The sequence below is a fragment of the Podarcis cretensis genome (assembly GCF_951804945.1).
Source record: "Podarcis cretensis genome assembly, chromosome: 8".
Classification (NCBI taxonomy): Eukaryota; Metazoa; Chordata; class Lepidosauria; order Squamata; family Lacertidae; genus Podarcis; species Podarcis cretensis.
In genome coordinates this window covers 84,568,033-85,143,185 of record NC_137177.1, presented here as the reverse complement: position 1 = coordinate 85,143,185, position 575,153 = coordinate 84,568,033, and the positions used below count along the sequence as shown (strand labels likewise).

The window sequence follows — 575,153 nt, the reverse complement described above, 5'->3', positions numbered from 1 at the left end:
AGAAATGGTGCCAATCTGTTGCAAACGATCCCCTCAAAGGTTTTTCGGTGGAAACAGATTGGTTTTTATCATTGAAACAGAATTAGCCCTCAATGTCCGAACAACTTTTATTCAAAAAATCCCTAAGCCGCGCGGTCACAATTTCTGCAAAAATCTGACTTTCTGCAATTCATTCAAAAATGGTGCCAATCTGTTGCAAACGATCCCCTCAAAGGTTTTTCGGTGGAAACAAATGGGTTTTTATTATCAGAAAGAGAATTAGCCGAAGACGTCTGAACCACTTTTTTTTGAAAAAATCCCTTAGCCGCGCGGTCACAATTTCTGCAAAAATCTGACGTTCTGCAATTCATTCAAAAATGGTGCCAATCTGTTGCAAACGATCCCCTGAAAGGTTTTTCGGTGGAAACAGATGGGTTTTTATTATCAGAAAGAGAATTAGCCGAAGACGTCTGAACCACTTTTTTTTGAAAAAATCCCTTAGCCGCTCGGTCACAATTTCTGCAAAAATCTGACGTTCTGCAATTCATTCAGAAATGGTGCCAATCTGTTGCAAACGATCCCCTCAAAGGTTTTTCGGTGAAAACAGATGGGTTTCTATCATTGAAACAGAATTAGCCGAAGACGTCCAAACAACTTTTTTTTTTGAAAAAAATCCCTAAGCCGCGCGGTCACAATTTCAGCAAAAATCTGACGTTCTGCAATTAATTAAAAAAATGGTGCCAATCTGTTGCAAACGATCCCTCAAAGGTTTTTCGGTGGAAACAAATGGGTTTTTATTATCGGAAAGAGAATTATCCGAAGACGTCTGAAACACTTTTTTTTGAAAAAATCCCTAAGCCGCGCGGTCACAATTTCAGCAAAAATCTGACGTTTTGCAATTCATTCAAAAATGGTGCCAATCTGTTGCAAACGATCCCCTCAAAGGTTTTTCGGTGGAAACAAATGGGTTTTTATTATCGGAAAGAGAATTAGCCGAAGACGTCTGAACCACTTTTTTTTGAAAAAATCCCTAAGCCGCGCGGTCACAATTTCAGCAAAAATATGACGTTCTGCAATTCATTCAAAAATGGTGCCAATCTGTTGCAAACGATCCCTCAAAGGTTTTTCGGTGGAAACAAATGGGTTTTTATTATCGGAAAGAGAATTAGCCGAAGACGTCTGAACCACTTTTTTTTGAAAAAATCCCTAAGCCGCGCGGTCACAATTTCTGCAAAAATCTGACGTTCTGCAATTCATTCAAAAATGGTGCCAATGTGTTGCAAACGATCCCCTCAAAGGTTTTTCGGTGGAAACAAATGGGTTTTTATTATCGGAAAGAGAATTAGCCGAAGACGTCCGAACCACTTTTTTTTGAAAAAATGCCTAAGCCGCGTGGTCACAATTTCTGCAAAAATCTGACGTTCTGCAATTCATTCAAAAATGGTGCCAATCTGTTGCAAACGATCCCCTCAAAGGTTTTTCGGTGGAAACAGATGGGTTTTTATCATCGAAACAGAATTCGCCGAAGACGTCTGAACCACATTTTTTTGAAAAAATCCCTAAGCCGCGCGGTCACAATTTCTGCAAAAATCTGACGTTTTGCAATTCACTAAAAAATGGTGCCAATCTGTTGCAATCGATCCCCTCAAAGGTTTTTCGGTGGAAACAAATGGGTTTTTATTATCGGAAAGAGAATTAGCCGAAGACGTCTGAACCACTTTTTTTTGAAAAAATCCCTAAGCCGCGCGGTCACAATTTCAGCAAAAATATGACGTTCTGCAATTCATTCAAAAATGGTTCCAATCTGTTGCAAACGATCCCTCAAAGGTTTTTCGGTGGAAACAAATGGGTTTTTATTATCGGAAAGAGAATTATCCGAAGACGTCTGAAACACTTTTTTTTGAAAAAATCCCTAAGCCGCGCGGTCACAATTTCAGCAAAAATCTGACGTTTTGCAATTCATTCAAAAATGGTGCCAATCTGTTGCAAACGATCCCCTCAAAGGTTTTTCGGTGGAAACAAATGGGTTTTTATTATCGGAAAGAGAATTAGCCGAAGACGTCTGAACCACTTTTTTTTGAAAAAATCCCTAAGCCGCGCGGTCACAATTTCTGCAAAAATCTGACGTTCTGCAATTCATTCAAAAATGGTGCCAATCTGTTGCAAACGATCCCCTCAAAGGTTTTTCGGTGGAAACAAATGGGTTTTTATTATCGGAAAGAGAATTAGCCGAAGACGTCCGAACCACTTTTTTTTGAAAAAATGCCTAAGCCGCGTGGTCACAATTTCTGCAAAAATCTGACGTTCTGCAATTCATTCAGAAATGGTGCCAATCTGTTGCAAACGATCCCCTCAAAGGTTTTTCGGTGGAAACAGATGGGTTTTTATCATCGAAACAGAATTCGCCGAAGACGTCTGAACCACTTTTTTTTGAAAAAATCCCTAAGCCGCGCAGTCACAATTTCAGCAAAAATATGACGTTCTGCAATTCATTCAAAAATGGTGCCAATCTGTTGCAAACGATCCCTCAAAGTTTTTTCGGTGGAAACAAATGGGTTTTTATTATCGGAAAGAGAAGTAGCCGAAGACGTCTGAACCACTTTTTTTAAAAAAAATCCCTAAGCCGCGCGGTCACAATTTCAGCAAAAATCTGACGTTTTGCAATTCATTCAAAAATGGTGCCAATCTGTTGCAAACGATCCCCTCAAAGGTTTTTCGGTGGAAACAAATGGGTTTTTATTATCGGAAAGAGAATTAGCCGAAGACGTCTGAACCACTTTTTTTGGAAAAAATCCCTAAGCCGCGCGGTCACAATTTCTGCAAAAATCTGACGTTGTGCAATTCATTAAAAAATGGTGCCAATCTGTTGCAAACGATCCCCTCAAAGGTTTTTCGGTGGAAACAAATGGGTTTTTATCATTGAAACAGAATGAGCCGAAGACGTCCGAACAACTTTTTTTTTGAAAAAAATCCCTAAGCCGCGCGGTCACAATTTCAGCAAAAATCTGACGTTCTGCAAATCATTAAAAAATGGTGCCAATCTGTTGCAAACGACCCCTCAAAGGTTTTTCGGTAGAAACAAATGGGTTTTTATTATCGGAAAGAGAATTAGCCGAAGACATCTGAACCACTTTTTTTTGAAAAAATCCCTAAGCCGCGCGGTCACAATTTCAGCAAAAATCTGACGTTTTGCAATTCATTCAAAAATGGTGCCAATCTGTTGCAAACGATCCCCTCAAAGGTTTTTCGGTGGAAACAAATGGGTTTTTATTATCGGAAAGAGAATTAGCCGAAGACGTCTGAACCACTTTTTTTTGAAAAAATCCCTAAGCCGCGCGGTCACAATTTCTGCAAAAATCTGACGTTCTGCATTTCATTCAAAAATGGTGCCAATCTGTTGCAAACGATCCCCTCAAAGGTTTTTCGGTGGAAACAAATGGGTTTTTATTATCGGAAAGAGAATTAGCTGATGACGTCTGAACCACTTTTTTTTGAAAAAACCCCTAAGCCGCGCGGTCACAATTTCTGCAAAAATCTGACATTCTGCAATTCATTCAAAAATGGTGCCAATCTGTTGCAAACGATCCCCTCAAAGGTTTTTCGGTGGAAACAGATTGGTTTTTATCATTGAAACAGAATTAGCCCTCAATGTCCGAACAACTTTTATTGAAAAAATCCCTAAGCCGCGCGGTCACAATTTCAGCAAAAATCTGACTTTCTGCAATTAATTCAAAAATGGTGCCAATCTGTTGCAAACGATCCCCTCAAAGGTTTTTCGGTGGAAACAAATGGGTTTTTATTATCAGAAAGAGAATTAGCCGAAGACGTCTGAACCACTTTTTTTTGAAAAAATCCCTTAGCCGCGCGGTCACAATTTCTGCAAAAATCTGACGTTCTGCAATTCATTCAAAAATGGTGCCAATCTGTTGCAAACGATCCCCTGAAAGGTTTTTCGGTGGAAACAGATGGGTTTTTATCATCGAAACAGAATTAGCCCTCAACGTCCGAACAACTTTTTTTGAAAAAATTCCTAAGCCGCGCGGTCACAATTTCTGCAAAAATCTGACTTTCTGCAATTCATTCAAAAATGGTGCCAATCTGTTGCAAACGATCCCCTCAAAGGTTTTTCGGTGAAAACAGATGGGTTTCTATCATTGAATCAGAATTAGCCGAAGACGTCCAAACAACTTTTTTTTTTGAAAAAAATCCCTAAGCCGCGCGGTCACAATTTCAGCAAAAATCTGACGTTCTGCAATTAATTAAAAAAATGGTGCCAATCTGTTGCAAACGATCCCTCAAAGGTTTTTCGGTGGAAACAAATGGGTTTTTATCATTGAAACAGAATGAGCCGAAGACGTCCGAACAACTTTTTTTTTGAAAAAAATCCCTAAGCCGCGCGGTCACAATTTCAGCAAAAATCTGACGTTCTGCAAATCATTAAAAAATGGTGCCAATCTGTTGCAAACGACCCCTCAAAGGTTTTTCGGTAGAAACAAATGGGTTTTTATTATCGGAAAGAGAATTAGCCGAAGACATCTGAACCACTTTTTTTTGAAAAAATCCCTAAGCCGCGCGGTCACAATTTCAGCAAAAATCTGACGTTTTGCAATTCATTCAAAAATGGTGCCAATCTGTTGCAAACGATCCCCTCAAAGGTTTTTCGGTGGAAACAAATGGGTTTTTATTATCGGAAAGAGAATTAGCCGAAGACGTCTGAACCACTTTTTTTTGAAAAAATCCCTAAGCCGCGCGGTCACAATTTCTGCAAAAATCTGACGTTCTGCATTTCATTCAAAAATGGTGCCAATCTGTTGCAAACGATCCCCTCAAAGGTTTTTCGGTGGAAACAAATGGGTTTTTATTATCGGAAAGAGAATTAGCTGATGACGTCTGAACCACTTTTTTTTGAAAAAACCCCTAAGCCGCGCGGTCACAATTTCTGCAAAAATCTGACATTCTGCAATTCATTCAAAAATGGTGCCAATCTGTTGCAAACGATCCCCTCAAAGGTTTTTCGGTGGAAACAGATTGGTTTTTATCATTGAAACAGAATTAGCCCTCAATGTCCGAACAACTTTTTTTGAAAAAATCCCTAAGCCGCGCGGTCACAATTTCAGCAAAAATCTGACTTTCTGCAATTAATTCAAAAATGGTGCCAATCTGTTGCAAACGATCCCCTCAAAGGTTTTTCGGTGGAAACAAATGGGTTTTTATTATCAGAAAGAGAATTAGCCGAAGACGTCTGAACCACTTTTTTTTGAAAAAATCCCTTAGCCGCGCGGTCACAATTTCTGCTAAAATCTGACGTTCTGCAATTCATTCAAAAATGGTGCCAATCTGTTGCAAACGATCCCCTGAAAGGTTTTTCGGTGGAAACAGATGGGTTTTTATCATCGAAACAGAATTAGCCCTCAACGTCCGAACAACTTTTTTTGAAAAAATTCCTAAGCCGCGCGGTCACAATTTCTGCAAAAATCTGACTTTCTGCAATTCATTCAAAAATGGTGCCAATCTGTTGCAAACGATCCCCTCAAAGGTTTTTCGGTGAAAACAGATGGGTTTCTATCATTGAATCAGAATTAGCCGAAGACGTCCAAACAACTTTTTTTTTTGAAAAAAATCCCTAAGCCGCGCGGTCACAATTTCAGCAAAAATCTGACGTTCTGCAATTAATTAAAAAAATGGTGCCAATCTGTTGCAAACGATCCCTCAAAGGTTTTTCGGTGGAAACAAATGGGTTTTTATCATTGAAACAGAATGAGCCGAAGACGTCCGAACAACTTTTTTTTTGAAAAAAATCCCTAAGCCGCGCGGTCACAATTTCAGCAAAAATCTGACGTTCTGCAAATCATTAAAAAATGGTGCCAATCTGTTGCAAACGACCCCTCAAAGGTTTTTCGGTAGAAACAAATGGGTTTTTATTATCGGAAAGAGAATTAGCCGAAGACATCTGAACCACTTTTTTTTGAAAAAATCCCTAAGCCGCGCGGTCACAATTTCAGCAAAAATCTGACGTTTTGCAATTCATTCAAAAATGGTGCCAATCTGTTGCAAACGATCCCCTCAAAGGTTTTTCGGTGGAAACAAATGGGTTTTTATTATCGGAAAGAGAATTAGCCGAAGACGTCTGAACCACTTTTTTTTGAAAAAATCCCTAAGCCGCGCGGTCACAATTTCTGCAAAAATCTGACGTTCTGCATTTCATTCAAAAATGGTGCCAATCTGTTGCAAACGATCCCCTCAAAGGTTTTTCGGTGGAAACAAATGGGTTTTTATTATCGGAAAGAGAATTAGCTGATGACGTCTGAACCACTTTTTTTTGAAAAAACCCCTAAGCCGCGCGGTCACAATTTCTGCAAAAATCTGACATTCTGCAATTCATTCAAAAATGGTGCCAATCTGTTGCAAACGATCCCCTCAAAGGTTTTTCGGTGGAAACAGATTGGTTTTTATCATTGAAACAGAATTAGCCCTCAATGTCCGAACAACTTTTTTTGAAAAAATCCCTAAGCCGCGCGGTCACAATTTCAGCAAAAATCTGACTTTCTGCAATTAATTCAAAAATGGTGCCAATCTGTTGCAAACGATCCCCTCAAAGGTTTTTCGGTGGAAACAAATGGGTTTTTATTATCAGAAAGAGAATTAGCCGAAGACGTCTGAACCACTTTTTTTTGAAAAAATCCCTTAGCCGCGCGGTCACAATTTCTGCTAAAATCTGACGTTCTGCAATTCATTCAAAAATGGTGCCAATCTGTTGCAAACGATCCCCTGAAAGGTTTTTCGGTGGAAACAGATGGGTTTTTATCATCGAAACAGAATTAGCCCTCAACGTCCGAACAACTTTTTTTGAAAAAATTCCTAAGCCGCGCGGTCACAATTTCTGCAAAAATCTGACTTTCTGCAATTCATTCAAAAATGGTGCCAATCTGTTGCAAACGATCCCCTCAAAGGTTTTTCGGTGAAAACAGATGGGTTTCTATCATTGAATCAGAATTAGCCGAAGACGTCCAAACAACTTTTTTTTTTGAAAAAAATCCCTAAGCCGCGCGGTCACAATTTCAGCAAAAATCTGACGTTCTGCAATTAATTAAAAAAATGGTGCCAATCTGTTGCAAACGATCCCTCAAAGGTTTTTCGGTGGAAACAAATGGGTTTTTATTATCGGAAAGAGAATTAGCCGAAGACGTCTGAACCACATTTTTTTGAAAAAAATCCCTAAGCCGCGCGGTCACAATTTCAGCAAAAATCTGACGTTTTGCAATTCACTAAAAAATGGTGCCAATCTGTTGCAAACGATCCCCTCAAAGGTTTTTCGGTGGAAACAAATGGGTTTTTATTATCGGAAAGAGAATTAGCCGAAGACGTCTGAACCACTTTTTTTTGAAAAAATCCCTAAGCCGCGCGGTCACAATTTCAGCAAAAATATGACGTTCTGCAATTCATTCAAAAATGGTGCCAATCTGTTGCAAACGATCCCTCAAAGGTTTTTCGGTGGAAACAAATGGGTTTTTATTATCGGAAAGAGAATTAGCCGAAGACGTCTGAACCACTTTTTTTTGAAAAAATCCCTAAGCCGCGCGGTCACAATTTCAGCAAAAATCTGACGTTTTGCAATTCATTCAAAAATGGTGCCAATCTGTTGCAAACGATCCCCTCAAAGGTTTTTCGGTGGAAACAAATGGGTTTTTATTATCGGAAAGAGAATTAGCTGAAGACGTCTGAACCACTTTTTTTTGAAAAAATCCCTAAGCCGCGCAGTCACAATTTCTGCAAAAATCTGACGTTCTGCAATTCATTCAAAAATGGTGCCAATCTGTTGCAAACGATCCCCTCAAAGGTTTTTCGGTGCAAACAAATGGGTTTTTATTATCGGAAAGAGAATTAGCTGAAGACGTCCGAACCACTTTTTTTTGAAAAAATGCCTAAGCCGCGTGGTCACAATTTCTGCAAAAATCTGACGTTCTGCAATTCATTCAGAAATGGTGCCAATCTGTTGCAAACGATCCCCTCAAAGGTTTTTCGGTGGAAACAGATGGGTTTTTATCATCGAAACAGAATTAGCCCTCAACGTCCGAACAACTTTTTTGGAAAAAAATCCCTAAGCCGCGCGGTCACAATTTCTGCAAAAATCTGACTTTCTGCAATTCATTCAAAAATGGTGCCAATCTGTTGCAAATGATCCCCTCAAAGGTTTTTCATTGGAAACAGATGGGTTTTCATCATTGAAACAGAATTAGCCGAAAACGTCCGAACAACTTTTTTTTTGAAAAAAATCCCTAAGCCGCGCGGTCACAATTTCAGCAAAATCTGACGTTCTGCAATTGATTAAAAAATGGTGCCAATCTGTTGCAAACGATCCCTCAAAGTTTTTTCGGTGGAAACAAATGGGTTTTTATTATCGGAAAGAGAATTAGCCGAAGACGTCTGAACCACTTTTTTAAAAAAAAATCCCTAAGCCGCGCGGTCACAATTTCAGCAAAAATCTGACGTTTTGCAATTCATTCAAAAATGGTGCCAATCTGTTGCAAACGATCCCCTCAAAGGTTTTTCGGTGGAAACAAATGGGTTTTTATTATCGGAAAGAGAATTAGCCGAAGACGTCTGAACCACTTTTTTTGGAAAAAATCCCTAAGCCGCGCGGTCACAATTTCTGCAAAAATCTGACGTTCTGCAATTCATTAAAAAATGGTGCCAATCTGTTGCAAACGATCCTCTCAAAGGTTTTTCGGTGGAAACAAATGGGTTTTTATCATTGAAACAGAATTAGCCGAAGACGTCCGAACAACTTTTTTTTTGAAAAAAATCCCTAAGCCGCGCGGTCACAATTTCAGCAAAAATCTGACGTTCTGCAAATCATTGAAAAATGGTGCCAATCTGTTGCAAACGATCCCTCAAAGGTTTTTCGGTAGAAACAAATGGGTTTTTATTATCGGAAAGAGAATTAGCCGAAGACATCTGAACCACTTTTTTTTGAAAAAATCGCTAAGCCGCGCGGTCACAATTTCAGCAAAAATCTGACGTTTTGCAATTCATTCAAAAATGGTGCCAATCTGTTGCAAACGATCCCCTCAAAGGTTTTTCGGTGGAAACAAATGGGTTTTTATTATCGGAAAGAGAATTAGCCGAAGACGTCTGAACCACTTTTTTTTGAAAAAATCCCTAAGCCGCGCGGTCACAATTTTGGCAACAATCTGACGTTCTGCAATTAATTAAAAAAATGGTGCCAATCTGTTGCAAACGATCCCTCAAAGGTTTTTCGGTGGAAACAAATGGGTTTTTATTATCGGAAAGAGAATTAGCTGATGACGTCTGAACCACTTTTTTTTGAAAAAATCCCTAAGCCGCGCGGTCACAATTTCTGCAAAAATCTGACATTCTGCAATTCATTCAGAAATGGTGCCAATCTGTTGCAAACGATCCCCTCAAAGGTTTTTCGGTGGAAACAGATTGGTTTTTATCATTGAAACAGAATTAGCCCTCAATGTCCGAACAACTTTTATTGAAAAAATCCCTAAGCCGCGCGGTCACAATTTCAGCAAAAATCTGACTTTCTGCAATTCATTCAAAAATGGTGCCAATCTGTTGCAAACGATCCCCTCAAAGGTTTTTCGGTGGAAACAAATGGGTTTTTATTATCAGAAAGAGAATTAGCCGAAGACGTCTGAACCACTTTTTTTTCGCGCGGTCACAATTTCTGCAAAAATCTGACGTTCTGCAATTCATTCAAAAATGGTGCCAATCTGTTGCAAACGATCCCCTGAAAGGTTTTTCGGTGGAAACAGATGGGTTTTTATCATTGAAACAGAATTAGCCCTCAACGTCCGAACAACTTTTTTTGAAAAAATTCCTAAGCCGCGCAGTCACAATTTCTGCAAAAATCTGACTTTCTGCAATTCATTCAAAAATGGTGCCAATCTGTTGCAAACGATCCCCTCAAAGGTTTTTCGGTGAAAACAGATGGGTTTCTATCATTGAAACAGAATTAGCCGAAGACGTCCAAACAACTTTTTTTTTTGAAAAAAATCCCTAAGCCGTGCGGTCACAATTTCAGCAAAAATCTGACGTTCTGCAATTAATTAAAAAAATGGTGCCAATCTGTTGCAAACGATCCCTCAAAGGTTTTTCGGTGGAAACAAATGGGTTTTTATTATCGGAAAGAGAATTAGCCGAAGACGTCTGAACCACATTTTTTTGAAAAAATCCCTAAGCCGCGCGGTCACAATTTCAGCAAAAATCTGACGTTTTGCAATTCACTAAAAAATGGTGCCAATCTGTTGCAAACGATCCCCTCAAAGGTTTTTCGGTGGAAACAAATGGGTTTTTATTATCGGAAAGAGAATTAGCCGAAGACGTCTGAACCACTTTTTTTTGAAAAAATCGCTAAGCCGCGCGGTCACAATTTCTGCAAAAATCTGACGTTCTGCAATTCATTCAAAAATAGTGCCAATCTCTTGCAAACGATCCCCTCAAAGGTTTTTCGGTGGAAACAAATGGGTTTTTATCATTGAAAGAAAATTAGCCGAAGACGTCTGAACCACTTTTTTTTGAAAAAATCCCTTAGCCGCGCGGTCACAATTTCTGCAAAAATCTGACGTTCTGCAATTCATTCAAAAATGGTGCCAATCTGTTGCAAATGATCCCCTCAAAGGTTTTTCATTGGAAACAGATGGGTTTTCATCATTGAAACAGAATTAGCCGAAGACGTCCGAACAACTTTTTTTTTGAAAAAAATCCCTAAGCCGCGCGGTCACAATTTCAGCAAAATCTGACGTTCTGCAATTGATTAAAAAATGGTGCCAATCTGTTGCAAACGATCCCTCAAAGTTTTTTCGGTGGAAACAAATGGGTTTTTATTATCGGAAAGAGAATTAGCCGAAGACGTCTGAACCACTTTTTTAAAAAAAAATCCCTAAGCCGCGCGGTCACAATTTCAGCAAAAATCTGACGTTTTGCAATTCATTCAAAAATGGTGCCAATCTGTTGCAAACGATCCCCTCAAAGGTTTTTCGGTGGAAACAAATAGGTTTTTATTATCGGAAAGAGAATTAGCCGAAGACGTCTGAACCACTTTTTTTGGAAAAAATCCCTAAGCCGCGCGGTCACAATTTCAGCAAAAATCTGACGTTCTGCAATTCATTAAAAAATGGTGCCAATCTGTTGCAAACGATCCTCTCAAAGGTTTTTCGGTGGAAACAAATGGGTTTTTATCATTGAAACAGAATTAGCCGAAGACGTCCGAACAACTTTTTTTTTGAAAAAAATCCCTAAGCCGCGCGGTCACAATTTCAGCAAAAATCTGACGTTCTGCAAATCATTGAAAAATGGTGCCAATCTGTTGCAAACGATCCCTCAAAGGTTTTTCGATAGAAACAAATGGGTTTTTATTATCGGAAAGAGAATTAGCCGAAGACGTCTGAACCACTTTTTTTTGAAAATATCCCTAAGCCGCGCGGTCACAATTTTGGCAACAATCTGACGTTCTGCAATTAATTAAAAAAATGGTGCCAATCTGTTGCAAACGATCCCTCAAAGGTTTTTCGGTGGAAACAAATGGGTTTTTATTATCGGAAAGAGAATTAGCCGAAGACGTCTGAACCACTTTTTTTTCGCGCGGTCACAATTTCTGCAAAAATCTGACGTTCTGCAATTCATTCAAAAATGGTGCCAATCTGTTGCAAACGATCCCCTGAAAGGTTTTTCGGTGGAAACAGATGGGTTTTTATCATCGAAACAGAATTAGCCCTCAACGACCGAACAACTTTTTTTGAAAAAATTCCTAAGCCGCGCGGTCACAATTTCTGCAAAAATCTGACTTTCTGCAATTCATTCAAAAATGGTGCCAATCTGTTGCAAACGATCCCCTCAAAGGTTTTTTGGTGAAAACAGATGGGTTTCTATCATTGAAACAGAATTAGCCGAAGACGTCCAAACAACTTTTTTTTTTGAAAAAAATCCCTAAGCCGTGCGGTCACAATTTCAGCAAAAATCTGACGTTCTGCAATTAATTAAAAAAATGGTGCCAATCTGTTGCAAACGATCCCTCAAAGGTTTTTCGGTGGAAACAAATGGGTTTTTATTATCGGAAAGAGAATTAGCCGAAGACGTCTGAACCACATTTTTTTGAAAAAATCCCTAAGCCGCGCGGTCACAATTTCAGCAAAAATCTGACGTTTTGCAATTCACTAAAAAATGGTGCCAATCTGTTGCAAACGATCCCCTCAAAGGTTTTTCGGTGGAAACAAATGGGTTTTTATTATCGGAAAGAGAATTAGCCGAAGACGTCTGAACCACTTTTTTTTGAAAAAATCGCTAAGCCGCGCAGTCACAAGTTCAGCAAAAATTCTGACGTTTTGCAATTCATTCAAAAATGGTGCCAATCTGTTGCAAACGATCCCCTCAAAGGTTTTTCGGTGGAAACAAATGGGTTTTTATTATCGGAAAGAGAATTAGCCGAAGACGTCTGAACCACTTTTTTTGGAAACAATCCCTAAGCCGCGCGGTCACAATTTCTGCAAAAATCTGACGTTCTGCAATTCATTCAAAAATGGTGCCAATCTCTTGCAAACGATCCCCTCAAAGGTTTTTCGGTGGAAACAAATGGGTTTTTATTATCGGAAAGAGAATTAGCCGAAGACGTCTGAACCACTTTTTTTTGAAAAAATCCCTAAGCCGCGTGGTCACAATTTCTGCAAAAATCTGATGTTCTGCAATTCATTCAGAAATGGTGACAATCTTTTGCAAACGATCCCCTCAAAGGGTTTTCGGTGGAAACAGATGGGTTTTTATCATTGAAAAAGAGTTAGCCCTCAACGTCCGAACAACTTTTTTTGAAAAAATCCCTAAGCCGCGCGGTCACAATTTCTGCAAAAATCTGACTTTCTGCAATTCATTCAGAAATGGTGCCAATCTGTTGCAAACAATCCCTCAAAGGTTTTTTGGTGGAAACAAATGGGTTTTTATTATCGGAAAGAGAATTAGCCGAAGACGTCTGAACCATTTTTTTTTTGAAAAAATCGCTAAGCCGCGCGGTCACAATTTCAGCAAAAATCTGACCTTTTGTAATTCATTCAAAAATGGTGCCAATCTGTTGCAAACGATCCCCTCAAAGGTTTTTCGGTGGAAACAGATGGGTTTTTATCATCGAAACAGAATTAGCCCTCAACGTCCGAACAACTTTTTTTGGAAAAAATCCCTAAGCCGCGCGGTCACAATTTCTGCAAAAATCTGACTTTCTGAAATTCATTCAGAAATGGTGCCAATCTGTTGCAAATGATCCCCTCAAAGGTTTTTCAGTGGAAACAGATTGGTTTTTATCATTGAAACAGAATTAGCCGAAGACGTCCGAACAACTTTTTTTTTGAAAAAAATCCCTAAGCCGCGCGGTCACAATTTCAGCAAAAATCTGACGTTCTGCAATTCATTGAAAAATGGTGCCAATCTGTTGCAAACGATCCCTCAAAGTTTTTTCGGTGGAAACAAATGGGTTTTTATTATCGGAAAGAGAATTAGCCGAAGACGTCTGAACCACTTTTTTTTTATAAAAAATCCCTAAGCCGCGCGGTCACAATTTCAGCAAAAATCTGACGTTTTGCAATTCATTCAAAAATGGTGCCAATCTGTTGCAAACGATCCCCTCAAAGGTTTTTCGGTGGAAACAAATGGGTTTTTATTATCGGAAAGAGAATTAGCCGAAGACGTCTGAACCACTTTTTTTGGAAAAAATCCCTAAGCCGCGCGGTCACAATTTCAGCAAAAATCTGACGTTCTGCAATTCATTAAAAAATGGTGCCAATCTGTTGCAAACGATCCTCTCAAAGGTTTTTCGGTGGAAACAAATGGGTTTTTATCATTGAAACAGAAGTAGCCGAAGACGTCCGAACAACTTTTTTTTTGAAAAAAATCCCTAAGCCGCGCGGTCACAATTTCTGCAAAAATCTGACGTTTTGCAATTCATTCAAAAATGGTGCCAATCTGTTGCAAACGATCCCCTCAAAGGTTTTTCAGTGGAAACAGATGGGTTTTTATCATTGAAACAGAATTAGCCGAAGACGTCCGAACAACTTTTTTTTTGAAAAAAATCCCTAAGCCGCGCGGTCACAATTTCAGCAAAAATCTGACGTTCTGCAATTCATTAAAAAATGGTGACAATCTGTTGCAAACGATCCTTCAAAGGTTTTTCGGTGGAAACAAATGGGTTTTTATTATCGGAAAGAGAATTAGCCGAAGACGTCTGAACCACTTTTTTTTGAAAAAATCGCTAAGCCGCGCGGTCACTATTTCAGCAAAAATCTGACGTTTTGCAATTCATTCAAAAATGGTGCCAATCTGTTGCAAACGATCCCCTCAAAGGTTTTTCGGTGGAAACAAATGGGTTTTTATCATTGAAAGAAAATTAGCCGAAGACGTCGGAACAACTTTTTTTTTGATAAAAATCCCTAAGCCGCGCGGTCACAATTTCAGCAAAAATCTGACGTTCTGCAATCCATTAAAAAATGGTGCCAATCTGTTGCAAACGATCCCCTCAAAGGTTTTTCGGTGGAAACAAATGGGTTTTTATTATCGGAAAGAGAATTAGCCGAAGACGTCTGAACCACTTTTTTTTTTGAAAAAAATCCCTAAGCCGCGCGGTCACAATTTCAGCAAAAATCTGACGTTCTGCAATTCATTCAAAAATGGTGCCAATCTGTTGCAAACGATCCCCTCAAAGGTTTTTCAGTGGAAACAGATGGGTTTCTATCATTGAATCAGAATTAGCCGAAGACGTCCAAACAACTTTTTTTTTTGAAAAAAATCCCTAAGCCGCGCGGTCACAATTTCAGCAAAAATCTGACGTTCTGCAATTAATTAAAAAAATGGTGCCAATCTGTAGCAAACGATCCCTCAAAGGTTTTTCGGTGGAAACAAATGGGTTTTTATTATCGGAAAGAGAATTAGCCGAAGACGTCTGAACCACATTTTTTTGAAAAAATCCCTAAGCCGCGCGGTCACAATTTCAGCAAAAATCTGACGTTTTGCAATTCACTAAAAAATGGTGCCAATCTGTTGCAAACGATCCTCTCAAAGGTTTTTCGGTGGAAACAAATGGGTTTTTATTATCGGAAAGAGAATTAGCCGAAGACGTCTGAACCACTTTTTTTTGAAAAAATCCCTAAGCCGCGCGGTCACAATTTCAGCAAAAATATGACGTTCTGCAATTCATTCAAAAATGGTGCCAATCTGTTGCAAACGATCCCTCAAAGGTTTTTCGGTGGAAACAAATGGGTTTTTATTATCGGAAAGAGAATTAGCCGAAGACGTCTGAACCACTTTTTTTTGAAAAAATCCCTAAGCCGCGCGGTCACAATTTCAGCAAAAATCTGACGTTTTGCAATTCATTCAAAAATGGTGCCAATCTGTTGCAAACGATCCCCTCAAAGGTTTTTCGGTGGAAACAAATGGGTTTTTATTATCGGAAAGAGAATTAGCTGAAGACGTCTGAACCACTTTTTTTTGAAAAAATCCCTAAGCCGCGCGGTCACAATTTCTGCAAAAATCTGACGTTCTGCAATTCATTCAAAAATGGTGACAATCTGTTGCAAACGATCCCCTCAAAGGTTTTTCGGTGGAAACAAATGGGTTTTTATTATCGGAAAGAGAATTAGCCGAAGACGTCCGAACCACTTTTTTTTGAAAAAATGCCTAAGCCGCGTGGTCACAATTTCTGCAAAAATCTGACGTTCTGCAATTCATTCAGAAATGGTGCCAATCTGTTGCAAACGATCCCCTCAAAGGTTTTTCGGTGGAAACAAATGGGTTTTTATCATCGAAACAGAATTAGCCCTCAACGTCCGAACAACTTTTTTTGAAAAAAATCCCTAAGCCGCGCGGTCACAATTTCTGCAAAAATCTGACTTTCTGCAATTCATTCAAAAATGGTGCCAATCTGTTGCAAACGATCCCCTCAAAGGTTTTTCGGTGAAAACAGATGGGTTTCTATCATTGAATCAGAATTAGCCGAAGACGTCCAAACAACTTTTTTTTTTGAAAAAAATCCCTAAGCCGCGCGGTCACAATTTCAGCAAAAATATGACGTTCTGCAATTCATTCAAAAATGGTGCCAATCTGTTGCAAACGATCCCTCAAAGGTTTTTCGGTGGAAACAAATGGGTTTTTATTATCGGAAAGAGAATTAGCCGAAGACGTCTGAACCACTTTTTTTTGAAAAAATCCCTAAGCCGCGCGGTCACAATTTCAGCAAAAATCTGACGTTTTGCAATTCATTCAAAAATGGTGCCAATCTGTTGCAAACGATCCCCTCAAAGGTTTTTCGGTGGAAACAAATGAGTTTTTATTATCGGAAAGAGAATTAGCCGAAGACGTCTGAACCACTTTTTTTTGAAAAAATCCCTAAGCCGCGCGGTCACAATTTCTGCAAAAATCTGACGTTCTGCAATTCATTGAAAAATGGTGCCAATCTGTTGCAAACGATCCCCTCAAAGGTTTTTCGGTGGAAACAAATGGGTTTTTATTATCGGAAAGAGAATTAGCCGAAGACGTCTGAACCACTTTTTTTTGAAAAAATGCCTAAGCCGCGTGGTCACAATTTCTGCAAAAATCTGACGTTCTGCAATTCATTCAGAAATGGTGCCAATCTGTTGCAAACGATCCCCTCAAAGGTTTTTCGGTGGAAACAGATGGGTTTTTATCATCGAAACAGAATTAGCCCTCAACGTCCGAACAACTTTTTTTGAAAAAAATCCCTAAGCCGCGCGGTCACAATTTCTGCAAAAATCTGACTTTCTGCAATTCATTCAAAAATGGTGCCAATCTGTTGCAAATGATCCCCTCAAAGGTTTTTCATTGGAAACAGATGGGTTTTCATCATTGAAACAGAATTAGCCGAAGACGTCCGAACAACTTTTTTTTTGAAAAAAATCCCTAAGCCGCGCGGTCACAATTTCAGCAAAATCTGACGTTCTGCAATTGATTAAAAAATGGTGCCAATCTGTTGCAAACGATCCCTCAAAGTTTTTTCGGTGGAAACAAATGGGTTTTTATTATCGGAAAGAGAATTAGCCGAAGACGTCTGAACCACTTTTTTAAAAAAAAATCCCTAAGCCGCGCGGTCACAATTTCAGCAAAAATCTGACGTTTTGCAATTCATTCAAAAATGGTGCCAATCTGTTGCAAACGATCCCCTCAAAGATTTTTCGGTGGAAACAAATAGGTTTTTATTATCGGAAAGAGAATTAGCCGAAGACGTCTGAACCACTTTTTTTGGAAAAAATCCCTAAGCCGCGCGGTCACAATTTCAGCAAAAATCTGACGTTCTGCAATTCATTAAAAAATGGTGCCAATCTGTTGCAAACGATCCTCTCAAAGGTTTTTCGGTGGAAACAAATGGGTTTTTATCATTGAAACAGAATTAGCCGAAGACGTCCGAACAACTTTTTTTTTGAAAAAAATCCCTAAGCCGCGCGGTCACAATTTCAGCAAAAATCTGACGTTCTGCAAATCATTGAAAAATGGTGCCAATCTGTTGCAAACGATCCCTCAAAGGTTTTTCGATAGAAACAAATGGGTTTTTATTATCGGAAAGAGAATTAGCCGAAGACGTCTGAACCACTTTTTTTTGAAAATATCCCTAAGCCGCGCGGTCACAATTTTGGCAACAATCTGACGTTCTGCAATTAATTAAAAAAATGGTGCCAATCTGTTGCAAACGATCCCTCAAAGGTTTTTCGGTGGAAACAAATGGGTTTTTATTATCGGAAAGAGAATTAGCCGAAGACGTCTGAACCACTTTTTTTTCGCGCGGTCACAATTTCTGCAAAAATCTGACGTTCTGCAATTCATTCAAAAATGGTGCCAATCTGTTGCAAACGATCCCCTGAAAGGTTTTTCGGTGGAAACAGATGGGTTTTTATCATCGAAACAGAATTAGCCCTCAACGACCGAACAACTTTTTTTGAAAAAATTCCTAAGCCGCGCGGTCACAATTTCTGCAAAAATCTGACTTTCTGCAATTCATTCAAAAATGGTGCCAATCTGTTGCAAACGATCCCCTCAAAGGTTTTTTGGTGAAAACAGATGGGTTTCTATCATTGAAACAGAATTAGCCGAAGACGTCCAAACAACTTTTTTTTTTGAAAAAAATCCCTAAGCCGTGCGGTCACAATTTCAGCAAAAATCTGACGTTCTGCAATTAATTAAAAAAATGGTGCCAATCTGTTGCAAACGATCCCTCAAAGGTTTTTCGGTGGAAACAAATGGGTTTTTATTATCGGAAAGAGAATTAGCCGAAGACGTCTGAACCACATTTTTTTGAAAAAATCCCTAAGCCGCGCGGTCACAATTTCAGCAAAAATCTGACGTTTTGCAATTCACTAAAAAATGGTGCCAATCTGTTGCAAACGATCCCCTCAAAGGTTTTTCGGTGGAAACAAATGGGTTTTTATTATCGGAAAGAGAATTAGCCGAAGACGTCTGAACCACTTTTTTTTGAAAAAATCGCTAAGCCGCGCAGTCACAAGTTCAGCAAAAATTCTGACGTTTTGCAATTCATTCAAAAATGGTGCCAATCTGTTGCAAACGATCCCCTCAAAGGTTTTTCGGTGGAAACAAATGGGTTTTTATTATCGGAAAGAGAATTAGCCGAAGACGTCTGAACCACTTTTTTTGGAAACAATCCCTAAGCCGCGCGGTCACAATTTCTGCAAAAATCTGACGTTCTGCAATTCATTCAAAAATGGTGCCAATCTCTTGCAAACGATCCCCTCAAAGGTTTTTCGGTGGAAACAAATGGGTTTTTATTATCGGAAAGAGAATTAGCCGAAGACGTCTGAACCACTTTTTTTTGAAAAAATCCCTAAGCCGCGTGGTCACAATTTCTGCAAAAATCTGATGTTCTGCAATTCATTCAGAAATGGTGACAATCTTTTGCAAACGATCCCCTCAAAGGGTTTTCGGTGGAAACAGATGGGTTTTTATCATTGAAAAAGAGTTAGCCCTCAACGTCCGAACAACTTTTTTTGAAAAAATCCCTAAGCCGCGCGGTCACAATTTCTGCAAAAATCTGACTTTCTGCAATTCATTCAGAAATGGTGCCAATCTGTTGCAAACAATCCCTCAAAGGTTTTTTGGTGGAAACAAATGGGTTTTTATTATCGGAAAGAGAATTAGCCGAAGACGTCTGAACCATTTTTTTTTTGAAAAAATCGCTAAGCCGCGCGGTCACAATTTCAGCAAAAATCTGACCTTTTGTAATTCATTCAAAAATGGTGCCAATCTGTTGCAAACGATCCCCTCAAAGGTTTTTCGGTGGAAACAGATGGGTTTTTATCATCGAAACAGAATTAGCCCTCAACGTCCGAACAACTTTTTTTGGAAAAAATCCCTAAGCCGCGCGGTCACAATTTCTGCAAAAATCTGACTTTCTGAAATTCATTCAGAAATGGTGCCAATCTGTTGCAAATGATCCCCTCAAAGGTTTTTCAGTGGAAACAGATTGGTTTTTATCATTGAAACAGAATTAGCCGAAGACGTCCGAACAACTTTTTTTTTGAAAAAAATCCCTAAGCCGCGCGGTCACAATTTCAGCAAAAATCTGACGTTCTGCAATTCATTGAAAAATGGTGCCAATCTGTTGCAAACGATCCCTCAAAGTTTTTTCGGTGGAAACAAATGGGTTTTTATTATCGGAAAGAGAATTAGCCGAAGACGTCTGAACCACTTTTTTTTTATAAAAAATCCCTAAGCCGCGCGGTCACAATTTCAGCAAAAATCTGACGTTTTGCAATTCATTCAAAAATGGTGCCAATCTGTTGCAAACGATCCCCTCAAAGGTTTTTCGGTGGAAACAAATGGGTTTTTATTATCGGAAAGAGAATTAGCCGAAGACGTCTGAACCACTTTTTTTGGAAAAAATCCCTAAGCCGCGCGGTCACAATTTCAGCAAAAATCTGACGTTCTGCAATTCATTAAAAAATGGTGCCAATCTGTTGCAAACGATCCTCTCAAAGGTTTTTCGGTGGAAACAAATGGGTTTTTATCATTGAAACAGAAGTAGCCGAAGACGTCCGAACAACTTTTTTTTTGAAAAAAATCCCTAAGCCGCGCGGTCACAATTTCTGCAAAAATCTGACGTTTTGCAATTCATTCAAAAATGGTGCCAATCTGTTGCAAACGATCCCCTCAAAGGTTTTTCAGTGGAAACAGATGGGTTTTTATCATTGAAACAGAATTAGCCGAAGACGTCCGAACAACTTTTTTTTTGAAAAAAATCCCTAAGCCGCGCGGTCACAATTTCAGCAAAAATCTGACGTTCTGCAATTCATTAAAAAATGGTGACAATCTGTTGCAAACGATCCTTCAAAGGTTTTTCGGTGGAAACAAATGGGTTTTTATTATCGGAAAGAGAATTAGCCGAAGACGTCTGAACCACTTTTTTTTGAAAAAATCGCTAAGCCGCGCGGTCACTATTTCAGCAAAAATCTGACGTTTTGCAATTCATTCAAAAATGGTGCCAATCTGTTGCAAACGATCCCCTCAAAGGTTTTTCGGTGGAAACAAATGGGTTTTTATCATTGAAAGAAAATTAGCCGAAGACGTCGGAACAACTTTTTTTTTGATAAAAATCCCTAAGCCGCGCGGTCACAATTTCAGCAAAAATCTGACGTTCTGCAATCCATTAAAAAATGGTGCCAATCTGTTGCAAACGATCCCCTCAAAGGTTTTTCGGTGGAAACAAATGGGTTTTTATTATCGGAAAGAGAATTAGCCGAAGACGTCTGAACCACTTTTTTTTTTGAAAAAAATCCCTAAGCCGCGTGGTCACAATTTCAGCAAAAATCTGACGTTCTGCAATTCATTCAGAAATGGTGCCAATCTGTTGCAAATGATCCCCTCAAAGGTTTTTCAGTGGAAACAGATGGGTTTTTATCATTGAAACAGAATTAGCCGAAGACGTCCGAACAACTTTTTTTAAAAAAAAAATCCCTAAGCCGCGCGGTCACAATTTCAGCAAAAATCTGACGTTCTGCAATTCATTAAAAAATGGTGCCAATCTGTTGCAAACAATCCCTCAAAGGTTTTTCGGTGGAAACAAATGGGTTTTTATTATCGGAAAGAGAATTAGCCGAAGACGTCTGAACCATATTTTTTTTGAAAAAATCGCTAAGCCGCGCGGTCACAATTTCAGCAAAAATCTGACCTTTTGTAATTCATTCAAAAATGGTGCCAATCTGTTGCAAACGATCCCCTCAAAGGTTTTTCGGTGGAAACAAATGGGTTTTTATTATCGGAAAGAGAATTAGCCGAAGACGTCTGAACCACTTTTTTTTGAAAAGATCGCTAAGCCGCGCGGTCACAAATTCAGCAAAAAATCTGACATTTTGCAATTCATTCAAAAATGGTGCCAATCTGTTGCAAACGATCCCCTCAAAGGTTTTTCGGTGGAAACAAATGGGTTTTTATTATCGGAAAGAGAATTAGCCGAAGACGTCTGAACCACTTTTTTTGGAAACAATCCCTAAGCCGCGCGATCACAATTTCTGCAAAAATCTGACGTTCTGCAATTCATTCAAAAATGGTGCCAATCTGTTGCAAACGATCCCCTCAAAGGTTTTTCGGTGGAAACAAATGGGTTTTTATTATCGGAAAGAGAATTAGCCGAAGACGTCTGAACCACTTTTTTTTGAAAAAATCCCTAAGCCGCGTGGTCACAATTTCTGCAAAAATCTGACGTTCTGCAATTCATTCAGAAATGGTGCCAATCTGTTGCAAACGATCCCCTCAATGGTTTTTCGGTGGAAACAGATGGGTTTTTATCATTGAAACAGAGTTAGCCCTCAACGTCCGAACAACTTTTTTTGAAAAAATCCCTAAGCCGCGCGGTCACAATTTCTGCAAAAATCTGACTTTCTCCAATTCATTCAAAAATGGTGCCAATCTGTTGCAAATGATCCCCTCAAAGGTTTTTCAGTGGAAACAGATGGGTTTTTATCATTGAAACAGAATTAGCCGAAGACGTCCGAACAACTTTTTTTTTGAAAAAAATCCCTAAGCCGCGCGGTCACAATTTCAGCAAAAATCTGACGTTCTGCAATTCATTAAAAAATGGTGCCAATCTGTTGCAAACAATCCCTCAAAGGTTTTTCGGTGGAAACAAATGGGTTTTTATTATCGGAAAGAGAATTAGCCGAAGACGTCTGAACCATTTTTTTTTTGAAAAAATCGCTAAGCCGCGCGGTCACAATTTCAGCAAAAATCTGACGTTTTGCAATTCATTCAAAAATGGTACCAATCTGTTGCAAACGATCCCCTCAAAGGTTTTTCGGTGGAAACAAATGGGTTTTTATTATTGGAAAGAGAATTAGCCGAAGACGTCTGAACCACTTTTTTTTGAAAAAATCCCTAAGCCGCGCGGTCACAATTTCAGCAAAAATCTGACGTTCTGCAATTCATTAAAAAATGGTGCCAATCTGTTGCAAACAATCCCTCAAAGGTTTTTCGGTGGAAACAAATGGGTTTTTATTATCGGAAAGAGAATTAGCCGAAGACGTCTGAACCATTTTTTTTTTGAAAAAATCGCTAAGCCGCGCGGTCACAATTTCAGCAAAAATCTGACCTTTTGTAATTCATTCAAAAATGGTGCCAATCTGTTGCAAACGATCCCCTCAAAGGTTTTTCGGTGGAAACAAATGGGTTTTTATTATCGGAAAGAGAATTAGCCGAAGACGTCTGAACCACTTTTTTTTTAAACAATCCCTAAGCCGCGCGATCACAATTTCTGCAAAAATCTGACGTTCTGCAATTCATTCAAAAATGGTGCCAATCTGTTGCAAACGATCCTCTCAAAGGTTTTTCGGTGGAAACAAATGGGTTTTTATCATTGAAACAGAATTAGCCGAAGACGTCCGAACAACTTTTTTTTTGAAAAAAATCCCTAAGCCGCGCGGTCACAATTTCAGCAAAAATCTGACGTTTTGCAATTCATTCAAAAATGGTGCCAATATGTTGCAAACGATCCCCTCAAAGGTTTTTCGGTGGAAACAAATGTGTTTTTATTATCGGAAAGAGAATTAGCCGAAGATATCTGAACCACTTTTTTTTGAAAAAATCCCTAAGCCGCGCGGTCACAATTTCAGCAAAAATCTAACGTTCTGCAATTCATTCAAAAATGGTGCCAATCTGTTGCAAACGATCCCCTCAAAGGTTTTTTGGTGAAAACAGATGGGTTTTTATCATTGAAACAGTATTAGCCGAAGACGTCCAAACAACTTTTTTTTTTGAAAAAAATCCCTAAGCCGCGCGGTCACAATTTCTGCAAAAATCTGACGTTCTGCAATTCATTCAAAAATGGTGCCAATCTGTTGCAAATGATCCCCTCAATGGTTTTTCAGTGGAAACAGATGGGTTTTTATCATTGAAACAGAATTAGCCGAAGACGTCCGAACAACTTTTTTTTTGAAAAAAATCCCTAAGCCGCGCGGTCACAATTTCAGCAAAAATCTGACGTTCTGCAATTCATTAAAAAATGGTGACAATCTGTTGCAAACGATCCTTCAAAGGTTTTTCGGTGGAAACAAATGGGTTTTTATTATCGGAAAGAGAATTAGCCGAAGACGTCTGAACCACTTTTTTTTGAAAAAATCGCTAAGCCGCGCGGTCACAATTTCAGCAAAAATCTGACGTTTTGCAATTCATTCAAAAATGGTGCCAATCTGTTGCAAACGATCCCCTCAAAGGTTTTTCGGTGGAAACAAATGGGTTTTTATCATTGAAAGAAAATTAGCCGAAGACGTCGGAACAACTTTTTTTTTGATAAAAATCCCTAAGCCGCGCGGTCACAATTTCAGCAAAAATCTGACGTTCTGCAATCCATTAAAAAATGGTGCCAATCTGTTGCAAACGATCCCTCAAATGTTTTTTGGTGGAAACAAATGGGTTTTTATTATCAGAAAGAGAATTAGCCGAAGACGTCTGAACCACATTTTTTTGAAAAAATCCCTTAGCCGCGCGGTCACAATTTCTGCAAAAATCTGACTTTCTGCAATTCATTCAAAAATGGTGCCAATCTGTTGCAAACGATCCCCTCAAAGGTTTTTCGGTGAAAACAGATGGGTTTCTATCATTGAAACAGAATTAGCCGAAGACGTCCAAACAACTTTTTTTTTTGAAAAAAATCCCTAAGCCGCGCGGTCACAATTTCAGCAAAAATCTGACGTTCTGCAATTAATTAAAAAAATGGTGCCAATCTGTTGCAAACGATCCCTCAAAGGTTTTTCGGTGGAAACAAATGGGTTTTTATTATCGGAAAGAGAATTAGCCGAAGACGTCTGAACCACATTTTTTGGAAAAAATCCCTAAGCCGCGCGGTCACAATTTCAGCAAAAATCTGACGTTTTGCAATTCACTAAAAAATGGTGCCAATCTGTTGCAAACGATCCCCTCAAAGGTTTTTCGGTGGAAACAAATGGGTTTTTATTATCTGAAAGAGAATTAGCCGAAGACGTCTGAACCACTTTTTTTTGAAAAGATCGCTAAGCCGCGCGGTCACAAATTCAGCAAAAAATCTGACATTTTGCAATTCATTCAAAAATGGTGCCAATCTGTTGCAAACGATCCCCTCAAAGGTTTTTCGGTGGAAACAAATGGGTTTTTATTATCGGAAAGAGAATTAGCCGAAGACGTCTGAACCACTTTTTTTGGAAACAATCCCTAAGCCGCGCGGTCACAATTTCTGCAAAAATCTGACGTTCTGCAATTCATTCAAAAATGGTGCCAATCTGTTGCAAACGATCCCCTCAAAGGTTTTTCGGTGGAAACAAATGGGTTTTTATTATCGGAAAGAGAATTAGCCGAAGACGTCTGAACCACTTTTTTTTGAAAAAATCCCTAAGCCGCGTGGTCACAATTTATGCAAAAATCTGACGTTCTGCAATTCATTCAGAAATGGTGCCAATCTGTTGCAAACGATCCCCTCAAAGGTTTTTCGGTGGAAACAGATGGGTTTTTATCATTCAAACAGAGTTAGCCCTCAACGTCCGAACAACTTTTTTTGAAAAAATCCCTAAGCCGCGCGGTCACAATTTCTGCAAAAATCTGACCTTCTCCAATTCATTCAAAAATGGTGCCAATCTGTTGCAAATGATCCCCTCAAAGGTTTTTCAGTGGAAACAGATGGGTTTTTATCATTGAAACAGAATTAGCCGAAGACGTCTGAACAACTTTTTTTTTGAAAAAAATCCCTAAGCCGCGCGGTCACAATTTCTGCAAAAATCTGACCTTCTCCAATTCATTCAAAAATGGTGCCAATCTGTTGCAAACGATCCCCTGAAAGGTTTTTCGGTGGAAACAAATGGGTTTTTATTATCGGAAAGAGAATTAGCCGAAGACGTCTGAACCACTTTTTTTTTAAACAATCCCTAAGCCGCGCGATCACAATTTCTGCAAAAATCTGACGTTCTGCAATTCATTCAAGAATGGTGCCAATCTGTTGCAAACGATCCTCTCAAAGGTTTTTCGGTGGAAACAAATGGGTTTTTATCATTGAAACAGAATTAGCCGAAGACGTCCGAACAACTTTTTTTTTGAAAAAAATCCCTAAGCCGCGCGGTCACAATTTCAGCAAAAATCTGACGTTTTGCAATTCATTCAAAAATGGTGCCAATATGTTGCAAACGATCCCCTCAAAGGTTTTTCGGTGGAAACAAATGTGTTTTTATTATCGGAAAGAGAATTAGCCGAAGATATCTGAACCACTTTTTTTTGAAAAAATCCCTAAGCCGCGCGGTCACAATTTCAGCAAAAATCTAACGTTCTGCAATTCATTCAAAAATGGTGCCAATCTGTTGCAAACGATCCCCTCAAAGGTTTTTTGGTGAAAACAGATGGGTTTTTATCATTGAAACAGTATTAGCCGAAGACGTCCAAACAACTTTTTTTTTTGAAAAAAATCCCTAAGCCGCGCGGTCACAATTTCAGCAAAAACCTGACGTTCTGCAATTCATTAAAAAATGGTGACAATCTGTTGCAAACGATCCTTCAAAGGTTTTTCGGTGGGAACAAATGGGTTTTTATTATCGGAAAGAGAATTAGCCGAAGACGTCTGAACCACTTTTTTTTGAAAAAATCGCTAAGCCGCGCGGTCACTATTTCAGCAAAAATCTGACGTTTTGCAATTCATTCAAAAATGGTGCCAATCTGTTGCAAACGATCCCCTCAAAGGTTTTTCGGTGGAAACAAATGGGTTTTTATCATTGAAAGAAAATTAGCCGAAGACGTCGGAACAACTTTTTTTTTGATAAAAATCCCTAAGCCGCGCGGTCACAATTTCAGCAAAAATCTGACGTTCTGCAATCCATTAAAAAATGGTGCCAATCTGTTGCAAACGATCCCTCAAATGTTTTTTGGTGGAAACAAATGGGTTTTTATTATCAGAAAGAGAATTAGCCGAAGACGTCTGAACCACATTTTTTTGAAAAAATCCCTTAGCCGCGCGGTCACAATTTCTGCAAAAATCTGACGTTCTGCAATTCATTCAAAAATGGTGCCAATCTGTTGCAAACGATCCCCTGAAAGGTTTTTCGGTGGAAACAGATGGGTTTTTATCATCGAAACAGAATTAGCCCTCAACGTCCGAACAACTTTTTTTGAAAAAATTCCTAAGCCGCGCGGTCACAATTTCTGCAAAAATCTGACTTTCTGCAATTCATTCAAAAATGGTGCCAATCTGTTGCAAACGATCCCCTCAAAGGTTTTTCGGTGAAAACAGATGGGTTTCTATCATTGAAACAGAATTAGCCGAAGACGTCCAAACAACTTTTTTTTTTGAAAAAAATCCCTAAGCCGCGCGGTCACAATTTCAGCAAAAATCTGACGTTCTGCAATTAATTAAAAAAATGGTGCCAATCTGTTGCAAACGATCCCTCAAAGGTTTTTCGGTGGAAACAAATGGGTTTTTATTATCGGAAAGAGAATTAGCCGAAGACGTCTGAACCACATTTTTTGGAAAAAATCCCTAAGCCGCGCGGTCACAATTTCAGCAAAGATCTGACGTTTTGCAATTCACTAAAAAATGGTGCCAATCTGTTGCAAACGATCACCTCAAAGGTTTTTCGGTGGAAACAAATGGGTTTTTATTATCTGAAAGAGAATTAGCCGAAGACGTCTGAACCACTTTTTTTTGAAAAAATCGCTAAGCCGCGCGGTCACAAATTCAGCAAAAAATCTGACATTTTGCAATTCATTCAAAAATGGTGCCAATCTGTTGCAAACGATCCCCTCAAAGGTTTTTCGGTGGAAACAAATGGGTTTTTATTATCGGAAAGAGAATTAGCCGAAGACGTCTGAACCACTTTTTTTGGAAACAATCCCTAAGCCGCGCGGTCACAATTTCTGCAAAAATCTGACGTAATGCAATTCATTCAAAAATGGTGCCAATCTGTTGCAAACGATCCCCTCAAAGGTTTTTCGGTGGAAACAGATGGGTTTTTATCATTGAAACAGAATTAGCCGAAGACGTCCGAACAACTTTTTTTTTGAAAAAAATCCCTAAGCCGCGCGGTCACAATTTCTGCAAAAATCTGACTTTCTCCAATTCATTCAAAAATGGTGCCAATCTGTTGCAAATGATCCCCTCAAAGGTTTTTCAGTGGAAACAGATGGGTTTTTATCATTGAAACAGAATTAGCCGAAGACGTCCGAACAACTTTTTTTTTGAAAAAAATCCCTAAGCCGCGCGGTCACAATTTCAGCAAAAATCTGACGTTCTGCAATTCATTAAAAAATGGTGCCAATCTGTTGCAAACAATCCCTCAAAGGTTTTTCGGTGGAAACAAATGGGTTTTTATTATCGGAAAGAGAATTAGCCGAAGACGTCTGAACCATTTTTTTTTTGAAAAAATCGCTAAGCCGCGCGGTCACAATTTCAGCAAAAATCTGACCTTTTGTAATTCATTCAAAAATGGTGCCAATCTGTTGCAAACGATCCCCTCAAAGGTTTTTCGGTGGAAACAAATGGGTTTTTATTATTGGAAAGAGAATTAGCCGAAGACGTCTGAACCACTTTTTTTTGAAAAAATCCCTAAGCCGCGCGGTCACAATTTTGGCAACAATCTAACGTTCTGCAATTCATTCAAAAATGGTGCCAATCTGTTGCAAACGATCCCCTCAAAGGTTTTTCGGTGGAAACAAATGGGTTTTTATTATCGGAAAGAGAATTAGCCGAAGACGTCTGAACCACTTTTTTTTGAAAAAATCCCTAAGCCGCGTGGTCACAATTTCTGCAAAAATCTGACGTTCTGCAATTCATTCAAAAATGGTGCCAATCTGTTGCAAACGATCCCCTCAAAGGTTTTTCGGTGGAAACAAATGGGTTTTTATTATCGGAAAGAGAATTAGCCGAAGACGTCTGAACCACTTTTTTTTGAAAAAATCCCTAAGCCGCGTGGTCACAATTTCTGCAAAAATCTGACGTTCTGCAATTCATTCAGAAATGGTGCCAATCTGTTGCAAACGATCCCCTCAAAGGTTTTTCGGTGGAAACAGATGGGTTTTTATCATTGAAACAGAGTTAGCCCTCAACGTCCGAACAACTTTTTTTGAAAAAATCCCTAAGCCGTGCGGTCACAATTTCTGCAAAAATCTGACTTTCTCCAATTCATTCAAAAATGGTGCCAATCTGTTGCAAATGATCCCCTCAAAGGTTTTTCAGTGGAAACAGATGGGTTTTTATCATTGAAACAGAATTAGCCGAAGACGTCCGAACAACTTTTTTTTTTAAAAAAATCCCTAAGCCGCGCGGTCACAATTTCAGCAAAAATCTGACGTTCTGCAATTCATTAAAAAATGGTGCCAATCTGTTGCAAACAATCCCTCAAAGGTTTTTCGGTGGAAACAAATGGGTTTTTATTATCGGAAAGAGAATTAGCCGAAGACGTCTGAACCATTTTTTTTTTGAAAAAATCGCTAAGCCGCGCGGTCACAATTTCAGCAAAAATCTGACCTTTTGTAATTCATTCAAAAATGGTGCCAATCTGTTGCAAACGATCCCCTCAAAGGTTTTTCGGTGGAAACAAATGGGTTTTTATTATCGGAAAGAGAATTAGCCGAAGACGTCTGAACCACTTTTTTTTTAAACAATCCCTAAGCCGCGCGATCACAATTTCTGCAAAAATCTGACGTTCTGCAATTCATTCAAAAATGGTGCCAATCTGTTGCAAACGATCCCCTCAAAGGTTTTTCGGTGGAAACAAATGGGTTTTTATTATCGGAAAGAGAATTAGCCGAAGACGTCTGAACCACTTTTTTTTAAAAAATCCCTAAGCCGCGTGGTCACAATTTCTGCAAAAATCTGACGTTCTGCAATTCATTCAGAAATGGTGACAATCTGTTGCAAACGATCCCCTCAAAGGTTTTTCGGTGGAAACAGATGGGTTTTTATCATTGAAACAGAGTTAGCCCTCAACGTCCGAACAACTTTTTTTGAAAAAATCCCTAAGCCGCGCGATCACAATTTCTGCAAAAATCTGACTTTCTGCAATTCATTCAAAAATGGTGCCAATCTGTTGCAAATGATCCCTCAAAGGTTTTTCAGTGGAAACAGATGGGTTTTTATCAGTGAAACAGAATTAGCCGAAGACGTCCGAACAACTTTTTTTTTGAAAAAAATCCCTAAGCCGCGTGGTCACAATTTCAGCAAAAATCTGACGTTCTGCAATTCATTAAAAAATGGTGCCAATCTGTTGCAAACAATCCCTCAAAGGTTTTTCGGTGGAAACAAATGGGTTTTTATTATCGGAAAGAGAATTAGCCGAAGACGTCTGAACCACTTTTTTTTTAAACAATCCCTAAGCCGCGCGGTCACAATTTCTGCAAAAATCTGACGTTCTGCAATTCATTCAAAAATGGTGCGAATCTGTTGCAAACGATCTCCTCAAACGTTTTTCGGTGGAAACAAATGGGTTTTTATTATCGGAAAGAGAATTAGCCGAAGACGTCTGAACCACTTTTTTTTGAAAAAATCCTAAGCCGCGCGATCACAATTTCTGCAAAATCTGACGTTCTGCAATTCATTAAAAAATGGTGCCAATCTCTTGCAAACGATCCCCTGAAAGGTTTTTCGGTGGAAACAGATGGGTTTTTATCATCGAAACAGAATTAGCCGAAGACGTCCAAACAACTTTTTTTTTGAAAAAAATCCCTAAGCCGCGCAGTCACAATTTCATCAAAAATCTGACGTTCTGCAATTCATTAAAAAATGGTGCCAATCTGTTGCAAATGATCCCCTCAAAGGTTTTTCAGTGGAAACAGATGGGTTTTTATCATTGAAACAGAATTAGCCGAAGACGTCCGAACAACTTTTTTTTTTGAAAAAAATCCCTAAGCCGCGCGGTCACAATTTCAGCAAAAATCTGACGTTCTGCAATTTATTCAGAAATGGTGCCAATCTGTTGCAAACGATCCCCTGATAGGTTTTTCAGTGGAAACAGATGGGTTTTTATCATTGAAACAGAATTAGCCCTCAACGTCTGAACAACTTTTTTTGAAAAAAAATCCCTAAGCCGCGCGGTCACAATATCAGCAAAAATCTGACGTTTTGCAATTCATTCAAAAATGGTGCCAATCTGTTGCAAACGATCCCCTCAAAGGTTTTTCGGTGGAAACAAATGGGTTTTTATTATCGGAAAGAGAATTAGCCGAAGACGTCTGAACCACTTTTTTTTGAAAAAATCCCTAAGCCGCGTGGTCACAATTTCTGCAAAAATCTGACGTTCTGCAGTTCATTCAGAAATGGTGCCAATCTGTTGCAAACGATCCCCTCAATGGTTTTTCGGTGGAAACAGATGAGTTTTTATCATTGAAACAGAATTAGCCCTCAACGTCCGAACAACTTTTTTTGAAAAAATCCCTAAGCCGCGCGGTCACAATTTCAGCAAAAATCTGAAGTTCTGCAATTCATTCAGAAATTGGGCCAATCTGTTGCAAATGATCCCTCAAAGGTTTTTCGGTGGAAACAAATGGGTTTTTATTATCGGAAAGAGAATTAGCCGAAGACGTCTGAACCACTTTTTTTTGAAAAAATCCCTAAGCCGCACGGTCACAATTTCAGCAAAAATCTGACGTTCTGCAATTCATTCAAAAATGGTGCCAATCTGTTGCAAACGATCCCCTCAAAGGTTTTTCGGTGAAAACAGATGGGTTTTTATCATTGAAACAGAATTAGCCGAAGACGTCCAAACAACTTTTTTTTTGAAAAAAATCCCTAAGCCGCACCGTCACAATTTCAGCAAAAATCTGACGTTCTGCAAATCATTAAAAAATGGTGCCAATCTGTTGCAAACGATCCCTCAAAGGTTTTTTGGTAGAAACAAATGGGTTTTTATTATCGGAAAGAGAATTAGCCGAAGACGTCTGAACCACTTTTTTTAAAAAAAATCGCTAAGCCGCGCGGTCACAATTTCAGCAAAAATCTGACGTTTTGCAATTCATTCAAAAATGGTGCCAATCTGTTGCAAACGATCCCCTCAAAGGTTTTTCGGTGGAAACAAATGGGTTTTTATTATTGGAAAGAGAATTAGCCGAAGACGTCTGAACCACTTTTTTTTGAAAAAATCCCTAAGCCGCGCGGTCACAATTTTGGCAACAATCTAACGTTCTGCAATTCATTCAAAAATGGTGCCAATCTGTTGCAAACGATCCCCTCAAAGGTTTTTCGGTGGAAACAAATGGGTTTTTATTATCGGAAAGAGAATTAGCCGAAGACGTCTGAACCACTTTTTTTTGAAAAAATCCCTAAGCCGCGTGGTCACAATTTCTGCAAAAATCTGACGTTCTGCAGTTCATTCAGAAATGGTGCCAATCTGTTGCAAACGATCCCCTCAAAGGTTTTTCGGTGGAAACAGATGAGTTTTTATCATTGAAACAGAATTAGCCCTCAACGTCCGAACAACTTTTTTTGAAAAAATCCCTAAGTTCACAATTTCAGCAAAAATCTGACGTTCTGCAATTCATTCAAAAATGGTGCCAATCTGTTGCAAATGATCCCCTCAAAGGTTTTTCAGTGGAAACAGATGGGTTTTTAATATTGAAACAGAATTAGCCGAAGACGTCTGAACCACTTTTTTTTAAAAAAGAATCCCTAAGCCGCGCGGTCACAATTTCAGCAAAAATCTGAAGTTCTGCAATTCATTCAAAAATGGTGCCAATCTGTTGCAAACGATCCCCTCAAAGGTTTTTTGGTGAAAACAGATGGGTTTTTATCATTGAAACAGTATTAGCCGAAGACGTCCAAACAACTTTTTTTTTTTGAAAAAAATCCCTAAGCCGCGCGGTCACAATTTCAGCAAAAATCTGACGTTCTGCAATTCATTCAGAAATTGGGCCAATCTGTTGCAAATGATCCCTCAAAGGTTTTTCGGTGGAAACAAATGGGTTTTTATTATCGGAAAGAGAATTAGCCGAAGACGTCTGAACCACTTTTTTTTGAAAAAATCCCTAAGCCGCACGGTCACAATTTCAGCAAAAATCTGACGTTCTGCAATTCATTCAAAAATGGTGCCAATCTGTTGCAAACGATCCCTGAAAGGTTTTTCGGTGGAAACAGATGGGTTTTATCATCGAAACAGAATTAGCCCTCAACGTCCGAACAACTTTTTTTGCAAAAATCCCTAAGCCGCGTGGTCACAATTTCTGCAAACATCTGACTTTCTGCAATTCATTCAAAAATGGTGCCAATCTGTTGCAAACGATCCCCTCAAAGGTTTTTCGGTGAAAACAGATGGGTTTTTATCATTGAAACAGAATTAGCCGAAGACGTCCAAACAACTTTTTTTTTGAAAAAATCCCTAAGCCGCACGGTCACAATTTCAGCAAAAATCTGACGTTCTGCAACTCATTAAAAAATGGTGCCAATCTGTTGCAAACGATCCCTCAAAGGTTTTTTGGTAGAAACAAATGGGTTTTTATTATCGGAAAGAGAATTAGCCGAAGACGTCTGAACCACTTTTTTTAAAAAAAATCGCTAAGCCGCGCGGTCACAATTTCAGCAAAAATCTGACGTTTTGCAATTCATTCAAAAATGGTGCCAATCTGTTGCAAACGATCCCCTCAAAGGTTTTTCGGTGGAAACAAATGGGTTTTTATTATTGGAAAGAGAATTAGCCGAAGACGTCTGAACCACTTTTTTTTGAAAAAATCCCTAAGCCGCGCGGTCACAATTTCAGCAAAAATCTGACGTTCTGCAATTCATTAAAAAATGGTGCCAATCTGTTGCAAACAATCCCTCAAAGGTTTTTCGGTGGAAACAAATGGGTTTTTATTATCGGAAAGAGAATTAGCCGAAGACGTCTGAACCATTTTTTTTTTGAAAAAATCGCTAAGCCGCGTGGTCACAATTTCAGCAAAAATCTGACCTTTTGTAATTCATTCAAAAATGGTGCCAATCTGTTGCAAACGATCCCCTCAAAGGTTTTTCGGTGGAAACAAATGGGTTTTTATTATCGGAAAGAGAATTAGCCGAAGACGTCTGAACCACTTTTTTTTTAAACAATCCCTAAGCCGCGCGATCACAATTTCTGCAAAAATCTGACGTTCTGCAATTCATTCAAAAATGGTGCCAATCTGTTGCAAACGATCCTCTCAAAGGTTTTTCGGTGGAAACAAATGGGTTTTTATCATTGAAACAGAATTAGCCGAAGACGTCCGAACAACTTTTTTTTTGAAAAAAATCCCTAAGCCGCGCGGTCACAATTTCAGCAAAAATCTGACGTTTTGCAATTCATTCAAAAATGGTGCCAATATGTTGCAAACGATCCCCTCAAAGGTTTTTCGGTGGAAACAAATGTGTTTTTATTATCGGAAAGAGAATTAGCCGAAGATATCTGAACCACTTTTTTTTGAAAAATCCCTAAGCCGCGCGGTCACAATTTCAGCAAAAATCTAACGTTCTGCAATTCATTCAAAAATGGTGCCAATCTGTTGCAAACGATCCCCTCAAAGGTTTTTTGGTGAAAACAGATGGGTTTTTATCATTGAAACAGTATTAGCCGAAGACGTCCAAACAACTTTTTTTTTTGAAAAAAATCCCTAAGCCGCGCGGTCACAATTTCTGCAAAAATCTGACGTTCTGCAATTCATTCAAAAATGGTGCCAATCTGTTGCAAATGATCCCCTCAATGGTTTTTCAGTGGAAACAGATGGGTTTTTATCATTGAAACAGAATTAGCCGAAGACGTCCGAACAACTTTTTTTTTTGAAAAAAATCCCTAAGCCGCGCGGTCACAATTTCAGCAAAAATCTGACGTTCTGCAATTCATTAAAAAATGGTGACAATCTGTTGCAAACGATCCTTCAAAGGTTTTTCGGTGGAAACAAATGGGTTTTTATTATCGGAAAGAGAATTAGCCGAAGACGTCTGAACCACTTTTTTTTGAAAAAATCGCTAAGCCGCGCGGTCACAATTTCAGCAAAAATCTGACGTTTTGCAATTCATTCAAAAATGGTGCCAATCTGTTGCAAACGATCCCCTCAAAGGTTTTTCGGTGGAAACAAATGGGTTTTTATCATTGAAAGAAAATTAGCCGAAGACGTCGGAACAACTTTTTTTTTGATAAAAATCCCTAAGCCGCGCGGTCACAATTTCAGCAAAAATCTGACGTTCTGCAATCCATTAAAAAATGGTGCCAATCTGTTGCAAACGATCCCTCAAATGTTTTTTGGTGGAAACAAATGGGTTTTTATTATCAGAAAGAGAATTAGCCGAAGACGTCTGAACCACATTTTTTTGAAAAAATCCCTTAGCCGCGCGGTCACAATTTCTGCAAAAATCTGACGTTCTGCAATTCATTCAAAAATGGTGCCAATCTGTTGCAAACGATCCCCTGAAAGGTTTTTCGGTGGAAACAGATGGGTTTTTATCATCGAAACAGAATTAGCCCTCAACGTCCGAACAACTTTTTTTGAAAAAATTCCTAAGCCGCGCGGTCACAATTTCTGCAAAAATCTGACTTTCTGCAATTCATTCAAAAATGGTGCCAATCTGTTGCAAACGATCCCCTCAAAGGTTTTTCGGTGAAAACAGATGGGTTTCTATCATTGAAACAGAATTAGCCGAAGACGTCCAAACAACTTTTTTTTTTGAAAAAAATCCCTAAGCCGCGCGGTCACAATTTCAGCAAAAATCTGACGTTCTGCAATTAATTAAAAAAATGGTGCCAATCTGTTGCAAACGATCCCTCAAAGGTTTTTCGGTGGAAACAAATGGGTTTTTATTATCGGAAAGAGAATTAGCCGAAGACGTCTGAACCACATTTTTTGGAAAAAATCCCTAAGCCGCGCGGTCACAATTTCAGCAAAAATCTGACGTTTTGCAATTCACTAAAAAATGGTGCCAATCTGTTGCAAACGATCCCCTCAAAGGTTTTTCGGTGGAAACAAATGGGTTTTTATTATCTGAAAGAGAATTAGCCGAAGACGTCTGAACCACTTTTTTTTGAAAAGATCGCTAAGCCGCGCGGTCACAAATTCAGCAAAAAATCTGACATTTTGCAATTCATTCAAAAATGGTGCCAATCTGTTGCAAACGATCCCCTCAAAGGTTTTTCGGTGGAAACAAATGGGTTTTTATTATCGGAAAGAGAATTAGCCGAAGACGTCTGAACCACTTTTTTTGGAAACAATCCCTAAGCCGCGCGGTCACAATTTCTGCAAAAATCTGACGTTCTGCAATTCATTCAAAAATGGTGCCAATCTGTTGCAAACGATCCCCTCAAAGGTTTTTCGGTGGAAACAAATGGGTTTTTATTATCGGAAAGAGAATTAGCCGAAGACGTCTGAACCACTTTTTTTTGAAAAAATCCCTAAGCCGCGTGGTCACAATTTCTGCAAAAATCTGACGTTCTGCAATTCATTCAGAAATGGTGCCAATCTGTTGCAAACGATCCCCTCAAAGGTTTTTCGGTGGAAACAGATGGGTTTTTATCATTCAAACAGAGTTAGCCCTCAACGTCCGAACAACTTTTTTTGAAAAAATCCCTAAGCCGCGCGGTCACAATTTCTGCAAAAATCTGACCTTCTCCAATTCATTCAAAAATGGTGCCAATCTGTTGCAAATGATCCCCTCAAAGGTTTTTCAGTGGAAACAGATGGGTTTTTATCATTGAAACAGAATTAGCCGAAGACGTCTGAACAACTTTTTTTTTGAAAAAAATCCCTAAGCCGCGCGGTCACAATTTCAGCAAAAATCTGACCTTCTCCAATTCATTCAAAAATGGTGCCAATCTGTTGCAAATGATCCCCTCAAAGGTTTTTCGGTGGAAACAAATGGGTTTTTATTATCGGAAAGAGAATTAGCCGAAGACGTCTGAACCATTTTTTTTTTTAAAAAATCGCTAAGCCGCGCGGTCACAATTTCAGCAAAAATCTGACCTTTTGTAATTCATTCAAAAATGGTGCCAATCTGTTGCAAACGATCCCCTCAAAGGTTTTTCGGTGGAAACAAATGGGTTTTTATTATCGGAAAGAGAATTAGCCGAAGACGTCTGAACCACTTTTTTTTTAAACAATCCCTAAGCCGCGCGATCACAATTTCTGCAAAAATCTGACGTTCTGCAATTCATTCAAGAATGGTGCCAATCTGTTGCAAACGATCCTCTCAAAGGTTTTTCGGTGGAAACAAATGGGTTTTTATCATTGAAACAGAATTAGCCGAAGACGTCCGAACAACTTTTTTTTTGAAAAAAATCCCTAAGCCGCGCGGTCACAATTTCAGCAAAAATCTGACGTTTTGCAATTCATTCAAAAATGGTGCCAATATGTTGCAAACGATCCCCTCAAAGGTTTTTCGGTGGAAACAAATGTGTTTTTATTATCGGAAAGAGAATTAGCCGAAGATATCTGAACCACTTTTTTTTGAAAAAATCCCTAAGCCGCGCGGTCACAATTTCAGCAAAAATCTAACGTTCTGCAATTCATTCAAAAATGGTGCCAATCTGTTGCAAACGATCCCCTCAAAGGTTTTTTGGTGAAAACAGATGGGTTTTTATCATTGAAACAGTATTAGCCGAAGACGTCCAAACAACTTTTTTTTTTGAAAAAAATCCCTAAGCCGCGCGGTCACAATTTCAGCAAAAATCTGACGTTCTGCAATTCATTAAAAAATGGTGACAATCTGTTGCAAACGATCCTTCAAAGGTTTTTCGGTGGAAACAAATGGGTTTTTATTATCGGAAAGAGAATTAGCCGAAGACGTCTGAACCACTTTTTTTTGAAAAAATCGCTAAGCCGCGCGGTCACTATTTCAGCAAAAATCTGACGTTTTGCAATTCATTCAAAAATGGTGCCAATCTGTTGCAAACGATCCCCTCAAAGGTTTTTCGGTGGAAACAAATGGGTTTTTATCATTGAAAGAAAATTAGCCGAAGACGTCGGAACAACTTTTTTTTTGATAAAAATCCCTAAGCCGCGCGGTCACAATTTCAGCAAAAATCTGACGTTCTGCAATCCATTAAAAAATGGTGCCAATCTGTTGCAAACGATCCCTCAAATGTTTTTTGGTGGAAACAAATGGGTTTTTATTATCAGAAAGAGAATTAGCCGAAGACGTCTGAACCACATTTTTTTGAAAAAATCCCTTAGCCGCGCGGTCACAATTTCTGCAAAAATCTGACGTTCTGCAATTCATTCAAAAATGGTGCCAATCTGTTGCAAACGATCCCCTGAAAGGTTTTTCGGTGGAAACAGATGGGTTTTTATCATCGAAACAGAATTAGCCCTCAACGTCCGAACAACTTTTTTTGAAAAAATTCCTAAGCCGCGCGGTCACAATTTCTGCAAAAATCTGACTTTCTGCAATTCATTCAAAAATGGTGCCAATCTGTTGCAAACGATCCCCTCAAAGGTTTTTCGGTGAAAACAGATGGGTTTCTATCATTGAAACAGAATTAGCCGAAGACGTCCAAACAACTTTTTTTTTTGAAAAAAATCCCTAAGCCGCGCGGTCACAATTTCAGCAAAAATCTGACGTTCTGCAATTAATTAAAAAAATGGTGCCAATCTGTTGCAAACGATCCCTCAAAGGTTTTTCGGTGAAAACAAATGGGTTTTTATTATCGGAAAGAGAATTAGCCGAAGACGTCTGAACCACATTTTTTGGAAAAAATCCCTAAGCCGCGCGGTCACAATTTCAGCAAAGATCTGACGTTTTGCAATTCACTAAAAAATGGTGCCAATCTGTTGCAAACGATCACCTCAAAGGTTTTTCGGTGGAAACAAATGGGTTTTTATTATCTGAAAGAGAATTAGCCGAAGACGTCTGAACCACTTTTTTTTGAAAAAATCGCTAAGCCGCGCGGTCACAAATTCAGCAAAAAATCTGACATTTTGCAATTCATTCAAAAATGGTGCCAATCTGTTGCAAACGATCCCCTCAAAGGTTTTTCGGTGGAAACAAATGGGTTTTTATTATCGGAAAGAGAATTAGCCGAAGACGTCTGAACCACTTTTTTTGGAAACAATCCCTAAGCCGCGCGGTCACAATTTCTGCAAAAATCTGACGTAATGCAATTCATTCAAAAATGGTGCCAATCTGTTGCAAACGATCCCCTCAAAGGTTTTTCGGTGGAAACAGATGGGTTTTTATCATTGAAACAGAATTAGCCGAAGACGTCCGAACAACTTTTTTTTTGAAAAAAATCCCTAAGCCGCGCGGTCACAATTTCTGCAAAAATCTGACGTTCTGCAATTCATTCAAAAATGGTGCCAATCTGTTGCAAACGATCCCCTCAAAGGTTTTTCGGTGGAAACAAATGGGTTTTTATTATCGGAAAGAGAATTAGCCGAAGACGTCTGAACCACTTTTTTTTGAAAAAATCCCTAAGCCGCGTGGTCACAATTTCTGCAAAAATCTGACGTTCTGCAATTCATTCAGAAATGGTGACAATCTGTTGCAAATGATCCCCTCAAAGGTTTTTCGGTGGAAACAGATGGGTTTTTATCATTGAAACAGAGTTAGCCCTCAACGTCCGAACAACTTTTTTTGAAAAAATCCCTAAGCCGCGTGGTCACAATTTCTGCAAAAATCTGACGTTCTGCAATTCATTCAGAAATGGTGACAATCTGTTGCAAATGATCCCCTCAAAGGTTTTTCAGTGGAAACAGATGGGTTTTTATCAGTGAAACAGAATTAGCCGAAGACGTCCGAACAACTTTTTTTTTGAAAAAAATCCCTAAGCCGCGTGGTCACAATTTCAGCAAAAATCTGACGTTCTGCAATTCATTAAAAAATGGTGCCAATCTGTTGCAAACAATCCCTCAAAGGTTTTTCGGTGGAAACAAATGGGTTTTTATTATCGGAAAGAGAATTAGCCGAAGACGTCTGAACCACTTTTTTTTTAAACAATCCCTAAGCCGCGCGGTCACAATTTCTGCAAAAATCTGACGTTCTGCAATTCATTCAAAAATGGTTCCAATCTGTTGCAAACGATCTCCTCAAACGTTTTTCGGTGGAAACAAATGGGTTTTTATTATCGGAAAGAGAATTAGCCGAAGACGTCTGAACCACTTTTTTTTGAAAAAATCCCTAAGCCGCGCGATCACAATTTCTGCAAAAATCTGACGTTCTGCAATTCATTAAAAAATGGTGCCAATCTCTTGCAAACGATCCCCTGAAAGGTTTTTCGGTGGAAACAGATGGGTTTTTATCATCGAAACAGAATTAGCCGAAGACGTCCAAACAACTTTTTTTTTGAAAAAAATCCCTAAGCCGCGCAGTCACAATTTCATCAAAAATCTGACGTTCTGCAATTCATTAAAAAATGGTGCCAATCTGTTGCAAACGATCCCTCAAAGGTTTTTCGGTGGAAACAAATGGGTTGTTATTATCGGAAAGAGAATTAGCCGAAGACGTCTGAACCACTTTTTTTTGAAAAAATCCCTAAGCTGCGCAGTCACAATTTCAGCAAAAATCTGACGTTTTGCAATTCATTCAAAAATGGTGCCAATCTGTTGCAAACGATCCCCTCAAAGGTTTTTCGGTGGAAACAAATGGGTTTTTATTATCGGAAAGAGAATTAGCCGAAGACGTCTGAACCACTTTTTTTGAAAAAATCCCTAAGCCGCGCGGTCACAATTTCTGCAAAAATCTGACGTTCTGCAATTCATTAAAAAATGGTGCCAATCTGTTGCAAATGATCCCCTCAAAGGTTTTTCAGTGGAAACAGATGGGTTTTTATCATTGAAACAGAATTAGCCGAAGACGTCCGAACAACTTTTTTTTTGAAAAAAATCCCTAAGCCGCGCGGTCACAATTTCAGCAAAAATCTGAGGTTCTGCAATTTATTCAGAAATGGTGCCAATCTGTTGCAAACGATCCCCTGATAGGTTTTTCAGTGGAAACAGATGGGTTTTTATCATTGAAACAGAATTAGCCCTCAACGTCTGAACAACTTTTTTTGAAAAAAAATCCCTAAGCCGCGCGGTCACTATTTCAGCAAAAATCTGACGTTTTGCAATTCATTCAAAAATGGTGCCAATCTGTTGCAAACGATCCCCTCAAAGGTTTTTCGGTGGAAACAAATGGGTTTTTATTATCGGAAAGAGAATTAGCCGAAGACGTCTGAACCACTTTTTTTTGAAAAAATCCCTAAGCCGCGTGGTCACAATTTCTGCAAAAATCTGACGTTCTGCAGTTCATTCAGAAATGGTGCCAATCTGTTGCAAACGATCCCCTCAATGGTTTTTCGGTGGAAACAGATGAGTTTTTATCATTGAAACAGAATTAGCCCTCAACGTCCGAACAACTTTTTTTGAAAAAATCCCTAAGCCGCGCGGTCACAATTTCAGCAAAAATCTGAAGTTCTGCAATTCATTCAGAAACTGGGCCAATCTGTTGCAAATGATCCCTCAAAGGTTTTTCGGTGGAAACAAATGGGTTTTTATTATCGGAAAGAGAATTAGCCGAAGACGTCTGAACCACTTTTTTTTGAAAAAATCCCTAAGCCGCACGGTCACAATTTCAGCAAAAATCTGACGTTCTGCAATTCATTCAAAAATGGTGCCAATCTGTTGCAAACGATCCCCTGAAAGGTTTTTCGGTGGAAACAGATGGGTTTTTATCATCGAAACAGAATTAGCCCTCAACGTCCGAACAACTTTTTTTGCAAAAATCCCTAAGCCGCACGGTCACAATTTCTGCAAACATCTGACTTTCTGCAATTCATTCAAAAATGGTGCCAATCTGTTGCAAACGATCCCCTCAAAGGTTTTTCGGTGAAAACAGATGGGTTTTTATCATTGAAACAGAATTAGCCGAAGACGTCCAAACAACTTTTTTTTTGAAAAAAATCCCTAAGCCGCACCGTCACAATTTCAGCAAAAATCTGACGTTCTGCAAATCATTAAAAAATGGTGCCAATCTGTTGCAAACGATCCCTCAAAGGTTTTTTGGTAGAAACAAATGGGTTTTTATTATCGGAAAGAGAATTAGCCGAAGACGTCTGAACCACTTTTTTTAAAAAAAATCGCTAAGCCGCGCGGTCACAATTTCAGCAAAAATCTGACGTTTTGCAATTCATTCAAAAATGGTGCCAATCTGTTGCAAACGATCCCCTCAAAGGTTTTTCGGTGGAAACAAATGGGTTTTTATTATTGGAAAGAGAATTAGCCGAAGACGTCTGAACCACTTTTTTTTGAAAAAATCCCTAAGCCGCGCGGTCACAATTTTGGCAACAATCTAACGTTCTGCAATTCATTCAAAAATGGTGCCAATCTGTTGCAAACGATCCCCTCAAAGGTTTTTCGGTGGAAACAAATGGGTTTTTATTATCGGAAAGAGAATTAGCCGAAGACGTCTGAACCACTTTTTTTTGAAAAAATCCCTAAGCCGCGTGGTCACAATTTCTGCAAAAATCTGACGTTCTGCAGTTCATTCAGAAATGGTGCCAATCTGTTGCAAACGATCCCCTCAAAGGTTTTTCGGTGGAAACAGATGAGTTTTTATCATTGAAACAGAATTAGCCCTCAACGTCCGAACAACTTTTTTTGAAAAAATCCCTAAGTTCACAATTTCAGCAAAAATCTGACGTTCTGCAATTCATTCAAAAATGGTGCCAATCTGTTGCAAATGATCCCCTCAAAGGTTTTTCAGTGGAAACAGATGGGTTTTTAATATTGAAACAGAATTAGCCGAAGACGTCTGAACCACTTTTTTTTAAAAAAGAATCCCTAAGCCGCGCGGTCACAATTTCAGCAAAAATCTGAAGTTCTGCAATTCATTCAAAAATGGTGCCAATCTGTTGCAAGCGATCCCCTCAAAGGTTTTTTGGTGAAAACAGATGGGTTTTTATCATTGAAACAGTATTAGCCGAAGACGTCCAAACAACTTTTTTTTTTGAAAAAAATCCCTAAGCCGCGCGGTCACAATTTCAGCAAAAATCTGACGTTCTGCAATTCATTCAGAAATTGGGCCAATCTGTTGCAAATGATCCCTCAAAGGTTTTTCGGTGGAAACAAATGGGTTTTTATTATCGGAAAGAGAATTAGCCGAAGACGTCTGAACCACTTTTTTTTGAAAAAATCCCTAAGCCGCACGGTCACAATTTCAGCAAAAATCTGACGTTCTGCAATTCATTCAAAAATGGTGCCAATCTGTTGCAAACGATCCCCTGAAAGGTTTTTCGGTGGAAACAGATGGGTTTTTATCATCGAAACAGAATTAGCCCTCAACGTCCGAACAACTTTTTTTGCAAAAATCCCTAAGCCGCGCGGTAACAATTTCTGCAAACATCTGACTTTCTGCAATTCATTCAAAAATGGTGCCAATCTGTTGCAAACGATCCCCTCAAAGGTTTTTCGGTGAAAACAGATGGGTTTTTATCATTGAAACAGAATTAGCCGAAGACGTCCAAACAACTTTTTTTTTGAAAAAAATCCCTAAGCCGCACGGTCACAATTTCAGCAAAAATCTGACGTTCTGCAACTCATTAAAAAATGGTGCCAATCTGTTGCAAACGATCCCTCAAAGGTTTTTCGGTAGAAACAAATGGGTTTTTATTATCGGAAAGAGAATTAGCCGAAGACGTCTGAACCACTTTTTTTAAAAAAAATCGCTAAGCCGCGCGGTCACAATTTCAGCAAAAATCTGACGTTTTGCAATTCATTCAAAAATGGTGCCAATCTGTTGCAAACGATCCCCTCAAAGGTTTTTCGGTGGAAACAAATGGGTTTTTATTATTGGAAAGAGAATTAGCCGAAGACGTCTGAACCACTTTTTTTTGAAAAAATCCCTAAGCCGCGCGGTCACAATTTCAGCAAAAATCTGACGTTCTGCAATTCATTAAAAAATGGTGCCAATCTGTTGCAAACGATCCCTCAAATGTTTTTTGGTGGAAACAAATGGGTTTTTATTATCAGAAAGAGAATTAGCCGAAGACGTCTGAACCACTTTTTTTTGAAAAAATCCCTTAGCCGCGCGGTCACAATTTCTGCAAAAATCTGACGTTCTGCAATTCATTCTAAAATGGTGCCAATCTGTTGCAAACGATCCCCTGAAAGGTTTTTCGGTGGAAACAGATGGTTTTTTATCATCGAAACAGAATTAGCCCTCAACGTCCGAACAACTTTTTTTGAAAAAATTCCTAAGCCGCGCGGTCACAATTTCTGCAAAAATCTGACTTTCTGCAATTCATTCAAAAATGGTGCCAATCTGTTGCAAACGATCCCCTCAAAGGTTTTTCGGTGAAAACAGATGGGTTTCTATCATTGAAACAGAATTAGCCGAAGACGTCCAAACAACTTTTTTTTTTGAAAAAAATCCCTAAGCCGCGCGGTCACAATTTCAGCAAAAATCTGACGTTCTGCAATTAATTAAAAAAATGGTGCCAATCTGTTGCAAACGATCCCTCAAAGGTTTTTCAGTGGAAACAAATGGGTTTTTATTATCGGAAAGAGAATTAGCCGAAGACGTCTGAACCACATTTTTTGGAAAAAATCCCTAAGCCGCGCGGTCACAATTTCAGCAAAAATCTGACGTTTTTCAATTCACTAAAAAATGGTGCCAATCTGTTGCAAACGATCCCCTCAAAGGTTTTTCGGTGGAAACAAATGGGTTTTTATTATCGGAAAGAGAATTAGCCGAAGACGTCTGAACCACTTTTTTTTTAAACAATCCCTAAGCCGCGTGGTCACAATTTCTGCAAAAATCTGACGTTCTGCAATTCATTCAGAAATGGTGACAATCTGTTGCAAACGATCCCCTCAAAGGTTTTTCGGTGGAAACAGATGGGTTTTTATCATTGAAACAGAGTTAGCCCTCAACGTCCGAACAACTTTTTTTTGGAAAAAAATCCCTAAGCCGCGCGGTCACAATTTCAGCAAAAATCTGACGTTCTGCAATTCATTAAAAAATGGTGCCAATCTGTTGCAAACAATCCCTCAAAGGTTTTTCGGTGGAAACAAATGGGTTTTTATTATCGGAAAGAGAATTAGCCGAAGACGTCTGAACCATTTTTTTTTGAAAAAATCGCTACGCCGCGCAGTCACAATTTCAGGAAAAAATCTGACCTTTTGTAATTCATTCAAAAATGGTGCCAATCTGTTGCAAACGATCCCCTCAAAGGTTTTTCTGTGGAAACAAATGGGTTTTTATTATCGGAAAGAGAATTAGCCGAAGACGTCTGAACCACTTTTTTTTTAAACAATCCCTAAGCCGCGCGGTCACAATTTCTGCGAAAATCTGACGTTTTGCAATTCATTCAAAAATGGTGCCAATCTGTTGCAAACGATCCCCTCAAAGGTTTTTCGGTGGAAACAAATGGGTTTTTATTATCGGAAAGAGAATTAGCCGAAGACGTCTGAACCACTTTTTTTTGAAAAAATCCCTAAGCCGCGTGGTCACAATTTCTGCAAAAATCTGACGTTCTGCAATTCATTCAGAAATGGTGACAATCTGTTGCAAACGATCCCCTCAAAGGTTTTTCGGTGGAAACAGATGGGTTTTTATCATTGAAACAGAGTTAGCCCTCAACGTCCGAACAACTTTTTTAGAAATAATCCCTAAGCCGCGCGGTCACAATTTCTGCAAAAATCTGACTTTCTGCAATTCATTAAAAAATGGTGCCAATCTGTTGCAAATGATCCCCTCAAAGGTTTTTCAGTGGAAACAGATGGGTTTTTATCATTGAAACAGAATTAGCCGAAGACGTCCGAACAACTTTTTTTTTGAAAAAAATCCCTAAGCCGCGCGGTCACAATTTCAGCAAAAATCTGACCTTTTGTAATTCATTCAAAAATGGTGCCAATCTGTTGCAAACGATCCCCTCAAAGGTTTTTCGGTGGAAACAAATGGGTTTTTATTATCGGAAAGAGAATTAGCCGAAGACGTCTAAACCACTTTTTTTTAAACAATCCCTAAGCCGCGCGGTCACAATTTCTGCAAAAATCTGACGTTCTGCAATTCATTCAAAAATGGTGCCAATCTGTTGCAAACGATCCCCTCAAACGTTTTTCGGTGGAAACAAATGGGTTTTTATTATCGGAAAGAGAATTAGCCGAAGACTTCTGAACCACTTTTTTTTGAAAAAATCCCTAAGCCGCGCGGTCACAATTTTGGCAAAAATCTGACGTTCTGCAATTCATTAAAAAATGGTGCCAATCTGTTGCAAACGATCCCCTGAAAGGTTTTTCGGTGGAAACAGATGGGTTTTTATCATCGAAACAGAATTAGCCCTCAACGTCTGAACAACTTTTTTTGAAAAAAAATCCCTAAGCCGCGCGGTCACAATTTCAGCAAAAATCTGACGTTCTGCAATTCATTCAGAAATGGTGCCAATCTGTTGCAAACGATCCCTCAAAGGTTTTTCGGTGAAAACAGATGGGTTTTTATCATTGAAACAGAATTAGCCGAAGACGTCCAAACAACTTTTTTTTTGAAAAAAATCCCTAAGCCGCGCGGTCACAATTTCTGCAAAAATCTGACGTTCTGCAATTCATTCAAAAATGGTGCCAATCTGTTGCAAACGATCCCTCAAAGGTTTTTCGGTGGAAACAGATGGGTTTTTATCATTGATACAGGATTAGCCGAAGATGTCTGAACAACTTTTTTTTTATAAAAATCCCTAAGCCGCGCGGTCACAATTTCAGCAAAAATCTGACGTTTTGCAATTCATTCAAAAATGGTGCCAATCTGTTGCAAACGATCCCTCAAATGTTGTTCAGTGGAAACAGATGGGTTTTTATCATTGAAACAGGATTAGCCGAAGACGTCCGAACAACTTTTTTTTTGAAAAAAATCCCTACGCCGCGCGGTCACAATTTCAGCAAAAATCTGACGTTCTGCAATTCATTCAGAAATGGTGCCAATCTGTTGCAAACGATCCCTCAAAGGTTTTTCGGTGGAAACAAATGGGTTTTTATTATAAGAAAGAGAATTAGCCGAAGACGTCTGAACCAATATTTTTAAAAAAATCCCTAAGCCGCGCGGTCACAATTTCAGCAAAAATCTGACGTTCTGCAATTCATTCAAAAATGGTGCCAATCTGTTGCAAACGATCCCCTGAAAGGTTTTTCGGTGGAAACAAATGGGTTTTTATTATCGGAAAGAGAATTAGCCGAAGACGTCTGAACCACTTTTTTTTGAAAAAATCCCTAAGCCGCGCGGTCACAATTTCAGCAAAAATATGACTTTCTGCAATTCATTGAAAAATGGTGCCAATCTGTTGCAAATGATCCCCTCAAAGGTTTTTCGGTGGAAAAAATGGGTTTTTATCATTGAAACAAAATTAGCCCTCAACATCCGAACAACTTTTTTTGAAAAAAAACCCTAAGCCGCGCGGTCACAATTTCAGCAAAAATCTGACGTTCTACAATTCATTCAAAAATGGTGCCAATCTGTTGCAAACGATCCCCTCGAAGGTTTTTCGGTGGAAACAAGTGGGTTTTTATTATCGGAAAGAGAATTAGCCGACAACGTCTGAACCACTTTTTTTTGAAAAAATCCCTTAGCCGCGCGGTCACAATTTCTGCAAAAATCTGACGTTCTGCAATTCATTCTAAAATGGTGCCAATCTGTTGCAAACGATCCCCTGAAAGGTTTTTCGGTGGAAACAGATGGTTTTTTATCATCGAAACAGAATTAGCCCTCAACGTCCGAACAACTTTTTTTGAAAAAATTCCTAAGCCGCGCGGTCACAATTTCTGCAAAAATCTGACTTTCTGCAATTCATTCAAAAATGGTGCCAATCTGTTGCAAACGATCCCCTCAAAGGTTTTTCGGTGAAAACAGATGGGTTTCTATCATTGAAACAGAATTAGCCGAAGACGTCCAAACAACTTTTTTTTTTGAAAAAAATCCCTAAGCCGCGCGGTCACAATTTCAGCAAAAATCTGACGTTCTGCAATTAATTAAAAAAATGGTGCCAATCTGTTGCAAACGATCCCTCAAAGGTTTTTCAGTGGAAACAAATGGGTTTTTATTATCGGAAAGAGAATTAGCCGAAGACGTCTGAACCACATTTTTTGGAAAAAATCCCTAAGCCGCGCGGTCACAATTTCAGCAAAAATCTGACGTTTTTCAATTCACTAAAAAATGGTGCCAATCTGTTGCAAACGATCCCCTCAAAGGTTTTTCGGTGGAAACAAATGGGTTTTTATTATCGGAAAGAGAATTAGCCGAAGACGTCTGAACCACTTTTTTTTTAAACAATCCCTAAGCCGCGTGGTCACAATTTCTGCAAAAATCTGACGTTCTGCAATTCATTCAGAAATGGTGACAATCTGTTGCAAACGATCCCCTCAAAGGTTTTTCGGTGGAAACAGATGGGTTTTTATCATTGAAACAGAGTTAGCCCTCAACGTCCGAACAACTTTTTTTTGGAAAAAAATCCCTAAGCCGCGCGGTCACAATTTCAGCAAAAATCTGACGTTCTGCAATTCATTAAAAAATGGTGCCAATCTGTTGCAAACAATCCCTCAAAGGTTTTTCGGTGGAAACAAATGGGTTTTTATTATCGGAAAGAGAATTAGCCGAAGACGTCTGAACCATTTTTTTTTGAAAAAATCGCTACGCCGCGCAGTCACAATTTCAGGAAAAAATCTGACCTTTTGTAATTCATTCAAAAATGGTGCCAATCTGTTGCAAACGATCCCCTCAAAGGTTTTTCTGTGGAAACAAATGGGTTTTTATTATCGGAAAGAGAATTAGCCGAAGACGTCTGAACCACTTTTTTTTTAAACAATCCCTAAGCCGCGCGGTCACAATTTCTGCGAAAATCTGACGTTTTGCAATTCATTCAAAAATGGTGCCAATCTGTTGCAAACGATCCCCTCAAAGGTTTTTCGGTGGAAACAAATGGGTTTTTATTATCGGAAAGAGAATTAGCCGAAGACGTCTGAACCACTTTTTTTTGAAAAAATCCCTAAGCCGCGTGGTCACAATTTCTGCAAAAATCTGACGTTCTGCAATTCATTCAGAAATGGTGACAATCTGTTGCAAACGATCCCCTCAAAGGTTTTTCGGTGGAAACAGATGGGTTTTTATCATTGAAACAGAGTTAGCCCTCAACGTCCGAACAACTTTTTTAGAAATAATCCCTAAGCCGCGCGGTCACAATTTCTGCAAAAATCTGACTTTCTGCAATTCATTAAAAAATGGTGCCAATCTGTTGCAAATGATCCCCTCAAAGGTTTTTCAGTGGAAACAGATGGGTTTTTATCATTGAAACAGAATTAGCCGAAGACGTCCGAACAACTTTTTTTTTGAAAAAAATCCCTAAGCCGCGCGGTCACAATTTCAGCAAAAATCTGACCTTTTGTAATTCATTCAAAAATGGTGCCAATCTGTTGCAAACGATCCCCTCAAAGGTTTTTCGGTGGAAACAAATGGGTTTTTATTATCGGAAAGAGAATTAGCCGAAGACGTCTAAACCACTTTTTTTTAAACAATCCCTAAGCCGCGCGGTCACAATTTCTGCAAAAATCTGACGTTCTGCAATTCATTCAAAAATGGTGCCAATCTGTTGCAAACGATCCCCTCAAACGTTTTTCGGTGGAAACAAATGGGTTTTTATTATCGGAAAGAGAATTAGCCGAAGACTTCTGAACCACTTTTTTTTGAAAAAATCCCTAAGCCGCGCGGTCACAATTTTGGCAAAAATCTGACGTTCTGCAATTCATTAAAAAATGGTGCCAATCTGTTGCAAACGATCCCCTGAAAGGTTTTTCGGTGGAAACAGATGGGTTTTTATCATCGAAACAGAATTAGCCCTCAACGTCTGAACAACTTTTTTTGAAAAAAAATCCCTAAGCCGCGCGGTCACAATTTCAGCAAAAATCTGACGTTCTGCAATTCATTCAGAAATGGTGCCAATCTGTTGCAAACGATCCCTCAAAGGTTTTTCGGTGAAAACAGATGGGTTTTTATCATTGAAACAGAATTAGCCGAAGACGTCCAAACAACTTTTTTTTTGAAAAAAATCCCTAAGCCGCGCGGTCACAATTTCTGCAAAAATCTGACGTTCTGCAATTCATTCAAAAATGGTGCCAATCTGTTGCAAACGATCCCTCAAAGGTTTTTCGGTGGAAACAGATGGGTTTTTATCATTGATACAGGATTAGCCGAAGATGTCTGAACAACTTTTTTTTTATAAAAATCCCTAAGCCGCGCGGTCACAATTTCAGCAAAAATCTGACGTTTTGCAATTCATTCAAAAATGGTGCCAATCTGTTGCAAACGATCCCTCAAATGTTGTTCAGTGGAAACAGATGGGTTTTTATCATTGAAACAGGATTAGCCGAAGACGTCCGAACAACTTTTTTTTTGAAAAAAATCCCTACGCCGCGCGGTCACAATTTCAGCAAAAATCTGACGTTCTGCAATTCATTCAGAAATGGTGCCAATCTGTTGCAAACGATCCCTCAAAGGTTTTTCGGTGGAAACAAATGGGTTTTTATTATAAGAAAGAGAATTAGCCGAAGACGTCTGAACCAATATTTTTAAAAAAATCCCTAAGCCGCGCGGTCACAATTTCAGCAAAAATCTGACGTTCTGCAATTCATTCAAAAATGGTGCCAATCTGTTGCAAACGATCCCCTGAAAGGTTTTTCGGTGGAAACAAATGGGTTTTTATTATCGGAAAGAGAATTAGCCGAAGACGTCTGAACCACTTTTTTTTGAAAAAATCCCTAAGCCGCGCGGTCACAATTTCAGCAAAAATATGACTTTCTGCAATTCATTGAAAAATGGTGCCAATCTGTTGCAAATGATCCCCTCAAAGGTTTTTCGGTGGAAAAAATGGGTTTTTATCATTGAAACAAAATTAGCCCTCAACATCCGAACAACTTTTTTTGAAAAAAAACCCTAAGCCGCGCGGTCACAATTTCAGCAAAAATCTGACGTTCTACAATTCATTCAAAAATGGTGCCAATCTGTTGCAAACGATCCCCTCGAAGGTTTTTCGGTGGAAACAAGTGGGTTTTTATTATCGGAAAGAGAATTAGCCGACAACGTCTGAACCACTTTTTTTTTCAAAAAATCCCTAAGCCGCGCGGTCACAATTTCTGCAAAAATCTGACGTTCTGCAATTCATTCAAAAATGGTGCCAATCTGTTGCAAACGATCCCCTCAAAGGTTTTTCGGTGGAATCAAATGGGTTTTTATTATTGGAAAGAGAATTAGCCGAAGACGTCTGAACCACTTTTTTTTGAAAAAATCGCTAAGCCGCGCGGTCACAATTTCTGCAAAAATCTGACGTTCTGCAATTCATTCAAAAATGGTTCCAATCTGTTGCAAACGATCCCCTCAAAGGTTTTTCGGTGGAAACAAATGGGTTTTTATTATCGGAAAGAGAATTAGCCGAAGACGTCTGAACCACTTTTTTTTGAAAAAATCCCTAAGCCGCGCGGTCACAATTTCTGCAAAAATCTGACTTTCTGCAATTCATTCAAAAATGGTGCCAATCTGTTGCAAACGATCCCCTGAAAGGTTTTTCGGTGGAAACAGATGGTTTTTTATCATCGAAACAGAATTAGCCCTCAACGTCCGAACAACTTTTTTTGAAAAAATTCCTAAGCCGCGCGGTCACAATTTCTGCAAAAATCTGACTTTCTGCAATTCATTCAAAAATGGTGCCAATCTGTTGCAAACGATCCCCTCAAAGGTTTTTCGGTGAAAACAGATGGGTTTCTATCATTGAAACAGAATTAGCCGAAGACGTCCAAACAACTTTTTTTTTTGAAAAAAATCCCTAAGCCGCGCGGTCACAATTTCAGCAAAAATCTGACGTTCTGCAATTAATTAAAAAAATGGTGCCAATCTGTTGCAAACGATCCCTCAAAGGTTTTTCGGTGGAAACAAATGGGTTTTTATTATCGGAAAGAGAATTAGCCGAAGACGTCTGAACCACATTTTTTGGAAAAAATCCCTAAGCCGCGCGGTCACAATTTCAGCAAAGATCTGACGTTTTGCAATTCACTAAAAAATGGTGCCAATCTGTTGCAAACGATCACCTCAAAGGTTTTTCGGTGGAAACAAATGGGTTTTTATTATCTGAAAGAGAATTAGCCGAAGACGTCTGAACCACTTTTTTTTGAAAAAATCGCTAAGCCGCGCGGTCACAAATTCAGCAAAAAATCTGACATTTTGCAATTCATTCAAAAATGGTGCCAATCTGTTGCAAACGATCCCCTCAAAGGTTTTTCGGTGGAAACAAATGGGTTTTTATTATCGGAAAGAGAATTAGCCGAAGACGTCTGAACCACTTTTTTTGGAAACAATCCCTAAGCCGCGCGGTCACAATTTCTGCAAAAATCTGACGTAATGCAATTCATTCAAAAATGGTGCCAATCTGTTGCAAACGATCCCCTCAAAGGTTTTTCGGTGGAAACAGATGGGTTTTTATCATTGAAACAGAATTAGCCGAAGACGTCCGAACAACTTTTTTTTTGAAAAAAATCCCTAAGCCGCGCGGTCACAATTTCTGCAAAAATCTGACGTTCTGCAATTCATTCAGAAATGGTGCCAATCTGTTGCAAACGATCCCCTCAAAGGTTTTTCGGTGGAAACAGATGGGTTTTTATCATTGAAACAGAGTTAGCCCTCAACGTCCGAACAACTTTTTTTGAAAAAATCCCTAAGCCGCGCGGTCACAATTTCTGCAAAAATCTGACTTTCTCCAATTCATTCAAAAATGGTGCCAATCTGTTGCAAATGATCCCCTCAAAGGTTTTTCAGTGGAAACAGATGGGTTTTTATCATTGAAACAGAATTAGCCGAAGACGTCCGAACAACTTTTTTTTTGAAAAAAATCCCTAAGCCGCGCGGTCACAATTTCAGCAAAAATCTGACGTTCTGCAATTCATTAAAAAATGGTGCCAATCTGTTGCAAACAATCCCTCAAAGGTTTTTCGGTGGAAACAAATGGGTTTTTATTATCGGAAAGAGAATTAGCCGAAGACGTCTGAACCATTTTTTTTTTGAAAAAATCGCTAAGCCGCGCGGTCACAATTTCAGCAAAAATCTGACCTTTTGTAATTCATTCAAAAATGGTGCCAATCTGTTGCAAACGATCCCCTCAAAGGTTTTTCGGTGGAAACAAATGGGTTTTTATTATTGGAAAGAGAATTAGCCGAAGACGTCTGAACCACTTTTTTTTGAAAAAATCCCTAAGCCGCGCGGTCACAATTTTGGCAACAATCTAACGTTCTGCAATTCATTCAAAAATGGTGCCAATCTGTTGCAAACGATCCCCTCAAAGGTTTTTCGGTGGAAACAAATGGGTTTTTATTATCGGAAAGAGAATTAGCCGAAGACGTCTGAACCACTTTTTTTTGAAAAAATCCCTAAGCCGCGTGGTCACAATTTCTGCAAAAATCTGACGTTCTGCAATTCATTCAAAAATGGTGCCAATCTGTTGCAAACGATCCCCTCAAAGGTTTTTCGGTGGAAACAAATGGGTTTTTATTATCGGAAAGAGAATTAGCCGAAGACGTCTGAACCACTTTTTTTTGAAAAAATCCCTAAGCCGCGTGGTCACAATTTCTGCAAAAATCTGACGTTCTGCAATTCATTCAGAAATGGTGCCAATCTGTTGCAAACGATCCCCTCAAAGGTTTTTCGGTGGAAACAGATGGGTTTTTATCATTGAAACAGAGTTAGCCCTCAACGTCCGAACAACTTTTTTTGAAAAAATCCCTAAGCCGTGCGGTCACAATTTCTGCAAAAATCTGACTTTCTCCAATTCATTCAAAAATGGTGCCAATCTGTTGCAAATGATCCCCTCAAAGGTTTTTCAGTGGAAACAGATGGGTTTTTATCATTGAAACAGAATTAGCCGAAGACGTCCGAACAACTTTTTTTTTTAAAAAAATCCCTAAGCCGCGCGGTCACAATTTCAGCAAAAATCTGACGTTCTGCAATTCATTAAAAAATGGTGCCAATCTGTTGCAAACAATCCCTCAAAGGTTTTTCGGTGGAAACAAATGGGTTTTTATTATCGGAAAGAGAATTAGCCGAAGACGTCTGAACCATTTTTTTTTTGAAAAAATCGCTAAGCCGCGCGGTCACAATTTCAGCAAAAATCTGACCTTTTGTAATTCATTCAAAAATGGTGCCAATCTGTTGCAAACGATCCCCTCAAAGGTTTTTCGGTGGAAACAAATGGGTTTTTATTATCGGAAAGAGAATTAGCCGAAGACGTCTGAACCACTTTTTTTTTAAACAATCCCTAAGCCGCGCGATCACAATTTCTGCAAAAATCTGACGTTCTGCAATTCATTCAAAAATGGTGCCAATCTGTTGCAAACGATCCCCTCAAAGGTTTTTCGGTGGAAACAAATGGGTTTTTATTATCGGAAAGAGAATTAGCCGAAGACGTCTGAACCACTTTTTTTTAAAAAAATCCCTAAGCCGCGTGGTCACAATTTCTGCAAAAATCTGACGTTCTGCAATTCATTCAGAAATGGTGACAATCTGTTGCAAACGATCCCCTCAAAGGTTTTTCGGTGGAAACAGATGGGTTTTTATCATTGAAACAGAGTTAGCCCTCAACGTCCGAACAACTTTTTTTGAAAAAATCCCTAAGCCGCGCGATCACAATTTCTGCAAAAATCTGACTTTCTGCAATTCATTCAAAAATGGTGCCAATCTGTTGCAAATGATCCCCTCAAAGGTTTTTCAGTGGAAACAGATGGGTTTTTATCAGTGAAACAGAATTAGCCGAAGACGTCCGAACAACTTTTTTTTGAAAAAAATCCCTAAGCCGCGTGGTCACAATTTCAGCAAAAATCTGACGTTCTGCAATTCATTAAAAAATGGTGCCAATCTGTTGCAAACAATCCCTCAAAGGTTTTTCGGTGGAAACAAATGGGTTTTTATTATCGGAAAGAGAATTAGCCGAAGACGTCTGAACCACTTTTTTTTTAAACAATCCCTAAGCCGCGCGGTCACAATTTCTGCAAAAATCTGACGTTCTGCAATTCATTCAAAAATGGTGCGAATCTGTTGCAAACGATCTCCTCAAACGTTTTTCGGTGGAAACAAATGGGTTTTTATTATCGGAAAGAGAATTAGCCGAAGACGTCTGAACCACTTTTTTTTGAAAAAATCCCTAAGCCGCGCGATCACAATTTCTGCAAAAATCTGACGTTCTGCAATTCATTAAAAAATGGTGCCAATCTCTTGCAAACGATCCCCTGAAAGGTTTTTCGGTGGAAACAGATGGGTTTTTATCATCGAAACAGAATTAGCCGAAGACGTCCAAACAACTTTTTTTTTGAAAAAAATCCCTAAGCCGCGCAGTCACAATTTCATCAAAAATCTGACGTTCTGCAATTCATTAAAAAATGGTGCCAATCTGTTGCAAATGATCCCCTCAAAGGTTTTTCAGTGGAAACAGATGGGTTTTTATCATTGAAACAGAATTAGCCGAAGACGTCCGAACAACTTTTTTTTTGAAAAAAATCCCTAAGCCGCGCGGTCACAATTTCAGCAAAAATCTGACGTTCTGCAATTTATTCAGAAATGGTGCCAATCTGTTGCAAACGATCCCCTGATAGGTTTTTCAGTGGAAACAGATGGGTTTTTATCATTGAAACAGAATTAGCCCTCAACGTCTGAACAACTTTTTTTGAAAAAAAATCCCTAAGCCGCGCGGTCACAATATCAGCAAAAATCTGACGTTTTGCAATTCATTCAAAAATGGTGCCAATCTGTTGCAAACGATCCCCTCAAAGGTTTTTCGGTGGAAACAAATGGGTTTTTATTATCGGAAAGAGAATTAGCCGAAGACGTCTGAACCACTTTTTTTTGAAAAAATCCCTAAGCCGCGTGGTCACAATTTCTGCAAAAATCTGACGTTCTGCAGTTCATTCAGAAATGGTGCCAATCTGTTGCAAACGATCCCCTCAATGGTTTTTCGGTGGAAACAGATGAGTTTTTATCATTGAAACAGAATTAGCCCTCAACGTCCGAACAACTTTTTTTGAAAAAATCCCTAAGCCGCGCGGTCACAATTTCAGCAAAAATCTGAAGTTCTGCAATTCATTCAGAAATTGGGCCAATCTGTTGCAAATGATCCCTCAAAGGTTTTTCGGTGGAAACAAATGGGTTTTTATTATCGGAAAGAGAATTAGCCGAAGACGTCTGAACCACTTTTTTTTGAAAAAATCCCTAAGCCGCACGGTCACAATTTCAGCAAAAATCTGACGTTCTGCAATTCATTCAAAAATGGTGCCAATCTGTTGCAAACGATCCCCTGAAAGGTTTTTCGGTGGAAACAGTTGGGTTTTTATCATCGAAACAGAATTAGCCCTCAACGTCCGAACAACTTTTTTTGCAAAAATCCCTAAGCCGCACGGTCACAATTTCTGCAAACATCTGACTTTCTGCAATTCATTCAAAAATGGTGCCAATCTGTTGCAAACGATCCCCTCAAAGGTTTTTCGGTGAAAACAGATGGGTTTTTATCATTGAAACAGAATTAGCCGAAGACGTCCAAACAACTTTTTTTTTGAAAAAAATCCCTAAGCCGCACCGTCACAATTTCAGCAAAAATCTGACGTTCTGCAAATCATTAAAAAATGGTGCCAATCTGTTGCAAACGATCCCTCAAAGGTTTTTTGGTAGAAACAAATGGGTTTTTATTATCGGAAAGAGAATTAGCCGAAGACGTCTGAACCACTTTTTTTAAAAAAAATCGCTAAGCCGCGCGGTCACAATTTCAGCAAAAATCTGACGTTTTGCAATTCATTCAAAAATGGTGCCAATCTGTTGCAAACGATCCCCTCAAAGGTTTTTCGGTGGAAACAAATGGGTTTTTATTATTGGAAAGAGAATTAGCCGAAGACGTCTGAACCACTTTTTTTTGAAAAAATCCCTAAGCCGCGCGGTCACAATTTTGGCAACAATCTAACGTTCTGCAATTCATTCAAAAATGGTGCCAATCTGTTGCAAACGATCCCCTCAAAGGTTTTTCGGTGGAAACAAATGGGTTTTTATTATCGGAAAGAGAATTAGCCGAAGACGTCTGAACCACTTTTTTTTGAAAAAATCCCTAAGCCGCGTGGTCACAATTTCTGCAAAAATCTGACGTTCTGCAGTTCATTCAGAAATGGTGCCAATCTGTTGCAAACGATCCCCTCAAAGGTTTTTCGGTGGAAACAGATGAGTTTTTATCATTGAAACAGAATTAGCCCTCAACGTCCGAACAACTTTTTTTGAAAAAATCCCTAAGTTCACAATTTCAGCAAAAATCTGACGTTCTGCAATTCATTCAAAAATGGTGCCAATCTGTTGCAAATGATCCCCTCAAAGGTTTTTCAGTGGAAACAGATGGGTTTTTAATATTGAAACAGAATTAGCCGAAGACGTCTGAACCACTTTTTTTTAAAAAAGAATCCCTAAGCCGCGCGGTCACAATTTCAGCAAAAATCTGAAGTTCTGCAATTCATTCAAAAATGGTGCCAATCTGTTGCAAACGATCCCCTCAAAGGTTTTTTGGTGAAAACAGATGGGTTTTTATCATTGAAACAGTATTAGCCGAAGACGTCCAAACAACTTTTTTTTTTGAAAAAAATCCCTAAGCCGCGCGGTCACAATTTCAGCAAAAATCTGACGTTCTGCAATTCATTCAGAAATTGGGCCAATCTGTTGCAAATGATCCCTCAAAGGTTTTTCGGTGGAAACAAATGGGTTTTTATTATCGGAAAGAGAATTAGCCGAAGACGTCTGAACCACTTTTTTTTGAAAAAATCCCTAAGCCGCACGGTCACAATTTCAGCAAAAATCTGACGTTCTGCAATTCATTCAAAAATGGTGCCAATCTGTTGCAAACGATCCCCTGAAAGGTTTTTCGGTGGAAACAGATGGGTTTTTATCATCGAAACAGAATTAGCCCTCAACGTCCGAACAACTTTTTTTGCAAAAATCCCTAAGCCGCGTGGTCACAATTTCTGCAAACATCTGACTTTCTGCAATTCATTCAAAAATGGTGCCAATCTGTTGCAAACGATCCCCTCAAAGGTTTTTCGGTGAAAACAGATGGGTTTTTATCATTGAAACAGAATTAGCCGAAGACGTCCAAACAACTTTTTTTTTGAAAAAAATCCCTAAGCCGCACGGTCACAATTTCAGCAAAAATCTGACGTTCTGCAACTCATTAAAAAATGGTGCCAATCTGTTGCAAACGATCCCTCAAAGGTTTTTTGGTAGAAACAAATGGGTTTTTATTATCGGAAAGAGAATTAGCCGAAGACGTCTGAACCACTTTTTTTAAAAAAAATCGCTAAGCCGCGCGGTCACAATTTCAGCAAAAATCTGACGTTTTGCAATTCATTCAAAAATGGTGCCAATCTGTTGCAAACGATCCCCTCAAAGGTTTTTCGGTGGAAACAAATGGGTTTTTATTATTGGAAAGAGAATTAGCCGAAGACGTCTGAACCACTTTTTTTTGAAAAAATCCCTAAGCCGCGCGGTCACAATTTCAGCAAAAATCTGACGTTCTGCAATTCATTAAAAAATGGTGCCAATCTGTTGCAAACAATCCCTCAAAGGTTTTTCGGTGGAAACAAATGGGTTTTTATTATCGGAAAGAGAATTAGCCGAAGACGTCTGAACCATTTTTTTTTTGAAAAAATCGCTAAGCCGCGCGGTCACAATTTCAGCAAAAATCTGACCTTTTGTAATTCATTCAAAAATGGTGCCAATCTGTTGCAAACGATCCCCTCAAAGGTTTTTCGGTGGAAACAAATGGGTTTTTATTATCGGAAAGAGAATTAGCCGAAGACGTCTGAACCACTTTTTTTTTAAACAATCCCTAAGCCGCGCGATCACAATTTCTGCAAAAATCTGACGTTCTGCAATTCATTCAAAAATGGTGCCAATCTGTTGCAAACGATCCTCTCAAAGGTTTTTCGGTGGAAACAAATGGGTTTTTATCATTGAAACAGAATTAGCCGAAGACGTCCGAACAACTTTTTTTTTGAAAAAAATCCCTAAGCCGCGCGGTCACAATTTCAGCAAAAATCTGACGTTTTGCAATTCATTCAAAAATGGTGCCAATATGTTGCAAACGATCCCCTCAAAGGTTTTTCGGTGGAAACAAATGTGTTTTTATTATCGGAAAGAGAATTAGCCGAAGATATCTGAACCACTTTTTTTTGAAAAAATCCCTAAGCCGCGCGGTCACAATTTCAGCAAAAATCTAACGTTCTGCAATTCATTCAAAAATGGTGCCAATCTGTTGCAAACGATCCCCTCAAAGGTTTTTTGGTGAAAACAGATGGGTTTTTATCATTGAAACAGTATTAGCCGAAGACGTCCAAACAACTTTTTTTTTTGAAAAAAATCCCTAAGCCGCGCGGTCACAATTTCTGCAAAAATCTGACGTTCTGCAATTCATTCAAAAATGGTGCCAATCTGTTGCAAATGATCCCCTCAATGGTTTTTCAGTGGAAACAGATGGGTTTTTATCATTGAAACAGAATTAGCCGAAGACGTCCGAACAACTTTTTTTTTGAAAAAAATCCCTAAGCCGCGCGGTCACAATTTCAGCAAAAATCTGACGTTCTGCAATTCATTAAAAAATGGTGACAATCTGTTGCAAACGATCCTTCAAAGGTTTTTCGGTGGAAACAAATGGGTTTTTATTATCGGAAAGAGAATTAGCCGAAGACGTCTGAACCACTTTTTTTTGAAAAAATCGCTAAGCCGCGCGGTCACAATTTCAGCAAAAATCTGACGTTTTGCAATTCATTCAAAAATGGTGCCAATCTGTTGCAAACGATCCCCTCAAAGGTTTTTCGGTGGAAACAAATGGGTTTTTATCATTGAAAGAAAATTAGCCGAAGACGTCGGAACAACTTTTTTTTTGATAAAAATCCCTAAGCCGCGCGGTCACAATTTCAGCAAAAATCTGACGTTCTGCAATCCATTAAAAAATGGTGCCAATCTGTTGCAAACGATCCCTCAAATGTTTTTTGGTGGAAACAAATGGGTTTTTATTATCAGAAAGAGAATTAGCCGAAGACGTCTGAACCACATTTTTTTGAAAAAATCCCTTAGCCGCGCGGTCACAATTTCTGCAAAAATCTGACGTTCTGCAATTCATTCAAAAATGGTGCCAATCTGTTGCAAACGATCCCCTGAAAGGTTTTTCGGTGGAAACAGATGGGTTTTTATCATCGAAACAGAATTAGCCCTCAACGTCCGAACAACTTTTTTTGAAAAAATTCCTAAGCCGCGCGGTCACAATTTCTGCAAAAATCTGACTTTCTGCAATTCATTCAAAAATGGTGCCAATCTGTTGCAAACGATCCCCTCAAAGGTTTTTCGGTGAAAACAGATGGGTTTCTATCATTGAAACAGAATTAGCCGAAGACGTCCAAACAACTTTTTTTTTTGAAAAAAATCCCTAAGCCGCGCGGTCACAATTTCAGCAAAAATCTGACGTTCTGCAATTAATTAAAAAAATGGTGCCAATCTGTTGCAAACGATCCCTCAAAGGTTTTTCGGTGGAAACAAATGGGTTTTTATTATCGGAAAGAGAATTAGCCGAAGACGTCTGAACCACATTTTTTGGAAAAAATCCCTAAGCCGCGCGGTCACAATTTCAGCAAAAATCTGACGTTTTGCAATTCACTAAAAAATGGTGCCAATCTGTTGCAAACGATCCCCTCAAAGGTTTTTCGGTGGAAACAAATGGGTTTTTATTATCTGAAAGAGAATTAGCCGAAGACGTCTGAACCACTTTTTTTTGAAAAGATCGCTAAGCCGCGCGGTCACAAATTCAGCAAAAAATCTGACATTTTGCAATTCATTCAAAAATGGTGCCAATCTGTTGCAAACGATCCCCTCAAAGGTTTTTCGGTGGAAACAAATGGGTTTTTATTATCGGAAAGAGAATTAGCCGAAGACGTCTGAACCACTTTTTTTGGAAACAATCCCTAAGCCGCGCGGTCACAATTTCTGCAAAAATCTGACGTTCTGCAATTCATTCAAAAATGGTGCCAATCTGTTGCAAACGATCCCCTCAAAGGTTTTTCGGTGGAAACAAATGGGTTTTTATTATCGGAAAGAGAATTAGCCGAAGACGTCTGAACCACTTTTTTTTGAAAAAATCCCTAAGCCGCGTGGTCACAATTTCTGCAAAAATCTGACGTTCTGCAATTCATTCAGAAATGGTGCCAATCTGTTGCAAACGATCCCCTCAAAGGTTTTTCGGTGGAAACAGATGGGTTTTTATCATTCAAACAGAGTTAGCCCTCAACGTCCGAACAACTTTTTTTGAAAAAATCCCTAAGCCGCGCGGTCACAATTTCTGCAAAAATCTGACCTTCTCCAATTCATTCAAAAATGGTGCCAATCTGTTGCAAATGATCCCCTCAAAGGTTTTTCAGTGGAAACAGATGGGTTTTTATCATTGAAACAGAATTAGCCGAAGACGTCTGAACAACTTTTTTTTTGAAAAAAATCCCTAAGCCGCGCGGTCACAATTTCAGCAAAAATCTGACCTTCTCCAATTCATTCAAAAATGGTGCCAATCTGTTGCAAATGATCCCCTCAAAGGTTTTTCGGTGGAAACAAATGGGTTTTTATTATCGGAAAGAGAATTAGCCGAAGACGTCTGAACCATTTTTTTTTTTAAAAAATCGCTAAGCCGCGCGGTCACAATTTCAGCAAAAATCTGACCTTTTGTAATTCATTCAAAAATGGTGCCAATCTGTTGCAAACGATCCCCTCAAAGGTTTTTCGGTGGAAACAAATGGGTTTTTATTATCGGAAAGAGAATTAGCCGAAGACGTCTGAACCACTTTTTTTTTAAACAATCCCTAAGCCGCGCGATCACAATTTCTGCAAAAATCTGACGTTCTGCAATTCATTCAAGAATGGTGCCAATCTGTTGCAAACGATCCTCTCAAAGGTTTTTCGGTGGAAACAAATGGGTTTTTATCATTGAAACAGAATTAGCCGAAGACGTCCGAACAACTTTTTTTTTGAAAAAAATCCCTAAGCCGCGCGGTCACAATTTCAGCAAAAATCTGACGTTTTGCAATTCATTCAAAAATGGTGCCAATATGTTGCAAACGATCCCCTCAAAGGTTTTTCGGTGGAAACAAATGTGTTTTTATTATCGGAAAGAGAATTAGCCGAAGATATCTGAACCACTTTTTTTTGAAAAAATCCCTAAGCCGCGCGGTCACAATTTCAGCAAAAATCTAACGTTCTGCAATTCATTCAAAAATGGTGCCAATCTGTTGCAAACGATCCCCTCAAAGGTTTTTTGGTGAAAACAGATGGGTTTTTATCATTGAAACAGTATTAGCCGAAGACGTCCGAACAACTTTTTTTTTTGAAAAAAATCCCTAAGCCGCGCGGTCACAATTTCAGCAAAAATCTGACGTTCTGCAATTCATTAAAAAATGGTGACAATCTGTTGCAAACGATCCTTCAAAGGTTTTTCGGTGGAAACAAATGGGTTTTTATTATCGGAAAGAGAATTAGCCGAAGACGTCTGAACCACTTTTTTTTGAAAAAATCGCTAAGCCGCGCGGTCACTATTTCAGCAAAAATCTGACGTTTTGCAATTCATTCAAAAATGGTGCCAATCTGTTGCAAACGATCCCCTCAAAGGTTTTTCGGTGGAAACAAATGGGTTTTTATCATTGAAAGAAAATTAGCCGAAGACGTCGGAACAACTTTTTTTTTGATAAAAATCCCTAAGCCGCGCGGTCACAATTTCAGCAAAAATCTGACGTTCTGCAATCCATTAAAAAATGGTGCCAATCTGTTGCAAACGATCCCTCAAATGTTTTTTGGTGGAAACAAATGGGTTTTTATTATCAGAAAGAGAATTAGCCGAAGACGTCTGAACCACATTTTTTTGAAAAAATCCCTTAGCCGCGCGGTCACAATTTCTGCAAAAATCTGACGTTCTGCAATTCATTCAAAAATGGTGCCAATCTGTTGCAAACGATCCCCTGAAAGGTTTTTCGGTGGAAACAGATGGGTTTTTATCATCGAAACAGAATTAGCCCTCAACGTCCGAACAACTTTTTTTGAAAAAATTCCTAAGCCGCGCGGTCACAATTTCTGCAAAAATCTGACTTTCTGCAATTCATTCAAAAATGGTGCCAATCTGTTGCAAACGATCCCCTCAAAGGTTTTTCGGTGAAAACAGATGGGTTTCTATCATTGAAACAGAATTAGCCGAAGACGTCCAAACAACTTTTTTTTTTGAAAAAAATCCCTAAGCCGCGCGGTCACAATTTCAGCAAAAATCTGACGTTCTGCAATTAATTAAAAAAATGGTGCCAATCTGTTGCAAACGATCCCTCAAAGGTTTTTCGGTGGAAACAAATGGGTTTTTATTATCGGAAAGAGAATTAGCCGAAGACGTCTGAACCACATTTTTTGGAAAAAATCCCTAAGCCGCGCGGTCACAATTTCAGCAAAGATCTGACGTTTTGCAATTCACTAAAAAATGGTGCCAATCTGTTGCAAACGATCACCTCAAAGGTTTTTCGGTGGAAACAAATGGGTTTTTATTATCTGAAAGAGAATTAGCCGAAGACGTCTGAACCACTTTTTTTTGAAAAAATCGCTAAGCCGCGCGGTCACAAATTCAGCAAAAAATCTGACATTTTGCAATTCATTCAAAAATGGTGCCAATCTGTTGCAAACGATCCCCTCAAAGGTTTTTCGGTGGAAACAAATGGGTTTTTATTATCGGAAAGAGAATTAGCCGAAGACGTCTGAACCACTTTTTTTGGAAACAATCCCTAAGCCGCGCGGTCACAATTTCTGCAAAAATCTGACGTAATGCAATTCATTCAAAAATGGTGCCAATCTGTTGCAAACGATCCCCTCAAAGGTTTTTCGGTGGAAACAGATGGGTTTTTATCATTGAAACAGAATTAGCCGAAGACGTCCGAACAACTTTTTTTTTGAAAAAAATCCCTAAGCCGCGCGGTCACAATTTCTGCAAAAATCTGACGTTCTGCAATTCATTCAAAAATGGTGCCAATCTGTTGCAAACGATCCCCTCAAAGGTTTTTCGGTGGAAACAAATGGGTTTTTATTATCGGAAAGAGAATTAGCCGAAGACGTCTGAACCACTTTTTTTTGAAAAAATCCCTAAGCCGCGTGGTCACAATTTCTGCAAAAATCTGACGTTCTGCAATTCATTCAGAAATGGTGACAATCTGTTGCAAATGATCCCCTCAAAGGTTTTTCGGTGGAAACAGATGGGTTTTTATCATTGAAACAGAGTTAGCCCTCAACGTCCGAACAACTTTTTTTGAAAAAATCCCTAAGCCGCGTGGTCACAATTTCTGCAAAAATCTGACGTTCTGCAATTCATTCAGAAATGGTGACAATCTGTTGCAAATGATCCCCTCAAAGGTTTTTCAGTGGAAACAGATGGGTTTTTATCAGTGAAACAGAATTAGCCGAAGACGTCCGAACAACTTTTTTTTTGAAAAAAATCCCTAAGCCGCGTGGTCACAATTTCAGCAAAAATCTGACGTTCTGCAATTCATTAAAAAATGGTGCCAATCTGTTGCAAACAATCCCTCAAAGGTTTTTCGGTGGAAACAAATGGGTTTTTATTATCGGAAAGAGAATTAGCCGAAGACGTCTGAACCACTTTTTTTTTAAACAATCCCTAAGCCGCGCGGTCACAATTTCTGCAAAAATCTGACGTTCTGCAATTCATTCAAAAATGGTTCCAATCTGTTGCAAACGATCTCCTCAAACGTTTTTCGGTGGAAACAAATGGGTTTTTATTATCGGAAAGAGAATTAGCCGAAGACGTCTGAACCACTTTTTTTTGAAAAAATCCCTAAGCCGCGCGATCACAATTTCTGCAAAAATCTGACGTTCTGCAATTCATTAAAAAATGGTGCCAATCTCTTGCAAACGATCCCCTGAAAGGTTTTTCGGTGGAAACAGATGGGTTTTTATCATCGAAACAGAATTAGCCGAAGACGTCCAAACAACTTTTTTTTTGAAAAAAATCCCTAAGCCGCGCAGTCACAATTTCATCAAAAATCTGACGTTCTGCAATTCATTAAAAAATGGTGCCAATCTGTTGCAAACGATCCCTCAAAGGTTTTTCGGTGGAAACAAATGGGTTGTTATTATCGGAAAGAGAATTAGCCGAAGACGTCTGAACCACTTTTTTTTGAAAAAATCCCTAAGCTGCGCAGTCACAATTTCAGCAAAAATCTGACGTTTTGCAATTCATTCAAAAATGGTGCCAATCTGTTGCAAACGATCCCCTCAAAGGTTTTTCGGTGGAAACAAATGGGTTTTTATTATCGGAAAGAGAATTAGCCGAAGACGTCTGAACCACTTTTTTTGAAAAAATCCCTAAGCCGCGCGGTCACAATTTCTGCAAAAATCTGACGTTCTGCAATTCATTAAAAAATGGTGCCAATCTGTTGCAAATGATCCCCTCAAAGGTTTTTCAGTGGAAACAGATGGGTTTTTATCATTGAAACAGAATTAGCCGAAGACGTCCGAACAACTTTTTTTTTGAAAAAAATCCCTATGCCGCGCGGTCACAATTTCAGCAAAAATCTGAGGTTCTGCAATTTATTCAGAAATGGTGCCAATCTGTTGCAAACGATCCCCTGATAGGTTTTTCAGTGGAAACAGATGGGTTTTTATCATTGAAACAGAATTAGCCCTCAACGTCTGAACAACTTTTTTTGAAAAAAAATCCCTAAGCCGCGCGGTCACTATTTCAGCAAAAATCTGACGTTTTGCAATTCATTCAAAAATGGTGCCAATCTGTTGCAAACGATCCCCTCAAAGGTTTTTCGGTGGAAACAAATGGGTTTTTATTATCGGAAAGAGAATTAGCCGAAGACGTCTGAACCACTTTTTTTTGAAAAAATCCCTAAGCCGCGTGGTCACAATTTCTGCAAAAATCTGACGTTCTGCAGTTCATTCAGAAATGGTGCCAATCTGTTGCAAACGATCCCCTCAATGGTTTTTCGGTGGAAACAGATGAGTTTTTATCATTGAAACAGAATTAGCCCTCAACGTCCGAACAACTTTTTTTGAAAAAATCCCTAAGCCGCGCGGTCACAATTTCAGCAAAAATCTGAAGTTCTGCAATTCATTCAGAAACTGGGCCAATCTGTTGCAAATGATCCCTCAAAGGTTTTTCGGTGGAAACAAATGGGTTTTTATTATCGGAAAGAGAATTAGCCGAAGACGTCTGAACCACTTTTTTTTGAAAAAATCCCTAAGCCGCACGGTCACAATTTCAGCAAAAATCTGACGTTCTGCAATTCATTCAAAAATGGTGCCAATCTGTTGCAAACGATCCCCTGAAAGGTTTTTCGGTGGAAACAGATGGGTTTTTATCATCGAAACAGAATTAGCCCTCAACGTCCGAACAACTTTTTTTGCAAAAATCCCTAAGCCGCACGGTCACAATTTCTGCAAACATCTGACTTTCTGCAATTCATTCAAAAATGGTGCCAATCTGTTGCAAACGATCCCCTCAAAGGTTTTTCGGTGAAAACAGATGGGTTTTTATCATTGAAACAGAATTAGCCGAAGACGTCCAAACAACTTTTTTTTTGAAAAAAATCCCTAAGCCGCACCGTCACAATTTCAGCAAAAATCTGACGTTCTGCAAATCATTAAAAAATGGTGCCAATCTGTTGCAAACGATCCCTCAAAGGTTTTTTGGTAGAAACAAATGGGTTTTTATTATCGGAAAGAGAATTAGCCGAAGACGTCTGAACCACTTTTTTTAAAAAAAATCGCTAAGCCGCGCGGTCACAATTTCAGCAAAAATCTGACGTTTTGCAATTCATTCAAAAATGGTGCCAATCTGTTGCAAACGATCCCCTCAAAGGTTTTTCGGTGGAAACAAATGGGTTTTTATTATTGGAAAGAGAATTAGCCGAAGACGTCTGAACCACTTTTTTTTGAAAAAATCCCTAAGCCGCGCGGTCACAATTTTGGCAACAATCTAACGTTCTGCAATTCATTCAAAAATGGTGCCAATCTGTTGCAAACGATCCCCTCAAAGGTTTTTCGGTGGAAACAAATGGGTTTTTATTATCGGAAAGAGAATTAGCCGAAGACGTCTGAACCACTTTTTTTTGAAAAAATCCCTAAGCCGCGTGGTCACAATTTCTGCAAAAATCTGACGTTCTGCAGTTCATTCAGAAATGGTGCCAATCTGTTGCAAACGATCCCCTCAAAGGTTTTTCGGTGGAAACAGATGAGTTTTTATCATTGAAACAGAATTAGCCCTCAACGTCCGAACAACTTTTTTTGAAAAAATCCCTAAGTTCACAATTTCAGCAAAAATCTGACGTTCTGCAATTCATTCAAAAATGGTGCCAATCTGTTGCAAATGATCCCCTCAAAGGTTTTTCAGTGGAAACAGATGGGTTTTTAATATTGAAACAGAATTAGCCGAAGACGTCTGAACCACTTTTTTTTAAAAAAGAATCCCTAAGCCGCGCGGTCACAATTTCAGCAAAAATCTGAAGTTCTGCAATTCATTCAAAAATGGTGCCAATCTGTTGCAAGCGATCCCCTCAAAGGTTTTTTGGTGAAAACAGATGGGTTTTTATCATTGAAACAGTATTAGCCGAAGACGTCCAAACAACTTTTTTTTTTGAAAAAAATCCCTAAGCCGCGCGGTCACAATTTCAGCAAAAATCTGACGTTCTGCAATTCATTCAGAAATTGGGCCAATCTGTTGCAAATGATCCCTCAAAGGTTTTTCGGTGGAAACAAATGGGTTTTTATTATCGGAAAGAGAATTAGCCGAAGACGTCTGAACCACTTTTTTTTGAAAAAATCCCTAAGCCGCACGGTCACAATTTCAGCAAAAATCTGACATTCTGCAATTCATTCAAAAATGGTGCCAATCTGTTGCAAACGATCCCCTGAAAGGTTTTTCGGTGGAAACAGATGGGTTTTTATCATCGAAACAGAATTAGCCCTCAACGTCCGAACAACTTTTTTTGCAAAAATCCCTAAGCCGCGCGGTAACAATTTCTGCAAACATCTGACTTTCTGCAATTCATTCAAAAATGGTGCCAATCTGTTGCAAACGATCCCCTCAAAGGTTTTTCGGTGAAAACAGATGGGTTTTTATCATTGAAACAGAATTAGCCGAAGACGTCCAAACAACTTTTTTTTTGAAAAAAATCCCTAAGCCGCACGGTCACAATTTCAGCAAAAATCTGACGTTCTGCAACTCATTAAAAAATGGTGCCAATCTGTTGCAAACGATCCCTCAAAGGTTTTTCGGTAGAAACAAATGGGTTTTTATTATCGGAAAGAGAATTAGCCGAAGACGTCTGAACCACTTTTTTTAAAAAAAATCGCTAAGCCGCGCGGTCACAATTTCAGCAAAAATCTGACGTTTTGCAATTCATTCAAAAATGGTGCCAATCTGTTGCAAACGATCCCCTCAAAGGTTTTTCGGTGGAAACAAATGGGTTTTTATTATTGGAAAGAGAATTAGCCGAAGACGTCTGAACCACTTTTTTTTGAAAAAATCCCTAAGCCGCGCGGTCACAATTTCAGCAAAAATCTGACGTTCTGCAATTCATTAAAAAATGGTGCCAATCTGTTGCAAACGATCCCTCAAATGTTTTTTGGTGGAAACAAATGGGTTTTTATTATCAGAAAGAGAATTAGCCGAAGACGTCTGAACCACTTTTTTTTGAAAAAATCCCTTAGCCGCGCGGTCACAATTTCTGCAAAAATCTGACGTTCTGCAATTCATTCTAAAATGGTGCCAATCTGTTGCAAACGATCCCCTGAAAGGTTTTTCGGTGGAAACAGATGGTTTTTTATCATCGAAACAGAATTAGCCCTCAACGTCCGAACAACTTTTTTTGAAAAAATTCCTAAGCCGCGCGGTCACAATTTCTGCAAAAATCTGACTTTCTGCAATTCATTCAAAAATGGTGCCAATCTGTTGCAAACGATCCCCTCAAAGGTTTTTCGGTGAAAACAGATGGGTTTCTATCATTGAAACAGAATTAGCCGAAGACGTCCAAACAACTTTTTTTTTTGAAAAAAATCCCTAAGCCGCGCGGTCACAATTTCAGCAAAAATCTGACGTTCTGCAATTAATTAAAAAAATGGTGCCAATCTGTTGCAAACGATCCCTCAAAGGTTTTTCAGTGGAAACAAATGGGTTTTTATTATCGGAAAGAGAATTAGCCGAAGACGTCTGAACCACATTTTTTGGAAAAAATCCCTAAGCCGCGCGGTCACAATTTCAGCAAAAATCTGACGTTTTTCAATTCACTAAAAAATGGTGCCAATCTGTTGCAAACGATCCCCTCAAAGGTTTTTCGGTGGAAACAAATGGGTTTTTATTATCGGAAAGAGAATTAGCCGAAGACGTCTGAACCACTTTTTTTTTAAACAATCCCTAAGCCGCGTGGTCACAATTTCTGCAAAAATCTGACGTTCTGCAATTCATTCAGAAATGGTGACAATCTGTTGCAAACGATCCCCTCAAAGGTTTTTCGGTGGAAACAGATGGGTTTTTATCATTGAAACAGAGTTAGCCCTCAACGTCCGAACAACTTTTTTTTGGAAAAAAATCCCTAAGCCGCGCGGTCACAATTTCAGCAAAAATCTGACGTTCTGCAATTCATTAAAAAATGGTGCCAATCTGTTGCAAACAATCCCTCAAAGGTTTTTCGGTGGAAACAAATGGGTTTTTATTATCGGAAAGAGAATTAGCCGAAGACGTCTGAACCATTTTTTTTTGAAAAAATCGCTACGCCGCGCAGTCACAATTTCAGGAAAAAATCTGACCTTTTGTAATTCATTCAAAAATGGTGCCAATCTGTTGCAAACGATCCCCTCAAAGGTTTTTCTGTGGAAACAAATGGGTTTTTATTATCGGAAAGAGAATTAGCCGAAGACGTCTGAACCACTTTTTTTTTAAACAATCCCTAAGCCGCGCGGTCACAATTTCTGCGAAAATCTGACGTTTTGCAATTCATTCAAAAATGGTGCCAATCTGTTGCAAACGATCCCCTCAAAGGTTTTTCGGTGGAAACAAATGGGTTTTTATTATCGGAAAGAGAATTAGCCGAAGACGTCTGAACCACTTTTTTTTGAAAAAATCCCTAAGCCGCGTGGTCACAATTTCTGCAAAAATCTGACGTTCTGCAATTCATTCAGAAATGGTGACAATCTGTTGCAAACGATCCCCTCAAAGGTTTTTCGGTGGAAACAGATGGGTTTTTATCATTGAAACAGAGTTAGCCCTCAACGTCCGAACAACTTTTTTAGAAATAATCCCTAAGCCGCGCGGTCACAATTTCTGCAAAAATCTGACTTTCTGCAATTCATTAAAAAATGGTGCCAATCTGTTGCAAATGATCCCCTCAAAGGTTTTTCAGTGGAAACAGATGGGTTTTTATCATTGAAACAGAATTAGCCGAAGACGTCCGAACAACTTTTTTTTTGAAAAAAATCCCTAAGCCGCGCGGTCACAATTTCAGCAAAAATCTGACCTTTTGTAATTCATTCAAAAATGGTGCCAATCTGTTGCAAACGATCCCCTCAAAGGTTTTTCGGTGGAAACAAATGGGTTTTTATTATCGGAAAGAGAATTAGCCGAAGACGTCTAAACCACTTTTTTTTAAACAATCCCTAAGCCGCGCGGTCACAATTTCTGCAAAAATCTGACGTTCTGCAATTCATTCAAAAATGGTGCCAATCTGTTGCAAACGATCCCCTCAAACGTTTTTCGGTGGAAACAAATGGGTTTTTATTATCGGAAAGAGAATTAGCCGAAGACTTCTGAACCACTTTTTTTTGAAAAAATCCCTAAGCCGCGCGGTCACAATTTTGGCAAAAATCTGACGTTCTGCAATTCATTAAAAAATGGTGCCAATCTGTTGCAAACGATCCCCTGAAAGGTTTTTCGGTGGAAACAGATGGGTTTTTATCATCGAAACAGAATTAGCCCTCAACGTCTGAACAACTTTTTTTGAAAAAAAATCCCTAAGCCGCGCGGTCACAATTTCAGCAAAAATCTGACGTTCTGCAATTCATTCAGAAATGGTGCCAATCTGTTGCAAACGATCCCTCAAAGGTTTTTCGGTGAAAACAGATGGGTTTTTATCATTGAAACAGAATTAGCCGAAGACGTCCAAACAACTTTTTTTTTGAAAAAAATCCCTAAGCCGCGCGGTCACAATTTCTGCAAAAATCTGACGTTCTGCAATTCATTCAAAAATGGTGCCAATCTGTTGCAAACGATCCCTCAAAGGTTTTTCGGTGGAAACAGATGGGTTTTTATCATTGATACAGGATTAGCCGAAGATGTCTGAACAACTTTTTTTTTATAAAAATCCCTAAGCCGCGCGGTCACAATTTCAGCAAAAATCTGACGTTTTGCAATTCATTCAAAAATGGTGCCAATCTGTTGCAAACGATCCCTCAAATGTTGTTCAGTGGAAACAGATGGGTTTTTATCATTGAAACAGGATTAGCCGAAGACGTCCGAACAACTTTTTTTTTGAAAAAAATCCCTACGCCGCGCGGTCACAATTTCAGCAAAAATCTGACGTTCTGCAATTCATTCAGAAATGGTGCCAATCTGTTGCAAACGATCCCTCAAAGGTTTTTCGGTGGAAACAAATGGGTTTTTATTATAAGAAAGAGAATTAGCCGAAGACGTCTGAACCAATATTTTTAAAAAAATCCCTAAGCCGCGCGGTCACAATTTCAGCAAAAATCTGACGTTCTGCAATTCATTCAAAAATGGTGCCAATCTGTTGCAAACGATCCCCTGAAAGGTTTTTCGGTGGAAACAAATGGGTTTTTATTATCGGAAAGAGAATTAGCCGAAGACGTCTGAACCACTTTTTTTTGAAAAAATCCCTAAGCCGCGCGGTCACAATTTCAGCAAAAATATGACTTTCTGCAATTCATTGAAAAATGGTGCCAATCTGTTGCAAATGATCCCCTCAAAGGTTTTTCGGTGGAAAAAATGGGTTTTTATCATTGAAACAAAATTAGCCCTCAACATCCGAACAACTTTTTTTGAAAAAAAACCCTAAGCCGCGCGGTCACAATTTCAGCAAAAATCTGACGTTCTACAATTCATTCAAAAATGGTGCCAATCTGTTGCAAACGATCCCCTCGAAGGTTTTTCGGTGGAAACAAGTGGGTTTTTATTATCGGAAAGAGAATTAGCCGACAACGTCTGAACCACTTTTTTTTGAAAAAATCCCTTAGCCGCGCGGTCACAATTTCTGCAAAAATCTGACGTTCTGCAATTCATTCTAAAATGGTGCCAATCTGTTGCAAACGATCCCCTGAAAGGTTTTTCGGTGGAAACAGATGGTTTTTTATCATCGAAACAGAATTAGCCCTCAACGTCCGAACAACTTTTTTTGAAAAAATTCCTAAGCCGCGCGGTCACAATTTCTGCAAAAATCTGACTTTCTGCAATTCATTCAAAAATGGTGCCAATCTGTTGCAAACGATCCCCTCAAAGGTTTTTCGGTGAAAACAGATGGGTTTCTATCATTGAAACAGAATTAGCCGAAGACGTCCAAACAACTTTTTTTTTTGAAAAAAATCCCTAAGCCGCGCGGTCACAATTTCAGCAAAAATCTGACGTTCTGCAATTAATTAAAAAAATGGTGCCAATCTGTTGCAAACGATCCCTCAAAGGTTTTTCAGTGGAAACAAATGGGTTTTTATTATCGGAAAGAGAATTAGCCGAAGACGTCTGAACCACATTTTTTGGAAAAAATCCCTAAGCCGCGCGGTCACAATTTCAGCAAAAATCTGACGTTTTTCAATTCACTAAAAAATGGTGCCAATCTGTTGCAAACGATCCCCTCAAAGGTTTTTCGGTGGAAACAAATGGGTTTTTATTATCGGAAAGAGAATTAGCCGAAGACGTCTGAACCACTTTTTTTTTAAACAATCCCTAAGCCGCGTGGTCACAATTTCTGCAAAAATCTGACGTTCTGCAATTCATTCAGAAATGGTGACAATCTGTTGCAAACGATCCCCTCAAAGGTTTTTCGGTGGAAACAGATGGGTTTTTATCATTGAAACAGAGTTAGCCCTCAACGTCCGAACAACTTTTTTTTGGAAAAAAATCCCTAAGCCGCGCGGTCACAATTTCAGCAAAAATCTGACGTTCTGCAATTCATTAAAAAATGGTGCCAATCTGTTGCAAACAATCCCTCAAAGGTTTTTCGGTGGAAACAAATGGGTTTTTATTATCGGAAAGAGAATTAGCCGAAGACGTCTGAACCATTTTTTTTTGAAAAAATCGCTACGCCGCGCAGTCACAATTTCAGGAAAAAATCTGACCTTTTGTAATTCATTCAAAAATGGTGCCAATCTGTTGCAAACGATCCCCTCAAAGGTTTTTCTGTGGAAACAAATGGGTTTTTATTATCGGAAAGAGAATTAGCCGAAGACGTCTGAACCACTTTTTTTTTAAACAATCCCTAAGCCGCGCGGTCACAATTTCTGCGAAAATCTGACGTTTTGCAATTCATTCAAAAATGGTGCCAATCTGTTGCAAACGATCCCCTCAAAGGTTTTTCGGTGGAAACAAATGGGTTTTTATTATCGGAAAGAGAATTAGCCGAAGACGTCTGAACCACTTTTTTTTGAAAAAATCCCTAAGCCGCGTGGTCACAATTTCTGCAAAAATCTGACGTTCTGCAATTCATTCAGAAATGGTGACAATCTGTTGCAAACGATCCCCTCAAAGGTTTTTCGGTGGAAACAGATGGGTTTTTATCATTGAAACAGAGTTAGCCCTCAACGTCCGAACAACTTTTTTTTTGAAAAAAATCCCTAAGCCGCGCGGTCACAATTTCAGCAAAAATCTGACCTTTTGTAATTCATTCAAAAATGGTGCCAATCTGTTGCAAACGATCCCCTCAAAGGTTTTTCGGTGGAAACAAATGGGTTTTTATTATCGGAAAGAGAATTAGCCGAAGACGTCTAAACCACTTTTTTTTAAACAATCCCTAAGCCGCGCGGTCACAATTTCTGCAAAAATCTGACGTTCTGCAATTCATTCAGAAATGGTGCCAATCTGTTGCAAACGATCCCCTCAAAGGTTTTTCGGTGGAAAAAATGGGTTTTTATCATTGAAACAAAATTAGCCCTCAACATCCGAACAACTTTTTTTGAAAAAAAACCCTAAGCCGCGCGGTCACAATTTCAGCAAAAATCTGACGTTCTACAATTCATTCAAAAATGGTGCCAATCTGTTGCAAACGATCCCCTCGAAGGTTTTTCGGTGGAAACAAGTGGGTTTTTATTATCGGAAAGAGAATTAGCCGACAACGTCTGAACCACTTTTTTTTGAAAAAATCCCTTAGCCGCGCGGTCACAATTTCTGCAAAAATCTGACGTTCTGCAATTCATTCTAAAATGGTGCCAATCTGTTGCAAACGATCCCCTGAAAGGTTTTTCGGTGGAAACAGATGGTTTTTTATCATCGAAACAGAATTAGCCCTCAACGTCCGAACAACTTTTTTTGAAAAAATTCCTAAGCCGCGCGGTCACAATTTCTGCAAAAATCTGACTTTCTGCAATTCATTCAAAAATGGTGCCAATCTGTTGCAAACGATCCCCTCAAAGGTTTTTCGGTGAAAACAGATGGGTTTCTATCATTGAAACAGAATTAGCCGAAGACGTCCAAACAACTTTTTTTTTTGAAAAAAATCCCTAAGCCGCGCGGTCACAATTTCAGCAAAAATCTGACGTTCTGCAATTAATTAAAAAAATGGTGCCAATCTGTTGCAAACGATCCCTCAAAGGTTTTTCAGTGGAAACAAATGGGTTTTTATTATCGGAAAGAGAATTAGCCGAAGACGTCTGAACCACATTTTTTGGAAAAAATCCCTAAGCCGCGCGGTCACAATTTCAGCAAAAATCTGACGTTTTTCAATTCACTAAAAAATGGTGCCAATCTGTTGCAAACGATCCCCTCAAAGGTTTTTCGGTGGAAACAAATGGGTTTTTATTATCGGAAAGAGAATTAGCCGAAGACGTCTGAACCACTTTTTTTTTAAACAATCCCTAAGCCGCGTGGTCACAATTTCTGCAAAAATCTGACGTTCTGCAATTCATTCAGAAATGGTGACAATCTGTTGCAAACGATCCCCTCAAAGGTTTTTCGGTGGAAACAGATGGGTTTTTATCATTGAAACAGAGTTAGCCCTCAACGTCCGAACAACTTTTTTTTGGAAAAAAATCCCTAAGCCGCGCGGTCACAATTTCAGCAAAAATCTGACGTTCTGCAATTCATTAAAAAATGGTGCCAATCTGTTGCAAACAATCCCTCAAAGGTTTTTCGGTGGAAACAAATGGGTTTTTATTATCGGAAAGAGAATTAGCCGAAGACGTCTGAACCATTTTTTTTTGAAAAAATCGCTACGCCGCGCAGTCACAATTTCAGGAAAAAATCTGACCTTTTGTAATTCATTCAAAAATGGTGCCAATCTGTTGCAAACGATCCCCTCAAAGGTTTTTCTGTGGAAACAAATGGGTTTTTATTATCGGAAAGAGAATTAGCCGAAGACGTCTGAACCACTTTTTTTTTAAACAATCCCTAAGCCGCGCGGTCACAATTTCTGCGAAAATCTGACGTTTTGCAATTCATTCAAAAATGGTGCCAATCTGTTGCAAACGATCCCCTCAAAGGTTTTTCGGTGGAAACAAATGGGTTTTTATTATCGGAAAGAGAATTAGCCGAAGACGTCTGAACCACTTTTTTTTGAAAAAATCCCTAAGCCGCGTGGTCACAATTTCTGCAAAAATCTGACGTTCTGCAATTCATTCAGAAATGGTGACAATCTGTTGCAAACGATCCCCTCAAAGGTTTTTCGGTGGAAACAGATGGGTTTTTATCATTGAAACAGAGTTAGCCCTCAACGTCCGAACAACTTTTTTAGAAATAATCCCTAAGCCGCGCGGTCACAATTTCTGCAAAAATCTGACTTTCTGCAATTCATTAAAAAATGGTGCCAATCTGTTGCAAATGATCCCCTCAAAGGTTTTTCAGTGGAAACAGATGGGTTTTTATCATTGAAACAGAATTAGCCGAAGACGTCCGAACAACTTTTTTTTTGAAAAAAATCCCTAAGCCGCGCGGTCACAATTTCAGCAAAAATCTGACCTTTTGTAATTCATTCAAAAATGGTGCCAATCTGTTGCAAACGATCCCCTCAAAGGTTTTTCGGTGGAAACAAATGGGTTTTTATTATCGGAAAGAGAATTAGCCGAAGACGTCTAAACCACTTTTTTTTAAACAATCCCTAAGCCGCGCGGTCACAATTTCTGCAAAAATCTGACGTTCTGCAATTCATTCAAAAATGGTGCCAATCTGTTGCAAACGATCCCCTCAAACGTTTTTCGGTGGAAACAAATGGGTTTTTATTATCGGAAAGAGAATTAGCCGAAGACTTCTGAACCACTTTTTTTTGAAAAAATCCCTAAGCCGCGCGGTCACAATTTTGGCAAAAATCTGACGTTCTGCAATTCATTAAAAAATGGTGCCAATCTGTTGCAAACGATCCCCTGAAAGGTTTTTCGGTGGAAACAGATGGGTTTTTATCATCGAAACAGAATTAGCCCTCAACGTCTGAACAACTTTTTTTGAAAAAAAATCCCTAAGCCGCGCGGTCACAATTTCAGCAAAAATCTGACGTTCTGCAATTCATTCAGAAATGGTGCCAATCTGTTGCAAACGATCCCTCAAAGGTTTTTCGGTGAAAACAGATGGGTTTTTATCATTGAAACAGAATTAGCCGAAGACGTCCAAACAACTTTTTTTTTGAAAAAAATCCCTAAGCCGCGCGGTCACAATTTCTGCAAAAATCTGACGTTCTGCAATTCATTCAAAAATGGTGCCAATCTGTTGCAAACGATCCCTCAAAGGTTTTTCGGTGGAAACAGATGGGTTTTTATCATTGATACAGGATTAGCCGAAGATGTCTGAACAACTTTTTTTTTATAAAAATCCCTAAGCCGCGCGGTCACAATTTCAGCAAAAATCTGACGTTTTGCAATTCATTCAAAAATGGTGCCAATCTGTTGCAAACGATCCCTCAAATGTTGTTCAGTGGAAACAGATGGGTTTTTATCATTGAAACAGGATTAGCCGAAGACGTCCGAACAACTTTTTTTTTGAAAAAAATCCCTACGCCGCGCGGTCACAATTTCAGCAAAAATCTGACGTTCTGCAATTCATTCAGAAATGGTGCCAATCTGTTGCAAACGATCCCTCAAAGGTTTTTCGGTGGAAACAAATGGGTTTTTATTATAAGAAAGAGAATTAGCCGAAGACGTCTGAACCAATATTTTTAAAAAAATCCCTAAGCCGCGCGGTCACAATTTCAGCAAAAATCTGACGTTCTGCAATTCATTCAAAAATGGTGCCAATCTGTTGCAAACGATCCCCTGAAAGGTTTTTCGGTGGAAACAAATGGGTTTTTATTATCGGAAAGAGAATTAGCCGAAGACGTCTGAACCACTTTTTTTTGAAAAAATCCCTAAGCCGCGCGGTCACAATTTCAGCAAAAATATGACTTTCTGCAATTCATTGAAAAATGGTGCCAATCTGTTGCAAATGATCCCCTCAAAGGTTTTTCGGTGGAAAAAATGGGTTTTTATCATTGAAACAAAATTAGCCCTCAACATCCGAACAACTTTTTTTGAAAAAAAACCCTAAGCCGCGCGGTCACAATTTCAGCAAAAATCTGACGTTCTACAATTCATTCAAAAATGGTGCCAATCTGTTGCAAACGATCCCCTCGAAGGTTTTTCGGTGGAAACAAGTGGGTTTTTATTATCGGAAAGAGAATTAGCCGACAACGTCTGAACCACTTTTTTTTTCAAAAAATCCCTAAGCCGCGCGGTCACAATTTCTGCAAAAATCTGACGTTCTGCAATTCATTCAAAAATGGTGCCAATCTGTTGCAAACGATCCCCTCAAAGGTTTTTCGGTGGAAACAAATGGGTTTTTATTATTGGAAAGAGAATTAGCCGAAGACGTCTGAACCACTTTTTTTTGAAAAAATCGCTAAGCCGCGCGGTCACAATTTCTGCAAAAATCTGACGTTCTGCAATTCATTCAAAAATGGTTCCAATCTGTTGCAAACGATCCCCTCAAAGGTTTTTCGGTGGAAACAAATGGGTTTTTATTATCGGAAAGAGAATTAGCCGAAGACGTCTGAACCACTTTTTTTTGAAAAAATCCCTAAGCCGCGCGGTCACAATTTCTGCAAAAATCTGACGTTCTGCAATTCATTCAAAAATGGTGCCAATCTGTTGCAAACGGTCCCCTCAAAGGTTTTTCGGTGGAAACAAATGGGTTTTTATTATCGGAAAGAGAATTAGCCGAAGACATCTAAACCACTTTTTTTTGAAAAAATCCCTAAGCCGCGTGGTCACAATTTCTGCAAAAATCTGACGTTCTGCAATTCATTCAGAAATGGTGCCAATCTGTTGCAAACGATCCCTCAAAGGTTTTTCGGTGGAAACAAATGGGTTTTTATTATCGGAAAGAGAATTAGCCGAAGACGTCTGAAGCACTTTTTTTAAAAAAAATCCCTAAGCCGCGCGGTCACAATTTCAGCAAAAATCTGACGTTCTGCAATTTATTCAGAAATGGTGCCAATCTGTTGCAAACGATCCCCTGATAGGTTTTTCAGGGGAAACAGATGGGTTTTTATCATTGAAACAGAATTAGCCCTCAACGTCTGAACAACTTTTTTTGAAAAAAAATCCCTAAGCCGCGCGGTCACAATTTCAGCAAAAATCTGACGTTCTGCAATTCATTCAGAAATGGTGCCAATCTGTTGCAAACGATCCCTCAAAGGTTTTTCGGTGGAAACAAATGGGTTTTTATTATAAGAAAGAGAATTAGCCGAAGACGTCTGAACCAATATTTTTAAAAAAATCCCTAAGCCGCGCGGTCACAATTTCAGCAAAAATCTGACGTTCTGCAATTCATTCAAAAATGGTGCCAATCTGTTGCAAACGATCCCCTGAAAGGTTTTTCGGTGGAAACAAATGGGTTTTTATTATTGGAAAGGGAATTAGCCGAAGACGTCTGAACCACTTTTTTTTGAAAAAATCCCTAAGCCGCGCGGTCACAATTTCTGCAAAAATCTGACGTTCTGCAATTCATTCAAAAATGGTGCCAATCTGTTGCAAACGATCCCTCAAAGGTTTTTCGGTGGAAACAGATGGGTTTTTATCATTGATACAGGATTAGCCGAAGATGTCCGAACAACTTTTTTTTTATAAAAATCCCTAAGCCGCGCGGTCACAATTTCAGCAAAAATCTGACGTTTTGCAATTCATTCAAAAATGGTGCCAATCTGTTGCAAACGATCCCTCAAATGTTGTTCAGTGGAAACAGATGGGTTTTTATCATTGAAACAGGATTAGCCGAAGACGTCCGAACAACTTTTTTTTTGAAAAAAATCCCTACGCCGCGCGGTCACAATTTCAGCAAAAATCTGACGTTCTGCAATTCATTCAGAAATGGTGCCAATCTGTTGCAAACGATCCCTCAAAGGTTTTTCGGTGGAAACAAATGGGTTTTTATTATAAGAAAGAGAATTAGCCGAAGACGTCTGAACCAATATTTTTAAAAAAATCCCTAAGCCGCGCGGTCACAATTTCAGCAAAAATCTGACGTTCTGCAATTCATTCAGAAATGGTGCCAATCTGTTGCAAACGATCCCTCAAAGGTTTTTCGGTGGAAACAGATGGGTTTTTATCATTGATACAGGATTAGCCGAAGATGTCTGAACCACTTTTTTTTGAAAAAATCCCTAAGCCGCGCGGTCACAATTTCAGCAAAAATATGACTTTCTGCAATTCATTGAAAAATGGTGCCAATCTGTTGCAAATGATCCCCTCAAAGGTTTTTCGGTGGAAAAAATGGGTTTTTATCATTGAAACAAAATTAGCCCTCAACATCCGAACAACTTTTTTTGAAAAAAAACCCTAAGCCGCGCGGTCACAATTTCAGCAAAAATATGACGTTCTACAATTCATTCAAAAATGGTGCCAATCTGTTGCAAACGATCCCCTCGAAGGTTTTTCGGTGGAAACAAGTGGGTTTTTATTATCGGAAAGAGAATTAGCCGACAACGTCTGAACCACTTTTTTTTTCAAAAAATCCCTAAGCCGCGCGGTCACAATTTCTGCAAAAATCTGACGTTCTGCAATTCATTCAAAAATGGTGCCAATCTGTTGCAAACGATCCCCTCAAAGGTTTTTCGGTGGAAACAAATGGGTTTTTATTATTGGAAAGAGAATTAGCCGAAGACGTCTGAACCACTTTTTTTTGAAAAAATCGCTAAGCCGCGCGGTCACAATTTCTGCAAAAATCTGACGTTCTGCAATTCATTCAAAAATGGTTCCAATCTGTTGCAAACGATCCCCTCAAAGGTTTTTCGGTGGAAACAAATGGGTTTTTATTATCGGAAAGAGAATTAGCCGAAGACGTCTGAACCACTTTTTTTTGAAAAAATCCCTAAGCCGCGCGGTCACAATTTCTGCAAAAATCTGACGTTCTGCAATTCATTCAAAAATGGTGCCAATCTGTTGCAAACGGTCCCCTCAAAGGTTTTTCGGTGGAAACAAATGGGTTTTTATTATCGGAAAGAGAATTAGCCGAAGACATCTGAACCACTTTTTTTTGAAAAAATCCCTAAGCCGCGTGGTCACAATTTCTGCAAAAATCTGACGTTCTGCAATTCATTCAGAAATGGTGCCAATCTGTTGCAAACGATCCCTCAAAGGTTTTTCGGTGGAAACAAATGGGTTTTTATTATCGGAAAGAGAATTAGCCGAAGACGTCTGAAGCACTTTTTTTAAAAAAAATCCCTAAGCCGCGCGGTCACAATTTCAGCAAAAATCTGACGTTCTGCAATTTATTCAGAAATGGTGCCAATCTGTTGCAAACGATCCCCTGATAGGTTTTTCAGGGGAAACAGATGGGTTTTTATCATTGAAACAGAATTAGCCCTCAACGTCTGAACAACTTTTTTTGAAAAAAAATCCCTAAGCCGCGCGGTCACAATTTCAGCAAAAATCTGACGTTCTGCAATTCATTCAGAAATGGTGCCAATCTGTTGCAAACGATCCCTCAAAGGTTTTTCGGTGGAAACAAATGGGTTTTTATTATAAGAAAGAGAATTAGCCGAAGACGTCTGAACCAATATTTTTAAAAAAATCCCTAAGCCGCGCGGTCACAATTTCAGCAAAAATCTGACGTTCTGCAATTCATTCAAAAATGGTGCCAATCTGTTGCAAACGATCCCCTGAAAGGTTTTTCGGTGGAAACAAATGGGTTTTTATTATTGGAAAGGGAATTAGCCGAAGACATCTGAACCACTTTTTTTTTAAAAAATCCCTAAGCCGCGCGGTCACAATTTCTGCAAAAATCTGACGTTCTGCAATTCATTCAAAAATGGTGCCAATCTGTTGCAAACGATCCCTCAAAGGTTTTTCGGTGGAAACAGATGGGTTTTTATCATTGATACAGGATTAGCCGAAGATGTCCGAACAACTTTTTTTTTATAAAAATCCCTAAGCCGCGCGGTCACAATTTCAGCAAAAATCTGACGTTTTGCAATTCATTCAAAAATGGTGCCAATCTGTTGCAAACGATCCCTCAAATGTTGTTCAGTGGAAACAGATGGGTTTTTATCATTGAAACAGGATTAGCCGAAGACGTCCGAACAACTTTTTTTTTGAAAAAAATCCCTACGCCGCGCGGTCACAATTTCAGCAAAAATCTGACGTTCTGCAATTCATTCAGAAATGGTGCCAATCTGTTGCAAACGATCCCTCAAAGGTTTTTCGGTGGAAACAAATGGGTTTTTATTATAAGAAAGAGAATTAGCCGAAGACGTCTGAACCAATATTTTTAAAAAAATCCCTAAGCCGCGCGGTCACAATTTCAGCAAAAATCTGACGTTCTGCAATTCATTCAAAAATGGTGCCAATCTGTTGCAAACGATCCCCTGAAAGGTTTTTCGGTGGAAACAAATGGGTTTTTATTATCGGAAAGAGAACTAGCCGAAGACGTCTGAACCACTTTTTTTTGAAAAAATCCCTAAGCCGCGCGGTCACAATTTCAGCAAAAATATGACTTTCTGCAATTCATTGAAAAATGGTGCCAATCTGTTGCAAATGATCCCCTCAAAGGTTTTTCGGTGGAAAAAATTGGTTTTTATCATTGAAACAAAATTAGCCCTCAACATCCGAACAACTTTTTTTGAAAAAAAACCCTAAGCCGCGCGGTCACAATTTCAGCAAAAATCTGACGTTCTACAATTCATTCAAAAATGGTGCCAATCTGTTGCAAACGATCCCCTCGAAGGTTTTTCGGTGGAAACAAGTGGGTTTTTATTATCGGAAAGAGAATTAGCCGACAACGTCTGAACCACTTTTTTTTTCAAAAAATCCCTAAGCCGCGCGGTCACAATTTCTGCAAAAATCTGACGTTCTGCAATTCATTCAAAAATGGTGCCAATCTGTTGCAAACGATCCCCTCAAAGGTTTTTCGGTGGAAACAAATGGGTTTTTATTATTGGAAAGAGAATTAGCCGAAGACGTCTGAACCACTTTTTTTTGAAAAAATCGCTAAGCCGCGCGGTCACAATTTCTGCAAAAATCTGACGTTCTGCAATTCATTCAAAAATGGTTCCAATCTGTTGCAAACGATCCCCTCAAAGGTTTTTCGGTGGAAACAAATGGGTTTTTATTATCGGAAAGAGAATTAGCCGAAGACGTCTGAACCACTTTTTTTTGAAAAAATCCCTAAGCCGCGCGGTCACAATTTCTGCAAAAATCTGACGTTCTGCAATTCATTCAAAAATGGTGCCAATCTGTTGCAAACGGTCCCCTCAAAGGTTTTTCGGTGGAAACAAATGGGTTTTTATTATCGGAAAGAGAATTAGCCGAAGACGTCTGAACCACTTTTTTTTGAAAAAATCCCTAAGCCGCGTGGTCACAATTTCTGCAAAAATCTGACGTTCTGCAATTCATTCAGAAATGGTGCCAATCTGTTGCAAACGATCCCTCAAAGGTTTTTCGGTGGAAACAAATGGGTTTTTATTATCGGAAAGAGAATTAGCCGAAGACGTCTGAAGCACTTTTTTTTTAAAAAATCCCTAAGCCGCGCGGTCACAATTTCAGCAAAAATCTGACGTTCTGCAATTTATTCAGAAATGGTGCCAATCTGTTGCAAACGATCCCTCAAAGGTTTTTCGGTGAAAACAGATGGGTTTTTATCATTGAAACAGAATTAGCCGAAGACGTCCAAACAACTTTTTTTTTGAAAAAAATCCCTAAGCCGCGCGGTCACAATTTCTGCAAAAATCTGACGTTTTGCAATTCATTCAAAAATGGTGCCAATCTGTTGCAAACGATCCCCTCAAAGGTTTTTCGGTGGAAACAAATGTGTTTTTATTATCGGAAAGAGAATTAGCCGAAGACGTCTGAACCACTTTTTTTGAAAAAATCCCAAAGCCGCGCGGTCACAATTTCTGCAAAAATCTGACGTTCTGCAATTCATTCAAAAATGGTGCCAATCTGTTGCAAACGATCCCCTGAAAGGTTTTTCGGTGGAAACAAATGGGTTTTTATTATTGGAAAGGGAATTAGCCGAAGACGTCTGAACCACTTTTTTTTGAAAAAATCCCTAAGCCGCGCGGTCACAATTTCTGCAAAAATCTGACGTTCTGCAATTCATTCAAAAATGGTGCCAATCTGTTGCAAACGATCCCTCAAAGGTTTTTCGGTGGAAACAGATGGGTTTTTATCATTGATACAGGATTAGCCGAAGATGTCCGAACAACTTTTTTTTTATAAAAATCCCTAAGCCGCGCGGTCACAATTTCAGCAAAAATCTGACGTTTTGCAATTCATTCAAAAATGGTGCCAATCTGTTGCAAACGATCCCTCAAATGTTGTTCAGTGGAAACAGATGGGTTTTTATCATTGAAACAGGATTAGCCGAAGACGTCCGAACAACTTTTTTTTTGAAAAAATCCCTAAGCCGCGCGGTCACAATTTCAGCAAAAATCTGACGTTTTGCAATTCATTCAAAAATGGTGCCAATCTGTTGCAAACGATCCCTCAAAGGTTTTTCGGTGGAAACAAATGGGTTTTTATTATCGGAAAGAGAACTAGCCGAAGACGTCTGAACCACTTTTTTTTGAAAAAATCCCTAAGCCGCGCGGTCACAATTTCAGCAAAAATATGACTTTCTGCAATTCATTGAAAAATGGTGCCAATCTGTTGCAAATGATCCCCTCAAAGGTTTTTCGGTGGAAAAAATGGGTTTTTATCATTGAAACAAAATTAGCCCTCAACATCCGAACAACTTTTTTTGAAAAAAAACCCTAAGCCGCGCGGTCACAATTTCAGCAAAAATCTGACGTTCTACAATTCATTCAAAAATGGTGCCAATCTGTTGCAAACGATCCCCTCGAAGGTTTTTCGGTGGAAACAAGTGGGTTTTTATTATCGGAAAGAGAATTAGCCGACAACGTCTGAACCACTTTTTTTTTCAAAAAATCCCTAAGCCGCGCGGTCACAATTTCTGCAAAAATCTGACGTTCTGCAATTCATTCAAAAATGGTGCCAATCTGTTGCAAACGATCCCCTCAAAGGTTTTTCGGTGGAAACAAATGGGTTTTTATTATTGGAAAGAGAATTAGCCGAAGACGTCTGAACCACTTTTTTTTGAAAAAATCGCTAAGCCGCGCGGTCACAATTTCTGCAAAAATCTGACGTTCTGCAATTCATTCAAAAATGGTTCCAATCTGTTGCAAACGATCCCCTCAAAGGTTTTTCGGTGGAAACAAATGGGTTTTTATTATCGGAAAGAGAATTAGCCGAAGACGTCTGAACCACTTTTTTTTGAAAAAATCCCTAAGCCGCGCGGTCACAATTTCTGCAAAAATCTGACGTTCTGCAATTCATTCAAAAATGGTGCCAATCTGTTGCAAACGGTCCCCTCAAAGGTTTTTCGGTGGAAACAAATGGGTTTTTATTATCGGAAAGAGAATTAGCCGAAGACGTCTGAACCACTTTTTTTTGAAAAAATCCCTAAGCCGCGTGGTCACAATTTCTGCAAAAATCTGACGTTCTGCAATTCATTCAGAAATGGTGCCAATCTGTTGCAAACGATCCCTCAAAGGTTTTTCGGTGGAAACAAATGGGTTTTTATTATCGGAAAGAGAATTAGCCGAAGACGTCTGAAGCACTTTTTTTAAAAAAAATCCCTAAGCCGCGCGGTCACAATTTCAGCAAAAATCTGACGTTCTGCAATTTATTCAGAAATGGTGCCAATCTGTTGCAAACGATCCCCTGATAGGTTTTTCAGGGGAAACAGATGGGTTTTTATCATTGAAACAGAATTAGCCCTCAACGTCTGAACAACTTTTTTTGAAAAAAAATCCCTAAGCCGCGCGGTCACAATTTCAGCAAAAATCTGACGTTCTGCAATTCATTCAGAAATGGTGCCAATCTGTTGCAAACGATCCCTCAAAGGTTTTTCGGTGGAAACAAATGGGTTTTTATTATAAGAAAGAGAATTAGCCGAAGACGTCTGAACCAATATTTTTAAAAAAATCCCTAAGCCGCGCGGTCACAATTTCAGCAAAAATCTGACGTTCTGCAATTCATTCAAAAATGGTGCCAATCTGTTGCAAACGATCCCCTGAAAGGTTTTTCGGTGGAAACAAATGGGTTTTTATTATTGGAAAGGGAATTAGCCGAAGACGTCTGAACCACTTTTTTTTGAAAAAATCCCTAAGCCGCGCGGTCACAATTTCTGCAAAAATCTGACGTTCTGCAATTCATTCAAAAATGGTGCCAATCTGTTGCAAACGATCCCTCAAAGGTTTTTCGGTGGAAACAGATGGGTTTTTATCATTGATACAGGATTAGCCGAAGATGTCCGAACAACTTTTTTTTTATAAAAATCCCTAAGCCGCGCGGTCACAATTTCAGCAAAAATCTGACGTTTTGCAATTCATTCAAAAATGGTGCCAATCTGTTGCAAACGATCCCTCAAATGTTGTTCAGTGGAAACAGATGGGTTTTTATCATTGAAACAGGATTAGCCGAAGACGTCCGAACAACTTTTTTTTTGAAAAAATCCCTAAGCCGCGCGGTCACAATTTCAGCAAAAATCTGACGTTTTGCAATTCATTCAAAAATGGTGCCAATCTGTTGCAAACGATCTCTCAAAGGTTTTTCGGTGGAAACAAATGGGTTTTTATTATAAGAAAGAGAACTAGCCGAAGACGTCTGAACCACTTTTTTTTGAAAAAATCCCTAAGCCGCGCGGTCACAATTTCAGCAAAAATATGACTTTCTGCAATTCATTGAAAAATGGTGCCAATCTGTTGCAAATGATCCCCTCAAAGGTTTTTCGGTGGAAAAAATGGGTTTTTATCATTGAAACAAAATTAGCCCTCAACATCCGAACAACTTTTTTTGAAAAAAAACCCTAAGCCGCGCGGTCACAATTTCAGCAAAAATCTGACGTTCTACAATTCATTCAAAAATGGTGCCAATCTGTTGCAAACGATCCCCTCGAAGGTTTTTCGGTGGAAACAAGTGGGTTTTTATTATCGGAAAGAGAATTAGCCGACAACGTCTGAACCACTTTTTTTTTCAAAAAATCCCTAAGCCGCGCGGTCACAATTTCTGCAAAAATCTGACGTTCTGCAATTCATTCAAAAATGGTGCCAATCTGTTGCAAACGATCCCCTCAAAGGTTTTTCGGTGGAAACAAATGGGTTTTTATTATTGGAAAGAGAATTAGCCGAAGACGTCTGAACCACTTTTTTTTTAAAAAATCGCTAAGCCGCGCGGTCACAATTTCTGCAAAAATCTGACGTTCTGCAATTCATTCAAAAATGGTTCCAATCTGTTGCAAACGATCCCCTCAAAGGTTTTTCGGTGGAAACAAATGGGTTTTTATTATCGGAAAGAGAATTAGCCGAAGACGTCTGAACCACTTTTTTTTGAAAAAATCCCTAAGCCGCGCGGTCACAATTTCTGCAAAAATCTGACGTTCTGCAATTCATTCAAAAATGGTGCCAATCTGTTGCAAACGGTCCCCTCAAAGGTTTTTCGGTGGAAACAAATGGGTTTTTATTATCGGAAAGAGAATTAGCCGAAGACGTCTGAACCACTTTTTTTTGAAAAAATCCCTAAGCCGCGTGGTCACAATTTCTGCAAAAATCTGACGTTCTGCAATTCATTCAGAAATGGTGCCAATCTGTTGCAAACGATCCCTCAAAGGTTTTTCGGTGGAAACAAATGGGTTTTTATTATCGGAAAGAGAATTAGCCGAAGACGTCTGAAGCACTTTTTTTAAAAAAAATCCCTAAGCCGCGCGGTCACAATTTCAGCAAAAATCTGACGTTCTGCAATTTATTCAGAAATGGTGCCAATCTGTTGCAAACGATCCCCTGATAGGTTTTTCAGGGGAAACAGATGGGTTTTTATCATTGAAACAGAATTAGCCCTCAACGTCTGAACAACTTTTTTTGAAAAAAAATCCCTAAGCCGCGCGGTCACAATTTCAGCAAAAATCTGACGTTCTGCAATTCATTCAGAAATGGTGCCAATCTGTTGCAAACGATCCCTCAAAGGTTTTTCGGTGGAAACAAATGGGTTTTTATTATAAGAAAGAGAATTAGCCGAAGACGTCTGAACCAATATTTTTAAAAAAATCCCTAAGCCGCGCGGTCACAATTTCAGCAAAAATCTGACGTTCTGCAATTCATTCAAAAATGGTGCCAATCTGTTGCAAACGATCCCCTGAAAGGTTTTTCGGTGGAAACAAATGGGTTTTTATTATTGGAAAGGGAATTAGCCGAAGACGTCTGAACCACTTTTTTTTGAAAAAATCCCTAAGCCGCGCGGTCACAATTTCTGCAAAAATCTGACGTTCTGCAATTCATTCAAAAATGGTGCCAGTCTGTTGCAAACGATCCCTCAAAGGTTTTTCGGTGGAAACAGATAGGTTTTTATCATTGATACAGGATTAGCCGAAGATGTCCGAACAACTTTTTTTTTATAAAAATCCCTAAGCCGCGCGGTCACAATTTCAGCAAAAATCTGACGTTTTGCAATTCATTCAAAAATGGTGCCAATCTGTTGCAAACGATCCCTCAAATGTTGTTCAGTGGAAACAGATGGGTTTTTATCATTGAAACAGGATTAGCCGAAGACGTCCGAACAACTTTTTTTTTGAAAAAATCCCTAAGCCGCGTGGTCACAATTTCAGCAAAAATCTGACGTTTTGCAATTCATTCAAAAATGGTGCCAATCTGTTGCAAACGATCCCTCAAAGGTTTTTCGGTGGAAACAAATGGGTTTTTATTATAAGAAAGAGAACTAGCCGAAGACGTCTGAACCACTTTTTTTTGAAAAAATCCCTAAGCCGCGCGGTCACAATTTCAGCAAAAATATGACTTTCTGCAATTCATTGAAAAATGGTGCCAATCTGTTGCAAATGATCCCCTCAAAGGTTTTTCGGTGGAAAAAATGGGTTTTTATCATTGAAACAAAATTAGCCCTCAACATCCGAACAACTTTTTTTGAAAAAAAACCCTAAGCCGCGCGGTCACAATTTCTGCAAAAATCTGACGTTCTGCAATTCATTCAAAAATGGTGCCAATCTGTTGCAAACGATCCCCTCGAAGGTTTTTCGGTGGAAACAAGTGGGTTTTTATTATCGGAAAGAGAATTAGCCGAAGACGTCTGAACCACTTTTTTTTTCAAAAAATCCCTAAGCCGCGCGGTCACAATTTCTGCAAAAATCTGACGTTCTGCAATTCATTCAAAAATGGTGCCAATCTGTTGCAAACGGTCCCCTCAAAGGTTTTTCGGTGGAAACAAATGGGTTTTTATTATCGGAAAGAGAATTAGCCGAAGACGTCTGAACCACTTTTTTTTGAAAAAATCCCTAAGCCGCGTGGTCACAATTTCTGCAAAAATCTGACGTTCTGCAATTCATTCAGAAATGGTGCCAATCTGTTGCAAACGATCCCTCAAAGGTTTTTTGGTGGAAACAAATGGGTTTTTATTATCGGAAAGAGAATTAGCCGAAGACGTCTGAAGCACTTTTTTAAAAAAAAATCCCTAAGCCGCGCGGTCACAATTTCAGCAAAAATCTGACGTTCTGCAATTTATTCAGAAATGGTGCCAATCTGTTGCAAACGATCCCCTGATAGGTTTTTCAGTGGAAACAGATGGGTTTTTATCATTGAAACAGAATTAGCCCTCAACGTCTGAACAACTTTTTTTGAAAAAAAATCCCTAATCCGCGCGGTCACAGTTTCAGCAAAAATCTGACGTTCTGCAATTCATTCAGAAATGGTGCCAATCTGTTGCAAACGATCCCTCAAAGGTTTTTCGGTGGAAACAAATGGGTTTTTATTATAAGAAAGAGAATTAGCCGAAGACGTCTGAACCAATATTTTTAAAAAAATCCCTAAGCCGCGCGGTCACAATTTCAGCAAAAATCTGACGTTCTGCAATTCATTCAAAAATGGTGCCAATCTGTTGCAAACGATCCCCTGAAAGGTTTTTCGGTGGAAACAAATGGGTTTTTATTATCGGAAAGAGAACTAGCCGACGACGTCTGAACCACTTTTTTTTGAAAAAATCCCTAAGCCGCGCGGTCACAATTTCTGCAAAAATCTGACTTTCTGCAATTCATTGAAAAATGGTGCCAATCTGTTGCAAATGATCCCCTGAAAGGTTTTTCGGTGGAAAAAATGGGTTTTTATCATTGAAACAAAATTAGCCCTCAACATCCGAACAACTTTTTTTGAAAAAAAACCCTAAGCCGCGCGGTCACAATTTCAGCAAAAATCTGACGTTCTACAATTCATTCAAAAATGGTGCCAATCTGTTGCAAACGATCCCCTCGAAGGTTTTTCGGTGGAAACAAGTGGGTTTTTATTATCGGAAAGAGAATTAGCCGACAACGTCTGAACCACTTTTTTTTTCAAAAAATCCCTAAGCCGCGCGGTCACAATTTCTGCAAAAATCTGACGTTCTGCAATTCATTCAAAAATGGTGCCAATCTGTTGCAAACGATCCCCTCAAAGGTTTTTCGGTGGAAACAAATGGGTTTTTATTATTGGAAAGAGAATTAGCCGAAGACGTCTGAACCACTTTTTTTTGAAAAAATCGCTAAGCCGCGCGGTCACAATTTCTGCAAAAATCTGACGTTCTGCAATTCATTCAAAAATGGTTCCAATCTGTTGCAAACGATCCCCTCAAAGGTTTTTCGGTGGAAACAAATGGGTTTTTATTATCGGAAAGAGAATTAGCCGAAGACGTCTGAACCACTTTTTTTTGAAAAAATCCCTAAGCCGCGCGGTCACAATTTCTGCAAAAATCTGACGTTCTGCAATTCATTCAAAAATGGTGCCAATCTGTTGCAAACGATCCCCTCAAAGGTTTTTCGGTGGAAACAAATGGGTTTTTATTATCGGAAAGAGAATTAGCCGAAGACATCTGAACCACTTTTTTTTGAAAAAATCCCTAAGCCGCGTGGTCACAATTTCTGCAAAAATCTGACGTTCTGCAATTCATTCAGAAATGGTGCCAATCTGTTGCAAACGATCCCTCAAAGGTTTTTCGGTGGAAACAAATGGGTTTTTATTATCGGAAAGAGAATTAGCCGAAGACGTCTGAAGCACTTTTTTTAAAAAAAATCCCTAAGCCGCGCGGTCACAATTTCAGCAAAAATCTGACGTTCTGCAATTTATTCAGAAATGGTGCCAATCTGTTGCAAACGATCCCCTGATAGGTTTTTCAGTGGAAACAGATGGGTTTTTATCATTGAAACAGAATTAGCCCTCAACGTCTGAACAACTTTTTTTGAAAAAAAATCCCTAAGCCGCGAAGTCACAATTTCAGCAAAAATCTGACGTTCTCCAATTCATTCAGAAATGGTGCCAATCTGTTGCAAACGATCCCCTCAAATTTTTTCGGTGGAAACAGATGAGTTTTTTATCATTGAAACAGACTTAGCCCTCAACGTCTGAACAACTTTTTTTAAAAAAATCCCTAAGCCGCGCGGTCACAATTTCTGCAAAAATCTGACTTTCTGCAATTCATTCAAAAATGGTGCCAATCTGTTGCAAACGATCCCCTCAAAGGTTTTTCGGTGAAAACAAATGGGTTTTTATTATCGGAAAGAGAATTAGCCGACGACGTCTGAACCACTTTCTTTGAAAAAATTCCTAAGCCGCGCGGTCACAATTTCTACAAAAATCTGACTTTCTGCAATTCATTCAAAAATGGTGCCAATCTGTTGCATACGATCCCCTCAAAGGTTTTTCGGTGGAAACAAATGGGTTTTTATTATCGGAAAGAGAATTAGCCGAAGACGTCTGAACCACTTTTTTTTAAAAAAATCCCTAAGCCGCGCTGTCACAATTTCAGCAAAAATCTGACGTTCTGCAATTCATTCAGAAATGGTGCCAATCTGTTGCAAACGATCCCCTGAAAGGTTTTTCGGTGGAAACAGATGAGTTTTTATCATTGAAACAGAATTAGCCGAAGAAGTCTGAACAACTTTTGTTAAAAAAAAATCCCTAAGCCGCGAAGTCACAATTTCAGCAAAAATCTGACGTTCTGCAATTCATTCAAAAATGGTGCCAATCTGTTGCAAACGATCCCCTCGAAGGTTTTTCGGTGGAAACAGATGGGTTTTTTATCATTGAAACAGAATTAGCCCTCAATGTCCGAACAACTTTTTTTGAAAAAATCCCTAAGCCGCGAAGTCACAATTTCAGCAAAAATCTGACGTTCTGCAATTCATTAAAAAATGGTGCCAATCTGTTGCAAACGATCCCCTCAAAGGTTTTTCGGTGGAAACAAATGGGTTTTTATTATCGGAAAGAGAATTAGCCGAAGACGTCTGAACCACTTTTTTTGGAAACAATCCCTAAGCCGCGCGGTCACAATTTCTGCAAAAATCTGACGTTCTGCAATTCATTCAAAAATGGTGCCAATCTGTTGCAAACGATCCCCTGAAAGGTTTTTCGGTGGAAACAGATGAGTTTTTATCTTTGAAACAGAATTAGCCGAAGAAATCTGAACAACTTTTGTTAAAAAAAAAATCCCTAAGCCGCGAAGTCACAATTTCAGCTAAAATCTGACGTTCTGCAATTCATTAAAAAATGGTGCCAATCTGTTGCAAACGATCCCCTCAAAGTTTTTTCGGTGGAAACAGATGGGTTTTTTATCATTGAAACAGAATTAGCCCTCAACGTCCGAACAACTTTTTTTAACAAAAATCCCTAAGCCGCGCGGTCACACTTTCAGCAAAAATCTGACGTTCTGCAATTCATTAAAAAATGGTGCCAATCTGTTGCAAACGATCCCCTCAAAGGTTTTTCGGTGGAAACAAATGGGTTTTTATTATCGGAAAGGGAATTAGCCGAAAACGTCTGAACCCCTTTTTTTTGAAAAAATCCCTAAGCCGCATGGTCACAATTTCTGCAAAAATCTGACGTTCTGCAATTCATTCAGAAATGGTGCCAATCTGTTGCAAACGATCCCCTGAAAGGTTTTTCGGTGGAAACAGATGAGTTTTTATCATTGAAACAGAATTAGCCGAAGAAGTCTGAACAACTTTTGTTAAAAAAAAATCCCTAAGCCGCGAAGTCACAATTTCAGCAAAAATCTGACGTTCTGCAATTCATTAAAAAATGGTGCCAATCTGTTGCAAACGATCCCCTCAAAGGTTTTTCGGTGAAAACAAATGGGTTTTAATTATCGGAAAGAGAATTAGCCGAAGACGTCTGAACCACTTTTTTTTGAAAAAATCCCTAAGCCGCGCGGTCACAATTTCAGCAAAAATCTGACGTTCTGCAATTCATTCAGAAATGGTGCCAATCTGTTGCAAACGATCCCCTGAAAGGTTTTTCGGTGGAAACAGATGAGTTTTTATCATTGAAACAGAATTAGCCGAAGAAGTCTGAACAACTTTTGTTAAAAAAAAATCCCTAAGCCGCGAAGTCACAACTTCAGCAAAAATCTGACGTTCTGCAATTCATTCAGAAATGGTGCCAATCTGTTGCAAACGATCCCCTCAAAGGTTTTTCGGTGGAAACAGATGAGTTTTTATCATTGAAACAGAATTAGCCGAAGAAGTCTGAACAACTTTTGTTAAAAAAAAATCCCTAAGCCGCGAAGTCACAATTTCAGCAAAAATCTGACGTTCTGCAATTCATTCAGAAATGGTGCCAATCTGTTGCAAACGATCCCCTCAAAGGTTTTTCGGTGGAAACAGATGGGTTTTTTATCATTGAAACAGAATTAGCCCTCAACGTCTGAACCACTTTTTTTTGAAAAAATCGCTAAGCCGCGCGGTCATAATTTCAGCAAAAATCTGACGTTCTGCAGTTCATTAAAAAATGGTGCCAATCTGTTGCAAACGATCCCCTCAAAGGTTTTTCGGTGGAAACAAATGGGTTTTTATTATCGGAAAGAGAATTAGCCGAAGACGTCTGAACCACTTTTTTTTGAAAAAATCCCTAAGCCGCGCGGTCAGAATTTCAGCAAAAATCTGACGTTCTGCAATTCCTTCAGAAATGGTGCTAATCTGTTGCAAACGATCCCCTGAAAGGTTTTTCGGTGGAAACAGATGAGTTTTTATCATTGAAACAGAATTAGCCGAAGAAGTCTGAACAACTTTTGTTAAAAAAAAATCCCTAAGCCGCGAAGTCACAATTTCAGCAAAAATTGAAACAGAATTAGCCGACGAATTCTGAACAACTTTTTTTAAAAAAAATCCCTAAGCCGAACAACTTATTATTATTATTATTATTATTATTATCCCTATTTTAATCACGGTTAAAATAGAAGGCTTTTTATCACCAGAAAAGAAGTCAGCCCTCTACAACTTGGGTCACAATTTCAGAAAAAATCTGACTTTCGGCAATACAATCAAAAATGGTGTCCAACAGTTGCAAATGCTCCCCTGAAAGATTTGGCAGTCAAAACACAAGGCTTTTTATCACAGGACAAGAAATCAGACCTCGACAACTTAAGCAGCGGAAGAAGATTTTTTTGAAAAAATCCCAAAGCCCCGGGGTCACAATTTCAGAAAAAAATCTGACATTCGGCAATTCACTCCAAAATGGTGCCCAACGGTTGCAAATGCTCCCCTGAAAGGTTTGGCGGTCAAAACAGAAGGCTTTTTATCGCAGGACAAGAAATCAGCCCTCAACAACTTGGGTCACAATTTCAGAAAAAATCTGACTTTCGGCAATTCACTCAAAAATGGTGCCCAACAGTTGCAAATGCTCCCCTGAAAGGTTTGGCTGTCGAAACAGAAGGCTTTTTATCACAGGACAAGAAATCAGACCTCGAAAACTTTTCCAGTGGAAGAAGATTTTTTTGAAAAAAATCCTAAGCCCCGGGGTCACAATTTCAGAAAAAATGTGACTTTCGGCAATTCACTCAAAAATGGTACCCAACGGATGCAAATGCTCCCCTGAAAGGTTTGGTGGTCAAAACAGAAGGATTTTTATCACAGGACAAGAAATTAGAACTCAACAACTTAACTGGCGGAAGAAGTTTTTTTAGAAAAAATCACTAATCTCCGGGGTCACAATTTCAGAAGAAAATCTGACTTTCGGCATTTCACTCAAAAATGGTACCCAACGGTTGCAACTGCTCTCCTGAAAGGTTTAGCGGTCAAAACAGAAGTCTCTTTATCACAGGACAAGAAATCAGACCTCGACAACTTAACTGGCGTAAGATTATTCTTTTGAAAAAATCCCTAAAATCTCTTGTTTTGAATTTTTCAACAGTTATTTTTCCTTCTCCCTTCTCTGTTTATTTATTTCCATATTATCCTTGGCTTTCTCCTTCCTTATTCTTGCCATTTGTTTGATTCCAATTCCTCTCATATAGACTTTAGTGGTATCCCAAATGATTTTTTGCCTGTCCCATGTCTCTCATCAATTTCGAAAAAATCCTTCAACAATTCCCTCATTTTATTCACCTTTTGCTCATCTCTCCAAACCTCATCATTCATCCTCCACCTCCCTCTCGTATGTTTTTTAAATCTTATGTGTATAGTAACTGGATTATGGTCTGAGAGATATTTCTTCAGAATCTCTGCTTTTACCAAGCTCAGTGTCAATTTTTTCGAGGCCCAAATTGCATCTATTCTCCCTCCTGATTTTTTATCTTCGGAAAAAATAGGTAATATCCTTTTTAGTGGGATGCTTCAATCTCCAGATATTGAATAAATTAAGATTATCAGTCAACTGGAAGAACGATAATGGTAGTCTGCCTGAGTTTGATTTCCCCCCTGTCTCGGTTCTATCCATTTCAATAGATATAACTCCATTCATATCTCCCATCATAATTATCTTTCCATTCTCAAATTCCCAAAGCTTCTCTTCCAATTTTCTGTAAAATTCAGATTTATTATTATTTGGAGCATACACTCCTACCACTATTATCTTTTCTTGATTTATTTGTATTTCTAGTCCTACCATTCTACCTTCCTCATCTTGAAATACAGTGGTGCCTTGCAAGACGAAATTAATCCGTTCCGTGAGGCTCTTTGTATAGCGGTTTTTTCGTCTTGCGAAGCAAGCCCATTGACAGCTTAGCGGATTAGCGCTATTAGCGGTTTAGCGGCTTTTAGCGATCAGCTGTTAAGCGGCTTATCAGCGGATCAGCTGATAAGCGGCTTAGCGGCTTAGAAAAAGGGGGGGAGGGAAGAAAACCCGCAGTAACTCGTAAGACATTTTCGTCTTGCGAAGCAAGCCCATAGGGAAATTCGTTTTGCGAAGCGCCTCCAAAACGGAAAACCCTTTCGTCTAGCGGGTTTTCCGTCTTGTGAGGCGTTTGTCTTGCGGGGCACCACTGTATTAGTTGTGGACTTAACGCTGGTTTTACATAAATTACCACCCCTCTTTTCTTTTCTGCTCCTGCGGCTATATACTCCAGACCCAAGTTATTGTTTTTTAGTACCCGTATATGATCTTTAGATACATGGGTCTCTTGTAGACATATTATATCCCATTTTCCTTTCTTTAAGGTACATTCTACTTTGTTCCTTTTCAGTTTACTGTTCAAACCATTAATATTCCAGGAAATACACTTAAAGGCCATACAGTTTTATTAAATTTATATGAACTACTTTAAAATCGGGGGTAGTTGGTAAAAAAAAGAAAAAGAAATAATAATATAAGGGCACGAAAAGTAGAAGTCATAATAATTCTAGCTTTATTTTGTTTCTTCTCGCTCTTGGAGCCTTTCTCCTCCCAGCTCCTCTCACTACTTCCTCCAAAAAATTCTAGTCTCCTCCACCGATCTAAGGGTTCTTCTTCTCTCTATATATGTAAAGGTAAGTCCTTTGGGAAATTCCCACCTAAACAGAATTTTATTCTTCAGCACTGTCGTTAAGAATCTGGAATTATCTCTCCTCTTCAACAACCTGGTTGGGATCTCCTTCATAATCTCGATTACTTTGCCCTCTATATACAAGGGATCAGTTCTATTCTTTAATAGGATTTTTTCCCTGAGTAGCCTTGAGTTCAGAAATACTAAACAATCTCCCGGTCCCTTTTTGTTTCTTGACTTGTTCACCTTAATCCTAAATATTTTTTCAATGTCCAAAAGTAGTTCATCTTCCTCGACGCCTAACCAATCCGTCAATTCTTTCAATAGTTTTGTTGAAATTTCTTCCTCCTGGTTCTCTTTAACTCCTCGGAAGCGCAACAACATCTCCTTTTGCTTCATCTCAAAGACAGCTATTGCATCCAGGGTCTCTACCTGAACCTTCCTCAGTTCCTCAGTTTCCTCATTGTTTTTCTCTTGGAGTTTCCTTGAATCTCTTTGATCCACCTGAATTTTTTTCATGTCTTCCTCTTGTTTTAATGACTTATTCTTTATCTCCTGCACCATCTTGTCTAGCTCTTTGTTCATTGTTGTCAGTTGGTTCACTTGATTAGATAGGTCCATTATTAATGTGGAATTTTTATCAATCTTAGTGCCCATACTCTCCACTTTTCCATCTAAGATTTTAATATTTCCATCTAGGGTGCTTATCTTATCTCCTAGGTTCTTCTCCATTCTTTCCATTGGCAATAATATCTCTTCAACGTCCATTTTGCTCTCATTCTCCACCATCAATGTTCTCCTTGCTTGGTTAGAGGCTGAGGCTAGGCCAATTGTGGTCTGAATCTTCTTCGATCCCATTGAGATGCCTACCTAGCAATAACTCTTTTAAAATAACAGTTTCATGTGGAGTCTGCGCTTCTTTTATTTCTGGGAGTTTCGCTTGCTTCACTTTTTATACTTCCATTTCTGCTTAATTTTTTTTTTTTAAAAAAAAAAACTTTTTAAATTGCTCTTATATTGAGTAAGACCAGGAATCTTCTTTTGTTTGGGTTATTTGGGTTTTTTGGGTTGCACGTTCTTTCAAATTTAGCTAATGTATACAAACAGTGTTCATTTCTTTATTATATCAGTTTATTCTCGTTATTTCCAGTTTGCCCAGTAGGTGGAGCTACCACTATACTTGTCTTCTATTGATTTTACTCGCGTCTTTCACTTCTTTTGCCACTAGGTGTCCCTCTAGTTTTTTCTACACTCGGTTTTCTCTCTTTTGTTTTCCTCTTTCATGTGTGCAGGTTGACTCCTTAGCTTCTCTTCCTGCTTGCTTTTGTTTCTGTTATGGCGGGACTCCTCCACGCTGACTCATTCACCCTTCTCCTTCCCCTCACAGCCCCTTCATCCCACACAGCTGACTCAGAGTGTTTTGTCCTTATTTCTTTTGGTGTAAACAAATCCTGCGTCCAATCAGGCTTCCCTGCGTGGCTCTGCTGGGGAGCTGACCTGGCAGGAGAGCAGAGTAGCAGCGGTCCTGCGTCCGTGTGAGATGAGGGATAAATCAAGTCCAAAGACAGTTCGGTTCTTATCTCTAGAAGCGTTTATTTACAAAGCAGTAAATCCATCAGAACCTGGGACGCAGGTGGCGCTGTGGGTTAAAGCCTCAGCGCCTAGGACTTGCCGATCGAAAGGTCGGCGGTTCGAATCCCTGCGGCGGGGTGCGCTCCCGCTGCTCGGTCCCAGCGCCTGCCAACCTAGCAGTTCGAAAGCACCTCCGGGTGCAAGTAGATAAATAGGGACCGCTTACCAGCGGGAAGGTAAACGGCGTTTCCGTGTGCGGCTCTGGCTCGCCAGAGCAGCGATGTCACGCTGGCCACGTGACCCGGAAGTGTCTCCGGACAGCGCTGGCCCCTGGCCTCTTAAGTGAGATGGGCGCACAACCCCAGAGTCTGTCAAGACTGGCCCGTACGGGCAGGGGTACCTTTACCTTTACCTAAATCCATCAGAAACCTCCGACATTCTCTGTGCTCCAAAAGCACACACGCAGCCTCCGAGCCGAGCTGCGTCTCAGGCAGAAGCGAAAGCAAGTCTGAACAGTGACACAGACTGTGACGCACTTCTCTGCGTTAAGCTCCTCCCAGATACAGGACACCACGGAGTTTTAACCCTGTCAGTTCCAAACTCCACAAAAGCTGCAACATTATGTAAGTAGAAGCTGCTGGTTTCCCCCTTTCTCTGCTATTTAAGCAGTCTCTGTCTCAGCATTCTCAGCAGTCTCTGTCTTTTCTGTTTTAAAACTCTCTGCTGGGTTATATTCACTCTTATAAGGCACCTTTGTGAAGTTTAATAACAGTTACTGTTGGTGCGGTGGGGATTGGTCCCCTTTCACTCTTAAAAGCTCACTCTGTATTTTAGATATTCTTTATTTCTGCTGCCTCCGCCCCTGTGCTCTGCCGATAACCAGCAGTTTTCCAGTTTCCATTTCTTTATAAGAGGGGGCAGGGTCTCTTTATCTCCAGTTTTAAACTTAATGGAGAGTTCAGCGCTTCCTCTCTGGGTTTGGAGACGTTAACGCCAGAGAATGGCTCTGCTCCTTAAGGCTGAGGTTCTTCCCTTGCTAGCTCTTCGGCCAGACATTTTTAAATGGATTTTAAATGGTTTGGTTTTGGGGAAACCCCATAAATGCGCTGCCCTGGGCTCTGAACTCAGGATCCCCACCTGAGCTTGGAACAACTCATGCCTCCTGTTCTCCCTCAGTTTTCTCTGGCGTCTGGACTGCCTCGAGTTGCCAAGAGCGCAATCCTTCAGAGTGCGCTGCTCCGGAAGTCCTCTGCCCACAACTTTATTGGTTACAGGTGATGAGCGGTATTGGCTTAGGCATTGGTCCTATCTAACTATCCGGTTTCGGCCTGCTTGCTCAAAGATCCGGAAGGGTTAACACCAGCAGGGGGAGCCCTGCTGATGCACATCAACTAGGCATTCCCCTGGGGACACCGCTCGGGCGCGTGCCTTGGGTCCTGGCCTCCAAGGTTTCGGACGGGGCCACGCCCCCGGAATCCTTTACCGGACTACCCTTCAATATCCGGGGGAGGTGATGGCGCTCCTCCCCCCATACCCATACCAATGCCTAACCGCCACTCAAGCAAAGCTCGTCGCCAATACCCTCAGACCTGCAACCATACCCTAATCCCCGCAGATATGTCAGCCAACCAAACATCGTTTCCCGCATTGGAAAGATGCACGCCATCCTTGCGGTAGAGGGTCACCTTGTTGAACTGGATGGTTGGGGTGGTCAATGGCCCGCCCCCCCAGGGCTGCCACTCTACGCGCCACTGAGCGTTCCAGGATCTTTCTGGATTTGTTCATAGCAAAAGGGCATCAGCAGTCCCTCCAAGTGCACCTTTCCAACAGTGATGACCAAATTATGACTAAATTTGGGAAATAAATCCTCAGATCATCAAAATCATCAAAAATGTTCCACATTAAGTCCACACCATTCCAGTAGGCCAAATCATTTTCACCCAACTGAATGACAAGGGCATCCGATGGGCCTTTCACGGCAGCTCTAGCTTTTACTGCTGGCAGAATTTCTGCCGAACGCATTCCACGGCGAGTGATTCAGGAGATTTCAACATTTTTTGCCAGATCTAACCCGCACCCCTGGCCACGGCTGACAGCACCATTTCTGGCCCAGTGGACAATACTTTTGCCTATGATCCAAATGCGCACAACCACGTCACCTAAAAGGAAAAGAGCATAACAAGGAGGGGGTCAGTGGTGATGAAAACAGTCATAAAGGCCTCCAAATGTACCCTTTAAAAGCATCTGAATCCCATCCACCCAGATCCTTTATCCTTTCAGCCGGAAGGCCTAAGTGTACCGCTGTAGTGGCTGCCCCAATCCGAAATGAGTGGGCCACAAATTCAGCTGGGGGAAAACCGCAAGCAGCAATTGCCTTACGCATAACGTGTGTAAACTGATGTCTTGTAAGGCGGGAGCCATCTGCATGTATGAAAAATGGTACAGGGTTATTTGGTCTCAAATATATAAATCGTCTTGCGTCCTTTACTGGACATGGCCCTTTCTTTTGAGTTGCTATAAGCCGAGTTAGGGCCCCTTTACCTAGCTGATCAGTTTTTGAGCTCCGGATATGGAGAACTAGATCTGAGCGAGATAGTGTCACATCCTTTAAGAGGATCCCATGTGCAACAAAATCTGGATGGTTGTCGCAAACCACCTCGCATATTCACAAGGCGCCGAAAAAGGTGATGGTGTAAGCTGCTGAAAATAGGTGCTAAAGAAAGGTGCTAAAGGTTGAAACTGGCCAAGACTGGTTCAAACCGGCCTCGGCCGGATCAAACCAGCTTGGACTGGTTCAAACTGGTATCAACAGGTTCCAAATGGCTTGGACCGGTTCAAACGGGCCTAGACAGATTCCAACCAGCTTGGACCTGTTTCAACCAACTTGGAACGGTTGAAACCAGCCTAGACCAGTTCCAACCAGTCTGAGCCAGTTCCAACCAGTCTGGGCCAGTTCAAACTTTGGACCGGCACATCTGCCTTAACCGGTTCAAACCGGCTTGGAGCAGCACAAAGCGGCCTAATCCTGTTCAAACCGGCTTGGACCAGTACAAACCGGCCTGGACCGGTTCATGCCTGCCTAGACCTTTTCAAACAGGCTTGGACCACTTCCTTCCGGTCTGAACAGGATCCAACTGGCTTGGACCTGTTCCAACCTGCTTGGACTGGTTCAAAACAGTCTAGACCTGTTCCTGTGTAAGCTAGTTCCAACCGGTTTGAGCTAGTTCAAACTAGTCTGGGCAAGTTGGAACACGCCTGGACCTTTTCTAACTAGTTTGGGCTGGTTCCTACTGGCTGGGACTGGATCCAACCAGTATGAACTGGTTCCAACAGGTCTGTGCTGCTTCCAAGTGACACAGAACTGGTCCAACTGGCCTCAAACTGTTCAAACTGGCTCGGACGGGCACAAACTGGCCTAGACCAGTTCAAATCAGCTAGGACCGGTTCGAACCGGCCTAGACTTGTTCAAAACCGGTCAGAGCAGGTTCCAAGCGGTTTGGACTGGTTCCAACCGACCTGGACCTGTTCCAACCAGCTTGGGCAAATTTCAAATGACCTGCACCTGCTCCAACTGGCCTGCGCCTGCTCCAACCTGTCTGGGCCAGTTCCAACCCACTTGGAACTGTTCATACTGGCTTGGGCCATTTCAAACCAGCCTAGACCAGTTGAAACTGGCCAAGACCAGTTCAAACCGGCCTCGACGGGTTCAAACCGGCTTGGATTGGTTCAAACCAATCTAGACCTGTTCCAACCGGTCTGGACCAGTTCTAACTGTTCTGGGCAAGTTGGAACCCATGGGACCTTTTCCAACTGGTTTGCACTGGTTCGAACTGGCTTGTACTTTATTCGAACTGGTATTAACCTGTTCCAACTGGTCCGGGCTGGTTCCAAGCGACATAGATCTGTTCCAACTGGCCTTGAGTTTTCTAACCAGCTTGGGCCAGTTTCAAATGACCTGCACCTGCTCCAACTGGCCTGGACCTGCTCCAACAGGTCTGGGCCAGTTCCAACCCACTTGGAAATGTTCATACTAGCTTCGGCTGGTTCAAACCGTCCTAAAGCAGTTGAAACTGGCCAAGACTGGTTCAAACTGGCCTCAAGCCGTTCAAAACAGCTTGGACTGGTTCCAACTGGTCTCAACAGTTTTGAACCAGCTTGGACTGGTCCCAACCAGCCTGGACCTTTTCTAACCAGCTTGGGCCAGTTTCAAATCACCTGCACCTGCTCCAACTGGCCTGGACCTGTTTAGAACTGTTCAAACTGGCTTGGCACGGTTATAGACATGTTCAAACCGGCTTGAACTGGTTCCAACCGAACTCAAAAGGTTCCAAAGGGCTTGAACCAGTTCAAACCGGCCTCGACCGGTTCAAACCGGTTTGGACAAGCACAAACTGGTTTGGGCAAGTTGGAACCCGCCTGGACGTTTCCCAACTGATTCCAGCTGGTTCAAACTGGCCTGGACCGGTTCCAACCGGTCTGAACCAGTTCCAACCAGCTTTGACCTGTACCACCCGGCTTGGACCGGTTCAAACCAGCCTAGACCTGTTCAAACCAGTCTGAGCCAGTTCCAAGCAGTCTGGGCCAAATCAAACCGGTCTGAACAGGTTCCGACCGGCTTGGACCTGTTCAAACCAACCTAGATCGGTTCCAACCAGTCTGGACCAGTTCAAACTGGTCTGGGCAAGTTGGTACCCACCGGGAACCTTTCCAACTGGTTTGTGCTGGTTCCAATCGGCTTGGACAGGATCCAACTGGTATGAACTTGCTCCAACTGGGCTGGGCTGGGCTGGTTCCAAGCAACTTAGACCTGTTCCAACCGGCCTGGACCCAATCTAACCAGCTTGGGCCAGTTTCAAATGACATTCACCTGTTCCAAACGGTTCAAACCAGCCTAGTCCTGCTCCAACTGTCCTGGAGCTGCTCGAAGATGTCTGGAACTGTTCAAACTGGTTTGGGCTGGCTCAAACCAGCCTAGACCTGTTCAAAGCGGGTTGGACTGGCATAAATCAACATAGACCAGTTCAAACCAGCTTGGACCAGCACAAACCGGCTTGGACCTGCAGAAACTGGCCTAGACCGGTTCAAACCGGTTTGGACTGGCACAAACCAACCTCGACCAGTTCAAACCAGCCTCGGCCGGTTCAAACCCACTTGGACAAGCACAAAGCAGCCTAGACCAGTTCAAAGTGGCCTAGACATGCTCAAACCAGCCTAGACCGGTTCAAACCGATTTGGACCTGCCAAACCGGCTTAAACCAGCCCAAAACCGCCCTAGAAACAGGCCTAGACTGGTTCAAACCGGCTTCGACCGGCACAAACCAGCCTTGACTGGTTCAAACGGCTTCGACTGGTTCAAACCAGCCTAGACCTGTTGCAACCAGCATGAGCTATTTCCAACCAGTCTAGGCCAGGTTCAACTGGTCTGGGCAAGTTGGAACCTGCCTGGACCTTTTCCAACTGGTTTGGGGTGGTTCCAACCTGCTTGGGCGGGGCCCAACTGGTATGAACTGGTTCCAAATGGTCTGGGCTGGTTCCAAGTGACATAGTCTTTTTCGAACCGGCCTGGACCTTTTCTAACCAGTTTGGGCGAGTTTCAAATGACCTGCACCTGCTCCCACTGGCCTGGACCTGCCCCAACCTGTCTGGGCCATTTCCAACCCACTTGGAACTGCTCAAACTGGCTTGGGCCATTTTAAACCAGAATAGACCAGTTGAAACTGGCCAAGACCAGTTCAAACCGTCCTCGATCGGTTCAAACCGTCTTTGACTGGTTCAAACTGGTCTCAACCGCGCCTGGACCATTTCTAAGTGGTTTGGGATGGTTCCTATTGGCTTGGACTGGATCCAACCGGTATGAACTGGTTCCAACAGGTCTGTGCTGCTCCCAAGTGACACAGAACTGGTCCAAGCTGCCTCAAACTGTTCAAACCAGCTTGGACAGGCACAAACTGGCCTAGACAATTCAAACTGGCTTGGACTGGCATAATCCAGCCTAGACCTATTTCCAGCAGTCTGAGGTAATTCAAACCAGTCTGGGCCAGCTCAAACTGGTCTGGGCAAGTTAGAACCTGCCTGGACTTTTTCCAACTGGTTTGAGCTGGTTGAAACTGGATTAGACTGGCTCAAACAGGCCTAGACCTGTTCAAACCGACTTGGAAAGGTTCCAACTGGTCTGAACAGCTTCCAACTGGCCTCGACCGGTTCAAACCAACCTAGACTGGTTCCAAAGAGTCCGGGCCAGTTCAAACTGGTCTGGGCAATCCGCCAGGACCTTTTCCAACTGGTTTCTGCTGGTTCCAGCCAGCCTGGACTGCATCCACCTGGTATGAACTTGTTCCAACTGGTCTGGGCTGGTTCCAAGCGACATAGATCTGTTCCAACTGGCCTGGACCTTTTCTAACCAGCTTGGGCCAATTTCAAATGACCTGCACTTGCTCCAACTGGCCCAGACCTGCTCCAACTGGCCCAGACCTGCTCCAACTTCTCTGGGCGGGTTCCAATCCACTTGGACCTGTTCAAACTGGCTTAGGCCGGTTCAAACTGGCTTGGACCAGCACAAACCGCCCTAGACTGGTTCAAACCAGCTTGGACCAGCTTGGACTGGTTCCAACTGGTCTCAACAGCTTCCAACTGGCCTAGACCTGTTCTAACCAGCTTGGGCCAGTTTCAAATGACCTGCACCTGCTCCAACTGGCCTGGATCTGCTCCAACCTGTCTGGGCCAGTTCCAACCCACTTGGAACTGCTCAAATTGGCTTGGGCCATTTCAAACTGGCCTATACCAGTTGAAACTGGCCAAGACAGGTTCAAACTGGCCTCGATCAGCTCAAACCGGCTTGGACTGGTTCAAACTGGTCTCAACAGGTTCGAACTGGCTTGGGCCGGTTCCAACCAGCCTGGACCTGTTCTAAAAATCTTGGGCCAGTTTCAAATGACCTGCACCTGCTCCAACCTGTCTGGGTAAGTTCCAACCCACTTGGAACTGTTCAAACTGGCTTGGGCTGGTTCAAACCAGCCTAGATCGGTTGAAACTGTCCGAGACCGGTTTAAACTGGCCTAGACCAGTTAAAACCAGCTTGGAACTGCTCAAACCAGCCTCAACCGGTTGAAACTGGCCAAGACCGGTTTAAACTGGCCTTGACCAGTTCAAACCAGCTTGGAACTGCTCAAACTGACCTAGACTGGTTCAAACCAGCCTAGACCTGTTGCAACCAGTCTGAGCTAGTTCCAACCAGTCTGGGCCAGTTCAAACTTGTCTGGGCAAGTTGCAACCCGCCAGAACCTTTTCCAACTGGTTTGGGCTGGTTTGAACCCGCTTGGACTGGATCCAACTGGTATGAACTGGTTCTAAACGGTCTGGGCTGGTTCCAAGCGACATAGACCTGTTCCAACAGGCCTGGATCCGTTCTAACCATCTTGGGCCAGTTTCAAATGACCTGCAACTGCTCCAACTGGCCTGGACCTTCTCGAGGATGTCTGGAACTGTTCAAAGTGGCTTGGGTCGGATCAAACCAGCCTAGACCTGTTTAAACCAGCTTGGACCAGCAGAAAGAGGCCTAGACCAGTTCAAACTGGCCTAGACCGTTTCAATCCAGCTTGGACCGGTTCAAACCAGCCTAGACTTGTTCAAACCGGCTTGGACCAGTTCCAAATGGCCTGGACCTGTTCCAACCAGCTTGGGCCAGTTTCAAATGACCTGCACCTGCTCCAACTGGTCTGGACCTGCTCCAACCTGTCTGGGCCGGTCCCAATCCACTTGGACCTGTTCAAACTGGCTTGGGCCAATTCAAACTGGCTTGGGCCAATTCAAACTGGCTTGGGCCGGTTCAAACTGGCCTAGACCTGTTCACATGGATTGGACTGACACAAACCGGCCTAGTCTTTACATTTAATCCATTCCTCCTGGTACTCCTCCTGGTACTCTTCCGGTCAGGTCGGCTAGCTCCGAACAGTCCATCATCTTCATCTGCCATTCTTCCACTGTTGGCTCTTCTTGTGCTTTCCAGTTCTTGGCTATTAAAATTTGAGCTGCAGTTGTGGCATACAAAAACAATTTAACATCTTTCTTGGGCAGTTCTAAACTTGTTATTCCAAGAAGAAAGGCCTCTGGTTTCTTAATCAATGTATATTTCAACATTATTTTTCAATTCATTATAAATCTTTTCCCAGAAGTCTTTCATCTTGGGGCAGGTCCACCACATATGAAAAAAGGTACCTTCTTTTTCTTACATTTGCAGAATAGATTATCACTATTATATCTTTGCCCCCACGTCATCTCCGGACGATCCATCAACCTCCTGTAGACACGCAGTATCAGTCAATTAGCGACACAAGCCTCAGAAACAGCTGTCCACATTCCAAGGACTCGTGCACACCCTTTCACAGAGTGTCCACAACGAAAGGTGCACTCAGGAGAGCATATTTACAACTTTATTCAGCGTTGGTCAGAACAAAGAAAAACATGACTGCCTGCCTGCGTGTCGAGGCACAGAGGGAAACAACAGCTATATACAAAACAGAAACGTCCTGTGAGCCGGAAGTACGCAGGCTGTGACACAACAACCTGCTCCCTTTTTAAGGTGGAACGGTAATATCCTAACGTAAGAGCCATCTATATATCATTTTCATAATGTTTTCCTTTAACACCGTACACGCAGTGAACTTGACCCCTTTCCTCCACAACCTTCCCAGTCTTCAAACATTATATTATGTCCCACATCTCTTGACCAGTCTATCAACACAGATTTAACTTGTTCATCCTATATGTATGCCATTCCAACAATAGATTACACTGGTCAACAACAAATTTGTTGTCTGCATTTTTTCAGTTGATTTAGGACGAATCTGATGCGCTGAATCCAAAAATCACATTGGTTTTGCTCAGGTCAAGTTTTTGAGCTATGGCCACATGTCGTTTTTTTTTACGTTTTTGTTCACATGTACGCTTGTGTGGAGCATTTTAGAAGAAGTTGGTGGGGGTAAAATGCCATGTTGAATAATTGTTTTGATTGGAAATGATTATTTTAATGACAAGAAGTATTCAGGTCCGATAGTTCAGGGTGATTATGTCGAAAAGGGATCAGTTCGAAGTCATAAAACCTCGAAATTTTCCATAAATTGGTGCGGCAAAGCATAAAGTTGGGGGATCAAAACTTAGTTAATGGGATAGCCGCCCCACGAAGTATCCTGATCTTCAATCAGCACGTCGTCCTGTAGCTCATTGTGATGAAATTCCAGTGCCTATCTTCGGAGAACTTCCTGACATTAGTGATGAAGATGTCTCCAGTGTTGAAGGACATGAAGAAGAAGTGGTTCTTGAAGATGATGCTTCACATCCATTTTCCCAAAAGGAGTTGAATGATCTAGTTCACGACCTCAGCTTGTCAAAGGACTTTGCCGAACTGTTGGCATCCAGATTGAAGGAAAAATACCTCCTCTCTGACAGTGCTCGCATCAGCTTCTTCCGCAACAGGCATCAAGAGTACCTCCGTTTTTTCTCGGAAGAGAAGGACTTCGTGTACTGTGCAGATATTGCGCAGCTTCTGCTCAAGCTTGGAGTGCCACAGTACGAACCCAAAGATTGGAGACTGTTCATTGACAGCAGCAAGCGATCACTGAAATGTGTTCTGCTACATAACGGCAACCAGTTTGTCTCTATACCCCTGTCTCACTCGAGTACACTGAAGGAGAACTATGAAGCGGTGAAGTATGTGCTGGAGAAAATTGGTTATGATCAGCTTAAGTGGTTTATTTGTGTTGACCTGAAGATGGTGAACTTTTCGTTGGGACAACAGTCTGGCTTCACCAAGTACCCATGTTTTCTGTGCATGTGGGATAGTAGGGACCGTGCTCAGCATTACACGAAGAAGGACTGGCCTGTGCGGGAGGAATTGGTGCTTTGCAAATAAAGGAACGTCATCAACGACCCTCTGGTGGACAGAGACAGAATACTCTTCCCACCGCTGCACATCAAGCTCGGCTTAATCAAGCAGTTCACCAAGGCTCTGGACAAGGATGGTGACTGCTTCACTTACTTGTGCCAGGCTTTTCCAGGATTGACCATGGAGAAGTTGAAAGCTGGCATCTTTGACAGTCCTCAGATCCGTTAGCTCATCAGAGATCCAGAGTTCGGAAAGTCAATGAACGAAGTGGAACTGGAAGCGTGGAAGGCATTTGTTCTGGTAGTGAAGAACTTTCTTGGCAACAATAAGGCCAGAAACTACGCAGAACTTGTCAACAACATGCTGACTGCTTTCAGAAACCTGGGCTGCAACATGAGCGTAAAGATGCACTACCTATTTTCACATATGGACCGGTTTCCTGAGAACCTGGGTTCAATGAGTGACAAGCAGGGGGAGAGATTCCATCAGGACATGAAAGAGATGGAGACCAGGTATCAGGGTCGCTGGGACACAATCATGATGGCTGACTACTGTTGGACTCTGAAGAGAGACCTCCCTGCTGCTGAGCATTCCAGGAGTTCCAAGAAACGGAAGTTCAAGCCCTGAAGTTTGAAAAATGGTGAAGCAACATGCAATTCATGTGTACTTACCTTTATCAATGCCCACCATTCAGTTTACCGTAAACCTGACCTGATGGAGAGAAACGGATGCCATTTCCTGATTCAGCAGTGCAAAAATACCCTAAATCAGTTGTAGAAATCTAGACAACATTCAAAAAGTAAAAAATTCGTAGCCTCCATATGTCCGACTGATCATATTTATCTGTCATGTCAAAAAAAGTCTTTGGTAGTCTGCCAGCATTCTGGGATTTCTGTCCTTGTGTTTTATCCATAAGTGTTGATGCTACCCCATTCAGATCTCCCATTAAAATCAATTTATAATCCAAATATTCCATACATTTTAAATCCAGATTCTTGAAAAAATCTACTTTGCCGTCATTCGGTGCATAAATTCCCAACAAAAGAAATTTATCGCCTTGTGCTGTAATTTCAACTGCAATGTATCTCCCCTCCTCATCCTTAAATAGCATTTTGGGATTCCATTTTTCTTTAACATAGAAAACCACTCCTCTTTTTTAAACTTTATCTGATGATGAAATAAATTCCTGTCCAAGTTTCTTATTTTGAAAGATCTTTCTATGAAGTCTAATAACATGTGGTTTCTTGTAAGCAAATTATATCCAGATTCTGTTTTACCAAAACATGGTAAACTTGGTTTCTTTTTTGGCGTGAGTTCAAACCATTTACTTTCCAGGACTAAATTTTTAAAGTTACAGATAGGGAGCCGTGTTGGTCTGCCATAGTCAAAACAAAAGATTCCTTCCAGTAGCACCTTAAAGACCAACTAAGTTAGTTCTAGGTATGAGCTTTCGTGTGCATGCACACTTCTTCAGATACACTGAAACAGAAGTCACCAGACCCTTCTATATAGTGAGAAGGTGGGGAGGGGTATTACTCAGAAGGGTGGTGGGATTGGGTGATTGGCAGATAGCTGTGATGAGCCTGTTGATTTAAAGCCATCTTGACTTTTTAAGGAGTCGCTGCCCCTGCCCCCAATGGATGGGAGCTTTCCAGTCCAAGTTCCTTTGTGTTTTTCTCCAAGAATCTCTCTTTCTCCCCAACAGTCTTAATTCTTTGCTTTCTCCCTTGAAATTTGAAAGAGAGACCTTCCGGGAACACCCACCTAAAAAAGATGCTTTTCCTTCTTAGAGCACTGGCCAATTCTGTGTAGTTATTTCTCAGGGCCAAAAAATGTTTCAGGATCTCTCAAACTTTTTTTGTAGTGGTGGCCTAAAATAATATCTCTTTGCTCTTTGGTCTTAAAAATTACCATACATTCATGTATAATCTTAGAGTCCTTTTTTGGTCCAAATCTATAAGCCTTATCAATCCAGGAATTTACCGTATTTTTCGCTCTATAAGACGCACTTTTCCCCTCCTAAAAAGTAAGGGGAAATGTGTGTGCATCTTATGGAGCGAATGCAGGCTGCACAGCTATCCCAGAAGCCAGAACAGCAAGAGGGATTGCTGCTTTCAGTGCGTAGCAATCCCTCTTGTATTTCTGGCTTCTGAGATTCAGAATATTCCCCCCCCCCCCCGTTTTCCTCCTCCAAAAACTAGGTGCGTCTTGTGGTCTGGTGCGTCTTACAGAGTGAAAAATACGGTGATTCTTCTTTTGGAAGATCCCAATAAGCTGAAAAGTCATCAATTAACCAGTCCTTCAAATTGTCCTGCACTTTCTGTTGTACTCCTCTCAATCTCAAATGGCTCTCCCTCTCTTTCAACTGTAGAAATGCAATTGAATTTGAGGCTTCTTGCTGTGCTCTCTCCAGGTCAGAAACTCTCACAGTTTCCAACTGTGTCAATCTTAGTTCATGACCTGATATATCTGTCTTGTTGTTGTTTAGTCGTTTAGTCGTGTCTGACTCTTCGTGACCCCATGGACCAGAGCACGCCAGGCACTCCTGTCTTCCACTGCCTCCCGCAGTTTGGTCAAACTCATGCTGGTAGCCTTGAGAACACTGTCCAACCATCTCGTCCTCTGTCGTCCCCTTCTCCTTGCGCCCTCCATCTTTCCCAACATCAGGGTCTTTTCCAAGGAGTCTTCTCTTCTCATGAGGTATTGGAGCCTCAGCTTCATGGACCCTTCACGGATCACTGCCTCCCCTTCATGGATCGCTGCTTTGCCATGGCGAAGGGGCTTGAAAAACTCAGAGAAGCTCTGAACTATGCCGAGCAGGGCATCCAAGATGGACAGGTCATAGTGGAGAGTTTTGACCAAACGTGATCCACCTGGAGGAGGAACCGGCAAGCCACTCCAGTATCCCTGCCAAGAAAACTCCATGGACAAAGGCAACAGGCATATCTGTCTTAACCCCTTTCAACTCTTGTCTTAAATCTGCAAAGTCCTGTATGCTCTGTTGATTGCCTCTTACTTCTGTTTTAATTTCCTGTAGCAGTTGCATCACAGACTCTTCAAAAGTTGGAGCCTTAGAGCCCCTCCTTTGCTTTGTTTTCTCTGCCTTTTCTCCTTTCTCTCCCCCATCCATGGCTTTTTACTTTTTATCCAAGGTCAGTCTCAGTCACAAGGGGGAGATAAGGAGGCAGACAGATTCCCGCCACAAGCCACAGTCAGCAATATCTCCTTTCCCAAATTCCCTTTTACCCCCTTTTACTCCTCAAATGGAGCTCCCAAAAAAATACTGTCAGTGCTAAGTTTCGCAGGGTTCTTAAAGTAAAAAAAAAATCACCCCCCCCCCTTCCCCCTGCAGAAGAGGAGTTTTGAGGTTTGCTTGCAAACTTTCTACCAGTCTTATTCCCACTTAAGGCTTTGGTCGATGATAACCAATTCTCCTTTAATTCAGCAAAAGGGATCAACCTCCATTTTTAAATCCCTTTGTGTCCCAAAAATAGCCTGATTTAAACTTTGTCTTTTACTCACAATTCCCAATTTTTTGTGTGTCCTTTTTTGGGAGGAACTGACAGCTCACGATCACCAGACTCGGAGTTTTGCACTGTGAAGGAAGTGAGTTGTTTCCGCTGTGACGCTTCTCCAACCCCACTCGCTCTCAGGTCTCCTTACGAGCTTACCGGGGAGTGGGGGAGTCACCAAAAGGCACCCACCAGAACACCAGGTCCTCAGAACCCTTGATCTAAGGGTTTTTCCAGGGCACCGCGTCGCTCTTGCGATCTCCCCTTGCTTCACTGCGCTGGGGCTCTTTCAGCCAAAAGAGCTCCCGTCTGCCATTACCGGAAGTTGGTCCAAGCCAGTTGGAACAGGTCTAGGCTGGTTTGAACCGGTCGAGGCTGGTTTCTGCTGCTCCAAACCAGTTTGAACCTTTCTAGGCCAGTTGATGCTGGTTCAAGATGGTTTGAACCGGTCTAGGCCCGTTTGAACCAGTCGATGCCAGTTTGAACCAGTATAGGCTGGTTTGTGCCGATCCAAGCTGGTTTGAACAGGTCTAGGCTGGTTTGAGCCGACCCAAGCCAGTTGGAACAGTACCAGACAGCTTTCAGCAGATCCAGGCCGGTTGGAACAGGTCTATGTCACTTGGAACCAGCCCAGAGCGGTTGGAACTGGTCCATACTGGTTGGAACTAGCTCAGATTGGTTTGAACCAGTCCAAGCCGATTTGTTCCGGTCCAAACTGGTTGGAATCTGTTGAGACCTGTTGGAACCGGTCCCAGCTGGTTTTAACAGGTCTAGGCCAGTTTGAACCAGTCAATGCCAGTTTGAACTGGTCAAGGCCGGTTTATGCCGGTTCAAGCCAGTTTGAACTGGTCTAGGCCGGTTTATGCCGGTTCAAGCCAGTTTGAACCAGTCTAGGCTGGTTTTCACCGGTCTGGGCCTGTTTGTGCCGGTTCAAGCCGGTTTGAAAAGTTCTAGACTGGTTTGAACTGGTCTAGGCCTCTTTCCCCCTTCATGGATCACTGCCTTGCCGTGGCGAAGGGGCTTGAATAACTCAGAGAAGCTATGAACTATGTACCCAAGATGGACAGGTCATAGTGGAGAGTTTTGACCAAACGTGATCCACCTGGAGGAGGAAATGGCAAGCCACTCCAGTATCCCTGCCACGAAAACTCCATGGACAAAGAGAACAGGCATATAAAAGTTATGACGCTGGAAGATGAGCCCCTCAGGTCGGAAGGCGTCCAACATGCTACTGGGGAAGAGCGGAGGACAAGTACAAGTAGATTCAGAGCTGATGAAGCGGCTGGGCCAAAGCCGAAAGGACGCTCAGCTGCGGATATGCCTGGAGGTGAAAGGAAAGTCCAATGCTGTAAAGAAAAATATTGCATAGGAACCTGGAATGTAAGAACCATGAACCTTGGTAAGTTGGATGTGGTCAAAAATGAGATGGCAAGAATAAATATTGACATCCTGGGCATCAGTGAACTAAAATGGATGAGAATGGGCGACTTCAGTTTGGATGACCATCATATCTACTACTCGGGCAAGAATCCCGTAAAATAAATGGAATGGCCCTCATAGTCAACAAAAGAGTGGCAAGAACTGTACTGGGATGCAATCTCAAAAATGATAGAATGATCTTGATACGAATCCAAGGCAGACCTTTTAACATCACAGTAATCCAAGTTTATGCACCAACTACTGGTGCTGAAGAAACAGAAATTGACCAATTCTATGAAGACTTACAACACCTTATAGAAGTGAAACCAAAGAAGGATGTTCTTCTCATTATAGGGGATTGGAATGCTAAAGTAGGGAATCAAGAGATAAAAGGAACAACTGGCAAGTTTGGCCTTGGAGTTCAAAACAAAGCAGGGCAAAGGCTAATAGAGTTCTGTTAAGAGAACAAGCTGGTCATCACAAACACACTTTTCCAACAATACGAGAGACGACTCTACACATAGACATCACCAGATGAGCAGCATCGAAATCAGATTGATTATATTCTCTGCAGCCAAAGATGGAGAAGCTCTATACAGTCAGCTGACTGTGGCACAGATCATCAGCTTCTTATAGCAAAATTCAAGCTGTCCAACGAGGCCTTACAAATAGCGAGGGAGAGAAGGCAAGCAAAATGCGAGGGAGATAGTGAAAGATACAGGAAATTGAATGCAGATTTCCAAAAAATAGCAAGGAGAGACAAGAAGGCCTTCTTAAATGAGCAATGCAAAGAAATAAAGCGAAGTAACAGAAAGGGAAGAACCAGAGATCTGTTCAAGAAAATTGGAGATATGAAAGGAACATTTTGTACAAAGATTACCATAATAAAGGACAAAAGTGGTAAGGACCTAACAGAAGCAGAAGACATCAAGAAGAGGTGGCAAGAATACACAGAGGAATTATACCAGAAAGATATGGATGGATGGTACATCCCAGGTAGTGTGGTTGGTGACCTTGAGCCAGACATCCTGGAGAGTGAAGTCAAATGGGCCTTAGAAAGCACTGCAAATAACAAGGCCAGTGGAAGTGATGGTATTCCAGCTGAACTATTTAAAATTTCAAAAAATGATGCTGTTAAGGTGCTACACTATGTCAGCAAGTTTGGAAAACTCAGCAGTGGCCAGAGGATTGGAGAAGATCAGTTTACATTCCAATCCCAAAGAAGGGCAGTGCCAAAGAATGCTCCAGCTACCGCACAATTGCACTCATTTCACATGCTAACAAGGTTATGCTTAAAATTCTACATGGTAGGCTCAAGCAGTATGTGGACCGAGAACTCCCAGAAGTGCAAGCTGGTTTTAGAAGAGGCAGAGGAACCAGAGACCAAATTGCAAACATAGGCTGGATTGCATGGCGATTCCCGCCCCCTCCCACTGATGGAATAAATAAAGACACAGGACACCAGATTTTAGGTTAATGGGCGAAAAATGGCCACAACTTTATTGATTACAGGTAAGAGCGGTATTGGCTTTAGGCATTGGCCCTATCAGACTAACCAGTATAAAACCGGGATGGGTTAAGCACCAACAGGGGGAGCCCCCGAGATGCACATCCCTAGGCGCTCCCCGAGGGGTTACCGCTGGGGAGCGCACTTTAGGCCCTAGCCTCCATAGGTTTCGGACGAGGTGACGCCCCCTGGAGTCCTTTAACGAACTACCCTTCAACATTTGGGGGAGGTGATGGCGTTCCTCCCCCCCAACTCATTTGCATAATAATACCCCTGCCAATGCCTAACCGCCAAAACCAAAGGTGTTGTGACGTTTTGCTACAAGGTAGGCGAAAAAACCAAGTGGCTTCCAAAATACAGCCAAATCGAAAAACTTCTACCAGGCCCCTTGCGGCGACCAGCCAAAGCCCATAGCAAAGTCCAAATGAAAACCTAAAGGGTGGATGGGTGGGAAACCGCAGCTGCTGAAAGAAAATAAAGGGGTGAGCACGGGCTGCCCCGACCTTAAATGCCCCCCACTAAGCCCGCCCCCGCCACCAGCCGATTGGCTGGCGCTGTGAATGATGAATACTAATGAATCCCGGGATCCCCCAAGTCCTGCGGGTCTGCAACCAGCCCCGCGAGGATGTAGATGGGGCATGAGCCCACAACCCCCCCCCCCTCCTTATGTTGGGAGTGGCTTTATGGAGAAAGCTAGAGAGTTCCAGAAAGACATCTACTTCTGCTTCATTGACTATGCAAAAGCCTTTGACTGTGTCGACCACAGCAAACTATGGCAAGTTCTTAAAGAAATGGGAGTGCCTGATCACCTCATCTGTCTCCTGAGAAATCTCTATGTGGGACAAGAAGCTACAGTTAGAACTGGATATGGAACAACTGACTGGTTCAAAATTGGGAAAGGAGTATGACAAGGCTGTATATTGTCTCCCTGCTTATTTAACTTATATGCAGAATTCATCATGCGAAAGCCTGGGCTGGATGAATCCCTAGCCGGAATTAAGATTGCCGGAAGAAATATCAACAACCTCAGATATGCAGATGACACAACCTTGATGGCAGAAAGTGAGGAGGAATTAAAGAACCTTTTAATGAGGGTGAAAGAGGAGAGCGCAAAACATGGTTTGAAGCTCAACATAAAAAAACCGAAGATCATGGCCACTGGTCCCATCACCTCCTGGCAAATAGAAGGGGAAGAAATGGAGGCAGTGAGAGATTTTACTTTCTTGGGCTCCATGATCACTGCAGATGGTGACAGCAGCCACGAAATTAAAAGACACCTGCTTCTTGGGAGAAAAGCAATGACAAACCTAGACAGCATCTTAAAAAGCAGAGACATCACCTTGCCAACAAAGGTCCATATAGTTAAAGCTATGATTTTCCCAGTAGTGATGTATGGAAGTGAGAGCTGGACCTTCAAGAAGGCTGATCGCCGAAGAATTGATGCTTTTGAATTCTGGTGCTGGAGGAGACTCTTTAGAGTCCCATGGACTGCAAGAAGATCAAACCTCACCATTCTTAAGGAAATCAGCCCTGAGTGCTCACTGGAAGGACAGATCCTGAAGCTGAGGCTCCAATACTTTGGCCACCTCAGGAGAAGAGAAGACTCCCTGGAAAAGACCCTGATGTTGGGAAAGATGGAGGGCCCAAGGAGAAGGGGGCGACAGAGGACGAGATGGTGGGACAGTGTTCTCGAAGCTACGAACATGAGTTTGACCAAACTGCGGGAGGCAGTGGAAGACAGAAGTGCCTGGCGTGCTCTGGTCCAATGGGTCACGAAGAGTCGGACACGATTAAATGACTAAACAACAACAACAGGCCTCTTTCTGCCGGTCCAAGCTGGTTTAAACAGGTCTGGGCTGGTTTGATCTGGCCCAAGCCAGTTTGAACAGTTCCAGACAGCTTCCAGCAGGTCCAGGCCAGTTGGAGCAGGTGCAGGTCATTTGAAACTGGCCCAAGCTGGTTAGAACAGGTCCAGGCCGGTTGGGACAGGTCTATGTCACTTGGAACCAGCCCAGAGCGGTTGGACCAGTTCATACCAGTTGGATCCAGTCCAAGATGTTCAAACCAGCCCAAACCAGTTGGAAAAGATTCAGGTAGGTTCCAACTTGCCCAGAGCAATTTGAACTGGCCCAGACATGCAAACATGCAAGTGTCTCACCAGACCCAGCATTCAGTCAGTCATCCAGTCAACCAGCTATAACCAGCTACAAATCCACCTGTTAACCTAATTCAACCCACATTTTACCATCTTCCTCATAAGAATATGGGTGGGCTTTGTCAAAATCCTTACTGAAATCAAGATACACTATGTCCACAGTATTCCCCCGATCCACCAAGCTTGTAACTCTATCAAAAGAAGAAATATGATTTGTCTGGCGTGACTTAGTTTTTGAGAAACCCATGCTGGGTCTTAGTAATCACAGCATCCTTTTCTAAATGCTCACAGGCCGACTGTTGAATTATCTGTTCTAGGATCTTTCCTGGTATTGATGTCGGTGCTCACTTGTTGGTTGTTACCTGGGTCTTCTTTCCCCCTTTTTTTGAAGATGGGGACCATTATGTACTGAAGTTCTCACCCTGGGCCAGCAGGGGGATGCTGTAGATAGTTATGCAAATAACGGATCGAAAGTGACGTTCAGTGATTGGATAGTTTTCGAAAGTTGTAAGGTGGCCCTGATGCCCTCCACCCCTACCGAGGCAGTCATCCGGGTGCTGCGAGGCCTTTTTGAAACGCATGGGTGTCCCGATGTTCTCGTCTCTGACAATGGACCGCAGTTCACCTCAGGCACTTTTGAGCTATACCTTTTGGGACTGGGCATCTACCATGCCCTAACGGCACCATTTCATCCATCCAGCAACGGGCAAGCGGATAGAATGGTGCGCTCGGCAAAAGAGGCACTGGCGAGCCTGGACCAGGGAGACTGGCACGAGCAGATTGCTGAATACTTGTTCGTGCAACACATCACCCCTCATGCGGCCCCAGGGCGGAGTCCTGCCGAACTGCATATGGGCCGCCGCCTCAGGTCTCCGCTCGACCGGCTTGGCTGCACCCGGACTTTGCCACGGCCGAACCCCCAGGCGGTGTCAACGCGCAACGGTCATTTGTTCCAGGAAACCAGGTCTTTGCCCGGAACTTTGTAGGGGACATTCCTTGGGTGCCAGCCACAGTAGTGGGAGTCACTGGACCTTGCTCGTACTAGGTGGTGCTCGAAGACGGACGTTTGTGGAGCTGGCACATAGACCAGCTTAGGCGCAGGGTTGGGGACTTGGGCACTACTGCAGTGCCCCCAACTGCGCTCATGGCTCCGGAACAGACACTTACAGATGGGAGGCTCCACCTACACCTCTCTCGCAAACTGGGGGCGTGGAGCCAAACCAAGCCGCTTCAGAGGGTCTGCCGGACTTCCCACAGACTCAGACCACTGCCGTGCCTGACATTCCGCCAACTCCACTTGCGGAGGTTCCACCCACAGCAGCGGTTCCAGGGGACTTGGTTTCAACGCCACCTAGGGTCACGCCAGAGCCTCAGCAAGAATCGGGCAGCCCACCGGACCTGGGTACCGCTCCCCGGCAGTCTGGCAGAGTTTCCAAGTGCCCAACTTATTTAAAGGACTATGTTGTTGGACATGTAATACTGTTGGTCTAATGGAAGTATGTGAAATGTAACCGATATGCTTTTGTGCCTAACTGAACCAATGTGTAGTGCTGTATATAAGGAAACTATTACGATTGTAACTAACGCCTTATCTCGGTGGGGAGGGGTGTTATGTAGTGAAGGTCTCACCCTGGGCCAGCAGGGGGATACTGTAGATAAGTGTTCAAATAAGGGATTGAAAGTGACGTTCAGTGATTGGATAGTTTTAGAAAGTTGTAACAATTATGTGTACTGGAGCTCTATATAAGCAGGCTGACTGTGCCCTTCAACTCAGTTCCTGTTCTGGCCTCTGAAAAAAGAAGAGCTGTTTGAAGAATCGCTGTGTCATCTGATATGTTCACCCACAACTTAACAGGGACAACATTTGCCTGCCTCCAGTCTGTAGGGACTTCACCTGTTCTCCAGGAATTCTCAAAGATTATAGACAGAAGCTCTGAGATTACATTCTCAAACCCCTTTAGTACCCTTGGGTACAGCTCATTAGACCCTGGAGCTTTTAATTTGTTTAACGTAGCTAGGTGTTCCTTTCCCACCACTTCTCTTATATTGGGCTGCAGTTCCCGCCTTGCATTGTTTTTTGTGTTATCACCAGGTTGGGCACAGCTTTCCTTTTGGATAGAGGTCAAGTAGGCGCTGAGCAGCCTCCACCTTCTCTCTGTCACTCAATAGCATTTCTCCATTTTCTCCCCGCAGAGGACCTACCACTTGCTTGTTCTTCCTGCTGCTTTGAACATAGCCAAATAAACCTTTATTATTATCTTTCACCTCTCTTGCAAGCCTGAGATCATTCTGAGCTTTAGCCCGCCTGACCTTTCCCCCTGTCACAGTTGGCTACTCATGTATACTCTTCCTTCACAATTCCCCTTTAAACCCACAGTGTGAATGTGGCCTAGGTTAGCCCTCTTGGCCAGATTCCAGCAATAAGTGGGTCCTGATCCACATCGAGAATAGCAAACAGCTGCTCTCTACCGTGTTCTGTGCTATTCCAATGCCCACCTGCCTCAGCCGATGGAATGTCCACATTCAAAAAAGCATGAGAAACTGTTAGCCTGGTCCTGGAATTTCCCACCACAGGAGAGGACATTTGAACCGGCGTGGTGGTTCCTCCTCCCTCTTTGTCGTCTCCTTTGTCATCTAGAAGTCTCTGGAAATACACTTTAGAAGATTAAATGAGAATTCCTAGGACTGGAGGAATATAATTATTGGGGTATCTTCCTCTCTCTGGTGTCCACCCCTCCTCCTTTTGGTCCTTGTTATCACCCGGAAAGGTGACCACAACAGCTTCTGAGAAGAGAAACTGGTGGTGCTTAGGCCCTAAAGTTGCGGAGGCCTTTAGAGTCAAAGGTTTAAGGACGGCCAGTGTTTTGGTTACCCTAACTCCATTTGAAAATGCCAGACAGCAGTGGCCACTTCACCTTTTTGAACTCTCTCACAACCAAATGATGTTGACGACTGTCAAGAGAGAGATGGTGGCAGTGGCAGGAATTGCCTTGTGTTTTCTTGAGCACGCTGACAAGTCTAAAAAAGCCTCTTGAGAATTAATGATTGGTGGGGATGTGAAGTCAGAAAGCCCAGTCTGTCTCCTCTCTACTCTAGGCTGTTTAAGGATAGTGAATAGTGGAAGCAAATCATGGCACGTGGCAGCGGTGGCCTCCACAAATGGCTGGTTCTGCAGTTGACAAATCCTGTTATTTTGCTGGGGTTCCTCCTTCCCACCAGCTCATTTCCTGCTCCTGAGTATACGTCATATGAAGTGATCACCCCAAGGCGGTTGGTGCTTTGGGGAGGGAAAGCCAAGAAGGGTGAACTTTCCTATATCCTCAATGTATCAGGAAAGGACTACGTCATTCAGTTGAAGCCCAGGAAGCACGACTTCCTGGTGAAAAACCTCCCACTCTTCACATACAGTTCCCAGGGCAGACGGATTGAAAGTCATCCCTACATCCCTGTTGAATGCTACCACGAAGGGCATGTGGATGGCGTAGCCAATTCGCTTGTGGTTCTTAAGACCTGTTCTGGCTTGACAGGATTCCTAAGTATCAGAGACAGAAATTATGGCATAGAGCCTTTCCACGATTCTTCAGCTTTTCAGCACCTTCTCTACCTGATCAACGAACCAAAGCCTTGTATGTGTGGAATGAGAGCTCCAGTTGCAAAGCGTCAGGCAGAAGAACTGAGGGCGGAAAGAGGGACCCGGCGTGACCCAAGGCACCCCAAATACATTGAACTGTACATTGTTGTGGAAGAGAAGCTGTTTCAGTTTGAAGGTGCCAATGAAACCAGGATGGCATACCTCATTTTGGACATAGTTAACTTAATGGGTGTGCACTTCCGGGTGCTACACACAAGTATTGTCCTGATTGGACTGGAGATCTGGAACACAGGCAACCCTTTCGAGGTTACAAATGACATTGTGTTGCTTCTGAATAATTTCAACAGCTGGAGAGTGAATGGTCTTGCGAAGTGGATGAAGCACGACACAGCCCTGTTGCTCACTCACCAGGAGTTCGAGCACACCCTCGGGAAGTCATACGGTAGTGCCATCTGCAGGCCAAGCTATTCTGCAGGGGTTTTGAGCTACTTGCAGAAGAATCCAATTCTCCTTTCAAGGGCCATGTCCCATGAGTTGGGTCATCACATGGGGCTTCAACACGACGAACCCAACTGTGTTTGTGGAGGATACAAAACCTGTGTCATGCATTCGTACCAGGCAGAAACGAACAAGTTCAGCAACTGCAGCATTCACAATTTTGCAGAACTTGTGCTGGAAGGGAACCTGGACTGCCTGAACAACAGGCCCCAAAAAATACCATCTATCAAGCATTGTGGCAATGGAGTGTTGGATAAGGGAGAAGAATGTGACTGCGGCGGCACGCAGAGGTGCAAGCAGAATCTTTGCTGCAACCCTGACTGCACCTTGAAGCCACGTGCACAATGCTCTTCTGGGCCATGTTGTAAAAACTGTCACTTCCTTCCAAGTGGAGAGCTTTGTCGAATTCAGATCAATGAGTGTGACCTTCCCGAGTACTGTAGTGGGAAATCTGAGTGGTGCCCCAATGATGTGTACATGCAAGATGGGACGCCGTGCAGCAAACACGATTCCCATTGTTATGCCAAGCAGTGTTGGACTCACAACTACCTATGCGCCAGGATCTTTGGCTATGGAGCCACAGCAGCTCCAGCATCCTGCTTTCGGTCTCGGAATACTGTGGGGGATGCGTATGGCAACTGTGGCAGGGATTGGACAGAAAGTACTTTTGCGAAATGCCAGCCTCAAGACGTAAAGTGCGGGAGAGTTCAGTGTACCAACGTCAAAGACATACCTTCAATACCACACTATACCGTGACTCCCACTGAGTTGTCAGGCGCTAGTGCTAGCTGCTGGAGCGTGGCCTACCATGGCGGGACAGATTTTGTGGATCTCGGAATGGTGCCTGACGGCACTCCATGTGGCCCTGGGAAACTCTGCAAGAACCATACGTGCATTTTCAGGAAGAAGGCAGTGTGTGATCCCCACAAAAAGTGCAATGACAGAGGTGTTTGTAACAACCACAAAAACTGCCACTGCAACAGCGGCTGGGCCCCTCCGAACTGCATGTTTTGGGGGTCTGGGGGAAGCATCGATGGTGGGTATCCAAGGCAGAACTGGAGCACAAAAGTCGTGAAACGAGCTTTTGAAACAGTGATCCCTTTAGGAGTCCTGGTTCTTGCCGCTATCACTTTCATTGTGCCAAGGCTGTGGAAGCTACCAGAATGGTATAGGCGATTCACCAGCTCACGGGTTGGAGGGAATCTGCAAGGCAGCAGCCCAGATGTTGACAAAGTTGATTCCTGTCACGTTTGCAAAGTAAAGGAAGGATTGAACTCTACAGATTCCAAAGAGTAATGCTTGTGGACATTTCAAGGCATCCTTGGACCTCCTGTTAAGACATCAACTGCACTCCAAAGCATCTATAATAAAGCAGAGGTTGGTGGCAACTGGACTCCAGTTCCCATCATCCCTGGCTGTTGACCATGCTGCGCCAGTGGCTGATGGGAACTGTAGTTCAGCTGTATGTCGGGGGCGGCGCACATGCTCCCTCATCCCAGAAATAAATTTCCCCTGTATATAGTCCTTATAATAGGAGCAACTGTAATACGGTCTTTGCTCTAATAAAATTTGCATTTTTCCCCAGTTGCAAAAGCCTTAAGAAGAATGCACGGAAATAGTTTAATGAAATCAAATGTTTCACTCCGTGCTGTGTAACGTAGCAGTAGTAAAACAGTTTGTCCTTGTTGGGTGACTAACTCAGAACTTCAAGGACCGTTAAGTGTCATTTCACTAGCATTTAGGAACTGGGTCTGCACAATTAACCATGTGTAGAAACTTGGCTTTCCCTCACTCGCCCTTTTCATCCAGGGTGAAACAGCAAAGACGTAACATGAGAAGCGTCCTGCTGACTCAGGCCAATGGCCCATCAAGTCCAACATCATGTTCTTACAGTGGCCAAACAGAGGCATGTGGTAAACCCACAAGCAGGACCTGAGCACAAGATTCTCTTATTGCAATTTGATGGCCAGGGCTGAGGGCAGTTTTGGTTCAAAGCGGCTGGAGGACACCATGTTGGCCAAAACTGAGCTTAGGCTGAGCAAATGATGGAAGAGAGACATGCTTATATGGCAGCTCAAACTTGCCCAGGAGGGAGTCCCATTGCAGGGGTGGCACTTGCTTCCAAGTAAACATGCAGAGATGTGCACAACTCGCAATGTATTCAAAGGGCCCCCTCGGTGTGTACAAGCGTACACACACACACACCACACACGATGGTGTGGTGTGTGTATGAGTCAGTGATAGCGCAGTAGTTAGAGAGCTGGACTAGGTCTGGGAGAGACTTGGGTTCGAATCCCCACTCAGACACAAAGCTCACAGGGTGCCTCTTGTGCCAGTCACAGTATCTCTGCCTAACCTACCTCACAGGGTTGTTGTAAGGATAAAGTGGGGAGGCGTAGGAGGTAAGCCAGCTTAAGGTCCTTGGAGGAATGATGAGATACAAGAAGAGAAGAAGAGTTTGGATTTGATATCCCACTTTATCACTACCTTAAGGAGTCTCAAAGCAGCTAACAATCTCCTTTCCCTTCCTCCCCCCCACAACAAACACTCTGTGAGGTGAGTGGGGCTGAGAGACTTCAGAGAAGTGTGACTGGCCCAAGGTCACCCAGCAGCTGCAGGTGGAGGAGCTGGGAATCGAACCCAGTTCACCAGATTACGAGTCCACCGCTCTTAACCACTACACCACACTGGCTCATATAAATGTTAACAGTAGTAGTAGTAGTAGTAGTAGTAGTAATAATAATAATATCCAAGACAATAAATGCCACATGTTCCCTTTTGTCTTTACTGTCGAGCGGAAAACGACAAAAACAAGCAGCTCTGAGGAAGAAAAGGTTGGCCCCACAGCAGCCTATTATCACACACATCCAGATTCCAACACAGTCCTGGAATAATCTCCTGTACAGGAACCGCTGTAGAATTAAAAGAGGCTCCCCTTCACCCATATAAATAACAGTTGTCAAACACACCATCCAGGTCCCATGACGAAGCCTCAGTTTTCCTGCTCCACCAAAAGGCTCATTAGGGAGAGGTTGCCGTTGTTGCCGCCGCTGGCCAGTCGCAGTCTTGCTCCTTGTGTAGACCAGTCCTTTTCTGAATGCCAAAGTTATTGGCCGTTCCCTCCCACCTGATAGGTTACAGGGCGCTGGACTGGATAAGGTCTCTTTAACTTGGCAGGGCATGGGTGGGATCAGGTGGGGAGCCTGGTGGGCCAAGGTGGCTGGGCTGCCCACCTTCCCCTCCGGCAATACGTGGCAGCGAGGAGGGTGCCAAAGGAGTGGGAGGAGAGAGTTTCGGGTGCTCAGCCAGAGGGACTCCAAAAGCTCCCTTGCTCACAGCGCCGTGGAGCCCGCAGCGGACTTGGCCTCCACCTGGCGTCCAGCAGCGGGGAGCGTGCTTTCGTAGAACCTCTTCTGGGACCGCAGGAGCGGCGTCTGGGTCTCGCCGTCTTGGCAGGCCCTGCGCTTCAGGCAGCGGAACGTATGCTGGGTCCAGCAGTAAACGGCGCAGTTCAGGAGGCCCTGGGATGACGCCGTCAGAGCCTAGGAGAGAGATGGGGAGACGGGCAGGGTCAGTGGCTGCAGCAGAACTGGAGAGCAGCCAAATTCCAGTTGAAGCAGCAGAATCCGGCGGTGCCATTTCAACCCGCTCTTCCCCCCCCCCAAGACCATGAGGACTAGCTCCTTAATTTACTTTTTTGGGAGAAGGACCACAATGCAGAACTAAAGCTCTTGATCTGCATGGCACCTCCAGGTAGGTCTGGGAGGGACCCTTGCCTGAAAGCCACTGGTCCAACTCCACGAAATACTTTGCATTCATGTTGAGGCCTGGTCCGTTTCCAGCCTCTCTGGAGTCTCCTATCCTCACTGTCGCTGCTGTTTACTGTGCTTTTCTTCGGCTATCGTCTTGTTTTCCTTCCTTAAATGTATTCCGTCTCCTTATCCACATCTTTAAACAGACAAAAAGGCCTCCTCTGAAATTGTTTGCCTCAGCTTTCCCCCCCCCCCTTTTCGTACCTTCCGCATTCGAAACAAGGTGCTCTACCGCTGCCCCTCCCCATTATAAATCTTTGACATGAAATAACATGAATACTGCCCACGACTCTCCTTGGGTTGTCTTGAACCTGTTGCTCAGCCTGACATACCTCACAGGGTTGGTGTGAGAATAAAATGGCAACACAGGGAGGGGGAACAGTGTAGATTGTCATCTGAGAAGATACTGGGGTAGAAATTCCATAAACCTAGTGGCCCCAAAGAGCAGCCACTCCCCCCCCAAAAAAAAATCCCCATTTGCTTTTCAGAATGAGCACCCCAGTGCGATTTTGAAAGACGAGTAGAACCTGCAACAAAATGTTGCAGCGGGGTTCAGCACACTGCAACCCCTTTCGCCTCCCCTCCTGGAAAAGGCCTAGTTAAGCATGACAATTCCATTTCCTTCTCCATCCTGTTTTTTCTATAGAAAAACAACCCACCTGCCCAAAAGCAAAAGTCGATCAGCATTGTGTAGCTCCTGAACAGGCTCAGTAGACTTGCCAGGTTAGGAGCACCCCCGTCCCCATAGATTTCAGGGCCCAAACTTGAGACCTGGGGGGCGGAGGGGGTGCTGGTGATTATCTCTGCCCTCCTTCCCACCACTGAGCCCTGAAGATGAAAAGAGGGGGGAGCAGAGGCGGGCAGGACCCTACAAGCCTAGGCAATAAGTTGTAGCCAGCTCACACAGGGCTGAAGCGAACAAGCTGTATGCAGAGTTGTCATTTTTGAAAAAGGCACTCTCACCCAGCTGGAGATGACAGGAAAACCTGTTCCTGTCTTCCCTGGGCTGTTTTAGCATTCCCCTACCCCAACATAACGGGACACAGGTGGCGCTGTGGGATAAACCACAGAGCCTGGGACTTGCTGATCAGAAGGTCGGCGGTTCGAATCCCCGCAACGGGGTGAGCTCCCGTTGCTTTGTCCCTGCTCCTGCCAACCTAGCAGTTCGAAAGCACTTCAAAGTGTAAGCAGATAAATAGGTACCGCTCCGCGGAAAGGTAAATGACATTTCCGTGCACTGCTCTGGTTCGCCAGAAGCGGCTTAGTCATGCTGGCCACATGACCCAGAAGTTGTTCAGGGCTTCAAAGATTAACACAATGCTTACCTCTAAAACACAAAATCCCATGTACGGCCTGGTGTGCTCCAAAGATGTCAGTCTGAAGATTCCAAGGATAAAGGCTGGAAAAATCAAAAGGGGAGGACTCAGTCACCAATAAAATCACATCGCTGTAGCCCCAAAGTGACTTCAGTAAGGCACAGCTAGGTGTTTTTATTTCCCCAGCCAATTATTTGTTTTACTTATTAAACCTGTATCCTCTCAAAGAAGCCCCAGGATGGCAAACTTCAAAACTTTAAAGCAGGCTTCCTCAACCTCAGCCCTCCAGATGTTTTCAGACTACAATTCCCATCATCGCCTGCCCCTAATTTTCCAGAATGCTTTTTTTGTGGGTTATCGGGAGAAAAGGTAAGAAGGAACATTGTTTTATTTATTTCCTTTAAATTAACTTATCTGAGAGGGCAAGCCACAGATATATCTATATCTACTTATCCGGGGGTAACTCTCATGGACTTTCTAGACACGTAACAAGGCAGACTGTCAAAGGCAGGGCATTTCCCAGCTTTCCTTACCTGGACCCCAGCAGCAAAAAAATATCATGGGGTACAAAAACACTCTTTGCTCTACCATCTTAATCATCGCCCACTCCTGATCGCCCACGTAGCCAGTTGAATTCAGAAACCTCTTATACAGCCCTCTGGCTTGGAGAAGCAAAACCTGCAGAAAAACCAAAACCAGTTATCAGAATCTACTACAGTCATACCTCATGTTACGGACGCTTCAGGTTACGTGTTTTCGGGTTATGGACTGCGGGAAACCCGGAAGTACCGGAACAGGTTACTTCTGGGTTTCGCCGCATGCGCAGAAGCGCTAAATCGTGCTTTGCGCATGCGCAGAAGCGTCAAATTGTGCCTACACAAACGTGGCACTTCAGGATGCAAACGCTGCGGGTTGCGGACATGCCTCCATCACAGATTACGTCCGCAACCCGAGGTTCTACTGTAGTTCCTTCTGATCACGTTTAATGAGGAGGTCTGGGCTCTAAGCCCCAGGCAGCAATGAAGCCCAGGATTAAATACACCCTGACTTCCTCAGAGGAAGGTGTTGCTATAAATCTCACTAACATGAGCAATACACTCAATGTGTAAATAAAATAAAATTCAGCACAACCTTCTGCTTATAATAGCAATGAAGTAGATGAAACAGGTAGCACCAAAAAATACAGCAAAATCGCATGTGGCATGTGAGTTACATTTAGGGCTGGGCGATATATTAATACAGCGTCCAAAACTGGCTTGAAGTCTATACTGTGATATCAGCGTCATAGTTTTGACCTGGCAATATATCGCAAAACATGATGTGTGTGTGTGTGTGCTATGCAAAAATCACAATGCGAGGAAAACTGTGAAGCCAGCTAATGCCTCTACATAGCTCCAGCCTTATTTCAGACGTGATATATTGGTATATTGCTATGTTTAGCTGGTGATATATTGCGATGTTGAAAACCAGATATTGCACAGCCCCATATATGCAAAACCACATATACTTGAACTGCCCTCCCGTGACCCTCCTTACCTTCCTGAGCCAGCAAGAGAGCAGACCTTACCCCCCCAAGCAAGGCAGAGAGTTTTTAAGCACTGTTTTCCTTACTGTGCAAGTCTCATTTAGCACACAAGCTCTGGGATGCTCTCACGAGGTCTCGTAGGGCCATCTAAGTTCCCATGAAATCTCGTGAGAGCATCCCAGAGTCCAGTAGGCAACGTGGGGTGCTTAAAAGCTCTTTCCACATCAGGAAAACACAGCACAAAATGAGCTTTTACACTCTCCACCTTGCATGCAATTAATTTGCAAGGTTTCAATTTGCAAGGTTGAAATTGTGCAAGTCAATTGCCCATAAGATGCAATTGCACTGTATTGCAAATATGGTATCTCACACCGATACGCCCATCCGACATTGGCTCTTCCTAGTCATCAAAATGCTAGAGAACGTTGAGGTCTCATCAGCATGTGGTGGGCATGTGGGAAAGTGGCTCAGTTCCAGGAAGAATTTGTTGAAATAAAAGCAAATACTGAACCAAACACGTCTAAATGTCCAGAGCTGGCTCTGCTCAGCCTTTCTGCATGAGGTAGCACTAAGTTGGGACGCGGGTGACACTGTGGGTAAAACCTCAGTGCCTAGGACTTGCTGATCGTAAGGTCGGCGGTTCGAATCCCTGCGGCGGGGTGAGCTCCCGTCATTCGGTCCCAGCTCCTGCCCACCTAGCAGTTCGAAAGCACCCCTAAGTGCAAGTAGATAAATAGGTACCGCTTTATAGCGGGAAGGTAAACGGCGTTTCCGTGTGCGGCACCGGTGCTGGCTCACCAGTGCAGCTTCGTCACACTGGCCACGTGACCTGGAAGTGTCTTTGGACGGCGCCGGCTCCCGGCCTCTTGAGCGAGATGAGCGCGCAACCCTAGAGTCGGACACGACTGGCCCGTACGGGCAGGGGTACCTTTACCTTTACCTTTAGCACTAAGTTACAGTTCAAACCCCTGGTGGCCAGGCTCGTAATAATGAGATGCTGGAAGAATCGGGGGGGGGGGGTGCTTCTTTGACAAATTGGTACAATGCAGTATGTTAAGCAGCACTTGTGGAAAAATTGACTAACAGAATAAAATTCACATATGGTTTAAAGCACAAAGACTCTTTTGCAATAGACAGGGACAGCTTTATTATGTACACAGCTAAAAATGAAAAGAGGACTGCCTTCACATTATGAAACTGTTGGGTAAGCATAAACTGTATAGTTATGGGTTTGCAGGGAGCAAGGTTCTCCTAAAATTCCTGGGTGCCCAGTTCTCCCCACAATTTCTGAAATTAGTAAATGAGGGGTTCGGTCAAATTATTTGGCAAGGCCTAAAAAATAAGTCAAGCCAGCTTCCTCAGGAGGTTGGCGGAGAGAGGTGCCATTGAAGAACAAAAACAGGCGATGGCAGAAAAGGCGTGACATTCAGTTTCAGGCAAGAAAGGGGATAGACACCAGCTGTGAGTTAGTTCGCAAAAGGCAATAGCAGAGCTGGGAGAGGGAGGCTACCAGGATTACAGAGAGTGGTGTCACCCCAGGGAAAAAATATCTATGATTCCATGATTCTACTGTGGGGAGCTTGTGGGGAGTGTTGTCCCAACTAGGGTTTCTCGAAGCCTCACTGCCTGCACTGCCTGCTCCCCCTTTCCATTTTAAGCCTGGTGGACTAGGCCCTACGGGTCCCTCTGGGTTGCAACACCAGTCTGTAGCTCAGTGATACTGGACAGTTTTAGAAAATTTACAGTTACGTTGTACTGGAGCTCTATATAAGCAGGCTGACTGAACCCTTCAGTTCAGTTCTGTTCTGGCCTGTGAATAAACAAGAGCTGTTTGAAGAATCGCTGTGTCGTCTGATATGTTCACCCACAACTTAACACTGGCGACGAAGGTGGGATCGATGGACATCAGAGCACAGCCAGATGCGGCCACTCTCTAAGCGGAATCACTGAGCTGAATCACTGAACGTCACTTTCGATCCCTAATTTGCATAACTATCTACAGTATCCCCCTGCTGGCTCAGGGTGAGAACTTCAGCACATAACAGATACAACATCTGCTTTGCATGAAAAAGGTCCCAGGTTCAGTCCCCGACAGCATCTCCAGGTAGGGCTTGGGCGAGAACCCGGTCCAAAACCCCAGAGAGCTGCTGCCAGTCAGTGTAGGAAATATTGATCCAGATGGGCCAATGATCTGTACAAGGCAGCTTCCCATGTTCTGCCAGCTGATCCTAAGGGCCTCAAGGCTTGACTCTCCAGTCCAGCCAACTTTTTCGTGCCTGAGTCTTTCCCGTGGGTACTGCTTTGGGTCTTGATCTCTGCCTAGTTTTGATTCTATGCCCCTATCTCTGGCCCTTCTTGCTGTTCCAGAACCTGAATCCCTCCTCAAAACAAAATAAAAAAAAATTCTTCCAGTAGCACCTTAGAGACAAACTAAGTTTGTTATTGGTATGAGCTGAAGGTATCTGAAGAAGTGTGCATGCACATGAAAGCTCATACCAATAACAAACTTAGTTGGTCTCTAAGGTGCTACTGGAATAATTTTTTTTATTTTGTTTCGACTACGGCAGACCAACACGGCTACCTACCCATAACTGAATCCCTCCTATTTTAGACCCCACCCTGGCTTCTCGAATACCTCCCTGCCCACACCTGAAATTCCAGATCACCTGGAGCCCAGCTCTGCTTTTCCTGAGGCCAACTTTTTTGTAATGAGCGCCTGTGTCTCTTACCAGGATAGCAATGAAGCTGGCTAGGAATGAGATGAAAAAAACTCCAATGCCGTAAGAGAACATCACACCGCAAGGATGTTGATGGGGACCCGTGATGAACTTGACTTCTGTGTGCATCAAGAGGCATCTGCCGGACAGAAAGGAGATAGAAGGTCCATAGATAGCAACACCCTAGTGGTCCCGGGCCCTAAGGAAGTCAGATTAGCCTCAACCAGAGCCAGGGCCTTTTCAACACTGGCTCCGGCCTGGTGGAACACTCTGTCTCATGAGACCAGGGCCCTGAGGATCTGATTTCTTTCTGCAGGGCCTGTAAGACAGAGTTGTTCCGCCTGGCCTTCGGCTTGGAATCAACTTGATCCCTTCCCCCTCTTTCCTTTTTCCTTTCTCCTTCTGTGATGGAACTCCTATTTGGGGACTTCCCTGGCTTTTTTCTGGCCCACGTAGGACCAGTCTGGATAGTTTGCCTTGGTGAAGATTTGACTTTTTCATCCCCCCATAAAGTTTTTGATTTGAGTTTCTACTGAAATGAGGCTGCATTTTAATGTTGTGTTCTAATCTTGTTTTTAAGTTGTATTTTAATTAATTGTTTTTATACCTGGTGTTAGCCTCCCTGAGTCCGGTATTGGCTGGGGAGGGCATAAATAAAATTTATTATTATTATTATTATTTATTAGAAGGGGACCCTAGTCCCTGATAAAGCACAATATGGACTCACAGTCCTGTGGGACAGGCTGTAGAGGCTCACACAGGCAGGGCCAATCATTGTCAAAAGGAGGCACCCCATGTAGCCTGGTTGCTGTAGCCCATGAGTGGATAACCTCGAGGCTGGATTACTGCAACACGCTCAATGTCGGGCTGCCCTTGGAAGCTTCTGCTGGACGCAAGAACTACCTACTCTGGAAGAATGGCAAACAAAGGTGATTGACTTTATGGGATTGGCCGAGATGACGGGCAGAATCCGTGACCAGGGGAAAGAGACAGTGGAAGAGGACTGGAAGAAATTTAAAATATATCTCAAGAACAATTGTAAAATTGACGAATGTTAAGATGTCAGGGGGTAAGAGGTAAAGAAATTGCAGCAGTAATCAAAAAAAAAACTAAAGGAACTTTTATGAAAGGGAATTAAGATAATGGACCTAAGGGTTGCTAAAGAATCACTAAACAAGAATGCAGGGATGGGGAGGTATGGGGAAGTCAAAAGAAAGAAGGGTATGAAAAGATCAGTTGGAAATTATGTTGTTTTGTGGTACTTTTGTTATCTGTTTGAAAAACGAATAAAAATTATTATAAAAAAAAAGGAAGCTTCTGCTGGTGGCCAGAGTGCTGATGGGGCCCCTGGCTGACATCTCAAACTGGGCCAGGTTCAAGCTCCTTGTATTATTTTACAAAGCCCTGAATGACACAGGTCCAGGGCATCTCAGGGGCCAACTGAACACTGAGATCACCTGCAGGAACGTCGTAGTTGGCGAGGCTCATCTGAGATCGACACAGAAGCGAGCCTTTAGTGTCATTAGCCAGCTCCTGCGTAAGACTCTGCCGAGAGAGATTCAAACATTCACCTTTTATACTAATTCTCAAATGGAAACTTTTCTTTGCAGCCAGGCTTTTTTTCCTTTCTGTTAAAAAATGTATATTTCTTTTTATTTATTTAAACAAGAACATACACTTCAACAACACACAAGAACAGAAGAACAACAAAACTGAATGAAAACTAAAATTAAACATGCACACAAAATTCAAATTTGGTTGTTTCATTCACATTCCACGGGGAAAATATATGATTGTTGTGGGGGTGGTAATAAGATATGTAAAAAGATATGTTTTATTTATAAATATCAGGATCTAATGAAATTCTCACTTAAAGCTGTAAGAGCTAGTGGAATGGTCTTCCTTGAGAGGTTTTGAACTCTCCTTCCTTGGAAGTTCTTAAGCAGATGTTGGATGGCCATCTGTCATGAATGCTTTAGCCGAGATTCCTGCATTGCAGGGGTTGGGCTAGATGACCCTTGGGATCCCATTCTATGATTCTATGATTCCTAAGAGTCATTTGGACCTTGCAATCATTAATATACAAAATTAAATTTTGCAGTGTATTTGAAAATGAAGCTTTTTTTGTTTGCTCTCTACTGTACCTTGATTTTTTTAGTTATTTTTTTCAGCAGTAACTGCAGACCAGATTTAGCTATACCATAAATCCTTAGTTAATCCCTAATCCCTCTAAATACTTCCATTTTCTTGTGATAGCCCTCCTGGCAGCTAACAATTAATACATATTCGATTCCATAGCCAAACCATCTTCATTTGGCCCACCCTATATCCCCAGTAATGCTAAGAATTGGTATTCTGCTTATGAAGAAAATTAAGAAGCATTTTCCGTAATAGTCAGCTGATGAAGTGTTTAAATTGTTGTTTGGCTTTTAATATGCTATCATTGTTGCAAACCGCTTTGATTTTTTAAAAAAAAATGAAATTGCGGTATGCAGATAGTTTTGCAATGGCTAAATAAATGTCTAATTGTTAGAGGGCTCCATTCAATGCTGTGGAAGGTGCAGTCTTGATTCATTCAGCAGGTATTTCGTAATTCTATTGTTGCACCCTTATGTAAGATGAGGACTGGTGCTTCAGAGGGGTCCACAAAACCAGAGCCTGGATCCCCAATGGAAGTAATGACATCATAAAAAAAACTTTGGAAGAGGATTTTCTCAGCTCCTTTAAGAATCTCCCTCAGGAAGAGCAACAAACAGTTATCAAGAGGCTTGATCTTATGAGCCAGACATTGAAAGAGATTAAAGAATCGGAGGTAGAGACTGACAATAGACCCAATGGCCACAACAGAATGATAACTATAGAACCACCAGAGTATTGGATTCATTCAACAACAACTGAAGTGCGGTCAGATTGACTCACCCATGTTCCGCAGTGAAGTTCTGATAACATTCGTAATAGTTGCCCAGCCCAAACACGGGAACCATCAGTAAGAGAGGGACAGAGCTGGAAGAAGAAATGGACAGCGTCCCAGTTAAGACAGGCCTCCCGTAAATCTTCTTTCCAGGGAGAACAAAGAAACAGGATTGCTCACAGTCCAGAGTGCGTGGATATCCGAATCTGCTTCATATGGAATCAGATATTTGGGCCACCTTTGACTACACCATACATTTAAAGCACCACATTTAAAGCACTACCACTTTAAACAATCTTTGCTTCCCCCAAAGAATTATGGGAGCTGTAGTTTAAGAGTGCTGGTAGTTAGTTGTTAGGAGAACCCCATTCTTCTCCCAGAGCTGCCATTCCCAGAGTTCCTTGGGCATGGAGACTTAACTGTTAAACAACTCTGGGAATTATAGTGTAATAAGAGAGGAAGAAAAACCTTTCTTTACCAACCTTCTCCACTAACCACATTGTTGTTTTCTTGGCTGCTTAAATATATACTACTTTTGCTTTTTTAAAAACAAAACCAAACCTTTCTTTCTGAATGGAGGAAGCCCTATTCCAAACCATTTAAACTTACCCAGACAAAAAGATAGCTGTTCGGCCAATGTGATTTACGTAGCTTAGATTCTACAAAAGAAAGAAAAAACCACACACAAGAGATTTAACTGCTTTGTATAGTTTTGACACAAGACGGGGAGTCACCATTTTGATAATGCATAAAACAATTGCGTGTGACAGTAATCCATCATCTCACGCTCATTTGACTTGCACAATTTCAACCACACACAGATGGAGGTGGGCTGGCTCAAATTGCACAAGTCAATTCTCAAGGAAGTTGGAGAGCTTGGCAGCTCTTTCCACGCCGAGTCTGCTTGGGCCTACCAGGTTAGTTGTTGGCTTCCATCTATCTTGGGAGACAATGGAGGTGTGAAACTTTGGGGATGGAGTCAAGCTGTTGCAAAGTTGCAGCGCTTGTTGTGGCGGCTGTAGAGACCAAGGTGGGAGAGACATGTTTTGTTGCAGCTGGGGCAGATGAGATTTCTCATGAGAATTCCTAGCTATTCAAATGCTGATGAATTTTCAGGATGACATTTTAAAGAGGGTGGGGGAAGCAAACATGCAGAATTGTAGGGAACTGAACTTCAGACTGAACAGTGGTACCTTGGAAGCCGAATGGAATCCGTTCCGGAAGTCTGTTTGACTTCCAAAACATTTGGGAATCAAGGAAGCTCCAGCAGCCAATCAGAAATCAAGGAAGCCACATTGGACGTTCGGGTTCCAAAAGAACATTGGCAAACCGGAACACTCACTTCCGGGTTTGTAGCGTTCAGGAGCCAAAACGTTCGACTCACAAGTCATTCCTTAACCAAGGTACAAGTGTACTGGAAAAAGAGACACTGATTTGACAGATTCCTCCATCACTCATCCCACAGAAGGGTCATGAGCCAAAGCAAGGAAGCTTTAATTATGGAAATCTGGCTGAGCTGTCGAGAAGGAATAAAAGTATCGTTGGATTGGAGTTTCCCCGAGATCTGCTCTTTAGCATCAAAGAATATGAAGAAGACTGGCAGAAGGGACGCGGAAAAGAGTTAAGAGCCTCGGACATAAGATCTCCAGGTTGATGGACTGTATGGAGTTGACGGAAGTGGCTGGCAGAGTCCGAGACTGGGGAGAGGAGATGGTGGAAGAAGATTGGAAATTTAAAGTCTATATATAGAAGTAATGTAAAATTAATGAGTGATAGAAAAATGTTGGAAGGAAATTTTATTGCTTTACCTGAAATGCTATAAAGGAGTTAAACTTAAATAAGTATACTAATTTTAATGGAAATAAGATTAAAAATATGTTAAGACATTTATATGATAGAAAATAGAGAAAGATGGAAAGGAATTGCTGAAACAATTAATGGAAGTGGAATACAAAGAGGGAGGTGAGAGGAGGTCAATGATACAAGGGAATGAAAGACAGAATATGGAAAAGGTCTGATGTATCTTTTTAAATTGTTTTTGTTTGGTTTGGTTTAGTTTATTGTGTTAGTTTAATGTGTTAAGGTTGTGTTTTGTATTGTTTATGTATTGTATTTTCTCTTTTTTGTTCTTTTTCTTTCTTTTGTCTTCTTTCTTCCTTTTCTTTTTTGTAAGCTCTAAAAATAATAAATATTATTATATAAAAAAAAGCAAGGAAGCAGGCTGCAGGAACCTGCAGCGGGGTTACATAGAGGTCAAGATAGGTGTTATTCCAGCCACTGGGAAGGTCAAAGTAAGGGCTGACAGTGTTGGGTTTCCAGGCCATGCCAAATGCCAACATCTGGTGTTTGTGTCCTATGAGATCTTCTTCACAGGAAGATGTGGAATCAGAGAATTGTACCGTTGTCCACACTCTGCAATTCTGGAATCACAGCTCAAGAATCCTTGGCAGGTGGCCATCCAACCTCTGCCTAAAAACCTCCAGTGATGGAGAGTCTCCCACCTTCTAAGCTAATTCTTGCCTTCAGAAAGTGCTACTTAAAGTTTGGCAGGAAACTCCTTCCTTGCCATTTGAACCCATTGATTTGATCCTCTCTTCTGGAGCAGCAGAAAACAAGATCGCTCCATCTTCCATGTGGTGGCCCTTCAGATGTTTGAAGATGGCTCTCATATCTCAAGACTCATCTTCTCCAGGCTAAACATCCCCAACTCCCTCAACCATTCCTCATATGGTTTGCAGACCCTTTCCTCCTGAATCTTGTGGCTGCTTTGGGTGCCCAGGCACACACTACACTGTGGGTTTGTGGTCCAGGCCTGAATCTTTAGGTGCCTGGGGGCAGCTTGACCTCAGCATCTCCAGCTATTGGAGGGAAGGGGTGTGGGTGGGTAGTACAGTGATACCTCGGGTTACGAACTTAATTCGTTCTGGAGGTCTGTTCTTAACCTGAAACTGTTCTTAACCTGAAGCACCTCTTTAGCTAATGGAGCCTCCTGCTGCCGCTGTGCCACCACTGCACGATGTAACCTGAAGCATATGTAACCCGAGGTACCACTGTAGATGCTTGAGAACCAGGAGGAAGAGGCTGACAAGGGACTATCCCACACCAAGGAGACAAATAACTTGTTATGCAATGGGAGTGTCCCCCCCCCCTTCTTTCTCTTCCAGACCTGGATTTATGGGCAGCACTCATAAGAGTGAGGAGGCAAAAGTTGACAGAAGAGAAAGAGAAGGTAAGTGAAGCTGAAAAGAGAGAAAGAGAAAGAAACAGAGAGAGAGAGAGAGAGAGAGAGAGAGAGAGAGAGAGAGAGATCTGCCTCAATCAGTCTGGCCAATGTTGGGAGTTGTAGTTCGCAACGAAGGGGGAGAAATTTGCTACTCCTTGCATTTTAATCCAAACTCTTCCCAATGCACAACTCACAAACTCCACCCTCATCAGGCCTCCTCTTCCCCAATTTGTCCAATTTGTCTTTTAAAGCCATCCAAGTTGGCGGGCATCCCTGCCTCGCCTGGAAGTGAGTTCCATTCTTTAACCATGTGTTGCGCGAAGAAGGACTTTACTGAATCTGTTCTGAATCTTACAGCATTCAGCTTCATTAGATGTCTACGAGTTCTTGTGTTAGGAGAGAGGGAGAGAAATGTTTCTTCGCCAGCTCTTTGGCGAAGAATGCTTTAGGTAAAGGTAAAGGGACCCCTGAGCATTAGGTTCAGTCATGGCCGACTCTGGGGTTGCGGCGCTCATCTCGCTTTATTGGCCGAGGGAGCCGGCGTACAGCTTCCGAGTCATGTGGCCAGCATGACTGAGCCGCTTCTGGCGAACCAGAGCAGCACACGGAAACGCCGTTTACCTTCCCGCCGGAGCGGTACCTATTTATCTACTTGCACTTTGATGTGCTTTCGAACTGCTAGGTTGGCAGGAGCAGGGACCGAGCAATGGGAGCTCACCCCGTCACGGGGATTCGAACTGCCGACCTTCTGATCAGCAAGTCCTAGGCTCTGTGGTTTAACCCACAGCACCACCCTTGTCCCTTGCTTTACCAACCTAGCAATCCAGCTCACAAATCGTGCAGCTGCCTCCACCTGCAGAAAGTACACAGAGAGCTCCCTGTGTTCCTTGAGACAGCGGTGTCCGTTCTGAGTCGAGCCAGTTGTGGAGGGACTGCTGATCACTGAGCAGGTGAAGTATTTACTTAGGTTTGTCTTTTTCTAAGAACTGTGTCCCTCTGTTCCCAAACAGTGACGCTCGCTCCTCAAGAGTGTTGTTCGAGGGCAGATTACGGCAAGGGAGCGGTTTTGCGTCCGCCTCTGCTCAGGACGACCTGCTCTGCTCAGGTTACTGACACTGCAAACAGCAACCATTCCTTTGCGGACCACCCTAGACAACGCCCACCAAACATTACATGGCTATGCATGGATGCAAGTCTATGCATCACTTTCCCATCAGGGAGCGGATTAGCAGGTACAAGACAAGCCCAGACTCCATGGCTTTTCCCCAACAGACACTCAGAATTTTCTGCTTGTAACAGCGTGAATCGCACATCAAGGATCAATGCTTGAGATCCAAAGTATTTGTAGTGGCCAGCTGTAGGAGGCTGTATCACATGATGCAGGTCATATGATTGTATGTCTCAGGCCAGTTATGGTTTTTCCCCTCTAGTAAATCATTAACCAAAAGAGCAAACATCTTACTTGCTTTTTTAATAATGCTCCCTGCAACTCTGTGTTCAGGATAGCAAGGAAGGTGCCAAACCAGCCAGCAATATAACATATATAATATGTGCTATGTAGTGAACAACTTAACAATATGTTATATAATATTTTATATAACATATACAATATGAAGAAGCCGTGGTGGAAGGTAGAGAAACTACAAGCAGGCAAGGTGTCCATGAAATTTTGGATAGCCTCCATGGGCACACACCATGTTATCAGGGTTATAACACCTATACACACCACACCACAACCTCACAAAAAATGTAACCAGCCCTGTATGAAAAGAAAATCGAGGGGAATCACGTCCAGAATTTGCAGGCATCAAATTCATGTTCTCTAAGAATGTTTGAAGAGCCTTTTGGATCAGGGAAAAAACAATGCTGTCCAGGGTTGTAAAGACTGCGGAGAGAATAACTGGGTGCACTCTTCCCACCTTGGATCAAATCTATGCTTCCAGGTGCCATAAGAAAGCTGCAGAGATAGCGCAGGATAGTGCGCACCCAGGAAATGATCTCTTTCAGCTTCTGCCTTCTGGAAGAAGGTACAGGGTTATAAAGACTAGGACTGGCTGCCTGAGAAACAGTTTCTATCCAAATGCGATTTGGATAGTCTCTATGGGAGTATATTGTATTTTAAAATGGGGTATCAGAGTTTTTAGGGGCTAACCAGGTTGGGATAGCTGGGATAGCAGGCTTGTTGGTTTTTGAATGTCTTATGTAGATTTTTTTCAATTTTGTTGTTCTGTATGGGACAATGACAATAAAGATTATCGTATTGTATCTCTGTTGGCATTCTGTTCTCACAGCAGCCACCCAGGTGCCTGTGGGAAACAGGACCCAAACAGAAGAGTGCTTTCTCTGCCTGTGTGCTCCAGCGACTCATTTACAGGAGCATGTCTGCTTCTGACTGTGGAGCATAGCCACTGTGGCTAGTAGCCATTGATAGCCTTTTCCTATGTGAATTTGTCTAATCCTCTTTTAAACCCATCCAACGCGGGTGGCGCTGTGGACAAAACCTCAGTGCCTAGGACTTGCCAATTGTATGGTCGGCAGTTCGAATCCCCGCGGCGGGGTGAGCGCCTGTCTTTCGGTCCCAGCTCCTGCCCACCTAGCAGTTCGAAAGCACCCTTAAGTGCAAGTAGATAAATAGGTACCACTTTATAGCGGGAAGGTAAACAGCGTTTCCGTGTGCTGCGCTGGTGCTGGCTCGCCACGTGACCCTTAAGTGCAAGTAGATAAATAGGTACCACTTTATAGCGGGAAGGTAAACAGCGTTTCCGTGTGCTGCGCTGGTGCTGGCTCGCCACGTGACCCGGAAGTGTCTGCAGACAGCGCTGGCTCCCGGCCTCTTAAGTGAGATGAGCGCACAACCCTAGAGTCGGACACGACTGGCACATACGGGCAGGGGTACCTTTACCTTTTAAGCTGGTGGTCATCACTGCCTCCTGTGGGAAGGAGTTCCATAGGACTACATGAATTTTGTTAATTATTAATTTTAATTGTGTGTGTTTATGCATTGCATTTAGGTCCCACCTTTTCCTCCAAGGAGCTCAAGGTGACGTACATGGTTCCCCGTTTCATTTAATCCCCACCAGGTAGGTTAGGCTAAGAAGCAGTGACTGGCCCAACGTCACCCAGTGAACTTAATGGCTGAGTGGGGATTCAAACCCTTGTCTCCCAAGATCTAGTCCAAAACTCTAACCATTATGCGCCACACTCCAATACAAACCTACACCCATATACATTTTTCTTATATGAAGCTGTCCATCTTTCCCCAAACAGTGATACCATGGTTTAAGAACAATTTACCATATTTTTCGCTCTATAAGACGCACCAGACCACAAGACGCACCTAGTTTTTGGAGGAGGAAAACAAGAAAAAAAATATTCTGAATCTCAGAAGCCAGAACAGCAAGAGGGATCGCTGCGCAGTGAAAGCAGCAATCCCTCTTGCTGTTTTGGCTTCTGGGATAGCTGCGCAGCCTGCATTCGCTCCATAAGACGCACACACATTTCCCCTTACTTTTTAGGAGGGAAAAAGTGAGTCTTATAGAGCAAAAAATACGGTAGTTTATGAACAACTTGGAGGGAAAAAGTGAGTCTTATAGAGCAAAAAATACGGTAGTTTATGAACAACTTGGATTAAGAACGCTGCAAACCCTGAAGTAGGTGTTTTGGTTTGTGAACTTTGCCTTGGAATAAGAACATGTTTTGCTTCCTGTTGAGCGTGTTCCATTTGTAAATTGTCATAATCTGTGTGAATCGCATAGCTTTTACCGCACGAAGTTATTCTTAAAAATATACAAGCTGTTACCAAAACGAAATTTACCTGGGGTGGCCGGTTTTGTAGATTCTGGTTGTATTTCATCTTCAGGTCTATGTAAAGGTGCCAAGTGTAATTGACAGTATACAAGAAGGAGGCAACATAGAAGATCTGGAAAAAGGAGGAACATGGTTGGGCAACATGCATGACCCACAATTCTGCAATCACACCATGTATAAACTTGGGATCTGTGCAAGTATGGAATTCTCTACTCAGCCAAACTCCCTCCAGACCCTTGGGATTTCACTAAGAATTGCCTGCATGCTGTCAAAATGATTTTCATCATTTTAGAAGCCACTTGCTTCTAAAAAATAAAAATAAAACGTGCCATTTTCAGGATGCTAAATTTTGGCACATGTACACAAATGACACAGAATTGCAGAATATGAGGTTTTAAATGGCTATTTGCATTTTTAAATGACTGGCATATTCTTGGATTTTAAAATGGCTTTTCCAGCACCTACCTGCCATAATAACTGTTCTTATGAGAAGAAAAATGACAAATCCAAAGGAAGAAAAGTTCTGCATAGTATTGTTAAAACAGCCTTGGGCCGAGGTGTCTCAGCATGGAGTTTGAAGGCAGAAAGGGCTAAGGGCAGAAATAATTTGGCATCCCCTACCCATCCTTTTGAGAAAACAACAACAAACGAACTTTTTAGAACTGTATCATATTATGAATACCACGAGGAAAAAGAGTTAAAGTTCCTCCTATCATAACACCGGAATCCCGGGGGACCAGCTGATTAGCAGTAGATTTTGGAAGGACAAAACAAAGCATTTGCGGAGAGGCACCCTCTGTCATTTACGGTGGTCCTGTAAAAAAGCTTGTAATTTCTGGAAAGCAGTTTTTACTACTACAGTGGTACCTTGGGTTAAGTACTTAATTCGTTCCGGAGGTCCGTTCTTAACCTGAAGCACCACTTTAGCTAATGGGGCCTCCTGCTGCTGCTGCTGCGCCGTCGCTGCACGATTTCTGTTCTTATCCTGAAGCACTATTTCTGGGTTAGCCGAGTCTGTAACCTGAAGCATATGTAACCTGAAGCGTATGTAACTGTACAGTGGTACCTTGGGTTACATACGCTTTAGGTTACAGACTCCACTAACCCAGAAATAATACCTCGGGTTAAGAACTTTACCTCAGGATAAGAACAGAAATCGTGCAGCGACGGCACAGCAGCAGCAGGAGGCCCCATTAGCTAAAGTGGTGCTTCAGGTTAAGAACAGTTTCAGGTTAAGAACGGACCTCCAGAACGAATTAAGTTCTTAACCCGAGGTACCACTGTATAAGCAAGTTTACGCCACAGTCCGTTGTACCTTGCCCCACCCTGGCATTCTCCTTCCATCTGCAAATGGGGTGGGATACATGAGTCCCTGGAACATCAAGGTTCAACCCTGAAACTGTTGGTGTCTTCAAATTGTTCTCCAACAGGAAAGATGATAAGAACTTTTCTATAAGCAGTGCAAGCGTGGGGAGGAAAAGGCACATAACACCGGTGGGGAGGAAAAGGCACATAACACTGAGGTCCAGCTCCGAGGGCCTTCTGGCGGTTCCCTCCCTGCAAGAAGTGAGGTTACAGGGAACCAGGCAGAGGGCCTTCTCGGTAGTGGCACCCACCCTGTGGAACGCCCCCCCCCCCACCAGATGTCAAGGAAATAAACAACTATTTGACTTTTAGAAGACATCTGAAGGCAGCCCTGTTTACGGAAGTTTTTAATGACTAGTGTTTTATATCTTTTTTTATTCTTTTGTTGGGAGCCGCCCAGAGTGGCTGGGGAAACCCGGCCAGATGGGCAGGGTAGAAACAACAAATGGAATTGAATTGAAAGGCATGGATAAGATAATCAGGGAGAGGATTTTCAAAAGTGCACCAAGGAACTGCTATCTAGAATCAATCTGGATTGAAAACAGCATGCGGATGGCTACGAGATGCTCTGGATTGAAAGTTCATTTTAGTGCTCCAAACGGGGTCAGCGTGTATGCGGTTTATGTCTGACACCGTGGGGCTCTTCTGATATTTTTGTCCTGCCCTTTCCCCACCAGTCATTATAACTGCTTTGCTTTCTTCCCATCCATTGTGCTGGCCAAATGGAGTGGAATTTTATTAAAAGCTTTCTAGGCCATTTGGATTTAATTGAGGGCGGGGAGGCGGGAGAGCAGGTAAATTGTACAACAGCCACACAAGGACCTTGTTGCATGTCAGTGGAGCATGGAATTCACGTTTTGATGGGGTCATGAGAGGATCCTCAAAAACACAAATGGTTCTTTGGCAACTCTGGACAGGCGACTGGAGAGGACATGGGAACAAGCAGAGACAGCAAGTCGGGAGTGTTGCTTAGGGATGGCTCTGTTGGGAGTTTGGTAAATATATTGCAGTGGCATGCAGAAAAAGATGTTGTGGTTAGACTGCTGGCAGGGTGGATAAAAATCAATGAGGTTTTTTTTTAAAAAAACTGGATTTTTAAAATTTAAATTGGATTTTTTTTTTGTTTAAATCAGATTTTTTATTTCAATCAGTTTTTTTTTGCTTTAAATCGGATTTTAAAAATAAAATGCTTTTGGAGGAAAAAACTTCCTAAAGATTTAAGTTACATTATAGTCCAAAGACTATTCATCAGGAAATAAGGGTTTGATTTAAGTTTTTCACGTGTACTAAAACTCAGTCTAAGGTGTTTTTTTAATCACCTTTTTTAATCACCTGATGTTTAACCACATCAGTTAACAAATATGGATATATATGCTATAATGTTACTGTTTTAGTTAAATAAATTGTTTAAGTTGTTATAAGGAAATGATTATTTTTCTCCTTCCAATAAAGGCCAATTATAAACAGTTTACTTATGAAACCTCACAGTAATTTCTAATTGTACAGTATAACCAAATCAGTAGTTTTTGATATAACTGTAAAAACTACTCTGAAAATTTGTTATTCCAAAAACTGAAACCTTCATCTGATTGTAAATATTAAGATTATACCAGCAAGAATGAGTCTGTAAAAAAATGTTTTAAATCAAGTCTTACGGACTAGTGATTTAAATCATGATTTAAATTGATTTGATTTAAATCAAATCCACCCTGACTGCTGGTTTAAAGCAGGCTTCCTCAACCTTGGCCCTCCCGAGGTTTTGAGACTACAATTCGTATCATCCCTGACCACTGGTCCTGCTAGCTAGGGATCAGGGGCGAATGAAGGTGTCATGAAACCCGGGGTGGGGTGTTGCTACGTAGGTTGCTTGGGCGGCGCCGCCGGATGGCTCACAGCGCACCGCTTCTCCCCACACCTGCCATGCCACTATCTGTGTATTGGATGACCCCCGTTTTTTGGCATGATTTTTGGATCTGCCAAGAGGGCCCTCTCTGCTGATCACAACCCCCAAGATGGCCTGTAGGGAAGGAAGTGCCCTTTCAAGAATTTGAGCCATAGTTATGCCAGTCCAGCAGGTACTGCAAGGAACTTGGAGAGAAAGCTGTCTCCTGCCTTTAATTTCCTGGCAAAATTTGTTAGCAGACCTTGCAGCTTGGGTCAATTAGATGGGAATAATCACTTACAGTTTCTGAAGTTCAAAGGCTTTATTCATGCAGGAATTATTAACAGGATGAGTGGAGGTGAGAGGGAGAAAATGGCAGACATATCTCAAAAAGCTGGGAGAGAACAACAAACAAAATGGCTCAGCTTTTAGGGGTGGAATTAATTTAATCAAAGAGCTACAAACAAGTGCTGGCTAGATTGCTCCACAAACGTGCCCTTTGGTAGTTGAAAGCAACACATGCATTAACTTTGAATTCAAGGGAACGTATTTGCTTTACTCAAACAAATTTTTTACATTTGACCACTTTCTGAACCTAAGAAGAGAGCACCCTGCTGACTCAGACCAAAGGCATCCAGTATCCTATTTCCCACTTTGGCAAACTAGATTCTTCTGCAAGATTACCTACACAAATTACACACAGATACAGATTTAACTTGATTTGAGACACATATGCACCCTTCGCATACTGATTGCGGGAGGCAGTTTACAAAGGGCCTCAAAGACGAACTTCTGGGTGCAGAGCCCAGGAATGTGGTTTGGCTAAACGCTCTGCCTATATTTATTCAGCATTTTGCTTCTAAACAGGGTTGTGGGCAATTTTTGTATACAGGCAAGATGCTCCAACTTCCTTCAGATGTGTAAACAGCTTCAGAATAATTCAAATGCTCTCTTAAAGGCAAGAGCAAGCTAGGGACCGGGGAAAATGTCAGAAAGACCAGATGTGCTGCATGCCAGCAAATGGAAAAAATGAAAACAAAGAAACAGGAAGGTCGGATTTCCTGGCATGACTGATGATACATGTGGAACAATAAGCTTGAAGGTTTGGAAAACCAGTAGGCCACTGTCATTTAAAAAGAAAGAATATAGTGATTCTAACCAGGGACTCCTACAGCAGGGCTTGCAAAGGAGTAGTCCAGGTTCATCCTAATTCAGACCACATTCGCACCATGCACTGAAAACACTATGATACCACTTTAAACAGTCATCGCTTCCCCCAAGGAATCCTGGGAACTGTAGTTTGTGACAGGTCTGATAGATGCTAAGAGATTCCTTTCCCCCTCCCAGAGCTACTATTCCTAGAGTACTTTAACCATCACTCCCTCTTCACAAGGAACAGCTCTCTGAAACCTGGAAGGCCAGCAGGAGTATACCTGGATTTAAAGTTTAAGAATATCTGGAGACTGGCTACCAGTAAGAAAATAACTCATAACAGGAGCGATAAAAATAACAAGAAAACTGGGCACATGTTATGCAAGATGGTGGCCTTTTGGGCAATATACGAATGAGTCTGGTCTTAAAGATAAACTCGTCAAAGCATCTTTGCCTATACTATTATTATTATTATTATTATTATTATTATTATTATTATTATATACCACCCTATACCCGAAGGTCTCAGGGCAGTTCACAGAAAAGATCAACATAAAAACAACATTCTATATAATAAAAACAAAAACAACAATGCAATAACCTGCCCCCCAAAAGAGCCACATTTTAAAAGCATATAGGATGTATAGCTATCATGAACAGAATGACCTGAACTGTATTCTTCCCTGGAAATGGTTATCTGTGATAGATAATAAATAAATAAATTGTGCTCCCCCCGATGCATTATATGCTGGAAATCTCAACAGTTTGCACAGATTAATTGTTATTATTTATGTTAAGAAATAGGATTCCCTAGGATCTAGGGCAGGGGTAGCCAATGTGATGCTCTCCAGATGTTGGTCTCCAGCCCCCATCCTTCCGGGCCAATGGCTATCCTGGCTGGGAACTGGAGCCCAGCTACATCTGGAGGGTACCACACCTGCTACCCCTGGCCTAGAGAAATTTCAGATGCTGAAATATTGGGTTGACCAGCTCTGAATATACCCCCCCCCCCAATTATGAGGTGGGTATTTAGCATTTAGCTCTAGCTCTAGCTTCCAAACTGGGATCACAGACACTTTGGACCCCAGAATCAAAGGCACAAAACACATCAGCACAGCACAGGAACACCAGTTACTGCTTTCCCTTGAGAGCGTGTTCTGCATGTTCGTTCCAGGAAGTGCACTGCAATTTTGCACCTGCTCACTGCCAGGTAAAGTCTATTGGCACAGACCCATGTTATGGTTTCGCTCTATCCCAAAGCAAACAAGAGACCTTTGCAATTCCCCTATCAAGTGGTGCCTGAGACCCCGGTCAGAGCAGACAGTTCTGGGCTCGGCAGATTAATTTCCTGGTTTAGCTTCTTCCAACAAACACTTGGCAAAAACCAACCAACCCCACAGCTTTACAACAACCGCTGCTCTGATCTGCAAGTTTCTGAGGGCAAACAGGTATGTTTTAATCAAAGAGGCAACTGTCTTCTGCCTCCAACCCAGAGCTTTCCGAACTTTTCATGTTGGTGACAAACTTTTTAGACATGCATCATTTCACAACACAGTAATTCAGTTTTACTAGCAAGCTGGAGGTTAAACTAACGCCTTTCCAGCCCCGGGAGGAGCGTGGGGAAAATTTGTGCGACACACCAACAAACAAACGTGTTGTGATGCACAGTTTCGAAAGCTCTGGTCTAGAAGAGCCTACTCAGAAGCTGGCTCAGCTCCTTGAAGCCACCCCTGCCCTCTCAGGGCTGCCTGACATGTTTACCAAACCACACCTCTTGTGACAGCTCAGTACCAAGCCAACACACATTCCAGCTGGCGCAACCAAAGAGAAATTCCCAATGCTCTGGTTTGCAAAGCACTAGAAAAGCGAGGGCAGTTTCAGAATTGGATGACTGTCTTGCTTTTGTAAAGATTGTCCACGGAAGTCCTGATTCTCCAAAGGTGGACCAATGGAGCACTGACCATTTGATCACTGGTCAATTTCCAGCAGACCATCTCAGACCTTCAGATGCCTTCAAATCATGTCAATTATTATTTTTTTATACGGCATTCTGCTTTTTGGGGGAACAGGAAAACCTGATGGCACCTAACAATATGGGGTAGGGAAAGGAAGACCAGTTCTCTTAGAGCACTAATAAGTCCACAGTTACAAAACCCCATGAAAAAACAAACAAACAAACAAACAACCCAATAAAACTGTATCAGAAGCAGGAAAAAATAACCAAGCATAATTAGTATAGAATTAGGACCCCCAAAGCCTCCTGGGACAACAGCCACATCACTATTAAACAGCAGAAGGCTAACAGTGATGGGACCAGACTGGTTTCTCTACGGAGTGTTTTCCATGAAAATGGAGCCACGTTATAGAAGGCCCTGCCTCTAATGGCCTTCTGCTTGACCACCTGTAATCTACAGTGGTACCTCGAGTTAAGTACTTAATTCGTTCTGGAGGTCCGTTCTTAACCTGAAATTGTTCTTAACCTAAGGTACCACTTTAGCTAATAGGGCCTCCTGCTGCTGCCGGAGCACGATTTCTGTTCTCATCCTGAAGCAAAGTTCTTAACCCGAGGTACTATTTCTGGGTTAGCAGAGTCTGTAACCTGAGGTGTCTGTAAACTGAAGCATCTGTAACCCGAGGTACCACTGTATTTGTTTTAAATGGGACTGAAGTTATCTTGAACTTTGTCTAGATGAAGTAGACTCTGGAACATGGCTATGAGGGGTCTCTATACGTGGTCTCTCCCAGGTCCTAGTCCAACCCTCTAACCACTACAGCAACTTGGCTCCCTAGGCAGATTGCTGCTAGCACCACAGGCAAAAAAAAACACTCTCCATCCCTGAAACAGGCCAAAGTGCCGGCATCCTTCTTACTTCTGCTGTAGCTTGTAGGTTGTAGCAGGCAGCCTCCTGGCTTGCGGACGTGGCAACCTCTTCATTGTAGAGGAGAGCCCCGAACAGCCAGCTCATGCCCAGAAAGAGATCCAAGAGGCTCAAGTAGAACAAAGGCCGTCCCTGGGGAAGAAGGAGAGGGAATGGTTATTATTTCCTTATTTACTGCATTCACAACTCACCTTTTTCTCCAGGGAGCTCAAGGTGGAGCCCATGGCTTCTTCGCCTCCATCTTATTTAATCCCCGTGACAACCCCGTGAAGCAGGTTAGGCTGAGAGGCAGTGGCTGCCCCCCAGAGCTTCATTGCTGAGTTCAGGATTCAAACCCTGGTCTTTCCCAGGTCCCATTTCAACACTCTAACCACTACGCTACACTGCTGTGGCATTGTCCTCCTCCATGAATGTATCTAAAAATGTAAAGGGACCCCTGACCATTAGGTCCAGTCGTGGCCGACTCTGGGGTTGTGGCGCTCATCTCGCTTTATTGGCCGAGGGACCCGGCGTACAGCTTCCAGGTCATGTGGCCAGCATGACTAAGCTGCTTCTGGCGAACCAGAGCAGCGCACGGAAACACCGTTTACCTTCCCGCTGGAGTGGTACCTATTTATCTACTTGCACTTTGATGTGCTTTCGAACTGCTAGGTTGACAAGAGCAGGGACCGAGCAATGGGAGCTCACCCTGTTGTGGGGATTTGAACCGCCAACCTTCTGATTGGCAAGTCCTAGGCTTTGTGGTTTAACCCACAGCGCCACCCACATATGAATGTATAGTCCTCTTTTAAAGCCAGCCAAGTTGGTGGTCATCACTTCCTGCTGCAGGAGGGAGTTCCGGAGTTTAACTATGCACTGCTTTAAGTTCTGGTGCCCCTTCCCCATTCCACGTACAGAAGCCAACTAGACCAGCGGTTGAATCCTGCTTCTTCATCGCCAATGATGGGGTAGCATTTTCTGCTCCCGACCCCTCGAGACAGCAGGCTAAATTAGGGCAGTGATGGCCAAACCTGGCCCTCCAGCTGTTTGGGGACTACAATTCCCATCATCCCTGACCACTCGTCGTTAGCTAGGGATGATGGGAGTTGTAGTCCAAAAACAGCTGTTTGGGGACTACAATTCCCATCATCCCTGACCACTCGTCGTTAGCTAGGGATGATGGGAGTTGTAGTCCAAAAACAGCTGGAGGGCCAAGTTTGGCCACCACTGGATTAGGGGGTCCAGGACAGCCTGGGTGGCAACCAAGGGGAAATAGATTGGTGCGTAGGATAACAGCCAGGAGGAACAGCCACATGCTGCTGCTGCTTGCCCCCAGCACCTGCTGCCTGAGGCAGGGGCCTCACTCTGCCTAATGATAGGACCGGCCCTTTGGGTTTCAGTTAAAATACTGCTATTGACCTATCAAATTTGCCGAACCTTTAAGATCTGTCCCATTGAGCTGCTTCTCACAAACAAATGTGCAGCCTTCCCAGAAAGGACCTCGTGGTCACTCTGGTTAAGATATAATGGTATATGAGTACTATAAATAAAGTAAAATAATTCCATTCTTTAGCAGGAACAACCGTGGGAGGGGCAAGCATTTCAAGATTACATGAATTAGTCTTCGGCAGCAAGCAGTCTTGCGGCTCATGAAAGGCTAACCAATTTATTACAGCACAAGGTTCTGTGGCCGAAGTCCACTTCGTCAGGGGCAGGAAATGGATTCTCGGTCAGCAGATATTTAACCTTTGTATATCGTATCGTAAGGGACACGGGTGGCGCTGTGGGTAAAAGCCTCAGCGCCTAGGGCTTGCCGATTGAAAGGTCGGCGGTTCGAATCCCTGCGGCAGGGTGCGCTCCCGCTGCTCGGTCCCAGCGCCTGCCAACCTAGCAGTTCGAAAGCACCCCCGGGTGCAAGTAGATAAATAGGGACCGCTTACCAGCGGGAAGGTAAACGGCGTTTCCGTGTGCGGCTCTGGCTCGCCAGAGCAGCAATGTCACGCTGGCGACGTGACCCGGAAGTGTCTCCGGACAGCGCTGGCCCCCGGCCTCTTGAGTGAGATGGGCGCACAACCCCAGAGTCTGTCAAGACTGGCCCGTACGGGCAGGGGTACCTTTACCTTTACCTTATATCGTATTGTTGTTTTTTATTGCTATGGCTGATGCAAATAAAGTTTCAACCTGTAAACAGAGTTTGAACGGTCATGAAATCCATTGCCTGCCTTCATAACCAAGCAGTTTTGGACACGAGTTCCAATCCTACAAGCATCCTTTGAAATCCCTCTGTTGGGGTAAGGAAACTATTAAACTGCATAGTAACCATGGGGCCCCGAAAAGAGCTCCTTCACATTTGACATGCACCAAGTTGTCTTCCTGCTCTTTGACCACATTCACCCCATACATTTAAAGCACTATGATACCGCTTTAAAAAAACCATGGTCCCCCCCAAAGAATTCTGGGAGTTGTAGTTTGTTAAAAGTGCTGAGAGTTGTTAGGAAGGCCCCCTTATTCCCCTCCCAAAGTTACAATTCCCACAGTTCCCTGTGGAGAGGAACTGAGTGTTAAACCTGTGATGGGTCCCTCACTACCCTTAAAAAAACTACACTTCCCAGAATTCTTTGGGGGAAGCTGCAACTCTTTAAAGTGGTACCCTAGCACTTTAAATGTATGGTGTCAATGTGGCCTTTTCTATGTAGATGCTGACTGTAGCAACAGCATGCATGTATGCAAAATTTGAAAAACGCAATAAATATTTCGAATTATATAAATATACATTTAAAAAATGCACCCACATCTGAAGGGTCCGAGATTGTGGGAACCCGGCGCATCCTTGAAGCCATGTGTCATGTTTCAAGGATGAAGAATGAAATAAAAACCCATTTTTTCCCCTGTAATTCCAAGGTTTGTAATAAAGTTGCTGGTTTCCTCGCTCACCGTGTGTGTCCCCCGCCATAGTGTGACACACAGACAGAGGTGGCATGACAGACAGAAAGTCAACAGGAGAGGATTCCTTGCATAGGCATGCAGTGAAAGGCTTTGTCTTTTTTTCTATTATTGCATTTATACAACCATCTTTTTTTCTCTCCGGGGATCTCAAGGTGGTTTGCTCATTCCTTTTCCTTATTTAATCCCCACAGCAGCCCTGTGAGGCGGGTTAAGCTGAGAGAGGCAACGACAGGTCACCCTACTGAGCTTCATGGCTGAGTGGGAATTTGAACCCTGGTCTCCTTGCCGCGAAGCTCACTGGGTGATGTTGGGGGCCAGTCACTGCCTCTCAGCCTAGCCTACCTCACAAGGTTGTTGTGGGGAGGGGCAGAACCATGCACACCACTTTGAGCTCCTTGGATAAAAAAAGGGGAATATAAATGCAAATCATGATGATGAAAATAATAACAATAATAATAAGGTAAAGGGACCCCTGACCATTAGGTCCAGTCGTGACCAACTCTGGGGTTGCTGCACTCATCTCGCTTTATTGGCTGAGGGAGCCAGCGTACAGCTTCTGGGTCATGTGGCCAGCATGACTAAGTCGCTTCTGGCGAACCAGAGCAGCGCACGGAAACGGCGTTTACCTTCCCGCTGGAGCAGTACCTATTTATCTACTTGCACTTTGACGTGCTTTCAAACTGTTTGGTTGGCAGGAGCTGGGACCGAGCAACGGGAGCTCACCCCGTCGCGGGGATTCGAACCGCCGACCTTCTGATCGGCAAGTCCTAGGCTCAGTGGTTTAACCCACAGCGCCACCCGCATCCCTCAATAATAATAATAGCAGCCGCTTAATTGCCAATGGAGGAGATGACCTCTTGCCAGGGGCTCTGCTCTTGCACAGCTTATAACAGGGCTCTAGACTGCTGCTCTGAAAGGAAACAAGATGATGATTCAGCCTCTGGAATGAAATATTTGTTTTAGCAACTAGGAGGGAAGAATGCCCTTGAAATTTTTAAACATTCTTCATGGAGATTGCTGCCCCTCCCTCCTGAGCTGCTTACATAAAGTGCAATTTAGCTTAATTCTTTTTTTAAAAAAAGCAATAAAAAAAAACATTAAAAGAAATTCCCTTACCTGGGGGGATCTGGCTGTATTCTGGAGCATTGCATAACCAATCAGCGAACTGGACCCTATTACACTGTGGGAACAAAGAGTTGCTTGGATGAGCAGAAGGTTACCTGACATTTAACGGAGGGAAAGAAGTAGGTGCATGGGGGGTGCATGTCAGTTTTTGGCATTGCACAGGGTGCCACTGAAATCTGAGACGTCAAGGTCCACCACTGTTGCCAACGTTCCTTCTAGTGGGGCTCTCATGCCTTGAACAGCAGGTGGCCATCAGAAATTCTGTAGACGACAGTTTCTGCATCATTGAGCCTGCATGATGGAGAAAGCTTATCTGCCGAATTTCTGCTTAAAGGGCGTAGGACAGGGGGCGGCAAGGTTTACCTTGCCTGGGCCGGTTCACTCCAGCAGAGATCCATCTGTGGGCCAGATCGCGCATGTGCACCTGCGATTTCTGGCAGACATGATTTCCGGCGTCGGCGCAAACGCAATTTCCGGCACTGCAGAAGCGAGTCCCTGCGCCGCGCTGGTTTAGCCCAGCGTGCGGGGACTCGCTGAGCGGGCGGCTCAGTTTGGGGGCAGCTCGTGGGCTGGTTAAATGACCCCCATGGGCTGCTTGTGGCCCATGGGTCTTAGGTTGCCTACCCCTGGAGTAAGAGCATCTCCAGGAAAAGAAGTTGATGACCCCTTGAGCTCTTGCTATTGCATTTCTCTCTCTCTCTCTCTCTCTCTCTCTCTCTCTCTCTCTCTCACACACACACACACACACACACACAGCCTAATCCTTGCCACTTCCAGCTTCCACTGCCTTAGACAATGAATGAAAAGGACTGGCATATGGAAAGGGTTGCCAACATTTCCCCCAAGACTCATTACTGTGCTTTTAGCAGCGGCTTGATCTGCGGACAGTAGAAGGTGACCAAAATTACCGTATTTTTCGCCCTATAGGACGCACCGTCCCATAAGGAGCACCTAGTTTTTTGGGGGGGAAATATTAAACTGATAAGAACAGATTCTACACTTGATCTTAGCCAAAAGGCCGAGAAGCGGGGGGAGATAAAGGGGGGGATTTATTTTTCCCCCAGGCGCAGGGCTGGGGCGGGGGAAGCCTGAGCTTCCCCCGACCCCAGCCCGCAGAACAGGCAACTCTCCGCAAGCCGTGGGAGCCCAGCGTGGGCTCCCGCGCCTTGCGGAGAGCTGCGCGAAGCCTGCATTCGCCCCATAGGATGCACACACATTTCCCCTTCATTTTTGGAGGGGAAAAATGCGTCCTATGGGGCGAAAAATACGGTACTTCTCTCCATCCTGCAAAAAATCTGCACATGCCAACTTTTGCTGAAGTTAATGGCACAAAGATAATGTAGAAACCCAAAGCATGCATAGAAGTCTTTGCACAAATGCACCTCAAGGCCAACAGGGACAGAGAAAATGTTTTAATTTGTCAAAACTGCTGGCTGATGACATTTTCATTTCATTCATTCAAAACGTCCATCTTCCGCGTCTCTGACACTCGAGGTGACTCACAACAGGCTTTCAAAATAAGTAAATAAAGAACATCAGCAACAGCCAGTAAAAGAGAAGAGAATAAATCCTCACAGAGTTTCAGAGCTATTCTAAAAGGAGAGACCAGCCTCTGGTGGGAGGTTTTCCATCAGTCCCAGGTTACATCTTTAGAAAGAAGAAGCTTTGCAGTACCTCAAAGAAGCCATGACTGCTTGGATCCAGTGGATGACAGGAAAGATCTGGAGAGAAGAGAGAGCAAAATGAGATGTATCCCTGCATGACCACGGGATAGCTCAGTCGGTGCTGGTATGGCCAAGGTTGTAGGTTCAATCCCCGTACAGGACAGCTGCATATTCCTGCATTGCTTGGACTGGATGGTCCTCAGAGTCCCTTCCCACTCTATGATTCTATGATACAGCCTTCAACAACTTGGTGTCCTCCAGATTGAGATGTGTTGGACTACAACTCCCATCAGCCTCAGCATGCATGGCCACATGACACTGGTGCTGATGGCAGGTGTAGTTCCGCACTTATAGAGGGAACCAGGCTGGCAAAGCAATGCATTGTGGGTTGCACTTGGTCAGGGGCTGAACATGTGGATATACTCAGAGCCAGTGTGGTCACGGGGAGGACCACGCATGCCGCCTTGAATTCCTTGGAGGAAAAAGGTGGGAAATACATGCAATAAATAAGGGACTTTTGCACACAGCACACAGCTGTAACTATGGAATTCGCTCCCGCAAGACGTAGTAATGGATGGCTTTAAAAGGCATTTAGGCAATTTGGTGGAACGTAAGGCTACTAACAGGGGATGTGGGTGGCGCTGTGGGTTAAACCACAGAGCCTAGGACTTGCCGATCAGAAGGTCGGCAGTTTGAATCCCCGCAACGGGGTGAGCTCCCGTTGCTTGGTCCCCGCTCCTGCCAACCTAACAGTTCGAAAGCACATCAAAGTGCAAGTAGATAAATAGGTACCACTCTGGCGGGAATGTAAACGGCGTTTCCGTGCACTGCTCTGGTTCGCCAGAAGCGGCTTAGTCATGCTAGCCGCATGACCTGGAAGCTGTACACCGGCTCCCTCGGCCAATGAAGCAAGATGAGTGCCGCAACCCCAGAGTCGGCCACGACTGGACCTAATGGTCAGGGGCCCCTTTACCTTTACGACTACTGACAATGATGGTCATGTATTATGCCAGCATTGGGAACTAACAGAATTCCCCTGTGAGCATCACAAGTAGGGAGAGGGCTACTGATCTCAGGTTCTCGCTTGCGGGATATCCACTGGGGCATCCAGCTGGCCTCTATGGGACTTGGATTAGATGGGCTTCCTTTGGTCTGAGTCGCTGTCAGGCTCTTCTGATGTCCTTGAAATGAAGGCTCCGTTGAGCTAATAACCTACTCATGGCCCCATCCTTCATGCATTTGGCTAATCCACTTTTAAAAACATCAGAGCCAGCAGGCAGCACAATGCCAGGGCATCCTGTGGCAGTGAGTTCCATAGTTATGCCCCGAGTAAGTTATCATTTTTATTACTATTTAGATTTTCATGGCTGCCTGCCAATAGATAAATGTGCCCCAGGATGCTTACAAACAAGGCAACACTTAAAAATGCAACCTTCTGTATTTGCCTCGTTAACAGAAGATAGACTCGAATCCAAGTTCTGCTAACTGAAGCATAGCTTGAACCTTTCCAGCTGCTGTGCATTCGCCTTACAGTGGTACCTCAGGTTAAGTACTTAATTCATTCTTAAGCTGAAACTGTTCTTAACCTGAAGCACCACTTTAGCTAATGGGGCCTCCTGCTGCCGCCGCACCGCCAGAGCACGATTTCTGTTCTCATCCTGAAGCAAAGTTCTTAACCTGAAGCACTATTTCTGGGTTAGCCGAGTCTGTAACCTGAAGCGTATGTAACCTGAAGCGTATGTAACCCGAGGTACCACTGTACTTTTAAAAGCATTTAAGGGCTCAAAGCAGTTCCAAATTCAAACAGGATATGTGCACTCAGTATCATCCTACTAAGGTTTGCGTATGTAGAGTCCTTCCCTGCAAAGCTAATTGGAGAATCCTGATGGAGAATCCCACAAAATGCAAAATGCACGAGGGAAATCTATCAGGAGGAAAGTTGTCTCAGCCACCCAATTTCCTCTATAGTTTGTTCTGGATACATATCCGCCGCCCACCCCCCCACCCCCCGCTGCCTGTTAAGTTATAGCATTTTAAGAGTTTGGGTGGGCAACTTCATTCTGGCCACAGCCTCCAAACCATTGCACTTTTTCGTCAGCCTGAGTATATTGCCGGTGTAGCTGAGGGCGTGCTGTTGTTGCTGAAGCTATAAAGAATATTATACCTCTGATCCTGACGAGAGCACATGGCCATGAGGACCAGTAGCCCTGGATGGCTAAACCTGAGCACAGAAGCGAGAGGGAGGGGCAGCAAAGGGGAGGAAAGATGGATCTTTCCACGCAGAGGACTAGAAACCTGATTAGGCTGCAGGGAGCCGCAAGGAGCCTGCACAAGCAGCAGTGGGTTTCTCCATTGGAAAAGGCATGGATAACTCTTCTGAGGGGCAAAATTCCCCATCCTCCTCAGAAAGGGGTCTTTTCTCTGCTCAGAAAGCAAATTGGGGGGGGGGGGCTGACTTCTGGTGGGGGAAAAACGAGGGTGATCCTGGGCTGGCGAGAAGGAAGAAAGGACTGGAGTCAAAGAGGTGCGGGGTCTGCTTGGAGAGGGAAGGCATCGCTTACCTGCTGGGACCAGGCGTCCTGGGTGCGGAGCCCCGCGGAGGCAGCGCCGGGCGCGGAGACAGCCATGCTAGCCAGGCGGAGCAGCCGCGGGAGCGGCCGGCCAGCGCCCTCCTCCTCCTCCCCGCCCCGCCCGCCTTCCCTGGTCCTGCCCCAAGCCGCGCAACCTCCGCGCCCCCTTGGAGAAAAGGAGGGGAAACCAGGCGACGAGCGGGGAGTGGAGAGAAGGGGGAAAGCAGAAAGTTGCTGTTGTTGATGATGATGATGATGGAAGGGAAAAAAGGACCGGGAATTTTAAAAGGTCAGAAGTAGTGGAATGGGGAAAAAGAGGGTTTTTAGACAAACCAAAGAGCAAATCGAAAGGGGAAAAGACCCTCGATAAAGGTGGGAAGAAACGGCAAGGAAATTTCTCTGCAGATCAAAAGCAGGAGCAGCCCCAGGCTGTGATCGCCGCGGGTTGGGCTAGATGACCCTTGGAACCCTTTGCAGCACTATGGGTCTACGATCTCTAAGCCTCACCTGGAGTACTGTGTCCAGTTCTGGGCACCACAGTTCAAGAAGGACACTGACAAACTGGAACGTGTCCAGAGGAGGGCAACCAAAATGGTCAAAGGCCTGGAAACGATGCCTTATGAGGAACGGCTAAGGGAGCTGGGCATGTTTAGCCTGGAGAAGAGGAGGCTAAGGGGTGATATGATAGCCATGTTCAAATATATAAAAGGATGTCACATAGAGGAGGGAGAAAGGTTGTTTTCTGCTGCTCCAGAGAAGCGGACACGGAGCAATGGTTCCAAACTACAAGAAAGAAGATTCCACCTAAACATTAGGAAGAACTTCCTGACAGTAAGAGCTGTTCGACAGTGGAATTTGCCGCCAAGGAGTGTGGTGGAGTCTCCTTCTTTGGAGGTCTTTAAGCAGAGGCTTGACAACCATATGTCAGGAGTGCTCTGATGGTGTTTCCTGCTTGGCAGGGGGTTGGACTCGATGGCCCTTGTGGTCTCTTCCAACTCTATGATTCTAAGCTTCCATGTGGACCCCGCGCCAGGGGTAAAGCCATCCATTCGCCTGGGGAGAAGGACTCTTATTTTGCTGCTCTCCAGAATTTATTGCGCATCCACAGCACCCCCAGCTACCTACCTGTTTTTCACAATCCTCCAGAATACGGTAATACGAGAAACCAGCCGCTACAATTCCCTGAATTTACTGATTCTACTAATGAATCAGTATCTCCATCTGCTGGTTGCCACGCAATGTTCTCCAATGCAGTTATGCTACTGCTCTAAATGGACCATGGCCTCGTCTTTTCCCTGTCATCTCTGCAACAAGTAATATTTATAAATATAGACCACTTGAGGTTTTTATTTTATTTTATTAACCAGGATTAATCATATCCTCTGAACATTGCGCTGATAAGGCAAATGTCGTAAGGAACCAAAGGTTGATTAAATCTATTGGTACTGCTAGTTTAGGGATGGTGGGAGTTGTAGTTCCAAAAACAGCTGGAAACCCAAGTTTGGGAAACCCTTGTCTAAACCTACTGCTGGGGGGGGTACTTATTCACATGGCATGGAATGAATTTCTGGAATCTGAATTAACTGGGGTAGTTGGTTGATTTTAGAATCTGGACTGAAGAGTCTTGTAATGTGCACCACTTATTTCAAAACGTAGTAAGCTAGCCCTGTTGCATTTGTGAGTGGGACTGATTCTGCCAAATTGGTGTGTGGGGAGGGAAGCGCAGAGACCTCAGCCCCCAAGTTTTGCCCTGACAAAATGTGGCAATATAATCACAGGCACCATATGGCTTTAATGTTAAATTTGCATCCCACCTGACTATATAATAATATGTCCAAGACAAATTAGGCAGTTTCATGGTGGGTAAGACTTCAGGTGGCTAAACCTTCCGGTTAAATTCATGGGGAGGCATCCTAAGGCCCAGGGGCTGGATGCGGCCCAATCGCCTTCTAGATCCAGCCTGCAAACAGTCCGGCAATCGGCATGTTTTTACATGAGTAGAATGTGTCCTTTTATTTAAAATGCATCTCTGGGTTATTTGTGGGGCATAGGAATTTGTTCATTTTTTTTCCTTTCCAAAATATTGTCCGGCCCCCAACAAGGTCTGAGGGACAATGGACCGGCCCCCTGCTGAAAAAGTTTGCTGACCACTGAAATCCAACCGCGGACAACTGCAGTGTACCTCCAGATACACTGCTGGGTGCAAAAGTGGAAGGCAGTTGATCATCCTGTGCTCATGAGTCTGCTGGACACATCAGCTGGACCACGGCAGGAATCTGGATGCTGGACCAGATGGGCCTGTGGCCTAAGGATGCAGCTGGGCTCTGAATAAGCTCCTCCCTTAAGTGGTTGCGAGACAAAAGTGTTCTGTAACATGCCAGTGAATGAATGACTTGCTCAACAAAATTGTCAAGAGTGGGAAGGGTGGGAAGAGCGCAAAAAAGCCCAGTCAAGCTGGCAAAAATTTACCATTTGCCCGATAATAAATGTTGGAAATGCAAAGAGATTGAGGGTACATTCTTTCACCTTTGGTGGACGTGCCCTAGGATTAAGGCCTTCTGGGAGATTATCTATAATGAAATGAAAAAGGTATTTAAATATACCTTCCAGAAGAAACCAGAGGCCTTTCTCCTGGGCATGGTCGGCCAACTGGTGCGAAGGGAGGATAGAACCTTTTTTATGTACGCTACAACAGCAGCAAGAATACTCATTGCAAAGTATTGGAAGACACAAGAATTACCCACCCGAGAAGAATGGCAGACGAAAGTGATGGACTATATGGAATTGGCTGAGATGACTGGCAGAATCCGGGACCAAGGAGAAGAGTCGGTGGAAGAAGATTGGAAAAAATTTAAAGCATATCTTCAAAAATATTGTAAAATAAAGGAATGTTAGAAAGATGTTGGAAAAAGAAAATTAGGTGGTTTTGGTAGAAATAATATAAAGGACTAAGTAAAAAAAATGAGTTGATGAACTTGATGAAAGAGGACGTTAAATTATAATATAATAAATTAAATTACTTAAATGAAAATAAGGTTGGAAGGATTTGCTGAAATAACGATTTGAACTAGAATACAAAATTGGGAGGTGAGGGGAGGTCAAGGAAATAAGTAAAGGAAGAAAGTTATGTAAAGGTTTAATCAGTTCTTTTTATTTTTTAAGTGAATGTATTTTTCATTTTTACTTTTATTTTTATTTTATTTCCCTTTTTCTGTTGTTGTTGTATTCTTCTTTTGTATTTTGTATTGTTCTTTTTTCTTTTTGTAACTTTTAAACTCTGAATAAATATCATTTAAAAAAAAAAAGAAGAGCGCAAAAAAGGAGATTTGTGAGTACACCAATCCTAGCCCAGGCTCAAAAAAAGCTAAGAGAACACACTGGGTCTTTTTATAGTCCTGCTCTCTGCTTCCTATTATAGCAAGTGTGTTTTTTGAAAATCAAAAATATTTATAATTGCAAGGACGTACCGAAGGGAAATTTTTCCTAATACCGTATTTTCCGGCCTATAAGACAACTGGGCATATAAGACGACCAACTTTTCCTGTTAAAATACAGAGTTTGGGATATACTCACCGTATAAGACTACCTCCGCCTGCAGCCAACTAGAGGCAGCCCCCCAACCTAAAGCCCGCCAAGCGCCACCAGGGGCAGAGCGCACACCCCTCCACTGCCTCTGCCATCGCAGCAGCAGCCCGAGGCGAGGCGAGCGAGCCCCGGTCAGCCGTCCAGCAAAGCGGCGGGCTGTCTCACCAGCTGGTAGTTCTGGCAGTTGTGGGGATGCCCAGCTTCTCGGCGCCCCGGCCAAAGCCACGCACCACCTCACCGTGGGAAGGGGAGGCTGCCACGGTTGCTGCTGCTTCAGGAGGCGGCCAGGGATGGAGGGGGGGGTGGCTCTTACCATCCTTCTGCCCGTTGCCATTCCAAGCCAGCCGTCACCGCCGCCACCTGCCATACCCGTCGTATAAGACGGCCCCCGACTTTGGAGATGATTTTCCGGGGTTCAAAAGTCACCTTATACACCAGAACATACGGTACTTGTTATTTCAGAACATCACAAATAAAATCCAGGCTTTGCAAACTTAAAAGGAACTCAATGAAAGGGCAGCAGAGAGAGATGTGCCAACCTGGATTAACCGCTCTCTCATCAAAACAGGCACCTGTGACTCCGCTTGAGTGAGCAAGTCTTTTGTGTCTTCTTGAAATGAGCCAGTGGAAAATGAACACTAAAAAGGAGAAGCCCTGCTGCTTTGGCCCAGTCACTTGGGGCAGAGGGACAATTTCAGGCTGTCAATCAAATCTGTTACTTTTCCTGCAGACTCATTACCCTTCTTAAGCACCTTTGAACCAGGAACAGCCAGCAGTCGACACAAGTCTTTGTCTGTTTGGACAAGCGTCCCTCCAGTTCAGTCTCCTGAAACAGGAGCAGCTATCCTTTCCTAGCCCAAGGGCTGTTTTCTTGTCAAAAGTATTTAATTTTTAAAGAAAAGCACAGCTCCCAAGCAGGCTTCAAGCACAACAACCAGGGCCAGCTCAAGACATTTTGGCACCTGAGGCAAGCCACAAAATGCCTTCAAGCAGCATGCCACAGCCGTTGCTGCCACTGGCAGCGGGCAATGCATTCCTTGGGAGGCCAGATCTGCTGCCCGTGTGGATCCTGCTGCCTCAGGTGGCTGCCTCACCTTGCCTAATGGGTGGGCCAGCCCTGACAGCAACTCTCCCTTCATTCTGCTTCCAGCAGTACAGCCATCATGGCTAGTAGACGCGGACAGCTAAAAGGACAGATTTCTTCAAACTGTGCATAGCTGGCCTGTGGAACTCTCTCCCACAGGAGGCAGTGATGGCCAGTTACATCCTTAAGGAGGGGCAATCAAAAGGAATTGGACAAGTGAGGCAGTTCAGCTTCCTGCTCTCACCCAATTCTCCCCACTGAGAGTGAGGTGGACACATATTGTTTATGCATGGGGATCTGGTATTGGGCAGATTTCAGCGTCACCAAAAACACACACAAGTTTCTAGATGGTACGGATCGGCTCTGAAGCTTGGTGAAACTGAAGAGGACTGGAGATCAGAGCTCTCGAGTCAGGTCTCCAGACATCAGTAGGGTGATGTCCGAAGGTTTCCCCTGCTACAGAGGGACAAGCTAGGGACAGCACATGGGAGATTCTCCAACCAGAAGTCCCCGTTTTTTTTAAAAGCAGCTGCAAATTTGCATGCTTGATTTGGATTAGGCTGCAGCACAGCACAGGGGAGAGGGTCTAACCTTTTGCCTCGCTCTCTCACGGCCCCAATCCAAACTGCCAACCCCATTGTTGTTGGTTTTAATAAAGGGAAGAACACGAACTCCAATCTCAGCATTCCCACCTCGGGCAGTTTGTTCTCAAACACTTAAAAGTTTATTTAAAACAAAAAAAGGAGGAAATCAATCATATTGAAGTGCCAACTTCCACAATCAGTTCTCACAAATCGCAAACTACTCTGAGCAAGAGTTCAGATCGAATGGGAGCTCCATTTACTTTGGCTCAGCACAGAGGGCAACGCTAATCTTGTTGACAAAAGCAGCAAGAAATGGAGGGAAAATAATAACCCGACTGTGAATTTTCCGCCCAATAACCTTTATTAGCAAATTAAGTACCCATGTAATTCCCCTCCCAAAAACATTTTTGCAAATACTGGTCAGTAAAGAGACGAACGCCATTTTTGCCTCCCCATCTCAAATGCATGTTTTGCTTTGGCCAAACCTGGGCTCCCAAAAACACACACACACACACACAAATGATTCCACCCCCTGCTTGCTCGGATGGTTGAATTCCTCAGCGCAGATCACACAAAAACAGGGAGGGCGGCCATCTTCTTCCATTGCCCGCCAGAACACCAAGCACCATTCTGAGGGTGGCCATTTTGAGCTCAGCACGCTGACTGCAGCCCGCCATGAATATTTGGCAACTCTCCCCACCCAATGACTCAATAAGCCTTCTCTTTTGGTTGTGGGCCAGTTGGCACGGTCCACAAAGTTACAGGCCTGGTGGGGCCAGGATTAGCTGCACCTTGAGAATTCAAGCAATGACAACAGGTTGCCTCATGTTCCAAGTGCAGCCATTTTGAAAACCCCACCAGTGAAGAAGGAGCTGCGCCAAGTCCTGAGGGCGGCCATCTTGGAAACACGACTGGCATGGACGACACCTGTGAGGAGAAGCTTTTTCCTTAGAGGAGGAGAAAAGGGAAAGGAAAGATTATTTATTTTTTTGCCTTTTGAAACAAAGGATTAACGGATCTTCTACCTGCAATGCTCTCAACAGCGCTGGGAACGATGGCAGTCTCCGTACTGTTCTGCGTGGCACATAAGGAATGCCTTTCGTTCAAAATAAAAGTTTAAAAAGGGTGTGCATGTGTGTATGTGGGAAGCTTCTCTATGAGGGGAATTTGTTAAAAGAGAGTGGGGCTTTTTTGCTTGCATGAAGGAGCACCAGATTGGGACCTCGACCCACTTAAGATTCCACAGAGCACGCCATTTCTAGCATGTCAAAGTTCCTCCTTCTCCTCCTTGGTCTTCTTCTGGAAGGAAGCAAGGATGTTCAAGCGCTTCTGGAGTTCCTCCTTCTTGCCCTCGCTCATTTTGTTCTCCTCAATGAGCTTGCTGATCCGGGAGACTTCGCTGGCGGCAAACTGGTCTCCCTGGGCGAGGATTTTGCTCATGACCTTGACGTACTGCTCCGAGGACTTCTGCTCTGTCTCCTTCGCCCTGGCCAGGAGCTTCCGTCCTTCTTCCAGGAGGGCTTGGCGCTCCAGCTCTTTCGTGGCGCCCACAAATTTGCTGGCCAAGGTGTCGAACTCCTTCAGGCACCCCGGCATCCCCATGTAGATTCCCCGGCTCTTCAGCCAGCGCTGCAGGGAGCTGGCTTTGACCTGCCCAGGGTAAGGCAAAGGGTTCTCCAGGTCGCCATCTTGGAACAGGTAAAAAACCGGGTAAGCGTCTTTATCAAGCTTGTACTTCTCCCCCAGTTCCATGTTCAGCTTGTCACCATAATCTGCAAACAGAAGACCGATAATAAAACAGTAGGACTTGAAAATGGAGCTATGGCTGCCTAAGGCTATGGCTGCTGTCAGAGCTGCCTCTAGGTCCCAGCTCACAGAGGACCAACGCCAGGCTGTCGCTATGTACAAAAGTCTTTATTGAGGTTTAGTTTCCATTTCAAAGCCGCAGCGCGCAGCTCTACGTTTTAAAGCCTAGACCGGCGAAGTCCCGTCTGAGTCTCCTCCCCTTCCACACCAGTTTAAGACTCTCGCTTTGCTCCACCTCTTCCTAAATTCCTTTCTCCTCTGGGCCCTCCTGCCCGCTAGGGTCTCATCCTTTCTGGACTCCTCTGACGCTGACCCTGACGATTCTTCCCCCTCCTTCCGGCGGGCTTTAGGACCTGGTTCCCTATCCGGGCTACCTTCTGTGCCGCTCGCCTGTACATTTGAACTTGGCGCGCACGCCCAGCCTGCAACTTTCCTCTTGACCGTTCCCTCGCTCTCCGATGGAGGCGTGGCCAACCCTGACTCATCTTCTCTCGCTGGTGGTGAATATGTGGGCTCTGATACCTGGAACTCCTCCCCCCCACTACGCTCTGGTGGGGAAGCTGGTCCTGATTTCCAACTGCTGCTCTGGGAGTCCCCGCTGGCCCCTTGCTTCTGGGGTGTCCCCCTTGGGTCCCCCCTTGCCCTGCCCATCGGCGCCCCCTTCTGTGAATCTTCCGATTCGCTGGAGAGGCTCATGGAATCTCTCGGGCTGCTGTCATATTCTCCTACGCTGCCCTCGGATTGCTCCCCCTCGCTCTCCATCTCCTCCCCTCCCTGCGCTCCCGCTGAGTCCCTGACAGCTGCGATCCTACAATGCCCAACGGGAAACCCAAAAACTCATGCAACATGTTCCCAGACAGCTGGGCCACCGCCAGTATAGTCCACGATCAAGATTGTTAAGTGTTGTTGTTCAGCAACACCTGGAGAGCTGCGGTTTAACCGCCCTGGTTTCAGTGAATAAACACATACTAGTCTTTCTCACTGAAACCTGTGGGTTTTTAAAGTGTCTAAATCTGGACTGTATCGTTTTTCATTTTGAAATGTTCTAGACTCAGGACAGAGGAGCTGAATCCTTACCCACACAGAAGTAAGAGCCACATAATAATAATAATAATAATAATAATAATAATAATATATTTATACCCCGCCCATCTGGCCGAGTTTCCCCAGCCACTCTGGGTGGCTTCCAATTGAGTGTTAAAAACAATACAGCATTAAATATTAAAAACTTCCCTAAACAGCCTTCAGATGTCTTTTAAAGATAAGATGGCTACTTATTTCCTTCACATCTGTAGGGAGGGCGTTTCACAGGGCGGGTGCCACTACCGAGAAGGCCCTCTGCCTGGTTCCCTGTAACTTGGCTTCTCGCAGTGAGGGAACCGCCAGAAGGCCCTTGGAGTTGGACCTCAGTGTCCGGGCAGAACGATGGGGGTGGAGATGCTCCTTCAGGTGTACAGGACCGAGGCCGTTTAGGCCTAACTTAACTTAATGGGGATCTCTATTCTGGGGAAGCACCATGTTATTATTACAATTAATTCCTTAATCGCCTTGTAAACCACTGTCTCAGGGCAATTCACACGTAAGATAATTAAAAACAGATAAAACCACACACATAAAACCAAATACGTTTAATAAAATGCTAAAATCCTGACCAGTGAACACATGGTAAAGACCCATCTAGCCAGTAGGGAAAGCCTGCCCCTTGTGGAGGGGAGAATCCCATATCAGCTTGCAATGGGAGATCACTGCTCACTTGCGTTAAACCAGGGATTCCCTTGGGCCGGTAGAGGCTTCTCCCATTTCGAAAGCAAAACGGAAGGGGGTTGTGTGTGTGCCTAGGAGACACCTGTGTGGGGCTGGCAAACAGCAATTGTCACGCAACATGCCTTGCATATTCCCAGGCAAAGTGATGATGCAGAAGGAGCGTGCACAGACACACACACACCAGTAATAATAATAAAAATAATAAAATAAAATTTTATTTATACCCCGCCCTCCCCAGCCAAGACCTGGCTCAGGGCGGCTAACAACCAATAATAAAAACAAGTTGATTAAAATACAATTAAAAGATTAAGATACAACATTAAAACAATTAGGGAGCAATCTCTTCACAGGAGGAGAAAGGAAAAAGAAAGAGGGGGAGGGAATCAAACTGATTCTAAGCCCAAAGGCCAGGTGGAACAACTCTGTCTTACAGGCCCTGCGGAAAGAGATCAGATCCCTCTGTCAAGAGACAGAGCATTCCACCAGGCCGGATCCAGTGTTGAGAAGGCCCTGGCTCTGGTTGAGGCTAATCTAACTTCCTTAGGGCCTGGGACCTCTAGAGTGTTGCTATATATGGACCTTAAGGTCCTCCGTGGGGCATACCAGGAGAGGCGGTCCTGTAGGTACGAGGGTCCTAGGCCGTGAAGGTGCTTCCTCAAAATACCCCATACCTCATACCTGAACACACTGCAAGCTTTGCAACCTCTCTCTCTCTCCCCATCCCCACTCCTTTTAAGCAAACACACACAGAGGGTTTCCTGCGATTCATTGGCGCAGTCAACACAAATAATTTTGCAAAAAGCAAAACGCAACCAGCAACTTGCAAACCGGCAGGAGACACAACAAATCCTATGGAACGTGTTGTACCTCCACTGTCAGCTGCATCATGCACCTGACTACCAGCTGCTGAGAACTGCAGGTGCTCGAATCCTGCTTGCGGGTTCCCTATCGAGGCATCTAGCTGGCCACTGCGAGAACAGGATGCTGAGCTAGATAGGCCTTCAGCCTGATCCAGCAGCGAACTTCTTACAGTGCTACATTTTCTCCCTCTCTGACAAGGAGCAGATAAATGGAATGAGAGTGCCCACTGTTTTTGCAAGCTGCTTTCACCTCCCTGCAACCAAGTCCCCTGTTTCTCTATGGGTCCAAGCTCCTCCACCCCATCACAAAAAAATCAGGTTTAGAAATAATGAAGTACCGTATTTTCTGCTCCATAAGACACACCTTTTCCCTCCTAAAAAGTAAGGGGAAATGTGTGTGTGTCTTATGGAGCGAATGCAGGCGGGAGGCAGGTGGGAAAAGCCCCCAAGAGCCGCACACACGCTCCACGTGGCTCTTGGGGGTTTTCCCCGAGGAGGGAGAAGGGCAGCCTGTCACTGACCAAGTAAATTTCGTTGTCCCTGAGAGGGGGCAATGACAATAAAGATATTATTATTAAATTATTATTATTATTATTAAAAGCCCGCAAGAGCCGTGTTCCCTTTAAAGAGCGCGCGGCTCTTGGGGGCTTTTGTGGGAGGTGGGGGAAGGGACAGAGGGCAGCCCCTCAGTCCCTTCCCCTACCTCCCACAAAAGCCCCCAAGAGCCGCGCTCCCTTTCACGAGCCGCCGGGAGCTGCCCTTCTCCCTCCTGGGGGAAAGCCTGCATGCGCCGCACAAATCCTCCACGCAGCTCGTGAAAGGAAGCGCCAAGCAGAGCCTGGGGTGCATACAGGCTCTACTCAGCGCTCCCTTTAAAAATATATTTTTTCCTGCATTCCCCCCTCTTAAAACTAGGTGCGTCTTATGGTCAGGTGCGTCTTATGGAGCAAAAAATACGTTGAGCACTGTGTTTCTGGCTGTGTGTACCACCTTTTCTCACTCCACCCATATAACATAAAAATCAGTAACAACTAGCTCTCTCACACATGGTTTCCCTGCTCCTCAAATCAAAATTTACATGGAATTTGCATGGGAGTGGGGAACTTAGGAAAAAGCCCTCCTGCAGACTGGGCAATGGCAGGGGGAAAGAGGAAATTAAAGCCATGCCTGTCTCTTCTACCTCTCTCTAAGCATCTTCAACACAAATTCTTCCCCTACCCCCTGAAAAACAAAAATTTCAATATTATAGTCAGATAGTGAGTTTACTCCTCATTTCTTAATAATCCACAAGACCATCTCTCTCCCTCTCTCTCTCACACACACACACAATATTCAGCAACGTCAACCAGTTAATACAATTAAAGCTAAACTCAGTATGTTGCATCAGCCAGGAGGAAAAGATGTTTGCAAAGATTCAGGAGGAAAGGCATCATTCTGATCAGCTTATCCTAAGCAAAAAGCCCTGCCTCCTTTATTGATGTTTGCACAGTGTTAAGAGATACAACAGTTAATCTGGCATCCGTTTTAAAAAAAGAAGAGAAGTAAAAGATAAATTTATAGACCTCATAATCTGTGCACAAGTCCGCCATAAGCATCTCACCTGATATCCCCACCTCGGCCACCAACAAATCGTCACTGGATTCTGAGCTTTCGGCCACCTTTTTGAACTCATCCTGCTTTTCTCCATAAGGATACTGGGTGTCAAATTTCACCAACACAAACTTGTGCTTCGGGATCACCTAAAAGGAGAACACCACAAAAGCTCTGAATGTGGGGTGTCTGGAAGCGATCTGGTTTCCAAAGTCACCTGCAAAACACCTGAGGCATTCTGACTACTGAACATCTAACCTGAGGCTGTCATTGGTCACTCAACCTTTACAGCTGGGATAAGGAACCTGTCCCCACCCTGTCTGTCTCCCTCAATAGTGACTGGGCAGTAAGTCCCATCATCCTTGACCATTGGTCATTGATGGGGAGTGGGAATGGTCCTTTGGAATTCAGCATGCGCTTAATAAGAAGCTACTAAGATTCTGTGTTATCGTCGAAAATAGTTAAAAGCAGCTGTTTAAAACATTCGGAATATCAAAACTGACGATAAGCCAAAAACAGATTAAAACATGTCAGCATTCTACATCGGTGGGCATGTTTGCCTAAACAATAACAATAACAATAATTTATTATTATTATTATTATTATTATTATTATTATTATTATTATTAGAGGAGTTTGGATTTGATATCCCGCCTTTCACTCCCTTTAAGGAGTCTCAAAGCGGCTAACATTCTCCTTTCCCTTCCTCCCCCACAACAAACACTCTGTGAGGTGAGTGGGGCTGAGAGACTTCAGAGAAGTGTGACTGGCCCAAGGTCACCCAGCAGCTGCATGTGGAGGAGCGGAGACGCAAACCCGGTTCCCCAGATTACATGACTACCGCTCTTAACCACTACACCACACTGGCTCTCTCTTATACCCCGCCCATCTGGCTGGGATTCCCCAGCTACTCTGGGCAGCTCCCAACAGAATATTAAAAACACAATAAAACATCAAATGTTAAAAACTTCCTTAAACAGGGCTGCCTTCAGATGTCTTCTAAAAATCAGATAGTTGTTTATTTCCTTGACATGATGGGAGGGCGTTCCACAGGGCGGGCGCCACTACCGAGAAGGCCCTCTGCCTGGTTCCCTGTAACTTGGCTTCTCGCAGGGAGGGAACCGCCAGAAGGCCCTCGGAGCTGGACCTCAGTGTCCGGGCAGAAAGATGGGGGTGGAGACTCTCCTTCAGGTTTCCAGCAGGCACCAAAAAGAGGACAGTGAAGGCACACGCCTGATGTCAACAGGCAGCGGTTTTAGGGTGCTGACTATCATACTAAAAGACTGATTTCTTACAAATGCAGATACAGGTAATATGCGGCACCTGTGTCAATTCCGTATACCAAAGTAGTTGAGTGGGCAATCTCACAGGTAAACTGGTCCCCAGTTGCTACTGGCTTTATATACTAATAGCATATATGCCACATTTCCAGTAATGCACTGAGCCATGCCATTAGTCCACCTCGCCAGCGTTGCCTACACAGACTGGCAGCAGTTCTCCAGGGCCTCAGGCCGGAGTGCTGCCCGCCTGAAACCCCTTTTATAACTGAAGAGGCCAGGGAGCTTTTTGCATGCAAGGCAGCTGCCCGACCGCTGAGCATGGCCCTTCTACCCGCCAAGCATCTCACTTAAAAAGCTATTCTAAGGCGCAATCCTCATGTGGATCTGCAGAGCTGAGCTCATTTTACAGAAGGGTAAAACAGGCTATTCTCCAGGGATAGTCCCATTTAACAAAAAAAGGGCAAAGGGAAATATGATGTTTGTTCTTGGTTATTAAAAATTTAATAAAATTTCGTAATTTAAATATTTTTTAAATGCACGGAGGTGGGGTTTCTTGCTGCACCCCATTTATTGGACAGAACTGCTGTAGGGCACAAAAGTGCAGGATGTGACTTGTCTGGAGTTGCACAATTCCCAGGCTTTGGGCGGAGATGCTCTAGTTCCCACGCCTCTGAGGCAGCCTTGCTTAATTGTGACTTAGCAAGGTAATAAGTGCAAAATGCCTGGACTTTGCTGCAGAAATGCTTCGTGTTAACAGTAGGCTAATAAAGTTTGAGCGGCTATGACTACACACAAACTACTCTCGAAATGCAGCTAGCAAGATAGGAATCCTAAATTATTTTCCAAAAAATTATTCAGTTGTTGCACCCTGGAGTTTCCATTCAATTCCTCAGCATAATAAGCTCTTCAAGTTGGTTGAAATTCAAGTCCCCTACCCAAACTATGATGTACATATAATCTAACATATATGATCTAGCAGGGGTGCACAGATGCTATGCTCATGGGATCTGCTTTGTTTTTAACTAGACTCCCAGGAGATCCATTGAGTAGAGCTGGGAGCAAAAGATCTTTCATTCAGAATTATGAGCCCGGGAATTTATTCCGAGTGGCAGAACTGAATGGACCTCACAGTCCTTCCACACACAAAAATCTATTTCTGATTACCTCCCCACCCCTTACTTCTTTTCGGAAATGTAATTTAGGGCAGGGAGGGATGGTAGCTCAGTTGGTCAGAATGTGGTCTGATAAGGTTGCAGGTTTGATCCCCGCATGGGACAGATGTATATTCCTGGGTTCCTTCTACAATTATATGATTCAACGATTAGACAAATTAATGAAAGAGAGGACTAAATTAAAACATTGTCCAGTAGCACCTTAGAGACCAACTAAGTTTAAGACAGAGCTATTCCGCCTAGCTTTCAATTTGAACTTAGCCTGATCTTTTATTCCCCTTCCTTCCCTCCCCCTCCCCTTTTATGAAGATTACCCACTCTGGGATCCCACAGCTAATTCTCCCCTGGTCTCCTCGCTGGCCCAAATAGGACTAATTTAGCCAGCTAGCCCTGGTGATCATCTAATGTTTATTGGATGGATTTCCCCCCTAAATTGATTTCTGAATTCTGAATTTATTGTTATTCACGTTTTATACTGTATTTTATGGTTTTTGTTGTTGTATCAATTGTTTTAAATTTGTTGTTAGCCACCCTGAGCCCAGTTTTCTGAACTGGGAAGGGCGGGGTATAAATAAAAAAATATTATTTATTTATATGTTTGTTCTGGGTATAAGCTATCATGTGCATGCACACTTCTTCAAATACCTGAATGGAAGAGAGGGCTACTGATGGCTTCTACTAGCCAATTGGCTATGCTCTGGGCTCCACAATTGGAGCAGCAATGCTTCTGACAACCAGCTTCTGGAAACTGCAGGAAGGAAGCATGTTCTTGTGGCCAGAAGCTCCTTGCCGGTTTCTCACAGACACCTGGTTGGCCACTGCGAGAACAGGATGGGTCTTTGTATGTTCTTAACGTTTTGCTGGAAGAAGAGGTTTACTGCTGGCTTATTATATATTAAAGGTAAAGGGACCCCTGACCATTAGGTCCAGTCGTGACCGACTCTGGGGTTGCGGCACTCATCTCGCTTTATTGGCCGAGGGAGCCGGTGTACAGCTTCCAGGTCATGCGGCTAGCATGACTAAGCCGCTTCTGGCGAACCAGAGCAGCGCACGGAAACGCCGTTTACCTTCCCGCCAGAGTGGTACCTATTTATCTACTTGCACTTTGATGTGCTTTTGAACTGCTAGGTTGGCAGGAGCAGGGACTGAGCAACAGGAGCTCACCCCGTTGCGGGGATTCAAACCACCGACCTTCTGATCAGCAAGTCCTAGGCTCTGTGGTTTAACCCACAACGCCACCCGCGTCCCTATATATTATATACTATAATATGCGTCCCGCGTATTATATATTACAGGAAAATAAATTCTCCATATCAAGAGGAAGTACACCTCTGAGGCTAGGAATATACAATGGGGTGTGTGTTGTGTGTGTATATTCAAAAGGAGTCGCTGGGACTCTTAATTTGTCTTGAACCCATTTTCCACCCACCATTCCAGGACTGATCCTTCCATATTCTTGCTTGGAAATGAGCTCTCTGCATATTCTCAGGGGTACTCTCACTTCATTTTGCTCAGGGGAGAAATCCTTGGTGCTGATTCAGGAATTGGGCAGAAATTGTGCCCCTCCTCACCCTGGAAAGCAAAGCAAGTTTGCATTGCCCTTGGCATCCACTTGGACAACCATGATTGGTGACTGTCTGAAGCCGCCTCCCTCGGCTGGGTGGAGCAAGGAGACAAATTTTGCAATTAAACTGCAGGTTGCATATCAGAAACTAAGGGCAGAGAAAGAAGTGGGAGTGAAACGCCCCACTTGCAATACTTGTGGAGTTACACAGGAGTAAATTCCACTGAAGACAGTGGAGGTTACTTCTAACCTCCCCAACAAAAACACAGGATACTAATGGAATATCAATAGTAACAGTGGTATAAAGGCTATATTTTTAATCTAATCCAATCCATTGAATCAATATTGCAATCTACTGCTATCAACATGCATGATTCTGTATGATCGGATAACATAATTTAAGGCAGCGGGGCTAAAATAATTCAGGGTGAGATTTATGTTGTGTTCAGAGGCCTTTTGTGTCCTGAAAATGTGATGCCAAGCTAGTGTGTGCAAAAAGCAGGCCTAAGACCTGGGTTCAAATGCTCCACAGAGCCCTGAAGCTCACTGGGTGACCTTGGGCCAGTCTCTCACTCCCTGCCTAACCTACCTCACAGGGTTGCTGTGGGGATAAAAGGGGGAGGAGAACTATCCATGCCACCTTGAGGGTACCCTGGATGAAAAGTGGGATCTAAAAGCAATAATAATAATAATAAAACCTATCGCAAATACTGTATGCGCGGGGATCCTCGTTAGTATGGCTGCACCTAGCTTGTATCCAGGTCGCCTTTGTCCTCTCCGACACCCCCTCCCCTTCTTTCCTGCTTCATGCCAAGGGGCGCGCCCCCTCCCAACCATAATCCAGTTGGAATATGCCCTCTGCCACCCACTAATATGGGGAGGGGGCGTGTTGCGCAGCTGATCCCTTTTCAGGCGCGCCATCCCAAGCAGAGAGCAGGCGCGATGGGCAAATCGCTTTAACCAAGAAGCAAACCGGGCGCGCAACGCCGGACTTTTCCAAATGCAATTTGCAATTTGGGGCATGATTTGAGAGAGATGCCCCTAGGTCCGCCGAGAGGTGGGAGGAATCGGAGCAGAAGGTGTCCCCCCTCCTTCCTCCTCCCCCCCAAAAATGCAATGCAAGTGTCGTTTCCCGCATCATCCCTCCCCTTAAGAAAACGAAATAAAAGGCAATTTGCTCTACCTTGTAGAAGGTGATGGCGTCGAGGGGCAGGGCGCCCTTGGTGTGCAAAGCGCAGCTGCTCTCCAGGGCCAAGCAGAGCAGCAGCGACAGGAGCAGCAGGGCGCTCCGCCGAGGGATCCCCATGGCCATGGCGATCCGGTGCATTTCTGGGCGAATGTGGAAGCTTCTACAGGGAGGGAGGGGCTTTGCTGGGCATGGCCACGTGACCAAAGGCTGGATTCCCTCCCAGGCACTTCAAAGGGCCGCCTCATTTAAGGCGGGGGGGGGCGTGGCGTGCGTGCGTGATTCCTTTTTTGGGGGGAGGGTGTTGCAGAGAAGGGACGCGGGTGGCGCTGTGGGTTAAACCACAGAGCCTAGGACTTGCTGATCAGAAGGTCGGTGGTTCGAATCCCTGCGACGGGGTGAGCTCCCGCTGCTCGGTCCCTGCTCCTGCCAACCTAGCAGTTCGAAAGCACACCAGTGCAAGTAGATAAATCGGTACCGCTCCGGCGGGAAGGTAAACGGCGTTTCCGTGCACTGCTCTGGTTCGCCAGAAGCGGCTTAGTCATGCTGGCCACATGACCCCGAAGCTGTACGCCGGCTCCCTTGGCCAGTAAAGTGAGATGAGCGCCACAACCCCAGAGTCGGCCATGACTGGACTTAATGGTCAGGGGTCCCTTTACCTTTACTATGTTGCAGAGAGGCACGGCTTTCCTTCGCCCCAGGATCCAGCCCCAGTGCCCCATGTTGCTTTGCTCATGGCTTCTCTCCTGTCTCCTGTTTTGCAGCAAGGAAGGCCCACGTTTGCAACGCAAGGTTCAAGCAGCATGTGCAGAGTGCATGTAGTTGTTTAGTCGTTTAGTCGTCTCCGACTCTTCGTGACCCCACGGACCAGAGCACACCAGCACGCTCCGGTCTTCCACTGCCTCCCGCAGTTTGGTCAAACTCATGTTTGTAGCTTCGAGAACACTGTCCAGCCATCTCGTCCTCTGTTGTCCCCTTCTCCTTGTGCCCTCAATCTTTCCCAACATCAGGGTCTTTTCCAGGGAGTCTTCTCGTTTGATCTTCTTGCAGTCCATGGGACTCTCAAGAGTCTCCTCCAGCACCAGAATTCAAAAGCATCAATTCTTCGGCGATCAGCCTTCTTTATGGTCCAGCTCTCACTTCCATACATCACTACTGGGAAAACCATAGCTTTAACTATACAGACCTTTGTTGGCAAGGTGATGTCTCTGCTTTTTAAGATGCTGTCTAGGTTTGTCATTGCTTTTCTCCCAAGAAGCAGGCGTCTTTTAATTTTGTGGCTGCTGTCACTATCTGCAGTGATCATGGAGCCCAAGAAAGTAAAATCTCTCACTGCCTCCATTTCTTCCCCTTCTATTTGCCAGGTGATGGGACCAGTGGCCATGATCTGTTTTTTTGATGTTGAGCTTCAGACCATATTTTGCGCTCTCCTCTTTCACCCTCATTAAAAGGTTCTTTAATTCCTCCTCACTATTTCACACAGAGTGCATAGCTGTCAGCTTTTCCCTTTTCTTGCGAGGAATCCTATTTGGAATCAGGGAATTCCCCTTAAAAAAAGGAAAACGTTGACAGCTATGGCACAGTGCCTTTCCCCACTCTCTTGGGGGCTCCCAAAAAATTCAAAGGAAAAAGAAACTGGGTGTACATTTCCAAAATATAAGATACAAAACAAAAACCTACATACAGCAACAAGTATTTTGTGTTGTGTCAGCTCCTATGATGTAAGTAATGGGCCCCCAATCATTTTAATTTAGAGCTTAATAATTATTTCACTATTAATATACTTATTCTTAATTGTATTTCAGTTCAACAATTATGTTGATAAAATACATATTTTTCTAAGTGCAAAAGGCTTTAGATACCTAGTAGGTCCATAAATCACATATAGCATATATTCAACACAAAAAACAGCGACAATTTGTTGTTGACAAAGAATAGCTGGACATCTAAAGGGCCCCATTACCTTCAGTTGCTTAGGGCCTCATCAATAATTAACAACAACAACAACAACAATTTATTTATACCCCACCCATCTGGCTGGGTTTACCCAGCCACTTTGGGCAGCTTCCAACAAAACACTAAAATACAATAACCTATTAAACATTAAAAGCCTCCCTAAACAGGGCTGCCTTCAGATGTCTTCTAAAAGTTTGGTAGTTATTTTTCTCTTTGACATCTGCTGGAAGGGCGTTCCACAGGGCGGGCGCCACTACCGAGAAGGCCCTCTGCCTGGTTCCTTGTAACTTGTCTTCTCGCAGTGAGGGAACCGCCAGAAGGCCCTCGGAGCTGGACCTCAATGTCTAAACCTAAATCCAGCCCTGATCCCAGACCCCGGTGGTGCAGCTAGGCACCCAAGGCAGAAAAAAGGCCGGGAGCATCCCTTGTTTGCAGGAGAACAGAGAAAGCTGCTCTGCTTACCATTTGAAAATTGGCAGGAAGGCGAGGAGAGGCAAAGAAAAAAGGCTTTGGGCAAGCTGCTGCCAATCTCACGCTCTGCAGGTGGGGAATGGGCAGGGAATCAATAAATGTGATCCTGCCTTATCCCTGGCCACCCAAATCCAGTTTGAATTAAAAACAACAGTGCTTCCCCAAAATATCTATGATTTAGAAAATCTATAGGGGGAAAGAATGCTGAAGGTGAATTGTCTTTTACTAACAAAGCCCTTGGTCGAGTGGGTGCAAACTGATTCCAAGTGATGCTATTTCCTAAGCAACTCTTCCCTATGAGACCACAGCACGTTACAATTTAAAATTAAATTAAGACCACAGTGCCACCCGCGTCCCTCTACAATTTAAAATATAATATGGGAAACAAAGGTAAAGAAAGAGTATAGTGCTCCTTTGAGAGGAAGGGTGGGATATAAATTTAATAAGTAATAATTTTCTCTGAAACTTTCTGGGCCAAATCTGCCTCTTTTGTAGCTAACCATTAAAAAAAACAGGGCTGGGAGTCTAAAAATCCTTCATACTTTTGCAAAGTAATAATAATCCCACACCCTTAAAGAAAAAGGCAGAAAAAACTTGTTTATAAAGAAACTGACCTTTATATATATATTTATATATATATAAATTATAAATCCATCCAGTTTAAAGCAGATTGCTAGCAGTTTTGTCACTTAAAATTCTGTCAGCTGCTGAAGTGTTTTACAGACCTTCCAAAGTCATAAATTACAGAGAACAAGTCAAGGAATAAAAAGTTCCAAGCTATCTTGCATATAACAGAAATCCCCTTTATAGATCAAAGTAAGAGACAAACCCTCCTCCATGATTCAACATAACAATTGCAAAATATAAATGCAATTTTAAACAAGTTAAAAATTACTAAAAATATACACACACCCTCCAGCTAAATGGGCAATACAGGTGGCTGATGCAGTTTTCTTGAGAGAGAGGAACGTAACTGGATTACAACAATGAAATATTTTAACTTTAGAAATTGGTTGCTGGTAGCAGCTGCAGAGCCATTTTGGCTCATGATCCCAGCACTGCATAAAAGTAGTCTGTAGCTCTCTTTTTATACGTTTAAGTTCATGAAAATGAGATAAAACAACAGTGGTACATTATTTCACAAATTCAGAAAAGGAGGTTTGTGTGTATGTATGTGTGTTGCTATAGAAGGTACGAAAACATTTGGTTTATTAAGAACTTGAGTTTTGTTGACAACGATCAGTTTCTCCAGAAACTTACAATTTAACTTTTCTGCCAAATTCTCTCCCTGTAGTGAACCCAAATGATTATTGTGCTGGAATCTGATGCTGCCCCTGATACATATGTAGTTGTCAGAAGAAAAACCCCAAACTCACTCCTATGTAATGGAGTATTTTGATCATAAGGAGTGGGGAGCAGGGCATGTATTTCCTCGATTGGATCCTGAGAGCTTTGCAAACTGCTGCTTCAGAAATAAATTCAAACGTGTAGGATTTTCCATTTCTTTTAAAGGGCAATGCTGCTACTCACATGCACGCCCATCCGCCCCACCTGGTTTTCAGGAGAAATTGGTTCCAGGCCCAACACAGAAGGAAGATGTTGCCACAAACCAGCACCACAACAGGCAAGTTACACAAGAGCACAATTGTCTTAACCGAAGGCATTCACAACTTGGCAAACAGAATTCACCACCTGTACCATTTTGAGATACTTCTTGGTTATCCCCATTGCCTAACATAGTTGTCCCCTGCTTTTGTTCTGTATGGGGAAAGGCGGGGGGGGGGGGGGCTTAAAAGGTTTATTTTTGCTTATGTCTTTAGTGACCTCTAGCACTGCCAACAAAAGAAAACACCTGGAATCAAGGTGCCTGATGCAGGTGGACTAGGAGCTGCCAGTGAAATGTCTCTGGAACCTTATTTGATTCTTGCTATAACTGGGTTTTTTTTTTTTAAAAAAAGCCTCACTTCCAAAAGCAAGCACAGAAGGCCTTCATTCTCCAATAGATCTTACTGGCAAATCTAGACTTCAGTATGCCACTAAATTGCATGTGTAGCCGGAGTGAAGAACAGTTCCAGATTAAAATAAATAAAGAGTGATTTCTTGTGTGGTGTCTAAGAATCATGCTGGGGTTTCTGGACAGAAAACATATCTATGTGAGAATTGTTCCTGGAAGAAGCAGGTACTTCTGGGAATGTCAAGATGGCCACGGAAAATCTACTGGTCCCCCTCAGCTGTGCGAAATGGTGATTAAGCAGGCTGAAGTGGCTAGAATGTACTAACACATCAACACAACTGGCGAAATAAAAGCCGTGCGGATCATTCCTAAAAGTACACCTGAAAATTTAACGGTCAAAGTCTTCAGATCCCTCCTAATTAATAGCAGAAGTAGGCTAATCACAAAAGTTGACAGGGCCTAGAATTCTGCACAAGGAATCCGTAGTGGACTGGCCACGAGAGAAACGGCTCACCCACTTGTTTCTAGGGAAAATGATAGCAGGACTACCAGCTCTTTCAAAAATGTAAAGCTTGTTATCGTTTTTCCTTTAGCCAGGTATCTGCCAAAGCCTGAAGTCTTTGTTGCCAAAAAAACAACCTATTTTCAGTACCCATTGATTCTGAAACAGCTATAATTTGGTAGGAAAAAAGTTTAGTGGTAGAGGCAACTCCCAGTTTAGGCACGTCTGAATGATGCATGATGGTGCCCAAGCGCACATCGCTGAACCCGTAACTAGCCCCAAAATGTCATAAAGATGCCATGACAAGGGGCTGGCTGGGCTGGGCTTATGGAACGGCACCCCCAAACAAAACAAGGACTGCCTGTACCATGTAACATGATGAACAAAGTAACAAGGAGTGGAAGGAGGGATATTCAAGGTGGTGCCTGGATAATCAAGCCTGCTACACTTGCTTGTATTTGGTTGCAAAGGAAGATCAACATACTTTATCGAAAGCCATTTCTTTTGGCCAGATGATGATTTCCATGCATTTAATAAAACACTCCATAATCCAAGAGGAACCTATACAAATGTTCACCAAAAGCTGTTTAGATATGATGAAAAGTTTGGAATGGTGAGAATGAACAGGATTTAAAATTGATTTTCTAGAGTCTCATCCAAAATTTATCTAATGCACATTCCCTAACGATGCCCAGGATCAATCTTAAGAGATTTACGAATAACAGGAAGCACAACTCAGACCATGCATTCTGTTCTTCACCACATAAACTTGGTTGAAATACAGCCGTAAACCTAAGATGAAGCATCCAAGGGCACAGACACCACCTCAGCAATTCATCTTTTACACAAAGGAAGATAGGTGTGTTGAGTTTATGCGACAGATTACATATACACACCTTTAGCTGTTCCATTTGCACTGAGCTGCAGCCAAAGTTGAGTTTTCAATCAAGTTTATATATTTCTTTTGTCATTATTTCACCTTGGAACAAACTTAAGCAGATACCAACTTTTTCTGATTTTGTTTTGTTTTCCCTTGAAGGATTGGAAAGCAAGACACACAAGGGCACACTCAGGCAGTGCCTTCAGTTGTTAGGTGGGTGGTGTGAATAAAAATAACTGTTCTGGAGTGGGGGGGGGGTGAGGGAGAAAGTCACCTGTCCTGGGCCAATTAGTTCACCAAGCAGTCATACAACTGTTCTCGGGGGGAGGGGGTGTTGGACGGGGAGAAAGAAAGAACACCCAAGAAGTTACCCAGTGGACCACTGGGCTCTCTGAACTTCTGCTTTTCTAAGGCAAGAAACTTGCACACAAAACTATAAATGCTGCATTGTGTGATGGAAAAAATACAAACTCCTTTGAAATATGCTTTACACTGGATTTCTATTGCTGCTTCTAAAGACTTCAAGCCCCCAGAGAGCTTCTGGAGAATGCCCCCCCTCTCCCCACAAAGGGAAGTGAAACAGGTTAGGGGTTTTTGCCTCTGTTACAATATGCTTATGAACATGTATAAAAAAGTGGTCTAACCCTGACGGACAAGGGTCCCTGCTTCTGGTTTTTATGTACAATAATTTAATCAGCTTGAATATATCTTTTTAATACATAAAAAAAAAACTATTTTTACGATCAAAAGTCCTTCATGCATTTTTGAGGAAGTTCCAGATTTTAAACGTTGAAGGGATGGTGGCAGATGCTGTTTCTTGTCTGTTGTCGGCATTTCAATCTTGACCCTTGGCACCCAGGACAAACTTCCTTAAACCTTTAGAGTTTTGATGGTATCAAGTCTCTTCTTCAGCAGCTCTCCCATTTCCTGTATCGCATGTTGGTAACTGTTCTGGACTTTCCTCAGCACAGTCTTTGTAAACTTCTTTTCTTCCTGGGAAGAAACATTTTTTTTACACAGATAAATAAATCATCTGTGTGTGGTGTTATGTAAGCAATTTATATACCACTTAACTACAATGGTTGAAGTGGTTTGCGAAGATATGATACGAAAATGAAAATCAGTTAAAACTATTGAATCAAACTACACCTAAAACGCCTGCTGGAATAAAAAATTCTTCAGTAGGCACAGGAAGTTCAATAGGGAAAGAACCTATCTGACCTCAACTGGAAGGGAGTACCATAAAACTGAACCCATAAATTACGCAAAGTGTAATTAAATACTTTAATTACCTTTAAAAATGTCTCAAAGTACAACTGCACCTAACACTAAACCACGGTTTGTTTTAATCCTGAGTCATCTCAAATCATAGAAACTCAATGTATAAGCAGCAGTTTCTTACCTGCGACAGTAAATTGTCCTCTATGGAGAGTTCTTCAAGTTTAAGCGCAGCTAGAGTGATTTCGAGCCCTTTGATATGATCTATCACATTAGAAATGAGAGTCTGGAGACCGGAAATGTAATCCTGAAAGCTGGTGAACACAGGGGGCTGCAGAGAGGAAAAATAAAAGCTGTTGCACCCTGACGCACCAATTATCTGTGCAATGTTCTCCACAGAAGTGTATCACAGGTTTTTGTTTTGGAGGCAGTGCTTTTTAATGGGTATGTTTAGCAGCATAATGTAGGGACATGGGCGGTGCTGTGGTCTAAACCACTGAGCCTCTTGGGCTTGCTGATCGGAAGGTCGGTGGTTCGAATCTGTGCAACAGGGTCAGCTCCTGTTGTCCTGTCCCAGCTTCTGCCAAAGCTAGCAGTTTGAAAGCATACCAGTGCAAGTAGATAAATAGGTACCACTGCAGCGGGAAGGTAAACAGCATTTGTGTGTGCTCTTATCACTTATCATGGTCCACCAGGTGCCAGAAGTGATTTAGTCATGCTGGTGACATGACCCAGGAAGCTGTGTGGACAAACGGCGGCCTCCACAGCGTGAAGAGTGAGGTGAGTGCCGCACCCCATAATTGCCTTTGACTGGACTTAATCATCCAGGGGTCCTTTACCTTACTTTTTTATCTTAGTGGCATAAATAGAGTACAAATCAAAACTATATTATTGTTGCTGCTATTATTAATCCAATTTCTCACCTGTCCTTCACCATAAAATCAAAAGGCAGGTTACAGCAATTAAAAAATTAGTTTTAAACAAATTAGTTAAGAGTGGGTCCTGAAAATATATACCTCAGGTGTTAAAGGCCAGGGTAAAAAGTAATGCAATGGAAGCCACATAATGAAAGTTTCATATTTGTAAGGACTGCCACAAAGAATACCCTCTCCTGGGTGCCCACTCCTCAAACCTCTGAGGTGGAGCTACCACCTCACCTGACGATCTTAGCACCTGAGAAGGCACCCTTTCTGAACATTGCTACAACTAAACATGGGAGTTTCCATTAGCTACCGTAGCTTATAACTGAAGAGATCTATTCTCTGTGGTTTTAGTGTAATCTTTCCTTAAGACCATCACACCTCAAATAAGCTAATTCCATTAATTCATTACAGGAAACCCCTGTTCTAGGCGTGAACATGATGTGAGCGATTGCACACAGAGCCAAACCCAGACGTGACCCGGAAATGTCATAAAAGATGTAACCAAGATGTAACTTTTTCAATTAAGACACAATTTCCTACCATTGCTACAACACTCTCTTTTTTCTTCTTTTTCTTTTTTTGCAAGCTTGATCTGTAGGGCCTGAGGACGGCGTCAGAATAACTGCATACCCACAGAACAATGGAGATGGTCTGCAAGAGTGAGAAAAGAGGTTGTCACACAGGCACTTTAGGGACACTGATGGGTTTTTGCAACCGACAAAAGGGGGGGGGAGGTGCAGGACCAGCTTTCCAAAGGTCCCATTACTCACCTCCACGAAGAAGACCAGATTTTCTAAAATATTCGGATGGGTTTGGAACCTGCCTTCTGTGACTTCCAACAAATCACCTTTACATTTATTGAATTGATCTGTTATTTTAAGAAAAGTAGGAAACAAGGTGAAACTCGTGGGAGGGGGAAAAAAATCAAATCTTACACAAGGCAGCATATTGGGAAACACTTTTTTGTGGCTTCCCCTTTCACAATCTGCATGCAAAGCATGCACTCTATAACAGAGGTAGAACTTTTCCCATCCAACATATCAATCTTTATTAATATTGTTTTAATTTGACTGGTGCTTAATTACTTTTTAAGGATTATCTTTTCTTTGTTTTTAGCCCCCCCCCATTTATTTGTGTTTTATTTTTATTCTGTGCGTTATTTTGGCAGTGTCTGCATACATATCAAATGGAAACCATCTTTCCAGAAAGTCAGCCACAAAAAACAAGCCAATTTATTTACTCCTGGTGATACCCTCATATACAAAGAAAAGTGAAGTTTTAATTGCATATGCTTAACTGATAAGCACGGACTAATGTAATTTTTTTGTGGGCTAGAACTTTTGGTAATGTGATTTTCAGCAGATTTACCTGTTAGTTGTTCTAGTAATGATTTAAAGCTATTTCCTATTCTCTCTTGAATTGCTGCCGAATCTTCTGAAAATAAAGAAAAGTTATCAAATGGCTTATGCAAATAGTCAAATTATCTATCTGTATCTATCTATATCTATATATCTCTACATCAAGGGACAGATTTAGAAAAAATACAATGAAAACAAGCAACCGCTGGAGAAGAAAAAGACTATCATAATAAAAAAAACCCCAGACTTAAATTTGCTGCCCTATGGGGGTTGAACTATACGGCCCTTGAGGTCACATCCAACCCCAAAAATGAAAAACAGAAACATATATTTGGTCACAATTAAGGAAAAAGCAAAGCAGTTCTTACAAAATCATTCAATATATTTCTCGGACCCACCCTATTCCTGTGAATCTTAATTAGTTTTAAACCTTTTCTAATGCCCTTTTTTAATGGCTGAAAGTCACCCTGGAACCTTAAGTGAAGGGCGGTTAAGAAATCAAAACAACAAGAAGAAGAAGTGGAGAGCAAGGACTGGCACATGGTATGGGCCACATGGCTCACCATATGGAAGAGATAGAATGGACACTCTGTGTCTGTCCAGATATTGCTGAACTACAACTCCCATTAGTCCAAACCATTGGCCATGCTAGCCAAGGCAGATGGGAGTTGGATTTCAAAAAGATCTGGAGGGCCACACGTTTCCCACTTCTGCCTTGCCAGATTGTAATTTCCATTTTTAACCCGAGTCAAGGAAAGTACGGAGACAAGGCAGAAAATTCCAAAGAAAATGGTCAGAAGGCTCATAACCAGATGGCAAGCTGAGATTCATTGAGGTTTTTTTTCAAATCTTAAGCATCAGGATTTTCTCCAGGATTTTTTCCATTTTTAAAAAAAGCTCAGAATTCCACAAGAAAAGCCTTTGGCATCAACAGCAGCTTGTAAGAGGCCAATATCTTCAAACCGATCTGAAAGAGCAGCACACCCATGTATGCCTCCCTCCCGCTTCAGCAGACACACCTAAATTGGCTGCTGGCCCCAGGAATTTCAAGACTTACCTAACCCAATAGTATCTAATTCATAAATTTCACTAACAAGGTAAAATAAGCTGGTCTGGCACTGGCAGCTCCCACTGTTGAAGAAACCAGCCATTCGGGAAGGTGGGGGGCCAAGGACCGGATACTAGGCAGGAAGAAAAAAAGGGGGAAAGAAAATTAAATATTGTACCTTTTGCATACAGGAGAAAAGCAGAGTTGGTTCCTGGTAAAGCTAATTAGCTCTCCAATTAAAGCACCATGCCGGCACGTCAGAAGAATCTCAACTCTTATGTCTCCTGGCATAATCACAAACTGTTTTAAAGAAATCAGGAACGGTTTCTCTTAGCTATACCTGAATCTTCTGCTCAAGGAACTGCTTTCCGGACTTCACTGCAGCGTCCAGCTTCCGCAGCAGAGCTCTTATCATGTCGATCTTGGAGGAGACGCCATTTTCCGTGGTTTTCTCGGAGTTCTTTGGCTGGGCATTGTGGCCAAGAGCTGGCAGGCCACTTATGAGCCGCAACATCAAAGATCGGATCTGCAACCATATGGTCTCTTCCTCCAAGGAGAGTTCCTTGTGTTCTTCAGAAATGCCCCTGTGAGAGAGAGAAAAGGAAGGAGGGAGAAGGGGAGAGGGTGTCCAAGAACTGAGACACAGAAGTACAAGCTCAAGCTTCCCTGCTCTATTTGCAAGCCCAATGCTGAGCCACAATCTGATTGTGGATGAGCAAGCCAAACTGGTGTGCATCACCGAGATCTAGGTGGACCTGATTTGATTCAGTTGTGCCTGCCCCAGTTCTTATCAATTCAGACTGGAGGGGTAGTGTTGCTGTAGTCCGTAGAAGTGCACTTACTACCATCAGAAAACCCTTCTCTCTTGGAGCGGAACTGGAGAGCCTACATCTGGTGTTATATTACTGTAATGTGCTCTATGTGGGGCTGCTGTGGCTTGGAAGCTCCAGCTGTTGCAGAATGCTGCAGCCACATTGCTGATGGAAGTTTCTGGTTGAGAACATGTGACACCATTGTTAAAACAGCTGTCCTGGCTACCCATCTGCTACAGAGCCAGGTTCAAGGTTCTCGTACTGTATTGATTTACAAAGTCCTGAACAACTTGGGTCCAGGATACCTCAGGTGTTGCCTGAAATCTTATATTCCAGCTTCTTTTGCAGGAATGTCTTTGGTCATTCCCCAAGTTGGTGAAGCTCATTTGACAACAACAAGAAATCAAGCCTGTGCAGTATATCCCCTACAATGGTCTGTTGATTATTAGTTTTGATTTCTCTTTGCTTTTAGCTTGTTTTTAACTTTTTATGATTTTATTGTATAGTTTTCTATTTTTATGTTGTTGTAAACCGCTGTGATATATTTTAAAGTTGCAGCAGTACCTAAATATTTTTATAAACACAAAAAACATGAAAAACCAATGGTAAACAGCGTTATCTACTAATGCAGAGATTATTGGGGAAGCCATACAGTAGGGGGGGAAGATTCTATTCACCCGAAGACTGGACGTCCATGTGGAAAAGCTCCTCCAAGGGCCACCAGCCAGTTGTGGGCAGGGCCAGAGTCAAAAGTGGGCAAAGCGATGGATGCTGCTCCTACACTTTGTACAATAGGCTATATCCCAGATGTGCAAAAGTTCTCTCCATCTAGCAAGCAAGAGGCATTATCACAGTTCAATGACCCATTCCAGCCAGACAAAAGCACTTGAGGAGAGCGTGGAGAAGGGCCAGTGAGGGATGTGGCCTGGGGGAATCTCAAGGACCAGGCAGAGTTAAAGTACATTTAAGTGCTGGCTAAATGTTATATAACTGTTTGCATATATATAAAAGGGAAGACAATCCGTTTTTAGGTTGCAATTTAGTGGACAAATTCCTGAAATTTAGCCTTCAGATAATGACAACCACGGCAGCGGGTTTTTGTACCTACCTGTCTTTTGGGTCCCAATTAAACAAGACAGTGAGGTCTCGGTTGTCCCGCAGGTCATTCCAGGGAATGTCATCCTCTTCTGGACTTAGGCTCATGGACTTTATACTTTCTTCCAAACTCACTGATCTAGTTCATGAAAAGCAATACAGAAGTATTGGGTCAGGTGCTTTTAGGATGAACTGAAGAGGATTTTGATCACCCTTGAGCAGAATGACCCTGCTATAAATAATGCAATGCTCTGTGCAAAAATAATTCATCTTATGCCCAGGAAAGCTGCATTTTTCAACCTGAGAAAGTGATATAACAACTCCCACTCTTCAACTGAGCTGAAGAGCACCAGGGTACTCACATCTGAGTACTGTGCAACACTTTGGGTGGAAGACAGCAAATTCTGCTTCATCGAGAGATCTTTCAGTACCACTGGGACCTGTCCCTCAATTGAGACAGCTAGCAGTACTTCTCCAAGCTAACATCTCTCTCAGCTTTACCACCCCACAACCTGCCTGAGGGCCCCCCCAGGATAAGCACTCAGAAGATTAGAAATCAACTCTTCCATACTCACATATTTGCTTCAAGTAAGAGGTCCAGTAACATCCGTTCTGTGCGGACTTGTGCAAAGTGAAGTGAGGAGTTTAGTCTGTTCCTGAAAGCAATGAATTCTGGGATCTTCTCAAATGCACCATATTTATAGGCTTGAATAATGTATTCTGAGGTCTAAGAAGGAACACAGGATGGCCTCAGCATTAATTAAGCAAGGAGCTACAGGTTTTCTGCATCGCAAGAAACGTATGACCTTGGGAGCAGCCCTCCTGCTGCCTCTGCAGCACTAAAATGTTCTGGGCATGCGTCCCCTGCTCATGCAGAAATGCAAGAGACACACCCTTTGGAGAGATTCCGTGTGTTCTCTGAGGGGAAACTGGGGTACACATTTGGGGGTCCCTTTGCCACTTACATCTTTCTGGTTGGAGTGGAAAAACCTGAGTGCAAAGTTGCAGGATTGTGATGCGGCAGCATAGTGACCGAAGGCTGTGGCATAGCGTGTCAGCAAGTAACTGTAATACAAACAAAACCAAAACAGTAACCATGAGAGAGCTGCTCTGCACCCTCATTACCTTTTTGGCTCTGAAGAGCCACCTGCCAATCGCTTGATACCACAATTATGACCAATGCCACACTACCCACCCGATGGTGTCGTGCTGTATGTGCTTGGCATCGAGGCTGGAGTAAAGCTCCACGACTGGTTCAAACGCCCCGAGCATGCAGTAGATCCGGATGAGCAACAATTTGAACTGAGCATTGGAGGGGCTGTGAGCCAGCCCTTCTTCTAGTAAAGTCAAGCAGTGCCAGGCAGCTGGCTCCTCACCTGGGAAAAGAACACCACACTCAAGCCTTGAACGAGAGAAAGGGGCAGGAAAGATGGCCAAGCAGGGATGAGAAGCCCTCCTTTTGCTAGGATCCAAGAGCCACGGCCATGTCCCATGCTGGACATCCTACTGCTCCCCACAATATTATGATTATTTAATGTTTTTATATCACGCCTTTCTCCCAAGCTGGGATTCAAGGCACCTTACAACATTGCCAAATACAAAGTAATAAAAACAAAGTACTGTAATTTTTGCTCAATAAGACTCACTTTTTCCCTCCTAAAAAGTAAGGGGAAATGTGTGTGTGTCTTATGGAGCAAATGCAGGCTGTGCAGCTATCCCAGAAGCCAGAACAGCTTTCACTGTGCAGCAATCCCTCTTGCTGTTCTGGCTTCTGAGATTCAGAATATTTTTTTTCTTGTTTTCCTCCTCCAAAACTAGGTGCGTCTTATGGTCTGGTGCGTCTTATAGAGCGAAAAATACGGTAGTTAGAAACAGTACAACACATTTAGATGCAGCATTAAAATGTTTGCCCTAAAAAAAATGTCTGCACCCTCGTTTTCTAAGGCCTGTTTGAATAGGTAGGCTTTAGCCTAACTTCACGAGAAAAGGAATCCCATAATCTGGGAGCAGCCACAGAAAAAGTGCAAGTGACCAAAGGTCACACACAGTGAGCTTCAGGGCCGAGTAGGGATCTGAACCCTGGTCTCCCAGGTTTTAGTTCAAAACTCTAACTCAGGCTTCCTCAACCTTGGCCCTCCAGATGTTTTTGGCCTACAACTCCCATGATCCCTATCTAGCAGGACCAGTGGTCAGGGATGATGGGAATTGTAGTCTCAAAACATCTGGAGGGCCAAGGTGGAGGAAGCTTGCTCTAGCCACACTGGCTTTTGTTCATACGGCTGCAAACCAATGCTTGAGCCGTTGTGGGCTGAAATCTCTATTTGCATGCATGCAGTGGAGCATGTAAGGACATACCTGCCTCTAGCCAGATGTCAAGGAGCAAGTGAACAGCAAGCAGACAGTAGTAGTCGGAAAACTGCAACTCTGTTTTCAAACAAGATTTTCCTATGGAAAAACAAAGTCAAGCAATGTAACTGAAAAACTTGTGGGTCTAGAATGTTAAACAACACCTTGCTTACAAAAGGTATTGTTTAGCAAGTAGTTACAGTACTTCTTGCATATTTACACAGGAGTCTGCCCCACTGAATTCAATGAGACATAATCCAACAGTTAAGCGTGCCTAGCATTGCACCCTATGTGCCGTATTTAACTAAGTCTTACTTAAGAGTGGAGCTATTGAAACTAATGAACCTACCTTAGTCATGTTCAGTGGCTCTACTCTTGAGTAAAACTTAGTTGAATGCCAGCCAATTTCTTATTTCTGGAAATCAGCATAGACCTTTTACCTAAGATTTAACTAATAAACAGTTAAACCACATCTGCTTATAATCCTTCTCTGACTAAAGTAACTTTTTCAGTTTGTCAAAGCAAAATCCATTAAAAACCAAGCAAACCATGTAAGATATCTGATGCAGTTCCATCCCTGAAGATAAGTAGGAATCCATTGGACTCTACTCTAGAACTCCTCAGAGGAAGGATGAAATGCATCAGGGAGCTGAAGTAAGCCAATAGCAATGACTTGGTAGGAGGCAGAGGAAATACCATATTTCTCATGTATAATTTTTGGGGACTAAAAATTAAGAAAATGGGAGGGGGGAGATTGCCCTTGTAGAAGACGACCCCAATTATTTTACATTCTTTTATCATAAAAAATGGAAAAGTACAGCAATTATTAGGATTTCCCCCAAGAACAGTGAAGTGGTCTGACATTTAGGCTAGATTCAAGCCCTCCTCACCAAAGTTCAGTCCGTGCCGATATCGTGACATCAAGTCCTGGATGGCTCCCAGTTTTTGGGCTTTGTCCATGGTGTGGTAGAGGCCGAGCAACCTTGTCAACTGCACGACACACAAGTGTTGCTGCAAAGCTTTGATGTTAGCTGGTAGTGCAAGTTTCTCTTCTGCTGGTGCAGACAAGGGGATGACCCCCAGCAACTGGTTGATGAACTGTGGGGGAGGGAAAAGGAAATGTTAGATTTGCAATACCTAGCAGGGATAGCAGAGAGATCCCATCAGTGCTGCTCCCCTTCCCCCCGAACTGTTTCCATTCCTCCTGGCCATTATGAAAACTTTAAGAATTGGCACCCGAGTCTGTTTTTCTTCTTTCCTCCTCACCCCTTTTTCCTTTTGCATCTACCACCAGCTCCCCTATGGGAAGGATTCTAATGAATCTGTATGTGTTGATAATTGTGTTTTCTGGTTTTTAAAAATGCAGTTGAAAACTAGGGGGAAAGCTTGATCACAAAACAGTCTGTTCAATGTACCCCACAACTGGCCTGAACAACAAAATTTAAGGATGAACAGAAGGACCTCCTCCTCAAATAACAGATCACCTTTCTACTGGTTGCAGCTCGTCTACTGATTGCTCCAAATTTGGTTTGGATAATTTGCAGTTGTCTGCTTGGAGACGAAAAGTTTGGACTCTGGCTCACATGGAAAAGCTGACTAAACAGTTAGCAGAACTGAATGGAAAACAAATGGAAAGCTGTTTTGTAGAAACAGGGGATGCCTTTACATATCAGAAACTGATTCCGGCATGCAACCTCTGGCAATGCATGCCCAGTTATGGCAGGGTATATTTGGCTGCTCTAAATATATTATTCTTATGAGGGAAGGGTGTCATTTTTATTGCATGGGGTTTTATTGCATTGTTATACTAGAAAACATTTACATTTTAAATGTTACTTGTAAGCTGCCTTGGAAAGATTTACATCAGTTGTTATAAATAAAGCTGCAGGTGGTCCTTGTATTTTTCATAATCTAAGCCCTGTAAACTGGGACTGGCTTTTTAAATTACAGTGGTGCGACTGCAAGACAAATGCCTCGCAAGACGGAAAACTCTCTAGACGAAAGAGTTTTCCGTTTTGGAGGTGCTTCGCAAAACGAATTTCCTATGGGCTTGCTTCTCAAGACGAAAATGTCTTGTGAGTTCCTGCAGGTTTTTTTTCCTTCCCCCCCTTTTTCTGAGCCGCTTATCCGCTAATAGCGCTAATCCGCTAAGCCGTCAATGGGCTTGCTTTGCAAGACAAAAAAACCGCTAGACGAAGAGAATCGCGGAACGGATTCTTTTCGTCTTGCGAGGCACCACTGTATTGTTTAAACCATTTAGGGAACCGCTGCAGCTGAAGAGCAAGGCTAAAATGAGCTAAGAAAATAAATGTGCAGCAGAAGTTTCAAAATATATAAGCAGGTTGTATGCCTACATCAGCCTTGTGCAATCTGGTGCCCATCAAGTGTTTTGGACTACACCTCCCATCAAAATACCTTGAGGGCACCAGGTTGCAAAAGCCTGGTTGAGAACAGAAAACACCTAAATTTTCCAGCTAGAAACTGTTCTGCACTGGGTTTTGCAGGGGCATGGTGTAGGCTTGTTTGATTAGGAACATTATGAAGAAAGGGCAGAATTCTCAAATTCTTATCATCTATGGGGACAAACATTTTCAATGAATATACTCAAAATCGCTGCACAATATCACTTGTTCTTGTTCAAGGGCACCAATTGGGGAAAGCTGGCATTGTAGGGGAAGCAAATGGCATCCTACTCTCCCCTCCTCCATGGATACAACGAAAGAAACCAATGAACAAACAAATAGTGAGATGAGTGGCATGAGCTAGGGAATCAGTGGCTATATAGTGCCCTCTTCCTCTAAAACACTGCCACCTTCTTGAGTCTCCCTGCAGTCCTAAGAGAAACACACTTTCAAAAAAAAACTTCTAAAAACTCACAATATTCAATTTAGCACCAGATCTTGGAAAGCCAAAATTCCTGCCTTGGAAAGCCTGCATCAAGTGTGTGAGGGAGAGAAATTTTTGAGGAGTTACAATGATGCTTTCCCTTCCTGTAAGGCTTTTAATTAAGGGACGATCAGCAGGTATAAGGCAACAGGTTAGGATTTCAGGGCAGGGTAGTCACCTTCCACCTGTGATCCTAGAAAGCTGCTGCCATCAATATTGGGCAATGGGGACTCCTGCTGAAGTGGTATAAGGCAGCAACATCTATCCTAATATTTTGAAGTAAGATTTGTTTTAATGTACTGATGTTTACAACCTGCTTAGAAATGGCATCTGCTGGATTACACGCAATTGCTCAGTGACCTTTGGCGAGAGCCACATTGGAGCTAGCAAAAGAACAACAAAAAACCCCTCTTAACCTCAATAGTGCTGGGACCATAGTTCTCAGCAGTTTTGTTTACAGCCTGACAGGCCAGGTTTTTTCTTTTGCACATTTAACCTTCTAGCCACAGGGGCTTAGAAGAACAATGAGTTGAGCACCAGGATTTCCAGCTGCTGAAATCACTCAGTACAGCTACTCCTGACAGCAAAGTCTCTTTTGCTCTTTTGAATATTGGGGCAGGGCCCTCGCTGCCCTGCACAGCATAGGAAGCAGAGGGAAACTAGAAAAAAAGCAGTAGATAAAAAAATAGATAAAACAGCATCTTTAGTCAGATTGCCTTGAGCTGGGGCAGGAGCACACAGGCCTTCAAGTTTCTGCATAATCCCAAGTTGCACCCAAAACCTTTTGCCTTAATTGAATATTTCAATCATTGGAACAAATAATACAATCATGGTGTACTGAAAAGAAAGGAAGAGAAAAGATCAGTAAACAAATGACCACCAAACTTACCTTTGTATATTGAGTTGGTGGGAGGAGATCTACAAACACCTTGAGATCAGTAAAGCAGCAGGGTTTGTCCCCAAATTGTTTGAAATATTGGAACATCAGCTCTTCTGGATCACCTTACAAGTATAAGAGCAGTGATTTAAGATGTTTTTCAGCAGTAAAACAGATAACTGAAGGGAAGTGACATATCTACACCTTAGCATCTCTTATTGAACTGACATGACTCCCTGGTGTACTTTGGAATTTAATACAGTAGTAATTTAAGACTATCATGATGAATTAGGAAGCTTAGGTGGTAAACAAAGATGATTCCAAATAATTGAAGGAAAATCAAGCATACAATTGAGAAGGCAACATGCGAGGAATATAGCAAGTTGGAACAGAGAGGTTTCATTTTCTGAGTAAAGCTTACAATTTTAACTGAGTGTTTTCATTTTTAACATATCCTCTGTTGGCACACTCTCTTTGGCTTAAAGGTGGCAGAGATGGAGAGTTCTACAAATGGGGAAGGGATGGAGGACAGCTTTCTTCTCTGCCTCCTGCCACCCTTTGCCTGCTATGCTTATACTGCTAGAGGTATGCCAGCCACAAACACTCTTTGTGGGGGTGGAGGGAGTGGAAATACAGGTTATGGTACACTATCTTCTTTCTGAACTCTGTTATCTTCTCCCTTGGCAAATGTGCCTCTACACACAGACATAAATACAACAATTTGGGCATACAACTAAGATGGGGAACTGCTTTTGTTAGATTCAGGTAGGTAGTCGTGCTGGTCTGATGCAGTAAAGGTAAAGGTGCCCCTGACCGTTAGGTCCAGTAGCGGATGACTCTAGGTGCAACACTCATCTCGCTCTATAGGCCGAGGGAGCCGGCGTTTGTCTGCAGACAGCTTCCGGGTCATGTGGCCAGCATGACTAAGCTGCTTCTGGCGAACCAGAGCAGCGCACGGAAATACTGTTTACCTTCCCACCAGAGCAGTACCTGTTTATCTACTTGCACTTAGCTGTGCTTTTGAACTGCTAGGTGGGCAGGAGCTGGGACCGAACCACGGGAGCTCACCCCGTCATGGGGATTCAAACCACCGACCTTCAGATCGGCAAGCCCTAGGCTCAGTGGTTTAGACCACAGCGCCACCCACAGTAGAAATATATTTTAAAAATTTAAGAATAGTCCAGTAGCACCTTAGAGACCAACTAAGTTTGTTCTTGGTATGAGCTTTCGTGTGCATGCACACTTTTTCAGATACCTGAAGAAGGTGCTACTGGACTATTATTTTATCCTTTTGTTAGGCAAGCCAGTTCAAATAGTGGCTAATCTTTCAGAGGCCACATTTCACAGGTGGACAGGGCAGCCCACTGTCAACCACATGATGGCAAGTGATGTCAGGTAGAAGTGATTCCACCTAGAAGCAGCAGGGCTTGCATTCAGTGACAAATTTAAAGTGTGCAGAATGCAAGCTGAGGCTCCAAAGGAACAATCAGGAGCATGTGGCTTGGAGTGCCCTCCTTATTGTCCCTTTCTAGCCCTTGCTTGCATTAGGTGCAGATCTGAGTAGAAGACTCCACTCAAACACAGCAAGGCTTGCACTCATAGACAAACTTAAACAGTGCTGAATGCAAGCAGGGGCAACAATCAAGAGTGCACTCTGAGACTTCCCATTGTCTCTTTGTATCCTCAGCTTAACCTGTCCTGCACATGATGGTGGGCAAAGTGAAGCTCAAAACAGCCGCATGGGCCAAATTGAGAGGTTCACCATCACTGGAATATACCATTCCCTCTAATAGCAATAACTGCATGACAGGAGCCTGTGAGCTTACAAATTGCTGGTGGCAACTGAGCTTAGAGAGAGAGACAATGGAGGGAGAAGAAAATGCAAATGGCCATAGTTCAGTGGTGGAGCATGTGCTTTGCATGTAGAAGGTCCCAGGTTTAATCCCTGACATCTCCAGGCAAGGCTGGGCATGTTACCAGTCTGATGAAACCTAGAGGAGCAACCGACTGTCACTGCAGACAAGAGTGAGCAATATGGACCAATAGTATAAGGCAGCTTCCTATGTTCCTAAAAAGGGACGCGGGTGGCGCTGTGGGTTAAACCACAGAGCCTAGGACATGCTGATCAGAAGGTCGGCGGTTTAAATCCCCATGACAGGGTGAGCTCCTGTTGCTAGGTCCCTGCTCCTGCCCACCTAGCAGTTCAAAAGCATGTCAAAGTGCAAGTAGATAAATAGGTACCGCTCCAGCAGGAAGGTAAACGGCGTTTCCGTGCGCTGCTCTGGTTCGCCAGAAGCGGCTTAGTCATGCTGGCCACATGACCCGGAAGCTATACGCCGGCTCCCTCGGCCAATATAGCGAGATGAGCCCCGCAACCCCAGAGTCGGTCACGACTGGACCTAATGGTCAGGGGTCCCTTTACCTTTACCCTATGTTCCTAAAAAGGGCTCAAAGAAATCAGGAAGGCAGTGGAACTCAAGTCTGTAGTTTGAAACACTGAATAGTTGTGAACCATCCATACAATCCTCCCAAAAGAAAAGGGGGGGCAAAGAAAAAGGAGGAATTTGACTTGTTCAAGCAACCAACAAATAAAATAAATATCATAGCAAAAATCTGGTGTATGTGTGGGGAGTTTGAGGGAAGGATTCATTGTCCATCTCTGAACTGTATGCCCCCCACCCCACTATAAAGCTATGAGATCTTTGAGGCAGGTGGGACAGCAAAAGGCCTTGGAGTTGGGGGAGAGAAGTATTCTTATCCCTTCCCTACTCCTGAAACTCATCCCCCACCTAAGTCAAGAGTACTGAACAATACTAAAGGTTCCAGGCTATATTAGTGGGTGTGGTCACACTGCAACATCTTGTTGCAGATCCCTACTTGCTTCTTTTTAAAAGGACATGAACTCCCAACTATCTGCCCAGTAAATTTCCATTTAGATTTTTAACTTTTTTTAAAAAAAAAAAGCAGCAGGGATGCAAATACATCTCACTTGACAATTTGTGAAGAATGTGCTGCACAAACTATTTCTCCAACTACTGAAGGGATTCTACTTCACTCTCAGCAGGGAAACAACTCTTAAAGCACTAATAACACACACACACACACACACACAAAGCTAGTTTTAGCGTTCCTTGTGCTGCAGCAATTCTTGAGGCTCCAGTGTTGTTACCATCTAAATATTTACCATTCACAAGCTGCCTCTCCACGCCAAGGATTAAAATAGAAGACAAACAATCCTCTCCCCAAAGCATGGGTGGATTTCTGCAATTCTTGTGCAGAGTTTACATCAGCTGCGGCAATCCCAGGACGGAGCCCTGGTTCTACTTTCACACCCTCTCCCCGTGAGGCTCAATTTGGCATCCCATTAGTGGCCCTTACCCAATTTGTGTTCTTCACTGCAGCCTCTGTGCCGCAAGCGCCTGATCAGCTCCAGTCGGGCGAGGAAAGGTCCCCGGAGTGGCCGGGCACTGTTGGCTTCTTGTGTTATCCTCTGCTCTATAAAAGCCAAGGCTTCCTCTGTGCTGTGATGCACTTCGCCTTCGAGAGAGCTGTGCACAACAAGGAAGTATGAGTTCCAGTGCCTCCAAACGGCCTTTTTGTGAAATTCTGATCAAGGAATGGGATACTGCATTGCTGCTACCCTGCCCACCAGAGCCTAGTATGTAACATGTAAAAAACATGACTTTTTAGGATGAGAATGGGCAACTGCAGGTCCAGGGGCTTAATACCACTCATGGCAGCTTCCTGCCTCCCAGTATAGCTCCAATTCAAAGCCCCTCCAATTCAAAGCCCCCACTTCCTTACCCCCCCCCATTCTTTACCATATTTCTCCCTGCACAAGCCAACGGCCTTTTAACCCAGGGATGAGGAAATTATGGCCATCCAGATGTTCTTGGGACTCCAACTCCTATCAGCCCTTGCAGCCAGCATGACCAATGGGCAGGCATGTTGGGAGCTGAAAGCCCAACAACATCCAGAGAGCTGCAGGTTTCTCATACCTGTTTTAAACCCTCCTCCGCATCTGAAGAGCAGCGAAGGCTTGACCAGAGTCCTCTTATTTTGACCTCAAAATGTTCATAAGCCAAGAGACAGCTGGAGCAACCAGCTGGGTGTATGTATAGTAAGGTGAAAACCGCGACAAACCTTTGGCTGATGCTGAAACCGGAACTTTGCCTACATCCCAGCTGGCATGCAGAGGAGTGTCTGTGACACTCATTAAAAGGAAGAAATGAAAAGATTCTGTCTGAACCCATGTCCATGTGGGAGTTTAGAGGTAAAGCTCCAAGCACCTTCTTTAGGGGAGGAATGTTATGAATTACAAAGGAGAGAGCTTTTTGTATTGATGCCCTGACTTTAAAACACCTTCTTGAAGGGAATCTATCTGGCACCAGCATCACATTATTTTTGGTGAAAGGTTAAGACTTTATTTGCCAAGGTATCTTAGAAGCAAAGTGCAGACTGATGCCTTTTTGTTTCTTGGTTTTAAATTTGTAGCTTATATTTTATTTACTTGTGTTGCTATTATTATCATTGTGTAATATTGTTTCGATGCTGTGTGGATTGTTCCCACTGATGAAAGGCAGGTTCTGTTTTCTTGTTACCTCAAACCAATTTTGGTTTGAATGAACGAACAAATGAATATTGCTAGTCTTTCAGTGTTTGTCAAAAACGGATTAAAAATTAGGTAGCCTAAGAGGAAAGGAAAGGAAAGGAAAGGTGTCTATGATGTCACTGGCAGGGTTCACATGTAACACCACACCATGTTTTAATAAACTAGGGGTATTAGACCATGCTTTATTTGATTGTCCAAACCTAGTCAGGAGCTTAATTATGATTTGTCAACCACAAACTGATCACACTTGTAAACCATAATTTGTTGTTTCTTATAAACCTTGGGTTTGTGTCAGCCATGGCTGAGTGTTACATGCAAACCCAGTACTCATTTTGGATCAAGATCTGAACTACTAAAGTATTCAAGAAGGTAGAAGTGTCTCATGCCCCTGGCTACAAGAGATGAGTAGAAACATCTGAATTTTTACACGTACGACTTCACATGAGTTGATGCACTGGGCACTCATTTGGTCCTTTCAAGACATTTCTTCCTAGATGACATAGGATCCAGACGCAGGCAAAAGCTGGTGCTGTGGTTTGGGAGTAACGAACTAACAGCCAAGTGTACTAAGGAAATGAGCTCCTATTTCTCTACTCTCAAAGCCCCCTTACTATGCAAATATTTCAATTAAAAAGAGACAAACACTCAAAGCCCTCAAAAGAGAGTAAGACACTCACTGCTCTCCTTCAGCTGGGGGAGTCCAGGCTGCATCAATCAGTTGAAAGATGGAATCGAAATAGATCATATAAAACTGCCAATCATCTGGGCTAAAACAGAAAAGAGGCAAGCAGAAGAACTGAGCACAGTGTAAAACAACTTCTCTCTCTCTCTCTTTCATGTGAAGGAAGGCAAAACGCCCGCATCTGGGGTAAAAGTGTCCTGGGATTCACTAGTATTCTCCTAGCAAGGAAGAGAAGAACAGCTTCATGTCTGTTGCCTTTCATGTCTTAAAGAAAAGGCAACTTAAGATAAGCATCCCTAACAAAAACTGCACCAGTGAAAATATTGAGCCTTTAGTGTCACTAGCCCAGTCTTTAGGAATACTCTGACAACAGAGGCCTTCTCTTTCAACACCTAACAGATGGGGGGGGGGAGGTCTACAGTAAAAGTAACTTAATTAAACAGTCAAACAAATTTTCCTATAAATTAAATGACAAACAAACTAGTTCTTGTATTTGTCAACCACCACAGTACCTCTCTATTCACAAGCCAGGCTTTTGAGAGGTGAGTGAAGGCTGACTTCTTGCAAAGCACTTGAGGATAATAATAATAATAATAATAATTTATTATTTATACCCCGCCCATCTGACTGGGCCTCCCCAGCCACTCTGGGCGGCTTCCATAGAAACCAAAAATACAGTAAAATCACACGTTAAAAACTTCCCTGAACAGAGCTGCCTTAAGATGTCTTCTGAATGTCAGGTAGTTGTTTATCGCTTTGACATCTGCTGGAAGGGCGTTCCACAGGGCGGGCGCCACTACCGAGAAGGCCCTCTGCCTGGTTCCCTGTAGCTTTGCTTCTCGCAATGAGGGAACCGCCAGAAGGCCCTCGGCGCTGGACCTCAGCGTCCGGGCAGAACGATGGGGGTGGAGACGCTCCTTCAGGTATACTGGACCGAGGAGAACAATGACCATGTTTTTCCTTATTGATCTCCCTGTGTGAAAGAGCTAGACCCTTTTGATATTTTTAATGGAAGCTAAACATTCAGAGGGAAGCTATCTCCCTCCCACTTGTCCGCAGACTCTCCCACAGCTATGGTCTGGGAGGAATGCTTATCTCAAAGAGGTGAGTTAAAATCTCACAATTTACTATATTTTAGATGCCATTGTATCTGATGATGAGCAGGGGGGACACTGAAACCTCTTCTTATCCATTATAAAAGTCAGGATGCTGCTTTACTAATGCTTATCAGGAACACAGGAAGCTGCCTTACACCAAGTCAGACCAATTTATTTGTTACATTTATACAGTGGTGCCCCGCAAGACGAACGCCTCGCAAGACGGAAAACCCGCTAGACGAAAGGGTTTTCCGTTTTGGAGGCGCTTCGCAAAACGAATTTCCCTATGGGCTTGCTTTGCAAGACGAAAATGTCTTGCAAGTTCCTGCGGGGTTTTTCCCCTCCCCCCCCCTTTTCCTAAGCCGCTAAGCCGCTAAGCCGCTTATCAGCTGATCCGCTAAAAGCCGCTAAACCGCTAATAGCGCTTATCCGCTAAGCTGTCAATGGGCTTGCTTCGCAAGACGAAAAAACCGCTATACGAAGAGCCTCACGGAACGGATTAATTTCGTCTTGCGAGGCACCACTGTACCCCACCTTTCCTCCAAGAAGCTCACAGTGGTGAACATAGTTCTCCTCCTCCACATTTTATCATCACAACAACCCTGTGAGTGAGGTAGGTTAGGCTCAGAGTGAGTGGTCCAAGGTTACCCAGTGAGGTTATTGGCTAAGTGGAGGATTTGAGGCCCTAGTCTGACACTCTAACCACTGCACCACACTGGCCTATACAGCTCAGTACAGTGGTACCTCGGGTTACATACGCTTTAGGTTACATACGCTTCAGGTTACAGACTCTGCTAACCCAGAAATAGTGCTTCAGGTTAAGAACTTTGCTTCAGGATGAGAACAGAAATCGTGCTCCGGCGGCACAGCAGCAGCAGGAGGCCCCATTAGCTAAAGTGGTGCTTCAGGTTAAGAACAGTTTCAGGTTAAGAACAGACCTCCAGAACGAATTAAGTACTTAACCCGAGGTACCACTGTATTCTACACTGACTGGCAGCAGTTCTACAGGGTTTCAAACAGGGAGACTTCCCCAGACCTTTCATATGCAAAGTAAGTGCTCTACCACTGAATTTGACTTTCTCTCAAGGTTCCCATTGCTACTTGCTCTTTAAAAAACTAAAACTTCCTTTTTGTTGACCTTAGGAGGGAAGGCAAGTTTTCCAAACTGCCCCCAAATCTATCAAAGTCTCTGGCGGCTCTTGTTGTAACTGAAAGTGCTGCTTTCAGCCAGTGGAAGTAGGGTGGATCCAATCAAGCCTGTTTAATAGGACAAGCATCCCATCCCCTCACATCCTGGCTGGATGGGGGTGGAAATATAAACAGATTTAGGCTCTTAAATTAGGAGGAACAAGAAGATATTCCTTTGGGCTTGTCACAAACTACTTGCTTATTTGCTTTGGGAACATGATGGTGCAGTAGTGGCGATGGAGGAGATAATACCTTTTGCTTCAGTTTGGTTAAGGACCAAAAACAAACAAACAAACAAAACAAAACAAAAAGGAGCTGAAACTCCCACTCACTTTTTCAACAGAAGTTTCCTGGAGAGTGCGTTGCATTCTGGCCACTTGCCCAGCTTTTTGTACATCTCCATGCACTTGTTCTCTCTGCTCTGGAGCTCACTGGTTAACTTCTCTAAATGGAACAAAAAGAGTCATAAATTCACAAAGTCTTAATCGCAAAAGCAATCCCCCCCCCACCTCCAAACAGATAAGGCCACAGGCAGGCTAGAAACATAAAAGAAACTTAGATGGGCTTACTCGGAAGGCTGTTTTACTTTACCAAATAATGCAAAATGCATTATTAGGAGAACTAATAATAGTAGGGTGGGCAGGAGAGAACTTCATATATGCACATGAAACAATGTGCAGAGAGTCTGTGAGATAACATAGTGAAAGTTAAACGGCTGGCAATCCTTTGTGCAATGGATTACAAGTGCCCAAACTATGAGCAGAGCAGTGCTTTGCTGTAACATGGAGTAAATGTCCATGTTCTTCATTTGACAAGAGTCTACATATTTATTTAAATGTTCACAATAAATACAAAACATGACCTACTGTGTTGTGTTTATATTGCTCGATTTCAAAGCCATACGGTTTTGTCTGTAGTTTGCTCTAATCAGCATAATTGCGTATGCTGAATAGAAAGCATTAACTCTACTTACTTAACGGAGGGTCATAGATTCAATTAAGAGATTATCACTAGAGATTTATCGCGCCCACATAATGTGCATCAGGCTACTTTGAAGGAATATGTCACATAACTGATTTGAAACGTATATGGAAGTCTGGCTTGACTTTTAAAAATCATTTATTTTTATCGTTGCTGGGCAAAAAGTCTTATCTAGTTCAGCATCTGGGTAACAAGATGCCTTTTGAAAGCCTACAATGGGACACGACAGCAGCAATCAGCACCTGCTGTTTCACCCCCCATCAACTGGTATTTAGAGGGACGCTGCCTCCAAATATGGAAGCTGCACCTTTGTCTATAAACCACTGAGACTTGCCAGTTGTCAAATTTGAAAAAGAGATACACTACCTCCTAATTTTCCTCTCACAACATCCAGAGCTTCCTGGTACTTCTCCAAGCGTTCTAGAATCATGTAGTAAAGCTCAACCTGTGGAAGTTAAGAGGAAGAGGATGCAACTGAAACAAGAGGCAGTGAGGTGACCGCCAGAAGCAGTCTCTGCAACTGTCTTTTTAAAGAGAGCATATTCAAGTGGAGTGAAAAATCTATGCTACCCGACAAATTGGAAGAAAACTAATAATTATCTTTAGCGTCACCCCTCTAACTCTTTCTTCTATCTTATTCTTATCCACCTATTAACTCTAAACTTGTTTGTATTGCTACATTTTGATAGGCTGGTCTTGCAAAGATAGTGGCCCACTAGTGGTTGAAATGCCTCCTTGCTCCAAAACCCAAAGCCTCTGGAAGACAAATTGCCAAATAAAGAGGTGGGCAGGAAACACAGGGCAAATCTGAGGAACTAAAAACAAAACTCCACATTCTGCACTGTTTCTTACTCTTGTTAAGAGGGTTGCCACTCTGGCCAACAGAAAAAGCAGCTGGGACTCACACCTGATCAGTAGTCATCACTCTGCATAGGGTTTGCAGGGAAAGACAGAAAGGCTTTTGTATCAAAAACCAATTCATTTGATCCAGTTATGGGCCGCTTGAAACTACTCAGATTTTCTCTGCCACATACCCAGGCCACCAGCACTTTTACAGATATCCAGATTATCCTGGCAAGCTTAAAAAGAGCTGTAACCAAAAGAGTGGAATCCCATCAAGTTTTGGAGAAGGATTAATCCAAATCTGGGACATGCTCAAGTACCCCTTACTTTCTACCTTAGCAATGTGCCTCTTCTAAGCCATGCCTTCCATTTGTTTGTAACATGAAAATAAACTACAGTGGTGCCCCGCAAGACAAATGCCTCGCAAGACGGAAAACTCGCTAGACGAAAGAGTTTTCCGTTTTGGAGGTGCTTCGCAAAACGAATTTCCTATGGGCTTGTTTCGCAAGACGAAAATGTCTTGCGAGTTCCTGCGGTTCCCCCCCCTTTCCCCCCTTTTTCTAAGCCGCTAAGCCGCTTATCCGCTAAGCCGCTAAAAGTCGCTAAACCGCTAATAGCGCTAATCCGCTAAGCCGTCAATGGGCTTGCTTCGCAAGATGAAAAAACCGCTAGACGAAGAGAATCGCGGAACCGATTCTTTTCGTCTTGCGAGGCACCACTGTATTCAAAACCTAACTGCAATAATTCAGTGATAGCAGAAGCTGAATTAATTACATCTACAATTAGTTTTTTAAAATATATATATCTTACTTCTGCCTCAGCTTCAATTTTTTCTTCCTTCACCATTTTTTCTACCATTCTTTCAGCTAGAGGCAAAAACATGGTTTTTGAGAGATTTTCATCCTGTGCAGATATAGACTGAAAAAGAAGAACATATAGAGCTGCCTTATACAGAATCGACCATTGTTTCATCTAGCATGGTACTTTCCACCCTGACTGGCAACCATTCTTTCCTAGCTCAGCTACTGGAGATAACAGAGGCTGAGCGGATGACTCTCTGTGGGCAAAACATATGCTCTGTCCTCTCAACTATGGGCCCAGTCAAAAGTTTTCAGCTGCTGTGAATGTTCTGATAAACAAGTGAACATTCTGACAAACTTAGGAAAAATTAGTTGAAAGTTTTGCTCAGTAAACATGCTCCTCTCACCCACAAGGAAATAGTGTTGATTATGTTCTGGGATTGCATCACACAAAAAATGAAGAAAATGAATTGCTAAGTTACCGTATTTTTCGCTCTATAAGACACACTTTTCCCCTCCTAAAAAGTAAGGGGAAATGTGTGTGCGTCTTATGGAGTGAATGCAGGCTCCGTGGCTTTAGCGAAAGCAACATAAAGCCTCTGGAGCGCAGCGGGACTGCTCCCGCTGCACTCCGGAGGCTTCATGTTGCTTTTGCTGAAGCCAGGAGAGCAAGAGGGATCGATCCCTCTTGCTCTCCTGGCTTCGCTTCACTGGAGAGGTGCTGTGAAGCTTTCCCTCTCCGCGCAGCGCCCCTTCAGCGAAGCAGGAGGAGAAATGGAAAGGGCTCCGTTTCTCCTGCCGCTTCGCTGAAGAGGTGCTGCGCACAGAGGGAGAGAATATTTTTTTCTTGTTCTCCTCCTCTAGAACTAGGTGTGAATTATGGTCGGGTGCATCTTCTAGAGCGAAAAATACGGTAGTTGAAATGAACTAGTAATGCAGTGTGCCAGTTCTCTTGTTGATTTCAGACAGACTGCAAAAGGATTCTGCCAATGGCCTTTGATAGGCTATTGCTTGGCTGAACTCCAGATTTGCACCAATAGTCAATCTCAAGTAACAACCTCAGAACTCATTTAGGAGAACAATTATAGACTGAAGCAAGAGAGGCGGGCTATGAGCTCGTCTCAATCCCTCTCATACCCTGGGGGAACAGATTATATTCAGTTGCTACAATCATACTTGGAGTGGAGGAGTGATCCATCTATGACCTGAGGGAGTATTGAAGGGCATCTGGTTAAGACTTCTCAAATTCTCTGTTATCTCACAACATGCCCCATCTAAGATGACAAACTTCCAGTTCCAACCTGCAAACAAGCTCTGTGATAAGCGTAGCCAATGTAGTGCCCTCCAGATGTTTTGGGGCCCCCCATCAGTCTCAGTCAGCATGGCCAGTGGCTATGGGAGTTGGGAGTAAAACAACATCTGGAGTGCACCACATTGGCTACTCTGCTTTACAACACTTGCAGTATACTGGCAATGTGTGATGCACTTGCAGTACAGAGTCTACCCTCGAAACATACTGAGCATCTTCACACAGAAAATAAAACAGAAAAAGGGCAGATTATTTGCAAGGAAATGTTATCTCCCTTGAGACACTGTACCCACCTGCATAATTAAGCTCATCACAGACCAAAAATAGTAAGGGTTTTTGGGAACAATCTTATAAAGTGCCATTCCAGCCTGAAAAAGAAGGAGGTATAAATAAATCATTCCTGAATGCTTGATTCATTATACTTCAGACCCACTGAAAGTTCTTATTAGAAACACCTGAGAGAGGAATGCTTTTGGTTTGACTATCCATGGACTAATTTACTTGTCTTTGAATTTGTGTACCATTGTGTTAAATGCAAGACTCATTTGCTCAAACCTGTTAACCACAACAGGAAACTGTTCCTTTTCACAAACCAGAACCCATTAAAATATGTTCCAAGTAAACTGGCAGTATTTCAGGAGTTCCTTCATGAGAAGATCAGTAACGGTGGACAAGTTTCCTGAACAACAGCTTCCCCACAATAACGAATTCTGGATTCAATTTTGCTGATAATGGCACTCAACACATAGCTAGATCATCATATTTAATATAGGTGTTTCTCTCTTCAACCCCCCCCCCCCTCATAGTCAGGTACGGATACACTAAAGTCAACAGGGACCTCTGCTTACTTGCATTTTGCACATTTGCAAAGCCTGATATTACAAGATGATTATACCCTTTGAGTTAAGTGTGCATATATTGATATGAATGCATCTGTTATAAATGCACATAGCAAGCTGATGCTTTTAAGTAGTGCTACTCACAGGATAAAGGATTTGCTAGACTAGGTCCATAAATTAATTTCATGGGTCCATCACATTAATGACACTGTCTCTTTACACGTTTTTTTCAAACATTACAGGTTAAATGCAAATGCAAAGCACTTAAATGCACCTCAAATCACAAGTATTTTAAACCAAAGTCGTAAAATTTTTAAAAAGGTTTCAGAGTAAGTGTTTTCTATGAGTGGAGGACATGGCCAGTTGGTAGAGCATGAGACTTTTAAGCTCAGGGTTGCGAGTCCACGTTGGGCAAAAGATTCCTGCATTGTAGCGGGTTGGACTAGATGACCCTCGTGGTCCCTTCCAACTCTACAATTCTATGTAAACACAACTTATATACCACTTTATCCATAACAGATTACTAATAGGTTTACATATACACATGGAATGTCAACAGATCTTTAAGCTGATTTTAGGTTGAGTTGCCTCTCTGAGGGGTGTATTCACTCTCAAGCTAAATTGACCTAGCTCCGATTCAGGTAAATTACCTGTTGCATCTTCTTGTATTCCCCAACCCTTGCATAGGCCATGAAGAGGTGGGAATGATACTCTTCACTGCTGGGAACTTTCTTCACAGCTGCCTCGTAGAGTTTTGTGACCAGCTCCGCTAAATGAGACATTTTAAGAAACAGGTTGTGTGTTTGGTTAGGACCTATAGACTTCTCCCAAACCCTAAGTGATTGTACAGAGTACAGCACTCAAAACAGCCTTCACAAAGTTGTTGTTTTTTTAAATAAGGCTTCAGATTTGTTGGGACCTGTGTGGCCAGGCACTTGTGATTTTTCCAAATTTGCATGTACAAAGCATTCTGCATGCCTTTTATCACAGAATGTGTGTTGAGTACCTTTATCCTTTCCCTAGCGCTGGTGTCAGCACTTTGCTCCCATGGGAAGCTGCTGGGGCCCCAATATCTGCCTTGGGCCCCCCCTTACAAAACAAAAACCACTGACCCAGCACTCTAAGCTGCTTGGTTTAGCTGCACTCCAATTTCTCCTGGAGTGACACTACGTCTGAAGCATTGTAAAAGTATTAAAATGGCAGCAAGACCCAGAAATCTGGTGCTGTGTCTACTGTTAGGTGAGCTTGCCAAGGCTCCACCATCAAAGCTGGGCCCTGTCCCACCACTCCTCCTATTTTCTACAATCCAGAATTAAATACTATGGGAAACATTATGTCTAGAGAACAATGCAGCTTAACTGGCTACCTCACCACCCCTCCCCATCAATTAGCTGCCGACTGGCAGCCACACTAGTGCTTTTGAATCAGGACTGTAAGCAAGACACTGGCAACAGCATTCTCTGAAATGTCTGAAATAGGAAGGAAAACCAAAGAACTCACGCCGATGCATTTCCCGGTATAGGATAGTCAGAGCTTGTAACGAATTATCGTCCGTGGGTTCAAGAGCAGCTACTTCTTGTGCTAAAGTGAAAGCTTCATCTTGCTTCCCGGTTCTTTGCAGGCCGATCGCTTTCAAAACCTACACATGGATCAAAGAAGCAACTTTTAAGGGGTTTCCCAGCAGCGATATAAAGGAATCACTATGGGGGGGGGGGGAAATCCAGCTGCACAGTGAATGGGGCAGAATGGGCAGGTGGTAACAATGCAGCACGTACCAAAGAAAGGAGCTGCAGCCCACAGGCAGAGCACATGCTCTGAATTCAAGTGGCCTGAAATTCAACCTCTGATGTCTCCAGGTGGGCTTGGGAAAAGCCTGGTTGAAGCGCTGAACAGCTGCTGCCAGTCAGTGTAGATAATATTGAGATGAACCAATGGTGTTTTTATATATAATGCAATGCCTTATGTTCTCTTCTGCACCTCCTGCCAACCTTAGTTCAGGGATGAAGAGCCCGTGACCCTCCAAATGTTGTTGGGGCTCCAACTCCCATCGCACCCAGCCAGTATGGCCAACAGTCAAGGAGATGGGAGGTGTGTTCCAGCAACCTCTGGAGGACCACAGGTTCCCGACCCCAGCCTTAGTTCACTGGACATCTGGTTAACTTAACAGAAGACTTAGAAATCTAAGTAAGCTCAGACTTTGAGACACATCACTAGCCAACACTGTAATAAAAAGTTGGGGTCACAACATACCTACCGTTGCAGATCTCATAGAAAGAGCACGCTGAGCAAGCCTCATGTTAATAAGCTGCCCAAGGGCAGCTGGGTAGGAAGGGGATACCGCATTTAACAAGGTGCACTTTAAACTTGCTCAGCTGTGTCCCTGGAATTCCCTTCTGAAAGTTTAGAAGGTGGAGACTTTGATGTTTTCCCTTCCGGAGAATTAAAACCATCTTATTCTTCCAGGAGGGGCATCAGTTGGCAGATAGTGCCCAATACCTAGCAGCCCCCCCCCCCGCCATGTTGTCCATAGTACTGCCACTACTGCCAGCCAATTCTAACTCGCAGTCCACCAGGCATGCCTGCCCCAGACTTCTCTATATTGTAGGGGTGGGAAAACCTTCTTGGCCCAGTGGGTCAGAGCCTTATCATTCTCCACCCCCACAGATTACCCACCTGTCAAAATTCCCTTGTGCAGCGCTTCCAAGCTGGCTGTCAGTCACTAAAGAACCACAGCGCAAGGGGCTTTGTCAACCCAATGCTTGCCACTTTCCCAGTGCTGCACATACGGCTGGCAAAGCTGCTTTCTGCAGAGATTGGCTGCATGATCAAGTTCCCCATGGGGAACTTGGCCAGGCAACCAATCCAGCCATTTCTACACATGCCCCATATCTGACACCAAGTGTGTGGGGGAAACACTGGGACCTGTTCTGTGCCAGATGTCACCTGCAAGTCAGAGGTTCCTCACCCCTCTCGTAATTAGTCTTATACCTACCATGTGACAGTATTTAAGTATGTTTGACTTGGTCAACTGACCAACCCTAATTGCCTTGTTTTGCTGAGCCACGTCAACGTAGATAGAAGCAAAAGTTGAAAAAACATTAACTTTTGCTCTGTTGCTATTCAACAGCTTGACTAACGTGGCAGCAAAGTTGACCTCATTGTTGTGAGTTTGTGGAACAGAAAGGCTGGAGTAACACGGGTTAAGCTGAAAAAGAAGAAGTACAGTGGTACCTCAGGTTAAGAACTTAATTCGTTCTGGAGGTCCGTTCTTAACCTGAAACTGTTCTTAACCTGAGGTACCACTTTAGCTAATGGGGCCTCCAGCTGCCGCGCAATTTCTGTTCTCATCCTGAAGCAAAGTTCTTAACCCGAGGTACTATTTCTGGTTTAGCAGAGTCTGTAACCTGAAGCGTCTGTAACCTGAAGCATCTGTAACCCAAGGTACCACTGTAGTTGTGCACTGGTGGTGGTCAAAGCACAATCACGCTCCCACCCCCATGTGTCCCATGATAGCTAAGGGTAAACATGGCAGAAAGCATCCCTCTTTTCCAGAACAGCCCAGGGATCAGAACCTCCTTTCAGTCCATGTGTCACATTCCCACATGGGCAACCTTCCAGGAGCCATGTGCCAGATTTAAAAGTGGGTGGGGCCAGATACAAAAATGGGTGGTGCAATGGATTTGACTCTTACTTTTGCATCGTTCACACTACATTCCAGCCATGCAGAAGTCAAAGCTTTCTACAGACAACCAAGAGGCATTATCACAGTTCAAGGACATATTCCAGTCAGGCAAAAGCATCTGAAGAAGGCACAGTGTAGTGCCAATGAGGGATATGGCCCTGGGAGAGTCCTAAGTGTGAGACAGAGAGATCTAGAGGGCTGTCTTCAATTCTCAGGGCTTCAAGTTCCCCACCCTATACTAGCAATGCAACGGCTAAAGAGAAGAGCCTTGCCTTGTTTATTTAAGACAGAACACACTGACTTTTTAGCATGTTAAAACAAACAAACAAACCCTGAGCTTACCTTAGCACAGTGAAGGTCTTTGTGTTTCTTCAGCAACTTGTCTGCCTGCTGGATTGCCATTTTATTATTGCCATTGTCAAGGTAATCTAGTGTAAGAAAGGGGAAAACCACAAACATTATTCTTAGTGATAATTTTATTGTTTAATTTTTTTGTAAACCACTTTTTTAACAATCAAGCAGTGTATAAATTTTATGAACTAAATAAAATGCATAAATACTGCAGACTTATTTTCTGAGGGGGCAATCTTCACGTTTAGGTTAATTTAGAGGAAAACATGAAAAATAAAGATGAGTAAAGAGTAATATGATAGAGGTATTTAAGATTATAACTGCTGTAAAGGAACGGATAACTTATCTGGCCCCTCCCCCTTACTTTCTTGCACAACACTAGATGTCAGAATCTACCCAATCAACTCCAAAGGTGATGAGAAAACCACCCAAGGTAGCTCTTCACACAACATAAAAATTAACTTACCACCAGCTTATGTTGGGTTTTTAAAATAAAGGAATAGAAAAATTATGGGAAGATAATTCTTTGAATGGTTAATAGTGATGGCAAGCCTCTGTGATCAATGGCAGTATTTCTCTGACTTCTGGATGTAGGGGGTGGTGGGGAGAAGAGAGAATAGCAGTTACTGGCGTTTCCCATGTCATCTTCCTGGTCATTATAAAGTCACAATGCTGAACTGGATCAACCTTAATCTGTCCCAGCAAGGCATTCTCATGAAAAACCTTACAGAAGCTTTTTAAAGGGTTAGCCTTACTCCCATTTCTTATGTATACATCAAATGGGATTTGCCACCTTTATTTGGTTTATCATCACAACTACTCAGTAACAGGCTATTACTACAACTTTCAGAGCTGGGATGGACAGGGACTTGCCCAGGTCTATGGCTGAGGAGAACTCAACTCCTCTCTATCCACTGACTATATATAGGGGCTGGGTACAAAAAAATAGCCCTCAATAGAAGTTCATAAATGAGTACTTCAGGAGTGACCCAAAGAGGAGCAAAACAAGATGGTAACAAGCAAATAATTAAGAGCAGTTTTGCTAGCATTCAGGAGGAGCATGATTGAAATACTGCTCCATTTCTAAAAGCAGGGAAAGCATTGACCTAAGGCAATTTTTCTCCACAAACATACATACAGGTAAACAAAAATGGGAGAAGGCAATGGACACCCAACAGGAAAAAGACTAGTCTGGAGGGTCCACAGAAGGAGCATAGCAGCCTCCTGCACCCCTTTGTCTCTTGCCTGAAACAACAGGGGAGCACGTGGCTCAGGTTGCAAATACTATATTGTATTCTTGTTCTTACTCTTAGCTCCAAGCCCACATAGAGAGCATGAGCACTATGCAGAAACATTAAAATAGGCACTGTGACGTGGTGGTAGCACTGGTTTGAAGTTCTGGTGCTCGGCATCGGTTTACCTGAGATTACACAGTGTGGACTGAAGCCCCAGTGTATTTTTAATAACAAAAACTTTATGGAGCAATTGGAAAAGTGGCAGTTCACAATAAATATAAATGGATGCATAAAGAGTATGATTAGACAACCTCACCAGGTTTCTCTAAAACGTTGCAAACACCCTCTGTTCTAACAGAATTAGCTCAGCTACCAGAATGGCAAATTGTTGAGAACAGAGTCTTAGACTTCATCCGAAGGGTGAAGGACCTTGGGGAATATAGTACTACAACTTCATTAAGCTTCTGTACAACATATAAGCAATTAAGATAAAAGGCAAACAGCAAATGTAAAAGATGCTTAACTGTCATCAAATAAACTGACTGTTGCTGAATAGTGAAAAAAATAAGAACATGTCCAAACATTTACATTAGTTTTCCCCAGCGACAATTGCCTTTGCAAACTCTGCAACTATGTTCACATGTCCAATTCATAGTCAGAGGGCAACCAACAGCATTTACCACTATATGCTTGATTACAAACTGGCTGTTTCATGTAGATAAGACATGAAAATCTTTACACAATGGAAGCAGAATTTGATTCAAGGTACTCCTGATTGTACATAACTAAAAACTATGGTCCAACTTTCAAAGATCTACAAATAAAAACTGTAAACAAACTTGAGCTCATCCAGTTGAAATTAATGGGACTTACTGTACTTGTGACTTAAAATATACAGTCTATCCAGGCTACCCAATCCACAGTAACCCTAGTGTCATCAGGATATTACACTGGTTGTCACTGGGCTCCTGGGCTCAATTCAGGATGCTGGTTCTAACCTACAAAGCCTTGCACAGCTTGAGACCCTAGGACTTGAAGAAAGCTTATATGGGGCTTGAAATCATCTACAAAGAGACATTCTGAAAGTGCTTCCTCTTATTAAAATTTTGAGGGTGGCAGCAAGAGATGGATGCTTATAGATGGTGCCTTCCATCCCACCTGTGGAATGCTCTCTCCAAGGAGCTTGCTACTCATTTCTTCTGCACAAGGTAAAAACTTTCCTTCCTTTTTTTAAAAAAAACAGGTGGGTTTTTAGTATTTTATAGTTAACGTGTTTTTCCTCAGCCAGTAGCTAGGTAACATTTTTACTGCAGATGCCACGTCTTTGAATGGGACTGTTCTGTGTTCTGCCCAGACTTGTGTTCAAAGGGGTTTTCTTGGTGGGTGTCTGTGAGATTTAATTTATGCAATAAAAAACCCTGTATTGTGATATTTTATGTTTTGTTTATCTCTAAGCTGCCTTAAGGAACTCGGATAAGAGACACAAATTCTATTACAGTGGTACCTCTGGTTAAGTACTTAATTCGTTCTGGAGGTGCGTTCTTAACCTGAAACTGTTCTTAACCTGAAGCACCACTTTAGCTAATGGGGCCTCCTGCTGCTGCTGGAGCACGATTTCTGTTCTCATCCTGAAGCAAAGTTCTTAACCCGAGGTACTATTTCTGGGTTAGCGGAGTCTGTAACCTGAAGCGTCTGTAACCTGAAGTGTCTGTAACTCGAGGTTACAGACTGTATTACCACTGTATTACAGAGCAAGTATGGAGTAGTGGTTAGGGTGTTCGATCAAGAAGTAGGGAACCAGCATTCAAATTCCCACTCAGACATTAAGCTTACTTGGACCATTCATTGCCTCTTAGCCTAGCCTACCTAACAAGCAGCATGAGAAACTCAGATATATAAGCTAGGCTCCAAATGGCACAGCTGTCACCACAACTGGAATGTCTATTTGCCAGGGGGTTGGACTAGATGACAGCCAGGGTCCCTTACAACACTACAATTCTATGATTCTATGATCTCAACTACATTGCTTGACTGTAGCTTGCTCTTACAATTCCCAGCAAGGGGTCCATGATTTGTGCGGCAGTGTAGAAGATCAAGACACATGTCTTTTGCTGGCACATAAGTCACCTGTCTCAATGCAGATGTCAGTTGCCAACCTGGTGCTCAGAAACCTCCACGCAGTCGCAATCAGACCAGCACCAGTAACAAAACACACCTAGCACCTGGCAAATTTTAAATACTGCTCACAGGGTTGCTGTAAGGGTACAATGGGGAGCAGAACCATGTATATTGCCTTGAGCTCCTTGGAGGAAAGGTGGGATTTAAATGTAATAACAAATAAATTAAATACTTATCAGTGCTTCTAATAAGCCCAGTAGGTCTTTCTAAGGTCCAAATACAATGCAGATTGTTGCTTGTCAAATTATATATTTTTGTATGTGACTTGTTTGTTTTAAGGAGTATTACCAGAAACTACTTATGGAAAATCTAGATACTAAAAATATGTCATTTAAGAAATAAAAGAACTACCTCTTCTTCTTAGTTTTCAAACCTAGTTTTCAAACTTAATTTCCCATCATAACTGATCAAGGCTCCAACTCAAAAACACATCCTATACTGAGGCACAACTTCATGCATATGAACACACTCAAAAGAATTGAACACACAGAACTTCAGTCCACTTCTTTGAAACAGATTTGCAGAAGCTGAAGTGAAAGGAATTTCTCTTTTGAAAGGCAGAGGTAGCAGAATTAGGTTCAGATCTGGTACTAATAGAACCTTTTGGCTACACACCATTCCATTGAATTCATTCAAAGTGCAGAAATGTCATGGACATTTGTGTCTCTATAGTCACATCTTAAACCATGAGGTTTGCACCGTTCTGCCCCAAAGCAGTTCTTCTAAAGACTCTTGACTAGGATTTCATATTGGCAAGTTAAGAACTGCTTCTTCTTTGCCTTAACTTTCTTCAGTGCTAAACATTTAAAAAACTCTCAAACCAAGTACAGCATTTTATCTTCCTTTTCCAGCATTTGCCAAGTACCAGCGCCTAGGGCTTGCCGATCGAAAGGTCGGCGGTTCGAATCCCTGCGGCGGGGTGCGCTCCCGCTGCTCGGTCCCAGCGCCTGCCAACCTAGCAGTTCGAAAGCACCTCCGGGTGCAAGTAGATAAATAGGGACCGCTTACCAGCGGGAAGGTAAACGGCGTTTCCGTGTGCGGCTCTGGCTCGCCAGAGCAGCGATGTCACGCTGGCCACGTGACCCGGAAGTGTCTGCGGACAGCGCTGGCCCCTGGCCTCTTAAGTGAGATGGGCGCACAACCCCAGAGTCTGTCAAGACTGGCCCCTACGGGCAGGGGTACCTTTACCTTTACCTTTTATGTACAACAAAGCAACCTGAGCTCCTAGCCAATATTCCTAAGACAGGTTGAAAAGGAACAGCATCCAACACATTTTTAAAAATTATTATTCATTTCATTTTTATACAGTTGTATATTAAGAAAACTATCTCAAAGCAGTTTACAGCCTACATTAAAACACCAAATAAAACAATCCAGAATAAAACATTACTGAAGGAACTCAAATATAAAGTATACATTCAAAGCAACATAATTAACAGGAAACTAAAATATTATCCTGAAGCACTACAAAGGAGGTCAGCTTTTGACAAAGAGAATGCATATTTAACTCGGCAGTTAACAAAAAAAAATGGAATACAGTATTACAAAGTAGCTTCCTTAAGCAGTAGGATCCTACCCAGACAACCAACTTTTTAAGTTTATAATGGGGGAGTAAGGGGCGACCAAATTAATGTGGTCACTGCCTAACGAAAGTGAAGGTTCTCCATACACTGTTAGAAACTTGGGTATATAAACTAGGCGCCAAATGGCACTGTGAATCTAGGTTGCAGTCGCCGCAACAGAATGCCTATTCACCAGGGAGTTGGACTAAATGACCCTTGGAATCCCTTCCAACACTACAGTTCTACGATATGAACTGCACTGCTTAACTTGCTCTTACAACTATTCATTTGTCTCAGCGCAATGACACACACTGGAAATGGAAATGGTATTAACAATGGACTAAGACTAATGTGGAGATTTCTGGTGCCTGACTATTTTCCAACTGTTCTCCAAGTGTTTTCACCTGCCTTACTGAGAGATGCAGATAACGTAAAAGTTCCATTCAGCATAAGTGAAAATGTGTAAAAAGTAGCAATAGATTTCATAAGGAATATAACATTTGTATATCCCGCAGCAAGAAAGTAATTGCAGGCGACTCCCAATTTACGCAGGGGTTACGTTCCAAGGCACGTTTAAGTTAAATTGTGTATATTCAAAACACCATTGGGAAAAGCCTACAAACATTCCATTCTGCCCCCTTTTTTGGCATTTTCAGGTCACGTCTGGGTTCGGCGCGATAAGTGTGGTCATGCACATCTCAGACGCACCTAAAAAGGTCACTCACTGCCTGTAAAAGCTGGATCAAGTTTTAGACATAGCAAAAGAGAGGCTTGCATTTAAAGTGCTGCTTAAAGTTATCCTGATCAAGAAATTATTCTTGCGGACTTGTAATCCAGACATATCAAACCTTTAATGGATTGTAGCAGGGCACTGGTGAGGGTTGGACAGTGATGCCCTTTTTCAGATTGTTTCTCGCTACTACATCAAAGGCAATAGAGAGGGGGCTTGGAAGTATCATATGGTCCAAAACTCTAAAGCAGGCTCGCCTGAAAAAAGCTCAACAACTTTTTACCTGAACCCCAAAAAAGGGGGTGAATCGCTGTCTCTTGGGAGTTGGCCACCCCTGCTCTAAAGTTTTGCAAAGGAAACAAAAAGAGCTGCTACACCCATACAGTACTACTCAATGAGATTAAAGATGCCAGCATCACACACACCCCTCTAAATTAACAGCAACAACAAAGCCATTGCTACCACCACCACCAAGCCACATTAAGTAAGCCACACAAGCAGGCAAGACTTTACAATTCATATCTCCCTCCTCTGGTTTAAAGAGGATATAAAGTTTGTGGCAACCGGTCGCATGAATGTCATGCACTCCTCACCCCCTGCTCAGTCCAGCCTAGCAAATCTACTGTTAGGAAAAACAGGTCTATAAGCTCCTGCTTCTCCATCTTGGCTCCATGAATTCTATAATAAGGATCCGTGCAGTGCTGAAACCCCCTTGTTCACCCACAGGACCACCTGTCTTTTTAAAAGCACAAATGTATGAAGCTCCAGACTATCTGCTAATGATATATACTGCATTAAGAAATGGTTTTAGACCATGGCCTGCCACCCTGCTGAGTCCAGAATAGGGAGTAAGGGGGGGGGGAGAGAGGGTCCCAAACCCACCATCTCCTCCTGGAGAAGGAAATGGTCAGGATATGATGAACTTCTGACCACGTGTGCCAGACCCCAAAATCTCCCTTGTCTTCCTCCCACAGGGTTTGTAATGAACTTGGCAGCTCCTTCCGCTACAATCCACACTAAGGCCGGGACAAATATGGGGGGGGGGGGTTCTGCTCAGCCTCTTCCCCCCCCCCCCCTGCAAATGCCACAGTAAAAATGAACACGAGGCACCCACCCGCCAAATCCCACCACAATGACAAACATGGAGGTGCCTGCTTGAGCCCACAAGACCACACAGAAGCCCAAACATGGGGGGTGCCTGATGAACGCGCCCCCGAAATGCCACAATAGAGGTGAACACGAGGGGACGGCGTTCCTTCCCACACCCCAATACCACAACAACTATGGACATTGGGGGGGGGCCTGCTTAAACTACCCCTCTGCCCCGTACCACAATAAGAACGATTTTTTTTGGGGGGGGGGAGGCAGCCGCCTGTTTAGGCTTTTTTCCTCCCGGCCCCCCGCCTCAAACTAGGGTCTCTGAGGGGAGAAGGTGAAAAAGGCGGGAAGGGTCAAGTATGGGGGGGGGGGACGCTGGTTCGGGATGAGGGGGCGGCGAAGGGTAGGAACGTCTTTTGGCGGGGGGGGGCCTCGGCTGAGGGAGAAAGGGCACGCGCGGCCCCGCGCTTAGGACGGGGCCGCGCGCGCGCTAGGGAAAGGGGAGGGGGAGGGAGGGGAGGGAGAAGAGGGGGGGAGGGGAACCCCCCCCCCACGCCCGCGGCGTCGGTACCGTAAATGGGCCGGAGGCGCCGGTCGTTGGGGTCCTGCACATGGCCCCGCGCCGCCGCCATGATGAGAGCGCAGAACCGCAGCGCGCAGCCGCCGCCGCCGCCGCCACAGCCAGCCAGCCAGCCGGCCCGGCCTGGGCGGGCCCGTGTGGGGGAAAGGGGCCGGGCTGAGGCTGAGGCGAGGCGCTCCGAGGGGGCCAAGACCGGCCAGGAGGCGGCGCTTAGCGGGCGTCCTCGCTTCCCCGCCGGCCTCCCTCGTGGGCCTTGAGGCGCCGCCGCCGCCGCCGCCGCCTCAGCCTGTGAGGCGGGTAAGCGAGCTCCCCTCAGCGAGCCGCGTCACTGGCATTGTGGTTGCCTTGAAGGGCCTCGTTTAGGGGCAGCTCTCCTCACAACGACCCTGCGAGGTGGGCTGTATTGAGGGGGAGGGTGTCCTCCTGGCCCCTCACAAGCAGCCGGGCCAGGTAGGCAGGGCCGGATTTAGGTATGATGAGGCCCTCAGCTACTCAAGGTAATGGGGCCCTTCATTATGTCCAGCTGTCCTTTGTCAACAACAAATTGTCGCTGTTTTTTGTGTGTTGAATATATGCTATATGGTAATTTATGGACCTAATAGGTATCTAAAGCCATTTGCACATAACAAAATATGTACAGTATTTTATCAGCGTAATTGTTGAACTGAAATACAATTAAGAATAAGTATATTAATAGTGAAATAATTATTAAGCTTTAACTTAAAACGATTTTTTTACTCATAACAAACTTAATAATGCAAACACATTGGCATTTGGCAATAACTTTCTATAGGAAAGCACGCCTTGGTTTTGGAACACTTTGGTTTTGGAACAGACTTCCAGAACGGATTAAGTTTGAGAACCAAGTTACCACTGTACTGTATATAGAAATGAGCAAACCAGTGATATTTTAGGGAGCAGGCTAGCTGGCGGGGCCCATTACTTACATCAAAGGAGCCTACACAACGCAAAACACTGTTGCTGTATGTAGGTTTTATTTTGTTTTTTATCTTACATTTTGGAAATGTACATCCAGTTTTTTCCCCTTTAATTTTTTTTGGCTTGTTTAGCTTATACATAAATCCGGCACTGGAAGTAGGCCTCTCAGGGAGCTGAGAGTGGATTTGAACCCAGGCGTGAGGCAGGCAAAGAGGAGGCAGTAGCAGCCCCCTCTTAGCCTTCCCTGCCACCCCTTGACGAAGGAACAGTTCACCAGGTGCGGTTGTTGCAGCAATGGCAGAAGGTTATTTGGTGCTGTTGACCCAGGCGGCAAGCATTCTGTGTTGGTTTCCGTGTTAGAAACTTGAGATAGGAAAGCTAGGAGCTAAATGGCACCTTAAACCTAGGTTATGGGCGCTGCAGTGGAGTGTCTAGGTGCACTTTTTTTTTTTTTTGGTAACAAGAATACAAGACCAGGCAGGCTTTCTCCCAGGTAGACATATGTTTGCTAATACAAGGAACATTATTGACATTTTGGAACTTTTGCAAACAGACATAAATACAAAAGCAGTGTTAATTTTTATAGATGCGGAGAAAGCCTTTGATAATATCTCTTGGAAATTTATGAAGGGAAATTTAAGAGAAATGGGAGTGGGTCGGGGTTTTGAGAATGGGATTGATGCAATATATTCAGAACACAAGGCTATATTGATAGTAAATAATGTGGTTACAGAAGAGTTTAAAATTGAAAAAGGAATACGACAAGGCTGCCCGATTTCCCCTTTGTTATTTATATCGGTTCTGGAGGTGCTCTTGAATATGATTAGAGGGGACCGGTTGGTGGAAGGGATTCAGGTCGGAGCGAAACAATATAAACTTAAAGCTTTTGCAGATGACCTGGTTCTGACCCTGCAGGAGCCAGAATCTAGTACAATAAGAGTATTACAATTGATTCAAGATTTTGGTCGGGTGGCGGGATTTAAACTAAATAAACAAAAAACTAAGGTGTTGGGAAAAAATTTGACAGATACAGAGTCGGAACGGTTTCAGAGAGAAACAGAACTAACTGTGGTTAAAAAAGTAAAATACCTAGGGGTAAATATAACAGCAAAGAATCTGAGTCTATTTAAGGATAACTATGAAAAATGCTGGTCTGAAATTAAGAGAGACTTGGATAGTTGGACAAAATTGAAGCTTTCCTTGTTAGGCCGTATTGCTGCTGTTAAGATGAATGTATTGCCAAGAATGTTGTTTTTGTTCCAAACACTGCAGATTGTGGACAAGACGGAGTGTTTCCAGAAGTGGCAGAGAGATATTTCTAAATTTGTCTGGCAGGGCAAAAAGCCCAGAATTAAGTTTAAGATACTAACTGACGCAAAAGAAAGAGGGGGCTTCGCCCTGCCAGACTTAAAGCTGTACTATGAAGCCGCAGCTTTCTGCTGGCTAAAAGACTGGCTACATCTCGAAGACACTGATGTACTGGACCTGGAAGGTTTTAACAATGCTTTTGGTTGGCATGCATACTTATGGTATGACAAGGTTAAGATCAATAAGGTCTTTAAGAACCATATTGTCAGGAAAGCAGTATTTAATGTCTGGACAAAATACCAAGACTTATTGGAAAACAAAACTCCGAGGTGGCTTTCACCTCTGGAAGCCAAGGCCCGAAAAAGACCCAATATGGAGGCCAAATGGCCAAAATATTGGGAAATATTAGAAAAAGATGGAGATAATTGGAAATTGTAGAGTTTGGAGAAAATGAAGGATAAAGTGCGAGACTGGTTACATTACGCTCAGATTAAAGAAGTCTTTAAAAATGATAAAAAGGTAGGGTTCCAGGTGGAGAAATCGAAGTGGGAAACAGAATTGTTAGAACCAAAGACTAAGGTATTATCAAGAATGTATAACTTGCTGTTAAAATGGAATACACAAGACGAATTGGTTAAATCGGTTATGATAAAAAGGGCTCAGGATATTGGGCATAATATTATGTTTGAGGACTGGGAAAGGTTGTGGACCACTGGGTTGAACTTCACTGCATGTAATGCTTTGAAGGAAAATGTAATGAAAATGATATATAGATGGTACATGACCCCAGTTAAACTTGCCAAAATATACCATTTGTCTGATAATAAATGTTGGAAATGTAAAGAACATGAAGGAACATTCTTTCATCTCTGGTGGACCTGCCCTAAAGTGAAGGCCTTTTGGGAAATGATATATAATGAGTTGAAGAAGGTATTTAAGTATACCTTTACTAAGAAACCAGAGGCCTTCCTTCTGGGTATTGTCGGCCAGAAGGTGTTAAAGAAGGACCGAACATTTTTTATGTACGCAACAACGGCAGCAAGGATACTCATTGCTAAGAATTGGAAAACTCAAGACCTACCCACACTGGAAGAGTGGCAGATGCAGCTGATGGACTATATGCAACTGGCCGAGATGACTGGCAGAATCCGAGACCTGGGAGAAGAGAGGGTTGAGGAGGACTGGAGGAAATTCAAGACTTATTTACAAAAATATTGTAATTTGGTTGAATCTTAAGAAGGATGCTAGATCATAAATAATTGCCCACCACTGAATTAGATCTGATTTTAAGTGAGATTAAGGAAAATATAAATTTTTTGGAGAATTGTTAGATTTTATTTAAACGAGCGGAGATAAGATTGTAAACAAGTGGGTAATTTGCTTGGAAAAATTTTTTTGGGAGCGGGAGATGCGAGGGAGTCCAAAGAAGCGACGACGAAATTATGTTATGATATAAGAAATGTTGTTTAATATTTACACATGTGTATTCAAAAAACCTTAATAAATATGCATTAAAAAAAAACAAGAATACAAAGCTGAAAATGAATGAAATGCAGCTGAAACCTTATATTCACTTTTCACATGGTTTAGTCCTCCTCTGAAGACTGCAAAAAAACCAAAGCTGTGCTTCCCCTGCCCGCCCCCCCGCAATACAGTGGTACCTCGGGTTACATATGCTTCAGGTTGCATACGCTTCAGGTTACAGACACCGCTAACCCAGAAATATTATGTCGGCTTAAGAACTTTGCTTCAGGATGAGAACAGAAATCGTGCTGCAGCAGTGCGGTAGCAGCAGGAGGCCCCATTAGCTAAAGTGGTGCTTCGGGTTAAGAACAGCTTCAGGTTAAGAACGCACCTCCGGAATGAATTAAGTACGTAACCAGAGGTACCACTGTATTCTTAAGACGGTCCCTTCTCCAATCTTCAGAGAGTAGCTGGAAGTAGTGAGGCAGAATAAAGGTCCTCCTTTCCTTCCACTCTGCAGTTTTAATCTGAAATCTTAGGCGCAACACTGTGCCCAGAGCTCAGAAACTAATGAAATTCCTTATCACAAAACGATTGCCTAGAACAATGGGAGTTTCGAATGCTGGTTGGTTTATCTATCAGATTCTACTCACCAACCTCCTTCAGCTGGGAAATGCAAGGGGATGTGTGTATCCCCCCACTCTTTTATCCTTGCAACAGCCCTGTGAATTGTCAGGGTCACCCATGGGGCTTTGTGGCTAAACAAACGCCTGGAGGAGTTGTCCCTCATTCACAGTTATTACAGGAGGATAATCATACCCTACTGTACTGGGATTCTTCAGGGTGGTTGTGAGGATTGTTAAGATAGTGGTGATCAAGGGGGAGGGGGCAGGTAATCAATCACAAGATGCGGTTAACACCATTTGAATGGTAATGCCCATCAACTGGAGGGGGGCAGTCCCTTCAAATATTTTATGGAGGTTCCTTTGCCCCTGGGAGTTGGCTCCTATAATAATAATAATAATAATAATAATAATAATAATAATAATTTATTATTTATACCCCGCCCATCTGGCTGGGCTTCCCCAGCCACTCTGGGCAGCTTCCAGAAAAATATTAATATACTGTAATATATCAAACATTAAAAGCTTCCCTAAACAGGGCTGCCTTCAGATGTCTTCTAAAAGTCTGGTAGTTGTTGTTCTCTTTGACATCTGATGGGAGGGCGTTCCACAGGGATGGCGCCACCACTCCTATGGTGGTGATAACTGTTTCAAGCCATGTTTTTCTTTCTTGGCCTTTCAGTCAAATTTTCTTCCCGCCAATGATCTCAGGGTAGCATATGTAGACCCTTACAATGGCACTGTGATGTAAGAGTGTAGAGGTGGTTGTTAACTTCCCACTATGTTTCAAGATGTGTTTCATGTTCCTGTTCACCCCATTACCTGATTGGTTTGCTGCACTTGCAGCTTCTCCCCATACTCTATTCAATGAAGCTGCTGTCTGCGCATGCACAAGTATCTGTGCATGTGTTACAGCTGTCTCAAATGTACACACTTCAGCTTAACCCCAGCATATGAGTTTGAATCGAATGGAAGCTGGTTGGAGAGTAAACTCATCAATCAGCAGTATTTCTCAAGAAACTACATGAAACACATGGGTTGTAGCTGGCATCAAACACCAGATTATGGCTTCAGACACCAGTGGTGTTTCTCAAAGACAACAGAAGAATAGTGTCCCGATCAAGGGAAATAAAAGTCCTGCTCTATACCATCTTGGTCAGACCCTGCCTGGAGTCCTCTGTCCAGTTCTGGGCACCACAATTGAAGAAGGATATTGACAAGCTGGAACATGTGCAGAGCAGAGCAACCAAGATGATCAAGGGTCTGCAGACCAAGATTTATGAGGAATGGTTGAGGGCATTGGGTATGCTTATTCTGGAAAAGAGGCTGAGAGGAGGTATGATAGCCATCTCCAAATATTTGACAGGCTATCACATGGAAGATGAAGGAAGCAACATAAGTACTGTAATAACTTTCTGACCATAAGAGCTGTTTGACTGGAACAGACTTCCACGAGAGATGCCGGACTGTCCTTCCTTGGAGGTTTTTAAGCAGAGGTTGGGTGGCCATCTGTCACGGATGCTTTAACTGAGATTCCTGCATTGCAGGGGGGTTGGAATAGACCCTCAGGATCCCTTCCAATTCCATGATTCTATGGTGGGAACGCAGTAGAGCCTCAGTACATGGTATTGCATGCACACCCTTAAGTATTGTGGGGGGCTGGCACGGTGTGCTTTGTGTCTGAGCTGGGATTTCTAAGGGGCTGTTTAACCCCTCCTCTTACACCACTGGATCTTGGGTCTCAGTTTGCATCTTGCACAGAATGAAAACTGAGGGTGCATTGTTAGCACCTGTGGTTTACTGCTGGATGCAGTCCTACTACCATGTGGCGCTTAATCAGCAGCAGTTGGCTATTAAATTACAGCTGAAATTTCCTGCTGTAGCTTATTGCTTTTTTCTTCAGCTTGAGTCAAAGGGAAATCCCTAATGGTTATTTATTAAATTAAAAGCATTTCTAAAACCAAGGTGGTTTAGAGGAAAACAATAAAGCACCAACATTACAGCATGAGTGTCAGCTGGAAACGGGCGTCAATGGTCTGGGAACACCTGAGCAAAGAGAAACATTTTTAGCAGGCGATGCAAACATGCCCCTGTTAGTAGTTGCTATATTGCTGGGGCGACTTAATTTCACAATGCGGACGCATATTGCCTCTGATATGGACCTTGGCCATATGGACTAGTAGCCATTGACAGCTTTCTGTGAATTTGTCAAACCCCAAGTTAAAGCCATCCAGGCTTGTATTGGTCACTAATTCTATAGTGCAACTATGTGCCAATGAATGCTTCATTTTGTCTGTGCTATTCCTTCCACCATTTAGTTCTTCCACCTCTGGTTCTTGTATTATGAAAGAGGGTAGGAAGCCTCTTCACCCATGCCGTCTTTCCATTTTCTTCACATTGTGTATGTCATTTCATTGATAACCAAAAATAGAAGTGAAAGATTCTGATCACCTTCTTGAAGCTATATTGGCAGAAGAGGGGAACACAAGAGCCTTGCACTTGCTGCAGCTCATTCCTGTGGCAATGCAATGAGGACAACCAAACCAGCATTTATTTATTTATTTATTTATTTAGTAAAAAAAACCCTTCACATGAAGATCATGTAGTAGTTTACAAAATAAAAAAGAACACTAAATAAAGGATTATATGGCAGAAATGGGTAGCTTGGTCCCAAACTGTTTTGCACTTGATAGGTTGAAACAGCACTTTGAATTATGCTAGCATTTTCTCATACCAGGGATCTTCCAAAAAGGAGAGGGTATGAGAAAACCCTGATTGGGAAGGCAGTGATTTGGGAAACATCATTAAATAGCAGGATGGATGAGTTCAAGTGCCAGTTGCTTTGACCTTATCCTGTATGCTATTCCTCTAAGGCCCTTCAGAACATCTGCACATCCACCAAAAAGGCATGGAAGGTGAGTGGCTTGTCTGGTGTTGGATCTCCCACCGGTGGTTTTTGTAATGAGGGTGGGTGATTGAACAGGGAATGAGAAGCTCTTGGCAGCAGCTCTTTGTTATTTCTCCGCTCTGCCATAAAGAATTCAGTGGCAAAAGTTAAAGTCGGAAATTGAGCTGTCAGAAGGGAAATTAAAGTCAGACGTCCCCTCCCCATCATAAAGCCCTAAGGTGCAACAAATCCAGCAATGTCTCAAAAATTGCATGCACCAAATGATTGTATCCTAGGGATGAGCAACCCGCGTCCCTTCCAGCGCTGTTGAACTTCAACTACCATCAGCCCCAGCCACCAGGGATGATGGAAACATAAGCCCAGCAGCATCAGAATAGACACAGGTTCCTCACTCACACTGTAGAAAGCAAAGCCAATCCTGTTTCACAGTGATAGCAACACGGGTGGATATAGGGACAGAGCACTTTCTCTAGGTCGATGTGAGCAGAAAGAGATGCCTTAGCTGCACCTCATGGACACTCAGCGGCAGGAACGCCCGGCCTGTGGAGGAGGAAACAACAGGGAGACGTAATCACGTATGCAAATATGCATGCCCTACAGCATTGTGGGAGAAACAGCCAGGGTGCAGACTGGGGGTTAAAGGGCACCCCAAAACACTAGACTGTCCAATGGGGCCCTGGTAGCACAGCTGCTTTACAGGTTTGAGCTTACTGGGACTGCAGAATGGAGGTCGCTGTGTCCTTAACAGCAGAGAGAATGAGGGCCAGGAAGCGCGCTTGCCATTTCAATTCATACTTACCTGGCAGGGGAGATACCATGATCACAAAGGTGGTTTTCCCAGGGTGAGGCTCATCCATTGCACTTCGGGTGTGCTGACCCCTGCGATTTCCCCAAATGCGGGAAACTCGACTGCATAATTTGTGGTAGTGGGGGACTGCGTTCGCGCTTTCCCCTGGACACTGTGGTTCAAAAACAGAAAATAATTCTACTTGTTACTGTTACCTTCATAGTTTCCATTTCTGGTACAGTTACCAGAACTGGTATAGTTATTGTTTTAGCTTTCTATCTCATTCTTTAAGCTTTGCTTTCTATGGAATTCAAGTTGTAAAATAATAAAGTACAATATCAGCAATAAAAATGCTGTTAAAATGTATACAGTACCTAGCACAGTCCATTACAATTTGTAGAAGGGATGTTCACCTGACACCTTTGTTACATATCTTTGGGTGCTAGGCAAAAAACATTCCTTTTGCCCCAGGCCTTGGGCTAATTAAACAATCTATGGCCTTTTAAACTGTGGGAGGGTATTGCTTTGAAATAGAGGAAAACAATAGAATGGGAAAAACCAGACATCTGTTCAAGAAAATTGGAGATATGAAAGGAACATTTCGTACGAAGATTACCAAAGGACAAAAGTGGTAAGGACCGAACAGAAGCAGAAGACATCAAGAAGAGGTGACAAGAATACACAAAGGAATTATACCAGTAAGAGATGGATGTATCGTACACCCCAGGAAGGTTGGTTGCTGACCTTGAGCCAGACATCCTGGAGAGTGAAGTCAAACAGGCCTTAGAAAGCACTGCTAATGACAAGGCCAGTGGAAGTGATGACATTCTAGCTGAACTATTAAAATTTTTTAAAAGATAATGCTGTTAAGGTGCTACACTCAATATGCCAGCAAGTTTGGAAAACTCAGCAGTGGCCAGAGGATTGGAGAAGATCAGTCTACATCCCAATCCCAAAGAAGGGCAGTGCCAAAGAATGCTCCAACTACCACACAATTGCACTCATTTCACACGCTGTCAAGGTTATGCTTAAAATTCTACAAGGCAGGCTTAAGCAGTATGTGGATTGAGAACTCCCAGAAGTGCAAGCTGGATTTCAAAGTGGCAGAGGAACCAGAGACCATGTGCTGGATTATGGAGAAAGCTAGAAAGTTCCATAAAAACATCTACTTCTGCTTCATTGACTATGCAAAAGCCTTTGACTGTGTCAACCGCAGCAAACTATGGCAAGTTCTTAAAGAAACTGGAGTGCCTGATCACCTTATCTGACTCCTGAGAAATCTCTATGTGGGACAAGAAGCTACAATTAGAACTGGATATGGAACAACTGATTGGTTCAAAATTGGGAAAGGAGTACGACAAGGCTGTATATTGTTTCCCTGCTTATTTAACTTATATGCAGAATTCATCATGCGAAAGGCTGGGCTGGATGAATCCCTAGCCAGAATTAAGAAATATCAACAACCTCAGATATGCAGATGACACAACCTTGATGGCAGAAAGTGAGGAGGAATTAAAGAACCTTTTAATGAGGGTGGAAGAGGAGTGTGCAAAATATGGTCTGAAGCTCAACATCAAAAAAACTAAGATCATGGCCACTCCTGGCAAATAGAAGGGGAAGAAATGGAGGCAGTGAGAGATTTTACTTTCTTGGGTTCCATGATCACTGCAGATGGTGACATCAGTCACGAAATTAAAAGACGCCTGCTTCTTGGAAGAAAAGCAATGACAAACCTAAATAGCATCTTAAAAAGCAGAGATATCACCTTGCTGACAAAGGTCCGTATAGTTAAAGCTATGGTTTTCCCAGTAGTGATGTATGGAAGTGAGAGCTGGACCTTCAAGAAGGCTGATCGCCGAAGAATTGATGCTTTTGAGTTATGGTGCTGGAGGAGACTCTTGAGAGTCCCATGGACTGCAAGAAGATCCAACCTCTCCATTCTGAAGGAAATCAGCCCTGAGTGCTCACTGGAAGGACAGATTCTGAAGCTGAGGCTCGACTCCCTGGAAACGACCCTGATGCTGGGAAAGATGGAGGGCACAAGGAGAAGGGGATGAGGTGGTTGGACAGTGTTCTCATGTTGAGCAACATGAGTTTCACCAAACTGTGGGAGGCAGTGGAAGACAGGAGTGCCTGGGGTCATGAACAGTCAGACACGACTAAATAACAACCAGAAAAAGAACAACATTATGCATTGTATTAAGAAAGGGGTATTGCCTCTGGTAGGGTACACATCCTGCTCCTTTTGGGGTAGTTTATCCATTCTGAACTCATTCTGAACTCAGCTCTCACAAGTAGAAGCTGTCAGCATGCTAGTGTTGCAGCAATAAATCTGCTAGCACATTTGCAAAGCTAAGCAGAGTCCAGTATGGTTTCCAATTGGAGGGGAAACAGCCTTTTGAGATTCCTGCATAGCAGGGGGTTGGACTAGATGACCCTTGGGTCCCTTCCATGCCGGCTTTCTAATTCTGACTCTATGACAGCATCCACACCCCCGGAAACGGCTTCAACTGGCCTACTAAACCAAGTGACGCAGCTGATGTTTCACAAACCCTCAGTGAGTCAATTAGGGATTTTCCCTGCGTGCGAAGACAGGCTGTGTCTTCTAAAAAAACACATATTAGTCAGCCCAAACGAAAAGCCCGCCAGAGCCTTGTTTGGTCTGAGCAGCGGCCCGTCCAGTCCAGCGTCCTGTTCTTGCAGCGGTCAATCAAGCGCCTGCCGGGAGCAGAACGGGAGTGGGAACGAGAAGAATATCCCGGTCAAGGGCAGAGGCAGCTGGAACCAGGAACAGGAGCAGATGCTTTCACTTCCCCAGGTAGGAAATCAAGGGGAAGAGGCGCAAACCATCTTCCCGACACGCGGCTTCTCCGCATTCCGCTCTGCTCGAAGAGTGCGATTTCCAAGCCTGCCTGCGAAAGGGCGCCGCTCCGCGGGGAGAGGCGGTAGCTGCGCTCCAGCGCCTCGGGATTCCCCTCCGGGTTCCCCTCCCGCGACTCTCCCTGCCGCCGGCCAATCAGGACTCAGGGCGAGAGGAAAGGGGCACGGCGCGCGCGCTGTGACGTCACCCGGTCGAAGCCGAGAGCGGCGACTGAGGGTGGGGAGGGGGAGGAGCAAAGAGAAGAAGAGCTGGGAGGCGGGACACCCGCTTCCCCGCTTCACGCGATTAACGAGCGCCTTTAGGAGCCAATCGGAAGAGCGGTAGGATGAAGCGGGTCCGTTTGGCAGGTCCGCCGGCCAATAAGAGCTCGGAGCAGGCCAACCGGCGAGGCGCCGCCGCCCAATCGCGATCCGGAGGGCGGGTTAGGAAGCGCTGAGGCGGCTTCAGGATGCTGTCTACGTTTTGTGAGGGAAACGGGTTGAGGCGGAGAAGAAGTGGAAGGAGCGGACGAAGCCCGTGAGGGAAGCATTTGGTGGGTATCTGCGTCCCTCCGGGGCTGGAAATGTGGGGAGGGGCGCCGGTGTTTGTTCGGTTTTAGGACCCTCTTAATGCTCCGGTTGGGAGTCGCTTCAAACTCCCTTTCAGTTTTGTTCTCTAATGTTTTCACCTGTTTTCACCTTAAGGACGAAGGGCGGGCCATGCTATTGCTATTATACATATTCATATCATTTTAATAACCTTTTTGAATGTTTTAATTGTGGGTGGTTGTTTTTTTACTGCAACCCCCTTATTTTGTTCTTCCCGCAAAGCGCTTTCCCTCAGGCGGTGTATAAACTTTATGCAATAATTAAAATATTCTGCATTGTTCTATGATGATTTCATTCTATTCATTTATTACATTAATATACCGTCCTTCATAGATATTAATATAAATTAATATACCGCCCTTCATTATTTGAGGACATCCTTCTGCCTCCCCTCCCCCCCCCAAAAAAAAACCCCAACACCACTTTTAATTTCCTTGGAGAAAAAGGCGGGTTATAAATACAATAGGTATCTGTAATGACCCTCATCCTCCTGACCCTTCTTTAGGGTCGCCCCCTTTGACCCTCGCAAGGTCTCCTACTTAGTGCACGACAGCCCCTCTCTCTCCCTTGAAGGCCCAGAACAAGAGGCTGTTTATTGGAGAACCGGTTGGCAAAGCAACTGCGCATCGGAAAGCTACAAGCTCCGGCTAAAAAGCGGGTGGAGTCTTTGCTCCAGCCCCTAATAACCGGGGAGAGGGTTTTCGACCCATTACTACAACATAATAAAATAATAAAATACGATCTCTGTATGAGGAGGGAATGCTAGGCTTCCCTCCCTCTCTCCCTCCCTCTCTCTGTTTTTTTCCTTTTCCTCCTGCGATGAGGCTACATTTTAATATTTTAATGTTCCATTATTTTAATGTTGTATTTTATTTTTGTTTTTAAGTTTGTAATCATTCATCTTGTTTTTATTATTGCTTGTAAGCCGCTCTGAGCCCGGCCTTGGCTGGGGAGGGCGGGGTATAAATAAAAAATTACTATTATTATTGTTATTATTAGGCTTATGGGGTTGCTGACCCATCAGAGGCTGCTGAGTGCGCTGCTTGTTCCTAGGTAGCGATCTGCCCCGGCTCTTCCTCTCCTTGGTTTGACACCCATGTAGTGTTGCTGTTGTTTGTCTCAGTTATATTCCACTCAGAGGCAGATATGGTTATGTTCTCTTTATGCTTGGAACAATCCCGTGGGGTAGGCTAGGTTGAGAGGAAGTGACTGATATAAGGCTCATCTTGGCTGAGGCTGGGATTGTGTATGGGGACTCCTTTATGGAGAAAGAAAAGAGTTGGGATGCACATTTTGGGAGTGGGGATGTCCACCCGCCCTGCTTTCAACTTGGGTGAGTTTAAGGTTGCCTCCCCCAGCCCCAGACTAATCTAGAAGGGGTGATGGGGAGAAGCCCTTTTCTAAGGCAGGGGAGTTTTGATACTACGCTCTGTGTGTGATTTTTCTAAAAAAATAAAAATGTTTCTCATATTTCTCCCTTCACCACACACAAATTGGGTGTGTATTCTTTATCAATTTTATTTTAAAGCTTTATTTCTGTTAGGTACCTGTCGCTGAACAATCCTAAGCATGTTTACTAAGAAGGAAGTCCCATTGTATTCAGAGGGAGTTGCTCTCTAGTAAGCATGTGTAGGATTGCGGCATTAAACTGTGGAACGCAGCATCCCATATGTTTTTAAAAGATAAGAAAAGGTTCTCCTGTAACTATATAGTATGTGCAAAGCACTCTTAACTGCTGTAAAGTGTTGCTGTAATGAAAAATATTAAGCGTTTATATAGCACTCAGTGTGTTGTACAACAAGGCAGCAGGCTATCATTATTATTATTATTATTATTATTATTATTATTATTATTACTGAAGGGACGCGGGTGGCGCTGTGGGTAAAACCTCAGCGCCTAGGGCTTGCCGATGGCATGGTCGGCGGTTTGAATCCCCGCGGCAGGGTGAGCTCCCGTCTTTCGGTCCCAGATCCTGCCCACCTAGCAGTTCGAAAGCACCCTTAAGTGCAAGTAGATAAATAGGTACCGCTTTATAGCGGGAAGGTAAACGGCGTTTCCGTGTGCTGTGCTGTGCTGGTGCCGGCTCGCCAGAGCAGCTTCGTCACACTGGCCACGTGACCCGGAAGTGTCTCCGGACAGCGCTGGCCCCCGGCCTCTTGAGCGAGATGGGCGCACAACCCTAGAGTCAGACACGATTGGCCCGTACGGGCAGGGGTACCTTTACCTTTACCTATTATTACTACTACTACTTGCCACCAAAGAAACAAACATGATGTCCAGGTTTCTCACCTCCAACTCTTGTAAGTACAGGGTGGTGATGGTGCCAGATTTCTGCCCTGTGACAGCTAATGGCTAAACAGGAGATGATGTATTTGGGGAGGAAGTTGGGTCTGTGAGAGAGGGTTCACATTTGGTCATCCTCTCTGGCAGAAGAGCTGCATGGGGTGAATAATGCACACCTACCAAAGATATTTAGCCCTTGAGCACACATCCCCTCTCATTTCACAATGGTTTGAAAGTGGGTATGGGGATTATGGTTCCTGGTTGAGGGTGGGTCTGTTGTAGTCTCCTAACTTAAAATATTTGCATTCCCAAGAATTTCTTTTAAAATGTACAGGAAAGTGTCACAAAAGTACATTTTACTTTCCCCTACCCTTTTCTTTTAGTCACTGAGGATCTGATCAGTTGCCTTCACTCGAGTTCTGTACTGCTCTTTTTAGTCAGCTCGTCTCAGGTAAGCTGCCTTAGGGTTTCCTTTCAAATTGGTGTATTTGGAAATGCATGCTACTTCTGGAAGCATCTTGTGCTTCACATTTCACAAAAGAGGACAGAGTGCCATATGACACAGTCTCCTCATCCTTCAGCATAAACACAAGGCTAGGCATGGAGAAGGAGACCTAGCTGAGGGGAGAGTGAGAGAATTCCTCATGCACCTCATAGAGTTCTAGAAGGTTCAGTGACAATGGTCCATGCAGGACTATGTTGAGTCTATGGAAAAGAACAATGGCTTTGTCAATGTTTGTACTATTTCTAAAAAAAGAAATGTTGCCGCTTTCCTTCCAACTCTGTGTGAAAGCATAAATTGGCAAGCAGTGATGAGATTCACGGCTTGTCTGTGTTTCCTTTAAGCTCGTGGGCTTCAATGAGATGAAATTGGTTTCAGGGCAATTAGGCTGTCAAAAAGGCTGTTTGACTGCTGCTTAAACTCTTGGGACAAGAAGAGATCCTGCTGATAAGCACTAGGGGAGCCCTCTGTGAAAGGGATTCTGAGTAGGAAGGGAATGAGTAAGCATGCTTGGGAAACAAAAAGAGAGTGCCCTTTTTTCTCCCCTCCTTAGTTCCTTGAACAGCAGGGCGATGGCTGCCGTGGTGGAACAGGAAAGTGAAACCCAACTCTGCAACAATTGGTAAGAAAGGAAACTTGTTTGTCTCAGTAACTGCCAACTCAGTAACTGTGTGTATGCAATTGGGTGTATGCAATTGGGTTGGTTGATTAGCTCTGTTCCAGAACCATTGCTCTAATTTATCATGTTTACTTTACTTGTTTTAGTAAACAAAGCTAAGAACTTGGAAGTTGTCATCCTTGCTTAATATTTATTTGCAATTGGCATCCATTCACTGCTGCTAACGAACATGTGAAATGGAAAATTTTCAGCAGGAAAAATAATTTAAGAAATATTGTGTCCCAATCTGGGGTTGTTGTTTGTTTCTCCTCAACAAGCCACAATTGCTAGCCCATCTTAAGCAAATATTCATATTGGTTTATGGATTGTAGCTGGCTAGGGAGAAACAAATTGATCCCTGGTTTGGAAATAACAACAAATCATGGCTTTCTTATTTTCATACTTGCACTGACTGGAGTGATTGTACAGTATACATACACATGCTGCTCCTTCATGCTAAACCACAAGAAGCCAGAAATCCTGGCTTATGGTTGTGTGAGTGCTGATGCGGATGGGGGTGGGGGCGGCGGAGAGACTGGTTATGGTGGAGGATGGGATTAGTGCAGCTGACTTAGGAGCTGGTGTGTAATTGTGGCTTTTCTCTCCTTCACTCTCTGGAGATGTGAGCTTTGTCTCCTGAGAGAACATCCCTGCTGGTCCATGAAAGGGGGAATGAACTGAATAGTGCCCAAAAGACTGAGCTGAGGACTGCAAAATCCCTTACTGCCATATGCTTGCTCTGTGGACTGTGGCTGCAGCTTCAGTGCCAAGCGGATGGCAATATGAAGTAATACTGGTTGACCTTGCAGGGTTTGCTTGGGTTCGCTTTCTTTTAAAAAATCATTTCTTTTGCACCTTCCTCACCCAGCAGCTCTACTCCAAATCAGTGTTCTAAACTGCAAGTCCCTGTTATCTTTTGCACCTTGCCTCTTTTGTTTCCAGCAAAAAAGACATTCCCTTGGCAAACTTCACCATCCATGAGATCCATTGCAGTCGAAACATAGGGGTATGTCATATCTGCAAGGAGTCTTTCCCAAAATCAGAAATGAGGAGTCACCTGGAGCTGGAGCACACACAGGTGACAAGCAGCCCCTTTCCCCCTTTATGCAACGGCTTCTCCCTGGTAGGCAGGTTTAATCACACGCTGGTTTGTGTGTCTGTTTTTCAATCTCAGGTTGTCTGTAAGTGCAGCATGAAGATGGACAGTGGTCTTTTGCAGGAGCATGTGGTCAGTAAGCATATCATTGACTCATCTTTACCTGATGATGCAGGGTGGGACTAACAAAAACTGCAAGGAGTGGATTATGTATGTGAGCCTTCAGGGTATTAAGATTTTTTTTTAGGGCACTTGCACATGGTTCTTTGTGGAGGGCAACAGTCACAAGCAGGGGAGCTTTTCGTAAACAGAAAGAGAGTTGGTGGCATAGTGAAGGATCCAGGCTCTTCCCTACAGAGGAGAGGGGCCCAGAGATGGAGCTTCTTATGTGCCTATTAAGGGCTGCTTCTCTGGGTTGGCATTTTTACCAGCCTGCACTATGGCCCCACCTAGTGCTTTTTTTCTAAAAAAAATGTTTAGGGGTACTCTCATTTTGACTCAAGAAAATCACCATTTTATAGCTCCAATTGGGAAAAAATAAATACAGTAAATGGACAAAAGTACAAAGATTCACAAAATGTTTAGGGTTATGTGTACCCCTGCATCCCACCAGAAAAAAGCACTGGCCCCACCTAACTCGATATTAAAAATCCATTTCTAAAACGGAGGTTGCAAAGCAGCCATGTGTTGTGGATTGTGTGACTACACTGGTGTACAGCCAAGGAGTGAGATTGCAGCTCGCTCTTGGGATTTATTTTGCCATGTGTTCACCCTAATGGTCACTGGCCCCTTGCAAGTCTGATTCAGTGCCCTTGATAAACTGATGCTGGTATTCACAACAGCAAATGCAGCTCCTTTAAAGGTAAAGGGACCCCTGACCATTAGGACCAGTCGTGACCGACTCTGGGGTTGCGGCGCTCATCTCGCTTTATTGGCCGAGGGAGCCAGCGTACAGCTTCCGGGTCATGTGGCCAGCATGACTACGCTGTTTCTGGTGAACCAGAGCAGCGCACGTAAATGCCGTTTACCTTCCCGCCGGAGCAGTACCTATTTATCTACTTGCACTTTGACGTGCTTTCGAACTGCTAGGTTGGCAGGAGCAGGGACTGAGCAATGGGAGCTCACCCCGTCGCGGGGATTCGAACTGCTGACCTTCTGATCGGCAAGTCCTAGGCTCTGTGGTTTAACCCACAGCACCACCCACATCCCTTTTGCTCCTTTACACCATCCTTTACACCTTTACAGCTCCTTTACACCATCCTAATTGTGCAGGCTAGCTGCTCTTCAGGATGTTAAAACTCCATGCTTGTTCCTTCGACCTGTGCTGGCTGAGACTGATGACCAGACAAATGCAAAGAGGTTGCTCAGACCTTATGCACAATTTCCTTGTTGTCTTACCATAGGCTGCAGAGTGTCCCTTGCGCCCCGTGGCCTGCCAGCACTGTGATATTGAACTTGCATTCAACAAACTCCAGGACCATGAGGACTACTGTGGCGCTCGAACTGAGCGATGTAGCAGGTGCAGCCGCAACATTCTGCTCCGAGATCTGAAGGAGCACCCTGAGGACTGCAAGAGGGAGGCTGAGGAAGCAAGAGTCAGCCAAGCCCGGCCCTGCTTGAACTCCGAACCAGTTTTGCATAGCGTTCAGACAGTCAGGAATGTCCTTCATCAAGACAACTCTGCACGATCCCTGCCAAGGTTGAGCCGGTTTCCTGAAAGTAGGCTTTATAACTGTCTCTCGGGTGACCAGCTGCCCAGTGAGCGCAGCAGAAGGAACGTTGCTCTATCGCAGCCGGATCAGAATCAAGGTAATGGCAGCAAATGATCACTTTTAAAAAGAATACTTGGCATTTTACAATGTGCCCCCACCAGTGTGGTGTAGTGGTTGAGAGCGGTAGTCTTGTAATCTGGGGAACCGGGTTCGGAACTCCGCTCCTCCACATTCAGCTGCTGGGTGACCTTGGGCCACTCACACTTCTCTGAAGTCTCTCAGCCCCACTCACCTCACAGAGTGTTTGTTGTGGGGGAGGAAGGGAAAGGAGCATATTAGCCGCTTTGAGACTCCTTAAAGGGAGTGAAAGGCAGGATATCAAATCCAAACTCCTCCTCCTCTTCTCCCTCACACATTAGTGTTCAAGAGTGCATTCTCGGTTAATTGAATCTAACCTTTTTGTGCCCCTCTTCCCAGTGGCAAAAACCCTTCCCAAATTTTCATGCTGTGTCCTAAATTTTATCCTCTCTGGATATGTTTACATGGGCAGTTGGTGGATGGATCTTGGGACTGTTTAAATTCAACCAGCAGTCATTTTATTACTTGCTGGAAGATCCTGCTGCTGTTTCCTGGCAGCTAGGAGGGAGAAAAGTTGGCCATGCTAGCAGTTCCGAGGTGTAATGACTTCAGCCTTCTGGGGCAGAGAGACTGTTGGGTAGCTTCATCATAGTTCAAGTACACATTCCAGCCAGGGACGACTCCAGGAGAGTGCAGAGGGGATGTGGTATGTAGGGAGAATCCAGAGGATGAGCTAGGGAGGCTTGGAGGGCTGCATATGTCCCCCAGGCCTAAGGTCCCCCCCCCACCCTGCTTGGTGTATTGCAGATGCCCAAATCACCTGCCTTCAGGGGGTGTTGGCTCTCCTTCTCTGCCTTGCTTTCTTGAAATACAGTTTCCAGCAACCTTTCTGCATGTTCTGCAAAATGTAAGCCCATCTTTGGGTATGTTGTGCTGATCTTCTTTTTACAAATGGAAGGTCAGACAACGATCATGATGATGGTCTGCCTTTGTTTCTAACATTTGGTTATATTTTGTCCCATGAAGTCCACCTGGAAAAGATGACAGCCCCCATGCCTTTCGGTGGAGAGCCAGATTGCAACTTGGATTACCTGCTGGCTCTTAGCTTGCAGCAGGAAAACAGCTCTCATGAGCACAGTGGCACACAGATCCGGAGGGATCTCTGGAAAAATATCTGCCCCGCCAGAGCTAAAGCAGCCGAGGACTTTGTTGACGCAGATGACCCCGATATCTTCTCTCAGGGTTTGCTGGCACCTGCTAATAATGCTTTAAACAGGCCCAAAGGTAAGTAAACATTTGCTGTTGCTCAGAGTCATTGGTTGAGGTGCTGCGATGTCATAAAATGGTTGCAGGCCGAAACCATTAGGAGAATGTTGTAAAGGCTTTGGCTTCTGTGAGGGGTGCAAAAGTGCTGCCAGGGTTGGAAGGGGAGGACCCGAGGGTATCTCGGTTCTCAGAAGGGACAGGCGAGATTGCCTGTGTTTCGTTGGCATAATTTTGTCTTTTAGTGCTGCTTGTAATATATATTTTTATGTAACATTTCCCCCAAAAAAAGTATTTGTTGTGTGCTGACATGGTTGTAAACTGCTCTCAGACTTGTCTTGAAAGATGGCATGCCTGCATGCATGCATGCATACTTATTCATTCATTCATTCATTCATTCGTTTATTTAAAAATGGATTTTGTAGAGGTGCTGGTAGGACTTAAAGTTGAGGTTTTTTTTTTTACCAATTTGCCCAATCTTAAGCTTTGTGGAAATTACTGTGTGAGAAATCTCTTGATTTCTGCACAGATAATGAAAATAGGGCCTTAAGCAATGGGGGGTGGGGGTGGAGGGTGGAATGAGTGGAAAAGTACTGAAAATCACTTTTTCTCTGGAATGAGATGGAACTTCTTGACCTTGAGCAGAGGGAGCTTGAGTTTGTCGAAGGCTCTTGCGAAATCCCCCAACCTGAAGAATGCTCTGAGTATTCTGATCCCTCCTTCCTTCTTTTTTACCGAAGTGCCCTGAAGTAAACTTTTTGCATCAGAGAGTTAATTTACTAATGTGGCTAAATGTTTGGACTTTAGCTCTGTAGAGCTGGGCTGAGGTCTATTCTCGGCTACAGATTTGCTGGCTGACTCAAGGTAACTCATTATCAGCCAGTGGGCTTTATAAAATGGGAGGAACAGTCACCTGCCTCCTCGGTTGTTTGACAGAGGTTGTGTTTGTACAGCGCCTTACATATGAGTGTGACTGATAGAAATTCCAAAGAGGTGGCAGCTAGATGAGTTATGTAACCTTGTCCTTCCTTGCTTTGCAGCTGAAACACTGCTGCCATGTGAGTTTTGTGAGAAGCTGTTCCCTGAGGAAGATCTAATCCTTCATCAGGTTTTGTATATATCACATATTTTTTTCATGCTGTTAGAAGGGCGAAATTGGCAGATATGCAAATGGGGCAGGTGGTCCTTTCTTATGGCTTCCCCAGTGCACTGAAGGCAAAGTTGGGTAGTTCATGACAACTAGGCCAAAGCTATAGCTATCTGCTTTGGAAAGAGGTTTGTCTATCTGTTCCCCTTGTGTTCAGATGCCTCTTGTGATAGCATTGCTGCAACGGTTCACGAGATGGAGGATCCAGTTTTCGTCTTGTGTATGGATACTGTTGGACACCATTTTAAATCCAGTTGGTGGACTGAACTCCAAGCTGCCCTGATTTGGACAACTCTGAAGATACTCTTGCCCATTTTGGCACGATGGTTCCTGAGCTTGAGGACCAGATTTTGGTCTATGTTTGGATACCAACAGTTGTCCACCAAGGGTACAGTTTTCTGGCTGCAGGGAACATACTGGCAAAGTAGCACCCAGCAGGATTAAACCCTCCTACAGTGGGTTTGGGGAAGAGATGCAGTCTCTCCTTCCTCCACTCAACCATATAGGGTTGAAAATGTTGGCGACAATATCGCAAGAGGCGTCCTAACACATAGAGAACAGTCAGACAAACCTCTTTTCAAAACATAAAGTACTGTATTATAATGACTGTGTTTTTAGTTGTCAGCTGAAGTGTCTGAATTATCATCTTCAGAGACACTGTCATGAAACAAATCTGAGATTTTCAAAAAAGCATTCTGCGAGGCTTTCTCCCCAAATTATCTAGATTAGTAGATGATGATGCAAAATTGAAACAGCAAACTCTTCTTATGATTGGAAGCAAAAGGGGTGTGTACAATCTCATCTTTAAAAGCAGGTATTTCTGATAGAAACTGAAAAGCAGTGTCTGTTCCTGGGAGTCACCTGTCCTGTTATAGCTTTGCTGGCTGTGTCTGATATGCTTGCTTGCCTTGTGTTGTGGGGATCTCTAGAAGAAGGAAACTAATGTAAGCCCCCCCCCCCCCCATTTTCTATATAACAGACTGGCTGCAGTCCTGTCAGCGCTTTGGCATCCTTCAGCAAGAGAAGCTCTTTTGTCCCTCAGGCTGAGCGTCTTCAGGATCTCTGGGAACAGCTGCAGAGCAGTCAGTCTGCTGGCAGCAGGGAAACGGTTCCTCTGCAGCATGACTCCTCCAGCAGCCTCATGCTCCCTTGTGAATTCTGTGGCGTCCAGCTGGAAGAAGAGATCCTCTTCCACCACCAGGTGCAGAGAGCTTGCCTTGAGTTTGTCCCTTGTGGCGGGTGCGCTGCAGGCAAGCCAACTCACTCCTCCTTTGGGAAGGGCCCCCAAATAACCGGCTTTGTTTATTGATCCAGGACCAGTGTGACCTGCGCCCAGCCACTGCCCCCTCAATAGGAAGAGCCCCATCACAGCAAGGGACTCCAGCTGTGGATAACTTGGAGAGAACAAGCTCGCCAGATCTGCCTAGAAGACGCATCCGGCATCAAGGTATTGTCATTGGCAAGCCAAGCAGGTTCTCAGGTTAAGAGCTCAGGAGAGCAGAGGAGGAGGAGAGCCTCTTTGCTGCCCACAGCAGGACAGTTCTGGAAATGGGGGATGATCCAACTCGTGTTTGCCAAAGGGCATCTGTGCACCTTCCTTCCAGAGACTTGCCGTTTCATTGCACTGCGGTAGAGTAATATGCAGGATTGTTCCCATTCCTGCTTGTTGTGGTGCTTGGTGTATCTCTATACTTGCAGCCAATGGACATGCAACCCTTTGAATTAAAGCCCAGAGGATTAAATTTTCAAGGAGTTGATCTTGTATAGCGTGGCAGCACCTGCGCTTTGGAACATCCTGCCTAATTGATATTAGGCGGGTGCCCTCACCGTATTGTTTTGGATGCCTGCTAAAAGCATTTATTTCAGCAAGTCTACACAAACATATGATTTTGTTATGTAGATTTGTTTTAAAGGTTTTACTGATTTTTTTAATCTGTTTTAATTTATTGTTTTGTGTAAGTTTTTCAAAAGCTTTGTGGATTTTAGCTCTGTTTTTATCTACAGTTTGTTTTTGTTTTTAATTACACACCACCTAGTTGACTCTTCAATTAAGTGCTTTATAATTCTTTCTAAATAAAATTTTGAGTGGCTGGACAGTGTTGCTGTTCATCCTCTTTGAAGGTGAACTGTTTGTTGGCTATAGTGCCTGGGGCAGTTTTAACATCAACCAGCCTGTGCAGCTAGTTCAGGTCATCTCTTGGGGCCAGATCCAGCCTGCTCCATATCTCTGGCCATTTCTCTCCAGCGTAGTTTCTCACTTTCTTTGTTTCCTGCTTCAGGGGAAATCTCACCTCAGTACCTTGAGGAGTTCAGGCAGCAGAAGCCTCCCTACCCCATCAGAGGGAATCCCTCCCGCAACAACTTGGTGGCTGCCAGACACATTCAGCAGGCCCCTCCCAACAACACAAGAGACGACAATCTTGGGCCTTCAGAACGAGGCAAACCCAAGGAGCTGGGTATTGGTGGTGGTCGTGGAAGAGTGCTGAGTGACCATGCAGCTGCCCCCCTCCCCACCAGGCGCTGTCCCTTCACTGTCTCTCCTAGTGGCTATGTGCCCAGCTTCCCTGTCACAGTTCCAGCTAGGCCCAGGTAGATGCTGGTTGCTTGAGGAAGGGGCTGTTTATCTTGTTAGCAAGCTACAAATCTGTTTCTTGCCTGTAAGTTAATGGCAGAACCAAATTCTCGGTAGTACAGAACTTCCTGGTGTGAATCTCCTCCCACTTCCTCCCATTGGCAGGACCATGTGGACGTGGTGGTGTTTGAGTCCTGCCTGTTCCCCACTAACTGGTCTTGAGGGGAGCTGTGCTCTAACTTCTGTGCACCATCCTGGGTTTCCTCTGAAAATACTTTGTGGGGGCTTTTGCTCAGGCGGTTTTTGACTGGAGGCAGTAGCAGCTCCTCTGTGATCTCTTGAAGAGGTTCTTTAAGAGTTTTAAAGACTTTCTTGTTACAGTTTGCACTGCTCTTGACCATTAATTCAAGGACTGTTTGGTAGATTTGTAGTTTTGCTTTGTTACAAAATCCTAAAACAAATCTTGAACTACTCTGGGAGGGTTGAGTCCTGAAAGTCATGTTAGAAACCTTTTAATAAAGTTGCTTAATAATGTTGAAGTGAAGGAAGTTCTAGATTCCAATGGCAAATGTTGCCTTACCTCTTTCTCTCTCCCCCCTTGCTCCCACAGCTTGAGAAGAGAAGGTGTCAGGAGTCCTGCTAGCCCTTCCCATTACAACAACACCAAGGTAAGAACTGTGGCGGGCTCCAGTTCTCTCTTCAGGCTCATGGTTCTCTGCGAGTTCAAATAATCAAAACTCCTGCGCTGACGCATATACATTTTTAGGGCTGTCACCCCAACCCCAAAGAAATCATAGGGTGCATTCCTAAGGTGGAAGCAAAAACCAGAGGTACTTCAACTGCCTCATCCCAAAGGCCCCTGTTGGCCTCTCATCAACAGGACAGAAAATTGTTGCCATTTCCCTCCCTGCTCTAAATCTCTGCCAGGGTTGGGAGTGTGTTGGGCTATTGAGTTAGCTTTGGATCCAAGCTCTTTCCTAGTTGTCCTTCTCTTTGGTCCTGTCTGCATCAGTTCTGAGACCAGTTAGGGGTTTCTATAGGGGCTGAGAGGAGAGATTCAACATCAGGTGAGGAAGACCCAACATATCCTACGGGCCATATCATTGCAGTCCTAGTTGATCAAATTAGTTAAAATCAATTGTTTGTTTATACATAAATGCACATACAAGTAGGGCAGGAAAAAAGCACACTTTGTTTCAGATGTTATATTTTTGAATGCTGTGTGCCATTTTAGAGGCATTCCTTGCTGTGTGAATGTGAAGAGTGCCTCTCTTAAGCAAAAAGGAATGAAAGCGCCCTTTTAGTGTGTTAAAGCTTTTTCTATCAAAGTCTGCAGCCACATATTCTGCCTCTGAAGTCTTGAAGGGGGCACTGAAGCTATCTATCTTGTCTTTCAATCATCTGGCTTCTGTGGTCATTCCAACACTGGACCCATGCACTCATTCATACCTTTGCAACTATGACGTTCAATAGTTTGCTCATTTTTAAAATGCAAGTTGAGATCTGTGCCATCGTACCTTACTTTCTGTATGATTTTTCTGGACTCCCATAGAACCAGGACATGGCTGTGCATATGCTTTGAAGTTTGAGCTGTAGTTCTGACAAGACAATGCCACAGCACTTCTGAATGGGGAGGAAAATTCTAGTTGATTGCAGATTGCTCTGTCTCCTTCTTGCTGCCCAGATACTGCCCTCCTTCAATTCCTGCCATTCTGTTTCGCAGGTGAAACCGTGGCAAGCTGAATCGGACTAGCCGGACAAAGAGCAATAGGGAAAGGGCCTTCCCAGGGCAAGTGGGTTTGCCTTTGCTTCTTCTGTTCCCTCATAAGGTCTGGCTGCAGTAGGGCTGGTTTCAGTGTGACACTGATTTAGCAGTGGGGGGTGGGGGAGAGGGATAGGGAGGTGGGTGATCATAACCACAGCTGCAGGCCAGAGAAGTGGTGGCAGGAACCCTTCTCTCCTGATTTAGGGCTGCTTTTTTTTAAAATGTGCAATGTCCTTGCGCTCTGAGGTAAGGGCCAGGGTGTGTGTCTGTGGGGGGGGGGGTCAGATTCAAATGTGTCCTATAGTCAAAACAACTGAGCTGAGAGTCTCATAGAAGTTCTGCTTAAAATGCTCAGCTTGAGGCGTTGTTCATGTGCAGCGCCGTTAATGACACATGGGATTGTGTGTTTTAGACTTGTGGCTGGCCTAGCAGCTACCTGGCAAAGCCTTGTGAGGAAGCCTGGGTTGGTTGCTGCTTTGGCTTAAGCTCAACTTATTGGGCTTCTTAACCTGTACTTTTGGTGCTCTAACTGCACTTGGCAATCTATTTCCCCAGTCAGGAGTGTGTAACCAAATGGGAGGAAGAAGAAACACAGGGAAAAGCCATAACATTTCATTATTCTGCCACTGTGTGTGTGTATATAGCCTATCTTTAATACCAGAAGTGCCCAGTTTCATTTCTGTAAAAACAACAACAAAACCAAGACAGGCTTCTGTTCTTTCTCTTTATGCTGATTATTCTGCTATACTGGAGACTGTCTCAAATTTCTTGTAATAAACTTTGTATCTCGTCGTTCTTGCGTCCTGTGTGCTAGCAGAGTTTTCGTCATCCTCCACCTGTTTTTAACTCTGCTTCAAAATTTACTGAATAGATTGAGATTTGAACTCAAAACCAATCCCCCCCCCAAAGTACCATTTTGTTAGATGACACATATGAAAATATAAACCAGAGGAGCAGTTTCTCAAACTGCAGCAGTCCCTGCTGTGTCCTCATGTGACCCACTGCTCCATCACTTGCCCTCCAAAGAGGCGTATGGTCTCTGCCCGAGTTACTTCATTTAACAAGCACCCTTGAAATGATGGGCTGGGCTCCTTACCATTGTGCACTTGAAAATTCAGAAGTTTGGGAAGGGAAAATCACCACTGTTCTCTTTACAGTAATCCCACAATTTACGCATATCTAACTTGTGAGCATTCAGATTTATACACTTGGCAAAAAAATTGAAAAGTGAGTGGGTGTCAGGGGGGGATGACTGCCTCTCCCCCTGCACATACATCCAGCCACATTGCAGGAGGGGTCGTGCTGGGTGCTGCTGTGCCAGGGCTACTTGTGCTCACCTCTCCTGTGCTATAATAATAATAATAAGGTAAGGTAAAGGTACCCCCCTGCCCGTACGGGCCAGTCTTGACAGACTCTGGGGTTGTGCGCCCATCTCACTTAAGAGGCCAGGGGCCAGCGCTGTCCGGAGACACTTCCGGGTCACGTGGCCAGCGTGACATCGCTGCTCTGGCAAGCCAGAGCCGCACACGGAAACGCCGTTTACCTTCCCGCTGGTAAGCGGTCCCTATTTATCTACTTGCACCCGGAGGTGCTTTCGAACTGCTAGGTTGGCAGGCGCTGGGACCGAGCAGCGGGAGCGCACCCCGCCGCAGGGATTCGAACCGCCGACCTTTCGATCGGCAAGTCCTAGGCGCTGAGGCTTTAACCCACAGCGCCACCTGCGTCCAATAATAATAATAATAATAATAATAATAATAATAATAATAATAATTTTTTACAGTGGTACCTCGGGTTAAGAACTTAATTTGTTCTGGAGGTCTGTTCTTAACCTGAAGCAGCACTTTAGCTAATGGGGCCTCCTGCTGCCGCCGCTGCGCCACTGGAGCACGATTTCTGTTCTCATCCTGAAGCAAAGTTCTGAACCCGAGGTACTATTTCTGGGTTAGTGGAGTCTGTAACCTGAAGCGTCTCGGGTTAAGAACTTTGCTTCAGGATGAGAACAGAAATCGTGCTCCGGCAGTGCGGCAGCAGCAGCAGGAGGCCCCATTAGCTAAAGTGGTGCTTCAGGTTAAGAACAGACCTCCAGAACGAATTAAGTTCTTAACCTGAGGTGCTAATGTATTAAATACAATAGTCTACTTTTGTCCCCCAATACACCAGAGGTCAGTGGTGGTTAGGCCCCTGCCATCACCTCCCACACCACAGCTGCTGCCGCCTCTACTGCATTATGGGAAGTAGAGGCCTGAACCACATGCCCCTCACTTGCAGAAGTCAGTTTGGGGAGGTGGTGGCATCAGCAGGTTCAAGCTGCCATGTTGTTTCAAAATGGTGTCCAAACAGAGCCCCAAACTCACTCCTTGATCTTGGTAAAACAAAAACAAAAAACCACACAAAATAGGGCAATGATATTCCTACGTTGCAGGGGGTTGGACTAGATGACCCTCCGAATCCCTTCTGATCCTACAATTCTATGAGAACTGCCAAAATCCCCTCATCTACAGAGCCCTGGCTGTGAGATAGTGGAGGATGCAAAAAGGACGGTAGAAAAACAGAAGAGCTGCTCCTGCTAGCACTGAAGGCTATAATAGCTCTGCTCACTGCTTAGACTGCTCTATTAATGCAGCTAAAGATCACCCTGAACTTCCTCTGGAAGAACTCTGGGTACATGAAAAGTCTAGTAACAGAATTCAAAGTATGACAGAGCCTTTGGCAGTAGTTAGTTACAGATCTTTGCGCACTCTGTAATTATTTTCAGTAGCCAAATGACAAAAGGCAGCCCAGCTCTAGTCTCCGCTCTCAGCAACTAGCTTGCCATTTTGGCACATATTATGTGTTGCAAAGGGCTTCAAGGTGGATTTGGCAAATGCCCAGCCCCTCCTTTCTTGACTTCATAGGGACTGGTCCAGTTAAGTTTGTACAGATACATAAACAGTTATCACAATCAACAATGCTGCTTTGAAAGCCTGCACAAAAGAACTGGGTGGGAAGTTTGTCGTTCTGCCCCTTGAGGCATTTCTGGTTCTAGTGATTCCTAGTGCCTGGGTGAAGGTCAGTGGAAGCCTGTGTCACACAGACATGCTCTAGGCCCAGCTGATCAAATATAAAGCAGCTTTAAGGACACTTCCACCAAAAGTAAGCATTTATTAAATACAAGAAAAGCCAAAGAGACTTCTGAAAAACAAGTGGCAACTAACCTTGCAATGTTATTTCCAGGGGCAAAGCACTGTGGTGGGTTTACGGAGGAAAGCTAAGGTTGTATCTGATATAGTTGAGAAGGGACAACAGTTCTAAGGGGAGACCTTCGCAGTAGAATCGAGGTGTGGAAAGCAGAGAATAAATTAACAAAAAAAAAAAAAAAAGGCAAACAAAACACACTTGTCAGCTTGGTAGCTCATCTCCCTTGGGCAGAAGGAGGAACTTGGGAGCCCCTTCTGCACAAGAGGAATGGCATCCCTTGGCTCACTTTTCCCTTTTGTACAAAATATTTACACGTTTGCTGTAATTAAATACAAATTAAAAACTACAGTGCTTTAAACCCATCTCCAAATGAGCCAGAGATCAGGCAGCCTGCAATTCGTCATCTCAAGTAGTTTTAACTTTCTGTAGGTGAATGCAGCTTGGAGGTCACAGGGTTGCTGTTTCCAGGCAAAAGATTAAGGAGCAGACAAGTAGTAAGATTTCCCTTTTAGCCTGGATATTTCGTACCTGACCAAGAGCACTTAAAACAGGTTAACAGTGTGTAATAAATAGCAAAACAGATGCCTCAACATAAGCTTAAATGCCTCAACATCCATATTCTCTGCTGTTGTTAGGACAGCTTTACATTCGGAATGAATATTCAAGTTAAAAATAAAAAGTCACAACCCAGAGTATTTAGTGAGAGACACTCTTACTGCAGACTATATAGTCAATGTTCGTACAGTGAACAAGAACCAATTTGATGGGTTCTGGAAGTCCAGGGCAGATTTCTTTGCCACTTGCTCAGTCTTAGCAGCACCCTTTAACTTGTCCCTACCTGCTCTTCCAAAATAGGAATCCACAACGCAGATGAAGGGCTTAAGATTTGGATACAAAATGTTCCCAAACAGAAACTCCATTTACGCCGGGCGGGGTGTAAACACCATGGAGGACATTTTGTTTTGTTAAATGCAACCATAAATAGTTGGAATAAATATACATCAAGTCACTTTACAGCACACATGCTTCTGGGCCGAGGGGTGGAGACTCCCAACGTCCCTACGTCCTCGAGGAGGAAGCAGCAGGAACGGCAGCAGCAACAGCTTCCTCATATTCACAGCTGGCAACAGAAAGGCCTGTGAGGTATTTGACTGAGCGAGAAGTTCCCTTAAGAGAAAGCTGGGCAATTCCAAAACAAAACAAAACCAGCCAGATTTTGGTGAAGCTCAGCCCAGCATGTCCTTCACGTGACATTTGTTTTTCATCTGAACCCATTGTGCCCACTTTGGCCAGAAAATGGCAAGGCTCAAGAGCTGAGAGTGATACCTAAATAGGTGTGAGTTCTTCTCTGACAATGGAAGTTGGAAGCCAAGATCTAACTCTAAAAACAGTCACACTCTTCCTTTCACACTCTTTCCCGAGCTCCTTCCACACACCATGCAGCCCAAATAATTACCAGTATTCACAGTTATATACAATAAATACAGCTGTTCCGTTGTCTCCCGCCAGGCCCTAGCTTATAGCCTGCAAAACTGTGGGCGAGGCTTTCGCAGGCCAAAAAAACAAGATTTAGAACCAAGTACTGGCACTTAAAACTCCTACATAGCACTGCAACTTGGGTTTGAAGGCAACCCGGAAATGGATCAATCCAGCAACACTACCTTCTTCAGGACCCACAACACTTCATATTAGTAAAGGGGGCGGGGAAATGTGTCTGCTTGATGGGTCTTGAGGCAGGGTGCACCTTGCAACAGGCCCATTCCATCCAGCTCTGCTCTTGTGTAGCTCCCTTTGTGTAGGAACCCAGTGGAAAGCCCAATGAAGCAAAAAAGAAAGCCACAAAACAGCAAGACAGAGTGGATCGTGCCTGTAGCTTTCCCAAAAAAGAGTAAAACATTACCGCGGAAGTCAGACGCTTTTCATCTCCCCCACTTTCTGGATGCAACATTTTAGTAATAATAATTTCCGAGTGATCATTTCTGAGTACAAAAACGTTGCAGAGTGTCCACCGGCTTTGCTAACTGTAGAAAGCCAAGAGGCAGGGCCAGTGGATTTTAGCCACTGAACCATGTCCGTGTATGTGCAAAAGAGTAATTCATACTTGTAGTGTGATGGAACCCAGAAACTTGTTTCTACAGAGCCTCTCTTTAATGAAACGTGTGAATTGACAGGATCCTCGCCACCAAAACCTGGAGGTGTGGAATGCTGTGAAGTGGCCACCCGCATACCTGGCAGGAAGGGGAAATTTTCAGTCATTGCCCCAGTGAGGATTCTGTTATGTGTCAATGGTTTCTGTGTGGCAGCCGCTCCATTTTTGCACTCAGAAATGATTGCGGGGAGCACTCGGCGTTGGAAGCTTCATTAACTTCCCGTTCAGTGATTAGCACTCTTCTAATTATGAAAGAAAGGTAAGGATCTCAAGGTTTGTGAACATCAGTCTGTGTACTAAACTTACCCTAGAAATATTTCACAAACAAGACAACCCATCCACCACAAAAGCCTACAAGTATGAAATGGAAGCCTCCCTGCAAGTGCCATTGCAGAGGCAAAGGTTTGGAGGAAAGAATCAGCCTTCGACTCTCGCCTTGTCGCTGTTCGGTGTCAATTTTCAGCTGGGCAGGAGCCTCTTCCAAGGACTTCTGCAGAGACGTCCGTTGCCTAAAGATGTGCAGCAGCTCAGCCGCTGAGAGGGTCTTCACGGTAGTGGATGGCGTACCGGAGTTTATCCAGCATTATCTCCAGGGAGGAGTATTGAGGAAGTTTGATCATGAACATGCAGGTTTCAACACGAATGTAGCGCGAGTCTGGGGAACCTACAAAGAACGGCAGAAAAGAAGAGGCAGTTAAATCTGCTCCATAGGCAGTTAAATCTGCTCTTGGTACCTTTAAGACATTGATTCTAAACTCTGAAACCAGAAAACAAAGAGATCTGGAGGGAAACTAGGGCAAATATATGGCAACTCCCATATATAAATGATGCTTCAACACCTGAGCTGGAGAAGAACTTTGTGTATTTGCTTTTTCTCGTCTTCCCTCCCTCTGCCCCTTTCTTCTCTTGCATTGTGTGTCTTGCCTTTCTGTCAATTTATATACCACTTTCCTCATGAAACATCAAGGAAGTTTACAAACACAGCAAAGCAAATCAATGCCTCCAAAAGTCAAGAAGAGTTTCACTCCCATTTAGTTCCGTTGCTTTGAAAGTCAAAGTGATGTCAGAAACATAATCTGATTTCATCGCAACATTTCGGGATGTTCGCTTGTCTGTCAACTTAGTCCTCAGCTTGGTGAGATTCGGTAAAAATACTCATTTCCCCAAAGGTGCAGACAAAGCTCTTTCAGAGCCCAGTGGCCCATTCACCTGCAGTGCCATCCGGAGGTGCAATTTTCATGGGGTACGGAGGGACATGCGCAGTGTCTGGTCCGCCATCTTTGCAGGGACAGGTGAAGGGGATGCGCTCCTGGTTGCAGGCAAATTTGATGAACTTGCAGAGCTCCTCCTGTGTGAACATCTCTAGCGCCCCCCAGAAAAACTCAATGTGCTGGTCGGTCTCCATCAGTCCTACTTGGTACATGGTATGTGCCTGCCCACCGAAAGAGACAAAGGGGGAGAGGGAGAACAGTTACGACCCAAGGGGGAGAAGTTCCTGAGAACCCCAAACCTTATGGCTCTTTCCCCCCACCAAGCTTTCAGGATGATTCTGGCTCACTTCCCCCCGCTGCTACTAGAATCATAGCACTGTATTGTTGGACTTGAGTCATGTTTTAAACTGGATCCGATATCTAATAAATAAAGGCTCCATGCTACCAGATTCTTCCAACCCTCTGGATGCAGCTACATGGTTTGCATAACCTTTGGCTGGGGAAAGTTCCACTCTGCAGCCTGGGAAGCAGCAACACACCTTGAGGAACTCCAGGTTGATGTAGGGGAGGCCGCAGGTCCTCAGCTCCATCTCCAGGGGAGTCAACATGGTCAGAAGCTGCAAAGGGATAATGGAGCCCAGGCCAGCCCTCACGGCCATCGCACACTCTGGATTGTGCAGCTCGCGTAACCTCAAGTTCCGGATGGCTGTTGCATAGACGTCCTTGTTCTCCCACCTGAGGGGAAAGAGGGAGGCAGACAGGTCTCCGGGGTGAAACTCTCGCCACACTCCCATGATGCAGCCTCCCCCCCTACTGCCCACACGCAAATCCTTTTGTCCCAAAGACCCCTGCTACTCACACAACCGGGATGTGCCTGCCTCTGGTGCACAGCTCCACTTCTTCCCCCGTCATTGTCAGGTATGTGAACTTGCAGCTCGGTTTGTTGGGGCAGTCGGGACTCTCCATTGCAAGGTGCTGGGAAGCAATTTCAGCACACAGGGCCTCCAGCTCCGACTCGTCGTTCAGCTAGGACAACACCAATAATAATAATAATAATAATAATAATAATAATAATAATTTTTTATTTATACCCCGCCCTTCGCGGTTCAGAAAACCGGGCTCAGGGTGGCTAACAACAAATTTAAAACACTTAATTGTAAAAGCAGCATAAAATACAGTATAAAAACATGAATAACAATAACATTCAAGTTCAGAAATCAATTTGGGGAAAATCCATCTAATAAGCATTAGATAATCACCAGGGCTAGCTGGCTGAATTGGTCCTACTTGGGCCGGCGAGGCGGCCAGGGGAGAATTTGCTGTGGGGTCTCAGAGTGGATAATCTTCATAAAAGGGGAGGGGGAGGGAAGAGAAGGGAAATAAAAGATCAGGCTGAATTCAAATTAAAGGCCAGGTGGAATAGCTCTGTCTTACAGGCCCGACGGAAGGAGGTTACATCCTGGAGGGCCCTAGTCTCATGGGACAGAGCATTCCACCAGGTTGGAGCCATCACTGAAAGTCTGACTTCCTTAGGGCCCGGAACCTCTAAACTATGGTTATTCATGGACCTTAAGGTCCTCTGCAGGGCATACCAGGAGAGGCGGTCCCGTAGATACGAGGGCCCTAAGCCACAAAGGGCTTTAAAGGTCAAGACCAGCACCTTGAACATGACCCTATACTCCACCGGGAGCCAGTGCAACTGTTAAAACATTGGGTGAATATGCTCCCATGGCAGGGACCCCGTGAGGAGCCTCACTGCAGCATTCTGCACCTGCTGGAGTTTGTGGGACAGTTTCAAGGGCAGCCCCGCGTAGAGCAAATTACAGTACCAGAGAGGAACGTGACAGGATCTGGCTTGGCTCAGCCTTCCCAGGCAAAGCAAATGCCTCAATGTCCTGGCCTACGTGATCTGCAAAGTGCAGCTGGAGTGCCGATGGACGGGGCTCCCAATTCACAGGAGGAGCAGCTTCATGTTACACAGGAGTATATGCAGAAGGACAACAGCCACCAGGCACTGTGGGAGGACAGCTGGCCTTGGCTCACTGAAGGAAGACTTGCAGAAATGAGAAAATTGCTAGGGCATTGTGAAGACTGGAAAAGGTGCTGAGAAGAAGGGCAAGAGGATTTCTGGAGCAGGCAGGAGAATCAGGCAGCTACTAGCTAGGGGAGGCCAAGGCCCCGATGAGTGGCACCTCCAGAGTACTGGAGCCAGAAGGGACAGACAACAGGGTCCATCCATTTTTCCTAAACCTGTTCTGGGCCTTTCCAGAAACACAGAGGTAGCCAGTAAGAGTTATACAGATCTCTTCCTGCCCCACTTGCCTTGGGCCCATGAGGATGAGCAGGCATTAAGGACACCTGGGTCACATTCAGGAGCACTCATTCTCTTTCAGACACACTAGCTCCAATACTTTGGCAACCTCATGAGAAGAGAAGACTCCCTGGAAAAGACCCTGATGTTGGGAAAGATGGAGGGCACAAGGAGAAGGGGACGACAGAGGACGAGATGGTGGGACAGTGTTCTCAAAGCTACCAGCATGAGTTTGACCAAACTGCGGGAGGCAGTGGAAGACAGGAGTGCCTGGCGTGCTCTGGTCCAGGGGGTCACGAAGAGTCAGACAAGACTAAACGACTAAACAACAACAGACATAACTTTGGCATGTATCTATCTGTGATGTCATTGAGAAGGTGCGCCTCAATTGCTGAGTCAGAACTATGACACGTGTTGTAAGAAATAACTGCTCCTTTAAGACACAGCACTCTGTCTAAGTTGTGAGCTAAGAGACAGATGCTTTTTGGAAATGCTGCGAAATGGAGCAGCAATCTTGATTTTGGCATTTCTGAGAGAGACAGGGAGTGCGCACATAACAAATAGCTGGTTAAAACCGAGCGGAACTTTTGACAGTACAGTTCCCTGGAAGCCTCTCTCACCCAAGTGCCACCAACATTGCAGGAGTTCTTGCCAAAGTTCCATTCTTTACAGAGAGGCTTTTGCAAACATTCCTGGTGGATTCTGCTTTGACGGTTGGGAGTTCTTTGCTGTCTACTGGTCAAGCATATTGTGCATATATTTGGAAATGTATTATTTATACAACTTTCTGCCCATATAAAGCACTCCAAGCATTGTAAAACAATAAAATATTAAATCGCAAATTAAAAACTCTAAAGACAAACAGAGAAATGGGGCATGTCTATCATTTGGGTGCATGCACTTTCTGATCTGAGCACTTAGAGGTCATGAGATTCACACTGTAAATCTATGGATTATTTAAAAGGGTGGTTAACACAAGAGGGGCTATAGATGCACAGAGACTTTTGGTGGGGGAAACCCGTAATAAAAGAATGTTGAAAATTTCTAGCCTCACTTTTTGGTGCACTGTAAAGCACAACATCTCCAGGCTGCTTGGCTCTCCTGATTCTCAACTTGCAGTCTGACCCACACTCAGCCCCACTGAATTTCCCCAGGATGCCACCAAAGTAGACAGAGTGATGAAAGGAGACCCACAATCAATCCAAGATATATCTTGGCTGAAACAATCAGGACTCCCTTTGATAGTCTGTCATCCAGCAGCTTCTACAGGTGACTGAAAATCAGGGGAAGAGGAGGAAGCATCACTTACATTTTCAAATTTCTTGATGTAGTTGTAGGTCAGTATGTCAGCCTCCTGGAGGTCAACATCTGGATCTAGTGATTCTCCAACTAAAGTCTTCCAGAAGGAGGGCAAGAGATCCAGGGGCAAGGGGACGTCTGCCCGGATGGCAATGCCCAGCAGTTGCCCGAAGAAATGCAGCAGCTGCTCCTCCCCATAGCTAATGGGGCTGGGTGTCAGGATGTATTTGCCCTGATGGTGGAGAACAGCATTAGCCAGGAAGGCAGAATCTGCCCCAGAATAGTATTTATTCATTAAAGATGTACAGTGGTATCTCGGCTGTCGAACGTAAGACCGTTGGACTTTTGAAATGTTCAACAACCGAGACTCAATGGATGGTCTGTGGAATCAATTGAAAAAATGGAGAAAGACGCCTTGGAAGTCGTTCAACTTCTGAGGTGTGTCTGAAAACAGAAGCAATTACATCCTTGTTTTTGGCGTTCGAAAGCCGAAACGTTTGGCTTCCGAGACGCTCAAAAACCGAGGTTCCACTGTATTCCTCTTTTCCACTAAAAAAGGAAGGGTTTCAATTATGTCCTATCCAGGGCTGGCCCAAGACATTTTGGCATCGGAGGCAAACCACAAAATGGAGGCTTCCACCACCAGGGAAGAAGGGGTGAGCAAAGAGCCACACTGGAAACCAACTTTATCCAACAGTTGAAATAGGAATCCAAGGCTATCGTGGGGCAGGGGATGGGCAGGGGCCCACTCTGAACCATGCTGAGCAGGTGCAGAGCCCAGGAGACCCCAGAGGACAGTTCATGTCATTTCCTCCCTAGACATGGAAGGAGACCAACAGTGCCTCCTATTCACTGAGAGGCCGCTGCAGAGGCGGGGCATGGAGGGGGTGGACCGTCCACAGAGATGGAAGATCCAGCCTCCAAGAAGTGTGCTGCAGTCATTGATGCCACTGCAGCGGCAGTAGAAGCGATGCATTCCTTGGAGTCCGGATCTGCTGCCCCTGTGATCCTGCTGCATGAGGTGGTCGCCTCACCTTGCCTCATGAGTGGGCTGGCCCTGGCCGTATCACAACAAAACATATGGCGCCTCCCTGTGGCCAGCAGCAGCGGCAGCAAGAGCGCTAATCAGCTGTAGCTTCACAAGGGTGGCGGTAGGCAGCTCCCCCTTCTTCTGCACTGGCTTAGCATACCTTGTTCTTATTGACTGCTGAGCTGGGGCAGAGCAAGAGGAGGGAGAGCAGTGAACTCTGGAGCTCCTTGCAGACCTGCCACAAGAAGTGACGGAAGGAACCACCTGGAAGGAAGGAAGATGAAGCTTTGAGAGCTGCGCAGCCACAGCCAGTCGTGGTGCTTGGGGTAACAGCCCCCCCAGAAAGGAGTCCTCTTAACCAGCCAACTCAACTTGTGCTGCTGGAGCCAACAGCCTTTTGTTAGAGAGAGAGAAAAAATCCTGTACAAAATTTAAAAAACAGGGTTCAAAGCCATCACCTTACAAAATAAAGTTCATTCTCAAGAGACTACACAACAAATTAGATGTTGCAACAAAAAACAAACTGATGCAGAGATAACACAAAGCAAATGTCCTGAATGCAAATCAGTTTTCCAAAGGCTGCCAAATGAAGGCAAAATCCATAGGTTTAGCTGCGTGCCCAGCAACCCTTAATGTATGAGTCAGTTTCTCAGAAATGAAACAAACATTAATTTATTTGAACCAAGTATTTAAAGAAAAAATCTCCTTCCAGCCTTGTGATATGATTGAATGGGCAGCTACTATGGTTTACGTGTTAGGTCTGCATTTGACCCATCAAAAAGTGATAGAAGACACACAGTTTGGGGTATAAAGGCATTGGTGCCAACTAATATTTCAGAAATTTCTTTCATTGCCTCTTCCCAAAATGTGTGCACATTTGCAAGGCCTGCGCCAACAGGTCTCTCTTTTGCTATATCCCCTCCAATGCACAGGGGTGCCTATTCTAGTTATATGTGTAAGGTGGACTGGGGTCAAGAACCATCAATAGATTCTTTTTAAGGTGTCTTCTCAGATATTTGCGGGGACGGGTCTAAAAGGGGGAGTAAGGCACCGTTTTCCTGAGTGGGCTGTATTTGAGGTAGGAGATATACCCTGATGCCTTCTTGCTGAAAAAGATCCGGATGAATTTTCCTATTAAATACTCCCCACTAGCTTACTTAAGGGACGCAGGTGGCGCTGTGGGTAAAAGCCTCAGCGCCTAGGGCTTGCCGATCGAAAGGTCGGCGGTTCGAATCCCCGCGGCGGGGTGCGCTCCCGCTGCTCGGTCCCAGCGCCTGCCAACCTAGCAGTTCGAAAGCACCCCCGGGTGCAAGTAGATAAATAGGGACTGCTTACCAGCGGGAAGGTAAACGGCGTTTCCGTGTGCGGCTCTGGCTCTGGCTCTGGCCAGAGCAGCGATGTCACGCTGGCCACGTGACCCGGAAGTGTCTCCAGACAGCGCTGGCCCCCGGCCTCTTGAGTGAGATGGGCGCACAACCCCAGAGTCTGTCAAGACTGGCCCGTACGGGCAGGGGTACCTTTACCTTTACCTTTACTAGCTTACTTAAGTGCTGGTGGCTTATTACTTCTGAAAATAGTTGCTGCAAGTAAAATTTCTGGCAGCCCATGATGAAAAGTAGAAGCTGCTTACTGGTGCCATGGACCTCCTCGCCTGTGAAGCGAATGTTGAAGGCGTAAGTTGGGTCTCCCCCGCTGGCCAATTTCACACAGAGTTGGGAGGATGGCACGCACGCCAGCTGCCGGGCGGCTTGGCAGAAGTAGGAGTTCTCTGAAGAACGAATCTCTCCTGTGCAAAAGCAGGGAGAGGAAAAGAAATGAGCTTGGTGTGGGCAGGAATTTGAATTCCATCAGCTCCAAAGGCATGCTTCCTTCCTCCTCCTCCTTTGCGTATTACTACAGATATAAGCAAAGAAGGACTACCATACCTCCAACAATTTCAAGCGGGTCCAGGGTGATCTCGGGGGCTGCATGATCTGCCGTCCTTTGCACAGTGGCATTTAGCACTCTGTTCATGACAGCCACTTTTGTATCATAAAAGATGAATCCTAAAGGAATAGACACAACAGTTCTTTGTTTGTTAACCTTGGCTGGGGGTGGGGGGTGGGGGAGAGAAGCAGACACTGACCAAGATGGCAGTTTAGTTCCTTAGCTTCTGTTCCAGCAGAGTAATGAAACAAAACCACCTTAACCAAAAGAAAACAGAACAAAAACAAGCAGTACTCATTTAAATGTTAAAGAAAGGAGCCCTGGATATGTATTTTGAAGAATAGATAGGCTCTGACTAATTCACGTTAAGATTTCACAGCATCCTAACAAGGGCACCGAAAACACAGAAAACAGTCAAAAGCTTCTAAGATCACATCTCAAAAGGAAAATTAAACATGAGTCCTCTGAAGCACCAAAACCTTGTGATGAAAAAGTGGCAGAACTGACAGGAAAAATGGGAGTAACTAAAGCAGTTTCTGAAAAGTTTGATATGTGAATGGCTTCTTCACATCGGTCTTTGTAGTGGTGGGAACGACATGATTTTAGTTTCCTGCATTAGCAATAGGATTATTATTATAACCCTCCAAGGATCACCCGGCCACCTAGTCCATGAGAAGCCCTGACCTTTGGCCTCTTGGAGAAGCGCTGCAATGCTGTTGGTGTACATTTCCGTTTGCCGGAGCTCCACTAGCGGTAGGAAGAAGGTCTCCAAAGTGGTGTTGAGGGACTGGAGTAGAGCAAAGCGCAGGCGGAGGCTTTCAATGGGGACGTCTGCAATTGAACAGAGATGTCAGGAACTGAGAGGAAGGGGATGAGACAAAGGATAAAGGCATTCCCAGCCGGGCCATGAGCTCCTCAGCACACCTGCCCCCAAAACTGGTCCAGGCACCCAGTATCTGGGAGGAAGAAGGTCCCACAGTTCAGAACTTCACACATACTCAGCAGGCAGGAAACGCGCGGGTCAGCAGTGTCAGCTGGGTCCAAGTACACTTCATGCGGGTGGAGCCGAGCCGGTGTAATTGCCAGATGGCGGCAGAGCCGGTTAATGTACTGAACCAGGGCGACGTCCATTTCCAAGGACCACTTGCGGGAAGCTTTCTGGGCATGTCTGGCATCGATGCAGGCACACCTGGAGGAACAGCGGCAGACTGAACCCTGCACAGTCGTTGGGCACTTGCATCATAACAAATGTTTTCAACCAGCCACTTGCCAAAATTCACCTCCCAATGGGGCAGATGTGAGTTAAGTGACATTCAGCTCCTCTTTCGCAAAAGAAACTTTTTTTTGGGGGGGGGGGAGATGACGTTAACATATATGAGAGAGTGCTGGAGGTGAAATAGTTAAACAGGTTGCCCAGTCAGGACCCAGGGGGGTGGAGTCAGTGGGACTATAAAAGCAGCTCTGGGAGGGGCAAAGGAAGGAGTCGGTAGAGGAGTTCATTGCGGAGTTCGTTGGGAGTTGGGTGGTTGGTTGGAGTGGGAGTGAGTTGGGATAGAGTCTGTGGGTAGGTTGAGTTAAAGGTAAAGGTAAAGGGACCCCTGACCATTAGGTCCAGTCGTGGCCGACTCTGGGGTTGCGGCACTCATCTCGCTTTATTGGAGGAGGGAGCCGGCGTACAGCTTCTGGGTCATGTGGCCAGCATGACTAAGTCGCTTCTGGAGAACCAGAGTAGTGCATGTAGCAAAATAAGCTGAGTCAGGAACAGTTAGGGGCTAGGAAGACAAGTAAATATCTGAGAGGTGGTTTAGTGAGTGAGAGCAGGTAGTGGAAGTTATAGGTCTGGATAGGAACCCCATGAATGTAATTGACCAATACCGTTTATGAAACCATACACTTGTTAAACTACAATAAATAAACGGAAGTTTATGTTTCAATTTAACCCTGACTGGACTCAGTATTGTCCCAGGTAGGGCCTGGGTGGTGGCAGCGAGAAATAAAGTGGTGGCACAGGGATCAATAGACGGTGAAACGTCCAGGGACCCTGTGTGATCGCCACAGGGGGAGTGTGGAGAAGAAAGCCAATTCTTTACCTTTCAAAATGAAGGTCATAACCACATGACAAAATGGCTCGCCACACGCTACGGATGTCCTGTTTTGCCCGGTCAATGACAAATCTGTGAAATCCATCTAGTGTCAGGTACTTCTCTTCAGGAACTGAAATGGGCGTGAAAGGGAAAGAAAGTATTCAGTGAGTGGGGGGGGGGGGAGAGATGCAGACTCCCCACTGCTCTAACATGTCATTTCCCCCACTCAGTATCTAGTTATTCAAGTTAAAACACCTCTCCTTCTATTCTAGCTTGTAACAAAAGCTCTCAAAAGGCATTCATGTGAGATTTTTAAAATATGCAATGAAATAATTTCAAGGCAGTAAAGCATAAGGGCCACACCAAAGCTGAAGGAATAAATCTAGTCCAGATATTGAAAATAAAGATAACGGAACATGCTATGCTGCAAAGGCTCTCCAGGCAACTGCAAGTGACACGGCTTATTAGACAGTTTTATACAGAGGGGGCCACTCAAACTGGTGGTGAAAATACTCAAAGCAAGACCTTTTCTGACCATCTTAGGGCGTTGAGGCAACCCTGTGTAGTAGACAATAGAAGGTGTGACTTTTCAAGATTCTTAGACCCAGGTCACACCACTGCAACAGCCTCTCTTAGCTATTTTTGTATTTAAAAAACAAACAAACTCCTAAAAAGACTTCCAAAGGGAAGGTTTATACTGGCAGCCTTTCTCAACCTGTGGGTCCCCAGATGTTGTTGAACTACAACCCCCACCACCCCTAGCTAGCAAGGCCAGAGCTCAGGGATGATGGGAGTTGTAGTCCAACAACATCTGGGGACCCACAGATTGAAAACCACTGGGTTAAAGGGACCTTGCCTATGATCAAACCAACATTTGATTCCTGCGTACATTTTACTCCTCCTTTTCTGATAATTTGCAATCATTACCATTTTGTGATAATGTATTTATAAATATGTAAATAAAAAAAAAACAAACGTTTATGGGTTTTGAAATAAGCCCAGGCACAACCTGCTTAAAACCCTGCTCCTAAGGTGCTCAGCAGTGGAGCATTCTGGCCCCTCTATGACAGGGTCAGCAAACAGAACCAACTCATGGCTCAGCCACCAGTTCCTTGGCTTGACCTTGAGCAAACCACTTGCTCTCACCCTGGAAAATGGAGAATGGCTATTTTGTTGTTGTAAAGCCATCCGAGATAAGGACTGGGACGTGACATGCTTCCTAAGTCCTAAGTACACCCACTTGTTGCAAATATACAGTGGTGCTGGAGGAACTCTCTTCTGAATGAACGTGTATGAACCCAGATGAGCTTATAGCACCCAGAATGTAAGCCGGTGCTGGCTGACATTTCCATCTTTTGCACAAAGGGGCACTTTAGATGCTGCAAATGTGTTGCCTGGAAAGTATTTTTCACTTATCTCGCCTAGAGAAGCAACTGGGCAGAGTGTTTCTGCAGAGGCCTAAAATAGAAAACGGGCAGCTACCCTCCTGTTTCTTTGTGGGAGACTTGTCAGAGTCCTTTTCCTCAGGCTTGCTTTTCTCTGGGGATTTGGGCTTCACAGTCGGCTTCTTCTCACTCAAAGCAGTCCTGCTAATGTGAGGAAAACCTTCATGTCAGATGAACTTGTGGAAAGCAGTTGTATATAGAAGACAGAGATAATTCAAAGCATTTTTTAAGTCCCAGAAAATACCCAGAATGATGAATTATTGTTATTGTTGTTAAAGTACAGTGGTACGTCGGTTCCTGAATGCCTCCACTGCTGTACGTTTCGGTTCTTGAACACCAAAAACCTGAAGTAAATGCTTCCGTTTTTGAACGTTTTTCAGAACCCAAACATGTGATGCAGCTTCCGCTGAGTGCAAGAAGCTCTCGCAACCAATGGGAAGCCGCACCTCGGTTTTCAAACGTTTCGGAAGGGATTCCATTCGAAAACCGAGGTACCACTATATCATCATAATCAAACTTATTACTCGCCGGTCTCTAGCAGGTCCCAGGGAGGGTTATGACAATTTAAGATTCAGGATTAAAAACAGTGAAAACCATCACAGGGATAGGGAGGGTCCTGAAAACACACACCTCAGGGGTCAAAGGCCAGGATAAAGACGTGAACCTTCAGCATTCACCAAATTGTAAACAAAAGCCCTCAAAGCAGTTTACAAAAACCCTACTAGAAAAATTAACCAATAAACTGAAACTGACACAGGGACAAACAGAAGAAGACGCCTTTACCCCGGTAAAAAGGTAAAGGTAAAGGTACCCCTGCCCGTACGGGCCAGTCTTGACAGACTCTGGGGTTGTGCGCCCATCTCACTTTAAGAGGCCAGGGGCCAGCGCTGTCCGGAGACACTTCCGGGTCACGTGGCCAGCGTGACATCGCTGCTCTGGCCAGAGCCAGAGCCAGAGCCAGAGCCGCACACGGAAACGCCGTTTACCTTCCCGCTGGTAAGCGGTCCCTATTTATCTACTTGCACCCGGAGGTGCTTTCGAACTGCTAGGTTGGCAGGCGCTGGGACCGAGCAGCGGGAGCGCACCCCGCCGCAGGGATTCGAACCGCCGACCTTTCGATCGGCAAGCCCTAGGCGCTGAGGCTTTAACCCACAGCGCCACCTGCGTCCCCCGGTAGGGCTCCCCTTTATCACATACACAGCACAACAAGACAATGACAATAATCCACCAACAGCATACAAATTAATATAGCTAACCTGATCCAAAACACCCACCCATCCCACTCACACACGAAAACAAAGATCACCACAGCCAATCATGAACAAACAACCACCCCCTAGGCCAACCCCAACCTCTCTCACCACCAAAGGAACACAAGTGAACAGCAGAGAACCTGCATGAGCAACGCTGACACCAAACCCTACATACATTAAGCAAAATAGAAACATTGCCACCCGACCCCACCCCCCTTCCCCCCTCCACCCCTTTTCTTCCTACTGTCTCAACAAATGAAACTGATTTGTAAAAATGTTACATGGAATAAATACGAGAGACATTACACATACCTCTGTAAATCAAGAAAATCTTTAATAAAACAAAGCAGTTTACAAAAAGAGATGAACCGGATGCCCACTGCAAGGAGTGCCGGACCAAATCCAGAAAGAGGCTTTGACTCAGTGGATGGCTTTCACACCATGCATGACTGTTAGTCCGTCCCCCTGTGCCCGCTTCCCCTTAAGCCACTTCCTGCATTTCCAGTGGGGGACTGAAGTGCCAAACCAAGAGGCGCTTCAAAGGGCAGCCGTGTGAAAAGCGTTGGGAGCGGAGCCAGAGTGGTTAAAGGATCTCACCTGACACTGTTGAGCACTGCCTTCTCCTTGGCGGGGGGTTTTGTGACGGGCCGCTTGGTGCTCACAACTTTCACCGGGTGCTGCTCTTTGCCAGCCTTGTTATACTTGCTCTTGTCAAACTTTGGCTTGGGAGCCCCGTATTTTCTCAGGATCTTCAAAGCACAGAAAGAAAGAACGGTGAGGGCTGCAACTTATAAGGCAAGGCTGAATACATTTGCCAAAAAGAAGCCCCCACAAGTGGGCTCCTGAGATCAGCAGGAAAAGGGTTCACACAAGGAAACACAAAAGAAATATTTCCCCCAGTCGCAGAGCTTCTCTTTTGGGCATGACTGCCACTATCTTTAGCACAGAGTAGAGCAATGAAACATTTAATGCCAACCTGGGTGAGCTGATCCTCAAGAACTTTCTTTGGGGGGCGGACATTGGTGAAGAAGGTGTGCAGCAGGTTTCCTGGTGTCTGGGCGTTAATCTGCTCTTTGCTGAGGTAAATCTCTGCCACTTTGGTCGGTTTTGCAGGTGTCAAGCTCAGCATTTGCTCAGAATGGAGGCAGCTTTTAAATATTTCAGTGAGGACTTCACGGGCCCCTGGCACAAGTTTGTCACCTGAGGGAAGTCAAAATATTAAGAACAGCCATGGGACAAAGCCAGTACAAGACCAAACCCATGGAAACTTGTGGAAAGACCCACTGCATTAAGGACTCAAGTTACTCTTGTGTCGGTTTTTCACATTTTTGTGCAGAGGCCAGGCTGTCTATTGTAATTTTCTCAACAGAATGCTTTTGTATTACATTATGGTTCATGTTTATTTGTTGATACACAAGTTTGTAACGTGCTGCAATAAATATTGTTCTTAACAAAATAAAACAAAAGCCAGTACAAAACAGCTTTCTTCTTGTTTATCCAACACTTAAACCCATCTTTTTAGAACTAGGCCTGAAGACTATGGGTGTTCAATTTGTTAATCGCTGCCAGAAAACATGTGCTTCTTGCATCTCTTGTGAAAGGCTGTGGCACTGGACTTCAACTCCCATCAGTCTTGGCCTGCGTAGGCAAAGGTTAGGGAAGAGAGGACTTGTAGCCTAACATCGGGTCGCAGCTTAACGGTCTTAACAGTTGAACTCTGGCAGTGCCGTGAATGTGGCTCACCTCACAATGGCAACAAAACCTCTTGGCATCTTCTCTTGCACAAACCCCAATGAAATGAAATGAAGGTCTGTTTCTCAAACACTCAAAAGACACTCTTAGCATGAGTACAAAGTGCTCTCAAAACATAATTGATCACACACCTTTGATGGTCTTGTCATTGAAATAGTCTTCCAGTGCAGGACTCCCTTGTGTATCAAACAAACTCTGATTCACAGTTGAGACAGTTAAAATCTCCTCTGTCGACATTTCCATGAGCTCATCCTCTCCATCCAGACTCGACAAGCCAATCAAATCGCTGCTGTTAAATAAGCTGGCTCGGATCTTTTCTATCTTGGCCCGGGATCGTATCTATTTTCAACAAACACACACATCTAGGTAAATTTATGAAGGTAAATGAGTTCTTTTCAATCAATGGCTAATGCTTCTTTTGATCTTATGACTCTGAATTCTTGACCTGCTTTACATTCTCCCCTATCCTTTCCCACTCACTTCTGACATAATCAATCTGTTCTGCCTCCTCCAAATCCCAAATTCTGCAAACAAAACAAAACAAAACAAAAACACCAAAACAAGATGAAGAACCTATTATATATTTTAGGTCTCACCCAACTGCAAATTGTTTTAATCTAATTTAATGTTGTATTTTTACAGTGCTATAATCTGCACTTTGACTTTATGGTGAAGTACTGGTAAGAAATTTGTTAATAATAAATAAGAATAAGAATAGTATGCAAATGAAATTAAACTGCTGCATCACCACAGTCCATTTTAAGATGGCTGGGTACCAATATAGTAATATATTTTGCATTGAAATACAGTGGTACCTCTGGTTACGTACTTAATTTGTTCCAGAGGTCTTTTCTTAACCTGAAACTGTTCTTAACCTGAAGCACCACTTTAGCTAATGGGGCCTCCTGCTGCCACCACGCCACCGGAGCGCGATTTCTGTTCTCATCCTGAAGCAAAGTTCTTAACCCAAGGTACTATTTCTGAGTTAGCAGAGTCTGTAACCTGAAGCGTACGTAACCTGAAGCGTATGTAACCCGAGGTACCACTGTATACCTCTTCTTACAAGCCAGGAGAGCTACCATTATTACTTTTTAGCCAGGCCTAGGATCCACTGAGATGAACCAAAGTCTGGCCATGGCCCATCCTCACATCATGTTAGGTGGCTGCATGAAAACACAGCAAAGAGTTCTGTGGCACCTTATAGGCTAATTCATAGCCTGAGCTGCTTTTGTAAGACAGAAGCTTAGTTCAACAGATACACTCATGAACTGCAGGCTCTTCCATCCTCAGCTTTTCCATAGTACAACAAATTAATCTTTACGGAATCATAGAGTCTCTTTGCTGACATACATGCAAAGCCTCCAAATGCTATGCAGCTTGTTGTGACTCAAGAGAAATGGATGTATGTCTCCTTTCCCTCCCTGCTGCATGGAACAATCTTGACAAATGCAGAGCGCAGGAAGCAGGTTCGTCATAAGAAGCAAACAGATTTACCAACAATCTTTTAATTCAAGCTGCCTCAAGCACATACTTGTCAGCTCTCCACACTAAGAGGTAACTTGCACTCCACACTAAGAGGTACCAAAGTTAAAACTAATTGTACAATCTGTGCCAATAGTGTCAGCTTGTCCTATCCAGATCAACCTGCTGTGGTGCAATTATGCTATCCCTTGTCTGTCATGTTAAGATTACCCAGGCCCCCCATCATGTATAAGCAGAAGAGACACATCCTTCTTGCCAAGATCTATCTTGCAGTGACAGAAGAAGAAGAAAAAGAAGAGTTTGGATTTGATATCCCACTTTATCACTACCCGAAGGAGTCTCAAAGCGGCTAACATTCTCCTTTCCCTTCCTCCCCCACAACAAAAACTCTGTGAGGTGTGTGGGGCTGAGAGACTTCAAAGAAGTGTGACTAGCCCAAGGTCACCCAGCAGCTGCATGTGGAGGAGCAGAGACGCGAACCCAGTTCACCAGATTACGAGTCTGCTGCTGTTAACCACTACACCACACTGGCACCACACAGGAAAACCTGGTGAAAACACCAATATATATGGAATTCAGCTGGCTGTTTCCTCACTCTCAAGGAGACCACCTTTAAAAAAGTCGGAATCCTTGCCCTAGGTGACTCATAAGAGGGTGGTGGAAGCTGATAAAGAGGAACAGGGCAGGTCCCCCAGAGCTAGTAAGGCTTCCCTAAAGGGTTGGCTCCCCCACCGCTACACCTTCTTCTGTGGAAAACAATTACCTCCACAACTGCAAAGCCCTTGATGGGCCTCGAGGGAACCGGCTGGCTGTCCAGAGATGTAACAGTGTACATAGACCCGACATCTGACACTGATGCTGTTTCCACATTGTCGAGCTGCTCCCCGAGACTCCCCAGGCTGCCCAGACTCCCAGTGCTGCAGAGTGAAAGGTCTAAACTCTCCTGGCTGGAAACCACATGTGGCTCCAGCAACCCAGGTGGAATGACCATCTCCAGGCCAGCTTGAAACTGGTCTACCGAGATATCGCTAATGGTCCGCGAGATCCCCTGGGAGCTACAAAGAGAGGCCTGGCTGGTGGAAGCAGAGGCACTGATGCTCATGGCAGGCGTGACGCTGCTAGAGCTGCTGATGTCCAAGCTGTCCACGCTGCTGGAGACCACAGGCTTGTCCATCTCGGTCTTACATTCCCCTCCCTCCGCTTTGTCCTTGGTTTTCTTAGGCTCCTCCTCCTGGACTGGAATGTAGATCTCATCTTTGAAGACACCGCCGTGGGCATTGCAGGCCTTGCGGATGGCGCTCCGCACAGTGCCTTCCTCCAAGTGGGTGGGGATCCCCGAAATCACCAGCAAGCGGCTGTGAGCAGTTGTCCCAACCAAGGCCTGGCAAGCGTCGGCCACGGCATCATTGGTCACGCCCAGCCCCTGGGGATCCTTCTTTGTTAGATGCCTGAGGATTATCAGCAAGGTGAGCGCCCGATGGAACCACAACATGTCCTCTGGCTTGCTCCCACCGATGCTCAACAGAGCGGTGTCCGTTTCGGCAGCTCGAGATGACGTCCGCTTCCCTGAAGACGTTGTCTTCTCTCGCTTCATTTTAACCTTTTTCCTCTTTGACAGGAGGCTTGGGCTCTGCGGGGTCTGCCCAGGAGACGATGAAGAGGAGGAGGAAGAATCGCTTAGATTTGGGCCGCTGGTCGAGGACATCACATTGGCTGTGATGCTCATGTTGATCGGCAAGGTTACTTCTGCTACGGCCAGGCAGACCTCCATCAGAGCATGAAAATAAGTGGAAAATCTCCCCTGGTCAGCTCCTCCAACACCAGACCCGCCACAAGCATTTCCAGATGCCCAGTTTTGGGTTTCTTCATCGTACAGCCTGTGCAGTTCTGACTGGAGAGCCATCAGCATGGCCAGGCAAGGGTTGAGTTGAAGCGCAATGGAGGAGGACAACCCTGCAGGGTTCTTCTTCTGCTCTAGCCCATGAATTTTGCGAAGCAATTCGGCTAGGAGATGAAAGAGCAGTTCTTTCACACAGGCTGCCATGTTGATTGTCCACAGGAAATTCCCTAGAAATGTGCAAACAGAATGGGGAGTCAGGTTTTTTATTTATTTACTTATTTCATAAAATTTATACACGGCTTGATTGTAAAAAAAGAAAACTCAATGGGGGTTACGGCATTTACAGCAGAATGTACTCCTATTTATAAGTAAGTTTAGAGATAAGCAGCCTAAAATGGAATATGCTCTTTTGCTCCAGCTTATGCGGAAGCTGTGAAGACAGCACCCCATCCTTGGCTTGCCATGTCAAGAGTGCTCGCCTCCAACCTGCATGCGTAGAAAAACCAAAAGTCTTATTGTTACCAAGGAAAAGCAGGAGCAGAGACTCTAGGCCTCCCCAGAGCTCAAAAGATGCCATGTTAGAGGACATACTGGTGTTGTGCCTCCCCAGAACCATGGATTTCTGCTGCATAGTGTAGGTTTCTGGGTGGCAGGAATTGGGTTTCTTTAACTGGGCACTGAATTTGACCAAAGCCTATTCACCAGAACTGGAATCCTACATCCTACGAGCCGCTAATTCTCCTTTTTCTCCTTATTCACCATTCATCATTATCATTACCAAAAAGCAGGCAAGGGGATGGGAGAAGAGAGAAAGAGGGAGGGAGGGAGGGAGGGAGGGAGGGAGGGAGGGAGGGAGGGAGGGAGGGAGGAGGAGGGAGAAAGGAAGGAAGGAAGGAAGGAAGGAAGGAAGGAAGGAAGGAAGGAAGGAAGGAAATCCACCAGCAACGTACCTATCAGATCTCTGTTGCATCCAGCTGGGGCTTTTAACTCTGGGCAGCCCAGCAGGGAGGTGGCAACAGGGTGGCTCATTGGAAGGGCTGTCTTAATGTTTTTTTAAGCTCATGGCATTGGGGCCGTTTTGTCACTGTAGTTTCCAAAACATTATTATATTTCCCCACCCATGGTTGTTTGTGTACAACAAGGAGCTCAATTCTCACCAAGGATTTCCACCACTTGCAAGAGAACTGAGGCAGGGATTGTGTCCAGCTCCTCTTCAGATTTTCCGTCGCCATTCTCGAGTTTCCAGGTCAGCAGCTGCTCTGCAAATGCCATCGCCAGGGGAAATTCCAGGGGAAGGGAGTGCAGGATGAGCACAGCTCCAGGAGGCGGTGACACTCCTTGAATGAGACCCACAGAAATAAGAGTAGCCGCTGAAGTTCGCTTTCAGCAGTGGTGCTATATGCATTATTAAAAAGGAGACTTGTGGTAAAGAAAAATCAGCCCCCACCCCTTTAGCTTCCCCAAGGAAAAATCCTCGAGCAATGTGTACCTCCAGAATTCTCAAAGGCAAGGTTTAAAGAGTGGGGTTTTAAAAATCAATTATAACATGATGAGAATAGCTCTTGGGTAAATTAAGATCTATTCTCATCAAGGGTGGCGCTGTGGGTTAAACCACAGAGCCTAGGAGTTGTCAATCAGAAGGTTGGCGGTTCAAATCCCCGCGACGGGGTGAGCTCCCATTGTTTGGTCCCAGCTCCTGCCAACCTAGCAGTTTGAAAGCACGTCAAAGCGCAAGTAGATAAATAGGTACCGTTGCAGCGGGAAGGTAAACTGTGTTTCTGTGTGCTGCTCTGGTTCGCCAGAAGCAGCTTACTCGTGCTGGCCACATGACCTGGAAGCTGTCTGCAGACAAACGCCGGCTCCCTCGGCCAATAAAGCGAGATGAGCGCCGCAACCCCAGAGTCGGTCACGACTGGACCTAATGGTCAGGGGTCCCTTTACCTTTACTTTTACCTAAATTAAGATCTCTCAAGCTAGTATCTCAGATCCTGAACAATAGTGCTCCAGCCTCTATTCATGACATGCAGTTATGATCTACTGCTGCAGTTATCAATCCCTATTCCAAAGATGTTGATGTTTTTGTGTGTGCATTTTAAATCTTACCAAGTTTGATGTGGACCTTGTCTGTGGATATGATGACGGAAGGATACTGATTGGTTGTGGGGGGTGGTGTCAAGCCTGTGTTGGTTGGAGAAGCATCTCGAGGGTAACACACAGCCTCAATGAGGTTCAACTGGCCACTCCTCTTCACTTTGTGACCAAGGCCATAAACAAGAATCCGAGCCCAGGGAGCCTTATAAAGCGAGGAGCTACAAAACAAAAAGGAAGGTTTGCTAAGTGTGCAGCACAAGAAGCTTTTAAGAAAACAGACCCAGTAGTCTCATCTTCAATTGCTTTGAAAGCTCCTTGGGGGCAGGGATTTATCATGTCACCTGCGTTGCTCTGTAAGGCAACAGGACTGTATCGCTAGTGACATTATACAAGTTAACTATCATTATCATGACATACGCTTCTCCCTTTCTGTAACCATGGTGTGGCTTGGGGGAGGGAAAATCAGTATTTTGGAATCTTTGGTGGGCAGGTAGATTTTTAAAGCCGGTTTCCCTCCACCCTCATTCTCTTTGCTCGCAGCGACTTACTCTTTGCGGAATCCAGACTGACTTTCCTTGCAGGACACTACTATAAAGGCTGCACCAGGGAAGTTCACGTCCATGTTGACTTTGGATTCAGAAATGGGAAACTCTTCAGATGGGAACTGTTCGGGAGCATTCTGAAAAGCAGAGTTTTTAAAACAGTTCTAAACCAGAGGTTGGAGACACAGCCATCCATTCTACCATTTCTAAATTAAATTGATGCTGAGCTAGGCTAGCTAGCTTGATCTGGAGAGCCCCTACATCTCAAAAACCTATGGAGTCAGAAGATGCCACCTTCTTAAACTACAAAGGAGCTGAAAAGGCAGTCCCTTCCTTATAGTTCACCAACAAGGGGAACAAGCAAGAGCCAGAAAGCACAGTCCTGCCAGGACTCCAGCATCACCCGACCTTTTCTCAAAGGGAAGGGGCTGGCTTTCTTTTGAACAGGGGCTGGATGAAGGTGTTTTCCTCTCCAGCAGCTCTTTTCTCCTATGGACAAGGAAGGAGTCTAAGAAAGCCCTTCTAGTCCAGCACCTTGTTCTCACAGTGGTCAAACAGTACTGCTCTCCTCATTTGTGATGTCCAGCAGCTGGTATTCAGACACACTATGCCTCCAGCACTGGAGGGAGAGCATAGCTAGCAGTCGTTTGTGCTCTGACCTACTTCAGAGCCTCCTCTGATCTACTATAAATACAACATATAATTTATTTCAAGGTGGCAAATGGGCATGTTAATCAAAGAAAGAAAAGCCTGAATAGATTTGAGAGTGCTTTTTATGAAACTATAATTCGGACGTACCTTGGAAGTCGATCAGAATCTGTTCCGGAAGTCCATTCAACTTCCAAAACATTCAGAAACCAAAGCGTGGCTTCTGATTGGCTGCAGGAAGCTCCTGCAGCCAATCAAAAGCTGCAGAAGCCACACTGGACGTTCAGCTTCCAAAAATCGTTCGGAAACCGAAACACTCACTTTCAGGTTTCGATTGTTCGGGAGTCTATTTGTTTGGGAGCCAAGGCGTTCGAGATCCAAGGTATGACTGTAAATAAAAATGTGATATGGCGGGGTGGGAACTTACCTGCAAGAAGGAACAGATCTGTTTTGTCAGATCGAGCAGACTCTCCTCTCCCTGATGGAGGGTCCGAGCAATAGCAACTGTGAGCCACTCCTGGACTGTTTGGGAACTGCCTTGGTAGAAGAGGTCTGTGGCTGAGCAGTTCTGGGAATGTATGCAGTGCTGGAGGGACTGGGCCAGCAGGATAGAGCTGGAGCTGATCGTTCCATCTGTCAAGTGAAAAGGGAGACATGGCTCAACTCACTCATCTTTGGATACAGATAGGTAGCCGTGTTGGTCTGCCATAGTCAAAACAAAATAAAAAAATTCCTTCCAGTAGCACCTTAAAGACCAACTAAGTTAGTTCTTAGAACTAACTTAGTTGGTCTTTAAGGTGCTACTGGGAGGAATTTTTTTATTTTGTTTCATCTTTGGATATCCATCTTCTCTTCATCTTATTAAAAGAACAAACTGATCTCAACAGCTACAAAGACTGAATTGATTAAACAAATAAACAAATGTGCACACTATCTCATTTATGGATATGGTTAAAACTACTGTATTATTTGCTTTTAAAAGTCCCATTTTACCAGGTAGAGGTGGTGCAAGAAGCTGATTGGATAGCAGCTGGAGGTGTTCTAGAGTGATGTCCCGAATGGCAGGGATGTGAAACAGGTGAGTAAACATGTGAGGAGATTTAGGGGCAAAAATATTTAGAAGAGCCATGCGGCAGTACAGCCTAGCGAGTGCAGCTTCACATCGTAAAAGTTCTCTGTAAAAAGAGATAAAGAAAACACATATTTCAAGGGTCTTTAAAAAAACACCTCTGTATACACACAATATTTTGTCACTGAACCTTCTGAACCAAAGTAAGATTTTTTTTCAGTTTAGTTGGGTCCTATTTGTAAAATTGCAGTGCTTAAGTTCCTATAGTAGCTTTGCAAGGGAAGAATGGGGGAAAACAGTACTTGGCCACCCCCGTGGGGTTCATTGGGCCCCTGACACCCAGCAGTCCCATCAGGTCTAGTGGTCACCAGCTGTTGCTGCCCCTCTCTGTGTCTGATCAGCTGTATTAGGGCATTAGCAAATCCCTTAGGATTGAAAAATGTGTGTACTTTCCCCCTCTTCCCTTCAACTCTATTCTAAATATGTGTGGTACTGCTTATATTCTTTCACTAGATGGCACTGCAACACAGCTTGCTTTGGCATGCACCAAGAGACAGCAAACAGCTCTACAGCAGCATCTAGGGACAAAGTACAGCATTCATTCCTGAGAAATAGTTGTTCCTTCACTATCTGTGGCAGTGAAGGGCAAACTTCTCCAGCTGAATAGGACAGGTTACAGGAAGACTTGTGAGTAAAACTACCAATTAACCCTGAATTAATAAAAGAATGAACAGAAATTGACAACTGTTAAGTGGCGAAATTAAAAAAGAATCACATAGATTCTATAAAAATTGAAAATAACCATTATCAGAACGTTAGTTGAACTTTGGGGGAGAAGGCCCTTCATAAACACTGTCAGGTTTCCTTTTAGATGTCAGAAAATATTTTATTACACAAAGCTACACCTCTTGGACCGCAGCAGAGAGACCCTGGATGTAGCTGCAAGGATAACGGTCTCAGCGCACGCTCCCTCCCCAATGCTTTAATCGTAATTTACCTGTGAATCTGAATGTTTGTATTGTCCAGAGAGACCAGGCCATTTGTTGCAGTCCTCCTATAGCCAGCAGGTGGTCGTTCAAGCATATCAATAGGGTACCAGTATCTGACCAAGACACCTTCGCTCCTGAGATAAGTCTCTACCTGGACAAGCTCATTCACCTGGAATGACAAAATGTTTTTCACCTGACAACTCTGCGCCTTTGTGATGGGCTACAGTAGCCAAAACACCAGAGCCACCCCACCCAAGCTTAAACATAGCTTCCACTTGCCGAATCAACGTCCAGAACAACTCCGTGGAGCCCAAATGTCTTCAACATCCCACGGATAGCAAACTTAGGCAGGGCTGTTCCTACGGCATTGGTGGCCACGTTGTTACTATCTGGGCAGCGGGTGACGACAGTGAGACCTGAAACCAAGAGAAAGGTGGTCTTAACTTTGTGATCTTTGGTAAGTTGAAGCTAGGCCTTCTCAAGAAGGAGGCCCCCTTGCTAAAGCTAGCAGCTGCTCCTAAGTCCAGCCTATATAGACCATCCCAAGCTAGAAATGTGTGAGGAGTAAATAAGGACTTGTACATCCCCCAATCTGTGGCCTGTTGTTTATGGCTATCATAAAGCAAGTCAGCTCTGGCTGCCATGTCTTCTTGTCATATTGTGTTTGTAAGGCATCAAGGCCTACAGGAAAGCAGCACGGGATCACGGTGATAAGAAGCAGGGCCTCTGACTTAGCTCCAACTATGATGGCAGCTAAATTCCTTCTGCTTCATTAGCCTATAGGAACAGAGTGTGGGTGTTCACACATCCACGCCCAACATTTCATGGCTGCAGCCTCAAAACAGTGGTTGTGCTGATGCGGGTGGGTGAATGAGTAACTGCAGCACACCCATCCCAAGGAGACCTTTGCCTGCTTCTCAGCGGAGGTGGCTCACTCATTCTGTTTGGAGCCATCCAAGGCGAGGCCCTGAATCCACCCTTAATCTAACCCAGGGAGAAGTGAGGTCAAAGACCAACCCCCTCCCAAAACGTACCTTTCCGAACTTTATCAATGGTGAACTTATTGGCTTCGTCTTTGATATCCTCAATTGTGGGAAGGTACAGGTCTCGAGGGATGCCCCCGTTTTCCTCATAGAGGAATTCCACTGTTTGCCGGGCTATATCAACCATTCCTGAAACAAAAACCATCCTTCCAATTATGCAAGCCTATGGAACAGCTTGAAGGCTAGCAGTTTGGATCACTGGGAGCGAGACCTCTCAGGCAATGGCTGAATGAGCAGGTCACTACAGGCCAGAATCTCTAGCAAACATGGAAAACCTTTTATGAGTATCTACTTCTGTATTGAAGCAGAGGAATAAGCACAAGAGCAAAGGTTTGCCAGTGTGGGTATTAACAAAGGGGCCTGGAAATTGGTGCTAAATTCAGAAGAGAAATGCTTCTGGTGGACTTACCCAGCTGCAAAGCTCCTTTAATTTGATCTAAGCCAGACTTCCTCTCTGCTTCATTGCGGAACCGCCTTCTAATTGTAGGGAATACTTTGGTCTCCCAGGCTTTCACTAGCAAGGCATAGTGATCCTCCTGCCAAGGGAAGCCAAGCATGTCCATGTCAGATCGAGGGAGGGACATCAGTCCATCCAGCCACGGAATATTTATCCCGACAAGCAGCAGCTCTCAAGAGGTCTAAAGAAGACTGAGAGCTTCTAAATGCAAAACATCTTAATTAACCCAGAGGTATGCCTCCCACCTCAACGCACACACATAAAAATCCAAGAAAATGCACATTATGCAAACTGCAGTGTTGAAAAACAAGAGTATCTACAGTATATCCAAGTTTTGATCTGATCCCTCCTTGTGTGAATCATGGCATTTAGAAAAGGGCAGGGGTCTATAGATTTGCAGAAAAATACAGAATTCTGTTATGGGGTGAGTGCAGGAAGCATCTATAAGAAGGCAAGCGAAGAAAGAAAGGCAATGCTAATTGAAGCTGAGGAGTTGAGGGAATCCACTTAGTGAGGCAGCTGGCAGCTACACTGATGATAATCTGTAAATGTGGGAACTGGTGGGCAGACAGACAAAGTACCATAGAATCATAGAGTTGGAAGAGACCACAAGGGCCATCGAGTCCAACCCCCTGCCAAGCAGGAAACACCATCAGAGCACTCCTGACATATGGTTGTCAAGCCTCTGCTTAAAGACCTCCAAAGAAGGAGACTCCACCACACTCCTTGGCAGCAAATTCCACTGTCGAACAGCTCTTACTGTCAGGAAGTTCTTCCTAATGTTTAGGTGGAATCTTCTTTCTTGTAGTTTGGAACCATTGCTCCGTCTCCGCTTCTCTGGAGCAGCAGAAAACAACCTTTCTCCCTCCTCTATGTGACATCCTTTTATATATTTGAACATGGCTATCATATCACCCCTTAACCTCCTCTTCTCCAGGCTAAACATGCCCAGCTCCCTTAGCCGTTCCTCATAAGGCATCGTTTCCAGGCCTTTGACCATTTTGGTTGCCCTCCTCTGGACACATTCCAGTTTGTCAGTGTCCTTCTTGAACTGTGGTGCCCAGAACTCGACACAGTACTCCAGGTGAGGTCTGACCAGAGCAGAATACAGTGGCACTATTAATTCCCTTGATCTAGATGCTATACTCCTATTGATGCAGCCCAGAATTGCATTGGCCTTTTTAGCTGCCGCGTCACACTGTTGGCTCATGTCAAGTTTGTGGTCAACCAAGACTCCTAGATCCTTTTCACATGTACTGCTCTCAAGCCAGGTGTCACCCATCTTGTATTTGTGCCTCTCATTTTTTTTGCCCAAGTGCAATACTTTACATTTCTCCCTGTTAAAATTCATCTTGTTTGTTTTGGCCCAGTTCTCTAATCTGTCAAGGTCGTTTTGAAGTGTGATCCTGTCCTCTGGGGTGTTAGCCACCCCTCCCAGTTTGGTGACATCTGCAAATTTGATCAGGTGGAGACTGCCCTGACAAACTCTCCCTTCATAAAGCTACTACGTTTGTTCATGTTATTTTCAATCCATCATTTGGGTAGAATCCGGAACCTGCTTAGCATAGAACCGTGTGATGCTGTCAAGGAGATGCACATATGAGATCCAGTACGGGTTGCATGCATATGGACAACCAGCTTGAGAGGTCTACAAAAGAGGCAATGTAGAAGCTCTGTGATGCCAGAACACCCAGAAGCAAGCATTTGAAGTGAGTTGAAATTTGTTGTTGTTAATGTTGAAAGTCTGAAACAAAAAGCAACTGAGCATGTAAGAACCCCAGCATGGAGGTGCCTCATTCTGCTTACCCTTGGGATGTCATCATCGTCTTCGTCATCGCTTTCATCATCTGCAATGGGAGGAGGGTGAGGCTCAGGGCCCGATGTGATGAAGTTTTCATAGCTGAGTTCCATCTTATAATGGCAAGAAGTGTCACTGTCATATTCTGTAATCAAGCAAGAAGTTGGGGTCGGAGAGAGAGAGAGAGAGAGAGAGAGAGAGAGAGAGAGAGAGTTGTGCTAACCAACAAATTTAATGAATGCAACATGACCCTTAGTTTGGAGGAAAGCTTCCCGATAGTGCTTTCGTCGCAACAATGGGAGGCTGCAAATGGGTACTTACATATGAAGCTGCCCTACATGGAATCAGGCTAATTGGCCTATCTGCCCCAGTGTTGCTGACTCTGGCTGACAGCATCTCTCCAGGGTCTTGGGGAAGGAAAAGACTTCCCTGTCTTGCTAAGGCATCTCCTTTGGAAAATAGGATGATGGACAAAATGGGCCTTTGGTCTGATCCAACTAGTCTCTTTTCTTACCTAGGGTTGCCATATTAAAAAAAGTAAAAACACCCCAAAAGTTGTTGAGCTTTTTTTTAAGAAAACACCTCCCAAAATGTGACTTTTCGATGACAAAGCACCACATTTTGGAAATTTCCCCCCAGACGTCATTACTGCCTTTGAAATCCAGGAAAATCCAGACCTATGGCAGCCCTATTTTACCAGAAATCTGAGACATTCTGCATGCATAGTGTGTGCTCTGTCACTGAACTACAGCTTCTCCCGACTGGCTAAGGGGGAAATATCATTTTGATTGACATTTTGACTAACAAGAAAAAGTTTTTGATTCCTTTCCAAATTCAAGAAGGTATTCAAGAAGTAATAGTAATAATAATACAGTGGTACCTCAGGTTAAGTACTTAATTCAATCCGGAAATCCGTTCTTAACCTGAAACTGTTCTTAACCTGAGGTACCACTTTCGCTAATGGGGCCTCCTGCTGCTACCGCCGCACGATTTCTGTTCTCATCCTGAAACAAAGTTCTTAACCTGAGGTACTATTCCTGGGTTAGCAGAGTCTGTAACCTGAAGCGTATGTAACCCAAGGTACCACTGTACTAGAGTTGAATGCACTTAAATGTCAGTTGCTGTCATAGCTCCAGTCACCCTCCACTGGCACGCCTAGTCTGTTTTGCTACTAGAGGGGAGCTGCTCTCCTTACGTTGCTGAGCTGTGGCCACAGCGGCAATCCGGCAAGGCGGCCCATGAGTCCCTGGGTCGGAGGCGGTGCTGGTGCCTGCATCGTTATCGCTATCGGAAGCCATAGCAAAAGGCAATGCTTCAAAGTTGGCACTTATTTCTTCTGCGAGGTCGATGCAGAGGTCGGCGGCGTTTCGGTGAGCTTGGCCTTCTGCGTAGGCAAACTGACGAGACCCAAAATTGGCTCGGACTTTGGTGTTCTGCAAGGGGACGGAAGCAAAGCAGAAGGGGTCAACTTGTGACCTCCTTCAGTCTTACGCTCTTTGCTGTACTCTGGCAACAGAGGGTTGTGTTTGGTTACTAAATACTTCTGAGAACTACGGTTTCTGTTGTACAATAACCCAAGAAGCATTTTTTAAAAATGATAGTACTAATAATGCAGTTGTTGTCCAAAAAGGAAATTAGTATTAGAAAAAGGAAACATGAAAAGATACTCCACTGTGCTATTAATAATATCGAATATTGAACTAATTGAATCTAATTGAACTAATTGAACTAATTGAATCTAATTATTTGGGTTATTTTCAGCTAGCTTCTCAATTCTGCTGGACCCCTAAATCAGGATACAATTAAATAATTTTAATAATGCATATAAAGTAACAAGAAGAGATTCAGATGAAGCCAAGAGAGGGCATTAAAGCAAGCTACTAAAGCAGTAGTCTGTCTAAGAAAGGAAGATCTGAACAGCCAGGTTAAAAGGGGCAAGCTCCTGAATCTGTTGCTGGGAATCCAACGCCAAGCCATATGGAAACTTATTTATAGATCTCTCTAACCACAAAAAGAATTTTTCTCTACAGAACAAACACATCAGTGCCAGGATAGGGGTAGCCAATGTGGTGCCATATCTAACTCCAACTCCCATCAACCCCAGCAAACATGAGTAATTGTCAGAGAGTATGGAGAATTGGATTATTTTTCATTATTGCTGTTGTTATTGTATTATTATTATTATTATTATTATTATTATTATTATTATTATCAAAACAGAACTAAAAACAACTTTCAAAAGTGAACATCAAAAACAAGGTGAAAACAACCTAAAATACAACAAGATGTATAAAAACATTTCATTTCTTCCCTTAGATGTGTGTGGGCTGGTTATGATTACATAATAGAGAAACAGAGAGAGGTACTCTGCACAAGAACAGGGGGTTTTGCCATAATTTTTGCTCCACATGTTCAAATGCCTGAATTTAAGAATAGGATCTGGGGCCAAGCTCTGGGGCCAAGGTGGGAGATACAGAGGGTGTTTAACCTGCCTTCTTCTGGATATGGACGACAGGCCACATTCCCCCAGACACATCCTCCAGATATGGCCCCAACCGCAGTCCACAGTATGTAAAATACACCCGGCCTTTGGCTGGCTGCCCTGGAGGAGGAGGAGTGCCTTCTGCCCTTTCCCAGCCAATGCCTGCAACATCACCTAGGGGAAAAGACAAGGGTTAAAAGGAAAAAGGTTGTTTCTATCCCTCTGCCACTCCTGATGTGGCTCTCATAAGATGCTTGCAGGTTAAGCATAGCTGACATACCAGGAGAGAGGGTCACATCCAGTCTCACACTTTTCCACTGCAGCAAACTGGAACCGTTGTAATGAACAGCCCTTCCATTGCTGAAACCATGTGAAGAAAGGGGTGAAGCATTAGCTGGAGAAACAATTCACTTAATATTTCACTTGAGCGCTAGGAGTATTAAGTCCCTAAAAGTAAACTTCAACAAGCCCATGCTCAATTGTTACCGTAAAGGTAAAGGGACCCCTGACCATTAGGTGCAGTCGTGACCGACTCTAGGGTTGTGGCGCTCATCTCGCTTTATTGGCCAAGGGAGCCGGCGTACAGCTTCCGGGTCATGTGGCCAGCATGACTAAGCTGCTTCTGGCGAACCAGAGCAGTGCACGGAAACACTGTTTACCTTCCCGCTGGAGCAGTACCTATTTATCTACTTGTACTTTGACATGCTTTTGAACTGCTAGGTTGGCAGGAGCAGGGACTGAGCAACGGGAGCTCACCCCGTCGCGGGGATTCGAACTGTGACCTTCTGATCAGCAAGCCCTAGGCTCTGTGGTTTAACCCACAGAGCCACCCACGTCCCAATTGTTACCATACTGAGATAGCAAAAACCAATCAGACCTTTTGCGGAGCACCAAAGGGCCTACAAATGTAAATGGATGTAAATGGGCTTAAGCTCAATACCTGGGGCAGATTACGGAAGGAAGTTACACAGAACACCAACACCGACCTCACTGGTCTCATTCTGGGACCCTCATAACAGAAATAAAGGTTGCCTGATCATGAATTCCTTAAGATTTCCTACACCAGATACTGATACAGCTTCACAGTAGATTTGTTTGCAACCTACTTGTGGAAGAGGCAGGTGCCCACGGGGTTGGTCCACGCTCCGTCACGCTTTTCTGCTTCCGTGGCAAAGCCAAACGAAACAATCGGCCCTGTGTCATCATCTGTATCTCCGTAGGACACTATCTCAATCTCCCAATAGAAGGATGGTGCCTGGAGAAAGGAACAAAGCACACACACGGCCATCCACGGATTAACCCAGAATAAAAGGCACTTCCCAGCACCTTCTGAATCAGTATTTGCGCATGCTTGAACACAGGTGAAGAGGCAACTATACTCATCACGAATTCTCACCTGTACTGGAACTGGTGATGTGGCGTAAATGAAGGTGCCACGAGGCAGCCCTCCACCGGCACTGGGATCCGCAAGGAAAGTCACGGCTGTAAGATGTGAGGAGAACATACAGGCTCGCACAGGTGGGAAGACCCTAGAAGGATTCCAGGTGACTTCCTTGGGCTGAACCAAGAAGAGAAGGGCCTGCATTTAATTATACATAACTGCAATGTGTAAACTGTTTTTTTTGCCTGCAAACTCCAAAGCACACTTAGCAGGAGACATTCATGAACAGATATACAATTGGACATTTGATGCTGTAATACTAGCTCATCATCTGCCTTCTTCAGGCACCAAAACAGTTCAAGGAGGAGGCAGGCTAAGCCTCTGCTTATATATTTACCTGCCTTCGGTCTGCCTGGAGAGGTGGCGGTGGGGGGCGAGCGCTGTCACGATACAGCATCCTTAACCTTTCACACTGCACTTCTACCACAAGGAGCCGCTCCCCTAGAAGATCACAAACAAAGCCAGCAACAATGTGCCAGTCAGACCTTAAGATGAGAATGGGGCCAGTCACTTCACGGAGTCCTCCTAAACCATATTTTTAACCTCTGAGTGTGATCTCAAAGACCTCCAAGGTAGAATTAGCAAAAGACTTGCTAACTAGCAAAGTCAGATTGTGACATGTTGTTTCAGCTGTTTATTCATACAGTGGTACCTCGGTTTAAGAACAGCCCTGTTTACAAACTATTCGGTTTACAAGCTCCGCAAAACCGAAGTAGTGTCTCGGTTTGTGAACTTTACCTCGATCAAAGTACAGAAGTCAAACAGTGGAAGGGCACCGGCGGCAGGAGGCCTCATCAAGGAAAGTGAGCCTCAGTTTAAGAACGGTTTCGGTTTAAGAACCAACTTCCAGAACTGATTAAGTTCGTAAACTGAGATACCACTGTATTAGTTTAATCCTGCCCTTCCTTCAAGGAGCTCAGGATGGCAAACGTGGGTTGTACCAAAAACTCCATTTCACCTTCACAACGTCTCAGTAAGAAACTGAGACAAGACCATCCAGTGAGCTTCAAGGCTGATACTCTAGCAATATACAACATGGACTCCCCAGTTAGATTATACTTCTGCCCCTTTCAAAGTAGATGGTAAAGGTAAAGGGAACCCTGACCATTAGGTCCAGTCGTGGCCGACTCTGGGGTTGCAGCGCTCATCTCGCTTTATTGGCCGAGGGAGCCGGCGTACAGCTTCCGGGTCATGTGGCCAGCATGACTAAGCCGCTTCCGGCAAACCAGAGCAGCGCACGGAAACACCGTTTACCTTCCCACCGGAGCGGTACCTATTTATCTACTTGCACTTTGACATGCTTTTGAACTGCTAGGTTGGCAGGAGCAGGGACCGAGCAACGGGAGCTCACCCCGTCGCAGGGATTCGAACCGTGACCTTCTGATCAGCAAGCCCTAGGCTCTGTGGTTTAACCCACAGTGCCACCCGCGTCCCAGTCGCAGTAGATGACTGATAGCTTATTTCAGCAGTGAGCTACTGGTAGCTTATGGACTCAAACTGGCTTCCAGATGGCAGTTGGTTGGGCTATCATGCTCTTCAGGGGGGTAAAGAAACCCTTTAAGCTCCATCTGGCTGTAGGAAGGAGAAACTGAGAAATGCTTGCTGTCTGGCATCCTTTTTTTCTCCCTTCAGAAAAGATCGCACAACTGTCAGATGTAAGTAAGTGGGACCACTTCTGGGGGGATGATGTAGCCACTTGCCCTGCCCAGACTGGTCAAACCTAGTCGCCAACCTTATTTTAATCAAACTGCGGGCGCAAGCCACAGCAAAAACACACACTGTATCTTAAATATGGGCCAAGCTCATTGCTGCATTAAGTAAGACGGAGTTCCTACCAGGGCTGCATTCCTGGGCAACGAGGTTAAGGACTTCCACAGCAGCTGGACACTGCTGGATGAATTCTTCACAGAAGGAGCTATCCTCCAGCAACTGTGCCATCACCAGGCATGCTCTTGGGAGACAGGGCAGAGGAGGAGACAAAAAGGACAACAAGGATTGAAAAATCCTGCCAGAACAAGCACGAGATTACACAGATTGCATTGCTGGCAGGTCCCTTCTGTGTTGCTGGCAGAAACAAGCGTCTTGTGGAAAATAACCCCTTGCCTGCTAGTTAGGATTACTGGTTTTCGTTGTTCATTAGGTCTCACTGGGCTTTTTGTGATAAAGAAAGTGATGGGAAAAGGCAATAGAAAGCATGAGATAACAATAGTTGACGCAACGTAACAAAACCTTCCTGCAAACAAATCAAAACAAATGCTCAACACAGGCAACAACTGATTAGGCTGTGGAAAATATTCCTGACCCCCGCGTACATCAGCAGAGGGAGCATAAGCCTACCCCACCCTGATATGCCCTGCCTCCTTTTCCGGCAGCCTCCAGGTTGCCACGTTGCGAGCGTGCGCTGTTGGACGCCAATCGGACGCATGTAAATGAGTCGTTGCCTGTATACAGTTGTTATCATATACCCTCCTTGCAAACTTTATGCAAACAAATCAGGATAAATGTTCAATGAACAGGTTGTCTGAAAGTGCCACAAGTCCTTTCAGTATAGCCACATATCCAGTGGATATGTTTGCTGAATAAAGGGTAAAGAAAGACTTAACGTAGAGCAGTGAGTGATCTGGAAGTGCACTTGCGGTGCACAGCTGAGATGCACTTTTCCTCTCTAGGCCAGAGCTCCAAAAAATCTGTTTCTACAAGTTTGAAGCAGAAGCCTTCTATCCATGATACTGACAGGCTGCCCTCTGCAACGTCGCCAAAGATTTCTCTTGAATGGAGCAGTTTTGCCCTTCTTTGCTATAATATTCTATATAAAATTTAAAATATTTTAGGCTGCTTTGTCTATCCCAAGGAACTTACAATTAATAAAGTAATGAATCAATTACTAAGTGTTCATTTTACACTTTTAATAATAAACAGGCAGAGAGAAGCTCATCAGATTCACCATGAGCTCTGCCTTCTCTATCTGTATCCACTTCACTTCTGAGGTGCCATAAGCCCTCTTTTTCCAGGACATGTCCTCTTTTTCGTGGGTAGAGGCGTCATAGCGATCCATAGTTAAAAGTCGGCATTTGTGTCCTCTTTTCTGCTCTTCAAAATATGGCAACCCTACAGTTTCAACCCACCTAGCAAAGCACCCAGCCCTTCATGGTACCTGCCTCCCAGCCATAGCTCAACCACTGCCAGAACCGCCACCACTCACCTGGTTCTAATTTCAGCAAGGAGTCGGACCACTGCCATTACTGGAGTTGAGCCATCTCCTGTTGCAGGAAGTGAGGTATGAATAGAGAGACTTCCCTCCTGAGGAAGCAACATGGACTGGACAGCCTGTACTACCTTCTCAGTAATGGACAGTTTATGGAGAGGCAATGCCTGGTGGTGGTGGAGGAGGGGGCACGGTAAAAAGTTAAATTCAAGTTGTTAGTTTCTAGGAAATGAGGGAATTACCTGGAGTTATATAGCCTCATTATTACATCATCACAAAAACACACTGCACGGTTTAGAAAGTAACAAGCCAAGAAGAAAATGGCAAGACAGCCCCAAAATCTCAATGATTTACATTATATATCACTGGAACAAAACTTTCAAACTGCCTTCTTTACAGAATGCCCAAACTGTCCCATGTCAGCTTTTCAAAACAACAACAACAACAACCCGCTCATGAAGTGCCCCCTCTAAAAAGCTGCTCAGATTTTAAACTGCAGCTTGAATTTGACAATTCAGTCCTATAGCCTTGCATGCAACAACTCACCCAGTAGCTATATGTGACAAATAATCTCATGCAGGGAAGTAAGAGGGCTAGCAGAAAATGAATGTGTCTCTGTCCCATCTCCAGCATCCCACACAGGTTCTGTGCTGGCCACAGAGGAAGGGAATCCTATCCTTTCTCCCCCAGCCCACTTGGTATGAGGCAATTACAAAACCACGACTAACTAAGGCTAGTTTCCTATGTTCGCATGGTGACCAGAGATGAGAAGGCTTCTCTTGAAGCTACTGGTCTCTATAGCAGGGTAGTAAAATAAAACTGCAGGCCAGCAACTTTTGTTGGCTTATTTACACGGTTGAAGTATTACGCTCAGCGTTGGATTTTAAAATGACCTTACCTCTGATCTTGGAACACAGAGCCTAGATAATGGAATAGTTAAAATGTCTGATGCTTGGGAGGTCTTTCTACAGTCTATACTGGTAGGCGGAAATTTGACCGTTGCTATACCTTCCTGTTCATTAATAGATGCCACCACTCCAATGCTTCCTGCTATTCCCCTACCCAAAACCTATTGAAAAGAGAAAGAGGGAACAGTCAGGAATGAAGGTTAGATTTATCTGGGGCTATAAATAAATGACTGCTATGGATGAAGTAATAAACCTAGCACACGGCACAGAGAAACATGGCAGCCATAACAGAAAGAATGGCAGTGTTTTATATCCTCAAACAGAAGCTTTGCCACTGATTTGCAGAACAGAGGGTGGGGTGAGGAATTAAAGGGCGCATGGCCAGTCACCTGCACTTCAGAGCCAATTTTGATCGTCTCTTTGAAGCCACCAAGAGCGCAAAGAGCAGCGACTGCCTGGCGAGCGATCCTTTGAAGCTTGGCGAGTTTCCTTCCGCTGCTGCTGCCATTCTCCAGGATGCTCTCTGCATATTTTCCCAGCTGAGGGATATACATCAGAGCACGCGAAAGGACCTGAGGGAGTATAGGGGAAATACACACAAACTTTATTTTTTAATATATATATAAAATAAAAAAAATGTCCAGTAGCACCTTAGAGACCAAATAAGTTTGTATAAGCTTTTGTGTATAAGCTTTTATTTTTCTATAAAGGGGCTTGGCTAGGAAAAGCAAATGGAAAACAAGGACAGGGGTAGGGGTGTGGAGAACTGGTCAGTTTCAGCCTTTGACAACTTGTATTATCCTTGATACTGGATTCATTCCAATATTTTGCCGTAGGCCCTACCTTTGCATAATTGCTTTCTTCTGACTGAATTCTAGGTGACTTTTTATGCTTACAGAAGAAGCTCGTGTTCCAGTTTGGGCAAGTGACTCCCCAACTTTCATGTTCACGCCCAAGAAGCTAAGGATCCTTCCCTGACTTACTTTTTCAGCTGTGGTTGTCCATATCTGAGCTGCATTGGATTCTGGTGCCATGAGCAAGCTGTGAAGCAAAGCAATCACCTCTGCCGCCATACTGTTTGCTACATGGCCACTGATGAAGGGCCTCACAGGGTCAGTTCTGTTGAGAAAAATCAATGGTGGGCTGTGAGTTGCTAATCTACCCCTGCCAGGCCAGATAACTCTTTGATGAGCAAGTGTGGGTAAAACCAAGTGGATGACAGTAGTGGAAAGATCTGGCTCCATGTCATCTTTGCCTGCAGCAGAACCTCAAGCAGAACCTCAAGCAGAACCCTCAAGGCCTCTCTGCCTGGCCCCACATTTTACCAGCCCTACTCCATTAGCCCCTCCGTTGCCTTTTTCTGGCACAGTCCTTGAACTGTGGTAATGCTTGCCTGGATAAAGGATGGAGACATGGGTGTGAATGTCAGAAACATAAAGCAAATCAGAAACCTTCAACTTTTGCGTGGGTAGAATATGATGCACTGTACAAAGGTAAGACCATCCAGTTTTGCCTGTGAACCAGAGCAGCACACGGAAACGCCGTTTACCTTCCCGCCGGAGCGGTACCTATTTATCTACTTGCACTTTGACGTGCTTTTGAACTGCTAGGTTGGCAGGAGCAGGGACCGAGCAACGGGAGCTCACCCCGTCGCGGGGATTGGAACCGCTGACCTTCTGATCAGAAGAAAGCAGCAGCAGCAGCATGCACTTTTGAGAAAATGCTGAAATGGGATGTGCTTACAACCAGTTTGGAGAACTTACAAGAACATTTAAGTTTCTCCCCAGCAGAGTCTGAGCAAACAGGGAGAGTAGAAAAGTCCTATGCCCACCTTTTTGTGACCATCTCTAAGCATAGCTGTCAACTTTCAGATTTGAAAATAAGGGATCAGGAGCCTTGAAAATAAGGGATCAGCAGCCTCACCCGTCCTGGGGACAGTCTACGGGATATCTAACAATCCGGGATAGCAGTGGGAAGCAGTGGGAAATGGCGCTGGAATAAGGGAATAAGGGAATTCCCGCAAAAAAAGGGAAGGTTGACAGCTATGTCTCTAAGCAACATAGATCTATGCCTGTCGCCTCTTAAGCCTAGGGTGGAAGAGTACAGTCCACTTCTACTCTACATCAGGGTATTCTAGACACCAGCAGAGATTCTGTACCTGGCAAGCTCTGAGTTCCGCTCCCTGCAAATGGAGATTTGTGCTGTTTTCTTTTTGTCCCCAGTTGACAGGCCACTAGTGCTTTCGGGACTGACCGTTTCTACCGGTGGCCCCACGCTCACAATCAATCCGGACTGCGCCCACTTGGTGGCCTTCCGCAAAGCAGCAGCTGCTTCCTCCGTGATCACTTCGCAGCAACCACTCTGAAAAAGAAAGAAGCTCTTTTGCAACTCACACAGTATTTGGAATGCACAGGCAAATGCCATTTACCCTAAGGCTAACTATCACTAGAAATCCCTCTTTTTCGAGTCCTGCAGGCTAACTACAAAAGCATCAATTGGCAAGCCACATCTTCTTGCTGGGGGAAAAATTGTAATTATTATTTTCACTCTTGCAAAGCAGATTAAGCTATTCACACAATTAATTTATTTTGCCCTTACTTTGGTCATATCTCGATCCATCTTAACCACCTTCTCCATATTGGCTCCTGTTCCAAGGCGAAATGGCCGACCTTCTGAGCTACTACAAAGGGAAGGATAAAACACAGAATAAATGTTGGCTGCGGCATCCAGATTTCTTAACTGCGTTCCACAGAGTTCAAATTACCTCAGCAATGGCTGAAGCACTTCATGAGATGACTGGTCTTCCCGCTTATGTATAAAAATGGAAAGTTTGCCATCCACAGCCTCACTCTCTTCTCCTGGATCTTTGTCTCCTTTAAGGGAACCTTTTGGGCTGGCTTTTGTCAATGAAGTATCAGGTTCAGAAGCAGTTGGAGAAAGAACCGTCTGACATCCTGCAAGCGAGGAAAACAAACTTTAAGCAATAGCTGTAAACACATTCTATACCTTTTCTGGTAGTATGCAAATACTAAAGAAATGTAATTCAATTCATAGTTTGCCCTATACCAAGCTACAGGAATGGGCAAGCTAATCACATAACTCCTAGCTACAATGATGAGACCATCTATTGTCCTAATCCTGAAGTATCTCAGGCTTCCAAAGGTCAGTTTGAAAAAAAATGTCTCACACTGATTCCAATGGGTATAGGCTTGGTCTATAGATATGCATATGCAGCAAAATGGGATGGTAGAGTCCTGCTTGGACTGTAATATTTTAAACTGCAAACGGGAATATTGAGACACTAATGGGTTAACACTACCTCCCCACAATCGCCTAGGTGAGACAAAAAGATCTAAGTTTTGAGAAGTTTAGCTAGCTCCTGAAACTCCTTTCCCAGTTCTGATCTTTTGCTAAATTAAGCCACAGAGCAATGGAAGAGGGAAAAGAAAGCCTTGCTAGTTTTTCCTGGCACATGGTTTTTACTTCAAGGAACATTCAAAAATGGCATTTCTGTCTGCAGGAAAATCATTTCATGGTAGCGTCTTAAGATCCACTGCACTGGAGAACAAACTTGCAGCATGAAATGGTCCTGTCCTGTCCTAAGGATATTGCATGTGCAGACTGAGACTTACAATTGGAGCAATAGAGGTTCTCTGGGGAGGAAAAGCCCAGACTTGTGGTCCAGCTACTGGGAGCATCTCTCTGAAAAGCCTTGAGGTCCAGGCTAAGCACATATACAGGAGGCTTGAGACAAGACTCCAAGCCAACCTTAAAGGCTGAGCTGGAACACAGGGGTGGAAGTGGCCTGTAGCATCTGTTTGTCTGGAAACCCTCAAAGGCTACGGGGGGGGGGATCAGGGCAGACAATGGAAGCACTGAGGCAACGTGCTTCTGTGACCCACCCCTGTAACGTTTTGTGGAGGTTTCCAAGCTGTTATAAAAGGAGGATCACAAAAGTGAAAGATGCTCCCTGAATTCTCATGCAGCAATGATTAGTTTCTCAAGATCTTGAGCATTCCCTACCTGGTACCACGTAATCAGCCAGTTTTGCTAAGAGCAGGGAGGCAATTTTAGAAGCTGGGTCACTGGGGTCATCCTGCTCACTGTTTAGGGAGGGCACAGAGTAACTCCAGGGTGGCAATTCGACATTCCCACAGTCCTCAACACTCATGAGTGGAAGAGCAGCACGGCAGAGTTGAAGGATGATGAGGACCAGCTTTGGAGAGGGACGCTGGTCCAAGAGCAGAGAGAGAAGTTTGGATACACAGGCTGGTTGGCTTAGGATTGCTTTGCCAATGTGGCTCCTGAAAGAAGACAAACACCAACAGCTTTGAATGCATTTTTTAAAAAAGAGATGGCAGTAACAAATCGGTGGCACGTGCCCTTCTGGCTTGCACTCTTTATAAAGACTCGAAAAATGAGGTTATCACCCCTCTTTTATTGTCCATTCTGGGTTGCCCAGTCACTGCCACAGATCAAGATGAGCAGGTGACAGCAAAGGTTGCAAGGTTTTTAGCTGGGGCAAATAGAATAAGATCCACTATTTGACTATTGATTCAAATTCCTAAAATTTATTTTATAATCCTGACTTTTTATTTCTATTCTTTGTATATCGTGTTGTTGTTTTATTGCTATGGCCAATGGCTGACGCAAATAAAGATTCATATATATATATATATAGAGAGAGAGAGAGAGAGAGTCTTTAAACAAAATCAGGTGAAAACAGGATGTTCTATACAACTTGGGTTCCAAGCCTGACAAAATTGTTCTAAGTGATTTCTCAACTGGAGAGTAGAAACAGAGCTAAAAAGACTAGAAGCAATGCATCTTCAATCAGGGAACCATTGTGAACTGTAACCATTTATTTGGGATGTGTTTTAGCTATTGCTGGGATTAACAGTGGGTTTGTTTGTCTTTTTGTTTAAAATGACCCTTTGGGGGCCAAATTACAAGGCAACCTTTTCCACTTTCCATGGAAAAAGGCAGGAGGACAGCTCTCACAACAACACAGCTTTGGACAAAATAAAAGGCATTGAAATTGGCTGAGTCATTTTAAACAACAAAACCTTCCCTTTGACTTCCCACAAAATTCAAGGGTCACAACAAGATTGCAGAGTCAACTCAAATTAATCTTCCTATTTACATTAATGACACAACATACTAAGAAGAAAATGTGCTACAGGAAACTGTGGGTGTTCTGCCACCCAAATGGCTTTTGGTCCAGTAGCATAGCATATCAAGCTGCTCAAATATTTATGATTCACTCAAAAATGTAATTAGTTTTTTGTTGTTGTTTTTACTCCAAAGCTCTGCCACCAACGTTACTAAAATGAGTTCATTCTAGTCTAAAGTGTGATCCAGAGACCAAGAATTTGGCAGTACCTAGACAGATCATTCAGGAGACTGAGCACATCTTGCAGGGCATCATTCCCAGCTGCCTGGTTGCCACAGCACTCTGTGGCACGTGCCAGGTGGTTGGTTAAGAGACTGGAGACCTGGCGAGCCAAACCTGAGTGCACAGCCTCAGTTGATCCACCTGCGAAAGGAATATAAATGGGAACATAGTTGATGAGATCCAACTAAAACACACTGAAAAGCCATTAGAAAAAGGAGAAAAAGGAAAAATGTAGATTGGAGGTTGTAGAAACATTTATTGATTTATAAAAGTATTTAAATACCACCCACTCATAAAATATCAGGTGGTATACAGCAACATAAAAAACACACCATTTAAAGGAGTATAGTCCTGAGTGGGCCTTTTAGACATTTTTGTTGGGGTTGTAAAACTTGAGTTAGAAGATGGTTGTTTTTGATTTAGATGCTCTCCTGCATAGGAAAGTCAAAAGTCCACAAGAGAATTAGAAGTATAATAGGATGTTTTGCTCAGGAAGTTGCGCACAGGAGTGTCAAAAGTTCAGAGTCTGGCAGCCAAGGAGAAAAATAAGAATCTCCAAGAGTCTATCTCCTGATTAGCTAAAAGGGGATGAGGTGGAAAGTGATAATGCTGTACACAAGCCAGTCTGGAAACTAGTCTGAAAAAGTCGAGGAGTCAGAAACTTGAAAAAGTGAAGAGCTGCAAAAAGGGATGAGATGCTTTCCAGGCATGGCCAAACTTGGCCCTCCAGCTGTTTTGGGACTACAACTTCCATCATTCCTAGCTAACAGGACCAGTGGTCAGGGATGATGGGAACTGTAGTCCCAAAACAGCTGGAGGGCCAAGCTTGGCCATGCCTGCTTTAAGAGAGCTGCAACATTGGAAAATGAGAGTGTAGATGGACAGTGAAGCAAAAAGGAGCCAGGGGAGTTTTACACTAAGTTATTGCCACTGAACAATCAGTTCAACCAAAAGCTTCCATATCTCTTTACTGCACAAATATGTTGCCAAGCATCTTAGTTCACATAACCAGGGCCAGGCCTGCAAGCCCCTCCTACCTTCCTCTTTTTCCCATTCGACACAACGGTTGGCTAGCACTTGGAATGCAGCCCAAGCCATGGTGGCCACTTTCTGCTTCTTTGTTTGCTTCTCATTGGAGCTGGATTCGGTCTGGCTGCTTAAACTGCACAAGCGATCCATCAGCTGGACGAGGCCACTCCGCACCAAGCACTTCTCTTCACTCCTGCCCAGAAACATGAATCACGACAGTGGGGTGACAGTAACATTTTAGCCCTCTTAATACACGCCCAAGTTGAAACCACATAACAAATATACAGCATAACATATATACAGCATCTGTCAATCTCATTTCCTGTTTTGCTGCTGTATATAATACCATGGTGTCTTGTGCTTAACTATTTTCATTGTTCTAATTATATTCTGAATGTTGAGTCCCATGGTGAAGCTATGGCCAAAAAGAAGAGCAAGATCTTTAACTATCTATAGGCAAATTTGGACATAAAAACTGATACGGGCTGCCTTGGCATTCTCAATACAATATGTGGAGTTACTCTACCCCTTTTCACACTAGGGCTCTTTAGAGCTACTAAGGCATTGCTCTTCCACAAGCATCTAGAAACTGAATTACTGCTACAGTTCTACATAGCATTTAATGTATGCTCCCATATTCCCCATAATAATCCCAGCATGCCTATTCTCACAAGCAAGATTTGAATATGTTTATTCAGAGGTAAATTCCTTTCAGTTCAGTGGGACTTGGTGCTTTAAAAAAGTGTCAGTGTCTCCCTGTTTTGTGTGGTTTAAAGCAGTTTCTATTTCTTCCAGTCCCCCTTGATTAGTTTCTTCTTCAACCAGGTCAGAAAAGTACTAGTTTAGGGGGGAAAGAACTAAAGGGCTGGTATCTGGAAGAATCAGGAACTGCTCTAAACTGCATCAAAATGGGGAGACCTTTATGCCATATACCAGTAGTCAGACAATTGTTCCGCCCAGCTCAGTTACATCGACACTGATTGGAAACCTGTGGAACCACTTCGAAACAGGACTCTTTCCCATCCCTACCTGAATACGTTGGTGATTGAATCTGGGAACTTTTGTGTGCGAAGCATGTGTTCTACCACTGAATTATATGCCCTTCCCATAATAACCAATTAAAGGGCTCATTTCAGAGAGACATTACTGAAATTGGCCCTTTAAGCATTTCCTATACAGTGGTACCTAGGGTTAAGTACTTAATTCGTTCCGGAGGTCCGTTCTTAACCTGAAACTGTTGTTAACCTGAAGCACCACTTTAGCTAATGGGGCCTCCTGCTGCCGCTGCACCGCCGGAGCCCGATTTCTGTTCTTATCCTGAAGCAAAGTTCTTAACCTGAAGCACTATTTCTGGGTTAGCGGAGTGTGTAACCTGAAGCGTATGTAACCTGAAGCATACGTAACCCGAGGTACCACTGTAATCATTCCCTCCTGCTCAGCAGAACTGATGAAATCAATTTGTATTTACTTATCTAACTTTTTATTAGCACAACTGCACCTGATAAAAATACTACCAGTAATTCAAAATGAGATTGGGGGGGGGGGGGGGGAGACTCAGTTTGTGAAGACAAAATTCCAGCAGTGGGGGAAGGGGTGGCATAACAAAACAGCAGCAGTGCAACCAGAAAACGAACACAGAAAGGTGAGGGAGGCATCACCAACCATTTTTAAAAACGCTTCCCATGAACAATTGCAGGTTATTGGTAAAGCTTAATTTTGGACAGGTTTCCTCATGTAACAGGATACTCTGTTCACAAGCTCTCCCACGGTGGGACATGCCTACCTGGTGTATGGTATCGTGCACAGCAGGCCAATGCTGTTTGCACATGCAATGGGGTACCGAGCGCAGAGTGCCACCACAGAGGTCATGGTCTCCCCAAAGGCTTCCTGAACTTGCTCCACCATCCCACCGCAGGTGAGTTCTTCAATTCTGTGGGAAGTTAAACAGTCAGGCCCTATTAAAACAGACTTTTTGAAAACATAAACTGCCCCCAAATCCCTGGAGGATGCAAGTGTGAGGTGCGATGTAAGAAAGAAGGGACTTTTTTGCATCGAGCCAGCCATGCATTTTAGCAGCTTGCTGCAATTAATACCCACACCCTTGAAAAGAGCAAAACAAAATCCAATCTGAGAGATGGAAGAATAAAAAAAAAGGCAGGGAGTCAGAGGCCTGTTAAATTACAGACTTATGCTGGTTTTTAAACAGCAATGGTCTTTCCTCAGGGAACCCTGCAGACTGGCAAGTTGGACTTACTGTGACATGTTGTTCTGGTCAATGCATTCAATAAGGGGGTGCCAATTATTACACAGTTGCCTAAAGAATTTGTTCAGCTTTCAAATTTGTCGGAACCTTGGCTTTAGCAATCAATTTCAAGGCGGTCTAGCCAACCACCACTCAAAGGTGTCCCTGTGATACGGTCCCATGCCACGAGCAGTGCCATTTGGGCCATCTCCAGAGTTCCTTCAATAAGTCTGTTTTTGAAGATAAGGCTGACTCCCTCACCGCCTCTGCCAACAATCCACATTCCCCTCCAGATGTGAATCTCTGAAGGGAACTTACCGGGGGCCTCCTTGAAGTACCATTGTGACTGGACCCACAAGATGCGTCACACCACCAACACGAACAGCTGCTGTCAGGAGCTCCCGCATGTGCACCAGGGCCTGTTTTCTGGTGTTTCCACGGCGCCACCGAGTCTGAGCAGCTAATAGGAAACTGCTGCTCGATACCTATGAGAAAGGGATGGGTGAATCCTGTGACGTTGCCACTGGGGACATCAGCAATGTTTCTGTTTGTGATGGCTGGCTGGCTCAGAGCGTACCATCTTCCTTGAAGCATGCAAAGTGAGGGTTACTAATAAAAAGTTGCATGTAGTGCAGGGCTTGCCAATGAAGTGCTGTGGATGCCAGTGTGCTCATCAGTGTCCCCTATGGTGCCCACAAGTCTCATTAAATATCCCTTCAAAAAGCCACAATGCACAAGTGGCCGTTTACTTTTCATGCTCAATTCCTGGCTTGCACTATGTCCCCTTAAACATGCCCACAGTTCACTGGGTGCCAAAACTAGACCCCTGCTGCTCCTTCCATTCTGAACAGGATTTAGGGTTAATAGCTATATATTGTAGTTCTACACACTTTTGAAATCAGGTCTCAGCCTCTGGCATCTCCAGCTAAGAGGATCTGAGACATTCCCAGTTAAAAGTAGACCAATGGCATTAGTATAATGCAGCTTCAGACATATAATGACTTTCGACAATGTGAGCCCTTCTACAAGGTTTCTACAAACCCCGTCACCTGAAGTTCAGCAGGTGGTGGATGAGGAAAGGGGTCTCTTGGTCATATGTCCCATTTATGGAATAGTCTTCCCTCAAAAAGTTGACCTGGTGATAATGTTGGTATCTTTTTGGTGCCAGGCAAATACTTTTTAAATCTGTTTGTTCATCCCAGTACATTATGTAACTGGTCAAGCATGCTTTTCATGGCTTGCTGGATTTTGAAGATTTGTTGATTCTTCGCTGGTACTGCTTTTACCTAGTGTTCTATTGTAATGTGTTTGTTGCTTTTATTCTATACAGCCCTGGGAGACATTGTTTTGTTGCAGAGCATGCACAGGTATGAGAATTAATGCTCTCTGACTGCAACAGTCTGATAGGCACACTAACTTCTGTCACTGGCATGACTTACTGCTTGATCAGGATTGGTCCCGATGAAAGCAAACAGCTGCCCCAGCAAGACACTATAGGTGGGCTTGTCTCGGCTGTCCTCAATGGTGAGAGACTGAAGAAGAGTAAAAGAGCTGCTTCTGTGGCTAGTCACATGGCGCCGCCTACAGAGAGGAAAAACAGATCTTATTAGGGAGATTCAGTCACCTCCAATTACACTGAGAGGGTAACGAAACACTGGCTGAACTTAAAGGAAGTGAGAGACAACATATACCTCTGGCTTGACCGCGTGAACTCTAGGTCATCATTTGCAATCATTTCAAGATCAGATGGTGCTGACATACTGCGGAGGAAAACAGGCTGGCGAACAGCATGGGATATCACCTTGGTTTCTGATGCTGATTTGCAAGCTGTAGTGTTAAGGGAACAGAAAGAAGCTTTGGATGATGATGATGATGATGATGATGATTACTATTATTACTATTGCTGCTACTACTATTTCTATACCTCTCTTTATCCAAAGATCCCAGGGCTGTGTACACTAAGAACATAATTTATGCAGCATAATAATAAAATAATAATCATAATAACAGTCCCTACCCCATCCCCACATTTAAAGAGAAATGCTTTTGCCTGGCACCTAAAGAGATGTAATAATGGTGCCACCACAGAATAGGCCCGATCCTGTGCTGTTACCCTCTGAACCTCTATGGAGACATAGAGAAGAGCCTCGGATGACAAACACAGGTTTTGTGTCAGTTTATATGCAGAGAGGTAAGGTTTTATAGGTCAGCACCAGCACGTTGAATTGGTAGCCAGTGCAGCTGGGCTAGGATCGGCGTTATATGGTATACTAAAACAGCTTTATTCTGGTGAGCAACCTGGCTGTCAAATTTTGCACCAGCCCCATGTATAACAATTGCAGTAAGCCAACATAGAGGTTGCCAGAAAGTTAGGCTATCCCTGTCCAGATAGGGGCATAGCTGGGCCACCAGCTGAAGCTGATGGAAGGCACTCTGCGCCACTGAGAGCACCTGGGTCTCAAGCGACAGTAATGGATCCAGGAGCACCCACAAGCTATGTACCTACTGCATACAATCCCCCCAACCCCAACCCCGCTCCAAATGAAGTGTCATATGATTAGCAGAAACAAAGACAGGTCGATTAATAAAAGCTTATATCGGCTGGGACTACTGTTAATATGTTATACCTCTCTTTGTCCTTTGTAAATTCAATTTTCTTTTTATTGTGGCATGTTGTATTTACATTTAGGAGATGAAGCAGAATTAAATGGAGTAAGAAAAGGGAGGAGAACCCACAACACTTTCCTCCTATCCCTTAAAAACATTGTTGCTGCTTTCTTCTTGCTTCCTACTTTCATTGCTGAGTTTCTACTCTTAAGCAGCTTGTAAATTGCAGGAAACACTGCACTGAGAGCATCTTCCACTTTAAGACATCAGATTCTTTTCTTTCCTTACCTGGTGTCTCTGCAGGTGTGCCAGATATACTCCTGGTAAGCCCAGACTGTGCAGCAATGGTGACATGCAAGAGCAGCTCAGCTCGGTTCATCAGGCTCTTGACCAGTGTTTTTGTTTTACCCATGGGATGCAAAGGCTTCTGAAGCAGTGAGTTCACTTCTTGGAAGAATTTCTCCCTAAAAAGCAGTGAAGTTAAATCCCACACAGGTCAGATGTCCATTAGATCTTCAGAAACACATTGGAAGAGAACATCCAATGCTATTCAAATCTGAGGTTGCATTAGGAAAAAACCTAGATATTGGGAACCTCAGACTGGAACTTACAAATGTACCAGCCCACACGTACCAATCAAATAAACCACCCAAATAAAGAGAACAGAATCTCTACTGAATTCAGCAGCCACACTAACCTGAGTGAGAGAACCATATTCTCGAGATCGCTTCCATCAAAAGAAATCTCTTTCATTGAACACAAAAGTTCCAATTCTTTCATTTTGCTCTAGAGAGAAGGGGAAAATATATTGAAAAGGGAGGCCAGATATTGCATTTTTAGGTCGTATAGTACCTCACGATATTTTATAGGAAAGCATGGTTATTATTTTTTAATGAATAAATAGAGTAGAATAGAATATATCTGATTCAGGAGATAATGTAGAGCTTTTGTTGATTACGTGGACAGGAAATGTCCACTTTCATCTGTGAAATAAAATCCACCTTTCCTCTTCAGTGGTCAGATCCAGCACAGCATTGGTGCTCTGAGTTAGTTGTACCGGATGCATTAGGAAGCAAAGAACACATAAAGATTCAGTTCCTTTCATTTCCAAACTATGAATCAACCTGACCGATTAGCACAGCCTCCCCCAACTGGTGGCCTTCAAATAGGGATGGACAATTCAGTCAATTCCTGTTTCTCATATTTTTAGTCTTAAATTCAGTTTGCCACTTACTGCATCAGTTTACAATTTTAAAAATCGCAAAAATTCACCAGCATTTTAGTGTGAATTTCTCCTAATATACACATTTCCCAAAATATACTGTATTTTGAATGCTATTTTCACTAATATATGCATTTTAATGCATATTCTTTTAAATCACATATTTTTGTACACATTCTTTGGTTGGAGAACTCCATCACAAAATGCGAAGAAGTGTGAATTTTGAAAGACAGCTGCACTACGGTTCAAAATATTGTTCCAGGAAGTATGAATTAGGAAGGTTCACTTTAAAAGTGGACCAACACAATTTTCTCCTCTGCCCCTTCCTCCAGCTGTTTCGGACCACATCTCCCATCGTGGCTGGGGCCAATGGGAGCTGGTGTCCACAACATCTAAAGGGCGACAGGTTGGGGAAGGCTAGATTAGCACATATCAGGAAGAGAATCTGGTTCCAAAAGGGTAAAGACATTTCAGGTAGCTGAAGGCAGGAAACTCCCACCAAATATTAGCTGGAAAGGAAATACATATCTGCAGACATTAGTTAGGCCCTAAATGCACAGACAATGCCTTTGCAGAGCACCTTTTCCTTACCACCAGATCGCTAATTGACTTCAACATCCCTCTACATTAGGGTTACAAGACATCCCCGGTTCCCAGGGACAGTCCCCGGATTTGCAAATCTGTCCCAGGACAAATTCCATCCCCGGAATGTCCCCAGATTTGCAAATCTGTCCCCGGGAAGCGTGGCAGCGGCAGCCTCAGCAGCCCGGAGCCAGCCTGGTAGCGCAGTTGGCTCTGGCTGGCTTCAGGAGCTGCTTGCTGCCACTGCCACTGCCAAGGGGGAACCGGGGACGTCCGGGGATATAGATTTCCTGCCACCTTCCCCCTTTGTTTTGACAGATCAGGGGAGGCTCGGGAGTTGCGGGTGGGCAGCCGTTGCCCAGGAGGGGTGCAAGGCGTGCGGTTTCTCTGCCAGGCAAGGTCCAAAGCCTTTCTTTTGCACCCTGTGAAACATAAATGTGCAGAGTTTTTTTTAAAAAAAACTGGGCAACGGCCAGCTGCTCGCGACTCCTGAGCCTCGCCCCTTGGTGCTAGATAGGAGACCCTAGCTCTACTGTTTCAGGCAGGAGACTTTTCCCAGCCTTTCTAAAGATACCCAGGCCTTTTGTATGCAAGGCAAATGTTCTGCCTTCACCAAACCTCCAGGTTCCCTTTCCCCTTCAGTCTAAAGAATTTGAATTATACTGAAACAATTACCCAGAACCAGACCCATTTTCTAAATTGTCTGGCAGGAGTAGAACACTGGCAACTATTTTTACAATTCCCCTCAAACTGCTCGCTTCCAGTTGCTCCATTTTCTTACCCTGACATACTGAGGAAACCCTCGGATCCTTTGGAGATGCCTTTCCCTTACCTCTATGCCTGCAAAACCCAGCTGTTCCTGGAAGAAACAGCAATCAGCATTTGCAGCTTAATTTCCAGCGCAGGGTCAATCAGTCAGTCTGCTTCAAAGTGCCCATGATTTGTTCTTGGGCACTAATAAAGCCAGCACAACGTTTTATAGGAAGAGAGAAAGAGTACAGCAATTCAGAGAAAGCATTGCCTGAGTACCTCCGTTCTTACCAGCACTGAAGGGGATCAACATATGATACTCACCTCGTTAAAATGATAATCATAAAAGAAGGGCACATTGTTCTCCAATTTCCCATGCATGGCATCTTCCACTTCACTTTGCCATTTCTGTTCTAATTCGGCGACACTCTAGGCAAAAAGAAAAAGAAAAAGTGGGGCAATGTGAAAGTGTTGGAGCATCATTAGCCTACCCAAAGGTAAGGGGATATGTGCTCAGTGTGCTAAGAATATAAGGGTCCCCCTGGAGATATACATCTTAATTATAAAGGGCCCGCCATCTTCTTTTTCTACACCAGAAATTTATTTTTTTGTAGCATTTTTACCTGCAATTGTCTTTCCATGGCATTTAGTTTCTTAAACGTTTCTCCCATAATTTTACAAAGCAAGTCATATTCTTCTGCATGCTCCTCTTGATACTGGAAGTTTATGAGGGACTGGAGTGCATCAACCAGGTTCAAATGTTTGATCACACACGAAACTACCATTTCTTCCATTATGTCCGGCTGGATGACCTCTCTGTTGAAGTTAAGAATAAAAAACGAAAATGAGTTGGTAAAAAGGTTTTTTGGCAAATGGGCATGACAATTCTGTAGATTCGTTTTAATAATACTAGTGTGTGGTGGAGGAAGGGGATGATTCACACCTAAAACTGTCTCAAGTAGCATCTACCTACATATCAAAACCATTTATTTAAAACTCAGAAATCCAACTACTAAACTTGCTTAATATCATAGACATATTATGAAATGACAGCTATTTAAGAATTAAATAAACCCACCCTCCAGTTTACTTAAAATGAGATTATTTTAAACATATGCATTTGTTGAAGCTACAAGTGCATATGTCCCAAAATGAACAAGAAAAAAAAGTTCCAGGTAGGTAGCTGTGTTGGTCTGCCATAGTCGAAACAAAATAAAAGAATTCCTTCCAGTAGCACCTTAAAGAAAAGGTAAAGGTACCCCTGCCCGTACGGGCCAGTCTTGACAGACTCTGGGGTTGTGCGCCCATCTCACTTAAGAGGCCAGGGGCCAGCGCTGTCCGGAGACACTTCCGGGTCACGTGGCCAGCGTGACATCGCTGTTCTGGCGAGCCAGAGCCGCACACGGAAACGCCGTTTACCTTCCCGCTGGTAAGCGGTCCCTATTTATCTACTTGCACCCGGGGGTGCTTTCGAACTGCTAGGTTGGCAGGCGCTGGGACCGAGCAGCGGGAGCGCACCCCGCCGCAGGGATTCGAACCACCGACCTTTCGATCGGCAAGCCCTAGGCGCTGAGGCTTTTACCCACAGCGCCACCCGCGTCCCTTAGCACCTTAGAGACCTACTAAATTTGTTATTGGTATAACCTTTTGTGTGCATGGGTATCTGAAGTAGTGTGTATGCACACAAAAGCTCATACCAATAACAAACTTAGTAGGTCTCTAAGGTGCTACTGGAAGAAAAAAAAGGAAGAAAAGCTGTTACACACCTGATGCTGGGTCTGAACTGAGGCCGAGCTCGACCAGATATTTCCCTGAGTTTGATCATGATTCCAGGAGGGAGCCTGATCCTTGGCAAGTCAAAGTAGTGACCAACAGGAGGCACAAGAATATCAGAGGGATAAGTGAACTCTCGGTCTTCATCAATGGTGAGAGGCAGTGGGGAGGGGCTTGGGGTGAGGGCTGGAGAGATGACGCCATTGGCTTCCACTTGCCACTGGCACCTGGAAAAGGAAAGAGAGGGAGGAAGTCTTCTGTTCCTTTCAGGCCTCAAAACAAGATCTATCATTTCCAAAGTAAAGCAGATTAGAAGACAGTGTACCTGAAGTGTGCATTCCTAGCAGAGAAACATGCTTAGTCCTCAAAACAACTCTAAAGACCTTAAAACAGCTTCACCATGAAGCTGTCTGACTAAGAGTTTTTCTGGCATTTCTTATGAGGGCCCTCTCGCACACTGTGGAATCTCTTTGTTGTTACTCCCATTTTGTTTGCAATTCAGCTATTCATCCGATTTATGAATTTAGGGAAAACAACCATCTTCCACAAATTTCAACAACCTTGCTGTAACTCAGAGCCAATCTGGATGTGATTTGGGAGGTCTCTCACCCAATCTCCCAATGCCTTTTTCTTTGGTTGCACTGAAGGGGTACATGTATGTTAACCCTTTCCTGCTGGACTGGTCCTGACACAATCAGCCACACACCGAAACTGCCATTTGGTGTGATTTCACTTGGGTAAAAGGTGCAGGGGAGAAATGTTAACTTGCCAACTCTACAATTGTATTATTTTATTATTGTTCTCCCCCCACAATCCCCCTCCCCAGCAGCTGCTTTTCAACAGAGAAGAAGACATGGGAGATTCCTAAGCATGAGAGGACCATTTCATATGGGCTTTGGTCCTAAGCTACCTGCACACAAGGGGAAAAGGCTTAGAAGGCTTCTGGCATCTGACAAGGAATTAACATCCTGTCCCCTTGCATTCAGCCATATATTATTTACCTCTGTAAAAGTTTAGATCTCAGAAGATCTTGGCACGTTTCTTCCTCTTTGGTTATTTCTGGTCCATTGTACAGAATCCTCAGCATAGAGCAAGCCAGCACAGACAAGCCTAAAGCAAGGTCTACCAAGAATGGCAAGCCCCCCGACACATCTTCCGATGACTCCTTCAGCACAGAAAGGCAAAAATGAACACACAACAATTAATGCTATTGGTTTTTATATACTTATAAGTGTTAAAGTTGAGTGACATATGAATGTGTTGTCAAGGTAATTGGGGCCCACAATATGTTAGGCAGTACCATTACATGCCTGTGCTCCTTCCTCTCGCCTCAAATCCAGCATATTTAGACTTATTGTAGCAAATTCCCATTAATGTCCCATATGCAAACCTAACACAAGCCTACCTGAAGGAGCATCTCCACCTCCATCGTTCTGCCCGGACGCTGAGGTCCAGCTCCGAGGGCCTTCTGGCGGTTCCCTCGCTGTGAGAAGCCAAGTTACAGGGAAGCAGGCAGAGGGCCTTCTCGGTAGTGGCACCCGCCCTGTGGAATGCCCTCCCACCAGATGTCAAAGAGAAAAACTACCAGACTTTTAGAAGACATCTGAAGGCAGCCTTGTTCAGGGAAGCTTTTAATGTTTAACAATTGCATTTTAATATTTTGTTGGAAGCCGCCCAGAGTGGCTGAGGAAACCCAGATGGGTGGAGTATAAATAACAAATTATTATTAATATTATTATACCTGTGCTCGAACTGTACAAGCAAAGCCCCACATTGCTTTGTCTGGGGTGTTGTGTTCTCGGCCACTCCGCATTTCAAAGGAGAAGGTAACGGTGTCCCCTTCCACCTTATGTTTTGAAAGGGCAAAGGAGAAACAGTTAAACAAGCAGCTAAAGATAGGGTGCAATCCCTCTTTCATGCACTGCTGTCTTCACAGACTTTCCATGGGGGTCTCGGGAGTATGATGGGGTAGCAAGGCATTACAACAACTGAAATGGCTCTAAAAATCACAGAAAGTCACATTGGACAGACTCCGGTTCAAATCCCCACTCAGTCATGGAGCTCACTGGGTAACTTTTGGCTAGTCTTCCCACCCAGCACTGCAAACGGAACCTATCTAACAGGATTGTGAAAATATAATTGGGAGGGAGGGTAGGGAAAAGAAGAATTGATGCTATTCAGAAAGGTAGGAGGCAAATGCAGAACATTAAATAAATGGATGTGTGTTTTAAGAGACTTTGCCGAAGCACTTGGACATTCTTGGGCAAGAATTGGCTTTGGATATAAAAGCCAACCACCCTTCTTCTGGTTGACCAGACATGAGATGGAAAACCCAAATAATACTCGCATACATAATCTGATTTCAGAGGTTGCATCTGGCAGAGGTCCTTGACCATGGAACCGTGACAAATGTGGAAAACACAAGGTGACAAGGAAGTAACCACGATTGTTCCAGGTCCATGAATCCATATCTCTTATAAGGGATTACCCTTACGCCTAACTACAATGGCACTATTATTTCATAATTTTGTTTTTAAAAATGACCACTAGCTTTTTTTTAAAGTGTTTTTTTTAAAAAAAAAAAACAACAACAATAGCACAGAGCCAATAGCCAGGCTTTCCCTGTACATTTCAAGTTATAACTGTATCAGAAGATCAGATCAGCAACAATTATAGTCCTGGAGCTGTTCCTTTGCTTTTCCCTTCTCCTCCTACCCCTCCTTGTTAAACATTACAAAATAAATACTAAACTCAGCTGCTATAGTCCTCCTTGCATGGTTTTTTTATGGGTCTACAACAAAACACAAACCATTTTTCTATAAAGTAGTTCCCAAACAACAACTCAGCCAGATGGACAGGGTATAAATGATAAATTATTATTATTATCAAATTTGGTTGAAATCTTGTTGCTGTTATTTTTAAAAAGAGAAATCTTTACTCTGTACCTTTACTAAGTCTTTGGGCCAACCAGTTCCTAAGACACTCCGGCTCCCATATCCTAGGGTGTTGCCCCCATATTCAGCAACCTTCCGGCTATTTGTGTTGGGGCCTGCATAGATCACCAACTTCAAGAACATGAAATAAACTGTTAGGTGGGATAAAGACAAATACAATGTGCAGACTTACGGCAGTTTGAATATTTAAAGTTAATTCCAAATTGTTGTGAAGGAGACAAGCAGGTGGCTTCCTGGTTTTACACACAAATCACTGAAGCGATAATACAAATGGCTTTTTAGATGTAAATAACAGGTGCAGGGCCTCTGATCTGGATCAGGAGCCTGGCAGGAAAGGCCACTTTCCTTTTTGAACCCCACTCCCCATTATCCTGATCAGGATCAGAGCTCCTGGCCTGCTGTCTGTATGCAAGAGAGAGAGCTGATCCTTGGCAATTGAAGTTTTCCTTCCAATGCAAACATCAGGTGCAGGCACTTCGGTCCCAATCAGGGTCACAGCAAGAGACAACCTGCCATATCCAGTTCAGATTTTGATCCAGATCACAGCCCACTCCATCCCATCTTTGCAGGTGTTTACAGGTTTTTTAATGACATGTATGGTGCCACATCTAGTTTGGCCCTCAACTAGCGGTCAATATTCTGCAATGAATAAATTAATTGCAAGGGATCTCCTCTTCACACATACACCCAGCTTCTGTGATCCAACACAGAGGCTGAGATCAAAACCTTCCCCGTTTTTTTCTTCCTGGCAAAAAACAGTGCTATAGATAAGCCTAATAGGCACAATCTGCACTTTCTGGAAACAACTGAAGCCATTTTCTTCCTTAAAAAAAAAAAGCTTTTCCAGCTGGATAAATAGGTCTTGGCCATGGGTGTCCATTTTGTATTGTTTTAAAATTCATTTGTTTTTTGTGTTGCTTTCAACTGTTTGTTTTTTTAAAGCTGCTTTTATTATATTTTGGACATATGTGGAAGGCAATTAATAAATAACAATAATCATATTGTCCATGATAAAGATAGAGAGCATTAAGGGACAGAGGCTTCTCCTGTGCAAACTCTACTGAAGGAAATGGAAATTGCACCACAGTAGTGACTTGTTGTGTTCCACTGGGAAGATCTTTCTAGGATTCTACTAACCTTATCATAATCATACTGTGAAGAGCAGCGGCTATCAAACCTCAGGTACAAACAACGGGCTCCCGGAATATGCACTGTCTCCTTAAATTTGTAATTGTCTCTGACAGGATGGACTGTCTCTACTGTCTTCCCAGCAGCCCAAGGAGCTGGAATCTTTAAGCCCGTAAGGAAACCTGGCTCTTCTTTTTCTTCTAGCATTCTAGCGTTTAAGAAAAGAGTGAAAAGGGACAAGCATTAGCAGAGAAAACATAGAGTTTGTACAACAAACCTATCACAACAGCAAACACATGGTATGTGAAGAAGGGCCTTGTACTGAAGACAATTGTGACAACTGAAGGCAGTTTGAAAGAGGAATCGCTGCTCATGTGGGTTACATTCGTCTGACTTTCAGCTCTGCTCAAGAGGCTTGGTTGGCAGGTTTTTTGACATACTGAATTCCCATCTAGTGGGGGTATGGACCCAAGAAAGACCTCAAAGCCTGTGGGTACAAATAAAATGCCACTTCCAGTGATGAGGAAGGCAGTTCGAACAATGCACCCTTAAGATCAGGCATTGCTGAAATCTACTTCCAAGCTGATATTTACCATGCAGAGGAACCACACACATTTCATACAAGCACATATAAGTTTTTCCTCAGAACAAAGAGCACATTTGAGGGTGCTTACCATTGGAAAAATAGGGAAAGTGGGGAGAGTTAACCCCCTTACCCCAGTGCTGCAGTGTAATAGGAACCCCCATGGCTGCTGTTCAGTTTTACAAAACCACACAAGATTCAGTAACAGATCTCACAACATCCCATCTACTTGTGACATAAGTTGTTAAAAGCAGGATCAGGTAATATACACTGTGCTCATTATGAATTAAAACATAAAGCTCTTGAAACCATCTCAACCTTTTCTAATTTTGCTGCTGTTCCTCTAGAACCCCCTTTTTTAAAAATAGTTTTTTATTTATACAACAAGAAAAAAACCCCACAAATACCAAATTACACACAAATTACAAAAATAACCATAGACACATAATTTTCTTAGCAAACAATAAAACATCTATTGGTCTTAACACTAAAGAACCAACCTCCCATCTATTCCATATTTCAAATTCATATTACTTTTTGCCAATACACACTTTTATCATAATTAAACTTATTCTCAATAAATCTAATTTCTTATATCTACCTTGCAACTATTACTGAAGTTCCTCGAATGCTGCAACAGAATTTAAACTACTATATTTATTTTTCAGATAATCTCTGAAAACCTCCCATTTTAAAACAAATTCCTGTTTTGATTTATTCTTTATTTTTTCTGATAAACCATCTAATTCTGCATATTCTGTCAGCTTTTAGAACCCTTAAGGTGGCAGGGAAAGGGAGGAGAAATAAAAGCTATAACTTGCTCTCCAGAAACACCTTCAGTTGGATCTATAACTTTCAGCTCTTTATGAGAAATTCCCCCCCCCCCATGAGCCTACAAAGCAATTTTACAGAGCAATGCAACGCAGACCCTGTGGGGTTCCTTGCCTCTGAATCATTCTTCCATAATGATTTATGTCCAGAAGCAACATTGCCAGCAAGCATATGAGAGAGTGCCTTCAACATATTAAAGTAGTGAAGGATGAGGGTCAAAGGGCAGTTGGATGATGTTACATTGATTACCTCTCATCAGGGAATAGCTTGCTCCTCTGCTCTGATGCCCCTCCAGGAGAACTGCCCGCTTCAGAGAAAACAGGAGACTGGGTTTTCAGCAGCAAGGCTGTCTGTAGCAAAATGAATGTGGTTTGCTTGTGATTAGTAAAGTAGTATATAATGCTGTCTCTCAAATAGGGAAGGGGGGAAAACTGGAGAGGCAGGGAGGGAAGTGAGAACGAGAGAGACTGTCTTTGCAAGGGGTTGGACTAAAGACTCTCTGAGTCCCTTGCAACTCTACAATTCTATGACTTGCTATTGCTACTGATGCCCTGTCAATCTTCTCTATTGCCCTCAAAGATAGCACAGCTCCCCTGGTCCAGATTATCGCCTGGAAGGAGAATGAGGATGTTTCCTCAATAGGCATTTAGCATGACATCAACACGATTCCTTCACTCACTTTTTACAGGGCACCCACAAAACTCTTATCACCTAAACATTGTCATCCTGTAGTTGCCCTGTGGTTCTTCCATCTTTTCTTAGACCACAAAAACTCCAACTTTTAGGAAGAAAAAAGCAACAGTGCAGTCTCACAGCTCAACACACATTCATTATAAGACTTGTGGGGAATGTTGTTTTATGACCCTTTTTAATTGCTATTTTTCTACTTATTTAAATGTTTTTCCATCTATATTATTTTAATGAAAGATGCAAAGCACTACAACACTCCATAGCTAAAGCATTATTTTAGTATAGTGTTATTATACTACTACACCATAGCATCATTATAAATTATATTATAGCTTAGTGTTATAATGCTTTAGCTATGTTTCGTTTAAAAATAGTCAGAAAAGTGATAACTAAAATATTTATTTCAAAAGGAAATAAATAGGGGGTCAGAAAACAAGCAGTGGTTATAACATACCACAAGGGGTTTAGTGAAGGTGTGGTATGGACAGAACACAGTGGAATGTACACACAGAAAATGCACAACACACTCAACAGAGTGGAAAGTCAGCTGCAATTTCACTTATATCTTACAACGGAAAAGCAATAATTGGGTCATGCTAGGAACCACCCATCTAGATGCAGCCTGAAGTTCTGCTTATTGGCAGATTTTGAACTGTGCTCCATATAGCACCGTATTGTGTGGCTATTCCCTCCCCCCCACAGGTGGAATAAATGAAGACAACGGACACAGAGTTTTAGGTTAATGGGCGAAAAATGGCCACAACTTTATTGATTACAGGAAAGAAGGGTATTGGCTTTAGGCATTGGCCCTAACCGACTATCCGGTCTGACCGGGAAGGGTTAAACACCAACAGGGGGAGCCACCCGAGATGCATATCCCTGGGCGCTCCCCAAGGGGTTACCGCTCGGGGGCGCGCTTTAGGCCCTAGCCTCCGTAGGTTTCGGACGAGGCGTCGCCCCTCGGAGTCCTTTAACGAACTACCCTTCAAGCATTGGGGGAGGTGATGGCGTTCCTCCCCCCCAACCTCATCTGCATGATAATACCCCGGCCAATGCCTACCGCCAAAACCGAGGGAGTTGTGACGATTTGCTACGAGGTAGGCGAAAAAACCAAGTGGCTCACAAAACCAGCCAATTAGCCAAATGGAAAAACTCCTACCAGGCCCCTTGCGGCGACCAGCCGAAGCCCATAGCAAGGTCAGTGGCAAAACCTAAAGGGCGGGTGGGTGGGAAACTGCGTCGTCTCCAGGGAAGAAAGGGGGTGAGCCAGGGGCTGCCCTGACCTTAAGTGGCCCTAGGAAGGCCCGCCCCTGCCGCCAGGCAATTGGCTGGCGCCACAGGGTATGCTAATTGGGTGAATCCCTGTCTCCTGCGAGGCTGACGCCAGCCTCGCAGAGTGTGGGCGGGGTCGTGATCCCACAACCCCCCCTCCTCCTGAAGGTCGGAAGGGGCATTGTGTGGCTATTCCCTCCCCCCCACAGGTGGAATAAATGAAGACAACGGACACAGAGTTTTAGGTTAATGGGCGAAAAATGGCCACAACTTTATTGATTACAGGAAAGAAGGGTATTGGCTTTAGGCATTGGCCCTAACCGACTATCCGGTCTGACCGGGAAGGGTTAAACACCAACAGGGGGAGCCACCCGAGATGCATATCCCTGGGCGCTCCCCAAGGGGTTACCGCTCGGGGGCGCGCTTTAGGCCCTAGCCTCCGTAGGTTTCGGACGAGGCGTCGCCCCTCGGAGTCCTTTAACGAACTACCCTTCAAGCATTGGGGGAGGTGATGGCGTTCCTCCCCCCCAACCTCATCTGCATGATAATACCCCGGCCAATGCCTACCGCCACCGAGCCGCAAGCCGGCTCGCCGCCAATACCCTCAGACCTGTAACCAATCCCTAACGCCTTGAAAATTATCTGCCAACCAAATAGCATTGCCAGCATCAGATAGATGCACGCCATCCCAGTGATAAAGCATTTCCTTGTCAAACCGTATGCACGCCATCCCAGTGATAAAGCATTTCCTTGTCAAACCGTATGCATGGGTGCTGAATGACCCGACCGCCCCATGCGGCCACTCTACGAGCCACCGTGCGCTCCACAATCCTCCTAGCTTTGTTCACAGCCACGGGTTTTTCTGCATCCCTTTCCAACATCGCCTTTCCAGCAAAGATGACCAGATTATTGTAATGTTTTCATGGGATGCCCTCAACAATTCCAAGTCATTGATAATGTTCCATATCAAGTCCACCCCTTTCCCATACGCCAAGTCGTTCTCGCTCAGCTGGATGACCATGGCACTGGGTGGGCCCTCAATGCCACTCCCACCCAGGGCTGCCACTCTACGCACCACCGCCCAATGCCAGGCTTTCCTAGCCCTGTTTATGGCTATCGGGCACCTGCAATCTCTCCAAACCCGCCTCTCCATCCACGAGGCCCCAAATAAACTAGTAGTGACGTTTGGGTAAGAGGCCTTAAGTTCCTCCAAGTCACTAAAGATATGCCACATCAAGTCGACTGCCTTTCTGTAAGCTAACACTTTTCGCCTAATTGGATATCTAAAGCATCTGGGGGCCCCTCCGCCGCCTCTCTGGCCCTAATAGCGGGCAACATTTTTTGGCCCAGCGCATTCTCCTTCAAGAGATCCAAGATATATTTATGTAGCTAAGGTGCGGCCCGAGACCGGAATTGATGGCGCGGACCCTGGCCCAATGCACCATGCTGTGCCCGATTATCCAGATGCGCGCCCTCGTAGCTCCTGCACCCTAGGTCCCCATTAGCGGCATGGTTTATATCCCAGTGGACGGTGCAGGGCCTATACTCCAAATATGCATCACAACGTCACCTGAAAGCAAAAGAAGGTAACAAAGCCAGGTCAGGTATACTGTGAACAATCACAAGGTCTTATGAATATATCCTTTATATGCATCAGACTTCCCTTAATGCATCAGACTTCCACTGCCCCCAAGTCCTTCATCCTTTCAGATGAGAGTCCCAAATGCACTGCTGTGGTGGCGGCCCCAATCCGAAAGGAGTTAACCGTGAATTTAGCTGAGGGTAAACCTCAGGCAGCAATCGCCCTTCACATAACGTGCATGGACTGATGCCGTGCAAGGCCGGAGCCATCCCAATGTTCGAGGAATGGACCTGAGATGGTTGGTCCCATGTACATGAATTGTTTAGTGTCCTTTACTGCTGATCGGTTTTGGAACATTGGACATGCAGGACTAAATTGGATCTGAACAAGGTCAGGTCTCTCAAACTACCTCGGGCAATGGAATCTGGTTGGCCCTTACAAACCACTTCGCCACTGCGCATAGCGCCAAAGGCAATGGAGTATGCAGCTGTAAATAACTGGGCCTTGTCCTCGGACCAACAGATACTTCTTAATTTTCTTCCTTCTTGTTTTTTTTTTTTTATGGTTTATTATTATTATTATTATTATTATTATTTTACATTTATTTATATATTTATGAATTAGCATAGAATGTCATAAGTTAAGGGCCTTCTACCATCACTTTTAGGAGGCTGCGGCCTGCGCCAGCCCCACAGTGCCCTTCACACTAAGAAGGCCACACCAGGGTCTCTGGATTAAACAACCTTACAGAAAAAAGAGATTGCCGCCTACTGGATGTTTAAGAGTCTTTGCTGCACGACCCAGCACTCTCCAATGTACCAAGTATTGCAGAGCTTCAGCCTTGGTAGGAGGCGTGTGAAGCTTAGGATTTTTTAATTTACCTTGAGGTGTGTCAAGCGTAGGTTTTTGTTTTTGTTTTTTTTTTGTTTTTTGTTTTTTTTTGTTTTTACTATTATTATTATTGTCATTATTATTATTATCATTATCATATTTTATTATTATTATTTTATAAGTTTGCCTTGAAACTCCATAAAGTCCACCCAAGCCCTTTTAAAAGATCTAAGCGTGGACTTGGCTCCTGAAGCTAATACTCCCTTCAGGACATCATGTTCCCAAGGCTCCAAAGGTGCTCCCGGAATGGCTGTGGCAATTCGCTGCACCTGTGCATCCGTGATGCCCTTGTTAACCCCAGGGGTAAATTTGTTAGAGAAGTAGATGTTTATTTCTAAGCACTAAAGGTCAAAGGTCCGGGACAGGTTTGCCACTCTAGGAGTGCGATAATTGTTTAGACGGGACACTTCCCGAACTGATTCTTTGGTTTGGGGGGGGGTTCCCCGAGTTAGGGGGTAATGAAATGAGGATCCTGAGGCCATAAGAGAAACTCTTTGCTGCCTCTATTTTTAGGGTATCTATCGAGAAGGGTTCTAAGAGGTGAGGGCTCAACAGAAGAGAACATGCCAGTCAAGGGCCAAATTAATACCAGTTTCTGGCTGTTCTTTTTGGCGGGTCTGTGAGCTTTTCAAGACCCCTGATGGAAATGCCCCCTGCTGCCCGGAAAAGGCTGTTTACCTTTAAAACACGAAGACGCTGGGTGGTTACCTAGGCACTTCTCACATTCATGCACATACTTACAATTTGGCCCCTGGCACACACCCGTGTTGTACTCCCAGCAAACCTCATGGTGAGGGACTCGCTTGGCTTCAAATTTTCTGACTTTCCTTTTCCCACATAGGGACCCATATGCTCCATCCAGTAATTCTGGTCGCTCGGAACACAGCAGGTGGTGGGCAGCAGGAATATTTTCTGAATCGTCCTCGGCATCAGAAGGCTTACTTCTTTTGCTCTTCTTGGCCGAATGCTTCTTCTTACTTAGACTTCTTTCTCCCTTCCACAGCATTCCCTGTGGAATACTGGGAAAGTCTGGGGTATACTGAGAGGCAGAAAGGTTATAATTGTAAGCATGAGCCCTACCTCCCGAGGATCTGTCATTGGAAACCCAGGGACACGTAGACTGTAATTATGTGTGAGGATGCATAAATGGATTGCTACACTGCTGCGGTGGCCGCGGAGGTGCCAGGGTGGTCCACAACATTAGGTGGCGTATCCGGGATGCATTTATTAATATTTTATATTTATTAATATATATATAAAGATGCTTCCTACTTCATATTATAATATCTCATTCAAACCCCTGCAATGCAGAATATGCTGCGGTCCCGTACAGGGATCAAACCAGCAACCTTGGCATTATAGGCACCATGCTCTAACCAATGAGCTATCCAGGCTCTCTAGAATTGTGTGGGACCCCAAGGGTCATTTAGTCCAACCCCTTGCAAAGCAGGAATATGTAATTGTTCCATACAGGGATCAAACCTGCAACCTTGGCATTATTGTCGCCACGCTCTAACCAACTGACGGTTCCGAAATATATGTAAATTATTTATTATTAATGAATTTTATTTTATTTTATTTGTTTATTTATATATTTATCTATAGATTTGTTCAATTAATTAATCAATTTAATCTTGGTATGTGACATCATTCCACTTATTCTCTTTTATTATTATAATGTATATTATCATTATTAATTTTTATTTATTATAATATTTTTTTTTAAAAAAAATTATTAAATTTAAATCCACTTATTTTATTTATTATTAGTAGTCTTTCTTTTTTATTATTCTATAATTTATCTATTCATTTTTATTTATTTATTTGTTGTTATTATTATTCTATTATTTATTGTTATTGTTATTTATTACGATCTATGACAGTATTTTTTTGTTCAATTAATTACCACTGTAAGTAGAATTAATTGATGATGCTATAAATTGTCTACCATAACTAATGATGATATGCTATAAATTGTCTAGCATAACTAATGATGATATGAAATAATTATTCTTCACTTGACTGTTTGGTTTGTATTTGCCTATAAATTTATTTATTTGCCTCCTAACAAAGGGTCAGGCAGATAGACACAGCTAAATAACTCACAAGCATATAGGGATGGAACAATAGGCAGCCCCACCTGCAATCAAATGGAATCAAAGAAAATCGCTCTCTGGGAATTGTCCCTTTAACTAACACTTTGAAAAACAAAAGGTTATGCTGGAGGCCCAGCAGAAGGAAAATGCTGCCAAAGACAATGTATCCTTGATTGGCCATCCACCAGGTACCTGAATTAACAATGTAGGACGAACTGCCTGTCGTTAAGCGACAATGTATACTGCCTGGAAGCCGGGACAATTGTGATGGGATTTCTTAAACCAGGCAGCAGAATGAGTCAGACTGAAAGAAGGAAATAAAATGTAAGAGTAAAGGACTACACGAAGGGGAAACTTAAGGAGGGGGGAATAAATCAGGAAATAAGGCTCAACACCAGAAACAGAAAGCGGGTAAAAGGCTGCTGAATATAAGGCACACGGCAGGCTAACAAGGAGATAGCTACTAGACCAGCTGCCCGTTATAACTCACTAAACGCAGCCCACATGTTGAGTCAAAATCGGCAGGGAAAGGCTCATGCTTTAGCAGGACTCAAAAGGGGGCGGCATTCTTATTTAAGACAATAAGGGACGTCGTCTTCCGCCCGCAGAAGGCTCAGGCGTAACTCCTAGGGCTATCTGCTTTAGCGAGATTCACAAAGATTTGCTTATATGCTTCTATCCCCCAAAGCAAGCCCCTGGATTATTGAAACAAGTTGGAAACAATAACAAAACAAACAAACAAACAAACAAACAAAACAAAAAAAAAAAACACTAGTTGGGACTTGAAGCTTTCTCCCGAATACTAACGCTGATTAGTCAATTGGGGGAGGAGCAGAAACCAAAATGCAGCAACTGCAAGCCAAGAAATGGCAGAACAGAAAAAACGGAAGGCAGGGACTTTTTAAAGAGGCAGCTACAGGCACAAAGAATGGCAAGCAGGGACTTATAAAGAGCGCAGTCTTCAGCTGTGCCTAAGGGCACGAATTGTACCACACAGTAGCCACACATGCATAGGGAATCACGCACATTAGTGCCCCAGTTGGCACTCAAAATGTAAGAGGAGGGAGTGGGTTGAAGAGGAAACATGCTCACTCTACCCACTTGGGGAATCACGCACGCTAGCACTGTCTGTTCAAACGTACCACCAGCCTTAGATATATGTTTTAGGCAGTAGCCCAGTGGCTCTCACAAAATACAATTTAAAAGAAAAAGAGAGGCTGGTGGAAATTCGCTACGCTCTGAATCGCACTTATCCTCAGCCACAGATGAGGCAAGCGCTGAATACAGCTTCAGTACCGAGAGTATAAAACCACTAAGACAGACTCATAAAATTTCACGGGTGGGGGTTAGACGACCTGAACGGCAAGAATATAGATAGGCTGCCCAGCACGTGCTCCCACAACACTCCCCGCGCTCTTACTGCTTTGTTAAAGCCACTGCGGGGAGGGGGAGAAGCAAGCGTTTTGTTTTGTATTTTAAATCACTGACGCAGGAGGAGCGAATGGGGGGGGGGGACCCCCTGGGGAGCTCCAACAAATGTCCCGCTGTCTACAGCAACTCTGGAGAATTACTGCCAAAACAGCTGTGTAACTTGCTCCATCAGCTGTTTGGCGGGAGGCTTAAAAGTAGCTGCGGATAAACGGAAGCAGCCACGGCCACGTGGGCTGAGGCAAAGGGGGGGGGGCGAAATAAAAGCAGGGGTTAAGCCAGTTTTGTGGTAATATTAGTAACTCTGCTGCAGCGGGGCGCAGGGGATCACACATAGATGCACACTCCCCCAGCACACACAGCGGCGAAACCAAATTTGGACTGCTTGCACTTGCGCCCGAAATGAGTGGGGGTAGCCAGAAAAGGATACTTTGTGTGTGTGAGCGCGCGTGCGTGTGTGTAACCAGGCACTAGGAATGGGGGAAAGACAGCAGACCAGCAGATTTGGATTTAGAAAATTAGGAACCCCCTACTTAACAACCCTGAAATTAAACCGAACACCAGAAATGGGGGGAAATAGGGAAGTTAGCTCAACGAAAAGTAAACTGAAGCAATTTACATCCAAGCAAAGATCCAAACTCTCCCAGTACTCTAATCACAAGGAATTAGCTCCAATAGCAATAAACAGCCCCCCCCCCCCACTCTAGGCCTTGCGAAATACTTCCCTGGCTTCTGCAGACAGCAAGGAGGTTAGACCTGTTGACTCCCCACAGGACGACGATGAGGACTGCGTCGTCTCCAGGGAAGAAAGGGGGTGAGCCAGGGGCTGCCCTGACCTTAAGTGGCCCTAGGAAGGCCCGCCCCTGCCGCCAGGCAATTGGCTGGCGCCACAGGGTATGCTAATTGGGTGAATCCCTGTCTCCTGCGAGGCTGACGCCAGCCTCGCAGAGTGTGGGCGGGGTCGTGATCCCACAACCCCCCCTCCTCCTGAAGGTCGGAAGGGGCATTATGGCTATGTGTAAGTCTTTGTAACGAGGCAATTCAGTATCCTCAATGCATTGTGGGAGCTCAAATTTTACAGGGATGAACATTAAGAAAATAATGTGATACTGTTTGCCATAAAAGGATGAATGCAACCCCCTATGGCAAACCCAGTGGGACAATAAGCATTATAAAAAGTTTGTTACAAGGTAGAATGTAACAATATCGCTATTCCGCACAAGGGTTTCAGTAGCAAAGATCATTCCAAGGGAAGGAAAAGAAACATAAAACCATTTGGAAGGGTGGAGGAGGGGGAAACCACCAGCAGAGGAAAAGGAGGCCATACCTGACTTGTGTAGAGGACCAGCTGCACCAGCTGAGGCATCAGAGCATCGGCCATGGTCAATGTTTGGAGATTGGGGTGCATCAGAGAGGTCAGCAACACCGGAAGCAAATGGCCCAGCATTGTGGCTTTGGTCACCTGCTCCAGGCCTTTTAACCTGCAATGAGAGGCCCTCTGGATTTAGAGCATCTTGCTGCCATGCTCACTTGCCAGTCCTGCTTTGGCACACCCAACTGGCTTACTGTGAATGTCCCGCCCCAGGTTGTCTTAACCCAGGCACTGGCAAACTCAGCCCTCCAACTGTTTTGGGACTACAACTCCCATCATCCCTGGCCACTGGTCCTGGTAGCTAGGGATGATGGGAGTTGTAGTCCCAAAACATCTGGAGGGCCGAGTTTGCCTATGCCTGCCTTAACCTCCCAAATACATCCTATCTCCTCCATCTTCAACAGTGCAACAAGCTCTCTTAGGTGCTGTTCCCCAGATCCCTGACACCTCCCCAACTTTCCATCATCTCTTCTGGACCTCCTGAAGCTTGCTGCTGCTGTTGTCAAATATCTCCTTCTCACACAGCTCATATTTAGACCTCTCCCACCCTCTGAAGGATGAACCCTTGCTCACAATGCCCCTAGTTCAGACTTTTCTTATGCCCTGCACATTTTAGTTTGAGACTCAGACCCTGCCTTAACTTGCATCCTGCCAACCAAATAGCCTCCAGTACACACAAAAACTGCATGACAGTTCCCCAAATCTCCTGATTTTGGCAACAATAAAGAGAGAGACAGCAAAATGGTGCAAGTTCTGGTGAATGCCCTTTGCCAAGGAAGCAAACAGAAACTTGCAGAACTGAAAGGAAGCACATTCTAGTGCCATCTATTAGGCAGAGTATCAAGGGCCATTGGACTATTACACCTCCCTCTCTCATCCAGGAAAAGGGAATAGCAGCATGGCCACTTCTCTCATCCAGAGAAAGGACAGCTGCAGATGGCTTGCTTCCCTCCCTCCCTCCCCCAGAAAGATCACTCTGCACCAACTGTCAGCGTCCTGGGACTACAGACCAGAATGGAAGCACATATCGATCCCATCCTTCATCCAGACAGCTGAGGGATATCAGGTTGTGTGTCTTTTTATTTTATGCTTTGCAGTCTGTTGCAAACTGCCTTGAGGACCTTTCAAAATCAAGGTGGGGCGTGAATCTCCAAAGCAAATGAAGTACATAAACTTACCGCTGCTCCCTGTCTGGAATATTGCTGTTTATCAGAGCAGTGGTGACTTGCTGCAGCATTTCTAGAACTTCATCACATCCCGTAAGGATCTGAGTAGCCAGAGCCAAGATACTAGCTTTAAGCTCCTAGGGACAAAAATGTTAAGAAGAAACTTGTGTTTACGTGACCAAGAGAACAGCTGATCTTAAAAACAAACAAGCAAGCAAATAGAACAAAAAAATAAGCATGGGCTTCCAAAGTTTATGCAATGATCATGACAATGAAGCCAGCACCAACAGATCTCTCCAGGACTGAGACTGGAGACAGACAATAGTTTCCTTCAAACAACGGAAGGTGGTCAGAGAGGCCCCACTGCCTGTGGCAGGTATGTTCATTTGGTCCCCATCTCCCTCCAGAGGTCTTTTGCTGTGCTTTAGAATCCCCACTCATCCACCTTGATCAGAGATGTAACTGGGACACAAGAAATGGGTGGACACACCATGAAAACAGAAGCTGCTATAGCTCCACTTTTGACTCTGCATGGAAACAATCTCTCTTTTCCTGTGTCAGCTGGAAGTTTAAAATGTTAAACTCCAAAGTACTAGGAAAAATTTAATTAATTAGAATTCAAGATGTACTATGCAGGAAATGAAGGACATATTTTGACCAGGAGGGTTCCCTGTCAATAAGGCCTGATAAAAACAATATGGAAGCCCTATGGGGTCATTTTTGAAGTAGGGAAGGTTCCTTCTCAGACACACAACGTGTCTTCCAATGTCTACGTATGAAGGTGAGCACAAGGGCCACAATTTCTAGTGAGGAATCAAGTTTGATTAACTGATTTTTTTTGAAGTGCCAAAGTCATTCGGCAGCAGACTGTGGAAAAAATGTTAACTTTTTTCTTTAAGTACTAAAAAAATACAAGTAGTAGGCACCCATAACAGAAGGATTATATTTGAATCTCTCTCTCTGTCTCTGTCTCACACTCTCACACACAGGGGTGGTGGAATTCCTCTTCTAAGATGCTGTTTACTTCCAAAACCAAATAAAATAATACCCCCCTCAGAATGATTGCTCTTCCTCCTATGCAAAATGACACAGATTTAAGCCATTAAACCTTTTACAACAACTAGATAGTTTTTTTCCCTTTTTGCAGCAACCTTAGTGGGCACAGGAGCACGCACACACACACACGCACATTTCCCCTTCTTCTGTCCTCACCATCCTGTCCAATTGGCAAATCTTCTGCAGATCTGATGATGCTATTTATACTGCAGGGGGGGGAAAGGTTGTTTGATATTTTCCTATGGCTGACTGAAACAGTCATTTCCCTGTCTAGATTCTTTTTTTAAGTGGGGGGGGGGGGAGGAATAAAACATGCATGTTGCATTTGGGAAACTCCAGCTAGTTAACTGCAGACAAGGGACTCTAGTGGGCTAGGCCCCAACTGCATACAGTACTTATCAGAATGGTTTATCCAGCCCTGTCTGCTGGCCAGACAAGGAACGAAACAGACAGTCTTAGAAGGGAAGAGAGGATGATACGAACTGCAGAGAAGAACTGGAAAAAATAAAAACGTGTTTGTAGGATGAAAGATGGCATGGACACAGTCAGCATTTACTTCATACAAGTACACAAGTACGCCAAAGAATAGCAAAAAGGAGACTGACAGAATTGAAAATAAAGGGGCAAAAGTAAACATGGGCCTCCTGTGAGGGCCCTGTAGAAAGAAGTAGAAGATGCTCTTATCTACCAGCCCAAGGGCTCAGCCTTGAGTAGTGGGCTGGGGCTGCCTTTCCTTCACTGCTCCTCCCTTAAGCAGCTGAGATAATAAATGCAAAGCCAACTGGAAAAGTAGCACAGGCCCTGCATAAAAGCATATTTTGCCCCATTTCTTCAGATAAGCAAGTAATATTCCCTAGAGAGTGGCGGTGAAGTTGATGGGGTGATTATGTTTTCAGAAATTCTACAGCACTGCTTTGCTGAACACAGATCCCCCTGAGTGGTACAGCTAGCAACATGTTTAAATTTCAAAGTACTTGAAAGTGTAGGGATAGCTTTCCCTTATCAGGAATACTCAGTGGTTCAGTTAAAGCAATAGTTCTAGGACAGTCACCAGTCCTGTGCAACATGTTTGCAAAGAGGTCCATCTAGAATGGCACTGAGGCAGCAACCATTTAGGATCAAAGTTTTTAGAGGTTATCACACTGACTTAGAGTAAGTCAAAAGGCGAAAGAGTTGCTGATGATCCATACCACAGACATAAACAGGTTTGAAACCTACTTAAGGGCCAAACCATATGCTAGGGTAAACATACTTCTAGGGAAAGGGTGCTTAAATTGACCTCCCTCACATTTTTACTTTTGTTTTGAGAAAAAGGGTCTCAATTTGGATCACACTATCTACAAGTGCTCAGAGTCCTGTGCAGGTTTCCTGTCAAAAATCCCCCCAGCTTCTTTGCTCCTCAGGGGTCAGCAGGACACCAGTATGGAGTGGGAGCAAATTCCAGACCCGGACCCCACAGCTGCTGTTTCTTCAAACTTAAATGAGGCTTGCTTAAGGGCATTTTTAAAAAAGAGTATTTTATCAGAATGTGTGGTTTGGCCCTAGGCAGCACAGCTTCTTTCAGGAAACCCTGAGCATTTCTGAAGCTGCAGAGAATTCTCCATTTAGAGGTTCTTAGCTCCCTCACCAAACTGTAACCACCAAGGTCATGCTCCCTCTGGGGTTCCATGGAGGGGGTAGGGCAGATCCAGGAATAAAAAGCGATGAAAATGCAAAGCTACCCTCCATGCCAGGGATGGGAAACTTGCAGCCCTCTAGATCAGCCCTAGCCAGCATTGCAATGATCAGGAACCATGGAAGTTCAGTAATATCTTGGAGGCCACAGGTTCCTGAGGCCTGCTCTATGCTAACACCCAGAGAACCCTTTTAGATTTCATATGGTTAAGAAATAGAGATTTCATTTGGGGGGGGGGACAGGACTCTAGAAGTTTTAAAGGCCCCTAGATGGATATATTCTAAAATGAATAGGAATAAAGAATAATTTTATAGATTAAAAAAAATAAATCTGTAGCAAGGCCTGGAATACAGAACTATCTGCCACAGTTCTTTCTCTAAAACAAGGAGACTCTCGCATAAGAAAAGCCTGCTAGATAAGTCCAATGGCCCATCTAGTCCAGCATCCTGTTCTTACAGTGGCCAAATAGTTGCCTGTGGGAAACCAGCAAGCAGGATTCGAGCACAAAAACACCCTCCCCTCCTACTGTTTCTAGCAGCTGGTATTCAGAATGCCTCCAACTATGGAGTCAGAGCACAGCCATCGTGGCTAGCAGCTAGTGATGGCCTTATGTACCGTATTTTTCACTCTATAGGACGCACCTTGTTTTAGAGGGGGAGAACAAGAAAAAAAAATCTCCCCCTCTCTGCTCAGTGCCCCTTCAGCGAAGCGGCAGGAGAAATGGAGCCCCTTCCATTTCTCCTCCTGCTTGGCTGAAGGGGCGCTGCGCAGCTCTCCCTCTCTGCTGAAGCCAGGAGAGTCTTGCTCTCCTGGCTTCAGCAAAAGGAACCTGAAGCCTTTGGAGCACAGTGCAAGTTCCCGCTCCCTCTGCACTTCGGTGGCTTCGCGTTGCTATCGCTGAAGCCAAGGAGCCTGCATTCGCTCCATAGGATGCACACACATTTCCCCTTAATTTTTGGAGGGGAAAAAGTGCGTCCTATAGAGCGAAAAATACGGTACCTCCATTCATTTGTCTGTATCCTATGGAAGAAAGTTCCACAACCAATGATTTACTGGTAATGATAGTGCTTCAGTGCAGGGTAATTTGATGGTTCAAAATAGAGGCCCTCGTGAGGAACAGCCACCTCTGGACTGAACTTCCAGTTGGTGGAGAGCGACGGCGGTGGCAGCAGCACCACACAATGATCTCTGTTGGTCTTCCTGAATGCCACTCTGGTGGAGGTCAACAGGGGAGCCTAGCCATGCATTGCAAAGCAAAAGAGTTCCTGAATTAGGGCACACATAGCTTCAACAGCACCTTCCCTCCTGAAGAGGTCACCGTTGAGAATTCTAGCTGAAGCTGTCACAAAATTACACTGAGACAACAAGAAGGGACAAGACAGCACAGAGAGGGTATACCCATCAGCTGAACTGCAGAGATACAAGGGCCGGAAGAGAGCATGGGTTGTTGAAATCAGAACTGGAATTTAATATTGGTGTTTACCTGTACCTTCAATGTCTCTCCCTGCAAGGAGCTGTCACTGTCATCGTTTTCGTCAGGCTTAATCAAAATTGTATTACTCAGAAGATGGTTCTGTACGGCCATCAGATACCGCAGGCAAGAAGAGGCAGCCTTTAATATAAATGAGCACCATTTGCATTATCATCTCAACACTTCAACTAGAAAATCAGCACAGAAAAAGGTTGTGCGCTATTTTTGAAACACAGAGGAAGAAAACGAACAGGGAAATGTCAAATCATTCTCCTGCTAAACTGTCACAGCTCTGCAGTGCATTACAAGCATGTAACAAAAGAGTCACTAACTCAAGCTAAAATTTGAGAGATGTGTCACAGATTGCTGGATTTTGCTTAGTTGACACATAGGCAAGTAACTGTCAAATTAATTCTTAAAACAAAGCTGAATTCACAGGGATCAATGGATACATTCTAGAAAGGTCAACAGAGTGGGAATGGGATTTCATCTTATTTATTGCAGTACACAGTGCAACTGTAAGTTTCAAACAATGCTGTATAGTTTATGCTTTGATTCCATGGGGGCACAGAAAACCTAAATTGAATTCAGCTTCCTGAAAACCCCATGCTTCCATTTTTTTACTTAAAGCAAGTTGCTAGCCCTTATTGGCTTTTCAGATATGCTTCAAAGTGTGAGGAAATGTCTGCTGAAATCTCAGGAGTGGAGGCAACTAGAAAGTAACAGAGCAGGAGAGCTCCAATGCTCTGCCTAACTCCTTACCCCTCCTCCACAAGTGGCAAAACCACAATGATGCAAAATAGAAGCAGTTATGCAAATCTGCATACCTAGAGAGAACACAGAATTCTGCTATTCTTGGTGCAGACTTTGGATGGCTTGGGCCCAGCATTTCAATTAGCACAGTACACTGGTCTAAATCTGGCCCCACCTACTACTTCCCAAAGCCAGTACCCATTTGTTTAGCATTTCCTGCAATTCTTCCAAAATAGTCATAACCCAAATATTCAGGCTGCTTCTTCCTAATCCTGTGCCTTTCCTGTAAAGCAGGTCAGGATTGCTATGTTCATTATGCAGCCAGTATGCTATAGTGACAAAACTGTGCCAGAAAACAATGGAAATAACTAGGTTCAGTTTCCCATTTAGGTGCAAAACTCACTGGATAAGCTTGGGTCATTTACTCACACTCACCTACCTCTCATGACTGTTACAAAGATAAATGAGTGGGAAGGCTGCAGCTCTGAGCAAATGAGGCAGGATTAAAATGTAGCAAGATAAACACTATTACAATGAGGGCTGAGGCTAAAACAGAGTGGCTTGGTTTGATTCTGATCCATTCATTTGTTTTTATTTATACCCCAGTTTTCTACAGATAGAACCAAAAGCAGCTTGAAAGTTATTAAAATACAATCTAAAATTAAAAAATCACATTAAAAGCAATCAAAACTGGTTTGTTCATTGAGTTTTACCACTAATGCCAAGACTTAAACCAGACTTCCCATCATGCCATTCACTTTTAACTACCATGCTAACATTAGCTCTTAATTAGGATTATTTTTTGTGGTTGGCATTCAAAGTAAGTGGCAGGGAGACAGAGCAGGGCAACATGTGGATGTAAAGCATTATCAGACACCTGGCCAAACACTCACAGCAGACAGCATGGAAAGGTTCATGCCGGTTTAGCCAGGTGCTCAGTTTCATGGCAGGACAAAGTATAAGACTGCTCTTCCTAGGTGAGGCTGGGGAAAAAACTGGAAGAGCAGCATCAGCAGCTGCTGCCTGTTAGTACAATCTGAATCACAAGTTCCGAACTTTCCTAGGTACATAAGTCCTTGTTTCTCCTGTGTAGGAGAGTGTCAATACATCGGCATGCAGGTGGCATCCAGAAAACAATCAGTGAGGTTTGCAGGCTCATCTGTAACATTTGACAATCCAAATGCTCCCCTTAAACCTTGCAGAGACTGCTGCACTGCCCCTATCCTGACTGTACTCATAAAACAAGAGGCCCTTTTGAAAAAAAGAGCAAGCTAGGAGGTGTTACTCACAGGCACAGTTGAGAGGAGCCTTTGAAATTCATCTCTGGATACAGTTTGGCACTTGGTGATTAAGATACATGATTCTCGGACAACGATCTTGAGAATGTAGTGCAAAAGTTCATCGTTTAGTCTTTAAAAATGTAGGAAATATATGGTAAAATGGTGAGGGTTCAGTACTGGAAACAAAAACACTCATGTGCAAGTATATTAAGTATTTTGGTAATGGTGAACTAGTAGCTACCATAAAAGACACAACCATGTTTTTATTTACTTAACTTACATCTGTCTACAGCTACAGGACAGTTCCACGCATCTAAGAGCAGGACCCTATGCCTTACAACAAACTCCTTAAAAGGGGGGGGGTTTCAAAAGTTTTTGATACTGCTGGGGTCATGGCGGCATGTCCCATTGCAACAGGTGAGGCAAAACAGGAAGTGATGCCACCTTGCTCTGCCACGCCACCCACCTCTGCCAGCACCACCTCCGTGCCACTGCCTCTGCTGTCAGAGAAGTGGCGCCATCATCAAAGCTAGTTTTAGGCAAGAGATCTCATAAGATCTCTCAGCACCAATGCCAGTGGCAGAGGCACAGGTGAGTCTGCTTTGGAGGCTTCTGCCACCCGAGGCAGCTGCTTCACCCCACTTCATGGGTGGGCTGGCCCTAGCTGTGGTATGGGGGTCTGTTGCTTCCAAGCTCAAAACTCCACTGGTGCACTCCAGCACTCAGAAGTGCCTGAAGCATCTTTTTAGATCACAGAAACGGGAGCACAAATTTATGAGAAGCTTTCTGATGCAGGCAAACACGTACCTAGCAAATGCCTGAGCAGAGGAAACTCCCTGTGGATTGGGCCTTCTGACAGTTTGCACTGCCCACAGAGATCCAAAGGGGATCTCGTTGCAAATAATTGCTGTGCACAAGAGAGTTGTGTGTGGTGGTGGTTGGGGAAATAGAAAACAGAACATTTTATGTCATCATTTAATTGCTGAGGACTGCAAATTCATACTTTCAAACTTCTGTTTGGTTATTCCAAATGCGCTCTTCCTAAAACTGCAACAAATGGTTTCCTTTATCTGTCTTGCAATGCTATCATCTAATGTTTCTTTGTTTAATATACTACCCATAGTTTTTCAGTCACATGTTTTTATGCTATGTCCATGGAGAGTAAGTATAGCAAGTAAAGATCTAGGGCTTGAGTACCTCTTTTGATCTGGAGTACTTTCAAAATAACTTGCCCTGAACGACACAGACCTGAAATATCTGAAAGACTGCCTCCTTTCCTACATACCCTCTTGGCAGAGGGGGCCATCTTAGTGACCCAGGATAGGGCATTTTGTGGAACTCGTTCCCCACAGAGGCGTGTCTAGCACCTTCATTATACATCTTCCAGAGAAGGCTGAAGATGCAACTCTTTACCACGGAGGTGTATATTTTTAGGATTGTTTAAATCTGTTTCTAATATTGTATTGTAATGCTGTAAACCATCCCAAGACCTCAGGGTGAAGGATAAGCAGTAAATAAACAAATAATAAATAATAAAAACATATATTATGATCCGAGATTCTGAGATTCTGTCCTTGTAGCACTGGCTCTCTGGAGGATGTACCATATTCTTTATCTTACTGCCAAATCTTCTCTGGGATTTGAACTCAATTTTTAGACACTCTTCTTGAGGGGAAAATCAACTGGCCTGAAGCTACAAAAAAAAACACCCCGATTTCTTATAGGCTTCTGTTGTTGTGATTGTTTCTTGAAATCGTTACTAATTGTTCCTTTTCTGTTGCTTAGTAAGACATAGTGAACTAGACACAGATTTGTGCCATCTCCATTCCTTTTTAAAGGGGCCACTTGCCCTAAGCAAGCTGTGATGAAACTCTTGGAAGCTGTACGACAGAAGCAGCAACTCTGAGAGAAGTCTTCATTGGATAGGATCCAGAGCTTTCAGCATGTGCACTAGGCAAATTACATCCCTTACATGCAGGAAGACCCATGTCACTTACCTGTAATGCTCATCATCTTCGCTGCCAAATCTGTTGTTCTGAAGCTGCTCAGCCAGGTTAGTCATGATCACATTCCGAAGCTGGGCAAGCCCACTGTTTCTGTCTCCTACAAGGGAATAATTCATGCGGGAAACTGGCTATATATAGATGTTGGCCTCAGCTGTAAATTCATGCTAGATGAAACTATTTCTTATTAAATGTGCAGCAGACTATGCTTTCTGGACCATATACTTTTAGCCAGTAGATGCTTCTAGATGTGGATGATTTAGCAGCTACCAAGCATTGCTGCTCTGCTGTAAACTGGAAGGCAGCCCTGTTTAGGGAAGCTTTTAACATTTGATGTTTTATCGTGTCTTTAATATTCTGTTGGGAGCTGCCCAGAGTGGCTGGGGAAACCCAGCCAATGGGCAGGGTATAAATAATAAATAAATTAATAATAATAGTAATAATAATGGTAAAATACACCCTTCTCGCCTCATTGTACTCCTAATCATGGATTTGGAAAGGGAAGGGTTACATTGACAGATCTGATTTCCATGGAATGAAATGGCTAGCATAATCTATACAGGTCACAACCAGCCAGAATAGCAGCACAATGGGCCACCTACATCTGGGGCATCTGGAGGGGGGAAAGAGCTGGATTTTTGGCACTCTGAAATACAGTAGAAGCTGAACAGGAAAGGCATGATAGGGAGATATTTGTTGACAACATCAGGAAAACATGGCTACTCTAGAGCAAAAAATCAGTGTGGAAGCTGCCTACAATGAATTTTCATTACAGTCTTAGCGAAAACACTTACCTTCTGTTAAAACCAACTTAAGCAAGTTATTAATTTCCACTTCTCCAGGATACAGGTTGTTTAGACCAGAGCTTAAAAAAGAGAAAAGAAAAGGTAACATTTAGTATCTGCAAAGACAGACAGCAACAACAGAGTATTGGGGTACTTTAAAATCAAACAGATTAATTATAGCATAAACAATGTCTTTCCCTTCCTTCCTTCCTTCCTTCCTTCCTTCCTTCCTTTCTGCAGACTATTGAGACTACCTTTCTGAAAATTTTTAGCATTTGCTTCCAGAGTATAAAAGAAAAGTCGGGAATGTTGGGTTTTTTGAATGACGTTTATGGTTAAGCAAGAAGGCCATCAACAGACAGTTTGGGGAAGTGGCTGGACTAAGACCTAGGAGACCAGGGTTCAAATTTCCACTCAACCATGAAGCTCACTGGGTAATCTTCCAGTTGCACTATCTCAGACTAAGCTACCTCACAGGGTTGTTGCGAGGATAAACAAGGAAGAAAACTATGTATACTACCTGGAGCTCCTTGGAGGAAAAGTGGGGCGTAAATGTAATAATAATATATACAAAGAAAACCACTATGTTCAAAAGGGGCCTCTTTGGATATCAAAAGGAAGCCTTTTCCACCCTGTTATGTAACCAGATTCAAACTAAGAATTGTTTTATGGGAAATACGGTTCAAGCAAGCAACTGCTTCTACAGTTAAAGGAATGAAAACGCTCATGCTTTTTCTTCTTTATTTAATTGTCTGTTATTGCTGCTGCTTGTGCCACAGGGAGCAAGGAAAGCATACTACAGAAGCAATTGTATTTTAGTTTAAGTCTTACCTGTGTCGTTTCTTGAAATGTTTGCTAGCAACTTACACAATGTACAATCTCTATTGCATTCAGTACCCAGTGAAGTAAATTAAGAATACTCTTATTTCATAGAAGAGGATCTGAGGCTAAGTAACTGCAACTCATCCAAGGCTATGTAGTCAGCCTGTGGCTCAGGAGGAATTTGAACTCAAGTTTGCCAGATCAAAGTCCAGCACTCAGCTGGGTGGCTATTAATTTAATTCTACACTCTGAAAATTTAATTCTACACTTCACCAGTGTGGAATTAAACCAAGTTTCTTCAACAACATTATCTGGTCATACAGTGCAGCAACCAGTTAATAATTCTCTAACATCAATCAACATGGCTGGAAAAAAACAGGCTTTGGATCCAAAATACGCTGCTATTATTCCAGAAATGAGAACACTGCACCTCATAAATATAGATCTGTAAACTACTCTAGAAGATTTTGTTCTCAAGTTTTGGAGTGTGTCCCATATACAGGAAAATGCGACATCCAAGATCAGGCACGGGCAAACTCGGCCACCCAGATGTTTTGGGACTACAACTCCCATCATCCCTAGCTAACAGGACAAGTGGTCAGGGATGATGGGAATTGTAGTCCCAAAACATCTGGAGGGCCGAGTTTGCCTATGCCTGCCCAAGATTAATGCCCTTTGCCCTTTAGATGTACATTATCTGGTTATCTTAACACAGGACTGTGAAGCTCCCGATGATTTGGTGGCAGATAGAAGAGCGGGAACCATCTTCAACCTTGTAACTACAACTAGACAAAAGAACTATGCCCAACCAGCAGCCGCAGCAGCAGCAGCATCAGCAGCAGCTCTCACAACAGAACTTCAAAGTCAGCCTAAAGTAGATGGTAGAAATGCTTGCTTTCTTCTATATAGCTGATACCAGCTATCTAGGACTTTCTGACCATTTTAACTGATGGCCTCCTAAGAGTGCAATGCCTAAAGCTAGGAAATAGGCTGGCCAGCTGGTTAATTTTAAAGTTATGCATTTAGACAACAGGTTTATATTCTCCAATACTGTGTGCTGCAAGCGTCCTGTATAAGACAGAACCCAATGACAAAGCTTGGATGTTGTCTGGCAAATATCCACCCCACCCACAACCTCCTCTCATTTTAAGATTTTTAACCTCAGCTACCAAGAAGCAATGGGACGCAGGTGGTGCTGTGGTCTAAACCGCAGAGCCTAAGGCTTGCTGATCAGAAGGTCAGCGGTTCGAATCCCCGCAACGGGATGAGCTCCCGTTGCTCGGTCCCTGCTCCTGCCAACCTAGCAGTTCAAAAGCACATCAAAGTGCAAGTAGATAAATAGGTACCGCTCCGGCAGGAAGGTAAACGGCATTTCTGTGCGCTGCTCTGATTCACCAGAAGCGGCTTAGTCATGCTGGCCACATAACCCAGAAGCTGTACGCCGGCTCCCTCGGCCAATAAAGCAAGATGAGGGCCACAACCCCAGAGTCGTCCGCAACTGGACCTAACGGTCAGGGGTCCCTTTACCTTTAGCAAGAAGCAGGCTGGAAAGTGACAGTAGCAGTTCCTTCCCAAAAAAAACACCCTGTGACCAGGAATAGACAGGGAGGAAGCCTAGCATATACTGGTGACCAAACTAGCTGCCTTCCTTTGGGCTAGGTTCAGCCAAGCCCTAGTGTAAAGCACAGAAAATTCACACTTTAATATGAGGAAGCTTAGAATGGCTGCTTTGTGGTGTTTACCAAGTCAGGCCTTGGAAGTATTATCCTCACAAGGACTACAGCATTTGTAGGATTTGATTGATTGTAGTGAGCTAAGAGGACATACCTGATAGCCAGGCAGACCTCCTTCTGAATCTCAGGGCTGATCTGGTCCACTGGTGCCATCAGTAACTGCCAAAGCAAGAGGCCGGATCGTCTTACGATATCACGATTCTTCTCGGTTTGAGGGCTGAAGAAAAATTTAAAAACCACCTGCAAGGACAAACATGGGACTGTATGTACAAATGCTCGTATTGAATTGTCAGATATGAGTAAGTGAGTACCATAAAAAGAGTATATGGAATCTGATGGTTTACTTATTTATATTAATATAATTTATTGCAGTCTGCCATGCCTACAGGGTCCCCACTCTCACTGAAAGGAGATTTAAAAGAAGCACTGAGTTGGAGCCAACAGATTAGTTTGCAGTGTGTGGTTGGGAGCAGAGCGCATGTGTGATGCCTATAACAATTGCTTCAGTTTGCAGGTGTGACCATACACCCGAAAAAGGTGGACAACCCCTCTCACCAGCTTCATTCCAGTGGCCAAAGGTGAGGAACAAAAAGCAAAAGTCCCTCAAGAAAAAACAGAATAAAATGTGAACATTTCCTCTGACTTAACCACACAAGTTAGCTGAAACAGGTGGGTCTGATAACGCTTACAACAATTGCTGGAGAATACCATCAAGAACACCTCTCTTGGATAAAGCTTCCATGATTGAGAAAGAACTCACCAATGCTCCAATTCAGTTCCAGCACTTCTTACTCTGCCCACAGGAAGCATGAGAAAATCCTTACATATCCCACCACTCCCAGGTTAAGGGAACCCCACTAAGTGTACTTTGCCTGAGTATCCCACACCCCCAATCCAAAAGCAAACAATTACATTAGGATAGCACAATTACACGAGGATAGCACACACCTGGAAGACAACCAAGATGCAGCGTATAATGCAGGTGTCCCCATTGACCATAGCTTTCTCCATAATGTCGCAAATGCTGCTAAGATGATGGCCCTCGATTGGGTGTTGCTTGCCCAGAAAGTTTGTGATTGGAAGGTTGTTGCTCGCTGCCAGCAGGTTGAGTTGATGGATACACATAGCACCAACATGGTGCAGTAATTGATTGATAACCTCATTTGTGGTTATGGCATCTCCTAAAGCAGTAAGAAACATTTGATAAATCGGCAGTGTGCATTTCAAGGTATCGTCAAGGTTTATTCATTCTGTGCCTTTCAACTATGCCTGGTCTAAAACATAAAGTTCCCCACCCCCAAATATTCAAATAAATGTGTGGAATTCAAACAGAGAATTCCCAGGTTTGATCCTCAGGGTTTCCAGGTTATAAGTAGAATGGTGAAGTTTGGTGCTTGCAATCTCGGGGAGGCACTCTCAGTTGGAATAAGCAACTCTAGGTAGACATCTAGGTGGGCCAATGGTCTGACAGTAAGGCGTCTTCATATATTCATATGGATGGAAGGGAAGCAAGAGAAGGGCATGGAGATTGAGTGTAGCTGCCCACAAGTTTCAAATAACTGGGAATAGCAACCATACATGCAGTGCTGAAGCAAGGGTATTTTGCACAGCTTGGCTGCCTCCAACGTGGATTTGTTGGTTTGGCCTTTGCAAGCCACCACCTCTCAAACCCAGTTTTTACAAATGGAAGACAATTAACAAACTACTTCATGAGACTTTCGACAGGGTAAACATGTTAAAGTTTGCCCCACGCTACAATTTGTGCTATATAGCTGATGATGTGGTATCAATACCTGATTATTTCATTGCTAATGTTTGCATTTAGAGAAGCACCGTTTTGTGGCTTTCTCCTGCAGCTGTAATAGTCAATTGCCTTCCTTCAGCGGAATTCCACAGAAATTCAAAGGAAAGATCCCAGTGTCTTGTAGTTAGTAACTTCAAAAGCAGGAGAACTTCAAACACCCTGATTATTATTTTGGTTCTGATCAAAGGAAGTTCTGTTCTATATATACCCTCACCAACCTTGTATGAAAGAGCTGTTCTGCCCTGCTGGTTTCTCAGTCAGGTGCAGCATGGCTCAAAGGCAATGCCCACTGATCCAGGCTGTCCATCTCACATTTCACTAACAATGACTTTGTACAGAGTGCTGACTGCTGATTTTCCCCTCACCTTTTGGTTCCACAATTATATGGCTGACTCCTAGCCTCTGGCAAACGTAATGGAAGGCTTGGTTCCCTGGATTGCACCATTGATCAATATAGTCGTTCGAGCATGTCCAGATCATGTTATTCATAGCATCATAGCACGCTCCTGAACAAAAACAATCAATAGCTCTTTTTATCAAAAGTGGCTTATAATGCAAAACAGGTCCAGACAGATGCCTTTATGGTTGGTAACAGTTCCTCTGTCTCTTAACATACACATACACCTCCTCCCTCCTCTGCACCCCTTCTCACCAACAGCATCATTTGGTCCTAAAGGACTTTTCTTTGTTTTTATTCCTCAGAAGTAAAGACTGTTCCTAAGTATTCCATAACAGCTCAGCAGCTAAGCCAACGGCTAGGGAGGTCTTCTTGCAATGAATCTTACATCTAATAAGAGATGTTTCCAAGATAGCAGCTTATTTGCAACTCAGATTTTTACACATTTTCTAGTTTACCTGATTTTGGGGGGAAACTGATAAAAGCACTCCCCACCCTCCCTAGATTTGCTTGCTTTAATGGACTGCCTCTCTTGCCTTCATTCAACCATAGAAAGCACTCCAGTGTTCACCACTCCAAGGCTGGTGTTTACTTTGCAAATAGATTTATAGATATTGCTATCGATGGTACAAAATAAAGCAAGAAACGACTGTCTGATCTCCCCTCTGCCATGATCCACAAACGCTAACTTAAAAAACCCACCACCATTACACTGCCAATTGCACCTTAGGTCAGCCAAGGTTTAGAGCAAATATACAGTTTCAAGCAATTCTCCTATACATATATATTGTTAATTGCCTCTTATTATAAACTTTATTAGCCTTCTCTTACTTTGGCAGGTTATTTCTGTTACTTTAAAAAAGAAAAAAAGAGGTGTGCCTGAACAGATTAGCTGTTTAAAGCAAGCCAGATTCTGCTCAGAGAAACCTGTAATCAAGGGCATCAAACACCATTGTTGCCACACCAAGTTGTATCTAAAACTGCATATTAATTCCTTACCAAGACCAGGAACAAGAGCACCGCGTCCAAGTGAGCTCCCAGCAGCATCAATGAGATCCGCTCGACTTGTAAACTGTCCATCTGAGATACTGTACACCAAACTCGAAGCCAGAACTTTAAACAAAGAGCCTACAATCAATCCCTTGAAAGCTCACATATTTATTTGAACTGTGCTTTATGCACATGAGCTTAATTGTTAAACACAGACAATTATTTAATTTCTACAGTGAGAGAATCGAGATACCGAGGCTTGTACTTAACTGGAAGCCTTTTGCCCTGGAAACTCTACCTGCTTTTCCTAAACTTCAGCTGAAGCCCCACAGGTCACTGACAACCCCAAGCATCCCTCCATATGTTGCAGGTCAGACCTATGGGCCAAAAGAAGCCCTTGCTGGCTCTCTATCCACCCTTGGGACTCTCCCCAGGCCAAGCCCTCTGCCCAGACTAGCTCTGCAACCTCCTTGAATGCCTTTGCCTGGCTGGAATGTCTCCTTGAGCTGTGATAATCCCTCTTGTTTGCTTGAACAGAGAGTAGTGTATGCATAGAAACCCCTGGGTTTTTGTATTGCTGGAATGTAGCCTACTATACAACAGTAAGAGTCACATCCACCGTACTACCCACTTTTGCCTCTGACTACACCCACTACTGATATGCAGCTTCTGGAAGGTGCCCCTTGGGCTGAAAAATGTGGGTACTATATAAGCATGTTGTCCAGTAACAGTAGCACCACCATTGCAGGGGGTTGGACTAGATGGCCCTTGTGGCCCCTTCTAACATTACAATTCTATGATTCTATGCTCTCAACAGGGGCAGGGCAGTCATGTGTATTTTAGTCATGTGACTGTCACATTCACATGCAAAGCAAGGGTGGTGGAGTGTCTAGTCTTACATGAAAAGGAGATGAGAGGAATGAAACCCAACCCTCTTTCCCTCTGCTGTGCTCACTGCCCCAAGCAATTACAGCTCCCCGACAATCTTTCAGTATCAGAGTGGGGCTAAAAGAAAAGCGACTGCAAGAAAAGGAACTCTGCTGCATCAAAGCTGCATCAAAGCATACCCTCATCCCCATTTTATATGTCAACTGGGCAGATATTTTCATCAAATTTGAACACTAAGCCCTATGCTGGAAATAGGTTTCAGGGCTATACCCAGCTAGCTCAAATCAACGACTGAGAAATAAACTTGGAAGAAGTGCCTTATTTAAGGTGGACAGATGGAGCAAAATAATGATTTACAATAAATAAATATAATGGCACTGGATACATTAAGAGAATTATCTAGGGAGCAAGCGGAAAGGCAGCGCAAGATGCATGGCAAATCAGTTTGCTGGGTTTTAAAAAAATCAAACCAACTCAGAGGGAGCAAGAAGGCAGGCTGAAGAAGACTTACTTTTCAAGGATGACAAGCCACTTGTTCCACCAAAGAGCGACCGTGTGGCAGAGCTGCCAGAGCCACCCGGGGGTGGGACTAACATCACCAAATAAGTCCCACATGTGTATATTGGAGTCTTTCGTAGCATTTTTAGAGGCAGACCACAACTAGTGTTAGCAGCTGAAAAGATCAGATGAACATCATGAGAAGCAAAAAATAAAATAAAATGCTGTTGCCCATGAAAAAGGCAGAAAAGGGGGGGGGGACTAAATTCTGGGATGAAAGCTGGATGGATGGACAAGCGAGATTCAAACCCCAAAGAGAAGCCTACAGTTACTTGTGTTACAATGTAGGATCTTGAGAAGAGACACCATCTACCAAGATAATGCCTTCATCTGAAACAAGAGGACCCCACACTTCCAGCAGAGACTGTGCAGGAGATGCTCCTGGTGTGCTCTGACACATAGAGCATGAGAAGCAAAATTATCCTTAATACTGGACTCTGCTTATCAAAGCAAATCAAGGTGCAAAATCATTAAAACAAACCCCCTCCTCACCTGCTTGGTCCTCTTTCAGCGTATTGGAGATGGTGGAGCCAGTCAGGGCAGCCAAGGTTGCTGAGGGAGAGGCTCTGTACCTTGAAAGCCTGCTCAGAAGCATCTCATTGATGCTTTTTGCTGAATCCCCCTCTTTCCTCATGAGTATTATCCGCTCTTGGAGGGGACTGGCCACACAGGCGCCATTTTCCACCTAGTCCAATGAGCCAAGACAACACAGAGCATTACCTGTCTGGGGGGGGGGGAATGCACCCCAAACTCTAGTCCCTGAGCACAGGCTCAAATGGGGGAGGGATGAACCTTAATTATGAGACGCAGACTGCCCATCCTGAGCAGCATCAGCGTTGATCACAATGCAATGAGAAAGATATTGGCTTTGGGCATTTTATAATTATGAAACAAAGGGATGAACACATGAGAAATAAAATATCAAATGGTACACAGGACACACATTCAGCAGCAAGTAAATGCAAATGGAGAAGTGGAAGACAGAGATGGAGTAGACATAGCTACAAGGCATAGAAGGGAAAATATTTTGCAAATTGAAAGTACTCTGTAAACAACAAGCAGTAACTAGCTTTGAGCATTAAAGGCATTTGCATCCTGCTCCTTAGCCAAAAAAAGCAGCTTACAATATGGTCCCTTATCCTCAAAATCTAAGACAACAAAAATGGAAAAGGGACCAGGAGGGAAGAGGGGGAAAGGAAGCTCAGGCACTAACTTAAGTTACAGAGAAAAGCCCAATTCCTATCGCCACTCCCCCCCCCAAAAAAAACAACAACACACACTTTGTAACAGCACTCACTGTGAGCTCAAAAACATCCATGAAGACAGAGTGTCCCTTTGGTGTTTTTTCGTTCAAGCTTGCAGGAGACCAAATCCAATAGAAGTAGGTGCCATCGGAAGAAAGATGCACAGTGGTCATAGTGCTGCCAATTGGAAAGTGATCTGCTGGCATTGGGAGAAGCTGACATACCTGTAGCATCAAATAAAAGCAAAGGTGAGAGAGAGGATGGGAGGAGAAGGGATAAAAATTACGTTGTACTAACTCTCATGAACACTGACATGATAAACTGGCCTAGTTTATGTGTAATGCTAAGGTGCTTTACTCCTTCCTGGTCAATTTGTTGCAGTGCTGTCCTGAACCAAGCCATAGGTTGGCTTAATATGTCATCCAAACTTTGGCTCATGGTTTAGCTCTCATAGACAAACCATGAGCTATCAACTATACAATCTCATGGTTACCATCTTGTGATTAATCCAGAGAGATCTAAACCATGGGCTTGAGCCCAGATAATACGACAAGCCATTACCACTGAGCAATTCTGCAAAAGACTCGCTCACTTGTCTCATTTTATAATTAACACCAATTTTTATGCTTTGTAGGACTGTTCAACATGCCTACCTATACAGTCGTACCCCCTTGTTTTGCGGCTGGGATCAGTTCTAGCCGAAAAGGACACAGGGCAAAGTGCCACGGCTGCGCGCAGAGTGGTTTGCCCTTCTGCGCATGCACGAAGCGTGATTTTGCACTTCTGCACATGTGCAAGTGGCAAACTTGGAAGTAACCTGTTCCGGTACTTCCGGGTTTGCCACGGACGTTCACCGGAATGGACACTAGACAAGACGGACGTTCGCGGAGGTATTACTATAAAGGAAAGTACTGGAAATCAAACTTGTTTTGTCCAAATACCTTGCCATTTTTTTAAAAAAAAAAAATTCACTCAATAACCAAATAAACACTCCCATCAATTCCCACATCCTCACAATGTTCGATTTTACTTGACTTCCTTCCTTGAACTTGGGAGGGCCAATATGTGAAGCACCTACTTTGCAACCAAAAATCCCAGGTTCAGCTCCCAGCATCTCCAGGAACAACTGGGAAAGACTTGATGATTTAAATAAGCAAGAAAAAGATTTTATTTACATCAGTCTCCCTTTGATACTTCATATGTTTACTAAGAAAATGGTGCAAATCTGACAGCTAAATCATGTTGTTTTACAACTAAATAGATTCTTTACACTATTGCTTCATTTTTACAACCAAGTCTCACATCACACTATATAGGTACCGTAGTTTTCGCTCCATAGGGCGCACCGGACCATAGGGCGCACCTAGTTTTTAGGGGGGGAAATAAAGGGGAAAACATTTATTCCCCCCCCCCCCCAGCCCCAAAGAGCAAAGAAGCCAAGACAGCCAGCGGGAAGAACTTCCTGACAGTAAGAGCTGTTCGACAGTGGAATTTGCTGCCAAGGAGTGTGGTGGAGTCTTCTTCTTTGGAGGTCTTTAAGCAGAGGCTTGACAACCATATGTCAGGAGTGCTCTGATGGTGTTTCCTGCTTGGCAGGGGGTTGGACTCGATGGCCCTTGTGGTCTCTTCCAACTCTATGATTCTATTCTATGAATCCCGCTGGCTGTCTCGGCTTCCTCTTTAGCCACGCACAACCTCTCCAGCTGGGAGAGGCTGCGTGTGGCTTCGTTTTTAGTCACGGGGCTGGGGCGGGGGAAGCCCGAGCTTCCCCCGACCCCAGCCCCCAGAACAGGTCCGGGAGCGGAGGCAAGGTTGCGCAGCCTTGCCGCTGCTCCCAGAGCTTGCGGGCTGGGGGAGCGCTCCGAAGGTTTGCGGATAGCTGCCTGAAGCCCCGGGGAAAGCCTGCATTCGCTCCATAGGACGCACACACATTTCCCCTTCATTTTTGGAGGGGGGAAAGTGCGTCCTATAGAGCGAAAAATGCGGTACATTTTGCATGATTTCCATTTTAACTGGAAAAGGAGTATCTTTAACATATATGAGGTATCTAACATATTCTTATACGACCAATAGCAATTGCAGTTTGCAAGTACAATAGTACAATCCTATTTAATCAACCAGAACATAAGAAGAGCCCTGCTGCATCAGGCCAAAGACCCAATTGCTTCATTTCTGCTTCACTGGCCCAGCCCCACCCTCACAAAAAAAGGAGCAAACAAAAATGAAGAGCCCATGACTGATAGTTTAAAGTTGGATTGATTTTTACTGGACAAAGTGGAGAAAATTATTTCCATCAAGTGAAGATGTAATGTTTGGTAGCTGGAGTGTAAATATCAGTATTTGGGAAATGATCAGATTGGTTCTTCATTTATGCATTTGTGCAAAATTAGGTACAGTGGTACCTCGGGTTAAGTACTTAACTCGTTCCGGAGGTCCGTACTTAACCTAAAACTGTTCTTAACCTGAAGCGCCACTTTAAGCTAATGGGCCCTCCCGCTGCCGCCGCGCCACCAGAGCACGATTTCTGTTCTTATCCTGAAGCAAAGTTCTTAACCTGAAACACTATTTCTAGGTTAGTGGAGTGTGTAACCTGAAGTGTATGTAACCCAAGGTACCACTGTATATAAATAGACTGACTGTGAACATAACTAATATGATTTTAAATGCTTTATATGTTTTCAAATTAGACTTGCAGAAGACAGCCAGAGAGATGTGTGGCTACAAGTTCTAAATACAGAATCTAAACACAGAACTAACATGACAGAAAAAGCAGCAGCAACAGAGGACGCCCAACCTCCAGCAATCATTTCTCCCCTCATTCTAGACTGAGGTAAAAAAAGGTAAAGGTAAAGGTAAAGGTAAAGGTAAAGGACCCCTGGACGGTTAAGTTCAGTCAAAGGCGACTATGGGGTGCTGTGCTCATCTTGCTTTTCAGGCCAAGGGAACCAGCGTTTGTCCACAGACAGCTTTCCAGGTCATGTGGCCAGCATGACTAAACTGCTTCTGGCGCTATGGAACGAGTGCCAGAGCGTACGGAAACGCTGTTTACCTTCCCACTGCAGCAGTACCTATTTATTTACTTGCACTGGCGTGCTTTCAAACTGCTAGGTTGCTAGGAGTTGGGACAGAGCAATGGGAGCTCATCACCGTCGTGCGGATTCGAACCGCTGACCTTCCGATTGGCAAGCCCAAGAAGTGCAGTGGTTTACATCACAACGCTACCCGCGTCCCAACTCTGGTACAGGAACACCAGCCTGGAAAACCAGCTTAATTTCTCCTCTGCACCTCTGACATAACATCTTGTTTGGAGGCATTATGCAGGCAAAGCAGTTTATATACCGCATGCTAGTGACTTGTTTGCTGATACGTCAAGACTTAGGATCAGGACCATGAGTCATTGATACAGCTAGCATGCAATATTTTGCTGAGCCACAGATGTTCTTGATATTGGATTTCTACCCTTCAAAGAGAAACAGCTACCGTAATCTCTGAAATACACACGGTGGGGGGAAATTATCAGGATCCAAGTAATATTTCTTCACTTCAAGGCAAAAGTCAGTAAAGCTTTTAAATCGCTAGATTAAGAAGTTCTACAGGAAAAGATAACACATACACTGGCCCATTTCTTTTTCTTTCTTTTTTCTTTTTGGAAACTCAAACGGTCTCCAGAGGACACTGCCAGAAAGGGGAAATAACAACGGGGAAATGGTTTCTGGAAGTAGACATGTCCTGCATCTTCTTTATTTACAGTGGGGTAGCGTGGGGGGTGCAGAAGGGGCCGGCCGCACCGGGCGCAACATCGGGGGGGGGCGCGCTCGCTGCCTCCGGAGTCGCCGAAGAGCCTCGGGCGCAGGCTGTAGCAGAGCCCCATGTCTCGCGGAACCGACGAGCTCTGCGCGCGTCCGGGCTGAAGGTGTCCGGCAGGCAGCGGCTCTCAGTGCTCGCCGCAGTCCCCGCGCATCAGGACCGCTGAGGGCGTGCCAGGCAGCCCCTCCTCACAGCCCCGCCGCCGCTGCTGCAGCTGCTGGGCCATGTTGCATTTTCCTCGCCTCTCTGCCCTCCTCCTCCTCCGGGCAAGCGGCGTCGTTTGGGCGGCAGCACCAGCGGCAACTCGCCTCAGATCACCTGATACGGACCCGCCCCCACCGCCGTGGCTACCTTACTGTAAATACCCCAGCCCAGGCAGCAGCAAGAAGAACCTGGCAGCGGCGGCACATTAGGGGCGCAAATTACTTGCCTTGCCTCGGGTTAGGGGGCGCAAATTACTTGCCTTGCCCCGGGTTAGGGGGCGCAAATTACTTGCCTTGCCCCGGGTGCTGACAACCCACGCTACGCCGCTGTTTATCAGTAGAATACATGATCAGCTGATCGCCGAAGAATTGATGCTTTTGAATTATGGTGCTGGAGGAGTCTCTTGATAGTCCCATGGACTGCAAGAAGATCAAACCTATCCATTCTTAAGAAAATCAGCCCTGAGTGCTCACTGGAAGGACAGATCATGAAGCTGAGGCTCCAATACTTTGGCTACCTCATGAGAAGAGAAGACTCCCTGGAAAAGACCCTGATGTTGGGAAAGATGGAGGGCACAAGGAGAAGGGGATGACAGAGGACGAGATGGTTGGACAGTGTTCTCGAAGCTACAAACATGAGTCTGACCAAACTGCGGGAGGCAGTGGAAGACAGGAGTGCCTGGCGTGCTCTGGTCCAGGGGGTCACGAAGAGTCGGACACGACTAAACGACTAAACAACAAAACAACAACAACAACAACAACACATGTACACTCCCACCCCAATGGCAGCCTTGCAAGTTATCAAAGCTACCCTCTAGGGCAGAGCTTTTCAAACTCTCCATGTTGGTGACACACTTTACTCATGCATCATTTCTCGACACAGTAATTCAGTTTTACTAGCAAACCGAAGGTTAAACTAACCCCTTTCCAGCGTTTGCACGACACATCTACACAATGCAGCCGACACACTAATGTGTCACGACACACAGTTTGGAAAGCTCTGCTCTAGGGTAATGGGAAATAGCAGCAGGTCTCCAGAGTCTTGATGTGAACCTGGAACACTGTGTTATCAAGGAGAGTTTGTTTGCAAAGTGTGGCTACAGAGAAAAGTGGCTGAACGGACTATAAAATCTCTGATAAACATTTTCAAAAAAATACTATGCCATGGATATGAAATTAAAGATGCTGCTCCAATTTTTACTTTACCTGCAGGGTATTCTGGTCAATAACCTGGAAAAGGGAGTGAGGTTTGTTATCAAAAGAGACGGGTCTGTGAAGAAGCTTGCCATTGCCAAAAGCAACCCAGCCTGGTTCCAACTCTTCATTACGGCAGTACACAAAGCCTCTGAAGGGAAAACAAGGGAAGTTACACTTCAATTATGATGCACCTTTATTTATTACAGTTCAGAATCCTAATAATAATAATTTATTTATTTATTTATTTATTTATACCCCACCCATCTGGCTGGGTTTCCCCAGCTACTCTGGGCAGCTCCCAACAGAAGACTGCTGCAGACATGACTCTCAACACCACTTGCTGTCCTGTGTTTGGGATGACAAATACAGTAATTGACAATATAAACAAACTGAGCATTTAATGATGCCATAGCTTACCGTAAAGTACCATGCAATCCAGATCCTAATTTGCTTATTCCTCTGCCAACTGAGTTTGTTGTATAAAGATAAAGCCCATCTGCTGCAAGGCAGCGTCCTAAGTCTGCATCTGTATAAGGAAACAGTGTTAGAAAAACATGAGAAACCTTGGTATACTTGTTTGTATAACATTATTCTTGTTTATAAAACCCAATAAAATAATAAGAACAAATCCAAAAAAGAAAAAAAAGAAACTGAGATATGAAAGCTAGGAGCTAAATGACACCTTAAACCTAGGTTATGGGCACAACAATGAAATGTCTAGGCATGCTTTTTTTATAAGAACACAATGCTGAAAATGAATGAACTGCAGCTAAAATATTATGTTCATTTTTCACATGGCCTAGTCCTTCCCCTGCCCCCCCCCATCTCTTCTCCAATCTTCAGGGAGTAGATGGAAGTGGGGAGGCAGAAAAAGGTCCTCCTTTCCTTCCACTCCACAGTTTTAATCTGAAATCTTAGGCGCACCACTGCACCCAGAGCTCAGAAACTGCTTGCGCAAATGAAATTCCCTGTTGCAAAATGTGCCTAGAACAATAGGCGTTTCGAACACTGGAAACAAACCTTTAGAAGACAACCTTTGCCAAAGTCATAATATTTTGAGGGTGGCGGGGGGAGATGCAGCTTCCCATTCAAACTATTGGGACAACACAGACACTATTGGCTAGAAGAAGACCCCTTGATGTGTTGTACTTCACTCAGATTACCTACAACCTCTGGGCTGTATCAGTTTCAGTACCAATACGTAAAGATGCCCTAGACCATGAAAGAGGACAAAAAACCACATACACACACTTCATTCATACATCAAACGGTTTTGAAAATTACACTGCAAGGGCCAATATTCAAAGGTCCTGTTGTCACACACACACTCACCATCCTACTAACTGTGAGCTCATCCTCAGAGAACTGATCCTTGAGCAGCCAAGATGGCATCATCCACACACAACAGGAGGTATTAGCAGAAGTAGCAAAAAACAAAACAAAACCCACACCCGACCTGAGGGGACCCCTCTCTCAAAACAGCTCTCTAAGGACTGAACACACTCAATGGCCACAGAAAGCTGGTTGACTGTCTGAAAAGAAGGGGATGGGAAGGGAAATGGAATGGTGTACCCTTGCCAACAAAGGTCCATATAGTTACAGCCATGGTTTTCCCAGTAGTTATGTATGGAAGTGAGAGCTGGACCATCAAGAAGGCTGATGGCCGAAGAATTGATGCTTTTGAATTATGGTGCTGGAGGAGACTCTTGAGAGTCCCATGGACTGCAAGAAGATCAAATGCATCCATTCTTAAGGAAATTAGCCCTGAGTGCTCACTGGAAGGACTGATCATGAAGCTGAGGCTCCAATACTTTGGCCACCTCATGAGAAGAGAAGACTCCCTGGAAAAGACCCTGATGTTGGGAAAGATGGAGGGCACAAGGAGAAGGGGACGACAGAGGACGAGATGGTTGGACAGTGTTCTTGAAGCTACAAACATGAGTCTGACCAAACTGCGGGAGGCAGTGGAAGACAGAAGTGCCTGGCGTGCTCTGGTCCATGGGGTCACGAAGAGTCGGACACGACTAAATGACTAAACAACAACAACAACCCTTGAAGAAGGCATGGCTGGTTAGCTGGAACCCTGAATAGGAGTGCTACAATATTTGTCTCCTACTTGTTAGATGATTTTTCATATTACAGACTGGGAAACAACTTTACCATATCTAGCAGTAAAACATTTTACAACATTTTAACATGTGTGTCTACTGCAGTGGACTCCCCTGGTGCACAAGGGCTTTCCACGTAAGCTACACTGGGAGCCTTTTTGGCTGAACAACAGGGTGCAAATGCAATCAATCAATCAATCAAATAAATAAATAAATACCTTCTGACTGTCTGCGCAGCACCAGCTGTCACCTGGACAAGATTTCTATCTACCCTTACAACTTCGGACTGTGGTTATTTAAAAGGCAAGGCAATCCAAATGCAGAAATGTTATTGTTCTTTAAATTCACAAATCTCACCTTTATTTTCTGAGCCTGAGCCCGGGTTGGCATCAGGTGCTGGCAACATATCTTCAAACCCCCAGGACACCATGTGTTTGCCCCCAAGCAAACAAGAGGGTGATCCAGGCCCCCCTTCCAAAAGCAACAACCTTTAGAGAATGAATACAAAGTAAAGTTTAGAAATGGGGGAAATGCTTCTATGAAATGGAAATGATTAGCTAATGACAGACATACAGTGCACATTAAAATATACTGTATTTTTCCATCTATAAGATGCCCCCATGTATAAGGCGCCCCCTATTTTGGGGGACTCAGATTTAAGAAAATGGGGGGGGGAGAGAGAGATAGCCCCATGTATAAGACATACCCTAATTTTTTACATTATTTTTTAGGAAAAAACCTAGTCTTATACATGGAAAAATACGGTACTTAAATGGTGGATGGCCTATGTATGAACAGTAAGGACTATTAGTGTAGTTCCGGTTTGTAAATAGCTCTGGGTAAGGGTGGGGAATGGACTTTTCTAATTACTCACTCTAAGTTAAAAAAAATATCCCAACATTGATGCATGAGTATGTTTTTAAGATTAGTCTTTGATCTATAGCAATGTGATCGCCCCCCAGAAGCCTTCTTCCTACCTGTGTAACACATCAGCTACAGGTAGGGATCCCAACTCTGTTTGCTTCTGTAAAAGGTGTACTGTGTGAACAAACGTTTTCAATGATCCCCTGAGGAAAGAGTTAAAATACAAAGCAGCAGTCACTCTTGGAAACTGCAGGATACCAACAGATGCTCTTAAAAAGTCAAGCAAACTCTTACTGGTTCAAAGCCTCAAGATGTCTTCCTGAAATACAACTTAGAACACACCTCCTCTGAGTGTGTTTCGACATTTACCAAATTTCATGGAACACCAATGACATGGGGTAGATAGCCATAGTATATACCAGAGATCCTTTTTACATAAACCTTCATTATCTAAAGCTTCAGGATATCTTACCGGTTTCACAGAAGAGCCTGGAGGTTTTCACCTGGCTTTGAGATTCTATTATAATTTGGGATGGAAGGATGATAACAATGGACACACTTAACAATAGGCTAACGCCTCTATCCTCTTCAGTTTTCTTCTTCTAGGTTGCCTCTTTACCATGCAAAATCACTGCTTGAACCGACAAGGTAGGATGTGAGTGGAACTGTTAAAGTAATATCATGGTTGGTATGGAAGGATCCATCAAAACAACAGTTCTATACCCCATGCAGCCACCAGTACGGTGATCACATCAGCAAATTGGCCTACAGCAGCTATTCCACCACTGATAAAAATTGGGTGTGCAACTAATGCAAAGCAGCATGGTATGAACTGTGCAAACTCTTGTGTGCAACAACACAAGAGTTGATGTGAACTTGACCGGCAGATTTGCACATGTACAGACACAAGGATACTACAGAGCCAATACTCCTTTTGTTCCCACTTGTCACAAAATAACAACCAGTAGTGAAGGCAAAACACTGGTAGACAAGACATAGGGGAAGGAATCTACACTGGCTACCTTATAGGGCAGCACCTGTAAGGCTGAGGGCAGTCAGAAGTCAGAAATTCAAAGGAATGCCCACAGCACAGAATTTCAGTATGGAAGGTAGGTGTAGCCCTACTCAAAGGAGTTTTCTTCCAGAGCATAAACTCAGAGCAAAATCAATTCAAGGGCATGAAACTGTAGAAAACTGAATTAGAAGGAGTTGGCTTGCCTTATGTCTTGAGTTGCATTCAAGTAAGGAAATTGTGGGGGAGGGGAGCAGAAGGGCAGTCTCAGTCATTTAGACTACAACAATATTTGTATGGTTTCTGTATCATACAGATGCAGTTACAATACAATTAAGATCTACCACACACTGTAAACATAATTAAGATAGGAAGCATAAAAGTACACAGAAATTAACACTGCCCCAAAACATTTCTGTAGGCAATAATTAGCCAAATTTGTGTAAAGAGAGTCCACTTCTGCAAAAGTACAGATATCCGTTTTACAAAAAGTATCAGTTGTAGAATCATATTGGGAAATGCACTGTCTCCAATATGGCAGCCAGATAAGAACATTTTGGTAATGTTTATTGCATGTAACCCTTTCCATATGAGAACACATATGGAGTCATTTCTGTAGCTGAGGAATCCATCTGTGAACATTAAAATAACTATAATAATATTAATTTTAAAATAAACATTTCACCTAAATATCTTATCCATAGTATCTATCTTTCTTTCTTTCTTTCTTTCTTTCTTTCTTTCTTTCTTTCTTTTTGGTGTGAAAGTTGATGACATAACCCTTCAAAACAGGTAATAATGCTGAAGACACTACAACACCTTAAACTGGTCTGTGAAACCATTCTGGTAGATGACTGGGAGAAATATCCAGCATACATCTCTGGACTGATAATTGTGCATTCTTTATCAGTATTCAAATGACACAGTGTTTTGTGCTGTCATGCAAATAATACTAATGAGGAATCACACAATGCAGGTTACATTCCCACAGACAACCACAATAGATGAACCACAGGCAGTGATATTCAGAACTCTTTAAAATATCACATCAGAATGAAAAATAATCCTCAAAGAAAATCTAAGTGGCAGAAAAAATAGGCCAAAAAATTCAGTTCACCTCTACTAAACTTAAAAGAGAGAAAAAATGGGGAAAAGAGGAAGTTATTCAACAATTTGACAAAATTTGAGAGAGTTGAAACCTGCGCCATAAAGAAGATGTATGCACCTTCTGTGAAAATTCATATTAAAATATTGGTAGATGAGAATGAATGAACAACAGAAGAGTAGCAAAGCCCTGGAAGCTAAATATCATGCAAAGTACGTATTTGGTTGGGTTTTAGACGTACATTGAGAAAGACTGGCACAATACAACCATGCAAGGAGAGCGTTTACAAATTATATGGAAGTTACCTTCAAAGCAGGAGACCTTAATAAGGTACATAGCACAAACTGTACAACTGTTTAGGAACTCTAGTAAAGATACATAGAATGTAGGACTCTTAGTCTGCAGGAATTAAAAAAGCTTCTCTTAAGCTAATTCATTGTTAGTACCTCACACTGCTTAAATTATGGCACAGTCGCCTAAGTGTTGGAGTGGATGTGAGGATTGAGGCACTGTGTATGTGGCAGCTTCTCCCTACATTGAGCATTTCTGGGATAATATATTTAATTCCAACTTATACTATAACTATAATATAATATAATATAATATAATATAATATAATAATAAGCAAACTGTTCCTAAGTCTCCTGTACTTGCTCCGTTATCATTTTTACTGGCCCTAAATTGCTCCGTAAGGATCTGTTGATGTTTCTCCTTGTAGCAGCCTGGATGACTATTCATCATCAAAACTTTATTAGCAAAGCCAACAGGCCACAGCTAGACAAGAATTAAAAATAAAAATAAAAATAAGAATAAAAAGAAGAAAAGAACAGGCAAAAGGGGGTCCGTCAGATGAACAAGTCTGTCGCTCAGATGGTGGCCCTGGATGACTATTGCAGGAAGTTGGAAAGTGTCCTCAGACTTTATCCTGGAGGGCATGTATAAGCCCTTTGTTTCATAGCTTTACCTGAGAAACTGAGTCATGCCATCTGGCTTGCTATGAATTGTGTAAAACCTGATGCTTTTGCCACAGCTTGGTTCCCCTTGGTCTCCCTCATCAGTGATTCTATAGGAGGGCAGTTTCCACCATCTTCTCAGATGAGCCACTGAAAAACTCATTCAACTTGAACTCTTGTGTTATCCTCCTGATCTCCCTCCTCTCCTTTTATCCCAATTCTTCCTTAGGTTATCTGTCAACTGTGAAACTGACCTGTGGCCTGCCTCTCTCTCTCTCTCTCTCTCCTTGTTTTCTTTATGTGATTGTCTTGAGCAGGGGTCAAGCTAGCTTTTTCAGCAGGGGGCCGGTCCACTGTCCCTCAGACCTTGTGGGGGGCCAGACTATATTTTTTTTTTGGGGGGGGGGAATGAACCAATTCCTATGCCCCACAAATAACCCAGAGATGCATTTTAAATAAAATCACACATTATACTCATGTAAAAACACCAGGCAAACCCCACAAATAACCCAGAGGTGCATTTTAAATAGAAGGACACATTCTACTCATGTAAAAACACGCTGATTCCCGGACCGTCTGCAGGCCGGATTTAGAAGGCGATTGGGCTGGATCCAGCCCCTGGGCCTTAATTTGCCTACCCATGGTTTTGAGGTTTACCTGCATTGCATTGTTTGTATTATACTCAAAAATTACTTTTTAAAATGTTTGAAGAAGCTGCATACATCCAGGTATATCAAATGATTCTGTCATGCTTTATTCAGATGACAGTGAAAATTCCAGGAAGAGTCCATGAATAAATACTGGCAATGCAGTGAGACAAACACGGGGGAGAAATTTAATTTGACAGCTGTTCTCAATTTGCCCATTAAAAGTGCTGGGATTCTCAACCATTTCTATCTAATAATTTTTGCAACTCAAATAAAAACCAGCACAATTCACTGTAACCCTTTCTGCAAGTTTGTTTTTATTTAAACATTTTGAGTATAATACAAATTGTGTATCTATTGAGATCTTTATGGTTCACGGCTGGAAAATGATGGCATCATGTTCTCTAAATATAGCTTTATGGTTTTGTTTTCTGCTAAGTCATAAATGATCTGGAGGCACAACAAAAACCAAAACCTACTTTGCTAGTCTACTTCTGAAAAATGATTAAAAATGAGACCACAGAATTTATTACATGACATTAATCCCATATATGCATATTTGGAAATCTCATGTTCCCTGAGCCAATGTTCAAGCCATCAGTTTCACAAGATCCAGTGATGCTACATAAAGGAATCCCAGCAGGGGCAACAAGGTCAATACCAATCCCAATCCAAGGTCTGAAGCCTCCTTCCCTGGCACTAAGGCAGCTAAAGAATATCCAATACAGTGGTGTGACCACAAGACGAATGCCTCGCAAGACGGAAAACTCGCTAGACGAAAGAGTTTTCCGTTTTGGAGGCGCTTCGCAAAATGAATTTCCTATGGGCTTGCTTCGCAAGATGAAAATGTCTTGCGAGTTCCTGCGGGGTTTTTTCCCTCCCCCCCCCTTTTTCTAAGCGGCTAAGCCACTTATCCGCTTATCCGATAAGCCGCTAAAAGCCGCTAAAAGCCGCTAAAAGCCGCTAAACCGCTAAGCCGTCAATGGGCTTGCTTCGCAAGACGAAAAAACCGCTAGACGAAGAGGCTCGCGGAACGGATTCTTTTCGTCTTGCGAGGCACCACTGTATATGGATTTCCTGGAATCAATAGATTATTAGTAAGTGCCATTTCTCAGAACTGTCCACCCATATACCTGAGCTTTCTGACACATTATCTGTAAGCCAGACTAGTATTTGCATCCAAAGAACCTACTAATGCTCAAAAGCATAATCTAAAAGGATTATAAAAATGAATAAAAGAAAGAAGAGCTGGAGCAAAGAACATGCCTATATTAATTAACACATTCAAGAAAACATAGTTCTACTGATCTGGTCTTCAAAATATTTAAAAACTTGCTAATTGTTTTTGCACAGTGTATACTAATGTGGGAAGCTACATTTAACTTGTAATTCTTATGCCTTTACTTATAGAGAGCTCTTCTACAACAAAACATTCACATGCCCAAGTCTTTTTTTTCTTTTGGTGATTGGCTAGAGCCATTTTAGGAGAAACCATGGCAAGACGGGAGAGAGATATATCACAGATTACAAAAGTTCCCATAGGAAATCATTGGTTTATTATGTGAATGCTCACCTAACAAATGATTTGCTGGGAATGCATTGTGTTTGGAAAGCGGGACCTTAGTGTACTTTAATATGCACAAATGGATTCCTTGACCCACAAAACAACAGAAACCCCACTGTACAGGTTCCTTTAAATTAGTGCTTCCCAACTGAGGGTTCGTGTAACCCACCCAGCAGACCATAGCACCAGTGCTTTTTTTCTGGGGGGATGCAGACCCCTAAACATTTTGTGAATCTAAGTTTGGCCTCATTGAGGGGCAGTATTTCAATATGAGTAGGAAAATGAGAGTACCCCTAAACATTTTTTTAAGGAAAAAAAAGCACTGCATAGCACCATTCACATAACAAAAACTACCACAGAGATAACAAAATGTTCAAAAGTAGGGGGTCCATGGCTTGGCTTTTGAAAAACAGGGGGTCTGCAGTACTTAGCTAATGGGGAACCCCTGCTTTTATGATATGGGAAGGCTGTGTTAGACCAATCCTGAAGCAAACAACGTCCCACCACTGCCACCTATGCCTCAATCCATGCCCTCTGCTGCTAGAAATTAAAAGTTGTGGCTAGGTGGAAAAGGAGGCAATTGGACAACAAGGCCAAATTCCCATCCCTGAGCACAGTCCTGAATCCCTGGGCACATCTTAATATTTCTGCCACAGTTTAACATGGGCATACAAAAGGTGAGCAATGAAATGATCTGCACCAGTGGCGTAGCGTGGGGGTGCAGGGGGGGCCGGCAGCACCGTGCGCAACATCTGGGGGTTAGGGTTAGGGGGCGCAAATTACTTGCTTTGCCCCGGGTGCTGACAGCCCATGCCACGCCACTGATCTGCACGCCCAGATTTCCCACCCTACACCTCTCCTACCTTGCACAAGCCAAGGCAACAAGGGCAGCAGCAGCGTTTTCTTTTTGCTTCTGTGGAATCTGTTGGCCTGAAGTGGACGTCTCCTCCAGCCATGAGCAGAGCAAGGACTCAATGCCATTGAGACAGTCCACAGGCTCCTTAGTCAAGCTCAAGGGCTGACAGTCACGAAGGCAAGTCAAGAGCACCTCAGCAGTTATGTTACAAAGGGAAGGGTCTGTTCTGCTCTGGGACTCAATGAGAGGGAAGACCAAGAGCAGCCCCATCCGAGAAGTGAACGGTGCTTGTTCGGGTTGCTGTAACAGGCCTTGCCGCTTGAGCAAGGCAAGGGCTTCCTCATCCCCAGAGTTTTCCCGTTCATGCTGTTCCTCCAAGGCAAGCTGGCGCTGGGCATTCCAGAGTCCACGCAGAGCATTCAAGCGGTATTCTAGCAGGCGGGCATAGGCGTTGCTCTGATTTCCACAGACAGAACGCAGGCGCTCTGACAGCTCCGTTGGATTCTTGGTTTCAAATGTTAAGATCTAGGCAGGGAAAATAAGTGCATGCTGGTGAATTAATGTGGCAGGATGCCTATAGAAGAACTTTTGCACAAGTCAAGGCACTTGTTTTCAGTACCTAACGTGTAAATAAATATGACGCAAAGGCAGAAAGTTCTAATAAAATAAAACCATATGATTCAGATGAATTCAGATAAATTCAGGACTAACTGAACAAATTGTGCACTTTAGGAGGTAACAACTGCAACACGATTTGTAATCACATTTAATAAATATTTTTAAGATGCTTACTAAATTAAATTTACATCAAATAAATTTGAGCATGTTGGATAAGGGGGATTGCAACCCAGATCACAGTACACAGGAAGGGAAGTTTTTAGTCTTTTCTCCCTAGCTACAATCTCCATGAATTTTGCATCCTACATGTTAATTAGCACTGGGAGAAAACTCATGGACAGAACTTTCTCTCCTTGTGCACTACAAATAAAGCTATGAGATCTGAAGCTGTACATTATGCCTCACTCTTCAGCTAGCTTCCCATCAGATACAAGATGCTATGACATACCTCCCTCCTCCTGAGTACAAGCAACACCACTTCAAAGAAAAATGATATGGAAGATTATAACAGAGAATCAAAGTGGGCAGTTCTTTCCTCTTTAATTAGCTAGTTTCTGTTTCTTAGAAATTAAGCCATAGCTAACTGTCTTGTTGGAATAGCACAATAATGCAAATGCTTACACCTCTGAGCAAAGACTACGGTAGCTTTGCTTAGTATCAAAACTGTATTTTAAGTCTTTCCTCTGGCTCAAATACAGAGTAAATTAAGTGAATTAACAGATGTTGAGAAATTAAACACTAAAATAAATATATATTATCAAAAATACATAAAATACTCATAAAATATGGAACAGAAACTAAACAAGTAAAAGGATTCATGATTAAGCAAGTGTAAAATATAGGGGGGGAAATATTCTATAGGAGACATAAGAAACTCTATAGAAAAAAACACATATTTTTATGTCCAAACACAAAGGGTTACAAGATAATGACATGGTGGAGTATGTCAAACTACATTTTCCATCTATAATAAATATATTCTACGTATATCATTTTAGTTTTCCAAAGTTTCATTAACTGGCAACAGTTTTTCAAAGTGGCATTCTACAGTTGAGTAAAACAACCAGAAGCATTACATGAAAGATGACGCAGAATTTCTCTATTTTTTTCTAATCTTCAGCTAAACACCTCATCAAGAAAACAGACAATAGGTTAATGAGACTTAATTTAGTGACAATTTTGCTTTCTCATTTGCTATACGGAGAAGAAATTTTAAGTAAAAAATAAAATCAGATAAACTTAATACAATGCAACACATACTGGTTTAGCAAATTATGTTGGTCACAAAACACGTACTCTGCCAACCCAAACAAATGAAAGGAAAAATCTGCATTTTATCTTTATCCCCACCTTTGAATTTCTTAGCATTAAGAAAATGTGATATTACTTGAAATGTTTTTTATATTAAACAGCTTGCGACCAACAGAACAATGTGCAATTTACATAGTATAAATGTGTTGTTACATAGTATAAATATGTATCATTTAAACCCCTTTATAGAACTGTTTGTGTTTTTATTATGTTGGAAGCCACCCAGAGTGGCTGGGGCAACTCAGTCAGATGGGCATGGTATTATTATTATTATTGTTACTAATAATAATAATAATAATTTTAAAGGAGAGGGGGTGAGACAATAAAATGATTTAAGGTAAATTGGTAGCCATTTATTGAATACAGAGGAGAAGATCACTCATAATGTTCTGAGGTATCAATATAGTACATGCAGGTCTCATTAGCCGAACACAATGCGTTTTCAGGAAATCGTATGTTACGCAAGTGTTCACATAATGAGTAAACCATTTCAATTGATTCCTATTTTCCTTTTAGGTAAGCGTGGTTTATCTGAAACCACTTGGCAGGCCAACTCTCAAAATCTTGCAGCCTAATTAGACCCACAAGTTAGAGGTTCCCCACTACTTTGTGTAAATTGACACTTTCTGTACCTTTTTCTTGTTCTTCTATAGAATATTTTTTCTTAAGAAAAGAAAACAAATAACTTTTGCATAAACCACACTAATTTCCTGCTACTGATTGGCCACTGCTTATACGTCTGCTCTACCACTTATTCCCACCCTGGGAATAGCACCTAAGCTTAATTCACTTCTTGACCTCACCAGTTTCATCACCGTGCGTTAATAGCCAAGCAGTTAAAACCAGAGCTGTGGCAGTGGGGTGGGTGGGGGGAACCCTTCTGCTGATTTCCCCTCCTGTCCTCTTTAATGTTCCTGATCCATACTCGCAAACATAATAATAGAATCACAGAATTGTCGGGTTTGAAGGATTCCCAAGGGTCATCTAGTCCAACCCCCTGCAGTGAAGGAATCTCAATGAAAACATCCATGGCGGATGGCCATCCAGCTTCTGATTAAATACAGTGGTGCCTCGCAAGACGAAATTAATCCGTTCCGTGAGGCTCTTCGTCTTGCGGTTTTTTCGTCTTGTGAAGCAAGCCCATTGACAGCTTAGCGGATTAGCGCTATTAGCGGCTTTTAGCGGATCAGCTGATAAGCGGCTTAGGGCTTAGGAAAAGGGGGGGGAAAGGGAAAAAACCCCACAGGAACTTGCAAGACATTTTCGTCTTGCGAAGCAAGCCCATAGGGAAATTCGTTTTGCGAAGCGCCTCCAAAACGGAAAACCCTTTCGTCTAGCGGGTTTTCCGTCTTGCGAGGCTTTCGTCTTGCGGGGCACCACTGTACCTCCAAGGAAGGAAAGTCCACCACATTCCAAGGAAGACAGTTCTGCTACTGAACAGCTCTTACTAGCAGAAAGATCTTCCTGATGTTTAGTTGGAATCTCCTTTCTTGTAACTTGGAGCCATTGGTTCAGGACCTACCTTCCAGAGCAGGAGAAAACAAGCTTGCTCCCTCTTTCATGCGGCAGTCATCTTCAAATATCTAACGGGCTATCTTATCTCTTCTGAATTTACAATGTTCTGGTCATTAAGAGCTGCTCTTTTGGTTTTGTAGGTGAGATTACATGACATGCAATACCAAGGTTTTTGCCCAGAACAAAAGGCATTTTGTGTTATTTCTAAATAATTTTCAAGGACGAACTCAACAAACAACAAATTGGATTATCTAGAAAGGATTTCAAGGATAATTAACCAAATGAAATCAGCTGGTGTACACTCTTTAGCAACTGCTGCAAGTATTGATTTAGCAGTGCCCAAAATTCACAATTGCTTTTAAAAATCCATTACAGTACTAAGCGTTACTAATTTGCAGTGGCACCTTGTCAGTTTCAGAACTAGCCAGTTTTATTGGAGGTAAACAGTAATACTTCCCACTTCGCTCTCCCCAAGGTAGCCCTATACCCCATTTTCAAATCTAAGAATCTTGCAATTCCTGAAAGAACTCCATTCCATTAAAAGAAAAGAATTAGAGTCACAGCCAGATTATGATGTGCAGAAAAAGTGGAGGAATGCAAATTCTGGCAGGCGTCAATCTTTGCTTTTTCCACCCAAGCCTGCCAGATTGTTATGGCAATGGAGATGAAAGCAGTGGTCAGAACTGAAAGCTGATGAAGGTAAGGATGATAATTAAGTAGCAGAGAGGAGAAATCAAAATTGTAATTACATAGGAGTATAGGGTCAGGGGAGAAAAAAACAGTATAATAGGTTGATACTGAACTCTGTACACACCAAAGGGCCTGGACATACTCCAGATACTCAGATGAATGATAAAGTGTCATCTTCTCAAGACAGAACTCTTGGAACAGAGAGTGACAGAAGCCCCTTAGCCAAAACTATCCCAAGGTCAATAAAATGCAAAGAGAGGAAGGAGCCTAGGAGTGGAAGGAGCCTAGGAGTGGAAGGAGCTTGACAGAATGTATCCCATGATTTCAAGTCATGGGTCCAAGAGGGTTTCTTTTTGTCCTGCCACTTTCCCCAGTTCTGATTCAGCAGTTGGTTTTCTCAGGGAAAGCAGCGGGACAACAAAAAACCCTCTCAGACCTGTGACTTTGAAATCAAATGAAGGGGGAAGGGCCCCAAGTTGTGTTTTGTGTCCCTCCCCTCAATCACTCTCCTTTCTTACACTCCACTACCTTTTCTATTCTGGGCAGGTATTTAGGTATCTCTGTTCCTGTGTTGTGAGTGCAAATTTTAAAAGGACCTACAATAAGTGTCCAAGTGCAAGAACAAATGTTGTAAGCATGTTGCATAACAGGGGAAATGGGTAGTTTACTTTGTATTTATTACTACATTTGTATCTCTCATTTCATCCAAAGAGCTCCTCCACCCCCATTTTATGCTCACAACAGCCCTGTGAAGTTGGTTAGGCTGAGAGACAGCAACTGCCTCAAGGTCTCTCAAGAGAGCTTCACATGGCAATGTGTGGATTTGAACCCTGGTCTCCCAGCCCTAGTCCAACACTCAAACCACTACACCACAATGGTTGTTCTTTTGGGGGGACTGGCAGGAGGGCAAAGCACCTTAACATCCCCTTTTCCACGGCTTCCACATATATATATATATATATATATATATATATAGACCAGAAAATAGTTGAAGCAGTGGCATTTCAATTAATGATTACTGGAGTGTCTGAGGCTCCATACCAACTAAAGTCCATGAGTGTGAAGAATAACCAAACAAGCAGCTGATGAGCTGACAACAATGAACATGGGATCACCTGCTTGGACTCCCAGAAACAAAATGACTCAGATGAGGAGCAAATGGACACAAAGGTATGGTAATAAAGGTCACTCACTAAAGTGTCACAGGTGAAAAAAGAGCTTCCACACCAGCAGTGGCTGCAGATGCATAATGAGTTATTTATTGGATATTTCACAGTAAGGGGAAATCCACATTAAATGGAAAAAGTATGGCCTAGCAGTTTGATGACAACAAAGTCATATGGAGGCTGTGAAAAACTTGCATGCACGAGATACACTGATTTTACAATAAACTCATAGCTGCAAGTTTCAGCAGTAGTCCAGTTAAGAAGTCAGGTAGTCTTAAGCACACAGCAGCCTATATTGTTTACAAGGTCATGTTAAAGCAAACAAGAAGGGATTCTCATTTTACATCCCAGAAGGTGAGAAATAGGCCCAACTCTTCCAGCTGTGTGCAATTACATTCCACTTACATCTCTGTGCCACCTAAATAGATCTCAATATAATCTGGTACCTGGCTAGAGATTTTACAGGATGACTGTGAATACTGCTACTCCAACAAGTAATTTAGAAAATGGATGGTACAGAAAGCCAGCTTGTGGCATTTCTGGATTCCTCTCTGAGTCTTTTCTCTTGATTCTTTCTGTTATTTGTATCCACTGTTCGTACCTTTTCTCAGGATGTGGCTGCTGTTGCATGCTGACAGCTTATAGGAGCTGAAAACAGGGTGGGGACCAAAGGTAGACAAACTACCTCAGAAGAAGCATGCCACATCCCCCACCAGAGGTAAACTACAGTATAGCTTAATCCAGACAAAGAGGTGTATGGGTTGTTAGGGGATGGTAGATGGCTTCAACTGGCCAGCTAAACCAATATATATACACTCCAGCTTCTTTTCTTCCCCTCAAACTTGGGAAAAGAATCAGTCTTGTGCGATATTATGCTCCAATGGCCAAGGCGAATCCCACATCATCTTCTGAAACTGGCCTCCAAGCAAGGACCAAAACCATCAGATACTTTCCCATCTAAGCCCATTCCCTCCAGTCGAGAAGCAAAATTGGCAGACATTCTGCCCCTATCTACTTCCTGACACGTTTACCTGCCAAGGTGACCAAAGGTGTCTCAGTCTCAAAATTAGACCTGCTTGAAATGGGTCCAGTAGGTTTCATCCAGAACCTGGCCTAAGATGCTACCACACCTTCAATAATCTTGCCAAGATTCCTTGCAACCTCTAAACACGACCTAAAGATTGTGCCCCAATAGCTTCTATAAGGGATCTCAAGTCTTCCTCTTGCTGTTTCTAAATATGCTGCCACTCCAAGATACATTTTAGTCACTTCTGCAAATTGGCCAGTCCTGCACTGGTCAGATTCAGTCATTGGTCACTTTGTAAAGGTTCATTGGTAAACTCAGTGCCTTTAGGTCTCTCCCAAACACTTACATTTCCAGAGGCGGGAGCACCATAGCACACACTTTCAAGAAGGGATTGCAATACTTAGGAGTGTAGCTCAGTTATAGAGTATGCTTTGCACCCAGAAGGTCCACTTTCAACCCCTGGCATCTCGAGCTAGAACCCCAGTCTAATACCCTGAAGAGCTGCTGTCAGTCAGTGTAGAGCAAAATGGACCAATGGTCTGTCACAGTATGTTTAGGGAAGTTTTTAATGTTCGATGTTTTATTGTGTTTTTAATATTCTGTTGGGAGCCACGCAGAGTGGCTGGGGAAATAATAATAATATTATTATTAAGCAGCTTCTTATGTTCCTAAGATCCATCTACGAACACCTAGGAACATCTACAAACGACTTTCGAAGCCAGCAAGGAGATGATGGTTGCTGCTGCTGAAACTGTCCAATTAGGACTTCATTTTATTTCATTTTGTTGAGGGGCTTCATGCACAGGAGAGGCAGGGCAGCATATTAAATAAATAAATGATACTGCCTACAGTGGTAAAAGAGAGGCTTTATAGAGAGCTAATGGCTTAAATCAAACGATTTTCCAAGCCTGCCCAAACCTGATGACTTTTCAGTGTGACAGGAAAGAAAGGTTTCTAGAACATAGGCAAGATGCTGAATGATAGATAACCTGCAAAAAAGTGTAGCCCAGAAGGCACTCTTTAAATACAAATCTGTTCTGCAAGATTTTATTGGGTATGCAACCTTCCAGGTTCTGCACCAGGTAAGCACAATACTAAATGGTTTCATGCCCCCTTCTGAAAACGAAGAATAGTCCACTGGGAAAATGTGGTAGCAAAATTATTAAGGTTCATTTTCATTCCATATTTTAATTAAAGTTATGGTTAAACATCTTTCAGTTCAGGTTTGAATGATGCTCTAAATAAGCCACAGTTTTGCACACACTGAAATTAACAAAGTAACAGGTGCTACCACTCTGCTAACACTGGGCCATAGCAAATAGATTCCCTGGTGGCAGCAACATGGCCCAATTAGTGGCTTATATTGTGTGCAGCTTATAAAAAATGCTTTAGGCTAAAAAGAGAAGAAAAGTTTCAATGACCCACTTTGCCATAAAAGAAAAGGGAGAGCTGAAAAGCCATCAAGGAATTTTGTGAGAATGGAGGGGGAATCGTTCTTTTTCTTTACTGATACCATGAGTGCAGACTTTGCATTTTTGACAGCAACAAAATGAGGAAACTATGTATGTGTTGCAGACACCACAGAAAAAATGTTCAAGAAATTCAATAACAAAATTGTAACAGTTTCCAGCTCTCAATGGTGAAAGTATCACCAAGGATTTTCTTCCTGCATGGGATACCTTTTTTCCTGAAAGAGGCTTTGTACTAATGGTTTGCAACTGACTCTGCTGCTACTACTACTGGTGTCATAATATTTTCCCAAGATTACGCATCCCATGGGCTGTTAGCCAAATTCAGCAAAAGGGGTCTGCACAAATTCTAAAGCTATTAAATATACTTCTATTAATGTCAGAGGTGGCAGGTCTCATTCAGGCATGTCAAATGGTCCTTCTCATCCTGGATCCAGTGAAATTTAAGAACCACTGTTGAATATAGATGGACTTAGTGACAAACAGTCAATGTTTTTGGTGGTCTACACATTTCAACACCCATTTCACATTTGATTTATGCACTTTGATTCTCTAGATGTTCAGCTCAATGGATAGACAGTTTTAATTTCCATCCCTGTCCTGGACGAACTGAAAGGCACTTGTTTCACTTCTTCAGTTCATTAACTGTGAAATAGGGGGACTACAGCTCTATCTGTCTAAAAACTATGGAAACAATCTGCAGCCTTGATTGATTGATTGATTGAAAGCATTTTCTTCAGCCAAAAAGGTTCCGAGAGCAACTTACAGATCCATAAAAAAAGACAGTCCCTACTCTCAAACTTACAATTTAAAGACATGACACAAAAGAAAAGGGGGACGGATAATTAGGTACTGTGTCAGTTAAACATCAAACATGCATGAAACTGAGACTTTTGTGCTGAAAGATATTAAACTGTGCTCTGTATCGTGACAAAATTGCTGAGACACTACAATGCCCAATGGCTCCAACTTTTTGACCATGTGATTCCAATGCAGCTTAGGACATTTTAAGATATAATTTTAACATATTCCAGAGATCTCCAAAGCTGAGAGAAAGCGTCTCTCTCTCTCTCTCTCTCTCTCTCTCACTCACACACACACACACACACACACACACCACCAAATTGTCTCAGGGTCTAGAGCAGCAACTTCTTTGGGGGACCCTGGGGTTCTGTGATTATCAGTAATTTAGTATTTTATTTTCAAAGGATTTTAGCCCACATTTTTAACCACTCAAGGTAGGCTAGCATATCAACATTATACAATATTAAGATGGTATACAGCTTTCCTGGAAAACTCACAATACTATTAAAATTTGTCTGCAATAAGTACAGCCCTAATACTCACATGGCACTGCAGCAAGGGACAAGAGGATCGGACAGCACTATGCCTGAACAGACTGTGCAGCCTAGAACACTTCTACAACACGCAAGGCTCCCTAGCAGAAAAGCCTAGCACAAAGCTTGCATTTCCTATTTATTGTCTTTCCTCTTGTTACAACCCTGTGTCTTTTTCAGCAAGCCCAAAGCATGGAAGTATGTTGCCCCTGGAACACCAGTAGACTGGTTGGTCTTAAATGTAGATGCAGATTCTGGTTTTTGCTTCTGTATTAACCAGCATTTTCAGAAGTGCCACTTACAAAGTGCAAGGCAGCAAGTCACAAATACTGAAACCCAATGTGAAGTCACTTTGGCAGCAATTGATTATAAGCATATGCTAAGCCAAAGGTATTAAAAAAAAAAGCAGAATAACTTAAAGCTTCTCTCATCCCAACCTGGAAAGAAACAGCAACTTACGAAGAGGTGTATTTTTAGCACAGTGCTTAAGGAAGCAAGACTCACAACTCCTCCATAATGGTAATGCTCAGCAGGATTCATCAATTGGCAGCTCAAAAGATCTCTGGAGCTTGCAAGTTGACAGTTTATTGTGTAGTACAGGGTACACCCCCTCTTCCCATTTCTTCATATTTCATTCATTTTATGTGCTGAAACACTCCCAAATAGGAAATGTATTAATCCTAGAGAACCACTGTTCAAAGAAGCAGAACTGGCCTTCTCAACAATTGTTTTGTTTTACTAATTTGAATGGTGCCACCTTTTAACATTCAGCTGGAAGTTTGCAATTGGAAGCCTTTGCCTGAGAATCAATCCATCATGGATGCTTCCCAGGTGCCAGAATAATCTCTGTGGAGCTCTGGCAACATCCCAAGCCCAGCACTGAACAAGAAGGTTCGTCTATGCTCATACATTTCAGTTAACCTACACTGCACAAGCTGGCAGTTGAATGGAGCACATGCTAAAAAGGACAATGACATGAATACATGGGATGAAATTCTTTGGAGAAAAACAAAGGCTAGGATCCAAAGAGCTGAGCTGGACGTGGCCAAGAGCTTACATGCACCAAAAGGGCTATTTACTTTTCCCTCTGGAATGACAGACACAAACACCATAAAATTAAAATGGCTACTTTAAACATTTCTCAAAATATCTGACCCACTCCCTCAAGTCAGAGATTATAATATATTTGCTAAGAAATCGGTCATAAACTGCTTTACACCTTTCACAATGAAAAAGTCATTTGCATCTTCAACTTTATTTCCAGTTGAACTATCACTCCCTTGTTTGCCCAAGAGCATTCCTGCATGTTTCCATCTGCACAGGTTGCTTAGTCATTAGACACCTATCAGTTAAATCCTAATGAAATAATTGGTGGGTTGACATGCTGCCACCCAAAGAGAGAGATACAAATGAGGCCAGTTAAGAAATTATAATTTCCTCTCTGTACAGCCTTCCATTACTGACAAGGTGAATCACCGGTGAGAACTTCTGGAGAATGTTGCCACACCAATTAGTAGCAAAAGTAATTTCTAAGGCACATGAAAGCTTCCTAGGGCTTACAGCAGCTCCAGGTAAATATGCACCACTGACTTTGATTAAATGAAATAGAACAAAGTTTAGGTCAGTTTTTAGAAATGGCCATCTTACACACTTGCAGGGTACTCATTTGGCTCCTCTGAATTAGTTTTTTACCCTTCAATGATGCTTAGCATCACCAAGTACAGAGTGGTAGCCTCTGTCACTTAGCTTTTCCCTTGCATTTAAAATCCTCAAATCCAGAGGCTTCTTGATCGCATGGGAAATGTGTCCATGTGAACAAAGGCTCCCTTGTCCATATGGGAAGCAGCTCTGTGTGCATGACAACAGTTCTACAAAATAAACAGGGTAGCTCTTCCTTACTTGCATGGGGACATCATGTGTACACTGGAACTCCACCAGAGTTTTGCACAGAACTGATAAACTATCCAGTATGTGTGCAAGTATGGCAGAAGCACAAAAGGGTGAGAGTGAAGACGCAATACAGTGGTACCTTGGTTTAAGAACAGCCCTGTTTACGAACTATTCAGTTTACGAACTCTGCAAAACCGGAAGTAGAGTCCCAGTTTGCAAACTTTACCTCGGTCTAAGAACGGAAGCCGAACGGTGGAAGGGCACTGGCGGTGGGAGGCCTCATTAGAGAAAGCGTGCCTCAGTTTAAGAACTGTTTTGGTTTAAGAACAGACTTCTGGAATGGATTAAGTTCGTAAACTGAAGTACCACTGTATAGAACGAGATGATGACAGAGGCCTGCTCCTCAACAGATGGGCTGTGATTACCACTGGGCCCACCAAGCCTGTCTAAACCTGTTCCTCACAAGGAACATTGTAGTCAGTCAGGAAATGTCTATTAACAAGTTCCCAGCAGGAGAAACAATATCCCCCAGATAGCATGTCAGAGAGGGGTTTGGCCCACCTGACAACTCAAGTAACACCTTGATTAGAACAAACTGCCAAGCTCTGCTGTTGTTCAACTTATTTGCTCTAACCACAGAATGTAAAATATCAGAAGGGGACACGAGAGTACTTTGTATGTATCTTCGATATACCTAAGTTCATAATATTTATTGAATGAAGAATATACCAGGGCATAGTTCTCAAGTTTGGCTACATACTTCTACGTACATTGCTGAAAAATTACTATCACTGCATAATTTTCAGGAACACACATGACAGGGGACAGGTCCATGAATGACGGGGTGCCCAAATGCAGTAGGTATTTATTTATTATGATCATTTAAATCCTACCTTTAAAAGAGAGAAGTCTTTCTAAAGTGTCTTACAAAAAAGTAAAACAATATTATTTACGGTATTTTGTTAATACAAAAACATAAGTCTTGCTTCAAAGCCCACTTAAATGAGTTTCTATTCTACAGTTCTGGATCCATCACTGAAAAGGTTGTGGACTTGGTATCTGTCAATCTGATCTTCCCTAGCAGCTGTCCAGAGAACAGGTACTCCTCTTAAGAAATGTCTAAGCATACATTCAAACAAAAGTGTGAGGTACCTTCTTCCCTTTGGTGTGGGAGTTATCAGTATATGCTATGCACATTTTCTGAGATGTTTAGGTAGGAATGGGGCACCTCTGGCCCTCCAGATATTGCTAAACTATAGTTCTCATCATCCCTGGCCATTGGCTATGCTTGCTGGGGCTAAAGGGAGTTGGAGTTCAGCAACATCTGGAGGGCGAAAGGTTCCCCACAGTCACATTAAGGGGTTTAGGATAGACTAAAATTGTTTCAACAGCCTCACATAAATATACCGTATTTTTCCGTGTATAAGACTAGGTTTTTTCCCTAAAAAATAATGTCAAAAATTAGGCGGCGTCTTATACTCTGGGCCATCTCTCCCAATTTTCTTTAATCTGAGTCCCCCAAAATAGGGGCATCTTATACATGGGGGCATCTTATAGACGGAAAAATATGGTAATATGTGGTTGGGTCAAAAATAAGTATCTACTGGCCAAGAACTACTTTCTTTTCAGTAAGGCTGCAACTGAGCGGTCTTGTCGCTTCTAGATTATGAACCTATAGCAAAGCATAGCTGACACTTGAGACAGTATAAAAGGACCAATTTTTATTAGCCTACCAGACCAAAGGCCTATCTAGTCCAGCATCTTGTACCCTACAGTGGGCAATCAGACACCTATGGGCAGTCAACAAGCAGGACATAAGCACAATATTCATCTCCTACTATTATTTCCCATGTTTCTGATCCTGGAGCAAACACTATTACTGTGCATTTGACCTCCCTGAGATGGCAGGGTAAAACCACATTAAATATATTGTTTACAATCCTTCTGAAGAAGCCCTGAAACTAACATATTTTAAATGAAACTCCAACACTGCTTGCTACTACGAGTGAGAGCCTCTATTCCTGACTAGTACGCTGTGAATCTGTTATTTATAAGTGTGTTATTTCTCCATACTCCTTGTTGTGGTAACATGTAATCTCTATTCCATTTTACAACACCCTGCCCTCAAAACAGTCCCATTACTCTCCTCCTCTCTTTCTGAAATTCATAGCATATGAATAACACAAATGGGAGACCACCAGGGCTCTCCATTTCACCACAGTAGGACAGTGAGATGCTGCTGCACCAATTTACAGTCTGCCAATGTTTGGAAGCTTTATCTTTGCAACCATATGTGCCCAAACCCTTTTCTCCCCCTCCCCCCAATATGTGAAAGCCTGAATTGGCTTCCATCACCATCACTTCTAACTCTTTCTTTGCCTGAATGAATTTCTGAAGCTCGTTATTCCATTTAAATACTTTTCATGACACAATTACTGAGACGGGCTGCAAAGAGCTCTAATTAACTGTGACCTCTCTAATGAGGCAACTTTCCCAAGTTCTTGCCAAAGTGTGTGTCAGTGGTGTACTGGGGCAAGCTCAATTTTTTTTTACAGAAATAATGTATGAAATGTGTAGTAAAGAAACAAGATGAAGTGGCCAACAATACACCATAAAGTGCTGCAAGGGGCTTATTTTAAGCAAACACATTTAACGGCAAAACACTTAAGGGTTTATACTATGTGTACAATGGAAAGCTACTGGAGTGTCTCAGGTTCTAGATAAGTTGAACCAATGGCGTAGTGTAGTCAGTCAGTCAATGGACTGTCTGTAACAGAGCTGAAAAGAGTCAACTCTCCCCAACCCCACCCAAGGCACAACCATCAGACGCTCCACCCCCATCCTGGTCAATTATCCCAAGCCTCCAGTGGCTTTGCAAACCTTAGTGCCAAAATTAGCACTATCTGGCTTAGGCTCAGGTTAGACACAATATTCCTGTTCTCTGTCTGGTGGGCTTCAATGCTACCTCTTCCATCTGGTGCCAATTTACTCCCTCCTTCCTTCCATGGCTTCCTTTAATCATGGGGTGATAGATAAATATAATAACCCTTAATGTTGTTATTCCAAAAAATCCATGTCGAATTCGTAATCCATACTATACAGTACAAGAGTGAAATGTCTGTCAGCTGCAGTTTCTTTCACCTTACCAAAAGGCCTCACATATCCATTTTGATTCTGTAGCAAGTTTTACATAAATTTTCAAGCCTGGACAGCAGGAGGCTTAATCAAGCAAACCTTGGAATCATGGCACAGTCCATGATCAACTTATGGATAGGAATGCCATGGATATGCCCAGATAACTACCAGACATGCGATTTGACCATTAATGTTTGCTTAACTAATGGGTTCAACTCTATCTTTGCAAATCAGCTGTACTGTTACCAAAAAAATGAACTCCAGACCACAAGACTAATTAATCATTGCATTCTTAACTCCCCCAGAAACAGCAGATGTCAGTAACAAAAGCATAGCCTTGCAGAACTAGTAGAATTCACTTTAATAACACGGGGGGGGGGGGCACAACAGTAAAAGAAAATATGTTTGGAAATATTAAGTCTCTTTTTCACATTAAGCTGAAGGGCATGAACAAGGAATTAACCTTGCCATCATCAGAGTACAGTAATAATTTTGTCCAGGCTGCTCGCTACTAAATCTGTTACTGCTCAGGATTCTTTTTAGCAATAAGAAATAACCTTCTGCTGAGCCCCTAAACAACTGCAGGTGATCAAATATAAGCATTCAATGCAGCGCTTGCTGAACCATCCCCATTCGGTTCACGCCACCCGGCTTCTGACAAAGAACCTGTGTCACTGCAAGCCACACTGCTGGGGGAGAGGGCGGGGTGATGGAGGGAGGTGCATGAGAAAGAGATGCAGACCAGGGAAGAGATGCAAGCAGAAATGACTGACAGCAATTTCCCCAAACTACATATTTCAAACAACACACAATTGCTCTCTAACTACAGTTCAACTGCCCATATTTACTGGAGGAGGAGGCTGAAGTGGAAAAGAATCATAGCTACTTCCCTCGGCCTTTCAACAGTCATTATAACCTCTAGTCTAGATACTCAGTACTTAAGAACACCCCAGATATTTCACTGTGAAAATAATTATTGGTAAATAACAAAATAATAATAATTAAGAACACCATAAAATCAATTTTCAAGAGACTGCTCTCTGGGCAATGAAGACAGGGAGGTTTTGCCCTTCCTGGTTCAAAACAAGGTTCCGAATGCCTTATCATCTTACATCCTGCACCTTCCCTGGTGCTGAATCACCTTTGCATCATCATCATTTCAACAAATTTGGGTGTCAGACCTGGCAGGCATGTGTATGACTTGTTGCTTCATTCTCTCCTAATTATCTATCAATCTCTCCCCTAACCTAATTATGATCCTAGTGCATCAAGGCTTTTTTTGGAACAGTCAGGTGCTCCTCTCTCATCCCCACCCAAAACCATTCATCACCACCCCTTATTGAGTTTGCATCCGAGATTTCACAGCTCCCCATCTTCCATCTAGTAACCACAATCCCCTATTACTTCACAGTATATCCTCCATCACCTTCACATTGCTTCTCCTAAGCTCCTTTCACCCATTCCTCACTCTTCTTGCTCCTCACATTTTACCAAAGCCTAAAGGCAATTTATCCAGTCTGCTCACTAACCAACATTCCTGTGCCCTCAGCATACCTATAAGCCTTCTCATTTTGACTCTTCATCTTATCCCCACTCCCCTTTTGGCCTTCTCTTCAATCTTACCCTAGCTTTTACTAACTGGCACCCCACCTTCAATTATTGCTCTTTGTGATCCCTCACCCTTTCTTTTATTCCCCTTCCTCATATTCCTTCCAACTTAATGCCCACTGTCACATATTTCTTCTGTCCTCTTTCATTCTTTCAAATCTCTCCATTTCAGTAACCCACCATTTTTTATCCTCCATACCAGAGTTTTCACATCCTACCTTATTCCAAAGCCTTGATTTGGGGGTACACCCAATTCCGACACTTCTCCTAAATGATAACATTTCTTCCCAACACCACAAATTCTGGAGACACTCCCCCCCCCCCCGAATTGATACCCTGTCTTTTCTAACCTCTTGATTTAGGGTACTGCATACACATATGAACATCTCATCTTTTACTCTTCCGCCATCCCTATCCTTTGGGGTTGTAAAAGATGTCAAAATCATCCCCTAACTCTGAAAGATCTTAATAAATTGTTGATTAAAAACATCACCATCACCGTCATCACTGAGAGGAGGAAAGAAATACAAAGGAGAATAGATTCCTCTTTATCCTCTGACTAATTATGACCCTTTGGCATCTCTCCCCTCTCTACCACCCCATTCACCTTGACATCCCCTCCCCAATGTTATTGTTAAAGCCCCTTTAAGGAGGTCAGATGTTGGTGGTGATGATGACAACCAATGCTGATGAATGCCAGATCCACCCACCCATCCACCAATCTTATTGTTAAAACAGCCCAATTATGATTGTGACAAGATGCTCCCCTAATCTTAACGCTACTTCACAGGGAAGGGATAAATATAATGATGTAGAATAGATGAAGGGATAAGCCCACTCTGATGAGGTGAAAAGCCCACTCTGATGAGGTGAGCAGGCCCTGAAGATGATGATGAAGAAGAAGCAGGATGGGGCCGAATTCCACCCCACCCACACAATCCATCGCTAAATTGCAGGGATGAGGATGCTGACCTGATTCCTCGCCCCATACACGCTCCATTTATAAGCCTAAACTGGGGGGGAGGGGGGGGAGAGAGAGAGAAAGTGTGTGTTTACAGTTGTGGCGCTAGTGAAGAACAGATTCCCCCTTCCTGCCCCACCTTATTGTTGAAGAGGAGGAGGAGGAGGAGGAAGGCCAGCCAGGTCCAGTCCCCGTCTCCCCCCTCCCCCTGCGCCCTCCGCATCCCGTTTCCCTCCTCCTCACCTCCAGCTCCGTGTCTCCCGGCTCGGCCACGCCGATGATCTCGCTGGGCAGCTCGGCCAGGTCCGTGACCCGGATCAGCCCGTCGTGGAGGAAGATGGTCTCCTCCTTCACCGACAGCCACTGCGCAGAGTCTGCCGCGGCGGCCGCTGCCGCAGCAGCCGCCGAACCCGACGCGCCTGCCGGGGACCCCATCAGGAGGAGGCGGCGGTGGCGGGTGAAGCCGAGGCGGCGGCGGCGGCGTTGACAGCACCTGCCTCAGCGTAGGGGAGGGGAAGGGATGCTGTTGCTGAGGGAGGGAGGCGGATCCCTTCAGCCCCCCGCCATGGCGGGGAGGAGCCGAGCCAAGGAGAAAGAGGGAGAGGAGGAGAAAGGGGAAAGCGGGGGGAGAAGGGATTTCTTTGGGGGGGGGTGGGTGATGAGGGTCGAGGGGGGGCCCAGTCAGTCAGGCGGTGCCTCTCTCCCCCTCTCCCCTCTCCTCTCCCTCACACACACAGGTGACAGCGCGACGCCATGTTGGAGGCGGAGGGCTGCTGAGGCGGAGGGACCAGCATGCACCGCGCGCGCCGAACCGTGATAGAAAGAGAGCGAGGGGAGCGAAGCGGGAGGCCGCGGCCAGCGGGCGGGAGTGACTGACAGGTGCGCGCGCTCCGAAAGGGAGGGGGGAAAGAGCGGCGGCGACGACGACATCGACGACCGGGCCGCTCACTGGCCGCCAGGGAATAAGGAGCCCGCCCCCTTTCGAGCCGGTTGGCTCCGCCCACCTCTCTCCCCCCTCAGGCGCCTCCTGCCTGCTCTCCTTGCGGCGGCTTCGCTTCTTTGCTTTTTTAATTTCCCTCAGAAAATTAAAAAAAATTCGGCTTGGCCCAAGGGGGAGAGTTCTTTGTCTCTCTCCCTCTCCACCGAACCGTCGTCCTCGCTGCTTGTACCTACTCCGTGTGTACATAGCGTGTGGCAGAGCTTCATAAGCAAAGAGCAGAGGGTCCCTGCCCTCAAGGAGCTTCCAAATATGTCTCTGTCACCTCACAGGGTACATGCCCCTCAGCGCAAATAATAAAACTTTTGTCCTTTCGTCGCTTAGCTGTCATCACCGACATTATTATTGATTTTACAATACTATTATATCCTTCCAGGGTTCCTAGAGAGTCTCATAACCCACAAAACGGCTCTCCTCAGCCAAACGGGTTGTAAATAAGTTACGTATTTCAAAGTTCCGATCACCCCGTTTGTGTAAATGGGCATACGTTTTACATTTTCATTTAGTATTTCTATTGTTCGTTAAATGCGTATACCGTCCTTCACACGTAGATCTCAGGGCGGTTCAAAACACAAGATAAAAACACCAGATACGTAATAAAAACAAAAACAAAAGCAAAACAAAAAACAAACAAACCAATAAATCCTGTCCCCCTTTTTATATGCCACCTTTAAAAATTCTTGTCAGCCTGGGTGGCTGGTTAGTTAGAGTGTGGTGCTGATAATGCCAAGGTTGCAGGTTTGAGCCTCATATGTTTTATATATGCTGTAAACCCTAGAAACCCAGCCAGGTGGGTGGGGTAAAAATAATAAAATTATTATCACTATTAGTATTATCATAAACTTTTATTATTTATCTCTTGTCTGGTTTTGGAAAGGCTTTGTCAGTCCATGGGAGTCATAATAAAACACCTGGAAAAGGCAGGATTTTGCTCTAAGTTGATGTCATCGTTCCTGGTTTAGAATGGCTTCTGATCATTTATTTTCCCATTTGTGATGGTTTCCCTATCGTGTTCTATACTCAATTCCTTTCTTATTTCTAGCTCAGCATCACTAAACGAAACTTTCTAGATGTTTCAAACAGTGCCAAATGACTAAGCCTGCCTTACACAAGATGACTGGTTTTCATACAGGCTTATTCCCAGATAAGTAAGTCTGGTTAGGTTTCAAGTCTTCCATCTTCCAGAGGAAGGATGGTAGTCCTAAATTAGCTAGATTCCTCCTTGCACTTCAAAGCCATCCTTTCCTCCTGTGCCTTTGGTTTCTAGGTCTTCCTCTCACACTTCAATATCTTCTTGCTGAACAGGCAGCCCTGTTCAGGGAAGTTTTTAATGTGTGACATTTTAATGTACTGGTATTTTTAATCTTTGTTGGAAGCTGCCCAGAGTGGCTGGGGAAATACAGCCATATGGGCAGGGTACAAATAATAAAGGTAAAGGTAAAGGTACCCCTGCCCGTACGGGCCAGTCTTGACAGACTCTGGGGTTGTGCGCCCATCTCACTTAAGAGGCCAGGGGCCAGCGCTGTCCGGAGACACTTCCGGGTCACGTGGCCAGCGTGACATCGCTGCTCTGGCAAGCCAGAGCCGCACACGGAAACGCCGTTTACCTTCCCGCTGGTAAGCGGTCCCTATTTATCTACTTGCACCCGGAGGTGCTTTCGAACTGCTAGGTTGGCAGGCGCTGGGACCGAGCAGCGGGAGCGCACCCCGCCGCAGGGATTCGAACCGCCGACCTTTCGATCGGCAAGCCCTAGGCGCTGAGGCTTTAACCCACAGCGCCACCTGCGTCCCGTACAAATAATAAATTATTATTATTATTATTATTATTATTATTATTATTGCACTGGCAATTTCCAGGACCCTTCATCTCATGCTATTGCAATTGAGGGGGCTGCTGTTAGTATGTATGTAAGAATGTCGGGACTCTTTCCAATACACAGCAGAACCGATCCTGCAATAGAATCAGGTGCCTTAGATAGTTTTTTCATCCTGCTTTGCTTAAATTGCTTTACAAATCTCCAAAGTGCCATCTGATAACAGGCTTATTGCTCTGCAAGACTCTCTCCCAGAGGCAGAGGGAATGCAGTCTTTCCGAGGCAATTGTCTGAAGCCAGAAATATACAGGAAAATAAAAAATAGCCGGTGTCATATTACAACGTATTTTTATACACAGTATATATTATGAGAGAAACTTGAGTGAAGTTATTTGAGATAAATGCAAGACAAGCAGTACCTGAGTGATGAAAAGTGGGGTGCAAGAGGGAAATATAATAGTTATTGGCATTTTATTAATGAGAATGTGCAAATTAGTGCTCAAGTTGGAAAGGTGAGATGCATTTTGGCAGAGCCCAATCTTTGAAATTGTGTAAGTTAATCACTCAGCATTCCTTCCTTTGTCCCTGATGCCCAGTGGGTTAAACCAGCCTTTGCCAATCTGGTGCCCTCCAGATGTTTTGGGCTCAGAACTCCCATCAGCCCCAGCGATGCAAAAGGAATTTGCATAGAAACCTGCTGAACTGAGCAAGATTTCACCACCATTCATCAGCTGATAAGTGGGGAGTTAAATCCTACTGCTATGGCTGTATGCTGCTGTTGCCTGCTAGGAACAGGAGTGCTCAACCAATGCCTGATTTAACCCTCCCCCCCCCTCCTCATCAGATGACACAACGAGTGATGTCAGTTGATGGGCAGGTTGCCGTGATTTGGGGAAAATGACCTTGTGGGCCAACCTGGACCCTCTGTCCAGCTAAGATTGGCTGGCAGATCCCACCCCTGTTCTATTTTAATCTCACAGAAGGCTGTGGGCTACCCAAAATGCCTCAAAGCACATTTCCCCAGCTATTATTGCACATGCGGCTTTCAGGGGAAGGGAGGTATTGCATTAAATTGTTAAGTTTTATACAAATCAGCAACAATAAGATTTATTATACAACCGTAGACCTTTTTATATAAATCCTATCAACTCCTTTCTCTTTCTCAGTAAGTGATGTAGTCTGCAAGGCACAAACAAAAAAATAAAGACCAGAAAAAGGTTACCTTACAGTAGTGCTATTAGTTTACTGGCCAAACCGGGACCAGATTATACAGTAGGGTTGCCAGACCTCTAGGGGTGACATGAAGAACCCAAGTTTTCCTTGATCCCTCCAGGTGGCAGAGAGAGGTCTTGCATTGCCAGGTGGGTGAGAGTGCATTAAACATTTTTTCTTAGACGACTGCATGCAGCTTGCAAGTTTCAGTCTGGCAGGAGTCAACTGCAAATTATTGCATATGCTCTCAGTCTGGGTGGGGGTCTGTACTTCTCTGCCCCCCCCCAATTAACCTCTGTCTCCAGGGCTCAGTAATGGGAGGGAGCACAGAAGAAGAATCACCAGGGATGGCCACAATTATATCACTAGGGAGCACCTATAGGTCTCTGGTTTGGGACCTGAAATTTCAGTGTCTCAAATGCTCCTGACCTGGTAACCTTAGTTAGCAACAACCTATGTCATGACTCATCTATAGCGCATAGCATGGTTCTCAGCCAAGATGCTCCACACTGATTCATTCCCATGCACTTCCTGTGTGTTGACAGGAGTGTCAAGCCATTTCCTCTGTTATTATTATTTAGCCGAGTTCCTAACTGGTGTCATTTGTATGGCATGAAGAGTTGCAGGATGGGTTTTGGCTTCTGGGAACAGGTTTTCAATGACTGCTTATGTGCTAGTAGTCTTATTACTCCAAGTTGAGTGGCAATTTCACATCCTTTATAGGACTCTATACACTGTTGCAGCATGCAAGCCCAATCTCTGAATGGCCAGGGACTCCATGGGCCTCAGCACCGGCCTGGGCTTCAGTTACCTTGGAATGAAGGTCAATGGAAACTCTGGTGTCTTTGGCTCCAGCATGGAGCAGACATGTCTCTTTGTCTCCAGCTTCCAAGCATCATCACACAAAACTCTAATACACAGCCCCTCCTTGGCCAATTGTGGAAGGCATATCCAGCCAGCTGAGGTGGGTCCACCAATGTCTCTATGGCAACAGAGCAGTCTTTAAAGATGTGAATGGCAGGTACTTGGCTGAGCAGCTAAGGCAAAGGAACAAAAGAACCAGCCTGGCTGGTTCAACAAGCTTCCCCCATAGATTCTAGCCTCCCATACAGGTTCGGAAGAGACCCACTGGCATGGATGACTTTAAGAGTATTTGAGAAATTGATGGTTATTGCTGGCTTCTAGACATGGTAGCAATGCTATCCATCCACGGTCAGAGGCAGCAATGCTTCTGAGTATCAGTTGCTGAAAACCACAGAAAGGGAAAGCGTCCTTGTGCTTGGGTCCTGCTTGCTGGTTTCCCATAATAGGCATCTGTTCATCCACTGTGAGAACAGGATGCTGGACTAAATGGGCCTGATCCATCAGGCTCTTCTACTGCTCTCAATTCTTACTCTTATCAAACATGATTGTTCTACAGTATTTGAATCTTTATTCATGCTTGGATATTTTGAGTTTTCCTGCTATAAAGCAACACAGGCAGCCTATGAGGTTCAACTTATTTGCCCTTGAAATTCTCAAATTAAAGGTGTTATGTGTGTATCTAATAATGACTAACAAGGGCCTCATTCAAATAATCCTGCTAATGTTCGTTCCTAGTTGAATGATAGCGTAACTTTCTGGACTCGTCAAACATGGCAACATCAGCTCATTACATCATTTTATTTATGACTTAAGGGTTGTATTCAGGCGCCGGCCCTTGCCCTGTATCTCCTGTTGTAAAGATGCAAGATACTCACCTTGCAACCACTGGGTGATTGAGTGTGACTCACAGTGGACATCACCCAGTGTGCACATATAAAGATGTGATAGGCAGATCCAATCCTTTCCTGCCCAGCAATCCACTCTTGAACCAAAACTGTGCTTAGTGGGCTCACAGCTGAAGTATGTCCACTTTTACTTGTAGGTGATCAAATAGAAATTTTAAGAAGTGCTCCATAGCACATTTCCTCCCTGTTGACTACCGAAACCAATTACACTAACTCGAAAAATAATTTAGCTGCTCTTTTTCTGTGCTCTGACCCAAAGCTTTCCTCCCACTGCTTCCTCAGACAATTCAGCCTTCCTCCTCCATCCCTTTGCCCTCTCGATTGCTGTTTTAAGGGAGATGTTTTGCCAAAGGCAGATCTGATGCTAATGAAGTACACCAGGGAGTTTTTGCATCTATTTTTGGAAGCAGATACCTTTCTAACATTTTCTATTAGCTGTCCCAAGGCTGGAGAGGAGGGTGGTAGTGGTGGGGAGGATCGTAGCCATTCTGTGCTCGGCGAAAAGCAATGAGTCAGCTAAACTGGGCAGCAGCCAAAACTCAAAAAAAGCAGATTACTTGAAATGATTGTCCATGTAGAGCCATCTATGTGTTCACACAATTTCTGGCAGTGTTTACCTTGATTTTGCCAATCATCCCAATTGGAGGATGTCTTCACAATTTTACAGATTAAACCACACTGCTAAAAAGTGAAGCGTTTCTGAATGGCGGGAAGCCCATCTCTTGCAGAGCATAAAGTCAAAGGATAAGTTATTTTTGGATGCTGTCGGACCCCTGTTGCATCAGCTCCCAGGGATAGTGGGAGTTGTACTTCAAGTGGAAGGCTACAGAGTCCCACCCTCATATTGGGAACCAAAACTGTGCCTAAAACCATAAATGCCATGGTCCCTACCAAAGAATGTGCAGAATCAGGGAGAACTCGAGTTTTCTCCCCTCAAAAGTATCAGGCAGGGGGAAAACTACAACGCAAAACACAGCAGGGGCAATTGAAGAAACCTCTGCTGCAGCTGTTGTTCAACTCCAGATCCCATTCACCCTATTGGCCATGTGAGTTGGGGCTGATGGAGCCAACATCTGCAGGGCCAAAGGTTCCCTTTCCAGAGAAAGATATTCTTAAAAGGACTCTCAGCTTTGGCCATACTGCAGAGATGTGGTGATGGTGATGTTGCTACTGGTTGTGTTGGGGGCACTCCTCATGGTTCCCAGTGCTGGGATCTAGAGATGCAGGTCCAGTGGGGCAGGTAGTAGTGGAGGTTGGGGGCAGTTAGGGTAGATAGATCTCAGCTGTACAGAAAAACCAGCTGGTGGGAAAGAGGAAACTCAGGTTCCTGCTTTTAGACTGGCAAGGGGGAGATTTTTAAGACCCCCAATTCTAATGTCTCACATCCAAACCACACATATATTGGTAAGGAAAGGGGATCTTGGATCTGTGACTTTCTGCCTCTTCCCTCCATCCTCTCCAGGATGGGCAAGGAGAGAGGTAGTCTGGACTGCAACTGAGTGGGAGAGATGGGACATGGTGGCAATTGTTTCAGGGCTACCGGACCTCAGATCTTCCTCAGGTGGGATTTCAAGAGTCAGATTCTCTCACAAACCCTGATCCTGGGTTCTTCTGCATTTCTGTGCTGTGCATCTTTCTTTGCCAGTGACACACCCTGTGTTTGTGTATTAAACTTGTTTAATAAATAAATTAAATCTATTAGTTACGTAGTTATATGTACATAAATATATCATGTATATTAAATATCAACTATACTGCAAACACTTTATAATTAACGATATGGAAATTTAATTCCGTGTGTGGCCTGTGGGTTCTGTGTCAAATTATTCTTGCTGCCCGCTTGGTATGAGTTGTTGGGCTGCCCTGTTTTAATAGATTACTTCTTGAAGGTGCACTGGCAACGAAACACTACACACACCAGCTCCCTCTACTGACAAATTGTGGCCAGCCACACTTTGGCATTTAAATCATGTTCTATGGTGGAGAGCTGGACTGCTGGAACACGGTGAAAGCATGAAGGCAGAGTTGATGTGAAGAGAAAAGAAAAGGCAATGGACAGTATTCAGTGGTAGCCACACCTTGAGTAGGCCCACTGCAATGGGTCTACCCTGAGTATGACTAACACTGGTACCACTAAAGGCCCTCATTTTAATAGCTCGCAGGTACAGCCCCTCCCTCTGCACAATTCAGACCCCTGGTGTACTGAAGTGCAGAGATTTCCACTGCAGCTGTGAAGTCTTATCTCCTTCACTTCTTGATCTGCTACAAAGACACTGCTGGCCTTGTAAACTAAGCAGGATCGCATGGAATCAGTCTTTCCCCTTTGAGATTTTTTTCAACAATTAAACGGGTGGCGCTGTGGTTTAAACCACTGAGCCTCTCGGGCTTGCCCATCAGGAGGTCAGCAGTTCGAAACCCCACATCGGGGTGAGCTCCTGTTGCTCAGTCCCAGCTCCTGCCAACCTAGCAGTTCGAAAGCACCCCCAAAAAGTGCAAGTAGATAAATAGGTACCGCTCCGGTGGGAAGGTAAATGGTGTTTCCGTGTGTTGCTCTGGTTTCGCCAGAAGCGGCTTAGTCATGCCAGCTGCATGACCCAGGAAAACTGTCTGAGGACAAACGCCGGCTCCATCGGCCAGTCAAGCTAGATGAGTGCCGCAACCCCAGAGTCGTTCACGGCTTGACTTAACTGTCAGGGGTCCTTTACCTTTATGCAGCATATAAATCTTATTGAACAAATAGATAACAAAGGAAGATTCTTCAACCAGCCGTTATCTCACTCTTTACAGATACCCGCAATATGCTACATCATGTTTAGGTATTGAGACAAAAGAAAAACCCAGAATTAAATGCAATGTATACAATATATGTATAAATAGCAAAGGACGCAATGTGTGGTTGTGATGTTAAAACCCTCAGGGTCAGGTCTCAAACTGCAATTTTGGGGAAATGTAGGCACACAGCCCACAAAGGCCAAAGCTCCCTTGCTCCTTATTGAATCACCCATGGAGACTTTCCTTCAGTTTACTGAAATGAGAGTGTGAGAATTCTGACCATGCCCACTTGAAAAAGGCCTGCAGATTTTCAAAATGGAAGGAGGGCACTTGGGAAGAGTGCCATCCGTAAGGAGACTGCTGGTTCCCAGCGTAGGTCTACTGAGAATGAAAACCCAAGGAAAATAACTTCTGGTACAGCTCCCTCGGCTAACCAACTGTCCAAAAGAAATCCCACACCATCCACCTTCCTCCATCCAGCCCCCGCAAAAGAGTATTCAGATAGTTAGCTGTTTAAGTCAAGATAAAGCAGAATTAAATTCTACAGAAAGGAAGTACGACCAGTAAAACTATTTTGTAGGGTTCATTTTTCTCCAAACTTTACTGTGGTGTCTCCAGGCAATTTAGAAAACCAATTTGTGAGGATAAACGCCATTGGAAAGCGAAAATGTTGAACGCAAATAGCCTCGCAGCTGAGGCACCTTCTTGATGATGGGCAAGAGCTGGGAGTCCACGTGCTTCTGGTCCGCCTTGCGTCGCTCCGTTATCTCGTATTTCTGAAAAAGCAGGACAGCACATCAATCATTTGTTCACCCTTTAGTGCCCTTTGCTTTAACAGGGAGCCTCCCCAGGGCCTACAACACCTCCCGCTTCCTCTAGACAGCTGTTGTGGACCAGGATGCAAAGAACTACTTCAATATAGCGGTGACATTTAATTCTTTTTAAAATAGCAAAACCTCTGATTGCTACTAGGAGAAGCCAGTCTTTGGAGGTGAGAGCCTGGCTTGGGGTGGAAAATGAGGGATGGAGAGATCACCCTAAGTGGGGATCGGGTAACTTTTGGGTTGCGAGTCTGAGCCAGGTGGAGATTGGAGTCTTTGGGGCCTTTGGATTTGGAAGGAATGTGAAACAAGATTTGAAATATTCTATGGGCCCTACCTTCAACTATGGAAGCCTGGAAGACTTGCTAAGAAGGTATATGACTACTGTTGGGTTGGAGCTCCCCCGAGATTTGTCTTTTAACACTAAAGACTATCAAAAAGATCGGCAGAGGGGACATGAAAGAGAGCTAAGAGCCTCGGACTTAAGATCTCCGGGTTGATGGAACTGTTGGTAGGGGCCGAGACCGGGGAGGGGAGTTGGTGAAAGAAAAATTGGGAATCTAAAGTGTATATCTTTTTTCTTTTTCTTCTTTTAATGAGAGATGGGAAAATCGTGGAATGGAATTTCTATGATCTCAGGGGAAACGTCTTAAGAGAATAAGTTCAGATATGTAAGTCTTAAATGAGAAATAAGATTAAATAAACTAAAAGTGGGTGGCTAATTGGTAAAAGAGAGAATGGAAAATTACAGTATATTAAGATAAGTTATAATGATAAAAACAAGGATGAAGGATTTGCTGAAATATCTATTTGAAGTAGAATACAAAGAGGGGAGGTGTGAGGAGGTCAAGGAAATAAGTTAAGAAAGGGAACTATATTAAGGTTGGTTTCTTTGATTGTATTCTTTTTTTCTTTCTTTTTTTCTGTTTTTCTTTTTTTCTGTTTCTTGCTTTTTTATCTTTTTATTTTACTTTTCTTTTGGATATGTTGTGTTTCTGTATTCTGTGTTCCTTTTTGTAATTTTTTTTTTGGAAAATTTGAATAAATATTACTGGGGGGGGGGGAAATAGCAAAACCTCCTCTCTACACGCTTGCCAATGCCATTTCACAAAATGTTTCTGAAACTCCTGTTTGTCAAAAGCTCCCTTAGGGGTGGGGAGCAGCAGCAGAGGCTGCTATTTCCCCATCTATGGTGGGAAGCTCACTTCCTGTACCGGCACACCTGTGTGTATGTCGTGGTCTAGGAAAAAGAATTGGGCACAGGACAGCAGGAAGCAGTGGTGTTTGTGTGCTGGGCTTGGGCTGCCCTCCTTCCCAACCAAGCAATCTGATTAAAGGCTAATTTTTCTGTAAAAAATAAATAAATAAAAATGTAGCAGATGAGCATGAGCTCTGCAAGCCAATGAATCCCCATAGAAAATGGGTAGGCAAACTAAGGCCTGGGGGCTGGATGTGTCTCAATCGCCTTCTAAATCCAGTCCACAGACGGTCCAGGAATCAGTGCGTTTTTACATGAGTAGAATGTGTGCTTTTATTTAAAATGCATCTCTGGGTTATTTGTGGGGCATAGGAATTTGTTCATTCCTCCCCCCCCCCAAAAAAATACAGTCCGGCCCCCCCACAAGGTCTGAGGGACAGTGGACCGGCTCCCTGCTAAAAGTTTGCTCACCCCTGCCACAGAAGGTATTTTGTTTATTGCAAGCTTAGGATAAAATCTGCACCTAAAATCTGATCCTATTTATTTGTGGAAGGCAAGTCTTTTTCTGAAGGAGGTAGGCAGCCCAACTGTGCTAATGTCAGGCCCCCATATTTTGCTGGACTACATCTCCCATAATTGCTAGCCAGGGAAGTGGGAGCTGGAATCCAAAACATGCAAAGGGCCCCAAAGCTGGACAAAACTGCATATATCACACTAACACCAGCACAACAGTCAAATGCACAATGCTGGACTCACTTCTCCTGTTCAGCAGTCCCCCAAGAGTCACTACAAAGATTTTGTGGTCTGCAAATCTACAGTGGTACCTCAGGTTACATACGCTTCAGGTTACAGACTCTGCTAACCCAGAAATAGTAACTCGGGTTAAGAGCTTTGCTTCAGGATGAGAACAGAAATCGTGCTCCGGCAGTGCGGCAGCAGCGGGAGGCCCCATTAGCTAAAGTGGTGCTTCAGGTTAAGAACAGTTTCAGTTTAAGAACAGACTTCCGGAACAAATTAAGTACTTAACACAAGGTACCACTGTACATCTGTTTTTCTCCAAGATTTGCTAACTCGGAGAGCATTTCATTGTGGGTGCTCAAGAGACACACACGCTTTGGCCCATCTCATTCGCCCAGAAAACACACCCACCTCTTTCTCAGTGTCAAAAATTTCCCCCTCCTGGTGTTTGGGTTTACGCAGCCTCTTCTTCTTGAAGTAAAGATCGCTGAGGTGCTTTGGAAGTTTCACACTGGAGATGTCAACCTTGGTTGAAGTGGCAATGACGAACTTCTGGTGAGCCCTGCGCAGGGGGACCCGGTTGATGGTCAGGGGACCTGCAGGAAAGACACAGGACAAGTGAATGACATATGGTGACCTTGAGGCACCAGGAAAAATCCCGGCTGGTATGTGTTTTCCTGCCATTCAAGTGGGACACAACGCTGCTGCTCTGCTCAAAGGAATCAATTGAAAACCCCCAAGAAAAACAACCCCCAAGAAAAACAAAACAAACGAACCCAGCTATTCTATACTCTCAAGAAAAATGCAGCCAGCACAGGAAACTGGCAGAACAGCCTGGGAATGACAGGAAAACACACTTAAAAAAAAAAAAGAAAAAGAAAAAAGTATACATATTTATTGCCAAGTACCTGCTACCCCACCTTGGTTCAAGAACTTCCAGAGTGGCTTTCAGGGTAAAAAAGGAAACAGAAATAGAACTCAGAAGAGGCACAAGATATTGTTGGGGTGTGGTTTCTTTGGGTCTTGAAAGTAATCCTGGAAGTGCCATTTGTCAGGTTTGGGTGTGACATTTACTGCTTTTTGCACAGTACTTTCTAAAACAGTGCACACTGAGGGATATGAGGGGTAAAATCCATTAAGATTCACCACACAATAGTGGGATTCCATGATTTGTTTACTGTAAGAAATTTATTTGAGAGATAACCAGAGTGCTACAAGTCTATTCGGATATCCGTTCCACAGAATTTGTTCCCAAGTGTGTATAGCTATGAATCAGCAAGTCCCCAGTTTGAACCTTGCCCCTGGCACGAAGTCACCAAATGGAACTCTTTCTCAAACTCAGCCCCTGCACTCACATCATGTGGGATAATAGTGATTTACCTTTAGGGGCTGTTGCATGGTCCTCCAGGTATTGCTGGACTCTGAACCACCACCAGCCATAGCCAGCTTGGTCCACAGTTCATCAACATCTGCAGGGTGACAGGTCCCCCATGCCTGGTGTAAGGTTTACAACTAGTTAGCAAAGTTCCTTGAATAGGTCAGAGAGCTCTATGTGTTTACTATTGTGGTAATATTTGAGGTGTACATACTATATCCACTACTTTCACCCCTGTATTTGTTTTAATGAAGGAAATGAAATTTATTTAAGAATCCCAACATACAAAATGCATCAAATAGTTAATCCAGGTGAGCAGAGATTATAGGAAAGCAAATGTTATAGGACCTAGCTGTTGATGTAAGGTTAGCTTACCTGTTACAAGCAACAGACCACTTCCAAGCTGCTTCAGAAAGACCACACGCTAGAAACAAGACAGAGGTGGTTTGTAAATAGGGTGAAGGAACACCAATCACCTGCAAATAATGCTAAACTATGGTTTAACCTTATAATAATAATAATAATAATTTATTATTTATACCCCGCCCATCTGGCTGAGTTTCCCCAGCCACTCTGGGCGGCTCCCAATCAGTGTTAAAAACAATACAGCATTACATATTAAAAACTTCCCTGAACAGGGCTGCCTTAAGAATCCCTGCGGCGGGGTGAGCTCCCGTTGCTCGGTTCCTGCTCCTGCCAACCTAGCAGTTTGAAAGCACGTCAAAGTGCAAGTAAATAAATAGGCGGGAAGGTAAACAGCGTTTCCGTGCACTGCTCTGGTTCGCCAGAAGCGGCTTAGTCGTGCTGGCCACGACCCGGAAGCTGTACGCCAGCTCCCTCGGCCAATAAAGCGAGATGAGCGCCGCAAGCCTGGAGTCGGCCACGACTCGACCTAATGGTCAGGGCTCCCTTTACCTTTATGGTTTAACCTTATGTCTGAAATCTGCCCATAGCTGAACTTTGGCTCGCTTACTGCTAACAACCACAATCTGAAGCCATGGTTTGTGAACTGCTGGTAGTTTTAGAAAAGCAGATAATGGCTCAGCATAAGGGTCATTCATAGAGTTCCCCTTACCTTGCCTCGGTGGCGACCAGTGAGAAGGATCACAACAGTTCCTGGGGTTATTGAAGCCCGCAGCTTCCTCTTGTGTAGGGCAAAATTCTTTTTGCCATGACTCAGGAGTTTGCGGGGAACATCTTCTGTTGGGTAGTACCTTGGCTGAAAGGAGAGGAATTATTAGCTTTCGCAGTCTAGTTTTGACTTCAGCACCCCCTTTCTTCCAAGAACTCATTCTTGACACTTTTAATGCTTGATGTGGAAAAATCCCAGCCATGTGTTTGCCCAACAGCCAAAAGGTCTAGCAGCCTCTCCAGCGTACGGTGCTGGCATGTATGCAACCAATTCTGAAATCTATAGATCTGAATGTGTTCTTGTGCAGCAAAGCATCACAGCACCGATGCAATTAAAGAAAGCTGCCTATGAAGTTTTCCCTTCATCTGTCTTTAAACATATCAAAGCAAAGACAGACAACACCCCTACAGAGCACAAAATCAGACAGGTGGACACCTGCACAGATAAGGGCCCTTTTCTACTTTGCACAGAAATGGTGAAAATTGATAATGCAATGTTTAATTCTCTGCACAAATCTCAATTTGTTGGTTTTTTTTATCTCAATTTGTTTTTGAGCTTATTTGCATGGTAGGAATGTATCTTATTACAAAGGAAGAACATTAGGTGAGCATTCACCACACAAGGATTTAAAACATTCAGCTGTCACTTATACTTTACAGCAGGTGTGGCCTGCCACTTGTCTGTTGGACTGCAAACACTCACTGATCATGCAGTTTGGGGTAAATGGCAGATAGAGTCTGACAATACCCAAAGGGACAAATCTTCCTGCCCCCCCCCCCATGGCTTAAACAAGAGAATAAGCAGGCAGTTGTTTTGATTCAAGTGTCACCTGCAACAGCTAGAAACATTTATGCAGACCACCTGTGATCATCCGTACACACTTTGCACAATCATGATGCTACAGCAGCAGGCCACTGTATCATTCCTAATTAGTCAAGTCCAGATGTGTTCCCATTATCATGCTATTCCCCTTCCTGCACACAGCGGGGGAAGGGGGCAGATTTCAGGCTCATGGGAACTGATTTCCCTTTCAGCAGAACCCCAAGATATAGCCCGTCAGGTGCAAAAGACACATAAGTAGAATTAAAGAACAGAGGCTATGCTACTATTGTACTTAAGTGTTCACAAGCATTGTGCTCACTAGTTCAGATGAAGGTTTCAGTCAGACTTAAAATTACACTTGATCCAATATTACTAAGTTGGCTATCAGCTGGCGATTCTGCACAGATCAGGCAAATTTGGCACATACAATTTTGTCATATCATGTAATTGCTTTCTTTTGTGAAGGGGCTATAGGTTTCAATAATACACCACTAAATACTGCTTTAATTCATTTTTTATTAACTATTTTATTCTGTTTTTCAACAGATACAAAATGAAGTGAGCAACAAAATCGAAAACAGGAAACAGAAGGGATAAAGAACCAAAGTATCTTAGGCATGTATGGTATTTACTTTACACACCACTTGTTATAAAATACTTCAAAGTAGTTTGCAAATAAAATTATAAGAAAAATTAACAATAATTTAAGACCTTCAAAAAGTGAAACAGACTAAAAACAGATTAAAACCTGTACCAACTTTATAAGAAAACATGTCTCTTTAGCAGGTGCTGAAGAGTACCACTGAAGGTGCCTGCCTCATATAAATATAAGAGATGGCGTCTTATTTGCATATGAGGTTGAACTGCATAGTTATCCAAGACTTCTGGAACAATACGGTATTTATGATGAACTTAGAATGGTTTTTAAACTTAATTTTTAAAAAAGACCAGAAACCCTCCTTCTAGGCATATTTCCAACAGAAATAGGAAAAAATATAAAAACATTGTTCATGTATGCAGCAACGGCAGCCAGAATATTAGTGGCAAGAAATTCAATACCTACAATAGCAGAGTGGCAAGCCCTAATGATAGAATATCTACAGCTAGCAAAGATGACAGGGAGAGTAAGAGATCAATCTAAACAGAATGTATATAAAGAATGGAGAATATTTAAAGAATATCTAAAAAATTATTGTAAGAATAAGAATCTCCTGGCAGAACTAGAGTGATTCTTGTACATAAAAGGTGGAAATGATATTATGTTCGGACATACGAAATTAATTACCGTATTTTTCGCCCTATAGGACACACCATCCCATAAGGCGCACCTAGTTTTTTGGGGGGAAAATAAAGGGAAAAAATTATTCCCCCCCCCCCAGTCGCGGGGCTGGGGCGGGGGAGGCCCGAGCTTCCCCCGCCCCAGCCCCCAAACAGGCAGCTCTCTGCAAGCCGTGGGAGCCCAGCGCTGGCTCCCGCTGCTTGTGGAGAGGTCCGCAAAGCCTGGACGCGCTGAGCTCAGCGCGCGCAGGCTTCGGCATGCAGGCAACTCTCCGCAAGCAGCGGGAGCACTCCCGCGGCTTGCGGAGAGGTCCGCGAAGCCTGCAGAGCGAGAGGGGTCGGTGCGCACTGACCCCTCTCGCTCTCCAGGCTTCAGAGAAAGCCTGCATTCGCCCCATAGGACGCACACACATTTCCCCTTCATTTTTGGAGGGGGAAAAGTGCGTCCTATAGGGCGAAAAATACGGTAAGTTAATTTGAGATTGTGCATTATAAAGGAAAGAATAGATATAGTATATGAAAATATTTGGAAGCCTTTTTTAGCTGATTTATAGTAATGTTTTTGTTCTTTTTTGTGAGTTTGTAAATATGATATGGCATTTAAATATATGAAATGTACAGTGGACGCTTGGGTTGCGTATCGTGATACGTGCGGGAAGAGAAGGAAAAAACCCCCCACATAATCCTATACAGTTGCGGGTTGCGAACGTGATACGTGCGGGAAGCACGTTCGCACCCCACAGCGTTCGCAACCCGCGGGTTGTGATTTGGCGCTTCTGCGCATGTGCAAAGCGCAATCTAGCGCTTCTGCGCATGCGCGACCGCCGAAACCCGGAAGTAACCCATTCCGGTACTTCCGGGTTTTGGCAGTCTGTAACCCAAAAAAACGCAACCTGAAGCGGGTGTAACCCGAGGTATGACTGTATAGGATTATGTGGGGGGTTTTTTCCTTCTCTTTTTTTCCTTTTTATTTTCTTTCTTCTTTATTTTCTTACTTTGTGTCTGTATTAAATGTCATTGCGTTTTGATTTTTCTTAGTTCAAATTAATAAAGATTTAATAAAAAAAAAGATATAAATATAATAGTTCAGTAGCACAGGATAGAAAGCATGGTTGCCTCTTTATAATTCTGAACTACATTCTGTCGTGCAAGCTAACAGACAACATACGAAGGAATCCAAGGGCCCTCATGACTGCAAAGGGATTGATCCTATAACACCAGATGGACAAACTCTTGCCAACTGTTAAGCAAGTAATAGAGTGAGAACCTTGCTGAAACACTTGTATCTGTATGTGCAGCCTGTCACAAGAGAGCAAGTTCTGGATAGCGAGCATCTATTGAACTGTATATGCCTAAGCTGACTTTCTTTGTAATCAGAAGTATATTGCTGTGTATCTAAATCTGTCTGCTTGGAGCAGCACTGTGAGCTGGAAAATGCTTGTTTATGTGTGGATACACATTGCTGCATTCCTCCTCCCTTTGATTCACCTTTCTTGTTTTATAAAAATAGTATTAATAATCATTTAAAAACAGGGTGCCTCTTAGCACATTCTGAGCCAAAGAATTTGCTTTCAGTACCGTTAACAGGGTGGAATGGAGCTCAGAATGATTCCATGCAAAAGCCCACTCCTGGTTCATTTACTTCACTTCAGTAGCCCAAAAGTGGTTTTGTTGTCCAGTAGGGTACTTGGGAACCTAAAGCCCTTGCCAACCTATTGCAAATTCTCCATAGATTTACCAGTAGATTCTGATCTACCCAAGGCCCAGTCATGCCATACAGACTGTTGAAGCAGCCAAATTTCTTTGAGAGGAAAAATTAAGCTATTTGAAGACAACTATAGCACTGTGAACTTCCTAAAGTAATTTTTTGGTTTTTTTACTAGCCAGCCTACCCACCCACAGATTAAGTCATCTGCTATGCCTAAAAAGAATGAAAGAACCAACTATTGTATCTGCACCCTGGCTGCACTCAGCCCCCACTAGGCAGAATGTACTCCCCCAAAGCGAGTTTTCAAGCCTGATTAATTTCTGCTGTGCTCAGTTATTCATAAGAGATTTGCAGCACTTAATGGATGACATGCAAGCACCTGTAGCTTGACACCTCCCCCTGAAAAAAATTCTGCTGCGATCTACTTTTTATTCCCAATTTACTACGTGGGAGTGGCAACAGGAAGAGGGAAAGTGGTCAGCTAGCAAGTGTACAGCGTAGGTGTAATTTGAGACTAGACCTGGCACATTCAAACTTGAAAGCCTTAACTGCTACAGTGCAGCAGCTTACAGACAAGTTCTTACCATTTTGCGAAGTTTGACCACCCTGTTGCCTCCATTCTTATCACCTCCAACAGGTTTCGTGATAGTAGCTGGCTCTTTCTCTCTTTTCTTCTTTTCTATCTGAAGACAAAACAAAACACAAACTACTTAAAAAAATATATTTGCAAACTGGCTTTCAATACAATGCAGAAGAGAAGCTCTGCTGCCTCTGATAAGTCCACAAAAGCTGAGCCCAGTCCAGAGCCCTCCCCTCTTGCTTGTTCCAGGCACCTGATATTCAGAGGTACACTGCCTTTAAATGTGGAGGTTCAATGTCACCAACATGGCCAACAGCTGTTGAGATATGAATTTATTATTACGGTGAGACCAACCTGATTGAGATTCAACAGCCACAGAAGGTGCAACTACAAGCTCTCTTCCTCCCTTCACAGGTGGAAGAACATTCAGCCTCATCAGTTGCCCAGGAATTGCAGAATTAAAGGAAAGCAAACTCTGGCATCTGCCATCAGACCTAGAGCCACTGGGAGGATGTGCACTCTGCCTCCCAGGAAGTACATCACAGTAAGGGCCCCAACAATTGGTCAAAAAAGAGAATGCTGCAGAGGGCTTGCTCACCTCCCCACCCCAGGAAGAACACTTATAAGAGCCAGTGTCTGAGCTGGGTTTATTCCTCATTCCTTCTCCTTTTCCACTGAACAGCAGGGTAAAAATGAACTTTATCTAGCCCTTTTAAAAAGCCTTCATCAAGCTGCACACCAGCAAATGTTCTGTATGTTAAATGGCAGCTTGTAAGTTATGCAGCTCTACCTACTATGAGCTCTGAAAGATTGCTATTTTACCTTAGTTTCTGGAGCTTTGTACTTGCGCTTGTACATCGCCTTCCGAGCATACATGGCAGACCGGGAATACTTCCCGATTCCCCGGGCCAGCACTGGGTTGCGGCTGGCATGAACCTTCCGAACCCTCTTTGTTTTCTTCTCACCCACCATCTAGAAAGCAGAGAAATCAACATTAGCAATTTGCAGAACGTAAGCAAGAAAAAGGAAAGAAGAAAAAGGAAAGGAGCATCGCACAATGGAAAAAGACATTTAAGCTTGTTTTTTATTTTAAAAAAGTTTCTAGCCCTCAACACCACACAACAGTTGCAATCAATACAGCATTGCTTCACTGAGATGAAGAATAATTCTGAAATCTCAAACACAAGCTACAGTAATAGCATGGAACTAAAACAAAGACCACATTCTTTAATGATAACAGGCCTCTTCCATTTGTGTTATCATAACTTTCAGATATATTCTCTGACACACACACACACATATGTGATGGCAATTATCCATTATGAGGCAGACTGTAGTCCACAAAAACTTATGTTGCAATATTGGCTGCGTACACAACCACACATTTAAAGCACACAAATTCCTCCAAAGAACCCTGGGAAATGTAGTTGGTTAAAGGTGCTGGGAATTTTGCTCTGTGTGGAGTAAACTTTAGTTCCCATAATAATTTTGCCCTGTGCATTAAATATATGGTGGCCATGGAACCACTGATGTCTATGCTACACTAGATATGTTGCACCGTCTCCCTCTGGTCTTTTAACTCTGTATTTCAGTTAGCTTATGTACAGTGGTGCCCCGCAAGATGAATGCCTCGCAAGACGGAAAACTCGCAAGACGAAAGAGTTTTCCGTTTTGGAGGTGCTTCGCAAAACGAATTTCCTATGGGCTTGCTTCGCAAGACGAAAATGTCTTGCGAGTTCCTGCGGGTTCCCCCCCCCTTTTCCTAAGCCGCTAATCCACTAATCCATCAATGAGCTTGCTTCGCAAGACAAAAAAACCGCTAGACGAAGAGACTCGCGGAACGGATTCTTTTCGTCTTGCGAGGCCCCACTGTACATGAAGCTTACCCCCTGAGCTGATGTCTATGCTAGATACAGTCAGATCCAATGCATATTTATTTACAACAATGCCAAAGTAATTGATGATAGCTTCCCCAAGCAAGCTTAGGTAGAATTACAGCTCTAGTCTCCCAGAAGAGGAGAGGGAAGGCTTGTTTTAAGAATATAACTAGGGCGTGCTGGAACCATCCTGTTCTGAAAGTGGCCAACCACATTCCTGTGGGAAGCCTGCAAGCCGGACCAAAACACAAGAGCCCTCTCACCTCCAACTGTGGAGGCAGAGTATAGCTATCATGGCTAGTAGCCATTGATAGCCTTCTCCTCAATGAATTATAAGAACAGAAGAATAACCCGCTGGATGGGGAAACCTGCAAGCCTCTTCCCCACTGGTCCAAAAGGTTAAAAAATATTAGACAAAATGCCCACTTCACGACTGGCATCCTATAGGCACTTTCCTGCTTTTCATAAATAAGGCATCAGAGGTCAGTTGACTATTTAAAAAGTAGCTGTAAGGAGGTGACAAAAGTCACAAAGAACTCCTGGCCAACTAACTGGTCTACAGAGACATTCCCAGGTCGGACTTGAACACACGACCCTTTTCTCATGCTCGAAGACCCAACCCAATGCACCAATCAAGGACCATCCACAAAACATGCCACACATCGAGGCTGGTGAAATCGTGGCCTAGAAGAGACAGGATTAGGACGGGCCGAGCGCGACTCTGGAGAAACACCTGAGACACGCGTTAAGTCTTTCCCACGTAGCCACGACCATCCCCAGAGGGCGAAAACCATTTGCAAGCTCGTGGAAGGACTCAAGATCGTGCGGCTAAGAAGCCGACAGCTCCTCCCGTTGAAAAACCTTTCAAGCGACCTGTTGGGTCGGAGATGCTTTTCCCCCACCCCCCCACCCGTCGCCAGACACCCAAGAACAGTGACAACACGTGTTCCTCCTCCGAGCCGCGCGCCTCTTCGGTGCAATACGGCAGCCCCCTGCAAACCACCGGCCTGCCAAGGGAGTGAATCCGCGGCGGCCTAAAACTCCGGCGGCGCCTGCCGGGGAATCCCACCCCGCCGACCAGAAAAACAGCCTCGCAGCGCCCGCCGCATGTCCGCCGAGGAGCCTGCTCCTACCCGCACCTCGCTCGGTGCCTCTTTAAGGCGGATGGCAGCGGATGATAACGGCGGGCCTGAGGAGCGAAAAGCCAGCACGACGCCATACTTACCTTCGGAGAAGGGAAAAAGAGGCAATATCCGGGACCTCGGCGCAAAAGAGAAAGCGGGCGTGACGTCACCGCGCGCGACCCAGGGCACTCTGGGGGATGTAGTCTACTGCGCTGTAACCGTCCCACAGTTTGACTTCAGCCCCAAAGGCTCACTCCGCTATTGTCTCCCGAGACAGCCGGATGCCAACTAACTTTGTGGTCGTAGCTGCTATTCCGAAAGGAGCATAGATAGGCATGATATCAATTCCTTGCCTAATGATCCTTAGCAAAGAATTTGCCTTTCCCCCCAGTTGCTGTACACTGGATCGACATCTTCATGATTACAATTAATTTATTACTTGCCTTCTAAACCACTGTCTATAGAGGATTTGCACATAAGATAAATATACACATTAAACCAGTTAAAAACACAAATACAGCAAATGCATTTAAAACCAGACTAAAATCCAAACAAGTGGACACTACAGTGGTACCTCGGGTTACATACGCTTCAGGTTACATACGCTTCAGGTTACAGACTCCGCTAACCCAGAAATAGTACCTCGGGTTAAGAACTTTGCTTCAGGATGAGAACAGAAATCGTGTTCCGGCGGGGCAGTGGCAGCAGGCCCCATTAGCTAAAGTGGTGCTTCAGGTTAAGAACAGTTTCAGGTTAAGAACGGACCTCTGGAACGAACGGACCCGAGGTACCACTGTAGTGGTAAAGACCCATTTATCCAGCTGACAAAGCCCGTTGGAACAAAAAACCCCTCTTCAACAGTTTCTGGAAAGTGTAGACAATGGGCGCCTTTCAATCTCAACAGGGATGCTCTTCCAAAGAACAGGGACAGCCACATTAAAGCCCTGCTCCGAGTTACTGCAGAACATGTTTCTGAGATCTTTAGAGCTTGCAGCAGAAAATCTCCCACAGGTCACAGGGAACTACGGGCAGTTCATGAACACCACCAGTGGTGTCCAAACTTTTTTCAAAGAGGGCCAGATTTGATGAAGTGAAGGGCTGTGAGGGCCGACCACAGTTGTTAATCTTTTGTTAGGGCTGAAGTTGTTGAGGTATTTTTAGGATTTTACCCCAGGAAATAAACTGCCACAGGGGCTGGATTAAACCCACTGGCAGACTGGATTAGGCCCCCGAAACAGACTTCGGACATGCCTGCCTTATACTGTACTATAACTGTTAAGTTGTGGGTGAACATATCAGACGACACAGCGATTCTTCAAACAGCTCTTGTTTATTCACAGGCCAGGACAGAACCGAACTGAAGGGTTCAGTCAGCCTGCTTATATAGAGCTCCAGTACAACGTTACTGTAACAACTTTTTAAAACTATCCAATCACTGAACGTCACTTTCGATCCCTTATTTGCATAACTATCTACAGTATCCCCCTGCTGGCCCAGGGTGAGAACTTCAGTACATAACAATAACACACTTGGTTGTTTTCAGGGTTCCACAAGAGTCTTTGCTGTTTTCCTATTCAGCAATACAAAACATTACAAAAGGAGCCATCTGTCATAAAACATGCTTTATGATACGTTTCCTTCTTTTATCATAACACAATATAAATAACAAACTTTTTGGTCTCAGAGTGTGGTCTGAGAGCTTTTGGTTGGTGCTTTGGATAGCTGACGGCTTGAGAACCACTGCTTTGGGTTTCGTGATGGAAGAAAGGTGGGGTGTAAATGTAATAAAATTGGCAGTTCTCTGAATATCATGTTTGTTGAAAGCTGGCTGTGTTTTGTTCATTACTGGAAGATATATGGATGAATATTATTTTTGTAAATTATGGAATGTATAATAATTCTAATTTATTAAAATACATTATATATTATATTCATATTCTACATTGTAAAATAGTACATTAAAGACTCATACACTTATTATTGGCCTGAGTATTCATGATCGAGAGTAGATTTTATCAGATATATGAAGTTAGGAAGTTAGTCAGATATAGTCGAAATAAATAAAAAAACTAAAAAATTGTGCAGTAGCAGCTTAGAGACTAAGTTTGTTCTGGGTACAGTATAAAAGCTTTCGTGTGCATGCACACTTCTTCAGATACACATGCACACGAAAGCTTATACCCAGAACAAACTTAGTTGGCCTCTAAGGTGCTACTGGACACTTTTTTAGTTTTTTTATTTATTTCGACTGCGTCAGACCAACACGGCTACCTACCTAAATCTACAGTCAGATATAGGTGTAAGGACAAGTTCAAGCAGTGAAGCCAAATTGCAAAAAGCACGGACTGCAGCAATTCTGCTGCAGCTTTCAGGCATGCAAATAAAATCTGGAAATCATTCACATCAGGCGCTGGTAACCGAACCACCCAGATTTGCAAACTAGCAGAAAAAAACATGCAAGTATGGAAAGGGTGCCAACCATAGAAACGCTGCTGTCTAGAGCTTTCTGCCAAGAGCGGCTGCCTCCCAATGAATACTAGAACTCGAGGCTGCGTGCCTCTCTGTCCTCGGCTGTCTCTATGGTCATTCTAGGAGGCGTCCCTTTTCCTCCACTGTGGGCGGGACCCGCCGCCGCCGCCGCGTCGCGGGCGTGTGACGCGCTAGTGGCTGCGACGCTTTGCTCTGTGTGGCTCTCCCTCCCAGGCCCTGAATGCGGCCGGGCCCGGGTTGGTTTCTGCTCCCCACCTCCCGGGCCGGGCTCCCCGTGAGGCGACGGGGCCCCATGTGAGAAAGCCGGAGACGGAAAGATGACCTCGAGGAGGTGAGCGGGGAAGAACGCCAGGCCCCGCCCCTCCGCTCTTCCTGTGGGGGGGAAAGGGGGCTTGGCCCCTCCCCAACTGCTGTTGCCATGGGGACAGGTGGGGGTAGCCCCAATCCCTCAGGTCCTTAGTGGGGTGGGGGGCGACCTTTCCTTTGCCGCAGGACAGGCTATACGGGGGCGGGGGGGCGGAGAAGCAGAGGGGCTCCTTCCCCCTGCAATGAAGACAGCCCCCAGTTCAAGCCTGGCGAAGAGAGCGAGCTCGTCCTCTGCCTCTCCACACCATGCATTTAAAAGCACATGCAACGCCACGTTTAAAGCCCACGAGAGAGTCCCAATGAAGAATCTGAAGAAATGTGCATGCACACGAAAGCTCATACCAAGAACTAACTTAGGTAAAAGGTAAAGGTACCCCTGCCCGTAAGGGCCAGTCTTGCCAGACTCTGGGGTTGGTGCGCCCATCTCACTCAAGAGGCCGGGGGCCAGCGCTGTCCGGAGACACTTCCGGGTCGCGTGGCCAGCGTGACATCGCTGCTCTGGCCAGAGCCAGAGCCGCACACGGAAACGCCGTTTATCTTCCCGCTTGTAAGCGGTCCCTATTTATCTACTTGCACCCGGAGGTGCTTTCGAACTGCTAGGTTGGCAGGCGCTGGGACCGAGCAGCGGGAGCGCACCCCGCCGCAGGGATTCGAACCGCCGACCTTTCGATCGGCAAGCCCTAGGCACTGAGGCTTTTACCCACAGTGCCACCTGCATCCCTGCAAGAACTAACTTAGTTGGTCTTTAAGGTGCTACTGGAACCAATGAACCCTGGGAACTGTAGGTTGCCCGGGGTGCTGGGAATTGTAGCTCTCTCTGTGTGTTCGGACTTGCAGCTCCCAGGATTCCTTCTGGGGGCGGGGGAAGTCATGGTGTGCTTGCTTGGAATGTGTGCTGGATGCGGGTCGGCAGCCAGATCCCTTGGCCAAGCCTTGACTCGCTGCAGAGATTTGTGGGGACTGTGCTGGGCTGTGTGTAGGGGAGGGAGGGGACTTTGGAGGCCAGGAACACCGATGTTCCCAGAACATATAAGCCAGGGGCTTTACAAGGCTTAAAGGTTCACGGGCAGCCAAGCAACCCATGTTCCAAGGAAAGGTGGCTTTGGGAATCTACATCCTCTCTCATCTTTTGCATAATTCAGTGTGCTCTTAGCACTTCACCTGTCTCTACTACACCATACATCAAAAGTTTCCCTCTTAGCAAACTACAGTTCCCATGATTCTTTGGGGAAAGTCATGTGTTTTAAATGTTTGTTGGATGTGCTTTAAAGGCATGGTGCAGATCTGCCCTGCCTCTTCACAAAAAAGCTCCCCACTGCAAGATGTGGATATCAGCTTTAAATGTCTATGGCTGTTCTTTTGCTCTCTTGTTTTGGTAATGTGATTGGCTGTTTTGTTTTTGATCCTTCTTCGTGCAATGCATTACTAATTTGTGGAATTTTAAACTATGAATCTGTATCTTGCTGTATTGTTGTGCTGGATGTTTTCTGTGTTTTAAATATTTCCCAGAAGCCCTAAAAGGTAGGGTGGAAATGTCTTAATAAAATTTCCCACTGCCAGATGGGGTGGTGACCACTAGCTGTAGAAGGGGATTTTAGGCAGATTAAGAACCGAAGAAGAACCCTGCAAAAGCTTACCTAGCCTTCTGGCGGTTCCCTCATTGCGAGAAGCAAAGCTACAGGGAACCAGGCAGAGGGCCTTCTCGGTGGTGGCGTCCGCCCTGTGGAACGCCCTTCCAGCAGATGTCAAAGCGATAAACAACTACCTGACATTCAGAAGACATCTGAAGGCAGCCCTGTTCAGGGAAGTTTTTAACGTGTGATATTTTACTGTATTTTTGCTTTCTATGGAAGCCGCCCAGAGTGGCTGGGGAGGCCCAGCCAGATGGGCGGGGTATAAATAATAAATTATTATTATTATTATTATTAGTCTAGCATCCTACTCATAATGGGCAGCCAGATGCCTTGAACAATTTGGAATGTGTCATTGAACTGTCATAGTGCCCCTCGCTTGCCTGTTATTGGAGTGTTGAAAACTCAGACTTTTGTATTGCTGGAATACTGCCTACTGTAACAAAGGTATCCTGTTCTCGCAGTGGCCAGCCAGATGTTTCTGGACAGCCTGAGTGCAACAGCATCCTCCCAGCTTGTGATTCTCAGCAACTAGTGTTCAGAGGCATTCTGCCTCCTACAGTGGAATTAGAACATAGCTATTATGACTGTAGGGACGCAGGTGGCGCTGTGGGTTAAAGCCTCAGCGCCTAGGGCTTGCCGATCGAAAGGTCGGCGTTTCGAATCCCTGCGGCGGGGTGCGCTCCCGCTGCTCGGTCCCAGCGCCTGCCAACCTAGCAGTTCGAAAGCACCTCCGGGTGCAAGTAGATAAATAGGGACCGCTTACCAGCGGGAAGGTAAACGGCGTTTCCGTGTGCGGCTCTGGCTCGCCAGAGCAGCGATGTCACGCTGGCCACGTGACCCGGAAGTGTCTCCGGACAGCGCTGGCCCCTGGCCTCTTAAGTGAGATGGGCGCACAACCCCAGAGTCTGTCAAGACTGGCCCGTACGGGCAGGGGTACCTTTACCTTTACCTTTATTATGACTGTTCTTTGATATCCTTATTCTCTAAGAATTTGTCTATACAGTGGTACCTCGGGTTACATACGCTTCAGGTTACACACTCCACTAACCCAGAAATAGTGCTTCAGGTTAAGAACTTTGCTTCAGGATAAGAACAGAAATCAGGCTCTGGCGGCAGCAGGAGGCCCCATTAGCTAAAGTGGTGCTTCAGGTTAAAAACAGTTTCAGGTTAAGAACGGACCTCCGGAACGAATTAAGTACTTAACCCGAGGTACCACTGTACCCTTTTTAAAGCCATACAAGTTGGTAGCCATCACTACATCTTGTAATGAATTTCATAGTTTTTACTATGTGATGTATGAAGAAGCACCTATGGTACTTTTGACCTCATTGGACAGCCCTAAGTTCTCATGTTATGAGAGCTGGATAAACACTTTCTCCGCACATGTGAAATCTCCAGGTTCAGAGGCAGTCTGTCCTGAATGTCAGTTGTTGGGGGACAACAGAGAGTGCTTATGCCCTGCCTTGTCTTGTGGTCATCTTTCTGCCAACTCTGAGAAGTAGGTTGATGGACCAGAAACAGCTTTGGTCTGATCTTTCAGGGCTGCCATTAAAGTCTTATGGGCAAATGAGAACAGTGCCCAGGCATTTTGGTTGCAAGTGGTTGAAAGCCAGGTGCAAAATGTGCCTGATGTCTGGCTCGTTTCAAACACCTCCCAATACTAAAATTTGTCAGTTTTGTATTCCATACCCTCCTGGTCACATTTTTTGATTGGATGCTATCTCAGTTCCTTTTAGATACCAGTTCTACTCCAGCATTGCCAAGCATATTCATTTTTAATTCCTGATTTTGTTTTATTGATAAGAGCCCTTTATATTTCCTTATATTCCCCATTATAGGTGAGGTATAACCTGTCATACATTGGATTACATTAGCAAATAATTTCAAAAAAATGCTTCCTGCAGGCCTGCCACCATTTTCTTCTTCTTTGTATTTGTAAAATGGCATAGCCCGCCTCAGACCCTAGAATCAGGGTGGTATATCAGCCTTAAATGAGTGTCTGACGTCTGAGTGCTGTTGTTCCGATCACATTTCCGGAACCACTTGGCATAACTTGTTGGCCTACGGCTGACTTGATACACCCCCAAATCCTTCTATTTTTGGCCGTTGACAAAATGCCACTTCCCACTTTGAGCCAAATATACCTGGAGCCCCAGATAGCCTCGGGACAAAAGTTACAAATAGAGCAGCCACCTCAGCCAGTGACTGCCGGAACTCCCATTCTTCCTCTGGGTTCCATTAGATGGGTTGAGTCTGGGGCTTTTTATGGTCTCTGCTTCAGGTTTTCAAAATGGCTCCTTTAAATCCCACAGCCAAACCCCCACAGAATTCTGTGGCAGCCATTAAGATTTTGCCAGGTGCTGTTAGCTTGCATTTCATAATCTGTGAAATGGAAAAATGTTGCTGGTGGGCTGTGATGGTGGGTGGTAGAAGGTCAGAGGAAAAGAGGTATTGAAAAAGAATGGGCAGTGTGGGGAATGGCGAGAAGTGATTTTCAAGCTGCCCCCTGCCCCTCACAGCTCTAGCCTCCGCCCTTCCAGAAGCCAAAGACTCACTTAGTCTTGAGTGGCCATGCTCCACCTGTAAGGTAAAGGTAAAGGTACCCCTGCCCGTACGGGCCAGTCTTGACAGACTCTGGGGTTGTGCGCCCATCTCACTCAAGAGGCCGGGGGCCAGCGCTGTCCGGAGACACTTCCGGGTCACGTGGCCAGCGTGACATCGCTGCTCTGGCGAGCCAGAGCCGCACACGGAAAGGCCGTTTACCTTCCCGCTGGTAAGCGGTCCCTATTTATCTACTTGCACCCGGAGGTGCTTTCGAACTGCTAGGTTGGCAGGCGCTGGGACCGAGCAGCGGGAGCGCACCCCGCCGCAGGGATTCGAACCGCCGACCTTTCGATCGGCAAGCCCTAGGCGCTGAGGCTTTAACCCACAGCGCCACCTGCGTCCCCTGCTCCACCTGTAGTGGAACCCAATTTTGCATCAACTTGCCTGCTGAAGAACATTTGCCTATCAGAAGTCTTGAAGGCCACAGAGGATGATGGGGAATTTCTGAGGTACATGTTCAGTGGTTCATATAGAGAAGCCTTTGCCAACCGTCAGCCTGGTGGGAGTTGTAGTCCAGGTTGGCAAAGACTGATGCTGAGCATTGGTAGATTGGTTGTGATGGGCAAGCTGAAGCCTGCTTGCCGTTGCTGATTCCTTCTTTTCATCAAGGAACATCTGATGAGGTTTTATGAAATGTGGTTTTGACCAGTTCAGATTAATTTCCAACCGGAGTTTGTTCTACCCATGGTTTACACTTGATTTTTGAAAGCCGCCCTGAGAACGTTTCTGCCTAAAGGGTGGGATAAAAAGGTAAAGGAGACCCCTGATCATTAGGTCCAGTCGTGCCCAACTCTGGGGTTGCAGCGCTCATCTCCCTTTATTAGCCGAGGGAGCCGCCGTACAGCTTCCAGGTCATGTGGCCAGCATGATTAAGCCGCTTCTGGCGAACCAGAGTAGCGCACGGAAATGCCGTTTACTTTCCCGCCGGAGTGGTACCTATTTATCTACTTGCACTTTGACGTGCTTTCGAACTGCTAGGTTGGCAGGAGCAAGGACTGAGCAACGGGAGCTCACCCCATCGCGGGGATTCGAACCGCCGACTTTCTGGTCAGCAAGCCCTAGGCTCTGTGGTTTAACCCACAGCGCCACCTGCGTCCTGTAAAGGGTGGGATAGAAATGCTATAAATAAATTAACAAACAGACAAATAATAATGATTGATTCTAAGCTATGGTTTGTGGTCCATGTGGCTTGAATAGTTTCGCTCTTCGTTCCATGAGGATCCCTGGATCCTTTTTTTAATGAGGTTTTTATTATCTCCCCCAACAAAACAGTAAAATAGCAGGTACAAAAAATACAAAAAAAGTCCTCTCTTAAAAGAAATTCTTAGCCCTTACCACCCACAGAAGTTCTTACCTGAACTCTTTCCTTTCTCTTCCCAGCCTCTCACCCTGGGAGGCCGTCATTTTCCTGTCTCTCATCCAGGGCCCTCCATCAGCTATCTGGCCCCCCATGAGTATACAAATTAGAACCTTAATAAAGGCCACAGACATAGGACTCCAAAGAAAGAAGAAAATAAAGAAGGAAATGGATAATCAGAAGAGAGGAACGAGAAAGAAAATAAGCTTTAAAAGACAAAAGAAAAATAAACATTTGAGAAAGATACAAAAACAAAACTTCTGATTTTACATCTGCCAGTTACATAAAAAAGAGGCGTGTTTAAATCATTCAATCCATGCTAACATCTGTCTTCTCCACTTTCTGTTATTTGCTTCAAGTCATGGTGTCTCAGAATCATTCATTTCTTTTCATCATGAAAAGTCCAAGACCCACTGTCAAAGATCCCTGGATCCTATTCCAAATATCAGCCAACATTTCAAACCGCGGATTGACAATTTAGATTAATGCTAAACCACACCTTGGCCCAAAGGACTGCAAGCCAACTTCAGGGGCTGTGGCTTCAGATCCTGGTTTGGCATACAAGTCATTCCCACCCACCCCCCGCGCGCCCCGATGGTGCTGGTTCAAAAATCAGAGAAACCGTGGTTTGGTTTTAAATCTGAAGCAATTCCACTGAACTGGTGGAAGCCCAAGACAAGTGGGGTAGAAAAGAAGAGAGAAGAACCGGGGAGCACACATAGCTAGTGTAGAGTTCCCTGTGCGATTCGATTTGCATGAATTTCTTGGTAGTATTTTTTTTTAAAACCAAGGTTCTTGCTGGCCTCCCCCATTCCCAAAGTCTAAATCTAGATTGCAAGTTCATCAGGGCAGGGACCTGGCGCTTTGTTCTGTTACTCTAAACTAGGCTTTCTCAACCTCATCCCTCCAGATGTTTTTGGCCTACAAATGATCCCTAGCTAGCAGGACCAGTGGTCAGGGATGATGGGAACTGTAGTCTCAAAACATCTGGAGGGCTGAGGTTGAGAAAGCCTGCTCTAAGCACTGCACAATGGTGGCAGTATATAAATATCTTAATTACCAACGATAATAACTCATTAGGCTTTTCAGGAATCTTGAGTCTTTGCCCCAGGGTGGGAAGTGCAGCCTAAGCCAAAATGTTGGCTCAAGTTAGCCGTACTTCTAAAAATAAGTCAGACAGCACTGACAGCATAGGCGGCAAACGCTGGGTGAAAGGTGCTGTTTGTGTGGACGCCTTCGCTGGCAAGGTGCTATATTAGTCACGGGAAAGGATGGTTGTGGGTGGCTAAGACCAAGAGGATATATGGAGGGCACTTGCAAGGTATTCCCAGGCTGGGATGGCGTTGAGTCTTTGCGAAGTCTGCCAGCTCAACGCTTCAGAGGAATCCTTTGGAGCTGAACCTTCTAAACGCAGGAGTGGATTCCCCATCAGCTTTCGCGGCTGCATTTGTGAAGCATGAGGTTGTACCTTCCCTGTTGGTTTGTCTTACTCTGTTTGAAGTCTTGGTTGGCAATGCAAATCCTTTCCATGGGGCTTCTCCCACAAATGAAAGTCTTATAACTTAGAGAGAGAAGGGAGATTTTTCTCCGCATAGTCTTGCCATTGCATTTACTTTACTCAGGCATGCAAACAGCTGCTCGCCTGTGGCGATCAGGTGCTACCTGCAGGGGAGCATCTGTAAATGGCAGGTGGGCTGGTTCTCTTTCCTTTCAGGTTATCAGTGCGCCATAGGTAAAGGTAAAGGGAACCCTGACCATTAGGTCCAGTTGTGGCCGACTCTGGGGTTGCGGCGCTTATCTCGCTTTATTGGCCGAGGGAGCCGGTGTACAGCTTCCGGGTCATGTGGCCAGCACGACTAAGCCGCTTCTGGCGAACCAGAGCAGCACACGGAAACGCTGTTTACCTTCCCGCCAGAAAGGTTCCTATTTATCTACTTGCACTTTGACATGCTTTCGAACTGCTAGGTTGGCAGGAGCAGGGACCGAGCAACGGGAACTCACCCCGTGGCGGGGATTCGAACCGCCGACCTTCTGATCGGCAAGTCCTAGGATCTGTGGTTTAACCCACAGCGCCACCCGCGTCCCTTCAGCGCGCCATAGATGACACAAAAGTAAAGGAAGGGCCGTGCTGCAGTGGCAGCACAATGCTTTGCATTTAGAAGCACCTGGGTTCAATCCCTGGCGTCTCAGGTAGGGCTGGGGAAGGCTCTGGTCTGGAATGCTGGAGCACTGCTGCTGGTCAGTGTAGACAATATTGAACCAGATGGGCCACAAGCATATTCAGTGTGTAAAGAATATGTTTTTGTTTTAAGAGGACTAGTAGTATGAGGATTTGTTCGGTTTTGCTAATGACTTAGATTGCTAAAACATGGCTTTTTTGTTGCTGCGGGGGGGGGGGACACACCCCATTCTTTCTCTTTTTTTTAATGGTATTTTTTATTAATTTTAACATATAAATTATAAAATGTACCACAAAACTTATCACTTATACAATTTTTTTTGGACTTCCATCAGCACCTCTGATGATCCACCGTTTTAACCACTTCTTATGCATTTCTTAACTTTATATTGCCTTTACATCTCTTAACAAATCATCCTCCCCCTTATCTATTTTTCCAATACTTCTAATAATACTCCTCACAAAACTTCTTGCAATCCTACAAATGTCGTCTGTTCTTCACAGTTACTTTTCTAATAGTCCGTAAATTTACTCCAGTCTTCCGTGAATTTCTGGTCTCGCCGGTTTCGAATCCTTCCTGTTAGTTTATCTAATTCTGCATAGTCCATTAACTTCATCCTCCATTTTTCAGTCGTCGGTAACTCTTCTTGCTTCCATTTTTGGGCCAATAATATTCTTGCTGCTCTTACTGCATATAAAAAGAGCTTACATTCCTTTCTATTTATATCACTCACCACCATTCTTTCTCTTTTTAGATGGTTTCACCCAAATATTACCGGAGTGGAGGCAGAGAACCTCCTGCTGACACGAGGAGTAGATGGCAGCTTTCTGGCCCGGCCCAGCAAGAGCAACCCTGGGGACTTCACCCTTTCAGTTCGGTGAGTCAGTTATGAGAGAGAGTTTTGCATGTAGGAGATCCTAGGGGCAGTCCCTTTCGATCTCCATTTGACAACCTTACTAAGACCTCTTTAATCAGGTGATTGGCCTAGAGCATATGTATGCAAATATAGCCATAGTTTCATTGTGTGGTGAACCAGCAACCCCTTTCCTCTCTCCCCTTGGAGGTTGAGAAGCCCAGTTTCTGAAGAGGGCAGCAAAGCAGGAGGAGGGAGCCTGGCCTGAGTTCAGAGGCCTTGGAAAGCCGCTGCCAATCAGATAATTTAGATAAGGGGTGGGGAAACTGCAGCCTTCCCAGTGTGGTTGGATTCCCCTTCCCATCAGCATCCGACTAAACATCAGGAATGACTTTCTGACAGTAAGAACAGTTAAACAGTGGAAGAGACTCCCTTGGAAAGTGGTGGACTTTCCTTCCTTGGAGATTTTAAAGCAGAGGTCAGGTGGCCATCTTGTCAGGGATTCTGTAGGTGGATTCCTGCATTGCAGGGGGACAGACCTGATGGCCCTCGAGGTCCCTTTCAACTCTACAATTTTTATTTCATTCTATGAACATAAAGGTAAAGGGACCCCTGACCATTAGGTCCAGTCGTTGCTGACTCTGGGGTTGCGGCGCTCATCTCGCTTTATTGGCCGAGGGAGCCGGTGTACAGCTTCTCGGTCATGTGGCCAGCATGACTAAGCCGCTTCTGGTGAGCCAGAGCAGCGCACGGAAATGCTGTTTACCTTCCCGCAGGAATGGCTCCTATTTATCAACTTGCACTTTGACGTGCTTTCGAACTGCTAGGTTGGCAGGAGCAGGGACCGAGCAACGGGAGCTCAACCCGCTGCGGGGATTCGAACCGCCAACCTTCTGATTGGCAAGCCCTAGGCTCTGTGGTTTAACCCACAGCGCCACCCGCGTCCCTATGAACATACTTGAACGCTAATTGCAGGAGAATCATCTTTGTCGTTAGTACCCAAAAAACTTGTAGAACCTTGGAAGAAGATTAAAGACACTTGCTTTTTGCCACTCTCGCTCACTGCAGGCAGTAGATTTAAAAACAAAAGCAGAAAACACAGACACTGAGCTCAGCTCGGCGCCCCAAGCGGCCACCTGCTCTCCCACATTCAAGGCCAGTCCTGACGGGGACAGTTGGGTCTGACTTGATACAAGGCAGCTCCATGTGATCATATATGCATTCTTGTAAGTCGGCTTTCTTGCTGTCTCGACCAGGCGCAATGGAGCAGTCACCCACATCAAGATCCAGAATACAGGCGACTACTACGACCTCTATGGAGGGGAGAAGTTCGCCACCTTGGCAGAGCTGGTGCAGTATTACATGGAACATCACGGGCAGCTCAAGGAGAAGAACGGCGACGTGATCGAGCTGAAGTATCCGCTGAACTGTGCTGACCCCACGTCTGAAAGGTGAGAAAGCCGGGAGTTGTGCGAGGAGGTGGCTGGGCTCCAAACCGATTATTTCCTGGTGGTAGGGCATGGCGATTGTGGTGGCGTCAAGCAGTGGCGGAGAACCCTCTCCAGCACCCGGGGCGGGGCATCCCGTACGGACTGCGCATGTGCGGCATCCTGTGCGTCCGCACTCCGTACGGGATGCCACACATGCGCAGTCGTGCCGCTTGCATGGCGACCATACAGGCAGCCGTGCAAGTGGCATCCTGTACGGATTGCATATGTGCGGCATCCTGCATGGAGTGCACAGACGTGGCAGCCTGTACGGTCGTTGTGAGGCAGCCCGTATGGACAGTGCGCGAGAGCGGCAGCCTGTACAGACGCTGGACTCCCTCGGCTGATCTACAGCTGGGGGGAGGCAGGGGCCATCTCGTCCCCGTCCCCCCGAGTGGCACATGGGGCGGCCCGCCCCCCACTTCATACGCCCCTGGCGTCAAGGTAGCCCCTGCAAGTTCTGGGTGTGGCCAGTGTTAGCATTAATGGTCTAGGTGCAAGCAGGCCTGGCTTCCCCCTGAGTCAGGCCTACTTGTGAACCAAGCCCGTCAGCTGCTGTTTTCCCCTCTCCCTCATCCCCAGCCTTTTTTTAACTTCCTGGTTTTCACTGCGTGGCTCAGAGCTCGAGGTTGGTTTTATTTTGCTGCTGGTTGCTTAAATTTTATCTTTCCTGCCGTCCCTCTGCAGCCTCATTGCTCTGTTTAGAGAGCGCACGGACCTTTGCTAGCGTCTGTGCCTCCTCCCGTGTAAGCGGCTGCTGCCCGCTTTGCTGCCATGGCTCTCCTTCCCTCCCTCCTCCCCGGCTCCAGATCGCTTTAAAGCAAGCAAAGTGAGAGCCTCCTAGAGTGTGTAAGCGGCTCCCGCTTTGCTTGACTGACGGCAGCCATGGCTCCGATCCGTGCATTCGCTCCTTAACACGCACAGGCATTTTCCCTTACTTTCTAGGAGCAAAAAAGTGTGTGTTTTGGAGCGAAAACTACGGTATGTGAATAGGCTTGCCTAAAAAGGTTTTTGGCAGGCGCTGAAAGGAGTACTGTACAGCAAAGGTGGCTGCCTGATGTCAACAGGCAGGGAGTTCCAAAGTGTAGGTGCCCACACACTAAAAGATTGCTTTCTTACAAATGCAGAGTGAGTGTTATGTGGCACCTGTACCAGGGCCAGCTCTGCAGATTGAAGTGGTGTAGAGGGCCTATGTGGAGTAAGTCCATCTGGCTCATAAATGGGTCCCAAGTTGTTAATGGTTTTGTGTATTAATAGCAACACATTGAACTGGCCTGGTAACAAATCGGCAACTGGTGCAGATTTCTGGGCAGAGGTGTTACATAAGAGTGATGTGTGCCTTCCAGTTTCAGTGACCACTTTTTAAAAAGAAATGTATATTTAAAAGGCTTGTTCATCAGGTATCATAAATTTTGGCCACTTCTGCTTTGACCCCTACATCACACCTGTTTGTGGAACAGTTGCTGAGCGCAGGGTTCGAAATTAACAGGGCGCCAGGCGCATTATTCGCCTAAAGATTTTTAGTGCCTGGCTGACGCTCAAGGATTACTGAAATGTATGTGATTTGAAGCTTCGAAGTATATGTGAAGGACAGACAATATCTTAAGGAGTTTAGCAATAAAGAATAGAGTGTTTTGAAAACTGAACTGTGGTACCAATATTTTTATTGTAAACACCAAATTAAGCATGCATTAACAATTTCTGCTAAAACTGTGTCACTTATGTGAATTGCATCTCTCCCCCCCCTCCCCCCCGGCGGCGACTAGACATTCTGTTTTGGCGCCCGCAACCCAGGTCCTGGAAGCCATTTGGCTCCTAGCTTTTCTATCCCACTGGCTGAGTGCAGGCAACTAGTGTGTTGGCCCGATGCGACTCACCTCATTTTGCTGCCTTTCCAAAGGTGGTTTCATGGGCATCTTTCTGGAAAAGAAGCGGAGAAGCTGTTGACAGAAAAAGGGAAACATGGGAGTTTTCTTGTCCGCGAGAGCCAGAGCCACCCGGGAGACTTTGTCCTTTCCGTTCGGACGGGGGACGATAAAGGAGAGAGCAACGATGGGAAGTCCAAAGTGACGCATGTCATGATCCGGTGCCAGGTAAAGGAATGAGGATGTGGGTGAGGCAAAGAAGCTGTAGGCCTGGAGGAGGAAATTGCTGGAGCAATTTCTGAGTGTGCTTTAATGGAGGTGGAAAGTTTGCATTCTGGTTCTCTGCATCTAGGTAAAGGTAAAGGGTCCCCTGACCATTAGGTCCAGTCGTGGCCGACTCTGGGGTTGCGGCGCTCATCTCGCTTTATTGGCCGAGGGAGCCGGCGTACAGCTTCCGGGTCATGTGGTCAGCATGACTAATTTGCTTCTGGTGAACCAGAGCAGAGCACGGAAACGCCATTTACCTTCCCGCCGGAGCGGTACCTATTTATCTACTTGCACTTTGACGTGCTTTCAAACTGCTAGGTTAGCAGAAGCTGGACTGAGCAACGGGAGCTCACCCCGTCGCGGGGATTCAAACCGCCGACCTTCTGATTGGCAAGTCCTAGGTTCTGTGGTTTAACCCACAGCGCCACCCACGTCCCTCTCTGCATCTAATTGCAGTCAAATCTTGGTTCCCGAATGCCTCTGTTTTGGAATGTTTCGGCTCCCGAATGTCGAAAACCCAGATCTAAGTGTTCCGGTTTTTAAACGTTTTTCCGAACCCGAACGTCCGACACGGCTTCTGTTTGAATGCAAGAAGCTCTTGCAGCCAACCGGAAAGCCGCACCTCGGTTGTTGAATGTTTTGGAAGTCGAACGGTCTTCCAGAATGGATTACGTTTGACAACCGAGGTTTGACTGTAGTGGAGGATTTTTTTACTGTATCCCCCCCCCCATTTTTATTATTATTTTTTTTGTAATACAAGACAATCAAAAACAAGGTAATCTAAATAAAAACAGCTAAAGGAAAGGAAATGCAGAGTGCTCTCTCGCAGGTAGCTCTTCGTTCTTGTCTCACACAGAAAGGGTGGACCCTTGCAGCTCTCACCTGGGAGTTTTTCATTCTTCTCTGAGCCTCCCTCCCTGGGAGATCTTTCACCCAGTCTCCTTCACTGACCGTCCATCACCTTTGTGTCTGTATAATCCCAATAAAGACCTAGAGCAGAGGAGACCAAGGAAAACAAAAGAGAAAGAAAGAAAGAATAATGAAGATAAAAGGAAAGAGAAAGAGAAATCCTCCTCCTAAGACGGCATCTTGAAAGAATAAAAAATGTGCTTTTTGGTGTGTGCTGAGGCTGGGGTTTTAGTCATATGCAGATTTATGCAGCCTGAATTGATTTTCTTGATAGATGGAAAATAATTTCTAAAAGTGACTGGCCTAGAATAAATTATGCAAATACCGGGCACCCGTGTGCATAGCTAACTAGCGACTGCCTCTTCTCCTTTCCTTCCAAGGATATGAAGTATGACGTTGGTGGAGGGGAGAGATTTGATTCCTTGACAGACCTTGTGGAGCATTACAAGAAGAACCCCATGGTGGAAACCCTGGGGACTGTCCTTCAACTGAAGCAGGTGAGAAGAAAAGTTCCCGGTAATGAGCATTTTGGAGAGGGATGGGCTCCAGTCCTCTGCAATGGCCCTGGTGTGTGCGTGTGCCTGTGTGCTCTTGTTTGCAGAGTGAGCCCTTCTATGTAGATCCTTTCCCTCTCCAGGCTTCAGATCCTCGGCAGGGCATTGCTTTGCAAGCAGAAGGTCCCAGGTTCGATCCCTGGCGTTTGATGGCTGGCTCCTTTCAGAGCACAGTATCAGTTGAAACTTAATTTTTTACATTCATAGAACATGCTCTTCTAAATGTATGTTTCCCCCCCCTCATTGCCCTGATCTTGACTATAAAGTTTTTGATTGTCTTGAGAAAGGACTATAAATGTCACTGCTTCGGAAGTCAATGCAAGGGCCAGGTGCCACCATGCCCCCCCCCCCAAAAAAAACCCTCTGCTTACAGCTCCCAACCTGGATGAATGGGTCTTGAATCCAAACTCTTGGAAATGGGTGCATCATTTGGAGCGCATGAACATTTTCCATACAGTATGAATGGATCTTACATGGGGGCTCTGTCCTAGGGATGGTAAAGTAAAGGTAAAGGGACCCCTGACCATTAGGACCAGTCATGACCAACTCTGGGGTTGCAGCGCTCATCTCGGTTTATTGGCCGAGGGAGCCGGCGTACAGCTTCCAGGTTATGTGGCCAGCATGACTAAACCGCTTCTGGCAAACCAGAGCAGCGCACGGAAATGCCATTTACCTTCCCGCTGGAGTGGTACCTATTTATCTACTTGCACTTTGACGTGCTTTCGAACTGCTAGGTGGGCAGGAGCAGGGACCGAGCAATGGGAGCTCACCCATCGCAGGGATTCAAACCACCAACCTTCTGATTGGCAAGTCCTAGGCTCTGTGGTTTAACCCACAGCGCCACCCGCGTCCCTCCCAGGGATGGTGCCTATACACAAAAATGTCTATGCTCACCTGATTCTCTTTCTTCCTCCACAGCCCCTCAACACCACCCGCATCAATGCAGCAGAGATTGAGAGCCGTGTCAAAGAACTGAGCAAGCTGGCAGAGACCACCGACAAAGTCAAACAAGGCTTCTGGGAAGAATTTGAGGTAAGCGGGCTCATCTGCCTCCATGGTCTGAGTCAGTAAGTGCTTCTGAATGCCAGTTGCTGGAAACCACAGGAGGGAAAAGGACTGTTGTGCTTGAATCGTGCTTGAGGGTTTTCCATTGGGGCAACTGGTTGGCCACCATGGAAAGAGGATGCTAGACTAGAAGGGCCATGGGCCTGATCTAGCCATTGACTCTTTTTAAATAAAAGTGCAGTGAGTGTGGAGCTGTTTTGCGTGCATCTGTGATTTTGCATATTGATTTGAGCTTACCAGCTCGTCGCTTGGGCTGCAGCCCATTTCTTGTGCATGTTAAGTTTCTCAATGCAACTCGGAACAATGGTTGTGAGTTGCTTTTAGAGTTTAGGCACTTCTGAGGAACGAACTTTGCCTCCCCAGGCTTTCTTTGCCTCTGGGTGAGGTTGCTGGTTTGTTGGTGAAAAGGTAAGAGCTTTCCATAGCATTGCTGCGGCACCACTAGAGGGAGCCATGGCACCGATGGATTTCTCTGGGTTCTTCTTCCTAAGGGCTCAGTGGCTATTGCCCAGCTTGAGAGACATTTTGGTTTTCTGTGACCGAAAAAGGACCTTGTTTTTAAACCTGGTTAAGGAAGCAAACCAGGGGACTAGGGTGGCGCTGTGGTCTAAACCACAGAGCCTAGGTCTTGCCGATCAGAAGGTTGGTGGTTCGAATCCCCGCGACGGGGTGAGTCCTGATGCTCGGTCCCTGCTCCTGCCAACCTAGCAGTTCGAAAGCATGTCAAAGTGCAAGTAGATAAATAGGTACCACTCCGGCGGGAAGGTAAACAGCATTTCCATGCGCTGCTCTGGTTTGCCAGAAGTGGCTTAGTCATGCTGGCCACATGACCCGGAAGCTGTACGCTGGCTCCCTCAGCCAGTAAAGCGAGATGAGTACTGCAACCCCAGAGTCGTCTGTGACTGGACCTAATGGTCAGGGGTCCCTTTACCTTTAAGGAGGCAAATGAGGCCAGCTATGATGCTACCTAGGAGCCCTTATGTGTGTTTTATCCTCATTAGGGTTCAGCCCTGCCTAGAGCTGGAACCTAAGATGTCCTTGGTTGGGGTGCAGGACTCCCCCACCCCTAAAAATGTTGTGAGGCTCCCAACAGAATATTAAAAACACGATAAAAAACTTCCCTAAACAGGGCTGCCTTCAGATGTCTTCTAAAAGTCAGATAGTTTTTTATTTCCTTGACATCTGATGGGAGGGCATTCCACAGTATCTGTCTGCACTGCTAACTACCCCAAAGGGCTGTTGGATCCAGACTTTTCTACCACAGGTCTGGATGACCCTGCACTCGCAGCCTGCTGCCTGGTTGGCTCTCAGGTGCCTTCCTCCAACTCCAGCCAGAATCTTCCCCGGGGCCACAGCAGTTTCAAGGCCATCGGCAAAGCACTTGGCTAGCTGCCTGTGAGGGCTTGTGAGCAACATCTCTTCCTGAAGCAAGAAACTTATATGGCTGCCGAGACCATATAACACCAATCCTGAGAGACCTACATTGGCTCCCAGTATGTTTCCGAGCACAATTCAAAGTGTTGGTGCTGACCTTTAAAGCCCTAAACAGCCTTGGCCCAGTATACCTAAAGGCCTAAACAGCCTTGGCCCAGTATACCTAAAGGAGTGTCTCCACCTCCATCGTTCTGCCCGGACACTGAGGTCCAGCTCCGAAGGCCTTCTGGCAGTTCCCTCACTGAGAGAAGCCAAGTTACAGGAAACCAGGCAGAGGGCCTTCTTGGTAGTGGCGCCTGCCCTGTGGAACGCCCTCCCATCAGATGTCAAGGAAATAAACAACTACCTGACTTTTAGAAGACATCTGAAGGTACCCCTGTTTAGGGAAGTTTTTAATGTTTGAAGTTTTATTCTGTTTTTAGTGTTCTGTTGAGAACCACCCAGAGTGGCTGGGGAAGCCCGGCCAGATGGGTGGGATATGATGATGATGATGATGATGATGATGATGATGATGATGATTACTACTACTACTACTACTACTACTACTACTACACCACTGTAAACAGAACCTACTTGATCAGGCCAAAGGCCCACCTAGTCCAGCATCCCGTTCTCACTGTGGCTAACAGCTGCCTTAATGGGAACTGGCAAGTGGGACCAAGCACAGGAGCACTTCCCCTCCCCTGGTTTCCAGCAGCTGGTATTCATAAGTGTTACTGCCTCCGACCATGCAGGCAGATTGCAACCATCATGACTAGTAGCCATTGATAGCTGCCTTCACTGTCCATTTGTCCAGTCCTCATTTAAAGTGATCCCACTTGGTGCCCGTCAGTGCCTCCTGGGGGAGCGAGTGCCGCAGCTTAACTATACACAGTGTGAAACTTTCATCCTTGGTGCCCTGTGTTCTGCTGGTTTGGAATACGGGCTGCTTTGCAAAACATTCACATCATCCTTTCTCGTAAGACTTTGGGTTGTCATCGCCCTCTGTGGAATTCTGTGAAATGCTCAGTGTCTGGTCACGGCCGTAGTTATCCAGCTGCTGCTTACAAGGCTCTTGTAATCAGGGTCCACCCTCACCCCCACTGGGATATTCATAGTGGCATCTTTTCTTGGCACTTGCCTTTGTGTCTTTGGCCCACGATGGGCAGGGTGGGCACGTCCTGGTGAAATTCGGGGCTGGGGCTGGTGGAGGAGGCGGTAAACACTTTGCAACATTCGTTGGATCCCCTGCTTGTTCTTTGTTCAGACTCTCCAGCAGCAAGAATGCAAACTCCTCTACAGCCGTAAAGAGGGGCAGCGGCAGGAGAACAAGAACAAGAACAGATACAAGAATATTTTGCCCTGTGAGTACTGAATGCTCTGTCCTTGCCTTTTCCTCAAAGCCGAGATTCCTGGCCAGTAAGATTCACCTGGTTAACCTTTGAGCTCTCCTGTCTGTTGGTGAGAATGCGCAGCCTTCTGTTTCTGGCACTTCCAGTTAAAAGGGTCTCTGCTAGCAGGAGACGCCCCTTTCAGTGCCACTCTGGAGAGCCTTTGGCAGGCCCTCTTCAGCCTGGTAATTATTATTATTATTATTATTATTATTATTATTAATAGCCCGCCCATCTGGCTGAGTTTCCCTCCTCATGTGGCTGGGGCTCTCAACTCCCACCATCACTGGCCATTGGCCATGCTGGCTGGAGTTAATGGAAGTTTGAGCCGAACAGTGTTCAAACATTTCCTTTGAAAAGTACGTGGAAACTTCAGCTTGTCCAGAATGCTGTGGCCAGACTGCTGACAAGGCCAAACTGTTAGACTGTTGACTCATAAATATTTTTAAAAAAATATCCCCTGCCCCTCCTTTTTTTAAAGAAGTTTTACAAAGATACAAATCCAATATTTTCCCAATAAACATGTATTTTTTTTACTAGCCCCACCCCTTTTGCGGGTTCTTACATTTTTAAAATTTGTAACACTGCATTTCCTTCCTTATGCCAATTATTAATTACTCCCTGGTTTTCCTTTAACATGAATTTCAACTGCTTGGTTTTAAGTTAATCTTGCTAATTAACATATGTGTACAAAAACATTTCAGATAATCCACAAATTTCCCCCGGTCTTTGATAAAGCTTTTTGGTTCTCCTGGTTTCTTATTGCTCCCTAAAGTTTTGCCATTTCTGCATAGTCCATTAATTTAGTCTGTGACTCCTCCTTGGTTGGTGCAGAATCTTCTTTCCATCTCTGAGCATAAATGATCCTGGCTGCGATAGTAGCATACATAAACAGGGGTGGTGTGGTTTGTTTGTTTTTTGGTCTTTAGGTAACTCTGAACCCATTATCCCTAAAAGAAAAGCTTTTGGTTTTTTAATAAAAGTTATTTTAAACATTTTCTTCAATTCATTATAAATCATTTCCCAGAAAGCTTTTGGTACCTTACAAGACCACTGACTGTTGACTCATACTAACAAGGTTCTGGCTAGTGTAACTTTGGGAGGGATGTGTGTGGCTATCACATTTGGCCATCGCAGGCTAGCTTAGAGTAGGGATGGGAAGGCAGGTAGGAGGAGGAAGGAGAAATTGAAAAGAAATGAGGCAGTTTCTCCTCCTTTCTGCTTTCCCATTCCACCTAACCTCAGCCAGCCATGATAGGTAAGACTGGTTTTCAACTTAGCATGAAATCTGGCGTGTAATTAGCTCATTTTGCCTGGAGAGAAATTTCCAACTCACGTTCTCTCTAACACAGAGAATAAATTTCTGTAATGCTTTTTTCCCTGGTTGCCCGGGCACAACTGTGGTTCGCCCGAGGCAACCAGCTGGGTAGCAGTGGACAAATAATATCTGACTTAGCAATTGCTGGTTGTCATTGTTTAATAAGGGGTGTCTTTGTTTTCCTCTTCCCTCCTTCCAGTTGACCATACCAGAGTTGTCCTTCATGACGGTGATCCGAATGAGCCTGTTTCTGATTACATAAATGCCAATATTATCATGGTAAGGGTGTTTGTGAGGATCCCCCCCCCCCGCCTCTGGGAGACTTGCAGACTTAATCTTTTCTGTTGAGGGGAGGGGTGAGTCTGGAGGAGCATCCCCTACCAGATGGTTAAGGGACCCTATTATTACTTGTCTGGTGTGGGTAGGGCGGCCAGTCCTGGGATGAGTTAAAATTTTGTTGTTGTTTAGTCGTGTCTGACTCTTCGTGACCCCATGGACCAGAGCACGCCAGGCACTCCTGTCTTCCACTGCCTCCCGCAGTTTGGTCAGACTCATGCTGGTAGCTTCGAGAACACTGTCCAACAATCTCATCCTCTGTCGTCCCCTTCTCCTTGTGCCCTCCATCTTTCCCAACATCAGGGTCTTTTCCAGGGAGTCTTCTCTTTTGACTGGAGAAGTGGGGGACTGGACAGGTGGGGGATCAACTCCCAAGAGACTGCGATCTGCTCACTGTATTGAAATGCTGTCTGCGATCTACCCATTGTCATTGCCAGGCAAACTTGTGAGCATTTTTTTGGGGGGAGCAAAAGTTGTTGAGCTCTTCTTAGGGGAGATTAAGTCCATGGATGCAAGGCAATTGACTGGAAGATCGTGATCGACCTGTTGGATATGCCCATGTTATATGATCCCCCCCCCCCCCCATTTTCTATGAAGGTGACAAGTGGCTTATAACAGTGTGCAATCTCACTGTATACAAGTTGTACAAGTGACAATACAGTGGTACCTTGGTTTAAGTACTTAATTTGTTCCAGAGGTCCGTACTTAACCTGAAACTGTTATTAACCTGAAGCACCACTTTAGCTAATGGGGTCTCCTGCTGCCGCCGCGCTGACGCTGCACGATTTCTGTTCTCATCCTGAAGCAAAGTTCTTAAGCTGAGATACTATTTCTGGGTTAGTGGAGTCTGTAACCTGAAGCGTATGTAACCTGAAGCGTATGTAACCCAAGGTACCACTGTATAGTATTTCAATAACTTAATTATTATTCTTATTTTGCAGCCGGAGTTTGAAACCAAGTGCAACAATGCAAAGCCCAAGAAAAGCTACATTGCCACCCAAGGCTGCTTGCAGAACACTGTCAACGACTTCTGGAGGATGGTGTTCCAGGAGAACTCGCGCGTGATCGTTATGACGACGAAAGAAGTCGAGAGGGGAAAGGTAAGGAGCCCACGCCTCTCAGGGGATCTCGCAGTGCTGATCAGCCTCTGAGCATATCAAAACAAAATTTAAAAAATCATTCCAGTAGTACCTTAGAGACCAACTAAGTTTATTATTGGCATGAGCTCTCGTCTCATGGTGGATCTGATTTACTTCCATCAGCCTCCACATCACATGGCCTCTCTGTCTGGGGCTGATGGGACTTGTAGCCCAAAACATATGGAGAACTTCAGTTGGCTGACATTGACGAAACCAGCAGCCCACCACCCTGTCTTGTTTTCCAGAGCAAGTGCGTAAAATACTGGCCAGATGAACATGCCCTAAAGGAATACGGTGTGATGCGCGTCCGAAATGTCAAAGAGAGTGCGGCTCATGATTACACGTTACGGGAACTCAAGCTTTCAAAGGTTGGGCAGGTAAGTCTGTGAAGTTATTTCTTTAGTTCTGGCCATCCTCTGGCTCATATTCTTCAAATGTGGTAGCAGCCAGACCTAAAGAAGAGCCCGCTTCTGTCCCGTATATGTTTATTTGTTTACATACAGCTATTCATTAAAAAAAAATACCAGAGCAGTTTGTACCAATAGTACAAAAACCCAAACCATATAAAAATGATAAAATCAGAAGTCAGCTAACGGTTGGAAATGCATGCAAAGGCCTGGCAGAATAGAAAAGTCTTCAGCAGTTGTTTAAAAGTTGACCCAGGAAGTGCTTGCTGAATCTCCATTGGCAGGGAGTTCCACAGAACTGGGCCAATGGCATAAAAGAAGCCTCTCCAACTTGGGGAACGATCAACAGTGCTCCTGAAGATGATCTTAGTGATTGAACTGGGATATAAGGCTCCTGAAGATGATCTTAGTGATTGAACTGGGATATAAGGTACCCTGGAGCTAAGTTGTTCAGGGCTTTGTAAATTACTGTATTTTTCCGTCTATAAGACGCCCTCATGTATAAGACGCCCCCTATTTTAAGAAAATCCACCCTCAGCACTATCCATGTATAAGACGCCCCCCCCCCCCCAATTTTGGACATTCTTTTTTAGGGGAAAAACCTAGTCTTATACACGGAAAAATACGGTAATGCAAGGACCTTGAACCTGGCTCAGCAGTAGATGGGCAGCCGGCCCAGATGCTTTAGCAAGGGCGTCACATCAGCAGTCTGCCTGCTGTATCCTGTACCAGCTGGAGCTTCCACACCAGACTGCAAGGGCAGCCCCACACAGACCACATTGCAGTAATCCAGCCTTGAGGTTACCAGTGCATGGACTCAGGCTATCCTATGGATGCCCATATTGTCCCTCCCTTTCTGCCTGCTCATTCATCTCCCCCTCCTATTGAAAACTGGATTGTGAGATGCTCCAAGCAAGGGATTCTTTCTCCCTCCCTCCCTCCCTCCCTCCCTCTCTCTCTCTCTCTCTCTCTCTCTCTCTGCTTCTGCTCCTCTGAAGGCCCCACAGGTGCATGAATGCCATAGGATCAACAACTGATAATATGGCCTTCCTCATTCAGGTGCGCTCCACATATTGTTGGACTCATATCCTCTCCAGTCAGCATGGCCAACGGCTAGGGATGATGGAGCCTAAAAATATTGGCAGGGCACCAGACTGGGAAAAGCTGCAACTGCACAGATGTGACTATAGAAATAACAATAATTTGAGGCTTCATTTAGCAAGGGAGCAAGGTCTTTCATGCCCCAAGCTTTCTCTTTTTATATAAAAAGGAAAAAGAAGAAAGCAAAAGAAAGGGAAAATGTGAATTTGTGTGTGTTAGGTAGGTCTGAGACACTGCCATAAGAACATATGAAGAACCAGTGGCCCTCCAGTCCAACCAGGGATAGCTCCCCCCCCCCCATGAAGTGGGGTGAAGCAACTGCCATAGGCAGATGAATCTCCCAATGTGGGTGTCCCATGGGTGTCCCCACAAGCCCTGCTGACTCCACGACAAGCAGAGAAGCCAGCGCCGATTTCCGGCGAGATCTCACAAAGCGTGAGAGATCTTGCGAGATTTCGATGAGATTCCTCGCCTGAAATTTGTGCCGGTGCCACAGCGGTGGAGAGGGCAGCTCGGAGGCGGTGTTGGCAGAAAAGGGGGTGCCCCGAGGGAGTGTGGGGTGACATGCCAGCATGGGGCGGCACTTCCTGTTTCACCTCATGCATCAAAATGGAATGTGCCGCCCCTGAGTCCAGCATTCTGTTCTCAAAGTACCTAGCTAGATGCTTGTAGGAAACCGGAAAGCAGGACTCCAGAACAAGAGTCCTCTTCCCTGCAATGGCTTCCAGCAACTGGCATTCAGAATAATAATAATAATAATAATAATAATAATAATAATAATAATAATTTATTATTTGTACCCCACCCATCTGGCTGGGTTTTCCCAGCCACTCTGGGCGGCTTCCAACAAGGATTAAAAATACATCAAAATGTTACACGTTAAAAACATCCCTGAACAGGGCTGCCTTCAGATGTCTTCTAAACGTCAGGTACCGTATTTTTTGCTCTATAAGACTCGCTTTTTCCCTTCTAAAAATTAAGGGGAAATGTGTGCGTCTTATGGAGTGAATGCAGGCTGTGCAGCTATCCCAGAAGCCAGAACAGCAAGAGGGATCGCTGCTTTCGCTGCACAGCGATCCCTCTTGTTATTCTGGCTTCTGAGATTCAGAATATTTTTTTTCTTGTTTTCCTCCTCCAAAAACTTGGTGCGTCTTATGGAGCAAAAATACGGTAGTTGTTTTTTTCTTTGACATCTGATACGGTAGTTTTTTTTTTCTTTGACATCTGATCGGAGGGTGTTCCACAGGGCGGGTGCCACTACCGAGAAGGCCTTCTGCCTGGTTCCCTGTAGCATTGCTTCTCGCAGTGTGGGAACCGCCAGAAGGCCCTTGGAATGGGACCTCAGCATCCGGGCAGAACGATGGGGTTGGAGATGCTCCTTCAGCAAACATGAAGGCCGAGCATAGTCATCGGGGATAGTCGCCATTGAGAGCCCTCTCCTCCATGAATTGGTCCAGTTTTCTTTTAAAGCCCCCCAAGTTTCGTCCCTTGCTGCTTCTTGTGGGAGTGAGTTCCGTAGTTCATGTGAGGAAGGACTTTCTTCCATCTGTCTTGAATCTCTCCTCTGAAAACAGGCCTTGGTTTGCCAGGAATGCATATAATGTTGGGGGGGGGCAGTCTGATCTCCTGAGGGAGGGGCTTCTTCTGTAACTGGGGTGCTGCTGTTGAGATGACTCCTTCTCATCTCCAGTGGCGCACCCTCCCCCACCCCCAAAGTGCTCCTTAAAAGGCAGGGAAAGATATTTGGGTGCCGTCTCTTCAGGGCAACACCGAACGAACAGTCTGGCAGTATCACTTCAGAACCTGGCCTGACCATGGAGTCCCCAGTGATCCTGGAGGAGTTCTAGATTTCTTAGAAGAGGTTCATCACAAGCAAGAAAACATCTCGGATGCTGGCCCAGTCGTGGTCCATTGCAGGTACCGTGATGCTTGGGCTCTGCAAGGGGTAGGCAACCTAAGGCCTGTGGGCCGGATCCGGCCCAATCACCTTCTGAATCCAGCTCGCGGATGGTTTGGGAATCAGCGTGTTTTTACATGAGCAGAATGTGTCCTTTTATTTAAAATGCATCTCTGGGTTATTTGTGGGGCATAGGAATTCGTTCATTTTTACCCTCAAAATATAGTCTGGCCCACCACAAGATCTGAGAGACAGTGGACTGGCCCACAGCTGAAAAAGGTTGCTGACCCCTGGGCTATGCCTTTGCTCTTAAGCGCAACATTTTTCAAAGCCAAAAGAAGCAGAAATATAAGTTGTGTGTCTGTGTTTTTCCTCTCCCCCCCCCCCCCCAGTGCTGGAATCGGCCGGACCGGAACATTCATTGTGATAGATATTCTCATTGACATAATCAGAGAGAAAGGTGAGTCCCTCTGCTTTTGTGCCAGCCTTTGCCTGCCTGGTGGGTTACAATTTCCATCAGTCCCAGCCAACACAGTTTATGATGCTGAGGCAGATGGGAGCATGGGCTTTCTGGCGGCAAGGGCTGATGGGCCACGAAAGCAGAGCACAGCCATCCTGGCTGGTAGCCACCAATAGCCCTTCTCCTCCATGAATTTCGCCTATCCTCTTTTAAAGCCATTCAGGTTAGTGGCCATCACTGCCTCCTGTGGGATTGAGTTCCAGAGATTAACTATGCCCTGCATAAGAAAGGACTTCATTTATCTGCCCTGAATCCTCCATTGTCCAGATTCTTCGCAGTTCCACTTACCATATTTTTCTCTCTATAAGACACACCTTTCCCCTCCTAAAAAGTACAGTGGTACCTCGGGTTAAGTACTTAATTCGTTCCGGAGGTCCGTTCTTAACCTGAAAATGTTCTTAACCTGAAGCACCACTTTAGCTAATGGGGCCTCCTGCTGCTGCCGCGCCACCAGAGCACGATTTCTGTTCTCATCCTGAAGCAAAGTTCTTAACCCGAGGTACTATTTCTGGGTTAGCGGAGTCTGTAACCTGAAGCGTATGTAACCTGAAGCGTAGGTAGCCCGAGGTACCACTGTTAGGGGAAATGTGCGTGCGTCTTATGGAGTGAATGCAGGCTGCGCAGCTTCCGCTGAAGCCAGGAGAGTAAAAGGGATCGGTGCACACCGATCCCTCTTGCTCTCCTGGCTTCAGGGATAGCTGCCCGAAGCCTCCTGAGCTGTGCATTGCGTTTGCTGAAGCCAGGAGAGCAAGAAGGATCGATCCCTCTTCTCTCCTGGCTTTGCTTCGCTGGAGAGGCGCTGCGCAGCTTTCCCTCTCTGCTCAGCTCCCCTTCAGCGAAGCGGGAGAAGAAATGGAAGGGGCTCCGCATCTCCTGCCTCTTTGCTGAAGGGGCGCTGCGCAGAGAGGGAAAGCTGTGCAGGGCCCCTTCAGCGAAGCGGGAGAAGAAACAGAGCCCCTTCCGTTTCTCCTCCCACTTTGCTGGAGAGGCGCTGAGCAGAGAGGGAGAGAAAATGTTTTTCTCCTGTTCTCCTCCTCTAAAACTAGGTGCGTCTTATGGTCGGGTGCGTCTTATGGAGTGCAAAATACGGTGCTGCAGCTGCTTCAAATGGAGCCTACAAAGAAATGAAATTAGAACGAAATGGAGCCTCCAGGCCCAGCAGCAGTCTCTTCTTGAGACCCAAACCCTAGAGGCACTTCCTCGAGGCCTCTTCTGGTTGGTCACCGTGGAGAAGAGGGTGCAGGCTTGGTGGGTCCTTGGTCTGACCCAGCAAGGCCATCCTTGCTTCCTCACTCCCACGCTGCCCAGCCTAGATTGCTGCTCTTCAGGAACTTCGGACGTCAGTGCAGAAGTGGAAGTTATTTCGCTGCGGCATAAGCTGCTGCTGGCTTGGGAGCTTAGGTGTGGCTTCAGCCGGAATGAGTGGGGCTGGAAGGGTTTTCTCTCAGGTCCTGCCTGGGCATCCCTGTCCTGCTGATCCTTTTTACTCCCTGCCCTCCAGGCGTCGACTGTGACATTGACGTCCCGAAAACCATCCAAATGGTGCGGTCCCAGCGGTCAGGGATGGTGCAGACGGAGGCCCAGTACCGGTTCATTTACATGGCGGTGCAGCACTACATCGAAACGCTACAGCGTCGGATCGAGGAGGAGCAGGTAACGTCTCGAGTCGGGCTTTGAGGTGGGGCCGCTTTGGCTAAGGGCCCAGTGGGCGGGAAGTTCCAGTCTTCCCTTTTAGAAATAGGATAGTCTTTCAGATTTTCCTTCGTATTCTGGTTTTAAGCATCTGTGTTTGTTGGTTTACGTATTGTAAGTGTATTTTAGTGACCTTGGTAAAAAAAGGAACTGGTAAATTTAATTAATAATAAAACTAATATGATAAATAAGTGACCTCTCTTGCCTCCATGTGCTCTCTGTCTCTCTCCCTTTCAGAAGAGTAAGAGAAAAGGCCACGAGTATACAAACATTAAATATTCTTTAGCAGACCAGGCCAGTGGAGACCAGAGTCCTCTCCCACCCTGTACTCCAACTCCGACCTGCCCCGAGTAAGTAGATGATCTCCTTCCCTCTCCAAGATCACATTCAAGGGCAAAGTTCGACATCACACCCAGATACAATGGCAAGCGACACGACTGTGACAGTGATACAGTCGTACCTTGGAAGTTGAACGCCTTGCGACTCGAACGTTTTGGCTCCCGAACTCCGTAAACCTAGAAGTGACTGTTCCGTTTTGCAAACGGTCTTGGAAACCCGAATGTCCGACGTGGCTTCCTGCAATTGGAAGCTGCGCCTTGGTTTCCAAACGTTTTGGAAGTCGAATGGACTTCCGGAACAGATTCCATTCGACTTTCAAGGTATGACTGTACATTAATGAGGAGAAGAAACTTCCAACAAAGGATGGCAAAATACCATTGCAATTGCAAAGTGTAAATTTCAGCAAGGTTTACAAGGAACCAATATAGGCCCATTTATTATTACAGTATTATTATTATTATTATTATTATTATTATTATTATTATTATTATTAAAGTTTTTCATCTAAGCAGATGAAAAATAGGTAGCCTTCCAGGTAAGATTCTGTTTCCAAGGTTTTCCTCTGGTGTTAACACCTCAAAGGCCGTATATTTGCAGTTTTCACAACTGGGATGACTTCATCTTCCACTGCTCTGGGCTTATCCATGCGAAAGAAGGCCCAGGATTGCACTGGAAGCAAAAATGCAGGAGGTGGGCTCCCCTGGGTCATTCCTGTCCTTCTGCACCATTAAGAGGCTGCCTTTCCTTGTTACCCAAATGCCTAGGCACTGTGGCTTTATCCACATGGAAAGATTTGGCAAGGCTTCTCTTATACTGTATGTAGAGCAAACCTTTTGGAGCTATAATGTAAAGGGGTGGGGAAACACCCACCCACACCTGTGCTTCAGCCTTGAAAAGTTTGCAAACAAATGGTCTCATCACAGAAAGATTTTCTGTGTCTCTGCAGGCTTTTTTAAAAAAACAAATAAATGCAAAGTTTATAGTTTTTTTTACTGAGCTTAAATCCTGCTTTTCTTGCTTTAGGAAACATAAAGCACATTTCTTCTGTGCCTGGAGCCTTCCAGATGTTTTGCACCATGATTCCCATCAGCGCCAGCCAGCATGGCTCATTGGAGGTGTGGTCCAAAACATTTAGAGAGGATCCGATTGGCGAAGTCTGTTCTGAGTGACCCAGCCATCCAGCAAACAAATGGAATCAGCGTCAGCGGAAACCTTGTCTTTGTGTTTCTTCTCTATTTCCAGTGGATTTTAAAACCCCTTTGCTTCTCCCTCCAGGATGAGGGAAGACAATGCCATGAGAGTCTATGAAAACGTTGGTCTGATGCAGCAGCAGAAAAGCTTCAGATGAGATGCAATGAGCAGCGTTCCTTGTGAGGAAGGCAAGTCTGACTTGGGTTGTGGCGGGGCTTAGCAGAGGGTTGTACGTTAATGGGGATCCGGTGTGTGCAGGCTGCAAGCAAACTACATCCTTGCATTTCCAGATTCACTTCTCATGTTCTCCAGTGAAAGAATCTTGGGAGCAGGGCTGGGAATGACTTCCAGCTGGCACCCATTAAGACATGTTGCTAGTCATTAGTTTCCGAGCACAATTCAAAGTGTTGGTGCTGACCTTTAAAGCCCTAAAAGGCCTCAGTCCAGTATATCTGAAGGAGCGTCTCTACCCGCATCGTTCTACCCGGACACTGAGGTCCAGCTCTGAGGGCCTTCTGGCGGTTCCCTCGCTGCGAGAAGCCAAGTTACACGGAACCAGGCAGGGCCTTCTCAGTAGTGGCGCCTGCCCTGTGGAATGCCCTCCCTTCAGATGTGAAGGAAATAAGCAGCTATCTTCTCTTTAAAAGACATCTGAAGGCAGCCCTGTTTAGGGAAGCTTTTAATGTTTGATGTATTACTGTATTTTAATATTTGGTTGGAAGCTGCCCAGAGTGGCTGGGGAAGCCCAGCCAGATGGGCGAGGTATAAATAATAATAACAATTATTATTATTATTATTATTATTATTATGAGGTGGGCCATTGATCTGGCTCAAGATGAAGCAGGTTCTCCATAGATTAGCGTGGCAGTCCTTAAAGCTGCAAAGCTCATGCAGCTCTAGGACAGGAGTGGCCACCTAGATGATGCTGGAAATGCAACTTCCATCATCCATGACCTTTGGTCAGGGCAGTATGGGAGTTGCAGTCCCCAATCCCCTGTTATAGCGCCCTCTCTGTATATTGTGGAAAAAGGCATGAGATATTCCAGCATGTGTGTGATTCTACCTTCCCTATTCTCAGGGCAGTATCTCCTATCTTCACAACAACTTTGTGGGGTAAGTTAGGGCGAGAGAGATTGGTCCAAGATAACCCAGCATGCTTTGTGGCTGTGCGGATTTGAATCTGGGTCTGTCCAGGCTCAGTCCAATACTCCATCCCCGTTCCACCTTCCTGGTTCCCCAATTTGAGTTCCAGTCAGCCACTTGGGACCCACTTCTAGTTCCTCTCCTATTGCGTGTGATTCCCCTCTGAATTGAAGAACGGAGATGAGCCTGAGCATATGTTTAAAGGCTCTTTCTTCTTTTCTCCCTTTACAGAACTGAAATACCATTTTCTTTTATAAGAAAGTGAAGCCAAGTGACTTGAGAAGCATCCCATGAAGAGGAGTGGACTTTGACAGCTGCATAGAGCCTCTTATTTATGGTGTTTTTAACCCTTCAGTAATAAGCGGAACTTAAGACTATCTTTCGGAGAAACTCCTAATGCCTTTTCTCAACAATGTCTGATTTCTACAGTCCCTGATTTTGTTTTGTTTCCATTCAGCTTGCGGTTCTTTTGCCTCCAGTGCAGACCAATACTCTGTTGTACTTGAACATTTTTCTCTCTCTCTCTCCTAGATGCTGAGGTTTTAAAGCTGTTTCCAATTAGATATATTTTTTTTTAAAGGAAAATCCGTTTCTTATACTTAAAAAAGAAATTAAGTAACACATCAGGTGATAAACTAATACTTTTTTCGTTGTTGGAGGGGTGTGTGTGTGTGTGTGTGTGTGTGTGTGTGTGTCAGTTGTGCTAATTAGACATTTGTTCCTCCCCTTCTGCCCCCTTACTCTTGGCCCTGCTTCTGGTGAGGAGCCAGTGACCGTTCTGGAACAGGGCACGTTGATCAGTTAATTTGTTCAAGACTTTAGTCCTCAAGGTGTCTGTCTTTCTTGGAAACGACGTTGCTTCTCTAGAACTGCCAATGATGCATGGTTTGCACCAGAGAAAACTAGTTTGTTTCTTAGAGCCTGCTGGGCAACTGTTAAGATGGTTGCTGCTGAATTCTGAGTGTTTTGGTTCAGGTGGTTGGGGGGAAGAGAGAGAGAGAGAGAGAGAGAGAGAAAGGGAGTGGTAGCTAAACTCTGATTCTGTGGTCAAAATGTTGGTGGCGTTCTGGAGTAAGCAGCCCAGCCTCTTTATCCGAGGCTCGTCTGGGGAGCAATCTCCTTTACTGCCCTGCCTGTGAGCATCCCAGGTGGTGTGTTAAAAGCAGGACACTGAACTAAACTGACCGGAATGACCCACTGGGGTTTTTCTTGTGTTCTCCGCCCTCTCTCCTTAAGAGGGGCAAGCGGTTGGATCTTCGGCAGTTGCGTTTCCCTGAATGTTGCCTTGGCCGTGTGAAAGGGGAGCTCTTGCTTCATGTTGCCTTGTGAGGGCGGAGGAAGATCTGGTTTCCAAAATGTCTTAGCAGCGTATTCCGTTAAGCGTAGATGTTCTGTGATTAACATTCTGCCTTTTATTTCAAAGTGCCTTTCCCTTCCTGCCTCCCAGCTCCAAAACCATCTCTCCCCAGCTGGTGTAGCTTTCCCCCCCTGTCGGTGGAGTGGCGTTCAGCTTCTCTAAGTGGTCCTTTAGTGACCGTTGAAACCGTAGCCCATCCTGGAAACAGGACAACACCCTTCCTTGTCCAGCCTTTGCGGGGTTTGGGGTGTGTGTGTGGTGGCAGGTTCTGATCAGTGGGGTGAGGTGGGGAGGCTTTTTCCGGAGGCCTTTGGTTGGCAGCGTAAGCCAGAGATGGTTCTCCAAGAGCTGCTTTCCCCTTTGAAGCTGCATGGGAAGCTGACTTGCTTAGGTCAGAGCTGGAAAAACCTAATTTTAAGGCAGCGCTGTTGGGAAATCAGCCTCTTGTTGCCTTGGCTGTGCGTACAGCATTCTTAAATACAATTAGGATTTTTAAAAAATGTGCACCCAGAAAAACTGCATCCTGCAGTCTAAATGATGTAAATGGAGCAAACTTGCATAATTTCTCTGACTTCTAATAATTGGTTCCCTAGTTTTAACTACACCCCCCATCCCTGAGTTTTACTGGCATTGCTGATTATGGAGAGAATAATGGGACTATTAGCTTTCCCCGACCCCCCACTGAGGTTCTGAGATTTCAGCTTGTGTAGCCTGTGCACTTGAAAGAACCTTGAGGACTAGAACCCTGTCTGGTTTTGTTTTGTTTCAAAAGAAAGCTGCTCTTGAATCCTTCTCCCCCGCCACCTTGATCAGAATCACAGTGTGCACACAGCCATGCTCGTTGCGAGTTCAGCTTGATTGAACGGAAGGCCAGGAGGAGTGGAAATCTTCAACGTTTACTGTCCTTATAAAATAAAAAAAAACCCACATTTTTTGCCCTATCTTCTGACATCAAATTTTGGAACTCCTGTAAGCAGCTATGCCTGAAGTTTTGCATCTTACGCCTCAGCCTAGTCGGGCCACAGAGGAAGCTCCCTTTCTGCCTTGTCCTCAAGTTTCACCTTAGCATTAGCAAAGACTTTGTTGTAGTTGCGGCCAAGAGGTTGGGAGCGCACGAGAAAGGTGTGTGGCAGAGCCCCCCAACATTGGACAGATGGTGCCATCTGTCGCTACAAGCAGATGGTACTGGGATGGGGTGAGGAATTTGGTCCTGGTGGATGAAGCTCCTGGAGGTGGGAGGGTTGGACCAGGGCAATTTTCAGGAGCTGAACCCCACTTACCCAAGCCAAGGGACAGGGCCATGCCTTACGATGGACCTGGGGCAGCGGCCAAAATCGGGGTCCCCATTTCATGTTCTCCTTCCCTTCCTCATACGGAGTAAAAACCTCAACCTGTTTCCTGGTGTCGCAGTGCTAAGTTTCCTTGTGTACTGTGCTTTGCTCCTCAAAAAATAAATAATTGGGTATTCCTGGCAGGGAAACCTGTAGCGACCCCAGGGTGCAGTTAAGTTTGGCTGCGTGTTATGAAAGGGGAGAACTAGACATGGGGATCCCAGTTTTGGCTGCCACCTCACTTTCCTGAGAAGCGCCTAGTTCCACCCTCAGCACCCCTGGGTTTCTTCTGATAGATGGTTCTCAACGGGAGTGGGTGAAAGCGTACCCATAGGATGGAGATCTTTTTTAAAAAGAGTGCCCTGAACATTGTTGCTTGCCACCTTTTTAATGCATTGTGTTGCCTCCCGAGAACTTTGACTTCAATTTCGAGGGGGCTGAAACCCTGTTCAGTTTTTTTTGGGGGGGGGGGGTGACTGAAGGACTCCACAGAATCATCAACGCTTCTTCTGGTGGACATTCCCCCCCCCCGCCAGAAGAACGATGCTGAATCCTTCCTTCCTTCCTTCCTTCCTTCCTTCCTTCCTTCCTTCCTTCCTTCCTTCCTTCCTTCCTTCCTTTGCACCTGCAAAGAGCTGAGTGGAGTGCTGGTGATGTCATTGAATGCTGCCCCCCCCCTTTCTCCCAACGGTCCCTCAAATTTTGATGCCTGAAACAGTCATTATTATTGTTGTTGTTGTTTTGGAAGGCTTGTCAAATGAGAGTTTTAAAGGAACAAAATTCCACCTTGAGCATGGAGCCTGTAGGGAACATTGATGCAACCCTATCTTTCTTAAGACTGACAGGTCTGGCATCTCCTTCCAAAATGCAGTGCTCTATGATCTTTCTTCTCTGCTCTGCTCTCCCCTCCCACCCCACCCTAGATGTCTATTAGACCACTGGCTGAAATATGCCATCAGGCAAACAAATGCTATAGGACTCTTGACAAGGTGGTCATAATCTTGACATAGAGTGTTCGCCTTTTCTTTCCCAGGAGCTTTTAAAGCAGGAGGATCAATACATGGAATGCCCCCCCCCCACAATCTTTATATCTGCCCCCCTCCCCCAGCCTGAGTGAATTCGGTTCAATAAAAGCTCCACTGTGTGATTCTTGCGACTAGGATTTCGGTTGCCTGCCTGGTTTAAGTCGGAACGTGGCATGTTGAATGTGCGGTTATTATTTTTCTCAGAGCATGTGATTACAGAATGTCATTGCTGAAACTTGAAAACAAACAAACTCAAATATGATTGTGCTGAGATGAGAACTTGAATAAGATCTTTGGGCCTTGCTGAAAACCAAAAGGAGACCTGTTCTTGTGGTGGTTGTTGTTTGTTTCTTTAAAAAGCTGACTTTTTAAAATAAAGACCCTCGCTGTGAGTGCCCTTTTGCAGAAGCAAAACTTTAATGAACTTCCATAGCAATAGGGACACCCAACCCCTTTCCCAGGGATGGGACCCACAGGTAGCAGAATGTAAGGGGGTGGCTGCATAGATATTGTGTCTTAGAAGTTTGTGGACTTGCAAATGGAAGGCGCATGGAGGAATCAGAACTGTTATCGAATGTATTTTAAACGATCCTTCCTAAATTGATCTCTGAAACAGCCAAAGGCTTCAAGGGTTCTAATGACTTAGTTTTAAATGTTGGGGAAGAATTTTTTTTTACATATTTTGGGGGTCAAGGGAATGTCCTTTAATTCTGGAATTGTCTTAACTTTTGAAAAGCCTGCCCTGTCTTTTCTTTCAGTGGGAAGTTGCAAAATCTGAAACGTGGAATATTTTCACTGAAAAATTGCATTTCCCTGGTCTGGCGCATGTCCCGCTTCTTCCTATTTTGGGGGAGAGCACTCAGAACTCTCCATGGCCAGTTTTCCTGACCTCGACTTCATGCGAGTGAAATTTAGTGACCCCTCCAGAGGCAGTGATTCCCAGACTCTTGCGGACTGTATGGTTAAGAGGCTAGTTACCTGCTGGCAAATCTGCTAGCTCTGCAGCAGGGGTGATTGGATCAGTCAGTTGCTGCCAAGGCAGAAAAAATTATCCATGCTCAGAGGCTGCTCTTTGTCATGTCTCTGCATGAGTTTGGCAGCACACCCAGACCAGGGACTCATACAGAGGGGCCTGGTGCTCTTCTAAGGGCAGATAACACTCATTCTTTCACATACTCTAAGGCTTTTGGAGTTTGTGAGTGAAGAATGTCTCCTCCTTTCTAATTTAAGAGAAAAGCATTACCTCAGAGTTTGGGAAGCCCTGGCCTATGAGGATGATCCTTGCCGGTGTGCCATTGCTTACTGAATGTTTGACGATAACGTACTTCCATTTTTTCACCGACTCTTTAGAAGAAAGCTCCTGTCAGTCTCAACGAAATGTTTTATTCCCCCCTCCCCCCATGAAATTTCATGTTTAAAACGATTTTACTTTGTTATTCTGTAGTGAGAAACCATAGCTTCTGTTGTTAAAGGTATGTGGGGAGACGATAAATGAAATAACTGGGAACTAGCTGGGCTGGAAAACTCGCAAACTAGAAATTTTGAGCAATTTGACGTATTTCTTAGCCCCAGATACTAGGATGGGGCGGAGGCTTTATATCATAATTTTGTGTTGTGTTTTTGTTCTTTTTTCTCCAAATTTTAATCCTTAATGCCTGTCTTCTTTCTTTAATTTATGAACACCTTTGTGACTTTATATATATATATATATATAAAAAACGACGCTAACGGCTCTACGAGAGAAGATCTCTGTTGTATTCATCTAGGTTGAAAAATAGCTTCCCCCCTTCCTTATTCTCTTCCCCCTCTTCCAGCAATGTATGAAGTATTGTACCAGAGTATTAAATGAAATGTAATATTTTATTGAGGGGGGAGGGAAGAGAGAGAAAAAGGACCTCAGCCTTCTCCTTTAAAAGGAATGCATACGTCAACAGGTTTTATGTGAATCGTGTACATGTTCCAGATGTGCTCTGTTCTCCGACATCCAGAAGGGGCACAGCTCACAGCCAGACACTTGGCCTGGGACGTCCCCAGCCAAGCCTGCAGGCTCTCGCCGGTGTGTGGGGCTGGTCAGTTTGCCCCCCACGCTGTTTCAAAGCCCTCGTCTTCGCTGCCTTCGGTGCCCATGTATCCTGTAGACCCTTTTGCAATCATGTGACATTAAAAGGCAAAAGAAGAAGAAAAAGATCACGTGTAGAAAACTTCCTGATTTGTCTTGTCTGTCCCCAGCCTGTATTTATGGGTGTTGAAGTCTGGCTGCGTCGCTGGCTGTGCTGTGTTTTTGTTTTTAATTGCTCCAAGGCTTATTATCCAGAGTAAAAGCATTATTTGTAAAACAACAGAACTTAAAAAATATATATAGGAATAAAAAAAAATCCATTTTCTTATACCTGTTTCTTGAATGCTTTTGTATTGGTAGTGCCGGGTGATGTTAGTTTGCGTCTGTGGGAATTCTGCATTAAAACTCTCGATAATGCAGTTAGTATAAATCATGCAGTGCTTGTGCATTCACATGAATTCTTACATGGAAATACCGTATTTTTCGCTTCATTGGACGCAGTTTTTCCCCTCCAAAAATTGAGGGGAAATGTGTGTGCGTCCTATGGAGCGAATGCAGGCTTGTGCCTCTCTGGCAGGGAGAGGCTGCACGGGGCTATGGCTTCTTTAGCCCTGTGCAGCCTCTCCAGGCAGGGAGGGATTGCGCGGGGCTAAAGAGGAAGCCAAAGCAGCCAGCGGGATCCATCCCGCTGGCTGCCTTGGCTTGTTCCATAGCCGCGCGCAACCCCTCCGGCAGGGAGAGGTTGTGCGCAGCCTGTACGCTGCTCTTTGGGGCTGGGGGGGGATTTTTTTAATTGATTTCCCCGGTGCGCCCTATGGTGCGAAAAATACAGTACTTCTCCCATATGCAACTCTTCTTCTTATGGAGAATTTGGTGCATTTGGGCTGGGAATGTAAATAGTCAAGGGGTGAGAGAGAAGAGGTGGGGTTGGTTTCAAACTCCTTGAATGCAGGAGGGATGTGATATATTGAGGAAAGGTAAGGAATGGTATCTTCCAGGCTACTTGTTCACTTTTACGTCATGAGGACTAGAATCTCTTAAAAACTCTCTTAAATAAAATCAAAAGATAAACGAATGCCCATTTTTAATAATAAACCTCGTCTTCGCTTTCAATTTTTGACTTAATGTTGAGGCTCTGGCCAAAGATAGTTGGCCAAAAGTCCTTTAGTGTAGTGGTTAAGAGCGGTAGTCTCGTAATCTGGGGAACCGGGTTCGCTTCCCCGCTCCTCCACATGCAGCTGCTGGGTGACCTTGGGCCAGTCACGCTTCTCTGAAGTCTCTCAGCCCCACTCACCTCACAGAGTGTTTGTTGTGGGGGAGGAAGGGAAAGGAGATTGTTAGCTGCTTTGAGACTCCTGAAGGGGAGTGAAAGGCGGGATATCAAATCCAAACTCTTCTTCTTCTTCTTTTGGTACAGGGTGATATTTTTTGGGGGGGGTTTCCGAATGGAAACAATCCCTCAAACAGCAAAAGTTGAGAGCTACCGTCAGGGCTGCTTCTGTCCAGCGGAATCTGAAATCTCACCCCAGAATGAGGATACCTGCTAGCATCATAAAGGAAAAGAGCAAGTTTCTATGGAAGTTTCTAGCCTTCATGGCTAGGAAAATACTTCAGCAGTGCATGAGACTGAATGGGCCTTCACAGAAGTAGAGCTGCGTCTCTGTTTACTGCAACACCAGAATAAATTCGCAATACACCGCACAAAAGGCTGGCGATTCGGTTGCAGCTGGTTCCAGATCAGCAGATTTGGCTGACTTCTGCCTACAAATTGTACTTTTATTTTTATTTTTATTTTAGCTAAAGCTGAGGGTTTACATAGCCCTCACCATTGTTTGCCAGTTTTATTGTCTGCCAGAAATGAGAAACGGTCCGTCTGGCATGAGTACCCGATCTTCCATCTAGCGATTGCATTAGAAACTTGGCAACCTCCTTTATGCTTTCTACTGAAAGAGGCAGATTTTTCTTTTGCTCCCCGACAGGATATAACAAAATGAGCATGACGGCGAGGAAACATGGACACTGAAAATGTTGGTGAAGTTGTAGAGAGCTGTGGGCCTCGTTTTTCCTCCCTTCCCATTTGGAAACTTGGCTAAGAAGGAACATCTTCAACGTAACACTTGTCCCACCTGCCCAATATTTGGAGCGGTTCTGGCATTTTTTAAATGGCTTCCAAAGTTCCGCCGGGTGGTTTGAATGAGCAAGCCCTCAAGACTGAACTGGAAGAAATCCAGTATTCCTGGGAAGGGCAAACCCCATTTTGTCTAGAAACCCTCTTGTTAAAACACAACACTCTACAACACTCCATCATCAGGGCTTGACTGGAAATCTTAGGCCCCACAGTTTCCCGCACTTCTCCAAGCATTGCCATGAGGGCTAGGAACTTGCTTTGAAGGGTTGGGGCAGATATATGAAAAGCTAAGGTCCGGAACACCTAGTAAGGTTCCATTTTTCCTCAGTTTTAGAAAAAAAAGACATTTTAGAGCTGGACAAAAATGCAGAAATGCTTAAGGCTTATGAAATCTATACAGAGTGAGAAGAAAATTGATGAGGTGTTTCATTTCCCAGAATAAAAGAATTGTAGAGTTGGAAGAGACCCCAAGGGTTATCTTGGGGGGTCAGTCTAGATGAAACCATGGGTCCCTTTCAGTCCTGCTTAGAACCTAGAACAAGAGACAGCTGAACAAGACAAACCAGTGTCTTTGTTAAGCTAATGGGCCTTCGCCTGGCCAGTTAAGTACAGTGGTACCTCTGGTTAAGAACTTAATTTGTTCTGGAGGTCCGTTCTTAACCTGAAACTGTTCTTAACCTGAAGCACCACTTTAGCTAATGGGGCTTCCTGCTGCTGCCATGCCGCCGGAGCACGATTTCTGTTCTCACCCTGAAGCAAAGTTCTTAACCCGAGGTACTATTTCTGGGTTAGCGGAGCTGTAACCTGAAGCCTCCGTAACCCGAGGTACCATTGTACTGCCATTTGCCTTATCCAAAGAGTGACCTCTGTTGCCATAGAGACAAGTGGGTGGGCCTTTTCCCACCTTGCCTGCTTGGATGCCACCTCATCCTAGGATGGAGAACAATAGGAGAGGAAAGGGGCTGTGTATGGGAGAGTTCTTTGCGTCAGGTGGACTGATGCTGGTATCTGGAGACAGATACGTCTGCCATGTGCGGGTCCCAAGAGCTGTGACTTGGGAGTTTCCCTGGAACTCCCAGGGAATCAGATGAGGCCTTAATGCTGCGAGCCTCTCCATCCTATGTTCAGCTTGTATATATGTGTAAAGAAAACCATATATCCTAAAACAAAAAAAATTCCTTCCAGTAGCACCTTAAAGACCAACTAAGTTAGTTCTTGGTATGAGCTTTCGTGTGCATGCACACTTCTTCAGATACACTCTGAAGTGTATCTGAAGATATGCTGGGTGTATCTGATACTCTGGGTGTATCTTCAGATACTCTGGGTGTATCTGAAGAAGTGTGCATGCACACGAAAGCTCATACCAAGAACTAACTTAGTTGGTCTTTAAGGTGCTACTGGAAGGAATTTTTTTTGTTTTGACTATGGCAGACCAACACGGCTACCTATCTGTAACTGGACATATATCCTAAAGACAACATAGCTCCCATTGAGCTCCAAGGAAACTGAGCCTTGAGTTAGTGCTGGGGCCCCAAGAGTCTCTTGCTGCTTGTATTGTGGGGGTTGGTGTAGCAATTCTGTTGCCTGCCATCCCAATTTCTGGGTGGTGTGTGATTCTAGGGGTTCCAGACGTCTGTGTTTCCTCTTGGAAGTCAGGCACAGCGGAGACTCAGGGGTCTTTATGATACATGGCTTATTTATGCATATATACAACCTGATGGAGCAGTTCACAGCATCAACATGCCCACGGGTTCTGTTTCTCCCATCACCACAGCCTTGGATTCAAACCATCATGCTCTGACCAACTCTCCAGCTTGCTGCCTTTGCCGGCCTGCAACCTTTCCCCCTCTCCCCCCCCCCCCCCGTTTTTTCCACAGCCAGCTCTAAAACTGTGCTTCAAACTCTGTTTTCTAACTAACTAAAAAAAAAAAATTCCTTCCAGTAGCACCTTAAAGACCAACTAAGTTAGTTCTTGGTCTTTAAGGTGCTACTGGAAGGAATTTTTTTTTTTTTTTTTTTTTTTTTTGACTATGGCAGACCAACACGGCTACCTATCTGTAATTCTAACTAACTGTGAGTTTGAGGAGGGGCCCCACTCATTTGCCCTCTGGCACAGAGCCCCCTCTCCTTAGCTTTCTTAATGGACCATCGCCTGCCCTTTGTTTTCTGAATGGCTCACCTTTCAGGCGATTCCCTCATGAGGAAGCTAGCCTGGCTTATATTTTAACCCTTGATGGATCCAGGGGTTTAGAAGGCTTGAATTAAATCTAATACTTACTGGATCCAGGAATTTAGGGGAGTCTGACACACACAACACACACCCCACACCCCAAACTCATAACAATACATATTTTTACCTACCTAGCAGGTGCCTGGTTTTCTTTTGTTTTGACTTACCTGTAGTCCTTAAACTTGCTTTTTTACCCACTGTGCTGAGGCTCCAATACTTTGGCCACCTCATGAGAAGAGAAGTCTCCCTGGAAAAGACCTTGATGTTGGGAAAGATGGAGGGCACAAGGAGAAGGGGACGACAGAGGAAGAGATGGTGGGACAGCGTTCTCGAAGCTACAAACATGAGTCTGACCAAACTGCAGGAGGCAGTGGAAGACAGGAGTGCCTGGCGTGCTCTGCTCCAGGGGGTCACGAAGATTCGGACACGACTAAACGACAAAACAACAACAACAAGCTGCTATTCTTGTTAGAAGCATAGTTGCTTATGGCTGGAAGAAGCATTCCATGCCTTCATTTAACGTCAGTGAATACCAGTGGCAGAAAAGTCCCTTGGTTGCCATGGCAATGTCGTTCTCCCGCTTCTGATGTGGCCTGTTTAACCTGGAACTGACACTTCTATTTATCTGGAAGACAGGAAGAGCACTGTACAGGGACTGGGGTTGATGGAGTGAATTCAGTGGGGCCAGGAAAAACCCCATGCTGGCTCTTGCTATCAGGTTGAATCCTGACAAGACAGAAGTACTGTTCTTGGGGGACAGGAGGCGGGCGGGTATGGAGGACTCCCTGGTCCTGAATGGGGTAACTGTGCCCCTGAAGGAGCAGGTGCGCAGCCTGGGAGTCATTCTGGGCTCACAGCTGTCCATGGAGGCGCAGGTCAATTCTGTGTCCAGGGCGGCTGTTTACCAGCTCCATCTGGTACGCAGGCTGAGACTCTACCTGCCCACAGACTGTCTTGCCAGAGTGGTGCACGCTCTAGTTATCTCTCGCTTGGACTACTGCAATGCGTTCTATGTAGGGCTACCTTTGAAGGTGACTCGGAAACTACAACTAATCCAGAATGCGGCAGCTAGACTGGTGACTGGGAGCGACCTCCGAGACCACATAACACCGGTCTTGAAAGACCTACACTGGCTCCCAGTACGTTTCCGAGCACAATTCAAAGTGTTGGTGCTGACCTTTAAAGCCCTAAATGGCCTTGGTCCAGTATACCTGAAGGAGCGTCTCCACCTCCATCGTTCTGCCCGGACACTTAGGTCCAGCGCCGAGGGCCTTCTGGCGGTTCTCTCACTGCAAAAAGCCAAGTTACAGGGAACCAGGCAGAGGGCCTTCTCGGTAGTGGCACCCGCCCTGTGGAACGCCCTCCCATCAGATGTCAAAGAGAAAAATAACTACCAAACTTTTAGAAGACATCTGAAGGCAGCCCTGTTTATGGAAGCTTTTAATGTTTAATAGGTTATTGTATTTTAGTGTTTTGTTGGAAGCCGCCCAGAGTGGCTGGGGAAACCCAGCCAGATGGGCGGGGTATAAATATATTATTATTATTATTATTATTATTATTATTATTATTATTATTATTATTATTATTCCTAGAATTGCCTTTACTGCAGCTACACCTCTGGAATCCTGCCCCCGACCCCTGTTGAAATGTCACCTTGGGGCACAGACCAGTCCCTTTTTACTGCTGCTCTGTTTGAAGAGCCAACACTGATAAATTAGTCCTTGCGGCAGGGGTGATAACAAATAGGACGTTTTGCAGAGCCAGATGCCAGCACCAGCTTGCAGACTTGCCAGCAAGACCCTTGGCCCTAGCTTGCAAAATTGCTTTCTGGGGAAAGCGATGCCGCACACACACCTCTCCCGCCCCCAGAGGGATTTTTAAATGCTCCATAAACCCAAAACGTGGTTTGTTTGTTCGCTTTATTTATTTGAGATGTTTGCACCCCACTTTTCAGCCAGCAAGGTGATCAAAAATAAGGCTGTCCCCACCTTCAGTCTTACAATCTAAAACAAATGCCAAGGAGAAAGGAGCAGGGATGGAAGAGGAAAACCGAACCCAAAACTGCTTTGCCTAATCTTGTATATGTTGAAGCAATGACAGTGGAGAGGAGGGAGGCGGGGGGTGGTGCTGTTAGGGGGGGGGGCTTGTGTCCTAGGTCTCCTGCTCATTTCTCTTCCTCCCCTTTTTTGAAATTTCCTTAAAGGATGCTTTGGGGCCCTCTGCAAAGTGCAGCGCTGGGGAGACTCTGGTTACAACACATCTTAATTAGCATATGCAAATACTTATGCAACTTTGCATCATACGACTCTGCCCCTGAGGCCATGAAGTACCTATGACAGCCCTGCGGGGGAGGACGTGCAGGGTGGCAGGGAGAGGACCAGGCCACTGGTAGGTTTGGTACCAGTTATTTTTTTCTAGAACCTGGGAAAGAGGCTTGAAACTTCAGCTGCAAGCAAGAGGTCTGCAGGGCCTCCTCCCACTAAATAAAAAATAAAAATATTTTGTCCATCCACATCCACAATCCTTGATCCACCATCCTACTGACCTATCTGCAAAGTGTTCTAAGAATTTTAAGGTCATATATATATATATATATATATATATATATATATATATATATATAATTAAATGTTCCTAATTGAGTATATATAAACCACATGTCTGAAACCCCACGGATCATAGCTGTCAACCTTCCCTTTTTTTGGGGGGGGGAATTCTTTTATTCCAGCGCCGATTGTTAAATATCCGATAGACTGTCCCAGGGACAGGTGAGGCAGCTGATCCCTTATTTTCAAATCTGAAAGTTGACAGCTATGCAACAGATTAGTAGGTCCTGAACAAATTGACCTCAAATATTTCTCCCCATTGTCTCTTTCCTCACAAATCTTGTCTTAAGGGCACATTCAAGATATGAACAGCGTGTGAGCCTGTGACCTGTGACCTAGATTCAGGAATTAAGTAGTTATAATAACAAAAGAGTGGCCAAAACCCAGATAATGCAATCAGGTAACTTGCCAGACAGGAGATAAACAACACACTCAGGATTCTGTTTTAGACCACTCCCTGTGATGTATGTATGATATATTGGGGGTGGTCTGGAGTTTGAGGGTGGGCAATTCCAAAAGTCTATATAAGGGCTTGCACACCATTGTTCTGGGTTCCTCCTCCCTCCTGCATGTGGTGAGTGAGGACCCTGTTGCAACAGTTAATAAAAATCAGGCTTACTAGCTGTTTTGCTTCTCAATATTCTCTGGTTGGCCTCTGTTATTTTCTCCTACCGATAAAGAACCTACAAGAGGACTCCATACGGGCTCTTGGGTACCCCATAAGGAAAAAGGAGCAGGTTTTATTTTACTTACAGTGGTGCCTCGCAAGACGAAAAGAATCCGTTCCGCGATTCTCTTCGTCTAGCGTTTTTTTCGTCTTGTGAAGCAAGCCCATTGATGGCTTAGCGGATTAGCGCTATTAGCGGCTTAGCGGCTTTTAGTGGCTTATCAGCTTAGCGGATAAGCGGATAAGCGGCTTAAAAGGTAAAGGTAAAGGTACCCCTGCCCGTACGGGCCAGTCTTGCCAGACTCTGGGGTTGGTGCGCCCATCTCACTCAAGAGGCCGGGGGCCAGCGCTGTCCGGAGACACTTCCGGGTCACGTGGCCAGCGTGACATCGCTGCTCTGGCCAGAGCCAGAGCCAGAGCCGCACACGGAAACGCCATTTACCTTCCCGCTAGTAAGCGGTCCCTATTTATCTACTTGCACCCGGGGGTGCTTTCGAACGGCTAGGTTGGCAGGCGCTGGGACCGAACGACAGGAGCGCACCCCGCCGCAGGGATTCGAACCGCCGACCTTTCGATCGGCAAGCCCTAGGCGCTGAGGCTTTTACCCACAGCGCCACCTGCGTCATAAGAGGCTTAGCGGCTTAGAAAAAGGGGTGGGAAGGGGGGGAAAGTTGGAAAAACTCGCAAGACATTTCGTCTTGCGAAGCAAGCCCATAGGGAAATTCGTTTTGCGAAGCGCCTCCAAAACGGAAAACCTTTTGTCTAGTGGGTTTTTCATCTTGCGAGGCATTCGTCTTGCGGGGCACCACTGTATATCAAAAGTAAGAACCTAAGATGAGCCTGGCCAACAAGATGCTCCAATTGTTGTTGCTGTTTTGTCGTTTTGTCGTGTCCGCCTCTTCGTGACCCCATGGACCAGAGCACGCCAGACACTCCTGCCTTCCACTGCCTCCTGCAGTTTGGTCAAACTCATGCTGGTAGCTTCGAGAACACTACTGTCCAACCATCTCGTCCTCTGTCGTCCCCTTCTCCTTGTGCCCTCCATCTTTCCCAGCATCAGGGTCTTTTCCAGGGAGTCTTCTCTTCTCATGAGGTGGCCAAAGATGCTCCAAAGGGAAGCTCAAAAACGGGACCTGAACCCAAGAGCAATGGTGGAGGAGGAACGTATCCATGGTGGCTAGTAGTATCATAGAATTGTACAGTTGGAAGGGACCCTACAGGTCATCTAGTCCATCCCCCTGCAATGCAGGAATCTCAGCTAAAGCACCAATGACAGCATCCAAATAGCTTTCTCTTCCTCCGTGTATTTATCCAGTCCTCCCTTGAAGCTGTTCAAGTTGCTGGTGGGCCTCACTGTGAGTTCCATAGTTTTAACTACGTGCTGCATGACGAAGTCCTTTTTAAAAAAAATCTGTCTGTAGCATAGCTGTCAAGCGTCCCTTATTTGGCGGGACAGTCCCTTATCCCAGCGCTGTGTCCCGCTGCTGTCGTTTATTGATGGTGTCCCTTAAATTTCCTGGGTTGCATGCTTGCCCAGCTCAGGAGGGAAGCAGTGGCTGGGGGTCCTCCGCCATGCGAGAGAGCATGCGCACGAGCTGCTACGTCTCCGTCTCTCCCTTTTCCCCCTCAGGGGCGCGTTGTGAGGGTGGTGGCGGGCGGGCAGGCAGCCCCTCTCTTGCGAGACTTCCGCCGCACTGCCAGGGGAAGCCGGAGGTGGCAGCGGTGGCGGCGGCTGAGGAGGTGACCTGAGGGAGGAGGAAGAGGAGGGGATGGGGAGGGACGCAGAAGGGCGGTGCTTCAGCGGCCACGGCAGCACTGCAACCACCTCATGCCAGGCTCGCAGGTGGCATGGGCGAGAATCTCTCTTCCTCCCTCCCTCTCTCTCAGGCCCGGAAGGGCCGATGGAACTCCTCGTGCCAGGACGACGGCAGCCCCAATGTGCTGCTTAGCATCCCCTCCAACCATTGAAGCATTTTAATGTAGTGATTTCCCCCTCTGCATCCCTTTCATAACACTATTTTTATAAATCATTTGTCCATCCATAGTTCAAATTTTTACTACAAGTTTTCTGTCAATCCTACCAATGTATGTAACTCTTTACAATAGCTTTTCAAATAAATTATAAACTTTCCCCATTCTTTATTAAAGAGGTCCTCTTCCTGGTTTCTAATTCTGCCTGTAAGCTTTGCCATCTCGATGTCGTTCATCAGTTTTGTCTGTCCCTCTTCTTTGGTGGGAGTTGTAGACCCTTAGGATCATCTAGTCCAGCCCCCTGCAAAACACAGTCAGTTGCAGCCAAAGCAGCAGGGCTCTATCAGTGCCGGATTTATGTATAAGTTAAGCAAAATCCCTTATTTTGCCTGCTGATCCCTTATTTTCGAGGCTGCTGGTCCCTTATTTTCAAATCTGTAACTTGACAGCTATGGTCTGTAGCTTCCAACCAATTTCATAACAACCGTTTTTATTTGTATTGTTGTTTTTTAACCGAGAAAGGGAAGGTGGGGTATATTTAGCAACACACCACGCTTTGTCTGCAAGGCAGAGTGAGCAGAGCGCAGCTCAAAGAACTTGCATTTAGAAGAGGCTGGTTGCTGAGAATAATACTGCCTGTGTAAAATCTCTCCCGCCCGTCAGTGAGGAGCAGAAGCCAGTTTCATTGTACATTAACTCCCAGCAGGCAGGCAGGAAAGCGGCAATTAAGAAAACCAATTAAATACTGTAGCAATTTCAAACATGCACACAAAACAGTTACCTGAGCTCTCTCTCCAGCACCCGCCGCCCCCCGCCCTGCTCTCAAGCAACCACACGCTGGTGTGTGCGGCTGTTTTTACTAGCAAGGTTAGTAAAGGAGAAGACAAAATGAGCACTCAGGGAAATGGGATGATGGGATTGGAAACAGACATCTCTTCTGGTCGGTTGGAGCATGGTGCTGGTAACGCCACTCTGGGCGGCATCCAGCAAAAGATTAAAAGTACATTAAAACTTCAGTCATTAAAAACTTCCCTAAACAAGGCTGACTTCAGATGTCTTCTAAACGTCAGGTAGTTGTTTATTTCTTTGACATCTGATCGGAGGGCCTTCCACAGGGTGGGTGCCACCACTGAGAAGGCCCTCTGCCTGGTTCCCTGTAACTTGGCTTCTCGCAGTGTATGTTGTATGTGTTTGTGTATGAACTGGGTGAGCCTGTGACCTGGACTCAGGAACTAAAGCATTAACCATCACAAAAGAATGGCCAGACCGCCTCCTTCTGTGATGTATGTATGATGTTTTTTTGGGGAGGTCTTGGGCTACAGGGTGGGCAATTTCAAAAGTCTATATAAGGGCTTGCACACCATTGTTCAGGGTTTTCTTCCCTCCTGCATGTGGTGAGTGAGGACCCTGTTGCAACGGTTTAATAAAGATCAGGCTCACTAGCTGCTTTGCTTCTCAATATACAGGTACTCTGGTTGGCCTGTTATTTCATCCTACCGATAGGTAACCCACTTAAAGACTCTATACAGGCTCTGGAATACTCCAGAGCAGTTTTTCTTATAACAGGTTCCAATAACAGGTTGCTCAGACCTCTGGCAGGTGGTTTTGACACATCTTTCCACTTCCCTCTGGTTTTTCTGCAAAATTTTCCCACAATTCTGCAAAAAAGAAAGCCTCCTTATCCATTTTTTTTAAACCCAATTGTTATAGCGTTTGTTTTAAAGCTTGTTTATTCCATTTGTGTTACAGAACTGGTTTCCAATGATTACGTCTATTATTTATCAATTATCCACCCATCACCCTAAGGTCTCAGGGCAGGTTAACAACAAATAAAACCCAATATCTAAGTCGTTTTAAAATATCTCAGAATCACAGCCCTTGCTTTTGTGCTTTTCCTTCGCTTGGCTAATCTTGGATTAGCTCTTCAATTTTATCAGTCCAATATTTTAAATGTAGGCATGGCATTTTATTTGTAGTGGACTAAAAATGTTTTTTTTGGGGGGGTAGCTGGGGAGACTGCGGCCTGGTTGCTAGGCAGGATTCACCCAAGACATTTTGCCACCTCTGGTGAAAAAGAAGAAGATAGCTCCTCTTTCCCAGACCCCCCCCCCAAAAAAAAAAGATAAAACAGATAGGGCGGCAGCTAGCTGAATATTTCTCCAGCTTTGGTGGCCTCCCAGTTTAGGGGGCTCAGGACAGGCTGTTCTCCAATGAAAGAGGTGTGGGAATGCCATGGGTAGAAGAGGATATAGATATTATGTTTCCTAACTCACACAAGAAAGTTTATTCATACAGCAGTGTACATTCCCCTCTTTACACAGCAGAAAGCTAGTTGCAGATTAGAATCTCTTATTATTCCTGGGAAGACTCCTTTGACTCCCCCCAAAAAGAATAAAGACATAATAGTCCTCTTTTAAAAGTAGTAAGAAGTTTACAGTTCACAGTTGGATCCCTGAAGGCAGGCTTTAGCTTAGAGTTACAGTAGAGGGTTTGGGTTCATCCTGTTAAGTTGTGGGTGAACATATCAGACGACACAGCGATTCTTCAAACAGCTCTTGTTTATTCATAGGCCCAGAACAGAACAGAACTGAACTGAATGGTTCAGCCAACCTCCACTACAAAGCAACAGTAACAACTTTCTGTAACTATCCAATCACTGAACGTCACTTTCAATTCCTTATTTGCATATGTGGACCTGAGTGAAAACTATCTACAGTATCCCCCTGCTGGCCCAGGGTGAGAACTTCAGTACATAACACATCCCATAAAGGAACTCATCCCACATGCTGCGTGAGGACCTTTTGAGGAAGGTGGCTGCGTGACTGGACCTTTTGTGGGGTCTGGAATGGTCACGCCCACCTACCTGGTCACATGCAAAGGAAGGATGCTCCAGACCAGGTGTAACAGGAAGTTCAACTTGCTGGACCAACATTCCCCTGCATGTCCACTCTAGACAAACAGGAAATGTTGTATTTGGCTGCTTATGTTACATCCTACATGGGGAATGACTGGGAGGCTCCAGAACAGCAGACTGGGGGCTGCATCCTGCATACCCATCCCAGCATCTGCTGCCCGAGACAGCCGCCTCCCTCTGCTTTGTAGAAAAACCAGCTCCATTGTCAGGCTGAAAAAAACTTTCATTTCCTCCTAAACCCTCACCAGCTTCTCTTGGGAGGCTTTTAATTACAGCGATTGTGGTTTCCTATTAATGGCAGCAATTGGGGCTATTTGGTTTTTGGGGTTATCTGACAGCTGCTTTGCTCAGTGGGGAAAGTGGGATTTCTCTCCAGCACATTAATGGACCCAAGAAGAGTGGGTGTTAGTGCTGTGATTTCTGCAGAGGGCTACTGTAACTGAGACCCTTCGCCCTTTGGCTGCTAAATAAGCTCCTTGGGAAATTCCTGTGGATGTTTGGGAGGATGCCAGATTGATCACCGGAATATGAAATCGAAGTGATTTTCACATTTACTACCCTCTAGGAACTTTCCCTCAATTAGAAGCATCCTCCAGGCATTAGCTGGGATGTCTGTATTTCTTGCAAATGATTATGGGATGCAGCCTAAGGTACAGAGGGGGAACCTGCTGCCCTCCATTTGTTGCTGGACCACAACACCCAGCCACCCTGAGAGCCAGTGTGGTGTAGTGGTTAAGAGCGGTAGTCTCGTAATCTGGGGAACTGGGTTCGCTTCCCCGCTCCTCCACATGCAGCTGCTGGGTGACCTTGGGCCAGTCACACTTCTCTGAAGTCTCTCAGCCCCACTCACCTCACAGAGTGTTTGTTGTGGGAGAGGAAAGGAAAGGAGAATGTTAGCTGCTTTGAGACTCCTGAAGGGGAGTGAAAGGTGGGATATCAAATCCAAACTCTTCTTCTCCTACTACTGCTGGCTGAGGTTGATGGGAACAACATGGAGGGCCACAGGATCCTCTCCCCGGCCCTAAGGTATGGTCTCATCGTGTGGTGATTTGGAGGCTGCTTTTGAGTCTTAGGTGGAATCTAGACACGTATAAAAAAAATTGTGAAAATGCTTTTTTAAAAAAGTTTAGAATATATATATTGAATTTGCCATAGCTCACCATCGCCATCTAGTGCCACATTTGTATAACGCACTTTACAACACACTTCTAACGTTTTATTTGCAGCTGTATACAGTGGTTAGGGACGCAGGTGGCGCTGTGGGTTAAACCACAGAGCCTAGGACTTGCCGATCAGAAGGTCGGCGGTTCAAATCCCCGCAATGGGGTGAGCTCCCGTTGCTCGGTCCCTGCTCCTGCCAACCTAGCAGTTCGAAAGCACGTCAAAGTGCAAGTAGATAAATAGGTACCGCTCCGGCGAGAAGGTAAACACCGTTTCCGTGCGCTGCTCTGTTTCGCCAGAAGCGGCTCAGTCATGCTGGCCACATGACTCAGAAGCTGTACGCCGGCTCCCTCGGCCAATAAAGCGAGACGAGCGCCGCAACCCCAGAGTCGGCCACGACTGGACCTAATGGTCAGGGGTCCCTTTACCCTGTACAGTGGTACCTCGGGTTATGAATTTAATTCATTCCGGAGGTCCGTTCTTAACCTGAAGCCGTTCTTAGCTTGAGGTACCACTTTAGCTAATGGGGCTTCCCACTGCTGCTGCACAATTTCTGTTCTCATCCTGAGGTAAAGTTCTTAACCTGAGGTACTACTTCCAGGTGAGCGGAGTCTGTAACCCGAAGTGTTTGTAACCCGAAGCGTTTGTAACCTGAGGTACCACTGTAGTTGAGTCCAGTCTAGTTTTTCTCACCATCAGATTTTTTCCAGAAGGCTGTGTGCCAATTGATGCATTGTTTTAATGCTCCACGAGCATCTTTGATTTAGTTTTGCGATTTACAGATACAGCACTGTTGTCCAAATTAAAGTTTAACTTGTTCCTATTTTGTGATTTCTCAGCATCTAGCATAAACTGGAGATCGATAGATTATTCCCTCCTGAGTGTGTTTATGTATGCAGGCAGGTGGGTAGTCCTACTCTCCAACTACCATACCCTCCCACATTTCTCTGATGAAAATAGGGACATCCTAAGGAAAAGTGAGACATTCTGGGATCAAATCAGAAACTGGGACGGCTTCTGTAAATCCAAGACTGTCCCTGGAAAACAGGGACACTTGGATGGTCAGAACTAGATTGTGTGTGTTGGGGAATCATGCTGCCTTTGCTCTATTGAAACAACAATAATATTTTACGTTTGCTTGGCATGGGTGGTGGAAAACACTGAACCGTGAAAATTAACAAAATAAAACAAAAGTAAATGTGAGTCCTGCTCAGTAAGAGCTCAAGGTTTAAGGGGAAGCCTTGCAGTGTCCCATAATGAGGCCTCGTCAATTTTATTTATTTGTTCTTTGCATTTGTATATTACCTCTCTGTCACGGCACCCAAGGCATTTTAGAAATTTAAAATACTTAAAACAAATACATGATATAAAATGCAAAGGTTGACCTCAGGGATCTGGGAGCAGGCCCAGATGTTCTGAGTAGTCTAAGGTCACATTCACAGTATACATTTCAAGTGCTACGATACTGCTCTAAGCAGTCATGGCTTCCTCCAAAGAATTCGGACAGCCATAGTTTGTTAACTATGCTGAGAGAGGCCCCTATTCCCTCCCCGAAGCTATAATTCCCCATAATGCTTTAACAATCAATCAATCCATCCATCCATCCATCAGTCCCTCTTCAGAGGGAACTTCACAGAGAATTATGGTATATCTCTGTGAGGAGAATAGGTAAAGGTTAAAGGGACATCACTTTGCCGACAAAGGTCCGTATAGTTAAAACTATGGTTTTCCCAGTAGTGATGTCTGGAAGTGAGAGCTGGACCATAAAGAAGGCTATCGCCAAAGAATTGATGCTTTTGAATTATGGTGCTGGAGGAGACTCTTGAGAGTCCCATGGACTGCTAGAAGATCAAACCTATCCATTCTTAAGGAAATCAGCCCTGAGTGCTCACTGGAAGGACAGATCGTGAAGCTGAGGCTCCAAGACTTTGGCCACCTCATGAGAAGAGAAGACTCCCTGGAAAAGACCCTGATGTTGGGAAAGATGGAGGGCAGAAGGAGAAGGGGACGACAGAGGACGAGATGGTTGGATGGTGTTCTCGAAGCTACCAGCATGAGTTTGACCAAACTGCGGGAGGCAGTGGAAGACAGGGGTGCCTGGTGTGCTCTGGTCCATGGGGTCACAAAGAGTCGGACATGACTAAATGACTAAACAACAACAACAACAAAAGGGACCCATGACCATTAGGTCCAGTCGTGACCGACTCTGGGGTTGTGGCGCTCATCTCGCTTTATTGGCCGAGGGAGCTGGCGTACAGCTTCCGGGTCATGTGGCCAGCATGACTAAGCCGCTTCTGGCGAACCAGAGCAGTGCATGGAAACACCGTTTACCTTCCTGCCAGAGCGGTACCTATTTATCTACTTGCACTTTGATGTGCTTTCGAACTGCTAGGTTGGCAGGAGCAGGGACCGAGCAACGGGAGCTCACCCCGTCGTGGGGATTTGAACCACCGACCTTCTGATCAGCAAGTCCTAGGCTCTGTGGTTTAACCCACAGCGCCACCCGCGTCCCATATGAGGGGAATAGGGGCCTCCTAAAATCTCTCAGCACCTTTCACCAACCTCCACATTTTGCTTCCTAACTTTTTTTTTTTTAAATGAAAGCTCAGGGTCACCAAAGATAACCTTTGTGGGTACGATGGCAGGCGGCAGTTGTTAGTCCCTGACCTAACACGCTCCTGGTTCTTTTCCTTCTTGGGAAACAAAGCAATGGGGATGTTTTGTTGGCTTAATCTCAGCACGCAGGGCTGCTGCTTTTCCCAGAGGGTTAAGCTGAAGGAGGAAACAAAGTTGCCGATCTTTTCCCACAATAATTGAGCTGTCGTTGTAATTTTCTGCCTTCCCTGCCAGGCAGCTGAATTCCCGGTTACTGCCGCTGGCTGGGCAAGGCCTTGGGACCTGTGGCTGATGCTCCCTCATGTGCCATCAGAAGATACCTTGCAGCGTTCTGGCTTGCTGCTCATCAGGCCAGAATCAGCGGGAGTCTCCATAGCAACGATTTCAGGGCACCGAGTGAAGAACGAGGGGAGAAGCAAACTGTTTCAGCTAACAAAATTTCCCGCAAAGGCTGGGCATTTCAGGGAAACAACAACAAATTAACGTGTACCTCTTCATAAAGAGAATCACAATGATTACCCCCCAATTATTACCAATGCCTGCATTCCCCTCCCACCAAGAACCCTTCCATGGCTAATGGTCAGTGGTGAAGGGATTTGGAGTGCAACATCTAAACGGCCGCAGTTTCTCCACCCTGACCCATCTCCCTTTTGAGGTGCTCTCAAAATACTAGCTCAGAATACCGTATTTTTCACTCTATAAGACGCACCAGACCACAAAACGCACCTAGTTTTTGGAGGAGGAAAACAAGAAAAAAAATATTCTGAATCTCAGAAGCCAGAACAGCAAGAGGGATTGCTGCGCAGTGAAAGCAACGATCCCTCTTGCTGTTCTGGCTTCTGGGATAGCTGCACAGCCTGCATTCGCTCCATAAGACACACACACATTTCCCCTTACTTTTTAGGAGGGAAAAAGTGAGTCTTATAGAGCAAAAAATACGGTAATTTACTTGTTCCTTTTGGTAAAGCTTGTGCCAGGTATATACCCATCACCTAGCTGGCTCAGAGCAAAGGCTCCCACCTGACCACTTTTCCCAACTGGAAATAGAGATATTTCTCCCCATGGGTGCTCATTGCATTGATAATCGCCCAGGCACCCTCCTTTGTTGCAGATTGCTGAAGATCTCCTGGCCTGCTGCATACTATGTTACAGGGTTTTGGTGGGGATGAAATGAGGAGGGAGAAGAAACACGTATGGTGGAATATAAATACAATTCATCCATCCATAAAACTGACTCTCCTCTCCATTTTTAGCATATACATTTGTATATTAATGAGCATGCACGCACTGTTGTTCTCCTGTCCTTTTCAAAACCCAGACATCTCCCTTACATGCCTTCGGCAGGTCCATCTCCTGTACATACATACGAACAAAACTCAGCATGGTGGTATTATTGTTCTGCTGAGCTATTTGCCTATTTGCCAATTAAACAGCACTCATTGTTTTCATTCTACGGGCATATTTTCTTTACTGTCTGGAAGGAGGAGTGAAAGGGTATCTGGCCCCCAACCATCCAATTGTTAAAAAATAAAATAGTATTTTGAAGGGGAATATATTAGAACAAACCCTCTACTTCACTCTAGTCGTGTGTGTGTGTGTGTGTGTGTGTGTCCAAGCAAACAAAACAAGGAGCAGAAAGAATATTTGAATTAAAGAAAGGAAAGGAAAAACTAACAAGTAAGTCTACCAACCTGCTAAATAGTTTCAAGTTCAAATTGTCATAAAATAGATAGTTATCCATGCCAAATTTCCATTTTGCTCATGGTGTTTGTTCTGAATTGACACACCTGCTTTTAAATGCGCCCTTGCCTCATCTGCCTGTTACATTTTTAGATTTCTAACTAAAAAGACAAAAACACACTTTATATCTATATGAACGCATGAAGAAAGCCTTTGGCCCAACAGGCGGGGAAACTGCACCGCTGCAAACCTTGTTGGGAGACATCCTCACAAACTGCAGCAAGCAGATGAAGCGATGGGCAGAGAATGATCCAGAACTGTAAAAGGTAAAGGTAAAGGGACCCCTGACCATTAGGACCAGTCGTGGCCGACTCTGGGGTTGTGGCACTCATCTCGCTTTATTGGCCGAGGGAGCCGGCGTACAGCTTCTGGGTCATGTGGCCAAGCATGACTAAGCCGCTTCTGGCGAACCAGAGCAGCGCACGGAAATGCCGCTTACCTTCCCACTGGAGCGGTACCTATTTATCTACTTGCACTTTTGATGTGCTTTCGAACTGCTAGGTTGGCAGGAGCAGGGACTGAGCAACGGGAGCTCACCCCATCGTGGGGATTTGAACCACCGACCTTCTGATTGGCAAGTCCTAGGCTCTGTGGTTTAACCCACAGCGCCACCCGCATCACTCCAGGCTAAACATGGTCTCTGACACAGCAATTGACGGCATCCAGACTCTGCCTGTCTTGACGCACCTGCCCAAGACAGAAATGTGTATCATGGGTGATCGCAGAATCATAGAATTGAAGAGTTGGAAGGGACCATGAGAGTCATCAAGTTCAACCCTCTGCAAGCGGAGGCAGTCTAGGGAGCTGACCACACACTAAGGCCACATTCATACCAAACACTGAAAGCTCTATGATGCCTCTTTAAACAGTCATGGCTTCCACCAAAGAATTCTGGGAACTGACATTTTTTAAGGGTAATGAGAGTTGTTAGGGGCTGGGGCCAAACTGGCCGAGATGTACAAGAAAAACTCCAACGTTTCCTGGAGATGCAAAAAAGGGTTGGTACCTTTATGCACATGTGGTGGGACTGTACAAAGATAAGAGAATTTTGGAATATGATATACAATGAACTCAAAAAGATATTTAAATTCTCGTTCCAAAAAAACAACCCCTGAAGCCTTTTTGTTAGGCATTATATCCATTGATATACAAAAAAAAAATTATCACAGAACCCTCTTTATGTACGCAACTACAGCGGCGAGGATTTTAATAGCAAAAAACTGGAAGGGTGATGTAATCCCCACAAAAACTGATTAAGCAAAGATGATTGAATATTCAGAACTTGCAAGGATGACGGGGAGAATAAGAGGAAATTCTAACCAGAAAGTTAGTAAAGATTGGACAATGTTTAAAGAATATCTTAAAAAGTACTGTAATAACACAAATCTCCGACAGATTTGGATGGAATCTTGAAGTTTAAGGAAACTATATTCCCCCCCCCCCGAATAATTAACTGAAAGGTATAATAAAAATGAAGTGCATATAGACTAGTAAGGTATAAAAAGCACAATGAGGTGCATTAGAAGGTAAAGGGTAAGGGTAAAGGTAAAGGGACCCCTGACCGTTAGGTCCAGTCGCGGACGACTCTGGGGTTGCGGTGCTCATCTTGCTTTATTGGCCGAGGGAGCTGGCGTACAGCTTCCGGGTCATGTGGCCAGCATGACTAAGCCACTTCTGGCGAACCAGAACAGCGCACGGAAATGCCGTTTACCTTCCTGCCGGAGCGGTACCTATTTATCTACTTGCACTTTGTGCTTTCAAAATGCTAGGTGGGCAGGAGCAGGGACTGGACAATGGGAGCTCACCAAGTTGCGGGGATTCGAACTGCCGACCTTCTGATCAGCAAGCCCTAGGCTCTGTGGTTTAGACCACAGCACCACCCGCGTCCCTAATGTAATGTCAAACGAGGTGTTGTTAGTCAGTGTCTATGGTCTGTTTATGTTCGTTTTTGTTGTCTTTATGTTCTATGTAAATTGTTTTGTAATAAAGAATCTTTAAAAATAAAAGAGAGAGAGTTGTTTGTTTGTTGTTGTTGTTGTTTAGTTGTTTAGTTGTGTCTGACTCTTGACCCCCTGGACCAGAGCACACCAGGCACTTCTGTCTTCCACTGCCTCCCGCAGTTTGGTCAAACTCATGCTGGTAGCTTCGAGAACACTATCCCACCATCTCGTCCTCTGCTGTCCCCTTCTCCTTGTGCTCTCCATCTTTCTCAACATCAGGGTCTTTTCCAGGGAGTCTTCTCTTCTCATGAGGTGGCCAAAATATTGGAGCCTCAGCTTCACAATCTGTCCTTCCAGTGAGCACTCAGGCCTGATTTCCTTCAGAATGGAGAGGTTTGATCTTCTTGCAGTCCATGGGACTCTCAAGAGTCTCCTCCAGCATCATAATTCAAAAGCATCCATTCTTTGGCGACCAGCCTTCTTTATGGTCCAGCTCTCACTTCCATACATCACTACTGGGGAAACCATAGCTTTAACTATACGGACTTTTGTTGGCAAGGTGATGTCTCTACTTTTTAAGACGCTGTCTAGGTTTTTCATTGCGAGAGAGTTGTTAGGGGACCACTATTCCCCTCACAGCACTACAAAATTCCCAGAATGGATTAACAACCAACCTCTCTTCACAGGGAACTCTGGGAATTGTAGCTCAGTGAGGAGAAGAGTGTTTAAAGCGGTATCAAATTGCTTTCAATATCTGGTGTGGATGTGGCCTAAGAGACCGGGTGATTTCACCCAAAGAAGGAGACAAGCGCGGATGCGACCAGGAAAGCAGAAAATTCAGCAGAGGGAATGCCTTTGAGTCCCCTTCCTCAGAAGACAGAAAGAGCAATGACTTCAGCAATCAGATCCTTGGCTAAAACGATTGATGCTAATGATAAAAAGTTGGAAAGTGTTTCCAAGAGATCGTTTAATTTATGGTCTGCCTTCACTGCACGCAATTGTCAGGATAATTGCAGATTACTTAACTCTGGAACCTCTCCATATCTGCTTGCTTTATTGCTGAATTATCAGAAAAAGTTCTCGGGAAACTTGCTAATGTAATTAAACAGCAACATGAAGCGAGTATGTCAGGTGAAAATATGAAAATCACCTCCCTGCTCTGCTGAGTACAGTGTATTGGCCGGGTCCCATAGGTGGAGGCAACCAGGACAAACAGAGTTGTTTGTTTGGTGGCCATAGAATGTGAAGGGCATATTGAGAACAACCTGAGCTGGTCTGCCTTCCTGAGTTCCCTTTCCTGGGGCAGGCTAGGGTAATATCTGTGCTTGGAGTGGGTCTGCGTCATAAAACTATAGTGATGTTAGCAGGTGACTTGGCCCTCAGTGGCTGCTTTCTGGAAAGTCACCAACCACTCAGCATAAATAGACCAGGAATAATTCCCCTTCATTCTCTGTTGATGGCAATAAATCCCAACGTCTCTTGCCATGCTCATCCTACTTGTGGGAACAGCTTACTGATAATTTGCAGTTGGCAACAGAACAAATGAGAGCATGTTAGCCAAAATGCATGTGGAACAGCAGCAGCAGCCCACCTATTCAGCTCTAATAGTTCAAGGAGAGTATGCCTTGCATGCATAATAAGGCTCTCTGAATCCAGCCTTCTGAATCTTTGATATCATTGAAAGCCAAGTGGGTTCCTAGTCCTTATGGTTTTGGAAGCGGGATTTAAAATGAGAGTGCAGGGTCTATGTGGATGAAACTGCAGATGGAAGCTTGCCACATTTTTCATTCACTCAGCAGTCTGCCCAGGGAGGAAATGAAGTGAAGCTGACTGTGCACAGCACTGATTGGCCAGCACCTGCTCCGCCAAGAGTCCTTTTCTTTCTCCAGTTTTTTTCAATTTAATTTTTTGTTTTGTTTGTGTGTGTGTCTTTAAAAAGGGGGAAAAGATTATGAGCTTATTCCATTGAATAAACTGGCAAGCAGTACTTAAAATGTGTTTATTTTAAAGGCTATCCTGAATCACGGCAGGGATGTGGAAGATGGACAACTGAAGATGTATCTGAACTGCCGCAGGGTCAAACACACTACAATGGGAAAGTCAGGATCAAGCCATGTGAAGAATCCCTGCTGCCCCAAACCCAGGCTGATTTCTGCTTGTAAGATAGTGTTATAGGTTTGTGGGGCCAGTCAGAATGACAGTCAGGTGAGTGACTGTGTATCAAGAAGGCTTAGAATATCGTAGGTCACCTAACCTGTCAGAGGAAGCAAGATATCCTGGGGTGTTACTACTGTGAGACCTTCTATCCCAGACACTCCAAGCACCTCTATTTTCCAGGGACAGTCTTGGATTTACAGAAGCCATCCTGGTTCCTGATTTGATCCTGGAATGTCCCACTTTTCCTTAAAGGTAAAGGTAAAAGGGGGGACGCAGGTGGCGCTGTGGGTTAAAGCCTCAGCACCTAGGACTTGCCGATCGAAAGGTCGGCGGTTCGAATCCCTGCGGCGGGGTGCGCTCCCGCTGCTCGGTCCCAGCGCCTGCCAACCTAGCAGTTCGAAAGCACCTCCAGGTGCAAGTAGATAAATAGGGACCGCTTACCAGCGGGAAGGTAAACGGCGTTTCCGTGTGCGGCTCTGGCTCGCCAGAGCAGCGATGTCACGCTGGCCACGTGACCCGGAAGTGTCTCCGGACAGCGCTGGCCCCTGGCCTCTTAAGTGAGATGGGCGCACAACCCCAGAGTCTGTCAAGACTGGCCCGTACGGGCAGGGGTACCTTTACCTTTTAAAGGTAAAGGGACCCCTGACCATTAGGTCCAGTCATGACCGACTCTGGGGTTGCAGCGCTCATCTCGCTTTACTGGCTGAGGGAGCCGGCGTACAGCTTCCGGGTCGTGTGGCCAGCATGACTAAGCCACTTCTGGCGAACCAGAGCAGCGCACGGAAACGCTGTTTATCTTCCCGCCGGAGCGGTTCCTATTTATCTACTTGCACTTTGATGTGCTTAACCCACAGCGCCACCCGCGTCCCCCCACTTTTGCTTAGGACTTCCCTATTTTCCTCAGAGAAATGTTGGAGGGTATGCCATCCTCTGCTCAGGCTGTTTACATGTGTAAATAAAACCAGATATCTTAAAGACACCACAGTCTCCAATAACCTTCATTCCAAGGAAACTGAACCTTGGATAAGCGCCGGGGTCTCTTGAAGTTTGGAGATTGAGGTAAGTGCAACAGTATATTTGTAAGCATCCAAAGAGAATCTTTATTTAATAATTATGGAGAGAGGGACAGCTGTCTTCTAATATATTCTCCTCCTGCATTCCTTCTGGCCTGCAAGGAACCAGATGTCCTTTCATTTTATTTTGAGACTTCCCTTTTAGTATTCTCAAGGTGCGGATATTGCTGCCTTTAAATCATGCAAGCGCCCAGGGTCCTGGAGGCATGCTGAATAAACTCTTTATTTAAAAAGCAGCATCAGATAGCAGCATCCGATAGAAAAAAGTGGTGGCGAGGCTGAACTCTCAGAATAAGGAAGTTTGGCGCTCAGTCCTGGGGGGCCCAGATTGTGGCTCTTCAGGCCTCTCTAATTGGCCCTGGGGACTCTCCCAAGAGACACCCCTCAGTCAGTGGCCCTGCTCTGCACCCTTCCTCCAGTGCTTTGGCCTGCCTGGAATATGTCATTGCGCTGTGATAAGGCTTTGCTCAGACTAATGAAGCCCACCTTAGGGACTCTAACTCCTTCGCCTTTTATTCTCCAGAAGATCGCCGTGGAATAAACGAAAATCTGCCCTTATTCCCTTATGGGAGTCACAAGAGCCCTTATAGAGTCCTGTGCAGGTTCTCCATCAGTCGGAGGAAATAACAGAGGCCAACCAGAGAATATTGAGAAGCAAAGCAGCTAGTAAGCCTGATTTTTATTGAACTGTTGCAACAGGGTGCCCCCTTCACATGCAGGAAAGGAGGAGGACCCCGAACCAAGGGGTCCCTGCCCTTATATATAACCAAGGGGTCCCTGCCCTTATTTAAATTGCCCACCCTGGAGTCTAAGACCACCCCCAGAAACATCATACCTACATCACAGAAGGGGCGGTCTACAACAGAAATCTGAGTGTGTTGTTTATCTCCTGTCATTGTTTATCTCCTGTCTGGCAGGTTACCTATTAATGCTTACTTGATTGGATACCCTGGGGAGCCTGGCTAGTCTTTTGTAGTGACAAATATTTAGTTCCTGAGCCAGGTCACAGGCTCACCCTATTCATACGCAGATATAACCTTAAGACAGGTTTTGTGAATGAAAAGACAATGGGGAGTCTTTTCCATTTTCCTTTGACCTTGCAGAGAAAACATTTGGTCAGTTTGGGAGCCAAAATGGCTCCAGGGCTGCCCTCCTGAGGTGCCTCAGACATGTGGCCCATATATTTATGTATGTGTTTGCCTGGCATTGGGGACACGGGTGGCACTGTGGGTTAAACCACAGAGCCTAGGACGGGGTGAGCTCCCGTTGCCCGTTCCCTGTTCCTGCCAACCTAGCAGTTCGAAAGCACGTCAAAGTGCAAGTAGATAAATAGGTACTGCTCCGGCGGGAAGGTAAACGGCGTTTCCGTGCGCTGCTCTGGTTCGCCAGAAGCGGCTTTGTCATGCTGGCCTCATGACCCAGAAGCTGTACACTGGCTCCCTCGGCCAATAAAGTGAGATGAGCACTACAACCCCAGAGTCAGCCACGACTGGACCTAATGGCCAGGGGTCCCTTTACCTTTTGTCTGGCATATCCATGAACATTTATTATATATATAAGACTTTATTTTTTTTATTTCACCTGCAAGACAGCAGTGGTTTAGGATGAGAGTTTCCCTTCTCCTGGATTGGCTACCTTATATGGTTGACGAGCCCCATCTGCCCCTGAGCATGTACTGTTTAAATATACAGCTTTCATTGTAAACTTCTTTGTTTAGCAATAAAAGCAATCAGTACAATTGGCCTCCGTTGTTCAAAACTGAGTGAAAAACCATTTCAAGTTAGTAGATTCCTGTTCAAGGGAGTAGATCTGTCTGGAATGATGTTTGTCTTGCTGGTGGTCCATACACTTCGTTTATTAAATGTATAAAAGGAAAGACGATTTCTATTTATTTACTGCGAGTTTTGTCTGAAAAAAATGCACAATCCTGCTTTTGGGCTGAAAAAGTCTCACACAGCAGCTTGCAAATAAAAGGAAGAAGGAAAAGACAGTCCCTGCCCTCAGGCTCGCAGTCTAAAAGACACAACACAAAAGGAAAGTAGATTGGGAGGGAGGGGGAAATAAGCAAAGTCGAGAGTTCAGGTTTTTCATTACAATTTCTGTGAAGTTATCCTTCGTTGTGAATTTGCTAGCCAGATGGTTGTGACTGAGCCTTTTGGCATCACTGTCTCCACGTGTCTCTTGTGTGGGCTGCTACATGCATCAACTATACTAATTCTTTGTGGATTTTTTGGGGGTGGGGGTGGGTAGTGGCGAGGGTGGGTGGGTGGGATTGTTGTAAATAAAAATATGCCCTTTTCCCTTATGGGGTATCCAAGAGCCCATATAGCTCTATATAGAGTCCTTACATAGGTTCCCTATTGGTAGGAGAAAATAACAGAGGCCAACCAGAGAATATTGAGAAGCAAAGCAGCTAGTAAGCTTGATCTTTATTGATCTGTTGCAACAGGGTGCTCCCCTCTCATGCAGGAAAGGAGGAGGACCCACAAAAATGCTGTGCAAGGGCTTATAAAGACTTTTGAAATTCCCATCCTGTAGATCAAGACCACCCCCAGAAACATTATGCATACATCAGAGAAGGGGTGTAACCTAAGACCACCCCTCAGATAAGGCGGATCTAAAACAGAACATTTGCATGTTGTTTTCTCCTGTCGCTTTGTTTATTTCCTGTCTGGCAGGTTAAAGGTAAAGGTAAAGGTACCCCTGCTCGTACGGGCCAGTCTTGACAGACTCTGGGGTTGTGCGCCTATCTCACTTAAGAGGCCAGGGGCCAGCGCTGTCTGGAGACACTTCCGGGTCACGTGGCCAGCGTGACATCGCTGCTCTGGCGAGCCAGAGCCGCACACGGAAACGCCGTTTACCTTCCCGCTGGTAAGCGGTCCCTATTTATCTACTTGCACCCGGAGGTGCTTTCGAACTGCTAGGTTGGCAGGCACTGGGACCGAGCAGCGGGAGCGCACCCCGCCGCAGGGATTCGAACCGCCGACCTTTCGATCGGCAAGTCCTAGGCGCTGAGGCTTTAACCCACAGCGCCACCTGCGTCTGGCAGGTTACTTGATTGGATTTCTTGGGGGACCTGGCCAGTCTTTTGTAATGATAAGGCTCACACCCTTATTCAAGCACAGATTAAGACAGGATTTGTGAAGGAAGAGACAATGGGGAGGCTTTTCCATTTTGACATGCAGAGAAACATTTGCTCAGTTTAGGAATCAAAATGGTTCCAGGTTGGCTTTCCTGTGCTGATCTATGTACGTGTGGTTATGAACGTTGCCATATATCTAAGACCATAAAATTCCTATCACAGGATCCAGAATGCAAAACTGGGTTCTGGCCCCATGACTCACTCGATCACCTGTGAAGTGACTCCCTGCACCTCCAGCCATCATGCCTGAGCGTCTGGATGCTCCTACTGTAAACACAATTTATACAATTTATTTCCACTGGGGTGCAGCTAGAAGCTGAGGGAACAGAGATGCAGGCTTGCTCTGAGCTGGAACCCAAGCTGTGAGCCTACGGCTTCCCTGAAAACCTAACAGGGAAGCGGCAATATTAATGCTGGCAAACCCCTCCATCCTATGAACAGGTTGCTTTGAGGTTTTTAATTTCTTTCTGGCAATCAATAATATGAACTAAATAATGAAAAACAAAAACTATATGTCCTCAAGTCACCGCCATCTTCATTTATGTTCATTCCAAAGAACGACACTCTGGAAAGGTGTAGGCATCTGTGAAATCTTTCCCTGCCTGGAATCTGGGATGCACTCAATATTATAGACAAAACAACTAAAAAGGGAATTCAGTAAACCTGTTTCCCTGCCTGTAGGAGGCTCATCGGGAAACCCGTATAAGAACCTAAAAGGTTACCTATCGGTCGGAGGAAGGAAACAGAGACCAACCATGGTCAAAGAGGCTATTAAGCCTGATCTTTATTACAGCTGTTGCTTTTTTTTCTTCTCTGGCTATCCCTCGTAGCCGAGTAAGATTGTTTTCCATAAACACGGCTTTAACAATGGGTCCGTAAGTGACTGTGGAGGCCAATTCTGGATCCACACGTCCACGCAAGAGGGAGGAGGAACCCAGAACAATGGTGTGCAAGCCCTTATGTAGACTTTTGAACTTGCCCACCCTGTAGCTCAAGATCACCCCCCAAAACATCATACATACATCACAGGAGGAGGCGGGCCACAGCAGAAATCCCGTTTGGCAGGACACTGATAATGGTCACTTGATTGCTTTACCTGGGCAGCCTGGGCATTCCTTTTGAGATACTAAATACTTAGTTCCTGAATCCAGGCTCACCCTATTCATACACAAATATGCCCTTAAGACAGGATTTGTGAGCAAAGAGACAATGGGGAGTGTTAAGTTGTGGGTGAACATATCAGACGACACAGCGATTCTTCAAACAGCTCTTGTTTATTCACAGAACAGAACAGAACTGAACTGAACTGAAGGGTTCAGCCAGCCTGTTTATATAGAGCTCCACTACAACGCAACAGTAACCACTTTCTGTAACTATCCAGTCACTGAACGTCACTTTCAATCCCTTATTTGCATATGTGGACCTGAGTGAAAACTATCTACAGTATCCCCCTGCTGGCCCAGGGTGAGAACTTCAGTACATAACAGGGAGGTTTCCCCATTTCCTTCCTCACTGCAGAGAATTTTTGAGGTGGCTGGAAGAGTCCAAAATGGCTTCAGGATTGTTCTCCTGTAATATTTCAGACCTGTGGTTTATATACTTATGAATATGTTTGCCTTGTGCATTTATGAACATATGATTTGTATATATGTGAGACCTTAGGATTTCCGTAACACATCCTTGCAGGGGGAGCAGCATGATGTGGTGGTGGTGGGGGGAATGGCCCCACCTTCCTTATTCATGAGAAACGGAGAGATGCCAAATCCTTTTTCTAGGCTAAGTCTCATGAAAATAGCTGCTGTGAGTTCCTAATTGACAACAGAAAAGCAAAATCCTGTGTTGGGGGGTGGGGGAGGACAGCAACCCAGTTCCACTGAGGTGTCAAACCACGCATAGATTTCCTTTTGAAAAGCTGCTTCAAAGGAGAGCCGGGTCTTGTGTGCAGCGATGAGACCTGACACTTGGCAAAGGCATAACAAGAAATGCTTTGGGAGCATCGAATCTGAAGGAAGAACAGCAAAGGGGCTTGAGCCAAGGAGTCAGCCTCTTTTCTTTTCGCCTTAGGCCCACCCCCGGCCGGCCATCCATTGTCTTCCCTGGCCGAGGGCGGGTCAAAGGCCAGCTCAAGCAGATGGGTGGCACCTGCCCAGGTGAGCTCCGCTCGGTGCCGCAAACCCTGCCCACCTGTGGGGAAGGAAGGGTGGATATTGGGAGCATAGAATCTGAAGAGTTGAAAGGAACCCAGGGGCCATATAGACCAACCCCTGTAATGCAGGAACCACAGCTATCAGGAAATCCTGATGGTGCCTAATTCTCATTAGCCTCTCACGGTATCTGGATGGGCAGGGTGGGAGAAAGCATAATCAGGCCTCTGAAATTTTGCACAAATGCTTTGCAGAATCCTGCCTTATAACCAGGCCTGGATTTGGGTTTGATGAGGCCCTAAGCTACTGAAGGTAATGGGGCCATTTAAAGTGGTACCTCGGGTTACAGACGCTTCAGGTTACAGCCTCCGCTAACCCAGAAATAGTGCTTCAGGATAAGAACTTTGCTTCAGGATGAGAACAGAAATTGTGCTCCTGCGGCAGTGGGAGGCCCCATTAGCTAAAGTAGTGCTTCAGGTTAAGAACAGTTTCAGGTTAAGAACGGACCTCCAGAATGAATTAAGTTCTTAACCCGAGGTACCACTGTATATGCCAAGCTGTCTTTTGTCAACAACAAATTGTCACTGTTTTTTGTGTTGAATATATGCCATATGTCCAGTTACAGATAGGTAGCCGTGTTGGTCTGCCATAGTCAAAACAAAAAAAATTCCTTCCAGTAGCACCTTAAAGACCAACTAAGTTAGTTCTTGGTATGAGCTTTCGTGTGCATGCACACTTCTTCAGATACACTTCTTCTTCAGATGTATCTGAAGAAGTGTGCATGCACACGAAAGCTCATACCAAGAACTAACTTAGTTGGTCTTTAAGGTGCTACTGGAAGGAATTTTTTTTTATATGCCATATGGTAATTTATGGACCTAATACAGGCAGGTCCAAAGTCTGTTCTGGTGGCCTGATCCACCCTGCCAGTCGGTTTAATCCAACACCTGTGGCAGTTTATTTCCTGGGGTAAAATCCTAAAAAAAACCTCAACAACCTCAATCCTAAAAAAAAGGTAAAAAGGTCAACAACTCTGGTTGTTTATCACTTCATCAATTCTGGCCCTCTTTGAAAAAAAGTTTGGCCACCACTGGCCTAATAGGTATCTAAAGCCATTTGCACATAACAAAATATGTGATTTTTTAGGGAGCAGGCTAGCAGGCGGGGCCCATTACTTACATCACAGGAGCCCAGACAACACAAAACACTGTTGCTGCATGTGTTGTTGTTTAGTCGTTTAGTCGTGTCCGACTCTTCGTGACCCCATGGACCAGAGCATGCCAGGCACTCCTGTCTTCCACTGCCTCCCTGCATGTAGGTTTTATTTTATTTGTTTTTTTATTTTATATTTCGGAAATGTACATCCAGGGGTTTTTTCCCCCTTTAATTTTTTTGGGGCCCCCAAGAGAGTGGGGCCCTAAGCTATAGCTTGTTTGACTTATACGTTAATCTGGCACTGCTTGTAAATTTGTTGTCCTCTACTCCACGCCCCCCCCCCGCCCCACACCTTGCATGGCTTCCAGACATCCTGCTATGCCCTTGCTTTTCCTAGTCCCATGGGGAGGTTCTTCAGCAAAGACAAGCGATGCTTCATCTGTTATGGAGGATGCCAAGTAATTTCAGACGCCCTGTTCTTGGGGAGAAGAGAGTCGACGCACACTGAAGGAGCAGCAGTTGAATATTAATGCAAGAAGAAGCAAGGGTGTCTGCAGGACAAGGCCTCTGGTGTGTTTGGGCGAAACAGAGCTCAGGTGGGTACTTTGTTATAAACAAAAATCTGCCCTTTTGTCCCCTTACGGGGTATGCAAGAGCCCGTATAGAGTCCTTATGTAGGTTCCCTATTGGTAGGAGAAATTAACAGAGGCCAACCAGAGAATACAGTGGTGCCCCGCAAGACGAATGCCTCGCAAGACGAAAAAGCCGCTAGACGAAAGGGTTTTCCGTTTTGGAGGCGCTTCGCAAAACGAATTTTCCTATGGGCTTGCTTCGCAAGATGAAATGTCTTGCGAGTTTTTCCGACTTTTATTCCCTTTCCCCCCCTTTTTCTAAACCGCTAAACTGCTTATCCGCTAAGCTGATAAGCCGCTAAGCCCCTAATAGCGCTAATCCGCTAAGCCGTCAATGGGCTTGCTTCGCAAGACGAAAAAACCGCTAGACGAAGAGAATCGTGGAATGGATTCTTTTCGTCTTGCGAGGCACCACTGTATTGAGAAGCAAAGCAGCTAATAAGCCTGATCTTTATTGATCTGTTACAACAGGGTCCTCACTCACCACACGGAGGGAAGAGGAACCCAGGACAATGGTGTGCAAGCCCTTATATAGACTTTTGAATTCCCTCCCTGGAGTCCAAGACCACCCCCAGAAACATCATACATACATCACAGAATGGGTGGTCTACAGCAGAAATCTGAGTGCTTTGTTTACCTCCTGTCTGCCAGGTACCTGTTTAATGGTCACTTGATTGGATTGCCTGGGGAGCCTGGCCAGTCTTTTGTAATGATAAATACAGTACTTAGTTCCTGAGCCAAGTCACGGGCTCACACCCTATTCATATCTTAAATGTGCCCTTAAGACAGGATTTGTGAAGGAAAAGACAATGGGGAGGCTTTTCCCTTTTCCTTTGACCTTGCAGAGAAAACATTTGCTCAGTTTGGGAATCAAAATGGTTTCAGGTCGGTCTTCCTGAGCTGATCTATGTGCTTGGTTGGTACAATTATGAACATTTAACATATAGTGGTACCTCGGGTTACATACGCTTCAGGTTACAGATTCTGCTAACCCAGAAATAGTGCTTCAGGTTAAGAACTTTGCTTCAGGATGAGAACAGAAATTGGGCTCTGGCGGCGCGGCAGCATCAGGAGGCCCCATTAGCTAGAGTGGTGCTTCAGGTTAAGAACAGTTTCAGGTTAAGAACAGACCTCCGGAACAAATTAAGTACTTAACCCGAGGTACCACTGTATATCTAAGACCTCAAAATTCCTATCACAACTTCAAGGTGGCATTAAGAACATAAGAAGAGCCTGCTGGATCCGGCCAGCAGCCCATCTAAGTCCAGGATCCTGTTCTCACTGGGGACCAGCAGATGCCTCAGTGGGAAAACTGCAAACAGGACCTGAGCACAGGCCTCCTTCTCCCCTCCTGTGGCGCCCAGCAATTTGGAGTTTGAAAGCATTGCTGCCTCCAACTATGGGGGCACAGCATAGCTAACATGGCTAGTTGCCATCAAGAGCCCTCTCCTTCTCTGTGAATTTGCCCAGTCCTCTTTTAAAGCCATTCAGGTTCCCTGCATCCAGTGGGAGGGAGTTCCGCAGTTTAACTAAGTGCAGCAGGAAGAAATATTTTCTTTTCTCTGTCCTGAATCTTCCAGCATTCAGTTTCCATGAGTCTTAAGCATTAGGAGAGAGGGAGAAAAACGTTTCTCCGTGCCACACATTGTTTTATCTACTTCTGACATTTCGCTTCTTACTTCCCTTTTCTCTAAACTGAAAAACCCCAAACAGTGCAACCGTTCCACAGAGTTGTGAGGATCCCAAAGGGTATCTCGGGACTCTGCTGTGGTCCTGCCTCCTAGTTTGTCCTCCCATTCTGGCTTATCCTTTGGTCCTGGGCTCCTGGCTTGGCCCATGACTTTGCAGGTGAGTCTGCAACAAATTGTTGCAGTTTTTCCTTAATCCCCCTAAGCTATTTAAAGGGGCATCATTGTGAACCTATTGAGCCCAGGGTCTAAAGCATGGGTAGGCAACCTAAGGCCCGTGGGCTGGATGCGGCCCAATCGCCTTCTCAATCTGGCCTGCGGACGGTCCGGGAATCAGTGTCTTTTTACATGAGTCGAATGTGTCCTTTTATTTAAAATGCACCTCTGGGTTATTTGTGGGGCCTGCCTGGTGTTTTTACATGAGTAGAATGTGTGCTTTTATTTAAACTGCACCTCTGGCTTATTTGTGGGGCCTGCCTGGTGTTTTTACATGAGTAGAATGTGTCCTTTTCTTTAAAAATGCACCTCTGGCTTATTTGTGGGGCCTGCCTGGTGTTTTTACATAGGTAGAATGTGTGCTTTTATTTAAAATGCATCTTTGGGTTATTTGTGGGGCATAGGAATTTGTTCATGTTTTTCCCCAAAATATAGTCCGGCCCCCCACAAGGTAAGAGGGACAGTGGACCGGCCCCCTGCTGAAGAAGTTTGCTGACCCCTGGTCTGAAGTTAGCTGGTTGCACTACAGTTCAGAAGCCAGAGGGTGTCAGTCTCAAAGCGCCCCCTCTCCCACTGCCTGTGGCTGTAACACTTGGCCATTCGGTTTCTGTCCCCATGCAGCTAACATTCCCTTACTTGCGTCTGTTTCTCTCGTATTGATTCCTAAACATTAAACAGGAGTTTGCAGTGAAAACTGGCAGGTGTTTGAATTCAAAAGGGGGGGGGGGGGAGCAGCAGCTGTTGTCATTCCCTCTGCAACAAAGTCCCTTTTTGTGTGTGTGTGTTTTTAAAGGGGCTGTTTTCTATCCCTAAGATTGGGACCACAAAGTTTCATGGCTGCCATACAAACACCCTATCTGATTGTAAAAAAAGGGAAAAACCTCAATATGGTTTACAACACACACACACACACTGGTTAAAAACAATTAAATATTTTTTAAAAAATAATTAAAATAAGTGATAAGTTAAAAGCAGATTAAGCCACCACGGCAACATTCTGCATTTCTGGGTAGCCTTGTCTGAACAAAAAATGCTTTTAGTAGGCGCTGGGGGGGGGGGGAAGAATAGATAGTGAAGGTGCCTGCCAGCTGTCAAGTGGCAGGGAGTTCCAAAGAGCACAAAAGATCAATTTCTTTCAAAAGTGGAATGGGTACTATGTGGCATCTGTAACAGCGCCGGTTCCACTGATCAAAGCAGTTCAGTGGGCATCTATGGGGTGTGTTGATCTCACAGGTAAACTGGTCCCAAGCTGAACTTTGAATCTGCCAGGCAGCGAACAGCCAAACGGTGCAAGGTTCCTGAGCACATGTGTTCTACTCTGTCAGCAATCGTGCTGCAGCACTCTGCACTAACTGCAGCTTCCGGATCAAGCACAAGGGAAGCCCCACGCAGAGAAGAGAAACGGGATGAATGCAAGAAAATGCAGTTGGAGAGCTGGGAAGGAGGATTGAGGAGATAACAGCCTGCAGCCTAGGGGCGGGGGCAGCGGGACAGCAGGAGACCTGGGGGTGGCGGAGGATGAAAGCATTGCAAGAGAGAAAATTGTGGGCAGGGACGCCGTCTAAATTTAGACAGAATTTGGGCGGAACGTTCCCCAAGATTTTGCAAAATATATATTGTGAAGCCATATATATCCACGGAAGGCTTCACAGTTAGCAAGAAGGAGGGATGGGGTTTCTGAGACACATTGGGACGATCTTTTAGGATATACAGTATAATGCACTGAGTCGGATTATTGGTCCACCTAGCGCAGTATCGTCTACACAGTGACTGCCAGAAGCTCTCCGGAATTTCAGGCTGGGGTCGCCATCAGGGATTGGATAAGGCACTTTCCGCATTTAAGGAAAATGTTCTCCCCCTGAGCTACAGCCTCTGCTTTCGCTCCCCCCTCCCCAAACCTGCCGTCCTGCGGAAAGCTGAAATGTGGTGATCCATTAAAAAAAACCTTCGCGAGGGAAGAGCCCAACGGCTGTTTGTGAACACCGTGCGCTTAGAACCCCAGAATTAGAACCCCAGAATTGTAGAGCTGGAAGGGACCCCAGGGGTCATCTAGTCCAACCCCCCCCCCCGCCGTGCAGGAATCGCAGCTAAACTAAAGCATCCCTGGCAGGTAGTAGCCGCCTGACCTCTGCTTAGAAACCTCCGGCGGAGGACAGCAACGGCTTACGTGTCAGAGTGAGGAACCTGCGTGTTGGCCGTCACGTCGGAACGGCGCGTATATTGTGGTTTCCCTTGAACCCGGCCCGGGTTCCTTTTCTGTCCAGCTGCTCCCTCCCCAGCCCCTCCCACGCGGCCGGCCAGTCCCTCCGCCCGTCCCCCCCCCCGCTCTCTCTCTCTTCCCCCCCCCCCCAGCTCTGCGCAGCGGGAGCCTCGCCTGGCAGGCGGGGCAGGGCTTGCGATTGATGTGCCTCTTGCGACTAGTCCGGGCGGCTCGCGCATGCGGGGAAGGCGAGGGCTCGCGCCACAGCTGGACGGAGAGGCGGCGAGGCGCGCGCAGGGCATGCACTCTCCCTTTCGGCTGCGCACGGGCGTCTCCCCCGGGCGACGTCACCTCTCCCCCGCTCGCCTTTCTCCAGGTTCCCTTTGATCTCCGCGTTCGGCTCAGCAGGGAGCGAGAAACAAGCGAGCGAGCGAGGACTTTCTTTTTCTCTCTCCCTCCCTCGGTCAGAACCGCTGCCGCAGATCCGCTGCGCAAGGAGAGCCTTGCCTCTCTTGACGGTAAGCCGCTCTCACCCCCCCTGTTTAGGCTGGCTGGCCGGTTGGGTGTCACGGGTCGGGCGACGCCGCTAGGCGCTCCGGAGGTATCTTGGGCGCGGGTTGCAGGCAGGGGCATTCCCACGTTTCCTCCCCACCCCGCCTCCTGCTGGAAAACACGGGAACGATCATTCCCGCCGTGGGAAAGCTCAGCAACCTCACCTCGGTAGCCTGCAAAGAATCACAGCGTTGGAAGAAGTAGCCCAGGGGTCATCTCGTTCAACCCCCCCCCCCCAAAGGAGAGGGGGCTCCCTGGCAGGCGTCTGGCTTGGGGGGCAGAGCATTTGAAGCACACTCAACACCCATTGAAAGCTCCTCTGAAGTATCTAGGGATCTGTAGTTCCCCCACCAATCTACAATTCCCAACACCCTTAACAAACTGCAGCTCCCGGGATTCTTTAGAGGAAGTCAAATGCCCGTTGAGTGTGCTTTAAATATACAGTGCTAGGCGGATCTGCTGTGATAGAGTGGGCAGATGCTTCCAGTGGCTTGTTGTGGCTCCTCCTTGCCCCCCCCCTTTGGTCCACTGCCTCAAATGGGGAGGGGTCCTAGCGCTGGGGTTCAATTCTGCATGCAGGAAGCCTGAAGTTCTGCTTCCGCCTTTGCCAGCAACAGGCTCTTGGCTGGCTGGGCATGGAACTGCCTTCCATTGCCCAAAACCTGATTGAACTGGGCTGGGGGGGGGATCAGTGAGATTTTGACCTGCAGGTGTTAAATCAAAGAACTGTAGAGTTGGAGGGGACCATGAGGGTCCCCTAGTCCATCCAGGAATCTTTTGCCCAACGTGAGACTTGAACCCACAACCCTGTGATTAAGCATCTCAAGCCAGGTTTCTGAACAGTGTCGGCCTGTTACAACAAAGCCAGCCAAGTCTCAGGTGGCAGCTGGCGGCAAAGGACTCCCTAATCCCTGCGTGCATCTGCCGTACATTTAAAGTGCATCATCTTCCCGAACGAATCCTGGGAACCGTAGTGTGTTGAGGGTGCTGGGGGCTGAAGTGCTGGGCGTGGGGAACTACAGTTCTGGTACGTGAATGGGGTGCAGGGAAAGGAAAAAGCATAAATTCTCTTGCTTTGGGAAAGCTTGTGGAAGGTTGGCTTTGTGTCCCTCGAAATGAGCGGGAGGGTGTGTGTTGTCTTGGCTGGTGCCCCCGCTTTGCTGCAGACTTATTGGGGCTTGCAGACTCCTCCCTGCTCATCTTTGATCCCCAGGCCCGCAGAGCTGTGGAACCGAGAAAGGGCAAAAGCCCACATCCCATTCTGAGTACACCTGGAGTGGCAATATGTTTGAGGGGTGACGATGAAGGAGGCTGTGATCTGCAATGCCTTGAGAGGGATGGAGGTGGACAGCTTCCTGATGGGCAGCCAGGTATAAAATAGAATGGGGCTCTTGCACCTTTAATGGCAAGCTGCCCACCTCACATCTATTGATGATACGGGAGCCCTGTCCACACTCTTTCCTTGACTGAGTGCTTTCTGAAGGAGGTGGCTGGGGCCAAGGAGGTGCTTCTGTATTGCCAAATGGGCATGTAAAAATAACCGATGGGGTGGGGTGGGGGTGTGCCTTCTGGGCTCTGTGGAGGTAATCATCTGGCTGCTACTGGTGGCCGCAGGATTCTAGGCTAGATGGGCATTTGCTAGGATCCAGCAATGCAATTCTTGTAAAGACTTGGACAAACTCTCAGAGGTGAGGTCTGTCCGTGGGGTTCAGCCCCTAAGGATGGAGCCTCCCTCTTTAGGGTAGTCTACTGGGAACAAAGGGCTAAGCTGCCTGACTGGTCCCTGCTGGAAACAGGATGCACCCTAGGTGTAATGTGGTTTGGATATTACGTTCTAGTGCTCATAGCTCCAATACGAACCAATGGGAACTCCTGTACATCGCATTGTGTTCTGCAGAAATGATTAACATGGGAGCGTGTGTGATAGAAGGCACATTCCTATTTAAACGGGATTCATGCAGAGTTAGCAGATACATAAAAGAAAAGAGAAAAGGAATGCAAGAATATTGGAAAAGATATTGTGCTAGGTGGGGAAACGGGTCCGAGCCTTAGCCAAGTTGCATGAAGATGGGAAATGGGAGGCAGAACAGAACCCTGGGAAATGGTGGGTCGTGATGGTGTTAAACCCAAATGGACAGAGTAATGGAAGAGAGGAAAGTCCTCTGCAAGCAATCAGTTTTGTTTGGTCCTCTGAGAAGGAGAGGGAAATGGGGGGTGGGTGGTAACGGAAATGGATGGAATAATGGAAGGAAGGGAAAGCCCCCTGCAAATGAGAGGAAAAAGCTTTCCCTGCCTTTTATCTTATTTTCATGAATCACAGAACTGTCGAGTTGAAAGGGACCCCAATGGCCATCTAGCCCTACCCCCCTTCAATGCAGGAATCTCAACTGAAGCATCTCTGACCGATGGCCATCCAGCCTTCTGCTTAAATGCCTCCAAAGAAGGGGAGTCCACCACCTCCCAAGGGACCCCGTTCCACTGTCAAAACAGCTCCCACCTCCAGAAAATTCCTCCTGATGTTTACTTGGAATTTCCTTTCTTGCCATTGGTTCGAGTCCTCCCTTCCGGAGGGGCAGAAAGCAAGCTTGCTCCATCTTCCATGGGACAGCCCTTCTCCTCCTCCTCGAGAGCCAGTGTGGTGTAGTGGTTAAGAGCGGCAGTCTCGTAATCTGGGGAACCAGGTTCGTGTCTCTGCTCCTCCACATGCAGCTGCTGGGTGACCTTGGGCCAGTCACACTTCTTTGAAGTCTCTCAGCCCCACTCACCTCACAGAGTGTTTGTTGTGGGGGAGGAAGGGAAAGGAGAATGTTAGCCGCTTTGAGACTCCTTAAAGGGAGTGAAAGGCGGGATATCAAATCCAAACTCTTCTTCTTCTTCTCTTCTCCTCTTAGCCTTCTCTTCTCCAGGTTCAACACCCCCAGCTCCCCCAACCATCCCTCCCAGGGCTTGGTTTCCAGACCCTCGATCCCTTCGGTTGTCCTCCTCTTCACACCTTCAACGCCCTTCCTAGTATCCTGGCTTTATTCTTATTTTATCCTACGACACACTTTTGGACGATGTGTTCTATGTGATGCTGGTCTTTAACCCTAACAAGAAAGAGTTTTGTGAGATTCCCTTGCCCCCCTTTGCTGTGGCTCTGCTCCAGTTTTGGGTCCCCAACAAATTCACCTGTCCCCAGGTGACAGAGGAAAGGCTCCTGGCTCCTGCCCTGCATGGAGGTCGTGTCTGCGTAACTATGACATGTGAACCACTTTGTCGCCCTGCTGCTGCAGCTGAGAATCACACCTGTGGGGTTTTGTTTTCTTTGCTCTGTGGACCATATCCTCTGGGGAGTCATAAGCTGTGTGTGCGCATGCATGGAGAGCAAGGAGCTCGTTGCAATAGCTGTCAATTCTGGTCCTGATCTTCCTGAACAAACTCTAGATTTTGAAACACTTCCCCGCCTGCTCGTTGGCAGCCGTGCAAAAGGCTGCCGATGAGCCTGGCTTTTTGTCACGGGAGTCTGCAGCAGTTATACGGCAGTGGTCTTTCCAACAGCGGAGCAGCAAGGCTTAGCTAAGGGATGCGCTTGGCTGTGGGCCCTGCTCTGGATTCTGGAGTTTGTTCCTGGGATACGCCTGACCATGTACAGCTGCCATGGCCAAACTTGGTCCTCCAGATGTTTTGGGACTACAACTCCCATCATCCCTAGCTAACAGGACCAGTGGTCAGGGATGATAGGAACTGTAGTCCAAAAACATCAGGAGGGCCAATTTGGCCATGCCTGATGTACAGAGTGTGTTTTCCTCTCACCCGCGGAGGAACCACAGCCCATGTCACAGAGGATGGTCCTGAATGTGTGTACAGTGGTACCTTGGGTTACATACGCTTCAGGTTATATATGCTTCAGGTTACAGACTCTGCTAACCCAGAAATAGTACCTTGGGTTAAGAACTTTGCTTCAGGATGAGAACAGAAATGGTGCTGCTGTGGAGCGGCGGCAGTGGGAGGCCCCATTAGCTAAAGTGGTGCTTCAGGTTAAGAACAGTTTCAGGTTAAGAACGGACCTCCGGAACGAATTAAGTACTTAACCCGAGGTACCACTGTAGTGCAGAGGCCTTCGTGAAGCTAAGCAGATGAGGTGGTCATTGTCTGAATGAGAGGCCACTTGGGAATTAACCCCCACAGGGCCTTACCATGTATGCCATCTTCCATCTACCAATGGAAGAAAGAACAGATGAAGGAGTTGGCTATGCTTAGCCTGGATGATGTGATGGAATAGCTATCTTCAGAGATCTGAAGGGCTGTCTCATAGAAGATGGAAGAAGCTTATTTTCTCCTGCTCCGGAGGGTAGGAAACAAACCAAGTGGAGCCAAATGGCAAGGAAGGCGATTCCGACCAAACACCAGGAAGAACTTTCTGATGGTAAGAGCGGATCATGGACTCCCTCAGAAGGTGGAAGACTCTCCTTCCTCAGAGGTTTTTGAACAGAGGATTTTGAACATCCGTCAGGGATTTTTAAAGCCACGATTCCTGCATTGCAGGGGCTTGGATTAGAATGGCGATGCACCTTCCAGTGCTACAGTTCTGCAAAAGAATATATCTGGGATTAAAAGGATGGGCTTCTGTGCCAAAAAAAGGCCTGAGGTGGTTGCACACCACAGAAGGGAAACCGAGGCTTGCCCAAGGGACTCCGCGATGGAGATGGAATGCAATAATTATTCCAACTGTTCAAAGTGCTTCATGTGTGTTATCCGGTTGCAACCCTCACGACAACCTTGCAAAGGAGGGCTGTGGTTCTCTAGCTATTGTTGAAGTCCGAATCCCATCAGACCCAGCCAGGATCTCCAGTAGACAGGCATGATGGGAGTTGTGGTCCAACAACATCTGTATAAAGTGTTCTTATTTGCTGTAAAGTGAGTGGGTGTTCTGATCTCTAATGCCAAAGATGGTGAAATTGAGAGTGGTTTGTCTCAGGCTACCACATGGAGCTTCAAGCAGGGTTCAGTCCCAGCCCTACCTGGGGACTGAGCGATGGCCCAGTACAGTGGTACCTTGGTTTATGTATAATAATAATAATAATTAATAATAATAATTTATTTCTACCCTGCCCATCTGGCTGGGTTTCCCCAGCCATTCTGGGCGGCTTCCACGAGACCAAAAATACACTAAGATGTCACACATTAAAAACTTCCCTGAACAGGGCTGCCTTCAGATGTCTTCTGAATGTCAGGTAGTTGTTTATCTCTTTGACATCTGGTGGGAGGGCGTTCCACAGGGCGGGCACCACTACTGAGAAGACCCTCTGCCTGGTTCCCTGTAGCTTTACTTCTCGCAATGAGGGAACCACCAGAAGGCCCTCGGAGCTGGACCTCAGTGTCCGGGCAGAATGATGGAGGTGGAGACACTCCTTCAGGTATACTGGACCGAGGCCGTTTAGGGCTTTAAAGGTCAGCACCAACACTTTGAATTGTGCTCGGAAACGTACTGGGAGCCAATGTAGGTCTTTCAAGACCGGTGTTATGTGGTCTCTGCGGCCACTCCCAGTCACCAGTCTAGCTGCCGCATTCTGGATTAGTTGTAGTTTCTGGGTCACCATCAAAGGTAGCTAATCTTAATCTGTTCCAGAAGTCCGTTCTTAAACCAAAACCGTTCTTAAACTGAGGTGTGCTTTCCCTAATGAGGCCTCCTGCCGCCAGTGCCTTTCCACCGTTCGGCTTCTGTTCTTAGACCGAGGTAAAGTTCTCAAACCAAGACACTATTTCCGGTTTTGCGGAGTTTGTAAACCAAGTCGTTCTTAAACTGGACTGCTCTTAAACCGAGGTACCATTGTACTGCTGTCTTTGTGTGTGTGGCAGCAACATCTGCGCTAGGGCTACCGAATGAATTAGGGGCTGAGTCAAACCTTGCAGTTACTGCTTGCTCCCCCTGTTAACCCTGGAGAGACATCACTTACTAACTGAGCTTGAAAGGTGCTTTAATCCATTTCAGTATTAGCCGTGACATTTCCACGCAGGTCCCCCTAGGTCTTGTGCCACAGGCTACAGGGGTGGTTCTGGTACATCAGGAGTGTGGAATCGATCTGGCTTGCTACATGGTGCTTCTGCTTGCTCTCTAAGATGCCCTGCTCTTAAATGGGCCCGTTAATGGATTCAGAGCCTCGTGCAGAGCTGGTACTAGTTTGTACACATACAGAATGTACAGTGCCGAAAATGGACTGAGCGTTCGCTGCCAAAAAGCCCCTTCAGTGAATGTGGGTTTCTTTCCCAGGAGCTCAGCTCTGCAAATTTCTTCTGTGCAAATCAGTTTGTTGCTGGGCGCCTAAATGACTGTTTCCACAGCAAAAATAAAATAAAAGGGCCTCTCTTGTTCATCTTTGTGGAAGTGCTTGATGGAAGCTGGAATCTATCTGTATCTATCTATCTATCTATCTATCTATCTATCTATCTATCTATCTATCATCTATCTATCTCTATCTATCTATCTCTATCTATCTATCTATCTATCTATCTATCTATCTATCTATATCTATCATCTATCTATCTATCTATATCTATCATCTATCTATCTATCTATCTATCTATCTATCTATCTATCTATCTATCTATCATCTATCATCTATCTATCTATCATCTATCTATCTATATCTATCTATCATCTCTATTTTTAATTCTCCATCTGTTAGGCTAGAGGCACCATTATTTATGCCCACTTCACAGCTGGGGGAACTGAGGCTAAGAGCAAGGGCATGCAACAAATCGCAGGAGAGTAGTCTATGGACCTCCAGATGTTGATGGGCTTTAACTCCCATTGGTTCCACTCATGCCCCCCCCCCAAAAAAAAATCAATCCATGACAAAGGTGCCCTCGAAGGACTTAATAATTGCTTTACTCATTCAAATCAAGGTCCAGTGGCCTGTTTCCAACAGTTCACAGCCAGAAGCCCGTGGAAACTCAGGGTGCAATGGCAAGATGGCTTTATCCCTCTTGGTTCCCGCTGGTACTTAGAGGTATAGTGCTTTGGAATATGGAGGCTCATAGCTATGGATGGATCTCCACCATAAATTTGACTGATCCTTTAATTCAGGGGCATCTAATATAGTGAGCACGGCCAATTTAAGAAGGGTGTTGACAAGCTGGAAGGTGTGCTGAGGAGAGGAATCCAATCAGGATGATCAAAGTTCTGGAAACCAAGCCTTATGAGGAACGGTTGAAGGAGTTGGGTATGTTTAGCCTGGTAAAGAGGAGACTGAGAGATGATATGATACCCATCTTCCAATATCTGAAGGGCGGTCATATGGAAGATGGAGCAAGCTTGTTTTCTCCTGCTCTGGAGCGTGGGACTCAAACCAATGGCTTCAAGTTACAAAGAAGGAGATTCCAGCTAAACCTACGGAAAAACTTTCTGGCTGTAAGAGGCTCTGGAAGGTGGTGGGCTTCCCTGCATTGGAGATTTTTAAGCAGAGGTTACATAAATGCTTTAGTTGAAATTGTAGGGGATTGGACTAGATGCTCCATGCGGTCCCTTCCAGTCCTACAGTTCTCTGATTCTGTCTCGTGTGTAACGGTTGTGCAGGGATTTGAACTCGGATCTTATCCAGCGAAACCCTGGAACGTGACCTACTCTGTTGCAGGCACAGTTGTCTGAGGAAGCCCCCCAAACGCAGCACCCTGTGCAGTTGTGTGATCTGCCTGTGACTGGTCCAATTCCATCCAGTGATACTAATGGCCAAGTGGGGGATTCGAACCCGGGTCTCCCCAGGCCTTTGCTCAACATTCTCACCATTGCACCACGCTACCTCTCAAATGTATGGAATTGTTGATCGGTTAGTCCTAAAAGTAAATACCTCTGACGTTTTTTTGATCCAGGTACCGCCGTTCAAGTACCAGGTTCCACCGACTGACTTGATGCCCTCCAGATGCAGGCTACAATTCCCAAAACATCTGGAGGGGCACCAGGTTGGTGCAGGCTGATCTCTGCAATACAAACAGAGGGCCTTCTTGCTGGTGGCTCCATTTCTGCTCAGTTGACTTTCATGTGGACTTGCTTAATTTGCACTTCCTGAAACAAAACAGGCGTCCTTTGAAATCCATGCTCCTCTGAATTGTCAACCCCCAAATGTGTACAAAAATGTATATTCAGGGGAAATGTGTAAACGGGGGGGGGGGGGGGAGGGTGTGGCCTATATGTATATGGTGATGAAAATAACATACACAAATGAATTTTATTGGGGGAAATTGTTTGCACATGTGCCTTAAAATGTGGGTTGAATTTTCATGAGGACTAGCATATATCACAGACTGATGAAGATATTTTAGGGGTTGGACTAGATGACCCTTGGGTCCCTTCCAAATCTATGATTCTATGGAATATGAGAGATTGAAAAGGATGCGTTTGTCCATCCCTCCTTTAAGATCTTTTTATCATCTGCTGACTTTTACGTTTCCCCAGGCTTTTAAAATTTGCTGCTTTGAAATGTCTTGTTTTTAGATCCCTTCTCCTCATTTAATTTGCTTTTGTTTCTTGGCATTTTAAGCCTTTTTGTCCTCATTAAAGTTTTTAGCTCTCCTTTTAATTGCTCAATTGCTGGCTTCTCATATTGTTGTTGCTGGATACTACCCCCCTCTCCATTTCAGTATCTTTCTCCTTTTATACTTACACTCTGAGTGTCTTCTTTGGGCAGCAATACAAATTAAGCAAATTATCATCCAGAATAATCTTCTGGATTGGAGACAGGGATGGAAGAACATTTCTATACCTCCAGTTCCCGATTTCCTAATCTTAAACCCAGTTTCCCCAATTTCTGCATTCATTCGTTATTTTTTTAAAAGTGGAATTTTGTTTGCGCTTTCATGCACAGTCATCCTAATAGAACCAATTTTGCCTAATGTATTTTTTTGCAAGCCAGTTTCCCTAATATAATGCATTTTTTACATATTACCTCGATTATTATATACATTATTTTCAGCACCAAAAATCTCGACTGGTTCGGGTTTTGAAGGAGAGGCATGCTTTGCTTGGGGGAGGGTGAACCAGGTGAATTCAAACTGAAACCTCTCATCGTTGGAAGGTGAGGATCAGAAGCTGGGAAGGTTTGCTGGTCAAATCTTTAGCAATGCGATACGTGGCTCAATTCAGGAATTGGTGCAGCGGAGAGGGGAGGAGTAGTAAAGGGAGCCAGCAGGTGTCCTCACTTAAAATTCACTTAAAATGATTTTAAAATTCAGCCCAGCAGGTATTCAGTGCCCCGCTTTTTGGATTTTCAACAGAGATTTGCAGCGCGTCAAATTTCTTCTAAGCCCCGTTGTTGTCGTCGTGGGTTATTTTTACAGCTCTCCATCTCTCCGCCTGGCTTTCTCTGGCATTTAGTGGTTCACTGGCTTGCGGAGGGGGGGGGGCAGATATGGGGGGGGGGAGTGGATGTGGTTGCCATGGTGAGGCTGCCACCGAAGCTCTTTTGGGATGGAGAGGGCGGTGGGCCCTTCGGAACGGCGACGGGGTAAAAGATAAAAGAGATGCAATGTGGCAGCTTTTGGGTTTCCTCCAGACCCACCCCCCCACCAGGTCACTGCTGTGTTTCGGAAAGCGCAGCGTATCACGAGGGTTTATATAACTCTAGGACTGTGCTGTTATTAAGAGACGAGACTCAGGCCTGGAATGAGGGGCCCTGCGCTAGACCGGGAAGTCTTGGGTTCGAATTTTGCCTTCTCTCCGAGTCTACAAGATGGACTGTGGGCCAGGCTACATGACTAGAGATTTGTGGCCATGGGTGGCACTAGAGGAGGGGGCAAGGTGTCCCCCCCAAAGGAGCTCGCCCCCCCTCGCCTCCATTGATGGACACCTGTCATTAATGGACACTTCAGAGACCTATATTCACATGTGGAACACAACTTGCCTACATACTTATCCCTTCTGTGCCCCCCTCCAAATGTTTTTCTGGTGTCACCACTGCATACCCACCAGCATTTCTCTGATGAATATAGGGATGTCATCATCATCATCATCATCATCATCATCATCATTATAATACCCAACCCTTCTGACTCGGTTGCCCTAGCCACTTTGGGCAGTGTTCAATATATATAAAAACATAACAAAACATTAAAAAAAAACTCCATACAGGGCAGCCTTCAGATGTCTTCTAAAGGTTGTCTAGTTTCTGTACTTATCACCTTGGCTGGGGTGTGTGGGTGTCACATAGTTCCACACCCTCCAACATTTCTCTGATGAAAATAGGGACATCCTAAGTGGCGCTGTGGGTTAAACCACAGAGCCTAGGACTTGCTGATCAGAAGGTCGGCGGTTCGAATCCCTGTGACGGGGTGAGCTCCCGTTGCTCGGTCCCTGCTCCTGCCAACCTAGCAATTCGAAAGCATGTCAAAGTGCAAGTAGATAAATAGGTACCGCTCCGGCGGGAAGGTAAACGGTGTTTCCGTGCGCTGCTCTGGTTTGCCAGAAGCGGCTTAGTCATGCTGGCCACATGACCCGGAAGCTGTACGCCGGCTCCCTCGGCCAGTAAAGCGAGATGAGCGCTGCAACCCCAGAGTTGGCCACGACTGGACCTAATGGTCAGGGGTCCCTTTACCTTTAAGTTAAAGTGGGACATTCTGGGATCGAATTGGAATCCGGGATGGCTTCTGTAAATCTGGGGCTGTCCCTGGAAAATAGGGAAACGTGGAGGGTCTGCCACCGTTTGCGAATGAGCTTCCTGCATTTCGGATTGGGACCACAGGAAGGAAGGGCTACAGCTTACTGGCAGAGCATATGATCTGCATGCAGAAGGCCACATTCTCAACTCCTGACTCCCGTTCAAGAGTCCGGAGAGCTGCCGCTGGCCAGTGCAGACAACACTGACCTAAATGAACTCAGTGGTCTGACTCAGTTGAAGGCAGCTTTCAGTGTCCCTGTTTAAACTCGTAACTTCCAGTAGTGATGTATGGAAGTGAGAGCTGGACCATAAAGAAGGCTGATCGCCGAAGAATTGATGCTTTTGAATTATGTGGCTGGAGGAGACTCTTGAGAGTCCCATGGACTGCAAGAAGATCAAACCTCTCCATTCTTCAGGAAATCAGCCCTGAGTGCTCCCTGGAAGGACAGATCCTGAAGCTGAGGCTCCAATACAGTGGTGCCTCGCAAGACGAAATTAATCTGTTCCGTGAGGCTCTTCGTATAGCGGTTTTTTCGTCTTGCGAAGCAAGCCCATTGACAGCTTAGCGGATTAGCGCTATTAGCGGTTTAGCGGCTTTTAGCGGATCAGCTGATAAGCGGCTTAGGGCTTAGGAAATGGGGGGGAAAAGGGAAAACCCCCCGCAGGAACTCGCAAGACATTTTCGTCTTGCGAAGCATGCCCATAGGGAAATTCATTTTGCGAAGCGCCTCCAAAACGGAAAACCCTTTCGTCTAGCGGGTTTTCTGTCTTGCGAGGCGTTCGTCTTGCGGGGCACCACTGTACTTTGGGCACCTCATGAGAAGAGAAGACTCCCTGGGAAAGACCCTGATGTTGGGAAAGATGGAGGGCACAAGGAGAAGGAGACGACAGAGGACGGGATGGTTGGACAGTGTTCTCGAAGCGACCAGCATGAGTTTGACCAAACTGCGGGAGGCAGTGGAAGACAGGAGTACCTGGCGTGCTCTGGTCCAGGGGGTCACGAAGAGTCGGACACGACTAAACGACTAAACAACAACCACAACCACCGAATCGAAAGTGCTGGAGACAAAACGAGGGAGGACTGTTGCTTCCATGCCTGGTTTTTGTGAGCTTCCTGGAAGCATCTAAAGAAGCTTATGGCCCCCTGATCTAGCTAATAACAAGAACAATAATAACAATATACTGCTTAAAAGTGCTTTTTCTGCGGGTACGCATACCCCTAAACCTATTGTGAATCTTTGTACTTTTGTCCATTTACTGTATTGATTTCCCCCGATTTGAACTATAAAATGGTGGTTTTCTTGCATCAAAATGAGAGTACCCCTAAACATTTTTTTTAAAGAAAAAAGCACTGCTGCTTAATGCCAAAATAGGCATCTAAGTAGTTTACAAAATATAGAAACCGCTTGCACAACACTATTGAAATACACCATAATTAAAATGCACCATTAAAGAATCCTATTTAAACACCCCTGCCCAACACACGGTCAGCAGCTGTGATGTGACAAGTTCCAGGGAATTTTTACTAAGCAAAAACCACACCAGGATGAGCGTGGGGAACAGTAAAGGGGCATTTGTCCTGCTTAATTCCTGAGATGATCTGCCCGCTTCCCTGCTGAAATGAAGAGCCCCTGCAAGTGACCTGTTTATTCAGTATTCACCCTGATTTTCTTGCAGAAAGCTCACTCAGTGCATAGATTCTCCAGCGTTTGTTTGGATTTGTTTGCTGGGCTGTTACAACAATGAGAATTTATCCTGATTTGCGTACGGGGTGTTCATCATGCATTCACCCCAAACTTTCCCATTCATTTAAGTGCATATAAGAGGTCTTTCCTGTGACATTGGCTCAGTTTCCCTTCCCCTCAAATTTCCTCCCCCTTAATTGAGATTTACCGCATCTTTCGCTCCATAAGACACACCTAGTTTTTAGAGGAGGAAAGGGGGAAAGCCCTGTTCTTTGAGGATCAGCTCACAGTTGTTGAGCTTACTTTGCAAAGGGGAAAAATTCTGTTTTTATAGGAGCCAGGGCCGGAAAGGGAGCCAGCGACCAACCAACCACACATTCGCTCCATAAGAAGCACAGACACTTCCCCTTACTTTTTAGGAGGAAAAAAGTGTGTCTTATGGAGCAAAAAATACGGTAGCTCCTCTAGGCAGAGACCTCTCTCGCTTGCTTTCCTTTGCAAAGAACCGCATTGCACTGCTGCTAATCATAGTAGCAATAGTAGAAGAGGCAATACAGTACTAATATGAGAACTGGGTATCTTTCATGGGTCTCCTCTACCCTTGTTAAGGGCTTGTTGTTGGGAACGGGGAGAGGAAGGAGGAGAAGGTGATTTATTTTATAGATTTACAGTATATCCCACCTTTGTCCCTAGATGGGATTCAAAGCTGCTTCCAACATTTAAAAGCATCGTTGTAAAATGCAAAGCAAAAAAAAGTTAAAAACAATAGTGAAAATGCATCGGAACGCATTTAGAACTAGCAAGATAAATAAATAAGTAAAATCTCAGTATCCTCCGTGATCTAATGGGCAGCTTCCAGGGAAAAAGTCTTTGAACCTTGGCTGTGGTCCACTGCTTAGCATTTTCTGACCCCCAAAGGCCTGTCTGAACAAGGAAGCTCTCAGCCTGTCAGCAGAAGGATAGCAAAGAGGGAGCCAGCCTTAGGAGGGAATTCCACAGAATGGGAGCAGCCACAGAGAAGGCTCTGTCTTGTGTCCTCAACAGCCATTAAATGGAATGATGATGATGATGATGATGATGATGATGAACATGGAGGGACAAATTGCAGAGGCTGCAGTTTGGGAATGAGTGGAGGGGTTTTTTTTGGGGGGGGGGGCTTCCCCTTGCCCCAGACACTGGATCCACTGAAATTCAGGGGGCATGTTTTGCCCCATTCCTCTATGAAGACCTAGGACTTCCTGACGTGTGAGTGGATCAAAAAAAGGAGCCTACCTCTAAGGCCGAGAACCCACTTCACACATGGAAGGTCCTGTGAACCCACTTCGCACATGGATCAAGGTACCAGGGGGAAGAAGACCCTTCTCTGCTGGAGACCCATAAGCCCCAACCGGCATTGCCCTGTCATCCTGGGGCTGATGGGAGTTGTAGGCCAAAAAAATCAGAAGGGCAGCAGGTTGGCAAAGACTGCTCTACTAGGGAGCAGGACCTCTGATGATGGTGAAGGACCCTTCCTTTGTTTTGTTTTGTTTTTCCTGAGATCCTCGGAGCAATCAGGGAGTTGATTCAAAGAGTCAAAATGACAGCAGTAACAGAATCGTTTATTTTGTCATGACAAAAATGGTACAGACAAGGGTTTGCCCGATGTCTGCCCCCCGAATTCTGAGCGAGCCAGCTTTTTATACATTTACAGAATACAATACCACCTGATTTCTTGTAAACCACCTGATTTCTGGGAAATCGAAAGTTATAGTAAGTTCCTATTATCATGTAGGGTCTTGGCCTCCCTCCTTCCTGCAATCTCCCTCCTCCCCGCCATGGCCCCCCCAACAACACCACGGCCATGTGCATTCCTGAGTTTGCTTATCTCTTTACAACCTTCAATAAGAAACATTTGAGCCTGTTCCATCAATGCCAGCCGTGTTCTCCTGACGGACCTCTCCTTTCTCAGAAAGGCCTTGGGGGGGGGGTTATTATGGCCCTACAATGGGAATTGCTAGCTAGGGATGATGGGAGTTGTAGTCCAAAAACAGCTGGAGATCCAAGCTTGGGAAACACTGGTTTAGCTCCTTCTGTCTACACAGACAGGAAGCAGTTTCTCTCCAGGGCGTCTGGCAGGGAGTCTCTCCCAACCCCACCAGGAGACACCAAGACTGGAACGTGGGACCTTCTTCATCCAAGCAGGAGCTCTGCCACTGAGCTATGGCCGTTCTGCTTGCACAGGTAGTACTCCTTTAGTTGTACCCCAGGCATGAATTTTCTCCTTGCTTTGCTTTGCCATTTTCAGAAATCCAAAGCATATGGAGCAGCAGAATGTTTATTTTCTCTCTTTCTGAACTCTGCTGCTGTCGTGCCGTCTGAGAAAAAAAAAGGGGGGGGGGCTCTTCTGTGATGAATTTCCCCTACAATGGGATTTTTTTTCCTGGTTTAATCATCATAACAAAATAAGGACATAATTCTCCAGCGAGGAGAGGAACAATCTGCACCTGCTATTAAGAGGATAACAGATAAATAATTTGGTTCAATTGCTTATGCCAAGGACTTTGTTTGCGTTCTGTGGCATAAATATAAATGCTGGAGAGAGATTATGCGTGCGCCTGGCATGTCTCTATGTAAGCCATTCTTGATGTAACAGCCTCCCCTTTCTAAAACAAATCCAGAGGTTGTGGGTTTGGGGGCAGTCAAGTTTGGATGATGCCTCAAGTCCCTTCCAATTTTTGGGATCCTGTATGGGGAGGGGTGTTATAAGAAAAGAGGACAAGCTTGTCGAACCAACCCCTTTGATAATGGCTTTGGCCACCATGACTAGCATAACCAAAGGAGTTGTTCTAGCTCCTAGGTAGCAGCACAATAGCCAAATGTTGTGTGAGCGAAAGCAAGAGTTGGGAGTGGGCTGGAGGCTGGAGACAGCAGAGACCTGCTTGCTCCATGCTGGATCCATAGCTGCCACAATTGGAGAAGCAAGATCTGTTGGGGTGTTCTTTGCTGTGAGCCCCTACATCCTACGCTGGGATTGTACAGTGGAACCACGGGTTACATATGTTTCAGGTTACAGACTCCGCTAACCCAGAAATAGTATCTCGGGTTAAGAACTTTGCTTCAAGATGAGAACACAAATTGCACGGCAGCGGTGTGGCGACAGTGGGAGGCCCCATTAGCTAAAGTGGTGCTTCAGGTTAAGAACAGTTTCAGGTTAAGAACAGACCTCCGGAACGAATTAAGCCAGGCACTCCTGTCTTCCACTGCCTCCCGCAGTTTGGTCAAACTCATGCTGGTAGCTTCGAGAACACTGTCCAACCATCTCGTCCTCTGTCGTCCCCTTCTCCTTGTACCCGCCATCTTTCCCAGCATCAGGGTCTTTTTCAGGGAGTCTTCTCTTCTCCTGAGGTGGCCAAAGTATTGAAGCCTCAGCTTCAGTATCTGTCCTTCCAGTGAGCACTCCGGGCTGATTTCCTTCAGAATGGATCGGTTTGATCTTCTTGTAGTCCATGGGACTCTCAAGAGTCTCCTCCAGCACCATAATTCAAAAGCATCAGTTCTTTGGTGATCAGCCTTCTTTATGGTCCAGCTTTCACTTTAAAAAAATGATTTTTAATTGTTTCCCCAGCTGGGGGGCCTGAGAAGGGTGGGCAAAGCGCTATTTTAAAACTGAAGACTTTGCTTCCTTTCTCCTCCTGCCTTAGGACATTTTGAAGACCTTAAGGCTGATCCCTAGTGAGTCCCCCCCCACCCCCCCCAGCTGCCCTGCACCCACTGCTTTCTTGGTGCAGTGGGTGCCCAAAACACCCTGCAGGACTCAAGGTCCACAGAGACACATTTTCCAGGAACCGTGCGCTGGAGAGCTTAGACGAGATTGTTAGGAGGGCATTCCCCGAAATGCTGCAGTGGTGCACATTCTGAGACCCCACCCCCATTTCAAAAGAGCCTAGCCATCCTGGATAAAGTGGCCCCCTCCCTCCTGTTCTAGATCTACCTCTTCCTTTCCACATCTGTTTGTTTACCTTCCTATCTACCTGTGCACACAGTACTTTGAGAGCTCCTCTGTTTCCCCTGTAATTAATGCTCACGGCTTCTCTGTGATGATGTTTGCTTTAGGGACCTCGCCGATAATGTCAATGTCCTGCATCTCTCAGGCTTAATTTCCTGGGCGCTGGGGTGAGTGGGTGGCTTCTTCTTCCAGCATAGCGTAAAGCAGGGGTCAGCAAACTTTTTCAGCAGGGGGCCGGTCCACTGTCCCTCAGACCTTGCGGGGGGCCAGACTATATTTTGGAAAAAATAATAATGAACGAATTCCTATGCCCCACAAATAACCCAGAGATGGATTTTAAATAAAAGCACACATTCTACTCATGTAAAAACACCAGGCAGGCCCCACAAATAAACCCAGAGGTGCATTTTAAATAGAAGGACACATTCTACTCATGTAAAAACACGCTGATTTCATGGATCGCCCTTGGGCCGGATTGAGAAGGCGATTGGGCCGGCTCCGGCCCCTGGGCCTTAGTTTGCCTATCCCTGGCGTAAAGTGTCAGAAAGCCCCAAATGTGGGTGGCAGGGATGGGGAGAGAGAGAAAAGCTTTGGGTTCACATCCAGAGAAAGGCAGCAGAAAGCCGACAGAACAAGGAGAGAGCTTGCTTGTCTCCCTCCTTCTGTTCACTAGAGAGGAGGTTACCTGAACTGTGAGGGGTTGCCCAGGACCCCACTCTTCTCTGAGATGTTCTGCAGAGGGAATCCCATTCATAAGAGGATGCTAGGAAGATTTTAGTAGACTGAAGTTTGGTAATGATTGGTGCTTGTAGAGAGGGCGTATGAGGTACTAGGGATGGGGTAGTACCTCTGCTGGGGGACACGGGACGCGGGTGGCTCTGTGGTCTAAACCACTGAGCCTCTTGGCCTTGCCGATCAGAAGGTTGGAGGTTTGAATCCCCACGACGGACGGAACTCCCGTTGCTCTGTCCCAGCTCTTGCCAACCTAGCATTTCGAAAGCACACCAGTGCAAGTAGAAAAGCAGGTACCGCTGCAGTGGGAAGGTAAACAACGTTTTTGTGCGCTCTGGTTTCCGTCACGGTGTCCCGTTGCGCCAAAAGCGGTTGAGTCCTGCTGGCCACAGGACCCGGAAAGCTGTCTGTGGACAAACACCGGCTCCCACGGCCTGAAAGCGAGATGAGTGCTGCAAACCCATAGTCGCCTTTGACTGGGCTTAACCACCCAGGGGTCCTTTACCTTTTTACACCTTCTGCTAGGGGACATGTAATGCTCCTTCTGGGGTACTTTGTCCATCTCTGGTCTCCAGCTTGCACTCAGCTCTCCTCTGTGGCTGCTAGAAGTTGCCAGCATGCGATAGCGGCCACACGGTAGGAGCAGCTTTTACTGGCTGGGCTGCCCACCCTGTCCAAACTTGCCATTTTGGTGCTGCTAATGCAGTACAGTGGTACTTCGGGTTACAGACGCTTCAGGTTACAGACTCCGCTAACCCAGAAATAGTACCTTGGGTTAAGAACTTTGCTTCAGGATGAGAACAGAAATCGCATGGTGGCGGCGCAGCAGCGGCAGCGGGAGGCCCCATTAGCTAAAGTGGTACCTCAGGTTAAGAACAGTTTCAGGTTAAGAACGGACCTCCAGAATGAATTAAGTTCTTAACCTGAGGTACCACTGTAGATTGACTTCACCACTGGAAGTGAAGCACCCCATTGTCTCTTGAGGCAGACAGATGCCAACGATGACGTGCTTATAGGAATGGATGGGGTGGAAGTGGGCAGAGGTATTCTGGGGTAGGATTCCAGGCATAAGGTAAAGGTAAAGGGACCCCTGACCATTAGGTCCAATTGTGGCCGACTCTGGGGTTGCGGCGCTCATCTTGCTTTACTGGCCGAGGGAGCTGGCATACAGCATGACTAAGCCGCTTCTGGCGAACCAGAGCAGCGTACAGAAACGCCGTTTACCTTCCCGCCGGAGCGGTACCTATTTATCTACTTGCACTTTGGTGTGCTTTCGAACTGCTAGGTGGGCAGGAGCTGGGACTGAGCAATGGGAACTCACCCCGTCGCGGGGATTCGAACCGCCGACCTTCTGATCGGCAAGCCCTAGGCTCTGTGGTTTAACCCACAGCGCCACCTGCGTCCCGATTCCAGGCATAAGGGAGAACAGAAGAAGAGCCTGCTGGGTCAGCCAGTGGCCCATTTGTCCAGCATCCTAGCGGCCACCCAGATGCTTGTGAGAAACCAGCAAGCAAGATTTGAACACAAGCCCTTCCTGTGGCTTCCTGTGGCTTCCACAACTGGGATTCAGAAGCACTGTTGCATCCAACTGTGGAAGGCAGAGGCTAGTAGTAGCCATCGCTAGACCTCTCCTCCATGCAGGGGGTTGCAGGAAAAGGCTGTGATGCCCAGTGTTCCCAGTGCCTGCAATGATGGCTGGGGTAGGAGTTGGAGTTGCTCTTCTTGAGCGACTTGCGATCTACCTGCCCGGGAGCTGCGCTTTGCTTCTCCTCTGCAGCCGTTGCCAATTGCAGGGTTTTTTCCCCTTTCTTTCTGGGGGTGGGCACGCCTGGCGAATTTGCTCGCCACCCTGCAGATGTCTGCACCAAGCAGGAGGAAATTCACATTGCAGCAGAGGCGGCTCCCTTACGCTTTCTTGGCAACGACGGACTGGAACGGGAACACACTGAATTCCTCGTTCTCAAGAATGGAACGTGAGTTGTGAATGAGCTTTGAGGTGGGGGGGGAGGAAGAGGAGGAAAGAAGGCTGTGTTTCATTGAAAAGCTCCTGCGCTGTTTTCGTTTAATTTTGCCTCTCCCGTCTGTGAGCAGAGCGCAGCACCGAGACGCCTTCTGCCGCAGCAGAAGGGAGGCTGGGCAGCCGTTCAGGAATCGCGTGAAGTGCCTCAGCTTCTTGGGAATCTGCTGTTGCAGTGTAACTGGGGTTTGCCCAGGGTGTGGTTGGCTCCCTGGAAAGAGGGAAAGGACCCCACTCCCGCAGGCTCTACGGCAGGGAGCCTCTTTCGGACGAGGGGCCACATTCTCTGATGTGGGAACTTTCCCAGGGACAGTGGCCAGGCTGGGGCCCAGGCATTTCCTTATACAGCGGACGCTTGGGTTGCAAACGTGATCCGTGTGGGAGGCACGTTCGCAACGCGCAGCGTCTGTAACCAGCAGTGCCACGTCTGTGCACGAGCGGGTTGCGATTTGGCACTTCTGCACATGCGCAAAGTGCGATTTAGCATTTCTGTGCATGCACGAGCGCCAAAACCCGGAAGCAACCCATTCTGGTACTTCCGGGTTTCGGCTTGTCTGTGACCCGAAAACGCACAACTTGAAGCGTCTGTAACCCAAGGCATCACTCTACAAACCTGCCTGGGTGCTGAGATCCTTGGGTGAGCACCTTCCTTCTGTCCCATCAACATCAGAGCCATGGCTGGTGGTGACAAGCGAGAGAGCCTTCTCTGTGGCTGCTCCCAAATCTGGGATTCGCTCCCAGGAGAGGGCAGACTGGCTCCCTCCTTGTTATCCATCTGCCGAAGGCTGAGACCTTTTGTGCTCCGACAGGCCTTTGGAAACTGAGAAGCAGACAGTGCAGACGGCTGGGCTGCTGTCAGGGCAAACTGCACTTTAACCGCTGGCTCTAAACAGTGGTGTAGCGTGGGGGGTGCAGGGGGGGCCAGCCGCACCGGGTGCAACATTTTGGGGGGGGCGCGCTCGCACTCGCAGCTCTCTGCCCCTACCTGGCTCACTCACTCTCTCTCACTGCAGTGTTGGCTGTGCGAATCCGATCCGAGCTGCCGGGTCGTCGCCCACTGTGGAGGGGGAGGGTGCCAGGCGTGCGGAGCGGAGAGAGAGCGAGGGAGGGACTATCGGGGGGAGGGACAGTGCAGCGGCCGCCCAGCGCAGCGCTGAGCGCGGGAGAGAACCACACCCGACCAGCCCAGGCAGCAGCAAGAAGAAGCTGGCAGCGGCGGCAGGTTAGGGGTTAGGGGCGCAAATTACTTGCCTTGCCCCGGGTTAGGGGGCGCAAATTACTTGCCTTGCCCAGGGTGCTGACAACCCACGCTACGCCTCTGGCTCTAAATGTACAGTTGTACCTTGGAAGTCGAACGGAATCCATCCAGAAGTCCCTTTGACTTCCAAAACGTTTGGAAACCAAAGCGCGGCTTCTGACTGGCTGCAGGAAGCTGCAGGAAGAGTCACTTTCGGGTTTGCAGCCTTCGGGAGCCAAAACGTATGAGTACCAAGTTGTTTGGAATCCTAGGTACGACTGTATTGTGTTTTTATTACATATATATATATATATATATAAAATAATGCATATTTTGCAATAATGCTTTTAAACTTTGTAAGCCACCTTGAATGCTGGCTTGGGAGAAAGGACGGATATAAATATGAAAATGCAAAATAGTAACAAATGCCTGCAGTCGGTGGGGCCAGACGCAAGACCCGGTGGAGCATCAGGCACAACTCTTTCCTTTGTGCACTAAGCTTCCCCCGGGATTTCTCGTGTCTTCCATCTGGGCAAGAGAGAGGCAAAACAGCAGTTCAGGGACACCTTCCAGCCAGCCAAAAACACCTGAGGACAGCCCATGACAGGCGCAGGAAAGGGGGTGTGGTTTGCAGAAGGGTCGTGGCCCAGGGAGGGACCCAGGGGCCAGAGAACGAGGCCTTGAGGGCCACATTTAGGAGGACTCCATGAACACATCCTTGGAGCTTGGGAACAAACTGGAGGTGATGCCAGTCCTTTTGTTGCTATTGACTTCATGGTGCAGAAGGGAGGGGTTTAGCCCCACATTCCAGGCCCTCCTTCTCCCAGATTGCATTGCTTTCAGAAGAGGAACATGGGGGTTCTTTAGCGGCGATTCGTTCATTGCAGGGGGTTGGACTGGATGAGCCTTAAAGTCTCTTCCAGCTCTTTGAGCAGCACTGGAACAAGAAGACACCCGCTCGCGGCAGCGCTCAGGAAATCAAACTCAAGCGATGCCATGAAATTGTTAGCAAAGCGACCTCTTTCCCTAAAGCAAACACCATCACAAAGCAGTCGTGAACATTAATTGCATGTCTTCCCAGGGAGTTTCATGGCTGAGTGGGGATTCGAACCCTTGTCTCCCAGGCTTTAGTTGGACACTCTAAACACCACACCACCACTGCCTTTCAACTCCAGGCCTGCCATCTCCTGTGTTTGCAGGAAGAGAGCAACAGGGGCACAAAACAGGTCCTGGAGCTCATACTTTATCCTGACACATTGAACTTGCCTCTAAGTTGGGCAACATAATTCCTTTCCCTCTGAAACATTTACCTATGGGCAGATCCGCACCATAAATTCAACTGGAAGCTGGAAGGTGTAGCTTACAGAGCTACAATTCCCAGCACCCATAGCAAACTACAGTTCCCAGGATTCTTTGGGGGTAGTCATGTGCTTTAAATGCGCGTGGGACGTTCTTTAAATGCATGCCTAGTGTCTTCCAGAGGGCCAGTTGATTGGGGCGAAAATGGTTTTCTCCCTCTCTCATAGCACTTGAATTCAGCAGTAAAGCTGAATATTGGAAGATAAAATGAAGTCCTTCATGCAATAATAATAATAATAATAATAATAATAATAATAATAATAATAATTTTATTTATACCCTGCCCATCTGGCTGGGTTTCCCCAGCCACTCTGGGAGGCTTCCAACCAAATGTTAAAAACACGGTAAAAAAGTCAAACATTAAAAACTTCCATAAACAGGGTTGCCTTCAGATGTCTTCTAAAAGTCAGATAGTTGCTTATTTCCCTGACATCTGAGGGGAGGGCGTTCTACGAGGCGGGCGCCACTACTGAGAAGGCCCTCTGCCCGTTTCCCTGTAACCCCACTTCTTGCAGTGAGGGAACCGCCAGAAGGCCCTCGGCACTGGACCTTAGTGTCCAGGCTGAATGATGGAGGTGGAGACGCTCCTTCGGGTATACTGGACTGAGGCTGTTTAGGGCTTTCAAGGTCAGCACCAACACTTTGACTTGTGCTCAGAAACATACTGGCAGCCAATGAAGGTCTTTCAGGAGCAGTGTTATGTGGTCTTGGCGGCCGCTCCCAGTCACCGGTCTAGTTGCTGCATTCTGGCTTAGTTGTAGTTTCTGGGTCACCTTCAAAGGGAGCCCCACGTAGAGCACATTGCAGTAGTCCAAGCTATTGATGGCTGCTAGCCAGGATGGCTCTGCTCTGCCTTCTTCTTCAGAGGCAGGAGTGCTTCTGAAAACCAGGTCCTGTAATCCACTGGAAGGGAGAGTGCTTGGGTCTTGCTTGCGAGTTTCCCACGGACATCCCACGAGCTTCCCACGAGCCTGTGTGGTGTAGTGGTTAAGAGCGGTGGACTCGTAATCTGGTGAACCGGGTTCGCTTCCCTGCTCCTCCACATGCAGCTGGTGGGTGAGCTTGAGCCAGTCACACTTCTCTGAAGTCTCTCAGCCCCACTCACCTCACAGAGTGTTTGTTGTGGGGGAAAAGGAGGTTGTTAGCAGCTTTGGGACTCCTTTGGGTAGTGATAAAGTGGGATATCAGAGGGACGCAGGTGGCGCTGTGGGTTAAAGCCTCAGCGCCTAGGGCTTGCCGATCGAAAGGTCGGCGGTTCGAATCCCTGCGGCGGGGTGCGCTCCCGCTGCTCGGTTCCAGCGCCTGCCAACCTAGCAGTTCAAAAGCACCTCCGGGTGCAAGTAGATAAATAGGGACCGCTTACCAGCGGGAAGGTAAACGGCGTTTCCGTGTGCGGCTCTGGCTCGCCAGAGCAGCGATGTCACGCTGGCCACGTGACCCGGAAGTGTCTCCGGACAGCGCTGGCCCCTGGCCTCTTAAGTGAGATGGGCGCACAACCCCCGAGTCTGTCAAGACTGGCCCGTACGGGCAGGGGTACCTTTACCTTTACCTTTTTAAAGCGGGATATCAAATCCAAACTCTTCTTCTTCTGGTTGGCCACTGTGAGAACAGAATTTGGACTGGATGGGTCTTTGTCTCTTCTGATGTTCTTTGCCAGGTCACAGGTGCCCATCAGCCTGTGCTGGTTAGGGCTGATGGGAGTTGTAGTTCAAAACATCTGGAGGGTACCAGGTTGACAAAGATAAGATTGAACGAGGTGGGCCATTGGCAAGCAAGCTCTTTGGGCATTCTTATCTGTTTCTGCTCACCTCTACAGCAGCGACTTTGCAAGGGCAGATGCCTAGGCAGAACGGTGTGGAGCAGTCAACAGGAGCATGTGCAAAGTGCCTTCTTTGGGTACTGAGCAATCCCGGGAAGCCAACGCCCAGTTGAGAATGTGGGAGAAGGCAATTGCACCCCAGGTCCTGCCGTGCTGTTGATCTGCTTTTATTGACGGCTGTTTCCATTTTGGCGTTGTGTTCTCAGCAAATGCCGCCCTGCGCCGCTGCCCTCGCTGCCAAGGGGGTCTTTGTTGAGCATGGTTTTAATTGGGATGCACGGCTCTGATAGAGGAGCTGGAGCATCATTAAAAGCGAGATGCCGTGTGCTGATAGGTCTCAAAACCTCTGTGCTCTCTGAAATACATTTTTTGCTTAGATGGATGCACCAGACAACGGCTTATTAAATTGCTAATTGGGAGCTGTGGGGCATCTTTGAGAGCCAATTTGAGATACCTCCTGTGCCTGGAATAGATGGTGACTAAGAATTAGGGTGTGAGGAGGAGGAGGAAGGGGGGGCTGTTTATGGAGGAGGGCCTCCCCCACCCACTTGAGAGGAGTGTTGGCACTGGCAAAATCTGCAGGTTGTTCCCAGCTCCTGGGAAAATGCTGGGCAGAGATTGATAGCAAAGCAGGCAGAGGGCTTGGGTTTGATGCCTGCATGCCTAGCTCATACTGGAGGAAGAGCAGCTGATGCTCATTTTTCTTCTGCAGTCTTTGAGCAGTGGCGTAGCATCCGTTGCTGGTGCCCGGGGCATGTGTGTGTGCGTGTGTGTGCGCACAGTGGGCCGGGGAGTGGGGTCATTTGTGCTCTGGGTGGGGCAGGGCGCCCCTTGGGCTTGCTGGTTGGAAAGTTGGCAGTTCGAATCCACTTGATGGAGTGAGCTCCTGTTGCTCTGACCCAGCTTCTGCCAACCAAGCAGTTCAAAAGCAATCCAGTGCAAGTTGATGAATAGGCACCACTGCGGCGGGAAGGTAAGTAAGTAAGTAAGTAAGTAAGTAAGTAAGTAAGTAAATAAATAAATAAATAAATAAATAAATAAATAAACCCTGCCCACCTGGCTGGGTCTCCGCAGCCACTCTGGGCAGCTTCCAACTGAATATTAAAAACAATACAGCATCAGACATTAAAAACTTCCCTAAACAGGGCCGCCTTCATTTGTCTTTTAAAAGTAAAATAGTTGCTTATTTCCCTGACATCTGCTGGGAGGGCTTTCCACAGGGCAGGCGCCGCTACCGAGAAGGCCCCCTGCCTGGTTCCCTGTAACCTCTCTTCTCACAGTGAGGGAACCGCCAGAAGGCCCTCGGCGCTGGAGGTCAATGTCCGGGCTGAACGATGGGGGTGGAGACGCTCCTTCAGGTATACAGGACAGAGGCCGTTTAGGGCTTTAAAGGTCAGCACCAACACTTTGAATTGTGCTCGGAAACGTACTGGGAGCCAATGAAATGGCATTTCCATGCGCTCTGGTTTCCGTCACGGTGTTCCGTTGCACCAGAAGCGGTTTAGTCATGCTGCCCACATGACCCGGAAAGCTGTCTGTGGACAAACGCCGGCTCCCTCGGCCTGAAAGCGAGATGAGCGCCGCAACCCTACAGCCACCTTTGACAGGACTTTTGTCTAGGGGTCCTTTACCTTTACCTTTTTACCCCACAAGGAAATGTAGTCCTCAGGCTGAAAATATTGCCCCACTCTTGGGAGAGTTGGACCATGGGGTTTGCCTGCAACCACCTCTCCCCCGAAGACCATCTGTCTGCTGAACTGAATTCATCCTGCTATGCCCATAAGCTGTTTATCTTCCCACCAGAGAGGTACCTATTTATCTACTTGCACTTGACGTGCTTTCAAACTGCTAGGTTGGCAGGAGCTGGGACCGAGCGATGGGAGCTCACCCCATCACGGGGATTCGAACCGCCGACCTTCTGATTGGCAAGCTCTAGGCTCAGTGTTTTAGACCACAGTGCCACCTTGAAGAATAATAGAACTGTAGAATTGAAAGCAACTCCGAGGGTCATCTAGCCTAGCCCCCTGCAATGTAGATGCCTCTGTGTTTTTGCAGGTGGGTGGCAAGGAGCCAGCCAGGCAGATCGATTGGTGCGGAGCTGAAGTTGCTTTAAAAGCCCAGCGCTGCCCATCTGGGTGCCTACCTGCTCCACAGCTTGCATATTTTCTCATAAACCTATTATATAACAACCTCGTGAACCAGAAGTCCCCAACAGCCAGCATCCCTGAGAGTCCACCGGCATCTGGAGGGTCGCCTGGCCCTATGCCCCTCTCCTCGCGGGGAAACAGGCCCCGAAATATGCCGACCAACTTCCCTGCCCCTCCGTGCACCTTCTTGGCACATGCAAAGGGAGAGGCTCTGCGGATCTCTCCCTCTTGCTTTTATTCTCCTCTCGCCACGTCCTCTTTGGTCGTTCCCCCTTCTTTTCCTGAATGAAGATTGATTGCGTTCAGGCTTCCTCAACGTGGGGAAGAAAAGAAAGCCAAGCGGTCCCTCAGTCTTGGCTTTACCCGCCGGAGTTGCATCAGCCAGCCTGTTCAATATTTAAGAAAGCTGCATTGCAGAGCTGGAAACAAGCCGGTTGCCGGGTTGCTCCCGCTCTGGAAATGCCGTGCCCGGGAACTGCACCTGAAGCATCCCTTGCGCCTCTCCTTTTCACCCCTGCCCAAGTTCCAGGTTTTCCTACGGGACCAGTCTGCTTCAGGGTGTGCCAAGGGTCGGGGTGCTGCTCAGCTCTCGGTAAGGCAAAATGGAAAAGTGACTCCCATTTCAAGCTCATGTAGCCTTATGGCTCCTGGCTCTGATGTTCAGGACGCGGGTGGCGCTGTGGGTTAAACCACTGAGCCTAGGACTTGCCGATCAGAAGGTCAGCGGTTCGAATCCCCACGACGGGGTGAGCTCCCGTTGCTCAGTCCCTGCTCCTGCCAACCTAGCAGTTCAAAAGCACGTCAAAGTGCAAGTAGATAAATAGGTACTGCTCTGGCGGGAAGGTAAACGGTGTTTCCGTTCGCTGCCCTGGTTCACCAGAAGCGGCTTAGTCATGCTGGCCACATGACCTGTACGCCGGCTCCCTCGGCCAGTAAAGCGAGATGAGCGCCGCAACCCCAGAGTCGGCCACGACTGGACCTAATGCTCAGGGGTCCCTTTACCCTTACCTGATGTTCTGCCTCTATGGTCAGAGGCAGCAATGCTTCTGAATGCCAGCAGAGGGGGCTCTTGTGCTTGTTTCCCTTTGGGGCATCTGGTTGGTCAATATGAGACTATGCCGGATTGGCTGGGCCATTGGCTTGATCCAGCAGGCTCTTCCTATGTTCTTTGCAGGCTTCCATCAGCCTGTACTGGCTAGCGCTGATGGGCGTTGTGGTTCAAAACATCTGGAGGGCACCAGGTTGGCAAGCTTATGATATCTATTTATTGCATTTCCATCCCACCTTTTCACCCAAGGAGCTCAAGATGACTTGCATGGTGTCCTCCCTCCTCATTTAGTCCCCACAACAACCCTGTGAGGTGGGTCAGGCTGAGAGGCAGTGGCTGGTCACTGACCAGTGAGCTTCATGGCTGAGTGGGGATTCCAACCCTGGTCTCTCCCAGGCCCTAGGCGGACCCTCTAACCACTACACCACACTGCCTCCACTTCATCAGACGTGTGGCATGTCAGTGTGAACAGAGTGAAGGCTTTCCCAGTTCAGCTGTTTAAGCTGGAGATGCCAGGGCTGGAACATGGGGGCTTCTGCATGCGAGGCAGACATCCTAAGCAGTAGACCCTCCTCAGACTTAACTGCTGTGGAAGCTGCCCCTCTTCTTTTGTCTTGTGGGAATGCGGCTGGTGTTGGCATTCTCTGAACCAGGTTAAGCTCCCTCTTGGAGTCTTAAGCCAGTGTTTCCCAACCTTGTGCCTCCACCTGTTTTTTGACTACAATTCCCATCATCCCTTGCCACTGGTCTTGCTAGTCAGGGATGATGGGAGTTGTAGTTCAAAAACAGCTGGAGGCACAAGGTTGCGAAACACTGTCTTAAGCAATTGGGTCTCTCAGCAGAGGGTAGTTAAATCACCACCACCAACATCATCAATATACAGTCGTACCTTGGTTCTGGAATGCCTTGTGACTTGAACCTTTTGCTCCCAAATGCTGCAAACCCAGAAGCAAGTGTTCTGGTTTGCGAATGTTTTTTGGAAGCCGAACATCCGACGCGGCATCTGCGGCTTCCGATTGAGTGCAGAAAGCTCCTGCAGCCAATCGGAAGCTGTGCCTTAGTTTTCAAACAGTTATGGGAATTGAAAGAACTTCTGGAATGGACTCCATTTGAGAACCAAGGTACAGGATTCTCTCTTTTTGCCTTGGTCAGACCACACCTGGGGTCCTGTGTCCAGTTCTGGGGACCACAATTTAAGAAGCTGGAAGATGTGCAGACGAGTGAGATGATAAAGGGTCTGGAAAGCAAGTCTTATGAGAAACAGTTGAGGGAGCTGGTTATGCTTCGTCTGGAAAAGAGGGGACTGAGAAGAGATTATAATCTCCAAATATCTCAAGGGCTGTCACATGGAGGATGGAGTAAACTTGCTTTCTCCTCCTCTGGAGGCTAGGACCCAAACCAATGGATTAAGATTACAAGAAAGGAGGTTCTGACCAGACATTAGGAAGACGGTCCTGAAAAATAAGAGATATCTGACAGTGGAACAGACTCCTTCAAAAGGTGATGGACTCTCTTTCATTGGAGGTGTCTAAAGAAAGTTTGGAGGGCCATCTGCCTTGGATTCCTTAGTTGCAATTCCTGCATCGCAGGGGGTTGGACTAGATGACCCTCGGGGTCTCTTCCAGCTATTTTGTTGTTGTTTAGTCATTTAGTCGTGTCCGACTCTTTGTGACCCCACGGACCAGAGCACGCCAGGCACTCCTGTCTTCCACTGCCTCCCGCACTTTGGTCAAACTCATGCTGGTAGCTTCGAGAACACTGTCCCACCATCTCGTCCTCTGCCGTCCCCTTCTCCTTGTGCCCTCCATCTTTCCCAACATCAGGGTCTTTTCCAGGGAGTCTTCTCTTCTCATGAGGTGGCCAAAGTATTGGAGCCTCAGCTTCAGGATCTGTCCTGAGCACTCAGGGCTGATTTCCTTCAGAATGGAGAGGTTTGATCTTCTTGCAGTCCGTGGGACTCTCAAGAGTCTCCTCCAGCACCACGATTCAAAAGCATCAGTTCTTCGGCGATCAGCCTTCTTTATGGTCCAGCTATACAATTCTACATTTATGTGACTATTATCCATAAGCCATTTTAACATGACTTTGGATTCTGCTTTGGCTATTAGCCACCATCACTTGGTCCCTCTCACAGGCTCTCTCTGCCCCATTTCTTGTTTACATCAACCTGCAGCCATTGCTGCCTTATGGAAGAGTTTGGAGCCCAAGTCCTTGACGCTGGTCAGAAAGGCTGAAATAAGATGTAGGGCTGTTCCCCACAGAGCTGGCATCACTCAGAGATGCTTCCTTCCTTCCTTGTTTACATCTGTTCTCTGAAGATGCAGGAAGCAAACTGGAGCCTCCCCCCCCCCACCCACTCTGGGGATTTGAGGAACGGAGAAAACAAAAGGAAAACAGCATTTCCTCTTTGATCATGTTTTTCACATGCCTGAAATGAGATACCGGTACTTGGCGAAATCTTGGCAGCTTTTTCTTTTAATGATCCATGTGCAGGGATGTCTCCTGCTGCTGTTTGATGGAGAGGGTATTAATGGTGTTTCTGCTATTCCGTGGTGCAAAGTACAAAAGTTGTTTGATGGGTGAGAATGTCACAAAGTGAACTGGGCTTTTCCCAAAAGCTACTTTGCAAGGTAGTTAAAACTATCCTCACCTGGCAGGGAAGGAAGGCAGGTTCGGTTGAGGTCTGAAGTGTGCACTGCCCCCTTTCACAGTAGAAGCTGTTCACCCCCTCCCCCAATTAATAGAGCTTGATTATGTTTTCACAAATCCCTTAAGTTTTTAGATTTCAGGGTTCTGTTGTGCCGGCCTTGTGGCTTGCTTCTGCACCCCAATTACACGACACCTGTTCACCCCATGCACTTCCAATGACGAAACTGTTATAGGTTTGCGGGGTCAGTCTGGATGATGTCCCGGGTCCCTTCCAAGCCTGTAAACCAGCATCCAGTGATGTTAAAAATCTAGAGACGGCAGAACCAGTCCAATCTGGCTTTGGCCGACCAGGTAAATACTGCTACTTACCAAAGAGGTTGCTCTGTTGCCATGGCCTTCTGGTGGTTCCCTCACTGCGAGAAGCCGAGTTACAGGGAACCAGGCAGAGGGCCTTCTCGGTAGTGGCGCCCGCCCTGTGGAACACACTCCCAGCAGATGTCAAAGAGAAAAACAACTACCAGGCTTTTAGAAGACATCTGAAGGCAGCCCTGTTTAGGGAAGCTTTTAATGTTTGATGCATTACTGTATTTTAATATTTTGTTGAAAGCCGCCCAGAGTGGCTGGGGAAGCCCAGCCAGATGGGCGGGGTATAAATAACAAATTATTAATTATTATTATTATTAAGATAAATGGGTGGGTCTTTTCCAAACTCACCCGCCTGGATCTTGAGATGGAGAACAACAGGCACAATGATAGGAGGGCTTTGTATGTGAGACTTGTGTGCGTGAGTTTTTGGCTGGTGCTGGAAGCTGAGGAGGCAGAGGCCTGAGGCGTGTTTTGCTCTGTGATGGACTCAGGGGATGTGAATTCAGGCTTCCCTGGAACCCTGATATCTTAAGGGCTGTCACATGGAAGAAGGAGCAAGCTTGTTTTCTCCTGCTCTGGCAGGTAGGACTCGAACCCATGGCTTCAAGTTAATAGAAAGGAGATTCCAGCTAAACATACAGAAAAACCTGACAGTCAGAGCTGTTTGACAGTGGAACAGTCCCCCTCAGGAGGTTGTGGACTCTCCTTCCTTGGAGGTTTTTAAAAGCAGAGGTTGGATGGCTGTCTGCCATGGACGCTTTAGCTGAGATTTCTGCATTGCACGGGGTTGGACTAGATGACCACTGGGGTCCCTTCCAACTCTATGATTCTAATGGGGAAGGAAGTTCTGTTGAGGCCTTAAGGCTGTGAGTCCCTCTGTACTCTGCTCAGGTTGTATGTATGGTACCTCAGGTTAAGAACTCAATTCTTTCTGGAGGTCCGTTCTTAAGCTGAAACTGTTCTTAACTTGAGGTACCACTTTAGCTAATGAGGCCTCTCACTGCCGCCGCACCGCCGCTGCACAATTTCTGTTCTCATCCTGAAGCAAAGTTCTGAACCTGAGGTACTATTTCTGGGTTAGCGGAGTCTGTAACCTGAAGCGTCTGTAACCCGAGGTACCACTGTACATCTTTGGGGGGAAAACCACCACCACCAAAAACATGCATCATAGATATGGTCGGTATGTAAAAGAAAAGTGAAGATGTGTAAATATAGATTTTACAATACAGTGGTACCTCGGGTTAAGTACTTAATTCTTTCAGGAGGTCCGTTCTTAACCTGAAACTGTTCTTAACCTGAAGCACCACTTTAGCCAATGGGGCCTCCCGCTGCTGCCGTGCCACCGCCGCACAATTTCTGTTCTCATCCTGAAGTAAAGTTCTTAACCCGAGGTAATATTGCTGGGTTAGCGGAGTCTGTAACCTGAAGCGTATGTAACCTGAGGTACCACTGTACTGAAAACACACAGAGAGCAGAGCGCCTTTTTTTTTGTTAGCGTAAGGTTCCTGGCATGTCCAGTGAAAAAGAGCTCGAGTCAAGAGGGTTGGGAAATCCTTTCTGCTGAAATGGGCTACATCACTGTGCTCCGTGGACCAATGTTCTGGTCTGGTATAATACTTCCTAATGCAAGCTAGTGGAAAATCCTTTTGGCTTGGTGTAAGTGCCCCTCCTCCACCGCAAATCTCAAAGATGGGAGGTTATCCCCTTACCCCATGAATGCCCACTTGATCACTTTGATTTATGGAACTGGTTTTGTTATGTACTAAAGTTCTCACTGGGACGCAGGTGGCGCTGTGGGTTAAAGCCTCAGCGCCTAGGACTTGCCGATTGAAAGGTCGGCGGTTCGAATCCCTGCGGCGGGGTGCGCTCCCGCTGCTCGGTCCCAGCGCCTGCCAACCCAGCAGTTCGAAAGCACCTCCGGGTGCAAGTAGATAAATAGGGACCGCTTACCAGCGGGAAGGTAAACGGCGTTTCCGTGTGCGGCTCTGGCTCGCCAGAGCAGCGATGTCACGCTGGCCACGTGACCCGGAAGTGTCTCCGGACAGCGCTGGCCCCTGGCCTCTTAAGTGAGATGGGCGCACAACCCCAGAGCCTGTCAAGACTGGCCCGTACGGGCAGGGGTACCTTTACCTTTACCTTTAAAGTTCTCACTAGCAGGGAGATACTGTAAATGGTTTTCACTCAGGTCCGCATATGCAAATAAGGAATTGAAAGTGACGTTCAGTGATTGGATAGTTACAGAAAGTTGTTACTGTTGCTTTGTATTTGAGCTCTATATAAGCAGGTTGGCTGAACCATTCAGTTCTGTTCTGGCCTGGCCTGTGAATAAACAAGAACTGTTTGAAGAATCGCTGTGTCGTCTGATATGTTCACCCACAACTTAACAGGTTCTGTTATAGGTGCTTTGTAAGACTTGTTCTGCGTTGGCAAGAAACTGATCTTTTAGTGTGGTAGCACCCGCACTTTGGAACTCCCTGCCTCTTGATAACGTAGAATTATAGAGTTGGAAGGGACCCTGAGGATCATCTAGTCCTGCAATGCCGGAATATGCCGCTGTCCCATACGGAGATTGAACCTGCAACCTTGGCATTATCAGCAGCATGCTCTAACCAACTGAGCTACCAGGAAGGCACCTTCACAGTACTCTTTTTAGCTACTGCTTGCTCAGACAAGCCTGCCCAGATACATAGAATGTTGACATGTGTTTTAATCTGTTTTTCACTGATCGTTAATTGCAATCATCACTGCATTATTTCAACAGCTGCTTTAATTGGTTTTATCGGAAACGGCTTTGAGGGTTTTCCCCTCTCCTTACGATCCAGCGTATATAAATTTTATGAAACCTTTAAAATATCCAAGCTAGTAGGCCTAGCCTTGTCACCATTTCTTCACACAGCACCCTTAACTTGCCTGCGGCTGCACAAAGTGTAAGAGGGTGGGTCCCTGCCCCGATGAGATTACAGTCTGTGATTCAGCACAGAGGAAACAACAAAGAAGAGGGAAATGGAGTCAAGGTTAAGGAGTGGAAAGGATAACTTTTTTTAAAAAAATGTAAATAATTTTTATTCATTTTCCAATAAGCATCTTCCAATTATTAAATCAAATCAAATCATATACATTGTCAATTATAAATTCCAGATTAAATAATTTCCTGGATAACTTTTTGATTAAGTTGCATGCACTTGGACTTATCCAAGGTTAGTCCTGCTCAGAGTAGACCCATTGAAATTAATGGAGCAGATAAAATCCAGTGGAGTAGGAAGCCTAAGGGGAATGTGGCAAAGATGCCCTAGAAAATGTGAGCTTCTGAACATGTTTTGTTGCTGTTGTTTAGTTGTTTAGTCGTGTCCGACTCTTTGTGACCCCATGGACCAGAGCACGCCAGGCACTTCTGTCTTCCACTGCCTCCCGCAGTTTGGTCAAACTCATGCTGGTAGCTTCGAGAACACTGTCCAACTATCTCGTCCTCTGTTGTCCCCTTCTCCTTGTGCCCTCCATCTTTCCCAACATCAGGTTGTTTTAAACCCTGGTAATAATTCTTTTGAAATGTATCTGTTGGTCAACTGGAATATGGAGGTGGTTACTGCAAATTACTCCAAGTAGACCCTCCAAGTGTCCCTATTTTCCAGGGACAGTCCCGGATTTATAGAAGCCATTCGGGTTTCCAATTTGATCCCAGAATATCCCACTTTTCCTTAGGACGTCCCTATTTTCATGAGAGAAATGTTGGAGGGTAAGGAGATATGCAACCTGCAAGCCAAGGAAATAAGTAACTCTAAAACCTTAAGAAGAACATGGGTGGTGCTGTGGGTTAAACCACAGAGCTTAGGACTTGCCGATCAAAAGGTCGGCGGTTCGAATCCCCGTGACGGGGTGAGCTCCCGTTGCTTGGTCCCTGCTCCTGCCAACCTAGCAGTTTGAAAGCACATCAAAGTGCAAGTAGATAAATAGGTACCACTCTGACAGGAAGGTAAATGGTGTTTCCGTGCGCTGCTCTGGTTCGCCAGAAGCAGCTTAGTCATGCTGGCCACATGACCTGGAAGCTGTACGCCGGCTCCCTCGGCCAATAAAGCGAGATGAGCGCCGCAACCCCAGAGTCGGTCACGACTGGACCTAATAGTCAGGGGTCCCTTTACCTTTACCTTTAAAACCTTAAGAAGACATCTGAAGGCAGCCCTGTATAGGTGCTTTTTAATGTCTTTTTAATGTTTTTTTAATGTTTAATGTTTCATCATGTTTTTATATATATTGGAAGGCACCAAGAGTAGCTGGGATAATGCAGACAGATATCTGGAGTATTAACAACAACAACAACAACAAATAGAACACCCCTATTTTCATTAGAGAAATGTTGGAGGGTATGCAGCTGTTGTCCGTGTCCCAGCGTGGCACCATTATGCAGGATTGAACCCTGAAACAGGAAAAGGAAACCAGCTCCCCGAATTCTACGCCACTCACAGTCTGTTTTGCTTGTTTAAAGTTGTGCCTCTTTGTGCTGTTGTGCGGCGATGCTTTCTCAATCCACACCGCTGCGTTTCTTCCAACACGCAGGGGCTGCTTTCTGAGCTCCCATGCGTCCTGGCTTTCCTTGTGCAAATGGCGTGGTGTGTGGCAGGAATCTAGCATCAAGACTCAGCGCTGATATAGCAAGGCAGTACCCAAGATACTGCTGGCGCACTGTAGCACTGCGCATGGTTTAGCTCTTTATCGCTCCCGTATAAACATCCGTGCAGACTTGATGTCAAACTGACCTGTTGCAGCGCTCAGAGATTCAGTTTTACTGGCATCAGATAAAATGCCCTATGCTGTTTTCCCTCCAGGGACCCTGCCTTGTGAACAAAATCACAACTCAGCAAAATCTCTCTAGACCAGAAATGCAGTTTATTTCCTATCTACTTATGGTGCCCAATGGTCCTTTGAGAAGGGACCTGTTAGTGACCTACAAATATGGGTGTTAAAGAGGAGGAGGATTCTCTTAGAGCTTCTCTGCCTAAAGGCTTGTTGCCTTGTAGCTCTGTCAGCAGAGCGCAAGACTGAATCTCAGGGTCCTGGGTTCAAGTCCTATGTAGGGCAAAAGACCCCTGCATTGCAGGGGGGTTGGACTAGATGACCCTCCTGGTCCCAACTATTCTGAAGAGCTCACACCCTCTTCTTTGCTGCTGCAATCGTTACCTCTTCAACCCTCGATCTCGCTGCTGACTTACAAGCTCTTGCTGCTTTTTTGTCTTTCAGGGAGCCTTAACATTCAGCCATGACGGACACAGTCGTTGGCAACAGCACTGGTCAGTGGATGTATCAGAATGATAGACAGATGGCTCTTCGGGGCGGGTAAGAGGATTTCCTGGCCTTCAACGCTTTCCACTTCTACCACCCACCTGTCAGCTGATTTGTATATTATATCACAGCTTGTGTGGAACGTACGTTCCGGGGGGTGGCACATATACAAAAAAACACATATACTTGAATCACACACCCTGTCCTGACTTTCCAGAGCTGGCAAACTGAGTGGGCCTTATCCCTGCACCCCACTAGGCAAGGCAGTGAGCTTTTAAATTCTCCTCCTTGCTTTCCAGGCAAGACCCGTTCAGTGCACAGACTTCGGGGTGCTCTCATGAGATTTCCTGGAGCCGTCGGAGTTCCCATGGGATGTTGTGAGAGCATCCCAGAGCCCCTGTCCAAGTGGAACTTGCCTGGAAAGCAAGGTGGAGAGCTTAAACTCAGCCAGATGGGTGGGGTATAAATAATAAATTATTATTATTATTATTATTATTATTATTATTTCCACATGGGGAAAACCCAATGCAAAAGGAGCTTTTAAGCTCTCTGCCTTGCACCGGCCAATTTTCAACTGTGTAAGGTTGAAATTGTGCAAGTTAGTTGTGCATAAGATGTGATCATACTGTTGTGTGTGTTGTGTGCATGCCTGCCTGCTGTGATTCAACAGGCGTGCACAGGACCTGGAAGAATGTGCTATCAGTTGCGTAATTTAGCTGCCAGAGAACCAGAGGTTTCATTCCTCGTTTCTAAGCCTTATTTCTTTAGAGAACCAGCTTCACCCCACTCTTCAGCCAAAAAAATGTGACTTACAAGATCAGTCGTAAAGACTTACAATAAAAAAGACACGACACACAAGGAAAAGGGAATGGGGAGGGAGGAGGGGAAAAGTGAGCTCATGCAGCAGTTCTCAGCTTTAATGGTTCTTATAACGCTGCAAAGATCTGTCTGAATTATGCATTATGGCTGTCACCTATTGAAATATCAGCAGCCTGAGGAGGTAGTTGATCAAGGGAGCTTGTGTGTGTGTGTCTGTGTTCTTCAGTGCTCTGCAGAGCTTCTTCCTTCCTTCCTGTGATAAGCAAAGCAAACCAGAATAAAATGCACAGAATGGTTAGAACACTGTGCAAAAGAAGGGGAAACAGGGATCATGAATGCAGGTTGCGGAATTAAGCCTGTCTGGTTGCAGAATGTTGATACCCTTCAAAGAAGGACCCAAGAAGAGCCTTGCTAATTCCAGCTTTGGCAGGTCCTGACAGCAACTCTGTGTGTGTGTGTGTGTGTGTGTGTGTGTGTGTGTGTAGAGTGAGGAGACCCTTAAACACCAACAGCACCTCTCAACCACCGGGAGTGATCAGAAGCGTTGCTGGAAAAGCTAAAATTGTGACGCGAGTCTCTCTTCACCCAGCCACCCGTGGCCTAATTTAATTTTGCCCGTTAATTCAGATCCTTAAACTGCCATCTATCTCAAGTCATCCCTCAGCTTGGCAGCGGGATTAAATTCAAATAATTTAAATAATGTATGCAGCTATTCCCTTGCCAGAAGTGTTTGCTCCTTATCAGACTGGATTCCAGGAGCTGCTAATGACCCGAAGGGAGGGGGAGAGAGACAGAGAGTCCAGTAGATGTTAAATTGTTTGCAGATCATTGTCAGAGGGCACAGAACGTAAGGAAACTGTGATAGCCATGGGCCCATTGATGTTGTTAGTTGACTGTGGGGAAATGCCAAGTTGGTGTGGGTTTAATTGGGGAGTCCCAGAGTTCCAACTTGCACATTCACGGGCTCTGAACTAGCAGTGGCGGACCTGGAAGGAGACCTTGGGGTCACAGTAGACAAGAAGAGGAGTTTGGATTTGATATCCCGCTTTATCACTACCCGAAGGAGTCTCAAAGTGGCTAACATTCTCCTTTCCCTTCCTCCCCCACAACAAACACTCTGTGAGGTGAGTGGGGCTGAGAGACTTCAGAGAAGTATGACTAGCCCCAGGTCACCCAGCAGCTGCAGGTGGAGGAGCGGAGACGCGAACCCGGTTCACCAGATTACGAGTCCACTGCTCTGTACCACTACACCATGCTGGCTCAGTGAAGATGTTGACACTGTGTGTGGCAGCTTTGGGGGGCGTGGAAGGCAAATTGCACGCTAGGGATCATTAGGCAAGGAATTGAAAATGATACTGCCAATAGACGGAGAGCAGATATGATAGCCATCTTCACATATCTAAAGTGCTGTCACATTGAAGATGGAGCAAGCTTCTCCTACTCCAGAAAGTTACTTACAAGAAAGGAGATTCGGACTAAATATCAGGAAGATCTTTCTGACACCAAGAGTTGTTCAACAGTGGTACACTGTCATGGTCCGGTTCACGGGCGATCGATGTCCCGGCTGGGGACGTCGGGACTGGGGGCAAGATGGCGGTTGGGAGCAGGAACGGGAGTCCAGAAGCCAGGAGTCAGGAAGCCAAGAGTCCGAGGATCAGGAAGCAAGGAGTCACGAAGTCAAGGGTCTGAGAATCAAGAAGCAAGGAGTCACGAAGTCAGGGGTCCGAGAATCAAGAAGCAAGGAGTCACGAAGTCAGGGGTCCGAGAATCAAGAAGTAAGGAGTCACGAAGTCAGGGGTCCGAGAATCAAGAAGCAAGGAGTCACGAAGTCAGGGGTCCGAGAATCAAGAAGTAAGGAGCCACGAAGTCAAGGGTCTGAGGATCAAGAAGCAAGGAGTTCAGAAGTCAAGGGCCCGAGGATCAAGAAGTAAGGAGCCACAAAGTCCAAGGATCAAGAAGTAAGGAGTCCAGAAGTCAAGGGTCTGAGGATCAAGAAGCAAGGAGTCAAGGAGCCAACCGCAGCAAGGCAGGGAATGTATTGCAGTGACAAAGAACCGAAGAGAAATGCTGACCTTATATCCCTTCCCAGCTCTTGCCACCAGGTGCTGTGAGTTACCAATCGGGCTCACCTGTGCGGCCGCGCCTTTCCTCTTCAGAACAAACTCAGGAAGGCCCCAGTCCTGCGGAGTCCTATCAGTCACAGGGTCTGGCTCCTGCATGCACACCTGAAATACAGATTCCCTCAAGAGGTTGTGGACTCTCCTTCTTTGGAGGTTTTTAAGCAGAGGTTGGATAGCCATCTGTTGGATTCCTGCGTTGCGGGGCGGGAATGACCCTCAGAGTCCCTTCCAACTGTGCCATTCTATAATTGTCACAATGCCATTATACAAATCTATGGTCCAACTGCATTTGGAGTACTGTGTAAAGTTCTGGCTGCTTCCCTTCGAAAGGGATATTGCAGAGTTTTTAGTTTAGAGAAGAAATTTTTTTCTCCCTGTCTGAAAGGTGCTGGTTTTGACCTTTAAAGCCCTACGCGGCCTAGGACCCACGTACCTACGGGACCACCTCTCCTGGTATGCCCCGCGGAGGACCTCAAGGTCCACAAATGACAACATTTGGGAGGCCCCAGGTCGCAAGGTGGTTAGATTGGTCTCAACTAGGGCCAGGGCCTTTTCAGTACTGGCCCCGACTTGGTGGAACGCTCTGTCACAAGAGACTATGGCCCTGCGGGACTTGACATCTTTCCACAGGGCCTGCAAGACAGAGCTGTTTGCCTGGCCTTTGGTTTGGACTCAGTCTGACCCTTATGTTTCCCTCCCCTTACGGTCTTGATTTATTGGCTACTTTTAAAATGAGGCTGCATTTTAAATTGAATTTTAACCTGTATTTTAAATTGGTTCCCCCCCCCTTTTCCTGTTCTCTCTCCCCGCTTATGTTTTTACTGTGATTTTATTGGTGTTAGCCGCCCTGAGCCCGGCTTTGGCCGGGGAGGGTGGGGTATAAATAAAATTTATTATTATTATTGTGGACATCCAAAGAAAGTGAATTATTAGAAGATTCAGGGCACATAAAAGGAAATTTGTGCATCACATATTCTCTGTCACGGGAGGCAGTGATGGCCACCAGCTTGGGGAAATTCAGGGAGGAGAGGGCTATCGATGGTTACCAGCCAGGATGACTCTGCCATGTCTCTACAGCTGGAGGCAGCTGTTTCTGAATACCAGTTGCTGGAAGCCACGAGAGGGGAGAGTGTCGCTCTCGGACTTGGGTCCTGCCTGTGAGATGTCCTCTGAGGGTTCTTTGTCTGGTACCAGGTCAGGGCAAGGCATGATGTCAACCTGCCCAGTTCCCAAACTTGGGAACCACTCACACACAAGACTTCCATCTTATATTAATCTCCTTGGGTTGATTGGCCCTTACCCAGCCCGTCACTAACTGCAGACGTGTGTCCAGAACTTGATCAACCTCCCCTTATTCAGACATTACTGAGAAATATTAGCATCCTTCGATGATGTTTGTTTGGTGCAATAATGTATTTGACTTTTTTCCTCTTCCTTTCCTCCCCCCACGCTGCTTTGAAGTGGAAAAGAACAGTAAGTCCTCTGTTTATCTGTTGTGCATTTAGTTCACATATACACTCATGGCATCTGGCTGGTGGGGACTGATTGACAGCTTGATGAAAATGGGGACACAAGTGTTACAGATCGGTAGGAAATGAAGTGAAAATAAACTGCCAATTAATATCATGATAAAGGTAAAGGGACCCCTGACCATTAAGTCCAGTAGCACATGACTCTGGGGTTGTGGCGCTCATCTTGCTTTACTGGCCGAGAGAGCTGACGTTTGTCTGCAGACAGTTTTTCCGGGTTATGTGGCTAGCATGACTAAGCCGCTTCTGGCGAACCAGAGCAGCACATGGAAACACCATTTACCTTCCTGCCTATTTGTCTACTTGCGCTTTGACGTGTTTTTGACCTGCTAGGTTGGCAGGAGCAGAGACCGAGCAACAGGAGCTCACTCCGTCGCGGGGATTCAAACCGCCGACCTTCTGATCGGCAAGCCCTAGGCTCTGATTTGGTATGCAAATCAAGGGTGTGAAGTCACGTTAGAAGGCTTCGTGAGTCCTGGGACTCCCTCTCTGAAGCCTCTCAAGGCCCTAGTCTAAGGTTACCAGATGTCCTCGTTTTCCGGGAACAGTCCCCAGATTTACAAATCAGTCCCCATACAAAATCCATTGAAGTTGAAAAGTGTCCCCAGATTCATTGGAAAAAATCTGGTAACCTTACCCTAGACACCACCTCTGAGTCCCTGAGAGGCCTCAGACTTGACTTCTGGTGCTTCACAAGGCACCAGAAGTAGTGTTGAAGGGCCCCACTGTGCAGGTGCCAAGAACCCACAACAATTTTTTGGTGGGTCCTCGGGCCCCCAGGGCCCCCTAAATTGGCACCGGTGGACCTGGAGTTGTAAAGTGTGGACCTGTGTCTGGAAAGAGCAGGGAAAAAGTTAAGCGTGGACAAGTCCTCCGGGTAGACAACACTGGTGTAGATGGACCAAAGGTCTGGCTCAGTGTCCAGGATGCCATCACAAGAACGTAGCCAGACTTTGAAAGGAGCCAACCTCCTTGAATGGGGAAATTCATTTGCCAGCCCCCTCCTAACGCCGGCTGCCTGCGAGGAGGCATCTCTGTCTAGATTTCCCCTCAAAAAAACCACCTCGCCTTGGCTTGGCGAGGGGAAGAATGGGAGACGAGATCCTTTCAAAGCCCCCCTCAATTTCACGATGTGAGCAGCGGGCACGAACAATTGGCACTATTTATACGTGCCCTATTTAGCTCCCTGCCTGCGCCGGCTGGCTTTTGTTCCTCGATTCAGCTGCAAATTTCTGCTTGTTCCTGACAGAATAGAAATGCAGATGGCAGTTTGGATTCGGGGCGGAGCGGGCTCCATCTGTAGGCGCTCTGCTCGATTGGGTGGGTGTGGATCTGCGAGGGGGCTCCCAAAGGGCTTTGTCCTCTCACGGTGGGCAAGATCTGATCCCTGTGCCTTCCCCAGTTGCAACGGGAGCCTGTAGGCAGAGAGAATTTGGAGGGTTGCCATCCATACCCCTTTCTGAGGTGTCTCTAGTAATATGTACCCTACATATTACTGGTGTTCTGGTCGCCTCCTCTCAGAAAGGAGGTAAGAAGATATAAAGGTGACCATAAAATGGCAAATGCAGTTCAATTTAAAGATTTCTCTGATGAAAATGTTGTTGTTGCTGTTTAGTCGTTTAGTCATGTCTGACTCTTCGTGACCCCATGGACCAGAGCACGCCAGGCACTCCTGTCTTCCACTGCCTCCCGCAGTTTGGTCAAACTCATGCTGGTAGCTTTGAGAACACTGTCCCACCATCTCGTCCTCTGTCGTACCCTTCTCCTTGTGCCCTCCATCTTTCCCAACATCAGGGTCTTTTCCAGGGAGTCTTCTCTTCTCATGAGGTGGCCAAAGTATTGGAGCCTCAGCTTCAAGATCTGTCCTTCCGGTGAGCACTCAGGGCTGATTTCCTTCAGAATGGATAGGTTTGATCTTCTAATAGGGACATCTTATTCAACAACAACAACAACAACAACAACAACAACAACAACAACACCACCACCACCCCACCCATCTTGACTGGGTTGCCCCAGCCACTCTGGGCAGCTTCCAACATATATAGAAACATAACAAAACATTGAACATTAAAAAACCCTTCCCTATACAGGTCTGCCTTCAGATGTCTTTTAAAGAGTGTCTAGTTACAGTGGTACCTCAGGTTACAGACGCTTCAGGTTACAGACTCCGCTAATCCAGAAATAGTACCTTGGGTTAAGAACTTTGCTTCAGGATGAGAACAGAAATCGCGCGGCGGCAGCGGGAGGCCCCATTAGCTAAAGTGGTACCTCAGGTTAAGAACAGTTTCAGGTTAAGAACGGACCTCCAGAACGAATTAAGTTCTTAACCTGAGGTACCACTGTACTTATCTCCTTGGCTCGGGGTGTGTGTGTGTCATATAGCTCCATACCCTCCAACATTTCTCAGATGAAAATAGGGATGTCTTAAGGAAAAGCGGGACATTCTGGGATCAAATCAGAAACCAAAGATGGCTTCTGTAAATCAGGAACTGTCTCTGGAAAATAGGGATACTAGGAGGGTCTGGCAAAGTGATACACATCAGGGCAGAAAAAAAGCCCTCGATTTCACTGATGGTTTTGAGCAGGGGTCAGCAAACCTTTTCAGCAGGGGACCGGTCCATTGTCCCTCAGACCTTGTGGGGGGCCAGACTGTATTTTTTTGGGGGAAATGAACGAATTCTTATGCCCCACAAATAACCCAGACATGCATTTTAAATAAAAGGACACATTCTACTCATGTAAAAGCATGCTGATTCCCGGACTGTCCTCAGGCCGGATTTAGAAGGCGATTGGGCCAGATCCGGCCCCCGGGCCTTAATTTGACTACCTATGGCTTTGAGAAAGCTACAATTGCTCAGGTAGATTTTGGCCCCAAAGTCATTGATGTTGCTTGAACCACAGCTTGCTTTGTGGTTCTGTTGCTGCGACCTATTTGTTACAACCAGGAATGTTCACCCGTTCTTGTTGTTTTTTTAATTGCCCTTCTGAGGAGTATCTAATAAACCGAGGAATCCAAACAAAGATGGTTTATTGATTGGAACAGAGAAAAACACCTGATGGGATTCTGCTCGGTTGCAAAGATCTGGCGGATAAACTGCTTACTTTGGTAATCCAAGATGAGGGCCTGGGAATAGGCAGGGTGTGTGGTGGGAAGAGATTTATTGACGGCATGATTGTACATGAAATACAATTTGGTCGATAAGAGCTGCAGCCAAAGGCTTGGCTTGCAATTTGAAACTGAGACGTGGGGTTCGGCTCCTTCCACCAGAGAGTTTGTCTGCTTGCAAATGCCGACTTTTTAGACACAAACCAGAGGGGAGAGGGGGGAATGTGCAGCAACACAACAATCTTCCCAAGCGATTTAGCAAAGACCAACGCTACGAGGGCTGCTTCTTAATGGAAATCTGGAAATGTTGTTCTCAAGTGTTATAAGCAAAATACTGCTCCCTTTGCCTTATGCGGTATCTAAGAGCCCATATAGAGTCCTTAAGTAGGTTCTCTGTCAGTAGGAGAAAATAACAGAGGCCAACTAGAGAATATTGAGAAGCAAAGCAGCTAGTAAGCCTGGTCTTTATCAAACTGTTGCAACAGGGTCCTCACTCATGCAGCAGGGAGGAGGAACCCAGAACATTGGTGTGAAAGCTCTTATATAGACACTTGAAAATTGCCTCCCCCGGAGTCCAAGACCACCCCCCAAAACATCATACATACATCACAAAAGGAGGCGGGCTACAGCAGAAAACCCGTCTGTCAGGATACCTGATAATGGTCACTGATTGCTTTTACCTGGGCATCCTGGCCATTCTTTTGTGATGGTAAATATTCAGTTCCTGAATTCAGGTCACAGGTTCACAATATTCATACACAAATATGCCCTTAAGACAGGATTTGTGAGCAAAGAGACAGTGGGGAGGCTTTCCCATTTCCTTCCTCCTTGCAGAGAAACATTTGAGGTAAATTTGGGAGAGTCAAAATGGTTTCAGGATAGCTCTCCTGTATTATTTCAGACACATAGTTTATATACTTATGTATGTGTTTGCCTTGTAAATTTAGCAACATTTGATTTATATATATATATGAGACCTTAAAGGTAAAGTGACCCCTGACCATTAGGCCCAGTCGTGGCCGACTCTGGGGTTGCGGCGCTCATCTTGTTTTATTGGCCAAGGGAGCTGGCGTACAGCTTCCGGGTCATGTGGCCAGCATGACTAAGCCTCTTTTGGCGAACCAGAGCAGCGCACGGAAACGTCGTTTACCTTCTCGCTGGAGTGGTACCTATTTATCTACTTGCACTTTGATGTGCTTTCGAACTGCTAGGTTGGCAGGAGCTGGGACCGAGCGACGGGAGCTCACCCCATCGTGGGGATTCGAACCACCGACCTTCTGATCGGCAAGTCCTAGGCTCTGTGGTTTAACCCACAGCGCCACCCGCGTCCCTTATATGAGACCTTAGAATTCCTATAAGGAATTTGCTTTCTGGCAGGGCTGTCACCTCAAGGATGAGCAGCTTTGGCCAGGTTCTTCCAGGCATGAGACCTGCCTTGGTCCTAAAAGGCCTTGGGATGCTCACAGCACCGGCCTCCTTAGCTAGGAAGTGGTGCGTCTCATGCCTGGCTGGCAGATGTTTTCCTCGTGGATTTCCTCCTCTCCTCCTTTTTCTTCCTTGCGCTGTGGGAGCGAGAGAACCTTGTTGGCTCATTTCACAGACACTCTCAGCCCGGATTGCAGAGGAAATTGCTGCATCAAATCCCACTGCAGGATGAAAAGCGTGAGCAGCCTCAGATCCAGAGAACAAGCCCAGTCCCTCTCTCCGCCTGTCTTTCTGCAAAAAGACAACTCTTTTCATCCTCTCATTTCCTGGAACGCTGGTAGTTTTCTGGACGATGGGTGGGTGGGAGGCTCCCTCGCTGGTCTAATATCATACAGGGGCTCAGGAGCAGGCGCACAGCTCATGTGCAGCAACATGTGGGGAGTGACAGCATGGTGCAGTGGTTAGAGCATCAGGCTAGGACCTGGGAGGCCAGGGTTCAACTCCCCCCCCCCCACTTGGCCATGGAGCTCACTGGGTGTGACCTCAGGCCAGTCCCTGCCCCTCAGCCTAGCCTATTTCATGAGGTTATTGTATAACTCCACACCCTCCAACGTTTCTCCAGTGAAAATAGGGATGTTCTAAGGAAAAGCGGGACGTTGCAGGATCAAATCGGAAAGCGGGACAGTTTCGGTAAATCTGGGACTGTTCCTGGAAAATAGGGACACTTGCAGGGTCTGGATAGCTAGCCCACAACTTAAAAGGTAAAGGTAAAGGGACCCCTGACGATTAGGTCCAGTCGTGGCCGACTCTGGGGTTGCGGTGCTCATCTCACTTTACTGGCCGAGGGAGCCGGTGTACAGCTTCCGGGTCATGTGGCCAGCAGGACTAAGCCGCTTCTGGCAAACCAGAGCAGCGCATGGAAACGCCGTTTACCTTCCCGCCGGAGCGGCACCTATTTATCTACTTGCACTTTGATGTGCTTTCGAGCTGCTAGCTTGGTAGGAGCAGGGACCGAGCAACGGGAGCTCACCCCGTCGTGGGGATTCGAACCACCGACCTTCTGATTGGCAAGTCCTAGGCTCTGTGGTTTAACCCACAGCACCACCCGCGTCCCAGCCCGCATCTTACACGGGGGCATTAAGCCAAAATTGCACATAGCCAAAAGTTCTATGATGGGTAGGATTGCCAAAGTCACCCCCCCCCGAACCCCCTTCCCCTTTCCATATGTGTAAAGCTGATTTCACACAACAATTTAAATGTGCTTAAGTTATGGGCGGGACGTGGGTGGTGCTGTGGGTTAAACCACAGAGCCTAGGACTTGCCAATCAGAAAGTCGGCGGTTCGAATCACTGCGAAGGGGTGAGCTCCCGTTGCTTGGTCCCTGCTTCTGCCCACCTAGCAGTTCGAAAGCACGTCAAAGTGCAAGTAGATAAATAGGTACCGCTCTAGCGGGAAGGTAAACGGCGTTTCCATGCGCTGCTCTGGTTTGCCAGAAGCGGCTTAGTCATGCTGGCCACATGACCCGGAAGCTGTACGCCGGCTTCCTCAGCCAATAAAGCGAGATGAGCGCCGCAACCCCAGAGTCGGCCACGACTGGACCTAACGGTCAGGGGTCCCTTTATCCTTTACCTTTAAGTTATGGTCATCCTGTACCCTGAGCTCCCAGAAAGCTGGGACCTTTCTGTGTCTAGCTTTGGGGCTAGCCCTGAACTTTCTTTCTCTTTTGCTCCGTGAAGTTGACTTAGCAAGGAGTTGCGAAGGAGCTTCTCCCGTGTTGCCATTCTGCTCTGCCGTTGGCCCACTGCCTTGGCTGTGACTCAGTTTAGCTGCAGCAAACCCCCTTTCTCCTGCGTTCCTTGGAAGCAGTCGCTGCTGGGCTGCAGGCTTAATTCTCCTTATAGTCGACAAAATATAGGCTGCCATCGCAAGGGAAACAAGCTGACAGCTCCTCGGCCAAAATGCTCTTGCTTATTATTTCAAGAGGACAAACTGATTATTAAAAGGAAACGGGCTTGTGGCAACAATAGTAATTTTGCACTTTGCTGAGCGGCTTCCCACCCCCCTTCCTTTCCCCCCCTTTTTAGTGTTGGTAGTTCCCCCCCCCCCCACCCCTTGGCTGGCAAAGCCTTGAATGAGGAAAAAGCAAAGGCAATTGACAACTCTGTCTCCCAGGCCCTGACCCTCTTGGCATCCGCCTCTGGTCCTGCTGTGTGTTACTCACAGTTTGCAAAAAAAGGAGGACTGGCAATATGGAAGGCATGAAAGCACTTGAATTATTTTTAGGCTTTCTTTATAATTGTTTTAAATGGTATTTAACATTGTTTTTAATGCTGACACATGACTTTAGGGTGAAGGGAATAATAATAATAATAATAATAATAATAATAATAATAATAATACAGTGGTACCTTGGTTCCCAAATGCCTTGGTTCCTAAACGCTGAAAACCTGGAAGTAAGTGTTCTGGTTTTCAAACATTTTTCGGAAGCCGAACATCCGATGCGGCTGTCGGCTATTGTTTCAGGGGCGCCTGCACCAATCAGAAGCTGCGCCTTGGTTTTCGAACATTTCGGAAGTCAAATGGACTTCCGGAACGGATTAAGTTTGGTGCTTTTGTTTTTGCTATTTATTTTGCATTTTTGTTTTTTGAGGCTTTTTTGGTTCATTTGTTTTTTGTGACTGTGTGGAACCCAGTTCAGCTACTGATTGATTGATTGTGTGACTGCGGAAATGGATAAAAGCCCCCCATCCAAACAATGACTATTGTCAGTGTAAGTAAGAATTTTATTTTTATTTTTATTTTTATCATCTACAATACTGTCTTATTTATTTTATAGTACAGTACATTGATTATTGCTTTCATTTTATGGGTCAATGTTCTCGTTAGAGAGTAAAATTCATGTTAAATTGCTGTTTTAGGGGTTGTTTTTAAAAGTCTGGGACGGATTAATCCGTTTTGCATTACTTTCTATGGGAAAGCGCGGCTTGACTTTGGAACGCTTTGGTTTTGGAACGGACTTCCGGAACGGATTAAGTTTGAGAACCAAAGTACCACTGTAGTAGTAGTAGTACAGTCATATCTTGGGTTACAGAAGCTTCAGGTTGCGTTTTTTTGGGTTACAGACCTGCCGAAACCCGGAAGTACTGGAATGGGTTACTTCTGAGCAGTGGCGTAGCGTGGGGGGTGCAGGGGGGGCCGGCTGCACTGGGCGCAACACCTGGGGGGCGCGCTTGCCGCCTCCGGAGTCGCCGAAGAGCCTTGGGCGCAGGCTGTAGCAGAGCCCCATGTCTCACGGAACCGACGAGCTGTGCGCGCGTCCGGGCTGAAGGCGTCCGGCAGGCAGCGGCTCTCAGCGCTCGCCGCAGTCCCCACACGTCAGGGCCGCGGAGGGCGCGCCAGGCAGCCCCTCCTCACAGCCCCGCCGCCGCCGCCGCTGCCGCTGCAGCTGCTGGGCCATGTTGCATTTTCCTTGCCTCTCTGCCCTCCTCTGGGCAAGCGGCGTCGTTTGGGCGGCAGCGCCAGCGGCAACTCACCTCAGATCACCTGACACGGACCCACCGCCGCCGCCGTGGCTACCTTACCGTAAATACCCCAGCCCAGGCAGCAGCAAGAAGAAGCTGGCAGCAGCGGTAGGTTAGGGGTTAGGGGCGCAAATTACTTGCCTTGCCCTGGGTTAGGGGGCGCAAATTACTTGCCTTGCCCCAGGTTAGGGGGACCAAATTACTTGCCTTGCCCCGGGTGCTGACAACCCACGCTACGCCGCTGCTTCTGGGTTTCGGGGGTCGCGCATGCGCAGAAGCGCTAAATCGTGCTTTGTGCATGTGCAGAAGCGCCAAATCGCAACATGCGCATGTGCAGACGTGCCGCTGCGGGTTGTGAACATGCATCCTGCAAGGATCACGTTCGCAACCCGAGCGTCCACTGTAGTAATAATAATAATAATAATAATAATAATAATAATAATAATAATAATATCAGCTGGATGCAGATTGCAAAGTGATGAAGCACTCCTCCTGCTGTTCATAGAATCATTGAATTGTAGATGTGGAAGGTATCCTGGGGGTCATCTAGTCCAACCCCCGGTAATTCAGGAATCTCAGCTAAAGAATCCAAGACAGATGGCCACCCGTCCTCTGCTTAAAAACTAAGAGAGTTTGTGTACTGGTCCAGTAAACGCTTCCACTGCGCAACCAGCAACAGTTCTCTTTGCAGAGCATTGATTAAGTCCAGTGCAGAGATTCTTGTTGCAGTACAAGCTTCAGAGTCTCAGCAGCAAAGAAATAACGACACAGGGAAGCCTGTCTTTCCAAAGACAGGTTTATTGCAGAAAGATAACAGAAACACCTCCAGAGCTTTCAGACATTTTTGCTTCACGCCCCCACAGGCAGAGAAAACAAACACTCTTTATATAATGAGCAACTTAACAACTTAACGAGCTTGACTACGTAAAGTCACATGACGTTGCTAACTTGCCAGCATCTAAGGTTTCACACCCTAACAAAAACCTCCATTGAAAGGGAATCCACCACCTCTTGGGGAATTCTTTTCCACTGTTGAATGGAAAGTTCTCCTGATGTTGAGTCAAAATCTCCTTTCTTGTAACTTTAATCCATTGGTTCGATTCCTACACACTGGGGGCAGGTTTGCTGTTGCTGTTTCTCTTATTACAACACCCCCTTTTTTATTTCCCCAAGTGTCAGGACAAGGGGGTTCCGAATTCTGGAATAGTATATTTGAGATAATACAGGGGAAGCACAGGCTACAGGAGCTTGACACACACTCTGAAAACTGTCTGAGGTCAGAGGCGAGACCAAACGGACTTGGATTCAGTTGCAGCTCTCCTAGCAACCAGCAGACTTTGCATCGCTAAATACTAAAAGACCAAAATGACCTGCCCCACACTGAAAGACTAGCTAGTGTCATAAACAAAGATTTGCCCTTATTCCCTTATGGGGGACACAAGAACCCTTATAGAGTCCTTTGCAGGTTCTCCATCGGTCGGAGAAAATAACAGAGGCCAACCAGAGAATATTGAGAAGCAAAGCAGCTAGTAAGCCTGATCTTTAATAAACTGTTGCAACAGGGTGCCCCCTTCACACGCAGGAAAGGAGGAGGACCCAGAACAATGGCGCGCAAGGCCTGATATAGACATTTTAAATTCCCTGCCCTGGAGCTCCAGACCACCTCTCCATACATCATACATACATCACAGAAGGGGTGTAACCCAAGACCACCCCCCACAAACATCATACCCACATCACAGAAAAGGCGGTCTACAACAGAAATTTGAATGTTGTTGCTTTTCCTGTCTGCCAGGTTATCTGATAATGCCTTATCTGATTGCCTTTCCAGGTAGTCTGGCCATTCCTCTGAGATGGTGATTACCCAATTCCTGAGACAATGGGCAGGTTCCCTCACCCCCTCCCTCCTTGCAGAGAAAACATTTGGTCAGTTTGGGAGTCAAAATGGTTTCAGGATGGTCTTCATGTGCTGCTCCAGACATGTGGTCCACACATCTATGTATATGATTGGTTGGTACATTTATGAACATTAAAGGTAAAGGTAAAGGGACCCCTGACCATTAGGTCCAGTCATGGCCGACTCTGGGGTTGCGGCGCTCATCTCGCTCTATAGGCCGAGGGAGCCGGTGTACAGTGAACCGGTGTACAGTGAACCAGAGCAGCGCACGGAAACGCCGCTCACCTTCCCGCCAGAGCGGTACCTATTTATCTACTTGCACTTTGACGGGCTTTCGAACTGCTAGGTTGGCAGGAGCAGGGACCCAGCAACGGGAGCTCACCCCGTCGCGGGGATTCAAACCGCCGACCTTCTGATTGGCAAGTCCTAGGCTCTGTGGTTTAACCCACAGTGCCACCCGCATGCTTCTTTATGAACATTACACTAGATAAAACATGGTTGCCATTGTAAAAACTTCCATCCTTTTCATTTAGGCAGGCTGGAATTCAAAGCTTGCCTCTGCAAGATGGGGTTTTGTCACGAGTAAAAAGCCATCATCTCCAGCTGCTGTTGCCAGACAAGAGGAGAAGCTGGTATCACAAACAGCTCAATAAGCAAAAAGAAGCAATGGATAGAGCTCTGGGCAGAGAGGAAGTGGGAGAGTTTGGGGACAGAAGAAAACTAAATAATTAAGGCCCCTTCACAATGTGGGATTTGTTGAGCATGGCCTTGACAGAGGGATGTAGCGCAGTTGGCTGTTACTAATATCCATGGGTAGGCAACCTAAGACCTGCGGGCCAGTTCCTGCCCAGTCGCCTTTTAAATCCAGCCCGCAGACGGTCCGGGAATCAGTGTGTTTTTACATGAGTAGAATGTGTGCTTTTATTTAAAATGCATCTCGGGGTTATTTGTGGGGCATAAGAATTCGTTCATATATTTTTTTTCAAAATATAGTCCGGTCCCCCATAAAGTCTGAGGAACAGTGGACCATCCCCCTGCTGAAAAAGTGTGCTGACCCCTGCTAATATCAGATACATGGTGGATAAATAACTGAAATAACTCTTACAGCATATATCTGCATAGACTGGAGGCTGCCTCTTGCAGATCTGCATGAGTTACTGCTCTCCTTGTGACCGGCCACTGCTGTGGGCTGGCAGGTCTGCCATCTCCCTGCACTGGGGGCGTTTTGGTTATTCATCCTGCTTCTGGTGCACATAATAAAGAAGTGGCAGGCCCAGAACAGGGACTCATGCAGAAACACCTGAGGCAAACTCCTCTGAGTAGTGCTGGCTCTCTCACACACTAGCTCCATCACAAGCCTTGTCAAAAAAGATGCATAGAGGCATCTTTCTCTTGAGTTTTGTGTGCCAGTAGTAGGCGTTGGGGAATGGGGGTTCAATCTGGAATCAGGAGTGCACTAGCCCTCCCTCCTAGACTATATCCTAAAATAAATAAAATAATAACATAAAATAAAATGAGACCGCAATGCAGTGACACATCTTCATTGCCGTCACATCTTGTTTGGTCTTAGAAGTATACCTGTTTGTAACAGCTGTGTGTGTGCATAAAAGCAAAATTTGGGTGCCCGCCTCGCAGGGATGGCGCAGCAGTTGTGGATTTCCTGCATTGTCCTGGGGTTGGACTAGATGACCACTTGAGGTACTGCCCCTTTCTACCCTTTGCTTTTCAGATCAAATACGTTTCTTCATGCTGAGCAGCAGAAATGTCAACTACTTAGATTCCTTGTGACCTGTTGGGAGATTTCTATATTTTATTAAATGGTAGAGAAGTTTTTTCATATTTTTTTTTAAAAGCTGGCTCGATGCCCTTATGAAGACAACCGTCCACCTTGGCTCATGTGTTGCGTCGGGTTCCACTTGCAGCAGTTTTGATGTCCTCCTCAGATGCCCTCCTTGACCAGATCCCCCTCTTTCCTATGCCCACTGCAGAGCCCCCGGCAGCTGGTCAGCTCACGGGACCCAGCCAGACCGAGGGAGGAAGAACGAAGAGCTGACGGATGAGGAGAAGGAGATCATCAACCGGGTTATTGCTCGCGCCGAGAAGATGGAAGAGTTGGAGCAGGAACGCATTGGGTAAGGAGGCCACGTGAGTTGGGAGTCGTGGTCTGTGTGGATTTGTGTGCAGGTAGCAAATCTGCATTCCTCCAGATGTTCCCAGACACCGGGTCCCATCACCCCCAACCAACATGGCCAGTGGTTGGGGATGATAGACGTTATCCTCCAGATGTTCCCAGACACCAGGTCCCATCAGCTCCCACCAACATGGCCAGTGGTTGGGTATGATGGAAGTTATTCTCCAGATGTTCCCAGACACCAGGTCCCATCAGCTCCCACCAACATGGCCAGTGGTTGGGGATGATGGAAGTTATTCTCCAGATGTTCCCAGACACCAGGTCCCATCAGCCCCAACCAACAAGGCCAGTGGTTGGAGATAATGGAAGTTATCCTCCAGATGTTCCCAGACACCAGGTCTCATCAGCCCCAACCAACATGGCCAGTGGTTGCGTATGATGGAAGTTATCCTCCAGATGTTCCCAGACACCAGGTCTCATCAGCCCCAACCAACATGGCCAGTGGTTGCATATGATGGAAGTTATCTTCCAGATGTTCCCAGACACCAGGTCTCATCAGCCCCAACCAACATGGCCAGTGGTTGTTCTCTTCCATCAACATCTGGATGGCCATAAGGTCTTGTTTGCATCTTTGCATTGCAGGGGGTTGGGCTGGATGACCACTGGGGACCCCTTACAACTCTACTGTTCTACCATCCCAACATCCTTTCCGTGGTGCTGGACAGCTTGCTTTGTTGGAGGGCTTGCACCTCTCTCTTTGCGTGTTCTGCACTCCTGGTCTTCTCTGCTCCAGAGCTAGGAGACCACAAGCCAATTCTGCCTGAAGCAGAAACAGGGCTGGGTGGCCTGGGGTCTCCCAGATGTCGTTGTCTTCCGTCTCCCATCACCCCCTGCTAGCAACATGGATGGCAGACAGGGATGATGGGCACTGTAGTCCAGATGTTTAAAAGCCATCTCAAGGCAAACCTGGTCAGGGGAGTTTTTAGTGTTTGATGTTGTCTTGTGTTTTCCCCCTCTTTTTGCTGGGAGCCGCCCAGAGTGGCTCGGTCAGCCCAGTCAGATGGGCAGCATACAAATTACAGTGGTACCTCGGGTTACATACGCTTCAGGTTACAGACTCCGCTAACCCAGAAATATTACCTCGGGTTAAGAACTTTGCTTCAGGATGAGAACAGAAATCGTGCGGCGGCAGCGCGGCGGCAGTAGCAGGAGGCCCCATTAGCTAAAGTGGAGCTTCAGGTTAAGAACTGTTTCAGGTTAAGAACGGACCTCCAGAATGAATTAACTACTTAATCCAAGGTACCACTGTAATTGGGATGCAGGTGGCGCTGTGGGTTAAACCACAGAGCCTAGGAATTGCCGATCAGAAGGTCGGCGGTTTGAATCCCCGCAACGGGGTGAGCTCCTGTTGTTCGGTCCCTGCTCCTGCCAACCTAGCAGTTCGAAAGCATGTCAAAGTGCAAGTAGATAAATAGGTACCTACCGCTCCAGCGGGAAGGTAAATGACATTTCCATGCGCTGCTCTGGTTTGCCAGAAGCGGCTTAGTCATGCTGGCCACATGACCTGGAAGCTGTACGCCGGCTCCCTCGGCCAATAAAGCGAGATGAGCGCCGCAACCCCAGAGTCGGCCACGACTGGACCTAATGGTCAGGGGGTCCCTTTACCTTTACCACTGTAATTATTGTTATTGCCATTGCTATTATTTCAGGAGATATGTGAACAAAATGGGAGAGGGGAGCAAGCAAGAAAATGCAGAGCTGGGCCACATGCATGCATTTCAAGCACTATGTGAGCACTTTGGAAAAAAATATTGGTTTCCCCCAAAGACTCCTGGACCTGTCATTTATCCAGGGTGCTGAGAGTGGTTGTGCAACTCCTATTTTCAACCCAGAGAGCTGCAGTATCCAGAGTGGTTTAACAACCAGTCCCTTTTCACAGGGAACTCAGGGGCACTTGAACTCAGCTCCCATCCCCATCAGTGCTGGAAGCCACCCCTCCCTGCCTCCCCAGGATGAGGCCACCAGGAGACGTAGAATTTTGTCACTGAGGTTTTCGTAGGTGGGATGAGTGGCCTCCGTGTGTGTTTCTGCAAAAGGCCTCCCATCTCCCTTGCTCACCAGCAGCCCAGTCAGCAAGGAGGAGCTGGTACGCTTGACTTATTTCCCAGCCATAAGCTGCTGCAGTGCACCATTTCTCACGAGGAGCAGGGAGTGGGAAACGACTTCTTTCTGGGATGCATGAGAATTTGCCAGGATGCTTAAGAAACATTGTTTGTAAAGGAGGGGGGGGGCTCTTGGAGGGAGGGGGGCATTTCGCCGCTGCTGCAACTTAACATAACACTAACTACGTGTTCTCTTCGCGAACACGTTTGATTTAAAACCGGCTTCCCTCTCCTGCTGTCGACCTCACACAAATAGCGTTGCACAACTGAAGCTCAGCACTCCTTCTGAGTATCACAGAAGGAGTCTCTGGAAACCACAAGAAAGTGCTCTTGTGTTTTGTTCTTGTTTGCGTGTTGTTGTTGTTTAGTCGTTTAGTCGTGTCTGACTCTTCGTGACCCCATGGACCAGAGCACGCCAGGCACCCCTGTCTTCCACTGCCTCCCGCAGTTTGGTCAGACTCATGTTCGTAGCTTCGAGAACACTGTCCAACCATGTTTGCGTGTTACAGTAGCTTAATTCTGCACAAATTTGCTTAATCTTCCTTTGAAGCCATCCTAGTTCGTGGTCATCGCTTCCTCCAGTGGCAGGGGGTTCCGTAGTTTATAACTATGGGCTGCATAATCTTTGCTCTGTCCCGAATCTTCCAAATTTCAGCTTCGTTGGATGTCCTAAAGGTAAAGGGACCCCTGACCATTAGGTCCAGTCATGGCCGACTCTGGGGTTGTGGTGCTCCTCTCGCTTTATTGGCCGAGGGAGCCGGCGTACAGCTTCCGGGTCATGTGGCCAGCATGACTAAGCCGCTTCTGGCGAACCAGAGCAGTGCACAGAAATGCTGTTTACCTTCCCACCGGAGCAGTACCTATTTATCTACTTGCACTTTGACGTGCTTTCGAACTGTTAGGTTGGCAGGAGCAGGGACCGAGCAACGGGAGCTCACCCTGTTGCGGGGATTCGAACCGCCGACCTTCTGATGGGCAAGTCCTAGTCTCTGTGGTTTAACCCACAGCGCCACTCGGTCTTTATGAAACCTAGTGTTATAATAAAAGTCAGAAAAATAGACAGATGCTAGAGGACAGAAACCAGTCCCCTTACTGGCCTCCTGGGAACACCTAGTGCCATCGGTGTAATATTTTAAATGTATTTAACTAATTTAAATAAATAATGTAAACGCATTTCCTTGTATCCGTGTTGATACTGATTTTAGTGGGTACCGCTAATTAGCTCACAAATTATTCCGATCTACCTCCGCAGTCTCTGTCCCCAGATCAGATTCCCATCACGGTTACACAGAGTTCTATCCTCTAAACTCCTCTGTACTCTTTAGAAAAAGTTATTGTATATTATTTTGTATGTAAAGCCACCTTTTTCAGATGATGTTAAACTTCAGAAACTTTTAACTTCAGAATTTGATTTTAAAAATGCACCGTTTGATGAACGTAAAAGCTAATTTACGTCCTGCATTCCTTTTTTCCTCATCGCTTGTTCTGCTAATATAGGTAAGCCATTTTCAGACGAATCAATTAGTCTGCAACTGATTTATTTGAAAATGGTCCGCCTATATCAGCGGAACAGATAATGAGAAAAATCACCTGTTCATTTATTGCTAATAATGTGCTCAGCACGGGGTGTGCCAGGAACTGCGAAATAAGCTGAACTGAGCCCAGTCCCGAAGTCAGGATTGGTGCAAAGCTTTTACCTGCAGCTCCTGTTTTAATGTCTGGCTCAGGCAAGTGTGTCTCGTCCAACAACACTTCCCCAAATAACGCACACTGATTTAACGGTTTTGTCAGATTTGGGTCACACCGCGACAGGAGGGGATGAAATTTCCTGAGGGCTGGATGTTCTGGAAAAGCTCTCCAGAGGGCTTCTCTTTTCCCCGCTCCCCCCCCTCCTTCACTTTATATATTCCCTTCAGAACAGAATAAATAATAGATTTTTTATTGCATGAACTATTTTTATCTGCTTGGGATTTTTCACAGCATGCCTGCCCAACCGAACTTGCAGGGAGAGAGGTTGCTGGGGGTGTTTGTGAAGCTCCTAGTTGCTGGCAGAAGGGGCTGCCTATGCAGTTGGCGGGTGGGGGTAGGGGTTTTTGCAAGCTGCAGCCCCCCTGCAAGCCCTACTTAGTTTGTTTCTCAACGGGAAAAGGCAAATGAACCTTCTGCCTTGGTCGGATTCTTCCTCCTACTCTAAGCTGCATAGTTGGCCACAAATGTACAGAGGTGCGAGGAAAGACAAACAGCATATTCTCTGAAATCCTCTGATCCCATACATACTGGATCTTGGGGGCACACCTGTACAGAGTTTACCTGCGAGATCCTTTTACCCTCATAATCATCATAATAAAGTTTATTTATACCCCGCCCTCCCCAGCCAAGATCGGGCTCAGGGCGGCTAACAGCAGATTAGTACTAGTACTCCCCTTGATCTGGACACTAGACTTCTGTTGATACAGCCTAGAATAGCATTAATAATAAATTAATAACAATTTTTTATCTATACCCTGCCCTTCTTGGTTCAAAAACCAGGCTCAGGGCGGCTAAGAAATAAATTTAAAACACTTACTTGTAAAAGCAGCATAAAATACAGTATAAAAACATGAATAGCAATAAAATTCAAAGTTCAGAAATCAATTTAGGGGAAATCCATCTAATAAGCATTAGATAATCACCAGGGCTGGCTGGCTGAATTAGTCCTACTTGGACCAGTGAGGAGGCCAGGGGAGAATTTGCTGTGGGGTCTCAGAGTGGGTAATCTTCATAAAAGGCGAGAGAGAGGGAAGAGAAGGGAAATAAAAGTTCAGGCTGAATTCTAATTAAAGGCCAGGCAGAATAGCTCTGTTTTACAGGCCCGACAGGAGGAGGCTAAATCCTGGAGGGCCCTAGTCTCATGGGACAGAGCATTCCACCAGGTCGGAGCCATCACTGAAAAGGCCCTGGTGGAGGATAGCCTGACTTCCTTAGGGCCCAGGACCTCTAAACTATGGTTATTCATGGACCTTAAGGTCCTCTGTGGGGCATACCAGGAGAGGCGGTCCCGTAAATATGAGGGGCCAAAGCCACTCGCTATTAATAGCCATTAGCTATTAAGGGTCTGGAGAGTTGAACCCGAGCCAACAGATTCAAATGATAAGCATTAGGAGGAGGCTTTTGGTGGTAAGAGCAGTTTGACTGTGGAACAGACGCCCTCAGCAGGTGGTAGAGTCTCCTTCGTTGGAGGTTTTTAGACAGAGGCTGGATGGCCATCTGTCATGGGTTCTGTAGCTGAGATTCGTGCGTTTCAGGGGTTGGACTAGATGACCCCGGATACCCCTTTCCAACTCTACAATTCTGTGCTTTGATGAGCCCAGATACAAAGTAAAACTTGAACCCCTGCATCCCTGGAGTACGAATTCCATGAGTATGTAGGTATATAACACAATCCCTGCAGCGCTGTGTCACGTTTCATATGAAACAGATGCTGAATAATAGAATTCATAGAGTTGTAGAGTTGGAAGGGGTATCTGGCAATACAGGAATATGACACAGTCCCATATGGGGATTGACCCTGTGACCCTGGCATTATCAGCACCACAACTGAGTTGTCCAGCCTTCGACTGTGTGATCTCCCCTCTCTCACTTCTGAAAGGACTGTACAGTGGTGCCCCGCAAGACAAATGCCTCGCAAGACGGAAAACCCGCTAGACGAAAGGGTTTTCCGTTTTGGAGGTGCTTCGCAAAACGAATTTCCTATGGGCTTGCTTCGCAAGACGAAAATGTCTTGCGAGTTCCTGCGGTTCCCCCCCTCCCCCCTTTTCCTAAGCCGCTAAGCCGCTTATCAGCTGATCCGCTAAGCCGCTTAACAGCTAATCCGCTAAGCCGCTTATCAGCTGATCCGCTAAGCCGCTAAGCCGCTTAACAGCTGATCCGCTAAGCCGCTTATCAGCTGATCCGCTAAGCCGCTTATCAGCTGATCCACTAAGCCGCTTAACAGCTGATCCGCTAAGCCGCTAAGCCGCTTAACAGCTGATCCGCTAAGCCACTTATCAGCTGATCCGCTAAGCCCCTAAGCCGCTAATAGCGCTAATCCGCTAAGCCGCTAATGGGCTTGCTTCGCAAGACGAAAAAACCGCAAGACGAAGAGACTCGCGGAACGGATTCTTTTGGTCTTGCGAGGCACCTCTGTACCTCCTTAGAAGGAAAGGCAGCGTTGAGCCGACATTAATTAAGAAAAGGCTTTCTAACCCAGGCTTTGCCAGTCTGCTGCCCTCAACCCCAGCCAGCACAGCCAGGGCCGTTTTTTGTTTTTTTAAATACTTTTTATTGCTTTTTTGTAACAACAACAAATAAAATAAATACTCTTACATTCAAAAATTTGTATGTCTTCTTATTAACCCCGCGCCTTATTGCGCCCGGACTTTCTTCCATCCCTTCAATGGTTTTCATGTCTCAAATCTTTTCTTACAGTTTCTTATTTACACTCCATCCACATCACAAGATTTACATTAATCCTGCTACAGTTTTTAAATGCTTACAATTACTCTGTATATATTCAACAAATTTACTCCAATCCTTTTCGAACTTTGCTTCTTTTTGGTTCCGAATCTTATAAGTCAATTGCACCAGTTCTGTGTATTCAATCATTTTTGTCTGCCACTCCATTAAAGTTGGGATTTCTTGGGATTTCCATTTCTGAGCCACTAAGATTCTAGCGGCGGTCGTTGCGTACATGAATAGTTTGTAATCTGCCTTTTTTAATTCATCCCCTGTTATCCCTAGCAAAAATGCTTCTGGTTTCTTTGGGAAAGTGTATTTAAATAGTTTTTCATTTCGTTTTATATCATGTCCCAATATTTTTTCATTTTTTCACACATCCACCACATGGGCCAGGGCCGTCTTAAGCATATCCGGCGCCGTGGTGCAAAGATCCCACCGGCGTCCCACCCCCCGTTTCCCAGAGTTGTCGACCTTTTCCCAAGGCTCTGTGGGGATCACTCTCCTCCCACAGGGGCTTGGGAATAAGAAGAGTTTGGATTTGATATCCCGCTTTATCACTACCCAAAGGAGTCTCAAAGCGGCTAACATTCTCCTTTCCCTTCCTCCCCCACAACAAACACTCTGTGAGGTGAGTGGGGCTGAGAGACTTCAGAGAAGTTTGACTAGCCCAGGGTCACCCAGCAGCTGCATGTGGAGCAGCAGGGAATCGAACCCAGTTCACCAGATTACGAGTTCACCGCTCTTAACCACTACACCACACTGGCTTATATTGTTGATGGGGTGCAGCTGGAGGGTGTGCAGGAAGGAAAGAAAGGGGAGGCCGCTGGCAAAGCTGCGCAGCTCCCCCACTCGCTGGGGCGCCCCGAGAGGCCAGCGCCCTGGCACAACGCGCCAGTAAACCCAATGGGAAAGACGGCTCTGAGCACAGCCATGTGACTTAAGGCTGGTGGGAGCATGGCTGCGCAACCTTGGGCTGATGGGAGTAACTAGTTCAGCAAGATCTTCTCATAGCTGTCAAGTTACAAATTTGAAAATCAGGGACCAGCAGCCTCGAAAATAAGGGATCAGCAGCCAAAATAAGGGATTTTCCTAGCACAGTTATGTTCGACATCTGAGCCCCTCCGAGCCAAAGGCAGAAAGCCCAGCCAGAAGCCAAACAAAGCCTCAAGCGGTGGTTCCCACAGCGCAGCAACCCGGCAAAGGGGATGCAGCAAGGAAAACCACCGTCACCTCTCCGCTGGGAAGCGCTGAGCAAAGGCGAGTCCCCAGGCAATGCGGCCGATTAGATCGGCACAAGGCATGCAAGCTCCACCCCCAAGTCGTTCTTAGACTCCTTATTGGGTGAGCAACGCAGCCAAGCAACACAGTTGGAGCCTCCCTCCTCCCTGGCTGGCAGGGAGGGAGGGAGGGAGGGAGAGGAGCTGCTTCCTTTGAAACCCGGGAAATTTAAGGGACATCATCAATAAGGGACAGCAGTGGGACACGGCGCTGGGATAAGGGAGTTTCCCGCCAAATAAGGGACGATTGACAGCTATGGATCTTCTGGGTTGGAAATAGGCTGATTTAATCAATTAACTTGGCCAAAAGCATCCTTTTGTTGTTGTTGTTGTTGATTCTGCTGCCTTGCCACCTTGCTTTTAGGCGTCTCATGAACCGCCTGGAAGACATGCGCCGAAACGTGGCCGGTGACGGGGTCAACCGCTGCATCTTGTGCGGCGAACAGCTGGGGCGCCTGGGGTCAGCCTGTGTGGTGTGTGAAGATTGCAAAAAGGTGAGGAACCCAAATCTCTGCCCCCTTTACCGCCTCCCTTGCCCTCGCATGCTTTCTTCCAGGGGTGGCCCAATGCTTTTTTTGCTTCCTGGGACGAAGGGAAGGACTCTGAGGGTGACTGAGCTACCAAGGTGGCATCCTCAGCTGACCTCAGCACCCAAGAGGGTCTGGAGGGAAGAGGCGGCTTGTCAAATGTTTGGGGCCTGTGGCATTTTGGCCTTTAAACGCTAAGGATGGAGATGATCTTGTCATGAAATTCTACTCAGTATTGATCCAGAGTAGATTCCAATGTACAGTGGTGCCTCGCAAGATGAAATTAATCTGTTCTGCGAGTCTCTTCGTCTTGCGGTTTTTTCGTCTTGCGAAGCACGGCTGTTAGCGGCTTAGCGGCTATTAACGTCTTAGTGGCTTAGCGGCTATTAACGGCTTAGCGGCTTTAAGAAAAAGGAAACAAACTTGCAAGAACTCACAAGACGTTTCGTCTTGCGAAGCAAGCCCATAGGGAAATTCGTCTTGCGAAGCACCTAAAAAAACGGAAAACTCTTTCGTCTAGCGAGATTTTCGTCTTGCGAGGCATTCGTCTTGCGGGGCACCACTGTATAGTTATCAGAGTAACAACTTAAAATACATTGCAGGAATTCCCCAAAAATAGACCAGAAGCAATTGATATTTCATCTAGCAGAGCTTTTACTGCTACTGAAGGCAAATGAGCATAATGGTCACAAACCCAATACATTCAGGACTGGCACTGTCCATAAGAAATCCAGTTGCAGCAGACTTAACTTAAATTTAGAATAACTTATAATAAGTCTAAACCAGGGGTCAGCAAACTTTTTCAGTTGTGGGCCAGCCCACCATCTCTCAGACTGTGTGATGGGCTGGACTATATTTTGAAGAAAAAAATGAACGAATTCCTGTGCCCCACAAATAACCCAGAGATGCATTTTAAGTAAAAGGACACATTGTACTCATGTAAAAACACACTGATTCCTGGACCGTCCATGGGCTGGATTGAGAAGGCGATTGGGACACATCCGGCTCATGGACCTTAGGCTGCCTACCCTGGTCTAAACTTTAACACTATACAGTGGTACCTCTGGTTGTGAATCTGTTCCGGAGGCCCGTTCGCAACCTGAAAAGAATGCAACCTGCACCTGCGGGTCGCAATTCATCGCTTCTGTGCATGCGCACAACGTCATTTTGCGCATCTGCGCATGCGCAAGCAGTGAAACCCGGAAGTAACCCTTTCCGATACTTCCGGGTCGCCGCAGGCCGCAACCTGTAAACGCGCAACCTGAAGCAAACGTAACATGAGGTATGACTGTATACAGAACACCACACCAGAAGGAAAGAGAGATAGAGAAAGTGAAACCCCGGCTCCTTCTGGCCCTACTATTATAGTCAGCATGACCTGGATAGAAAAAGATAAGAGAACCAGTTTAAACCAGCTGTACTCAGCTTCTCTGGAAGTATAACCCAAACATCGTGAAGCTTCTGCTTGCTTCTTCGCACAGAGAAGCTTCCAGAACCCTCTGGAATTAATTAGAATAGGATCTACACATCAGATCAATACTTTCTGCACTAAGAAATGCAAACTGACAGATCTATCGCCACTGCCAGAAGTGTCATACTTCTGAATACCAGTTGCTGGAAGTCACAGGTGGGCAGAGAGCAGAGGCAGTCCCACTTGTGAGAACAGGATGCTGGACTGGGTGAACCTTTGGCCTGATCCTGCAGGTGCTCTCCTTGTGTTCTTATTTATTTTGGAGGGGGAAGCGCCCCCTGTGCCTTGGACCGTTCCTCCTGTATTCCTCACCAAAGCCTCAGAGCCAGGCAGTCCTCCTTGCCCGCCATCTCGAAAGCAAGCTTCGCTGTGCCAGGTATTTGGTGGAAAGATGACATCCTTAATTAGGCTGGAGGCAGCCTCCCCTCAAGGGTGCGAGTGGCAGCGCCAGGGCTGCGCGGCACAGATGGCATGAGAAGGATCCCCCATCTGCTGCAGTCGACCTTCCGCAGCCGGGCCAAAAAATGTCTGGCGCCATTTCTGTCAGAAACGTGACTCTCCTTGATTGTTGTTATTGGAAAGTGTGTGTGTGCGCGCGCACAGCTTTCAGACAGGCCACATCCAAATAATTATAATAATAGTAATAATAATAATAATAATAATAATAATAATAATAATAATAATCAGTGCTTTTTCAAAAAAAAAATATGCTTAGGGGTACGTTCATTTTGCCAAAATCACCATTTTATAGTTCAAATTGGGAAAAATAAATATAGTAAATGGACAGAAGTACAAAGATTCACTTTGTATTTTTTATATTACGCACAAGATTATTCTAAACACAACCAGATTTTATCTACTTTTAAAAATGTATCTACTTTTAAAATTTTTCACTTATGATCTTTTTCTTTTACTTCTTTATTCTTTGTTCTTTTTTCCTTTTTTCTGATATCTTATCTTTCATTTCACTGCTTTATTGTGAATAGCACTTTATAGAGGTATAAATAACTGTAAATATGAAAAGAGACAAAATATTCTCTAATTTTTTTCCCTTGGTGTATTTTCTTTTTCTTTTGTATTTTCTTTTGTTGTGAATATGTATGTTTTCTAATTTGTACGTAATAATAATAATAATAATAATAATAATAATAATAGATTCACAAAATGTTTAGGGGTATGCATCCCCCTGCGTCCCCCTCCCCAGAAAAAAAAGCACTGCTAATAATAATGCCAATATTTATACCCCGCTCATCTGGCCCATCTGAAAGCACTCTTATTCCACTTTAAAGAGTCCTGGGATCTGTGGTTTGGGATCTGTGGACATTGCCTTTGCTACCAATCTGCTAAGTAGGAAGCGTCATGGCCCTGTGTGAGTGCTTGGCACGGTATCGAGCGGGTACTGCGCTACCTGAAGCATACCAAAGACTTCTGTCTTAAGCTGCCAGATGAAGGTGAGGCGAAGCTCACATGCTATGCGGACAGTGACTGGGCGAATTCGCAGGACCGCAATTCCTGCGAATTCACAGGACCGCAATTCCTCCCCCCATAGCTTCAGTTCCCAGAGTGATTTGACAATCAATCCTTTGTCACAGTGACTGTAGCTCTAGGGGAGCTCTCAGTGCCCTTAACAAACTACAGCTCCCAGAATTCTTCAGGGGAAGCCATCACTGCTTAAAGCAGGACCATAACATTTGAAATGTGTGTTGTGATTATGGGCACTGTCTGTCTTCCAGCGCCATATCTGGGAGACCAACATGGGCTGTTTAGACACCCGTACACAGACATAATGGAAGTCCATCTTCATTCTGATAAGGGCTTTTCTGGCTGTTTTCACAGTGTTTTGTATCTTTCTTTCCCATGCAGAACGTCTGCACTAAATGTGGCACCCAGACCAGCAACAATCGGCCTCACTCCATCTGGTTGTGTAAGATCTGCTGCGAACAGAGAGAGGTCAGTCGGGAAGTGGCTTGTTAGACCTGCATTTTCCTGGGAAATATACGAACGATGCAAAGAGTATATTTAGATGGTCTATCCTCATATTCCTATTTGAGGAGTCAGGACCTCGCGGTCCTTCAATGGATTACAACTCCTATTACCCGTGGCAATTCTTTTTATTTTGATTTCTTAAATGAAAATTCACCAGCATTTAGTGTGAATTTCTCCTACTTTCTTACGCAATTTGCCTAATATGTACAGTCTTTTGCAAAGTGATTTCTTCTAATATGCTGTTTTCAGTGACATACAAATTTTTAGGCACACTTTAACCCTGGGATATACATTTTTGTATACAGTTCTTGAGTGGAGAAGTGCATTGCAACATATGGAGACTAGGACTTCCTGATCAGAAGGTCGGCGGTTCGAATCCCTGCGATGGGCTGAGCTCCCATTGCTCGGTCCCTGCTCCTGCCAACCTAGCAGCTCAAAAGCACCTCAAAGTGCAAGTAGATAAATAGGGACCGCTCCGGCGGGAAGGTAAACGGCGTTTCCATGCGCTGCTCTGGTTCGCCAGAAGTGGCGTAGTCATGCTGGCCACATGACCCGGAAGCTGTACGCCAGCTCCCTCGGCCAATAAAGCGAGATGAGCGCCGCAACCCCAGAGTCGGCCACGACTGGACCTAATGGTCAGGGGTCCCTTTACCTGTTTATATTACTTTACAAAGTTGTTATTGTACTTCACCAGATCTTAACCTATTACAGTATTTGTAAGTATGGATTTCAAATATCATTGAGTTTGTCCATGGCAAGTATGTGTTTATATAAGTCTCCAATCCAATCGTAGAAGGGAGCCACATTTTTATTTTTCCAATTCATCAGTATCAGTCTTTTTGCCGTGGTAAGGGCACGGAGAGTCCACTCATATTGTCCATTTGTAAGGTTCCATGTGCTGGGCATATAATTCGAAAGGATATTTTGCTCTGTAAATGTAAGGTTGTTCCATACAGTTCTGTTAATAGTTTTAGTTACCTTCTGCCAAAAATCTTCCAATATAGGACAATGAAAAAACATATGTTTTAGAGAAGCATTATCCCTATTTTATCTCCAACAGATACCTTAGATAGCCCTTTTTAAAACAAACGTTTTTTAAAAATTGCAAATGGGGGGAAAAACCCTGGCAATTAACCACTGGTTCCTCACCCCTGTTCTTCAGCTGGTTGGCAAGCAAGTGGCCTTCCTTGGCTGTAATCCTCTCAAAAATAAGTGAATGAGCAGTAAAATGGCAAACGCATTTCAAAGTACCGTATTTTTCGCTCTATAGGACGCACCCGACCATAGGACGCACCTTGTTTTAGAGGGGGAGAAGCGGCAGGAGAAACGGAGCCCCTTCCATTTCTCCTCCTGCTTGGCTGAAGTCTTGCTCTCCCGGCTTCAGCAAAAGGAACCCGAAGCCTTTGGAGCGCAGTGCGAGTTCCCACTGTGTTCCGGAGGCTTCAGGCGGATATCTTTGAAGCCTGGAGAGCGAGAGGGGTTGGTGCGCACCGACCCCTCTCGCTCTCCAGGCTTCAGCGAAAGCAACGCGTAGCCTCCGGAGCACGGAGGGAGCGCTCCCTTTGCGCTCCGAAGGCTTCGCGTTGCTATCACTGAAGCCAAGGAGCCTGCATTCGCTCCATAGGATGCACACACATTTCCCCTTAATTTTTGGAAGGGAAAAGGTGCATCCTATAGAGCGAAAATTACGGTAAACAACTGCAGAGTGACGCATTTGGGGATGAAAAGTCTTAATTTTGCATACATGCCATTGGGGTCTGATCTGGAGGTGATGGATGAGGAACGAGACCTTGGGGTCATAATGGACGGCTCAATGAAAATGTCCTTAGTTGTCATCTGGGGTCCATTTAAAGGCACAATACTGCTTTTTCTTTGAATTTAGCACCAACACTTTGAAATGTACTGGGAGCCAATGTAGGTCTTGGCAGCCATTCCCAGTCACTAGTCTAGCTGCCGCATTCTAGATTAAGAATCATCTTGTTGAGTCACCTGCAATGCTGGAATCGAGAGCATTCAATCAGGTGACCACCCATATTGCCAGCGGTACAATTCCCAGGAAGAAAACTGTACAGCAACAGCCGTCTCTGAACACACGGTTCTCATGCCTCTTTGTCCTGTTCTGTTTTCAGGTATGGAAGCGCTCTGGGGCCTGGTTCTTCAAGGGGGTGCCAAAGCAAATGCTCCCCGAACCGATGCCCATCAGCAAGAGCAAACAGCAGCCACTGCCCAGCCAGGCAGCTGCCCCTGCTCAGGACTCGAAGCCGTATCCTCGCCAGCAGAATCGTGGTAGGCAAAATGTGCTGCTGATTATTGCACTGCTGATAACATACAACATTATTAGATTAGGTTTCAGCATAGGTTAAAAAACAAAAACTCCAAAATAATAGGTCTCTGCTGCAAGGAGTTTACAATGCAAACTTATGCAGTAAGAAAGAAGAGAGGCATGGGAGATGCAATGGTTAAAAATTGTGGTGCCCCGCCCTGCTTTGATTTGAAATTGGCTCAATATTAAGCTCCTCCCTTTCCTGAAAATGTTCAGCCTTGCTTATAAAATTGGTGCACATGTTTTGATGATTTGCACATTGTACACTTGTTGTTTAGTCTAGCCCAGGGTTTCCCAAACTTGGGTCTCAAGCCGTTTTTTGGACTACAATTCCCATCATCCTTGACCACTGGTCCTGCTAGCTATGGATGATGGGAGTTGGAGTTCAACAACAGTTGGAGACCCAAGTCTGGGAAACCCTGGTCTAGCCCATTCACTGAGGACTAATCTACACTCATGAGTTATAATGTTAAAAATGTGTTATTAAAAATGTGACACCAGAGGGCAGTGTAGAGCAGTGGGAAATTGCATTGAGAGCTATATTTTTTATAACGTTTTCTAGATCAGTGTAGATCCAGCCTGAGATCATTGGAGAAGGCCCTTCTAGTCATTTCCTGGCAGAGATTCACCTGGTGTTGCATCGCCAGAGCACCTTCTCTGCAGTGGCCCCCATGCATGAGATTCTTTGGTGCCTATAATAATAGTGTTCTGCCATGCAGGGAGCGGGTGGCGCTGTGGTCTAAACCACTGAGCCTCTTGGGCTTGCCGATCAGAAGGTCGGCAGTTCGAATCCCCGCAACAGGGTGAGCTCCCGTTGCTCTGTCCCAGCTCCTGCCAACCTAGCAGTTCCAAAGCATCCCAGTGCAAGTAGATAAATAGGTACCACTGCGGCAGAAAGGTAAACAGAGTTTCAATGCACTCTGGTTTCCGTCATGGTGTTCCATTGCGCCACAAGCAGTTTAGTCCACATGACCCAGAAAGCTGTCTGTGAACAAACGCCGGCTCCCCCGGTCTGAAAACAAGATGGGCCCTGTAGTCGCCTTTGACTGGAATTAACTGTCCAGGGGTCCTTTACCTTTACCCGCCATGACATTCTCTAGTACTGACTACTGAAAATTTTGCATATCTGTAGCATTTGCTTTTAGCTTCTTACAGTTTTTACCGATTTCATTCTGGAAACCACAGTGTTGTTACAGTATGGAAGGCAATCTATCAATGTGTTCAGAAAAATAAATGAACAAATGCAGTAGTTTGCTTACATTGACTTTTCAATCATTTTAAAAGATCAGATCGACAGCATTCAAAGAGTGTGCTGGCTCTGCTTAGTTACAGATGGTGCCTTTGGGCATCCCTTAGCAGTGCTTGCTCTGCCTCCAATAGCACCTGGTCAGGACTGAAATGCCCTTTTGGTTGCATGAATTCGCTTCCAGTGCCGTCTTACCCATAAGGGCTAGGGGTGCAGGGGGCCAGGATTTCAGGGGCACCAGGCCAAGAGTCCAGGGCTCTTCTGTGCCACAAGTTCGGGGGCAACTGAGCCAGTGAGACGTTGAGGCAGCCGGCCGGCTGGTTCTGCCCTCCTGTGCCCCTGGGACTGGGCAACTGGGGAGGGGGACGAGTGCCAGGTGGAGCTTTGCACCCCGGCACCGCATAAGCTTAAGACAGCCCTGTTCACTTCCTTTCAATAAACAATCCCTTCCTTTTGCTTCCAAGGTCAAGCTGAAGCAGCTGCCCCCATCGAACAGGAATCCTATGGTAAGAAATCTTTCTTCTTTGGAATATTTATTCCTCTTCATTGCATTTGTATCTTCTCCATTGTATTCTATTAGGGGAAATTGCTTTCAAAAATGCATATACCTTGGTTCTCAAACACCTTGGTACTCAAACAACTTGGAACCCAAACACTGTAAACCCGGAAGTAAGTGTCCCGGTTTGCGAACATTTTTTGGAAGCTGAACGTGCTCCATTTTGAGTGTTATGCTTCCGTTTTGAGTGCTACGCTGAGGTCTGTCTGTTTTTGCTATTTATTTTGCTTTTTTGCTTTTGTGGCTTTGTTGTTTTGTTTTTGGGACTGTGTGGAACCCAGTTCAGCTACTGATTGATGGATTGATTGTGTGACTGCAGTACATTGTTTATTGCTTTCATTTTATGGATCAAGGGTCTCGTTAGGTAGTAAAATTCGTGTTAAACTGCTGTTTTAGGGGTTGTTTTTAAAAGTCTAGAACAGATTAATCCATTTTGCATTACTTTCTATGGGAAAGCGCTCCTTGGTTTTGGAACGCTTTGGTTTTGGAACGGATTAAGTTTGAGAACCAAGGCACCACTGTATTAGGAGAAAAAGTGCACTAAAAGAGTGGCAAATTTTTTGAGGGCTCGTTTTTTTGTTTTTGTTTTTAAACAAACTGATGCAAAAATGTTGAGAACCTAGCTTAAGATCAGAAAAATAAGAAACAGGAACGGAACTTGTCAGATCTCTCCCTCCCTCTGTGCAGTGAATTTTCTCTACTGGCTTCAGTGGGTGAAAGCCTGACTTCTCAGCAGCTTTCAGCCCCTGCACCTCTTTCTCCTTGTAAACTAACCAGTAGCTTGAGGCAGTTTGGCCTTACACAACTGTTCTACCGGAGGCGAGTTCCCTGGTGCTTCCTTCTTCCCACCATTTGGGCCTGAGAGACTGATGAGCTTTTGTCTTCCGCTGTCATTCTGAGGGGCTGTCAGCTGCTCATCAGGAGGTGCTAATTTTGAGTGATTGCCCCATTATTAAAATCTGGATCAGCCTGCAAATCGCAGGGAAGAGCCTGGAACCCACGGGAATGCCAGGCGTTGGCCGGGTGATTGATGCTGTCAGGACAGTCATTAGTTTGTTCGTTCTGGAGGCAGACGATGCAAGCAAGTGCTGGCACACTGCAATTGTGGCCTGGCTCTTAGCTGTCAGCTGGAGAGCCAAGTCTCTTTTCCTAATTGCAAATAATCTCCTTCCCCCTTGGCACAGCGAGCCAGTAAAATTGCCATTCGCTTGATGTGAGTAAGAATCTAAAAATATAAAAATAAATATTAAAAGTCAATCTATTGCAAATTCCCTCCCTCCTTCCCATGTGGAATAAAGGGTAACTGCTCCCCCCAGGCTCACACCTTTCTTACAGGTGAAACTCAGAAAATTAGAATAGAATGGAAAAGTTCATTTATTTCAGTAATTCAACTTAATTTTTTTTAAAAAATATTTTTTATTAACCGACCAATCAAATCAAATCAAATCAAATCACATCACATAAATTCCAAATTACAAAGCCGAATTTTAAATTTTTGTTGGGGGTACCCATATTTCAAGTTCCGAAGGGGATCCAATCATCTTCTTGCTGCTGCATTAATGTCCACAAATCTGTCCAAATAATGTTCATAATTCTATCCAGTCCTATCTTGCTGTTTCCCACATCTCATCTTGTTATTTTCATATATTTTTCCTTATTCTTTGTGACCTCTTCTGATAATCTCTTTAAGCAGGTAAAAACAAATTGTAATCCTGTGTGAATTTTTCTGTTCGTCCAATAGCCATATCGAGATGGTTTCCATATATCATCACTTCCATAAATAAAAGCACTCTTTCCAATCATTAATCTTCACAAATCTGTTGCCTTCTTTAGTCCTCTGAGGAGGTTCGCCCGCAGTATGAAAACAGATCCATTCCTCCTCCCAGACATAAATCTTTCGACAGAACTTGCCAAAATGGCGACGCTGTTTTTTTATTGCGTCATCCCAAAGCTCTTGTACTTTCCTCGATCTCCTTAAAACATGCTTTTGGTTAGAATTTATTTCCACACAGTCTCAAATCATCCAGCTTAGGTCATTTAAGCAGCATTTCTGACTTATGAGGGGGGGATTATTGGTTAATCACATAGAAGAAAGAAAGAAAGGTACCCCCCCCATCCAGTCCCACTGCCGACATACCGAGCCTTGATGTGTCTTCTCATGATATATTCTTGTTTATCCGACCCGTCTTCTTTCACAGAGGTCCCTTCAATTAGCAGTCTTTACTCCCCATTCTTCACTTGAAATATGTGCATTTGCTTCTTCCTAATTGTTTATTTTCAAGTTGCTGCAGCTAGTGGCGCGAATCAGAGACAGCGTCCAGGAGAGCCGAAGTCCACACAAAGGCATTCTGCCTAGTGCCCTCACCACCTCGAATCCGGGGGTGATATATGGGCACAGCAGGCAAGGACAGTCCCCCCCATTCCCTTGGGGGGGCAGGGAAGCTGCATACTCCCATAACAGCCTCTTAATTACCTCGTGTGGGTTGGAGAGATGTTATTGTGGACCATCTTCCAGTGCGCCCCTGGTGCCCCCCCCAGTAATTCAACTTAAAAGGTAATATGATATATATGAGATAGACTCATGACATGCAAAGCGAGATATGTCAAGCCTTTATTTGTTATAATTGTGATGATCATGGCGTACAGCTGATGAAAAGCCCAAATTAACAATCGCAGAAAATTAGAATATTGAATGAAATCAGCAAAACAAGTATTGCAAATAGAGCAATATTGGACCTCTGAGAAGTAGAAGCATGCATATGTACTCAGTACTTGGTTTGGGCCCCTTTTGCATCAATTACTGCCTCAATGCGGTGTGGCATGGATGCTATCAGCCTGTGGCACTCATTCTCTTGGCAATGCCGCATAGATTTTCTATGGGGTTCAGTTCAGGCGAGTTTGCTGGCCAATCAAGCACAGTAATCCCATGGGCATTGAACCAGGTTTTGGTACTTTTGGCAGTGTGGGCAGGTGCCAAAGTCCTGCTGGCAAATGAAGTTAGCATCCCCATAAAGCTCATCTGCGGAAGGAAGCATGAAGTGCTTCAAAATCTCCTGGTAGACAGCTGTGTTGACCCTGGACTTAATGAAGCACAGTGGACCAACACCAGCTGATGACATGGCTCCCCAAATCAACACAGACTGTGGAAACCCACATTCTATATCCACAGCCTTCCTGCAGGGGATTTACTCTAAGACCCCTATTACTCAGCGTCTATGTCCATGCACAATGAATGAAGTAGAGGACTTCATACATTTCTTTTTCTACTGCCCTATTTATGAGCTAATAAGAACTAAGCTCCTCCTCTTGATCCCGTCCACCATCACATCTAAGGAAGACTGTTTGAAATCGCTTCTTGTGGACGCAAATCCCCAAGTTACACGTGGGGTGGAAATCTTTATAGTGCAGGCCTTGAAACTCAGGGCTACTCTGACGGGGTAGTGTGTCCTAGACCTGGACCTGTCTTAATTCTTTTATTACCTTTTAACCTAATGTCCCGAGCCTATTTGGGGGCCATTATATGCTTTATATACATTCACAGTAATATCGCTTTGAATTTTGTTTGGTTGTTTGTCTCTAGCATTTTTTTTTATTATCCTGCTATGGCTGTATGCTAATGCAATAAAGGTTTGATTGATTGACTGTGGAAACTTTACACTGGACTTCAAGCATCTGGCATTGTGTGCCTCCCCATTCTTCCTCCAGACTCTGGGTCCTTGGTTTCCAAATGAGATGCAAAAGCTGCTCTCATCAGAAAAGAGATTTTAAGAGAACTTAGAGGTCCTAAGTGCTCTAGCCCTAGAACCTGTTTTCAGCGCCAGAGCTGAGCCTCTGGGCCTATGCAGAGTTCCTTGCACTTAGAACTTAGAAGCCACAAGCGACCTCTACAGAACCGGCAGTTTGCAGGTTGGGGGTAAGGCATCCTACAAAACAGGCAATGACTTTAAGATACACAACATGCCAAGAGGGGACACAGCACAGGAGATCAACTCACACTTGTATATTCCCGGGCCAAAATAAACAGTTTTGTTTTTTAAAGTTTTAATATAATTTTTATTAAATTTTCTGTTATACAATTTAAAACACTCACTTTTATATCCTTGAAATATCAGTGACTTCCCTTCTTCTCTCTCCACGGTTCATTTTGCATAGCATAAATCCCTGCACGTTTTACAAAAACTAAACCATTCAGTATTCCATCATTATATCCATCAAAACTTAGTTACGCTGTTGAATTTATCTTAATGCTGCCCACGTTTTCAGCTGTACACAGTTATTTCCCATATATTCAATAAACGTTTTCCAGTCTTCTCTAAACGTATGTTCTTCCTGTTCTCTTATTCTGTATGCTAAATTTCAAGCTGAGCAATATGCAAAGCAAACAGTTTTAGAACAGGGTTACATGGAGATATTTCCCCGGCCCAAATATTGTCCGTTTGCACTGCACCGGAGTCATGTTGTCAGCATTCTGCAACTGATCCTTTCCCTTCATCACTGGATGCTAAGCCTTCTCTGTGATTTCACCGCAGGTCAGTTGGTGAGCTTTCAGGAAGCAAATAGCCCTTCTTCCTGCAGTCTGCAGCTTTTTAGCATTTCCTTCTTGTTTGCAGTTGTCATGACTTCCAGCTGAATCTGCTGTTCCGATGGGAATGTAACCTCCCTACTGTTTGTGCCCCTGCCCCTCTTTTTCTGATGTCTGTGCAGGCGCTGAGCCAACCACAGCTGCTTCCAGTCGGAGAAATTATCCACAAATTAGCCGCAAACCTTCCGAGGCCAAGATGGCGCCTGGTGGCAGCAGCGAATATATTAGTGAGGACACCCAAAACTGGGAACACACTAGGGAGAATGAAGCTGGTCAAAGCCCTGGAGGTGAGAGAGGAGCAGGCAGAGAACTACCTGCATTCATGTGAGAATGTTCCACCTATAATATATTCTAGTGCTCCAAGCCAAGCCCCATGCCGCTCACCTGGGAGAACCGCTGAGATCCTTACAGACTGGAGGCAGGCAAGAGTTGTCACCATCTTAAAAACAGCCATTTAAAGCATTCAGATAATAATTAGAACCAACAGCAAGCCCTAAACTGATGAAAACACAGGTTCACATTCTACCTATCTGGGTCCTTTCCAACTCTACAGTTCTACGATTTTTAGGAAAAATGCTTTTATAACGCCTTAATTTATTTTTATTTAATAAATTGATATGCCACTTGTTTGCAAAAGAAAACCCCAAACAAATTTCAAAGCAATTTACAGAAACAATGAAACAGTAAATGCAGTTAAAAACAGCTATTTGAAAAACAGGGGGAAAAGGGTTTTTAACATCAGCAGGAAGCCAAAAGCATTAAAACTCTTGTCAACTTTGTAAACACCTGAGTAGGCTTGTCTAAAGAAAAAGGTTTTTAGCAGGTGCCAAAAGAAGGGATTGCCTGATGTCAATATGTAGGGAGTTCCAAAGTTTGTGTGCTGCCATACTGAAAGACTGATTTCTTACAAATGTGTAATGAGGATTATGTGGCACCTGTAGCACTGCCAGTTCTGCAGATCAAAGCAGTCGAGGGAGCGTATATGAGGCAAGGTGTTCTCACAGGTAAGCTGGTCCCAAGTTGTTAAAGGTTTTATGTACCAATATAAACACCTTGAACCTGGCCCAATAGCAAATTGGTAGCCAGTGCCGCTCTCTGAGCACAGGTGTTCTGTGCTGTTGGGGTCTCACTCCTGCCAGCAATCGTGCTGCAGCATTCTGCACCGACTGCAGCTTCACAAGTTGACATTAACACAGCTGCTGTGTTTGTGATGCTGTCAGTTGTGTTTCCCTGCTTCGCAGCTGCGTTGTCCCTTTAGACTTTGGTGTAATATGGCCTTGGAAATTGCCCTGGTATGAAAAAAAGCTAACAGATGATGGACAGCATCTGTCAAGGAGTGAGTCTCCCTAGATGGGGACTATAGGATCTTTTGATGGGGTCTTAGCTAGGGGAGCCAAGCGGCTAGGTTTTTGCCCTGTGAGCTAAACACAAACTGGAAAGGACCCAAGATTCCTCCGCTATGCAGGGAATGTTTAAACAGCCTGCCGCAGAAGAGATATATCCATCGTGTAATCCCCTTGCCTCCTGCCATATGGTCTGCTGGCTTTCATCTTGGCTGAATTGCAAAAAACGATGCTGCAATGTTTGATCTCATTATCTCAAGATCTGGGGCAGCAAACTGGCTGACTGTGTGCCAGGATCTCTCCTGTCCAAATCTTGCCACAGTGCAAACTCAATTAAAGTACAATCCTGCATCTGTCCGCTGGGGATAACAAGTTCTCTAGAGTTCCGCAGGGGCTTCTATTTGGATAAACGGTGGTATAGGGAGTTGGGTTTCTTTAGCTTGGAGAAGAGAAGACTGAGAGGTATCTCAGAGAGCTGTCTTCAAAGATCTGAAGGGCTGGCCCACAGTAGATGGAGCAACCTTTTTTTCCTGCTGCTCCAGAGGGCAGGGACCTGAATTGATGGATTCCAGTGACAGGAAAGGAGAGTCTGACTAAACACCAGGAAGAAGTTTATGACAGTAAGAGCTGTTTGACAGTGGCACGGACTCCCTCAAAAGGTGGTGGACTCTCGTTCGTTGCAGGTTTTTTGTTTTGTTTTTTTGCTTCCAGTTTAATTTTAAAATAATATTTTTTATTGGTTTTCCATTAAAAAGAGAGCCAGTGTGATGTAGTGGTTAAAAGCGGTAGTCTCGTAATCCTGGGGAACCGGGTTCGCGTCTCCGCTCCTCCACATGCAGCTGCAGGGTGAAATTGGGCCAGTCACACTTCTCTGAAGTCTCTCAGCCCCACACACCTCACAGAGTGTTTGTTGTGGGGGAGGAAGGGAAAGGAGAATGTTAGCCGCTTTGAGAATCCTTAAAGGGAGTGAAAGGCGGGATATCAAATCCAAACTCTTCTTCTTCTTTTCCAAATTGATACAAATCAAGCCTAATTTATTTAACTTTATACTTAAAAAAATAATAATCAGGTTTCCCACTCCTGTTGCCAACATATGTCCATCTCGTCTGTTGTTGCTACTTCCTTTTTTCTTAAAATCCACTTGAAATCTTCACTAGATGTAAAGCATTCTCACAGCTGCCAATACAGTCATAACTCGTGTTACAGATAGTTTGGGTTGCGCACCGCGCCAAACCCGACAGTACCGGAATGGGTACTTCCAGGTTTTGGTGCTTGCGCATGCGCAGAAGTGCTAAATCGCGCTTTGCGCATGTGCAGAACTGCTGAATTGCAAGACACGTGTGCGCAGACGCAGTGCTGTGGGTTGCAACCGTGCTTCCCGCACAGATCATGTTCGCAACCCGAGCGTCCACTGTATACAACTTCACAAACAGTATTCTTTTTGTTTTCCATAAGTATATTTCCCTTTTCACATGTGTGGTCGTTCAAATCAATGTTCTCAGACCTGTTGTGGAGGGATATTGGGTCCCTTTTCTCGTTCCCTTTGCTGCTCCTTTTACAGGGTCACATTCCAAACCATCTTGCTTGCAGGCTGAAAACAGTTCATTTTTTCTTGACATAAAGTCTTTCCCCAGATAGTCCACTTTGGCACCTTTCTCCCTCTCTACAGATCTGGTCCATCAATCCTTTTAATTGCATTCCATTCCACCTTGTTCATTGCAGGTTTTTAAGCTGGACGGGTGGCTGCCTGTCAGGGATTCATTAGCTGTGATAATAACACGTTCAAGTTTGTTTGAGGCAGGTGAGCATAGAGAAAGTCTGAGAAAGCAGGTGGAGAAAACAACCAAACAGTTGGGCAATTCTTTCCTTTCCTTTGATGGGGTTTCTATTTAGACTCATAGAATTGCATAGTTGGAAGGAACCCGCAAAGAGTTATCTAGTCTAGTCTAGCTCCCTGCAAGACAGGAATCACAACTAAAGTATCCATGCCAGGTGGCCATCCAACCTCTGCTTTGAAACCTCCAAAGAAGGAGAGTCCACCACCTTCTGAGTTGGAACATTCCAACGTCGAATAGCTCTTAATGCCAGAAAGTTCTTGCTAAGTTTTAGTCAGAATGTCCTTCCTTGCAACTTGAGTCCGCTGGTGCGAGTCCTAGACTCTGGAGCAGGAGGAAACAACCTTGCTCCATCTTCTATGAGAAAGCCCTTCAGATATTTGAAGATGGCTCTTGTGCTGGACCCGGGGGTAACCCAAGAAACACGGTCCAGGACCAGTCCAGAATCCGAAGGTTCCTCTAGGAGTCAGTCTGACAAGGGCAAGGTAGGACATGAGGCAGGAAACCAGGCAAGGACAGGTACAGGATTTCAGGCAGGATCTGGCATACAGCAATGTTGCTCCCGCAACCTGGGGCGGGGTCCAACAGCCTTTTATCTTTGTTGGGGTAACGGCCGGTCCTGATCCCCCGGCGACTCACCTCCCTGTTTTGCCAGAAGGCGAGCACTCCTCCTGTGAGTACTCAGGTCTCTCCTTCTCTCAGACCTTAGTCTCTGCAGCTTGGGAGACGTGGGTGGGTTGCTAGACCCAGGGCCGCCTCAGCCTCCCCTGACCCAACTGGTAGTGGAGCAGCTGTAAGTGATGGCCCAGCTGAAGGCCACGAGGTAATCCCTGCATCTGGAGCCAGGGCAGGCTCAGGCCCCTGACTCGGCCCAGCTGGTGTTTGTTGCAGGGGAACCTGTGCAGACTGGGACTCTTCAGGATCAGGCCCCAGATTTGGTTCAGATGATGCCTGAGGCAAAGGATCCGGTGCAGACTGAGACTCCTCTGGTTCCGAGTCCGAGCCTGAGTCCCAGGCCATCACAGCTCTCATCTCACCTCTCAATCTTTTCTTCAGGGATTTTCAGAGTAATGGATGCTGATATTTTTTTTAAAACAACAACAACTTAAAAAGGTGTTTTTGATCAGGGTTTCTCTCATCCGCTTCCTAGTTTCTGATCGCTGGCTGTGTTTTTATTCCTTTTATCCTAAATATAGCTGACCCACTTGAGTTATTTATCTGGTGGGGGAAGCGAGAGATTATTTTCTGCCTTCTTTAGGAGTAAAACTGCACAGTTTTGTAGCTAAGTCCCGGGGCTTAATATTGTGCTCCAAAACCTAGTGTTTTATATTTCCACGAGTCAGCCTTTAGAATAGGCAGAACATGACTGCCTCTGAGATTGTGTTAAGTGTTCCTCCCACCTTCCACAGGTAACCGCACCCAGCTATCCATTTTCCCCCCCAAAGGGTCTGGGACTTAATCCAATTGTAGTCACATCAGGTATAGCCCCGTTGGTAGTGAGAGAGGGCTAATCCACACCTCCATTTCCCCTGCTGATTTCCCCTGGGGAAACCTGATCTTTAGTGCTGAATCAGAACAAATGGCAATTGGGTTTCCTGCAGATTGCTGTTTGTTCCGATTAGCGCTAAAGAGTGGATTTTCCAGGGGAAAGTGGCGGAGCAAATTCAAAACCGCTTGGTCTCGTTCCTAAGAAAGCTCAGGACAAGCAAAAGTGCTTTCTAGGCATGTGTGGACGAGACCAAAGTCTCAGTGGGTACAGACAGATCAGGGATAATCACAGAGTTTCCATTTTTAAGTGACTAGATTGGCAACTTGGAGAACTCCCACTGAGTCTGGGGTTGCTTTCCTCAAAAGACAACATGAGGAGATGTTACAAGAAAGCAGTCAGAGTCATTGGGTAAATGTCAAAATTACACCACACATTTGGTGGAGTTACAGTGGGTCAAGGTGTGTCACGTTCCTGATTATTAGCAAGATTTACATACAGTGGTACCTCGGTTTAAGTACTTAATTCGTTCTGGAGGTCTGTACTTAACCTGAAACTGTTCTTAACCTGAAGCACCACTTTAGCTAATGGGGCCTCCTGCTGCTGCCGTGCCACCGGAGCACAATTTCTATTCTCATCCTGAAGCAAAGTTCTTAACCTGAAGCACTATTTCTGGGTTAGCAGAGTCTGTAACCTGAAGCGTATGTAACCCGAGGTACCACTGTAGTTCCAGACGGAGTTTACACAAAGCATTGGCATTAGAAACAGGTTTTTGCTGGGTTTTGTTGACATGACAACCGTGATGTCTGGCAGGGCCTTGATGATACCTTTAGGCAGTGCACCTGAGCAAACAGTAGAATATTTGGGGACCATTGACACTATCTAGGGTCATTGATCAAAAGGAAAAGAAAGGAGAACCCTTTAGGTGCTTCCCCTGATGGTATCGGCCTACGTGGTCTCACACTTTGAGGTAAAGGTAAAAATACCATGCAGACACCAGGTTTCCCATAATGCAAGGGGGCACACAAGCTTTTCAAGTTCCAAAAACAAGAATCCTACATTTACAAACTGTTTTATCCATGGTTTCATTGAGAAAAACAAGCTTTCCTTACTTTAAAGGCCTAAATAGAATGTGTCTGGTTCCTATTGGATGGCTAGAGCTGTGATTTCCCGCTGCTTGCTTTTTCTGGCCGCTGGAGATGCTGAGGGATTTAAAGTTTTAAATGACTGTGGAGCAAGTGGCTTTGGATGGATGAGAAGAAAAATTGGGGCGCAAGCCTTTATTGAAGGAAATAACAATGGGGTTTAGCAGGCAGATTGGATGGCAGGGGGTTGCGTGTGTGTAGTGCAGAACCCCTGCTTTTATGATATGGGAAGGCTGTGTTAGACCAATCCTGTTGAAACACTTTAGTGTGTCGGCCACAGTGTGCAGGTGTGTCGCACGATATGGGTCCATATCTCTTAGTTTAACCTTGCTAGTGAAGCTGAATTACTGCATCTCAAAATAAAGGTAAAGGTAAAGGGACCCCTGACCATTAGGACCAGTCGTGGCCAACTCTGGGGTTGCGGCGCTCATCTTGCTTTATTGGCCGAGGGAGCCGGCGTACAGCTTCTGGGTCATGTGGCCAGCATGACTGTTATGTACTGAAGTTCTCACCCTGGGCCAGCAGGGGGATACTGTAGATAGTTTTCACTCAGGTCCATGTCAGTTATTTTAGGTGGGAAACCCTGGGTTGTTGTTGCTACAATGTTGACAGCTGGCTGCCTATAAAAGCAGGCCGGCTGAGCTGTTTGCTGTTCAGTTCTGTCCAGCTTACAAATAAAGAGCTGCTCTGGAGAAATCGCTGTGTCGTCTGCTATGTTCGCCCACAACTTAACAATGACTAAGCCGCTTCTGGCAGACCAGAGCAGCGCACGGAAATGCCGTTTACCTTCCCACCGGAGCGGTACCTATTTATCTACTTGCACTTTGATGTGCTTTCGAACTGCTAGGTTGGCAGGAACAGGGACCGAGCAACAGGAGCTCACCCCGTCGCAGGGATTCAAACCGCCGACCTTCTGATCGGCAAGTCCTAGGGTCTGTGGTTTAACCCACAGCACCACCTGTGTCCCCTGTGTTTCAAAAAGACGCATGTCTAAAAAGTGTGGCACCGACATAAGGAGTTTGGAAAGCTCTGGCTTAGTGCTTTGCAGGGCCGTCTTTACCTGGGGGTGCAAGGAGTGCGGGGCACCCCGGTGCCAAATTCTGGGGGGCGCCAGATGGTTGGCGGGCACGCAGCTTCCCTCCCAAGCCTCTGTGGGGAGTGCTCTCTTCTCACAATGGCATGGGAGAGAGTTGCGTGCCCACCAACCAGATGGCTGGCAGTGTGCAGCTCCCCACGCCACTATCCGTGTATAGGACGACCTCATCTAATACATGGGGAAATATGGTAATTTGGGGGCACTGGACGGATCTTTGCACCCTGGTGCCACATATGCTAAAGATGGCCCTGGTGCTTTGAGACTACAATTGGTTGCACTCATTGACGCGCATCGCAGAGGAGTCTGAGCAGAACAAAGATGGCACACTAATGGAAGAGTGTACAGGCAATGGTTGGTTTTCTGGTAACAAAACTGAGGACACCTCTACTGATAGTTGTTATGACTCCAAGGCATAATGGGTTCTAAACAGTCCTTTTAGCTGTGTCACTTAGACTATTCCACCTGAGACATGTGATGCTCCTCCCTAATCTCTGCTTTCTCCCCCCCCCCCCCACTTTTTTTTAAAAATAGTTTATATTCTTTAAATTTCCCCAGTCACCCCCCCAAAAAAAATACATTATAAAAACTTGTGTTCCTGTACGTCCACCACAACTTACAGCCATATACACCTGTAAAACACATTTTTATTAAGTGACCCACAAGTTAGGTTAATCCTGCGGGACCGGCCTGTGGTTTTCTGGTGAATTTGTGAATGAAATAAAGCTTCACTGTTAAAGGCAATCTTTGTGCTTTGCTCCTCTTGCCAGTTTTCATTTGTGGGTCAATTTCCCCATTAACGGCAAGGGCCCATACTCTCCTGAACCAAGTGTTCAAGTTTGCAAATCTTCAAGGTTTTCCATGTTGATGCCCATGTGGATGATTGCACACAAGGCTTAACATCTGTCCTGGAAGGCAACACTATATGCCTGGTAATTGTTTTTAAAAATGTCAACAAAGTTAGTATTTTTTTATTATTATTCACATTATTTAACCCTTCGTGCTGCCATTAAGAGAATCCCCAAAAATGGTTTATCTGCCAGGTCCTGGTTCTCATTTAAATATAGATTCAGTAACACAAGCTCCGGGAACTTTGTGATATCCTGACAATTATACTTTCTTCTTTTTTTAAGGTGTGAAGCAACCCGCTTCTGCCCAGGCTGCAAGTGCTAGGCCTCTGGCTTCTAACCAGAATCCACCTGCCCAGGTGGCAGAACAAGGTATGCCTACTGATTGTTGACTTCCAGGGTATTTCTCCCCTTCCAACAGTGCCTTTTAAAACCAGAATAATTGGAACAAGAGACCTTGTGCTGGCCTCAACTAGAGCCAGGGCCTTCTCGGCCGTGGCTCCAATCTGGTGGAACGCTCTGTCACAAGAGACTAGGGCCCTGCGGGACTTGACATCTTTCTGCAGGGCCTGCAAGACAGAGCTGTTCCACCAGGCCTTTGGTCAGGGCGCAGCCTGACCCCCCTCCTCTGGCAATCTGCACAGAATTTTGCTTAATGGTTGCCATCAATTTGATTTTAATTAATTTTTATAATGAAATGTTTTTAGAATCGTTGGATTATTTTGATTGTTGTTAGCCGCCCTGAGCCCAGCTTCGGCTGGGGAGGGCAGGATATAAATTAAATTTATTATTATTAATATTATTATTATTTTCCTTACTGTATCGGACAAGGGGTAGAGCAGCCTTCCTCAACCTCGGCCCTCCAGATGTTTTGAGACTACAGTTCCCATCATCCCTGACCACTGGTCCTGCTAGCTAGGGATCATGGGAGTTGTAGGCCAAAAACATCTGGAAGGCTGAAGTTGAGGAAGTCTGGGATAGAGTCTCTTGTTTTCACTGCCAGGCTGAATGCCCTGATAATGCCGTATTTTTTGCTCTATAGGACGCACTTTTTCCCCTCCAAAAATTAAGAGGAAATGTGTGTGCGTCCTATAGAGTGAATGCAGGCTGCGCGGCTAAGCCCAAAGCCAGAACAGGGAGACGGAGCGCTGTGCAGCGCTCCGTCTCGCTGTTCTAGCTTGGGGTTAGCTGTGCAAAGCCTCCGCAGGGCAGCAGGGTGCCTTCACGCCGCTGCCCTGTGCAGCGCTTCCCCCCACCGCCAGCCCCACAAGCTCGGGGGGCAGCAGGAAGGTGGTGTGCTGCCTCTGCGCTGCTCCCCCACCTGGTTTGCAGGCTGGCGGTGGGGGAAAGCAGCACTTCCCCTCACCGCCAGCCCCACAAGCTCGGGGGGCAGTGCCACCTTCCCGCTGCTCCCCGGCCTGGTCTTTCCCCCCCATGCTTTCCCCCCGCCAGTCCCAAAGAGCAGGTCGAAAGGATCCCAAAGCCTCTGGAGCCCAGTGGGAACTCCCGCTGGACTCCGGAGGCTTTGGGTGAACGCACCTTGAACGCACAGGACGCACCTTGTTTTGGAGGGGGAGAACAAGACCCCCCCCCCGTTCTCCCCCTCCTATGGTCCGGTGCGTCCTATAGAGCGAAAAATACGGTATGTGTGCGGCTCTGTAAGGAAACAGAGGCTAAGATCTGCCCTCTTGGTATTTTTTGGGGGGTGCTGGGGCTGAATCTTGAGGGCAGGCAGGTGAACTCATTGGCACACCCTCTTCTTCTCCTGTTGCTGGCTGCCATTTTGAATCTCTACAAACGCCCTGGGGCAAGGCAGCTTCACGAGGCAGCACCATGCCAGGCCCTTTGAAATTCACCCCCATTCCCTTGACCAGCTGAAATGCCCCTTTGAGACCTTCATCATAGGACAGGGGTAGAGGACCAAAACTGCCACCTCGGCCTCTCTGTCTGCCCCCTGGGGAACCCTGGAGGCCATTCCCTCCCCAGACCGCCTCCCTTCTTGGCCTTCCCTTCCTGCTATAGTGTTTTTGCCCAGCTGAAATGTACCCTTGAGCTCTGGTCACCTGGATGGAGGAAGGACAGAGAGCAGTTTGTCAGCAAGGATGTTGACAAGCTGGAAGGTGTGCAGAGCAGGGTGGACAGGATGATCAAGGGTCATCAAGGGAGCAGAAAAGACTATTTATGTATGTGACCATGGCTTCATGGATGTTATTGGCCCAGAGATGGAAAGTAGATAAAGTTCCTACCAGAGAAGAATGGCAGATGAAGTTGATGGACTCTGCTGAAATGGCCAGAAGAGTCAGAAATCAGGAAGACCAACATTTTAATAAGGAATGGGGGAAATTTATAACTTATCCTAAAGACCATTGTAAACAGTTAAAATTGCTAGTAGGATTGGAATGTCACTTGTAGTTTAAGGGGTGAATTATGGACACAATGAAGATGCAAAAGATTTGGATCATCATAAAAGATGCAGGAAGAAATGATTAATAATAGGACCCACAAAGGGGAGGATGGAAGTCCAGGAGATTCCTTGGAATCTTGTTTTTATGATTTATGATTTTTAATTTTTAATTTGAAAAACCACATCTATATGGATGATCAAGGGTCCGGAAGCAAAGCCTTATGAGGAATGGTCGAAGGAGTTGGGTATGTTTAGCCTGGAAGACGGAGGAGACGAAGAGGAGATATGAGAGCCATCTTCAAATATCTTAAGTGCTGTCCCATAGAAGATGGACCCCCTTTCCCCAGTCGTGCCTTAGGATATTCCTAAATGCACCTCTTTGCTTTTGAAATGTAAGATGTAAAGAGCGAGAAATAGAAATGCCTTGTTGGGAATACCTATAGTTCAGTCCAGGCTTTTGCTTTGCAGGCCCAGCTGCTGTGGGGCGGCCAGGATCAGGCCCTGGAGGTCGCTTTCCAGAAAGACAAGGTACAAACTGTTTGATTTGTATATTAACAAATTCCTATTCCATCTGGCCTCTATGGCAGTGTTACCCAAGACTGTTATCTCCAGCTGTTTTCGGACTACAGTTCCCATCATCTCTGATCACTGGTCTTGCTAGCTAGGGATGATGGGAGTTATAGTCCAAAAACAGCTGGAGACCCAGGCTTGCTGCTCTAGGGACTGAATGTTTTTGAGGAAAGGGTTGATGCTGTGATGGTTTTTAAAATTGTTGCCTGTGTTTTTAACGGACCTTTTACTATTATTTGAATACTATTGGTGTTTGAAAGATCTCTTCTATGTTTTTAGCTAGTTCTATTTTATCTGTGCACGAGCCTTCTTGAATACAGTGGTACCTCTGGTTGCGAACGGGATCCATTCCGGAGGCCCGTTCGCAACATGAAAAGAGCACAACCTGGTGTGCCGTATCTGCGCAGGTGCGCGACACAATTTGGTGCTTGTGTGCATGCGCGAAGCGCGATTCAGCGCTTCTGGGCATGCGCGAGCGGTGAAACCCGGAAGTAACCCTTTCTGGTACTTCCGGGTCGCCGCGGGACGTAACCTGAAAGAACGTAACATGAAGCAAACGTAACATGAGGTATGACTGTATTTGTTAACCTGACAATATCTTATTTTTCCTTTCCCTTTTTCCTTTTGGATTCTGTCTATACTATACTATACTATACTATACAGTGGTACCTCGGGTTAAGTACTTAATTTGTTCCGGAGGTCCGTTCTTAACCTGAAACTGTTCTTAACCTGAAGCACCACTTTAGCTAATGGGGCCTCCTGCTGCAGCCGCGCCGCCGGAGCACGATTTCTGTTCTTATCCTGAAGCAAAGTTCTTAACCCGAGGTACTATTTCTGGGTTAGCGGAGTCTGTAACCTGAAGTGTATGTAACCTGAAGCATATGTAACCCAAGGTACCACTGTACTGTACTGTACTGTACTATACTATACTATACTATACTATACTATACTATACTATACTATACAGTGGTACCTCGGGTTAAGTACTTAATTTGTTCCGGAGGTCCGTTCTTAACCTGAAACTGTTCTTAACCTGAAGCACCACTTTAGCTAATGGGGCCTCCTGCTGCAGCCGCGCCGCCGGAGCACGATTTCTGTTCTTATCCTGAAGCAAAGTTCTTAACCCGAGGTACTATTTCTGGGTTAGCGGAGTCTGTAACCTGAAGTGTATGTAACCTGAAGCATATGTAACCCAAGGTACCACTGTACTATACTATACTATACTATACTATACTATACTGTACTGTACTGTACTGTACTGTACTGTACTATACTATACTATACTATACTATACTATACTATACTATACTATATATTTTTTTAGAAAAAAGGAAAGAAATCTACCCTAGAACTCTTACCCGTGAGCAGTCTTCTTCCTCTCGCTCTTTCTCTCTGCTTGCATAGGAAGTCTTTCAATGGCTCCACCCCAAGCCGATCCCCCCATCTCTGCTGCTGGGACATCAAGGGATGAGAAAGCCGCCTCCGGATATTCGTCACCCGCAGGGGACAGACCTATGCGCCAGGTGGCTCCCTACAGCCAAACTGGTGCCCCTCCAGCTGCACCTGCACCCCAACGGCAGCCTCCTCCAGAGGAGGAGGAAGATGAGGCCAACAGCTACGACTCGGACGAAGCAAGTAAGTTGTAGTTGCAATGACTGAGCTAAGGCCATTTTTTCTTGTTGCAAAGAGGCCATTTCCCTCCCTTTCTTTCTTTCTTTCTTTCTTTCCCATGACTTTATAAGAGGAACCCATAAGAGGCACACGCTTCGAAGATAAGGAAGTGCTCCAACCTTAGACCTACCAATTAAGAATTGTCCCCACTGATTAGGGACACGGGTGGCACTGTGGTCTAAACCACTGAGCCTCTTGGGCTTGCCGATCGGAAGGTCGTGGTTCGAATCCCCGCAACGGGGTGAGCTCCCGTTGCTCTGTCCCAGCTCCTGCCAACCTAGCAGTTCCAAAGCACGCCAGTGCAAGTAGATAAATAGGTACCACTGTGGCAGGAAGGTAAACGGCATTTCCGTGCGATCTGGTTTCTGTCACTGGGTTCCGTTGCACCAGAAGTGGTTTAGCCATATTGGCCACATGACCCTGAAATCTGTCTGTAGACAAACGCCAGCTCCCTCGGCCTGAAAGTGAGAGGAGCACCGCAGCCCCATTGTCGCCTTTGACTGGACTTAACCGCCCAGGGGTCCTTTACCTTTTACTTTTACCTGTCCCCACTGATTAGTGTCTAGTGATTTCCAATTGATAAAAGATTGCTTCCTTAGGCAACTCAAGCTTCAAGGATATGGCTAGACTCTTTTTTATCCGGGAAATTTATACCGTATTTTTCGCTCTGTAAGACGCACCTTTTCCCTCCTAAAAAGTAAGGGGAAATGTGTGTGCATCTTATGGAGTGAATGCAGGCTGTGCAGCTATCCCAGAAGCCAGAACAACAAGAGGGATTGCTCATTTCGCTGCGCAGTGATCCCTCTTGCTGTTCTGACTTTGCTTCGCTGGAGAGGCGCTGCACAGAGAGGGAAAGCTGCGCAGCACCCCTTCAGCGAAGCGGGAGGAGAAACGGAGCCCCTTCCATTTCTCCTCCCGCTTTGCTAGAGAGGCACTGCGCAGATTCAGAATTTTTTTTCCTTGTTTTCCTCCTCTAAAAACTAGGTGCGTCTTATGGTCGAGTGTATTTTATAGAGCTAAAAATACGGTGATTTAAAACTGGAGGTTTCAGGTGACCTGATTTCTTCGGGTGTGTGGGTGCACAATGGCTGTGAGTGGGACCAGAGTCGCAGAGGATAGAATTTGCAACATGGCAGGGATCCACCATGCCACCTCCTTTCTTTGTCCCTGCACCCTATCTCTGCAGGGCACATAAAACACGCTGCATGACTCTAAGTCAAGGTGCCTCACCTGATCCAGCTCTTCCTTAGCCTACAGGGCAGTACCTCCTTCTAAAGAGGCCAGGAATGTATGCCTTGCAAACACAGATGCCTAAGCTTACAGTCTGATTGCCTCTTAAAAAGGCAAAGGGACCATTAGGTTCAGTCGTGGCTGACTCTGGGGTTGCGGCTCTCATCTCGCTTTATTGGCCGAGGGAGCCGGCGTACAGCTTCCGGGTCATGTGGCCAGCATGACTAAGCCGCTTCTGGCGGACCAGAGCAGTGCACGGAAACGCCGTTTACCTTCCCGTTGGAGTGGTACCTATTTATCTATTTTAAATTTAAACCACGTCTAGGCTCTGTGGTTTAACCCACAGCGCCACCTGCGTCCCATTGCCTCTTACACGCATCTAACATATGGGATTTCAACCACAGAACGTTGAAGGCCGGCCGGCTGCAATCCCACAAGTTAAACTCAAGGCAGAAAGCTCAAAAGCTCTTTTTGCCTGGAGCTTTTAAGCTCTCTGCCTTGCTAGGCCCCTTCAGAGCACCTGCTCGGGAAGCCTAGGGATGCTTATATAGGCGGTGACTCCATGGAGGCAGTTTGAATATATAACCCCATGGAGTTTTTGCATATACACGTTTTTGCATATACATGGGACCCTTGTACCCGAACGCCCACGTAAGATGCAATCTTGGTTGTCTCAACATGAATCACTTTGATTTCTTTCGTAGATGTGGTAGGTGGGATCAGAGAGGGATCGTAGAGCTCTTAGATCCCTCAATGTCCAGGCCTCTCTACCCTGAGAGCTTTCCCCAAGCCTCTTACCAATAAGCTTTTAAAGTTTATTTCTGCAACATGAACGAACAGAAGCCGAAGTTGGTGGTTGTATTGCCGTGATTCAATGCAAGATTCTGAACTGCCTTGCTTTTGTGATACGGCGGGAGACGCCATTGCAGAAGTCCCATGTTTCCCTCCCTAGTTTTGTCTCCTGCATTTTTCATGGCTGGATTATACTTTTAAAGTGTGCTAGATTTTCTCGGGCTGCTGTCCTTTTAAAAGTAATGGAGGCTGCCATCCTTAGGGGGCTCGTGACATCGTTCCAGAGCCTCCCTAAGTGCTTTTAATGGTTAGTAAATAAGTAATCGGGGAGAGGAATGGTGGAGTGCAACCGTTTTTCTCCTCTGGTGGAAGATGACAACCCCATCTCTGCCCACACCCACAAAAAACACCCACCCACGCTGGAAGATTTCAATTATTCATCCAAGACGCAGGAGCCCGCAGGCATTCTTATGCAGCTCTGCTCTTTCTTGGGGTGGGGGTGGGGAGCCCCACGAGGTAAAAGGCAAAAACTGGAATCTTCCATCTTCGGAGTTACCTAAGAGATGTGAATCATCTGCAGAGTTGTGTCACATCCCCCAAAACGCATCTCTCTTGCACAGCCTTTGGCTCAGCCTCTCGTTCGGGGCCGGCTCTACTGTTGGGCAGGGTGAAGTGGCAGATGCAAAGGCACATGGAGCAGACAGAAGTGGGTATGCAGGGAGATCCAGGCTGTGGGAAGCATACTAAAAGACTGATTTCTTACCAGCGCAGAACGGGTGTTATGTGGCCCCTGTAATAGTGCCAGTTCTGCAGACTGGAGCGGTTGAGAGGGCATACTTGGGTTAAGGTGATCTCACAGGCGAACTGTTCCCAAATCTTATGCCCAGCTACAGTGGTACCTTGGTTCTCAAACTTAATCCGTTCTGGGAGTCCGTTCAACTCCCAAAACGGTTCTAAAACCAAGGCTCGGCTTCCGATTGGCTGCAGGAGCTTCCTGTGCTCAATCGGAAGCCGCGCCGGACGTTTGGCTTCTGAAAAACGTTCGCAAACCGGAACACTCACTTCCGGGTTTGCGGTGTTCGGGAGCCGATTTGTTCGAGTACCAAGGTACCACTGTATGTGTTTTTGAGTGGAACACCCACCACCAAAGTCGTTTTTTCCTGGAAAACAAATGCTAGAATTGTTTCCCTCTAACCTTCCTGCAATGGGACGCAGGTGGCGATGGGACGCAGGTGGCGCTGTGGGTTAAAGCCTCAGCGCCTAGGGCTTGCCGATCGAAAGGTCGGCGGTTCGAATCCCTGCGGCGGGGTGCGCTCCCGCTGCTCGGTCCCAGCGCCTGCCAACCTAGCAGTTCGAAAGCACCTCCGGGTGCAAGTAGATAAATAGGGACCGCTTACCAGCGGGAAGGTAAACGGCGTTTCCGTGTGCGGCTCTGGCTCGCCAGAGCAGCGATGTCACGCTGGCCACGTGACCCGGAAGTGTCTCCGGACAGCGCTGGCCCCTGGCCTCTTAAGTGAGATGGGCGCACAACCCCAGAGTCTGTCAAGACTGGCCCGTACGGGCAGGGGTACCTTTACCTTTACCTTTAACCTTCCTGCAACACCACTGGCCCACGAATGTTGTCAGCATTAACCTTTCTCTCTCCCCAGCTACTCTTGGTGCTCTGGAATTCAGCCTTTTGTACGACCAGGAGAACAGCTCTTTGCAATGCACCCTCATCAAGGCAAAGGTAAATAATAATAATAATAATAATAATAATAATAATAATAATAATAATAATTTATTATTTATACCCTGCCCACCTGGCTGGGTTTCCCCAGCTACTCTGGGCGGCTTCCAACCAAACATTAAAATACAATAGTTCATCAGATATTAAAAGCTTCCCTAAACAGGGCTGCCTTCAGATGTCTTCTAAAAGTCGGATAGTTGTTAATTTATTTGACATCTGATGGGAGGGTGTTCCACAGGGCTGGCACCACCCTTTGGGTCCTTTAAGAGGAAATCAACTGGAGAACTGGAAGATTATCAGGCTTGGAGGGGGCCCGCAATGCCTATTATTCTCCTTCTGCACAAACCTTTCCAGTTGTTCTATGGGGGTGTGCGAATTTGGGTAGCCCTGTTTCAGTTCTCTGCTTGTTTTGGAAAGTGCAGATTTGATAGACCTGCCTTCCAGTCAAACTGAATTGAATTTCTACCCTATCCCTAGCAGCAGTGGAGGGCAGCGAGAGAAGATTTTCTCCTCTCACAGGGGGAAGCGCTTTAAAGCAGCCCCATGCCATTAAGACTGGAGCAAAAAGCCCTGCCCACCTGTCAATCACATTAAGTCATGCGATTAATAGGTGGGTGCCCCATCACAGCGTCAAATGTGGCCCATTACGCAGATCCTGATAAAGATCTGGCCCACAGAGCCGAAAGGATTCCCCACCCCGTCATATTCCATCCTTGTTTGATCATTGCATGAGTTACCGTATTTTTCGCTCCATAAGACGCACTTTTTTCCTCCTAAAAAGTAAGGGGAAGTGTCTGTGTGTCTTATGGAATGAATGTGTGGTCGATCGCTGGCTCCCTTTCAACCTCTGCCCCCTTGCCCAGGCCTCCACTGTTAAATGTTCTGCAGATGGAGGCTGTTTGTTTCCCCAGCGACATGTGACTGGCTGATTAGATTATCTGTCTGGAAACTGTAGAAAGGGCTCCCTTTCCTTTCCTAAAGAAGCTGCAGAACTGTAAGTTGAACCCCATAAAAAACAGGATTTTTTTCCTTTGCAAAGTAAGCTCAACAACTCTGAGCTGATCCTCAAAAAAAGGGGCTTTTCCCCTTTGTAAAAGAAGCTGCACAACTGTGAGCTGATCCTCCCAAAAACAGGGCTTTCCCCCTTTCCTCCTTTAAAAGCTAGGTGCGTCTTATGGTCAGGTGCGTCTTATGGAGCGAAAAATACGGTAAGACAACTTGGCCTCTGGCAGAGTTAATGAGCCTGCCCTGATTTTATTCCTGCCCAGGGCTTGAAGCCGATGGACTCCAATGGGTTAGCAGACCCTTATGTGAAGCTTCACCTTTTGCCAGGAGCCAGTAAGGTAAGGTAATTTTGTCCCTTCATCCTCCCTGTCAGAGCTGCCCAAGGTCCCAGCTCACAAAGGACCAACGCCAGTTCTTGCTATATACAAAAGTCTTTATTAAGGTTCAGTTTCAATTTCAAAGCCGCGGCGCGCAGCTCTACGTCTCAACCCTAGACCGCTGAAGTTCCGTCTGAATCTCCTCCCCCCAGACACCAGTTCAAGACCCTAGCCTTGCTCCACCTCCTCCTTTGCTCCTTTCTCCTCTGGGTCCGTCTGCCCGCTGGGCTGTCGCCCTTTCTGGACTCTTCTGATGCTGATTCCCCGGATTCTTCCCCCTGCTTCCGGTGTGCTTTAGGACCTGGCTCCCAATCCGAGCTCCCTGCTGTCCCGCGCGCCTGTACAGGTTGCCCAGCCGGCAACCTTCCTCCTGACCGTTACACTGCTCCTGTCACTGCTTCCCCCTTCGGACTTCCCCCCCGTTCCCTCACTCAGCAATAGGGGCGTGGTCAGCCCTGACTCATCTTCTCTCCCCACTGGAGGGGAAGCTGGCCCTGACACGTGGGACTCTTCCCCCCCACTACGCTCTGGTGGGGAAGCTGGTCCCGATCTCCAGCTGCTGCTTTTGGAGTCCCCGCTGGCCCCTTGCTTCTGGTGCGTCCCTCCCGGGACCCCCCTTGCCCTGGCCATCGGTGCCCCCTTCTGGGAATCTTCCGAATCGCTGGAGAAGCTCATGGAATCTCTCGGGCCACTGTCATACTCTCCTACGCTGCCCTCGGATTGTTCCCCTTCACTCTCCGCTTCCTCTCTCCCCTGTGCCTCTGCTCCTGAACCCCTGACACTCCCCCTTTGATAAGAGGCACCTGTCTCCAGGACAAGAAGCTGAGAGGTGTGCAGGGGAGGGCAAACAAGATGGTCAAGGGTCTGGAAACCAAGCCTTTGAAGCACAGGTCGGATGGCCACCTGCCAGAGATTGTTTAGCTGTGATTCCTGCATCTCAGGGGGTTGGACTAAATAATCCATGGGGATCGCACCCAGCTCTATGATTGTATGCAGTGCCAGATTTAGGTATAAGCTAAACAAGCTATAGCTTAGGGCCGCACTCTCTTGGAGGCCCCAAAATAATTTTAAGGAATAAACCCTGGATGTACATTTCAAAAATATAAGATAAAAAACAAAAAGGTGTCATGGGCTTTGAAGACACTCGAACTCAGGACACAAGGGAGAAACGTGCTAAGAGGAAGGCACGCTTGGCAAACCCTCACTGTGATCACCTCCCGCCTGGAAACCAGGGTCCCCACTGTGGAAGGACGTGTGGATCCAGAATGGGCCTCCACAGTCACTTACGGACTCATTGGTAAAACCATGTTTATGGAAGACAATCTTACTCGGCTATGAGTGATCGCCAAAGAAGAAAAATAAGATAAGCTAAACAAGCTGTAGCTTAGGGCCCCACTCTCTTGAGGGCCCCAAAAAATGTAAAGGAAAAACACACCCTGGATGTACATTTCCAAAATATAAGATAAAAAACAAATAAAATAAAAAATACAGTTAGAGCTTAATAATTATTTCACTGTTAATATACTTCTTAACTTTATTTCACTATTAATATACTTCTTAATTGTATTTCAGTTCAACAGTTACTTTGATAAAATACATATTTTGTTATGCGCAAATGGCTTTAGGTCCATAAATTACCATACAGCATATATTCAACACAAAAAAACAGCGACAGTTTGTTGTTGACAAAGGACAGCTGGACATATAAAGGGCCCTGTTACCTTCAGTAGCTTAGGGCCTCATCAAACCTAAATCCGTCCCTGACTGTATGAAAACAGTGCTGTGACATTTTGAGGAATTAAGGGGAAATGCACGAACTCCTATCTCTGCGGAGATGTAGAGAAGGGAATCTCCAAGGGCTAAAGCAACAGCAGACATGAACCAATATCCTCCCTCCTTTCCAAAATCAAAACATAGCACATGCAACCGCGATGTAATTACAGCACTTATGAACTTAGTCGAGTCAGCTAAACAGCAGCACACAGTGTCACAGTGACACACCACAGCAATAAAGGACATCTTGAGGGTAGTACTAAAACTGGCTTTTAAAAGCCCGAGCAAATCACACACTTTTGATGAGGCACATGACCCTGATCAGCAGAGATGTCAGCTGACCCTGACCAGGTGAGGGCATTCCTCCCATCTCACCTGACCTCCAGAACGAGCTTAACCGCCTGTCAGATTACTCTGTTCCCCTTGGAGAGCACAAATCTATGCCACCATGTTTTCAGCTTTTACATTTCAAGAGCTGGTGGGGTGGGGGCAGATAAAGGGTTTAGAGACAGACTTCCTTTCTTCTCTCTCATAAGGCTAGAACTCGAACCCGAATCTTAGAATGTCCAGGACAGATAAAAGAAAAGACCTTTCCACCCATCCCATAGTTAAACCGTGGAAATGGCTCCCACGGGAAATAGTGATAACCAACCGAGATGACCCTGAGATCATCTTCTGAGGCCCTCCTTCGTGTGCCACCTCCTCCTTGAGAGGTTTGGCGGGTGGCAACACGAGAACGGGGCCTTCTCAGCAGTGGCTCCCCATCTGTGGAATGCTCTCCGCAGGGAAGTTCACCTGGCACCTTCATTATACACCTTTAGGCACCAGGCAAAAACGTTCCTTTTTAATCAGGCCTTTGGTTGATCCGATTTACATCCTATGCCCTTTTAAAATGTTTTTTTTTGGGGGGGGAGGGGGCTATTGGGTTGTTATTTTTATTTATATTAGGTATTTTGTGGTTTTATATCTTGATTTTATTCTGTGAACTGCCCTGAGACCCCCGGGTATAGGGCGGTATATAAATTCAATCAACAACAACAACAACTTGGAAGCCATTAAAATGCAATTGGACCGATTCACAGAGGAGAAGGCCCTCGATGGTTACTAGTCATGATAGAAGCTGTGTTCTGCCTCCGCAGCTGGAGGCAGGAATATAATAAATAAATAAATAAATAATAAATAAATAAATAAATAAATAAATAAATAATATTTGTACCCCGCCCATCTAGCTGGGTTTCCCCAGCCACTGTGGGCAGCTTCCAACAAAGATGAAAAACACATTAAAAGGTCACACATTAAAAACTTTCCTGAACTTCAGATGTCTTCTAAATGTCAGGTAGTTGTTTATCTCTTTGACATCTGATGGGAGGGCGTTCCACAGGGCGGGTGCCACTACTGAGAAGGCCCTCTGCCTGGTTCCCTGTAACTTGGCTTCTCGCAATGAGGGAACCACCAGAAGGCCCTCGGCGCTGGATCTCAGTGTCCGGGCTGAACAATTGGGGTGGAGACGCGCCTTCAGGTATACTGGACTGAGGCCGTTTAGGGCTTTAAAGGTCAGCACCAACACTTTGAATTGTGCTCGGAAACGTACTGGGAGCCAGTGTAGGTCTTTCAAGACCGGTGTTATGTGGTCTCGGTGGCTGCTCCCAGTCACCAGTCTAGCTTCCGCATTCTGGATTACTTGTAGTTTCCGGGTCACCTTCAAAGGTAGCCCCACGGAGAGCGCATTGCAGTAGTCCAAGCAGGAGATAACTAGAGAAGGCTTCCAAATCCCAGTTTCTGGAAAACGCAGGATGGGAGAGGGCTCTGGTGTTTGGGTCCTGCCTTCAAGTTTCTTATAAGAGCCAGTGTGGTGTAATGGTTAGGAGAGGTAGACTTGTAATCTGGGGAACCGGGTTCGCGTCTCCGCTCCTCCACATGCAGCTGCTGGGTGACCTTGGGCTAGTCACACTTCTTTGAAGTCTCTCAGCCCCACTCACCTCACAGAGTGTTTGTTGTGGGGGAGGAAAGGGAAAGGAGATTGTTAGCCGCTTTGAGACTCCTTCGGGTAGTGATAAAGCGGGATATCAAATCCAAACTCCTCCTCCTCCTCCTTTTTCTTCTGTAATAGGCATCTGTTTGGCTATCCTGTGAAAACAGGATGCTGGACTGGATGAGACTCCATAGACCTGAACCAGCAGACTCTTCATATTTCATCTGTGTTCATTAACCCAGAATATCCACCCACCGACTCTTGTTAATGGTTAAATTAAATGTAGTTCCTTTTTCCCCCTTCAACATCTTTCCCCATCCCCAGTTTTTGGGGGCTGAAGTCTTCTGTGCCTGTTCCACAGCCTTTGTCAAAGCTCGTAGCTGCACTCTGTGGGGGAAAACAGGTTAATGAGAATGGCGGGTCTAGAAAATGGCATTGTTACCGCAAAGTGAAGCCTCTGCCCGAAAATCTAATTATTACCGGGGGTTTTAAAAGATTGGTTTGCTGCGAAGGTTTTTATCCAGGTCTAATTGGTACCTTGGAAAAAAAGGAGCACCTGCTGACGAGTGACTCAACTCCTCTAATGGATTTTCTTCCTCTTTGCGCTATCAAAGAGCAGCTCTGCCAAGCTGTGCTCTGTGGGGCAAGGGGAATTCTATGCAACAAAGTTCTGGGGAGGACAGGATTGCCCCAGTCTGAACCAAGGAGGCGTCTCCCTTTGCCAAACAAACTTAAACTTTTTGTCCACCCACAGGAAATTCCAGTGAGTTTTCTGAAATGCTCAGACACAGAGCTTTAAATCGTGGACTGAGCAGGGGAAAGTTAAATGGGGATAAGACCTCAGCAGGGTCAATTGATCAAGGTTGTTTTGCAAGTTTCCTTCTGGTGTCTTACTCAGACTGCCTTGATAAATCCTGCAGAATAAAGGTACCTGTTAAAATATAGTGCATTTGTATGCAAAAACAAACCCAAACCACTCCAATGTGGCTTGATATAGTCCATCAGACACGATGGCCCATTCAAAGGCGTTCAGATCAGGGAGGTTTGTATTTTTTTAAAAAATATTTTTTATTAACCGACCAATCAAATCACATCACATAAATTCTGAATTACAAAGCCGAATTTTAAATTTTTGTTGAGGGGACCCATATTTCAAGTTCCGAAGGGGGATTCCGATCATCTTCTTGCTACTGCATTAATATCCAAATCAGTCCAAATAAAGTTCATAATTCTATCCAGTCTTATCTTGCTGTTTCCACATCTCATCTTGTTCATATATATTTTTTCTTTTTTTCTTTATGATCTCTTCTGATAATCTTCTTAAGCAGATAAACACCAATTATAATCCTGTGTGAATTTTTCTGTTCGTCCAATCCTCATATCGAGATGGTTTTCATATATCATTGCTTTCATAAATAACATCGCTCTTTCCATCATTAATCTCGCAATCTGTTGTTCTTAAGTCCCTCTGAGGAGTCTCACCCACAATATAAAAGCAGCTCTATTCCTCCTCCCAGACTCAAGTCCTCCGACAGAGCTTGCCAACACGGCGACGGTATTTTTAACTGCGTCATTCCAAAGCTCTTATACTTTCCACCAGATCAGGGAGGTTTGTAAGGACTCGTGCATGTTTTAATAGTTCTGCTTGTTTTCCAGTCAAACAAGCTGAGGACCAAGACTTTGAGGAACACCCGGAACCCTGCATGGAATGAGACCCTGGTGTACCATGGCATCACGGATGAGGACATGCAGAGGAAGACATTGAGGCAAGTCAAAGGGTTAAGCGTCAAACTTTGAATCAAACATGATAGGATCATTCCTGCTTACATCCACAAAGTTACCTCTGGCAACCTGATGCAAAGCGTCTTCAAAGGTCCTTCTGAGATGGGGCTGGGCGGGAACTAGGGCTGTTGTGACAGTGGGATCGGTCTCCCTCTGGAGGTTCAGGAGTTCAGCCTACACTCGAGTAGGACTCTGGCAGAGACACATGCCTGACTGGCATGTTCTCTCCCTCCTGGTCGATCGTTCGGGAGCTTCAAAAGCTTTCTTCAGCCTGAACATCACAGCAACCAATGCCAACCGACACCGGCACACTTAGGGATCCGCAGAGTTCATGCAACATGTGCGTGACAGACCTCAGCAACTCAGCATTTTGGCTAATCTACTTTATTTGCATATAAACACACACGGAGCACGGCAACATGGCTCTCTCTCTCTCTAGCATCAGACAGCAAAGAGAAAAAGAACAAAGGACAATAGTCCCACTTCACGGAACACAGTAACACAAACATCCTGTCACTTCCCACTCTGTGGAGTCAAAACATATACCGTCATGTGAAAGACAACAATCCCATGACTGCAATCATGGAGCAGGAATTCTAACAGTGGACGCTCCATCTTTGGAGGTTTTTAAGCAGAGGTTGATGGCCACCTGTAATTAATCCTTAGGTTGAGATTCCTACATTACAGAGGGTTGGACTCGATGACTCTTTGAGGTCTTTTCTGACTCTACAATCCTATGATTCTATGACCCTGGAGAGCTGCTACCAGTCATAGCTGTTTATAACAATAATAATTTATTATTTCTACCCCCCCCCCATCTGGCTGGGTTTCCCCAGCCAATCTGGGTGGCTTCCAACAAAAGATTAAAAATACATTAAAACATCAGTCATTAAAAAATCAAACCTTGCCCCACAGGGCTGCCTTCAGATGTCTTGTAAACAACAGATAGTTGTTAATTTCATTGACATCTGATGGGAGGGTGCTCCAGGGGTTGGGTGCCACTACCAAGAAGGCCCTCTGCCTAGTTTCCTGTTAGCTCACTTCTTGCAATGAGGGAACCACCAGAAGGCCCTCAGAGCTGGATCTCAGTGTCCGGGCTGGATGATGGGGGTGGAGACGCTCCTTCAGGTCTACTGGGCTGAGGCCGTTTAGGGCTTTAAAGGTCAGCACCAACACTTTGAATTGTGCTTGGAAACATACTGGGAGCCAATGTAGGTCTTTCAAGACCGGTGTTATGTGGTCTCGGCAGCCCCTCCCAGTCACCAGTCTAGCTGTTGCATTCTGGATTAATTGCAGTTTCCGAGTCACCTTCAGAGGTAGTCCCACGTAGAGCATGTTGCATTAGTCCAAGCGGGAGATAACCAGAGCGTGCATGTTTGTTCCTTTCAGGATCTCTGTGTGTGACGAGGACAAATTTGGCCACAACGAGTTCATAGGTGAGACGAGGGTGGCCCTGAAGAAAGTGAAGGCCAACCAGAAGAAGAATTTCAACATCTGTCTGGAAAGAGTCATCCCGGTACATTTCACCGTCTTCTTATGTTCTCGTCCCATTCATTGTGATGGTTTGTGTGTCTTTTCTTACGCGAACATGTGTGGACCTGCTCTTTAGAACAGAGGGGATGGGAAGCTGAGTTGGGAAGAGTAGGAGAGGTTGTCTGCTGGGCAGACTGTTAGAAGGATGTCTTTTTCCAACTAAGAATCAACACGGCGGGTTAAGGAGAAGGAAGCAAATGCTATCCACAGTTTCAACACTGGGCATTTCTGGTTGAAGACAGATAAGAGCATAAGCAGACCCTGCTGGGGTCAGGCCAAGGCCCATCTATTTTAGCATCCTGTTCTCACAGTGGCCAATGAGAAGCCCACGAGCAGGATCCAAGCACAGGAAACCTCTCTCCTCCTGTGGTTTCCAGCAACTCAGGTCCGCAATACCTCAAGGACCGCCTCTTTCCATATGAACCCACCCACACCCTGAGATCATCTTCTGAGGCCCTCCTTCATGCGCTGCCTCCTCAAGAGGTCCAGAGGGTGGCAATATGAGAACGGGGGCTTCTCTGCAGTGGCTCCCTGTCTGTGGAATGCTCTCCCCAGGGAAGTTCGCCTGGCACCTTCATTATACACCTTTAGGCGCCAGGCAAAAACGTTCCTTTTAACCAGGCCTTTAGTTGATCCGATTTACATCCTATGCCCTTTAAAAAAATTTTTTTTGGGGGGGGAGGCTATTGGGTTGTTGTTTTTATTTTTATTTTGTGGTTTTATATCTTGATTTTATTCTGTGAACCGCCCTGAGACTCCTGGGTATAGGGCAATATATAAATTCAATCAACAAGCAAGCAAGCAAACAAACAAACAAACAAACAAACTGATAATTAGAAGCATTGTTGCCTCCAACTGTGGAGGCTGAGCATAGCCATCAGGGTTAGATTGCTTTCTTCTCCATGAATTTCCCCAGTCTTCCTTTAAAGCTGTCCAAGTTTGTCGCCGTCATCATGGCCTCTTGTGGCAGTGCGTTCCATAGTTTAACTTTGTGCTGTGTGAAGAGTTAGTTTCTTTTGCCCTTCCTGAATCTTCTAACATTCAGCTTCATTGCATGCCTGTGGCTTGCAGCACCGTGAAAGGGGAAGAAAATATTTTCTTTCTCTTTTTACTCTTTCTTCATGCCGTGTATAATTTTATAAGCTTCTTTGCTATCACCTGTTAACTTGCCTTTTCTCTGAAGTAAAAAGTCCTAAGCGCTGCAGCCTTGATTCATCCCCTGGGTCGAATGCAAGGTGATGTGATCCTTGCACGGTGTGGAAAAATCCTTGCACGGTGTGGAAAAAAATGCACGAGAAAACCCCTCTCCTACAATGTAGAATTTGGGGGCCATCTGATGAAGCAGAAGACTCAGGGCAGACAAAAGGAAGGAGTCTTCGCACAACACATAGTTCAACTATGGAACTCACTCTCACAGTGTAGCCTTATTGGACTTTACCAATTGGTAGGGTGAGCGTTGATCCCGGACGGGAGGAAGGAAGTCAAATGACACTGAGGGTTGGTTCAGAGAAAGAGTTTATTCTGCTCTCCGGATAGCAGAATGCACTTGCGTGATCAGCTCACAGCACGTCCAAAGAAATGAGAAATTTCATGCAGTATATATCCTCCAGGCACCCTCTTCCCCCTTCCCCAGGAATCCAGCCACGTCAGCTTATACATGCAGGTTGACATCACAGATGTTCCTGCTCCGGCACTTTTAACCATAAAAGGGTGTTCCTCTTCCTGTACTCTTGACCATATAAGGGTTATATATATATTCCTGTTCCGGCACTCTTATCTTGGGGTAAGAAGGTCACCAACTCTCCTGGCGCTGTTCCTGGACTAGGCCTGTGCATCAGAGTGTGGTCAGGACATAAGATAAGACCCAGACATGCCATCCCTGCTCCACTGGAACAGTCAAGGTCATACATTGCCGTCACGGACTGATAAAGGAGAGCGCTTTGTTTATACAGCTAGGTTCCTGTTATGCATTTCAACAGCTCAAGTTAATGCATTTTAGAAATGCTCCCTTGGAGAAGGAAAAATGCGGATTTTGGGAAACCCATTACTTCAACAGGATGTGCCAATGGCTGCCAACTTTGCTGGCCTTAAAAGTGGTTTAGGCAAGTTCATGGAGGAGAATGCTGGGGCATCTGGTTGGCTAGTGTGGGAACAGAATTCTAGACCAGTTGGGCCATGGGCCTGATCCAGCTACAGGGAGGTCTTCTGACGCTATGTTTTCAGGATGCGGTCTTCAGCACATTTACGTAGTGGCTCTTTGCCTTGAAACACGTGGGATTTCCTTGTGAGCGAACGCATGCGCTGTGAAAGTTGTACCATTAATTGGCTAAGGCAGGAATCTTCCGTTACACAAACGTAAGGGGGAAAGCCTCATTGAACTCAGTGGGAAAATACCTCTGGGGAGATGATGCAACAGCCTGCGTGTTTAATAAAACTGCTTTCATTCAAACACAGGTTGTGGGAGGGTTGTTGGGGGTGGGGTGGGGGAGAGAAAGTCAGAGATACATTTGAGGAGGAAAAAGTGGTCCAGAAACTCCTTAATTCAGGTTCCCCAGGGACTCTCAAGCTACCTTCTGGACAGTATTAAAGAAAATCTTTTTTTCTTCCCCCCATCTTTCACTCGCCGTTAACCCCAAGATGAAGCGTGGAGGTACAACTGGATCATCAAGAGGGATGGCATTGTACGAAGATGAGGTAAGACATTATCTAGACTGAGGGGAGCTTTCGCCTCGTTTTCCATGGCCACAACTAAGCAGCTGAGGAGAAACGCTAAATTATTTTCTGAGCAGATGCCCTCTTAGACTGAAGCATATTTTTTAGTTCCAGTGCCTTGATCAGACTGTTAGTGCAGGACAGGTGAAGGCAGTGATGGTTCAGTGGTTAGATCAGGACCTGGGAGACCTGGAATGATGACGTGAGCCTCAGTGGACCGACTGGCAGTTTACCAGTTACCAGATTCTAATTTTGTTGTATCCCCAAGATTAATGTATACCATTAATATCATTGATCGTTGTTACTACAGTGGTACCTCAGGATGCGAACGGATCCGTTCCGGAGCCCCATTCACATCCTGAATGGAACGTAAGATGCGACGGCGCGTCTGCACACGTGTGGCTCGTGTTTTGCCGCTTCTGCGCATGTGCGTGATGTCATTATGAGTGTCTGCCCATGCACGAGCGGCGAAACCCGGAAGTAACGCACTCCGTTACTTCCGGGTTGCCGTGGAGCGCAACCCGAAAGCACTCAACCTGAAGCACATTCAACCTGAGATATGACTGTATTTTATTGTTGCTATATTATTATTATTATTATTATTTTTTAATGTAATTATGTATGTTTTTTTTTCATTTACTGTGGGAGCCTTTTTTTGGAACGTTGTTCAGCTGCACCATATGGTCCATGGTAAATTCGGCAATGGAAAATTTCTGTGGTGCCCCCCAGCCCCTTGATGCTCTGAGCACATGCTTTAAAAGGTAAAGGTAAAGGGATCCCTTACCATTAGGTCCAGTCGTGGCCGACTCTGGGGTTGCGGCGCTCATCTCGCTTTATTGGCTGAGGGAGCCGGCGTACAGCTTCCAGGTCATGTGGCCAGCATGACTAAGCCACTTCTGGCGAACCAGAACAGCACACGGAAACGCCATTTACCTTCCCGCCGGAGCTGTACCTATTTATCTACTTGCGCTTTGATGTGCTTTCGAACTGCTAGGTTGGCAGGAGCAGGGACCGAGCAACGGGAGCTCACCCCGTTGCGGGGATTCGAACCGCCGACCTTCTGATTGGCAAATCCTAGGCTCTGTGGTTTAACCCACAGTGCCACCCGCGTCCCAAGCACATGTTTATTTAATGGTTAATTCAGCCCTCCTGGGCCTGCATTGCCAGAGGTTGCAGACCAGAATCAGTTTCTGATAGTTAAAGGCATACCCTGTTTCTACAAAACAGCTTTCCATTCGTTTTCCATTCAGTGCTGCTAACTGTTTAGTCAGCTTTTCCGTGAGACAACTGCAAATTATCCAAACCTTTCAGATTTGGAGCAATCAGTAGACGAGCTGCAACCAGTAGAAAGGTGATCTGTTATTTGTGGAGAACGTCTTTCTATTCATCCTTAAGGCCAGTTGTGGAGTGCATTGAACAGACTGTTTTGTGATCTTCCTTCCTAAAAGACACAAAACAAATGAAATACCATGAAAATCCCTGAAACGAGAAGTAATCGACTAGAAATATTATCTTATGGAAATAAACTAAATAATAAAAATCAAAAAGTTTGAGGGGGAAAAATTAGAAAAACCTAAAATAGAACAAAAGACTTAATAGGATGCCAGCTACAAACCTCGTTTCACTGAACTATTCAGTTTCCTCAGAAGGAAATAGAAAAATCATTAACTTTAAATGACCAAAATTCAAAGAAGGGTAGAACCCCAAAAATTCTGACGTATTATAATCCTAGCTTGAAATAGGTAGAGCAAAGCGCAGTAATAAAGGATTGAGGACTCAAAAGTACAGTTTCTAATACTGAATTTACAAAAAAGGTTTGAAAACCTAAATAGCAAGTTTTACAGGGTCTGGCCGCCATGGCGAAGGCGGAGACCCACTAAAAATCACAGGCTGGAGAAGCCTGTGAAGCTGGGATTCGGCTGGCACCTTTTGCACCTCCCCTACTCGCGGGGAGACCCGGTTTCGGGGATCCGGAGCGACGTGGGGTAAGCGGCACAGTGCTTCGAATTGATTGCTTCTTTCACGGAGTGAAGCCACATTGCTGTTGCCGGAGAGCGCTGTCTTTTTCCTGTGGACAATTCGATTTTAAACAACTACCCGTGAGTAGAACGGAAAATTGGATCTATAAATGTCTTAATTTGGCACCGAAACGGGAAGGTTTTAAACAGGAAGTCCGCCTTCCCCTTTTGTAAATAGATTGAAGCAAAGACGCTGCAAGCTAAGGTCTTGGAAAGTCTTCTGCAAAGGATTAAACTTCCATCGATTAAAACTATTAAACCCCCCTTGGAAGCAGGAGAAGAGGGGGGAAATTTTGGATCGCGCAAGCCTGCAGGAGAGAGTGTTGAAAATTAAATCACCACTGCTCTGAACCTGGAAAGGGTTCTGCCAGTAAGATTGATGTTTTGAAGTTCATTGGCTGTGAATAGAACGTATCTTGACAGTTAGCTAAATAAGAGAAATATATTGTTTCCATTGTCCTCTTCTGCATTTAAAAAGGAGGAAAAGTAACTGAAAATTGAAACTATATTTACTGTTTGAACTGTGCTTAAAAGGATTGACACAAATAGAAACTGTTTCCCTCTAGAGGGAGCCTTTGAAACTGTTATAAGAGCTGAGCTGGGGAAACCAGCTGCAAGATAAGAGACTGTGAGAATCAGGGATTGACCTTGGACTATTTGAGAATGTCGATAGAAGAAGCTTTAGTGATTGCATTATGCAAGATAAGTCGCTCGTTGGAACAACTCCACAAGAAGACAGATGTCATGACTACTAAAATTGATAACTTGGGACAAAAAGTGACTAACTTGGGACAAAAAGTGACTAATTTGGGACAAAAAGTAAACATTAAGACAGAAATTATTCAGGATATGATACAGGAATCTACTTTGACAGGGCAAATTGTTGAGAAGGCGAAGGAGAAAGTTGCTGTTGTTGAACCTAAAGTAATACAAGTGGGAGTCCCAGCCTTACAGAGGCAAATTGAGGACTATAAGTTGAGGCCTTTTATGATTGAATTTAGAAAAAGTCAGATTTTGAGGATCGGAGCCCTGCCTGGACTGGAGAAGGAAAGTTGGATAGATCCCTTCATGCAGGGATTTACTGACTTTGGGGATTTGGACTTGGGTCGTGAGGAGATTGGAGCTGTGGGGGCCTTTGGATTTGGAGGAATTTTGAAACATGTCCTGAAATACCTTATGGATTTTAGATATAACCATGGAGATTTGGTTGACCTGTCGAGAAGGAATAAAAGCATTGCTAGGTTGGAGCTTCCCCGAGATCTGCTCTTCAGTATCAAAGGAAGGAAAATAAGAACAAGATCAGTAGAAGGCAAAGTAAAGTGCATGTATAAATATGAAGACCTGGAGAAGGGACTTGGAAAAGAGTTAAGAGCCTCGGACAGAAGATCACCAGGTTGATGGACTATTTGGAATTGACGAATGACTGGCAGTATCTGAGACTAGGGAGAAGAGATGGTGGAAGAAGATTGGAAAAAGTTTTAAAGTTTATTTTCAGAAATAGAAATATTGTAAAATTACTGAGTGTTAGAAAAATGTTGGAATGAAATCTTATGGCTTTAGTTGAAATGTTATAAGGAGTTAAGTATAAATAAGCATTATAGTATTAATGGAAAATAAGGGTAAAAATAAGTTAAGATATTTATATGACAGAAAATAGAGAAAGATGGAAAGGAATTGCTGAAACAATTAATAGAAGTGGAATACAAAAAAGGAGGTGAGAGGAGGTCGATGAAACATGGGTATGAAAGATAGACTACTGAAATGGTATAATGTATGTTTTTAAATTGTTTTTGTTTTGTTTTGTTTAGGTTACTTTTGTGTTTTGTATTGTTTATATATTGGATTGGATTGTTTTTTCCTTTTCTTGTTGTTTTTTTTCTTGTTGTCTTTTTTCTTCTCTTTCCTTTTTGTAAGTTTTAAAAGTAATAAATATTATATATTTTTTTTAAAAAAGAAAACCTAAATAGCAAGTTTTAAACAAAGCCCAACTTGAAGAAAGCAAAGCACAATAATAAAGGGTTGAGGACTCAATTGTGAAAATTCTAGTGCTGCTTTTACAAAAAGGTTTAAAAACCTAAACGGCACAAATTCAAAGAAAGGAATACGAGATAAAGCTGTTTTAGATTTTGAACAAACTCAAGAATGGGGCTGAAATCCTCCCATGGTCTAGATGTTACTGCTGACTGTTACTTCTCGTTTCAGGGATTTTCACGGTATTTCATTTGTTTTGTGCAATTTCTCAGTTCTTTTTTTCTATTTCCTTCCTAAAAGACGGCAGTCCAAAATGCTTTAACGGTGCCTGTCCAGTTCTAAACTGGTCTTTGGAAGATGTAACATTTGGAAATCCATGGGGCGGGGAAGAATGAATTAGTTTAGTCTTCCCAGTTAGTACCGTATTTTTTGCTCTATAAGACTCACTTTTTCCCTCCTAAAAAGTAAGGGGAAATGTGTGTGCGTCTTATGGAGCGAATGCAGGCTGCACAGCTATCCCAGAAGCCAGAGCAGCAAGAGGGATTGCTGCTTTCACTGCGCAGCGATCCCTCTTGCTGTTCTGGCTTCTGAGATTCAGAGTATTTTTTTTCTTGTTTTCCTCCTCCAAAAACTAAGTGCGTCTTGTGGTCTGGTGCGTCTTATAGAGCGAAAAAAATACGGTAATTCCCGACTGCAGTGCTGTTAGTCTCTTTCCTGTTTCCTCGCTTTTCGGAGGATTGTGGGTTAAATTTGCAAAAAGTGAAACTTAGGGGAGAGATCTAGGACTCTTTTAATCTGGAGAGGAAAGCCAACTAGCTGGGTGGCAGAAGGGTGGCTGGGCAATCTTGCTGAACAAATCCCACTCCCCCTAGAACAGGGGTCAGCAACCTTTTTCAGTCGTGGGCCAGTCCACCCTCCCTCAGATCATGTAGTGGGCAGGATTATATTTTGAAAAAATAATAATGAATGAATTCCTATGCCCCACAAATAACCCAGAGATGCATTTTCAATAAAAGCACACATTCTACTCATATAAAAACACCAGACAGGCCCCACAAATAACCCAGAGATGCATTTTAAATAAAAGGACACATTCTACTCATGTAAAAACACGCTGATTCCCGGACCATCTGCGGGCCAAAATTGAGAAGGCGATTGGGCCGCATCCGGCCCACGGGCCTTAGGTTGCCTACCCTTGCCCTAGAACTTTTTTTTTTGTACAAGGTGCCCTCATGTGGTCACACTTAACATTTCACCGCATTTTCTGAGTTACTCTTTGAAAGCCCAAGGATCGGTTTTATGCTTTTCAGGCCATCAGTAGCAGATCTTGGGGCCTCAAATTTCAGCAGTGGCCTGTGTGACGCCAGAATTTGGCACCCCCGCCCCCTAAACCCGCTTCTGAGACTGTCACTTGATGACTGCAGCACTCAAATGACAATCTGAATCCAGTGGTACCTCGGGTTAAGAACTTAATTCATTCTGGAGGTCTGTTCTTAACCTGAATCTGTTCTTAACCTGAAGCACCAATTTAGCTAATGGGGCCTCCCACTGCCGTGGGATTTCTGTTGTCATCCTGTTCTTAACCTGAGGTAGTATTTCTGGGTTAGCAGAGTCTGTAACCTGAAGCGTCTGTAACCCAAGGTACCACTGTATGTGAAACATCCATGCCGGCTCCTGTGAATGAAGCTTTCAAATGGCTACTTCCAAGCAGATGGCGGAAGCTGTTCTCATGTTTGCACGGTTGATCTGGTAGTTTATAGAGTAGATCTGATTAACATGACAATGTGAAGGCAACCCAAGCTTCTTTGGACTGAAGAGAGAACTGAATTTGGCCACCCAGGGGGACAATGTCTTTCCCTATGCATAATTTTATTTTTTAAAAAAACATTTCTAGGTATAAAAAACCATCATTTTATTAAATAGATTTAAATATACCACAATTCATATTGAAATCCATCAGAGGGGGAAAAACTTCCTAGAAGATTTGCACCGTTGCAGATTAGTTGGAAATTGTATTAAATTGAAGTAATTTGGCAAGAATTTGGAAAATCAATAAAAATAACCGGCACCCCCCCCCAATTGCAAATTAATGCTCTCATTTCTGCAAATACACAATACATATTGATATCTTTCTAGATGGTCTACACCATTTTTTTCAGCCCAAGGGCCACATTGCCAAAAAGGCAGCCTTCCAGGGGCCGCATGTGAGTGGGGGGTGGGGCTTGAAGTCAGAGCAGTGTTTTTCAACCTGTGGGTCCCCAGATGTTGTTGGACTACAACTCCCATCATTCCTAGCCAGCAGGACCAGTGGTCAGGAAGGAATGATGGGAGTTGTAGTCCAACAACATCTGGGGACCCACAGGTTGAGAACCGCTGAGTTAGAGGTTTCTACAGCTGCCCCTCCCCCATCCAGTTCAAGGGCAGATTCCAACAAGGCCAGAGTGCTGGTTTTGGGCTTCTCCAGAGGGGAGGACCTGAACCGAAGGATTCAGATTACAAGAAAGGAGATTTCACCTAAAGTACCTGGAAAAACTGTTCCACAGCACAACAGGACTCCCTTTTTTTCAGCAGAGGTTATATTGTTATGGAAATTCTACTCAATACTGATCCAGAGCAGATTCCAATGTACAGTCATACCTTGGGTTTAAGACGCTTCAGGTTGTGTTTTTTCGGGTTGCGGACCGCCGAAACCCGGAAGTACTGGAACGGGTTACTTCCAGGTTTCGGCAGTCGCACATGCGCAGAAGCGCTAAATCGTGCTTTGCGCATGCGCAACGTGCCAAATTGCAACCCACACGTGCGCAGATGCGCCACTGTGGGTTGCGGATGCTGCGGGTTGCGAACGTGCATCCCGCACGGATCATGTTCGCAACCCGAGCGTCCACTGTATAGTTAGCAGAGTAACAACTTAAAAAACGTTTCAGGATTCCCCAAAAATAGACCAGAGGCAATTAATATTTCATCCAACAGAGCTTTATTTCTACTGAAGACAAATGAGCCTAAGGGTCAACAAATCAAATACATTCAGGATTGGCACTGTATTATAAGAAATCCAGTAGCAGCAGACAACTTAAAACTTACAATAACTTAGGTAAAGGTACCCCTGCCCGTACGGGCCAGTCTTGACAGACTCTGGGGTTGTGCGCCCATCTCACTTAAGAGGCCAGGGGCCAGCGCTGTCCGGAGACACTTCCGGGTCACGTGGCCAGCGTGACATCGCTGCTCTGGCGAGCCAGAGCCGCACACGGAAACGCCGTTTACCTTCCCGCTGGTAAGCGGTCCCTATTTATCTACTTGCACCCGGAGGTGCTTTCGAACTGCTAGGTTGGCAGGCGCTGGGACCGAGCAGCGGGAGCGCACCCCGCCGCAGGGATTCGAACCGCCGACCTTTCGATCGGCAAGTCCTAGGCGCTGAGGCTTTAACCCACAGCGCCACCTGCTACAATAACTTACAATAAGTCTAAACCTTAACACTATACAATCAATCAAATGTTTATTCGGCTTTACGCCCATCATGAAACACAACACAACAAAACAAATCAAATAAAACAGCGGACTCCTACAAGCCACAAGTAGTATAACACAGTTCACAACTCACAAGGACAAATATTAGCCAATTCATAAGAAAAGTTTAAGATTAAGATTAAAATTAAAATTAAAATTTTTTTGCACTACACTAAAATCTGATGTCGTTATAGAAAATTCTTATAACTATCAATAATCAGTTAACATTCCATTCCGTCTCTTGTACAAGAGGACGGCTGTTAGGAATTTAGCAACCTGTAGGGTAATATAGGTAATGTAGGGACGCAGGTGGCGCTGTGGGTTAAAGCCTCAGCGCCTAGGGCTTGCCGATCGAAAGGTCGGCGGTTCGAATCCCTGCGGCGGGTGCGCTCCCGCTGCTCGGTCCCAGCGCCTGCCAACCTAGCAGTTCGAAAGCACCTCCGGGTGCAAGTAGATAAATAGGGACCGCTTACCAGCGGGAAGGTAAACGGTGTTTCCGTGTGCGGCTCTGGCTCTGGCTCTGGCTCTGACCAGAGCAGCGATGTCACGCTGGCCACGTGACCCGGAAGTGTCTCCGGACAGCGCTGGCCCCTGGCCTCTTGAGTGAGATGGGCGCACAACCCCAGAGTCTGTCAAGACTGGCCCATACGGGCAGGGGTACCTTTACCTTTACCTTTAGGGTAATATAAGGATCCACATCTTGAAGAACCCAGGCAAGCTGTAGGTCTACTGGTTTGTCAGCCATAGGCTGGATTATGGAGTTTAGTATGCTAGCACAGGCTGAACTGTACAAAGGGCAGATAAACATAACATGATGTAGAGATTCAGATGTTTTCATTTCACAAGCACACATTGAAGGGACTATACAGTGGTACCTCAGGTTAAGAACTTAATTCGTTCTGGAGGTCCGTTCTTAACCTGAAAATGTTCTTAACTTGAGACACCACTTTAGCTAATGGGGTCTCCCACTGCCACTGCCACCGCCGCACAATTTCTGTTCTCATCCTGAAGCAAAGTTCTTAACCTGAGGTACTATTTCTGGGTTAGTGGAGTCTGTAACCTGAAGTGTCTGTAACCCGAGGTACCACTGTATAGAGAACACAACACCAGAAGGAAAAGAGATAGAGAAAGCGAAACCAAGGCTCCATCTGGCCTTACTTTTATAGCCAGTATGCCCTTGACAGAAAGAGATAAGAGAACCAGTTTAAACCAGCTGTACTCAGCTTCTCTGAAGGAATAACCCAGACATCATGCAGCTTCTGCTTGTTTCTTTCACACAGAGAACCTTCCAGAAGCTTCCAGAACCCTCTTGAAGTAATCAGAATAGAAAAGATCTCTGCACATCAGATCAATACTTTCTGCACTAAGAAATGCAGACTGACATATGCAAGCCTCCAATCAGGGATGCTTTAGTGGTTTTAGTGCATTGCAGGGGCTTTGGATGATGACCATACAACTCTACAATTCTATGGTTCTATGACTCTATCCCAAAATTCAGAATCTCTCTTTCTCCCCCACAGATGGGCCAAGCGGGCGACGTGGAGGAACGGGGTAAAATCCTGGTGTCCCTCATGTACAGCACCCCGAAAGGAGGCCTCGTCGTCGGCATCGTGCGTTGCGTCCATTTAGCGGCCATGGATGCCAACGGCTACTCTGATCCCTTTGTGAAAATGTACGTCCTGGGCACAAACTCCTGGGCTTTGTTGGCCACCGGCTTTGTCAATTACTTAGGTAAAGGTAAAGGTGAAGGGACCCCTGACCATTAGGTCCAGTCGTGACCGACTCTGGGGTTGTGGCGCTTATCTCGCTTTATTGGCCAAGGTAGCCGGCGTACAGCTGCCGGGTCATGTGGCCAGCATGACTAAGCCGCTTCTGGCAAAGCAGAGCAGCGCACGGAAACGCCGTTTACCTTCCTGCCGGAGCGGTACCTATTGATCTACTTGCACTTTGACGTGCTTTCGAATTGCTAGGTTGGCAGGAGCAGGGACCGAGCAACGGGAGCTCACCCCGTCGCAGGGATTCGAACCGCCGACCTTCTGATCGGCAAGTCCTAGGCTCTGTGGTTTAGATCATAGCGCCACCCACGTCCCTGACAATGACTTAGTCGCTTGCAATTCTGAGAGTGCTCAGGAAAAGTGTGCCTCTTTCCCCGAGAATTTCGGTGCCTTGCCATGTAATCTCGCAGGACCTTCCCTATTCTTACTAAATCTCTCAGCTTTACCAAATCGTTCAGCTCAGCTGGCACCAACGTGAGATGATGCAGCTCTTGGCAAACATTGCTATCCAACCCCATGTTTCCAGGACGGAAGTGGTAGGCAAGGCTGTGGCTCCCCTACGAAGAAAGGCTTCAGTGTTTGGGACTTTTTAGCATAGGAAAAGCTGAATTTCTCCAAGCAGAATGCATAGTAACATTGGGTCGCGTCGCCCCCCAATTTATATGCATTTATATGCACGCTTTCCTCTAAATATCCATGTTTGCAAACATTCATTTATTTGTTTTGGCTGGAGGGATGCCTCACAAAATATGGGAAAGTGCACATTTTGGGGCGTGGCTGTGTTCTGGTTCGCATATTGCTTTGGGAACTGTGAATGCGGTTGGTTAAAATGCAGACTGGACCAACTTTCTGCCCCATCCATGTTGGGAGCAGATGGAGCCAGAAGGAGGAGGAGTAGCAGAGGGGAAGCAGCAGCATGAGCTCAGTATTGTCTACACTGAACGGCAGCAGCTCTTCAGGGATTCAGGCAGGAGTGTTGAACCTTCTACATGCCAAGCAGCTGCTCCTTCTGTGGTGGGAGTGGTGGCCCAACATGTTTTTCACCTGTGGAGAGTCACAGATCCATCACCTCTGGGATAATCTGTTTTTCTGTTCATTCCCCCCCCCCCCAAAAAAAAGAATTACCATATCTTTCGCTCTACAGGACGCACCAGATGATAGGACGTACCTAGTTTTGGGGAGGAGGAAATAAGGGGGGGGGGGAATTCTGAATCCCAGAAGCCAGAAGAGCAAAAGGGATCTGGCTTCTGGGATAGCCTCTTGCTGTTCTGGCTTCTGGGATAGCCGCTGGGATAGCTGGTCTAGCTTTGCGCGAAACCTCCGCAGGGCACAGGGGACCTTCATCCCCATGGCCTGCGAAGGCTTCGCAGGGCCATCCAAAAGCCAGAATAGCTAGAGGGAGCGCTGCGCAACACTCCCTCTAGCTGCTCTAGCTTTGCGTGAAGCCTCCTCAGGCCACGGGGAGCCTTCATCCCTGTGCCCTGCGGAGGCTTCTGGGACAGCCCGCGCAGCCTCCGGAGGGCAGCGGGATGAAGGCAACCCGCTGCCCTGCGGAGGCTTTGTGCCTCTAACCCCGAAGCTAGAACAGTGAGAGGGAGTGCTGCGCAGCACTCCGTCTTGCTGTGCTGGCTTCTGGGACAGCCAGTGAAACCTCTGCAGGGCAGCGGGGGTGCCTTCGTCCCGCTGCCCTGCGGAGGCTTTGCACAGCTAAGCCAGAAGCTAGAACATCAAGACGGAGCGCTGCACAGCCCTCCCTCTCCCTGTTCTGGCTTCTGGCTTAGCCGCGCAGCCTGCATTCGCTCCATAAGACGCACACACATTTCCCCTTACTTTTTAGAAGGGAAAAAGTGCGTCTTATAGAGCGAAAAATACGGTAGCTTGACAGTTCAGCAAACCGCCTCCCTGCTCACTCTTTCCACGATTATGCATCACTGCAAAAACTTGGTCAGAAGAGAGACCCTTTTAGCTGTTCAGCTGTCTTTCACAATCCTCCAAGTTCTGGAGAAAAACGCTCACATCTTCTTCTTTCCAGATGCTTAAAGCCGGACATGGGGAAGAAAGCGAAACAGAAGACGCAGATTAAAAAGAAGACGTTGAACCCGGAGTTTAATGAGGTGAGGCAAGGCTAAGATTCCTGTGTTTCAGGGGATTGGACAATCCTTGTGGTCCCTTTCAACTCCATTTGCTATGATTCTAAGGCCTCTTCTCACATTCCATGTGGTGTGCTTGTGGATCTCTGAGGTTTTCAGAGCCTGCTTGCCACACACGCCGGTTTTCCCCAGCCTGATGCTCTCCAGATTATTTATTCATCATTATTATCTATGTGCTGTATTAACCTCCCGCTCTTCCTCCCCAAGGAGTCGGGTGACAAACAGATGTACCATTAAAAAAAACGAACAAACAAAGCAAACAGTTTAACACATTCTAAAAACACTGTTAAAAACATCTAAAATCAGTTTCTGCAAAGTTCAAAAACATTCTTCCATTCAGTACTTTTTCAGCCACCAAACGCCTGGGTGAAAACAGGAATGTTGTCAGATTCCTCCTGAAAGCCAATAAAGAGGGAGGTACCAGTGCACCTCACTCGGGAAGGCATTGCACAGCCAGGAGCCACCACTGAAAAGGCCCAGATAGGATTCCATTATTATTATTATTATTATTATTATTATTATTATTATTATTAATAACGTTCTTATGTCACATATATATACATTATCATATTACATTACAGGGCATATTATAATATAATTTCCAACGTGTATACAAAGTTTATATACCAAATTTATGTACCTAAAGAAAGAAAAAAAGGGGGGGGGAGAGAAACAAAGACATAAAGCCATTTCAAAATAATATTTGTACCAGCACTACAGATTTCCTGTCAATCTCGTTGTATATATTTTTTTTTACAAATGAATGTACTCTTATTATTGTATATTTCTTTACATTTAATCTAATACATTCCTATATCAATATGTACCCCCTTAATCTTGTTTCTCAACTCAATTTCTCTCCAACGTCAATCGAACGCTAGCATAGATAGTGAACCTTTACTATATTTTTGAACATATATCTTATATCTATCCCATTTTCCCATTATTATTATTATTATTAATTTTTGTTTTGAATTGCCTCTCAGGCTATTTGTCAACTGCGCCATTTCAGCAAATTCTTGTAATTATGCCAGTCCGTTATTGTTGGGGCTTCCTTCTTCCTTCCACCCCTTTGCAGCCCGGCCCAGATAGGATTCTAGCTTCCATCAGCCCTAGTCAACATAGCCAGTGGTCAGGAAGGCAATACTTTAGAGGCTGCCCCAGAAATGGGCAATGATGAAGCAGGGATTAGTTTGTGGTGTATATATTGTAGATAGTGAATGCTGGGCTGGCTTCACCTCAACCCATCTATGCTCAGTTCCATCCGTCCCTAGAACTGAACCCCCTCCTCGCTTCGTCTGAACGAAGTTTGACTTCCTGGTTATCGACAGAAGCCTGCTTTGAGCAAGGAGGGGGAGGCTAGCGGACGAAGGCCTTGTCTGCCCCCTCCCCAAAGCCCCACCACTTGATCCTTGATGGAGAGTGTTATCTTTTTGGCAGGAGTTTTTCTACGATATCAAACACAGCGACCTAGCCAAGAAGCAGCTCGACATATCGGTTTGGGACTACGACATTGGGAAATCCAATGACTATATTGGTGAGTGCTATCAGAAACAACAGGCTTGCTTAATTAGGTTTTTTAAAACCATGGTGTCGTGTGTGGGTGTGTAAAAAAATCGAATTTTAGGTTCTTAGGATATCCAGGAATTCGTTGTTTATCAGGTTTCTTTCTCAATAATAATAATAATAATAAAATACCGTATTTTTCGCTCTATAGGGCGCACCTGACCAAAGGGCGCACCTAGTTTTCAGAGGGGGAAATCAAGGGAAAAAATATAAACCCCCCCCATCTCTGGGAGCAGCGGACAGGCTGCAGGCTGCACGCTTCTCACAGACCTTCTCCCTGCTATTGCGGGAGGTGGGGGAATTCTCCCATCTCCCGCAAAAGCCCACAGGAGAGAGAAGGGACTGACTCAGCCAGTCAGTCCCTTCTCCCTCCTTGGGGAAAAGCCCTCAGGAGTGACGCGCTCTTTAAAGGCTGCGCAGCTCTTGCGGGCTTTTTTGGAGGTGGGGGAATTCCCCCACCTCATAGAAGAGCCCGCAGACGCCGCACAGCCTTTAAATAGCGCACGGCTTTTGCGTGCTTTTGCAGGAGGTGGGGGAATTCCCCCATCTCCCGCGAAAGCCCACAGGAGCCGCTCACCCTTTAAAGGGCGCGCGGCTCCTGCGGGCTTTTCGACCGAGCTTGTGGGGCTGGCGGTGGGAAGAAGCCCTGCTTTCCCCCACCGCCAGCCTCAAAGACCAGACTCTCCTGGCTTCAGAGAAAGGCTTCGGACGCTTCACGTTGCCTGCATTTGCTCCATAGGACGCACACACATTTCCCCTTAATTTTTGGAGGGGAGAAAGTGCGTCCTATAGAGCGAAAAATACGGTAATAATTTTTTATTTATACCCCGTCCTCCCTGGCCAGAGCCGGGCTCAGGGTGGTTAACACCAGTAAAATTACAATAAAAAACATAATGGCAGCAGGGGTGGGGGGAACCGATTTAAAATACAGTGTAAAATATAATTTAAAATGCAGCCTCATTTTAATAGCAGCCCATAAATCAAAACCATAAGGGGAGGGAAACATAAGGGTCAGACTGAGTCCAAACAAAGGACAGGCGGAACAGCTCTGTCTTGCAGACCCTGCGGAAAGATGTCAATTCCCGCAGGGCCCTAGTCTCTTGTGACAGAGCATTCCACCAAGTCGGGGCCAGTACTGAAAAGGCCCTGGCCCTATTTGAGACAAATCTCAAGAGGTGCTTTGCAGTATCCTCAGTACAAGGTCTTCCTGGTCCTCCTCCACCTAATGGTGCTTTTGGACTACAACTCCTATCAGCCCCACTCAGCCCTTGCTGGCTGGGGACTGATGGGAGTTGCAGTCCAAAGACCCTGGGAGGGGGGACCCAGTTAGGGGAGGTGGCGCGGGATCTTTGATGGGGCCGTGGGCATTGCAGGGGTTCATCTCAGCCAGGTTACCCAGGGCAACTGTTGAGTTTTGGTTGAATGAGATGCGAACTGTCAGATTTAAGAAAAAAAAAAAAAAGATAACCTGGAAGTGGAGTCCCGGTTTGGGTCGTGCCATGATGCACGGAACACCTCTCTCTGCAGCTGCCTTTCTGTCTCTTGCAGGTGGGTGCCAGCTGGGCATCACAGCCAAAGGCGAGCGCTTGAAACACTGGTACGAGTGTCTGAAGAACAAGGACAAGAAGATTGAGCGCTGGCACGCCTTACAGAACGAGAACCACGTGGCCAGCGATTAGGAGAAACCGCCCCCCACCCCACCCCCCTCCTCCACCTAACTCCTTGTAGATTCCCAGATGTCTTTCTTTCACTCCTGGGGAAAAGATTCCCCTCTCGTCTCCTGCCTCCTTCGCAAGAGAGGCTTCCCTCCTCCTTAATCATCTCCCTTTTCTTCTTGTTTTCCTTCTTCTTCTCCATCGTCTTCTGCCTCCTTCGGGGAGCAGCTCCTCCTCCTTTCGTCTCTCTCTCTCTCTCTCTCTCTCTCTCTCTCTCTCTCTCTCTCTCTCTCCCTCTTCCTTCCCTTTCTTTGTCTGCCTCCTTCCGGGAAGCAACTTCTCTCCTTCTTCTCCTCTATTCTCCACGCCAAGGATAACGGTTCTCTTTTATGTTTTGTATCGTGACCCATTCCTGCCACCGCCACCTTCTCCTGCCGTGGGTGCATTGATGTATAGACTTTTTCAAGCAATAGCCCAGCACCGGAAATATTTTACGTTTGGCCTCTGCTTATCCTGACAGCTAAATGACACCCACCCACCTGACCTGACCCGACCTCGCCGTGCTTCTCCCCGACCTGTTGAAAAGCTCTTTGTACTCTTAAGTGCCCTTGAACTGACCTCCTTGCCCACCTTCCTCCAGTCTCTACCTGGGCATGTGGAAGGTTGCACTCATTCACCTCCCCTTTGCACACCTGAACTATTCTGTGCATCGCTCATGGGAAAATGCACGGCTACGGTTTTTTGATCCGGCTGCTCCGAGCATGTGGGGCGGCTGAAACGAAGCCAGACCAAACCAGCCAGATAGCGCAAGTCTTTCGGAATCCAACGCCTGCGCTGTAGAAAGCTTGGGCTTCCGACTCTTAGCCTCACTTTGGTCTCTCGCCTTTTCTTGCGACCCGCCATAGACGTAATTCCGCCAAGATTCATTTCTCAGCGTTGCTTGGTGCCATCTCGGACACCACCTTCGTCCTTCCTGGTTAAAAAAAAGAAATTATGCTGTGCTTCTGCTCCCACCCACTGTGTGGTGCTGTTGGACAAAGTCCTGTTCATGTTAATGGGACCTGTCTAGGACAGCTGTCTGGATAGGATAGCTGTTACTGCTCTGGTGCCCTCCAGGTGTTGTCCAACTCCCATGAGCCCTAGAAGCCAGCATGGCCCGATGGTCAGGGATGATGGGACCTGGAGTCCAATGATACATGGAAGTTCCAGGAGGTGTTCCCATTGACCATGCCCTACTGTTTTTGGAGCACACCCAGAATCTAAGGTTCAGATGTTCATAGGTAGAGGCAGCTTGGCACGATGGTGCATTTGCAATTTTTGTGCAGAACATCACGTGCCAAGCGCCCTTCTTGTGCACAGCAAAGAGCAAGCTTGACCCAGAAGCTTCGGTGAAATGGGGGCAGCGCCATGTGGCTTATCTGCCACTCGAGAGGTTTCCTTGCTGGTTGAGCTAGTTCTCCCCAAAGCCCTCTCCTTTAGCTTGGACTTGTTGGTGGCGGCACCATCAAAATGCCCACCGGAAATCTCCCAGGTCACGTACGCTGTGGCTTTAAGCCCAGCATGCATCTGTATGGATATACAAGATTTTCATACTTCCTAGGTCTTATACCTGTGTTGAAACTTGAAAACAAAAAACCCCCATATCACAAAAGCATTGGTTAGGTGTTATCTGGGGCCATGCTGTAGTAGCCACATTCACAATCATTTAAAGTACTACGGTGCCCCTTTAAACAGTCATGGCTTCCCCCAATGAATTCTGGGGGTTGTTGTTTGTGAAGGGCGTTGAGAGTTGTTAGGCAGACCTTATTCCCCTTGCAGAGCTACAATTTCCAGAGTGGCTTAATACCTCTTCCCAGGAAGCTATGGCAATTGTAGCTGAGGGAGGGGAATAGGGGGTCTGCTCGCAATCTCAGCACCCTTAACTACAGCTCCCAGAACTCTTTAGGGGGAGCCATGACTGTTCAGAGTGGCATCATAATGCTTTGATTGGATGATGTGGCCTAGGTTGACTTCAGGCAGCCATACCTGGCTCAAGACAAAGGACAAAATGGCGCCCCCTCCACTTCTCTCAGACAGAAATGGTGTCTCAGAAGCTCTGTGCCCAGTGCAACCAAACCAGCTGGGCTCCCCTACATCTGCCTTCGTCACCAGCTCAGACTGTTGGTCTACCTGGCCCAGGATTTTCCAGTGGGTAGCAGCTCTCTGGGATCTCCATCCCAGATCCAGTCCTTCCCATCAGATGCTTCCTGAGTACGTTCATTCTGGAGGTGCCAGGAGTTGAACTTCAAAATTGCCCTTGCTTTTTTAAAAAATTCCATTGATAAGAAAAAAATTTTTGGAAGGGGGCAGATTCCAGTGGAATTCTCATGGATGGTTGCATTTGATGGTTGCATTTTTTTGTCATGGTTGCATTTTTCATTCAAGGTGGCTGAGGTCATCTTTGCTGATGTCCTTCCATTCTTCAGGCCATCTCTCTGGGGCTCTTAAACTTTTCCCGCAAGGGCCCATGCTTCCTGGAAAGCATTGCCAAGAACCTCATGGGGCTTTAGTGGAAGCTGTGGCTGAGTGTTGCGGCAGGACATCAAAAGATGTTCATCCAGCAATGGAAGAGGGCATCTTCCTGACACATCTTGGCCACCTCATAAGTAAGATAAGTGCAAACCCCGCTAAACCAAAACTGTAAAAACCAAACAGCCCTAACCTCAAGTGTCATCATAAAGAGTCAGAAGATAACTAGCCTTTTTCACATGGGATGAAGATGTTGCTCTGCTGATGTTGCTGGACCCCCATCAGCACCAGAGAACGTGACAAGAGTCCAACAACATAAGAACACTGATTAGACCATTGGTCTATCTTGTTTAGGCAGCAGGTCTTTGTGGTTTCAGGCTGAGGACATTCTCAGCCCCACCTGGCAATGCTGAGCCCTGAACCTGGGACTTTAGGCGTGCAACACAACCTCAGTCCATGCAAATCACTGGCCACCCTGATCTAGAAATGGACAGGAAGGATTCAGCATGGCACAATTTCAAACCTTCTATGTAAAAAGTAGGCGCTGAGCTGTGGTCGATTCCTCGTCTACCTGCCTCACCTTCAGGAGTGCTGGTTCCGTTACCCTTTACCTGCGAGTTTGCACCTGGGCCATTTTTGTGTGGTGGTCAGGATGCTGTCAGCGGCTTTGGGCTGGTTGCCCAGGAAAGTATAAAAACAAGGGAAAGTTTCTTACTGTCCTTTTTGATTCTGATATTACAGAGAGAGGCTAAAGAGAGCCCAGCCTCTTGGATAATGGCATTGTCCCGAGTGAATCTCTCCCACTTCCTCATTCATCACTTCTACGGGTCCTGATCTGTGCCCTCTGTCTTTAAGTTCTTTGCTGTCCTACTTTTAAGGCTTGCCGGGTCCTGGGAGATGGAGAGTCTGGAATGCTTTCTAAAGACTGGCCGTTCCAGTTCTGCCCCCTCCTCTCCCATTATTTCCCAACTTTCCCCCTCATCTGCCTCTGAGCTGTGACCACCTGCAAACCACTGTTGTCAATTTATACTGTCTTCCTTTTCGTCCTCCCTGGAAAGGTCAGGATTTGAGGGAGACGGTCTGTGCCATTCCTCCTCTGCCCAGTTCTTGACAGTGGTCTGCTGTTTCAGAGCAGAGCTCCAATGGCCATTCTTCCCTGTGGTTTCTAGTAGCAAATCTCCCTCTCATCTTCCTTGTCCAATACAGTGGTGCCTCGCAAGACGAAATTAATTCGTTCCGCGAGTTTTTTCGTCTTGCGATTTTTTCGTCTTGTGAAGCATGGACTTTGGAAAAGCTTCAAAAATCACCAAAGTCTTCAAAAACCTCAAAAAAGGCTACCACACCGTGTGCTATGAGTTGCTCCTCGAAGTGAATGCACGGTTTTTAGAAAAAGGAAACAAACTTGCAAGACGTTTTCGTCTTGCGAAGCAAGCCCATAGGGAAATCCGTCTTGCGAAGCAACTCAAAAAACGAAAAACTCTTTCGTTTTGTGAGCTTTTCGTCTTACGAGGCATTCGTCTTGCGAGGTACCACTGTAGACTCTTAGTTGTACATTTCTGAAGGGCATCTTCATGAATAGATGTCTCAGCTGTCATGTCCTGGATGAGAGTTTCAACAGGGTGTCATTTTTCCTTGTTGGCTTGTCGGAAGGACACAGCCTCAGAGTTCTGGTGCAGCCAAACTTCTTTACCTACCTTCACCTTGTAGTATTTTTCTATTTCTCTATCCATTCCAGCATTGCAATGAGTTGGACTGGATGAATCTTTGGGTCCCCCCACCCAACTCTTTGTCTGTATCTAATCATCTATCTAGACAAATCTTCTAAGATTTCATAAAACTTACTGGGAATATTCCCCCCCCCCCTTGTGTAGACAGCAAGAACCATCCAGCAGCCTAGCTGTGCTAGTAGCCATCTGACCACCTGGCAGAACTTTAGGCTAATAGATCCCTTGTGATAAGCTGGTGTCAAAGACCCAAATCTGGTGTATCTTTGGGACCTGCTAGCCCACAGGATTTCCTATCGCAATGCTCTCCCTCCAATGTAACCAAGATCACTGGTTCATGCTAGGAAAGCATGTTTTCTCTTTCACATTTAAATTCTGGGGAAGGCAATGAGATGGTTGGGACATCAGATGGATGAAGATTGGGGCGGCGAACGTTTTTGATCCAAGGGCCACCATATGTGGGGAGACCTGTATGGCTCACCTGCCGACGGAGGGTGGGAGCCGGAAGCCAAAACGAGTGAGGCAGCAGAGGTGCCTCAGAACTTTGTATGATAAGCGACATTCCAGCTTCACAAACATGTAAGAGGTTCTACACACACACCCCTCTCACCAGAAATATCTCTTGTCTTCCATCCTGGCGTGTGAGATGCATTACTGCTTTTCAAGGGCGCATCTGTCAGGCCAACGCACTCTTGTAGTATGGGGTGTGTGTGTGTGTGTGTGTGTGTGTGTGTGTGTGTCCCTGGAGAGAGTCTGTACGGTGTTGGGGAGGTGAGTGCAAAGCGTGGCACTCTTCACTCTTTGCTCCTGTCATCTCTTTCCAAAATACACAACAAGAGGAACCTGTTGCAAGTTTCCCCCCAAAGGCTGATGCCAGTCTCATTTAATGCCAAGGTTAGATGCAGAGCAAAGGCCTTCGAGCCCAGACAGGGACTCCTCCCCTCTGGCGCCAACGTTTCTCTTCTCCTCCATTTCACATGCCGTCTGGAGGTGCCTTCTTTGTGCAAGTGGTTTGTTTTCCTCCAAAGTCTGGTTTTTGCACAGCGCGGTGTCTTGTCGGGGAAAACCTAGAAAGGACCTGAATTCCTCCCATCCGCCCTCCCAGATTTTCACGGATGTCCACCCCCTCTCCACCCCTTCAACTTCTTGGCAGTTTGTGACCATTTTGTAATGTGCCCGCTTTCGTTCTTTGTAAATAAAGCATGAACATCTTAGATCAGGAATGGTACACACCCCTCCCCTCCCCCCCTCTTCCTTCTCTTGACAATTGCATTCTCTCAAGCATGCAATGAGACTTCACAGAGAAATAAAAACAGTTTACAACTATTTAACAGCCAACCTACCACCAGTACTAATAACAACAACACAAAAACCTAATCCCACCTGACCTTCTGCTGCATGCAGGTGTAATAACCCCCCCCCCTTTTCTTCATGTCATACCTAATAAAGTGAGAACAACCTGGGGGGAAACCTCACTTTGCCTTGTGTTTTTGTCTCCTGCATTTCTTGAACAAGTGCACCTGAGGCAGAAGTCGAGGTGGAAACACTCCCAAGAACCAGTGTGGTGCAGTTTTGTTAAAAGAGTGTTGGACTAGGACCTGGGAGAAACCAGGGATCAAAGCCCCACTTGGCCACATCGGGTGTCCCAGGGCCACTGACTGCCTTGGCCTTGGCCTCACCTACATCTACTTGCACCTGGAGGTGCTTTCGAACTGCTAGGTTGGCAGGCGCTGGGACCGAGCAGCGGGAGCGCACCCCGCCGCAGGGATTCGAACCGCCGACCTTTCGATCGGCAAGTCCTAGGCGCTGAGGCTTTAACCCACAGCGCCACCTGCGTCCCATTACAGTCACAGACCAGGATAAAAAAACAACAACATATAAATAAAATAGCAGTTAGGTTGTTTTTTTTTAACTGATAAATGTTGGAGCAAATAAGGACAAAGAAACAAGAATAGGACAAAACATCTGAATAAAATACAAGATTAAACACGGATAATGGATGGATAAAAACTGATAATTAAAACAGATAAGAACTAAAAACAAATAAAAACATGCAGTTAAAACGACTGTAAGAGCGTAAGAACTAAAAGACTTGCAGTTAAAACAACTATAAGAGGCTGCAGAGTAGAAGCCTCTGAAATAGATGACACCTCGGTTTAAGAACAGTCCGGTTTAAGAACGGTTCTGTTTACGAACTCCGCAAAACCGGAAATAGTGTCTTGGTTTGAGAACTTTACCGCAGTCTAAGAACGGAAGACGAACGGTGGCAGGAGTCCTCATTAGGGAAAGCGCTTCTCGGTTTAAGAACGGTTTTGGTTTAAGAACGGACTTCCGGAACAGATTAGTTCATAAACCGAGGTACCACTGTAATGGCAATGGCACCCACCTGAGAGGTGCTGGAATTGAGTTCTGGTGAGTTCCAGCTGAAAAAAGCCCCAGGACCCCCCAAGAGCTCAGCCCCCCACCCTTGAGTTGGCACCTCTGTGTTGGTCCACGATATGTGAGCTTTTGATATGAAATAGACGCTATTGTTCCTGAGCATACTGTCCGAAGAAGAGTCCTATTTAACTCAAATCCACTTAAAGAGAACTTTGGGTAGAGCTGTTTCAAAACAAACCTTCAGGAGTCTGGGTGGAATAATCGGGACCTTGTTGCAATCATCTTAAGCGTGCAGCAGGTGGCAGTAACACTCAAAAGATGATGATGGTTGTCAGCAAAAACTCTGGGACAGCAGAACGTGAAGTGGGGCGGGATTCAACACTGGTGGGGTGTGTGTGTGTGTGTGTCCAGTTTTCCTGGCAAGGCACCAATCCGGGAAGCCATACAGGTGCACATACACAGCTGGGTATAGAGGAGCTCTGCAATAGTTGGTTCAATGGGTGGGAACTACGAAAAAGCCAAAATCCATGCTAGGGATCACTAGGAAAGGAATTGAAAACAAAACTGCTGATAGCATAATTCTGTTATGTAAATTTATGGCATGACTGCAGTTGGAATGCTGTATATAGTTCTGGTTGCCTTTCCTCAAAAAGGACATTGAAAGGACTTGCTTCATGTAGCCAGAGGCAGCGTCTAAATCCCAGAAAGTGCTGTTGTGCTCAAATCCTGCCTCTGGGTTTCTCACAGGCTGCTGTAAAAACAGGTGGGCCTCTGGCCTGATCCATTCAGACTCCTTTTAATGCCATGGATGTTTCTGACAGAGCGGTGGCACTCGCATTGTTGCACAGAAGAAATGGGATCAAGGTCTAGTTCGGTCTCACCAGAGCTCATCTTTGGAACCTGATTTCAACACCAGGGCTCAGACAAGCAACATATAATTTAAAACTACCAAAAACAAAGGTGTCTCTGAGGCTGTGCAAAGTGCCTTTCCTTCCTTGTTCAGTGATCGCTGCCCACTTGCTGGAATCAGGCACTAAGGCTGTTGTTGTTTCATAGCTCAACCTGCTCCTGCCTAGAGTCCTCTAACTTACGTTGCCCAATTGCATTTATATGAAAGGGCAGTCCTCATTTTTGGGGACCCACTCCCCAACAAGACTTGACTTCTGATCCAATGCCTTTTCCCTTCCTTCCTTCCTTCCTTCCTTCCTTCCTTCCTTCCTTCCTTTTCTTTTTTTGCGCACTAACGTGATTTGGCCCAATCGATGGAATCTCATCTTGGAGCCAGCTGAGCCAGTTGTCACGACTAATAATTTACAGTTTTAGTCGCTTGGAAATCAATACAGACTTGCTCTTTGCTGAGAGGTTGTAAAGGCCCTGGGGCAGGCAGGGGACTGAGCAGCAGACCCGTGGCTAAGCGGTTTGGACACAAAAGCCAATTTCTTGCTACGTTGGGGCGGAGGGCAGCTCCAGCCACTGAAGGGACCAAATACTTTTGGCTGAGGATGTGAAGAAGATGCTGACTCTGGCCTTTGGCCCATGAAAGAGAAGGCCACACCCCTTGAGCAAAAGCCCTCCCCCTGGGGCTCCCCCGCATAGGTTTTGCTTTTGATGATGGCAGGAAGGAGAAGGAAACCCCCCTCCCCTCTGTGCAGCAACCTGTCCTGGTGCCTCTCCCATATTTTTATGAGCATGCCAAAGCAGGTAGAATCTGCAGTCCTGGTTAGTGCTGGACTCAGGTTTCCAAACCTCAGAGCTGACCAGAAGTCTCCAGGTTGCCTGGCCTCTGGGGGCAGGTGGAGGGCTTGAATTTCCAGGTGGGTGATAGTAAAAGATTATGAAGAAGACTATCCATGCAGCTTGCAAGCTGCAGCCCAGCAGAATTTGGCTGCAAATTGTTGCATAGACACTCTTGGGCGGAATCTGCTCTGCTCTGCTCTCCTCTCCCAATTAACCCCCGTCTCCAGGGCCCATCCTGTGCATAGCTGTCAACGTTTCCCCTTTTTAAAAGGGAAATTCCCTTATTCCGAATAGGATTCCTTGCAAGAAAAGGGAAAAGTTGACAGCTATGATCCTGTGGCATCACCTGGGACCACCCCTACATCTCATTAATTCAGAAGACTGCATACAGCTTGCCAGCTTCAGGCCTACAGGAGCTGGCTGCAAATTATTGCATGCACTCTGTTTCGGAAGGGTCTGCCTCCCTCCCCGCTCCCTCCTCCCAAATAATTTCATCAATCTCTGAAAGTTCCATAGACTTTTCAAGGTGACGCATCCTTCTCTCCTCTCCCAATTAACCTCTGTCTCCAGGGCTCAGTGATACTGAAATCTGCCCGTCAATTTCTCAAGTTTTCTTCCCCTAAGAAAGGCATTTTTCCCCCTGCTTCATTCTCATAGAATTTCTTTGAAATTCTAGAAAGTGAACAGACTCCTCCTGGATTAAGACCTGGGAGGCTGGGGTTCGAATTCTCACTCTGCCATGAAGCTCAACCTTGGTTGACTGGCTGCCTCTTAGCTCAAACTACCTCATAGGTTTGCTGGGAGGAGGAGATGGGAGGAGGTAGAATCACATGGACCACCTGGAGCTGCTTGGATGTAATAAATAGGTATATATATCCCTGGGGGTGGAGCAGCATTTTCTGTTTTTCCTCAAGGGCTAAAACATCCTGGGCTAGCCCTGATTTCAGCTATATGCAACTTTTAAATACATACATTATGCTTGGAACTGAACCCCAGCATATGATGTGAGCCAACTATATACATAAGACCATACATCCTATATTACCATATACCTGTTGATGTTCGTTCCAAAGAAACTGAACCGTGGGAAACTCTCAGGTACCCCTGGAATCTCTTGCCACTCAGAGATCGCAACCATAAGACAAACATGATAAAACCCCCTCCATCCCACCCGTGAGAATTTCACCAGAATTTCCCCTCTCCTTTGATGCAATTTCTTTTCTCATTATTGAGAACAGTTAAAAAAAGAACGGGAGAAATTTCTGGCAGAGTGCTAACCAGGCAGAGGGCCTTCTTGGTAGTGGTGCCTGTCCTGTGGAATGCCCTCCCATCAAATGTCAAGGATCTGACTTTTAGAAGACACCTGAAGGCAGCCCTGTTTAGGGAAGTTTTTAATGTTTGATATTTTATTCTGTTTTTAATATTCTGTTGGGAGCCGCCCAGAGTGGCTGGGGAAACCAAACCAGATGGGTGGGCTATAAATAACACTGGGCAACAATTTTTTACTTTTTGAATGTTGTCTAGATTTCTACAACTGCTTTAGGGTATTTTTGCACTG

General features: G+C 45.0%; 8 protein-coding genes, 1 long non-coding RNA gene and 1 pseudogene across 17 annotated transcripts; 5 read left to right on the top strand and 5 right to left on the bottom strand.

Moving 5' to 3' along the window:
• The first annotated feature begins 118,195 nt into the window (after positions 1–118,195).
• LOC307222827 (disintegrin and metalloproteinase domain-containing protein 21 pseudogene) lies at positions 118,196–121,612 on the top strand (annotated as a pseudogene). Its single transcript has one exon. The product of its transcript is annotated as a disintegrin and metalloproteinase domain-containing protein 21 pseudogene (transcript).
• Positions 121,613–122,790: 1,178 nt separating this feature from the next.
• On the bottom strand, positions 122,791–155,004 carry TMEM116 (transmembrane protein 116). The gene is made up of 11 exons (XM_079987176.1): positions 154,893–155,004; positions 152,342–152,388; positions 150,659–150,722; positions 146,609–146,749; positions 139,347–139,451; positions 132,919–132,968; positions 132,318–132,401; positions 129,411–129,537; positions 125,690–125,834; positions 125,166–125,239; positions 122,791–123,570 (listed from the first exon to the last, which is right to left on the bottom strand). The coding sequence occupies exons 1-11, from the start codon at positions 154,956–154,958 to the stop codon at positions 123,361–123,363; spliced, it is 1,113 nt and encodes a 370-aa protein (XP_079843302.1). The 5' UTR covers positions 154,959–155,004; the 3' UTR covers positions 122,791–123,360.
• Positions 140,412–241,401, top strand: LOC307222290. Of its 2 annotated transcripts, none has more exons than XR_013841725.1 (2): positions 140,412–140,613; positions 240,153–241,401. It is a non-coding gene; the product is annotated as an uncharacterized lncRNA (long non-coding RNA). The 2 variants fall into 2 exon arrangements; XR_013841726.1 differs by lacking the exon at positions 140,412–140,613 and adding an exon at positions 196,832–197,061.
• Positions 160,493–171,551, bottom strand: ERP29 (endoplasmic reticulum protein 29). The gene is made up of 3 exons (XM_079987276.1): positions 171,374–171,551; positions 166,185–166,323; positions 160,493–161,926 (listed from the first exon to the last, which is right to left on the bottom strand). Exons 1-3 carry the CDS (start codon positions 171,515–171,517, stop codon positions 161,421–161,423), a joined length of 789 nt encoding a protein of 262 aa, XP_079843402.1. The 5' UTR covers positions 171,518–171,551; the 3' UTR covers positions 160,493–161,420.
• Positions 177,621–213,623, bottom strand: NAA25 (N-alpha-acetyltransferase 25, NatB auxiliary subunit). The gene is made up of 24 exons (XM_079986866.1): positions 213,461–213,623; positions 206,078–206,163; positions 203,554–203,692; positions 202,704–202,822; positions 201,508–201,582; positions 199,916–200,023; positions 198,629–198,707; positions 197,614–197,725; positions 194,992–195,081; positions 193,081–193,250; positions 189,715–189,827; positions 186,830–187,037; positions 185,949–186,038; positions 184,789–184,969; positions 184,559–184,658; positions 184,169–184,320; positions 183,607–183,732; positions 182,027–182,270; positions 181,696–181,819; positions 180,649–180,714; positions 180,051–180,148; positions 179,821–179,931; positions 178,542–178,688; positions 177,621–178,132 (listed from the first exon to the last, which is right to left on the bottom strand). The coding sequence occupies exons 1-24, from the start codon at positions 213,519–213,521 to the stop codon at positions 178,010–178,012; spliced, it is 2,922 nt and encodes a 973-aa protein (XP_079842992.1). The 5' UTR covers positions 213,522–213,623; the 3' UTR covers positions 177,621–178,009.
• TRAFD1 (TRAF-type zinc finger domain containing 1) lies at positions 224,113–238,834 on the top strand. 2 transcript variants are annotated; one of them, XM_079987027.1, is made up of 13 exons: positions 224,113–224,316; positions 227,633–227,700; positions 228,305–228,373; positions 229,352–229,487; positions 229,584–229,637; positions 230,909–231,314; positions 232,322–232,579; positions 233,599–233,666; positions 234,685–234,906; positions 235,020–235,152; positions 235,985–236,294; positions 236,888–236,945; positions 238,001–238,834. In XM_079987027.1, exons 3-13 carry the CDS (start codon positions 228,324–228,326, stop codon positions 238,028–238,030), a joined length of 1,725 nt encoding a protein of 574 aa, XP_079843153.1. In that variant the 5' UTR covers positions 224,113–224,316; positions 227,633–227,700; positions 228,305–228,323; the 3' UTR covers positions 238,031–238,834. The 2 variants fall into 2 exon arrangements, with proteins under 2 accessions (XP_079843153.1, XP_079843152.1); XM_079987026.1 differs by lacking the exon at positions 224,113–224,316 and adding an exon at positions 224,795–224,909 and having other exon boundaries at positions 227,632–227,700.
• Positions 241,164–358,529, bottom strand: HECTD4 (HECT domain E3 ubiquitin protein ligase 4). Of its 4 annotated transcripts, none has more exons than XM_079986632.1 (76): positions 358,013–358,529; positions 341,050–341,567; positions 335,019–335,108; positions 334,399–334,529; positions 332,351–332,459; positions 331,943–332,081; positions 326,780–326,950; positions 325,975–326,167; positions 325,436–325,597; positions 324,046–324,159; positions 323,015–323,155; positions 321,794–322,026; positions 320,940–321,085; positions 318,300–318,370; positions 317,500–317,605; positions 315,512–315,632; positions 313,482–313,610; positions 309,280–309,404; positions 308,057–308,210; positions 299,020–299,120; positions 297,366–297,564; positions 296,220–296,339; positions 295,016–295,120; positions 294,276–294,439; positions 293,268–293,501; positions 292,125–292,317; positions 291,826–291,930; positions 289,645–289,733; positions 289,236–289,411; positions 288,032–288,167; positions 287,780–287,921; positions 286,659–286,825; positions 285,882–286,028; positions 284,107–284,291; positions 283,057–283,210; positions 281,698–281,978; positions 280,439–280,628; positions 280,273–280,354; positions 279,833–280,035; positions 278,658–278,793; positions 278,064–278,246; positions 277,665–277,835; positions 276,764–276,933; positions 275,397–275,512; positions 273,899–274,002; positions 273,517–273,699; positions 273,227–273,375; positions 272,401–272,480; positions 272,131–272,294; positions 270,834–271,071; positions 269,647–269,783; positions 267,793–267,919; positions 267,375–267,512; positions 266,620–266,756; positions 266,349–266,509; positions 265,276–265,457; positions 264,710–264,915; positions 263,641–263,771; positions 263,105–263,310; positions 262,159–262,338; positions 259,925–261,228; positions 257,811–258,018; positions 256,904–257,127; positions 256,525–256,676; positions 254,712–254,818; positions 253,236–253,359; positions 252,144–252,334; positions 251,830–251,976; positions 251,145–251,264; positions 250,850–251,005; positions 249,380–249,483; positions 248,200–248,421; positions 245,439–245,605; positions 245,119–245,314; positions 244,578–244,800; positions 241,164–244,032 (listed from the first exon to the last, which is right to left on the bottom strand). In XM_079986632.1, the coding sequence occupies exons 1-76, from the start codon at positions 358,202–358,204 to the stop codon at positions 243,896–243,898; spliced, it is 13,299 nt and encodes a 4,432-aa protein (XP_079842758.1). In that variant the 5' UTR covers positions 358,205–358,529; the 3' UTR covers positions 241,164–243,895. The 4 variants fall into 4 exon arrangements, with proteins under 4 accessions (XP_079842758.1, XP_079842761.1, XP_079842760.1 ...); XM_079986635.1 differs by having other exon boundaries at positions 273,517–273,678; XM_079986634.1 differs by having other exon boundaries at positions 313,488–313,610.
• Positions 358,530–366,905: 8,376 nt separating this feature from the next.
• Positions 366,906–379,110, bottom strand: RPL6 (ribosomal protein L6). The gene is made up of 7 exons (XM_079987278.1): positions 379,088–379,110; positions 376,808–376,957; positions 375,990–376,088; positions 371,541–371,684; positions 370,841–370,889; positions 369,502–369,686; positions 366,906–367,109 (listed from the first exon to the last, which is right to left on the bottom strand). The coding sequence occupies exons 2-7, from the start codon at positions 376,955–376,957 to the stop codon at positions 366,957–366,959; spliced, it is 780 nt and encodes a 259-aa protein (XP_079843404.1). The 5' UTR covers positions 379,088–379,110; the 3' UTR covers positions 366,906–366,956.
• A 2,544-nt stretch (positions 379,111–381,654) lies between these two features.
• On the top strand, positions 381,655–414,460 carry PTPN11 (protein tyrosine phosphatase non-receptor type 11). Its single transcript, XM_079987011.1, has 16 exons — positions 381,655–381,807; positions 390,372–390,494; positions 391,727–391,921; positions 393,858–394,050; positions 395,379–395,495; positions 396,471–396,584; positions 399,298–399,394; positions 400,939–401,018; positions 402,017–402,175; positions 402,460–402,591; positions 405,485–405,639; positions 406,012–406,079; positions 407,641–407,792; positions 408,069–408,181; positions 409,446–409,549; positions 410,736–414,460. The coding sequence occupies exons 1-15, from the start codon at positions 381,794–381,796 to the stop codon at positions 409,516–409,518; spliced, it is 1,785 nt and encodes a 594-aa protein (XP_079843137.1). The 5' UTR covers positions 381,655–381,793; the 3' UTR covers positions 409,519–409,549; positions 410,736–414,460.
• Positions 414,461–446,264: 31,804 nt separating this feature from the next.
• On the top strand, positions 446,265–566,064 carry RPH3A (rabphilin 3A). 3 transcript variants are annotated; one of them, XM_079986949.1, is made up of 20 exons: positions 446,265–446,516; positions 486,113–486,208; positions 502,560–502,703; positions 510,982–511,111; positions 514,479–514,565; positions 516,731–516,887; positions 518,635–518,676; positions 523,431–523,595; positions 531,344–531,430; positions 533,931–533,990; positions 535,437–535,667; positions 539,375–539,454; positions 540,723–540,797; positions 546,238–546,347; positions 547,753–547,879; positions 550,534–550,590; positions 559,622–559,773; positions 561,909–561,990; positions 563,467–563,563; positions 565,141–566,064. In XM_079986949.1, exons 2-20 carry the CDS (start codon positions 486,132–486,134, stop codon positions 565,269–565,271), a joined length of 2,091 nt encoding a protein of 696 aa, XP_079843075.1. In that variant the 5' UTR covers positions 446,265–446,516; positions 486,113–486,131; the 3' UTR covers positions 565,272–566,064. The 3 variants fall into 3 exon arrangements, with proteins under 3 accessions (XP_079843075.1, XP_079843074.1, XP_079843076.1); XM_079986948.1 differs by lacking the exon at positions 446,265–446,516 and adding an exon at positions 470,119–470,211; XM_079986950.1 differs by lacking the exons at positions 446,265–446,516; positions 523,431–523,595 and adding an exon at positions 470,121–470,211.
• Positions 566,065–575,153: the final 9,089 nt, after the last annotated feature.

Excerpts from the sequence above, each read along its gene's own strand:
- TMEM116 (XM_079987176.1), bottom strand. The coding sequence starts at position 154,958 with ATGGCTGTCTCCGCGCCCGGCGCTGCCTCCGCGGGGCTCCGCACCCAG. Across the intron at positions 146,750-150,658 it reads ATACAGCCAGATCCCCCCAG|GGACGGCCTTTGTTCTACTT; the intron begins GTAAGGGAATTT and ends CTTCTTCCCCAG. Across the intron at positions 125,240-125,689 it reads TTTTTGCTGCTGGGGTCCAG|CCTTTATCCTTGGAATCTTC; the intron begins GTAAGGAAAGCT and ends TGATTTTTCCAG.
- ERP29 (XM_079987276.1), bottom strand. The coding sequence starts at position 171,517 with ATGCACCGGATCGCCATGGCCATGGGGATCCCTCGGCGGAGCGCCCTG. Across the intron at positions 166,324-171,373 it reads ACGCCATCACCTTCTACAAG|GTGATCCCGAAGCACAAGTT; the intron begins GTAGAGCAAATT and ends TTCTCCTTTTAG. Across the intron at positions 161,927-166,184 it reads GGCCGAGGTGGGGATATCAG|ATTATGGTGACAAGCTGAAC; the intron begins GTGAGATGCTTA and ends TTCTGTTTGCAG.
- NAA25 (XM_079986866.1), bottom strand. The coding sequence starts at position 213,521 with ATGGCGGCGGCGCGGGGCCATGTGCAGGACCCCAACGACCGGCGCCTC. Across the intron at positions 187,038-189,714 it reads CACCAACTCAATATACAAAG|TTCATCAACCAGTTGCTGGG; the intron begins GTAAGTTTGGTG and ends CCTCCCCCACAG. Across the intron at positions 180,149-180,648 it reads ATTACTAGAACAACTAACAG|ATCAATTCAATAAATGTAAA; the intron begins GTAAATCTGCTG and ends TTAAAATAACAG.
- TRAFD1 (XM_079987027.1), top strand. The coding sequence starts at position 228,324 with ATGGCTGCCGTGGTGGAACAGGAAAGTGAAACCCAACTCTGCAACAAT. Across the intron at positions 229,638-230,908 it reads GTCTTTTGCAGGAGCATGTG|GCTGCAGAGTGTCCCTTGCG; the intron begins GTCAGTAAGCAT and ends GTCTTACCATAG. Across the intron at positions 232,580-233,598 it reads TGCTTTAAACAGGCCCAAAG|CTGAAACACTGCTGCCATGT; the intron begins GTAAGTAAACAT and ends CTTGCTTTGCAG.
- HECTD4 (XM_079986632.1), bottom strand. The coding sequence starts at position 358,204 with ATGGGGTCCCCGGCAGGCGCGTCGGGTTCGGCGGCTGCTGCGGCAGCG. Across the intron at positions 273,700-273,898 it reads TCCAGGCAGACCGAAGGCAG|GCCCTTCTCTTCTTGGTTCA; the intron begins GTAAATATATAA and ends AATTAAATGCAG. Across the intron at positions 273,376-273,516 it reads CATCACCAGTTCCAGTACAG|GCACCATCCTTCTATTGGGA; the intron begins GTGAGAATTCGT and ends TCCTTTCTCCAG.
- RPL6 (XM_079987278.1), bottom strand. The coding sequence starts at position 376,957 with ATGGTGGGTGAGAAGAAAACAAAGAGGGTTCGGAAGGTTCATGCCAGC. Across the intron at positions 376,089-376,807 it reads ACAAAGCTCCAGAAACTAAG|ATAGAAAAGAAGAAAAGAGA; the intron begins GTAAAATAGCAA and ends TTTTGTCTTCAG. Across the intron at positions 369,687-370,840 it reads TGGTCTGTTGCTTGTAACAG|GTCCCCTGACCATCAACCGG; the intron begins GTAAGCTAACCT and ends TCTTTCCTGCAG.
- PTPN11 (XM_079987011.1), top strand. Across the intron at positions 395,496-396,470 it reads CTGTCCTTCAACTGAAGCAG|CCCCTCAACACCACCCGCAT; the intron begins GTGAGAAGAAAA and ends CTTCCTCCACAG. Across the intron at positions 407,793-408,068 it reads GTCGGATCGAGGAGGAGCAG|AAGAGTAAGAGAAAAGGCCA; the intron begins GTAACGTCTCGA and ends TCTCCCTTTCAG.
- RPH3A (XM_079986949.1), top strand. The coding sequence starts at position 486,132 with ATGACGGACACAGTCGTTGGCAACAGCACTGGTCAGTGGATGTATCAG. Across the intron at positions 531,431-533,930 it reads TGCCCAGGTGGCAGAACAAG|GCCCAGCTGCTGTGGGGCGG; the intron begins GTATGCCTACTG and ends TTTGCTTTGCAG. Across the intron at positions 535,668-539,374 it reads CTACGACTCGGACGAAGCAA|CTACTCTTGGTGCTCTGGAA; the intron begins GTAAGTTGTAGT and ends CTCTCTCCCCAG.